Genomic DNA, 487,097 nt, shown 5'->3' with positions numbered 1-487,097 from the left:
GCTATGCCATCTGAGGTCTTGGCCACTAGCACCTGCCTGGTCCCCTCTGGTCCCACACACACGGAAGGGAATCCCCTCCGGTTCACCCACAACTGGAACCGGGAGGCTGTGCCGCAGGGCCAGGCAGTGGGGGTACTTCATAAGCAACAGCGTTCAACTGAAAAAGTGAATTACTGGTGCCGAGTTACTAATGAACAAATAATCAAGTTATACCCATCAGAAAAATGTCCACAAACAGAGTGACTGTGACATGAGCAAAAACCTGCTCTCAAAACCAAAGTGAAGCTGCAACTCTGCAAGAAAGCAACTTACTGCAACAGGTTTTTTTGCTTATAAAAACACTCTGCCAACAATAAGTCATAATGCTAACAGTGATGATAACCAGAACAATAACAATAGCTGCTGAGTCCTGAGTACTTATCATAGGCTAGTGCCTCTAGATATGATCTCATTGCATTTTCACTCGAAGTATTATCATCCCCATTCTAAAGATGAACATGCTGAGGCTCTGACGGGTGGAGCCTGTTCAACTTCACAGAGCTGGTGAGTGGCAGATCCTGAGAGCAACTCACCAGTGTAAATAAGCAACTCTGCCTACAAGGAAGAAGGACAGACAGGAAAAGCCCCAAAGATTATGCAACTCTGCCCTTCTGAGGGGGTGGGGCGGACTTCACCAGACCAGGCTCCGAGCCAAGGAGTGCCTTGGAATGGCTGAAGAGACAGAGGCGGAGGCTGTGTCCCAGGGCAACAGGAGTGAGGACTCAACAGCAGGGCCATGAGGTGTGGCCCACCCTAAGCCGCCTCCCAGGTGCTAGCCAGCAGGTTGGCTCAGACAGGCCAGGACAAGAGAAGCAGGGAGAAAGGGAGACTGCCAGCCAGAAAGCCACCCTCCCTCTCATGGCTGGCCCTGTCTATCACAGACAGGACTTTGCCTTGTGCATCATTGTCTTATGCTCCCCATCCTTGACAGTACTTATCCATTTTGATTTGCCCCAAAGGATCTACTATGAGCGAGGCTGAGCATCTTTTCCTATGTGCATTCTATATCTGTGTGTTTTCTTTTGGGATATACCTGTTTATGTCTTTCACTCAATTTTCTTTTGGGTTGTTTGTCTTTGTTGCATTTATTTCTAGGGTTGTTTGTAAAAACTCTATTCTAGATACAAATTCTTTGCTAGTTATATGTGCTACAAATAACTTCTTCCAGCTTATGGAATAAAAAGTCTTTAATTATGGAATAGAAGGTCTTTAATATATCCATCTGAATGCAGAGTTCCAAAGAATAGCAAGGAGAGATAAGAAAAACTTCCAAGTGATCAATGCAAAGAAATAGAGGAAAACAATAGAATGGGAAAGATTAGAGATCTCTTCAAGAAAATTAGAGATACCAAGAGAATATTTTGTGTAAAGATGGGCACAATAAAGGACAGAAACGGAATGGACGTAACAGAAGATATTCAGCAGAAGATATTAAGAAGAGGTGGCAAGAATATACAGAAGAACTATACAAAAAAAGATCTTCATGACCCAGATAACCACCATGGTATGATCACTCACCTAGAGCCAGCCATCCTGGAATTCGAAGTCAAGTGGGCCTTAGGAAGCATCACTATGAACAAAGCTAGTGGAGGTGGTGGAATTCCAGTTGAGCTATTTCAAATCCTAAAAGGTGATGCTGTGAAAGTGTTGCACTAAATATGCCAGCAAATTTGGAAAACACAGCAGTGGCCACAGGACAGGAAAAAGTCAGTTTTCATTCCAATCTCAAAGAAAGGCAATGCCAAAGAATGCTCAAACGACCGCACAATTGCACTCATCTCACATGCTAGCAAAGTAATGCTCAAAATTCTCCAAGCTAGGCTTCAATAATATGTGAACTGAGAACTTTCAGATGTTCAACCTGAACTAAATCCAGAAAAGGCAGAGGAACCAGAGATCAAATTGCCAACATTCGTTGGATCATAGAAAAAGCAAGAGAATTCCAGAAAAACATCTACTTTTGCTTCATTGACTACACTGAAGCCTTTGACTGTGTGGATCACACCAAACTGTGGAAAATTCCTCAAGAGATGGGACTACCAGACCACCTTCCCTGCCTCCTGAGAAATCTGTATGCAGGTCAAGAAGCAACCAGATAGAACCAGACATGGAACAACGGACTGGTTCCAAATTGGGGAAGGAGTACATCAAGGCTGTATATTGTCACCTTGCTTATTTAACTTATATGCATAGTACATCATATGAAATTCCAGACTGGATGAAGCACAAGCTTGAATCAAGACTGCCGGGAGAAATATCAATAACCTCATATATGCAGATAACACCACCCTTATGACAGAAAACAAAGAGGAACTAAAAAGCTTCTTGATGAAAGTGAAAGAGGAGAGTGAAAAAGCTGGCTTAAAACTCAACATTCAAGAAACTAAGATCATGGCATCCAGTCCCATCACTTCATGGCAAATAGATGGGGAAACAACGGAAACAGTGACAAGGCTTTATTTTCTTGGACTCCAGAATCACTGCACATGGTGACTGCAGCCATGGAATTAAAAGATGCTTGCTCCTTGGAAGAAAAGCTATGACAAACCTAGACAATATATTAAAAAGCAGAGACATTACTTAACCAACAAAGGTTCGTCTAGTCAAAGCTATGGTTTTTCCAGTAGTCATGTATGGATGTGAGAGGCTGGCCCATAAAGAAAGCTGTGAAAGTCACTCAGTCATGTCCGACTCTTTGTGACCCCATGAACTATACAGTCCATGGAATTCCCCAGGTCAGAATACTGAAGTGGGTAGCCTTTCCCTTCTCCAGGGGATTTTCCCAACTCAGGGATCGAATCCAGGTCTCCCACATTGCAGGCGGATTCTTTACCAGCTGAGCCACAAGGGAAGCCCAAAAAGAAAGCTGAGTGCCAAAGAATTGATGCTTTTGAACTGTGGTGTTGGAGAAGACTCTTAAGAATCCCTTGGACTGCAAGGAGATCAAACTAATCAATCCTAAAGGAAATCAGTCCTGAATATTCACTGGAAGGACTGATGCTGAATCTCTGATACTTTGGCCACCTGATGCGAAGAACTGACTCACTGGAAAAGACCCTGATGCTGGGAAAGATTGAAGGCAGGAGAAGGGGACAACAGAGGATGAGATGGTTGGATGGCATCACCAACTCGATGGACATGAGTTTGAGCAAGCTCCCGGAGTTGGTGATAGACAGGGAAGCCTGGTGTGCTGCAGTCCATGGGGTCACAAAGAATCAGACACAACTGAGTGACTGAACTGACTGAATGTAGCCTGATCCATCAAACATTTATGGTTTGTGCTTTTGTGTGTGTGTGCCTTATTTACAAAATCCTTCACAACCAGAGCCATAAAGGTATTCTCCTATATTTTTTCTTAAATTTTAAAGTTTGGACTTTCACATTTAAAATTTTAATCCATTAAGAATTTATTTGGAGGTACAGGTTGAGATAAGGATCCAAATTCGTATTTTTCCATAATCAAGAGTCCAGGCACCTTACATCAAATAGTTAATCCTTTCCCAGTAGTCTGAAAAGCCAATTCTATCACATGTCAGTTTTCTACACATGTGAAATTTTATTACTGTTGTATTGGTCTATGGGTCTAATCTTGTGACAATACCACACAATCTTAACTCCTAACACTTGATATGTCTTGGTTGCATTTAGGCATGTTTAACCACCATTTCTTCTTCAGGAGTATACAGCTAGACTTGGGTTTTTGGTCTTCCACCTAGATTTTACAGTCAGTAAAGTACTTTTTTTTTTTTTTTTATAAATTTATTTATTTTAGTTGGGGGCCAATCACTTCACAACATTGCAATAGTTTTTGCCATACATTGACATGAATCAGCCATGGGTTTACATGTGTTCCCCCTCCTGGACCCCCCACCCACCTCCCTCCCCATCCCATCCTTCTGGATCATCCCATTGCCCCGGCCCTGAGCCCTTGTCTTATGCATCGAACATGGAATGGTGTTCTGTTTCACATATGATAATATACATGTTTCAATGCTATTCTCCCAGAACGTCCCACCCTCACCTTCTCCCTCAGAGTCCATAAAATTGTTCCATGCATCTGTGTCTCTTATTCTGTCTCGCATATAGGGTTATCGTTACCATCTTTCAAATTCCATATATATGCATTAGTATACTGTATTGTTGTTTTTCTTTCTGGCTTACAGAAAGTAAAGTACTTTTAAAAATCCTACTGGGGAGAAGCCTCAGCAGTCCAGTGGTTCCAGTGGTTCTGCAGTTCCACTGAAGGGGGCAGAGGTTTGATCCCTGGTTGGGAACTAAGATCTCACATGCCTCAAGGTACAGCTTACAAAATAAAAAAAAAAATTTTTTTTTAATCTTATTAGGGCTTTGATTGGAATGACAACCACTCTGTAGATTGATATGGGAGAATTGATAAAAATATGGATGATGAGTCCTTCTCTCCTTGAACAGAATAACTGACTGCTGCTGTTTAGTCACTAAGTCATGATTCTACGATTCCATGGGCTGTAGCTGGCCAGGCTCCTCTGTCCATGGGATTTCCCAGGCAAGAATACTGGACTGGGTTGCCATTTCCTTCTCCAGGGGATCTTCCTGACCCTGGGATAGAAACCGAGTCTCTCGTATTGGCAGGCGGATTCTTTACCACTGAGCCACCTGGGAAGTCCCGAACAAGATAAATCTCCCTGTTTATTGGTCTTCTTTGACATCTTTCAGAAAAGTTGTATCATTTTCTGCAACAGGTCTTGCACATCTTTGATTAGATTTGTTTTCAGATCCCTTACTTTCTGTTGCTATCCTAAATGTTGTCTTTTTCTGAATTGTTTTATAAACAAGTGTAGAGATGAGGGATTTCGTTTTGAATATTATCTTTACATTCTGCCACTTTGAAAACTCATTAATCCTAATAATCTCTTGGTATATCATTTTGGATTGTTTTGATGTAGATAATCATCTCACCTGGAAGTGATGGTTTTGTTTCTTTCTAATCATTCTTCTTTCCTTTCTTTTCTTCTCTTTCTTGCTCTTTTTAAATATTAAACACATTGGCTAGGACCTTCACTAAAATGTTGATTAGGAGGATATTAAGATCCTTAGCTTGTTTTGTTAAGGATAATGGTTTTTACCTTTTATTAATAAGTATGATTTTGCTAAATTTTGCAAATTAAGAAAATTCCCTTATATTCCTAGGAAGGTAAGAATTTTAATCATGAAAGAATGCTGATTGTGATTAAATGATCTTTATCCATAGGTTTCCTCCTTTAACCTGTTAATGTCACTGCACATATTTACAATTCTATATACATTAATATCATTATAGAATATATAATACATACTAATATGTAATAAGTATTATATATAACATTATAATATGGTAATAACAATAATACTGTATTAATATATGATATATATTAATGGTAAACCACTCCTTACATTCATTGTAAAAACCCAGTTTGGTTGTGATTTTTTAAATATTTTGTTGGACTCAGTCTTCTACTCTTTCTTGATTTTTGCATTTAGGTACACGAATGAGGTTGTCCTGGTTTGGGTAATAAAGTTGTACTGGTTTCTCGAAGTGATTGATGAGTGTTCCCTCTTTTCTATTCTCTGGAAGAATTTGCATCAAATTGTAATTTCTGTTCTTCAAATGTTTGAAATCACCTGGGCTTAATGTTTTCTATGTGGGACTAGCAACCTATTCAATCATGTTTAGTGATTATAGGACTATTCAGGATTTTTTTTTTCTTAAGCTGGTTTTGATAAGTCATGTGTTTCAAAAAATTTGTGCATTTTACTTATTTTTAAATTTATTAATACAAAGTTATATAGTACATTCTTTTTTAAATCTCTGCTTTAGCTGTAGCAATATTTCCTTTCTCATCCTTACTATTACTGATTTATGCCTTTTAAAAAATTATTTTTAAACTTTTCCAGATGTTTATCTACTTTATTAGTCTTTCAAAGAACTAATTTTGGCCTTGTTGATTCCCTCTACTGTATCTTTATTTTTATATTTTATTAACTTATAATATTCTTTCCTCTACTTTCATTGAGTTCTGTTATTTTTTTTTCTATTTTTGTTAAGTTGGATGCTTAGCTAATTGTCAGCTTTCTTTTTTAAAAATATAAGCATTTAAGGCTCTAAATTTCCCTCAAACTACCACTTATACTGCATTACAAAAGTTTTGCTATGCAATATTTTCATTCATAAGGACTTTAAACTTTTCCAGTGTGATTTTTTCTAATTTAAGCACACATGGAAATTTTTTTGCTCATTGTTTTGTCATTGACTTTTAATCTGGTTGCATTATAGTTTACAGAAACATGATCTGTATGATACCAGATTATAATGTATTGAGAATTGTATTATGTTCTAGCATGTAGTCACTTTTTATACATTTCCCATGTATGGATGAAATTCTTTGTATTCTCTAATTGTTGGATTTAAGAATTTATCTACATCTATTTGCTCAAGTTCATTAATTATATAGTTAAAATCTTCTATAACTTTATTTTTTTCTTTACTTGACATATCAAGAACTATAAGAGATATGTTGAAATCTTCCATAACAATCATGGATTTACCCATTTTTCTCTGCAGTTCTATTCATTTTTCCCTTGTATATTTTGAGGTTATTTTATGAGTTGAATTGTTTTATCTTCCAAGTTCATTAAAACTTTAATCATTATGAGGAACTCTCTTTATCTTTTATAATAATATTTAACTTGATGACTATTTTTTGATACTAATGAAGCCACTCCAACTTTCCTTTTGTTGACATTTTTTCTCATGTATCATTTTGGATATCTTTATTTTCAGCCTTTTAGTGTCTTTATGTTTTTAGGAGTGACTTTTGTAGAAAATATACAGCCGGATTTTTTAAAATATTTAATATTTTAAAATATTTGAGGAAGGGCATATTGTCTCAGCATATTGTTTATTGTATTGCTGACTAACACTCATAGTGGCTTGTTCCCTTGCAGTATGGTCATCACTGATTGTGAGCTCATTTTTTATTTAATCTGTGGGAATCCTGAGGGCCTAAATTGGAGGTGCATTCCTATGGAAGATATTTGCATTTAGTCGGGGCTGCTATTAACCTGAAACTGCTTTAGCCACCTTTAAGAGACCCTAGCACAATGCAGGCATCTCAAGTTAAGTTCTTTCACCTTGCCTCTGCCCTAAACTTAATTTGTCTGGCCCAGTGCTTATCTCAACATTTAGCTTGACTTTCCTGTTTCCCTGTTAGTAGTAACATCATGCTTTAGTTTTAGTTCCCCATTGCCTTGTTGAATTTTTTCTTGGCAGAGAATGTTTTGTCCTTAGAGATTTCCCTTACTTTCTAACAAACCCAGCAATGCATTCATTAAAAACAATGGTCCATTTTGCTTTATTTTTGTAATTCATGCAGAATCTAGTTGTATTTTAGTGGGAGGGCCTTTCAGAGTACCAGTTCACCATCTTGCCAAAAGCAGAAATCCCATGATGCTATTATTATCCCCATTTTACAGATGAGGGAACTGAGGCTCCGAAAATCAAATGTCTTGCTCAAGACTACAGAGCCAACCCAACCAGTAGCAGAGTCAAGACTAAGACTCATGCTGTCTCAGTCCAGAACCTGAACCTGAGTTTATCTAGGGGGTTGCTGGTCCCCTAGAAACATGTTTATAGGGTTGCAGTCTTGAAGTGCATGGGGCAGACTCAGGCCAACACTCTGGGATAAACCCACAAACTTCTACTGAAGTGAAGTGAAGTCTCTCAGTCGTGTCCAACTCTTTGCAACCCCATGGACTGTAGCCTACCAGGCTCCTCCATCCATGAGATTTTCCAGGCAACAGTACTGGAATGCGTTGACATTTCCTTCTCCAGGGGATCTTCCCGACCCAGATCTCAAACCCAGATCTCCCACACTGTAGGCAGACGCTTTACCGTCTGAGCCACCAGGGAAGTCCTTAACTTCCACTGAGGAAGGAACGATGAGGCCCAGTCTGGCCCAGAGTGCATAGGCTCCAGCCATCTAGCACCAGCTGCCGGCTCGGCAGCAACTCAGGCAGCAGCTCAGCCAGAGTCTGCATAGGGCAGTCAGCCCGCAGCTCCCACCCTGGAAAGGGAGCCAGCAGGAGCTTCCTGCACTCAGGTTTCCATGACAACCAGTCACCGAAAGGGATGAGATGCAAAAGTGGAACATTTCTGAATCTTGAGTCTTCATTACAGGTAGGCCTTCTCCAGCCTTGGGGTCAGTGTGAGAGGGATTTAGAGGAAAGAGAATTTATGTGAAGGAATAATCTTCACGCAAGCCCACAATGCCACTGGCCAGCCCCTCTCTCCTCATCCATACCCCAGTTATCATGGACTAAGGGTCCCAGGTCCAAAGGAGTTCAGAAACAGGCTGGGGACAGCCTGGTGCTACGTCCCAAACAATACTGGTTCCCCTTTTTCGTTCAACAGCAATCCCTTCTTGCCTCCTCCTGCCAGCTTCTCGGGCTCCTATGCGAAATGAGGGTCCTTCCCTGAGTGAGCAATCCATCTAGTGCAAGACCCAGACAGATCCTAACAGCTAATTACAATCAGGGGACATGAAAGCACAGAGGCCACAAGAGCAGAGAAGAGGGATTCCTTCCAGGAAGTCTTCCCAGGGCAGGGGTATTTGCGCTGGGCCTGGGGTGACAAAATTTTAGCCCAGTACAGAAGGGAGAGAAGGGCATTCCAGGCAGAAGGAACCACACACAATAGGCTCAGAAGCACAAAGGAGCAAGGTCATTTTAGTAAACTGAGATGAGGGAAGCAGGAAAGGCAGCCTTGAACTGGATGCTGTGAACTTTGACTTTATCCTGGGAGCAGCAGGCAGCCCTTACAAGGTTTTCCAAGGGTAGGACAGGGTCCTATTGTCATGACAGTATCGAGGATGGATAGGAGCTTGTTGCAATAACACAAGGAGAGACCAGAGTAAAAAGGACGATGACTGAGGTGGCAGGGATAAGAGAGAAGGGGACAGATTTGAGAGACGTGTAGAAGGACAAATCCAGAGGACTTGGTGAGAGATTGGTTGTGAGGAGTGTGGAAAACAGGAGGTTAGCCAGGAGCAGGTGTGGGAGCAGGGGAGGGGCGGCTGTAACAGACCCTTGCTGGGTCGTGTGGAGGTGACTGATTTTCCCCATGCTGTTGAGTGTGCTAGGCAGGACATGTCCTCTCCAGGTCAATGCAGAAAAAGACTCATTTCAGAGCCTTCTTCAGCAGGCTTCAGACACCAGGAGGGCAGTTCCAGCTGCCCTTCTGCCCCCACCCCCCACCCCCTGCTCTGAACCCAACCAGCCCTGGTGTCCCAGAGCACCACCCCCTGCCCCCCACACGGGGCAATCTGGGCAGCTGGAATCTCTCCCTGCCAGGCCAGGCGAGCCAAATTTCTGTCTGGGGCTGTGTTTCCTTCTGGTTATGTGCTAGTCACAAAGTTGTGTCTGGGGCTGCTTGATGGCCTAGCCTGGGCCGTAGTAATAAGAAGTAGACTGTAGAGAAATCAAAGTGATGATTAATCTTAGAAAGTGGCTCTGGAGTCAGACCTAACTGTGTTCAAAACATTACTCTACCCTATCTGGCCGGGTGTCTATGGGATTCTCGGATATTCCGCGCCTCCCTGGAGCTCCTCTCCTGTTCCCACTCAGCTCCTTTTCTCCCTCAGGCACCCCAGGGCAAGACTCCCGCCCGCTGCCCCCACCCCCCACCGCACCTGAAGCTGGTGAGGAGTCCTGTCAGGCTCCTGAGAGACGGGTGGGAGCCCACCTACCTCCGCAGCCCCTCATTTCATCCTCAGCCCCCAACCTGATCTCCAGGCAGGTGCCAGGCCGTCAGGTGGCAGGCCTTCAGGGACTGGACAGTACCTGACCAGATCCGGACTTGGAGGCACTAGGGAAGCTGGAGGGACATTTGGCAAGGCCGCTGGGGCCCCAAAGCTGGTATCCATTTCTGCTCCTCTGGTTCCCTCTTCCAGCACCCCCCTCCGCCCCCACACACCCCGACATTCGCTAGGAGCCAGAGGAGGGAGGTGTGGCGGGTGAAGGAGCCTGAAAGGGGGCGGGGCCAGGCCCGAAGCTACAGGCAAACCCCACCCCTGGGCCCGGACAATCCGGATCCCCCACCTCCTCCGAGAAGGCCCCGGGGAACCAGAGTCGGGGCGGGGTGGCGGGGGGACAGTCTCAGGCCGGCCGCCCCGCAGAGTCCGGCGGCCTGGGCCTGACTCGCGCCCTGCCGGGTGGAGTCACCCCTTGGCCCGGGAGTCTCCCCGACTCCGCACCCACTTCCTCCCCGGGGCGGGGCCGGCGGCCACAAGCCAAGTGCCGTAAAATTTAAAGAGGTGAGAGAGACACTTCGCAGAAACCTCAGCAGTGCGGGGAAATGAAATAAGGCCTCCCTTCGGGGCACCCGCCCCCGCCTGCGCCGCCCCAGCCAGAGGTCACCCCGGAGGGTCCAGGTGCGGCCCCACGCTTAACACCCCCCCCCCTTCGCAGGGCTGGGGTGGAGACACGCTCCCCTCCTCCCTACCGCCCCCCATCGTAGGAGAGTGAGGCCAGGCCCCCGGGATCCGGGGAGCCTTCAGGGAGCAACCTGCAAGAGTTCCAGGCTAGGGCTGTCTGGTCACTGTCCCTCATCCCCGCCAAGGCCGGGGGAGCATCCCCTCCCCCACGTGGAAAAGCAATCCCAGAAAAGCCCCGCTCCCCCAAACTGTCTTGACGTTGCCTTTCGCGAGTGTCCGATGGTGCTTCTGGTTCCCGCCGGCCCCTCCCTCCCCTCGCCACCCCCACACCCCACATCCAGCCCCCATCTTTCCCCCCACCCCATGATGGATGGAGCCTTCAGGGAGCCAGTGCGGGCGGGCTCGGTTCAGGCGGAAATGAAGAGGATAAGATCTGCGAGCCCAGCCGCCGTGACAGTGTGATATCCGCCTGGCTCGCTGCGCTCCGGGTGATGGATGGGCGGAGCCCCCCCACCCCGGGGGCCGGGTACGCGGTGGGGCCGAGGGTCCCCGCCCCGCGGCGCCAGAACCCCGCCCCCCACGATGGAGCTCGAGCTAGTGCAAGAGCGCACACACGCATACACACACACACACTCTCCATGGCGCACCTCCCAGAAACACCGCACTGCGGCCACACACGCGGCAGAATAACTCCCCCTTCCCACACACTTAGCCCTCTACACATCTGGCCGTGCCCCAGGCACATATATGGGACTGTCCCCCTTCCCCTAACACACTCTCAGCAGTCACTTCCCTGGCACACACACAAACAAGAATGCCCTTAGCGCAAATCGCACCTTATCCATTTTCTCATCTGACTTCTCCTTGCCTGTGGACATACACCCCACATCCAGGCAGGCTGGACCTCCTTGCCCCCAACCCTGGTGTTTCTAGAGTCCCATGGACCACTCAGGAAGAGGGTGTGACCACTGTGACACTCAGCCCTCCGCGAGGGTTTAGAACAGGGAACAGGACAACAGTTGCTACTTGTACTCATTGTCTGGTTTGTCCACTGAGTGGGTCAGTCTTGGCATGGACAGCAGGCAGTACTAAGCCCTCAGTCTAAACAGGCCTCACCATCAATGTTGCCATGGTTACCAGCTTCCTAGGACTATCACACAGCAACATCATGGTTACTATGGTTGCAGGCACCTGCATCCCTCCTTCTCTGCTTTGCTACATTTACCTGTCATCGCCAGTACCACTGATTCATTCACTCATTCGTGTATTCACTCATTCCCTCATTCTGCTCATCAACTAGGGATACAGAGAAGAGTAAATTGGTACCCACCTTTGGGAGTGCACAGTGGAATGGGGAAGATGAGAGGAAAGCAACTAAAGGGGTTGTACATTCTGCAGAACCCTGAAGATCCATTAGGACTTGTTCTATAGATGGTTTGATAGAAAGGATACTCGGAATACCATGCAGGGAGGGCAACAATAAGGGCCTGAAGCCACTGATAGCATTATCACCACCACCAGGCGGTGCTCCCCCTCGTGCTTGGAGATGAGAATACTCATCAGAGCAGGCAGTAAGGAGGGAAGGCCAGTTGCTGCCACACTCTGAAGAAGGTTCAGTGACCCAAGACTCCCTGTGGCTCAGATCTGGGAGTCTGACACACATGAGCTTGAATCCTGACTTTGCCAACCCCTAGCTTAGGGACTCTGGACGAATCATTTCTGCACAGTGTCTGGCACTTAGCAAGTCATTGTTTTTTACTGTTGTTATTTTAAACCATACAAAGAGGCTTTAGAGAATCACCAGCATTAACACTTTTGGCCTCTAGGGGAAGTTCCAGTCCCTCTCCTCACTAACCAACCTCCTAATGCCAACCCCAGAGGAACCAACGTGAGTGGTTCAGGCCAAGGGTATTACTTACAGAAGGATGAAGCCAGGAAGTGGGGCTTTCTCAGAAACCTGTCCACTTGTGCACAACTTTTCCTTTGTCCACAGGCTGACTCTCAGAGGGAAGAAATCCCTATTTTACCTAGTGGATAAAGGCCCACTCACCTAGACCAGGGGATTCAACATGGTAGTTCGGATCCAGGGTCTTAGGTGACTTTCTTTAACTAGGGTTTCTCATCAGAACAAACAGGACAGTTTGTTTTGAAATGTGCATGCCTGAAAATTCTGACTCAGTAGCTCTTGGTTTGAGCCCTGAAAGCAGCTCATAGGGGATTATAATCTGTACCCTGGTTAATTTCCCATATATCTTGACTGCTTATGCCCCTGGGACCAACAGTCAGTGGGTATCTTTTGTTCTGTCTGTGCAGCTCCCCTCCCTTCTCAAGAACACAATCTCCATCCCCAGCCTCCTACTAATACCTGGCTTATGTCAAGAGCTGCCATGTTCTCCCATGACTCAACTGATGGATCCAGAAGTGGGCAGCTGGCCCAGGATACACCAATTAGACTCCTTCCCTGGGATTCTAAACAATTATTTTATTAAATTTTAAAATATAAAATATTTCATTCATATGAGAGAATAGAATAATATAATGACAACCTTCTGCTCATCATCCATATTTAGCAATCATGAAGATTTTGCTGTTGGACTTCCCTGGTGGTCCAGTGGTAAACAATCCACCTGCCAGTGCAGGGGACACTGGTTTGATCCCTAGTCCAAGAAGATTCCTCATGCCACGGGGCAACTAAGCTTGTGTGCCACAAGAGAAGCCACTGCAATGAGAAGCCCACACACTGCAACTAGAGAGTAGCCCCCACTTGCTGCAACTAGAGAAAGTTCACGTGCCACAAGGAAGACCCAGCACAGCCAAAAATAATTAATTAATTAAAAAAAGATTTTGTCATAGTATTACTTCTATCTGATTTTGCCCTCCTCTTGATCCATTTTCATTACTTTCTTCACTACTACTAACCTATAGGTAACTATTATTATAAATTGGTGTGTATCCTGCCAGTCACATTTTTATACTTTTTATATAGAGGTATCCATTAAAATACAGTGTTATGTATTTTTAATATTTAAATAAATTGTCACATGCCATTATGTAAAGTTCAGTTCAGTCTCTCGGTCGTGTCTGATTCTTTGTGACCCCATGAATCGCAGCACGCCAGGCCTCGCTGTCCATCACCAACTCCTGGAGTTTACCCAAACTCATGTCCATTGAGTCGGTAATGCCATCCAGCCATCTCATCCTCTGTCGTCCCCTTTTCCTCCTGCCCCTAATCCTTCCCAGCATCAGGGTCTTTTCCAATGAGTCAACTCTTCACATCAGGTGACCAAAGTATTGGAGTTTCAGCTTCAACATCAGTCCTTCCAATGAACACTCAGGACTGATCTCCTTTAGGATAGACTGGTTGGATCTCCTTGCAGCCCAAGGGACTCTCAAGAGTCTTCTCCAACACCACAGTTCAAAAGCATCAATTCTTCGGCACTCAGCTTTCTTCACAGTCCAACTCTCACATCCATACATGACTACTGGAAAAACCATAGCCTTGACTAGACGGACCTTTATTGACAAAGTAATGTCTCTGCTTTTTAATATGCTATCTAGGTTGGTCATAACTTTCCTTCCAAGGAGTAAGCGTCTTTTAATTTCATGGCCACAATCACCATCTGCAGTGATTTGGGAGCCCAAAAACATAAAGTCTGGCACTGTTTTCACTGTTTCCCCACCTATTTCCCACGAAGTGATGGGACCAGATGCCATGATCTTAGTTTTCTGAATGTTGAGCTTTAAGCCAACTTTTTCACTCCCTTCTTTTACTTTCATCAAGAGGCTTTTTAGTTCCTCTTCACTTTCTGCCATACGGGTGGTGTCATCTGCATATCTGAGGTTATTGATATTTCTCCCGGCAATCTTGATTCTAGCTTGTGCTTCTTCCAGCCCAGCGTTTCTCATGATGTACTCTGCATATAAGTTAAATAAGCAGGGTGACAATATACAGCCTTGATGTACTCCTTTCCCTATTTGGAATCAGTCTGTTGTTCCATGTCCAGTTCTAACTGTTGCTTCCTGACCTGCATATGGGTTTCTCAAGAGACAGGTCTGGTGGTCTGGTATTCCCATGTCTTGAAGAATTTTCCACAGTTTGTGGTGATCCACACAGTCAAAGGCTTTGGCATAGTCAATAAAGCAGAAATAGGTGTTTTTCTGGAATTCTCTTGCTTTTTCAATGATCCAGCAGATGTTGGCAATTTGATCTCTGGTTCCTCTGCCTTTCTAAAACCAGCTTGAACATCTGGAAGCTCATGGTTCACGTATTGCTAAAGCCTGGCTTGGAAAATTTTGAGCATTACTTTACTAGCGTGTGAGATGAGTGTAATTGTGCAGTAGTTTGAGCATTCTTTGGCATTGCCTTTCTTTGGGATTGGAATGAAAACTGACCTTTTCCAATACATATTTACATAAATGGAAGCATTCTCAACTTGTTTTCATTCAACATTATTTTCTGAGATTTGTTCATGTTGATACATGTACCCCAGTTCCCTTCATTTTACCTGAGGAAGAGTAACCCATTGTATGAAAACACCGTAATTTATTTCCTCCACTAGTGGACATATATAGAGTGGTACATATGTACAGCAGTGCATATTTCTTATGCAACGAGCATCCTTGTGAATATCTCTTTGTGTATAAGAGCAAAATGTCTCTGATTAATACGCCAGGGAGTGGCATTCCTGGGTCCTGAGGTATGTAGATTGTCAATTTGTGTTTTCAAATCACTCTCCAAAGTCATTGCCTTAATTTGCCCTCCCACCAGCAGTGCGCAAGTCTTTCCCGCACATCTTTATTATGACTCGATACTGCCAGACTTTAAATGTTTGCCCATTTGATGGATGCGATACGGTGTCTTATTGATCTTTTTGGTGTGTTTCCCCAATTATTCACGAAGTTGAACATCTTTTTCTTTTTTATGTGGAATTCCATTTTCTCCTTTTTATATTAGCTGTCCATGACCTTTGTCTACTTTTCTGTTGGTTATTTTTATCATATTGAGTTGAAGAAGTTATTTTATGTAATCTGAATATTAATCCTCTATAGTTTTTTAATTTTGAAAGCGTTTTCTCCCACTTTGTGGTTTTTAAATACTTTAAATTTAGGATGTCTTTGTATATGGTGGTTTTGGCATAGGAATAGGCAAAACAATGGAGCAGAAAGGACAAATTAATCACTCTCTTCCTTCACGGTTGGTTCTTCTCCTCTCTCTCTCCCATATTTAAGAAATCTTTCCTAAACAACACCATTAGATATTCTCTAAGACTTAACAGTAATTTTAGTCTGTTTTTTTACATTTACCCTGAAAGTCACCTAGATTTTTACATATGACCTTACATCAACCCTGAATATTCACTGGAAGGGCTGACGCTGAAGCTGAAGCTCCAATACTTTGGCCACCTGATGTAAAGAGCCGACTCATTGGAAAAGACCCTGATGCTGGGAAAGATTGAGGGCAGTAGGAGAAGGGGGCAAAAGAGAATGAGATGGTTAGATGGTATCACTGACCCAATGGACATGAGTTTGAGCAAACTCTGGGAGACAGTGAAGGATAGGGAAGTCTGAGGTGCTGCAGTTCATGGAGTTGCAAAGAGATGGACACGACTGAGTGACTGAATATATTTATTAATATTTATTAACAATATATCTATTAATTGATTGATAATATTTTATACACATTAATATTTATATATTACTATTTCTTAATGTATTTATTATTACTAATATCTATTAATATTTATATATTAATATAAATATATTTATTAATATTTATATATTATCTTCTATTGGCTTCCATATAGATGGCCAGTTGTTCAAGCACCCTATGCTACATGGTTCCCCATTTCCTCACTGGTTCATGAAGTGAGCACTGTCATATACAGACTTCTTACACACTTGTAAGTCAGTTTCTGGGTTCTGCTTTCTGTTCTATTGATCTATTAGTTTATCCCTGTGCCACTACAGTTTTGATGATTATATCTGTATAAGAAATCTTGATACATGGCAGATGTGACAAAGACTGGCTCACTGTTTGCCAAACCTCTTTTTTCTTGTTTCTTGTGACCACAGCTGGGCTCCATCTCACAGTTACCCTTTGCAAGCCCCTCTTGCCAGTAGGTGGGTGAATTCTGGCCAATGATGTGAGTGGGAACAATGTACACCATTTCTAGGACTGCTTATAAAACCTTCCATGCACAGCCCTTCATTTGCTCTTTCCCCTTCTGCCAGCCTAATGCAAACATATGTGATGACCTTGAAAAATGAAAGCCAAAAATGGAGGAGGCCTGGGTTTACAAGTTGCTGCTTGAAGCAGAGTTGCCCACAGATCAGGAATATCCGATTTGGATTTTAAACAAGTCAGAAATAAAGTTTTATCACATTTGAGCCTTAAATATGTTGAGATTTGTTTCAGCAGCTACTGTCATCCTAATAAACGTGGCTAAGTATCTCCTTGTCCCCTTGTTCTTCCTCCTCAAAACTGTCTTGACTATTTTTGGCCCTTATCCTCATAGGAATTTTAAGATCAGTTTTCCAAGTTCCTTTTGAAAATCTTGCTGTGTCTTAAATTCCATTTAATTTCTTTTTTTTTCTTTAAATTGAAGTATAGTTGATTTACCATGTTGTGTGGAATTCCATTTAATTTCTATATTAATTTGTAGAGGCTTTCTATCTTTAAAATAGAGTTTTTCATTCATAAGCATAATCTACATGTTTAAATATTATTTAGTAGATGTTACCAGATTTTATTCCCTTCTCCAGAGGATCTTCTCGACCCAGGGATCAAACCCAAGTCTCCTGCACTGCAGGTGGATTCTTTAGCATCTGAGCCACCATGGAAGCCCCAGATTTTATCATATCAATAAAGATATACAATTTATTTTATATATAGGTCTTGTATATTTTCTATTATTTTTAGTCATGGTTGATTTCTGTTACCATTGTGAATAAAATCTTTATCCTTTTAATATTCTGTGTCCTAATTGGTTGCAAATTGCACTCATCTCACATGCTAGTAAAGTAATGCTCAAAATTCTCCAAGCCAGGCTTCAGCAATACGTGAACCGTGAACTTCCAGATGTTCAAGCTGGTTTTAGAAAAGGCAGAGGAACCAGAGATCAAATTGCCAATATCCGCTGGATCATCAAAAAAGCAAGAGAGTTCCAGAAAAACATCTATTTCTGCTTTATTGACTATGCCAAAGCCTTTGACTGTGTGGATCACAAGAAACTGTGGAAAATTCTGAAAGAGATGGGAATACCAGACCATCTGACCTGTCTCTTGAGAAACCTGTATGCAGGTCAGGAAGCAACAGTTAGAACTGGACATGGAACAACAGACTGGTTCCAAATAGGAAAAGGAGTACGTCAAGGCTGTATCTTGTCATCCTGCTTATTTAACTTATATGCAGAGTACATCATGAGAAACGCTGGGCTGGAAGAAACACAAGCTGGAATCAAGATTGCTGGGAGAAATATCAATAACCTCAGATATGCAGATGACACCACCCTTATGGCAGAAAGTGAAGAAGAACTAAAGAGCCTCTTGATGAAGGTGAAAGAGGAGAGTGAAAAAGCTGGCTTAAAGCTCAACGTTCAGAAAACTAAGATCATGGCATCTGGTCCCATCACTCCATGGGAAATAGATGGGGAAACAGTGGAAACAGTGTCAGACTTTATTTTTGGGGGCTCCAGAATCACTGCTGATGGTGACTGCAGCCATGAAATTAAAAGATGCCTACTCCTTGGAAGGAAGGTTATGGCCAACCTAGATAGCATATTTAAAAGCAGAGACATTACTTTGCCAACAAAAGCCCGTCTAGTCAAGGCTATGGTTTTTCCAGTGGTCACATATGGATGTGAGAGTTGGACGGTGAAGAAAGCTGAGCACCACAGAATTGATGCTTTTGAACTGTGGTGTTGGAGAAGACTCTTGAGAGTCCCTTGGACTGCAAGGAGATCCAATCAATCCATCCTAAAAGAGATCAATCCTGGGTGTTCATTGGAAGGACTGATGTTGAAGCTGAAACTCCAATACTTTGGCCACCTCATGCGAAGAGTTGACTCATTGGAAAAGACCCTAATGCTGGGTAGGATTGGGGGTGGGAGGAGAAGGGGACGACAGAGGATGAGATGGTTGGATGGCATCACCGACTTGATGGGCATGGTTTTGGGTGGACTCCAGGAGTTGGTGATGGACAGGGAGGCCTGGCGTGCTGCAATTCATGGGGTCGCAAAGAGTCGGACACGACTGAGCGACTGAACTGAACTGAACTCACTGTATAGGAACCCCAGTGATTTTTGTATATTTGTCTTGTATCTGGCAACCTTTCTAAATTATCTTACTAGTTCTGAATGTATCTATTCAAAATATACAATATATAAAAGATGCTTCCACATGCCATTTTTTATTCCCTCTGCCTGGAACTCCCTTATCCCACTAAGTTCACTCTTTCACAATCTCAGGTTTTGTTCAAATAGCTAATCAGTCAGGCCTTCCCTGATCCCTGTGTAAAGTAGCACACACATGCACACACACAGCACTCTTTCTCCCCGTTTTCTTTTTAGAACTGACATATTATAAATTGGTTTGTTTTTGCCTGCCTCCTCCACTAGAATGTAAGCTTTATAAGAGCAGAAACTGTTTTGCTTACTTCTGTATCCCCCAGTGGGCTCAATGGATTTTTCTTACAAAAGTGTCAAATTTATTCCCTTTTCCCCCATCCCTATTCCCTGTATTTCTTTCCTTATTTTTTAAGAGGCTTCATTTTTTAGAGAAGTTTTAGGTTTACAATAAAATTGGGAGGAGAGTACAGAGATTTCCCATATACTCCTTGCCCCTACACATTACCAACATCAGTCACCAGAATGACATTATTTTTTCAACAAGGATGAGCCTACATTGACATGTCAAAATCACCCCAAGTCTAGAGTATAGGTTTCATTTTTGGTGTTGGGTTATAGCCTTAGGGTTCATTTTTGGTATTGTATAGTCTATGGATTTGGGCAAAAGTACAATGACCTATGTCCATTATTATAATATCATGCAGAATATTTTCACTGCCTTAAAAAATCTCTGCCCCTCTTTACCCCCGACAACCGCCTTTTATTGTCTCCATAGTTTTGCCTTTTTCCAGAATGTCCTATAGTTAGAATCATACAGTATGTAGCCCTTCAGAGTGGCTTCTTTCACCTAGCAAAATATGCATTTAAGTTTTCTCTGTATCTTTTTTTTTTCCTGGCCGTGCTGTGCAGCTTGCAGGATCTTAGTTCTTCCACCAGGGATTGAGCCCAGGCCACAGCAGTAAAAGCACCATTAGACCACAAGGGAACTTCCCCCTTCTTTGTCTTTTTATAGTTTGATAGCTCATTTCTTTTTAGCACTTAGTAATATTCCATTGTCTGAATGTACCACAATTTATCTATTCACACACTGAAGGACATCTTGGTTGCTTCCAGGTCTTGGAAATTATGAATAAAGCTACTATGAACATCCGTGTGCAGGTTTTTGTGTGGACATAAGGTTTCAACTCCTTTGAGTAAATACCAAGGACTCCAACTGCTGGATCATATGGCAAGAGTACGTTTAGTTCTGTAAGAAACAACCAAACTGCCTTCCAAAGTAGCTGTACCATTTTGCATGCCCACCAGCAATGAATAGAAGTTCCTGTTGCTCCACATTGTCACCAGCATTTGATGTTATTGGTGCTCTGGATTTGAGCCCCTCAAGTGGTATCTAATTTTTTAAATCAGCATTTTCCCAGAGACATTTGATGTAGAACATCTTTTTACATACTAAATTTGTATGGACACCTTCTTTGGGAAGGTGTCTATTAAGGTCTTCTGCCCATTTTTAAGATCAAACTATTTTCTTATTTTTGAGTTTTAAGAGTTCTTTGAATAATTTCAGATATTTCTCTATCAGATGTGTATTTTGAAAATTTTTCTCCAAGTCTGTGGCCTGTCTTCTAATTCTCTTGATATTGTCTTTGTAGAGCAAAAGTTTTCAGTTTTAATGAAGCTTATCAATTATTTCCATCATGTCTTTGGTATTGTATGTGTCTCTTTTCAGTACAAAATCAAACGGATTGCTTCTAATAGTTCACGACTTATAATCTTTGTAAATTTCTGGTAAGTTCACTTTATCAGGTTAAAAATTTTTTTATATTCATAGCTTTCTAAGAGTTTAAAGATTTTATTTTTATTTCTCGATCTATTGAGATTTAAAATGATCTTTTTAAAAAAAATCTATTAACATGGTGAATTGTACCAATAGATCTACTAATATTAAGCCATCCTTGTTTTCCTGGGATAAATTCAAATTAGTCTTGGTGTACTTATAATATTAAACTTAGGAGGTATTTTGCCACTTTAAAAGGAAATTTGTATCTATGTTCCTAAATGAGATTGGCCTATCATTTTTCTTTCACACACTGTTTTTTTTTTTTTTCAAGTTCCGGCATCACAATTATCTCAGTCATAAGAAAGGAGATTTAAGTGAGGATTTCTTTCTCTTTCTATTTGTGAAACAGTTTAAATAAGACAGGAGTTACCTATTCATTGGGCTTCCCTCATAGTTCAGTCGGTAAAGAACCTGCCTGCAATGCAGGAGACTTGGGTTCAATTCCTGGGTTGGGAAGATCCCCTGGAGAAGGAAATGGCAACGCACTCCAGTATTCTTGCCTGGAGAATTCCATGGACAGAGGAGCCTGGTGGGCTACACCCCATAGGGTCTCAAGAGCCAGACACGACTGAGTGACTTTCACTACCTATTCATTGAAATTTTGTTAAAACTCCCCTGAAAAATACCTAAGTTCTGATATTTTCATTGTAGGTGAGATTGTTAGGTGGTTATAGGTCTATTTGAGTTTTCTACATTTTCCTAAACTTAATATTGATCATGTTTTAGATTTCTAAATAATATATCTCTATTATACAAGTTTCTAAATTCATTGGCATAGAGGCATTGAAAGTATTACCTTGTGATCCTTTACATCTCTATGGTATATGTACTTAAGTCCCTTTAAAAAATTCCTTTTTTTCTCTTCATTAACCTTGCAAGAGGTTGTTTATTTTATTAGTCTTTTCAAAGAGCTAACTTTTGATTTTGTTGATAATTTCTGTTACTTCTTTTCTATCTTCACTTTTCTATCTTCTTGAGTTGAAAATGTGATTCAATTATTGTTAATCATTTTGGTTTTTCTAATAAAGCTATTTTAAGGCTATAATTTTCAAAGTTCCATTTTGGCAGCAACCCACAAGTTTTGACATGTAGAGTTTCAATTGTTCAGTTATAAATATCTGTATCTGACATGAGTTTGAGCAAGCTCTGGGAGTTGGTGATGGACAGGGAAGCCTGGAGTGCTTCAGTCCATGGGGTCGCAAAGAGTCTGACATGACTGAGTGACTGAACTGACTGAAATATCTATAACCGATGTTATACTCTCTTCTTTAATCCATTAGTTACATAGGGATATTTTCCCACTGTAGTTAACCTTTTATTATTAAATTCTAATTCCATGAGGTCTTTTAGATAGTGCTTTGTTATTTTTTGAGTCTTCTTTTATGTGATAGAACAACTGATATTTGTAAATATTCCACATATGCATGAAGAGAATGTGTATACTCCATTTGCTACACTGATAGTTCTATACGAGTTCTTGATATGAATTTTGTTAATTCTGTTATCCAGTCTTCTATACCTTCTTTATCCTTTCTAGTTTTCTCTCTTCTCTTTTTAATTCCATCTGAACTTTCTAGTTTTCTCTCTTTTTTTAATTCCATATGAATTCATTTTTAATTCTGTTATCTAGTCTTCTATACCTCCTTTACCCTTTCTAGTTTTCTCTCTTTTTTAAATTCCATCTGAACTACTATTACTGAGGATTTGTCCAGTTTTGCTTAGTGTGCTCTGTATTACATAAAGTTCAGTATTACATTTTCCTGGGAAGTTGTTCTTTTCATAATTAATTGTCGCTCACTTTTCTTAGGAGAAGGCATTGGCACCCCACTCCAGTACTCTTGCCTGGAAAATCCCATGGACAGAGGAGCCTGCTAGGCTGCAGTCCATGGGGTTGCTAAGAGTCGGACATGACTGAGAGACTTCACTTTCACTTTTCACTTTCATGCATTGGAGAAGGAAATGGCAACCCACTCCAGTGTTCTTGCCTGGAGAATCCCAGGGACGGGGGAGCCTGGTGGGCTCCCGTCTACGGGGTCGCACAGAGTCAGACACGACTGAAGTGACTTAGCAGCAGCAGCAGCAGCAGCACTTTTCTTAGTATTGCTCTTTTCTCTAAAGTTTATCTTGTTTAGTACTAACATTTCTATGCCAGCTCTCTTTTGGTTAATGTTACTGTATATATGTCTTTCTATACATTTACTATAACCCATTTAATTATTTTAGGTGTATCTCTTATAAATAAGATATATGGCTGAATTTCTTATCCAATCTGAAAAACTTCATCTTTTAATGGGTGAATTTAACTTATTTACATTTATTGTGATTATTATTTTGTTTGAAATTATTTATAACATCTATTTTGAGTCTGTGTATCTCTTCACTGTTTTTCTTTGTCCCTTCCTTCTTTCCAACCTTCCACTGAATTAATAATTTTCCCTTTTCCATTTTATTGGCTCATGACTTATATTCTGTTTATCTTATCTGAGTAGTTGCCCTTATATCTTAACATAAATAACTGATGTGACAAGGTCAAGAATAATTAAATCTCTATCATTTTCCATAATTATATAAGAACTAAGATGTTTAATTTACATATCAGCCCATCATCTATTTTTTTATTACCTAGTATTTAGTGAAACCTTATTTTTAATACTCCCATTAGGTAGGTAGTTGTGTTTTACAGCTGACGCTTACACAATATTTTATCAAGATGTCATCAATTGTAAGAAATACTATTATTTTATGTATTTCTAAGAAAAAAGAGAGGTGACATCAGCAAAATTGACAATGTAAAGACCTCCATAAAAGTAATGAAAACACTAGCAAAAATTGTTAGAAACAACTTTTTCAGAACCCTGGAAATTAACCAAAGGCTTGTAGCAATCTGGAGAGCATTTATTATTATTTTTTAAAAACCAATAGCTGGATATCAGTAAGAACAGCAAACTTGATGGCATTTTAACTTTCATTATTCTCATCTTTCCTTCTCTGGTTCTGCAGTTGCCCTCTCACTGCAATTACAGTAAAACTCAGCAGGCTGGCAGCTATTGGGAGGGGTAGAATGGGTTGGCGCCACTTCAAAGTCCCATTCCCAACATAAACTCAAATTACTAAAATCAAAAATTAAAGAGGAGAGAGTACAACTGACCTTATAGAAATAAGAAAAGATTATAAGGGAATACTATGAACAAATTGATCTAAATGAAATGAACAAATCCCTAAAAAGACACAGAATACTGAAATGGGCTTTTTAAAAAACGTTGAATATCTGAATAGACCTTGTAAAAGACACTGGATTAGTAATCAAAATCTTCTGGCAAAGAAAAACCGAGGACCAGGTGGCCTCACTGGTGAATTCTACAAAATGTTTAAAGAAGGATGAACACAAATCCTTCACAAACTCACCCAAAACGTGAAAGGTGAGGAAACACTTCCCACTCATTCTATTACAGTATTATCTTGAGTCCAAAACCAGACAGGAAAGTCTATTGACCAGTATCCTTTATGAATACTCATGTAAAAATTCCTAACAAAATACTAGGAAATCAAATTTATCAACTTAAAAAGGATTATGGGACTTCCCTGGTGGTACAGTGGATAAGAATCTGCCTGCCAATGCAGGGGATACAGGTTCAATTCCTGGTCCAGAAAGATTTCACATGCCGTTGAGCAACTAAAGCCCGTGTACCGTAACTACAGAGTCTGTGCACCCTAGAGCCCGAGTACTCTAGAGCCAACCTGCCGCAACTGCTGAGCCCATGTGCTATAACTGCTGAAGCCTGTGTGCCTAAAGCCTGAGCTCTGCAGCACAAGAAGCGCCACCACAATGAGAAGCCCATGCATCACAACAAAGAGTAGCCCTGGCTCGCTGCAACTTGCAGCAACAAAGATCCAGTACAACCAAAAATAAATAAATAAATACTTTTTAAAAAAAGGATTATATACCATGACCCATACAGATTTATTGTGGGAATGCAAGGTTGGTTCAACATATGAAAGTCAATCAATGTAATACAGCACATTAATAGAATAAAAGCCAATGATCATTCCAGCGGTTATTGGACTATTTAGATAATGGTGAGAGAAACCAACTCCATTTCCTCTCTTTTATTCCAAGACCTTGAATCCTGTTTATAAATGATACCACACATTGTTCACAATGATTCAGTGCATATACCACAACCTGAGAGATTCTGCCTTGAGTCTACAAGCATTATACTCATCTGGTGTCATAATTGAGTCTTCAAAAGGTCATTTCATTGTTTCATCAAGCCAGCTGCTACAGGGTAGTGGGGAACATGATAAGATCAGTGGATACCATAAGTCATAAGCCTGTTGCCACTTAATTTGCTGTAAAATGAGTTATCTGGTCAGAAGCAATGCTGTGGAGTATACCATGACAGTAAATAAGGCAGTAATGGTAAAAGAAGCATTGTGAGAGGGAAGGCAAATCCACAACCAGAGTGTCTGCTCTAGTGAGGATAAAGTACTGTCCCTTCCATGTTGGAGGTGGTCCACAGTAACCAACCTATCACCACACAGCTGTCTGGTTGACTGCGGTGTGCCTGGGACTGAAATTAATGGGCAGCCCACTATGGTCTTATTTGATTTGTATAAACCAAAAGCTCCAACATTATACTCCCTCCATCATGATCTAACAACATTTGGTTCCCACACTGATACAAGTTGAAGACATCTTGCAAATCTTTGGTATATAATGTTGGGCTTCCCTGGTGGCTCAGTGCTAAAGAATCTGCCTGCCGATGCAGGAGATGCCAGAGTTACAGGTTCAATCCCTGGGTTGGGAAGATCAGCTGGAGTAGGAAATGGAACCCCATTCCAGTATTCTTGCCTGGAAAATTCCACAGACAGACTAACTGGTGGGTTACAGCCTATGGGGTCATAAAGAGTCGGATGCGACTGAGCACACAGTCTCTTCATGTGTCACGCTTTGTACCTGACCCCCTGAAGCTTGCCATGTTTTGAGTCTGGTAAAAGATCGAGAAGCAATGTGGTTGGGGGGGCAAGTCTTAAGGAAGATCACCTTTCCCCAGCAAGAATATCACCTCAAGAGAGGCCACTAGAGTTTTTCCAGGTACCAGGAAAGTAACCTCCTCAGGAGGGGAGGATAGGATGCTCCCACTGGCAAAAGGATGGGTAAGTGTTGGGAGGTCACTATTCTCAGGTTCATCAGATTATGCCCAATCACTCCATTCCGGTTTTTAGGGTCCCACACCATCTCAATCAAGGCCCTCTAATAAGAGAACTTCCAGGGTGTGAATTTAGTTGACATTATCCTTCAGTCATCCACATGAATAGCCTTTGGGTTTGGTTTTCAGAAATCTCAACCTGCAGCTCTAGGAGATAGAGTTTCTTTCAGGATAGACACAAATGCTTTCTGGATCTTGACCCAGATCTTGATTTGAGATTAAAGTCCTAAGCGCATCACCCTTTTCCTCCAAATCTTCCCAACCACAGTTCTTATATTCTTATACCCATCCCACAGTCTTTATACCCTTTATTGCCACTGAAATGTTACATGGGTAGCTATTTGGTCAGTCTCGAGTTCTATAGGCTTTGACTCCAGGGGTCTAAAGGTGATAATTTAATAACAGCTTCACCAGTATATGCTATGGACCACCGATGTCCCCTTTACTTCTGAAAACAGTGTCTTTAATGCCTCTAAATCTACTCAGAGAACCAATGTCAGATTCCCATCCTTACAGCTCTGCTCCTCTGGAAGCATCGCCACTACTAATAACTGTATCAGTCAGGGCTCAGTCAGGGAGGCAAAGCCCACTGTGAGTGTTATAGGATATGAATTTATTATAGGGATTAGGCCTGACACAATTGTGGATGAAGCTAGGGAAGTGCAAGTCCAGAGGGGGAATTAGAAGGTCGAGGAAAAGTCACTAAACAATATGCCTGAAGCTTTGACTTGTGTGGAATCTAGGAGGCCAAGCATATGGAGCCCCTGAAGTGGGACTGCAAAGGAGGGCTTGTAGGGAGGTCTATGGGATACTGTTGCCTCTGGGTAGTTACCTTCCCTATGCTGCTGCTGCTGCTTAGTCGTGTCAGTCGTGTCCGACTCTGTGCGACCCCATAGACGGCAGCCCTCCAGGCTCCCCCGTCCCTGGGATTCTCCAGGCAAGAATACTGGAGTGGGTTGCCATTTCCTCCTCCAGCGCATGACAGTGAAAAGTGAAAGTGAAGTCGCTCAGTCGTGTCCGACTCTCCGCGACCCCATGGGCTGCAGCCTACCAGGCTCCTCCATCCATGGGGTTTCCCAGGCAAGAGTACTGGAGTGGGGTGCCATTGCCTTCTCCGACCTTCCCTATGAGCCCATTGCTAAGTATTTCATGTTGGACCTATTACTGCTTTTAGTGAACAGGAAGAAACACAGTTCTAGAACAGAGGAGGACAGATTGAGCCCCAGTGGATACCTTAGCATCTGTCTGTCACCATTTTTAATCACAAAGACCATCAGAGAATAGTGGCAGTGACTGCACCTTCACTTCACTTTCCAATTCTTCTTTTAGTCAACTCTACCCTGGAAGGAGATTCTAGGAGAGGTGTTCATAGCTTAACCAAGCAAACAATAGAAGTTTCCAATGCAGGGAATATAATGGCTCTACAGCTCATAAATATGCAAGTTATCATTGAGACTGATTTGCTGTCAAATCTCCAAAAGGCATGAAAAGAAAATCTGATTGGCTCAGCTTGGGTCATGTATCCATACCTGGTCCAATGGCTATGCCCAAGGCCATAAGTCATGCAGTAAAACACAGGCTGGGTGCCCTCCCCTGGGTGTCAAGAGGCAGTTCTCAGGGAAAGGGGTTAATGCATAGCCTAGGCACAAACTCCCTCAGTTGGTACTGTGTAAAATCAAGAACACTGGAGAGTTGTAGGTAACCCGCTCACCAAGCGGGTAGAGCCGTGTCCATGGAAGAAGCTTACACTCCATTCTTGGGTGCAAGGATGGCAGGAACCAAAGAGAAAAATTAACACGCCTGTCATCCACTCAAACAATCTTCACCATGTGCCAGACACTGTATTACGTGTGGGAACTAGTACAATATCAACTCTCCTGGTGCTTACAGATGAGAAGGTCTTACATGGTCGGGGTCTGGCAACTGAAGGAAGAAAGGATTGGAAAAGAAATGGAGGCTGGTGATGCCCAAAGGACAAGTAGCTTTATTTTTTATGGTAAAGTAGACTTTATCCAGGGGAATTACTACAGCAGGGTGGTAGGGGAACAAAATGTGCCACACCAAAATATGTCTTTGATATGTGGATTATTTCCAGCTGAAAACAATCAAGACCCAAAAGACTCTAGAAGAAACTGGGCTCCCCCTAACTGCCTAAAAGGATTGAGATAGAGGACCTCTTCCTGGAACAGAGCTACCACCAGAGATCTCTGCATTCTGTCCCTCAGTGCTCCGCTCCCCCCAAATCTAGTATTGTATTAACAGAGTGTCTGGTTTTTCCAGTAGTCATGTACAGATGTGAGAGCTGAACCATAAAGAAGGCTGAGCACTGAAGAAAGACTCTTGACAGTCCCTTGGACTGCAAGGAAATCAAACCAGTCAATCCTAAAGGAAATCAACCCTGAATATTCATTGCAAGGACTGATGCTGAAGTTCCAATACTCTGGCCACCTGAAGCAAAGAGCTGACTCATTAGAAAAGATCCTGATGCTGGGAAAGATTGACTGCAGGAGAAGAAGGGGACAGAGGACTAGATGGTTGGATGGCATCACCGACTCAATGGACATAACATGAGTTTGAGCAAACCCCAGGTGGGGGACAGGCAAGCCTGGCAAGCTGCAGTCCATGGGTTGGACACAACAGAACAACATTACAGTAAATTCTACCTCACAATCAAAGAAGTACTTCTACCTGTGGAAAACACCCTGGATTACAAGCAAAAGGATTGTCAGGCCACTAGTCCCATAATAATAGCAGGCCCATATGGGGCTTGATGGTAACCCTCTTTCAAACCTCCTCCTCAATGTAGGGACCCACAGCCCCAGGAGGGCGGTCTGGTGGGCGAGGGAAGGCCTGTCCAGCAGGTCAGGAGGGCCCGGGCCTGAGGGCAGGTGCCCCGGTGATGACTGAGCGGTAGGGGCAGCGGGACTTGGCATTCAAGCTACACTGGAATGGTCTTCAGGTCCAAGCCTCGTAGGACCAGACTGGGCCACGACCAGGGACTTCTGCAGGCCACGCCGCAACGCCAAGACCCATCCTGCTTCCAAACAGTTACCTGTTTCCCTGGAGCCACAGATCCCGGAATGCCTTGGGTTCGCCATTCCCGGCTGGGCCTGTGAGGGGGCTAAGGAGAGTCACCTGGGAAGCTGCGGCCCCCAGAGGTCAGTTGGGAGGGGGAGGGGGAAGGGTACAAGGGATCAGACTCCAACGACAGTCCTCCCTGGGCAGCAGGAGCGCCCTGCAGGTGCCAGGGCAGCTCCAAAAAGATGGCCTGTTGGGCTCCAGTGGGACTGGGACAAGCAGCTTTTCAACTCCACAGACCCAGCGACTGCCGGTAGCTTGCTGAGCCTCGCTCAGCACCGCACACCCACCATCACGGGATCCCCTCAGAAGAGATATTCTAGATGTCAGCCACCACGCTAGGGGATGGTTCTGTGTTCTTTCAGGTGATGGTCAGTCAGGCACGGCCACAAGAGAGGACATGCGCGCGGCTCAGGAAAACAGTATGTTATACTTAGTGAGCTTTTGAACCATGGTGTTGGACTCTTAACAGTCCCTTGGACTGCAAGGAGATCCAGCCAGTCCTAAAGGAAATCAGTCCTGAATATTCATTGGAAGGACTAATGCTGAAGCTGAAACTCCAATACTTTGGGCACCTGATGTAAAGAACTGACTCATTTGAAAACACCCTGATGCTGGGAAAGATTGAAGGCGGGAAGAGAAGGGGACAACAGAGGATAAGATGGTTTGATGGCATCACCTACTCGATGGACATGAGTTTGAGCAAGCTCCGGGAGTTGGTGGTGATGGACTGGGAGGCCTGGCTTGCCGCAGTCCATGGGGTCGCAAAGAATTGGACAGGACTGAGCGACTGAACTGAACTGAGAGATGAAGTAACTACAGGCCGAGATTATACCACCTTAGAGGAGCGCCCAGGGAGCTCAGTACCAGTGAGAACTCGGGGCGAGCGCCTTTATTGGGGGTGTGATGGGGGGCGTACACGAGAAATAGCACAAGGGGATTTCATTGGTGCGTTTGGATGTTGCGTGCGTTTTCATTGGTGCATTCATTACGTGCATCTCATTGGTGCATTCATTACGTGCATCCCATTGGCGCATCTGGAGGTTGCGGTCAGGGAAGGACCGCAAGGAAGGAGAACTTCTGAGGCCAACCAAGCTTATCACGCTGCCGTACCTGGTCAATTGTGGTCACCTGAGCCGGTGCTCATAGCGTGTTTGTGGGGGATGTTGAAGCAGCAGGAAAAAAAGGGAGGGAAATACGAAGTTTTCAAATTTACAAGACGGAGCTGGAGAGAGTCTGGGAGAATGAAAGAGGGCGATGTGGAGAGGACTGAACCAGTATACTGGTTTGAGCTCAGCGAACCGTCCCTAAGGTCTTCTTTTTTCCCTCCCTCCCTCCCTCCTTTCCTTCCACTTTTCCATTTTTCTTTCCTTCCTTCCTCTCTGCTCCCCTTTCCAGGAGAGATGCGACACCCTGGGCAGTCTGTGGCTCAGTGGTTAGCCGTTTATATATTACTGGTCACATATTTTACACTCGGCAGCATGAAAAAAGGGCATAAAACTGCAATTAAATGTCTGAACTGTTGCTATTTTGGAAATTAAAACAGCCTACATTATCCTCCGTGCAACTCCGATTACTGACTCAGAGCTGAGGAGCAGTTATTCCCACCACTTTAACCGACTTCTTTCCCATAAAAATCCGTTGTTAATGGGTCCCCGGGGACCTCTGAAAATAACAAGATCTGTAATAAAGAAATTAATAACATGCAGAGCAGGCCACAGCTAAAAAGCTTTTTAGAATACATTAATGGTTCTGTTCTGAATGAGGAATACTTGCACCAAATATCTCCGCCTTTGATTTCTAATTGGCACTGGGGGGCGGGGTGAGGGTGGGGGGGTGTCCTAGCAGCGTGTGGGGGAGGATCGTTCCTCCCTGAAGACAGCAGAGCATCCTCAATCCCCAAAGTTTGCATCTGCCTTTCTGCTTTCTTCTGTCTTCCCTCTGCCTCTCTCTCTGGTCCCATCCTATCATTTCTCTGTCAGTTTCTGTCTCCATCTGTTGGGCCCTTTCTCATTTTTACTTTCTCCTTCTTGCTCTTTCTTTCTCCCCGATGGTTCTCTCTCTCTCCTCCCTCCCTCCCTCGCGGCTCCCTCCCTCTCTTGCTCTCTCTCTCTTTTGCTCACTCTGTATCCTTTTATCATCTCTCTCTCTTGTTGTTTCTGAGTTCTGGGCCTCTGTTTCTCATTGCCTTTCCCTTTTTTTTCCCCTCTCTGCATCTCACACTTTATTCCTTCCTCAATTTCTCCAATTAAATGCTCTTCTTCTTTCTACACCTCTGTCTTCCTTCCTTCCTTTCTCTCTCAGTCCCCTTTCTTCCCCATCTTGGTCTCCCCCTCCTGCTTCTCTTGGTTCCCATTTCTACCTGGATTTGCTGTCTTCTTCCTCCATTCTCCTAGACCTGTACCTCTCAAAACTCCACACATTCTCTGTATGAATCAGAAGCTCCTTGCCCTTTAGGTCATCTGACTCTGAGCTGGGAATTTCCTAAAGAGAATCCATTAGGAAACTAACCAGCCATTAAGAAAAGGCTGCTGGGGACTTCCCCGTGGCTCGGTGGTGAAGAATCTGCCTGCCAATGCAGGAGACACGGGTTCAATCCCTGATCTGGGACGATCCCACATGCTGTGGAGCAAGTAAGCCTGTGCTCTAGAGCCCGAAAGCCACAACTATTGAAGCCCACATGCCCTAAAGTCCGTGTTCCACAACAAGAGAAGCCACCACAGTGAGAAGTCTGCACACTGCAATTAGACAGTAGCCCTGCTCACCGCAACTAGAGAAAAGCCTGCGCAGCAACGAAGACCCAGCACAGCCAAAAATAAATGAGTAAAATTATTTTTAAAAAAGATTTTTAAAAAGCAAGAAAGAAAAGAAAAGGCAGCTCCCCAGAAAGGTCATGTTTCCCTGGAATTTTGTATTCCCACTCCATGTGGGGGCCAGGAAGGCTAAAGAGAGCACATATTTAGCCTCAAGAGGCCAGAGCAAGGGGAGTGTCGATTCTCCACATATTGCTCTCCAAGAGCTTTGGAATCAGACTGTGTTCCAATCCCACATCCTTGCCCACTTCCCCGCTGGCTGTGGGACCTTTTAGAGAGGTAAATAATTTGTGCCCCTTTTTGCAGTCTACCGCAGCATGGCAAATGGAGAACAGAAGATGGCAGAAATCTTATGCAAGTGACTTTGCATTTCTTCCGTCATGAGAGTTCTATTTCCCATTCCTTGAATCTGGGTTGTCCTTGTGACTTGCTTGACCAGTGGAGCACAGTGGGGTAGCAATATGATGGTTCTGAGCCTGGCCCTCACTCTGGGGACGCTTACAGTTGCTCTGAGAACAAGCCAGGGCTGGCCAGCTGGGGGATGAGAGCCTCCATGGGCAGCCTAGAACTCTTCTACCTGAGCCATACTAGGCCAGCCCATCCCCAGCCAACAAGGCAGCTGATTGCAGATGTATGAGTGGTCCCACCCCAGATCAGCCAGTCTGCCTCACTGCTGCTGCTGCTGCTGCTAAGTCGCTTCAGTCGTGGCTGACTCTGTGCGACCCCATAGACGGCAGCCCACCAGGCTCCCCCGTCCCTGGGATTCTCCAGGCAAGAATACTGGAGTGGGTTGCCATTTCCTTCTCCAATGCATGAAAGTGAAAAGTGAAAGTGAAGTTGCTCAGCCGTGTCCAACTCTTAGCAACCCCATGGACTGCAGCCTACCAGGCTCCTCCGTCCATGGGATTGTCCAGGCAAGAGTACTGAAGTGGGTCGCCAGTGCCTTCTCCTCTGCCTCACTGAGCCCAGCCCAAACTGCTGATACACAGAATCAGAATCAGAAGCCAAGTAAACTGATGTTTAGTTTTGGTTTCTCTTTTATCATCTTAACCCTTTTTAAGTGTATGGTTCAATAGTGCTAAATATAGGCACCCTGTTGTGTATCAGATCTCGAGAACTTTTTCATTTTGTAAAACTAAAACTTGCAAAATCCATAAACAGCAGCTCCCAATCCCCCCTGCTCCAGCCCCTGGCAACCACCATTCTACTTTCTGACTTTATGAATTTGACCTCTCGATGTGTCTCCTGTAAGTGAAAGCGGTATTTGTCTTTTTGTGTCTGGCTTATTTCACTTTGCGTTACGTCCTCAAGCGTAATATTCTGTTTTGATGTTGTCTTAAGCTGCTAAATTTTGAAATAGTTTGTTACTCAGCAAAAGATAACTGATAAACATACCTTCTTCATTATTCATACACTCACCTTTTTTCTTCTGTTGATCAAAAATATTTTTCTACAAGTTGTCATACATTCTATATCTATTCTTTTAATGGTTATTATTTTTTTAAACTGTTTTGTGCTTAAATTGTTGACACCCATTTTTTAAAGTTTATTTATTTTTAATTGAAGGATAATTGCTTTACAGTATTGTGTTGGTTTCTACCAAACATCGACTTGAATCAGTCATAGGTGACATCCATTATTAAACGTGTTTTCATAAAACACCTAAAGTTAACACTCTATATGATTGACCTAAAGGGAAGACAAAAAAATTTGGCATTTTCCTGATTTTCTTCTACACACACATGTATACAGGCACACACACTTTTAGATTTAAATTGTTTCCAGCTTGTTATTTAAAATAATGCTTTACTATAACCAGTTAAAAATTATCAACCTGTGTTATGTTGCCTCCCCTCTGCATCACACAACCCACAACTTCCTTCCGACTTCACTTTCCTCCTTGTTGGAATTCATCTTTAGTTAGTTCTAGGAGGGTCTGTGAGTAGCATCTTTTCTGCTTTCTTATGTACCTGTTATGTATTTATTTATTTCATCCTGAAATTTGAATAATGGTATAGAATCCTACATTCAAAGTTACTTCTGATTGGTATATTAAAGCCATTCCTACACTTTTTTTTTTTTTTCTTGCATCCAGTGGAGCTGATGAGAAGTCTCATGTTCATTTGAGTCTCATCTGTTTGTAGGTAATTTATCTTTTGGGGCAGGAGTGTCACTTTTACAATTTCTATAACTCTAGTAGACAGATGTTTGTACTTTTGAATCTAGTCTCCATGTCACTTAACATTTCTTTCATATGTTCTGTCTTTTTCTCTCTGTACTGTTTTCTGAAAATTTATTTCTGAAAAATGAAAATTTATAAATTTACATTTATGCTTCAGCAAACTTTAAAAAAATTCAACAGTGATCTGGCTATTATTTATAAGCTAGTTGATTCCTTTTCATAAACACCTATTTTGGCTTCATAACTTCCTATTATTGTAGAACGAAATGTTCTCCTTTATCTCTGATGGTCCTGCTAATGTCCTTAATTCAAAGTCCTTTTCTCTTTGCTCACTCATCTGCCTCCTAGGTGGTATTCCTTATCTGTTGAGCTGGCTGTCTGCTCTCCTGTAGCGCTGGTATCCTCAGGTGCCAGATGACTCTTGGTGAATGCTCACCTTTGAGGAGATCCTTCAGCTACATAATGTGACCATAACTGGCTCCTTCTTCCTGTGTGACTTATGTTCATTTCCTTCCTTTAAGGATTCCCATCTGTTTCTATTGCTCAGGACATTCTCTTTGTTGCTTTCTAATACACTTCCGTTTTAACTAACTTATTTTATAAGTCTTTTTTGACCATTTTCAGGGTTTGATGAAAGATGGTGAGATTTCAGTGCTCGCTTAGTCTCTGCCAGAAAAACATATTTTTTGGCACACTGTTAATGAACATTTAGCAAAAGTGTGGCTCCACTCCGCCCCCCGCCACAACAAGGCTTGAGATGGGGAGCCCCGTTTGGGAGTCTCTGGTGTGGTCCCAGCTGCTCCTCCACTAGTCAGTCCCCAGAATCCAGGAAGGACCTGGGGACACTTCTGAATAAAGGACCTATCACACTCTGAATAAAGTCCTGATGACTCCCAAGAGACGACCCATGGGCGAGCAGGGCAGCCCTCAGCAGAGCTCTTCCGGTGCCTCCTCTGTATCCTCTCATTTCTGTTGTGCTTTTTCCTCCTTTTCCCCCACGCCCAGAAAATTCTCCCTGTTGGTTAAAACTCTGGGTTTTAGTAATTTTGTGAAACTACTGGTTTTAATAAAAGGAGGATTTACTGGCAGAATCTTGGAGAAGAACATGGTGAGCCACCAGGCAGAAAAGGGCAGAGTACAGCTGAGCCTGAACAACTGACACCAGCAAATGGAGTGCTGTGGGCTCCTCTCTCTAGCTCATCATTTCTTCTCTCTGCACACCTACTTCTCCTTCATCTCCCAGGACAAACCAGCCCCCCTGCCCCTCAGCCCATATGTCCACAGGACAGACCACCCATCACCAAGGGCTTCAGAGTTGACCATGTCACAGCTTCAGCTGTCCAGAGAGCCTCACTCTACTGTCTCTAGATCTGAAATCCTAAGTCCCAGAGGAGACTTCACTGGTTTGCCTTGAGCAGACAGCTGTGGAGACGTGGAGATGCACAGCTTAGACTCCCCTTCAAGGAAGAACTTGCTGCTTCTGCAAGGAGGGTAGTTAGCTGTCAGTCTCCAGCTGCTAGTCCTTTCATGCCAAAATCGTGTTCTTCTTGGGGTGGCCCCAACCAATGACTGTGGCCCCACAAGGCTGTGGTAGAAAGGTCCCTCCTCCCTTCCGCCTTCACAGCCTTTCTCTCCAACAGACCATCTGTATCCCTAACTCTTTCTCTGTTCCTGCTTCTGTGAGGACCCAATGGCCCAGCCCTTGGCCACTGTCTGAGATCAAGGGGTCAGACCAAAAAATAGTTGCACAAAATAATTGTTCTCATGGAGAACACATGCTTGGAGAAGGAGGTTGTCCAGAGGAGAAGATGTCCAGGCCTCTGCTTTTCCTGCAACCTCCAGGTCTAGATTTTTAATTATTTTTCTACCAATTTTATTGAGATATAATTAATGTACAGCACTGTATAAGTTTAAGGTGTATAGCATCATGATTTGACTTGCATATGTCAGGAAATAATCACCACAATAAGTTTTGTGAACACCCATCATCTCATATAGATACAAAATAAAAGAAGTAGAAAAAAAATTTTTCCTGGTGATGAAAACTCTTAGGATTTTGCTCTTTTAGCAGCTTTTGTGTATAAAGTATGGCAATGTTAATTATACTTAGCATATTGTATATTACATTCCTTGTACTCATTTATCTTATAATTGGAATTTTGTACCTTTTGTTTATCCAGTGTTGTTTTATCTTTTGGCTATTGTAAATAAAGCTGCTATGAACATGGGTATGCAGATAATCTCCTTGAGTTGTTACTTTCAGTTCATTTGGGTATATACCCAGAAGGGGAGAAGGAAATGACAACCCACTCCATTACTCTTGCTTGGAAAATCCCATGGATGGAGGAGCATGGTGGGCTGCAGTCCATGGGGTCTCAAAGAGTCGGACACGACTGAGCAACTTCACTTCACTCACTTCACTCGCTTCATACTTTATCACTGGAGAAGGAGGTGGTGACCCACTCCAGTATTCTTGCCTGGAGAATCCCATGGACAGAGGAGCCTGGTGGGCCATGGTCCATGGGGTCGCAGAGAGTCAGACACAACTGAAGTGACTAAGCACGCACCCAGAAGGAGAATCGTTAAATCATATAATTGGCCCTATTTTTAACTTTTCAGGAGCTGCCAGACTGTTCTCCATAATGGCTACACCATTTTACATTCCTACCAACTCAACCCTTTTGCACTATGAATGTACGTCCTGTCACTGAACTGTGCACCTGCCAATGGTTTTGATAATGTTTTTGCGAATGTTTATTTTACCACAACTTCTTCACATCCTCACCAATGCATGCTATTTTCCGGTTTTATTGATAGTAGAGTATAAGGTGGCTGATCTGTGTTTTATTGGGATGGGAAGCCAACCATCCCCACTGACAGGTGAGACTCTGTCCTGGAGGCTCAGGACCAAGGCCCTCACTCACTCAGCTTCCAGGAGTGTTGTTGCCTGTTGACTGCCCTTGGCCAATGGGACTGCCTCCTTCCCGTGGGATGGACCACAGCCAATGAGTGCCTGCAGCTGAGGCCAAAGACATGCCTCCTTGCCTAACCTGTAGGGCCATCCCAGCTCCAGAGCTCCTGCTGAGGTCTCCACGATGATAACTAGATCACAGCTCAGCATCACCCTTTGACCAATCTGGCTTCCCTCCCTCCAGTTCTTGAGGCCAAAGGGACTCGATAAAGGACTGCATCAATCTGGTATGGAGCCAAGGTTGAGAACCACTGCTTTAAACACTGGAGCCCTTTCAATCAGACTGTCAGGGGCCCAGCCAAGAGTGAGCCTGATCAGCAGCAGTGAGGCTGTCCAGGCTTACGCCTCTGGGCTTTGGGTTCTGTGTTGAGACCTGCCCCGCCTCAGCGGACACTTCTTCTACAAGTGGCCCCAGGACCTGGCCAGTTCAGGCTCTGGGAGGCACTGACTGACTCTTGTCTATACTTCCGTTCTCTGAGGACCTGCATCTCTGCCATGACCACCAGAAGCTTCAAGGAACACAGGTTCCCCCCCCACCAATACTGACCTCAGTCTTGGTACTTGCAGGTCGGTGCATTCCACACTCCATGCCCTGTTCATGCTCCTCCCTGGGAGAAGTGTCCTTCTAGCTCTGGCAAACCCCTACCTGTCCTTGCTCCAGCTCGAGAGACTCCCCTTCAAGAAACATTTCCTGGGACTTCCTTGGTGGTCCAGTGGTTAAGACCCTGCACTTCCACTGCAGGGGGCATGGGTTCGATCCCTAGTTGAAGAACTAAGATCCCACATGGGAAAAAAACCTTTCCTGACTTCTCTCACTGCCACCCAACAGAATAGAAGGCCCTCCCCTTCTGTACCCCACTATAGCCCCAGTATTCATTGGAAAGACTGATGCCAAAGATGAAGCTCCAATACTTTGGCCACGTAATGCGAAGAGCTGGCTCATTGGAAAAGACCCTGATGCTTTCAAAGACTGAGGGCAGGAGGAGAAGGAGGTGGCAGAGGATGAGATGGTTAGAGAACATCACCTACTCAATGCACATGAATCTGAGCAAACTACGGGAGATGGTGGAAGACAGGGAAGCCTGGCATGCTGCAGTCCATGGAGCTGCAAAGAATTGGACACAATTTAGCAACTGAACAACAACAATAACAGCCCCTGAACCCCTTATGCTGGATGTGCCAGTCCCCCCAACTATACCAGGCATCCCTTGAAGGCAGAGCTTATATGTGCTTCTCTCTGAGTCGGCTGAGCCCAGCAAGCACCTGGCACAGAGCAGGGATCAGTGAGTGTCATACAGAAGGGATGGGCCTGGATTGGCCTTGGAAACATCAAAATTTGTCTGATCTTGTTCCACTAACCCCTAGACCTCTAAGAGGTGTTGGTTCTATTGAAGATGAACACTGCTCCCTCACCCCCTAATCCAAGGGGCCTTGTTCTGACCAACCATGACTGCCCACCAGCCAAGATGAAAGCAATTCAGGTAGCAGGGCTAGGATGAGGAAAGGGAGAAGTGTAGGGCCCAAAACATAAGGAAGCTTCAATCCCAGGTGCCCACCCACACCTGAGCCCTCCTAGAGGGAGGCCTCCTCACCTTTTGCTCCCTGGGCACCTCGTCTGCCTTGCGCTAGTCCCAACCCTGCCTGGTAACAATGACGACAATAACAACAACCACACCTGACAGACATGAAGCAGTTACTATGTGTGGGGCACTGAGCTAGTCATTTTGCAGGCATTACTCATTAATCCACACAACACCCCATGTGATGGGAACCTCATGTCTCCATCTTGTAAATGAGAATATCAAGGCTGGGTGACATCAATGCCAAGCTGGCACAGACATTTGCTCCCAGCCTGGCCTAGCACCTTGTAACCCTGCCCTGGAGAGGGAACTCTTTTCTCCATACCTCCCACCCCTGGGCCTTTGCATGTGCTGTGCTGTATAGGACCCTCCTGTACCAAGGAAGCACTACTGGTGCTCCATCTCCCTGAATCACAGCAGCCCTGGGTGCTAGGGCTCTCCTCACCTTTTAAAATATATTTATTTTATTTTTAGCTGTGTTTGGTCTTAGTTGCCACAGGCCAGCTTCTCTTTAGTCTTGGCATGCACGCTCCAGAGTATGCAGGGCTCAGTAGTTGCCCAGTGCCTGCGCTTAGTTGCTCCCAGGCATATGGAATCTTAGGTCCTCAATCAGGGATCAAACCCGCATCCCCTGCATTGGAAGGTGGATTCTTAACCACTGGACCACCGAAGAAGTCCTGGTTCTCCTTGCCTTACAGGTGGAGACACTGAGTCTCAGAAGTATGGTGCCTCACCCCCTCCAACCACCCCGGGTGTCCATGACAGAGCTGGGCAGGGTACTCCCCTCCCACCTCCTCCCAGGACTCCTCTGTGAGACCTTCTGCCAACATGCACCTCATCGGGTATTTATGGTTTTGCCCGTAAAAGGACAAGCCATCCCGATAAGATAGAAACGTTTTATGGGGCAACAAAAATATAGATAAAATTTTATAGTGCAAATCAGGAGGAGGAAAGTATTAAGTTCCACAAACACCTTTAAATTTTAAACAGCCCCCTTTGCAGGGTCCCTGGAGCCAAACTTAAATAATGGATCAGAAAGGGGATAAATCTCCCCGGTCCCCTGTGTGACAGTGGAAAAGGCCTGATCGACAAACAGACAGGAAGGGGGCGCGGACAGCCGCCCGGTGCAGGGCTGGGCCCTGGCGGGCTGCAGTGCGGGCAGAGAGCCTTGTCTTTATTGTACTTATAAAATATACATGGCCCTTTATTGAATTGCCTGCTGTCGAAATCTGCAAGAATGTTATTGCCTTTTACTGTCCTGGAGAGAAGCAGAGCAGCAACATCTGTGTAATTTCATAAGATGCAGGAGCCATAAATCTGATTGTGCCGGATATAAGATCGATCGTAAAAAATCACACATTGAACAGAGATCAGGGGTGCCAGGAAGCAGTAGGAGCTGGCGTGCAGCTTTGTGGGGGGGCGCTGCCTTCACCCCCACCATGCCCAGTCCCAGGGGAGTCTGGCCAGCAGGTGCTTTGGAGAGGCAAGACCCTCTGTGTGGGGTCAGAGTCTCCCTGGGGTCCCAGGCTTCGGCGGGGAGGAGACCCCACCCGGGGTTCAAATGCTCCCAGGTATAGCTATGGCGTGCTGAACCCATAGGAGGGGAACAAGAGCTAGGAGGTGGAGGCGGGGCAGGATTCACTTTCTTTGATCCCTAAGAGGGACACAAGGATGTAGACACACAGTCACCACTGACAGCAGGGACACAAAGGTGCAACCGAGACACACTCTCCAACCCCTGTCCCAACTCCGCTTGACCACCACCTACAATGACCCAGCTGCCTGGTTCTTCCTTTCTATCACAGCTTGCTTTGTATCTTCATTTAAAGGCATGATTATTGTGAATATATATGTTGAGATTTGAGATGGAGACAACAAATAAAGCCCCTCTCTCTCCCACCGAGCTTGGAGCCAATGAGAAATAAGGCGCAGAGATGGATCCATCAGATATCAGCTGCACTGCTCCTCACGTCAACTGATGAGTGTCCCAGAGGGCTTCCTCATGCCCCTTCTGAACTGAATTGCCCCTTCTGCTTGCAGGCTACCCCCTGCAGGGGCAGAGACTTCTGGGGAAGCCTTCGCCACCCCTCTCATGGGCAACCAGCACTGTAGTCTCCCTGCAGGTCTTTGGAGTCAAGAGAGCCCAGAAGGGGCTGGGTGGCACCTTCTCAGTTCCTGCCCCAAAATGCATGGATCGAGTTTCACTTCCTTTGTGGAAGAATCAGCGAGGGATGCAGAGAGAGGCCAGGGATGCTCCTCGTGGAAATGTGAGTCCACAGAGCAATATGAGTTCCTCCATTCCTGCCCTCTCTTCCAAGATGAAATCCCAGGAACTCATAGGAAAATGTGAAAAGATGGGGAAGATGTGCATGGGCTTCTGGGCTCTCTGAATGCCTGGAAATTACCTTTGCCTGTTAATCACAGCTGCTTTTGCCCTACAATTGCGTGAGGAGGGGAGAGGTTTTGAAGGACAAGAAACTGATACAGAGGTAGGAGTTGGTTGCTCCCAAGGAGGCAGTCTTCCAACAGCATGCTCTCAGCTATGCATTGCTGCATAACAAATTACCCCAAAATTTAGGGGCTTGAAATAAGAACATTTGTTATTGCTAGCTTCTTGTAGGTCTGGAATCCTGGATCTTCCAATTTGGGGTCTCTCACAGGCTGCAGTCAAGGTGTTGGTTGCAGATGCAGTCATCTCATGGCTCAACTGGTAAAGAATCTGCTTCCAAGCTCACTCGTGTGGTTGTCAGCAGAATTCAGTTTTTCATGGGCTGTTAGCCAGAGGCTGTCTCTAGTTCCTTGCCCCATGGGCCTCGCCAGCATGGCAGCTTGCTCTATCAAAGGGTACAAACTGAGAAGGCAATAGAGACCACCAGCAAGATGAAAGTCACAGTCCTTGTAGTCCAATCACAGCAGTGACATCTCATCACTCTGCCATATTCTGTTCCTTAGAAGCAAGTCTCACTCAAGGGGAGGGGTTACAAGGGCATGAAGACCACAAGGCAGGTATCACCAGAAGCCAGGTCAGAAGCTGCCAATCACAAACACTATTTCCAGAAGCTCCTCTTCCCCAGACACAACTAGGACTCAGAAGGACCCCTGAGGCTTGGGTTTCAAAGCACACTGCAGTGACAAAACAGGCATGATGAGAGCAGAAGGTGAGAGCAGCCAAAGGTAACTACAACCAGGACCAGAAACACGAGGCCCTGGATTCATGAGTGGGACTTTTTACATGAAAGACTGACATCTACCTATAGGGGTGGATGGTGTAGTGAGACTGTTCTTGGCTAACCCATCAGCCATTGCCAATCCCATTTTCTCTTGCCACCTTCCACAATAAGCCAAAAAGCTATTATTCTCTTCTCCAGCCTCCTTTGCATCTGGGATAGCCTTTCAGAATTCTGACCAATGACATGTAAATATTCTGGGTGGCATCTGGGTAAGAAGTAGCTCATGCCATCCACCTTCCCCTCCTCCCTGCCTGGGATACAGGCATGCTACCTGGAGTGATGGCAGCCACCTTGTGACCATTAGATGGTAACCATAAGGCAAGAAAAGCCCACCTGCTAAGAATGTTGAATTAAGACTTCCCTGGTGGTCTAGTGGTTAAGAATCCACCTGCCAATGCTGGGGACACCAGTCTGATTCCTGGTCTGGGAAGATTCCACATACTGCAGGACAACTAAGCCCATGCGCTACAACTACTGAAGCCATCGCACCCTAAAGCCCATGCTCCACAACAAGAGAAGCCACTGCAAAGAGACGCCTGCACACCACAGCAGAGTAACCCCTTTTTGCTGAAACTAGAAAAAGCCCACCCACAGCAATGAAGACGCAGTGCAGACCAAAATAAATAAATAATTTTTAAAAAACAATATTGAATCAGAAAGAACTTTGCAGGCATCACTGATCATTGGGCCAACCACTACAAGCAGCCACCTTTCTCCAGACTTCTTTTTACAGGAGAAAATAAACTCCTATTTGTTGGAGCCAGTGTTTGCTGGGTTTTCTGTTACCTAGCCAGACAGATGCATCTTCTATCTGGCTGAAAATGCTAGCCAATAAAAAAAAAAAAATGCAGCTTTATAACAGTTCTGTCCTTGTGTGATGAGATGCAGTGCACTCGTTTACAGATGCAGAAGGGCGGAGAGAGATGAAAAAAAATGTCTAAAGGAATGCCATCCAATTTGGCAGGAGTGTGAGGAAATGGTCACTCTAATGTACTGTTGGTGGAAGTATAAACTGGTTTAGCCTTATTAGTGGGTAATTTAGCTATATCTATTATACTATAAAATGCATAAACTCTCTGACCTAGAAACCTCACTTCTATAAATCTATCCTACAGAAATAATCACATGCATGGGTAACGTGATAAGCATAAGAATGTTCGCTATAATATTGCTTCTAGTAGCAAAAAGTGGAAGCAATCTCTAGTCCTGTCAGCAAGCACTCAGCTAAATTATGGTCGAAGTTTGTGCCATCCAGTATGGTCGCCACCGGTCGTGTGTGGTTACTCAGCACTTGAAATGTGACTAGTCCAAATTGAGATGTGATGTCAGTGTAATATACATGCTGGGTTTCAAAGACTTAGTATTTTAAAATAATGTAAAATATCTCATTAATAATTACATACTGTTTTCATTTTGAATTGATATTATTTTGTACCTACTGGATTAAGTAAAATATATTATCAAAATTAATTCTACTTGCTTAATTTTCTTTTTTTCAGTGTGACTACCAGAAAAATTTAAATTACATGTGTGACTCATATTTCTACTAGATAGCTCTATTTTAAATATGGATGGAATACCATGCAGCCTTTAAAAGAGTGAGATAGAGCGGGATATTCATTTGGGAAAATGCCCACAATGTGTAGCTAAGTTAATAAAGAATGTGTACATTCTAGAAAATTGGTGTGATCTCAGTTTAGGTAAAGAAAGCAAGTGAGTGTTATGTGTGTAGACAAAATTCCTGAAGGACATACTAACCACTAGTGGTGGTTACCTTGGAGTGAGACTGGCTTCTTATTTTTTAGACTTCTGTTATTTGATTTTGTCACACCAAACATGTATTTTTTCTGTAACTGAAATGATTTTCAATGAAAAAGAGAGAGGGGGGACAGCAGTAACGTAGCAGCTGCCACATTTTGGTCACAGAAGCTTGCACATTAGAAACCAGGTTTCTTTTTTTTCTTTTTTTTAAATTTTTTAATTTTATTTTAAATTAATTAATTTTAATTGGAGGCTAATTACTTTACTATATTGTGGTGGTTTTTACCATACATCAACATAAATCAGCCACGGGTGGACATGCGTCCCCCCATCCTGAACCCCCCTCCCCCTCCCTCCCCACCCCATCCCTCTGGGTTGTCCCAGTGCACCGGCTTTGAGTGCCCTGCTTCATGCATCAAACTTGCACCGGTCATCTATTTTACACATGGTAGTGTATATGTGATAGTGCTATTCTCTCAAATCATCCTCCCCTTGCCTTCTGGACAATGCAGAGGGTTCGATCAGGGCAAAGAACTACAGAAAAGCCAAGTGGGAGGAGGGGGTGGCCCCAGGGGACGAAAGCTCAAAGGACACAGCCAGCAGGGTGAGATACTGCTGCAGCAAACTGGTTGCACCTGGCCTGTGTGTGAAGTATTTTGGACATCTTCCCTGACCTCTGAGTATCTGGGGCTGGAAGCCATCACCAACCCCTCTCAAGGGGGCACAAGATGTGAGTGTTCTGAGCACGGTTTTTTGGTAAAGCTGCATGCAGTGTACCATGTCAGTGGTCTCAATTAAGACCCATTTGTGAATAAGAGAACCCCACTTCCAAGCACCTTAGGGGAAAGGGGAGATGTTGATATTGTGGGAGCTCTCCTATCTGGTGGTCTCCTGATTGCTTGGTTTATATCTGCTCCTGTTGCTTGTATAGCCATGGATCCTTGGTCAAATTTCTCAACCTCAGTTTTATCATCCATTATATGGGGAGAATAATAGTTCCTGCTTCTTACTTTCACTTCAGAGGGCCAAGTTAGATTTCTGGTCAGAGAATTAGACCATGCAAGTCCCCCCCACCCCACAAAAGAAAACCATGACCAATTATTTCCAATTATTCAATTCTCCTATGAAAAGACACAGATTTTCAATTTGAGTTAAAAAGAAAAATCTAGCTCTAATCTTGGCTCAGTTGTCTCTTGGTGGTGACAAGCCACCCCCAAATGTAGTGGCTTAAAGCAACGATGACTTGTTATTGGGTTGGCCCAAAAGCTCATTCAATTATTTTCCCTATGATAGCTCTAGCAGTGCTTGTGCTCTCTCCTCGGTTCAGTTCAGTTCAGTTCAGTTCAGTCACTCAGTCGTGTCTGACTCTTTGCGACCCCATGGACTGCAGCACACCAGGCTTCCCTGTCCATCATCGACTCCGGGAGCTTGCTCAAACTCATGTCCATCGAGTCGGTGATGCCATCCAACCATCTCATCCTCTGTTGTCCCCTTCTCCTCCTGCCTTCAATCTTTCCCAGCATCAGGGTCTTTTCCAATGAGTCAGTTCTTAGCATCAGGTGGCCAAAGTATTGGAACTTTATTTAGCTTCAACATCAGTCCTTCCAATGAATATTCAGGACTGACTTCCTTCAGAATTGACTACTGATCTCCTTGCAGTCCAAGGGACTCTGAAGCATCTTCTCCAATGCCACAGTTCAAAAGCATCAATTCTTCAGCACTCAGCTTTCTTTATGGTCCAGCTCTCACATCCATACATGACTACTGGAAAAACCATAGCTTTGATTAGATGGACCTATGTCAGCAAAGTAATGCCTCTGCTTTTTATTATGCTGTTTAGGTTTGTCATAACTTTTCTTCCAAGGAGCAAGCGTCTTTTAATTTCATGGCTGCAGTCACTGTCTGCAGTGATTTTGGAGCCCACGAAAATAAAGTCTGTCACTGTTTCCATTGTTTCCCCATCTACTTGCCATGAACTCAGTCATGTCCAACTCTTTGTGACCCCATGAACTATGGCCCACCAGGCTCCTCTGTCCATGAGATTCTCCAGGCAAGAATACTGGAATGGGTTGCCATACCCTCCTCCAGGGGATCTTCCCAACCCAGGGATTGAACGTGAGTCTCCTGCATCTCCTGCATTGATAGGTGGATTCTTTACAGCTGAGTCACCAGGGAAGCCCTCTGACATCCTAGACCAGCAGACATGTAGTAGAATATGAACTGCAGAGATCATGGGGCAAGTGAAATGAACCACCACCAACGACACCAAAGATTGGTCTTCATTCAAAGAAGATGATGTTGTCTATATGGTGGGATTGGAAGGGAGTCCTCTATTATGCTGCTGCTGCTAAGTCGCATCAGTCGTGTCCGACTCTGTGCAACCCCATAGACGGCAGCCCACCAGGCTCCTCCATCCCTGGGATTCTCCAGGAAAGAATACTGGAGTGGGTTGCCATTTCCTCCTCCAGTGCATGAAAGTGAAAAGTGAAAGTGAAGTCGCTCAGTCGTGTCCGACTCTTTGAGACCCCATGGGCTGCAGCCTACCAGGCTCCTCCATCCATGGGGTTTCCCAGGCAAGAGTACTCTATTATGAGTTCCTTCCAAAAAACCAAACTATTAATTTCAACAAGTACTGCTCCCAATTAGACCAACTGAAAGAAGCATTTGATGAAAAGTATCCAGAATTAGTCAACAGAAAATGCACTATCTTCCATCAAGATAATACAAGACTGTACATTTCTTTGATGACCAGGCACAAACTGTTATTAGCTTGGCTGGGAAGTTCTGATTCACCAAACATTGCACCTTCAGATTTTCATTGATTTTTATCTTTACAAAATTCTCTTAATGGAAAAAAATTGCAATTCCCTGGAAGACTGTAAAAGGTACCTGAAACAATTCTTTGCTCAAAAAAATAAAAATTTTAAGAAGATGGGATTATGAAGTAGCCTGAAAAATGGCAGAAGATAGTGGAACAAAAGGTGAATACACTGTTCAATAAAGTTCTTGGTGAAAATGAAAAACGTGTCTTTTATTTTTACTTAAACATCAAAGGAACTTTTGGGACTTTTCTCACAGTTCTGTGGGTCAGGAGTAGGAACAGGGCTTGGCTGGGGTCTTCTGCTCCGGGGGGACATGAACTGGGGTCACTCACTCAGCTGTATTCTTCAGGGGCCTGGGCTGGACTGGTCAGTCCAAGAAGACTTCGCTTACATGTGTGGTTGCTCAGCGTTTGTCTCTGTCTTCAAGTGTGCTTTATTGTTTAATATTATAGACTGAACTTCTTTCAATATGGCCACTGGCTTCCCCCAAACACAAATGGAAGTTTTCTGACATCTTAAAGGATCGATTTGGAACGGACACGATGTTGCTTCCTCTGCTTTCTACTGGTGAAGGCAAGACACAAGCCATCCATATTCAACAAGAGGAGAAACAGATCCCACCATCTGGTGGGTGGAGGGACATTTGCCTATAAGGAAGGAAAGAACTCATGGTGGCCATCTTTGGCCATCTCTTTGGCCAATTGTGCTTTACAAGAAATCCATCAGAAGGTTAAAAATGATGAAAGATTTAAGATAGATAAACATATTTCAGGAAAATTCAAATAGAATGAAGAGAGGGTGGTAATGTTCTTATTTTTAAAGGCATAATTCAAGAGGGAAAAGCATTAAATGGAACTGAGGAACACTTTTCAACTGATGAAATGTACAAGCATCAAGAAAATGTAATAATTGCTATTTATGAGCACTTGCATGGATCATTTTATTTAATCTCACAACAATTCTGAGAGGTAAATGCCATTCTTTTGCCTCATTTCACAGAGGAGAAATCTTAGGCTTAGAAAAATTAAGTAAATCAGCCACACCTACATATTATGTAAGAGAAAGAAACAAGATTTGAACCCAGGTGACCTAACACCAGAGTTTCTGCTGTTAATCACTGAGTGATGGATTGATAATGAATCTGAATCTAACATCTGGACAAATAATCTGAAAAGAATATATAGAGCAAAACCTGAAATATGAGGAGATTGCACAAATGTGCAACCAGATTAGAAGGTTTTAAAACAACTGTCTCAGAATTTAACAGATCAAATATTTTAAAGATCATATAGGCAACCTAAGTAATAAAATTAACAAGATTGTCTTAATAAATCTAGATAGAATTTGAACAGGGAATACCTTTTTTTCCCAAATGCTCACACAACATAAAGACAAATTGATTAAGTAATGAGTCACAAAGTAAGCCTCGATAAATTCCAAACAGTAGAAACCACAATTTCTACAAATCAATAATAAAAAGACAAATGACCAGGTAGAAAAATGGGCAAGAGATAAGAAGGGACAATTACAAATGAGGATATATAAATGGCCCAATAGAGATGCTCAAACCTCACTAGCAAACATGGAAGTTGAAATCAAAGGAACAAGATACTATTTTTCCTTCACCCAACAGAATGGGAAAAATTTTTTTAAATTGAGTATCAGTTGTTGGTAAGAAGACAGGGAAGGATTTTATATAGTGTTGGATGAATGTTAATGAATGTGTGTTCAGTCACTCAGCCGTGTCCAACTCTTTGCAGTCCCATGGACTGTATCCCATCAGGCTCCTCTGCCCATGGAATTCTCCAGGCAAGAATACTGGAGTGGGGTGCCATTTCCTACTTCAGGGGATCTTCCCGAGTCAGGGATCAAACCCATGTCTCTTGGATCTCCTGCATTTGCAGGCAGATTCTTTACCACAAGAGCCCCCTGGAAAGCCCATAAATGGATACAGCCATTGTAAAGAACAATTTGAGGGGTTTCCCTGGCGTCCAGTGGTTAAGACTTTGCCTTCCAATGCCGGGGGTGCAGGTTCAGTCCCTGGTCTGGGAGCTAAGATCCCACATGTCTCGTGGCCACAAAATCAAAAACAAAGCAGAAGCAATATTGTAAAATATTCAGTAAAGACTTTAAAAATGGTCCACATTAAAAAAAAAAAAACCTTTAAAAAAAGAACAATTTGGAAGTATCAATTAATAATTTAATGGAGTATTTCACCCATGTACTCAATTTGCAAAATCTTCACTGGACTTCTGGTGCTGGTGAAGATCAATTAAGCCACCATAGCCCATCAGTCTTCAGCTAAAAGATCTAGTATAAGCGTATTCACTCATGTCAGATTCTTTGGAAACTTTGGATGTACCCTGTCAGGCTCCTCTTATCCATGGGCTTTTTCAAGGAAGAATACTGGAGTAGGTTGCCATTTCCTCCTTCAGGGGATCTTCCCGACTCAGGGATTAAACCTGCATCTCTTGTGTCTCCTGCACTGCAGGCAGATTCTTTACCCACTGAGCCATAGGGGAAGCCCAAAAGGTCTGGACAAAATATAAAAGTCAACAGCCCGAGGACTCTGAAAATAGCAAGTGGATTGGCAAGGGCAACCGAAACTCATAGGAAGCCTCTTACGGAGTAGGTTTCCAGGGTTCTCGTCCTCTTTTACATCCAGCTTTCACCTGAGGGAAACCCCCATACAAAACTGTGCAGCGGGTGCAGGCAGCAAAAACTCAAGAGAAACCCATTTTCCTGGACAGAGAATTGGAAAAAGAGGCCTCTGTGAGCTAGAGTGTGGGGTATCTTTTTTCTATTTCCTCTCTTCAACCTGCCCAAAGGGTGAGGCAGTTGCAAACCTGCACTGTGGCGCAGACCTGGTGGCATTGCCACCTAAAATCCCAAGAGAAAATCCACCTTTCTTGCCAGATGAGCCACAAAAAGGGGCTCTTACGGTTTAATGAGTCTGGGGGAAATTCCCATTATTTTTTCTCTCTCTTTCCTCTCTCTGCCTTGCCCTGAAGGTGGCCCAGGTCATATGCAGCAGTGTGACAGCACAGGTGACTAAATTGTTAAGAGAAAGTCCATTAGTAGAAGACAGGTCTAAACATATTAGTTAAAAGAAGACATTGTCAGATTGGATTGAACACACATACTCATACAAGGCACAACTACACGCCGTCAACAAGAAACTCACTTTAATCACATGGGTAGGTTGAAAGTAAAAGGAGAGAAAAAGTTATATCATCAGCAAACACTGATCAAAAGACAACTAATGTAGCTATATTAATATCAGACAAAGTAGATTTCAGAAGAAGAAATATTACCAGAATAAAGAAGGATATTACATAATAATGAAAAGATTAATCCATCAAAAGGATATAAAAATCCTAAATGCACAGAGCAACAGAGCTTCAAGATGCATGAAGTAAAAACTGATAGAACTAAAATGAGAAGTGGAGCAATTCACTATTATTATCGGTGAGGTGGCTCAGATGGTAACGAATCTGCTTGCAATACAGGAAACTGGGCTTTGATCCCTGGGTCGAGAAGATCCCCTGGAAAAGGGAATGGCAACCCAACTTCAGTATTCTTGCCTGGAGAATCCCATGGACAGAGGAGCCTGGTGGGCTACAGTCCAGGGGGTCGCAAAGAGTTGGACACAACTGAGCGACTAATACTTTCACTTCTCAGTAAACCATTGAAAAAATAAAAAATTAGCAAGGATATAAAAGATCTATCACTATCACTCAGTGCTGCTTGACATTTACAGAACTCTGTGCAAAAAGAACATAATACACATTCTTTTAATTGCACTTGGAACATTCACCAAGATAAAACATTTGCGGTCATAAAATTAACCTTAACAAATTTTAAGCATTGAGATCCTATAATGTTCTCTGACTATAACATAAACTCAAAATAACAGAAAAAAAAATCTTTCAAGTCCTCAAATATTTTGAAATTAAATAACACAGTTCTAAATAACCTGTGGCTGAAGGAGGAAATATCTTTGAAGGAAAATTTTATTTAATATTTTGAATACTATTTTTATTGAATTTTAATAAAATGAAAATACAACAAAAAAATATTTGTGGGAGAATGGTGACTGCCAGGGGTTGAGGGGGAGGGGAAAGGAGGTGTTGGGGAAATGGGTGTCAAGTTTCAGTTCTCAGCTGAACATGAAAACGTTCTAGAAATCTGCAGTGCAACAATGTGCATAGAGTTATCAATACTAAGCCAGCTTTTTCACTCTCCTCTTTCACTTCATCAAGAGGCTCTTTAGTTCCTCTTCACTTTCAGCCATTAGCGTGGTATGATCTGCATATCTGAGGTTATTGATATTTCTCCTAGCAGTCTTGATTCCAGCTTGTGCTTCATCCAGCGTGGTACTTCGCATGATGTACTCTGCATATAAGTTAAATAAGCAGAGTGACAATATACGGCCTTGAGGTACTGCTTTCCCAATTTGGAACCAGTCCATTGTTCCATGTCCGGTTCTGTTGCTTCTTGACCTGCATACAGGTTGCTCAGGAGGCAGGTAAGATGGTCTGGTATTTCCAACTCTTAAAGAATTTTCCACAGTTTGGTGTGATCCACACAGTCAAAGGCTTTAGCATAGTCAATGAAGCAGAAGTAGGTGTTTTTCCGGAATTCTCTTGCTTTTTCTATGATCCAGTGGATGTTGGGAATTTGATCTCTGGTTCCTCTGCCTTTTCTAAATCCAGCTGGAAAACCTGGAAGTTCTCGTTCACATACTGTTGAAGACTAGCTTGAAGGATTTTGAGTATTACTTTCCTAGCATGTGAAATGAGTGTGATTGTGCAGTAGTTTCAACATTCTTTGGCATTGCCCTTCTTTGGGATTAGAATGAGAACTGATCTTTTTCAGTCCTGTGGCCACTGCTGAGTTTTCCAAATTTGCTGATATATTGAGGGTAGCACTTTAACAGTATCATCTTTTAGGATTTGAAATAGCTCAGCTGGACTTTCATCACCCCCACTAGCTTTGTTCATAGTGATGCTTCCTAAGGCCCACTTGACTTCGCACTCCAGAATGTCTGGCTCTAGGTGAATAATCACACCGTCATGTTTATCTGGGTCATTAAGAACTAAAGAGCCTCTTGATGAAAGTGAAAGAGGAGAGTGAAAAAGCTGGTTTAAAACTCAACATTCAGAAAATTAAGATCATGGCATCCGATCACATCACTTTGTGGCAAATAGATGGGGAAACAATAGAAACAGTGACAGACTTTATTTTCTTGGGCTCCAAAATCACTGCAGATGGTGACTGCAGCCATGAAATTAAAAGACACCTGCTCCTTGGAAGAAAACCTATGACCAACCTAGACAGCATATTAAAAAGCAGAGACATTACTTTGCTGACAAAGGTCCATCTATAAGTCAGAAAAAGAAAGATAAATATCATATACTAATACATATATATGGAATCTAGAAAAATGGTACTGAGGAATTTATTTGCAGGGCAGCAAGTGAGAAACACACATACAGAATTGACTTATGGACATGGGGAGAGGGGAGGAGAGGGTGAGATGTATGTTGAGAGTAACATGGAAACTTACATTACCATATGTAAAATAGATAACCAATGTGAATTTGCTGTATGTCTCAGGAAACTCAAACAGGGGCTCTGTATCAGCCTAGAGGGGTGAAATGGGGAGGGAGGTGGCAGGGAGGTTCAAAAGGAGGGGATATATGTATACCTATGGCTGATATATGTTTACTATGGCTGATACATCTTGAGGTTTGACAGAAAACAACAAAATTCTGTAAGCAATGATCCTTCAATTAAACAATAAATTTTAAAAAAGACCCGTAACAATTTCTTATTTAATCAAATAAAGTATCTCTTTCAGTTGTTTCAAAAAAAAAAAAGGTCCATCTAGTCAAGGCTATGGTTTTTCCAATAGTCATGTATGGATGTGAGAGTTGGACTATAAAGAAAGCTGAGCGCAGAAGAATTGATGCTTTTGAACTGTGGTGTTGCAGAAGAGTCTTGAGAGTCCCTTGGACTTCAAGGAGATCCAACCAGTCCATCCTAAAGGAGATCAGTCCTGAATATTAATTGGAAGGACTGATGCTGAAGCTAAAACTCCAATACTTTGGTCACCTGATGTGAAGAACTGACTCATTGGAAAAGACCCTGATGCTGAGAAAGATTGAAGGCAGGAGGGGATGGGGACGACAGAGGATGAGATGGTTAGATGGTACCACCTACTCAGCCATGAGTTTGAGAAAGCTCTGGGAGTTGGTGATAGACAGGGAAACCTGGCATGCTGCAGTCCATGGGGTCGCCAAGAGTCAGACACAACTGAGTGACTGAACTGAACTGAAGATCTTTTCTGTATAATTCTTCTGTGTATTCTTGTCACCTCTTCTTAATATATTCTGCTTCTGTTAGGTCCTTGCCGTTTCTGTCCTTTGTTGTGCCCATCTTTGCATGAAATATTCCCTTGATATTTTCAGTTTTCTTGAGGAGATCTCCAGTCTTTCCCATTCTATTGTTTTCCTCTATTTCTTTGCATTGTTCACTTAAGAAGGCTTTCTTATCTCTCCTTGCTATTCTCTGGAACTCTGCATCCAGGTGGGTATATCTTTCCCCTTCACCTTTGCCTTTGGCTTTTCTTCTTTCTCAGCTATTTGTAAGGCCTCCTCAGACAACCATTTTGCCTTCTTGCATTTCTTTTTCTTTGGGATGATTTTGATCACTGCCTCCTGTACAATGTTATGAACCTCCACCTATAGTTCTTCAGGTACTCTGTCTATCAGATCTAATCCCTTGAATTTATTCACCTCCACTGTATAATCATATGGGAGGGATTGGCTGTGGGGAAAACTGGGTCTTGCTCTGGTGGGCAAAAACCAGTTCAGTAAATCTTTAATTCAGTTTTCTGCTGATGGATGGGGCTGAGCTCAGTTCAGTTCAGTTCAGTTCAGTCGCTCAGTTGTGTCTGACTCTTTGCAACTCTATGGACCGTAGCACGCCAGGCCTCCCTGTCCAATACCAATTCCTGGAGTTTACCCAAACTCATGTCCATCGAGTCGTGATGCCATCCAACCATCTCATCCTCTGTCATCCCCTTCTCCACCTGCCCTCAATCTTTCTCAGCACCAGGGTCTTTTCAAATGAGTCAGCTCTTCGCATCAGGTGGCCAAAGCATTGGAGTTTCAGCTTCAACATCAGTCCTTCCAATGAACACCCAGGACTGATCTCCTTTAGGATGGACTGGTTGGATCTCCTTGCAGTCCAAGCGACTCTCAAGAGTCTTCTCCAATACCACAGTTCAAAAGCATCAATTCTTCTGCTCTCAGCTTTCTTTATAGTCCAGCTCTCACATCCATACATGACCACTGGAAAAACCATAGCCTTGACTAGACGACCTTTGTTGACAAAGTAATGTCTCTGCTTTTAATATGCTATCTAGGTTGGTCATAACTTTCCTTCCAAGGAGTAAGCATCTTTTAATTTCATGGCTATAGTCACCATCTGCAGTGATTTTGGAGCCCCAAAAAATAAAGTCAGCCACTGTTTCCACTGTTTTCTCATCCATTTGCCGTGAAGTGATGGGACCAGATGCCATGATCTTAGTTTTCTGAATGTTGAGCTTTAAGCCAACTTTTTCACTCTCCTCTTCCACTTTCATCAAGAGGTTCTTTAGTTCTTCACTTTCTTCCATAAGGGTGGTGTCATCTGCATATCTGAGGTTATTGATATTTCTCCCGGCAATCTTGATTCCAGCTTGTGCTTCATCCAGCCCAGTGTTTTTCATGATGTACTCTGCATATAAGTTAAATAAGCAAGGTGACAATATACAGCCTTGATGTACTCCTTTTCCTATTTGGAACCAGTCTGTTGTTCCATGTCCAGTTCTAACTGTTGCTCCCTGACCTGAATACAGGTTTCTCAAGAGGCAGGTCAAGTGGTCTGGTATTCCCATCTCTTTCAGAATTTTCCACACTTTATTGTGATCCACACAAAGGCTTTGGCACAGTCAATAAAACAGAGGTAGATGTTTTTCTGGAACTCTCTTGCTTTTTTGATGACCTAATGGATGTTGGCAATTTGATCTCTGATTCCTCCGCCTTTTCTAAAACCAGCTTGAACATCTGGAAGTTGACAGTTCACGTATTGCTGAAGCCTGGCTTGGAGAATTTTGAGCATTACTTTGCCAGCGTGTGAGATGAGTACAATTGTGAAGTAGTTTGAGCATTCTTTGGCATTGTCTTTCTTTGGGATTGGAATGAAAACTGACCTTTTCCAGTCCCGTGGCCACTGCTGAGTTTTCCAAATTTTGCTGGCATATCGAGTGCAGCACTTTCACAGCATCATCTTTTAGGATTTGAAATAGCTCAACTGGAATTCCATCACCTCCACTAGCTTTGTTCGTAGTGATGCTTCCTAAGGCCCACTTGACTTCACATTCCAGGATGTCTGGCTCTAGGTAACTGATCACACCATCGTGATTATCTGAGTCATGAAGATCTTTTTTGTACAGTTCTTCTGTGTATTCTTGCCACCTCTTAATATCTTCTGCTTCTGTTAGGTCCATACCATTTCTGTCCTTTATTGAGCCCTTCTTTGCATGAAATGTTCCCTTGGTATCTCTAATTTTCTTGAAGAGATCTCTAGTCTTTCCCATTCTATTGTTTTTCTCTATTTCTTTGCACTGATCATTGAGGAAGTCTTTCTTATCTCTCCTTGCTATCTTTGGAACTCTGCATTCAGATGGGAATATCTTTCCTTTTCTACTTTGCTTTTCACTTCTCTTCTTTTCACAGCTATTTGTAAGGCCTCCTCAGACAGCCATTTTGCTTTTTTGCATTTCTTTTTCTTGGGGATGGTCTTGCTCCCTGTCTCCTGTATAATGTCACAAACCTCCGTCCATAGTTCATCAGGCACTCTGTCTATCAGATCTAGTCCCTTAAATCTATTTCTCATTTCCACTATATAATTGTTAGGGATTTGGTTTAGGTCATACTGAATAGTCTAATGGTTTTCCCCACTGTCTTCAATTTAAGTCTGAATTTGGCAATAAGTTCATAATCTGAGCCACAGTCAGCTCCCGGTCTTGTTTTTGCTGACTGTATCGAGCTTCTCCATCTTTGGCTGCAAAGAATATAATCAATCTGATTTCAGTGTTGACCATCAGATGATGTCCATGTGTAGGGTCTTCTCTTGTGTTGTTGGAAGACGGTGTTTGCTAAGACCAGTGTGTTCTCTTAGCAAAGTTCTATTAGCCTTTGCCCTGCTTCATTCTGTACTCCAAAGCAAAATTTGCCTTTTACTCCAGGTGTTTCTTGACTTCCTACTTTTGCATTCCAGTCCCCTATAATGAAAAGGACATCTTTTTTGGGTGTTAGTTCTAAAAGGTCTTGTAGGTCTTCATAGAACCGTTCAACTTCAGCTTCTTCAGTGTTACTGGTTCTGACAAAATGTGGTCCACTGGAGAAGGACATGGCAAACTACTTTAGTATTCTTGCCTTGAGAACCCCATGAACAGTATGAAAAGGCAAAAAGATAGGACACTGAAAGATGAACTCCCCAGGTTGGTAGGTGCCTAATTTGCTACTAGAGATCAGTGGAGAAGTAACTCCAGAAAGAATGAAGGGACGGAGCCAAAGCAAAAACAACACCCAGTTGTGGATGTGACTAGTGATGGAAGCAAGGTCCGATGCTGTAAAGAGCAATATTGCATAGGAATCTGGAATGTTAGGTCCATGAATCAAGGCAAATTGGAAGTGGTCAAACAGGAGATGACAAGAGTGAACGTCAACATTCTAGAAATCAGCGAACTAAAATGGACGGGAACGGGTGAATTTAACTCAGATGACCATTACATCTACTACTGTGGGCAGGAATCCCTTAGAAGAAATGGAATAACCATCATAGTCAACAAAAGAGTCCAAAATGCAGTACTTGGATGCAATCTTAAAAACGACAGAATGATCTCTGTTCATTTCCAAGTAAAACCACTCAATATCACAGTAATCCAATAATGGCTAGATACTAGTATTAATTTTAAAGTGATTTTTAAGAAAACCCTTGATGATGCAATTGGCAGTTGGCTTGAGCTCTCCACTCGGTTCAAGTTCTCAAACAGGGGTCAAACTAAATGCCTTAATTTCTGAGTGAAAGGAGTGGAGAAGAAGACAGAGAGGGCAGGACACTCAAGCAGCAGGGTGCCCCTGTGTTCCCAGTACTCTCCTGGCCCAATCTCCCTAGATCGGTTTTACAAAATTAATACCAAACCTGGAGCATTCCTAGAATTGCTGCTCCTATCCTAAAAGTCTCAGCCAACCACAGAACTCAGAATGGTCCCCATGGATATTTAAGTCTTATGGGCTTCCCCCATGGCTCAGCAGTAAAGAATCCACCTGCGATAAAGAAGATGCAGGTGATCTGGTTTGATCCCTGGGTTGGGAAGATCCCCTGGAGGAGGACATGGAACCCACTCCAGTACTCTTGCCTGGAGAATCTCATGGACAGAGGAACCTGACAGGCTACAGTCTATGGGGTCACAAAGAGTCGGACACAACTGAAATGACTGAGTATGCACATAGCAAGTAACCACTGGGAGGCAGCAAACTGCAGGTTAGTTCAGTCACTCAATCGTGTCTGATTCTTTGCGACTCCATGGACCGCAGCACACCAGGCTTCCTCGTCCATCACCAACTCCCAGAGCTTGCTCAAACTCATGTCCATCAAGTCGGTGATGCCATCCAATCATCTCATCCTCTGTTGTCCGCTTCTCTTCCTGCCTTCAATCTTTCCCAGTATCAGGGTCTTTTCCAATGAGTCAATTCTTTGCATCAGGTGGCCAAAGTGTAGGAGCTTCACCTTCAGCATCAGTCCTTCCAATGAATAGTCAGGACTGATTTCCTTTAGGATGGACTGATTGGATCTCCTTGCAGTAAGGAGCTCTCAAGAGTCCTCTCCAACACCACAGTTCAAAAGCACCAATTCTTCAGTGCTCAACTTTCTTTATGGTCCGACTCTCACATCCATACATGACTACTGGAAAAAACATAGCCTTGACTAAACAGACCTTTGTCAGAAAAATAATGCCTCTGCTTTTTCATATGCTGTCTAGGTAGGTCATAGCTTTTCTTTTGCAGGTAATCATGGTCATATTGGACACCACAGCCCAGCCCTGAGAGCACATGACCTGCTGGCTGCTCAGTTTAATCCTGTTTATTCCACAATCATGCAGTCCAGCAGTTTACCCCACAGAATATCTTGAACCACATTTAATGCATTGTGGTGGAGTTTCACTAGACAAATTCAAAAGCAGAAAATTATATGACTATCTTCATATACATCTAAACATCACATGATCAAATTCAATTTCCATTTCTATTTTTTTAGGAAAACCCTTAGTAAACCAGAAATGGAAGAAAATAGTCTTACCAAGATAAAAATTATTTGTTCATTCACCCAAAAATTGTTTTTCCAAAAATCACAGCGAATGTCATCCTTACATGGAACCTTAGAGAAGCAGCTCCAACATTACCTGTTAGATCCCTGTTCCAAGAGATGTAACACAGTAAGGCATGAAAAAAAAAAGAGTTGATGACAAATAAGTTGAATATAGGGCTTCCCAGGTGGCACAGTGGTAAAGAATTCACCTAAGAATGCAGAAGACATAGGAGACACCAGTTCGATCCCTGGTTCGGGAAGATACCCTAGAGAAGGCAATGGCTGCCCGCACCAGTATTCTTGCTTGGAGAAATCCCACGGACAGAGAAGCCTGGCGGGCTACAGTCCATGGGGTAGCAAAGAATCGGATACGACTGAGCCCAGACACACACACCCAGTTGAAAATACGTTACTTAATGTAGAACACCCACAAGGCATATTAGCAAAGAATTTTCTGATTATTGCTGAATTAAAGAAGCATGTTTGTCTTATTTAACCCAGTATAGTCTAAAGTTATCTGGACCCCAGAGCCTTTTTTTCTCAATAAAAATATTAGCATCCTGTAGAAAAGTATTCTTCAAATGTCAGTTTTGGAAGCTACGTTAGATTCTTCCTATTCAAGGTAGCAACATTTCAAGAGTGTCTCCTATTATCAACCAGCAAGGCAGAGATAATGTTTTCATTATCTGCAGATGATGTTTCTGACCACCCCGAGAAACCAAGAGAATAATCCGAAAAGCTACAAGAACTAATCAGAGCAATGAATAAAGAGATGGCACAAGGTGATAAATATAAAGATCAATGCCTTTCCACTACACCAGCAATAACAAATTAGAAAGCATGTGGGTGGGGAGCAGCAGGTACTACGCTGGTGGCTCAGTAGTAAAGAATTGACCTGCCAATGCAGGAGACACGGGTTCAATCCCTGACCCAGGAAGGTCCCACATGCCTCAGAGCACCTAAGCTGGTTCACCATAACTACTGAGCCCACATGCTGCAACTACTGAAGCCCATGCACCCCAGATCCCATGGTCTGCAACAAGAAAAGCCACCACAATGAGAAGCCCTCACACGGCGACCAGAGAGTAGCCCCCACACACTGCAACTAGAGAAAAGCCTGAGCGGCAGTGAAGACCCAGCACAGCCAAAAATAAATTACAATTTTTTAAAAAAAGAAAACAAGTGTGAGGGAGTACATTTAGCAAAGCATGTGCAAAGATATATGCTGAAGTTGGATGAAGGATATTTTAAAAAGACTTGAATCCATGGAGAAATGGATCCCGTTCTTGAACTGTATTGCAAAATTGTCCATCTCGCCTCAGATAATTTATAAATTTGATGTGATGTCAATAAAATCTCCCCAGGAAAGTTTTATCTTGAGAAATTGACTCTATGGTTCATCTAAAAGAGTAATTGCACAAAATAGTCAAGAAACTTGGGAACTAAAAGACTAGCCATGGGGGTGGAGGCTTGCCTTACAAAGTTAGTTTCAATACCATAAAACTAAGCTAATGAAAATACTGATGGAAAAAGTCGGCAAATAGACCAACAGACCTGGGGGGAAGGGGTACAGAAATAAAATATCTGTGTATCTGTAGTGGTATGCAGGTCAGGAAGCAACGGTTAGAACTGGACATGGAACAACAGACTGGTTCCAAATAGGAAAAGGAGTACGTCAAGGCTGTATATTGTCACCCTGCTTATTTAACTTATATGCAGAGTACATCATGAGAAACGCTGGGCTGGATGAAGCACAAGCTGGAATCAAGATTGCCGGGAGAAATATCAATAACCTCAGATATGCAGATGATACCACCCTTATGGCAGAAAGTGAAGAAGAACTAAAGAGCCTCTTGATGAAAGTGAAAGAGGAGAGTGAAAAAGTTGGCTTAAAGCTCAATGTTCAGAAAACTAAGATCATGGCATCTGGTCCCATCACTTCATGGGAAATAGATGGGGAAACAGTGGAAACAGTGTCAGACTTTATTTTTTTGGGCTCCAAAATCACTGCTGATGGTGATTGCAGCCATGAAATTAAAAGACGCTTACTCCTTAGAAGGAAGGTTATGGCCAACCTAGATAGCATATTTAAAAGCAGAGACATTACTTTGCCAACAAAAGTCCATCTAGTCAAGGCTATGGTTTTTCTAGTGGTCATGTATGGATGTGAGAGTTGGACGGTGAAGAAAGCTGAGCGCCGAAGAATTGATGCTTTTGAACTGTGGTGTTGGAGAAGACTCTTGAGAGTCCCTTGGACTGCAAGGAGATCCAACCAGTCCATCCTAAAGGAGATCAGTCCTGGGTGTTCATTGGAAGGACTGATGTTGAAGCTGAAACTCCAATACTTTCCTCATGCGAAGAATCAACTCATTGGAAAAGACCCTAATGCTTGGAAGGATTGGGGGCAGGAGGAGAAGGGGACGACAGAGGATGAGATGGTTGGATGGCATCACCGACTTGATGGACATGGGTTTGGGTAAACTCCGAGAGTTGGTGATGGACAGGGAGGCCTGGCGTACTGCGATTCATGGGGTCGCAAAGAGTCGGACACGACTGAGCGACTGAACTGAACCGAACCGAACTGTAGTGGTTTTGGTAAGGCTTTAGGAGTGCAAAATTAGATGATCTTGTCGTTATTGTCTAGTTGTTAAGTTATATCCAACTCTTTGTGACCGCATGGACTTCAGCATGCCAGGTTTCCCTGTCCTTCACTATCTCCCAGAGCCTGCTCAGACTCATGTCCATTGAGTCGACGATGCCATCCAACCATTTCATCCTCTGTTGCCCTCTTCTCCTCCTTCCCTTGCTCTTTCTCAGCATCAGGGTCTTTTCCAATGAATCGGCTCTTCGCATCAGGTGGCCAAACTATTGGAGCTTCAGCTTCAGCATCAGTCCTTCCCATGAATATTGAGTTGATTTCCTTTAGGATTACTGGTTGGATCTCCTTGCAGTCCAAGGGACTCTCAAGAGTCTTCTCCAGCACCACAATTCGAAAGCAGAATCTAAATAAAAGGTGAACAATCAGACCTCGGGCAGGGCAGGAGCCAAGGGTGTGTCAGGAGTGCTGGCAACAGAACACGTGGTCCTCCCTGTGAAGCTGGTGCTGTCCTGCCTCTGTGTCCTCTCCCTCCATCTCTTCTTCATTTCAGTTCTGAAGCTGCTGATTTGGTGCTCTGCAGATCAGATGTTTGCCTCTGATCCCACTAGGAATGGCTGGGGTGAAGGAGCTTACCCCTGAATGGAGAGGGAAGAGTTTTCTGTGAAACCCGAATATGCCCAAAAGAGTCTCTACCTTGACATCACTCATGATTGTCATAGGTAGTTCCAACTCTACTCAAAGAAACTGGAGGTGGGCTCTTCCCCTACTAACCTGGACTTTCCCCAGGCATCCTCTAGTTCAGGAAGATACTCTCATAATCCAAGCCAGGCAGATCAGAAGTCAGAGGTCCCCAGACCCCTTTGCTTTCTCCCATCCCACATGTCCAACTGACCACAAAGTCCAGTTGATTTTATCTCCTAAATATTTCTACAGTCTGTCCATTTCCGTCTATCTCTATTGTCTTCGCCATACTTTAAAGAATTATCATCTGTCACCTGGATTTCACTAGCCTCTTTGCAGGCATGTTGCCACTTGCTAACATTCACCAACCACACTGCAACAGTCATCTTTACCAAATGCGAAGCGGATCAAGTCACTCCCCTTCCAACATCTCCCAGGAGACCCACTAGCATCTGCAAAGTCTGGCCACTGCCCACCCACCAGCCCATCACTAGCTACGTCTTTCCTTATCTTCCGGACTCCTGGCCCACTGGCCTTCCTTCACCTGGAATACATCACATGCTGTGCTGCCCCGGGGTCTATGCACACATTGTACCATCTTCCCCGGGCTGCTCTGCCAAGGCCACTACATTACACAACCCAGGAATACAATGTATCTATGGTAGTGGCGCCCCCTAGGGTTGTCCAATGGGAGCAGCTCTGACCACCCAGCTTTCTCCAGGTTAATGTTTACTCATTCTTCGGAGCTCAGCTCAACACAACCTCACCAGAGAAGTGCTCCCTGGTGGGACTGGGTCCATGACCTTCTGCTTGTTTTCACTGCTGCCAATTCTGCGTAGCACTCACAGTGCTCAACACATCAGTTATTGTACAATGTTTTTGCTAGTTGGGGTATAACTGCTTTACAATGTCGTGTTAGTTTTTGCTGTACAGCAAAGTGAATCAGCTATATGTATACATATATCTTCTTCCCTTTTTTGAATTTCCTTCCCTCTTAGGTCACCACAGAGCACTAAGTTATTCCCCTGTGCTATACAGCAGGTTCTCGTTAGTTACCTATTTTATACATATTCGTGTATATATATCAACCCCAATCTCCAAATTTATCCCACCTCCCACACCCCCCTTGGTGTCCATACTTTTGTTCTCTACATCTGTGTCTTTATTTCTGCCTTGCAAATATGTTCCATGTTCATCTGTACCATTTTTTTAGATTCCACATATATGCATTAATTTATGATATTTGTTTTTCTCTTTCTGACTTACTTCACTCTATATGACAGTCTCTAGGTCCATCCACATCTCTACAAATGACCCAGCTTTGTTCCTTTTTATGGCTAATATTTCACTGTATATACTATGAAGTTTTAAGGCAGCTTTACTGAAATATAGTTTGTATATAATAACATTCACCCTTTTCCAGCGTAGAGACCTATGCTGCTGCTGCTGCTAAGTCGCTTCAGTCGTGTTTGACTCTTCACGACCCCATGGACTGCAGCCCACCAGGCTCCTCCGTCCTTGGGACTTTCCATGAATTTTAATAAACACATACAGTTGTGGGACCACCACCTCAGTCAGGATACAGAACACATCTACCACCGCAGATTCCTTTGAATTGTGGTGCTGGAGAAGATTCTTGAGAGTCCCTTGGACTTCAAGGAGAGCAAACCAGTCAATCCTGAAGGAAATCAACTTTGAATATCCATTGGAAGGCTTGATGCTGAAGATGAAAATCCAATACTTTGGCCACCTAATGTGAAGAGCTGACTCACTGGAAAAGACTCTGATGCTGGGAAAGAGTTGAAGGCAGGAGGAAAAGGGGATGACAGAGGATGAGATGGTTGGATGGCATCACCAACTCAATGGACATGAGTTTGAGCAAACTCCAGGAGATTAACTCACGGAAGCCTGGCATGCTGCAGTCCATGGGGTCACAAAGAGTCAGACGTGACTTAGCAACTGAACAAGGACCAACACCAACCACCCCAGAAAGGTCTCTCATGCCCCACCCCCAACCCAAGCCCCCAGAACTATGGACCTGCTTCTGCACCTATAGCTGTGCCCGCCACAAAATGCCACACCGAAGGAATCTATAGCAGAATGCCATGCCCATGGAATCTATACCACATGGCCTTTTAATTCTGGTTCCTCACACTTAGTGTTGTATGTGACTTAACGTGTGTCTTCACCACCACATTGGAAGGCTCTGCACAGTGAGGACCATGACTGACTCAGTATCCCCGGTGCCATCATAGCCCACCCCAGTGTTTCTCAATCTCTTGTTCATTATGGCTCCTCTAATGAGAAATTTTTAATTTAATTTCAATTCTCCCTGATTAGAGAAATTAAATACTAAACAATAAGCTATAGCTGAGTAAGGTTGAGCTTTGGAGAGCCACAAAACACTGAAATAACTTAACATTTTTTCACTCTACAAGAATGAATTTTCATCCGTGGGGGGTGGAAATCACCCCCACTGAGCATGCATGGCCCGGCACATAGTAGGTGCCCAAACAAATGTCTGGATGCAGAATAGAATGCGTTCAGACATTGCCACGTGTTGGTACCTCCCAAGAGAGCCAGCTCATCTTATTGGAAGGCACTGCTGGGTTTCAAGCTGAGTTGAGAGAGTGACCACCCACCCAGATGTGGAATCACTCATTTCCTCTGTTGAAAACCCCACCAGTAACTGCAAGGCACCAAGCCAATGGCTTCAGAAGCGAGATCCTAGCATTCATATCTTGTTGTTGTTTAGTGGCTAAGTCGTGTCCAACTTTTTTGTGACCCTGTGGACTACAGCCCACCAAGCTCCTCTGTCCATGGAATTTTCCAGGCAAGAATACTGGAGCAGGTTTCCATTTCCTCCTCCAGGGGATCTTCCTGATCCAGAGAGGGAATCTTTGTCTCCTGCATTGGCAAATCCTTTACCGCTGAGCCACCTGGGAAACCCAGAATCCAGTGTACTCAGGACTTAATCGAGTTTGTCCTTTTGAAAGTCTCCTCTGGCTCCAGACAGGGAGAGGGGCTGGGGAAGAAGATGAAAGCGGGCAAAGCGGATAAGAGGCTGTTGTAGTTGTGGCAGGAAATGGAAGTGTTTGACCCGGGCCAGCAGGCAGTGCAGATGGAGAATAACTGGGAAAGCAGAATCAGCAGAACTTGGTGATGAGTTAGTTGTAGCAAAAGGGAAGAAGGGTGGACATATTTCTAGCCTGGACATTGGGTGAGGGGGGAAGGTTGGTGCTGTCATGGAGACTGGACACCTGTTTGCAGGGGGCCGAAGGCGGCATGAAGTTTTATGGACTCTCGAGGTTGAACTGGCTTTGGTTTATTCAAGTGAAATGTCTCCTTGGCTGTTGGATATACAGATGAGAAGTTCGAGAGAACTCTCTGGGCTAGAAGTAAAGATTTGGGGATGGTCAATGTAGATGGTAGCCCAGGCCATGAGAGTGGAAGACCTCATCAGAGAGCATGTAGCCAGACAAGAAAAGATGGTGCAGCGTGGCCACCAGGAGAATAGCAACATTGAAGGGTGCCCAACTGGAAGAAGAGGCATAACAGTGAAATTAACCATTAGCATTAACATTTAGGTAGTATCTAGTTGTTGTTTGGTTTTCTTTGTCACTGTTGCTGATTGCTTTGATTTTTGCTAATATAAATAATTCTGTCAAGAATATCTGTGCAGAAAGCTTTTTCTGAGTATAGGACTATTTTCTTAGGATATATGCTTAAAAGAAGAATAACTAGATTAAAAGATCAGAACGTTTGTGACTATTGATGTATTCCGTCATATTGCCTTACAAAAGGTTATCAATATGTCTTCTTGTCACCAAAGCTTGAGAGCATGCCCTTATGGACTGGGTAGTCTTCAGTTTTCTTCTTTTTAATCTGTTAATTTGATAGGAAAAAAGGAAGGAAGGGAGAGAGCGGGTGGGTGAAGTGGGAGATGAGGCAGGTGATGGAGTCCACAAGATTTGGTGACCAATGAGATATGGAGAGGGCTTCCCCGGTGGCTCAGTGGTAAAGATTCTGCCCTCAGTGCAGGAGCCATAGGAGATGTGGGTTCAATCCCTGGGTTGGGAATATCCCTTGGAGTAGGGCATGGCAACCAACTCCAGTATTCTTGCCCAGAGAATCCCACAGACAGAGGAGCCTGGCAGGCTATACAGTCCATAGGGTTGCAAAGAGTCAGACATGACTGAAGTGACTTAGCATGCACGCAAGAAATGTGGAGAGTGGAAGCCACGGAGAGGTTGGAGATAAGTCTTAGGTTGTCCCTGGGTGGATGGTGGAATGGACAACTAGTGGGAAAAACAGGTGGGCATAAAGGTGATGAGTTCAGTTTTGGCTTCTCTGAGTTTGAGGTACACATGAGGCATCCAGGAGGTCAGATGTTAGAGGATCAGTTGTGTTTGCAGAGCTGAAGCTCAGGAGAGAGGCTTGGGCTTCAGAGGGGAAGAGCTGCAATCGCAGTTCCTGATCCTGACATGGAGAGAGCACTGCAGTGTGGAGGGAGCGTTTCGGGGAGCCCCCAGCATCCTGCATCCCATGCTCGCAGCTCCCCAGTGATTTCAGCTGCAGCCGTGGTGGACAGTCCCATCCAAGCTCAGACTCCCCTAGCTGGCAGGGTCCTACCTCAAGCACACACCACGTGTCGTTCCTTCTGCGTCATGGCTGTGTGTTCATCCTGTACTCAAGCGCCCCTGGGAAATGCAGGGAGTTAGCATCCTTGCAGACACCCTCCCCCAGGGGAGGCTGGAGTCCATGGGTGGGTGAGCAGGAGGACTCTTCCTTTAACAGGCTGAATGAGGATTATCTGCAAAGTCCTGGAATCCTGACCCTGAACCCTCTCCACAGAGCCTGGATGTTTGCAAAATAGTCTGGAGACTGTGCCGTCTGACTCCTCCAAATGGAAAGGGATGAAGGAGGGAAGGCAGGTTTCCAGTCCAAGATTGCCCCTCCTCTGCCATCAGTGCCCCTGCCTTCTTCCCTGCTCTGTACTGCCTCCAGGGCTGGTGAACAGGACCTCCTGCAAACTCGGGAGGGCCCTGTATCATGCCCAGAATGTTCTCCATCCCCATTTCACAGACTCACCTATCTTGCCTCAACTGCAACAGTGCCACCTTCAGGCCATCCTGAAGTATTACCCAAACCCCATAAGGGGTCTGGATTACAATCTTTCTGGTTGGGAGGTGGGATGACAGGAGCCGGGTTTACATTGGAAGCAGATTGTTTGGAGCAACTTCCTACACCACTCTGAGCCCTGTTGTAAAATGGTCATTGGCAATACGTCAAGGGGAGGCTCTGAGGATAGAACGAGATAATCACATAACACACTGAGAACTGGCCTGGTGCCCAGCAAGAGCCCGGTGACCAATTCTGTTATAAGGTTGGATGAAAAGCTTGTTGGGGCTTCCCAGGTGGCTCAGTGGTGAAGAACCTGCCTGCCAATGCAGAAGACGTGGGTTCAATCCCTGGAGGGTTCAATCCCTGTGGGTTCAATCTTCCTCCAGGGAAGATCCCCTGGAGGAGGAAATGGCAACCCACTCCAGTATTCTTACCTGGGAATCCCCTGGACAAAGGAGCCTGGGCTACAGTCCATAGGGGTGCAAAAGAGTTGGACACAACTGAGAGATTGAGCATGCACACATGACATGCTTGTTGGCCTCATTTGGAAAATCCCTAAGCAACTAACAATCTCTAGGTTTTATTTAAAAAAAAACCAACTTATAGAAGTCCTTGACTCCCTTTTTCTTTGATTCTTTGCTTTTTTTGCTTTGGACCACAAAGGCACAGCATTCAATTGCTCACAACTGTCAATTCAACTCAATGATTATCAGTCACGCACGGTTCCTCTTGTATTTTTGTTTGCTTTGCTTTTGTCTCTTCCATCCTTTTTCTTGAACTCCCTGCCTTCCCTCGCTCCTCTCCCCACGGGCAAATACTCTTATGTTGTCAATCTGTGAGCGTGTTAGCCATGAGAATATATATTGCAGCATATATAAGCAGTACCTGCCAGACACCTTGTTTGGCATTACCTTTTTACGACCTGCCCACGTTAATACACGTCATTCCAATTTATTTCATTGAACCCTGCCTGGTGTTCATCATTTGCATATGCCACCTGTGATTTATCTATTTCTTTTTGAGTAGACATCTTGGGTGTTTTCAGCCCTTGGCTATTACCAGCGAATGCTTAGAGGAATATCACTGGGGAAGCCTCTTTGTCTGCCTGTGTGAGAGATGCTCTGGAGGACGTGATCAGAAGTGGAATTGCTGGGATATATGCCCTCCACACTGGCCCCACAGCTCACACTTCCGCTAGGACAAGGATGCCTAGGTCCCCACGTCTCCACCAACACCTGCCCATCGGATGGCTATAAAGTGAAGCTCAGGAATTCCCCCACTGTCCAGTGGTTGGGATTCCATGCTTTCACTGCAGGGCGCTCACATTCAATCCCTGATTGGAGAACTAGAATCCTGCATGCCATGAGGATCGGCCAAAAAAAATAAAATAAATTGGACCTCATTGTCACTCACCTCTCTTTGTCCAACCTGCCTATTCCTCCTACATGTGCCAGAGAAGGAATGGATGAGGTCTCCTGCTGCTGCTGCTGCTGCTAAATAGCTTCAGTCATGTCTGACTCTGTGCGACCCCATAGACGGCAGCCCACCAGGCTCCCCCGTCCCTGGGATTCTTCAGGCAAGAGTACTGGAGTGGGGTGCCATTGCCTTCTCCGTGAGGTCTCCTAGATGCCATGTATTCTGTTACCTTTGAAGATAAGTGGCTCCAGCTGCTAGATGTCCTCAAACCCCATCACTTATCATCCACACACAAGGAACCAGTCAAACAAGCAAAGACGCGTGAGCCTAAAGATATACCAAGGTGTGTGGCCAGCCCCAAGATGGCCCTGAAAACTCCATCCATTCCAAGAGTGTCAGATCAACCAATCAAATGCAGCTTGCCTGCCCACCTCCTCTCTCTGAGCAGTAGGCATTCAGGGCAAACAACAGTGGCATGGGTGATTTTGTTAGGGCTACTGTTCTGAGCCCCCATTAGCAATGTTCTTGGTTGACCCTGAGGCATAAGGAGCCAGGCAACCTAAGATAAGCTAGGGCCTGGGACCAAGTGGCCGTGTTCCCTTCAAGCTCAAATTCCTCCAAGTTTCTGCAGTGTGTTTGCTTAGAGGATTTCAGAGTCACAGCCTCTGGAGTCAGAACGTCCTGGGTTCCAGTCCCAACTTACCTCACAGGACTACTGCAAATGACAAAGGCACAGTACATGCGAAGTGCTGAGCTGGCTTCCAGGCACGTGCTAAGCCTCAGATGGCCATCTGTTATCCAGAACAATCCACAATACAAGAAATACATTCTCCACTTTACAAATTATAAAATTTGTAAGTTTATATACCCAGAGAGGCTGAGCTACTTTTTTGGAGAGCAGAATTCAAACTCAGGTTTGTCTGTCCCTGTGTGTTTCCATCTTCGAAGGAAACTTCACTGATTCCCGTCCTCTGCCAGGACCTTGAGCTGAGGCCAGCATTAGATGCCTCTGCGGGACTCCAGGTCCTGGATTCAGAGGGGACCAGGCCCCCTGGGCCATCTTGGCAGGAGTCCCTCAGGGAGTGGGAGGCCCAGGGCAGGCCTGGGCCCCGGCCGGGCGACAGGAGGCCTCCAGGTGTTGGGGAAGGCAGCAGCCTGGCCGATCTCCAAGCACATTCAGAGCCAACCCAAGGGAAACCCCAATTCTGTCTGTGCCGGCACGCCTGGGGCAGAAGCATTGGAGACATTAAATATTAAACGTGTCGGCTGGCTTCCAAGCTTGGTAATTAAAACTCTTATTTCATATTTTACACAGGATGGACGTGGAGGTCATGGAGCTGCTCTAAGAGGTCTAATAGCTCCCTTGTTCACAGATGAAGCAGCTCTTCCGAGGAAAACCTCGCTCTCATACAGGACCCACACTGCCCTATTTATAAAGTGATTTCCTGGGAGGGCAGGCAGTGGAGGTCGGGAGGTCTTCCAGGGAGGGTAGGACCCATTCAGGGCTCCCAGCTGGGTCTCAGGCTTTCTTTCTACTTCTCCGAAATGGGCCTGTATTCCCAGGAGCCTGCAGAGGGTCTAGCCTCAAGCCCCTCAAGTCTGCTGCAAGGGCAGCCCAGGGAGCTGGAGTTGGCTCTGAAAATGGGGAAGGAGAAGGAATCGCCGAGGGAGGGCTGCAGTGAGAGTCAGAGGGAGGGGGACCCGTCTCTTAGCCTCTGGCGCCATCTGCTGACCATGTGCTGAACTGCAGCACCCTGGACGCCACCTGGCGACTTCACCGGAGCTCTGGGCTGGGTTGACAACGGGATCAATGAAAATCAAGGCTGATGCTTCAGGGAACAATTTTTAAACACAATTTAGTTTTGTGAATTTTTCACTCTGGCATTCTCTGAGGTCAAGGGCTAAATAAGACTCAGACTTGGATCTCTGGGGACCCAACCCGGCTTGATAACCAGGATGTGTGTGGAAATCAGCACGTAGTGAGCACAGCCCTCCACGATTTACGTTAGTTATCTCACTATGGGAGCTGTTCTCATGCTGCATGCCCATTTGACAGACGAAAACACTCAGTTGACAGAAGACCCCAAAGCCAGATTACTCCCTGCCCCCACCCCCATCGTCAATCTTTCTGCAAGGCCTTACCCTTTCCACCTCCAAAACATACCATGAGCTTTCTTCTTTTCCCCATCATCATTCTTACCTCCTTGGTCCAAGCCATTTTCACCTCTTCCCCGGACAAAAACTTCCCCCCAGGACCTTCGCAGGAGGATTTTAGCAGATCCAGCCTCGCCCTCTACCACCTATCTTTCACAGACAGCCAGTGGGATCTTAGGACATGAATTGAATCACATCCATCCCTTGCTCAAAAACTTTGATGGCTCCCATTGCCTTTAATATAAAATCTAGGACTTTGCCGGTGGCCCAGTGGTTAAGAATCTGCCTGCCAATGCAGGAGACATGAGTGGATCCCTGGTTAAGGAAGATCCACATGCCGAGGGGTAAATAGCCCATGGACCACAACTACTGAAGCCCACATGCTCTAGAGCCCACAAGCCACAACAAGAGAAGCGCCCGCAACAAGAAGCCTGAGCAGCACAACTAGAGAGTGGACCCACTCACCACAACTAGAGAAAGCCTGCGTGCAGTCACGGAGACCCAGCACGGCCAAAAATAATCAATTAATTTAAAAAAAAATCTCAGCCCCTTGCCAGACGCAGAACGCCCTGATGTGGTGTTCTCACCAACCTCATCTCATGCCCCTCTCTCCACCCTCCATCCACCCCACTGCAGTCATGTGGGCTTCCTCAAACACGCCAAATTCTTCCTGAGTTCAGTTCTTTTGCAGATGCTGTTCACTCCACCTGGAATGCTGTTCCCTTCACTTCTTCTCTCCGAATTAAAAGTTTTCCATGTCACGGAACACCCCAGGCCTTTCCTGACCACCCTCTCTAAAGCACACCTGCCTGACTTCCCAGTTATTTTCTAATCTAGTCTTTTGTTTTTTCTTTATAGAACTTCTTGGCACTTGCAACAACCTTTTTATTTGCTCATTAACTTTTAAAAGTTGTTCCCCCAACTGGAATGAAAATTCTGAGCAGGCAGGGAGCAGATGAGCTTTGTTCATCATAGCACAAGGCCTACCAAATAGCAGGCACCAAATAAATACCTGGCACCAAATGCAGGGGTAGAGCATCAGAGAAGGTTTCTTGGGGAAGGGACATCTATATTGAGACCTGAAAAATGGAAAAATGGATAGGCGCAGCTCAGGAGAAAGTGTAGTGGCAGAGGAGCCTGGAGGGCTACAGTCCATAGGGTCACAAAGAGTCAGACACGACTGAAGCAACTTACCACACACGCAGCTAGGGAGAAAGGGGATTGACAAGGAGGAGCTGAGAAATGGAATATTTCCTGCCACATCAATGGCTTCCCTGGTGACTCAGATGATTAAGAATCTACCTGCAATGCAGGAGACCCTGGTTTGATCCCTGTATCAGGAAGATCCCCTAGGGAAGGGACTGGCTACCCACTCCAGTATTCTTGCTTGAAAAATCATATGGACAGAGGAGCATGGTGGGTTACAGTCCATGGGGTCACAAAGAGTCAGACACAATTGAGCAGCTAACACTTTTCACCTTCAATAAACAAAGATGTCACAGTCATCAGCAATTGCAGCCACCAGGATGGTGAGCTGGTGAGCCCTGAGGGAACTCCAGAAGGGAAGAACACCTGCCATCTAGCAACCACCAAACTGCAGCCTCTCCCTATGGTGAGCCCTGAAGAAACTCGGGGTGTGAAAGCACAGGACACTGGCCTCAGATAACTGAGGTGCATATCAAAGGAATGATTTCAGAGAGCCCGGACTCTTGCATCTTTCCATACATAGAAAAACACTAAGTTCCTTAACTTGAGATATCTAGTTTCCTTTAATTCACAATAATCTTTTGATTATTAATCCTTGGAAGAAAAGTTATGACCAACCTAGACAGCATATTAAAAAGCAGAGACATTACTTTGCCAACAAAGGTCCATCTAGTCAAATCTATGGTTTTTCCGGTAGTCATGTATGGATGTGAAAGTTGGACTATAAAGAAAGCTGAGCACCGAAGAATTGATGCTTGTGAACTGTGGTATTGGAGAGAACTCTTTAGAGTCCCCTAGACTGAAAGGAGATCCAACCAGTCCATCCTAAAGGAAATCAATCCTGAATGGAATGATACTGAAATTGAAGCTCCAGTACTTTGGCCACCTGATGCGAAGAACTGACTGATTGGAAAAGACCCTGATGCTGGGAAAGATTGAAGGCAGGAGGAGAAGGGGACAACAGAGGATTAGATGGTTGGATGTCATCACCAACCCGATGGACATGAGTTTGAGCAAGCTCCGGGAGTTGGTGATGGACAGGGAAGCCTGGTGTGCTGTAGTCCATGGGGTTGCAGAGTTGTACACGACTGAGTGACTGAACTGAATTGAACTGAATCTTTTGATGTTCAGACCACCCGCCCTTTGTTGCAAAACTTCAATATAACTTGCTCCCCTGCCTCCAACCTTGTTGGAGCAGTTCTTTCAGAGTTACCTGAGATGCTGCCTCCTGGGCTTGAAGTTCTAAAAATTCCTGCTGAATAAAACATAACTCTCAACTTTTAAGATGTGAATATTTTTTAAGTTTACAAGTACTCCAGGCAGAGGGGAGAATAGGTGAAAGTGTCATAAGACAAGATTCTTAGCACTTTTCAGAAATTAAAAATAGAAAGAGGAATTTCCCTGGGAGTCCAGTGCTTAAGACTCCATGATTCCACTGCAGGGGGCATAGGTCTGCTGCCTGGTTGGGGAACTAAGATCCCACGTGCCACATGGAGAGGCAAAAAAAAGGAAAAAGAAATGGAAAGAAAGCTGGCATCACTGGAGAGGAATGAGAATAAGGAGAGCCCGAAAAAAAAATTAAAAAAAAAAAGGGAGCCTGAGAGTAAGTTATAGCAGAAGAATGAGTCTTCCTCCTCAGAGCCTGGAACACCATTGAGAAATGAGAGGCAAGAGGGGAGGTGAGAAGATTCATGTTTTTACAAAGCTATGACAAACCTAGACAACATATTAAAAAGCAGAGACATTACTTTGCCAACAAAGGTCCGTAGAGTCAAGGCTATGGTTTTTCCAGTAGTCACATATGGATGTGAGAGTTGGGCCATAAAGAAGGCTGACCCCCGAAGAATTGATGCTTTTGAACTGTGGTGTTGGAGAAGACTCTTGAGAGTCCCTTGGACTGCAAGGAGATCCAACCAGTCCATCCTAAAGGAAATCAGTCCTGAATATTCATTGGAAAGTCTGACGCTGAAGCTGAAACTCCAATACTTGGGCCATCTGATGTGAAGAACTGACTCATTGGAAAAGCCCCTGATGCTGGATAGATTTGATGACAGGAGGAGAAGGGGATGACAGAGGACGAAATGGTTGGATGGCATCATCGACTCAATGGACATGAGTTTGAGCAAGCTGCAGGAGATGGTGAAGTACAGGGAAGCCTGGCATGCTGCAGTCCATGAGGTCGCAAAGAGTCAGACATGACTGGGTGACTGAACAACAACCAGGTTGTTCTGTGATGCACACAGGGCAGAGGCTGGAAGCAGGAAGATCAATTGGGAGGCCATTGCTCTAGTCAGGTGAGGCTGGAGGGAGATGTGTCATGGGGGATGGGGGAAGGTGTGTCCCAAACTAAGGAAGAGGAGACAGGATGGAGATGAGTGGATAAGTCCAGAGGCCTTGAGAACATATCAGTAGGGAGTTGTAAAAAAAAAAAAGAAATGTTTACTGACCTACATGTTTCCAGAAAACTGGACATAAGGAAGTAGCATTCACTGAGATAAGGCATCGGTTGACGTGTGGGGGATAAATCAGCTGTGATTCTTTGTGGTGCAGGTCATAGAAAGCCCAACTTACACTGGCTTAAATTGCTGGAAAGTCCAGAGATAAAGTAAGCTTCAGGTTTGTTTTGTTCAGAGACCAATGATGTCACTGAGAACCCTATTTCTTTTTTTCTTCTGGTTTTGCCTTTCACAGTGTCAGTGTCTCCTGGAGGCTGCTCCCCTCATGCTGACAGAATGGCTGCAGGAGCTCCAGTCTTCACATTTGCACCTACTCAGCTGAGAAGATGAGAAAGGGCCAGCTGTGGCTCCCTTGGGGGAATAGAAATACTCTTTCCCTAAAGTGCCAGTAACTTACCCTCATGTCTCACTAGTCTAAAGTGGGCTTTATGCCTATTTCCGTACTAATGGCTGTGGCCTGGGGAAGCTTTATTGCTTCAGACATGGCTACTTGAACTAATTACGGCCAAGGAGAAATGACTTCTTGAGTGGGTTAAACCAGGTTTTCCATCCCAACTGCACATTTGAGTCCCTTGGGCTAAAGCCTAGGCCAGGGCATTTGAAGAGTTCCCCTAGGTGATTGTAATGTGCAGACAGGGTTGAAATCCATCAGGGCCTATTCCTAGAGTTCGGAGTGGTGTCAATCCCATCTCCTCCAAATCTATGCAGTGAAAGAAGGCTGGAAGGAAGAATAAAAAGAAGCCCCCACATTCAGCCCATTTTGGCCATGTTGAATCCAAGTTGCTGTGGGTACCCATGGAAAGTGTTATGTTGGGCACAGGATTCTGGGCTTAGATACTTAGCCCATGATTTGACATCTCGTGCCCATAGCACAATCATTAGCTATTAATACTTTACCTCTTTTTCAATGGCTATAACTTCTTTTTATACTTGAATCAATGCTGTGTTTGAATGCCCTCACCCACCTGAACTCAGAGTGCAGTATTTTGGTTCTGACAGTTGATGCGTGTGTGTGTGCTAAGTCACTTCAGTCATGTCCAACTCTTTGCAACCCTATGGAGTGTAGCCTACCAGGTTCCTCTGTCCATAGGATTCTCCAGCAAGAATACTGAATTGGGATTCCCATGCCCTCCTCCAGGGGATCTTCCCAACCCAGGATGGAACCCACGTCTCTTATGTTTCCTGCATTGGCAGGCAGGTTCTTTACCAGTAGTACCATCCGGGAAACCCCTGATGGTTGACAGAAGGAAACAATTTTGTATGAATGGCTCTTTGGGGATCAAGGCATCGCAGAGCCCAGAATATTAACTTCACTTGTGGCCCCAGGCTGGTGATGAACTTTCCCACGATGCAGATTGAGCCTGCAACCCCCATGATGATATTCTCCCATATCCAGTCCATCCCAGTTTGTCACTGCTCCTTAATAGACCGTCCTAAAATCCTGTGGCTTTTAACAACAGTAATCACGCACACCTCCACAGTTTGGCTGGGTTTGGCTTAGCGAGTCTGGGGTCCCCTGGACTGCCCTCCTTGAGGCTTCAGGGACCTCTGTGGTCGTTCCACATGTCTCTTGTTTTCCTTGGGCCAGCAAGATACGACTGCTGAGCACAAGAGGGTCAGGCAAAAACACAAGGCCTCTTTCACCCGTGTATCCCATAGTGAAGGCCAAGGAAGGATGGGGAGTAAGTAGTGATGGGGAGTAAGTGGGAAGGACCATGAGTTACATGGCAAAAGGTATGGATACAGGGGGAGTGCAGGCTTAGGGCCAATGAAGCATGGCTTTATTTATTCTAAGTAATGGACAGTGTCCTGGGATAAAACAATTGATGTTTAAGATGCCAATCCCCCCACACACACACACACCCCTCTTGAGGAAGAAGTCCTGCTTGCAGGGTTGGCTCCTGGCACCCCTTTTCTTGTGGAGGTTCTAGACAATCAGTGAATCTCACAGAAAGTAGCCAGAGGGGGACGTTGATCTCTATAATAAAGACATGAAAGAGAGCCCAAGCTGGAGAGAGTCAAGCTGCTTGGGCCTGGAGAAAGAATGCTGTTTGGGTTCCAGCAGTGCCTCAGGCCCTGTTCCTGTTACTTCCTGACACCTGGCTCGATCTTTGGTCTCAGTTCCTTTTAAGAAGCCACTGAAGGAGTCAAGGCTGCAAAGTGACAAGATTTGACCTGCATCTTTTGAAAACCACTCTGACCAAGAATAGCTAGGACAGTCAAGAACAGCAGGCATCAGGAGTCAGGACTTATGAGAAAGGACTTATTATTATTATTTGTTATAGTATTATTATTATATCATTACCAATTGTATTTAATTATTTTATTAGTTAATCAGGATGGCATGGTTTTAGCACAAGGACAGACACAAAGACCAGTGCAGAAGAAGGTAGGCCCAGAAACAGATCTTTCTACACATGGGCACGTGGTAAATGACAAGGTAGCCCTGCAGAGCAGTGGGGAAAGGAGAGAGTTTTCAATAAGTGAGTTCTGAGATAACTGGATCACCACAGGGAAAAAAAATGAAACAGGTCCTCTAATTCCACCATCTGCAACCATACAAATGGTGTGCAGGCTTCAGGAGGAGCTGGATCCAGGAACTGGAAGACTTTGGGGAACCATGGAGGCTCGTCTACTTCAACCCCCTCTCCTCCTCCCCTGATGTTTCGTGAGCATGTTTTCAGCATCGGGCACTGAGGGTTTTATGGGCACTCTCATTCTGTCCCTGCAACATTGCTCTGAGGCCAGTGTTAATATCCCCATTTTATAGCTAAGGAAACTGAGGCTGGGGAATCAAGACCTTTGTTCAAGTTTACATGATGCACACACGGCAGGACTGGGATTTGAACCCAGTAGGGCAGTTCCAGAGCCCACTGTTCATTCTTCCTCCTACATAGCCCTCCAACCTGCCCCTTTCTCTAAATCCCCACAGCCATCCCTTAAACATCCCTCATGTGGACAACTGTAGAGACCTCGAAGGTCTCTCCCTCTCCAGTCTTAAAATATGCAATAGGTGTGTCATTGCTCTGTCTAAAACCCTTCAGTTACTGGCACACAGATAGACATATGGTTCAATGGAATAGAATTCAGAACCCAGAAATAAATGTATATATTTATGGTCAGCTAATTCTCAAAAAAAGGGTGTCAATATATTTTTTGACTGCACCAAATGGTTTATGAGATCTTGGTTCCCTCTCTGGGCTTGAAAGCACCAAGTCCTAACCACTGGACTGCCAGAGAATTTCCTATCTCAATTTTTTAATAAAGCAAACACATCAATGACCCCAAGACTTTTCATCATCTAACTAATGCTTGCCTACCCTTCCAGCCCTATATCTTACGAGTCCTTCCATTGACCACTTTGCTCAGAGAAGCAGAGATTCTAGGAATGATTTTATTTTAAGGGATTCAACTTAGAGATTTGACCTTGACTATAGGAGCTGGGCAAGCTTCCCTGATGGTTCATAAGGTAAACAATCCACCCTCAATGTGGGAGACCTGGGTTCGATCCCTGGGTTGGGAAGATCCCCTGGAGGAGGGCATGGCAAAACACTCCAGTATTCTTACCTGGAGAATCCCCATAGACAGAGGAACCTGGTGGGCTGTAGTCCATGGGGTTGCACAGAGTCAGACACGACTGAACGACTAAGCATAGCACAGCACATAGGAGCCAGGCAATCAGCCTTTCTAAGTCTGTTGCCCCTGGTCTACATGTGTGAGCTGCAACAGCTCCTGACTAACCAAGGCTACTGCTTCATCTCTGTCTTCCTAACCTCACCCAGAGTTCCCCTGAAGCCCACCCCATCCCAGACACACAGGGAAAGGCATTCTGGGAAATGTAGTTCCAGCCTCGCTAGGTGGACACAGCACAAAGCCACCCACGGCTCTTCTCACATGCCCTCCCCTCTGCCTGGAGCATGGTCCCTGCTCTTCGTCCACTTATTCCTACTCCACCTTTGAATCTCAGCCTCCAGCAGGAAGTCTCCTTGGCAGTTCCTCCAGAACAGAGGGGGGCACTTCACCCAACCTCTGGCCCACCACATGCAGCTATGAAGGTCACACACAACTCCAAGAGCACAGATCGCATTCACAGTCATCCTAGGTGCGTGTCTTTATTATTTATTTGTTTATTTGGTGGTGCTGGGTCTTAGTTGCAGCATACGGGATCCTTAGTTGCAGCCTGTGGAATCTAGTTCCCCAAACAGGGATGGAACCCAGGCCCCAAGCTTTGGGATAGCGGGCAGAGTCTTAGCCACCAGAGCACCAGGGAAGCCCCAGATGTTCATCTTTATATGACTGTCCTCCCACAGTTCAGTTCAGTCATTTAGTCTGGTCTGACTCTTTGCAACCCCATGAACTGCAGCATGCCAGGCCTCCCTGTCCATCACCAAATGCCGGAGTCTACCCAAACCCATGTCCATTGAGTCGGTGATACCATCCAACCATCTCATCCTCTGTCATCCCCCTCTCCTCCTGCCCTCAATCTTTCCCAGCATCAGGGTCTTTTCAAATGAGTCAGCTCTTCGCATCAGGTACCCAAAGGATTGGAGTTTCAGCTTCAACATCAGTCCTTCCAATGAACACCCAGGACTGATTTCCTTTAGGATGGACTGGTTGGATGTCCTTGCAGTCCAAGGGACTCTCAAGAGTCTTCTCCAACACCATAGTTCAAAAGCATCAATTCTGCGGCACTCAGCTTTCTTCACAGTCCAACTCTCACATCCATACATGACCACTGGAAAAACCAGAGCCTTGACTAGACGGACTTTTGTTGGCAAAGTAATGCCTCTGCTTTTAAATATGCTATCTAGGTTGGTCATAACCTTCCTTCCAAGGAGTAAGCGTCTTTTAATTTCATGGCTGCAATCACCATCAGCAGTGATTCTGGAGCCCCCAAAAATAAAGTCTGACACAGTTTCCACTGTTTCCCCATCTATTTCCCATGGAGTGATGGGACCAGATGCCATGATCTTAATTTTCTGAATGTTGAGCTTTAAGCCAACTTTTTCACTCTCCTCTTTCACTTTCATCAAGAGGCTCTTTAGTTCTTCTTCACTCTCTGCCATAAGGGTGGTGTCATCTGCATATCTGAGGTTACTGATATTTCTCCCAGCAATCTTGATTCCAGCTTGTGTTTCTTCCAGCCCAGCGTTTCTCATGATGTACTCTGCATATAAGTTAAATAAGCAGGGTGACAAGATACAGCCTTGACGTACTCCTTTTCCTATTTGGAACCAGTCTGTTGTTCCATGTCCAGTTCTAACTGTTGCTTCCTGATCTGCATACAGGTTTCTCAAGAGACATGTCAGGTGGTCTGGTATTCCCATCTCTTTCAGAATTTTCCACAGTTTCTTGTGATCCACACAGTCAAAGGCTTTGGCACAGTCAATAAAGCAGAAATAGATGTTTTTCTCGAACTCTCTTGCTTTTTCGATGATCCAACAGATGTTGGCAATTTGATCTCTGGCTCCTCTGCCTTTTCTAAAACCAGCTTGAATATCAGGAAGTTCACAGTTCACATATTGCTGAAGCCTGGCTTGTAAAGTAATTTTGAGCATTACTTTACTAGCGTGTGAGATGAGTACAATTGTGAAGTAGTTTGAGCATTCTTTGGCATTGCCTTTCTTTGGGATTGGAATGAAAACTGACCTTTTCCAGTCCCGTGGCCACTGCTGAGTTTTCCAAATTTGCTGGCATATCCAGTGCAGCACTTTCACAGCATCATCTTTTAGGATTTGAAATAGCTCAACCGGAATTCCATCACCTCCACTAGCTTTGTTCATAGTGATGCTTCCTAAGACCCACTTGACTTCACATTCCAGGATGTCTGGCTCTAGGTGACTGATCACACCATCGTGATTATCTGGGTCCTGAAGATCTTTTTTGTGCAGTTCTTCTGTGTATTCTTGCCACCTCTTCTTAATATCTTCTGCTTCTGTTAGGTCCATACCATTTCTGTCTTTTATTGAGCCCTTCTTTGCATGAAATGTTCCCTTGGTATCTCTAATTTTCTTGAAGAGATCTTCAGTCTTTCCCATTCTATTGTTTTCCTCTATTTCTTTGCATTGATCGCTGAGGAAGGCTTTATTATCTCTCCTTGCTATCTTTGGAACTCTGCATTCAGATGGGAATATCTTTCCTTTTCTCCTTTGCTTTTCGCTTCTCTTCTTTTCACAGCTATTTGTAAGGCCTCCTCAGACAGCCATTTTGCTTTTTTGCATTTCTTTTTCTTGCGGCAGTCAAGTGACTAGAGCAAGGAGCATCATTTTCTAATTCCAACAACGGTGTTCAGGGGCTGTTGCAAGACTGGGTGCACTTCCTTTATCTCAAGGGATATTTGGCTGCCAGGCTGTGCCCCTTTTTATACTGTGAGCCCCACTTAGCAGGGGCCATAATGGGACAGCTCATTGTGGGGTTCCTAACATTTAGCACAGGACCTGACCCAGCAGACTCTCAGTATCCATAACACAACATAATAGGAAGCAACCTAGATGTCCATCGACAGAGAGATGGATAAAGAAGCTGTGGTACATATATACAATGGAATACTACTCAGCCCTAGAAAAGAACGCATTTGAGTCAGTTCTAATGAGGTGGATGAAACTAGAGCCTATTATAGACAGTGAAGTAAGTCAGAAAGAGAAAAACAAATATTGTATATTAATACATATGTCTATGGATCTAGAAAGATGGCACTGATGAACCTATTTGCAGAGCAGCAATGGGGATGTAGACAGAGAACAGACTTACGGACAAGAGCGGGGGAGGGGAGGAAGGAGAGGGTGAGATGAATGGAGTAACATGAAGGCATGAACACTACCTTATGTAAAAAGATAGCCAATGGAAATTTGTTGTATGACTCAGGGATCTCAAACTGAGGCTCTGTGACAACCTAGAGGGGTGGGAAAGAGTGGGAGGTGGGAGGGAAGTTCAAGAGGGAGGGGACATATGTACACCTATGGCTAATTTATGTTGATGTATGGCAGAAATCAAACCAATATTGTAAAGCAATTATCCTTCCATTAAAAATAAATTAAAAAAGAATAACTGAATGTCTAGGCTATGAGAGAGGGGTAACAGGAGAAAGCAGAAAGATGAATGAGCTGGGGGCTTTGGGAGCAGGCTGGAAAGAAGAGGCAGCACAGCTGGGTAGTTCAGAGCATGGACTCGGGCGCCAGGCTCCACCTTCATCACTTACCAGCTGGGTGACCTCTCTCAAGTTACTGCCCTTGTCTGTGCCTCAATTTGCTCATCTGTAAAAATGAAGATAAGAACAGCACTTTCTTCAAGGAGTTGGTAGGAGAATGCATCAGACTGATGTTTGCAAAGCACTAAGACAGCAATATATAACCGTTTGTTTTTTAAAAAAAATAGATTGATAGACAGATGGACGATAGATAAAATGAAGGAAGGATGAATCATTTTGTTTCTCTCTCAAAGTCAGGATGAAAGGCAATCCCTATGGAGAAGCTGCTGCCAGGGTTCCCCATTTGAGTGACTGCAAGGTGGTGGAACGCTTCTACGCTGAAAATATATAGGTTTAAGAGCATCGAGACAAACACCCTGGCTGGTAAGAACATCTAGACTGGAGGGTATTACATTATCATATGGTTAGTTAAGGAATTATAGCTCTTAGGGTACCAGCTTCTGCACAATAAAATGATTTTTAAAACAACATTTAAAAAACCCGATTAAAACATAATGCCCTGTTTAGTTACTGCCACAAAATGCTTCATTTGCAGATTACAGCCTAGCGGATTTAATTTACTTTCCGCTGACACCCATATTAGACGCCATGGGCCAGGGAGGCACTCAAGGCTGTAAGCTGCAGAACTTAGAAGCTAATGGGTGCCACCGCTAAGCCTTTTTGGAGGAAGTGGCATGGCCAGGCTTCCTCCCCACCTCCGGGCCCTGAGGGTCTCCTGACAGTTGGCACACAGCGCTCCTCCCTGCAGGCCCTTCTGATCAAGTAAGGTTTGGGACTCGCAGGATGCTATATGCTGAGAGTACAGACTGCAAACTGGTGCTTCGAGGGCCAAGTTCAGCCTATTGATCATCTGCCTCACAGCAAGATTTCTAAATAGTGAAGCTAACATTTGAAAAATCAAGAGATCTCACTTTAAACCTGGACATTTTGCTACTTTTGAAAAACGGGAAGAATTGACAACGCTGAACTGTCACTGTCATGGCGACGACAGACTGGAATGGGAGAGGTCACGTGCTTTCCAGTTCGTCACAATCCCTACCATTCCTTACCGTCTCCCTCAGTCAGGAGTTTGAGAGTTAATGCAAATCCTGTTTGCTGTTGCATGTGAGGGGCTCTTTTGTGTTGTTTTCAGTAGAGAAACATTCCATCTTTTAAGGTACCAGCAGGAAACAGACAACACGCTCAAAGCTGGGGAGGTGAAGAGAGTTTAGTAGTGGGATTATTTACAAAGGTATGGATAGAGTTTAGGAAAAGCAATAAAGAATGATACAGCCCCCAGCGCCACAAACACTGGGGAGGGTCAGCATCCTGAGTCTGAAGGGATGCAGGGAGGGGGCCTGGGGAGAAAGCGCTGCTGACAGAGCTGAGTCTGGGTCAAGGGCCGCAGTCAGCCCAGGGTGACTCCATGTGGACGGAGCCTGGAAAAGACTCCTCCAAGTTCCTGTCGTCTGTGCATCCAGTCTACTCTGGTGACCCCCATGGGCCACACCAACTGGAAGCCAGAAGACAAAGGGATCCTCCCAGGCTTCCCATGTAGCTCAGATTCCAGGACACAGAGCTGGGGAGCATGGGAGACAGAGAGGATCTGCGGGAAGGACCGAATAAAAGAGAGCCAGCATGCCATGCATCCAGCAAGTGGCAAAACAAAAAGAGGGTGTATATATGTGTGGAAGTTAAGAATATGTATTCTTGTACTTCCTTTGTGGTGCAGTGGATAAGAACCTGCCTGCCAATGCAAGGGACAAGTGTTCAATCTCTGGTCCAGGAAGATTCCACACGCCTTGGAGCAGATAAGCCTGTACCCCACAACCTCTAAAGCCTGCACACCTAGAGCCTGTGCTCCACAACCAGAGAAGCCGCTACAATGAGAAGCACACGCACCGCAGTGAAGAGTAGCCCCGCTCACCACAACCAGCGAAAGCCTGCGTAAAGCAGCTAAGACCCAGCGCAGCCAAAAACACAATTTTTTAAAAAAGAATATATATTCGTGTATATTTAATATGCTGTGCTTGGTCCACCTCTCTCGTCTGCATCGTCTTCCTGGTCCCCTAAGCATCTGACTAGGCATCACTGGCCCTGGGAGAGTTATCTCCACCCCTGCCCCCCACCCCCATCCCACCACACTCTCTTTTGACTTTGTCTCCTCTTGGGGAAGGAGATTCCCACCCATTCCCCAAAGAGGAAACAGCAGTAGAAACAAGACCTTCCCATCCTCCTCTGTGCGCCCTCATCTGTGCGGTGAGGTGGGGCCCAGGTCAAGTTCAGACACGGCACTCCCTCTGGACCTACCCTCAAGAACAGCTCATCCTTGTTTCTGCTCCTGTTGCAGGCAGTAACTCAGCAAGACAAAGCATCCCTGCCCTTGGAAGAGGGCTGCCTGGTCCAAAGGCTCCCCCACAACTGGAAGAGAAACTCAATCCCTTTAGGGAAGGAGGAGTCAGAAGCCCCAGGTTCCAGCTACCTTCTCTAACTCAGATTTGCCATTAATATTCCTGAAGCTATTGTCCCATTTGATCTCAGTTCCTTATGCCCTGTATTGAACATTTGCCCTATTTTTTTGACTGCCCAGCAAGGACTCCCATCCTGTTTTCAAGGAATTCCTCATGTTATGAGGTTTGGAAGGAAACAGAATTAATTTTCCACTCTGTGTGCTTAGTCACTCAGTCGTGTCCAACTCTTTGACACCCTTTGGACTCTTTGGACAGGCTCTTCTGTCCATGGGATTTTCCAGGCAAGAATACTGGAGTGGGTTGCCATTTCCTCCTCCAGGGGATCTTCCTGACCTGGGGGTTGAACCTGCATCTCCTGTGTCTCCTGCGTTGCAGGCAGATTCTTTACCCGCACTCTAGAAGCTTTGAAGGTTGGGTGTCATTTTCCCAGCCTCCTTTGCAGCTAGGAAGCAGCCACAGGACCAGGGCTCAGAGTTGGTCATGTGGCTTAGGGAGGCAGCAGCAGCAGTTGCAGTGAAACCAGCTACCAAGGCAGCGAGAGTAGCAACAGCACAGCCTGGGGCATGGGGTCAGCAGTGGTCATGGTGGTGGCCTTGGGGTGGCAGCAGCATCCTGGTCACTCCAGTTCTGTGACCTGATTGTGGGCACAGCTGTGTAGTCACCAAGCCTGCTTTTCCAGCCTCCTAGGGACTGTGTGAGCCACCCATACCTTTCTGGTGAATTCCTTTACTGCCGACATCAGCCAGACTCCAATTCTGTTCCTTGAGTCTTTTTTTTTTTAATTTGGCTGTGCCGGGTCTTCGTTGTAGCACGTGGGATCTTTAGTTGCAGCATGCAGGCTCTTAGTTGCAGCATGTGGGATCTAGTTCCATGACCAGGGATCTAACCCGAGCCCCCTGCATTGGGAGCTCGGAGTCCCAGCCACTGGACCAGCAGGGAAGTCCCTGCTCTTTGTGACTTGGAACTCCTACTGATACATGTGAACACAGAATCCTGGAGGGAAGAAAAGATGAATGGCACCCCTAGCTACATCCCCGGCAACTCCCTCCAGATTATGTGTCCATTAAGACTATCTCAATTATTTAAAAAATGCAAATCAAAATAAAAGCAAAGCCTCAAATTGACAAAGAATAAAGAGAAAGTGTTAGTTCACAGGAGCCTGGTGGGGTAAGGCTAGAAGCAGACTCTCACCGAGAAACTGATCCATCTCTGGCTCTCTTGTACGTCCTTCTGGCTGTCAAGTTCATCTTCAGCCCCCACATAGGGGCCCCTGCAATTTCAAGTCCTCCTCTCGCTGCAATAGAACAGCTACAATAGTTCTCGACCTCACCTCCTCCCACACCACCCCACAAAAGAGAGTCTGTTCTGGGAGCTCTCCCATAGGTCAAGGGGTGTCCAAATAAGGTCAGAGGCTTGTCCTTGCCCACATCATGGTGGCAGGAAAATGGGATAAGCTGATTGGCTTAACCAAATCAAGGCTCATCTGAAACTGAATTCCCTCAAACTATTGGGTGAGAATGGGGCAGGGTGGTGAACTCCCCAAGGAAAGTCAGCTTCCTGTTGGTGGAAAGCAGGGGCATGGATGCTGGGGACCTCTGGGGGACTCGGATATCTGAGTCAAGTCTCAGCTCTGCTCCAGCCTACCAGTGTGAACCTGGCCAGCCCCTTTTCCTCTTCATGTCTCAGTGGCCAGGTCTGTACCACGGTGGAGAGTGGGGTACATTCTACAAGTCTATGGGTCTTGGAGGCAAGGAAGCACTACCTTGAGTCAGTGGCTAGATGACCTGAATTGTGTCCCCAACAAATTCACATGTTGAAGCCATAGCTCTCAGGACCTCAGGATGTGACTATATTTGCAGAATAGGGCCTTAGAGGGGTGATAAAGCTAACTGAGACCCTGAGAGTAGGCTTTTCATATAACGTCCTCATAAGAAGAGGACATTAGGCTATACAGAAACACCAGTTCTCTTGCCCATGAGAACAGAGCCAGAAGGTGGCCCTTGGCAAACTCAAGGAGAGCGGCCTCAGGTAAACCAAACCTGGTGACACCTTGATCTTGGACTTCCAGCCTCCAGCACTGTGGGAAAATCAGTCTTTGTTGTTTCAGTCACCAGTCTGTGGTGCTTTGTTATGACAGCCCAAGCTGACTAATACAGAGCTCATGAATTTGAAAAGGGAGGTTCATCTGGCCAAGTTTCCATACCCTACCCTGTCTCGTACCAGTTGTATACCTGGGCAAGGCACTTCACTTCTCTGAGCCTGGCAGCTTAGCTGGGAGAAGACTTTCTCCAAAAGTGCCTACTATTTCAATGTTTCTATTGGACACCTGCAGACATGGTAACTGTTAAGAACATGATGAAAAGATATTAGAGGGAGCAGAGGGAGGGCTGGGGCCAGTCTGTTCATCAGGCAACTGAAGCATCAGTGATCAGAGCTTGAGCCCCACGAGGAGTCATCAAAGGAGAATGTGCCCCCAACCGACCAGTGCCAGGGATCCCCTCTCAGCCCCCACATACCCCACCTCCAGGCCCTGACTTCAGCATCCAAGAGCAAAATTTTGGGGGGCTCCCACTCCCAGATGAGAACATCTGGCTTGCACGTCTGCCAGTGCTCCAGATTCCTCATGTGTAGAGTGAGGACAATAGCATCACCTGCTGCACAGAGTTGCAAATATTTAATAGGATAATGAATGTGAAGCACTCAGCACAGCACCTCCTACAGAGTAAATGCCTGAAGGATGAGTGTGAAGAGTACCGCAGGTGCCCTTCAACTTCCCTTGAACCAGATACTGATCCTCCCCCAGTGATAATCCAGATTTCAGCAAGATTCCTGGGTCTAAAAGAAAAAGACGATCATGGGACTTCTCTGGTGGTCCAGTGGTTAAGACTCCATGCTTCCACTGCAGGAGACACAGGTTCAATCTCTGGTCAGGCAACTAAGATCCTGCATTACATGCAGTGCGGCCAAAAAAAAAAGACAAAGATGATCAGCTAAAACCACCACATCTTCTCCTGTGGAGACCTCAGTGTGTTTCCAAGATGTCTGCAGGTACCCCGGGTGCACCTGTCCTTGTTACTCCTGGATCTAAGTGCCAGCTTATGTTGAATTTGTTCTATTTCTGTCATTGTCTCCAAAGGAACTTGATCTTTCCTTTGATGTACACACACACACACACACACACACACCACTCCTGCAGGGCTTTTTGTGGGCCTACCAGCCTTTACTGAAAGTCAAGGATGACAGAGGGGAGGTTAACATCACAAGCACTCAAGCCAAAAGAAAAAAAAAAAGCCTTAAATTCACATATGAAAAATCTTTTATCGTAAATGAACGTTCATGCTTTCTGTGCCAGAGATTTCTCACTGGCCACACCATAAAGATCCCTGGACTCTCAACAACTTGCACACTTCTCTGTCCCTTTCATCTTTCCTCTTTACCTACACTTTCCTATTAATAGATGGCCCCTCTGAATTCTTCTCACTCCAGTATCAGAGTAATGATGATATATTGAGATAATCGGTCCGAATTCCTCACCGTCCCCTGCATCCTTTCTCCATGTGACTTTGCACATCCCCCTCACTAGAAGTGGAGTGCACTTTCTTACCCCTTTCCTGTGGGCTCAGCCATATGACTTATTATGGCCAGTGTGATGTCCACAGAAATGACAAAAATATGCTTGCACAGTGAGCTTCATCTCTTAACATCTCTGCATTCCATGAGAAGAGTTTCCCCTGGTTAGCTACCATCCCTTCAGCTGGATCCCAAAATGAAAACACATGGGCAGACCTGAGCCTAACCTGCCATGAGGAGCCAGGCTCATCTGGACCCACAGCCTGAAGCACAGCTGCTCAGTTGAGTCCAACGTCACTGACCTACAGACACGTAAGTGAAAAAATAAATCAGTGTTGTTTTAAGCCACTGAATTTTGGGGTGAATTGTTTTGTAGTAATGGCAGACTAGCATCTCACATGCTAGTAAAGTAATGCTCAAAATTCTCCAAGCCAGGCTTCAGCAATACGTGAACCGTGAACTTCCAGATGTTCAAGCTGGTTTTAGAAAAGGCAGAGGAACCAGAGATCAAATTGCCAATATCCGCTGGATCATCAAAAAAGCAAGAGAGTTCCAGAAAAACATCTATTTCTGCTTTATTGACTATGCCAAAGCCTTTGACTGTGTGGATCACAAGAAACTGTGGAAAATTCTGAAAGAGATGGGAATACCAGACCACCTGACATGTCTCCTGAGAAACCTGTATGCAGGTCAGGAAGCAACAGTTAGAACTGGACATGGAACAACAGACTGGTTCCAAATAGGAAAAGGAGTACGTCAAGGCTGTATATTGTCACCCTGCTTATTTAACTTATATGCAGAGTACATCATGAGAAACGCTGGGCTGGAAGAAACACAAGCTGGAATCAAGATTGCTGGGAGAAATATCAATAACCTCAGATATGCAGATAACACCACCCTTATGGCAGAAAGTGAAGAAGAACTAAAGAGCCTCTTGATGAAGGTGAAGGAGGAGAGTGAAAAAGTTGGCTTAAAGCTCAACATTCAGAAAACTAAGATCATAGCATCTGGTCCCATCACTCCATGGGAAATAGATGGGGAAACAGTAGAAACAGTGTCAGACTTTATTTTTCTGGGCTCCAGAATCACTGCTGATGGTGATTGCAGCCATGAAATTAAAAGACGCTTACTCCTTGGAAGGAAGGTTATGGCCAACCTAGATAGTGTATTTAAAACTCCAAAGAAGAAATGCAGATGGCTAACAAACACATGAAGGGATGCTCAACATCACTCATTATTAGAGAAATGCAAATCAAAACCACAATGAGGTATCATTTCACACCAGTCAGAATGGCTGCTATCCAAAAGTCTACAAGCAATAAATGCTGGAGAGGGTGTGGAGAAAAGGGAACCCTCTTACACTGTTGGTGGGAATGCAAACTAGTGCAGCCACTATGGAGAACAGTGTGGAGATTCCTTAAAAAACTGGGAATAGAACTGCCATGTGACCCAGCAATCCCACTGCTGGGCATATACACCAAGGAAACCAGAATTGAAAGAGACGCGTGTACCCCAATGTTCATCGCAGCACTGTTTACAACAGCCAGGACATGGAAGCAACCTAGATGTCCCTCAGCAGACGAATGGATAAGGAAGCTGTGGTACATATACACAATGGAATATTACTCAGCCATTAAAAAAAATACATTTGAATCGGTTCTACTGAGATGGATGAAACTGGAGCCCATTATACAGAGTGAAGTAAGCCAGAAAGAAAAACAACAATACAGTATACTAATGCATATATATGGAATTTGAAAGATGGTAACGATAACCCTATATGCGAGACAGAATAAGAGACACAGATGCATAGAACAATTTTATGGACTCTGAGGGAGAAGGTGAGGGTGGGACGTTCTGGGAGAATAGCATTGAAACATGTATATTATCATATGTGAAACAGAACACCATTCCATGTTCGATGCATGAGACAAGGGCTCAGGGCCGGGGCAATGGGATGACCCAGAGGGATGGGATGGGGAGGGAGGTGGGTGGGGGGTCCAGGAAGGGGAACACATGTAAACCCATGGCTGATTCATGTCAATGTATGGCAAAAACTATTACAATATTGTAAAGTAATTAGCCCCCAACTAAAATAAATAAATTTATAAAAAAATAAAAAAAATAAAAAAAAAAGGAAAACAACAACAAAAAAATAAAAGCAGAGACATTACTTTGCCAACAAAAGTCCGTCTAGTCAAGGCTATGGTTTTTCCAGTGGTTATGTATGGATGTGAGAGTTGGACGGTGAAGAAAGCTGAGCACCACAGAATTGATGCTTTTGAACTGTGGTGTTGGAGAAGACTCTTGAGAGTCCCTTGGACTGCAAGGAGATCCAACCAGTCCATCCTAAAAGAGATCAATCCTGGGTGTTCATTGGAAGGTCTGATGTTGAAGCTGAAACTCCAATACTTTGGCCACCTCATGCGAAGAGTTGACTCATTGGAAAAGACCCTGATGCTGGGAAGGATTGGGGACAGGAGGAGAAGGGGACGACAGAGGATGAGATGGTTGGATGGCATCACTGACTCGATGGACATGGGTTTGGGTAGACTCCGGGAGTTGGTGATGGACAGGGAGGCCTGCAATTCATGGGGTCGCAAAGAGTCGGACACGACTGAGCGACTGAACTGAACTGAATGGCAGACTGAGGGACTTCCCTGGAAGTCCAATAGTTAAGACATTGCCTTCCACTGCAAGGGGTGCAGCTTCCATCCCTGGTCAGGGAGCTAAGATGCCACATGCCCTGGCCACCAAAAAACCAAAACATACAGTCCCAACCCTGTGTTTTTATCTCTGGTCAGCTTAGGGATCTCCCACCTGCTATTTTCATTCTCGGACTCTTGTTGATGGAGCAGGCACCTTCTGGAACATTGCTGGTCCCCATGGCAGAGAGAAAGTGAGGAGGGGGAATTACACAGTGACTCTCAAAGCTTTCACCTGAAAGTGATGCAGGTCATTTCAATTCCTTTTTCATGGGTCAAAGAAAGCCACAAGGCCACATCTATGTTCAAGGGCAGGCCTACCCTCTCCAGGAGAAAGAGAGAAAATATTTAGTGGCAACACTCATGAATTCCTCAATCTCCACTCTGACAGTGAATCTGTGGATTTCTATCAATTTTTAATCTATATCATCATTTGAGGCTACAATATCATATAGTTACCATTTAGAATTATCATGTACTTCTGGTGAGTTGAACCTTTCTCATTATAAAATAGCCTATATTTATTAGTCATCTTTTGCTAAGTTAGGCATGAATCATGCACTCATTCATAAAGTATCCACTTAGAACTGACATATTTCATATTACATTAGTCAAAGAAAGCCACATGACCACACCTAACTTCAAAATCTCAGTGGCTTATAAAGATGATGGTTAATTTCTCACTCATGTTATACATCCTTTGGGTCATTTGTGGGGCTTTCCAGGTGGTACCATGGTAAAGAATCTGCCTGCCAATGCAGGAGGTGCAAGAAATGTGGGTTCAATCCCTGGGTCAGGAACATCCCCTGGAGAAGGAAATGGCAATCCACTCCAGTATTCTTGCCTGGAAAATTCCACGGACAGAGGAGCCTGGTGGGCTGCAATCCATGGGGTAGCAAAAGTCGGACATGACTGAGCATGCACACAGGGGTCATTGTGGCACTACCCACTCTTCATTCTAGTTTATTTTCATTCAAGGACCCAGTGGAAGGAGCAGCCCCATCTTGGATGTGACCTGCCTGTGGCAGCAGGAAAAAATAGATGGTTCATCATTTCTATTCATGTTTCAGTGACCAAGCCTGAAGTCCACAGGTTGGGAAGTACAGACCTCTTAGAGGAGTAGCAAATTATTGAGAACAATGATAAAATTCACCACACTACTTCTAGCAATGCTTTTGCCTCAAAGTCTACCTTGTCCAACGTTGATACAGCTAAAACAGACCCAGCATGGAATCTCTTACCATTCTTTGACTTTAAAATTTGTCTTGGTGCATAGCTAAATTTTTTCAAAAGTTGGTGTTATAATCTATCTTTTCACTAGATGGTTTGGGTTTTTAAAAATATATGTTGTGCTGTGTTTAGTCAGTTAATCCGATTCTTTGGACTGTTGCCCGCTAGACTCCTCTGTCCATGGGATTTTCCAGGCAATACTGGAGTGGGTTGTCATTTCCTCCTCCAGGGGATCTTCCCATCTCAGGGATCAAACTAGCATCTCCTGTGTCTCCTGCATTACAAGTGGATTCTTTACCCACTAAGCCATCAGGGAAGCCTTATTGTGGTTACTGAAGTATTTAAATTTATTTTTCCACTTTATTTTGTGCTTTGTATTTTTCCACTGTTTATGTTCTTTCATTCCTGCCTTTGTTTCCTTCCTTTCTTCCCCTTTCCTTTTTTTTTTTCTTGTTTGAACAGAATTTTTTAAAGTATTATTTATTTGGCTGTGCCAGATCTCAGTTGAGGCATGCAGGGTCTTCCATTGCAGCACACAGGGCATGTGGGGTCTAGTTACCTGATCAAGGATCAAACCCAGAGCCCCTGCATTGAGAGCCACTGGGCCACTAGGGAAGTCCCCTTCTCCTTTTAAAATTTTGTTTATTTATTTTTGGCTGCACTGAGTCTTCATTGCTGTGTGCTGACTTCCTCCAGTTGCAGTGAGCCAGGGCTTCCCGTTGCAGTGGCTTCCCTTGTTGCAGAGCACAGGCTCTAGAGCACACGGGTTTCAGTAGTTGCAGTGCACAGATTTAGCTGCATGTGGAATCTTCCCCATACCAGGGATTGAACCTGTGTCTCCTGCATTGGCATGTGGATTCTTAACCACTGGACCACCAGGAAAGTACTTTCCTTCTTTTTAAAAACATTCTTCTTCTTCCTCTGGTTTGGTCTTTATTCTTTAAATAGTAAGCCTTGAAATTTTAACATTCATATTTCATTAGGAGTCTAACGCTAACCAATACTTTTATAGACAGTGGAATCGGTTCAATCTAACTGGCTGATACAACTAATGACTCCAATTCATTGCTTTCTTATGCATACTCTTTGCCATAATTCTGCATAGCTCCCTCCTACTATAGCCTTGGGCTTCCCTAATAGCTCAGTATTCAGAAAACTAAGATCATGGCATCCGTCCCATCACTTCATGGTAAATAGATGGGGAAACAGTGGAAACAGTGGCTGACTTTATTTTTGGGGGCTCCAAAATCACTGCAGATGGTGACTATAGCCATGAAATTAAAAGAGGCTTACTCCTTGGAAGGAAAGTTATGACCAACCTAAACAACTTATTAAAAAGCAGAGACATTACTTTGCCAACAAAGGTCTGTCTAGTCAAGGCTATGGTTTTTCCAGTAGTCATGTATGGATGTGAAAGTTGGACTATAAAGAAAGCTGAATGCCGAAGAATTGATGCTTTTGAACTGTGGTGTTGGAGAAGACTCTTGAGAGTCCCTTGGACTGCAAGAAGATCCAACCAGTCTATCCTAAAGGAGGTCAGTCCTGGGTGTTCATTGGAAGGACTGATGTTAAAGCTGAAACTCCAATACTTTGGCCATCTGATGCAAAGAGCTGACTCATTTGAAAAGACCCTGATGCTGGGAAAGATTGAGAGCAGGAGGAGAGGGGGATGACAGAGGATGAGATAGTTGGATGGCATCACTGACTCAATGGACATGGGTTTGTGTAGACTCCGGCAGTTGGTGATGGGCAAGGAGGCCTGGCGTGCTGTGGTTCATGGGGTTGCAAAGAGTTGGACCCGACTGAGCGACTGAACTGAACTGAACTGAATAGCTCAGTTGGTAAAGAATCCACCTGCAATGCAGAAGACCCCAGTTCTATTCCTGGGTTTGGAAGATCCACTGGAGAAGGGATAGGTTACCCATTCTAGTATTCTTGGGCTTCCCTGGTGGCTCAGCTGGTAAAGAATCTGCCTGCAATGCTGGAGACCTGGGTTCAATCCCTGGGTTGGGAAGATCCCCTGGAGAAGGGAAAGGCTACCCACTCCAGTATTCTGGCCTGGAGAATTCCATGGACTGTATAGTCCATGGGGTCCCAAAGAGTTGGACACGACTGAGCGACTTTCACCACCACTACTACTACTACTACTACTATATAGCCTTGGACTCAGTCATGTGACCTGCTTTAGCCAATAAAATATTTTTTAAAGTCTTGGAAAATGGGCTCATACATTTCCATTGCTCTCTTTTGTGTACCTACCATTGCCATGAGAATTTATCCCCATTGCCTGGCTGTTGAGTAAGAGACACATGGAACAGAGTCAGGGCACGCAGCCAAAACCACCCTAGATCAGCTGACCCTAGACATGTAGGCAAGCCCAGCCAAGCTAGGCAAAGCTTTCTAACCAACCCCAAGAAGACACTAGACATATGAGCCAGAAACAAATAAAGCTGTATCCCTCTGAGGTTTTGAGGCTGTTTGTTACACAATAGTTAACTAACACACAGTTTTATAATGCATTCAGTTCAGTAACCCTTTTATACTATCATTCCATTATTTTTGTTTTACAGTTTTTGATCCTACAAATTATAAGTTGTTCTTTGTTTGTTTGTCCCTAATTTTTGTTTATATTTACCTATGTTTGCCATTTTATCTGCTCACTGATCCTTACTGTTCCTCAGTTTTTCCTCTTGGGATCATTTTATTTCTTCCTGAAATATTTCTTCTAAGAGACACTTCAGTTAAGTTCTGTTGGTAGTAACTCTTAGTTTTTGTTGATCTGAAAAGTATTATGTTTTTATTTTTTGAAAGATTATTTGCTAAGTATACAATTCTAGGTATAAGATTATTTTCTCTCATCTTGTTAAGGCTATTATTCCATTAATGATACTATTTCACGCTATTATTATCATCATTGTTCCCATTATTGCTATTGAGTAGCCAGGAGTTGGTATCACTATCATTCTATGGTAGATAATCTGACTTTCTTCTCTCTCTGCTTTTAAAATCATCTCATGCTTTGGTGTTCTGCAGTTTCACTAGATCTAGGTTTTCTTTTCCCCAATCCTACTTGGGATTCCTTGTGTTTCCTGAGGCTGCTTCTCTTTCATCAATTCTGGAAAATTCTCAGCCATCAGTATTTGACAACTACTTTGTTCATATTCACTTTATTATCATCTAACATAAAAGATCGGAGAAGGCAATGGCAGCCCACTCCAATCCTCTCGTCTGGAAAATCCTATGGACGGAGTAGCCTGGTAGGCTGCAGTCCACGGGGTTGCTACGAGTCAGACACGACTGAGCGACTTCACTTTCACTTTCCCTTTCCCTTTCATGTATTGGAGAAGGAAATGGCAACCCACTCCAGTGTTCTTGCCTGGAGAATCCCAGGGACGGGGGAGCCTGGTGGGCTGTCGTCTATGGGGTCGCACAGAGTCGGACACGACTGAAGTGAGTTAGCAGCAGCAGCAGCAGCAACATAAAAGATAAGCATATGATAGACCTCACTCTTTTTCATTTCCTTATCTCTCTTTGATGGCTTTTGGGTTATTTTCTTCAAATCTATTTTTTAGCTCATGAATTCTCTTCAGCTGTACCTCATTAGTTATTTAACCCTTCCAATGAGTTAGACACTTAAAATGTATCTGACTCTGCTGATTGTCTTCTCTGCCCATGGGTTTTGTTTTTTGATTGTGAGTTCATATTTTCAATATTTCTCCTAGCAATTTTATATATTTTGTTGCTGTTATACTTGGAGATATGTAGTCTATTAACGGGCTTCCCAGGTGGCACAGTGGTAAAGAATCTGCCTGCCAATGCAGGAGATGCAAGAGACTTGGGTTTGATCCCTTGCAGGAAGATCACCTGGAGTAGGAAATGGCAACCCACTCCAGTATTCTTGCCTAGAAAATTTCATGGACCGAGGAGCCTGGCAGGCTCAATCTTTCTGCTTCGTTGGCCTTAGCATTTGTCTTATCACAAGCACATGCCAGTGACTGAATTTTCAACCTTTATGTCTGGTTAGAGACAGGAAGAAAATAAAAGCTGCAAAACACTTGAGCATATTCAACTAGAAGTCTTGGTAGACTTTGAAAACAAGAACAGAAGAGCAAAAACTTTTTCAAAAGCCCCAATCAATGGCTTCTATAAGTATTATGGGCCAGAAATTGGTCACATGCCTATGCCTAGTCCAACTAATGGCTAATAAGAATGAGTTTATCACGAATAGTCTGGACTAGTTATGAGTCATTCAATTGGGATGAGGTTTTTCCTAGAGGAACCCGGCACAGTGCTTGAGAGGGCATTGGTCCCTGCACTGAACTCTTACTGAGCACCCGGTACAAGCTAAAGGCGCTGTGGAGCCAGTAAAGGATTTGACATGATCTCGATTAGACAAGCTGAGATAAGTTAAAGTGTTTAGCACTCCTCTCCGCAAATGCCAGCGAAGGTCCTAGAGTACCAACAGGAGACTGACCTGCTCCGGGTTGTACTGCGCAGCCGCGGGTTCTCTCGGAGCACGCTCCTGACGCCCCGCCCCGAACGCGAGTCCCGCATGCGCACATGCTTTCTCTCAGACGCACCCCCGGAAGCACTGGCAGTTTCAGGGGGCGGGACTGGGAAGCGTATCCGGGGGCGGGAGGCGCAGGCAGAGGCGGTTGCGGCTGCGACGGCTTGAGCGGGCCCGGTGCCGGCGGCGGCGGAAAGTATCCAAACGGCGGGCTATGTGAGCGCCGAGCCCTTGGCAGGTATGGCAGAGTCAGGACAGCGCGTAGCAAGAGGGCAGGAATGGAAACCAGAGAGGTTTAAAGGGGTTCTCTGCACGTTCCGGCGCGCTCACCGCTGACACCGCCAGGCCCATTACGCCGACCGGGATGCTGAAGCCGCGCGCGGGACCGTTGGAGTCCCAGCGCCCCGGGTCCGACTCCTGCGGTCTCCGGCCAGCCCGGAGCTCGTGCAGCGACACCGAGGCCCCCGAGGCAGCGTCTTGTCCAAGGTCACCCTCCGGTGACGGACCTCGGCGGGCCAGAGCGCTTAGAGATCCCGCCACCCCTTTCCCCCCGTCAGACCGCCCCTCCGGCATTTCGGGGGCGCGGAGTGGGCGCGGCTTGGCGACCTCTCGGTTGAGTCAAAGCCAAGAGAAAGACTGCGCTTGGGACTTCGCTGATACTGGTCTCTGTTTACCTCAGCGTTTCACCTCTCTTGCTGTCTGTGTCACCTGTCATCACCTGCCCTTTATGCCTATTAACTCAGCCCCTGTCAGCTTTGTGTTTCTCTCGAACCCGTCTCCGAGTGTCTGGATCCTGTCTTCATTTCTGTTTCCACCTTCTGTGTACCTTGATCCTGTGTTTCCCTCTTACTCCTTACTCTGATTCACGGCCTGCCTGTCGGTCCAGCTCTTTACTCATTCTGTGTTTCTCTGCCAGTCGTATGTCTTTCTTGTTTCTGCCTCTCCTCACTGGGTTTCTCTGGGCGGGGCAGGCCTGCCCGGACCTCTGAGCCATGGAAGGTGACTCATGACCCTGTGAAGCTTCCTGCACTGGTGACATGATCAGCGACTAGACTGCAGTCTGACCTCAGCTCTGACAGGTGTCGCCCAAACGGTCAGGGTGTAAGAGCTCCTGGAGGACAGAGAGAAGGCCATCTGCAGGCCAAAGTAGCTTGATGAATCCTTGCTTTTTCTTACCCATGGTTTTTCAGGACTGTCCACTCTCTACTTCCCTTTGCTCTATTCACGTGGCTTCCAGGGTTCTAAGGACCCTGCTCTCTGAGTTACCACTGCTTAACCAGGCCTGTGTACAGGCTGAGGAAGGGTCTGTCAGGGATCCTCTGCCCGTTGGGGCTCGTGGGGCAGTAGCTGGGTTTCTGGGCAAGCTGTATGCGTAGTTCGAAGATCGTGTCACTATGTACTGTTAAATTGTGAGAAACCTAGTCGCTTGAGGTTCATTCTTTGCTCTACAAAAGTATTCACTGGAGAAGTAAGCTGGACCCAAAAGAACAAATATTGAATGAGTCCACTTACATGAAGTCTCTAGAATAGGCAAATTCATGGAGACAGAAAGTGGAGTATAGTTGTGCCAGGGGCTGAGGGTGCTGGCAAAATCTTGGCTCTCTGTGCACCAGTGCCCAACAGAAATACAGAGAGTCATGGAAGAGAAGGAAAGAGGGGCTTTGCTGCTTTGCCAGGCAAACAGGGAACACAGTAGGCTAGCGCCTCAAGAGCTGTGCCCCACTCCCAGGTGAATAGAGAGAGGTTCTATAGTGGGACTGGGGTGTGTGATAGGGTGAAGGCAGTAACAGTCTTGCATTCTTCTGCAAAGTTTCAAAAGGGTGGGATTGCTGACAAGATTAGGGTGTGTGCAGGGTGTTAGGTGGGCTTCCCAGGTGGCACAGTGGTAAAGAATCCACCTGCCAATGCAGGAGACTCAAGAGACTTGGGTTCAGTCCCTGGATTGGGAAGATTCCCCTGGGGTATAAATAGCAACCCTCTCCAGTATTCTTGTCTGGAAAATCCCGTGGACAGAGGAGCCTCGTGGGCTCTATTCTGTGGGGTCACTGAGCAGGTACACATGAGCAGGGGCTTAGGTTCATTCTCCTAATCTTGATGAGCCTCTCTGGCCCCTTTGATCTTACCTCAGGTGATTTCTTGGCTGCTCCTCCCTTGATTAGCAACTGTTCTGCCCTTTGGACCTAAGAGAACAGTTGTGAAGGCTAGAGTCTTGCCTAGGAGAAATGGGGGACAAAAAGACCTCAGTGTCCTGGAGCCCCACAGGGCCCTGCTCAACATCAAGGGGGAGGAGAGGATGGAAAATTATTATTTAATGGATACAAGGTTTTAGTTTGGGATGATGAAAAAATTCAGACAGATAATGGTGATGGTTGCACAAATGCATAAATGTACTTAATGCCACTAATTGTAAACTTTAAATGGTTACAATGGTAAATTTTATGTTAAGTATATTTTACCACAGTACCGAAAAAGAAGGTTGTTGAATGTAGATTCCTAGAACTAACAAGCTCTTTGAAAATGTGATTTTAAAAATTCCATTCTGTAGCTTTTAGGAACATTTAGTTGAACTGACATTTCTTGATGCCTGCTCTCCACAGCCAAGGTCCTTAGAAAAGGAGTTTGGTTAAAAGAATTTAGTTAAAAATTTCTACTTTTAGCACCCTGACTCTCCCTCTGTATTCATTGGATTCAGTGCAGGAATCTGCTGCATAAGCAGGAAACTAGAGGATGATTTTACTTTTCACATGAAGAAAAGTAGTCCTTTTATTATAATAATGAAAAATTATGTGTTATTGTGTGTTTTCTGGTGGGAGAGGCCTTTGTTTTATGTTTTCTTGTCTAAGCTGTCAGTTTGTAAGCTAGTTTATCAAGCTTTCTTATAAGATGTAGCAGCCGAATTACTGCCATATTGAATCCCTTGATATCGTCGGTTATTTTATGTACCACCAAAGGAAGAGAAAGCTCTGGCAATTAAGCCACTGCTGTGTGCGTACTAAGTCACTTCAGTTGTGTCTCACTGACCCCATGGACTGTAACCTGCCAGGCTTCTCGGTCCTTGGGATTTCCCAGGCAAGAATACTGGAGTGGGTAGCCTTTTCCTCCTCCGGGGGGATCTTCCCCACCTAGGGATCGAACCTCCGATTACTGAGTCTCCTGCGTTGGCAGGCAGATTCTTTACCAACTACACCACCTGGGAAGCCCAATTAAGCTATTACATATGCTTTTTTACATGTTTAAACTTATTTAGATATTTTAAAGTTATATTCTAGTACATTTGTAAAAAGCAGAAAAGTGAACAAACTGATTAAAATGTTCATTAGCCTCCTTACTCTTCGTGCTCTTTGGAATACTTTTCAGTTCAGAGTTGCACCTGTGCTTTTCCGCAGTTTGTCCTGTGTGCCGTTAGAAACATTGGTGAGGCTCTCAGGAAAGCTCTAGTACTGTTTAAGGCAGAGACAACTGTTATAACTTCCACCTGGCCATCATATCCTGATTTCAGAAATTTGAAAATGTGCCTCTTATAATCAATTGACTATAGCTCTATATTATTTTCAGGAACTTTTCCATTTTACCTTATTTATGTTTGCAATTAAAATACAAAGACATTTTTGTCTCGTTTGTAACATTGAGGGGAAAAAAATTTTTCTTGTTGTGTATGTTGTAGAACATACAAAACAGCAAGTGCTATTTCTTCCTTCTGCTTTCTTGGTTCAGCTTCTTATCCTGAATTGTAATGAATATGAGAGTGCAGTTAAAAAACATTTCCTTGGCTTTATTGTAACGTTAATGGCAGGATGAGATGGTGGATGGCATCACCAACTCAATGGACATGAGTTTGAGCAAACTCCAGGAGATGGTGAAGGACGGGGAATCCTGGTGTGCTGCAGTCCATGGGGTCGCAAAGAGACACAGCTGAGCTGAGCGACTGAACAACAACGACAATAGCAGGATGACTGATAAGTGGAGAGTTAGTGGTTAGAGCAATGACTTCTCTTTTGAATCGCAAAGAATTTTCCACGATGGATCATTTGCCCTGAAGTCTTAAGTAAAACATTCAGCTGTGGCAGGAATCAAACTTCATAAAGTAGGTAGCTTGTTTTTAAAAAATCCTAGAATAGGTTTTACCAAGTTTTCTGGCTCTGTGTGCTCAGTCGCCCAGTTGCGTCTGACTCTGTGACCCTTTGGACTGGAGCCTGCCAGGTTCTTCTGTCTGTGGGATTTTTCAGGCAAGAATACTGGAATGGGTTGCCATTTCCTTCTCTGGGGGATCTTCCTGACCCGAGGACTGAACCTGGGTCTCCTGCATTGCAGGCAGATTCTTTACCTACTAAGCCATCAGGTTGCAGGTGTTGGCGGGGGGGGGAGTGTGTTCCAGTTAGAAAATGTAGGTGTATTGACTGATAATGGTGTAGAGGCCAAAAAATACTTTTGCACAGGGTAGTTTAATTCTGCAAAATTAGATAGGTATTGACTAGTGAGAGTTCCAGAAAAACATCTACTTCTGCTTTATTGACTATGCCAAAGCCTTTGACTGTGTGGATCACAGCAAACTGGAAAATTCTTCAAGAGATGGGAATACCGAATCACCTGAGAAATCTGTATGCAGGTCAGGAAGCAACAGTTAGAACTGGACATGGAATGACAGACTGGTTCCAAATAGGAAAAGGAGTACGTCAAGGCTGTATGTTGTCACCCTGCTTATTTAACTTATATGCAGAGTACATCATGAGAAATGCAGGACTGGTGAAGCACAAGCTGAAATCAGGATTGCTGGGAGAAATATCAATAACCCCAGATATGCAGATGACACCACCCTTATGGCAGAAAGCTAAGAACTAAAGAGCCTCTTGATGAAAGTGAAAGAGGAGAGTGAAAAAGTTGGCTTAAAGCTCAGCATTCAGAAAACTAAGATCATGGCATCTGGTCCCATTACTTCATGGCAAATAGATGGGGAAACTAGAAACAGTGACAGACTTTATTTTGGGGGGCTCTAAAATCACTGCAGATGGTGACTGCAGCCATGAAATTAAAAGACACTTGCTCCTTGGAAGAAAAGTTATGACCAACCTAAACAACTTATTAAAAAGCAGAGACATTACTTTGCCAACAAAGGTCCATCTAGTCAAGGCTATGGTTTTTCCAGTAGTCATATATGGATGTGAGAGTTGGACTATAAAGAAAGCTGAGTGCCGAAGAATTGATACTTTTGAACTGTGGTGTTGGAGAAGACTCTTGAGAGTCCCTTGGACTGCAAGGACATCCAACCAGTCCATCCTAAAGGAAATCAATCCTGAATATACATTGGAAGGACTGATGTTGAAGCTGAAACTCCAATCCTTTGGGTACCTGATGCGAAGAGCTGACTCATTTGAAAAGACCCTGATGCTGGGAAAGGTTGAAGGCGGGAGGAGAGGGGGATGACAGAGGATGAGATGGTTGGATGGCATCACCGACTCAATGGACATGGGTTTGGGTAGACTCTGGCAGTTGGTGATGGACAGGGAGGCCTGGCGTGCTGCAGTCCATGGGGTTGCAAAGAGTCGGACATGACTGAGCGACTGAACCGAACTGAACCGTGATGATACAAGATGTTGATGTTAAAAGAAAGCTGAGTGAGTCATGCAGGAACTCAACACTTTTTGTAACTTTTCTGTAAATCTAAACTTATTCCAAAATTAAAACTTCTATTTAAAGAATACAAAGCAGCTCAGAAGGTAGAGAGAAAAGCTGATATAACAGAAAATATCAGTCATGATTACTTTTCTTTGCCACTCACCCACAGATACAATATTTGTTAGCCAGACACCGGTACACAGTGAATGGCACCAGCATCTCTCACATTTTCAATGTGATTTTTCTTTTCAGAAAGCACTGTGATTTTAGTTTGAAACAAAACTAAGAAATGGGTTCCTCTTCGTCATTCATTCATACTGTCTTTTGATGGTCATGGCATAAAGAACTTTATCGCAGGAATACAACTTTACATTAGGTAAGCTATAAACTTGCTAAAAATACAATTTTTAAAATTATTTACTAAAATGGTTTCTTTTTCAGTAATTTTTTACTGAAATAATGTAATTGTATTTATCCTAGACCAGAAAGTTCTTTTACTTCTGAGGAGTAGATACTGCACATTTTAAGGCCAATCATTGCCATACTTTGTATTGTTAAAGCATTTAACTTCCAAGAAATTTTTCTCAGTGGCATTTATTTTTCACTTAGAAAAATATTAGATTTGGAATTACGTTTCTGTTTGAATCCTAACATACCACTTCTGAGATATGTGACCTTGGACAGATCTTTTAACCTTTCTGAGCTTCAGTTTAACTCATGAATGTGATGGTATAATGGCTGTTGCCAGCCCCGAGTTTACATAGTCTGCTTAGTGAACTGTAAAGCATTTGGCTAAAGTATTTGAGTAGGCATGGGGCGTTGGTATTTTTGTACATTTGTGCCAGACTGGAGATTTACTAAAGTAACATTTACTGTGTTTAAATAGGCTCTCTACAGTAAGCATGCAAATTACTGTGCACTCTGATTAAGAAATCTCTGGAGGCTTCAAGAAAAGTCACTGGTCGGTCACCTTCCCTATTGTACTGTTGTCGTGTGTTTTTAGGATATGTAATTGGTGTTTAAACAGAATATAAATTGACATACAATTCCTCAGCTAAATAATAAATGTAGGCTACAATTAAACTCTGATATCAGAGTTGGAAAGGATCTTGGAGGTCATCTAGTTCATATTTACCCTTTGTCCTCTGCTCTTAAAAAGCCAGATTAGAACTTCCCTAGTGGTCCAGTGGTTAAGACTCTGAGCCTCCACTGCAGAGGCCTCAGGTTTGATCCCTGGTCAAACCTCACAAGCCACGGGCTATGGTCAAAAAAAAAATTTAAAAAGAAAACAGATTATCTTAGGGAACAATAGAGGGAGTTAGCTGAGATTGGTGTGTTTGTTTTAGAACTGTTACTATTGGATTAAAAAAAAAACTACAAGGTGACATAAAATTGCTAGTACTTCATTAAGTCTGAAGATGGCGAATAATTTGCTCTGAATGCATTGCACATTGTAGACTATTTCAGTTATTTGTGAAAATATTCATCTTTACCTCTGTACTGCCTCATCTCTCAGACGATTGGGTCTGAGCCAGTATTTTGAATTTAAGTTCTAGCTTCATCACTTACTAGCTATATGACCTTAGGTACATAGTTTAGCCTCTTTTGTCTATTTTTTATTCTTTACAATAGGAGTGAAAAATATCTTATCAAGTGTTTTTTTTATGAGGATTAAATGAGAGAGAATACATAAAGTGCTTTGCATAGACTCTGTTACAATACATTCATTAAATAAATGGTCCATGTGATTACCTCTCCTACTGATTATGACATTGTCCTAGTTACCCAGTGGGATTGGTAACTAGTTTACCTTGCATGCATGCTAAGTCACTTCAGTCGTGTCTGACTCTTTTTAACCCTATAAACTGCAGCCCACCAGGCCCCTCTGTCCATGGGATTCTCCAGGCAAGAAGACTGGAGTGGTTTGCCATGCCCTTCTCCAGGGGATCTTCCCAACAAAGGGATTGAATCCATATCTCTATGTCTCCCGCATTGGCAGGTGGGTTCTTTACCACTAGCACCACCTGGGAAGCCAACTAGTTTATCTTGCGTTACTCTGTTTTTAAAAACTGCTTTATCATGACATAATTCATATGCAGTTAAGAGTTTTTTTAGTATATTCAGTGAGTCGAATACCCATCAAAGATTGAGGGCAATAGAAGAGGGCAACAAAGAATGAGATGGTTGGATGGCATCACCGACTCAATGGACATGAATTTGAGCAAACTCAGGAAGATAGTGAAGGACAGGGAAGCCTGGCGTGCTGTAGTCCATGGGGTCGCAAAGAGTCGGTTACAACTTAGTGACTGAACACCACCACCACAAGTTAATTTTAGAACTTTTGTCTCCCCTTTTAAACAAACCAGTTAGCAGTCACTCCTCATTTCCTTGCCCTGTAGTTTCTTGCAACTGCTGACTTACTTTTTGTCTCTGAAATTCGCTATTCTGGACATTTCATGTCAGTGGGATCATACAAGATTTAGCCTTTTGTGTCTGATTTCTTTCACTTGGCATGATGTTTCAAGGTTTAGATTTCTGGTATATATCAATACTTCATTTTTATTGCCAAAAGAATGTTATAATACATGTAGTATGTAATAAAATGGAATAATATTCCATTGTATAGATATACCATGCTCTATTCAGTCATCAGTTGAGGACAATTGGGTTATTTCCAATTTTTGGCCATTATGAATAATGCTGTTATAGACATTCATGTATGTTTTCTGTAGACATCATGTTTTCATTTCTCTTGGATAGAACCCAAAGAGTAGAATTGTTGAGTTACATGATAACCCTGTTTAACTTTTTGAGGAGCTGCAGAACTGTTTTCTAAAGTGGATGCACCATTTTACATTCCCACTAGCAGTGTTGTTGTTCAGTCGCCCAGTCGTGTCTGACTCTTTGCGACCCCATGGACTGCAGCACGTCAGTCCTCCCTGTCCCTCACCATCTCCCAGAGTTTGCCCAAGTTCATGTTCATTGCATTGGTAATGCTATCCAGCCATCTTATCCTCTGACACCCTCTTCTACTTCTGCCCTCGATCTTTTCCAGCATTAGGGACTTTTCCAGTGAGTCATCTGTTTGCATCAGATGCCCAAACTACTGGAACTTCAGCTTCAGCATCAGTCCTTCCAGTGAATATTCAGGGTTGATCTCCTGTAAGATTGACTGGTTTGATCTCCTTGCTATCCAAGGGACTTTCAGGAGTCTTCTCTAGCACCACAGTTCGAAGGCATCAATTCTTTGGCGTTCTGCCTTTACGATCGAGCTCTAACAACCATGCGTGACCCCTGGGAAGACCATAGCCTTGACTATGGTCAAGCAGACCTTTGTCGGCAGAGTAATGTCTCTGCTTTTCAATACACTGTCTAGGTTTGTCATCGCTTTCCTGCCAAGAAGCAATCATCTTCTGATTTCATGGCTGCAGTCACTGTCTGCAGTGATCTTGGAGCCCAAGAAGAGGAAATCTGTCACTGCTTTCACCTTTTCCCCTTCTATTTGCCATGCAGTAATAGGGCTGGATGCCATGGTCTTAGTTTTTTAAATATTTAGTCTTAATCTGGCTCTTTCACTCTCCTCCTTCACCCTCATCAAGAGGCTCTTTAGTTCCTCTTTGCTTTCTGCCATTAGAGTGGTGTCATCCACATATCTGACGTTGTTGATGTTGATGTTTCTCCTGCCTATCTTGATTCTGGCTTGTAACTCGTCCAGCCCAGCATTTCTCATCATGGACTCAGCATATAGGTTAAGTAAACAGGGTGACAGCAGACAGCTGTACCAGCAGTGTATAAGGGTCCTAATCCTTCCATATGCTCTCCAACACTTGTTAGTGTCTGTCTTATCATAGCCATCCAAGTGGGTGAGAAGTGATAGCTCATTATAGTTTCAATTTGCATTTCCCTAATGAATAATGATACTGGACATCTTTTGTGTGTCCTACTTGGAGAAATGTCTGTTCAAATCCTTGACCCATTTTTCAGTGGGTAGTCTTTTTATTATTGAATTTTAAGAGTTCTTTATATATTCTGGAGTTCAGTTCAGTCGCTCAGTCGCGTCCGACTCTTTGCGACCCTATGAACTGCAGCACGCCGGGCCTCCCTGTCCATCACCAACTCCCCGAGTCCACCCAAACCCATGTCCATGGAGTCGATGATGCCATCCAGCCATTTCATCCTCTGTTGTCCCCCTCTACTCCTGCCCTCAATCTTTCCCAGCATCAGGGTCTTTTCCAGTGAGTCAGCTCTTCGCATCAGGTGGCCAAAGTATTAGAGTTTCAGCTTCAACATCAGTCCTTCCAATGAACACCCAGGACTGATGTCCTTTAGGATGGACTGATTGGATCTCCTTGCAGTCCAAGGGACTCTCAAGAGTCTTCTCCAACACCACAGTTCAAAAGCATCAATTCTTCAGCGCTCAGCTTTCTTTATAGTCCAACTCTCACATCCATACATGACCACTGGAAAAACCATAGCCTTGACTAGACAGACCTTTGTTGGCAAAGTAATGTCTCTGCTTTTTAATATGCTGTCTAGATTGGTCATAACTTGCCTTCCAAGGAGTAAGCGTCTTTTAATTTCATGGCTATAGTCACCATCTGCAGTGATTTTGGAGCCCCCAAAAGTAAAGTCAGCCACTGTTTGCACTGTTTCCCCATCTATCTGCCATGAAGTGATGGCAGTAGGCAGTAGTTCTGGAGTAGGAAGTGGCAACCCACTCCAGTATTCTTGCCTGGAAATTTTTGTAGACAGAGAAGCCTGGTGGGCTACAGTCCGTAGGGTTGTGAAGAGTCAGATACCATACCACTACCACCACCGTATGTATTCTAGATACAAGTTGCTTATAAGTTACATGATTTGGGTATATTTTCTCCCATGTTGTAAGTTGTGTTTTCACTTTTTTGATAGTATTATGTGTACTTTGGCCTACTCTTGTATCTTCCTGCCTACTGATTCAGTAGGTCCTATTGATTCTGTTTTCCATATTCATTGTTACTTTCATTGCCTCAAACCTCGACCATATTTACTGAAATCTTAGAATTGGCCTTTCCTTTAGGCTTGCTCCTGCTTGAAGTCCATCCATAAATTATCCTTTCTGAACATTTTTCGCAGCATGTCACACAGAAGTTTTCAGTGCTGCCCCCAGTGCCCCATTTAAAGCTCAGACTCAGCCTTCAGCAGGGTAGTACCAGTCATTCCTTCCAGATTTATCTCTCACTACCCCTGTCACTTGTAGAAGGAAGCACAGGCAGTGGTGCCCATGCCGCCAGAGGTGGTCTTGAATGGAAGAAAGCTTTTGAGAGGGTCTCCTGGTGGTAAGTTTACCATAAAATAGACCTTGCCTCAGTGTGACGGTGCCAGTAACTCAGTTTCCTCAGTGTGTCACCCTCATAATACACTCAGCCTACAAGAAATTAAAGCAAAATGCTGCGTAGTTTATAATTTTTCTTTTCTGTGTTAATAAGGGAGAGAGTTATGTTTTTTTCTTTGTCCATTTTTGATACTTGGAGAAGGCAATGGCACCCCACTCCAGTACTCTTGCCTGGAAAATCCCATGGACGGAGGAGCCTGGTAGGCTACAGTCCGTGGGGTCGCTTAGAGTTGGACACGACTGAAGCAACTTAGCAGCAGCAGCAGCAGCAGCCATCTCTGAATGTTGCCAGTATGCAGGACCTTTCCTGTGGTCTGCCCTGTTAAACTATGGGCCTTCCTGATGAACAGGTACCTGCTGGTCCTCTGTCGGGATTACTGCTGCCAGAATTGCCTGGTGTAGCAGGGGGAGTTGCCAGGGCAGGGTCTCCCTTTAGCCTGGCCCCATCTCGACTAGATCCTTAATTAAAATTTGTTGCATAAAGATAACTCTGATCCCTGCTTTTCAGGCTAAGCTTTTTATTTCTTAGATTTTTTTGGTTTGGATGTAGTAGATGAAAAGAATTATATGCTGCTTGCAAGTCTTCCTGTTAGCCTGGTGACCACCAAAATTTATAGTGACAAGATACATAACTTTAGAATACACCTTGTTCCCTCTGAATTCCTCATGATTTGTAATTCTCTTACGGTGCTTATATCAGGCTTTGCACTGAATAACAGGGTTGTATGCCTGGGGTTTTTTGTGTGTTTTTTTTTAATCCTCCTACCAGATCATAAACTCTGGACAGTGACATTCCTTCATCATCTTAGAAATCCCCCTGGTACTTTGCACATAGTGTTTTATGTTGTGAGGCTTTTAAAAATGTTCTTTTGTGGTGGATTAATTACTTCTGTGAAACTCTTTAACAATTGAAATGGCAACTACTATTAAATAGGCCTCAATTGCCTGTGAGTTTGTAAATACTGTTTGCTGCTGTGCCGTCGTGTCCGACTCTTGGTGACCCCGTGGACTGTAGCCTACCAGGCTCCTCTGCCCATGAAATTTTCTAGGCAAGAATCCTGAAGCAGATTGCTGTTTTGTACTCCAAGGGATCTTCCTTACCTGGGGATCAAACCCATGTCTTTGGCATCTCCTTCATTAGTAGGCGGGGTTCTTTACCAGTGCACTACCTGGAAAGCCCAATATTGGTTATATAACAGGAAACCTGTAGGAGAGATTTAGACTTAACATGTTACAAGAGAAGAGAATATGTAGAAGTACCAAAATCATTCAAATTTAAGGGTAGAGGTCAAATACTTATTAAATTACAAAGATTATTACCATCTTGACAGAGTTAAAAATAAAGTTACACGACTTTTTTCCAATTGTTTTTTAGGATGTGGTGAAAAATACATGTCATTCATTTTTCTACTTTAACCATTTTCAGATTACTTATATTCCAGTACTGTGCATGACATGACTTATATTCCAGTATTGTACAGTCAGCACCACTTTCTAGTTCCAAAATATTTTCGTCACCCCAAATAGAAACTATCCATTAAGCAACAACTCCTCATTCCTTATTCACCCAAACCCATGACAACCTCTAATCTACTTTCTCTGTATTTGTCTCTTCTAGATAGTTCACAAAGGTAGAATTATTCAACATTGTACCTTGTTTCTGGCTTACCTTAATGTTTAGCATGTTTTAGTGTAATGTTTTCAGTATTCATCCATGTTGTAGCGTATATCAACTTCATTCCTTTCTGTTTGTGTTCTCTGTGTGTCTTCTCAATATAATTGATTTATAATGTTGTTGAAGTCCTTCATTTCCTTATAGAGCTTTTGTCCTGTTTTTCTAGAAGTGTTGAAGTCTCCACCTGTTAGTGTACATCTGTATGTTTCTCTCTTCAGTTCTGTTCATTTCTGCTTCATATATATTTCTTTTGTTAGGTGTGTATATGTTTTTGTCGTACATTCTTGAAAGAGTGAACCTTTTATCAGTATATAATATCCATCTTTGTTCTTGTAACCTTTTTGACTTAAAATCTATTTTGTCTGATAATATTAATAATATAGTCAGCATGGTTTCTCTGCATGAATCACCTTTTCCATTATCTTACTTTGAACATCCTTGTGCCTTTGTGCCTCAAGTGAGTCTCTTATAAACAGTGTATAGCCCGTGTTTTTAACCCATTCTCCAAGTCTCTTGCCTTTTAATTGGAGAGCTTAATCTACTTCATTTGAAAAAATCACTGATAAAGAAGGGTTTATTTCCACTGTTGATTTCTAGCTATTTTCTGTGTATCTTATGTGTTTTTGTTCCCCTTATTGCCTTTTAGGTTTTTGGTAAACATTTCTTGCATCTTCTCAATCTTTGCCTCCTTTCTTTTTCTGAGATCCTGAATCATTCTGCATTCTTTTTTCTGGAAGGTTGCCTATCTCCACTTCTTTTACTTGTTTTTCTGGGGTTTTATCTTGTCCCTTCATCTAGGACATAACTTTTTGCTTTTTCACGCTGATTAACTTTCTGAAAAGTGGTTTTGTTTTAATTGTGGGATTGTGGTTCTTGCTTCTTCTGCCCGCCCTCTGATGGAGGAGGGTAAGAGGCTTGTGTAAGCTTCCTGACTGGGGGGACTGGTGGTGGGAAAAGCTGGGTCTTGCTCGGTGGGCAGGGCCTTGCTGAGTAAAGCTTTAATCCAGTTACCTGCTGATGGGTGGGGTTGTGCTCCCTCCCTGGTAGTTTCTGGGCCTAAGGTGACCCAGCCCTCTGGTCTGTAGACTCTATGGTCAGGGTAATGGCAACCTCTAAAGGAGTTTACGCCAAAGAAGACTTTCCCAGACAGCTGCTGCCGGTCCCCCACCCCTGCGGCGGGCCCCTGCTGAGCCACACCCCCACGGGAGCCCCCCCGCGCCAGCAGGAGGTCTTAGATCGGTCTCCTGTGGAGTCGCTGCCCCTCCCCCGGGGCTTGGTGCGCGCGAGGTTTCCTTTGTGCCCTCCAAGGCTGGGGTCTCCGCTTCCCCCCAGTCCCGTGGAAGCCGTGTAATCACGTCCTGCTGGCCCTCAAGGTCAGATTCCCTGGGGAGTCCCCAGGCTGGGAAACCTGACAGTGGAGTTTAGAACCTTCACAACAGTGGGAGAACTTCTTTGGTATTGTTGTTCTCCAGTTTGTAGCTCACCCACCCGGCAGGTATGGGATTAGATTTTATTGTGTTCGTGCCCCTCCTACGGTTCCGCAGCAGCTTCTTCTTTCTCTTTGGACATGGAGTATCTTTTTTTGGTGGGTTCCAGCGTCCTCCTGTCAATGGTTGTTCAACAGCTAGTTGTGATTTTGGTGCTCTCGCAGGAGGAGATGATTGCATGTCCTTCTACTCCACCATCTTGAACCCCCTTACTGCCTTTTAATTGAGATTTTTGTTTTATATATTCTTTTGATTCCCTTCTTTCCTTTTTATGTATATTTTTTAGTTATTAGCAGTTATCTTGAGGTTTACAATTAACATCTTAAAACTTATAACAAGCTATTATCAGTAATATATTAAAAAGCAGAGATATTACTTTGTCGACAAAGGTCTGTTTAGTTAAAGCTATGGTTTTTCCAGTGGTCATGTATGGATGTGAGAGTTGGACCATAAAGAAAGCTGAGCGCCAAAGAATTGATACTTTTGAACTGTGGTGTTGGAGAAGACTCTTGAGAGTCCCTTGGACTTCAGGGAGATCCAGCCAGTCCATCCTAAAGGAGATCAGTCCTGAATATTCATTGGAAGGACTGATGCTGAAGTGCCAGTACTTGTGCCACCTGATGTGAAGAACTGACTCATTGGAAAAGACCTCGATGCTGGAAAAGATTGAAGACAGGAGAAGGGGACAACAGAGAATAAGTTAGTTGGATGGCATCACCAACTCGATGGACATGAGTTTGAGCAAAGTCCGGGAGTTGGTGATGGACAGGGAGGCCTGGTGTGCTGCAGTCCCTGGGTTTGCAACGAGTCAGACACGACTGAGCAGCTGAACTGACTGATCGGTAATATGTGAAAACTCTACTCCTATACATCTTCATCCCTCCCTCTTCATATTGTTATTGCCACTGATTACATCTTAATACAGCAGTCCCCAACCTTTTTGGCACCAGGGACCTTTTTCATGGAAGACAGTTTTTCCACGGAGCAGGGCTGGAGGGGGTGGTTTCAGGATGATTCATGTGCATGACGTTTATTGTACACTTTATTTCTAATCCAGTGCCACCTCTGATCTAACAGGAGGTACTGGTCCACAGCCCGGAGGTTGGGGACCCCTGTCTTAATACATTGTGTGCCCAATAACATAGTCTTATAGTTCTTATTTTATTCATTTGCCTTTTAAATCATTCAGGAAAACAGAGGAGTTGTAAACCAAAAGTATAATATCAGCTCTTATATTTACCTATGCTATTATTTTTACTGGTAGCCTGTTCGTTCATATGCTTTGATTTACTATCAAGTGTTCTTTTATCTCAGCCTGAAGGACACCTTCATCATTTATAGAGGAAACCTACCAGTAGCAAACACCCTTAGCTTTTGTTTATCTGGGAATGTCTTAATTTCTCCTTTTTTTTTAATAAAAAAAATATTTACTTATTTGGCTGTGTCGGGTCTTGGTGCGAACTCTTAGTTGCAGTATGTGAACTCTTAGTTGTATCCTCTGAAATCTAGTTTCCTGACCAAGGATCAAACCCAGGCGCCTGTGTTGAGAGTGCAGAGTTTTAGCCGTGGGGTCTCCTTCATTCTTGAAAGGATAGTTTTGCAGATAGCAAATTCCTGGTTGACAGATCTTTCTTGTAGCACTTTAAATATGTCGTGCGCTACCTTCTGAGCACCATGGTTTTTGATTAGTCTTACTGAAAGTGAAAGTGTTAGTCACACAGTCGTGTGTCTGACTCTGTGACCCCATAGGGTGTAGCCTGCCAGGCTCCTCTGCCCATTCAGTTATCCAAGGCAAGAATACTGAAGTGGGTTGCCATTCCCTTCTCCAGGGGATCTTCCTGACCCAGGGGTTGGAACCCTGGTCTCCTGCATTGCAGGCAGATTCTTTACTGTCTGAGCTACCAGGAAAGTCCAAGTCTTACTGAGGATCCCTTTTAGGTGATGAGTGGATTCCTTCTTGCTGCTTTCACAATTCTCCATTGTCTCTTACTTTCCACTGAGAAATGGAATATTTCCCGCCAAATCAATAAACAAGGATGTCATAGTCAGTAGCAGTTTCAGCCACCAGGATGGTGAGCTGGTGAGCGGTGAGGGAACTCAGGATGTGAAAATGCAGGATACTGGCCCCAGATAGATGGCATGCATATCAAAGGAATGATTTCAGTGAACCCAGACTCTTTCATCTTCCCATACATAGAAAAATGCAGAATTCCTTAGCCTGAAATATTTGGTTTTCTTTAATTATCAATACTCTTTTGACTTTCCCAAATACCTGTCCTTTGTTGGAAACCTCCTATATATCCTAGCTCCCTCTCTTGCCTCCTCAGACCAGTTTGTCAGAGCTATCTGAAACACAGTCTCCCGGGCTGCAGTCCTCATTTTGCCCCAAATAAAACTTAACTTGCAATGCTCACGTTGTGCAAAGTTTTTTTTTCCAACCCCACTATTTGACTTACAATGTATCTTATGTGGATCTCTTTATCTGCTTGGAGTTTGTTAAACTTCTTGGATGTGTACCGCTTATGTCTTATCAAAGTCAGGAAAATATATCATTTCTATTCTTTTTTCTCCTTCTGAGACTGATTTGCATGTTGGTATATTTGGTTTTCCATAGTACCGCAGATTGTGTTTCTTTTTCTTTGTTCCTAATACTCCTCAGACTGGATATTTCAATTGCTTTACATTTGAGTTTGATGAAGTTTTTTCCTTTTGCCTGCTTAAATCTGCCATTGAACTCCTCTTATGAATTTTTAATTTTAACTTGTATCTGTTTCCTTGGTCTGCCATAATAAAATACCACAGGCCAGGTGGCTTAAGCAACAAGAAGTTATTTTTTTCACAATGTCAGAGGCTTGAAGTCTAAGATCAAAATGCTGGCAGATTTGGTTTCTCCTGAGGCCGTTCTCTTTGGTTTGCAAGTGCCCCCTTTTCATTGTGTGTTCACACTGCACACATGCCTGATGTCTCTGTCCAAATTTCATTTCTTTTAAGAACACTAGTCATCTTGGATTAGGTCCCACCCAAACAGCCTCCTTTTAACTTTACCTTTTTAAAGGCCCTAAATCCAAATATAGTCACATTCTGGAATACTGAGGGCTAGGGCTTTAATGTAGGGAAATTGGAAGGATGCAGTTCAGCCCATAATGCAGCTGTTAAAATTTCCAGCTCCAGAATTTCTATTTGGTTACTTTTTACAATTTTGATCTCTTTATTGAGGTTGTTCTCCTGATTTTCTTGAACTCTTTGTCGATAGTTTTCTTTAACAGTTTGAGCAAGTCCACGGCAGTTGACTTTAACAGCTCTAACTAGCACTTAACAATGTCTGGTATTCCTCAAGGATAGTTTCTAATTTTTTTTCCCTGTGAATGTACCTTATTTTCCTTTTTCTTTGTGTGTTTTGTGTATTTCTGTGTAATTTTTGGTTCAGAACTGAGTATTTTTAGTATTCTAATGGAATAACTCTTGAAGTCAGAGTCTTCCCTTAGGGGGTTTTTGTTTGTTTTTTGTTGATGGCTGCTGTTGTCTACACAGCGATTTTTTCCAAACTGTTGTGCAAAGTCTGTATTCCTTGTTGCGTGTAGTCCCTGAAGTCTCTGTTGCTGTAGCTCTGGCAGGCTATGTCCTGACAGAGATTTCCTTAAGTGTTTGGGCCTAGGAAATAGCAGGAGAGGTGTGTGTATTTTAAAATCTTACGATGGATGCTACTGGGGAAACCACACAACCCAAGACAAAGCTGCATGGAACCACCAGACTGGCCAAGATGCAAAAATCCCAGTTTTTTAAGAACACTGTTCTTCCACCCTGGCATCAGCTAGGCACTCTTGGAAACTGGGCCACTGTCTTGCAGATTGTGGCAGGAGGAAATGGCAGCTCACTCCAGTATTCTTGCGTGGAAAATTCCATGGACAGAGGGGCCTGGTGGACTAGATACATGGGACCGCAAAGTTGGACACAGCTGAAGCGACTAAGCATGGACACTCGCTCTCTTAACAAGGTTTAACAGCCTCCTCTTTGATCAAGCATTGCTGTGGTTGCTGTTAAATGTCTGATCAGATTCCAGAGTTCTGAAATGGTTGATTTTGATCATTTTAACAGTTTACTAATTGTTTTGGTGGAGGGACTGACACCTAGAGCTTCCTACTCCATTTTCTCTAACATCACTTATGGCGTCTTTTTTGTAGAACTGTTTTTAAGTCTTATCTCAGTCACACAAAATTTCACAGCAAATATTTTAAATCTTGAGGAAAAGATGAGTTATTCAGTAAGCAGTGTAGGAAAAACAGGCTTGCCATTTTGGAGGGAAAAGGAAAAACTGGATCCTAACCTTCTCCTTATGCCAAAATAAATTCTTTATGTATTAAAGATTTAAATGCCTTTCAAAGAAAAATGGTGCCAGGAATAAAGTCTAAATAATTCTTTATACTTTTTAAAAATAACCTTGCAGTCAGGAATGCCTTTGTGTGTCTAACACAAAACCCTGGAGCTATAAAAGCAAAGATTGGATAATTTGCACAAATTTCAAAAGTTAATGTCCTGAATTTACAAAAATTACAAATCAATGAGATGAATTGCTTAATTTATTTGAACACAGAGTATGACTGATAATATATAGGAAAAACAGATGACCGGTAAATGTAAGTAGAATATCAGTCTTATTCATAATTAATTGAATGTTGATCAGACCAGTGAATCATGGATTATTCACTTGAGAAACTTGCAAACTTTTTTTGTCTTGTTTGATCAAGTTGAGGAATAGACACTGTCATTTACTGTTGGTAAGCATGTGACTTGGTGCAACCTTTCTGGAAATTAGTTTTATTGACCCAGCAGTTCTGCTGGTAGAGATTACCCTATAGATATTTCCAAAGATAAACCAAGATAGTCATAATTTCAAAAACCCAAACAATTGAAATTCCATAAGAAGAGAGCTGATTAAATTATCGTAAAGTCCATATAGGAGAAAACTATATAGCCATTAAATAGAATGAAAGTGTTAGTCGCTCAGCTAGGTCCCACTCTTTGCAACTCCATGGACTGTACCTAGCCAGGCTCCTCTGTCCATGGAATTCTCTAGGCAAGAATACTGGAGTGGGTAGTCATTCTCTTCTCCAAGGGATCTTCCCAGCTCAGGGATTGAACTGGGTCTCCTGCATTACAGGCAGATTATTTACCATCTGAGCCATCAGGGAAACCCAGACATAATAGGGACTGAACTGGGTCTCCTGCATTACAGGCAGATTATTTACCGTCTGAGCCATCAGGGAAACCCAGACATAATGAATTCCCTCTTCTTATGCTATTATGGTGTCTTGGTCCATTCACCCTACTATAACAAAGTGCCGTAGACTGGGTGACTTATAAACAACAGAAATTTATTTCTCCGAGTTCTGGAGGCTGAGAAGACCAGGGTCAAGGTGCCAGCAAGTTTGGCTTCTGGTGAGGGCCTACTCACTAATTTGTAGGCAGCCGTCTTTTCACTGTCTCTTCATATAGCCAAAAGGGACAAGGCAATTCTCTGTTGTCTCTTCATAAGGGCACTAATCCCATTCATGAGGGCTCTGCCCTTGTGGCCTAATCATCCCCCAAAACAAACACAATCACACTGGGGCAGGGGTTCCACATGCATTTGGGGGACATAATCAGTTTATAGGATGTCAGATATTCTGCCAGATACATTGAGTGACAGAGCTAGGACAGAGTAGAATGTAGGTAATGAGCCCATTTGGGTTGGAGTTTTTACAGAATATAGATCATTTATTCTGATATATGCACAGAGAAATGTCTAGAAATATATACGGGAGTTTGTAAATCGTGGTTTCTTTTGTGGGGGAGGGGAACTAGGAATAAATGGTGGAGAGAATTTTTTTTAACAGCTTTTTGTGTTTTATGCCCTCCCGATTTTTTTCCAAATAGCTAAAACCAAAATTCTGTGGTGATGAGAGTTTACATACCTGTAGTCTGTATGCATTTATGTAGTTAACTTTTCCTTTTGAAATTATAAAGAGCTAAATATTTTATTTCCTAGTCTTTTTTTTGTTGTTTTCAATCATTATGAAATGTTCCGTGTGTGCTCAGATGCTCAGTCGTGGCTCTTTACGACCCCACAGACAGTATCACACCAGGCTCCTCTGTCTGTGGGACTTCCCAGGCAAAAATAATGGCATGGATTGCCGTTTCCTTCTCCAGGGGGTCTTCCCGACCCAAGGATCAAACACATGTCTCCTGCATTGGCAGGCGAATTTTTTATTGCTGTGCCACCTGGGAAGCCACTATGAAATGTTCTGAGAGCTCTAAATAATAAATTAATTCTAAAAACACTGCCTTACCTCTTAAAATTATTAATGACTAATCTGGTGTTTTCACATCTCCTTAGAAGATGCAGTGATGTGATAGGAAAAATAGCATAGGCTTTGGAGTCGTAGAAACCTAGATTTCAAATCCCAACTTAATAAAAACTAGCCTTTATTTTAGCCTTAGGAAATTTACTTGAAATAGTGAACTTAAGATAACAGCCCTCTACATTTGTATATTAGGTGAGAAGGTGTATATTCCCTCAGTTGAGTTCAGTCACTCAGTCGTGTCCGACTCTTTGCAACCCCGTGGACTGCAACACGCCAGGCCTTCCTGTCCATCACCAACTCCCGGACATGCTCAAACTCATGTCCATCGAGTCGGTGATGCCATCCTACCATCTCATCTTCTGTTGTCCCCTTTTCCTCTCGCCTCCAATCTTTCCCAGCATCAGGATCTTTTCCGATGAGTTAGTTCTTCGCATCAGGTGGCCAGAGTATTGGAGTTCCAGCTGTATAGTCCCCGGTATATAGTAATTACTCAAAAAACTTTGGTAGTTTCTTCTCTTGGCATCTCTCCCTATCTCTGAAAGGTAACTTTCAACCTTTGTTGGGTTATCTGCTTCTTTTTTCTGGTACTTAGAAAATCTGCTATTTAGCAGTGTTTAGATATGGTATCAGAGCCAAGTGACAAATAGCACCAATAAATCTGTTGAGGGACTTCCCTGGTGGTCCACTGGCTAAGACTCCAGGCTTCCAGTGAGGAGGGCCTGAATTTGATCCCTGGTGAGGGAACTAGATCCCACATGCTGCAAATGAGTTTGCAGGCTGCTTATGGAGAGCCTGCCTGCTGCAGCTGAGACCTGGTGCAGCTAAATAAATACAAATTAAACAGATAAATCTGTTGGGTTTTCTGGTTTGTTTTAATTTTCTCTGGAATTGCAGAGCCTGAGCAGCATCTCAAGCGGAGTTCATCTCATTGATCACTCTTGTTGTGATTTGTCTGTAATGCTTGACTCACCCCACAAAATATATTTACGATAATGCGACAGGCAATCCCTTCTTTGTTATAACTATTTTCAGATTGAGTTCACTCAGTAACAGGGACAGTGTTTACTATACTCTTTGCTCTATGGCTTTTAAAACAGTTTGGAGATTACCAGAGAGAAAGAGTACCTTGCCTTGCCATTTTGTTCTGTTTCACGTTATCAGGAGCTCTTAAAGGGCTAGAATTCTGACAGCGGCTAGAGCAACCCTTGTTGTTTGGGACCTCAGTGAATTAGCCCCTGTGGTGCTAAAGAACCAAAGGCCTGACTGAACTGATCACACCTCTTCAGCCCCTGGTCCCCTCCCTGGATTCTAGCACAATGGTCTTCTTTCAGTTCCTTGCAGTTACCGAGATCATTTCTGCCTAAGGGACTTTACATGTGCTTTAAGAATCTGCCTGCGATGTGGGAGACCCAGGTTTGATCCCTGGATCGGGAAGATCCCCTGGAGAAGGAAATGGCAACCCACTCCAGTATTCTTGCCTGCGAAATCCCGTGGACAGAGGGCCTGATGGGCTGCAGTCTGTGGGATTGCAGAGTCGGAGACAACTAAGCAACTAACACCCCTTCTTTCCACAATTCTTCCTCGTGTGGATTGAATTTGAGGCCTCTTAAAAATTCTGTCAGGAACAGGTATTGTATTTGTTCTGACTAGAAATATTTATTTTGTTTTGCTTGGGATTTGTATAGTTTACAAATATCTCTGGATTCTGTTTTCTCACTCACAGACACAGGCAATGTCAAGAGTTAATACCATAAATAATGGTGGGAGGTTCTTGCTTTTGGCACACTCAACACCTGCAAGCCTTACTCTGGGGGCTGAAGGTTCCACCCACCGTCCCCACAGGCCAAGGGGTTTTCTGAAACTATGGAACCTTGGTTTTCTTAGTGATCTGTAAGTTTCTCTTTGGGCTGGAATTAGTACTAATTTTTCTTTCTCTTTTAGCACCAAACAAGATTTGTGATGAAATGGAGCCTGGAACAAACTCTTTTCGAGTAGAATTTCCTGATTTTTCCAGCACCATTCTGCAAAAACTGAACCAGCAGCGCCAGCAGGGACAATTATGTGATGTGTCCATTGTTGTCCAAGGCCACATTTTCCGAGCACACAAAGCTGTTCTTGCTGCCAGTTCCCCCTACTTTTGTGACCAGGTACTCCTGAAAAACAGCAGGAGGATTGTTTTGCCTGATGTGATGAATCCCAGAGTGTTTGAGAACATTCTCCTGTCAAGTTATACGGGACGTCTAGTAATGCCTGCTCCAGAAATTGTCAGTTACTTAACAGCAGCGAGCTTCCTCCAGATGTGGCATGTGGTTGACAAATGCACTGAGGTTTTAGAAGGAAACCCTACAGTCCTTTGTCAGAAGCTAAATCATGGCAGTGACCACCAGTCTCCAAGCAGCAGCAATTACAATGGCCTGGTAGAGAGCTTTGAGCTGGGCTCCGGGGGCCACACGGATTTCCCCAAATCCCAGGAACTGAGGGATGGAGAGAATGAAGAGGAGAGCACCAAAGACGAGCTGTCATCTCAGCTCACCGAGCACGAATACCTTCCCAGTAACTCGTCCACAGAGCACGACCGGCTGAGCACGGAGATGGCGAGCCAGGACGGGGAGGAGGGGGCCAGCGACAGCGCCGAGTACCACTACACCCGGCCCATGTACAGCAAACCCAGCATAATGGCTCACAAACGCTGGATCCATGTGAAGCCCGAGCGCTTTGAGCAGGCGTGCGAGGGCATGGATGTGCACGCACCCTACGATGAGCACCAGGTCACAGAGTCCATCAATACCATGCAGACAGAGTACTCAGTCCAGCCCTCAGGGGTAGAGGAAGACTTTCACATTGGGGAAAAAAAAGTGGAAGCAGAGTTTGACGAACAGGCTGATGAAAGCAATTATGATGAGCAGGTGGATTTCTATGGCTCCTCCATGGAAGAGTTTTCTGGAGAGCGGTCAGATGGGAATCTCATTTGGCACAAACAGGAGGCTGCCCTAGCATCGGGCTACAGTGAGAATATTGAGATGGTAACAGGGATTAAAGAGGAAGCTTCCCACCTAGGATTCTCAGCCACCGACAAGCTATATCTTTGTCAGTGTGGCAAGAGTTTCACTCACAAGAGTCAGAGAGATCGACATATGAGCATGCACCTCGGACTCCGGCCTTATGGCTGTGGGGTCTGCGGTAAGAAATTCAAAATGAAGCATCATCTTGTGGGTCACATGAAAATTCACACAGGCATAAAGCCATATGAGTGTAATATCTGTGCAAAGAGATTCATGTGGAGGGACAGTTTCCACAGGCATGTGACTTCTTGTACCAAGTCCTACGAAGCTGCAAAGGCTGAGCAGAATATGACTGAGGCTTGTACCAAGTCCTACGAAGCTGCAAAGGCTGAGCAGAATATGACTGAGGCTTGTACCAAGTCCTACGAAGCTGCAAAGGCTGAGCAGAATACGACTTGAGTGGCAGGCACAAAAATAAACTGTGGTAATTATGCAAATCTGGGCACAGATGATGCGTGCTACTTGCTATTATGAGAGAAGCTTAAAAAAAAGGAAGATATTTCTGCAAGACCAGTTCTAAGTAGGCCAATTAAAAAATCTGATTCTTCAAATTTGTATGTTCCAGGCCTGGAGTGGGTAAAGGGGACAAGTTGGCCCACCTCCCACCTGGCAAGGTGAACTTTCAGGCCTCTTGTGAATGAGGTTGGTGGACTTGGGGGTAGAGACGCCTGCACTTGGAATTGGCCTCCAGCGCCCCAGTTCCATTTCAGGGGGCAGCGGGTTTTGATCAGTCATTATTACAAGGTCATATTGGAATTTTATTTTGCTCTTTCTATAGATACTTAGGTAATGTGGGTTTGTTTTGGTAGCTGCTTCACTGAATGAAATGCTACTTATGTAATAGCTACAAATAATGTGATTCCTAGGATACTAAGTTGATTAACAGAGCTCTCCTATCTGGTTTTGTTCTTTCTAAAGAGTATTCTAACCAAAACTATGGAGGTTATTAAGAGGGTGACATTCTAAGTAAGAAAAAAAAGTAACTCATGGTACAAGCTCCAATTTCTGTAAGATGCCACTGTCACAACGTGTTTCAGACTCTTGATAAGTCAGAGTTTTATATTTTAGTACTAACATTTAGTTTGAACAGTTGTTTCTAATTGTAATTCTCTAGGGTGCCAGAGATAGGTATTTCTAACTGGTTTGCTGTCCCAAAGCCTGTTTGTTTAATTGTAGCATCCGCATGGTGGGATCTGCTCTGGCTAGTAGACTACTAGCCTCCTTTGACTCTGACCACGGTACCATTGGCTGCTCCAGCCCATTCACTCTGTCTTAGATTATGGTGCTTCCTGAAGTGGTCAGTCAATGACCAGTTGCTGGGAAGGAGCTGGAAGCCACGGCTAAGAGTTACCTGTGAACTGCAGGAGCCCATAGAGTGCTACAGCGACACTCCCAACTGTCAGAATGAGAGCCCCGAGTAGCAGCATTTTGAGTGTCAGGTTAGGGGGACGGGGCGGGGGGTAACCAATTGCTCAAGAAAAGGGGAGTTTTGAAAATACACTGGTAGGAGAGAGACTCACAGAGGGGTACGTTGAGCTGGTCCTCCCAGCTCTTTAGGAGTGCTGGAATGTGTTGTAAAAGGGAAAGAGTCCTAATTTTAGGAAGTTGTCTGCAAATTCCTGCTCTCATTTAATAGATAAAGCTGCATAAATTTACAAGTCTGTATAGCTATACCTACCAAAAAAAAAAATGAAGAAAAGTAGCTATTCTGAGACCTTTTCTGAGGATCAGTAAGAAGTTTGGGATTAAAAAAGAAGTTTGTTCAGGATGTTTTAAACTGTAACATACCTGAAGTTGTCATCAGGGTTGGGACAGGGTGCTACTGTTATGTTAACTTTTCCGTAAACTTAGTGGTTTATTATTTCTTAGTGAAAATTTTTTTTTTTCCTGAAAACAAAAATAACTTTTCTTGGATTTGGAGTGAAATTTTTGTTTTAAAAGTTGGGCTTTGCTCTGAAATGAGAGACTTTGCTGGCAATGGCCTCTGATCCTCAAACTCCTACCATCAAGGCATTTAGTTGTATGGAAAGGGGAAAGATTTACTTACCAGTTAACGCTTGTAATCGAGGTTACAAAACAGGGATCTATTCATTAACACTGTATCATTCTCGATATATAAAAAGCACTTTGTATTTAAAACTTTATTATAAATATATATATATATATATTGATTTTTTTAACCTAGAAACTAGATATTACCTCTTGGTTGTTTGCCACGTTAATACCCTCTTCTCTTAGTGTTGAAACTTCACCAGTTAACAGTCATTTCTGTGTACCTGATGGAGTATGTAGAGGGGACTTATAGCCAAGCTCAGTTGCTTCTTCTTTTTTTCTCATGTTAGAAGCATTGGGTTTTAGGTATGATACCAGTCATTGTATGTGAGGAAAAATTGTTGTATTACTTCTACTAATTTCAGTACTAAGGCAGTGAAGCCATTTTGTTTGGCCAAAAGCCGGTCACCCTCTCTCATAGTATCAGCAGACCATTTCTGCCTGTTTGGAAGGTTTGATGTGCTGGTTTCTATTAAAAATTGTACTCAAATGAGTGTTGGAACACTTGGGAAGAAGAGTCTTGAGAGGTAAAATAAAAATATTCTGGAAAAATCTCATGGTCCTTCAGTTGCGTTGAGATCAACACGGCAGCCATCGTGAGTAATGAGGAGGAGGACAGGACTAGTGCGCACCTCTCTGGTGGTAGTTTTGGAAGCTGTCAGTTGTGCTGGGACTTCATGTGTTATGAAGAGAAGCAGATCGTCTATTGAAATCCTTATGTGTACATCATCTACTAAATGTAGAATATAAAATGTAAGTTCCTCACACCTGCCGTTTGAAGCTTTTTATGGTAGTGGGGTTTTTCTACAAGTCAGAGTTGCTGATCAGTCAACCAAACCCTGTGAGATGATTGGGCATCTGAAATGCTGGCCATGTCCAGAGAGGCGGGGCAAAGGGATTGCCTTAGTTTGGTTATTGAAAGTGAATCTTTATAAACTTTGCTTTTAGGCTTAAGAGATCATACTGTATTACTATTTTTTTTTCCTCCTGCCCACCTTGGGTTGGACAGAGTCTCTGTCCTTACCCTCAGTACAGCTTTAGAAAATCTTTCTCCTTCCCATTGAGTTTGGAGAGCAGTGGGTAATGTTTCCAAACAGTCTTTCAGGGATCTTTTCAGTGGCCCACAGCCAACGTGTTTGTCCCCTACTTTGAGTCTTAACTGTGGTTTCTCTCCAATCTCAATGGGAAAGGGCTTGAAGGCACCACCAGTGGTCTTTAATATTCATACTGATGCTATGCCTTTTAGATCCACACATTACAATAATCCACCTGGTAAGGTAGGTCTGACCATCTGAGAACAGACTGCCATAACCTTTCCTCAGCTGTTGAGGGTTACCCTCCAGCACCCTTGGGCCCCAGCGTGTTGGTTCTGACTTCTAGATCTCACTTTTCTCCAGTCTCTTCTTTTGGCCGCTGGTCTGAAAGAGCCTGCCCAAAAGGGTCTCCTCCACTCTAGTGGGCATTTGCTGAACTGAACTGACCCTACGCTGACTTCTGACTGTTTGGGAAAGCTGCTTAGTCTCAGTGGCATCTTCCCATGGAGGCATATACCTTCTCCTGAGGCTGCTGCAGACATGAAGTTGGGGCCGAGCAGAAGCAGCAACGCTGGCTTTCCCTGGGGAGGGGGGATTTGCTGTGCCCACCCCACCCCCCGGGACAAGGGAGGGTAGAGAGGATGCCATCACACCAACTTCAGGGGGTTGCTTTCATAAGATCTCTGGATAATCTAGGAATGCTGAAAACCAAGCAACATAGACCCCCACCCCTCCAGCCCTTCTGTGCCACACTAATTTTGTGATTTAGGTTGCTTTCATGTGACTCACTTTGTTCAGTGAAACCAGGGTGTTTGTTTGGATTTTTGTCTTTGCTAACTTATGTGTTCAAAGGTACATGTTTCTTATTTCAAATTTCTACTGATAGTGCCCTATGGGAAGATGCTGGAACACATTTTGCAAATGTGACTTTTTGTTTTTAGTTTTGCTTGAAGCCTGTGTCATAATGTCAATTGCTGCTGCCTTCTTTCCTTTTATGAGGTTCCCAATGTTTCTTCTAGGAAATTATTTATGCAAGTCAGGTGACTCTTAGACCACAAAACCATTTGACAATAAACAGAGTATCATTAGGTGCATATCTTATTGATATTTTGTGAAATGTTATGCCTGTGTTGCAAAAGTTGAATAGTTTTGTCTTTATATACTGCTGTCTTCAGTGTACAGCATGGTTTTACTTAATTGAATGTTACTGTTTAATATTTTCTTCTTATAGAAGAGACCATGCCCTTTTGTATGACATGTTTTAATAAATGTTACCTGTCAACTTTGTAAAAGTTTTGTTTTTCACTCTGGATATTTGACCACAAGTCTTTGTTTTCATTCTGGCCTTTGCCACCTGAGAGTAAAAGTTATATTGTGGCCTTTTGATAAGTAAATGCCAGCTAGCCTGCTCAGATGGGTAGCAAGTTGATCATTTGCCGTATCAGGCATTTATGACGATTATCTCGTTTAGCCCCCCACCCCGCTAGCCCCGTCAGGTGTTTGGGGTCCTGGTTACTCTCTCTGCTCCTCCAGATCCCCTCCCCACCCTGGGCTTCGCTTTGGAGGCTCACCCCTGTGGACCTGTCCTGGCTTCTGGTCAGGGTCTACAGGAGATACGCTGGGAGGAGCGTGGTGGGTGGAAGGAGAGAGAAGTCAGGGCATTCACTGCCCCCGGCTCCTTTCCGCCAGGCGTGGCTTGACAGCAGCCAGGCGGGCTCCCTCCGCCGCAGCTCCTGTCAGGCAACTTCAGCATCTGGTGACTACACCCTCCTCTTGGGCTCTCGAGCCGAGGCTCAGTCCTGACTCCCGGTTTTGCCGGCCCTCAGAGACTGAAGTGTCCCCGTAGGAGTTCCTTGAGCCTGCCCACACCCTTTGTAAATAGTCCCTTATGAAACGCCCCTCAGTCTCCCAGCTGAGTTATGCCTGTGTTCCGTGCCCACACCCCAGGTGATGCCTTAGGTGCACTCGCCTCAACATGTGAGCCAGCTGTGATTCACAGGAGGCGAGTCTGTTACCAAAGGTGGCACCGCAACTTCCCCGGCAGAGCTGAGATTCAGAAGCACGAATCTGCTGTGCTTGTGGCTACAGCCCTCGAAGATGGTTTCTTCCAGTCTCTGTAATGCCGCCATGCTCTTTAGTCAGGTCTCTGCTTCACCTCACTTTCCCCTCCCCGGCTGCCCCACCCCCACCCCCAAGAAAACCTGCAAGAAGCAGCAACAGTGCTCTTTAAAAGTGCCTCAGGCACTGAGGGCCACACATATTTCCTAACAACAGCTCATTACCAGAGACACTGCTTGTTTTAGACCAAACTTAACCATCTTCCCACACAAACCTTCTGTTACCACTGTTTGTTGTGAGGTTTCCCCCCCACCCTCCCCACTGCTGATTTTGAAGCCAACTACAGATTGCCTCAGCTAGCTTAGCCATTCTCTGTATGGGAAGAAGTCCAAAAGAACCATTTCTAGCCCCCTTTTTTTTTTTTTTTGAGGCGAGGCTCTCCATTCTGACCAGGGGCAAATGGTTCAGGCCCTGCAGCATGGTAACCCCACCGACCCCTACTCTTGCCCTTCCTGGGTACCCTGCCGACGCCCGTGGTTACCCCCCAGTCCAGCCCACCTAGAAAGTAGATTTTCCCACACGGCTCCCACAGGGGCAGAGACCTCTGTGGGGTGAAGAGGCAGGCACTGTCTTATCAGGGGAAAAGAAAAGGATGAAGTGGCTCATTTGTGTTTGGGAACAGAAGGGGGGTGGGATGTGAGGGGTGTTATCCAGATGGAGCGTATAACACCTGTGCAGTTTATTTAGATTTCCTCACAGTCAGTTCAGGGACTGCTTCCCACCAGAGCACTTCTTGAGAACAGTCTCCATGCCTGGGCGCCCCGGAGGGTGTACAGCTGTAGGATTTGCCCACTGTCAGTGGACCAGTTCGCAGGTCAGCAACAGGAAATGAGGTAAGCTTGTTGAACTCGATGTAACTAACAGTCATTTACTGTTTGGCAAGTGATCTTAAATTTGTTCTTAGCACAGAACATGAAAGATAAGAGCTCTATACCCTTCCATCTCTGTCTTGCGTTTTCTTTAAGAAAAAAATGAATGAATGGTAAATGAAGATAGGCACAAATGGTATTTTTTTTCCCCACTTAATGAGAAGCCAGAACAGGAGCAGAGGTGGAGAGAAAAGTCTCACGGTCTTTTTCTGAACTGGTTTGACTAGTTTGAATCAAAACCAAACCATTTGATTTTATAATCTGTCGCTTTCTTGTCCCACTGCAAGTAGCTGGATGCCATCACAGGAGAGGCACAGCTGTCCTTCAAGGGAGTATGTGGGCACTATAAAAATAAGCAATATTGTAGGTAAGTAGATGTTTTAAATAGTGGCTTTTAAAGTCTAGAAATTGTGAGTTCTATTTTTTCTGCCGCATATTCCAAAATAAGAAAACAGTACCAAAGCCATTAAATGTATTTATAACTTAATAAGATACTTGTTAATCCCCAGAGTATAATGGTCTGTCTAATGTAATAGCTAACTTTTATGGATAGAAGCAAAAGGCTGCCTCTAGAACTGCCCCTATCTTGTTAATTTGGGGTCAGCCACACTGCGATAAAATCTCGCTTGTTAGGGTTCTCGGAAGGGCTCCTGAGCTGCACAGTGCCCCACTCATGGTGGACAGACGCCAAATCTGTACCGGCTGCTGGAATTCCTGCAGGATCTGGCCAAGAAGAAATTGTAGGCTTTAAAATGACAGCAGTGACTTTGAACCAGACTGGAAAGGATTAATTTGTAACCTCACTTATAGAGTGTATCATAATGTGTGAGGTATCTTTTGTATACTCCCAATGTGAAGGTACAGAGAATCTTTCTTGGAAAGATTTTTTTTAATGTAGTTCTATATCTTTATTGGACTCTGAACACCCACTCAACCCACTGAACACCACACCTACTTTTATAGGTGTAAGAAGAATTGGGATTGCAGACTATAAATAACAGCCCTAGGAGAAGGTTCATCGCAGGCTTAACCATGTGCTAAGTGTCTAACTTGCATTAGCTCACTTATTCCTCATAAGAGTCTGGTGAGACAGAATTTTCTCCCAGGCCACCTTAGGTAGCAAGAAAGGATGACAGCTTCCTAGTCTGCAGGGGAGATTTTTTTTTTTCTTCCTCGGGGAAACCCCTTTCTGAGCCCTTACTCATGGGCTAGGAAGGATGTATGCTTCTGAGATTTGCAGTTACCCTCACCACCTGCAGGGCACTGAGCATGGCTGCTAATGCGGAGTGGCAAGGACCTAGGACAGATTAACCTTCCAGTGCCTTTAGGTGCTGGGTGACTCACTGAGTGTCCCTTGGGTTCACACACTTTGCTTTCTCTGGAGAAATAGAGACTCCATCCAGGGACAATTCCAGGCCTGGCATCAGCAGCTCCCTGCTTGAATGCCTTAGGTTCAGGAAATATGTGAAGAAATTAACCCCAGGAGTGGAGAGTCCAGTGGTTTTCAAATTGGTAGAAAAGTCACATCAGGGCCTACTCCAAGAAAAGGGCAGGGAAAAGGAGCATGACCCACCCACCACCACCCTCTTGCCATCAGAGCAGCTTTATTTTCACACAGTACAATCAACCAATTGCTTGTTCCTTGATAGAGTTTACATTTACGTGGGCCTACTGTGTTCTGCACCGTTCTAAGCACTTTTCTTGGACTGACCCTTCACCCTCACACCCACTGTGCAAGGCAGGTGCTCATGCCCTCACCGTCTAGCAGGAGGACACTGACAACAGAGCAGCTTCCAACCTAGCCAGCCCGAGTCCTGGGCTCCACTAAGCTACATGTGTTCTCTCGGGCTCAGCATGTCCAGAGTAAGCCCCGCCCTGCCTGCTGGTGCCCTGGATGTTAAATTTTGAATGTAAATCGTCTAGAGAGGGGTTCCAAAGGCCACGGGCTTATCTCGGCCCCCTGACCACTGCTCTAGTGTCTTATCTCCAGGAGACCGGGTCTTGGCACCAGCAGCACCTGCTTATCTCTGGGTCGGTGGGCCCCAAGCAGGCCCACCCTGTTCCCATCAGCCTCTGGGGCAAGGTACTCCCTCCCAGCAGCCCCCACTCCTCACTTGACTGTTCCAAGCCCTGCCCCCTCCCGAGCAGATCTAGTCCTGTCACCTCCCATGATCCCCCGCAGCGGATCTTAACCCCTTAGCTTGCCATCCAGGGTCCCGCTGTCACAGTAGCCAGCTGGTCTGGTCTTAACTGCCCATCTCCACTTGGGCCCTGGCTACTCTCCTCGGACTTTTCTCTGTCCTTCGACGGACGCTTTTCCCTGCCTTGAACACTCATCCTTCTCTTTTCTGTCCCCATTTCCTAACTTTCGTCCTCCTGGAACACTTTGTATCATTCCAGGCTCTGCAAAAATAACTCCTGTGATGCCTTCCCTGAGCGCCCCTGAAAATTACTCACACCAACTCTTAGTGATTCCATCTTCATTTTAATGGTAACTCTGCTGTAGCATTTGTCACTATCTTGGAATGTTACGTACACCATCCATTCTTCACACAAACCCATGTCCCCTGCTAGACAGTAAGCTCCTCAGAAACTGTACCTCAATTGTCTCTGAGTGACCGTTGCTGGCACAGTCCTGATCCACAGTCAGTAAATACTGTGAATTTTAAAATTTTTATAATAATTGCTGATCCACTGTTGAATCTTTATCCACCAGATACAGCCATGGACTTTTTGCTTTGTCAGAGACCTTTCTTAGGAAGTATGCATACCCAAAGATCTTACAAAGGTCCTCTTCCCCCTGAATGTCATCTAAGTGATGCTGAAATTGCCTATTAGCTAAGAATTTTAAGATAAGTATAGATCGTCTTTCCTAACCCAAGTGAAAGGTTTTGTATCTGAGCTGTAATATTTGATGCTGTCTATTTAAGTAAAGTCAGGCAGAAGGGGGCAATGGGATTTATCAAAAAAATGATTTCTGGTAGAGAAAAGTCAGTGTCTGGCTCACACCAGAATGTGAGTAGAGTAACTTAAAACAGTTGACAACTTGCTTTGGAAGCAGAATAAACTGAATTGCCAGACTCCTTATTAAATACACCAGCCCTGTAGTGAAGGAAAGTGATGAATATTTTTTGTTGTTAACTTCTGCTAAGAAACTTGTTCTAGAAGAGGGCGTATTTTCAGTGAGATTTTGTCACAGTCTAAAACAGATGGTTACATGTTATTTGGTGCTTCATCTAATACTAAAACTTGTGGCAATTGATTAAGGACCAAAAGTTGCTTTTCTACAACACTCAAAATGTGATTGTAGTGATCTGAGCTTCAAGTATTATTAATAATAGCAGTAGGATGTTGCAGTTGGGAAACACAGGATCTGGACTAGACAATCAGCCAGGTTATAAGCAATAAAGGCAGTTTGTTTTGTGTGTATCAACTCTGAGAGAGCATGGCATGAAGCTCTTCTGACCATCTGAAAGTAGAAAGGGCAGCAGTGAGCTTGTGACTCACACAAGAGTTCTATCTAAAAGGTGCTAAGCAGTTCTGCTAGAAACTGCTTCAGAAACATCTTGGGGCCAATTTCTCAATCTTTTCAAGTAGAAGGATTTTTTTTTTTTTTTAACATTTACTTTATTCTTTTTTTGGCTGTGCCATGTGACATGCAGGATCCTAGTTCCCCAACCAGGGATGGAACCTGCAATCGAAGCACAGAGTCCTAACCACTGGACCACCATGGAATTCCCAAGATCATTTTTTTAATATTAGAAAGATTTGCAGAGCCCCCTCCCACCATGACAATAGTTTATCAAGGAAAATTCAAAATTGCAAAACACTATTACAAATTCTATTGTATGTAAATGTATTTACATTTTTTCTTTGAAAAGTGTGTAATTAAAAAGTATTAATGCAAACGTGAGATATCTCGAAAGTAGCTTTATATCCTTCCAGGGTCTATTCTTTGGTTCATTCATTTGCTCATTTATTTACCAAGTATTTATCAACCACCAGCTCTGGCCCTAGGCTGAGCCTCCAGATGGTGATTCCTTGCCTTCAGTTCAGTTCAGTCACTCAGTCGTGTCTGACTCTTTGCGAACCCATGGACCGCAGCATGCCAGGCCTCCCTGTCCATCACCAACTCCCAGAGTTTACTCAAACTCATGTCCATTGGGTCGGTGATGCCATCCAACCATCTTATCCTCTGTCGTCCCCATCTCCTACCTTCATTCTTTCCCAGCATCAGGGTCTTTTCAAATGAGTCAGTTCTTTGCTTCAGGTTGCCAAAGTATTGGAGTTTCAGCTTCAGCATCAGTCCTTCCAATGAATATTCAGGACTGATTTCCCTGTCTTCAGAGGTTGTGAAAAACACTCTGGGAGATGAGGAAATAGACATTTCAGGATAGGTCCTTTGCTGTCTGTGTCATTGCTACTGCTGCTGCTAAGTTGCTTCAGTCGTGTCCGACTCTGTGCGACCCCATAGACGGCAGCCCATCAGGCTTCGCCATCCCTGGGATTCTCCAGGCAAGAATACTGGAGTGGATTGCCATTTCCTTCTCCAGTGCATGAAAGGGAAAAGTGAAAGTGAAGTCGCTCAGTCGTGTCCGACTCTTAGCAACCCCATGGACTGTAGCCTACCAGGCTCCTCCGTCCATGGGATTTTCCAGGCAAGAGTACTGGAGTGGGGTGCCATTGCCTTCTCGGATTGGTTAAATCTTAATGAATCCAGGCCTGTAAATAAGATTTAACCATCAACTTCAAGAGAATACTTCTCAAACAAGCCTAGCTGTGGATGTGGTTAAAGCCACTGACCTTAATTCATCTGTAAGACAAGACCCAAGTTACAGCCATTTCCTGTAATAGCTACCCTCAAAATCAGCTGCTTTTCTGGGTTTTCTGGGTTTTAACTCATCTCTCTCATCCTGAGGGTAAAGAGGGCAAATCTTTCTCATCAGTGATTCCTATTTCTGCCTCCCAGGATTTTCCCATTCCCCACTTTTGAACAGAATCCTTTTCTCCTAGTTTGTCTGCCACAGTTCAGCACACTGCATTTACAAGGATAACACGGACGCTATAGAATAAATCATATCACAGGTTCCCAAAGAGCACACTCTAGTGAGAAGAGTCATGCTTAAAAAAGTAAACCAACACTATGTGTTGTTCTGGATGCTGGGGATATAGCAATAAACAAAACAGAAAATTACTGCAGCCCTCCTGGAATTCACATTCTAGAGGCAGGTAAGACTAGGTACCTCTCCAACACTAATGAGAAGTACCACAAACTCCACACAGGAACAGGATACCGAGGGACATGCACGAAGCCTTCCTAGTGCCATCAGCATCTGAGCAGGACCTGAAAGGATGGGCGGAATTCTGGCATGCAGATCCATGAATAAGAGTGAAGAAGAGGCCAACCTACCCAGAGTGAAAATATAAAGAAAGGCAGAGGTGGGAAGTGAGAAAGGAGCTGTGGAAATACAGTAGGAAAGGCAGGTTTGGGGGCCAAGTTGTTATTACTATGGTGATGGATGTCAACCACCCAGCATTTACTGTATGCCAGGCTCTGCGCTACATTCTTTACGTGCGATATCTCTTTAGATCTTTACTACAACCCGGCTTCAAAGGTAAGAGGAAACCAAGGCTCAGAGAGGTTAAGTAAGAGGCAGAGCCAGAACTCTGAACTAGGTCATCTGACTCTGGAACCCAAGCTGGCATCAGTTACACCATATTGGTGCTCAAGGTCATGAAGGACCCCGGATCCCAGGCTGAGGAGTGTGGATCTGATTTCATGGGCAATGATCAGAGCTGTTAGGAAAATGAACCCAATGGAATTATATGACCCAGGACGTGGTATTTGCTGTATTCCCTACGTGGGTTGAGTGACAAATAATAGGTTTGCCAGTGTGGCCTCCTGGGTGTGGAGCCTGGTGCCTGGAGCCTGGTGGGAGGAGCCAACATGAGCCCAGGTAGGTCAGGTTCAAAGTCAGTGATAAAATGGGGCAGGCTGGACTCCTAGCAGCCTACTGGGGGGGCTGTTGTTAACCAAGGTAGGGCCATCTGAGATCAAGAATTGCAGAGGCTCCCTCTACACTTGCTTTTCTTCCATTGGATTTTTACTCCTGGCACTGAGCGTGCACCCTCCTGCCTTGCATGCCAGTGAAATTCCAATTGGCAATTCCTTTAATTTAATTCAAGAATTGCTCCACCAATATCCTCAAGAATGGGCAACACCTTCTTCCTTACATGAAGGTCACCAGGGGAAGGAGAGCTGGCAGGGAGTCTCAAGAACTCCATCCACACACGTACTCAATTAAGTTCAATTCTTTGAAGGGACTTCTCTGGCGGTCCAGTGGTTGGGACTCGGTGCTTTCATTGCCGTGGCCCTAGGTTCATTGGCTGGTCAGGGAACGAAGATCCCACAAGCCAAGCAGCACAGCAGCAAAAAAAAAAAAAAAGTTCCATTCGTTTAAGATTTGGAAGGTGACTGTCACCACCACTGTCCTTCTTGTCTCTCACCTAGATGACTGTGCCAGCCCGCACTCCCCACTCCACTTCCTACACACACCTGACAACCTCACTGTTCCCTCAGGTCACCACGCTGCTCTGAAGCCCCCTGGGGGTCCCCAATTCCTACCAAAGTTGGCGCATCCTCTCCAGACCATAGGCTTTGTCTCCCTTTCTGGTTTGTTTTCACTGTTTCTCCTACTGATTGTACTCTCAGGCCAAATCCCACATTCCCTTGAAATTGCTCTCAGCTTCCCTATGACCATGAGCGTTATTGAGATTCCCTCTGCCACCAGTGTCCATTATGTCTTCTCCTTTGGAGAGAATCCTGCCCCAAATAAAGCCCACTTCTGATGCCACCCCCTGGACTTCCTTGGTGGTCCAGTGGCTAAGATTCTGCGCTCCCGATGCAGGGGATCTGGGTGAGATCCCTGGTCAGGGAACTAGATCCCACGTGACACGACTAAGAGTTTGCATGCTGCAATGAAAGATCCCACAGGCTGCAACTAACTAAGATGAGGCACAAACAAACAAAAAATAAATATGATGCCACCTCCTCTAAGAAGCTTTCATTTTTCCCATCTCAGTGTCATCTGTTCTTCCTTAGAGCCTCCAAAAAACTTACGAGGTGTCACACCGTAGACATCATTTGTATGCACATTGCTAAGCTCTGTGAGGCCCAGAAGGTTGTAGAGACCTGCTTGTGTTTGTTCATTACATGTCTGTGTGACAGCAGAGGGCCTGGCACCCAACCAGTTCGTTCAGTTGAAGTCAGAGCCACCTCCTACAGTCTTTAGCAAGTCTTGAGTGTCAGTAGCAAGGTGAGAGACTGGAGAGACCAGAATATTCACTGAGGTAGATACTAAATACCAAATGAGAATGTATGAAACTGCCAATATTGGTTGAATTTCCTCTTGTAAATTCAGTCATCTTACAAGGCAGATTTTTTATTATACAATCAGCCACCCCAAGCCAGGAACTGTCTCAGAAATCACTGGCATTTGAAGGCTGGCTTGGCCACATTCAAGTTGCTCCCTTCTTGGGGCCTGTATTGTGCCAACTCACCAAGAGGACCCTGCTGACCTCCAGCACCCACGAGCAGCTATCACAGCTTAGGGCCCAGGACAAGAACTGAGCAGCCCAGGAACCATGGTCACACCTGCAGCTGAGCTGCTTCTGCTCCTTGGGGAGTCTCTCAACCCTCTTTACAAATGGAGGCTGATGATAATTCAGCTGTATTCTCTTTTTGAATTTAGGAAAATGACTAGCTTATCTTCCTTGTTGTATGAGTAACCTTATCAGAGTCACAAACTGCTCCTTTCAGAAGTCCAGACCCCAAAGAATCACCCTGCCTTGGACAAGATGAAAATCAACTTATTGTTCTACAGAATGCTTGGGAGGCAGCTTGTCCTGTGATCAGAGTGGCACTTGGGGGAAATTCTTCAAGATGGCAGGGCAGCCTCAGAATCTGTGGTTGGAAACCCCTCCCCACATAGGACCCTTATCTGCTCCAGGGAAAAGTGTTACATGTCTTAAAGATCTTTTCCAGACAACAGCTACACTTTCTAGCAGCTGCTGACCCCTGGCCTCCATCGGAAGTCATGATGACACAGAACTTATACAGAGAGTGACAGAGGGAGACAGCCTGGGTGAGGGGTTCTCCCCTGTTCACTAGGAAAGGAGAATTTCCTCTTGGTAGAGTTTAATGACCCCAGTGTTCACAAGAAAGCTGGGCAGGGTGTGCTAGGCTTTTCACCCCTCTGTGAGTTAGTTTAAACAAATTTACCCCAAGGCTTTGCATTATTATTGTGTGGTTCAGTCCTGGACCTCAGGATTTCCTGCTGGCCATGTGCACTTTCTTTTTTTTTTTTTGGTAACTAAAGTATGATCAAGCAGAAAAAAGAGCACAAATCATAAATGTACAACTCAGTGAATTTTCACAAAATGAATGTACCCATGTCATCAAAAAACATGAGGCTGAAAACTCCCCTCATTCCCTTTCCCGGTGGCCCAGTGGATCACTCTGAGCTCCCAATACAGGGGGTCTGGGTTCAATTCCAGGTCAGGGAGCTAGATCCCACAGGCTGCAACTAAAGATCGCATGCTGCAGCGAAGACTGAGGATCCCAGGTGCCACAGCTAAGACCCAGCACAGTCAAAATAAATACATAGATAAATAAATGTGTTTTTTTAAAAAAAAAAACAAAAAAAACCCTCCCTCATTCCTCTTCCCACTTCCTGACTAGTAGCACTGTGGATTAATTTTGCCTGTCTTTGAACTTTATATGAATGGGTCGTATATCAGTCACACTCTTGTGACTAGCTTCTTTGGCTCAATATTATGTTTCTGAGCTTTATCAACTTGTGTATGATTGTAGTTCCCCATATTCATTTTTTTATTCATCTGTTCTGTAAATGGGATGGTCTCTAAAACTGCAACTCAAACTCCATCAAAGTACGATACCCTCCAGCAGACCATTTCAGCTATGAGCTAGATTATCATACAGAATCCTCTCCTAGAAACAAGCAAATGATGGGTATATGGAGGGACTCCTGGGCCAACAGTATAGCTTGAATTTGATTGAGCAAAGAAAGGGCCATGCTTACATTTTTTTCCTCCAGTTGTGAGTTTCTGGGTCTCCTGATAGAGGGCTAAAGTCAGGCTGTCTTTGGAACATGCTTTAGAATTCAAGAGGGCCTTTCTGCTGAGAGGATTTAAGTAGGAGAGGGATCTAGAGGCTGAAGTTATCAGTAACCCTTAAAGAAGAAGCGCTCTGCACAATTCATTGAAAGGAATGGCTGTCTAATGGTTGGGTTTCTGGAACATGTCGTTGGTACAAGATTGTCGATGTATTGAAAGAAAAAGGTTGTTTTACGTGACTATGGATTCTCCCACTGGGAGAGGGAATTGCATCAGCTACACACTTTGGTTAGCACCTGGAGCTTGTTGTTTCTCACTTCCTAGAGGTAAGCTCTGCCTGTCTCTCCGGAGAAGGCAATGGCACCCTACTCCAGTACTCTTGCCTGGAGAATCCCAGGGACGGGAGAGCCTGGTGGGCTGCTGTCTATGGGGTCGCACAGAGTCGGACACGACTTAGCAGCTGCCTGTCTCTCAGCTCTGTGGACAGACAGGGTGAGCAGCACTTTGGAGAGGAGGCTGAAGTGAGGACCAAAGAGGGCTGGCATGGTAGGGGATGACCACTGGGCACTGTCAATCTGTGTCCCTCGTCCTGAACCATCTCATCCTCATGTGAGCCAGCTAGAGCCTGACCTCTTTTCATCCTTCCTTTGTTCCTGGTTTTAAAACATTTATTGGGCATGGTGCTAGGCACAGGGATCACAGTGGGAAACAAGACAGTGTCCTTGCTCTCAAGTCACAGGAAGTCCCTGACAACAGGAAATGCTGGTAACTTCTAAGAATTGTGTGAGAGCCAGACAAGGTCCTTGTCGTTAAGCTGCTTATGACTGACGGGCGAATCAGCAGATGCCCAGGGCTCAGCGTGATAGCTCCCAGGTAGCCAGACAAGGTAGAGAAGCCTCAGCGGGACAAGAAGACCTTTCCCTTTTACAGACTCACTGTGGACATAGGTGCTTCTGGATCTTGCTTGCTTATCACACATGAGGCACTTTGCAAAGTGCATTTACAATCTTTATCTCATTGTACTGCTCCCCACCACCCTTTCGGATCAGAACACTTATCTCCATTTCACAGATGGGGAAACAAGTTCAGAGCGGTTAAGCATCTTAACTTTGTTCAGTGAGCCTTTCTTTTTTTTTTTTTATGAGCTATTCATCACCCAGTAAATTTATCTTTATTTTTAACTTTCTATGTCCCTGGTTTCTTCAGTGAGCTTTGTTGTTTTTGGCCTTGAGGCACGTGGAATCCTAGTTCCCCAACTAGAGATCAGCTTGAGTTTTAACCACGGGACCACCAGGGAAGTCTTTGTTCAGTGAGTTTTGACCATAGAAACTGTGTTCTTAATTTATCACTTGACCAGAAGTTGAGCCACCCCTAACAAGCCTTCAGGCCCCAAATTTCTGCCAAGGAATCCAAACACATGAGCATGTCCAATTTGGTCAAAAACTCAGAGAGCTCAAGGAAAAAGAAATGAGCAGCTTATTAAAGGAAGAGGAGAATGGGTAGAGGTTACTCGCTTATCTGACTGTCTTGTGAACATGGGGAGCGGGTTAAAAAATAGGCATCGTTACAGTGTAAACTGTAACTGTCAGCTGGGCCAGGCTTCCATGCTGGGAGATAACAAAGGTGCTTTGATTCTCATTGGGCAGAGATCCTCTCCGCAGAGGAGGACCCCGGACAAACGTAACGCACTGACTAGTCTGGCCGTGAGTGCATTCAAAATAAAGAAAGGTCTAAGATAACCCCCATCTTCTTGAGTCCTGACTGACAAGGAAGGCATCATCCCTTTGAACAGAGACTGTTCTTCGGGTGATGACAGTGAGAGGGAGGAAGCTGATCAGTGGAAGAGTCTTTCTCATTAAATGGCCAGAGGCAAAGATTCCATGGAGCTAAACTCCATGATGAAAGGAGAGCCGAGAATGACAGAATGTCAGGAGTTCGGGGAGGACAGGGGAGATGCAGAGGAGGCCGGGAAGGGGTGCAGAAAACAAAGGCAGGGTGCACCCCCACGCTGCGCTGCCCCCTGCCTTGCTGCCATTAGCTCAGTCCCTCCTGTGTGAACAGCTCTCGGCACCCACCAAGTGGAAGCCTCTGAAAACCACTTTGCATCTACTGTCTTATGAGATTCCCGTAACAACCATCTGGGACAGGTGCACTATGACCATGCCCATCTTACAGATGAGAAAACTGAGGTTCAGAGAGTGAACCTCAGTAACTGGCCCAGGGTCTCATGGTCTTTACTATGGGATCCACTCTTACATGGTGAAAAAAGACAAGTGTCTAGTAACAGTGGATGCTCTGAATCTGAAAGCAAAGCCAGCCCTGTTCTGGGCCAGGGAGAGTGGGCAGGGCTACAGAGATGAGACCACAGGACAGAGGAGACACAGGAGCTGCAGAGGAGCAGATCCTCAAGGAGCACAGCAAAAGAGAATTGATCAGAGCAGGGCAGGTACAACAGGCAAACCCCAGCTCAGGGTCAGCAGGGGAAAAAGATTAAGGTCAGGAAGGCAGGTAGAGATGCCATCAGCCCCTGCTCACCTGACAGCTGTGAGGATCCTCTGGTTTGATACAGAAGTCAGGCAAGAATTTTGAACTTGTATAAAGCTCTGTCATCAAGCCCTTTTTACCACCTAACATGCTATATATTTTGTTAGTTTGTACCTCTCTTTCCCTGAAAGCATGTATGTTCCTGAAGGAGAGGGATCCCCCCCCCACCCCCGTCCACTGCTACAGCCCCAGGGCCTAGAGCAATGTTGGCACTTAATTAGCGCTCAAAAAATACTTGTTGAATGAATAAATAGATATACAACAGTCATGTCATGACAGGGTCTCCCAGCTATTGTGTACCTCTACAGCCCAGCTGATCTGGCCTGAGTATGGTGAATTCACCTCCTCCTAATAATTCACCTCTTCCTATTAGGGTTCCATCCCAGTCACTGATTTCTGCAGTGTGAACAAGCAGGGCGAGAATGCATGGGGACCCTAGGAGGCAGGATTAACACCCAGATGCTGAGTCCCTTGTTTGTGCTGAGTAATAGCCAAAAAAAAAAAAAAAAACAACCCAAACAAAAGCCATGGTGGCAGTTAACAGATGTGTTTGTTGTTGTTTAGTTGCTAAGTTATGTCTAATTCTTTGTGACCCCATGGACTGTAGTCCACCAGGCTCCTCTGTTAATGGGATTTCCCAGGCAAGAATACTGGAGTGGGTTGCCATTTCCTTTGCCAGGGGATCTTCCTGACCCAGGGATCAAACCCAGATCTCCTGCATTGGCAGGCGGATTCTTTACCACTGAGCCACCAGGGAAGCCCCTTAACAGATGTGTACATTGACCAAAACTCAATTTACCTCATTAACATTGATTGAAAGAAACATGGGCTCTCTTCCTTGCTCTGCAGTGCCTAGAACCATCCCAGGGAGTTGATTCCCAAAGGGCTCCCCTCCATTCTGATTCTGTTGTAAGAAGGGAAAAAGAGAGATTAAAGAGACACCCCGTCTCCAAATCCTCGTTTTTGAAATCTTTAGTGAAGCCATCAAACAATCAGATGCCCTGGCTTTTATTTTTAAACAGCTTTCAACTCTAAAAAGTGCCAAACTCATGTCTAAGGTCAGGGGAACTATTTGTTCTGGGGAATTTTACTGAGGGGAAAAGGTTCCATCTCCCCAGGCATCCTTTTTTAAAGAGTCTTGGTCATCAAAGTCATCCTGCAAAGCCCTCTGACTTCTGAGGGAAGGCGAGCAAAGCTTCTGGTCTAGAGTTTGATGGACAGGATGTTGGCTTTACATTAAACACATGTGGCGGCAAGAATGCTCTTCACATGCAGCTTGCTCACTTCATTGAAATCCAAGGCATGCCCGGCGGGTTTCCAAGGCATGCCCGGCGGGTTTCCAAGGCATGCCCGGCGGGTTTCCAAGGCATGCCCGGCGGGTTTGAGCCTGGTTTAGAACACTTAGAGCTCAGTCACCTTTTGAAACCAGCATACATCTTTACAGATGTCTTCATTTTACCAAGTTTAATCAGACATCTGCCTGTGAGAAAATGTGATGTGAATTGCCTCAGTCCACCTCTAGACAAAGCTTTCAAGAAATCCCACTGATTTTGAGATATACTCTGGATCGACTGAGTTTGAGGCAAGAAACCCAACCAGATTAAATATACTTATTGATTGTAAGATATCTTCTGGTTCCAGGAATGTCTAAATGTGAACAAGAGTGTTTATTAAAAGAGGAAACTCAGGAATGTTAGGTCCCATTGTCCGAGGAAAGAGTAAAAAAAAAGGTTAAGTAATTCACCCAAAGCAACTTCTTGACTTCTTTCCTGCTCTTGACCAAAGTCTCCTCCATTCTCTTGACCAGAAGTCAACACTGCCCACCACAGTGTGCATGAGTGTGAGTGTGCATGAGCCATTAATAGTGTTAGGTAGTTAGAATAGGAAAAAGGAGTCCAAAATGGCGGTGGCTAAAAGACAAGGAAGGGAAAAGCCAGCAAAAATAGAACAAAGGAAGGTCAAAGGAAGGTCCAAGGACTGGAGTGAGAACTTCAGGTAGAACAGCACTCCTGGCTAAGCCCTCTCTCTTTCTTTCTCTCGCTCTCTCTCTCTCCTGCGCGCTGGGGCATTCTTCTCTTCATGTCTTTGGGTCGACAGTTGGCATGCCCTCATGCTTTGAGGATGGATTTTCCTGCTGTTATCTTCTAAATAAAAGAGCTGTAACACTGATTTGTCTACGAGCTATAACACGGTCTGTTCGAGACCGGAGAGCTATAACACGGTCTGTCCAAGACCCGAGAGCTGTGACCCACCAAGGGCTCTAATGTCCGTCACTCCAAATCTTTGTTGTGACAAGACAGAACCGAGGAGCATACACTTGCCTGACAATAGCAACGTATGAAATTTTGCTATTAATGGCTTTGATGAAAATTGGGAGATAAATGCACTGGGCCAATAAGTGGTGTGGATCTGTGTAACCTCTCCTGGAGGGTAGCCACCCTTTTTGATGAGGTAGATGTGTTCTCTGCACTGGGGTGGATTTCCTGAAAACCTTATTTTTAAAATGAGAACTCCCTACAAATGTAGAAGAACTTTCTCTTCTCACCGGTTCTCCCTATGGATCAAGGGATGCTACGAGCTGTTCACCATTCACACAGACAGGGGTGTTACCAAGTCCAAGCTCGCTCTGCTCACCACACGACAGGTTAATGGATCAGAGGGATCAGTGAAGAGGTATTGAAGCAAGGAATGCGACTTTATTCAGAGAGCTGACTGATCAAAATGGCAGACTAATGTCTTAAAATAACCATTGTTGTGGTCTGTGCTTGGATTGGAAAAGAATTTTCAGACAAGAGGCAGAATAAGAGGAGAATAAAATTTATTAGTGAGGGAGAGGCTATTAGAACAATGGGCCTACTCAAGGGAGAGCTGACCCCTTTAGTGGGCTAATAGCCAATTTTTATAGCCTCAAGACAGAAAATTCCTACTGGAATGGTGGCATTAGGTGATTGGTTAGGATGATACAGGGTGGGTAATAGGGTGGGTATTTTACCTAATATGGATTCAATTAACATGAGTTTGAGCAAACTCCAAGAGATAGTGAAGGATAGGGACACCTGGCAGGCTGCAGTCCATGGGGTCACAAAGAATTGGGCATGATTGAGCAACTGAACAACAACAATATGGCATCAGGGAAGTGGCTGGTTTAGATCTGGAGGCTTATGGCAACAGTTGCTATGGGGCTTGGTCAATTCCAGAGATTCTTGTTCTGTGGCCTTGCTATAGGGTTCCACTACCATCTTATGGGGTCTGGCTGCCAGGTTCTTTTACGGGTCAGAGCTGGGGTAACAAAGTCAAAAAGATGTTAATCTTGCAAATAGCTCCTAAAATGGCAAGCCTCAGGCAGGGGATATGTTAATTTCTTCCTTCCTGCCACCTACAGATGGCCCGGGTTCCAAACAAAGGCACTTTTAACAGTCAGGTTAAGGGGCAGGATTCTCTGAGGTAGGCCATTATGTATGATTATACTAACAAAAGAAATGAAAAACAAGTCAAAGAAACAGTTCCAACATGGAGTCAGAATTGGCTTTCCCCTGCAACAGGGGGATTTGTCCAGGATACAGGGAAAAGGGAAAGAGAAACAGAGGTTCAGTCTCTCAGTTCATCCACTCAATCACTCATGATTTGTTTCCCTCAGTAAATCTTCATTGCTGCTCATTTAGTACCAGGTTCTCTGCAGGGAGCAGAGGAAAAGGATCAACTAAAAACAGCCCATACCCTCAAGGAACACAGACCTAGAAGCAAAAACCGGTAACTGTTGTTATCTATTAATTCAACAAATAATTATTGAGTACCAAGCACTGGGGAAAGAGCAGGAAAGAAGTCAAACACGGTCTCATCCTCATGGAGTTTACAGGCTAGCGGTGAGGGACACAGATATTACTCATCATTGTACACATCATTAATTAATTGTCATCGTGGTTACTACACAGGAGAAGTCGAGAGTGCCGGGGGAGTCCGTTACAAGGGGTGGTGTTGGGAGAGTCAGCAGGGAAAGTAAAGAGCAGATGAGGACGAAAGAGACAGGAAGGAAGGACCCCAGAGGCAGCACCCGGACCCAGTGGGCGTCAGCACAGCTCAGGTTGGGCCCACCCAGAGACTGGACAGGGGAGACAGGAGGACAGGAGAGAGCAAGCCCTCTCTCTAGGAAGTGAGAAAAGGCTCATGGAAGTGGGTGGAGTCTCTTGAAGTCATCCTTTCTCCCTTGCTTTCTTGCTGACCAAGAATAATTGAGGGTGCCATGTTGGAAGCACTCTATGACCATATTTACCACTGAGGTCGCTGTCATCACTCTCTATACAGATGAAAAGACCGGACCTCAGAAAGGTGAGTGCCTGGCTCCCCCTCAGATCACGCAGCCCTGTGTGGCTGAGTGAGGACTGGGACCGGATCAGCCTCAATTCTCAGCCACAGCGCTCTGCTGCCCACTCTCGGGTGTGGGAGGGGAGACTACAGCCGAATCGCCATTTAACAGATGAAGAAGAGAGGCTCCTGTCACACAGGCAGTGAGGACCAGAGGAGTCTCCCAGGAGGAGTGGCCTTCCTAGACTGGGTAGAACACCCGCTCTACCCTGCCGGGTCCCCTAGGTGCAACCCTGACCCTCCAGGATGCTCTAGAAGTCAGTAGACATCTTGGGACTGTTTGGAGACGCAGACGCCCCCTGCTGGCCCAGAACGATTCAGGTGGTGAGACAGGTGGAAGGGGCACACCAGTGGGTCCTGGTGATGGAAGCAAGAGTGAGAAAACTCTAAAGAATTCATCTAATTTTGTTGTTGTTGTCGTTTAAAGGATATTCATGACTTATGTGTGTACTGTAAAGACTCTGACAGGAAAAAACAGACAATAAGCTTTGCCAAACTTTGGGGATTTCAAAGTGGGCCTGAGCTTTGGCAGAAAGGGTCCCCTTGTGGAGCCAGAAAGAGGAGAGGTTGGGATTAGGGAACGTGGCTAACTTGTCCAAGTGCTCAGGAATGGCATAGATGAAGAGTGGAGATTTGGGCCCTATTTGTCCAAGAAAGGGAAGAAGAGGAAAAAGGAGGGGGAGCAGAATGAACTTTTACAAACATTTTTACCCGATCTCAATGAATACATGACATGAAAGATGTGTTTTAACTGCGTGGCTTGGAAGAAGAGAAGGCAGAACACAGTTATTGCCTGACACCAGGTGCCCCTGTTGCATACCTTCATTAGGGCAAAACCCTCCTTGACTGGATGAAATGTGAGTTTTATCATTTCATAAATATTGCTAGGGAGCCTGGGCAACTGTGGAAGAAGGCCCATACATCACCCTTTCGGCTCAATTTGGATTTCAAATAGGCAAAGTTAAATCATTAAACAAAAAGTGCCACAAAGATTATAGGAAAACAGAAAACATGTACCCTAATTGTGAAGTGATGATTTTCTAACTAAAATAAGTTAATAGAGACTATGACACATAATCAGGCAAATGACAAGGGAAAAAAGCAGGGCACTGGAAAAATGTATGAGTTGAGTGACCCAATGAGGTGGGGGAATAAATATAAATCTATGAGGGAAATAGTGTCCAATGGACAGATGGCTAATAAGAGACACTTGGCACAAGGTTAAATACTAAGGAACATGTCAGTCTGTATAATCCTTTCTATATTACAGGTGAGAAGACCCAAATTTAGCAAAAATCAGTTAAAATGATAAGCCTACAGCTAGTCTGTGAGGAAACAGGAACTCACTTATGTGGTGTGTGAATCAGCCCAGTGTTCCTGAGGAAACCTGGCCTGACTGGATGATACCTTCCTATGCCTTTGGGCTCACAAACCTCACTTTGGGGGGCAGATCTCAAGGAAATAGCTCAAGAAGAAATAGCAACTAGAGAGTGAGATTCTCTGCCCAGGTGCCTGCAGTTAGGAACTGGTTACCTAAAATTCTGTTCAGAATCGTCTATTGCCACAAAAAGTTCCAGTTTGTAATCAGAGGTACAAGGGAGATCATCCCAAGTCGACATTTGGCTGTGTGACTTTAGATTTGACACTTAACTTCTCTCAACTTCACTTAACGTCCCTCCTTGATAAACTGGGGATATCAACAGGTCACTACCTCCCTGGGTTGTGTATTAAAGCAGATCACGTCTCGAAGTGTCTACACAGCGCCTAGCCGGGTGTTCAATCAGGGGTGGCCGTTGCCATTGGAAAGTGACTACTGGACTGAGCCTGGAGAGTTCTTGCCCACAGAGGATGAGGCAGGATCAGGGAGTCTAAGCTTTCTAACTTGAAGAGGAGCTGGTTTCTTGGACTCCTAGCTTGTTTTATTACCAAGTCAGAAAAAGGAGAATAAACCTCTGCCACAACTTTGCAGGAGTCCACCAAAATACAAAGGGAAGGTCTTCAAAGGTGTTAAATTCACCTGAAACAGAGAAAAATGCTGAGCGAGGCTCCCACTCCCACCGAAGTATCAAGATTGGGCGCCTCCAAGGATCTGGAAATGCACGTTTTTTGGAGACTGGGTCTAGGACAGGAGTTTCATATTCCCAAAAGTTCGGAATTTTCATCTCCTCTTTGAGGGAGACGATCTGCCCAAGGTCCCATGTCAAGTGACCCGGTCTGGCAGGCAGTAGTAACCACCGCACGGGCGACCCCCGCGCAGCCCGGGTGAGTGGCGGGCATCACAAGGGCTGTAGGAGCCGGGGTCCCGGAAGCGAGGGTGGGTGCAAGTCCTCGGGCGACGGTGGTGGGTCGAGGGGTCCCGGCGGTCTCACCCTTTCCGCTCCGGGAGCCCCGGGGCGCGCCCCGCGGAGAGACCTCCTCCAGTCAGCAGGGGGCGCTGAGGAGAAGGCGGGTGGGGAGGTCGCGGTCCGAGGAGCTGCCCGCTTCGGTCCCCTCCCGGAGTCGAGACCGAGGCTGCAGCTCGCCCATTCGCGCGCCCAGCGAGGCTCCCGGACGCGGTTCAGGCGGGATACGGGACCCAGGGTCGCGGAGAGGCCCCGGCCGCATCACCAGCGCCGGACTCCGCGCTTGCCCGGAAGCGCCGGCGCCGAGGGGGCGGGGCCGGGAAACGCTTCCGGGGGCGGGGGGCGCGGGCTGGGGCGGCAGCCGGAGCGGCGGGGACGGGCCTGGCGCCGGCGGCGGCGGAGGGGGCGCCGCAGGCGGGCGATGTGAGCGCGGCGCTCTCGGCAGGTGAGGCGCGCCGGCAGGGGGGCGGCGGGCAGCGGGCGAGGCGCGGGCGTAGCCGGCGGGGTCGGAGACAGTCCCGGGCCGCTGTCCGGCTCGCTCTGGGCGCGGCGGGGCTGGAGCCTCCGCGCCTGGTCAGTCCAGCGGGCCGGCGGGTGGGCGGGTGGCGCGGGCTGGAGCCGAGGCCGGGCGGGGTCGGGAGGCCCCGGGCACCTGCTCCGGCCAGGCGCGCGCCCCCGACGGGCCAACCTTGTTTTGGCCCCCGGTGTCGGGACGCTGCTTGCGGGGCTGAGGGTCGCACTCAGACAGCTTCCCCGGACTCCCCCAGCCTCCGCCCTGGGCGTCTCGGGATCTCCCGCTTCCGGGCTCCTCGGCCCCGGGGGGCGCTCCCGCTTTGTACCGGGAGGCCGGATGGTTAAGTCTCCTGGAGAGCCGTGTCGGGCCGTGGGGTCGGCCCTGCTGGTGGCTGCAACCGAGCCCCTGCCCCCATGCCACCGCTTTTCTCCAGGTAAACAGGCGACGGCGCGTCGTGCTTGGCCGTGGACGTCTCCATGGTCACTCTTGCCCTCGGAAGGTCCTGCCATTACGGAGGGCTGGGCTGGGCTGGGCTGGCCTGGGGGTGTCGACAGTGTCCTTCTAGGCTAGGCGGCTTGTGCCTTGGGGTGTCAACAGTCTGCGAGCCTCAGGCTTGAGGTTTCAGCAAGCCTCTTCCATGTTGGACCTCAGATTCCCACTTTGATCAGTGAGGGTATTTAGATGAGCTCTCTAGAGACGCTTCCAGTTCTGTCAGTCTATATATGTCTGAAATTGGAAGGGCTGTCCCTGGTTCAAGATACTGGGCAGTTTCACAGAAGAGTTTGCAGATCTGGACTTTTTAGCCACTTAATACACTTGGTTTCAGACAGTCTTTAAAATGAATCCAAGAAGCCTTTCTAAACCTTGCCTTATCTTAATTCATCCCTCGCTTTTGTTCCTGGCAGGAGTCAGTCACGTCCTGCAGAGTTTTTGCACGCACAAAATTTTTTGTTGTTTATATCTGCCCATTTTCCCTTTGTTCCCTAGTCAGGCCCTCTTTGCTTGACATCTGGATTATTGCAACAGCTTCTTAGCCCGTCTCCGACTTCAGAAGTCTCCCCACCTCCCCCACCCTTCCTTTATGCTAATGCCAAACTTAATGTTGGAAGTCAAAAAAAGAGTTGAGTGCTTGCTTATTAAATGTCAAGACGCTGTTCCATGTGGTGGGGTAAAGTAGTGGAGGCACACATAGTCTCCAAGCAGCTTTACATTGGGTGTGGAGACTCTACCTGTGCAAAGGTGACTGATTGATGAGACAAGCCTGTGAGCTGTAGAATTAAGAGGGAGGAGAGATGGAGGTAACTGTAGGCCAAATGGTCAGGAAAGGCTTAGTGAGAGGGGTGGCATTTGAGCTGGCTGTTAAAGGATGAGTAGGACTCAAGTAGGAAAAGAAGAGTCAGGCTCAGTGATCCTATGGAGTTAGTGAACCAGTCTCCTTGTGGAGAAGGGTGCATATAGGAAGGGATAAGAGGGAAAGATTGGCTGGGCTGGTTCCTGAAAGAACTTGAGCACTAGGCCAAAGTTGAAACTATTCTGAAATCAGTGGTGAGAGGCCAGAGACTAGAGGTAGTAGTTCGTGATCATTTGCAGGAGGGGAAGGGAGAGGCTCAGGGCCAGGACATCAGCTAAAAGGTTACGGTATTTATACCACTTTCAAAGTCCTCTGCCTGCCACATTGTGTCCAGTCAGTGCCCACCCTGTCTTTTCAAGGCTCTCCTTGGTTTGGCCCCTGGTCACCTCCCTAGACCTTATTCACTGCTTCTCTTCCCCGTCCGTCGGGTCTGTTTCCCGCAGAAGTGAGTTTGTGACTGCCTCTAGGGCCTTGTTCCTCTAGTTCCCCCTTCTGAAGTACCAGCCTCCTTTTTCTTCTCCGTGTAAATTCTCCATTTCACTTCCTTCAAGCCCCTGCTGAAGATATACTTCCTCCAGAGGGTGTTCCCTGACCGCCCTGCCCCCATCCGTGCCTTTGTGGCGCTCGGAATCTAAAGCACAGGACTCGGCACTTGTTTCTTGGTTATTGAACTTGCTCTTGCCTCAGTTGGAATGGGTGTTTTTGGAGGGCATTTTGTCTTAATACTTATCTAATATTGTAGCTGCGCTTTTATAACAGGTATGCAAACACTTAATGGTTTTTGTTGGTAAATGACTTATAAAAATTTTTTTGAACCCCCTCTTTTTAAAGGAGACTCTTTTAATATCAGTTTTCTCTGTCATATGTCGTTGATGTCTAATGCTGCCATTTAAGGCAGGTGTTTTCAGCTTTCCTTCTTTGAGTGCAGATAACATAAAACGAATCTTTGAAACATTAAAATCTTTGCTCTTGATTATGGGAAAAGAAAAAGTCGTGTAATTCTTCAGTGGGAGGTTGTGGGGAAAGAACATGAGCTTGGGCATCAGGTCTGGGTTTGAATCCCAGCAGGGCTCCTTACTAGCCATGTGAGCTTGGACCATTTATGTAATGTCTCTGACTCTCTTGTTTTCTCGTTTGTAGTGTGGGGATAATAGCCATTTCTTAAGGTTCTGTGGATTTTGAAACGAAGGAAAAAAGTATGTGAAGGAGGTGGCAAAGTTTATAGCACCTGGTAACCGCTTAGTAAGTTTTCATCATCATCGTTATTATTGTGAGGTGTAAATGTATCAAGGTGGGGACATGCCAGGACGCTGAACCTCGGTGTGTCTACTGAGCTCTGGGTTTCTACATGTCTCTGGATTCTCATTCTACCTTCCAGCTGAAGCAGTTGTCAGAAATGTCTGTATCACGAATCTAGAATGCATCGTTATGTTTTATGCCCATTAATTTTCATCTTTCTCAAGTTTGAATTCTGCTTAGTGTTTTTCAGACTTCTTGATTGTGTCTATTTAATGTTTTGTAGCTGACAAACTGCTGAATTTAGCTTAGTGAAGCTCATCAACTGAAGTCAGTTTAATTTCTAATGGCTGTTTTCTGGTTGTATTGATGGCATGGAAAACCTCATGGAAGAAAGCAATTCAAGGTGAGCTTTTCTAATCCTTTCAGCATAAGAAGTTTGGGCTTAATCTATTTCCTAGGTCCAGTGCCCCTTGCTTGACATGCCAGCAGTATGCAGATAAGATGCAACTCCTTGACCTGATTGGGTTCTTTGCCGTAAGAAAGCATATTTATTCATTTTTCTTTTCTAATTTTATTTATTTGGCTGCATCGGGTCTTAGTTGTGACACGGCGATCTTCGTTGAGGAGCTCGGGCTTCTCTCTAATTGTGACGCAGGCTCTAGAGCTCAGGCTCAGTATTTGTGGTGAGTGGGCTTAGTTGCCCTGCGGCATGTGGGATTTTCCTGGACCAGGGATCGAACCCACGTCCCCTGCATTGCAAGGCGTATTCTTAACCGCTGGACCACCAGGGAAGTTCCTGATTTATTCCTTTAACTGAAACTAATTTTTCTATTTCAGGATAGGATTTTAAACACCTAATTGCCTACTTCATAGAAGTAAAAAGAATGGACTTTATGCAGAGAAGTGGCTGCAAAGTACAAGAAATTGTAACCCCTTAATTATTACTGTGTTGGTGTAATGATACACCCTTAAGTGAGAATTTTTTTTTTCCTCTCAAAGGTGATCAGTAAGCCTCTAGCACCAATAAAACCCCTAATTCTCACCACTGTGCCTGGATTAAAGTCTTACTCGTATAGGAGAGAAGAATCCTGGTTCTGGAGACTGTCAGATCTAGGTTCAAATCCTGGCTCAGCCATTAGTGAGTTGGGATGAATTGGGAGAGGGTCTTAGTTTCTCTGAGTGTTTTTCCATCTGTAGAATGAGGGCAGCTGCAGTGTCTGTCTCATGGTGTTGTCATGAAGATTCGGTGAGCAGGTAGAGAGCTTACTTAGCATATAGTCCACAGGTGGAGCTCAGTATCTGTTATTGCCAGTCAGGTTAAAGAGTGCATTCCTGCCCTGCTTGGAAAGCTCAGAAGAAGCTTCTGATGTTTTGTACTGACTGAAAGACAATCCCCACTGTCACACCACACTGTGCTCTCAGAATTAGTGTAGCTGAGCAGACTTGGAGAATGTTAGCGCCTTGGTAGGAAATCTCACAGTTTGGATAAAAATGTTCTTTCAGGCTCACATGAATTAATGCAGTAAGAACTCTAGACTTGTTTTCTTTTAAATTAGGATGAGTGCTTCATGAATATCCATCACGGAATGCCATTTTATTTATTTATTTTTTGCTTGCGTTGGGTTTCAGCAACACCACAATGTTTCAGGCAGGCCTGGTGTTTTTCGGCTGCTGCTTTCTGAAGGAGTAGATTGTAATTCGTGACAGATCAATTTTAGTTCTGACCTAGACCCAGGCAGAAATACCTAGGAAAGTTATTTTTATACCATTGTTACTGCCATTTCCACGCCTGTTGTCCCCAGTGCTCCCATCTGCAGCCTTTTTAATGACTTTTTGTTTAAGAATGAAAACTAGGGATCTTCAGGGTCTTCAGTGCCTGTTGAAGTCTAGCTTGAGTTGGTCTCCAGGATCAGCAAGTGACTGAAGCCAGCAGGTGCATATCTGGGTTTGGAATCATGAACATCTTGATGGAGAATAATGGGTCCCTCCTGGTGCCTTAAACAACTTCCAAATTTGTAACCTTGCTTTCCTTTCTTGGAAGTGTCACTGGGTATTTTTAAATGAAGTGGAGCAAATAAGAGTGTTTATGGTTTATGGGTTAGATGCGGAGAGGGCAATGGCACCCCACTCCAGTACTCTTGCCTGGAAACTCCCATGGACGGAGAAGCCTGGTAGGCTGCAGTCCATGGGGTCGCTAAGAGTCGGACACGACTGAGCGACTTCACTTTTACTTTTCCCTTTCATGCACTGGAGAAGGAAATGGCAACCCACTCCAATATTCTTGCCTGGAGAATCCCAGGGACGGCGGAGCCCGGTGGGCTGCTGTCTATGGGGTCGCACAGAGTCGGACACGACTGAAGCGACTTAGCAGCAGCAGCAGCATGGGTTAGATGGGAGTGAACTACCTTGCTACATTTTTCCTGCTGGTGAGACGATCCTATATCTCTTGGGTGTTCAGCGGGAAAAGTTGAAAGCTGAGCCACCAGCTTAGTTGGGGTTGCTGAGTGCCTCTCTCTGCTAGACTCGGCACACAGTCACTGACCGCACAGAGCTCACCCCCGGGGGCGGGCACTCAGCAGCACAGCTGGCTCAGAAATCAGCACGTCTCAATTGCTTAGGTTTTACACTTTTACTTTTGTTCAGGTTGTCATTATGGGGAAACAGTTCCTGGACTTGACCCAAGGAGTTTGTAGAGGGGATTTCAAGACTCATGTGGGCATTTTGCCCAGGTGACATGCAAGCGTCTTTTCTTATCTTTAGGTTCTCTTTGGAATGGGGTTAGCACTGTGGGAAGATGGCACTCGTCTAGGCTCTGGTTTTCATTGCTCAGTTTCCTTACAGCTTAACAAAAGGCATGATGCAGAATCGTGCCGGTCAGTGAAATGGTGTGTTGACGGGAGAACTAGGCGTGGATGTTTCCTCTTTCATGAGATAACCGTATTACAGTAGGAGCAAATCTGTTCTCAACTGTCTTGTCTGTTTTTTCTCCCTGAGTAACCACATGTTAGCACACGGGTCCTTGGCTACTACAGTTTTTGGTTACTCCCAAATGGTTTATTGGCCAACTCGGTTCAGTTGCCCAGAGGGCAGCCTAAACGCAGCTTGTCTGAGGCGGAGCTAACTTGCCTTCCAAAATGGATAGCGTACCTCAGTCTCCAAGTCCTGTTAGTCCTTCTTTGGACTCATGTTCAAATTGCCAGCCACCAGGAATCCAGTTTGAGATTTCCAGTCTGGTATTCAAGGACGTCCATGTTCTCACCGTGGCATTCCTCTTTCCCTGATCAGTCCTTGTACCTGCGGCCTGGCCACCGCCCCAGACACCATACATTTTTGCCCCACAGTTCTTTGATTCTCCCAGTCCTGCCTGGAGTCTTCTTCCTGTTCCATTTGAAATGCAAAGTCCTGTTCAAATATTGCTTTCACCATGAAGTTTTTCTTTGTTCTGTTTGATTAAAGATTTTTCTTTGGTCAAAAGTAATCAGTCTTGTCATTGCTCTCACAGTTCTTTGTTTCTGCCTCTGTAATTGTCTGCTTGATACAGTAATTATCCATTTGCAGCTTATCTTTCTCTGGATTCTTTGCTTTTAAAAATTACATCTTTTTAGGTAGAATCGTATAACATATTTTAAACTTTTAGTGAGACTAATACAGCTATATGATAAAAAATTCAAAAAGTATAAAAGTCTGTTTCCCTTTCTTCTTCGCAGTCTGTAGTCCTCATTCCCAAAAGTCACCAACATCAGTGGTTTCATGCGATTCCTTCCAGAATGGGTACAACAGCATATACTTGTTCTTTTAAGAAAAGTGTGTGAAAGAAATCAGATATGTACATACATATTTTTTTATAGCTTGTTGTTCAGTTGCTCAGTCGTGTCCAACTCTGCGACCCCCATGGACTGCAGCATGCCAGGCTTCCCTGTCCTCCACCGACTCCCAGAGTTCAGTCAAACTCATGTCCGTTGAATCAGTGATGCCATCCATCCGTCTCATTCTCTGTCATCCCCTTCTCCTGCCTTCAATCTTTCCCAGCATTAGGGTCTTTTCCAGTGAGTCAGCTCTTTGCATCCAGTAGCCAAAGTATTGGAACTTCAGCTTCAGCATCACTTCCTCCAGTGAATATTCAGGCTTGATTTCCTTTAGGATTGACTGGTTTGATCTCCTTGCAGTGCAAGGGACTCTCAAGAGTCTTCTCCTGCACCACAGTTGGAAAGCATCCATTCTTCGGTGCTCAGCCTTCTTTATGGTCCAACTCCCACATCTACCGTTTTGGCTAAATATTAGAACTCCTTTTCAGGTCGAAGGATACAGATCTGTCTCCTCCGTGTTTTTTTTTTTTTTCTGGCATGTGGGATCTTTCCCAACTGAGGATCGAACTCATGCTGCCTGTAATAGGAGCAAGGAGTCTTAACCACTGAACCTCCAGAGAAGTCCTGTCTATTCTTAATGTCTGAGTAGTGTTTCATTGTTGATTGGATTTTTGTTTTTTTGAACCAGTCTTCCACCCATGAATTTTGAGCTCATTTCCCTCTTTTTTTTTTTGCTATATAGAATAAAAATGCTCAGCAGACATCCTTGTTTCATATATCCTAATATGCTGTTGTAAGTACTGTGTACTTGTAGGCTTAATTCTTAGTAGTTAATTGTGGACCAAACAGTAAATGCTTTTTACATCTTGATTGATATTACCAGATTATCCCTAAGGATTACACCTGCACATTTTTTTTTAATTAATTTTTATTGGAGTATAGCTGTCACACTTTTAAAAATGTGTGCAGGTCTGATGGTTTAGGAATGGTATGTCATATTTTCTTTTTGTAATTCACATGTCTTGATCGTGAATAAAACTAAACATCTCTTCATACGTTTTGTTGATCACTTTTTCTTTGAACTGTTCATATCTTTTGCCCCTTCTTCCGTATAATTATCTGTGTGAGCCCAGGTCTGAGTTATAATATAAGTGAAGGAATTTGGAAAGTAGCCCTTTGTCAAAGGTGCATGTACTTTTCCTCAAAACGTCATTTATCTTTTGGCTTTGTTGGGGGGGGTTATCATAAATTTCTATGTTGTCAGATGTATTTGTGCTTGTCTTTGTTGCTTCTGGGATTTATGTCATGCTAGCAAAAGCCTCTGTCTTTATTATAAGTAAACTCACCCATGCTTTTCATTTAGTTATTTTTTGGTGGTAGTCAAGTCTTTTAAAAATACTGTCATACTGGGGGTGGTGGGGAGGGGAGGAGAAAGGATAGTTAAGGAGTTTGGGCTGGACATGTGCACACTGCAATATTTAAAACGGATAACCAGCAAGGACCTACTGTGTAGCACAGGGAACTCTGCTCAGTGTTATGTGGCAGCCTGGGTGGGAGGGGAGCTTGGGGAAGGATGGATACATGTGTATGTATGACTGAGTCCCTTTGCTGAAACTTACAACATTGTTAATCGGCTGCACCCCAGTACGAAATAAGTTTAAAAAAATGTTGTCATAAGACTGTAATGACATTAAATGGAAATAATAGGGCCCTTCTTACATGCCCTAATGCTTTATAAGAAATGGGTAAGGATGCAGTACCTTTGAAAACTTGGGGAGCTGTATTTTCCCTTAATCAGGCGTTTTGTGTGAGCCTGTAGTGATCACAGAGGAGAGCACTCGTGGCCCTTTCGCCTCATTCGCTCACACTCAGTGGATGGAGCAGGCCGTGGGGAAGAGCAGAGTGGTGATGGACGGGTGTCTGTCCACCCTTCCGAAGTTCAGCTGAGTCTGTTAGATTATGGTCAGCCGGTTTCCCTGTCTGTGCGAAGTGGCTTTTTTAACGCTCCTTCAGGTAAAATGTGTGTATTCCTAGTGAGCTTTGGACCCTTGATTAGGGGGTATCATTCCCTTGTTTGTAACATTTCAGAGCAGCCTCTTGTCCTGATGCCTGGGTGTGGTCATATGTTCCTTTTTTGGGTGGGAGCTCAAAAAGATTTCAGGCAGCTTTACTCGCTAAGCCTTATTGTCATATGGTCTTGCATCAGATTTTTGTTTTCTTTTCAGAGCGTGCGTGCACATTTATTTCTAGGATTCCTCTCCTTCACCTTTTACTTCAAGCCTGTCGGTCGAGTCTCCCTGGCCTACTTGTATGGTAATTGATGGGCCAGCACCTCTCCCCTGTGGCTTGTGCCTTGTGCCCACGCTGCCTCGCCGAGTGAATGGCCTCCCTTCTCCGGCTACCCAGTCTGTCCTAACTCTCCAGCCTGTGGTCATGGGCTTCTGAACCTGCTCGCTCTTGGCTCCGTGTGGTTCTGACTTGCCCTGGCCTGCGCTGGCCTTGCTGCTTCCTCAGTGCTTTCAGAGCTGGCTTCCTCACTACTTGGTCAGTCCTGGGTAGCCCCTCACACTCTGCTCTTGCTTTTCTTTTTTAAAAAATGTTTATTTATTTGGCTGCACCAGGTCTCAGTTGCAGCACATAGGCTTCTCTCTAGTGGTGGAGTGCGGGCTCCAGAGCTTGTGGGCTCAGTAGTTTGTGGCTCGGGCTTACCTGCCTGTGGCGTGTGGGATCTTAGTTCAGCCACAGATCGAACCTGTGTCCCCTGCATTGGAAGGTGGATTTTTAACCACTGGACCACCAGGGAAGTCCCTGCTCTTGCTTTTTAAACTCCAGTGTCAGTGCTGCTTTGGATTCTCTTGAACTTGGGCTGAACTTGTCTTCTTGGCAGCATCTGCTCCCTGTGACTTTCACCCTGGAATACCAGAAGGACTGCTTACTTGAGCCCGAGATCTATGGGTTCTAATGAACAGAGGCTTAACATATAAAGATAGCTGTTTATTTAAAGCAGGTTAAAATCAGCCAGGATGCAGAGCTCTGATGGGGAAGAGGGAGTAAAAGCTGTGAGTGTGGAGGGCATAATATACCACAGCTGGAGGGCCACCTGGGACTTTTTTTCTGCTCAGGGCCCTTCCTTCTACTCGTGTCTTTGATCCAGAAAAGAGGGAGATTTTGATCTTGAAAGAGGGTGCTGTAGTAAATTCCTCGAACTGAGACTGCTCATTCACAGGGTATGTGCACTTGTAGGTTTGGCGGGTATTATTAAAATGCGCCCCTTTGCCTTCTCCACCTCCTCCTCACAGAGGAAGGAGTCAGAGCCCTGGGCAGCAGTAGGAGGATGTTTGCCACCTGTCACTGTCCCTTTCTCTGGCCACCCTCCTTGGGCAGGAGTGTAAGCGAGGTCAAGCTTTCTTTTCCTCCTACCTTTTCCTCAACCCCTCTGCCTCCCTGAGTGGTCCTACTGTTCCCCTTGGGCAAATCAAACAAGGATAGGGGATTGTTGTGTAGGACCTCTAGATGGCCAGACTTTGCAACAGTCCTGAAAAAGTTAGCGTCTTTGAGCCTCAGTTTCCTCACCTCTCAAGTGAGGGTGATAGTACCTGCCTTCTCGTGGAAGGTCAAGACGATTCAGTGAAATAATACATATAAGGCCTTTACAACTTGCTCAGCATGTATGGAGCGTTCAGTAAACGTTGGTTATTGATAACGGTGGTGACGGACTTTCCCAGGTAACGAGGGGAGGCTCAGGAATGTGGTGGAAGATGGCAGGGATCCCCTTTTACAATTGCCGAGGCTGGTGTAGGGGTGGCTGGACAGATGGCAAGGCTGCTTACATCCTTCCCAGAACCCACTGTTTGGACCAGTGATGGCAGAGTCTCCTTAGCTGACTGTGGCAGGGGCTATGTGCAAGGTGAGAGCTACCTCCAGAGGTGTGAAAGGATTCCAGTGAAGGAAATTGGAGAGCAGAAAGGTTTGTGTGTCCACTGGTTGAATGAGCAGAAGAGCATTATGAAGAAATGGAGGAGCTGACAATTTTGAACTTCCCAGCAGACCTTTTCAACTAACATCCTCTTCAGGTATGTTTTTAAAAAGAAATATTTCACATTCTTATCCAAAATATAACTTTACAAACAAAGACAAAATAAGTATTGTTAAAATAAGCGTTAATGGTATTGAAGAAAAATATCCAGTTTATATATACTTGTTTTTTAATTAAAATATAGCAGCGTAAATATCTAATTGGGGGTGGTTTTGTCATCTGTGGATGTGAGAGTTGGACTATAAAGAAAGCTGAGCACCGAAGGATTGATGCTTTTGAACTGTGGTGTTGGAGAAGACTCCTGAGAGTCCCTTGGACTTCAAGGAGATCCAACCAGTCAATCCTAAAGGAAATCAGTCCTGAATATTAAGGACTGAGGGAAGGACTGATGCCCAAATTCCAATACTTTGGGCACCTGATGCAAAGAACTGACTCATTGGAAAAGACCCTGATCCTGGGAAAGATTGAAGGCGGGAGCAGAAGGGGATGACAGAGGATGAGATGGTTGGATGGCATCACTGACGCGATGGACCTGAGTTTGAGTAGGCTCCGGGAGTTGGTGATGGACCAGGAGCCCTGGCGTGCCGCAGTCCATGGGGTCGCAAAGAGTCAGACACAACGGAGTGACTGAACTGTAATGGGACAGAAAGAGCTATGATAAATCTGCTGAGTCAAAGAATACTGATTCTTATGTATTTAGTGAGTGGAATAATCAAATTCATTATTGTTTTTCTGTAACAGCTGCAAACTCAGTCTAAATGAAAAACCAATATAAATCACTTCTCTGCATTAACAAAAATGAATCCCATTCCCCTATCTCTCAGAGTTGGGAGGAATCTGCAGTAAGCCTGTAACAAACTGCAAGGCTGGGACTCTTGTTTATCTTTGAATTCCCTTTGGTTATGTGCATGTAGAAGATTGAAATTGAATATTTCCTATAAATGTAGAAAAATAATTTAAATTCCCAGTCAGTATGCCATTTAGTGATTGCAATTAAATCTAATACTTGCAGCACATTTGATAGAAGGCTAATTTTCTTAATTTGCAAAGAACTCTGACAGTTCAATAAAAGAGTCAGATGTGGGCAAAGGAGATGAGTAGGCAGCTGAAAGACAAACAGAAATTGCCATTGAACACCAAAATAGATGATATACCTCATTTATAATTAAGTCACAGCCCAATGAGATACCACTTTTAACCTGTCAGTGTGGCAAAAGCGAGAAAATTCGATACTCGTTGGTAGTTAAGGCGGGTACAAGCACTTCATGTGCTTTTGCTGAAAGGACAGCTGCTGCCACCTCTTGGGAGATGAGTTGGCATTATCGACGGATGTGGAAAACTAACACAGCAGTCCCTCTGCTAGGAGGAAATGCTATGACCATTTAAATGGTTTCCTGGTTTTGGTATCACCTGGGGACTGACTGAGTACATGGTAACATAGCTATCCATGGAATACGAAGAAATCAGAAAAGAGAATGAAGTAGATGAATTTGCGCTGCTGTGGAAGGATTTTAAGGAGTATTAGATACTTTTATTTTTTGGCTGTGTTGGGTGTTCGTTGTGGTGCCATGGCTTTTTCTCCTGTTGCGGGGCACAGGCTCCAGAGCACTCGGGCCCAGTAGTTGAGATGCATGGGCTTCATTGATCCTGTGGCACATGGAATCTTAGTTCCCCAACCAGGGATCAAATCCGCATCCCCTGCATTGGAAGGCAGATTCTTAACCACTGGACCACCAGGGTAGCCCCTTAAATACATTGTTACAAAGCAGCGTACAGGACCGTTTTTGCTGGTATGTGTTTATAGTTTTCTCTGAAAGAACACCCACAAATGCTTCCCAGTGATTATCTTTGGCAGAAGAGACCAGAGGACAATGAAGATAGCCAGTTTATATTTTTCTGTACTATAATTTGAAGTTTGACCATGTGCATATATGTTACTTTAAAGATAAAATTAAACGTTGATCTAACTTAGGTGTGGGCCCGCTGTCATTCCATTCACGGGAGACGTCAAGACCCTCAAGGAACCAGTGATTACCCCATGCTGGGAAATGGCTGATACAGAGGAGTATGGGGGGTTCTGCTTGAACTTGACGTCTCTCTACGAGGTTCTGACTTCCTTTACTTCAGGACCACTAGACCTGATGAGTCAGGCCTGGGTGTAGACTTGTGATTAGTTGCACCTTTACTCCCTCTGACCTGGTCATGTGACTAGGACTTAAATTCCCTGGAATCTCCTCATGTGTCAGTCTCTGAGAAGCCTCTTCCCCCAGTGTTCTTGTCAGCAGCTTGAGGCTGGAGTCTCTGAATCTCACCGTCACAGCCGGAAGGAGGTGTCAGTGTCAAGGAGAGGACAGTGGAGCACTTCCTTTCTCATTTTGCAGAAAAATGGAATTCCTCTCTTAGGTGTTAATCATAGTCTTTTCATTTTTCTCTTCAGTGCTTTTCTTTCAAGTGCAGTTCTCTCCTTTCTCTCTGAGAAGAAGATAAAAAGCCGCACAGAGGAGGAGGAAGCCTCATTGCAGAACTGTTTTCAGTTTTACAGACTATTTCAGAAATGCTTTTTGTTTTCCTTTTTCTACTGGTTTTTGCCTAGGACTCTGTACTTTTTAAAAGCCTGAACCCACCTTCCTTTTGCCCTTTAATTCCAAAAGTCACTGTTTACACACTCTTGTGTGTCCTGAAAACGCTGTAATGAACAGGTAACATTTGACCACTTGGCAGGTGCCAGGCAGTGGGTGTTTCTAGAAGGCAGTCTGGTGTAGTTTTGAGCCTGCCCTGGCTCCAGACTAAGTTCATCCATTAGCACTGGGACCTTTGGCAAGTGTCTTAACTTCTTTTCTTCAGTTTTTTCATCTATAAAATGGCAACAATCATAGTATTCCCCTCACAGTTGATAAGAGAATTTAACATATGTAAGATGTTTAGCACAAGATAGGCACTCATTATACCTAAGCTATTATACTCATTCATTGCATGAATTTCCTTCATTCAATTTTACATCAGTTGTGTTGGGTAATAGTTCTTCCACAAGCTTTTCTAGATACAGAAGTCAAAGTTAACTGACTTGTCTAAGGCCGTTTAATTATTTAAACGTTCATTGTTGTTATTTTTATTAGAAAGTAGCACAGCCAGGATTCATAGCCAAGTCTAATTTCAAAACCAGTTCTCTTTGTTACACCATCCTGTCCCCTAAAAAAAAGTCTCAGTAGCTAATAACATTGATTGCCATGTCCCAAGCATCCATTGTACAGATTGCTTCTTACATGTTTTCTCATAACAACCCATGAGGCAAAGACTATTACTGTTAAAAACAAAACAAAACAAAACTGAGACTTGGAAAAGTTATAAAGTACCTTGCCCAAGGTTTTATAAATGGAAATCCGGCATCATTTGAATCCACATCTGACTCCAAACTCTTCCAATGAATATATTATAATCTTATTTTTTTAAAACTAGATGAAGTGCCTTAAATTTTTTTTTAATGTTACCTGTTTTTAATAAGTAATACATCCACATGGCTGCGAAATTTTAAGAGTCTAAAATGATTCACTGAAAGCTAATGGGTCTTCCAGCTACTCTGTTATTTCCCCCTCCCAAGAGGATGTTTGTTTTTGTTCATCATTCCAGAAATATTGTGCTTGTGTATCTGTATATGTTGACACAGATATATGTGTTTTCACTTTGCTTTGTACAAATATAGTGTTATATATACTGCTCTGCATCTGATTTTTTTCATTCAGCAATATATTATAGTGATTGTTTCATAACAGTAATGAAAAGAGCTTCCTTATTCATTTTTTTGGTTGTATAGTAGTCTTTAGTATGGACATATCATAGTTTATTAGTCAGGCTCCTCTTGATTAGAATTTAGTTTGTTTCCAGTCTTTTGTCATGAACTATGCTATAATGAATTCCTAGAGCTAAAATTGCTCGGTCATGGGGGATCATTTGTAATTTTGCTGGATACTATTGAAATGCCCTCCATTTTGTTTGTACCATTTTATATTCCAGTGTCTGTCAAATTATCATCTACTTGGGATTTTAATGTATGTGTGTGTGTGTGTGTGTGTGTATATATATATATATGTCATTCCAAGAAATGCATGTTCACTATAGAACTTTGGAACATACAGAAAAAGACAAACAAGAAAGTTAAAACATCTTTACTGTTTCATTAATGTAAATGTTTTATATATATTCTTTAATATTATCTCTATTTAATATTTGTAAATACATACATCCTTTTAGAAATATCCTTCTTTGTATTCTGTGATCACCTGATTTTTCTAACAGCTTTGTCGAGGTATAACTTACATATAAAAATGCCCATCTTAAGTATACAATTCAGTGACATTTTTAGTAAACTTATAAAGTTGTCAGACTATCATCGTAATTCAGTTTTAGACCATTTCCATCACCCATAAAAATCCTTCCTGTTCATTTGCAGTTGATCTGATTTTTTGCTGTGTCACTAAATATTTATTCAGCACATATTTACTGAGTATCCACCATGTGCCAGGCAATTATCTGGCTGCTGCTGCTGCTAAGTCACCTCAGTCGTGCGACCCCATAGACGGCAGCCCACCAGGCTCCCCCGTCCCTGGGATTCTCCAGGCAAGAATACTGGAGTGGGTTGCCATTTCCTTCTCCAATGCATGAAAGTGAAAAGTGAAAGTGAAGTCGCTCAGTTGTGTCCGACTTGTAGCGACCCCATGGACTGCAGCCTACCAGGCTCCTCCGTCCATGGGATTTTCCAGGCAAGAATTATCTGGCAGATGGTTAATATAACAGATAAAAATTCCTACCCTCATAATACTTACATTTTGTGGAACTTTGAATTCTTCTTTAACATCATTTTAGTAATGACTTGGTATTCGGTATATAGGTGTATCGTACTTTAATAATTCCCTTATTGTTGAACATTTATTTAGGTTGTTTCCATTATTTGCTTTGTAATTGAATATAGTTATGAGTAAATTCTTGTGCCTTTATTCATGACTTTTTTTATGGTACAGAGTGCTAAGTCGAGCGAAATTCCCGTTTTAAGGCTTTTGTTTTAATTTGCTTACCAGAGTATATGAGAGCCTCCCTCTTCCTATAATCACTGCCTACTGAGTTGCGCTTTTAAAAGCCTGGGCAATTTGAGAAAGAAGAATTGTGTCTTGTGTTAATTTTTATATTTTGGCTTATTGATGAAGTTGTTAAGCATTTTATCCCTATGTTTAAAGGTTATTTTAATTTTTTTTTAAGCATCTGTTCATATTCTTTGCTCACTTTTCAGTTGTCCTATTTGGCTTTTATTGATTTGTAAGAGTTTTATAATTCTCTGCCATGGATGTTATATATTTTTCATAATTTCTCTCTTTTTTATGGTAAAAAATATATTTTTTAGATGTAAAGAAGTTTTTATTATACTTAAATAGTTAAATCTCCCTTTCTTCTGATACCTGTCTTTGTGTGCTCAGAAACGCCTTCTTGAAGTTATTTTTGAGTGTGTTGTGAAGAAGGGATCTGTCTTTATTATTATTTATTCATATTATCCAAGCAGCATCTATTTCCGGAAATCTTCCTCTGTCACTGATTGAAAATGGCCCCCGAAGACCCATCCTGGTCTGATTTCCACCTGCCTCGGTCGCCTCGCGTGTTCTCTGCCCTTGCTCCTCGCCCCAGCTGTGCCACAGTGCTCCAGCATTTCCTTCCTTCCCGACTCAGCCTCTCATCCTTTGTGCACGTGACTCCTTCTCTCTGGAAGACTGGAACATTTCCCTGCAGCACCCCCCAACCCCCCAATATCTGGCTAACCTTTACTCTTCCTTGAGGTCTCAGCTGAGATATCATCCTTATATCCTCCATTGTGAAAGGTCTTACAGATCTTACCACAGTTTACAACAAAAGAATTGTAGCTCACCTGGGTCCCTAGTGCCAAGCATACTTTTATACCGTGTCTAAATGCATACACTCAGTGTATGTTTAGAAAATGAATGAATTATAGCCTACTTATCCATTTTGACATCTGTGTGTTTGGCTGCATTTTTCTTTTTCTATAATTTTTTCAGTATTTATTCCTCTAGATCTTTGTTGCCCAGTGTGGTAGCCACTGCCCACTTAATGGCTGTTGAGCACTTGAAATGTAGTTATTCCAAATTGAGATGTGCTATAAATATAAAATATACATCACAGTTCAAAGACTTGACAGACATGAAATTGTAAGAGTGTTGTGGAAATACCCATGTAACCTTGGGTAAGATCCTTCTCTTGTATCTCAAGTTTCCTCATCAATAAATGGAAATAATAATGGGAAAAAAAGACTTAGTGTGGAAACAAGAATATAAGATATCTCATTAATAACTTTCTAATGTTGATCTTAAAATGGTAATGTTTTAGCTATATAGGGTTTAAAAAATGGATTAAAGTTTATATTTTTACTTTTAAACAATGTTAACTGCTAGAAAACATTACACATGGCTTACATTATATTTCTGTTGGACAGCAATGTTCTAGATGAATTTTTAAATCATTTTGTCAGATTTCTCATAAAATACCCCATTGAACTGCATTATATTTATAAACTAACTTGCAGGAAATGTGTTCATCTTCACAGTATCAAATCTTCCTGCCAGAAGCGTATGTGTCTTCATTTGTATGTGTTTTTGTCTTATTAAAGTGTTAGAGTTTTCTTCTTGTAGATCCTATTTTTTGTTTATCTCCCAAGTGTTTTATAGTTTCTGTTACTGTTGTTGGTTGTAACTTGTCATTAGCTTACCTAACCGGTTTTTTATGAATAATAATTTTTGGAATCCTCCAGTTATTAGATCCTGATTCTAACAGATTTTTTTCAAGCAGTTCTTTTGTATTTTCTGTGTAAATAATCGTATCTCCCTTGAAAAGTGATTTCACCCCCTCTTTTCTAAAGGCTATATGCCTTTAGTTTTCTCTTGTTGCTTTGCCTGGAACGTCAAGAACAATGTTAGGTAAAAGAAGTAGTGGGTAGACAACCTTGTAGCTTCGCAAGCACTAACGGGAATTCTACACAAGTGTTTACCAGAGTGTGTGCCCGGGAATACTGATTCTTTGGAATATTAATATGTGTACCTTGAGAGAAGAGCTTCATAGTTAAATAAGTTTGCAAACTGTTGAGATGAATAGAATTCTTGTCCGTAGGACTTTGTAGATGGGTTATTATGCTAATGTTTTTAAGTCGTAGGAGGTTGTGATGGTGAGCTTGGGGCTTGTGTTCTACTAAATACATTTTGGGAAATGCAGATGTGTTTCCTTTTTCAAGTTGATGTTGCCATTGGTTTGCAGTAGATACTGTTTATTATATTAAGAAAATATTGTTCTGAGCTTACTAGCTTATTGAGTATTTTGTTCCTTACTTTGAAAGTAGCTTTCTAAAATGCATAATCAGCACAGAATTGATATGGCCATATGGTTTTTCATCTTTGACTTATTGAGGTTGCAAATTATGTTTGTGTGTTTCATAATATATAGCCATCCTTGGAGAAGGAAATGGCAACTCACTCCAGTATTCTTGCCTGGAGAATTCCATGGACAGAGGAGCCTGGCAGGCTGCAGTCCATGGAGTCGCAAGACTCAGACATGACTTAGCAACTAGAGAGAGAGCGCCATCACACTTGATCATAATATATTATTCCTTTAATGAGTTATTTTTGTTAATATTTCCTTTAGGATATTAAAGAAAGTCTGTTTAGTGAAGTCTCTTTTCTGAGGTAAAGTTGACAGTCGTCTTTATGCTGTTTGCCATTTCCTGGTATCAGACATGTGCCAGATGAACAGAGATGCTTTACCTGTTTGAGCATGCATCTAGAGCAGTGTGAATGGCCTGAAGGTCATTTGTGCTTTAGCACTTCTGTTTCTTTTTAATTTAATCCTGCCAATTTTTGTTATCCTAAAAATATATTTATGCCACTCAGATTTCAGATTGATCTCAATGATAAATCTAGAATAAATAAGGGCACAGGATTCCTCTCTAAAATGTTTTAACAAATTCTGACGTGATTAAAAAATATTCTGATGTGATTTATCACACTGATGGATCTTTTTCTGAAGGAGTCTTAAATTTAGTTGCACATTGTCTTAAAATTTAAAACATTGTCTCTGTGATTAAATACTCTTCATATTACTTTTTTGTTTTCTTTGAATTTAACTTATTGTTCCTTTTCTAACCTCTTAAGTGATTTTATTTATTTTTATTCTTCAATGATAAAAGTGTTTTAAGGCATTGATATTGTCTGTTCAAATTTGTTGTTTGAGAACCCCAGCATTTCATTGTTAAAAATTTCAAGCATACAGAAAAGTTGAATTTTATTATACAGTAAACAACTGTGTACTGAATCTAGATGCCACACTTGTTAACATTCTACTCTGTTTTCTTTATCACGTATCTATCCATTTCTTTTTGGATGCATTGTCAACTAAGTTGGACATGTAAATAAATTTCATTCCTAAACCCTTCTTACTGCAGATTTGATGTGAGTTTTCTTATTTTTTAAACAGCTTTGTTCCTTATTGATTTTTCTCTTTGATTCAGTACTTATTCAGGAGGTGTTTAAATTTCTATTGATTGTGTTTTAAAAACAGAAATATAAATGTCAGATCTAATTTGGTTGTGGTCAGAAAATGCAGCCTGAGGTCTACACCTTCTGTAGTTTTGAGTAATCAGAGCTGTGGTTTCTAGGCAGGGGTCAGTTAACGTCATAAGCACTGGCAGAGGATGATACACTCCTGGTATGTCCATCACTCTTGCACCTGCTGTCTAAAACCTCTTCACTGAAAGAGATTGAGCATTGCTCTATGAATTACCAACCCCAAAGGAGATAAAGGTGTGTAGAGCTGAAGGAGAAAAAAATGTACGTCAAGACAGCAACTCAAATTCTAAGCTAAAAAAGGGTTTATGCTCCATTCAGTGTATCTGATGTGCTGTATACTTGAAAAACACCAATTGAAAATATGCACATAAGGCAGAACATTTTAAAAAATGAATTTACTTATCTTTTACAGAGTACTTCAACTCCTCAAAGGTAGGTGAAACAGGAAAATATGTTTCTCAAAAGGATACCAAGTTCTCAATTAGAGCAAAGATGGCCCTACTATATATAACATGTTTTACTTCCATCAAGATGAAAGGCAGTTGAGACTCTAGGCTAATTGATCATTAAGTTATTTAGCTTTAGGTGAATTAACCGAGCCATGAAGGACTGAAGTAAGAGGAAAATTGCTCAGGCAGACCCTAAGATGTACAGTAGCTACAGTGTTCGCGGGGGTGGTATTTTTTGCACGGTTGTGTTTATACGGCTTGTACTTGAGTGAGGAGTCACTGGTGAATTATGAAACTCTCTCTTTCCTCAGATTACGCTTCATGTCAGTAGAAATGGACAGCAGCAGTTTTATTCAGTTTGATGTGCCCGAGTACAGCAGCACCGTCCTGAGCCAGCTAAACGAACTCCGCCTGCAAGGGAAACTATGTGACATCATTGTCCACATTCAGGGTCAGCCATTCCGAGCCCACAAAGCCGTCCTCGCGGCCAGCTCCCCCTACTTCCGGGACCATTCAGCATTAAGTACCATGAGTGGCTTGTCAATATCAGTGATTAAAAACCCCAATGTGTTTGAACAGTTGCTTTCATTTTGTTACACTGGAAGAATGTCCTTGCAGCTGAAGGATGTTGTCAGTTTTCTGACGGCAGCTAGCTTTCTTCAGATGCAGTGTGTCATTGACAAGTGCACGCAGATCCTAGAGAGCATCCATTCAAAAATCAGTGTGGGAGACGTGGACTCTGTGACCGTCGGTGCGGAAGAGACCCCGGAGAGCCGCAACGGAGTGAAAGACAGCAGCTTCTTTGCCAACCCAGTGGAGATCTCCCCGCCATACTGCTCTCAGGTACGGCAGCCCACCACAAGCAGCGATCTTCGGATGGAGACCACACCCAGCAAAGCTCTGCGCAGCAGCCGTTTACAGGAAGAAGGGCACTCGGACCGAGGGAGCAGTGGGAGCGTCTCCGAGTACGAGATCCAAATCGAGGGGGACCATGAGCAAGGGGACCTGCTGGGGAGGGAGAGCCAGATCACCGAGGTGAAAGTGAAGATGGAGAAGTCCGACCGGCCCAGCTGTTCCGACAGCTCGTCCCTGGGAGACGACGGGTACCATACCGAGATGGTTGATGGGGAACAGGTCGTGGCTGTGAACGTGGGTTCCTATGGTTCTGTGCTCCAGCACGCCTATTCTTACTGCCAGGCAGCCTCACAGCCAGCCGGTGGCGTATCTGAGGCGTTCGGAAGTTTGAGTAACTCCAGTCCCTCCAGATCCATGCTGAGCTGTTTCCGAGGAGGACGGGCCCGCCAGAAGCGGGCCCTGTCCGTCCACCTGCACAGTGATCTGCAGGGCCTGGTGCAGGGTTCCGACAGTGAGGCCGTGGTGAATAACCCGGGCTTCGAGAGCAGCCCCCGGGAGAGGAGCGCGCGAGGTCACTGGTACCCGTACAACGAGAGGTTGATCTGCATCTACTGCGGCAAGTCCTTCAACCAGAAGGGAAGCCTTGACAGGCACATGCGACTGCACATGGGAATCACGCCCTTTGTGTGCAAGTTCTGTGGGAAGAAGTACACGCGGAAGGACCAGTTGGAGTACCACATCCGCGGCCATACCGACGACAAGCCATTCCGCTGTGAGATCTGCGGCAAGTGCTTCCCCTTCCAAGGCACCCTCAACCAGCACCTGCGGAAAAACCACCCTGGCGTGGCCGAAGTCCGCAGTCGCCTGGAGTCCCCCGAGAGAACAGATGTGTATGCGGAACAGAAACTAGAAAACGATGCCTCGGCCTCAGAGATGGCCCTGGATTCCCGGATGGAAATTCATACGGTGTCCGATGCTCCTGATTAAGATGGTAAAAAAAAAAAAAATAGTGCACCCATGCAAAGCACATTAATCAATGCCTATTTGTGATTTGCTTTGTTGTCATCTTTGGTTTTCCCAACCATCTGGAAATCTCTTGGTCTCTTGGCAGTTTTTCTAAGGTTTCTGGAAGGAACACTTCATGGTGTTTATCCTTTCCCCACCCCGCCCTCCCTCCCCCAAGGAGCTCAAGGCATGAAGGGCAGTGTATCCAGGGAAAACAGGCTGACAGTATTCCTCTCTGGCCGGACTCTTCATCCAAAATCTGCCAGTGATTTAGCTATGCCAACTGGTCGACCCTCCGGTTTTCTGCCAAGAGGCATACTCTCTCATTGTGTGCACTGACGCCAGTGCATTTCCATGGAGAGAGACTGGGATGCCGTCAGCTGATACAAATGGGTAACCTTTTCTAATTTAAAATTACTTTTAGGGGGTAGTTAGACAATTTATATATATATATAATAAAGCGATTATTATATATATAGTATATATACATTCTCAAATTTGATTTTATTCTGGTTGAGGTGAATGTAAGAGGAATATATAATTTAATACAATGTGAACAGGGCTTTGGACTCTGTCTCGTCCCTACCTAATATGTTAGGGTTTTGCCCCTTTATTTACCTTATGAAAGAATGTTAATAGGTTTTCATATATATATTAATCATTGTGTCCAAAAGCAAGCAAAGCAAATCACAGTGTTCATAGCTCTGCTTCATAACAAACACATAAACCAAATGCCATAAAATGTATTCAACTCTAGTTGGAAACCATTTGGAATTTTTGTTAGTTGTCCAGATTGGTAAGCTGGATGACCCGTGGTGCTGACCTTTTTACATATTGTAGTGTTATATTAGCCAACCCCAAAGGAGCAGTGGTTTTCAATGTTTTTACTGGCCTCTGAATCTACCTTCATTCCGTACTGTAGAAACACACATACCAGGTAACTAAATCGAATCACTCTCTACCGTGAGTTAGTACTCGCAGTAAAGGAAAGGAATTTGTAGTTCTGTCTACAAAGTTCTCCAAGCAGTGTTGTAGGTTTTTTTTGTTTTTTTTTTTAACACCTTCTTTCTCTTTACAAACAGCCAGTTCAGGTGCACAGCAACTTTTTCTACATGCAGTTCCCAGGGAAACTGCAGAACTTGGAATTTGTACTTTTTGTAAAGATATACTCTATGGGAATTGCAAGCAATATATCTATCCTAGTATTGTATGTGCTGACGAGAGCCTCATTGGCTCCCCCACTCTCAGTGTTTCCTGCTTAAAGAAACCAACAGTTAAAAAGCCCTCTAAGATACTCTGTGTGTCACCAAATCTCTGTGTCACCATTTTTTTGGTCACGTGGTGCTATTTTTTATGTTATGTATCTTTTAGGTCAGTATAGTTGTAGAAAATGTGAAATGTAATGGTAAAAGTGAATTACAATTTTTTTTTTCCTCTCCTGAGTTTATAGCTTGAAAAAAAGACCTCAAAAGCATGTGCTGGCAAACACATTACTGTATTTAAAAAAGAAAAAACAACCCGAGTCCTATTTGGATAATGTTTTATTAGTGCTTGAGGAAATGTCTTGAGTTTTACATTCTGTTCACCCGTGTGCTTCTGGTATACAAAACAGGCTCTGTAAGATTGCTCTGGTACTGTATATACCAGCAGAGAGTAATGTGAGCAATTTAGTGTTGAGTTTGTGCCATGGGCCGCTGGTAAGATATCAGCACTCCAGACTCTTCTGCTTTGAGAACCTTGGCCCTGAAACTCACAAACCAGCGTGTCTCCCCAGGAGAATAGCACAAACCCCCTAAGAGGAAAAAAAAAACAAAACTAAAAGTGAAACCTCAGAAGCAAGGAGTTAAAAGGAATACAAAAATAGATGTTTGCCGGTTTTCCATGTTTTTTGGCTCTTAAAATACCAAGAATGGAGTTGGGGTTGGGGGGGGTGTTTGGGGATTTTTGTTTTGTTTTGTTTTTTGGTTCTGGGGAAAAAAAAAATCATTCAGGCCCTTGTGTGTGACCCCCCCCCCCTGGGGTGGTAGCTGTGCAGTAGCATCTCTTCAGCACAGGGGGTCTGTCCACACATTGTGAGCCACCACGCTCCACATCAGTGTTACTACGTCCAGATACACGCAAGTCCTGCTGCTCGAGGAGCGGCTTCTGCTAACCGGGTATATAGTATGCCTTTTCCTGTCAGACTGCCTAAGTCCGGGGCCTGTTCTCTCCCTGAAGCACTTGTTTAACTCCTATCAAAGCCCTGTGCCTCGAGGGGAGGCTGGACCCCCAGTGTTTACCCACTTAAATATATTCTGGGGTTTCAGGTAAATGTTTGTAATTTTTTTTTTCCTTACATGAATAAGTTTGGTTTTGATTTTTTTTTTCTTCAAAGAATTAAATGCAAAAAATTTGTGTTGTGATACAAATTAAGTTTGTGACAAGAAACACCCAAATTGAGGACATGAGAGGTCAGGCTCAGGGAAGGAACCTCCTTTTCACTCAGGCTTGGGGCCTTCCTCCTGAGAGGTCTCCAGAGCATTCTGTGACACACGAGACAAGTGAGGAGGGAAGGCACTTGGGGCAGGTGCCTCCAATGTCCTGGTTCTTGTCACCTTGTCCGTCTTAACCTTATATACATGGAGTTCTTCGTGTGTGTAAATTTGTTAAACTGGTTTGAGTTTACCAAAGAGTGACTTATCCAAAATTGTCTTTGACAAAAAAAAAAAAATCTACATTGCTTTGATTGTACAGTTCAGGTTCAGACATTGTAATGGGACTGTTAAGGGGCAGAAAAATTGATTGCGTTTCTTTCGAGTAATGATTCCACATTTTGCAAGTTCCACTTGCTCCCATTCATGTTGCTAACACTTTACCTTCTCCACTGCTAGCAGTGCTCAGAATGATCTCAAGCCATAACCCAGTACTGTAAGGTTCCACAGGGCTTCGCGGGAGGCGGCGCGCAGGCCAGCGCAGAGCTGGGCGCCGTGCTCCTCAGTGTGCACGGCCAGTGAAAGCTTAACTCTGTTCAGATCGGGCAGCAGCAATTAATTGTGCCTTGTCACATGAGGATGTGCCAGGAGGATTAACGTGACCACACAACAGAAACATTCTCTCCCCGAAGTTCACTTCACGTCTCCACAGACGAAGTCCGCTGTGTAACTCTTTAGAGCGACTTTTTTTTTTGGAAAGCAAAGTCCCTATTTCTGTACAGTTTTAGGTTAGATGTTTCACTTATAACAAATGCAAAAACAGTTAAGACAAAAGTAATATGTGAAGAAGTCTTTTACAGTAAAATATATCCTGAATCCATATAGGTTTGTTCATAATTGAGTCTCTTCTCGAGCTACCTTTTCAAACACGTAGACAATGTGAAGACAGTGACAGCATCCTTTTCTAGAGGTGTTCAACCTGTTCTTACAAACTGTGAAAACAAAGAATTTTCTACTTTTACTAATGTTTGTGGTTTTAAACAGTTATTTTCATTCTAATCAGTTCTCTACCCTCTAATTTCTACTAAAGTTGTAAATACACTTAGAAATGATATTTGTAAATACAGTATACGAAGTCAAGTTGATTTTGGGGTCAGTGGAGAACCTCCCAGTTGGCTCTGCCTTGGCAGTTTTGTTTTTTGTTGTTGCTGGGTTTTTTTTTTTTTTTAACAGCAGAAAGGATACTGTCGGTTCACTGTTAAGCAGAATATACTGTAGAGCTAAATTGATAACTTCTAAATCTTCCAGAGCATGACTAGATGTCTTTCCTAATGATAGCAGTTATATAACCAAGTCTTTATTTGTCCCTTAGCCCAGACCATAGGTAGGCCTGCATATTTTTGTGTGTGGTTTTGTTTTTACTTTTGTTTTTATAGCCTCTAGGAAGAGTTTGCAGGAACACAAAACAAGGGCTGGGACAGGGGGGAAATCATCTATGTGAACGAGCTTTACTTTAAAGAAATCAACGTATTTTATTTTAACAATGTTTTCCATTAGTTACTGTGATTTTCTGTTTTGTTCTTTTGTTGTTGTTGTTGTTGTCGTTGTCATTATTGTTAAAATTCTGTAATGGTTTCCTGTGAAGCCTCCACTGAAAGGGACTCAAATATGCAACACCTAAACTATTTTCCAAGGGCACACGCCCCTTGAATGGTGCTTCTAGACTGGTCAGGGTTATTTATTAAATTTTATATATGAAAGTATTGGGGAATTATGTAAATTCTTTATATGAAACTATCTAGTTCATAAATCATAGATTTCATATTACTCAGTGCAACTGAACTGAAAGTTCAGAAGAGTCATTCACATTGTTCGAAATTTGTAATGGTTGTCACACGTCACATACGTCTTTTCAGAAATGCCAGAGTGTTTGCACTGTTTCTGCCCAGTGCTTGACTCCTTGGTCCACAAGAGACCCTTTTCTCTCTGGTTCTCTTGGGTCTGGCACAGACAGGGCTGGTGTAGTTCTCGATCAAGCCCTGGAGTAAGCCTTGCAGCAGATTCAGTAAACAGACCTCTTGCTGCCCCCTCAGTGACAAGTATGCTGTGAATTCAACCTTTGGACTTGCTGCCCAAGCCTTTGGTTGCTGCCCTGACTCTAGTAAGAGGTAAACGTATGGTTTGTTCGAGAAGGACCATTTTCCTAATGTGAAAACCATCTCTCTCACCACTTTGATTAGTAGGGCTAACATTTTTTTCCGTTATAAATGGTTGAGCAATTTGAATGACTTAACACAGTGTCATTATCTTGCAATATAAACTGGTAACCTCACAACTCCACACTTCATCGCCATATGAAGTAAATGAAGCTAGCTAAGCGGATGCTGTATCAACTCGTAACTTGCCATTAAGGATTATTTTATAGCATGAATATAAGACTATTTATTCAAATGATATTTTACTCTTGTATTCATTTTGTTTTAGATTTGTGACATTGAATATTTCAGTGCTGCTTAATTTTGTTCTGAACTCTTGTTTCTTGCTTGTAAATGGCTTTTTTATGGTATAAAGTCAATGGAAATTGCTGTTTGTAAATAAAAATGCTGCTAGAGCAAATGTGCTATGGTCTCCGTCTGTATCTGCCCCTTCTGGCCTCCTGAGTTTCACTGGCCCTAACAAACATCCGCTGGTGTCACAGTTTCTGTAACCACTGTTTTTGAAAGGTTAAAATTTCATAAGAAGCTCTTATGCCACTGTGGTGCTGGAAGGAGGAGAAAGAAGCAGATATCTCTCTGACCTTTCTCATGTGTGGCAGAGACTGGATTACCAGGGGGCTGAGGTCTGCACCTAGGGTCTCTGGTGAACCCTTTCCCCATTTTCCCGCGGAAGTAAGAAATGGTCACTCCCACCACAGAGCTTGGAGGTGCACACACCCTGTCTGCTGCCTCCAGTTGTTGCAGGAAGGGGGACCCCTTCCAGGGCCCAGGAGTGGGCTCTTGTCTAACACTGGAAATGAATTGTCTGAGGAGACACATGTGCTGCCAAAGCAAGAGAATTTATTGGGAGGGGGCGCCCAGGTGGAGAACCGCAGGGTAAGGGAACCAGGAGAACTGCTCTGCCGTGTGGCTTGCTGTCTCAAGTTTTATGGTGATGGGATTAGTTTCCTGGTTGTCTCTGGCCAATCATTCTGACTCAGGGTCTTTCCTGGTGGTGCACACATTGCCCAGCCAAGATGGATTCCAGTGAGAAGGATTCTGGAAGGTAGTAGGGCACATGGCATCTACTTTGGACCTTGCCTCAGTTCTTCCAGTTGCTGGTGGCTTGTTCCCTGTTCCTTACCAGGACCTCCTGTCGTTAAATAACATGCAAGTGGTTTCTATGGTGCCTGGCCAGGGTGGGCGGTTTCAGTCAGTGTTTCTCTTAACACAGCTATCTGAAACCCAATGAGACCCTTTGGGGCCCTCCTGGGTACAGAAGCCTTTCTGTGTCCCCCGTTTCTTGTTTGCAGGAAGAAGGCCTCAGACTCCAAGACTGTCCCGAAACACCAAAGCGCGGATTCAAACATTGCTAATCAGAGAAGGGAAGGATTGCAGAAACAGGAGCAGTCAAGAGACCAGTGCAGCAACTGAAGGTTCTGGTTCCTCTAGGAATATATATAACAATATACCTTTCAGTTCTGCGGGAACTAAGGCCCCTACCCAGGTAGGACTTCAGGCTGAACATCAGAGTCCTGGATTACCACCCTGTTAGCGCCAACCAATCAGAAAGAAGTCACACACCCTGCAGTCCCCCCACCGCAATTTTGCCTAAAAAACTTAAGGGAAGTTGGAAGTTTTTGAACACGAGCCACCCATTCTCTCCGCTTGGTCCTGAAATAAGCCTTTCTCTGCTCTACACAGGCTTCTCTGATAGCTCAGTTGGTAAAGAATCCACCTGCAATGCAGGAGACCCTGGTTCGATTCCTGGGTCAGGAAGATCCGCTGGAGAAAGGATAGGCTACCCACTCCAGTATTAGGCTTCCCTTGTGGCTCAGCTGGTTAAGAATCTAACTGCAATGCAGGAAATCTGGGTTCAATCCCTGGGTTGGGAAGATCCCCTGGAGAAAGGAAAGGCTACCCACTCCAGTATTCTGGCCTGGAGAATTCCATGGACTGTGTAGTCCATGGGGTTGCAAAGAGTCGAACATGACTGAGCAGCCTTCACTTTCACTGCTCCACACTCCGTCATTTGGCCCACAAACTTGAGCTCTGTAACAAGTCGTGTCCCTCAAAGCCAATTAACTCCTCCTCCGCAGTTTTAGCTCAGGTCTCCCTCCCTTCCCTCCAGCAGCCCTTCTAGGTCAGGCCCCTTTAACAGAGCCATTCAATGAGCTGTGTTCCTCCTGCCCTTCAGCGTAATTCATTGCTCTGAAAAAATTGGTAATTGTATATTGATTAGTGAGATGATTCAATTAATGTTTCTCCTAGCCTGCAAGCTCCATGACAGCAAGGATCCTGGGCTGTCCCCCACCTGTATATCCCTCAGCACATGGCCTGGAACCCCAGCAGGCGCAGTTGGGATTGAATGAATGAGCAAACACATATTCTGGGAGAGTCAAGCAGGACAGTGGGACTGGGAAGTGGGCCAGGATTAAACTTGGCTTCTGTGCTGATAGAGCCGACTTGTTCCTTGCTGTAAAACAGGTTCTCACCTTTACAGTCGAGTGGGCAGTGTGATGGCACTTGGTGTAAGAGGTCCATCTAGGAACCGGCTTCCTTGCTAGCTGGGGGCCCTGCAAGTAATGGAGAAAGTGCATTGACTTGTGTGAATCTGGAGGTCTGGCTTTTAGTCACACCTTTACCTAACAGCCTCTTTAGCTGCAATTTGTCTAAAAAATGATGGAGTTGGACTCTTATGGCTCAGGTAAGTTGTGAGGCAGTGGCTTCTGTAGGTGTGCTTTTTCCCTTTCGGGCTTCCCAGGTGGCTCAGTGGTAAAGAATCCACCTGCCAAGCAGGAGACGAAGGTTTGACCCTGGTCTGGGAAGATCCCCTGGAGAAGGAAATGGCAACCCGCTTCAGTATTCTTGCCTGGGAAATCCCATGGACAGAGGAGCCTAGCAGGCTACAGTCCATGGGGTTGCAAAGAGTTGAACACAACATAGCTACTAAACAGCAACAGCAACAAGGCTGAAAAAGTTGCCCAACATGAAGAATTCAGCGAGCCTCTCGGCAGAGTCGAAGGAATAATCCCAAGGGGATGTGGTCCTGGAAATGGGAACACCACCTGAAGCAGAGCCGACTTATTGGAAAAGACCCTGATGCCAGGAAAGAGTGAGGGCAGGAGGAGAAGGGGGTGACAGAAGATGAGATGGTTGGATGGCATCACCAACTCAATGGACATGAGTTTGAGCAAACTCCAGGAGATGGTGAAGGACAGGGAAGCGTGGTGTGCTGTAGTCCATGGGGTCACAAGAGTCGGACACGTGTGACCAACTGAACAACAACAACCTGCCGCGGATAAACTGAGTTGGAGCAGATGTGATGTGGACAGCACTGAGCTGCCTTGCTGGCAGAGGCCATTGGCAGTCGCTGGCCATTTTTCATCCTGAAGTCACGATCTGTGCTCACTTAGGTTTCTTTCACTTATGATTCATAATTCTCCCCGCCTGGCTTCAGGGATGTCTGTGATGTACTTTACCATGTCAGTACCCACCAATCCCCAGACCGTTTCCTTGAAAACCCATCAAGCCTCGGTGACTCATAATTAAATATCTCTGTGACATTTTCCTTTTGTTCGGCAAGGCAGGCCTAACTAGCATAATTTTGGTCAGCAAACAGGGTTCCAAAGTTCAAAACACAAAGTAAATGGCAGAAGGAGGCCACCTCAGATGAAACCAGTGTCGCAGAACCTACCCTCTTGGGGTAATGCTGGGGAATGCTCCCTGGGTGACCGCTCTTCTCAACGATAGGTGTATGATAAAGCTTGCTGCTCTAGCTTTCATTGGTCGAGAACATGCTACGATTCTAAAGTGGCAGTTGTTGGGGGAGGTATGTGCTTAAATTAACAGTGGATTATAACGCAGTCATGCATGGGGCACCCTCCCCGAGTCTGTAGAGACAGAATTGCATCTCTTTCCAACTCAGCAAACAGGTGCCCCACACCTCATTTTTCTAGGAGGTCATTTACTAGGGGTTCTCTTGTTCCTGCCTCTGCCCTAAAGGAGCCCTTGAATCTGATCAGATTGGCTGTGAGAGCTGGACCATAAAGAAGGCTGAGCACCGAAGAATGGATGCTTTTGAACTATGGTGTGGGAGAAGACTCTTGAGAGTCCCTTGGACTGCAAGGAGATCAAACCAGTCAATCCTAAAGGAAATCAACCCTGAATACTCATTGGAAAGACTGATGCTGAAGCTCCAATACTTTGGCTACTTGAAGCAAAGAGGCAACTCATTGGAAAAGACCTTGTTGCTGGAAAAGATTGAAGGCAAAAGGAGAAGGGGGCGACAGAGGATGAGATGGTTGGATGGCATCACTGACTCAGTGGACGTGAGTTTGAGCAAACTCTGAGAGCTAGTGAAGGACAGGGAAGCCTGGTGCGCTGCAGTCCATGGGGTCTCAAAGAGTCGGACACAACTGAAAGACTGAACAACAAAGGCCTCTAGGGACTAGTGATGTCCCAGTTTGTTCATTCAGGGCAGCTAGCTAGGTGTCGCTGTTGGTCAGGCTGCCTCCTGAGGCTATGCAGACAAGTCCACCTCCTTTGTAGTGGAGGCAGCAAGATTGCTGGCACTTAAAACATGTCTTCAAAACATCCCATTCGGGGACTTCCTTGGCGATCCAGTGGTTAAGACTCTGTTTTCAATGCAAGGGCACAGGTTCGATCCCTGGTCAGGGAAACTAAGATCCTGCATGCTGCATAGCATGGCCAATAAATAAATAAGTCTTGGTGATTCCCTGGTGGTCCAGTGGTTAGGATTTGGTGCTTTCACTGCTGTGTGCCTGGGTCAAAAAAAAATAAAACATAAACAAAACTGAATCTAAAAAAAGTAAATCCTATTCAGTTTCAGCCTTGGCACTGGTGAGCTTTGGGCCTCTTCTCTGTGTCCTGCCACAAGATTTGCTCTGTTGTTCTTCCCTGGACTCCCCTGGACCCACTAGTGGCTGTGCATAGCCTGGGCCTTTGAGCTAGGATGGATCCTGCAAGCTTGCATGTAGGACCGTCAGGTGCCTTGGAGCAGCTGGGCCCACGCACTGCAACTATTGAGCCTGTGCTTTACAGGCTGGGAGCTGCAACTACTGAAGCTCTTGTGCCCTAGAGCCTGTGCTCCCCAACAAGAGAAGCCACCGCAATGAGAAGGCTGCACATCGCAACTAGAGAGTAGCGCCCACTCAACACAACTAGAGAAAAGCCTGTCCAGCAATGAAGATCCAGCACAGCCAAAAATAAATGAATAAAATTATTTTAAAAATTCTTAAAATGTGCAAATCAGAGGATAAGTCATTTCAAGTTCCACCCCCTTCCCCACCCTTGCACTGTCTTAACAGTGGGAGAGCCTCCCCCACTTCCCATCTATTCCCCGCCTCCCTGGACGAGGACTCCTATCCCAGTCCTTATAAGTAATCTCCAGTTTCCACTTGCTTGTAGGAACTGGCTGGCTGCCTTTGACAAACAATTTTCTATGATAGAAAGTCCTTCCTTATCCTGAGCCCCAAAACTGCTTCAATGGAGTTGGCCCTTTGGCTCTCTTTTTTGCTCTACAGATCACAGCCTCCCTGACTCCCTCCAGCCCCCTCTTTGGGCTTCTCTAGGCTGAAAGTGACTCAGAGCTATTTTCTCTAGAGTCTAAGCCATGGGAACAGTTTTCCTCTTTCTGTCTGCCCACCTCCTTCCACTTCAGGGCTTCAACAGATATTACTAGGAGGTATGTTTCTGACAATTTTGTTGGAACTGAGGAATCCATAACTTGGAAGAACATGTCTTTGGCAAAAGAACTGCTTTTGTGGGACTGTTAGTTTAACTAGCCTGTCTCTGCCAGATGTTCCATTCCTCACACATCTGGGTCCCTAGAGCTATTTTCAGCTGTGTTTTTTGTTTTGATTTTTGTTTTACTCCCCAGCTCCTTCACTCTCTTCCTTTACTTCTCCAAACATTAATGTGAGAATCAAAAGCCACCTTTCATTTTGTAGATGTGGGCTCTGAAGCTGGACCTTTGCACCTGAACTTCCCTGGAAGCCTCACACCGCTGCCTCTGAGGACCTGCTCTCCCTGGGATTGCTGACTCTCCCCGGGTGTGGCGGCGGGGGGGCTGGTGCTAACACAGCCGGACCAGGGCATTCCTGTCTTGCATGTCTTGTCCTTGGGAGGGGAGACACGGGGCTGGTTGCTGGCTTCACTCCACTTCCTCTTTGCCCTTTTCAGCACAACTGCATCCTCCCCGAGGGGCCCTCCCTCACTCCTTCCTGCCTGCTGGCCCCTGGCCAGGCTGGTGGTCAGATGCAGATGCTATCAGTGTTCAAAAACTAAACCGCTAGTCCTGTTCATTCCCTCCTCTGCATGGTCCCTCTTTCCCCAGAATGGGGCTCCAGGGACCTCCTGCCACCAGCTATAGTCCCTGAAAGGACTGGAGACTTCCACTCTGAAGGTAAGCCCAGTGCCTTTCTGCTTAACATTTTTCCTTGTGGAAACATTTCCCTTTATAAAGTGTCAGTTGCTATCTGGATATACTGTCCTAAGCCCAGCTGGAAAGAATTGAGCGGTATCCTTCCTGGGAGTCTGTGTGGATAGCTAGAGCCTCACCAACTCCCCCCGAGAGAGCCAGCGACAGGGCCTGGTAGCCCTGAGAACCCTTGGAGGGCAGAGACCCAGGACAGGGTATCCTGCACGTTTGTCCTGGGCACTAACACGACCACTCTCTCAGGCTTTGGATGGCAGAACTCAGGCGGCCCGATCTTGATTTCAGGAAACCACTCCTTTCTACTGTCTCTGAAAAGGATCACATTGTCATGAACTTTTGCAAGTCCTGGTGCACTGTGAAAAAGCATCGAAAGGCTGCTGCTTCTGCATTGGATATAAATTGCATTCACTGGTTGGAGCCAATGGATACTTTTTGTAAATAGAGACTTCAGCGTTAAGGCTAAAACTGCCTGTGAGTAGTTTTGAGCTTTGTTGAGAACCTATATCCTGCTGGAGGGAGCGGGGACCAGGACAGACTTAGTTTGAGCGAGGAGGCCCAGCTAAGCGAAGAGCAGGGAGACCATGAAGCAAAATTCAGGTGAATTAAATAGTTAATTGTAGAAAAATGAACCCATGAGGAAATTAGTTTTAAAACAAGGAGGTGTTGACTTATTTGCTTTTGCAGTGGGGAAGATTTTCTTAAGACCAAAAAGAAGAAATCCTAAAGAAAAAAAAATAGGTTTGACTATATATAGTGTAAAATATGTTCAATAAAAGCAAAACAAGAAAACACACTACATATTTAGAAGAAAAAATTTAGCAACATATTGGACAAGAGCTTTTTAAAATTAATAAGAAAAAGGTGAATGGTCCAGTTTTAAAAAGAGAAAGGACCTAAAGAAAGAACCCCAGGAGAAATACTCAGGGCTAATATGTACAGAGTAAAGATATTTTACGCCTGCAGAAAGCACTCAAAGCAATAAAAAGAGACTGTTTTTCTATTATTCTGTTGGCAATACCCAGCATTGATGAGGGTGGCGGAAAACTGGGCACTCATACCCGATGTTGGTTTTATAAGTCAGCATAACATTTCTGGAAGACAGTACTACACTTCAAAATTTTAAGTGTATATTCCCTTTGACACCGTGGTACTATTTTAAAGAATTTAACCTAGGAAGATAGCCCAACAATTAACAGAAGATATATAAATATAAATATCATTCATCCCAGTGTTAATACTGAAAAGTTGTAAGCCCTTATAATGTCTATCAGTAACTCTCATATATTCCTACAATGCTATTGTAGAGAATCATCTAAAATGATGATATAAATGTGTAAAACCTTTAAGGCATGGAGAAATACCCAGGATGTATTGGTGAGTGTGGGAAAGCAACCTACAAAAGAACATACATTGTGTGAGGCTGCTGCTGCTGCTGCTGCTGCTAAGTCGCTTCAGTCGTGTCCGACTCTGGCGACCCCATAGACGGCAGCCCACCAGGCTCCCCCGTCCCTGGGACTCTCCAGGCAAGAACACTGGAGTGGGTTGCCATTTCCTTCTCCAATGCATGAAAGTGAAAAGTGAAAGTGAAGTTGCTCAGTCATGTCTGACTCTGAGCAACCCCATGGACTGCAGCATACCAGGCTCCTCCGTCCATGGGATTTTCCAGGCAAGAGTACTGGAGTGGGGTGCCATTGCCTTCTCCATGTGTGAGACTACTTAGGTTAAAGTACACATATGTATATACAGCATATGATATTACATTGCATAATAACATGTATATAGTGATCTCTATATTTTATACCTGTAGATATCCATATTTTTGAATGAGATCACACATTTGATGAGATGAATCATAGTAAATGCTTTGTGAATGCTAGCAATTAGGAGATGAGTATAAATAGGGAGCTAGATCTTCAAGTATATTTTATTTCAAGCTAACAAATTTGGATTTTTACCCTGTGGCCGTGGGGAGGCAGTAGAACTCAGTTCAATGAACATTTATGGAGTGTCTATTACAAAAATGCCAAAGTTGAAAAAGGCTTTTTTATAGAGAATATTGCTGAAGATGTTGAGGTCTGTATCAAGGGAAAGCCAGCCAACTGGGCTTCAGGATAGATGGTACTGGGGATTCCACCAAGGTCTGGAGCAGCCCTCAGCCTGGTCCATCTAGAAACCTGATTTTGGAACACAGGGCAAGTGGGTCTGAATCTAGCACTGACAGTCACTAAAGATCTGATGTCTAGAATTAGGATGCTCCTATGTTATATTTTAATGAGATCAAACCAGTCACCCCTAAAGGAAATCAACCCTGAATATCCATTGGAAGGACTATTGCTGAAGTGGAAGCTTCAATACTTTGGCCAGCTAATGTGAAGAGCCAACTCATTGGAAAAGATCCTGATGCTGAGAAAGATTGAAGGCAAAAGGAGAAAGCAGTGACAGAGAATGAGATGGTTAGATAGCATCACCGACTCAATGGATTTGAATTTGAGCAAACTCCAAGAGATAGTGAAAGACAGAGGAGCCTGGTGTGCTGCAGTCCATGGGGTCGCAAAGAATTGGACATGACTCAGCAACTGATGGCACCCCACTCCAGTACTCTTGCCTGGAAAATCCCACGGACGGGGGAGCCTGGTAGGCTGCAGTCCATGGGGTCGCTACAAGTCGGACACGACTGAGCGACTTCACTTTCACGCATTGGAGAAGGAAATGGCAACCCACTCCAGTGTTCTTCCCTGGAGAATCCCAGAGACAGCAGAGCCTGGTGGGCTGCCGTCTATGGGGTCGCACAGAGTCGGACACGACTGAAGCGACTTAGCAGCAGCAGCAGCAGCAACTGAACAACAATGAATAGGCGACTACATACCTGTAACAGCCTAATCCTGCTGTATGGCCTCCTCTACATCAATCTAAACTTAGAGCCTCGAACACCACCTGTGCTGGCACCCACTAGAGATGGACTGCTGAAAAATCTCAGCCATCGCAAGAGATGGTGTAAAGAGAAATCCTCCCAGCGGATGATGCATGTGGTTGCCCATTTTTTTGTGGACTGAGAGATGACAAGAAGTACAGGTATACATAGACTCACGGGTAATGACTAATGGATTGAGTAGATGGTCAGGGATTGGAAAGAAAAGGACTAGAAGATGGTCACAAGAGGACTTTGGGAAGAAATATGAAGACTGACCTCTCAGAATGCTCACAGAGTGTGATGATATTTGTATCAGTTTTCTATTGCCACATAACAAACCATCCCCAAACTTAGTGCCTTAAAACAATAATCAGTTCATTTCCTCATGATTCTGTGGATCAGCTTCATTGGGCTCTTAGGTTCTGATAACTCAGAATATTTCTGTGATATTGTGATTTATAAGAAATATATATTTGATCTTCATCCATGGTTCCTAGCTCACAGCTCCACAAATCCTAGAATTTCCTAGGCAATTAGAGCAATTGTAGCATCTTTTGTGAAACTATTTGGTATCTTGTCTTCAGTTCCTGGAGGGAAAAAAATGCTTCAGGGCCATATAGATGAAAGGTGAAGTGGACATCATGTTATCATAATGATAACATTCGCAACTGGTAGATTAATAAGGTGACTTTTGGGAATCCTCCCCAAATGGAGGGCTGATTGCCAGCAGAACTAGTGGATAGAGGATTGGAACTTTTAGTCCCACCCATCATGACTTCTGGGGAGGAAAAAATGACTGGAGGCTGAACTAGTCACCAATGGCCAATGATTTAATCCACGGTGCTGATGTAATGAAGCCTTCATGAAACCCCAAAAGGGTGGGGTTCAGAGAACTCACAAGTTAGGGAACTAGAACGCTTCCATGTGCTACCATGGCAGGCCCCAAACTCCACAAGGACAGAAGTTCCATTGTCCAGGACCTTGCCCTATGAATCTCTTCAAATGGCTATTGATCCCTATACTTTAATATCTTTTAAAATAAACTGGTAATCTCATGAGCAAACTGGTTTCTTGAGTTCTTGTGAGCCACTCTAGCAAATTAATCAAGCCCAAGGAGGGGGTTGTGGGAACCTCTGATTTATAGCTAGTTAGTCAGAAGCAGGTAACAATCTGGACTTTCGATGGTGGCTGAAGTTGGGGTACATTCCTGTGGGACTGATCCCTTAACCTGTGGGATTCGATGCTATCTCTGAATAGACAGGATCAGAACAGAGTTGTACCGTAGGACACCTGGATGGTGTTGGAGAAATGGCAGTTGGTGTGCGAAAAACCACGCCCCTTCCCACACAGTTAATTGATGATGAGAACCTTTACTTTCCTTTGTCCCTTCAGCCTTGGGGACAGGAACTGCTTCCTTCCATCATTACATGTTTCCTCAGAGTCATTAGGTCCTTACCCTGCATGAGAAGTGATGTAATATTATTTGAAGATAGATTCTGAATAATTATCGTAATATTGGAAACCTTAAGGCAACCATGAGATGGTTAGATAGCATCACCAGCTGAATGGACATGAATCTGAGCAAACTCTGGGAGACAGTGAAGGGCAGGGGAGCCTGGCATGCTGCAGTCTATGGGGTTGCAAAGAGTCAGACATGACTTAGCAGCTGAACAGCAACAACAAGGCAACCATTAACATTTTTTGAATGTTTGATGGTTTAACCTACTGTACTGGCTTGTCTGCAGCAACTTAGAACCATTCCCTATTTCTTCTATACCCTCCCCTCTATCCCAGGGTCTGGATACTTATGAGAACTACATTTCCCAGCATTCCTTGCCAGAAGGGTTGATAGACTTTACTCATGAGAAGTATAGTTGATCTATTACTCTCAAGGGTTTTGCCCTATAAAGTCACTGAGAACACTTAAGTTAGTGAATACTGAACCATTGCTCCTAAGGGAAACACAGAGTTAGGTTCTTTTCAAGTCACTGGTCACAATATTTTTGCCAACCAGTCAATACATATCCTTGTTTTATGTGTCTTTCTGTTTAAAGGCATTTTCTATGATAAATACTGGTGATCTGTTCACAGGAAACTCATGACCAGCAGGACTGTATCTCATGCCTGAGCCAAATTCATCTAACACATCACTTTCTCAGTAAGGCACATCACAGCCTTCCTGTGCTTAGAACCCTGGACAGCACTTCAGCACTATTCCTGGGGGCTACTTTAAACAGCAAAACCACCACGAAAGAGTACCAGAAATGTGAAAAACGTGGCACTAAATAGACTGTGAAAGGGACATTTGTTTACAGTGTGAGAGCTAAACAAGAAGGTAGTGTTACCTTGTTTGACCTCTGCCCAGACACATACTGGGTGACTCAAATTTTTGCCCATCTGCAAATGACCTTGACAGTGCTACGAGTGTTGATTCTGGATAGCAAATAAATTTTAGCAATAGTCTAATTCACAAATATGGAGACCATGAATAATGAGGATCGAGTGTATGTTCATTTCAGCACAGCCACTACTTTTACCATCTTCCAGGGCAACTCAGGTATTTCCACTTCGCTGAGAACTGGTCATTCCTGCCGCCCACCACCCCAGGCTTCTAAGAGCCACTCCAGTAGCTTGGGTCCTTGTTAGGGCATTAAATCCCATGTCCTGAGAAAATATCCCCAAGTCAATAAATTCTTGCTTATCTGGTCTTACATTCCAGCTTCCTTGATCAAGCACTCTCAAAATTCAACCCTAGGGGTACTCCTCTGGCTCCTGCCCCGTACATGTTGGCTAATTCCTGCATCCTTTAGGCATGTCGTCTGTTTCTTCCCTTATCAGGCCCTGGGCATCAACAGAGAGATTATGTTATCAGCCTGGCCACATAGAGAGGAGGTTGGGACAAGACTGCAGGCAGGAGCAGTTGTCTGCAGGGAAGGGCTTCTGTAGAACCAGTAAGCACAGTGGTAGCTCCAGTCCTTACTAAGGAAAAGTGTCCAAGCCCAGAGGGGCCTGAGCTGCATGTTGAAGAGTCAATATCCTCAGAAACATCCACCCAAAGGTCTATACTCCATTACTCAGAGTCCTAGGTTTTCCCCACCGGGGCTCTGACCGTCACCAAGCAGACCTGCCTTGGCTGAGCATTCAAACATCTCTGGAGCTCTGGACTAACAATCAAGTTTTCAGCCTACCATTCAATGTGTCTTTCCTTCCACTTCCTTAGGTGATCAGAGCCCTTTTGTAAGCTACCTCCAGAACACTTTGGCTCTCACTCTCACTCTTAACCATTATCTTAATATCTTCTGAAAGAAGCAGAAGATATTAAGAAGAGGTAGTAAGAATACACAGAAGAACTGTACAAAAAAGATCTTCATGACCCAGAAAATCACGATGGTGTGATCAACTCACCTAGAGCCAGACATCCTGGAATGTGAAGTCAAGTGGGCCTTAGAAAGTATCACTACGAACAAAGCTAGTGGAGGGGATGGAATTCCAGTTGAGCTTTTTCAAATCCTAAAAGATGATGCTGTGAAAGTGCTGCACTCAGTATGTTAGTAAATTTGGAAAACTCAGCAGTGGCCACAGGACTGGAAAAGGTCAGTTTTCATTCCAATCCCAAAGAAAGGCAATGCCAAAGAATGCTGAAACTACCGCACAATTGCACTCATCTCACACGCTAAAGTAATGCTCAAAATTCTCCAAGCCAAGCTTCAGCAATATGTGAAGCGTGAGCTTCCAGATGTTCAAGCTGGTTTTAGAAAAGGCAGAGGAACCAGAAATCAAATTGCCAACATCCGCTGGATCATCAAAAAAGCAAGAGAGTTCCAGAAAAACATCTATTTCTGCTTTATTGACTGTGCCAAAGCCTTTGACTGTGTGGATCACAACACCCCATGGAAAATTCTGAAAGAGATGGAAATACCAGACCACCTGACCTGCCTCTTGAGAAATCTGTATGCCGGTAAGGAAGCAACAGTTAGAACTGGACATGGAACAACAGACTGGTTCCAAATAGGAAAAGGAGTACGTCAAGGCTGTATATTGTCACCCTGCTTATTTAACTTATATGCAGAGTACATCATGAGAAATGCTGGGCTGGATGAAGCATAAGCTGGAATCAAGATTGCCGGGAGAAATATCAATAACCTCAGATAAGCAGATGACACCACCCTTATGGCAGAAAGTGAAGAAGAACTAAAGAGTCTTTTGATGAAAGTAAAAGAGGAGAGTGAAAAAGTTGGCTTAAAGCTCAACATTCAGAAAACTAAGATCATGGCATTCGGTCCCATCACTTTATGGCAAATAGATGGGGAAACAGTGGAAACAGTGGCTGACTTTATTTTTTTGGGCTCCAAAGTCACTGCAGATGGTGACTACAGCCATGAAATTGAAAGATGCTTACTCCTTGGAAGGAAAGTTATGACCAACCTAGACACCATATTTAAAAGCAGAGACATTACTTTGCCAACAAAGGTCCATCTAGTCAAGGCCATGGTTTTTCCAGTAGTCATTTATGGATGTGAGAGTTGGACTATAAAGAAAGCTGAGTGCCAAAGCATTGATGCTTTTGAACTGTGGTGTTGGAGAAGACTCTTGACAGTCCCTTGGACTACAAGGAGATCCAACCAGTCCATCCTAAAGGAGATCAGTCCTGGGTGTTCATTGGAAGGACTGATGTTGAAGCTGAAACTCCAATCCTTTGGCCACCTGATGTGAAGAGCTGATTCATTTGAAAAGATCCCGATGCTGGGAAAGATTGAGGGTAGGAGGAGAAGGGGATGACAGAAGATAAGATGGTTGGATGGCTTCACTGACTCAATGGACATGAGTTTGAGCAAGCTCTGGGAGTTGGTGATGGACAGGGAGGCCTGGTGTGCTGCAGTTCACAGGGTCACAAAGAGTTGGATACAACTGAGCGACTGAACTGAACTGAACTGAACCTAACCATTAACTGATCCTGAACAGCTCATTATCCTCCTATAATACAACGTAGCTTTCACCAGCCATCTAACTTCCACTGTCTTTGTAAGCATTATTCCCTCCATGTGCCTCATAGCACCAACCCCAGTATCTTCCTCCATGAGGATAAATATCACCACACCATCAGTGAAATCATTAGCATTTGAGCCACTACCTTGTTCTAAGGACTTACTCTGTTCCACCAGGAGGGCATCGTCTTTGCCTGCTGGAGAGTGGATGAATCAGTCAACATGTTTGTAGATCAGCAGTCTGGCACAGCTCAGCTTCAGGGTCTCACAAGGTGATGTAATCAAGGTGTCCAGGGCTGCAGTCTCACCTGAGACTTGACAGGGGAAGAATCTGCTTCTGAGCCCACATAATTATTGGCATCATTCTGTCCTTGCAGGCTACTGGATTGAGGGCCCCAGTTTCTTGCTGGCTATTGGCTGCAGGCTACTCTCAGCTCTTTACTGAGTAATTTTCTCCATAAGGCAGCTCACAGCATGGCAGTTTGTATCCTGAAAGCCAGCAAGAGAGAGTCTCCTAGTTAGATGGTTTACAACTTATGTAACATAATCACAAACACGGTAAAATCTTTCCTTTATTCTACTGGTTAGAAGCAAGTCAGGTCCTGCCTACATTCCGGGAAGGGGATCCCACAAACCCATAGACTTGTGAGGTGAGGATTATGGGGGCCACCCTAGAGTCTGTTTACACAACTTCCTTGTTGATCAGCAGCTCTAATGAAGACATCTGCTTGAACTGTCCCAAAACTTCACTCTGCATGAAATACAAGCCTATGCAGAGGCAGCTGGCCTGGCCTTGGTGATTTTTCCATCCCCCCTTTCCTCCCCTAGCTCAAAAGTTCCTTCCCTTGAGAGCCCGCTTGTTCCACCAGCACATCACACTTTCACTGTAGGTGATCTGAATCCCAGCAGATGCAGCCAAGATCTTCTCTACATCCTGTTATATGGTGTTTGAGCATGAGAGTGACATGACTGACCAGAGTTTCTGATAACTTGTAATAATAGCTTTATTGAGATAAATTCATATACTATATAATTCATGCATTAAAGGTATACAATGCAATGGCTTTTAGTATATTCACAGAGTTGTGCAATCACTAATTTTAGTATATTTTCATTATCTCAAAAAGAAAATCCACCTGCCTTAGCCATTACCCCCAATTCTTGCACCATCCGCCCCTGCCCCGCCAAGCCCTAGACAACCACCAATCTGTTCTCTCACTATATATATTTGGCTATTCTGAACATTTTATATAAATGGAATCATATGTGATCTGCCTTTTTCACTTAGCTTGGCTTCAAGGTTCATCCATGTTAATTGACTTATCAGTATTTCATTTCTTTTTATATCCCACTGTATGGATATACCACATTTTATTTATCCATTCATCAGTTAATGGACACTGGGTTATTTCTACTTTTTGGATATTATGAACATTTGTGTACCAGTTTTTTACATGGACATATGCTTTCATTTCTCTTGGGTATATACCTAGGAATTGTTGGGTCATACAGTAACTCTATGTTTACCTTTTAAGGTACTGTTTTCTAAAGCGGTGGTACATTTTATATTTCCACAAGCAGTGTTTGAGGGTTCCAGTTTCTCCACCTTCTCACCAACCCTTGTTATTGTCCATTTCATTTGTTATAGCCATCCTCATGGGTGTGCAGTGGTATCTTATTGTGGTTTTGATTTACATTTTCCTGATGGCTAATTATATTGAGCATCTTTCCATGTGCTTATTGGTATTTGTATATCTTCTTTGGATTCAGATCCTTTTCTCATTTTAAAATTGGGTTTACAATAAATTTTTGATATATTACAAAAGAATCTATGTTAATTGAAGAAAACTTAGAAGCTATGCATAACCATATTAAAAATAAGAGATACCATTTAGCAAGCATATATTACACACACTGTGCTGAACTTCCATGCTTGCCCTAAGTCACACAGGTAGAAATAACAACAGCTAATGTTTACTGAGCTACTGTAAGGTACTAGGGCTTCTTCCACGTGTCATCTCATTTAATCTTCCCAGCAGTCTTTCTGAAGAGGGTGCTATTTTCAGCACACTTGTTTTTGAAGAAAGAAACTGAGGCCCATAGACATTAAGTAAAGTGCTCATCTATACACAGCTTGCTGGTGGCAGAAGCAGAGTTTGGACTCAAGTAGGCAAAACTTCCCAGCTTTTGCACTCAACCCCCACCCTGTGCATTTCTGAATACATAGGTTCTGAGCAGAATGAACCATTGCATTATATTGTCTCCTGTTCTCTTTCAGTAAAATAGCTAAGTAGCTTCTTTGATAATTATTCTTATCTTAATGCAAGATGGCAGAAATTTCCCTTGGAGATCCCTGAAGATTTAGAAATGCATTAATTTCCACTGACCCTGTTTCTCTTCTGTTCGTTCGTTTCTCTTTTTCTTCCATAAGCTGTGGGAAGACAGTAACAAATCTTTCCATACTCTGATGTTACTGCAGAATGAATTCAAAAGTTGTCAAAAATGACTTATACTACTTGTTTGTGCGTCCAAGAATCATTCAGAGTAACGTAGGACATAGAGCCTCCATTCTGTGGGAGGCAGAACAGAGATTTTCTGTGGTTCTGACTTTCAGGGTTCCCAGAACTGGCTTCGGCCATCTTTACAACTTATTATCTCGGGGTCTTTGATCAAATGATTTGACCTTTCTGCTCACCTCATCGTGCGTGGCACAGAGAAAAGGATCTGGGAGCAGAAAGATGAGACAACTCCATTTCCCAGCTTTGTACTTGTGTGGTCTTGGGCAAGTCTCTTTACCTCGAGAGGCCTAATTTAGCCCAGATATAAATGAAATGGGTTGGACCCAAGGCTCTTGAAGGTTTCTTCTGGCTTTGATGTTCTGTGTTCTGTGCCTACCTCCGAGTCGTAAAGAATGGCCATTCAGGTGATGTTTCTCACAAAGACATTTTTTTGTTGTTGTTGAAAAACAAATGAATCTTAGGTAGGGCTTTTAAGGGGAAACTATGAGGCCTGGAAGGATGTATGGGGAATAAGATGCACTGCTATTTCTAGTAAGAAGATGGGCGTGGCGGGGCGCTGATGGGGGTGTTCGGGCAGCTGAGCATCCTTGCAGGCGGAGACCGCGTCTGAGGGCTTGTAGCGGAGGCCGAGGCCAGGGAGGACCTGGGCTGCAGCGGCTGCGCACTGGAGCGCCCAGCCGGCCGATTTGCGTGTCTCCTCCTCTGCGATGAGCTGATTGGGGAGAGGAGTCCGATTCCGCGCCCCGATTGGCTGAGCGGCCCGCCGCTCAGACCCCCCCCGCCCCGCCAGGAGCGGACGGTTCCTACTGCGGCTGGGCACCGGCTTCGCTCCGGCGTTGGCCCGCGCTCCAGCTGTGCCCGGCCCGGCCCTGGCCCGGCTCGGCCCGGCTCCAGCCTCCAAGCGAAGGCGCCGCTGCCGCCTGGGCCGTTCCCAGGGCCATGAGGAGGCGGCGGCAGCCGCTGCGGCCCGCGTCAAGGTGACCGGCCGGGACTGCGGCGGCGGCGGAGGCGAGAGCGGGCGGTGAGAGGAGCGGCCGGCGGGGCGGGGCGGGACCCTGAGGGCCGGGCCGGAGAGAACTGCAGGTGCGAGGGGCGGGACCCCGAGGCGGGGGTGCCCGCCGCCGGGCCGGGGAGGGGCCTCGGGGCGGGAGGCGGGGCTGGGAGTGGTGGTGGGGTTGTTTCAGGCGGTCTGGGGGGCACCCGGGCCGGGCCGGGTGGCTTTAGGTGCGTGATGGGGATGGGAGTTTTGGTTTGGGGGACGGCAGGTGTGTGTGTGTGGGGGGTTGTGGAGGTGGGGAAAGGCCGCAGGTGCGGGGGGCGGGGCTGGAGGAGGTGGTTAGGAAGCGCTGAGGGGCTGCAGGTGCGAGGGGGCGGGGCCAGGTGGGAACCACAGGTTTGCCAGGGGGAGGGGGCTGCGAGGTGAGGCCGAAGCGGCCGGACCGGCCGGACCTTGAGGACACCACAGGTGCAAGGGGGCGGGGCCAGGGGAGACCTGCAGGGGTGGGGGGCGGGGCCCCGAGTGGTTGCAGGTCCGGAAGCGGGGGCCCCAGGTGAGCAGCGGGCAGAGGGTGAGTGAAGGGTCGCGGGAAGAAGGGAATGCCGCCTTCTCCTCTGTGCCGGGATTTTTTTTTTTTTTTTTTTGAGGGGAAGTAGGAGCTTCGGGCTTTCTGAGGATTCTGGAGGCTTCGAGGGTTGCCGCCGCTGGGCCGGAAGGGCCAGCTCGGCCTTGCCTGTGCTCCTCCTGAGTCGGACTTGGGTCTCAGCTGCCCTGGTTACTAGGCCGGCGGCTTCCCCTATGTCACGCAGTGGCCTGAAGTGGGGCGCCCTGGTTTTCAATCTCCGGGGGGCTTTTTCGTGTCGCTGTTGCAGGGGGCATGCCTCGATTGGGGCGTGGGGGAGGTGGGGCCTGTTGGCTTTCATTCTGTCAGCTGTTGAGAAATGTGTGTGCTTGAAGAGTAGTTAGTGTGAAGCTGGAAGGGTGGAAGGGTTCTTGGCCGACTGTCTCCTGGGACCTGGAGGCTGCTGCAAATCTTAACAGTGGTCGTCTCCAGAAGACTGAAGTAGCAGCCTGGTGAGGGGGCATAACAGGAATGAGGGTGCAGAGGCTTTTGCCTCTTTGTTGCCTGGGAGAGTCTCTCACCTCTGAGCTTTGTTTCTTCCTATGCAAGGTGCGCATCCTGGTACCTGCCTTGTGTGCCTCTCAGGGGCCTTTTGAGGGTGGGATGGAACTGAGCACATCTTTGTGTAAAGCTATGAGTTTGCTGCCTCTGGGCTAGTGGGCAGGTTGTGTTTGGAAATTGAGGGTCGAAAGAGGAGGGGATTTTTTTTTTTTAATTTAATCATTCAATTTAGTTGTGGCTTTGCTGGATCTTCGTTGCTGTGCAGGCTTTTCTCTAGTTGCAGCGAATGGGGGCTACTCTTTGTTGCAGTGCGAGGGCTTCTCATTGCTGAGGCTTCTCTTGTGGCAGCGCACAGGCTCTAGGGTGTGCGGGCTTCAGGAGCTGTGGCTCTCTAGAGAGTTGTGGGCTCTAGAGTACAAGCTCAGTCATTGGGTTGCACGTGCTTAGCTGCTCCGAGGTATGTAGGATCTTCCCGGATCAGGGATGGAACCCATGACTCCTGCAACGGCAGGCGGATTCTTTACCCCTGAGCCACCAGGGAAGCCTGAGGAGGGGATTTCTAATCGGTAGACTGCTTTCTTGTTCACTGTGGGGCTGAGGTTGGTAGTGGGGATGAGGTTTGTGGTGGGATGGTGATTCCTGCTTCCTGTGAGGCCTGTGAGGGAGCTGTGGCAGATGGAAAGCACCGGAACATTTAATTGTTTGCTGACCTTTAGACCCCAACTCCAGTGAGGACTCTGAATTGGAACACGAAGCTGAGACTTGAGCCTTATGGAATTTCCCCTCCCCATCCAAGTATGAACACTGATTTTTATCACATTCCAGAAGGAAGACACCCAAAAGTGGGGAATGCCAAAACTTTGTTAGGTTTCCATGGGATGGAGCGGGGAAAGCAAGATGATGGGACTCCCTCCTGTTTGGAAGAGTATCCCATAGCCAAGCGTGTGACCTCTCATTGCCTCTCCTTACCAGCAGTGTGACCAGTTCCTCCCACCTGTGTTGCATGGACAAAAGAGCAGCAGGAGGAGGCTTCTCCTGAAAGAACCTGCACTTTTCTTCATTTCAGGCACTGTGGGACTTTGGGGAGCCAACTGCCATGGTGCTGGCCTCTCTCACTACCATTTGGTATGGTATCATGGGGATGTCGTCTCAGATGTGGGTCCTTACTGGGGTCTGTGCTCGTGTGGCAGGACCCAGAGGCTCTAAAGGCAGCACGTGTGAATTATCCCGTACTGTCCCGGCAGAAACTGTGTAAATGACTCAGAAAGTGCTGCGCTCTGGGTAACGATTGTGCTCTGTGTGTTCAAAGGAAAGCCCAAACTCAGTGGCCCACAAGAGCTAAAAAATGTGTTGGGTAATGAGAGGATTGGGTTTTTGGTTGGTGTTGTTTGAGTGACAGCATCCAAGGTTGAGAGAGAAACTTCGTTAATGGAAAATATCACATCCAGGGTTCTCTGTGATATGGCTCCAAGTCTACCTTTTAAACTTGATTTTCCTTTTCAGCATGGAGGGTAAGAGCTCTGACTCAGAAGTCAGACAGAGCCGCCTTTGAAGCCTCACACACCAGTTTCTTGACTTCTCAGAGCTTTAGTCTCCTTGTTTGTAAAACAGAGATAATCGTGCCCACCTTGAGAGGTTGCTGTGAAGAGTAAACGTGGCTAGATATGTGAAAACACCTGATGTATTAGGCCCTTGGTGTTAGGGTCTGTTTCTGCCCCTCCCTGAGCACCCTCCTTTCAACACAACAAATAGCATGTCGCATGTAAGGAGAGCAGGGCTGGTCATTTTGAGGCCTTCGCTTCTCGTGTGACCTCGATCCGGCCTTCCCCTGTCCAGGCCTCAGTTTTCTTAGCTGAGTGAGGATATGTGAACATCAGTCAAGAGTGATCCTAGGCTGGCATTCTGATCAGCATGTTTGCCCACAGGGCAGGAAGGAGGACATTGATGACCCGTTATTTAGTTCATTTAAAAGTACCTTTTGAGTGCTTTGCCTGGCACATAGTGAGAGTGAAAGTGAAAGCCGCTCAGCCATGTCCAACTGTTTGTGACCCCATGGACTATATAGTCCATAGAATTCTCCAGGCCAGAATACTGGAGTGGGTAGCCTTTCCCTTCTCCAGGGGATCTTCCCAACCCAGGGATCAAACCCAGATCTCCCACATTGCAGGCAGATTCTTTACCAGCTGAGCCACAAGGGAAGCCCAAGAATACTGGAGTGGGTAACCCACCCCTTCTCTAGTGGATCTTCCCAACCCAGGAATCAAACCAGGGTCTCCTGCATTGCAGGCAGATTCTTTACCAACTGAGCTATTTATCAAAAAATACCTGTTGAGTGCTTTGCCTGGCACACAGTAGGGGCTCATTAAATATTTGTTGAAGGGATGAATGAAGGACTTTCAGAAGACGGCATAGCAGAATAGCAGAATAGCAGGCATATTATCCCTGCTGCTTATATGGATGTTGTATCTGTACCTTCAAAGTACATTTTGTTTATTGAAGAAAAAAAAAGTTGCAACAGCTTTATCGTGAAATTAGTGAAGCTCAACATGAAAGACAAAAGTTATTTCACAGTCCTCTTTCACTACAAATTAAGTTCACTCTGATTTTCACAAACATACAAGTGTTTTTTCATGGTTGCAGTCATACGTATGTGAGCATTTGGAAAAGGCTTGGCAATAAGGAGTTTCTTTAAGCGATGTTTTTATCTTATTTTTTTAAGAATTAAAAAAAAATCGCACATAGTTGTTTTTTTTTTAAAGATAAGTATTTCAAGGGGGAAAAATTGTAAAGTAAGTGTCTTTCTTATCTCAAGCTTCCAGTTCCCAGTCGTCTCCCTAGTGGTAACCACTATTACCATTTTCTTGTTTGTTATATATTCTTTCTCTTACACAAAGAATACCATCCTATACATACTTTTGCTCCTTTATTTATTTACTTGATTTCTTTGGAAATTGTCCCAGCATTGGAAAATGTTCTAATTGGTACACACAGTACCTCCTTAATAGATGTTTTTTTTCACCGATGCCTTGAGCACAGTTTTGTGTCTCCACTCTCCCCCACCCTCCATGATGTTTACTCAGTAATGGTCAGCAGTTATTGTTTAGAAGACTAACGAGACAGCCCTGTTTTTCTCTAGGAAAGAAAAGGCTCCGGTTCCAGTGAACAAAAGACTAAAGGGCAGTCCATGTATCTGGATGCAAGGCAGACACGGAAAGAGAAAGGAAAAAGGATTTGTTCACTAGTAATTGAAAACTGATTTTCATTCAGCCCATGATTCAAAGTCCAGCTGTCACTTACTGGCAGTATGACTTGGGACAATTTACCTAGTCTTTCAGTTTCCTTATCTGTTAAATGGATGATGATAATAGGATCTGCCTTTTGGGGCTTTTTGTGAAGAAGAAACGAGATCATGTGTGGGAAGTACTTGCAGGAATAGGTCATGGTAGTGCTCCACAAGGGGTAGCTGCTGGGTTACTAATAATCTTTTTTCGCAGACACTTACTGGGCGGTGGAGGGTGAGCCACAGGAGATGCCCAAAGTCCTTGCCCTCACGAGGTGCTCACATGCTCTGCAGGGAGACTGGCACACAGGTCACTGAAGACAGAACAGGGCCCAGGGGTGCGGAGTTGGGCAGTGTGGGGGTCATGGAGGCAGGAAACAATGACTTTTCCCCGGTGGTTTGGGAATGGCTTGCCACCTCCTCTGTGAAACCCACTCAATTCTTCTGCAAGTGACCACTCCTGTCTACACTCCCTTGGCATTCTTGTGTGAGTAACCTGGATTGGAGCATGCAACTCGCTATCACATGCATTGTTTTATGCCCATGTCTCCTCTCTGCACAGGGAGTCTCCTACTTCCTTTGCTCCTGCGTTTCCAGGGTAGACTCTTGGTGGACCTTGTGATGGACCTCTGCTCAGACAAGTCATGCTACCAAACGCTGGCACACTCTTCTTGATAGGTCTTCAGGTCTCTAATGAAACCCAGACTCTGGACTCTGTTGCTTCACTCCCCAGGTACTTGAGTACGGACCAAGACACACGTGTGCCGTCTGCCAGCTGTAGGTTTTGGGTCTGAATGGTGGTACTTGTCCTACCGAGTCTTGGGAGAGGGAAGAATTATTTGCTCCAGATAGTCCAGGACAAGATGGGGAAACGGAAAGAAGGATGAGTCTGAAAATGAACTGCTCACGCTTGCTGAAACCCATCTCCCGCTTCCTCCGAAGTGTGGCTGCTGACCTTCCTTTGAGGTGGGCTAGTGGAGGAGCAGGCTAGCTGAGTAGGTGGTCTGTAGATGCTGTGATGAGGGATGGGGAGCAGTGGTAGGGTTGGCCTCTGCGAGGGGCATCCTGGGGCATTTCTGGGGCCACTTCCTTCCTGTGGGCATTCATCTACCAGCCTCGCTGTGCTCTTGCTTTGGGCCCAGCTGTTTGCTGAGTGCTGGCCATGTGGAGATGGAAGAGTTGTGTCCTACCTTCAGGGAGCTGACGGTTAGTGGAGGAGTCACGTGCAAATAGAACATGACCAGAAGGGGATTGGTGATAACAGAGGAGCCCAAGTGATGTGGCCAAGCAGATTCCAACTCCGGAGCCAGAGCTGGGTTCCGATTCTGACTCATCCACACACAATCTCTGTGACCGTGGGCAAGCGTCTTCCCCATTGTTAGTCTCAGTGAACTGATAGGAAAATGGGAATGGCAGGGTTACCTGCCTGGAGGCTGTTGTTGAAGATTCAGTGAAATAATGCTGTGGGCTGCTCAGCAAGTGCCTGACTAGAAGCTGATGCTTACAGAGTACCCATTGTACTTAATTATCCTTAGTGTTGGGGCAGCACCAGGAAGCACCTGCTTGGCTGTTTTCTCTGGATTCCGGTGTAGCGGTGATGGTGCCAGTCAGTGGTGAAGGTGAAGGTGATGGCCACGGTGTCTGAGAAACCAGCTCTGAGGTCACAGAGTGCTCAAGGAGTCCTCGGGACTTTCTTCACGGGCCCGCAAGTGATTCTTCTCCCTTTTCTGCTCGTGGTCTTCTGATAGGTGGTTCCAGCCCAGCACCACCCCGAGCCCCTTCTCTTTGATCCCCTGCACTGATCAGTTCCACGGCTTTTCCCCACAGGAGGCATGAGTCCGGCTTGTCTCACCTGCACTTTCTGAGGAGAGCAGAGACTGTGCAGACCCGGGAGGCACATCCCCCCTCATTGTTCTGCAAAGCTTTCAGGTCCATTGTGTTCTTTACAGGAGACTTACTACCTCAGTGTCAGGGAAGCAGATAGGGCAGCACTTATAGCAGACCTTGGAGTCAATCCTGTGCGGGTTTGTGTCCTGACCCCACTTGCAAGCCCTGTGGCTTCAAGCAGGTGACCACTGCTCTGTTTCCTAATCAACACAGGAATCCCGATGATACTTACCTGCCCCTGGTTCTTACCTGACTTGAAGGAGATGAGAGGAACAGGGCTTAGCATAGTGCTCGCACATCATGAACATCCAGTCAGGGTGAGCTCGAACAGTGTTCTGTTAACCTCTTGACGTCCAGGGCTGTCAGGATGCATGTTTTGGGGGGATGCTCACTTATTGCCTATGAGTTATGTGAGTTATTGCACATGGAATGTATGGAGAGGATGGTGCAGGCTGCTGGGAGCACCCAGGGTGGCAGGCAGTACTCAGCCTGCCTTGGGACTGTGCATGCAAGCCTGGACTCCCACAAAAGCAGAAGATGCTGGTGAGTGGGAGGACAGGGTCAACCCCGTGGGTGGGCCCTGTCTCAGACCTGTCCAGGAGCTGAAGGCTGGTTTCCCAAGTTCTTGCTGTCGCACTGTTCTGTGATTCCATGTAAATAATGGGACTTTAGTGTAAACTCATATATAATATAAACTCATGCAACATTATACTTTACCCTCATTAGGATTTAAATGTTTTTATTATCTGATTGTATTTTAAGGTTAAGACAGTTACTTGAGTAATCAAAAGAAAATGTAAATATTTGGCCTCAACTGTCAAAAGTTTCCTTGAAAAAAAAAAGTTCCCATGAAAATCATCTTGTTAGAGACAAAAGAAAGAATGATGAATAATTAAGTTCGTATTTATTGGATACAGTAATTCTCACCCACTCTTGTATGAGCTTGATAAGTAGGTCAGGGGAAATCTGTGCTTTTGATGCATTTCTGAGTTACTAAATGTTTGTGGAAAACAAGTTAGTGAATTCTGGAGAATTTGGTGTGTCTCTTTTTGTGGCAGTAGTCTGTTATGTGGAATTAGGGACTTTCACTATGTTGATATTTCTTGTTCTGTGCCCTCTCTGTAGCTGTGTGCTTTTTTTTTTTTCCCTCTCTAGGCACCGTATCTCTAGCACTTTGTGTCCACTGGCATCTAGGGTTGTTCCCACTGGGTTCCCACAGCGCCCTGGTGCAGTGGGTAGTAACACTGTGTGACCGGCCTCAGCTTCCTCTCAGCCCGCTACCAGACTTTGCAGAGTAAGAGTCTGCATTTTTCCTTCCCACCACGTTCAGGGGCTAGCCCAGGGCCTAGTAACTGGCAGCCAGAACAATCTGAGTGTGGTGTTCCCTCTGCTTTAAACCCCGCAGTAGCTTCTGGTTTCTCTTAGAAAAAAGCCAAATGGTTTACATGGCCCGCAGGTGTAACAGCTTGCTCTTCAGGGTAACTGTGAGTCACATCTGTACCCCCCCAGGTACAGTGTATGCAATCCTGTCACACCATGGACTGTGGCTTCTCTGCCCACCGTCCGGTCCTCAGAGCCTAGAGCAGCTTCCGGCACGTAGTAAGTAGTCCATAAATGTTTGTTAAATGGACACATGGAATAAAGGGCAAGTGCCCAGTGACTGATCCGAACCTGTAAAACGAGAAGGCTGTTGGATCTGAGGTCCCTTCATCATAAAATATTTCCTCAACACTTTACAGAGTCTCTGACACCTTGTTTTTTAGCTTCATATTGATTCTGCAGGGTGGGTGGGGGGTCGACTTTGGTGTTTGGAGGAGAAAACTGAAGCTCAGAGAGGGTGAACAAATTGCCCAAGATGGAGCTACGGGAGATACAGAGGGCTTCTCAAGTGTCTTTTCTCACAGCCCGGGCTGCTTTGGGGTGTGGTTTCTGACACACACTGGAAGAGCCACAGGTGAGACTGGTAAATAGATTCATGGAGAAAAGATACTTGCAGTAGTTCCTCTTGGTTTTAGTTGTTTTTTCCTGATAATTTGAAAAGTCGAGTTCAATTTGGGACGATGGGTTTAAGGTCTGAGATCAGGAAACACTGATCTTGTAAACAGTGAAGGTATAGGATTGATGTATGTGCTGATTGGTTGGTGACTAAGATTAGAATTTGTTCTTGGGAAAATTTTTGATAAGAGTAGAAGTTACTTGCTGACTGATATGTAGCATTGTTGTCATTGTTTAGTCGCTGAGTCGTGTCCGACTCTTTGCGACCCTATGGACTGCAGCATGCAGTCCCTGTCCATCACTAACTTCCAGAGCTTGCTCAAACTCATGTCCATTGCATCAGTGATGCCATCCAACCATCTTACCCTCTGTTGTCCCCTTCTGCCCTCAATCTTTTCCAGCATCAAGGTCTTTTCCAATGAGGTGGCTCTTTGCCTCAGGTGGCCAAAGTATTGGAGCTTCTAGCTTCAGTCCTTCCAATGAATATTCAGGACTGTTTTCCTTTAGGATTGACTGGTTTGATTTCCTTGCAGTCCAAGGGACTCTCAAGAGTCTTCTCTAGCACTGCAATTCAAAAACATCCATTCTTCAGCACTCAGCCTTCTTCACGGCCCAACGCTCACATACATATGTGACTACTGGAAAAACCATAGCTTCGACTATGTGAACCTTTGTCGGCAAGGTGACGTCTCTGCTTCTTAATACACTGTCTAGTTTGTCATAGCTTTCCTTGCAAGGAGCAAGTGTCTTTTAATTTCATGGCTGCAGTCACCATCCGCAGTGATTTTGGAGCCCAGGGAAAGAAAATCTTGTCACCGTTTGCACCTTCTGTTTGCCATGAAGTGATGGGATCGGATGCCAGGATCTTAGTTTTTTGAATGTTGAGTTTTAAGCCAACATTTTCACTCTGCTCTTTCATGATCGTCAAGAGGCTCTTTAGTTCCTCGTCACTTTCTGTGACTTTTTACGACCCTATGGACTGTAGCCTGCCAGGCTTCTCTGTCCATGGGATTCTGCAGGCAAGAATATTGGAGTGGGCTGCCATGTCCTCCTCCAGGGGATCTTCCCGACCCAGCGATCAAACTCTCATCTCTTACATCTCCTGCATTGGTAGGCAGTTTCTTTACCATGAGTGCCTCCTGGGAAGCCCTGATATGTAGCATTATTTTGATGTTTTCAAAAGATGCTGGTTGCTTCAGTTAGCCTGTTTCTCTAATTTATCTCTGGGTATACCTGCCATGGGGCTCTTTTGCAGTGAGCACTGCTGCAGCCTTTGTGCTTATCAGATATAGTGTCAGTCAGATCTGAAGGTTAGAGGTCATCAAGGCTGCTCTTCCCACTTTCCACATGAAGGTGGATGGACTTTGCCAGGGTTTTCAGACTCAGGCGTCCTGGTTCTCCACCTGTAAAACCTGTGGACTTCCATTTGTGTGTTGCAGTTTCTCAGCAGCTGCCTGCCTTTCATGTAGTGTTGCTCATAGACCATGTCCATTAGGAAGCATTTATCTCTGATGAAAACCGAAGCTTCAGGGTCCCCCATTGAATCTGCACTGTGACTGTAGGGAACAGGAGCTAAGACCTAACTTGGTGTCCAGCTGCTGTTTTCAGTGATATTGGCTGGCTGAGAAAAGGCAGTCCCTCTTGTGGTCTGTTAGCAATATGTATTTGATCTCAGGGGGCTTTGTCATGATATTAGTTGCTGAGAGATTGTTGGAACTTACTTTTATCAATATAGCCAGCATACTAGTGGAACTTGGAGAGCAGCCTGGTATTATAGGAAGATCACTGGGTATGAAGTCAGAAAGCCAAGTGTGTTAGTTTGCCCTGATACCTGCTTTCCAAGGAAACAGGAATCTCCCCAATGTGTTTGCATCCTTTCTTCAGTAGGAAAGCCCCAGTTTTAAGATCTGAGGTTGCCTTGCAAGGGTTGTGTCAGAGTAAAGACTGTTGTTGTTCAGTCGCTCAGTTGTGTCCAATTCTTTGTGACCCCATGGACTGCGGCATGCCAGGCTTCTCTGTCCTTCACCATCTCCCGGAGCTTGCTCAACTCAGGTCCATTGAGTCGGTGATGCCATCCAACCATCTCATCCTCTGTCATCTCCTCCTCCTCCTGCCTTCAGTCTTTCTCAGCATCAGGGTCTTTACCAAGAGTAAAGATAGTTAGATCTTATTAAAGTATTGTACCAGTCACCAAAGGCAGCCTTATTCCTTGTTCTTCCGTCTTCCAGACCTACCTGCCTGCTAGTCCGTCTGTTCATCTGTCCGTCCATCCATCATCTACCCGCTCACCCTCACGTCCATCCAGTTGTTGTTCAGGGCCTGCGGATCTGAATGTGGGGCTGCAGCAGAGGAAAAAGACAAGTCTGGTCCTTGCTGCCTTTTGGCTTACAGTCTAGTAGAGGTGTGTAAGCGTAAAAATAAGTCCAAAATAATAACAAATAAGTGTAGGAAAGGTTAATTACAGCACTGACAGTGGCCACAAAAGAAGAGTACAAGGTGCTCAGAGGCCGTAAACCAGATGGTTTTACCTGGCTGGGCGGTCAGAGACAGCATCCCAGAGGGAAGAGGAGGTGGGGTTAGCCAGGAGAAGAGGTGGCTGCAGGTGGAAACAGTACAGTGTTTGGAGTCAGAAAACCTGGGTTCCTGCTCTGAGTCACTTAGTTTTGTTAGCCTTGAGAGAGGCACTTAATTTCAATCTCCTTGAAAGTGATCGTAATACTGACTTTGTGATATCTTACTGATCAGGAACACTAAAATAAAAAAAAATTAAAAAAAGAAGACTATTTCAAGTGCTGGGTTTGGCACAGTGATGGCACAGTGATAAAAAATCCACCTGCCAATGCAGGAAACGCAAAAGATGTGGTTTTGATCCTTGGGTCAGGAAGATCCCCAGAGAAGGAAGCGGCAACTCATTCCAGTGTTTTTGTTTTAAGTTTTGTTTTTTTGGGCACGAGCCCTGTGGGATCTTAGCTTCCCGACCAGGGATCACACCTGCACCCCCTGCATTGCAAGGCGAAGTCTTAACCACTGGACTGGTGGGGAAGTCCCTCATTCCAGTGTTTTTGACTGGAAAATTCCATGGACAGGGGCCTGGTGGACTATAGCCCGTGGGGTCGCAAAGAAGCAGACACGACTCAGCAACTGAGCATGCCAGCATTTCAAGTGCTAGCAAAGATGTGGAGCAGCCAGAATGCTCACAACCTGCACAGGTCACAGTCTGCACACACGTGGGTGTGTGGATTGGTTCAGCCAGTTTGGAGAAGTGCTTGTCATCATCTAACAAAGCTGAACATTTAGTCAGCTATGACCCAGTCGTTCCACTCTTGGGTATCAACCCAGCATGAAGGCATACAAATGTACCACATGGCACCACTCAAAAGGGTTACAGCAGCACCCTCTGTGATGGCCCAGGCTGGAAACAGTCCCAGTGTCTGTCGGTATAGAGTCGACAGGAACAGGGTAAGCTCTCACAGTGGGAAAACAGTAAGTGAACAGCCATGAAAAATCAGGATGAATTTCACAAACATAATGTTCATTCAGGTGGAAAAGGTCATGTCCTGTATCGCTCCATTCATAGAAAGTTTAAATAGACAGACATAATCTCTGCTGTTAGAAACCAGAGTGGTGGCCACCGGTGGGAGGCTGGTAGAGATGGAAGGAGGTGTGGTGGGTTTTTGGAGGGAATCGAAGTGTTTTCGCCCCATCTGGGTGCTGTGACCTGGGTGTGTTCACTTTGTGAGACTCCTTTGACCTGTGCACTTGCATTGTGTTACTGTATGCATTCTTCTGCACGCATGTTGCATTTCCATGGGAAGTTTGTTTAAAACGCTGACGGAAGGAAGCTTATCAGTCATGTTCCACTCAAATTATTATTAATGGTGAGAATGGAAGTTTTTTTGTATTGATGAATAAAATAATCATTTTAACATATTTCATCTTTATCTCTTCCTTTGATCTTTGCATTTGTTTTGTAATGTAAAGAACATATCAGTGCCTTAGAACATATATTTAATTTACAAATAAACATATGTATGTTAGAGGTATTTGCTTAATGCGTGTTCAGCTGTTAGTAGTGAAGGATCAGAGAGTTTGATGAGCTGTGGCTCAAGGTCATAACAGAAGGGGCGGCCCAAGCAGGGGCCTGGCTGCGGGAAGCAGGTGGTGAGGAGGGAGCCTTAGTCAGTTTGGGTCAGCAGCCTGTGTTTGGGTTGTTTTCTGGCTTCTGGAGCATGAAGTGTGGGCTGCGGTGGGGGTGGCCTGAAGCCAGAGAGGGAAACAAGGCCTGGCCTCTAAGTGCCTTGGGCCCCAGGGACCCCAGGGAAAGGGCTGTGAGGAAGCTCTGAAAGTGGGAGGACCAAGGAAAGGGGGCAAGCAGAGGAGACAGGAGGAGAAGGGGGAGAACGAGGTAGTTATTTGAGTCTGAGAGATGAGGGGCTGGTGAACTGTGTTCAAAGCTCAGCATTAGGTCCTGCTGACCTAATGGGTGGTGGGAAGGCGGCGTGGTGGGGAGGAAGCAGCCTGGAGGTCAAGGGCTGTTTGGAAGACTGGGGAGAACTTTGGGTGTTCTCAGGCAGAGGGAAGGCTCAAGAGAGTGGAGGAGGCTGAGGCTGCAAAGTAGGGTGCCGGGGTGGGGGGTGGTGCCTTGGGTGGCCTGGGGTCTCAGGCAGACACCTCTTCCTCAGAGTTGGGAGTCAGGGGCCAGGAGATGATGTGGGAACTTCAGGTTAAAGGAGGGACCCGAGGGAGGTGAAGTCAGCTTTCCTCAGTTGAGGAGGTCATGAGGCTGCTCTCCTGGGGGTGGTGGGGGGTACGGAGAGGGGGTGCTCTGGAGGAGGAAAGGCAGACCGGCCCCAGGGCCTCTGCAGCGGCTGTGCATGATGCCTGTCCATGTACTCCTGTACCACGTGGGCTGCCTCTCTGGCCACTTGCTCTGAGGGCAGGGGTGTTTGTGCCAGGTACTCCTGAGGGGCCCTGCCCGAGGTTTTGACCGGGCTTTGCAGCTGCCGGAATGCATCTTCCTGTGGAATCCCCAGGCAGACCCTCCCGTGCTTCCACCAGCGTGTATCCAAAACATGACGGGAAAGGAGAATAGTGACCACAGAGATTTAAATTAACTTCGGTGATTTTAGGGCAGGCTTTGCTACCCGATCGGCTAAATGGTATCACATATTGATCTATGGGGAAGGCTTGTGACATTTCACAGAATGGACTCAGAGTCAGATCTTGTACTATATTTGGTCTGACCTTGCTGAGCTTCGAAAAACAAGTCTCACCATCTGGAACATCGTGTAAATCCAATTATCCCCCTACTTTTACAGAGGCTCCTGGTTGGAAAGAGACCTGCTGGGACGGTTTATCCTGTTGGCCTGGGATTATGAAGCCCAGCACGTGTTCCTGGTAAGTGGGTTCACTGACCCTGGTGCCCTGTGCCCTCTTGAGCAGAGGGCCAGGGTGTGGCACCCAGAGGTGCGGCTGGTACGGGTGAGCGGGTGCCGTTGTGGTCGGAGGAACCTCCTGCCAGCAAGCCTGTGGGGCTGTGGAGGGCACAGGGGCTTTGGGGACTCAGGCGTCCTCGGTGAGCCACACCCAGAGGGTGTTTCAGGGGCTTTTTCTCATCAGATGACTTGGGCCCTGGGGTTTTCACTACTGATTCTTGGATCAGGGATTTTTCCTTTCTCTCTCTCCTCCTCGTGCAAAACCTCTCGTTGCCACCCTGTTTCGGTGTCATCCTTTTGCTCCTGTTGATCAGAAGACGAACGTTCTGTGTCATCCTCCCTACATTTGGGGTGACGGGTGATCTCCTCTCTCCCAGCCTCAGTCAAGTCCTTGTCTCACCCCACAAACCTCTGCTCCCTCTCTCTCAGTTCAGCAACCCTCCTCACTTTGGGCTATCCTTGCTACAGACCCTTCATCAGAAAGGGCCAGCCCATGGTGTGAGTCACGCTTGGCCCTGGGAGGATGGGGGAAGGAATACGAAGGTGAGTAAGACATGATTGCTGTCTTCCAGAGACTCTCATCTCCTCGTCAAGCCCCGCCTTCCTGTCCCCTTCTTCCCACCCTCCTTGCTCCTTGAGGTTCTGCCCAGCCCACCCGACACCTCTTCTAAGAATGCTTTTCTGCCCTCCTGACTCACTTAAGCTCTCCTTCTTTTAAACTGTCATGACACTTGTTTCAGCTCCCTCTTATGGCCTTGGCCACAATCTGCATTGCAGTGTGCTTTTTTTTTGACCTCCCCCTTATCTCCTTGACTAGACGTCAAGTGCTTTTAAGGCAGGGGTTGTGTCTTGCTCATTATTGTGTTCCATGCAGTGCCTTGCTCAATGCCTTACACACAGTAGGTGCTCAATAAGTGTCACCAGACGGGAACCAACATGGACTCGCTCATGGTTCCCAGCATCCATCCCCTCTGCAGCCATGGTCCTCAGGTCTTGAGACAACATACAACCACAGGGGAATATCTGCCTAGAAGAATCCTAGATCTTATTCAGGTTGGAGTAGTCACAAAAGTGTTAAAAGCTGAAATATTACAATATTTTTCAGATTCTTCCTAGTACCTTACCCTTCTGTCAACCTACTTTCACAAAGTGGTAGAAGGTAAAGTTTCTGATGCTTTCCTGCCAGGGCCCCAGGCTTCCTTGATTACAGTACAAGTAATTCATACAGTGCTTAGAAGAAGCAAGTTCCCTGAAACTTATGTATCAGAGGGATTGGTTCCTTTAAGGAGGTTGCTGGAAATAACTTGGTTTAAAGGTAAGAGCATGTGAGAAAACAGACTCAGAGATAAGTCATTTTCCTGAGATCACACAGCAAGTAAGTGGCAGAGTTGAGTTTTGACACTAGGTCAGTCTAGTTCTAGAAATGGGGTTCCTCTCCTCTGTGCTTTTGAGTCTGATAAGAACTGGATTCCATGGGCAGGGCTGCAGCTACCTACTTGCTGCCTATGCCCTCGGAGGGACTGCCTGATCTCACGGATCCCAGGGGATCTGGGCAGAAATGCTCCCAGCCCCTGTCATCGCTAGGGGACCAGAGGGCAGGGGGTCCCCTCCCCACGTCTCAGCAGGAAGATCACAGTGTGCCAGCCCATTTCACGTGAGTCCGCTTGAACAGAGGCTATAAGTTGTCCAGGCTCGCCAGTGCTGCCATAGCTTGAACAACCTGCCGTGAACACGGGCTGTGTGAACCTTCACCCTCCAGCAGGCAAAGACACGTAACAGCTTTGTGGGGACCTGGCGAGTGAAAGAGGGAAGCCAAGCTTCACACTTCGAGCAGTGGGTCCTTTGAGGCAGGATGGAAGGAGAGGATGTATAAGAACTTTATAAGTAGAGAATTCCTAGGAGGATGCAATTAAAGTGTACCAGAGGCTTGCTGGAACTAAAAAACATGGCTTTAATTGGTGGTTTGGAAGGTCCGGTAGAAGAAATGCCTCAAAACCCAGAAAAATAATAAAAAGAAATGGAAATAATGAACTAAAATGTGAGATGCTGTCCGCAGGGAAAGGCCTTGGAGACGTTTTCCAGGGGACCTGGCATGGAGTCATGGGAGTTCCAGAAGGAGAAAAAAGAATAGATGGAGGAGTAATAGGAAGACAATAGAAGAAAATGTCATTGAAGTGAAGAAAGATTTGATTCTTCAGATTAAATGGATCCTTTTATCCTACACAAAAACCAACACTCAGACCTACTTTCTAGTGAAAGTCCTCAACTCAAAGAAGAGAAAAATCTTAAAATTTTGTAGGAAGAAAGAACAGATTGTTGTCAAAGTAGAGAGAATTAGGCTGACATTGGGCCTCCTGTATGCAGCCCTGGAGGCTGGAAGATGGTGGCCTGGGGTCTCCAGACTGTTGGAGGGAGAGGGCTGCAGTCCTGGCTGTGCCCGTTGAGATGTCACTCATGGTCATTGTGAAAGAAAGGCATTTCACACGTGTGAGGACATAAAGCATAAGTCATCTGGTGAGTGTGCCTGAGGAAAATGTCCAGTGATGTTCTCTAGCCAAAGGACAGTTAGAGCAGAGTTACTGGGGTGGGGGACGTGGAGAGTGAGGGGCAGTGAGTGGCAGTGCACCCGTTAGCTCATAGAGACGAATCTCACGGGATATTGTTACTGTGATGTGGAATTTTTATTTTGTGTTATTAAGAACTTTTAAAACAGAGGAGAACTGTATGAGAAAACGTAATAGGCTGAAAATTCTAAACCATTTCTGTAAAACCCAAGCCTTTGGGAGAATGGATAGGAGAGTTGGGAAATGAGTGTTCCACTTTTAAGAGACTTAAATAAACATAGGGAAAATAAAAACCAAGGCATTGTTATTTATGTGTGTTACAGAAAGAGAAATAAAGGCTCAGTTTTTTTTTTTTTTAATAAATTTATTTATTTTAGTTGGGAGCTAATTACTTTACAATATTGTAGTAGTTTTTGCCATACATTGTCATGAATCAGCCATGGGTTTACATGTGTTCCCCTTCCTGGACCCCCCTCCCAAGGCTCAGTTTTGACTTTTGGGGATCAGAAGGTGTATTAGGGCTAGATTTTGTGTCACATGTAGTAGATAACCCTGGAATAACAATGACTTACACATGTAGTAGTTTATACCATTTCATGAAAGAGTAAAGAGGTTGGTGTGATGGAATCAAAGTCATCACAGAGCCAGGTTCCTTATGTCTCGCTGCCCTTGCTGCCATAGCAGATTGCCTCCTGACTCAAAATAGCTGCTTGAGCTCCAGTCGTCACATCTGCATTCTAGAAGCCAGAAGGAGAAAGAGGAGAAGAGGCATGCCTTTTCCCTTTTAGATACTTCTCAGAAGTCTCACACAGCACTAACATTTACATCTCACTGAGCAGGGCTTAGCCACACCAAGCTACAAGGGACCATGGGGTGTGCTTAGCTAAAAATAGGAGTTTTCTTGCTGGAGAAATAAAGGAGAAAGAAAGAAGCTGGGAATCTCTGCCTCAAAAGATCATCACTAGCAGAATGCAAATAAAAAACAATAGTTTTCTGTTTTACCTTTTTAAGTGGTAAAATGTTAACAAAAATTGATAAAACCAACGTTAGCAAGTGACTGAGGGAAATGGGTGCTCTCCTACACTGCTGTTGGGAGTGTGAATTGTTCTAACTTTGGGGGAATATAATCTGAAAATATTGAATGAGTATTAAATATCCAAATCTGTCAACCCAGTAGCAAGTCCTGCAGAAGCCCCAATGTAAAAGGCAGTACAAAGCTGTTTTCTGCACCATTGTTTGTAGTGGCAAAAGTGGAAGGGATGGGAACCCCCATCAGCCACATATTAGGCATTTGTTAAAAAGCAGCCAGATCTCTCCACGTTGATGTGAGGGAAGCCCGTGATACATCATCAGGTTTAAAAAACAAATTGCAGGATAATTTGTCTCCAGCAGTGGTTGCAAACTGGTAGTAGTGTGTGCCAGGCCAGTGCTAAGTGCTTTTTACATAATTTTCTTCTCACAGTGAACTTACAAGGAAGGGACTGTTGGATCGCCTCTTTTCAAAGGAGGAATTAGAAGCACAGAGACTAAGTGACTTTCTTATGGTCACCTAGCCAAGAGATACTGGGCTCAGAAAGTGACCAGGGCTCCAGAGTCTGAGCTCCAGCTCTGCTACCCTGCCCCAGGAGCACTATCTAGTCTCCCTCTCTGATGCTTTTATGGCCAACTCACTGCTTTCCAAATGTTCAAAATGGAGAGCTGTAAGTGGTGCAGTAAGCCACTGGACCCATCTGTCCTCATTCCATTACACCTGAAGCTTTGCCAGTGACACGATCTGCTGGGCCCCACAGGCCTTTGTGGTTCGACCTTGTTTTCTGGTCTGAGTTCCACTTGGTCTCCATGTATTTGTATTGCTTGGCACAACGACTTGGAGGAATACACTCCTGTCAGCCCACTATGATTACCTTAGTGCGCGGAAGCGGGTCGGCTTTGGGGGACGGTGGTCTCATGGCTTTTTATTTGTACACCCTTGTTGAGTTTGGCTTAAGGCAACAAAGATACATTGTTTTTGTAGTTTAAACAAAAGTCCAATAAAGTATAATTTAAAATGATGAAATATCAAGAAACAACCCAGATAAATTACTACACTTTCCTTTTTGTTGTTTGTTTCTTTTGAGGTTGTCTTTATAAACGTCTGAAAGCAAGGAGACTTGAGTTTTTCTTTTTTATAAGATAAAGGTTTAGGTCGTCCATTGTGTTTGCTTCTGATACCTTCTGTGTTTGAACATCATTCTTGAACCAGAACATTATAACAGGAGCAGCAGTGGTCCTCCCTGATCAGGAGGAAGGCTCTGCCTGGTTGTAACCTCAGAGTCAGACACGGGAAGCATGTGGAGGGAGGGCACTCAGGAAAGGGCTTGTGAGCCTCAGAAGCCGTGGGCCGCTCCTGATGCTGCCAGTGTGACCCTCTTGCTGGAAATCTTGGGGAGGCAGTGGAGCATGGCCACAGCTGTGACCAACCAGGGAGGACGAACATAATTCAAGACAAATATGATGAGTGCTAAGAGGACTGGGTGCTCTAAAACCCTGTAAGAGGAGGACACAACATAGGGGTCCCAGCAGGGGTCCCAGAGGAAGTGACATCGAAAATGAGACTGGAAAAGAGATGAAGGAAGAGAGGAGGGACAAGTAAGGTCCAGGGAGAGAACCAGCCCCTGAGCACGCCTGGCTGTGGGAGACGGGGTGGGGCAGGGGGTGCGGAGTGTGGCCACCAGTCTCCTCCAGCACCCTTTTGGCACATGTTCTAGCCTGCACATCTTTCCTTCCTTGGCTGGAAGCCACTTCCAAGAGGCCGGGTCAGGGAGGGGCGGCAGAGGGCCTGCACACTGCCAGCACTGAACACGTCCTCCCCACCCCAGGCAGAGCCTGTGACTCTCAGTAGGTTGGGTACCTGTCAGCCCCCCTCCTTCCCTCATACCAGCTTTCCTCAGTGACCTTGCCTGCTGACCCTCTCCTGGGAGGACCACAGCCCTGACCACATGGGATCAGGGCTGGAGGGATGGTGAAGGCAAGTCTCAGCCACTTTTAACTTGACACCCCTCTGGGCGGCAGCTTCTGCCCGAGTCCTCCATGAGCCGAACCTGAACCGGAGCCCAGAGTGATGCTGCTTCCCCTGCTCCCACCCCAGGAGTTGGCATCCCTTCTCCCTGCGTCTCCCACTCTCCTCAGGCTAGCAGGGGTCTATCCTTGAAGTCCACTCATGAAGTCCAAGTGTCTGGGCGGCCTAAGCATTGCAGGCTTGCCCGGACCTTGCACCTTCCAGAAGTAGGCTAGGGTGGGGGAGTCGTTTCTTCGTTTTTACTGAGAACAGGGCAGACTGCTGGGTACTGTGCTGGGGACTGGGAATAAAGTAAGTGTTTAAGCTCTTACCCTCTGCTAGGCACTGTGATCAACCCTCTGCAGAGGGGGCCTGGGTTTAGGAAGTTAAAGCGTATAAAGTGTTTAGACTGCTGCCTGGCGCCCACCGCTACTCCCGAGTGCCAGCTGGTGCTGTTTGCTGTCCTCATCATAGCCACACGGAGGGAGGACAGTCCTGTATCCCCACTTTACAGAGGCAGAAACTGAGGCTTAGAGGGGCACTTGCTTGCCGTCACATAGGATTCAAACCCAGGACTCTCTGAGGATGAATGAGTAGGTGTGACTATCACCTTCCAGGGCTCATGGTCAAGCAGGGAGATACCCGGAGAGAAGATGTCCTTGCCAGAGTGACAGGCGCCACAGTGGGCTGAGCGGAGGGCTCATGGAGGGGCCTGGAGGAGGGGCCTGGGGGATGGGGTGGGGGGAAACCCAGGAAACCCATTCCAGGCAGCATCCTCGTCGAGATGGAGAGATCGTCACTTCCTCCCCACCCATGGGATGCACCTTAGTTTTCCCGGGGCTTCGGTGAGGAGGCACTAGTTTGGTGGTCTGTGCACGTGCTCAGTTAGTGGTTAATCATCTGAGGGCTTCCCCTCCCAGCCAGACTCCTGGGACCTTGTCCCCTAGGTGGTCCCCTTGGGGAAGACCCCTCTGCCTCCAAGCTCAGTGTGACCTGAGGTCCTGTCCCTCTACTTTATGAACCCCCAACCTTCTTGGGGACACGTGCAGATGGCCTGGGTTATAGCCCTGTGTTGCCTACCCCACCTCTCACTCCATCTCTGACCCTCGAGTGAGTACATTCTGCTGCCCCATAGAAAGGCTCCGTTGCAGTCAACGCAAAGGAATGAAACATCGTCATAGAGCTGTGATTGAAAATCCCAAGCTAAATAAATCCCGCCATGACCTTGCCACCCCAACAAATCAGACTCCTTCTGTTGCCCATTTCCTTTCCAGTTCCTGTCCGCAGGGCAGGTGGGTTTTTACACAGTTATTATGTATCTTGCCTCTTTTTTACCTTGAGGTGGTGGGAAATGAGATTGATTAGTTAGGAGATGACCACCAGGTGGCACCAGAGCACCAGACATTCGACTCCAACCTCCCCCGTCTGATCCTGCCAGTGGAGCATCCCTGAAGTGCTTGTCTATGGAGGTTCACTTTCAATTTTCTCTCCAGATGCTGTGTTACTCACAAATGCGTTGCCTGCTTATTTTAGAAGTTGGACAGTACTGGAGTGTACAGAAAGCAGAAAGTAAAAATGCCATACAGTGACACCTGTAACCATTGATATTAAGACTTGCGTACATGAATGCGTGCTTTGTTGTTCAGTGCATAGTTGTGTCCAACTCTTTGGAACCCCATGGACCGTAGCCCAGCAGGCTCCTCTGTCCCTGGGTTTTCCCAGGCAAGAATACTTTAGTAGGTTGCCATTTCCTTCTCCAAGGGATCTTCCTGACTCAGGGATCGAACCTGCGTCTCCTGCATAGCAGGAGAGTTCTTTACTGTCTGAGCCACCAGGGAAGCCAACGACTTGAGTACATAACCTTCTGTACTTTTGTATGAGTGTTCAGATGTAGACACAAGTATTTCAAAACATGTCCAGATGTCATTTTCTCATTAATCACTTCTCAGACCACTGCCCCCATTTAAAATTGTAACCCCACCCTTTCCCCACTCTGTCTGTTCCCTCTCCTTGCTATACTTTTTTCTCTTTTATCACTAGCTTATGTGCCATATGTTTTACCGAAAGCTTTATTTATTGTCGATTCCCCCCACTAGAATGTACCAGGGGATTTCTGTCTGTTTTTTACTGCTTTATGCCCGATACCTAGAATGGTACCTGACACATAGTAGACTGTCTACCAAATACTTGCTGAATGAACAAATGAATAAGAGTGAATATGTCCTGAATCTGCGGGCATCTTTCTGTGTCTATAAATACTGCTCTACCTGCCGAAGGCCGCTGTGCAGAGTGTGAGCCAGAGGTCCTGCGAGGCTTTTTTCTTTTTTTAAAGATTTTTTTTTTTAATGTGGCACATTTTTTGAAGTTTTTATTGAATTTGTTACAGTTATTGCTTCCGTTTTTTGTTTTAGTTTTTTGACTGAGAATCACGTGGGATCTTAACTCCCCGATCAGGGATCGAACCTGCATTGGAAGGCAAAGTCTTAACCACTGGACCTCCAGGGAAATCCCATGGAGGCATTTTACCTCCCATGGAGGTATTCTTTCTGTATTAACAGGACTTCATCATTTCATGCAGCATTTCAGAACCGTATCCCATTTACTGACTGACTTTCATCTCTTTCTTGATGTCTTTTCCTATACAAATGTTTTAATTTTAAACATAATTAAATCTGCCAATAAATTCCTTTATTTTCTAACTTTTTATCACCCTAGAGAGGACTTCTTCACCCCAGGATAATAATAATAATAATAATAATAAAAAGATTAATGATTTGTGTTTCCTTTGGTATGTTTATGGCAGTTAATCTTGATCAAAACTTTATGGGCTTCTCAGGGAAGCCTGGTGTAGCAGTCCCTGGGGTCACAGAGAGTTGGACACAACTGAGTGACTGAACAACAGCAACAGCAGATGGCTCAGTGGTAAAGAATCCTCCTGGCAATGCAGGAGACGTGGGTTCAATCCCTGGATCGGGAAGATCCCCTGGAGGAGGAAATGGCAACCCCCTCCAGTATTCTTGCCGAAAAATTCCATGGACAGAGGCGGGCTACAGTCCTTGGGGTGACAAAGAGTCAGAAACAACTGAGCACACGCACACACACACATATTCTTATAAATGACATTGATAAAATTTTAGGTAAATTCCCTCTCAAGTGAATAGCAGATTGTCTCATCAACATTTATTGAATAATCCATTCTTCCCCACTGTTTGAAATGCCATCTTGACCAGATATTAATTCTCATGTATAATTGATCCTATTTTTGGGACTGAGTTCTGTCCTGCTGACCATTTATCATCAACGGGGCTTCCTGGAAGGACAGGTCCCTGTTCATTATACTTTTTACTTTTTTTGAAAACTTCTTGGCTGCTTTTAATTATTCTCCAGATGAAGTTTTAAATCAACTTGTTGCATTCCAGAATGAATCCCCTTAGGATTTAGAATGAACTTGCATTTTATTTATAGATCAACTGGGGAGAATTGATGTCTTTACAATATCTTCTCCTTATTTGGAAGGAGTGAAATGTCTCTCCTTTAAGTCTTTTTTTTGTGTGTGTGTGTGTAATAGTAAAGTTTCATAATTTGCTTCAAATGCTTTTTGTACCTTTCTTTTACAGTTTATTTCTATGTATTTTCTTTCTTAGTAGACCTTGGGCCATTACATTTTCTAGCTGGTTACTGTTTGGATAGAGGAGACAGTTGGTTTTGTGGCCATGTGTCTAATGCTCACAGCTTTCTCTTGGATCTAATTCCATTTGCTTCAAACTTTCTAGGCATTTTTACTTTCTGGTTTGTTGTTGTCATCATTCCTTGTATTTCAATATTATTAATACAACAGAGTTCACATTCTTTCTTGTTTTCTCATTTTGGCAAGATTAGGAGAAGGAAAGTCCACAAGTGTGTGGACCTAGTTCATTGTCTTGAACCCATACAGTTTGATGTGAAGGTGTCATTTTCTCCGTGCCCTTTGGCACTCCCCCTCCCACCTGCCTTTGCCCTTCAGTGTTCTCCACAAAATGTGGAAGGCCCTGGAAGATGACTTAAAGCTCAGAGGGTATTTCCCTGAAGCCCCAGCTCATCTTGAGCCACCGCTGCTATGCCCGCCCCTCTTCTCTAGCCCGGTCTTGCCCGCCCTGGCTTACTCTCCAGAAACAATGTCCTTCCTAATCTGGTGGGAAGCGCCAGGCTGTCCATGATGGTCAGGACTCAGTGGTATTTGTCAGGAAGGACCAAGGGTGTGGGTGTCCTGTCCCGCCAACCTCCTCCTCCTCACCTTGTGCTTCTGAGGCACCTGGTCAGAGGAGCAGCAGCAGCAGCAGCAGCAGCAGGGGACAAAAGACCCTCGCTGTGAACCGGTCTGTGCCCGGTGCCCACTCCGGGGCTCTCTGGTCAATGCCGGCTGAAGCTAGTGATGGGCTCCCAGTTGCTCGGGGTCCCATGCTCCCTGCGCTTGCTCTGTGTCGTGGACCCTCAGCTTCCTCTGGCGCTGCAGTGCTCAGGGCCGTGCAGGTGGGAGTCAGAGCTGGCTGAGCCTAAGCAGGGGCCCCGTCCACCCCGTGGATCTCAGAGCAGCAGGGAGAGGAGGGGGCCCTGAAGAGGCGTGCCACCTGCGGCACCTGGCGATGCTCCTGACAGACGGGGTCCAGTCAGTGACCTGACTGGACCAGCCACACCAGTTCTTCCTCTGCCGTTGGCAGGGACTAGCAGGGTCCTGCTGCTCCTTACAGGAAACTGCCCTCCATCCCATCCTCCGTTCTCTATAGATGGTGTGTGTTTGGCCTGCACGTAACAGGCATAAAATACCCAAACCTCCACGCCCTGGAGCGCAACCGTCAAATCGTGGTTTGTGTGGGCAATGGTGAGTCCCTGGCATCAGGCCTGGTGGTGGAGCTTGTGTGTATGCATTGGGGGGTGGCCTATGGGGTGGGAGGTGAGGGTGTAGGGTCCCTTTTTAAATTTATCTTTATATTTTGAAGTAATTTTTGACACAGGAGTTTGCAAAACTGGGCAGAGCACTTACACATACCCTTCACCCAACTTCCCTGTTAACTCACGTAACCACAGTACAGTAATCAGGTTAACCTGGCGAATTAGTTTAGGCACCACACTATGAACTAGACTGGCGGCCTTTTCCAGATTTCATCTTCCCCCCCACTGCATATTTTTCATTCACACTCCTCCCGCTGCCTTAACCTAGGGGTGATTTCTTGTGTCTCACACTAAGAGAGCGTTATTGCCCTTGCCCAGCCCTGCCCCAAGGAGAATGACAGTGGTGGCTGAGGATTGTTGACACCGGTAATAGCTGTCATTGAAGGTGCAGTGCCACGGCCGCTTCTCACGTGCACTATCCTGTGCTTCCCTTCAACCGTCTGTGCCGTCGGCACCCCAGTTCTCCCCATTTCACAGATGAGGAAAGTGAGGGTTGGCCAGGTCAAGCAACTTGTCCAGGGCACAAGGTCAGTGATGGGTGAGAACTGAAACCCTGGTTTATCTGTTCTCTTAGCCACAGAGGTTACCTGCTCCTTCTCCTGCCTGAGAGCTCTGCTCTGTAGCTGCCCTGCTCTTAGCTCCTGCCAGTCCTGCTGTGGTTGTAGCTTGTCAGCCTCGGGGAGGTGGGGGTGTTGAACCTCAGGCTGTGTACACACACACACACACGTGTCTGTCCGTGTGTGGCTGTGTACACACATGCTGCCCCATACTGTGTGAACATGTTAACTTTGGGGACAGGAACTAGGGGTGGAGTCATGGAGACTTTTCTTGTTTATTTTACACCTTTTTATCCAGTTTATGTAATTTTAGCATGCACATGTATTACTTTTATGTAGAGAATTCTGGAAGCCCTTCTACTTGAGAGGAGTGGGCATTCCTTGGCTGGACTTGCTGAGGACAGACGGCCCTTGTTGGTTTCTGCCTCCCTGGCCGTGGCACACAGTGTGTGAGGGGTGGGGGTCCTCGGTCTGTGCTGTCGCCTTCCTTTGCGGGGGTGGCCCCACGTCAGCTCCGTACATATAGGAGCTGTGCTTCCCTAGGGAAACGCCCTGCCTGGGCCTTTTCTCCAGGTTCACTCAGTTTCACAAGTTTTCTCTCTTTTCCGTCTATCTGTGGACTCTCAGTCTGGAAACCCAGCCCTCTTGCCCAGCACGGCCACTTTCTCTCCCTGCCGGAGGCTCAGCCGCAGTGGCCCTTGCACACAGCGGTGCCTCCTCAGCCGTCTGGCCGGCCCAGCCCACTATCTGCCCTCAGCGAGGAGGGGAGATGAGGGATGTTGAACATGTGGTGGTAGCTTGAAAGGGGCAGTGAGGGGGCGGGTGGGACACAAGCGAACCTGGCCCAGAGGGATGGCATCTCGAGCCTCACATGCTCATGTGGCCAGGGCCTTGATTTGAAATTCACCAGACGCAGCTGCTGGCCAGGAGGAGGCTGGGCCAGTGCGGAGAGGGTTGGGGTGGGGGAGCCGTAGTGCTGCCAGCGCTCATGGGGGACCTCTCCTGGGCTCCTGGAAGGTGGTCCAGCTCCAGGGTGATGGTTACCCTGGGGGAGACCTTTTGGTTACACAGAATGGACATGCCAAGGCGTCCGGAGAGAGGAGAGAGGGAGAGCACACGCGGTCGTTGTTCCTGACGTGGCGTGAACTGTCGGCTGTGGGCACAATCCTCTTTGCTTCCGTCCCCTGCATCTTCGGTTCAGACATGGAAGATGGAGCAGCTGTGGCCAAGCCTGCGGAGGAGGGCAGGGTGGCCACGTGAGGAAGTGGGCTTGGACACGGGGCTCAGGGTCCGTCTCTGAGCTTGTCCGAAACAGTTGGAAGACAGCACTCTCTTGTTACCGAGTGTTCCCGGATGTGTGTATTTCCTTTGAAACAGCCTCCACACGCTCAGGAAAAAGTGGTTTTTCTGCCTTCTCCCCAGTGGTCTGCAGCAGACCGTCTCCTGTTATTTCCTTGGTTTTCTGAATCTGAGACATTGAAGCCTGGAAGGAAGCCAACCTCCCATGTGGGACTTGCCTTCCCCTCTTCGAGAGCCCACACACGTGAGACCAGAGTCTGTTGCACAGAAACCAGAGACGCAGGCGGTTCTGTGGTTCTGACTCAGCTGCCACGTTCCTGCGAAGTTACATCATGAGAACTGCTTTTCCTGCTTGCAGTGCTTTGTTTCCAAGGGGGCCTTGGTGAGCGAGCGAGCGTGCGTGCGTGCGTGCGTGTGTGTAAGAAGTGAGGGAGGCACAGGGAGAGTGGGGAGATAGGGTTTGTCTGGCACAGGTCAGCCTGGCCAGACTTACCAGGGTAGTGCCCTTCCCTTGATGCCAGACTTGATGCCACCTTGATGCTGGCCCCCGTGTCCAGTAGGGGGCGCAGGCAGGCAGCTGTGTGAGAACGTATCACCAACTCACGATGTAGTTTCTCTCTCTGAACCTCCGTTTTCTCATCTATAAGATTTTTTTTTAGATGCATATAAATCCTTAGCCAATGCCTGAAACAAAGTAAGTGTCTAATAGATTGTCAGGATGACAGCAGTGATCAGACTGCAGTGAGCTCCTCGGGGGCTGGCCTGACTCCCCTGCACAGGGCTTGGGGAAAGGTTCACCAAGTTTACCGAAGGATCGAGGAAATGACCAGCAGGTGAGATGCTGTTCCTGTGGCTGTAATCTTGGGTCCATCTGTTAAAGCTGACTCTGTGGGGACCCCTGCCTGGCTTATTATACCCGGGTTAGTCTAGGATGGGCAGCGGCTGGGGTCAGGTGAGGGGAGGGAACCTGCCCCCCGTGCTCCTGCCACACTGGCATCTCGGTATTGTTTCACACCTCTGGGTTTCTGCACATGCTCAGAGTGCCCACAGCCCACACTTGTCTGAAAACACTCCCGCTCATAGCGCGACTGCTATTCTCAGTGGTATCTTCTTAAACCCCCAAGGTGAACCCAGGGTCTGTTACACAAGGTGTCCTGAGAGTAGCTCCCTACTAGTTTTCTCCCCGCAATTACACTGCGGAACCCTGGAGGGCAGGGGTGCACCATCTTCGACTCTGGTCCCTAGAATTGGTCCTCCAGGTCTCAGTGGGTGGGTGTTGAGCCAACGATTGGATGGACTTCTGAGCACCAGGTGGCTCTTGGGCCACCATCTATCCATTCATAAGGGCTCCAGAAGTAGAAGTCATTTGTCCTCGATTCCTCTCTTTTCCTCTCCCCTCCCGTACAGTCTGTTACCTGTTTCACCTCCAGAACCCCTCCCAGATCCAGCTCTTTTCCCCATGGCCAGCAGTCCAAGCGGTCCCATCTCTTACATCCAACTGGGTTTCACTGACCGCATTTTTGGCTTCCCAGCCAGTTCTTGGCACAGTAGCCACTGTGATCTTCAAAAACAGATCGGGTCATGTCAGTCGCCTGCTCAGAAACCATTCCCAGGCCTTCAGGTAAAACCCAGACTCCCCACCATGGCCTGCAGGGCCCAGCCTCTCCACTGCCTCTACTGACTGACCCCCAGCTGTGGCTGTCTTTCTGCATCACAAACCTGCTGAGCTCCTGTGCATCTCAGGGCCTTTGTGCTCGCTGTGGCCTCTGTGAGGAACACTCCGACTGGTTTTTATGGCTGACTCCTTCCTAGGACTCCAGCTCAAATGCTGCGTCTTCAGAGTCCTTCCTTGACCACCCTGGCAAATACCACCTCCCCCCTATTTTATTCCTTGAAGACCCTCAAGATCTGAGTTACCTTCTAGGTCCACATGTGGTCTCTGACTCCTGCGCTGGGATGTGAGTTCTCAGGGAGCAAGACCTGTTCACTTAGTGTTCCCTGCATCTGGAACAGGGCTCTTGACCAGCTTTCCCTGAATTTGGATGGGGAAAAAAATGACATCTTTATTTTCCCTGACTTTTAACTGAAGCTTAGCATCTCCCTCAGTTATTAACATAGCTAATAAATCATGGTAATATTTATAGTACCTGGGACTTTGTCACCAATTAAATCATAGCTACTTCCATACCACGTAGTAATTGTGGGCACGCACCTCAGAAGCTCAGGAAACTGGGCTTCCCTGACAGCTCAGTTGGTAAAGAATCCACCTGCAATGCAGGAGACCCTGGTTCAATTCCTGGATCAGAAGATCCACTGGAGAAGGGATAGGCTACCCACCCCAGTATTCTTGAGCTTCCCCTGTGGCTCAGCTGGTAAAGAATCTGCCTGCAGTGCATCCAGGTTTGATCCGTGGGTTGGGAAGATCCCCTGGAGAAGGGAAAGACTACCCACTCCAGTATTCTGGCCTGGAGAATTCCATGGACATATAGTTCCATGGGGTCACAAAGAGTCAGACATGACTGAGTGACTTTCACTTCACTTTCACCTCAGAATATTTATGCTCATGACTACTTTGAAATTATGGTTGTTTTTAGACCCACAATAGATCTTGCTATTTAATACAGTGAGATATATATATATATATATATATATATATATATACACACACACACACATATATATATATGCCTTACCTGAAGAAATACATATATTCTTACACTATAAATTGCTTTGAAAATAATTTAATAACTGAATTTTAATATAATTTGCTTCCTGTGTAGTCATATGTATAATTGGTTTCCTGTGTAATTTTATTTTATTCATTTAAAAACGTCTCTGTAAGAAGGGGCCCATAGGCTTCACCAGATGGCCAAAGGGGTCCAAGGTACAAAAAATGGTAGGAACCCCTGGCTAGAACAAGGTGTGCACAGAGTAGGAGCTCAGTGAATGAATGGATGAACGAGTGAATGGATGGTGCCCATCTTCCCTGGTGAGGATGAGCTCCTGTGTGTTTTCATGGTTGGTTGTCAGTGGCTTGGCATAAAATTGCCCTAACCCTAACTTTGAAGCCAACAAAGGTCTGTCTAGTCAAAGCTATGATTTTTCCAGTAGTCATATATGGATGTGAGAGTTCGACTTTAAAGAAAGCTGAGCACTGAAAAATTGATGCTTTTGAACTGTGGTGTTGGAGAAGACTCTTGAGAGTCCCTTGGACAGCAAGGAGATCAAACCAGTTCATCCTAAAGGAGATCAGTCCTGAGTATTCATTGGAAGGACTGATGCTGAAGCTGAGACTTCAATACTTTGGCCACTTGATGCAAAGAACTGACTCATTTAAAAAGACCCTGATTCTGGGAAAGATTGAGGGCGGGAGGAGAAGGGGATGACAGAGGATGAGATGGTTTGATGGCATCACCGACTCAATGGACATGAGTTTGAGTAAACTCCGGGAGTTGGTGATGGACAGGGAAGCCTGGCGTGCTGCAGTCCATGGGGTCACAGAGTCGACACGACTGAGTGACTGAACTGAACTGAACTTTGAGGAAAAACTTGAGAAAAACAGTTCTTTTCTTTCTTTCTTCTTTCTTTTTTAGTATGAAAATCATCAAGCATTCAGGAAAATTGAGAGACTGGTACAAAGAACTGTTAGTGAATGGCAGTTGTTGACATTAACATGTGTTTTACAGATACATTTGAAAGTATGTTGCAAATTCACTTCACCTCTAAATTGTCAGGTGCATCACTTAAGGATAAAGCCCTCTGCTACTTAACCTCCATATTGTTATCACTCCAAAGACAGTGAATACTAGTTCAGTGTCATCTAATGTCCATACTCAGCTTTCCCCAGTTGAGCCCCAGGTGTCATTTTAGCTCAGCTTAGTTCTTTTGAGTGTTCTGGGATAAAGGAGGGCAGGGAGGAGGCCCACTGGCTGTGGTTGAGGAGATGGTTGAAGAAGAAGATGGAGTGATTTGGGGACGTATGGGGACAGAGCCCGGGTTGCGTTGACCTTCCATTTTGGTTGTTGACTTGTTTCCTGGCGGCACAGGGCTCTGTGATGGGCTGAGGGCTCCAGGAAGATAACAGGCAATCCAGATCGGGTTGGTACTTTCTTCTTTTTGATCTACCCCTAGCCCATCTTTCCCAGAGACCTCTGGATTTGACCTTGCTCCCCAGGATGGGTTTTCTCACAGGCACCACGGATTCAGCATGTCCTGAATCAGATTCATCATCTTTTCCCACAAACCTGCCACACCGCCACTGTTCCTTTTCTCAATGAGGCGCACAGCATCCTCTGGTACCTCGAGCCAGAAGTTGTGCATCCTCAGCTGGTTCTCTCCTCCCCCCATCAGTTTCTGTTGTGTTTCTATCCTTACTGCCTCTCAGCCTGTGTTCTTGTCTTTGACATCACTGCTGCCACCTTAGCTCAGAGGCCCCTCGTCTCCTGCCTGATAATTGCAGTTGGCTTCCAGGCGGTCCCTTTGCCTTCTTTCCTGCCCCCATTATGTCCTGGGCTTTCTCCTGCTAAAAAGCTGGTGGTGACTACAGTGCCCTGACGGTTGGTGATGTGATAAATGCCCTACTAGGGACATGCGCTCATTGGCAGGTGAACAGTGGTTCTGGTTTGAGTGGCTCAGGTGTGATAACCAGGGGAAATGACGTTGGACATTTGAGCTGGGTCCTGAATGATGATGGTTTGGTGGGACGGCAGGCACAGATTACTTAACCTCTCTGGGTCTCAGATTCCCCACATGGAATATGGGAGTAGTAACAAGACCTGCCCGAGGATGCCGTGAGGTAAAGCACGTGGCCCGTGGTGAGACTTCTACAAGTCTTAGCCAGTATCCATGTTGTTATTGATGAAACACTCTGGTGCATAGGGAACAAGGTAGATTCAGTTTGTCTTCGTCACCTGTCTTCTCGTATAAAGATTTTACTTTAATAATAGTCTTTATCACTTCAGTTTACATCATTCCATTATAAAAATGTTTAATTGAAGAGAGGCTGTTGCTTCAAAACTCTAAATAAGCAGAATATTATCAATTAAATGTGTAGCGATACAGCCTTTAGGACTACATAATTCTTCCATTTTACAATAATGCTTCCCCTGTAAAAATTTGTCATGGTTTGTCACAGATTTAAAGTATGAGGCACCTAATGCTAAGAAAGGATAATACAGTGTATGTAATGTAAGTGAACCAGATCTTTTCTCAAATATCAGTTCTTTCTAAAGCCCTACCAATTTATGTGAACATATTTGTTGCATAAATTAAACACTTTTTGTGTTTTTAATTTTTAATATTCTATAAAACTTAAAAATATATTCCGTAGCTATTGTAGGCAGCTTATTTTAGCATTTCACCTGTAAGAAACACTGATCTGTATACTTAAAATGATTTCTTGAAAACATTTTCATGATATTGTCCAGTGTTTAATAAAAAATGTGAAAATAAAGTCTCCAGAATATGAAGATTTTTATCCCTTGATTAGTTCAGATTATTGCATCAGTTGAATTCCTTGAGATGTGTAAGGCAGGTTGGTCCTTTAGAGGATGGTAGACTGAAACAGGTCACAAACTCTAGCACCTGGGAGGGCCAGGCAGGTTCCCAAGTGGCCGCCCAGGCCAAGTGGAGTCTGGAACGCCACTAGGAAGCCCTTCAGTAGGAGGAGCAGCTCTGCTCAGTCCAGCTGATGTCCATCACGCAAGAAAGTGAACCCAGTGCCACCAGGAAAGTCAGAGATCCAGAATTCTATGTGAAACCTTTCAATTTTAAATGTTGGTGATTAATTTGAAAAAAATTCCTAAAACCTGCACAAGCATAACAGATCACATCTATGGGCCACATTTAGCCTGAAGGCCACAGCTTGTAACCTTTCTTGGAGGGCATCCTCTGGGGTCACCTGCTCGAGTCCAGCACAGCTCTCTCCCAGGGTGGGATTAGGTTGGATTTGAAAGCTGGTTTTTATGAGTGCCTTTGCCTTGCAGGACTTCTCCAGACAGGTTATGTCACCGACAAAGGCTGCCCTGAAGCTCCCTGTGGCCCGGAGACTATGTACAAGAGGAATGGTCTGATGGCTAGCGTGTTGGTCACCTCTGCCACTCCACAGGTATGGCGCTGGGAGGACGGGCTCGGGGGGAGGGAGCTGTGGGGAGGGGCCCTTGCATTTGACCCAGGCCCCCTGAGTCGAGGCCTGGGGACTGCAGGACTCTGTGAATGCCACCATTCTTAGCCTTCCTGAGACACCAGGCATGAGATTTGGGAGGCAGTCAGCCCTGAGGATCAGGGTGTTTTCTGAAGTCGTTCTCTTCAAAGAAAAGCAAATACCTGCCCCATCCAGTCGTAGCAAGTGCCACATTCCATTTTGGTGGCAAGAAGGGATCAGACCTTTCCCAAGCCAAGCTGATTGTAACTAAGTTGCACATTCCAGGATGAAGTCAGACAGAAGGGTTTCCAGCTGGCCCTGTGCTCCTGTTTACCTTGCTCATTAGGGAACGGCCATAAGGGCTGGTGGTCGAGAGTGGCCTGGGCTCCTGCCCTGGGGGTTTGGGAGTTTGCTTTTCAAGTTCCATAATGGAACAGAGGCGGGCAGGGGGCGGGGGTGTCATCTGAGGCCCGGGGAGTCTGCCGTGGCAGATGTGTAATGCCAGGCTCCTGTGACAAACGGGCAAGAGGGGAGCTCCAAGTTCTGCGCTCATTAGGCCCTCCCAGTCGAGCTGGGCTTTTGAAATGAGCCTGTGCAATCAGCTAGAAGTCACAGGGGTTAATCCATTTCTTATCACCCTTTTAAAAAATTCCTTGGTTTGATCTGTGGTTCTGAAAGCAGACTTATGGGTACCTGTTAAAATTCCCAGATGGCGCCAATATAGGTTTAAATAAAGTTACTGCATCATCATCACCGCCACCACCACCACCACTGAATGTATATGGGGCAACTTGCGATTAATAAGGCCCCTTGTATGAGTGTGTGTGTTTGGGGCAGGTGCAATGGGGTGTTACAGAAAAGTTATAAAACCTGAAATTCCAGGAATGGACTCTGTTTGGTAACTGGAAGAACCAGACTTCCATTTCCATTTACAGTTTACATTCTGTCTAGAGTAAAGCTTCTTTCTTTTCTAGTCTCTGTTTATACATATGAATCCATACACATATAAGTGCAACCACACACATATATGCTGTATATGTGTACATATATATATATCTATACGAATATGCACATACATGTGTATCCAGAAAGTGGTGAGTGCTCAATAATATGTGTCAAGTGAACTGATCGATGACTTATTGAAGTGCTCAACACATTTTGGTGACTGAATGACATGTTTATGCAGATACACACCCATGATTTAGTGCTTACTATATACCGGGCACTTTTTTGGTGCATTCCACAGGCGTGATCTCATTTAATCCTCACAGTAACCCCAGCAGGCATGTACTGTTGTTTCACCCCCAGTTAATAGGTGAGGAAACTGAGGCAGGGAGTGGTGAATGAACTGACTTCAAATCACACTGCTGGCGGGGATCGACAGCCAGGCCCCTGTGACTCTGGAGCCACTGGTCCCGACCACCATGACACGACACTCCCTGGAAGAAAGTCAGCTGCGTCAGCTGCTCCAGGCTGCTCCGTGGGAGGGGACCGTGGGCGTGCAGAGAGATTTATCGGTAGCCGCCAGCTTGGAGTCTGTGAGACTGAGGGAGCGAATAGACGGCCAATTCCAGAAGCATTCAGGATTAGTCTTGATTACTTTTCAAAAGTTCAGCACACATTTTTCTCAGGGGAGAATATCCCATCGCAAAACCATCCCCCCACCCTCCACTCCCAGGTCTCTTGAATCAGTGTCACTCAGGGAGGGGATCCTGCCAGCTGCTTTGTAAGCTGCATTTTATATGACCCGCACCACAGCCCTGGGGAACAGGTTCTAATAGTGCCCTTTTACGGATGATCGCTGAGGCACAGCGAACTAAAGAGGTCAGACAGCAGCTTGCTTGGAGCTGGCATTTTAAGCAGGCCTGTCTGACTTCAGAGCTCAGAGCATCTTAAGATCATCTCAGAGATTTTGGTATAGTAGACTCGTTTGTAAGCCTTTAAATGACACAGGCCTATTGAAGTCTACAGGTTTAAGTTTCAGCTCCTCCTTTTAACCTCACATTTTCAGTTGTTGACTATTGGTTTCCCTCCCTGGCCTAAAAACCCTCTAGTTTCCAGTAAGATTGCAAAGTTTTTCCAGATATAGCCATCTTGGAAAGAGTGAAATAAAGGGGAATTAATAAAAGCATATTCTCTAAATCCCAGTCCAAGATGTTGAGGTTAATGGAAACCACAAAATCCCTCTTCACAGGTTGAGACGAATAAAACCGTTTATAAACAGGGCACAATTTTGGGGTGGTAAGCTCGGTTGGTTCCCCAAAGTAGAATTTGATGAAATTAAATAAAATTGAAGGGAAGGTACGTTCAACGTTCTGGGATCCCTGCAGTGTTGGGTTTCATGAAACTGGCCACATCTGGGGAGTTTAACTTGTTCTTTTACGGGAGACCTTTCCTTATATGCCGGCCTCATGGTGTTCTTCTTAACAAGGGGCTCCACTAAATATAACTTTCACACCATCTCCAAAGCCAGCCAGTTACCTCTCACCTCATCAGCTAACAGGCTTTGAATTCCAAGTGGCCCCTATGTGAAACAAGCCTTGAGAGCCAGTTTGACATTTTGTATAATAATTTCCTGCAATGAACTTCAAGTAGAAAAAAAAAAGGTGAAACCAAGTGATGTTTAAAAACACGTAACAAAACAGATGATCTCCTCAGGCCTCCTAAGATGTGAAGGTTGGGCTGTATCTTTTCAGCCGTCACCCCACAGGCAGTCGGAAGCAGCTGGGTGTAGTGACTGAGGGGGACACACAGCTGGGCTTGCACTCTGTCTCTTCAGTTTCCTGGCTAAGATATGCTGGGCAGGTGGCATGGCCTCTACTTCCTTATCTGTAGAATGAGACTAACAATAGTGCATCACCAGAGCACTGTTATGAGCATTAAGTTAGATTATGCCCATGAAGTGCTTAACACAGTGCCTGGAGTAGAGTAAAGCACTAAACAACAGAAGCTCTTATCATTGTACTGTCCTGCCACTCTCACTTCTGAGGTTTGGGCGTCAGTGATGGTGGAGTCAGCCAGCCTGCTCAGGCGGCTCCATCTCTCCCTGTCCTCCACAGGGCAGCAGCAGCTCAGACTCTCTGGAGGGCCAGAGCTGCGACTATGCCAGCAAGAGCTACGACGCTGTTGTCTTCGATGTCCTGAAAGTGACTCCCGAGGAGTTTGCTGTAAGTATCAGAACCGATGTGGGAGGCTGGACACCACCACAGGAAGCTTGGGGGTGGGGGATGGGGGGGTGATTACTGCTCACAGTTGTTTGCTAAAATTGGAAACAACCCATATATTCAACAATAGGGGATTGCTGAATAAAGTATTCTTTATGAATACTTTATGAATCCCATGGAGCATTAAAAAAGGATGCTATCTGAGGGGAGGGAGAAATTAAGGAAGATTCCATAGACAGAGGAGCCTGGCAGGCTGCAGTCCATGGGGTTACAAAGAGTCGGACACAACTGAGCACACACAATATATAAAATAGATAATCAGAAAGGACACACAAGGAATTATACTCAGTATCTCGTAATAACCTATAATGGAAGAGAGTATAAAAAAAGAATATATATATGTGTGTGTGTGTGTAACTGAATCACTTTGTTGTACACCTGGAACTAGCACAGCATTGTAAACTATATTTCAGTAAAAAAAAAAACCTATAAGTATTTTCAGTAGATGTATTTTAATACCTGATTTGGAAAAATTGTTTGAGCAGAAAAACCTTTGTACCTATCTGTATACAGAATTAATTTGAATACTTGTTATCTTGCTGTGAAGATCAAAATTAGAAAATGAAATAAGGAAGAAATGTATGATACACATTTTATACAATTATATAAAAGCAAAATAATAAATGGCTTTGAAAGATTAAAAAAAAAACAATGCTCTCTGTCGAAATTTAACCACCTTGGAAGGCTTATACAATACATATGAATAGTAAGTGAAAGGAGCCAGTCAAACCTAAAGGAAATCAACCCTCAATATTCATTGGAAGGACTGATGCTGAAGCTGAAGTTCCAGTACTTTGGCCACCTGATGTGAAGAACTGACTCATTGGAAAAGAGCCTGTTGCTGGGCAAGATTGAAGGCAGGAGGAGAAGCAGATGACAGGGGATGAGATGGTTGGATGGCATCACCACCTCAATGGACATGAGTTTGAGCAAATTCTGGGAGATAGTGAAGGACAGGGAAGCCTGACGTGCTGTAGTCCATGGGGTCGCAAAGAGTCAGACACGACTGAGCAACTGAACAACAAAAGTGAAAGGAGCAGGTTACCACACAAGTTATAGAGAATAGTGCTGTTTTTAAAAAAGCATGCACAACACATAAATATTTATATTTGCATAAGAAAATATTTGATGTTTACATATTCACAAATATCTGAATATCTATATAGCCAAAAATATCACTGACTGTAGTTTCTGATTGTAAGAGTCTAGAAGATTGGAATCTAGTTTCTCTTTATTTGTACCTTCTATATTTTCACAATGACTGTTCTCTACAATGATAGACAATATCATTTGAACGGATTTTGTAATTACTCATGTTTCAAAATCATTTTCCCACCAGCCAGTATGTTGCTGCGGGTCTGGCCGTGGGGCTTCGTGTTGCAGGAGCAGACCAGGCTCCTTGTTTTGCTGTGACCTGCTGTCTTCCTTTTGCACTTTGAGGGTCAACGGAGGATGCTGGCTCTGGGATGACCCGATTGCAAAGTGCTGACTCGGGCTGCACTTCTCTGGGGAACCACCAGTGTTTCTGACCATGCCCGCTTCTTCCAGGGCCCCTTGCTCTAACAGGTGTTGTGCCCTCCAGGGGCCTGTGGAGCCAAGTGTGCCCCATCTCTTTGCTCTGCCATCACTTGCTCCTATGTTTACCTTGTTGCAACAAGGTAAGCCCCGTGCTGAGCCCCACACATGGGTCACCTCTCTCAATATGTCTGAGGGATCCTTTTAAAACCTATGTGAAACTCTCTAGAGGTCCCCTCGTACTAGGAGACCTGGCCTTCCTCTCAAGGCCCCCAGTGCCCGGGGGTCTGGCCGAGCCTCCTCTCGTGCCCCACCGCCTTGCTATCCAGCCGCATACCGGCTGCCTGTTTCTTCCCCAGGCTCACCCGACATCCCCCTGCCTCGGGGCCCGGTGCTGCTGCTTCCTTCCGTCCTAATGGCTCTTTCCCACATGTCTCACCATCTCTCTTAAGATGTCAGCCCTGGAAGAGGAATTTTACCTGCTAAGGTAGCATCTCTACACCTCTGCCCTGACCCTGCTCTGTTTCCTTCATATCTCTCCAGACATGACTTTCTATAATAGTGTTTCACATGGCCCTTCTTCTTCACTAGAATGCCAACTCCCGAAGGATAGGAACTTTATCTGACTTGTTCACGGCTCTCTCCCCATTGCCCAGAACGGTGCCTTGATCATAGTGGGTGCTCAGTAAATACATGTTGATGAGATGAATTCAGTCCTTAGAACAACTCAATAAGGCAGATTATTAGCTCCTGACTTTCTAAGAAAGAAACAGAGGATCTAAGAGTTTTGTTTTTTTTTTTTTTTAACACCTGAATCATAGAACCAGAGGTGGGCAGAGCCAGGTCTGAAACCTTTATCTTCTGGTTATTCACCTGTTGCTAGGTGATGATAACAAGGGCAGCTCCCACTTTGGAACACTTTCTTTGTCTAGGTCTTGTACTAAATGTTTACATGCATTAATCTAACTTACTTTTCACAACAGGCTTGCAAATTAGGTCTATTTATTATTCCCTCTATATTGGTGAGCAGGTGAATATGTAGAGAGGAAAGTTACCCCTTCACATGAACAGTAAGTGGCACTGTCTGTCTGGGCTTTAAAACCAGGACTTCTGGCATCCTGTGTGTATGCTCAGTAGCTCAGTTGTGTTCGACTCTTTGCAGCCCCATGGACTGTAGCCTGCCAGGCTCCTATGTCCATGGAATTTTCCAGACAAGAATACTAGAGTGGGTTACCATTTCCTCCTCCAGGGGATCTCCCTGACCCAGGGATCGAACCCGAGACTCTTGCATCTCCTGCATTGGCAGGCAGATTCTTTACCACTGGCACCACCTAGGAAGGCCTTTGATTTCTTAGATCAGCAGAAATATAGTCTGAGCCACATATGCAATTAAAAAAATTTTAGTAGCCACATTAAAAAGGTGAAATTGTTTAAAAAACACTTTTTATTTAACTTAGTATGTCTAAAATGTCACTTCAATCTGTAAGCAACGTGAAATTATTGAGGTACTTTACACTATGTTTTCACATTAAATCTTCAAAGCTCAGTGTGTCTTCTGAAGCTGGAGTGCTGGTGACACTTCGGATGCTCAGTAGCCACGTGTGGCCAGGGACCACTGTGTTGGGCAGTGCAGTGCTAGTCTGTCCTCTCAGGCATCAAGCTGTGTTGCCCCTGTCTCCTCTAGAAGACTTCATGGACCTTGCTGGCTGATGGCGTAGCTTCTATAATCTATTTACTTTTATTTGCTTGTTGTATTTTTGAGTTTTTTTTTTTTTTTTTTTTCCCTTGCTTCGTGAAAAGGATGAAGTAACAATGAGGTTTAAAAATCCCTTTGCTTGGGAGTTCCCTGGTGGCCTAGTGGTTAGGATTCCGGGCTGTCACTGCTGTGGCCCAGGTTCAGTCTCCAGTTGGGGAGCTGACATTAGGCAAGCTGTGCAGCACAGCCAAACAACAACAAAAAAATCCCTTTACAGTTATTCCCCACGTAGAATAGCAGAGAATTAGGCTGTACCTGGGGCTTCACAGGCGGTGCTAGTGGTAAAGAATCCACCTGTCAATGCAAGAGACTCAGGAGACTCGGGTTCAATCCCTGGGTTGGAAGGCTCTCCTGCAGGAGAAAGTGGCAACCACTCCAGTATTCTTGCCTAGAAAATTCCACAGACAAGAGGAGCCTGGTGGATGCCTGGGGCCACGGGGCCACAAAGAGTTGAACACAACGACTGGGCACAGGCCGCACCTAGAACAGCACTGTCCAGCAGGGCCCCTCAGCAAGACCGCGAGCCCGGTTTTCCAGTCTCAGCCCTAGAGTGTTGCTCGGCCTGCCCCAGACTGGGAAGGCTGAAGGGAAGGGCGGTGAGTGCTCTGAGAGCGCAGTGTTAAAAATTGGCTGCTCTTGCCAGAGCCAGTATGTCCTCAGCTTAGATGTGAAGCCAGGTCCCCTGGAGTCTCTGGTCTTTGGGGAAGCATTGGAGTTGCCAGGTGTTGGAACTGAACCAGACCACCTGGTATTTTAGTTTCCTGTCTAATAATATGAAAGAAAGAAAACAGCCAGACCCGAGTCCAGTAAAAAAAATCACTTGAGTGATTCTGGGAAGATGGCAGTGGCAGCAGCATAGTTCTTTATTCTCCCTAAATCCCCACATAAAAACATACAGAACAGCTAGATAGCAAACCCTGAAACCCGTGAGCAGTATTTACAATAAAATTGGGTGTTAAGTTATCCCTATCAAATCTCAAATACCAGTATCTTGGGGATATGCCACTGATGTCAGCAAGCCCTGCAGAGCATCAGCTTCTGTCTAAAAGAAAGCAGAAGTAAGTATTGGGGCATTTGACAGACTAGGGGATAGAAGAACCCCAAAATTTCCAACAGGAATTCACCGGAAAGTTCAGCAGGTCAACGTGAGAATAGCAACTGAAATTGAGAGGAATTTTTACTACAATCACAGAAAACTAACCAATCTAATCACATGGACCACAGCCTTGACTAACTCAATGAAACTATGAGCCATGCCGTGTAGGGCCACCCAAGACAGACAGGTCATGGTGGAGAGTTCTGACAAAATGTGATCCACTGGAGAAGTGAATGGCAAACCACTTCAGTGTTCTTGCCTTGAGAACCCCATGAACAATATGAAAAGGCAAAAAGATAGGACACTGAAAGATGAACTCCCCAGGTTGGTAGGTGCCCAATATGCTACTGGAGATCAGTAGAGAAATAACTCCAGAAAGAATAAAGAGATGGAGCCAAATCAGAAACAACACCCAGCTGTGGATGTGACTTGTGATGGAAGCAAGGTCTGATGCTGTAAAGAGCAATATTGCATAGGAACCTGGAATGTTAGGTCCGTGAATCAAGGCAAATTGGAAGTGGTCAAACAGGAGATGGCAAGAGTGAACATTGACATTCTAGGAATCAGCGAACTAAGATGGACTGGAATGGGTGAATTTAACTCAGATGACCATGATATCTACTACTGTGGGCAAGAATCCCTTAGAAGAAATGGAGTAGCCATCATGGTCAAAAAGAGTCCGAAATGCAATACTTGGATGCAATCTCAATAATGACAGAATGATCTCTGTTTCCAAGGCAAACCATTCAATATCACGGTAATCCAAGTCTATGCCCTGACCAGTAATGCTGAAGAAGCTGAAGGTGAATGGTTCTATGAAGACCTACAAGACCTTCTAGAACTAACACCCCCTAAAAATGTCCTTTTCATTGTAGGGTACTGGAATGTAAAAGTAGGAAGTCAAGAAATACCTGGAGTAACAGGCAAATATAGCCTTGGAGTACAGAATGAAGCAGGGCAAAGGCTAATAGAGTTCTGCCAAGAGAACGCACTGGTCATAGCAAACACCCTCTTCCAACAACCACTAGACCATTCAGATATGACCTAAATCAAATCCCTAATGATTATACAGTGGAGGTGAGAAATAGATTTAAGGGACTAGATACGATAGAGTGCCTAATGAACTATGGATGGAGGCTCGTGACATTGTACAGGAGACAGGGAGCAAGACCATCCCCAAGAAAAAGAAATACAAAAAAGCAAAATGGCTGTCTGAGGAGGCCTTACAAATAGCAGTGAAAAGAAGAGAAGTGAAAAGCAAAGGAGAAAAGGAAAGATATGCCCATTTCAATGCAGAGTTCCAAAGAATAGCAAGGAGAGATAAGAAAGCCTTCCTCAGTGATCAGTGCAAAGAAATAGAGGAAAACAATAGAATAGGTAAGGCTAGAGATCTCTTCAAGAAAATTAGAGATACCAAGAGAACATTTCATGCAAAGATGGGCTCAATAAAGGACAGAAATGGTATGGACCTAACAGAAGCAGAAGATATTAAGAAGAGGTGGCAAGAATACACAGAAGAACTGTACAAAAAAGATCTTCATGACCCAGATAATTACAATGCTGTGATCACTCTCCTAGAGCCAGACATCCTGGAATGTGAAGTCAAGTGGGCCTTAGGAAGCATCACTATGAACAAAGCTAGTGGAGGTGATGGAATTCCAGTTGAGCTATTTCAGATCCTAAAAGATGATGTTGTGAAAGTGCTGCACTCAGTATGCCAGCAAATCTGGAAAACTCAGCAGTGGACATAGGACTGGAAAAGGTCAGTTTTCATTCCAATCCCAGAGAAAGGCAATGCCAAAGAATGCTCAAACTACTGCACAATTGCACTCATCTCACATGCTAGTAAAGTAATGCTCAAAATTCTCCAAGCCAGGCTTCAACAGTATGTAAACCGTGAACTTCCAGATGTTCAAGCTGGTTTTAGAAAAGGCAGAGGAACCAGAAATCAAATTGCCAACATCCTTGGATCATCGAAAAAGCAAGAGAGTTCCAGAAAAACATCTATTTCTGCTTTTTTGACTGTGCCAAAGCCTTTGACTATGTGGATCACAAAAAACTGTGGAAAATTCTGAAAGAGATGGGAATACCAGACCACCTGACCTGCCTCTTAAGAAACCTGTATGCAGGTCAGGAAGCAACAGTTAGAACTGGACATGGAACAACAGACTGGTTCCAAATAGGGAAAGGAGTACGTCAAGGCTGTATATTGTCACCCTGCTTATTTAACTTATATGCAGAGTACATCATGAGAAACGCTGGGCTGGAAGAAACACAAGCTGGAATCAAGATTGCCAGGAGAAATATCAATAACCTCAGATATGCATATGACACCACCCTTATGGCAGAAAGTGAAGAAGAACTGAAGAGCCTCTTGATGAAAGTGAAAGAGGAGAATGAAAAAGTTGGCTTAAAGCTCAATGTTCAGAAAACTAAGATCATGGCATCTGGTCCCATCACTTCATGGGAAATAGATGGGGAAACAGTGGAAACTGTGTCAGACTTAATTTTGGGGGGCTCCAAAATCACTGCTGATGGTGATTGCAGCCATGAAATTAAAAGATGCCTACTTCTTGGAAGGAAGGTTATGACCAACCTAGATAGCATGTTTAAAAGTAGAGACATTACTTTGCCAACAAAGGTCCGTCTAGTCAAGGCTATGGTTTTTCCAGTGGTCATGTATGGATGTGAGAGTTGGACGGTGAAGAAAGCTGGGCGCCGAAGAATTGATGCTTTTGAACTGTGGTGTTGGAGAAGACTCTTGAGAGTCCCTTGGACTGCAAGGAGATCCAACCAGTCTATCCTAAAGGAGATTAGTCCTGGGTGCTCATTGGAAGGACTGATGTTGAAGCTGAAACTCCAATACTTTGGCCACCTGATTCAAAGAGTTGACTCATTGGAAAAGATCCTGATGCTGGGAATGATTGGGGGCAGGAGGGAAAGGGGACGACAGAGGATGAGATGGCTGGATGGCATTACCGACTCAATGGACATGAGTTTGGGTAAACTCCGGGAGTTGGTGATGGACAGGGAGGCCTGGCGTGCTGCAATTCATGGGGTCGCAAAGAGTTGGACACGACTGAGTGACTGAACTGAACTGACTGAATGTCTTTGAGGTTCATCTATGCAGTTGCATGTGTTAGAATTTCCTTTCTGTTTTAGGTCAAATCATACTCTGTTGTGTGTGTATAACACATGTTTGTGCCCATGTATCTGTCTGTTGGAGTGGCTGTTTCTTGCTGTGAGTGGTGGTTTTAAAGTGTTCGCCTTACAATAAGTCATCAAACCATGCATTTGTTTAGCATGGTTTTCTGTTAATGTGTCATTTTACAGTAAAAAGGGTTAAACTCCTTTCGGAGGGTGCTGTTGTTCTAGTGGGGGTGCTCTGTAGCTAGATCTCAGGCTTCCTCCCCAGAGGCTGAAAGCTGAACTAAAGCAGTGCTGGAACTTGTCTTTATTATCAATAGATCATGGACAGTTATCCGGATCCATATGTATAAGTTTAATCCTCTTTTCTTAAGTCTGCATAGTATCCCAGAGTCTGGATGTACCATAATTTTTTCCAAAAAGTTCGTTTTTTGATGGTCTTTTAGATTACTTGCAGATTTTTACTACTACCAATAATTGTTCAGTAAACATCTATCTTCATCTCTGTATGTAATGTAGATCTCTCTCTGTATATCTTCTTATAAACCAATGCTTTTCTTTCTGTAGGTGTTGGGATTGCTGTGTCAACAGTATGCTCATTTTACCTTATAGGAGATAATATCTAAACATAGTGCCTGATCCTGGATGAAGAAAAAATTGCTATAAAAAACAGTATTGGGATAATTTGCAAATTCTGAATGTGACCTGTATATTAGATAATACTGATGTAACAACAGTAAATTTCTTGAGTGTAATAATTTATCGTTATGTAAGAGGGTCATCTTGTTCTTGGGAAATCAATTGCTGAAGGATTAAGAGGTGAAGAGTCATAATATCTGCATTTTACTCTCAAATGGTTCAGAAAAAAAAAAATTATATACTTATATAACTATGTACATAAAAACAAAGTAAATGAGGCCAAATGTTAATAAATATCAGTATAGAAGCTAGGTGAAAGGTTATAGAGTTTATCCTGTTATTCTTGTAGATTTTTTCTAAGTTTGACATTAAAAAGGAAATAAAATGTTAACGTTTTTAATGGGTTACTATCAGATTACTTTGCAAAAAGAACAGAGCAACTCGGAGCCCCATTAGTTGTGATGGTTCTGTTGGACCACAAATGGTGTCTTCCTCTTTAATTTGCATTTCCTTGACACAAGATTCTAAAATTGTCAGACACAGTGGCTCTAGGAGGAGGCAGGAATGCATTTTTGGAGCCGATTGCTTTTTGTTCCCTGAGCCATCCTAGGGCTCATTCGTATTGATCTCAGTGCAAATTTAGAGATATCCTTTATTATAAGACAGCCCACTGTTTTTGCCAGCAACGTCTTTTGTTTATTTGGACCCAGTGTGGGTGGAGCAGAGAGCCTTCCTTGTGCTAAGCTTGTGGCTGGGAAGAGGGCATTTAGTCAGCCACCATTAGAGGGAAAACATATGCAGAAACCAGTTTGTTTTCTTTTTGGCTGATTCGCTGTCACTTATCCACAGAAAACCACCTTGCTCTCTTTCTTCAGGGCCGTAGTGTGATGTACTCCGCTAGGTCTCTTCATTCTGAAGGCCGCATCTTGACAGAATTGTCCTGTAATATGTGGAGATTGGCTGTTTCTTTAAAAAGCCTGGATTTTTAGGGGGCCCTGGACTAGGAGGAAGGCGATGGGAGAACGGGTTGGGTGAAGGAAGTTGCTGCCAGGTGACCAGTTTAACTGGACATCCTGTTGCTGTCGTTCAGTCTCTCAGTCGTGTCTGACTCTTTACGACCCCATGAACTGCAGCATGCCTGGCTTCCCTGTCCTTCACCATCTCCTGGCGTTTGTTCTCGTTTGTGTCGGTGATGCTATTTAACTTTCTCATCCTCTGCTGCCCTCCTTCTCCTTTTGCCTTCAGTCCCAGCACCTGGGTTCTTTTCCAGTGAACTGGCTCTTTGCATCAGGTGGCCAGGGTGTTGGAGCTGCAGTACTCTGGACATCTTGTTCAGTTCAGTTCAGTCGCTCAGTCGTATCTGACTCTTTGCAATCCCATGGACCACAGCACGCCTGGCCTCCCTGTCCATCACCAACTCCTGGAGCCTACTCAAACTCATGTCCATTAAGCTGGTGATGCCATCCAACCATCTCATCCTCTGTCATCTCCTTCTCCTCTCACCTTCAGTCTTTCCCAGCATCAGGGTCTTTTCAAATGAGTCAGCTCTTTGCATCAGATGGCCAAAGTATTGGAGTTTCAGCTTCAGCATCAGTCCTTAATGAAGATTCAGGACTGATTTCCTTTAGGATGGACTGGTTAGATCTCCTTGCAGTCCAAGGGACTCTCAAGAGTCTTCTCCAACACCACAGTTCAAAAGCATCAATTCTTCGTCACTGTATGAAGTGGACATCCTGTATGAAGGCTTTATTTTCAAAAACAAGGAGAGGCCATAAGAGACTTGCCACGAGACCTGTGAGATGGTGATGCGTGTCCTCATCACAGGCATGTGCTCCCATGACGGCAGGAACCAGAGGGCCTCATTGTCTCCTGTCCCTGTTGAGGCTGTGCCATACTCCTAGGAGCCTGGGGACCGGCCGTGAAAAGGGACAGGACCTGACCTCGCCCTGCAAGTCCCCACTCCTACACACACCCTCCCTTTCGGTGAAACTGCCTGCCTTGAAGTGCTCTAGCTTCAAGGGGAGGATTACTCAAAACCTCACTCAACCTTGCTACATGTGTTTGGCTTTGTAGTAAAATGACATGTAATTTATACCCCAATGATTTTACCTGTCTATTGATGTATTCTTGCTCTGGACACTACATCCTTTTGGGCCAGAACTGAGAAGATAGAAATGGGAGAGCTTCTTCTGAATAGCTTCTGATGGTGTGTTTGGGACCAGCCAGTCTATTTTCAGTCTGGTGACCTGAGTTCTGGTTTGTCTTGAATAAAATACCTGGGCACATTTTCTGACTGATGGTCTGAGCATGGATCATAATATTTGAAACTTGAACCATCCAAAAAACTATGAAATGCAAAGTCACTGTTTTAATACATGATTTGGAAATTCAGTAGCAAACCCTAGAACTGATGGCAGGATGGAAAGGAAGTTTTCTCATTTTCACATTAGCAGACTTTTGGTTCTTTTCCTAAATGACACTGCAAACATCCTGCCAGTTCTTCCGGATTGGGAGTGAACTTGAATTGCAAGAGCGATTTCCAAGGCCCCCTGAGCTCTCAACTCAAATCTCCTGTTTTCACGAGGCCTTTCTGCTCCCCAGGATGGCAGAACTAATCCACATGTGAGGAGCACTTGGCCAACAATCTCCATGAGTCTGGCAGAAGAAATGCCAGTCTGTTTGCACCTGGGATGGAGCTCTGGGCCCTGTATCTCTGGGCCAGACACACAGGCCTGCAGGCTTCAGCGAGTAGTAGTCACTCACTTTGTGCTGACATCCAGGGCCAGCTTGCTCTGGGTGGATGGACCCAGAGGTGGAACTGCTCGGATTCTGCAGTGTCATCCATGTCACTACTAAGCTTCCAGTAGCGGCAGCATTTCACCTCAGTGCCCGTGACAAGCCCCAGCCCCTTGGAGGGATGAAGCCACCTGTTTATTTGCATCTCCTGCTCAGCCCTGGGGATGGTATGCTTTGGAATGCATCCTGTGCTTCCCAGAAATCCACTGATCTTGGGTCACCTTTCAGTTGTGCAAGAGGTGATCAGAATTCTACCTAAGCCCTGGATTGTGGTTGCAATTGACATACCACGTGTGTTACTTTTTTTCTCCAATGTGTTCTTGACATCAGGGCTTCCCTGATAGTTCCAGTTGGTCAAGAATCCGTCTGCAATGCAGGAAACCCTGGTTCGATTCCTGGGTTGGGAAGATCCACCGGAGAAGGAATAGGCTATCCACTCCAAAATTCTTGGGCTTCCCTACGGCTCAGCTGGTAAAGAATCTGCCTGCAGTGTGGGAGACCTGGGTTCAATCCCTGGGTTGGGAAGATTCCCTGGAGAAAGGAAAGGCTACCCACTCTAGTATTCTGGCCTGTAGAATTCCATGGATTGTATAGTCCATGGGGTTGCAAAGAGTTGGACACAACTGAGCGACTTTCCAAAAAAAAAGAAATTCTTGATATGAGGCTTTTTTCTCATGACAATATAACAGCCTCCTTTAAGTATTTTTTAGAGCAGCTTTGAAACATGGATGTTCAAACATGTTAATAGTCCCTTATTTCCTATCTGGTGTTTTGGGCAGGAACCATATGCTAGAACATGAACCCATCTATGTGACTCCCCTTTTGCCAAAAAATTCTGATACATAAACATATAAATATATAATCATACATATAGTCTTTGTGAATATGCAAGACAAGAGGTACAGAATGCCTGGCACCTGTGTACACACACAGAGTCACATATGTACACGTATGTATGTATATAGAGAGAGTACCCATTAGATGCCAGGCATTCTCCCCCTCTTGTCTTGAATTCTCACAGTGATGCTATAAGACAGGGATGATTGTCACCATATTCTAGATGTGTCAGCTGAAACTGGGAGAAGTTAAAAGTCATGTGTCAAAGAGAATGTTGCTGTTAAGTGATGGTGTCCAGACACATGCCAAGCCCTGTGAATTCCAGAGCCCACATCTGTTCACTGCATCATGTCCTCCCGGATGCCCTGTGGACAGTGGACAGGTGTCTTCTGTCATTCATGGGCATCCAGAGCTCTCAGCTCTCCTTGCCATGGCCGGTCACTGAAGCACCTGTTGACTGTGTCCTGGCTTCCCACATGGCATCTGGAGAGAGGTATAGGCCATGTGAAGTCAGCCCAGGCCATGCCTTGGTCTGCAAAACTGTTAGCAATGATGCCTTCTCTTACTGTCACCTGATGAGCTTATAGCAATAGGAACAGCCTTTTAACTAGATGTGTGTTTTCTGTGTGGACAGAATTAGTGCTTCTTAAGCTAGGTTTGATAAAAGACCAGTTTTTTTCCTTTCCAGTCAGTAGTCATGAAGGGACATGAGAGTTGGACCATAAAGAAGGCTGAGTACTGAAGAACTGATGCGTTCGAACTGTGGTGCTGGAGAAGACTCTTGAGAGTCCTTTGGACAACAAGGAGTCAGACTAGTCAATCCTAAAGGAAATCAACTCTGAATATTCATTGGAAGAGCTGATGCTGAAGCTGAAGCTCCAATACTTTGTCCATCTTATGCGAAAAGCCAACTCATTGGAAAAGACCCTGATGCTGGGAAAGATTGAGGGCAGGAGGAGAAGGGGATGACAGAGGATGAGATAGTTGGATGAAATCACTGAATCGATGAACATGGGTTTGAGCAAACTCTGGGAGATAGTGAAGGACAGGGAAGCCTTGTGTGCTGCAATCCATGGGGTCACAGAATTGGACATGATTTAGTGACTGAACAGTGAACAACAGCAAAGGACTAACGCTTTAAAATATACATAATAAAAATGTCATGGGGATCGCTATAAAAGTTTCCAAATGCTTGCTCTCAAATTCTGTAGTTCTCTCATTGTGGGCTGGTGGAATAAACAGTTCATGGTCCAACACTGGTCTGTGGGGACATCTCAAATAGGACTCCACCATATAATTTAGAGGTGGCTTAGGCTTCAGAAGAAATGTACACTTTCCATAAGCCACAATTTTAAAAAAAGTCACTTTAGAGTAATAGAGAGTGTCTCTGTTTAACATTCTAACTTATAATATTGTGTCTGCAACTTTTTTCAAGTTGTAGAAGAAACTTAGACTTGAAACAAAAGCTCAAATAGAATGAAAATATCCAAACTAAAAAATTTACCCTCCAAGCTACTATTATCAATCCCTGAATTGGGAGTCCATCTCACATTCACGAAGGAAGGGTGTGAATCAAGATTTATAAAGAAGGAAGGGATGGGAGAGGCGTTTTCAAAGTTTACCCAATTTTTTATTCTATCTTGATTTTTATTTCAAGGGGGAAAGTGTGACTTCTCAGAATGTGTTATTATTCTGTAGAGTTTCAAAGTCACATCACAGCTGTTTTTGGTGTCTAGTGTTTTCTAACCCTAGTTCTCTTTTGTTGCAGAGCCAGATCACACTAATGGACATACCCGTGTTTAAAGCCATCCAGCCGGAGGTCTGTACCTTGTCCTTTACTCTGTACTAGTAACGCTCAGGCAGGGATGGAGGATTTCGTCTCGTTAGAGGGACTAAGTTTCCCAGTTTCTCTCTTGAAGTCTCTATAAACGTACATTATCGATTTAAGGCCCTATCAAAGAGAGCATCCAGGAATTCCGTTCTCGAAGGGGCTCATCCACGGAGCCTGCTATTTGGATTTTTCCAGAGGATGGCTCTGCGTCTGGCCCTCTCTGGCAGGGCTGGGGGCAGTTAGTGCCCATAGCCGGCCTCCACACCTGAGTGTAAGGCCTGGCTTTCTCCTGGGCCACCCCTGCTGGAGACGCTCACTGTGCAAGACTGAGATGGGAGGGAACATTTCTTTCTGTTGATCCCACAATTCTGGTGGTTGCCTTGTTTCTGATTTTGAAGCCAGTTGCTGCAGCAAAAATGTATACGTATTTACATTAAAAGCATACATATATTTTTAGAAACAGCATATTCAATAAAGAGAAAAAAAGTTGATTTTAGTCTTTGGAAAAATTCCTGGAAATGTCTAGCAGTTGATAACGTGGCTTTACAGTTATTTTAGTCCCGGTTCTGGTTTTGTTATCAAGTGATAGAAATTCATTTCAAGTAGCTGAATAGGCAGAGGAAGAATTTACGAGCGTAAAGGGGGCAATTTCCGTACCTCTGGGCCTGGAATTCAGGCAGCCTACATAGCCGAGCGGGATGCAAGCTCTCTCCCTGTTTTCTGTCTCGCCTCTGTCTTCCCCTCTCCCCTCTCTCATGCCCTGTTCTGTCTGCCCCTGTGGTCCAACCTGGCCTCCCCGAAGGGCCCACATTTGTGCAATGTCTGTGGGAGCTACCTTCCAGATCAGGACCAGCCCATCTCAGTCCAGCCCCGCTGAGTCCTGTGTCCAGAGCTGGTTCAGTGACTCAGCTCAGGAGTTTGTGGCCAGGATGAGCGCGCACAGCTGAGCGGACCCAGCTTTGTGAGTGGGGTGCAGATTTCAGAGAAGAGGGGTGTGCGTGGGGGGACATGTCAAAACCACGGTATGAATTCCAGAACACTCTTTTTAAATATTCATTGTTTATTTACTTATTTATTTTTGGCTGGGTCAGGTCTTTGTTGCGGCACGTGGGCTATTCGCTGTGGTGCACAGGCTTCTCCTTAGTTGTGGTGTGCGGGCTCAGTAGTTGTGGCGCTTGGGCTTAGTTGCCTCGTGGCATGTGGGGGTCTTAGTTCCCCGACTAGGCATTAAACCTGGGTCCCCTGCATTGGAAGGCGAAGTCTTATCCATTGGGCCACCAGGGAAGTCCCCAGAATACTCTTAACATGATGCCCTTCTTCTGACACTGTGGTAGTTGTTAAGACTTTGAGAAAAACTGCATATTTTAATACAAAGCCAGACAAAGGATCCAGGCCTTCCTAGAGCTGGCATCTAACCCACTATAAATCAAGGGGAAAGTAGTATTGCTTGCTGCGCTCAGCACTTGTGTGAAGACGTGGCAGTGATTTGTATTTGTGTTTGTGTTTTATTCATTAAGTTTGGGGGGGGTGGGCAGAACTATGTTTGCTTTTTTGAACTGGCTGACTTAAGTCTCTCTGTTTTCTTCTGATGTGGGGATTACACATTCTTTCTAATTAAAACAAAAACCAACACCCACTCGGTGCACTGCCCCCTGGAGCCTGTTGGGGGAGTAGTTGTGTGACAGTTGCCTTAGTTCTCAGCTGAATTATTAGCTCTCTGCTCACGTTCTCTGCTTAGGCTTGACCTGGAGCTGTGTAGACATTCAGAGCTTTATTCTCTGCCCTGAGCATTGAGGAGGGCCGCCCAGTCTGCGGTGAGCCCTGGGACGCAGGCATGGCTGTAGGAGGGGAGGGATGGGGGGCTCTCCAGAGGCATGGTAAGGAGCGGACTGAGACTTTTCCCAGGGCACTGCAGTTCAGAAGGTGCCTCATCCAAGGCATATCTCGTGTCAGGTTGTGACAAGACATTAAGGTGGAGATGTTTTGCTTTCAAGACACACTTGGAGCTGTGGTTCTCCATCACCGCCGTGCATCAGAATCACCTGGGCAGCCTTGGAAACACTGGGTGCCTGGACTCCACCCTAGACTGTGGAATCTGAGCCTCTGGGTTAGAGTCCAGAACACGGTCAGCCCTGTTTTGTAGAAGCTTAACAGTTGATTCTGCTGCCGAGTGAGGATTAAGAATGAACTACTGCAAGGTATCTGGAGAAACCCCAAACTTCTCCCTTTTAGATCTGTGATATGTTAGCTAAAAACGGAAAAGTTTGTTCCTCATTGTCATTGTCAAAACCGTGGCTAAAAGGAGCACCCTGGGAGCTGTCCCAGCTTCTCTGCTCTTGTTATTGTTGTCAGCAGACTGAGAACTGGAACCTTTCCCCTTGATGATGTCTGCCACGTTACGCCTGGACCACCCCAGAGTCGGAAGCATATGAATAAGGGACACGTGTCAGTTTGATGTAGACAAAACTTTGCAGAAAGCAGAGGCTGGCACCTGATAATGAGATGGGCACCCTGAGTGATCTGGATTCCCAGAAGATCAGAAACTTGTGCCTTGCAATCCTGGCTGTACTTCAGAATCAGTTGAGAGCTCCATACAAAAAAAAAAATCCAGATGCCTAGGCTTTGTGCCTGGAGATTCTGATTCCATAGGCTTGGAGTGGGGCTTGGAATCCCTTTCAGTCAGTTGTAGTCACTGTTCTTTTTGATGCATAAATTGTTACTCCATCCCTAAGTTGTGTCCGACTCTTTGTGACCCCATGAACTGCCACATGCCAGGCTCCCCTGTTCTCCACAATCTCCCAGAGTTCGCTCAAATTCATGTGCATTGAGTTGGTGATGCTCTCTAACCATCTCGTCCTCTGCTGTTGCCTTCCCCTTTTGTCTTCAATCTTTCCCAGCATCAGGGTCTTTTCCAATGAGTCAGCTTTTCATATCAAGTGGCCAAAGTATACTGTATAAAGTATAATGCGTAAATTATCCTGTCTTTCACCAGTGGGAGCCTTTTCATGTCATCTCCTGTATCCTTTTAACATGATCCCATTATTTTTTGAGAAATTCCTAGCTCTTTGATACAAGATAAACCAGTTTCCTGCTGAAGACCTGGAGTCAGGCAGTCCCTCAGGGGTTCTAGTTTCTTTTAGTCAGGAACAGTGTTTAGAAACCACAACCCGGGGGAGAGGATTTTCGTTGCTTTTGGATTGCCGATGCTTTTAGGCCTTTTTGGTGGGTGGGGCTAGGAGATATTTATTTCTTAAAACTAAAAGTCATGAGTTCATGACTGGATGATTGGACGGGCGATGTTATTCTCTCCTCATCCTTATCATGGCTTCCCTGCCGGTGGTGTATATTTCCCCACCCCTGGACTTTGGGCCAGGCTGGTGACTTGGGCACAAGTGATGGGATGCAAGTGGTGAGCTGAGCCGCTGAAAGTCAGGAAGCTTCACCAGCCCTCTCGGAACTTCCACTCTCTCCAAGGGACCTGTTGCTCTTGTGCTTTTAGCCTCAGTCCCCAAATGAGGACGTTGAAGGTGACATGACCCCGACCCAAAGCCTGAATTCCAGTGTAACTTGGTACAGCCCAGTGGTTCCAGCAGAGATCAGCTGAACTACAGTCCCTCTAATGACCTGCTTGTCACCGTGAGCCTCTGAGATTTCAGGATTGTTCCTTATGCCACTTTATCGGGTGGAAGCGTGACCAGTACAGTGTTGGTCTTCCTAGTTCAAATCTAGCATTCCGGGATTGTTAACTTAATTCTTTTGATTTTTGTATGTTTTCTTTTACCCTGTCAATTTTGGTTCCTAACAACATTAAACAATTACTTTTTTTTGTATTATCTCATCTCTCTCTCTTACACACACATATATATACACACACATATATGATAGTTTTAAAATAATAATATCAGTATTACTGTTATTATTTAGCAGACTGCTACAGTTGAACATTTAATTGCGGTTCTATTTGTCTTTAGTTCCTTTTCTTCTTATCTTCTCTCCCTCCTACTACTTACATGCCCAGGTGGGTCTCCTTCCTTGGCCTCCCCGCAAAGGTCTTTGGACACACTAGGGCAGAGAAAGAGTTTATGCTCACTTGGTTCTGGAGGGTTGCATCCTGAGAGACCCTGTTGTAATCCCCACACCTGGAACATAGTAGCTACACAATAAATATGTGCTGAGTGAGTGAAGCATGAATGAATGAAGGAGAGAAGCAGTGTAGCGGAACATTATCTGGCCGAATGCAGGCACGTTGCCAAGGAGGGCATACCAAGGAGGGGAGGTGATTACCAGGGTGTCTATTCTGTGGTATAACCACTTCCCCCAAAGCTAGGGTTTTGCCTGGTGAGCATAGTCTTTGAAGATTCACATTTCCAAATGCTGTTGATAACTGAGGGTAGAACTGCGGCTTTGCTCATTTCTGCCAGCGGGGCCTCAAGAGCATCGGCCCAGGGCTCAGAGGAAGCCAGGCAGACAGTGAGTTAAGTATTGGCAGAGAGCAAGGAAAATGGAGGTTAGCAAATATGGAGCCATAACTGTTCCCTGGTGACTCCAGCAAAGTGACCAGTTTTATCAAAACCTGGTGGGTTAATGCAGATACAACTTTGCAACATAATGGCTCTCAGCTGCGTTTACCTGGCTAGCGGTGGCCTAGAACCCCCTCTGTGCCATGGTGGATTGGGTTGCAGGGATGGGTGGATTCCTGGCTGCTGCTGCCCAGGAAAAGAGCTACATGGTGAAGGGGGTCTTTCTGGAGGGTCCTGGTGGCAGCTGCCTTGGGAGAGGGTACATTTGCAGGGTGGCATTTTTGTCTCCGCCAGCCTTCCCTATAGAATCTGCCTGTCGTTATGCCCACCTCCCGGCCTGTGGAATCGAAGGCCCACCAGTTTCTCAGGGACCAGTTTGAAGGTCGAAACTGTTTCTGTCGTTAGTTTTAACGTGAAGCATCAGTAGGGAACCGCTGTTCTTAGAATGTGCACTCTCTGCTCTGTGCTTGACTCAGCCCAGGTTCTGCCTGAGTCCAGCTTCTGGGCCTGCTGGTCCTGCTTGGGGTGCTAGACAGCACGGGGGCTCAGCCTGGCAAGGCTGGGATGTGGTCACAGCTCACCCTTCCCAGCTTGGAGTGTGAACAAATTACTCATTCTCTTTATGCTTGGGTTTTCTCGTGTGTAAAGTGAGAGAAACCATAGTGTCCACCTCACGTGAAAGAACTCGGTGCAGTGCCTACGTGTGGGAAGTTCCCAGTCACTCGAGCCTCACCAACGCATGGTCTGAATAGGTTCTGTGCATTTTGGACGTGAGCTCATGCTCAAAAGAACATTTAGGGATGCCCGGGTGGGAGCCAGTGGCCTGGAGGAGGTAATGGTCTGAGTAGCAGAGTGGTGAGGAGCACTGTGTTTGTAATCCTCCAGACCTGAGTTCATACCCGAGCTCCCCGAATGGCAGGGAGGCTGAGGTCTGGGTGGAGACACACACCGCGGTGGCCACACAAAGACTCGCTCTGCCTTAGGGTTGGGACACTGGCTTCTTGGAAAGAAAGCTGTGATAAACCTGGACACTGTATTAAAAAGCAGAGACATCACTTTGCCGACAAAGGTCCGTATAGTCAAAGCCATGGTTTTTCCAGTAGTCATGTACGGATGTGAGAGTTGGGCCATAGAGAAGGCTGAGCCCCGAAGAACTGATGCTTTTGAACTGTAGTGTTGGAGAAGACACTTGAGAGTCCCTTGGACTGCAAGGAGATCCAACCAGTTAATCCTAAAGGAAATCAGTCCTGAATATTCATTGGAAGGACTGATGCTGAGGCTGAAGGTCCAATACTTTGGCCACCCGAGACTCATTTGAAAAGACCCTGATGCTGGGAAAGATTGAGGGCGAAAGGAGAAGGGGGAACGCAGAGGATGAGATGGTTGGATGGCATCACCAACTCAATGGACATGAGTCTGAGCAAATTCCGGGAGAAAGTGAAGGACAGGGAAGCCTGGCATCCTGCAGTCTATGGGGTCTCAAAGAATTGGACACGAATGAGTGACTGAACAGCAACAACAACAGCAACTGGCACTGAGCCTGGAAGGCTCAAAGGGATCCTGTCTGATGGGTGATTCGTGGAATGGGATTGGGGTTGGGAACGACATTTCAGGCAGAGTGAATAACTCACTGCAAAGACAGACGGTATATTTCCCCAAGTTTAACACTATTTTTGGTACCTAGTGTCTGGGGAAAAAAAGGTGAGCTGTTGTTCTCTGGGTCCTGTGCTCCTAAGGGGTGTCCTTGCAGGGCATGTGGGTGTGCCAGGAGCTCACCAGAGATCAGTGTGTCATTCTCTTCCCATCTGGCAGCCGGGGGAGCACAGGGTCACAGAGGCATGTGGATGGGTGTCCAGAGACCTGAGTGTGATGGAGACGAAGTGCAGTGGGTACCAGACCCAGTGAGGCGGGAAGCTTCTCCACACGCCTGTGTTTCTTCCAGTCCCGCTGCCCCTGCCAACGTTGCTCCATCCCCACTGCTAGATTTCTCAGTTGTCAGTCCGACTTTCACTTATTGACCCCTTCATGAGTTGGTAAGCCACGTGCTGGAGAGATAGAGGTGGAGGGGCTGTGGGCACATTTCTGCGAGAATGAGGGGCAGACATGGAAACGGACAGTGGACTAGAAGCATCTGGGGTGTCAGGGCCTTGAACAGAGAGCGGCTGGTGGAAAGGAGCAGGAGGCAGAGCTTTAGCTGACTAGCCTGGGGATCATAGGGCAGCTTCACGAAGGTAGTGATGGGCACAGATTTGTATTCTAGAGACTTTGTTCTAAGTGGGGAGACAGAGCTGACTGCAGTCAGGGAGACTGGTCTGGGGGCTGTGCTGCAGTTGGAGGGAGGTAAGGGTGGTATCAATGGTGGGGAGGTGCCTGGTCCAGGACTGGGTAGAGGGCTGCCCTGAGGGCTGAGGCAAGAAGACACAGGTGACAGAGAGGTGCGCTCTGCGTTTGGGGAGCAGAGGGCAGAGGAAGTGGCTGCAGGAGGAGGCCCAGGGAGCTCAGCATCTTGATGCCGAGCAGGGTGGCGGATAGCATCTTGTCTGGGCGAGGGAGGCCAGGAGGTCCGGAGGGAGAAGGATTTGAGTTCAGGGTCAGAGCTGGGGTCGCTCTGATGACTGTGCTGGACGAGGTGCTGGCTGTGCCTTTGGGTAGCTGAGGTGGAGGGGGATGAAGGTCTTTTGGGGGGTGGTTGAGGTACAATGTGACCCAGAAGCGCAAGAGTACCACCCAGTGTACTCATGGCCTCGGTAATGATGGTGGGAGACCGGGAGGAGGAGACTGTGAGCTCCAGCTGAAGGCGGGAGCATCCTGGGGCAAGGCGGGCAGGATGTGGAGGGGAGACGGAGGGCCAGAGGGGTGCCCCCTGAAATGGCTCAGAGGAGAGCTGCGGGCATAGCCTGGGAGCCTTGTGAGGGACAGGGCCAGAGCGTCACCAGCAGCTGCCACTTGGGTTCGAGGCACGGGCCAGGTGGAAGGCAGGCGGGGGAGTGTTCCGGGTAGGCATGCAGCCTGGATCCTTGCTCTCTTCCTCCCTGTGGCCCTGGGGCAGGGCAGATCCGGTGAGGAGGAGGAGGAGGAAGAGGTGGGCCTCATTTACAAGTGTTTGGGGACAGCGGAGGCGGTATCCAGATAGAGCTCTGGTCCCTGGGGGTGCCCACCCTAGAGAGACTTGGTTTCACCCTTCCCGAATCAGGGCTGAGCGCTCGGGTCTGGCTGGTCCCCCTGTCTGCTGCTCTGCTGAGGGGCGGGCCTGCAGGCCTGGGAGACTCCCTGCAGAGCACACGCTTTCCTCGGGGCCACATGACACGTTGCAGTTCAGGAAAACCCTGCCTGTGGGTTCAGGAACCTGACCCTCTGGCCTTTTGTCTGGATGCCGTTCACTTGCTCTGAAGAAGCGGGCATTCCTGAAAGCAGAGGTCAGTGTTGGATGGCGGACAAGCCCTGTGTGTCTTTGCTGCTCCTGGAATCAGAGCGTTTGGCCCTAGGAGAAGGGAAGAGCGCCGCCAGCAAGGCAGTTATTTGTAAAGAGGAGATCGGTTTCGCTGACATCATTAAACCCCCTCTTTCAGGTCACATGCTGGGCCATTTTCTCAGACCGTTTCCTTCACTGCCCCAGCCTAGCCTGAGTCACTGCCGCCCATCCTCCGATCACATCTCCGCGTGGTCAGTTCCCTCCCAACTCCCCACCACAACCTCCTTTCTGTATTCGGAGACATCTTTCTAAAGCCAAAAATCCCACTGTGTCCCTGTCCTGCCCAGAACCCTCTGAGGCTCCCCACTGCTCCAAGGACGCAGAACCGCCCCCTTTCCCGGCCAGACTCTGCATGACGGGCCTGCATCAAGCCCACCGCTCTGTGCTGCCCCACAGCCTTCCCTGGTTTCCCTGCCGTCTCAGCAACCTTCCTGCAGACGGCGCCCTCCACCTGGGGTGCCCTTCTGGTCCCCATCACAGGTGACTCCTCCTCCCGCCTTAGGAGGTCCGGTGAGCAGCTTAGAGCTCTAGAGCTTGGGCTACAGCAGGCTCCCCTCCGCTCCCTCTCACTTCACCGTCTACACTGCGCACGTACAGGCCTTTTCACCACTGTGCTGAGCCATCATGACTTTGGAAAGCCTGAATAATTAGTGTTTCAAGTCTGCCTCCCTCCTAGATTATAAACTGCACAGATACCGGCGTCATGCCAGAATTATTCACCCCATCTGTGACCCAGCACAGTGCCTGATGTTACTTGTTGAATATATTTAGGATGTGGTAGTAAAAATAATAATAGTAAAGCCCTTTTGAATCTTCTTGACATCTACACTGTCCTGCCCCTTCTCTGTTAAAAAAAACTGAATTGGGTAGTAGTAGGTGGGCCAGGTGCTCCAGTGGCTCCACATTTCAGTACTGATGCTATTTAGCACCGGAAGCCCAAGCAGCTGTCTCTCTCATCTGTTACTGCTCCGAGTTTGCATTTGTTATTTGCTTCTTATTTCCTAGTAATTGCTCTGTCCTCTAAGAATTTCTTGTCACGGTGGAAACAGAGTGGGAACGGGCTTTCCCTCTAGCTCCCTTCATGATAGAGACAGAAGTTGGAGAACTTCTCTGAGCCCCAGAAAAAGACCTGCCTGAAGAGTAGGGAGAGCTGGCTGGGTCAGGAGTCCGATCTGGCTACAGACACAGGCCAGCAGCACACAGTCCAATAAAACCAACACTTCGCAATTTCTAGACTCATTTTTTTTCCCCTCTAACTTCTTGAGTGTGGCTATGACATTCATGCTGGTTAGAAACCAAATTTCCTTTTAAATGAATTAATAATGCAAAACAGAATGTTTGGTGAACAGCTGTTCTGGTCCACGGGGACTTGGAGCCTGGTTGTGATTTTTGTCTGTGAGGAAAACAGGGTTGTTTGGACTCTTGCTGCTAGAGCAACTGCCTGACTTGCTGGGATGGGAGACAGGAAGATCTGCATGCGGAACCTGGCTCCGTGGCCCTCCAGCTGTGTGATCATGGCAGGTTCCTTCACCTCCCTGGGCAGTTTCCTTAGCTGTAAAGTGGCAGTGATACCCATGTCATAGTGTTGTGATGCTTAAAGGCGATCACATGGGCAGCCGGAAGGGAGGCAGAAACTCAACAAGGTGTTTCTCTTCTTTTGAGAGATGTCATTATGTGAAATAAGGAGAAAAGCAATGACAGACTAATAAGTCAGCTTAGAAGGGCCCTGGGCCCAGCAGTGTGTCAAATTCTTTGAAGAAGGACCTTTCGTCACTGCTATCTCTTTACTGCAACCACAGTGGCATGTTATGGGATCACTACTTATCAGTAGTTGAATGAATGAGAAGTAGGGAGAAGAGCCTTTCTTCCTTGGCTCAGGAGTGAGAGGGATAGGTTGGTATCTGTGTGACCAGGCTTAAGTTGCTTTATTACCCTAAGGTTCAGTTTACACATCTGCACAATGGAGCCGATGATATGATGGCCTCAAAAAATTGGACATGAGGACTGAGTGAGATTTTTTTCAGCTTTATTGAGGCATAACTGACATATAATAAACCACGCATAAAAAAAGTTAACGATTTGATGAGTTTGGATATATGCACATACCTGCGAAACAGATAAAGATAATAAACATACTGTCCACCCAGAAAGTTTCCTCATGCTCTTTGCAGTCCCTCCTTCCTCTCCACTGCCCCCCTCCACTGTCTTCTTAAAATCAGGTAATATATGTCCCTAAAATGTGTTCTTCTGTTTCAAAATTGTTTTGGCTATTGTCCTCTGCGTGTCTATAGAAAATTTAAAATCAGTTTGTTAGCTTTTGTAGAATCCCCCAGGCTATGACTGTGACTGGGTTGAATCTTTGGGTTGAATCTGTAGATCAATTTGGGGAAAATTGACATCTTAACAATACTGAGTCACTGGAACCATGAACATAGTGTGCAGTTCTGTGTACTTAGGTCTTTTATAATTTATTTCAGTAATGTTGTATACTTTTCAATGTATAGGTCTTACATATCTTTTGTCAGATTTATTCCTAAAATTTAGTTTTCCGTGCTGTTGTAAATGTTGTCTTATTTAAATTAAATTCCAATTGTTCATTACTAATTTATAGAGATATGACCAATTTTTGTAAATTGATCTGTATCCCACAACTTTGCTTAACTTTCACTTATTCTAGTAGCTTTTTTTGTAGATTCTTTAGGATTTCTACACAGATGATGATATCTCTGTGAATGTAGTAAGTCACTTCAGTCGTGTCCGACTCTTTGTGATCCTGTGGACTGTAGCCCACCAGGCTCCTCTGTCCATGGGATTCTGTAGGCAGGAATACTGGATTTGGTTGCCATGCCCTCCTCCAGGGGATCTTCCTGACCCAGGGATTGAACTTGTGTCTCTTAGGTCCTCTGCAGTGGCAGACAGGTTCTTTACCATTAGTGCCACTTGGGAAGCCCATCTCTGTGAATAACAGCAGTTTAAGTTCTTTCTTTCTAAACTAGATGTTTTTGTTTCTTGTCTTATTAACTGGCTATAATCTCTAGTACCCTGTTGAGCAAAAGTGGTGAGAGCAGATATCCTTGGCTTGTTTCTAGTCTTAGAGGAAAAGTGGTCTTCCATTTTTCAGTATGATGTAGCTGTTCAGTTCAGTTCAGTTCAGTCACTTAGTCGTGTCCGACTCTTTATGACCCCATGGACTGCAGCACACCAGGCTTCCCTGTCCATCACCAACTCCCGGAGCTTGCTCAAACTCATGTCCATTGAGTCGGTGATGCCATCCAATCATATCATCCTCTGTCGTCCCCTTCTCCTCCTGCCTTCAATCTTTCCCAGCATCAGGGTCTTTTCCAATGAGTTGGTTCTTCGCATCAGATGGCCAAAGTATTGGAGCTTCAGCATCAGTTCTTCCAATGAATAGTCAGGACTGATTTCCTTTAGGATTGACTGATTTGATCTCCTTGCAGTCCTAGGGACTCTCAAGAGTCTTCTCCAACACCACAGTTCAAAAGCATCAATTCTTAGGCGCTCAGCTTTTTTTATGGTCCAACTCTCACATCCATACATGACTATTGGAAAAACCATAGCTTTGACTAGACAGGCCTTTGTCAGCAAAGTAATGTCTCTGCTTTTTAATATTCAGTATAGGTTTGTCATAGCTTTTCTTCCAAGGAGCAGGCGGAAATTCTTCTAATTTCATGGCTGCATTCACCATCTACAATGATTTTAGAACCCAAGAAAATGAAGTCTGTCACTGTTTCTGTTGTTTCCCCATCCATTTTCCATGAAGTGATGGGACCAGATGCCATGATCTTCGTTTTTTGAATGTTGAGTTTTAAGCCAGCTTTTGCACTCTCCTCTTTCACTTTCATCAAGAGGCTCCTCTTTAGTTCCTCTTCACTTTTTGCCAAAGAGTGGTGTCATCTGTGTATCTGAGGTTATTGATATTTCTCCTGGCAGTCTTGATTCCAGCTTGTGCTTCATTCAGCCCAGCATTTTGCATGTTTTACTGTGCATATAAGTTAAATAAGCAGGGTGACAATATACAGCCTTGACGTACTGCTTTCCCAATTTGGAACCAGTCCATTGTTCCATGTCTGGTTCTAATTATTGCATCTTGACCTGGATAGGGATTTCTCAGGAGGCAGGTAAGGTGCTCTGATAGTCCCATCCCTTGAAGAATTTTCCACAGTTTGTTATAATCCACACAGTCAAAGACTTTGGCATAGTCAATAAAGCGAAAGTAGATGTTTTTTTGGTATTCTCTTGCTTTTTCTATGATCCGTCGGATGTTGGCAATTTGATATCTGGTTCCTTTTCCTTTTCTAAATCCAACTTAAACATCTGGAAGTTCTTGGTTCACCTATTGCTGAAGCCTAGCTTGGAAAATTTTCAGCATTACTTTGCCAGCGTGTGAGATGAGTGCAATTGTGTGGTAGTTCGGACATTCTCTGGCTTTGCCTTTCTTTGGGATTGGAATGAAAACTGACCTTTTCCAATCCTGTGGCCACTGGTGAGTTTTCCAAGTTTGCTGGCATATTGAGTCCAGCACTTTCACAGCATCATCTTTTATTATTTGAAATAGCTCAGCTGGAATTCCATCACCTCCACTAGCTTTGTTTGTAGTAATGCTTCCTAAGACCCACTTGGCTTCACATTCCAGAATGTCTGGCTCTAGGTGAGTGATTATACCATCATGGTTATCTGGGTCATGAAAATATTTTTTTGTACAGTTCTCCTGTGTATCCTTGCCACCTCTTCTTAATATCTTCTGCTTCTGTTAGGTCCATATTCTTTCTGTTCTTTATTGTGCCCATCTTTGCATGAAATATTCTCTTGGTATCTCTAATTTTCTTGAAGAGATCTCTAGTCTTTCCCATTCTACTCCCATTTTCCTCTATTTCTTTGCATTGGTCACTTAGGAAGACTTTCTTATCTCTCCTTGCTACTCTTTGGAACTCTGCATTCAGATGGATATATCTTTCCTTTGCTCCTTTGCCTTTAGCTTCTCTTTTTTTCTCAGCTATTTGTAAGGCCTCCTCAGACAACCATTTTGCCTTTTTACGCTTCTTTTTCTTGGGGATGGTCTTGATCACAGCCTCCTGTGCAGTGTTGTGAACCTCTGTCCACAGTCCTTCAGGCACTCCGTCTATCACATCTAATCCCTTGAATGTATTTGTCACTTCCACTGTATAATCGTAAGAAATTTAGTTTAGGTCATACCTTAATGGTCTAGGGATTTTCCCTTCTTTCTTCAGTTTAAGTCTGAATTTGGCAATAAGGAGTTCATGATCTGAGCCACAGTTAGCTCCTGGTCTTGTTTTGCTGACTGTATAGAGCTTCTCTATTTTCGGCTGCAAAGAATATAATCAATCTGATTTCAGTGTTGACCATCTGGCAATGTTCATGTGTAGAGTCATCTCTTGTGTTGTTTGAAGAGGGTGTTTGTTATGACCAGTGGATTCTCTTGGCAAAACTCTGTTAGCCTTTACCCTGCTTTATTTTGTACTCCAAGGCCAAACTTGCCTGTTACTCCAGGTATCTCTTAACTTCCTAGTTTTGCATTCCAGTCCCCATGATGAAGAGGACATCATTTTATGGTGTTAGTTCTAGAAGGTCTTGTAGGTGTCATAGAACTGTTCAGCTTCTTTGGCATTTGTTGTTGGGGTACAGACTTGGATTAGTGTGATATTGAATGATTTGCCTTGGAAATGAGCAGAGATAATTCTGTCATTTTTGTGATTGCACCCAAGTACTCATTTTGGACTCTTTTGTTGACTATGAGGGTTACTCCATTTCTTCTAAGGGATTCTTGCCCACAGTAGTAGATGTAATGGTCATCTGAATTAAATATGCCCATTCTGGCCCATTTTAGTTTACTGACTCCTAAAATGTTGATGTTCACTCTTGCCATCTCCTGTTTGACCATTTCCAATTTACCTTGATTCATGGACCTAACATTCCAGGTTCCTATGCAATATTGTTTTTTATAGCATTGGACTTTACTTCCATCACCAGTCACATCCACAGCTGGCTGTTGTTTTTGCTTTGGCTCAGCCTCTTCAGTTCAGTTCAGTCACTCAGTCGTGTCAGATGGTCGGACACGATTGAGCGACTGAACTGAACTGAACTGAGCCTCTTCATTCTTTCCTAAGCTATTTGTCCACTCTTCTCCAGTAGCATATTTGGGCACCTCCCCATCTGGGGAGTTAATTTTTCAGTGCCATATCTTTTTGTCTTTTCATACCCTCCATGGGTTCTCAGGGCAAGGATACTGAAGAGGTTTGCCATTCCCTTCTCCAGTGGACCACGTTTTGTCAGCACTCTCCACCATTTTTTAAAATTTATTTATTTATTTCAATTGGAGGACAGTCAGTTCACAACACTATGGTGGCCTCTGCCACAAATCAGTCACTGGCGCACATGCGCCCCCCCCCCATCAGGAATCCCCTCCACCTCCCTCCCCACCCCCTCTTTCTGGGTTGTTGCAGAGCACCAGCTTTGGTGCCCTGCTTCATGCCTCAAACTTACACTGGTCATCTGTTTTACATATGGTAATATACACGTTTCAATGCTATTCTCTCATATCATCCGACCCTTGCCTTCTCCCACAGAGTCCAAAAGTGTGTTCTCTACATCTGTATCTTTTTTGGTGCCTTGCATATAGTATCATCATTACCATCTTTCTAAATTCCATATATATGTGTTAATATACTATATTGGTGTTTCTCTTTCTGACTTACTTCACTCTGTATAATAGGCTGCAGTTTCATCCACCTCATTCAGTTCAGTTCAGTCGCTCAGTCATGCCCAACTCTTTGCGGCCTCATGGATTCCAGCATACCAGGCTTCCCTGTCCATCACCAACTCCCAGAGCTTGCTCAAACTCATGTCCATTGAGTCAGTGATGCCATCTAACCATCTCATCCTCTGTTGTCCCCTTCTCCTCCTGCCCTCAATCTTTCCCAGCATCAGGGTCTTTTCCAATACATCAGTTCTTCATATCAGGTGGCCAAAGTATTGGAGTTTCAGCTTCAGCTCATTAGAACTGACTCAAATGCATTCTTTTTTATAGCTGAGTAATATTCCATTGTGTATATGTACAACTTCCTTATCCATTCGTCTGCTGATGGACATCTAGGTTGCTTCCATGTCCTAGCTATTGTAAGCACTGCTGCAATGATCATTGGTTTACATGTGTCTCTTTCAGTTTTGGTTTCCTCGGTGTGTATGCCCAGCAGTGGGATTGCTGAATCATATGGCAGTTCTATTTCCAGTTTTTTAAGGAATCTCCGAACAGTTCTCCATAGTGGTTGTATCAGTTTGCATTCCCACCAACAGTGTAAGAGGGTTCTGTTTTCTCTATACCTTCTCCAGCATTTATTGTTTGTAGACTTTTTGATGGCAGCCATTCTGACTGGTGTGAGATGATGCCTCATTGTGGTTTTTGATCTGCATTTCTCTAATTATGCATGACAAATTACCGACAAAGGCCCATCTAGTCAAAGCTATGGTTTTTCCAGTAGTCATATGGATGTGAGAGTTGGACTATAAAGAAAGCTGAGTGCCCAAGAATTGATGCTTTTGAACTGTGGTGTTGGAGAAGACTCTTGAGAGCCCCTTGGACTGCAAGAAGATCCAACCAGTCCATACTAAAGGAAATCAGTCCTGAATACTCATTGGAAGGACCAGTGCTGAAGCTGAAGCTCCAATACTTTGGCCACCTGATGCGAAGGACTGACTCACTAGAAAAGACCCCAATGCTGGGAAAGATTGAAGGCAGGAGGAAAAGGGGACCACAGAGGATGAGATGGTTGGATGGCATCACTGACTCGATGGACATGAATTTGAGCAAGCTCCGGGAGTTGGTGATGGACAGGGAAGCCTGGTGTGCTTCAGTCCATGGGATCACAAAGAGTTATATACAACTGAGTGACTGAACTAAACTGAATAATGAGTGATGTTCAGCCTCTTTTCATGTGTTTACTAGCCATCTGTATGTCTTCTTTGGGGAAATGTCTGTTTAATTCTTTGGCCCACTTTTTGACTGGGTTGTTTGTTTTTCTGGTATTGAGCTGCATGAGCTACTTGTATATTTTGGAGATTAATTCTTTGTCAGTTGCTTTGTTTGCTATTACGTTCTCCCATTCTGAAGGTTGCCTTTTCACCTTGCTTATAGCTTCCTTAGTTATGCAAAAGCTTTTAAGCTTAATTAGGTCCCATTTGTTTATTTTTGTTTTTATTTCCATTATTTTGGGAGGTGGGTCATAGAAGATCTTGCTGTGATTTATGTCAGAGAGTGTTCTGCCTGTGTTTTCCTCTAAGAGTTTTATAGTTCCTGGTCTTACATTTAGGTTTTTAATCCATTTTGAGTTTATTTTTGTTTATGGTGTTACAAAGTGTTCTAATTTCATTCTTTTACATGTGGTTGACCACTTGTCCCAGCACCACTTGTTAAAGAGATGTTAGCTATAAGATGTAGGTTTTTGCTAAATGGCTTTTATCAGATTGAGGATTTTCCCTCCTAATCCCACTTTGCTGAGAATTTTGATCTGCAGTGGATATTGCATGCATGTGTTCAGTTGCTCGGTGGTTTCTGACTCTTTGAGACCCTGTGGACTGTACCCCACCAGGCTCCTCTGTCCATGGGATTTTCCAGGCAAGCATACTGGTTGGGTTGCCATTTCCTCCTCCAGGGTTTTGTCAGATATTTTTTCCTGCATTTATTGAGATAATCATATGATTTTTCTTTTTCAGTCTGTTGCTATGGAGAGAATTCACAAGATTGATTTTTGAATGTTAAGCCAACCTTGGATTCCTATGATAAACCCCACTTGGTCATGATGAAGAATCCCTTTTGTATATTGTTGTAGCTGATTTGTTAAAATTTTGTTAAGAATTTTTTGCATCTGTGTTCATGATGAGAAATACCGGTCTGTGCTTTTCTTTCCTTGAAATGTCTTTTTCTGGTTTTGATATCAGTGTAATGCTGACCTCATAAAACAAGTTAGGAAGCATTCTTTCCTTTTCAGTTTTCCAGAAGAGTTTATGTAGAATTGGTATGATTTCTTTTGTAAATATTTGGTAGATTTCACCAGTAGAGCCACCTGGACTTGGAGTTTTCTTTGTGGAAAGGTTTTTGTTCTTTCCTTTTAAATAGACTACTTTTAAGAGCAGTTTTAGCTCACAGCAAAATTGAGCAGAAAGTAGAGAGTGTTCTCATATACTCCTTTCCACCTTACTGCCCACAACAATTTCCCCACTATCAGTGTCCACATCAGAGTGGATTACATTTGCTTTAACTGATGAACCTACATTGGCACCTCATTATTACCCAGCATCCATAGTTTAATTTAGGGTTCACTCTTGGTGAACATTGGTGAACATTTTATGGGTTTTGACAAATGCATAATGACATGTATTCACCATTATAATATCATAAAGAATAATTTCATTCCGTGAAAAATCCTCTCTACTCATCCCTCTCTCTCCCCTAACCTTCAGCAACCACTGATCTTTTTTAGTGTCTCCAAGCTTTCTTTTCCAGACTGTCATAGAGTTGGAATCATACAGTTTTATGACCTTCTTTCATTTTCAGTTCAGTTCAGTTGCTCAGTCGGGTCTGACTCTTTGCGACCCCATTAACTGAGCACATTAGGCCTCCCTGTCCATCACCAACTGCCAGTATCTACCCAAACTCATGTCCATTGAGTTGGTGTTGCCATCCAACCATCTCATCCTCTGTCGTCCCCTTCTCCTCCTGCCCTCAATCTTTCCCAGCATCAGGGTCTTTTCAAATGAGTCAGCCCTTCGCATCAGGTGGCCAAAGTATTGGAGTTTCAGCTTCAACATCAGTCCTTCCAGTGAACACCCAGGACTGATCTCCTTTAGGATGAACTGGTTGGATCTCCTTGCAGACCAAGGGACTCTCAAGAGTCTTCTCCAACACCACAGTTCAAAAGCATCAATTCTTGGGCACTTGGCTTTCTTTATAGTCCAATTCTCACATCCACACATGACCACTGGAAAAACCATAGCCTTGACTAGACAGACCTTTCTTTGTTGGCAAAGTAATGTCTCTGCTTTTAAATACGCTGTCTAGGTTGGTCTTAACTTTCCTTCCAAGGAGTAAGCGTCTTTTAATTTCATGGCCACAATCACCATCTGCAGTGATTTTGGAACCCCCAAAATAAAGTCTGACACTGTTTCCGCTGTTTGCCTATCTATTTGCCATGAAGTGATGGGACTGGATGCCATGATCTTAGTTTTCTGAATGTTGAGCTTTAAGCCAACTTTTTCACTCTCTTCTTTCCCTTTCATCAAGAGGCTCTTTAGTTCTTCTTCACTTTCTGCCATAAGGGTGGTGTCATCTGCATATCTGAGATTATTGGTATTTCTCCCGGCAATCTTGATTCCAGCTTGTGCTTCCTCCAGCCCAGCATTTCTCATGATGTACTCTGCATATAAGTTAAATAAGCAGGGTGACAATATACAGCCTTGACGGACTCCTTTTCCTATTTGGAACCAGTCTGTTGTTCCATGTCCAATTCTGACTGTTGCTTCCTGACCTGCATATGGGTTTCTCAAGAGGCAGATCAGGTGGTATGGTGTTCCCTTCTCTTTCAGAATTTTCCAGCAATGCAGGATAAGACTACACATGGACATCACCAGATTGTCAACACCGAAATCAGATGATTATATTCTTTGCAGCCAAAGATGGAGAAGCTCTATACAGTCAGCAAAAACAAGATCGGGAGCTGACTGTGGCTCAGATCACGAACTCCTTATTGACAAATTCAGACTTAAATGAAGAAAGTGGAGAAAGCCACTAGACCATTCAGGTATGACCTCAATCAAATCCCTTATGACTATACAGTGGAAGTGAGAAATAGATTTAAGGGACTAGATCTGATAGACAGAGTGCCTGATGAACTATGGATGGAGGTTCGTGACATTGTACAGGAGACAGGAATCAAGACCATCCCCAAGAAAAACAAATGCAAAAAAGCAAAATGGCTGTCTGAGGAGGCCTTACAAATAGCTGTGAAAAGAAGAGAAGTGAAAAGCAAAGGAGAAAAGGAGAAGATATACCCATTTGAATGCAGAGTTCCGAAGAATAGCAAGGAGAGATAAGAAAGCCTTCCTCAGGGATCAATGCAAAGAAATAGAGGAAAACAATAGAATGGGCAAGACTAGAGATCTCTTCAAGAAAATTAGAGATACCAAGAGAACATTTCATGCAAAGATGGGCTCGATAAAGGACAGAAATGGTAGAGACCTAACAGAAGCAGAAGATATTAAGAAGAGGTGGCAAGGATACACAGAAGAACTGTACAAAAAAGATCTTCATGACCCAGATAATCACGATGGTGTGATCACTCACACTCACCTAGAGCCAGACATCCTGGAATGTGAAGTCAAGTGGGCCTTAGAAAGCATCACTACGAACAAAGCTAGTGGAGGTGATGGAATTCCAGTTGAGCTATTTCAAATCCTGAAAGATGATGCTGTGAAAGTGCTGCACTCAATATGCCAGCAAATATGGAAAACGCAGCAGTGGCCACAGGACTGGAAAAGGTCAGTTTTCATTCCAATCCCAAAGAAAGGCAATGCCAAAGAATGCTCAAACTACCGCACAGTAAAGTAATGCTCAAAATTCTCAAAGCCAGGCTTTAGCAATATGTGAACTGTGAACTTCCAGATGTTCAAGCTGGTTTTAGAAAAGGCAGAGGAACCAGAGATCAAATTGCCAACATCCATTGGATCATCGAAAAAGCAAGAGTTCCAGAAAAACATCTATTTCTGCTTTATTGACTATGCCAAAGCCTTCTTTCACTTAGTAATATGCATTTAAAACTCTTCCATGTCTTTTCATAGCTTGATTAGCATTTCTTTTTTTTTAGCACTATTTTTTTTAGCACTATTCAGCATTATTCAACATTCAATTATCTGGATATACAACAGTTTATCCATATACCTGTCCTACTGAGAGACATCTTGGTTGCTTCTAAGTTGGGGTGACTATAAATAAAGGTGCTGAGACATCCAAATGCAGTATTTTTTATGAGGCTATAGGTTTTCATCTCTTTTGGGTAAATATCATGGAGTGCAATTACTAGATTACTGTTGAACATTTTTTAACTATGAATATAATTTCTCTAATAGATATGGAGTATTCAAGTAGTCTGTTATTTTTTTAGTGAGCTTTTGTTGTATTTTTCAGTGAGTTTGTCTATTTTATTTAAGTTGTTAAATTTATTCCCATGAAGTTGTTCATAATATTCTCTTGTCCTGTTACTATCTATCGGATCTGTAATGATTTCTACTGTCTCATTCCTGATATAATTTGTGTCTCCTTTCTCTCCCCCACAACCCCCGCCGATGAGTTTGGCTAAGTTTATCAATTTGATTGATAGCAAAAAAGAGCATTTGGTTCCATTTTTTCTATTGGTTTTATGTTTTCTAATTCATTGATTTATGTTCATATATTTTTTTAATTGGAGGATAATTGCTTTACAATGTTCTGTTGGTTTCTGCCATACAACAGCATGAATCAGTCATAAGTATACATATGTCTCCTCCCTCTTGGACCTCCCTCCCACCCTGTTCACATTTTCATTTGCTTTCTTCCACTTACTTTGGGTTTAATTTGCTCTTCTAGCTTCTTAAAGTGGAAGCTGAGGTCAGTGATTTGAGACTTCCTTTTGTTTCTAACGTAAGCATCTGGTGCTGTAAATTTCCTTTTAAGTGTTGCTTTAGCTTCATTCCACACATTTTGATATTTTGGACTTGCATTTTCATTCAGTTCAAAATGTTTTCTAATTTTCTTTTTGATTTCTTTTTGATCCATAAATTGTTTAAAAATGTATTATTTCATTTCTAAATATTTGGAGATTTACTAGGTATTTTATGCTATTGATTTCTAATTCTGTTGTGGTTAGAGAACATACTTTGTATGGTCTGAAATTATTTTAAATTGATTGAGATATATGTTATGGCATAGAATATGGTCAATCTTGGTAAAGTTCTGAGTGAATTTGAAAAAAATTATATTCTGGAGTTTCTACATAAAGCATTCTATGAATGTAATTGAGGTAAGTGGATTAATAGTATTATTGAAGTCATCTATATTCTAACTGATTTTCTACTTATTTGTTCTCTTGATTATTGAGAGAAGAGTATTGAAATCTCCCATTATATAATTGTAGATTTGCTGATTTCTCTTTTAATTCTATCAATTTTGCTTTAATACATTTTGAAATTCAAATATTAGTTGCATAAGCCTTTACAACTGTTATATCTTCTTGCTGAATTTATCCTTCATCATTATGAAATGACCCACCTAGCCTGAAACTCTTCTTTGCTTTGAAATCCACTTTGTTTGATAATATAGCCATCTTTCTCTTGACCAGTGTTAGCATGTGCCATGGCCTGAGTGTACCTCCCAAATTCACACACCCATGATGATGGAATTAGAACATGGGGCCTTTGGGCAGATCCCTCACGACTGGCATTAGTGCCCTTCTAAAATAGACCCCAGAGAGCTAGCTTATCCCTGCCAGCATGTGAGGACACAGTGAAAAGGTACTGTCTGTGAACCAAGAAGTGGGCCCTTACCAGACACGGAGTCTATCCTCTTCTCTCAATAATCAAGAAAATAAATAAGTAGAAAATCAGTTAGAAATAGATGACTTCAATAATGCTATTAACCCACTTACCTCAGTTACATTCATAGAATGCTCTATGCAGAAACTGCAGAATACACCTTTTTTTTTTTCCAAATTCACTCAGAACTTTATCAAGATTGACCATATTTTATGCCATAACATAAATCTCAATCAATTTAAAATTGGACTTCCCGGCCTCCAGAACTGTGAGAAATAAATTTCTGTTGTTTATAAGGCATTCTATTTGTGGTATTTTTGTTATAGCACCCTAAACAGACTAAGAGAGCATGATGTATATTTTTAATTCTGTTACATTCAACCTATTGTGTCTTTATATTTGAAGTGGGTTTGTTGTAGGAAGCATATAATTGAGTCTTGCTTTTTTATCCAGTCAGACCACATCTGCCTTTTACTGGGGTACTTAGACTATATTAAATGTGATTATTGATATGGTTGGATTTAAATCTAATCTTCCTTTTCTTCTGATTTCTTTTTAATTGAACATATTTCATGATTTCATTTAATCTCTTTTATTCAGTTCAGTTCAGTCTCTCAGTCATGTCTGACTCTTTGTGACCCCATGGACTACAATCTCTTTTACTGCTGCTGCTGCTGCTAACGGAGAAGGCAATGGCACCCCACTCCAGTACTCTTGCCTGGAAAATCCCATGGACGGAGGAGCCTGGTAGGCTACAGTCCATGGGGTCGCTAGGAGTCAGACACGACCGAGCGACTTCACTTTAACTTTTCCCTTTCATGCACTGGAGAAGGAAATGGCAACCCACTCCAGTGTTCTTGCCTGGAGAATCCTAGGGACGGCGGAGCCTGGTGAGCTGCCGTCTATGGGGTCGCACAGAGTCGGACACGACTGAAATGACTTAGCAGGGACGGCGGAGCCTGGTGAGCTGCCGTCTATGGGGTCGCACAGAGTCGGACACGACTGAAGCGACTTAGCAGCAGCAGCAGCTGCTAAGTTGCTTCAGTCGTGTCCGACTCTGTGCGACCCCATAGACGGCAGCCCACCAGGCTCCCCCGTCCCTGAGATTCTCCAGGCAAGAACACTGGAGTGGGTTGCCATTTCCTTCTCCAGTGCATGAAAGTGAAAAGTGAAAGTGAAGTTGCTTGGTCGTGTCCGACTCCTAGCGACCCCATGGACTGTAGCCTACCAGGCTCCTCCGTCCATGGGATTTTCCAGGCAGGAGTACTGGAGTGGGGTGCCATTGCCTTCTCCGACAATCTCTTTTACTGGCTAACTATAACTTGTTTTAGTAGTTGGTTTAGGGTATATAATATACATCTTTAGCATAAAACTGTTCACTTTCAAGTGATAATATATCATTTCATATATAAGAACTTCAGGCTTCCCTAGTGGCTCAGACGATAAAGAATCTGGGTGCAACGCAAGAGATCTGGGTTTGATCCCTGGGTCAGGAAGATTCCCTGAAAAAGGGAGTGGCTACCCACTCCAGTATTCTTGCCTGGAGAATCCCATGGACAGAGGAGCCTGGTGGGCTACAATCCATGGGGTCATAAAGAGTCAGATTCGACTGCGGCTAAGCACGCATGCATAAGAATTTTACAATAGTGTACTTCTATTTACTTCTCACCCATTCTTTGTAGTATTGTAATGCATTTTACTTCTTCGTATGTAATAATCTCAAGACATTGTTCTTGTATTTGCATTAAATAATCACCTGTTAAAGTCCATTATATTTAAAAATTTTTATTTATTTTTGGCTTTCTGGGTCTACATTGCTGTTAGGGGGCTTTCTCTAGTTTTGCGTGCAGGGACTACTCCTCGTTGCAGTGTGTAGGCTTCTTACTGCTGTGGCATCTCGTTTCAGAGCATGGGCTCTAGAGCACTTGGGTTTCGGTAGTTGCAGAGCTTGGGCTTAGTTGCTCCACAGCAAGTGGAATTTTCTCAGACCAGGGATCGATCCCATGTGCCCTGCATTGGCAGGCAGATTCTTTACCACTGAACCACCAGGGAAGTCCAGTCCATTATCTTTTAAAGAGATTTTTAGAAGTACATAAAATGCACAAGTCTGAAGGGTACAGCTCAATGCATTTTTACAAACTAACAAACTGTGTAGCTGCCACTGGATTAAGATACAAAACATACAAACACCCCAGAAGCCTACCTCATGCCCCTCCAGACCTAAGTTATGATCACTATTCTAACTTCTATCCCTATCAGTAGTTTGCCTGTAGTAGTTTTTTTAAAAAACGTGTTTATTTATTTGGCCCCACCATGCAGCATGTGGGATCTTAGTACCCTGACTAGGGATCAAACCTGTGCCCCCCTGCATTGGGAGCATGGAGCCTTAACCACTGGACTGCCAGGGAAGCCCCAAGTTTATCTGTTTTTGACTTTTATATAAATGAAATCATATTGTGTATTTGTTGTTGTTTAGTTGCTCAGTAGTGTCTGACTGTGATCCCATGGACTGCAGCAGGCCAGGCTTCCCTGTCTTTCACCATCTCCTGGAGTTTGCTTCAACTCATGTCCACTGAGTCAGTGATGCCATCCAGTCATCTCATCCTCTGTCGTGGCCTTCTCCTCCTGCCTTCAATCTTTCACCGCATCAAGCTCTTTTTGCAGTGAGTTGACTCTTCACAGCAGGTAGCCAAAGAACTGGATCTTCAGCTTCAGAATCAGTCCTTCCAGTGAATATTCAGGGTTGACTTCCTTTAAGATTGACTATTGTGTATACTTTTTGTCTATTTTTACTTAACATTATATGCATGAGATTTATCATGTTTGTGTGTAACAGGAGCTTTATCCTTCTTTATTTTTGTATCATATTCCATCCATTTATGTATAGATTTAATTTTATTTGTCCTTTCCAGCGTTGATGGATATTTATTTGTCCATTCTTGGTTGTTTCCAGGTTGGGGCTTTTAAGAATAATGCTGCCACAAAAGATCCTTGAACTTGTCTTTCATTGGAAATAAACACCCTCTCTCTTGAATATAATTTCCAGAAGTGGAATTGCTTGGTTGTAAGGAATGTATATGTTCACTTCCTAGGTACTGTCAAACTGTTTTCGAAAGTGTTTCACGTTCCCATCGGTGGGAGGAGTCTAGTTGTTCCACACCTTTGCTGACACTTGGTATCATCAGCGGATGCAATAACAGTTAATACAGAGCTCCCCTCAGGGCATTTCCCTTCTTTCTGGGGTCTTGGGTCCTCAAATCCTAGCTGCTTTGGTTGCTCTCTGAAATCGTTACATACCCATGATTTTGTTGTTGTTATTTTATCCAATTTTTATGGTTAATCTGATATTAGTTATTTTGTCATGAAAAGAAGAAAGAAAAGTGCTTGCATGCTCAGCCATGTCTGACTCTTTGCAACCCCATGGACTGCAGCTCACCAGGCTCCTCTGTCCATGGGACTTTTTTCGTCAAGAATATTGGAGTGGCTTCCATTTCATACTCCAGGGGATCTTTTCAATCCAGGAGTTGAACCTGCATCTCCTGCCTTGACAAACAGATTCTTCACCACTGAGCCACATGAGAAGCCCTTACTTTGTCATAGACAGAATCAAAACTCTCTTTATTTTGAAAATTATTTATTATTTTAAAAACTGTCTTTTGCAGAAAACAGGTATTTTTCTCAAATCATATTAAGGTATCATTCTACTCCAAAAGTGTGTAGGTTGGCATGAGATGCATGCATCTGGGTAATGACAGTTTTCATTGTCACTATGTTATATTATCTAATATTTTTCCTTTGAAAGGAATTTATGAAAGTGTACTTTACCTTTTGATTATGTACCTCTGTTTGTGTTAGCAATGATCCTAGCTTAAGTGAAAAAAAAATGTCAAACCAAAGGAGAACAGTGAAGCTTAAATTCTTTGGTCTTCCTTTCATAACCAGACGTGGAGGCTGCAGTGATGGAACCCTTGTCAATGATCACATGACACCTCCAAAGGGAAGGAGCACCCACCTCCAAAGGTGCTTAGGGGAGGGGAGACCTTCTGGGGGAGAAGAAGTCTTGCCTTGGAAAGGCTGGACATTCTCCGAAACTCAGACTTACTGCAACACAAAAGCCTTGTTTTGAAATACCCTTCAGGATTGCTTATTGCATTGCCGTGCAAGAGAAGTCAGGGCGACGGGAGAGAGCCGGGTGGAGCTGCATACCCTGGACCTGGCTGATCTGGGCTGTGGCTCAGGACAGAGGAAGGAGATTAAAGCAGTTCTTGTGTCAGATGATATCATTTCTAGAATAGCTGACCCATCTTCTGGTATTTTTAAGTAGGTCATGGAAGAAATCAGTAACTTTGCCGCGTTCTGTTTTTTTGAAATTCATCACACAAACTGCTAATGATAGTCTCAGAGCAGCCAGCTTCTATTGCAGCCTGTTACCTGCGTGTGGTCAGCATCCAGGAAGAATTCTTATATTGCAAACCCCTTTGAGAAATTTCCAAGTCTTCACGAATGGCAAACAGTTACCTTGCCAAGCTAAATTTTGACGAAAGGAATGTCAAGGCTATCTGTGCATGGATGAAGCATCTGCTTTGTCTGGCAACACATCTGGTTTTGTAGCTTTGATGAAGCAAGAAGGCCCACCTGCCCCTGTGGCTGGACCGTTCTGTGCCAGCGTGTGTTGATGTCAAAGGCTACGATGGTTCTGAAAGCCTGCTTTGAAAGCCTACAGTTTCATCGGCTCTGGGGCCTTGGGTTACTGCCTCCTCAAGAGGTTTCGCTATGAAATGGAGCAGAACGCAGAGCGACTTCGACTGCCCAGGAGTTTGCTGGCTCTCCGAACGGCAGGTCTTGGAGTGCTAGACTGAACTTCAAACTGAAGTTCTACTATTTTTTTTCTTTGAAAGTAAAGGAAAACACACACAACAGAGAAAGAGGAATTTATTCATGACTTGGCTTACTTGCTAGATATTTTTGGCCTTGTGAATGAGGTAGACCTTTTTAATTCTCCATTAGAGATGTTTCTGGAAAGTGGGGCCGTGTTGGCCATGCTGCCCTCTAGAAAAGGAGACCGGACTGGATGAGTCTGTGGCCTTCCTACAGCTGGGGGAGAATGTTCGCGTAGCCCGGAAGTGGCAGAGTCACTAAGCCCTCAGCAGCAGAAATCTGGAGCAGCCTAGAGCTCTGCATTTCTCCCTGGAAAGAAAGGGAAGTCTGGACTCACAGTCCTTCCTTGGGGGCCACCCGTCGGTGAGGGAGACAGTGACATTGCTTTACTCAGTGGGTTGAGAGAGAAGAAAGTGATGCAGCGTTGATTCAGTCGGCCAGCTCTTGGAGAGCAGTGCTGGTCCTTGATATCGAACACTGGCTGACTCTCATCCCTGGGCCTCGGGAGTGATGGTCTGGTGCCACTGCCTTCCCCTGGGAGTCAGGGTTCAGCATCTGTTGGTGAACCAAGACATCAAGGCGACTGAGCAAATGGGTGTGTGTTGGGTGTGTTGCGTTCAGTCACAGTATCTATAACTGTAGTTATCGAGTGCTGGCGGTGTGTCAGTCACTGTTCTAATGACTTTACATGAATCAGACCACTGAATATTCACAACACTCATAGGAGGTGGGCACTTTTATGATCTTCATTTTCAAATGAGAGGCCAGAGAGGTTAATCGATCTGCCCAGAGTCCCAGGTCTGGCCAGTGATAGAGTCAGATTTGAACGCAGGTGATCTGGTTCGAGGGGCCACATGCTGACCCCGGGTGATTGCCCCACTTGAACCGACTGCAGCAGGATCCATGGGGCAGTCTTATCGGCACAGTTTGGCTTTCTTTTAATTCTTTTCAGGAAGTTGGTGTTAATTTTTTTTTTTTTTTGGCTTGGAAAAAGTAAGAGAAATGGTCTCTGAAAATCAGATATTTTTTCATTTAAATTTAATTAAAAAATTGTGTACAAAATTTCACATAATTTTGTGACTCACATTTCACTGAGGAGGAGGAGCCTATAGTTTTGATTAGATTCCAAAAGACCCTGAAACACAAGCCTCGTGTATCTTGGTCCCTCAGATGCTTGGCGTGGTGCTGGTCACGTAGTACCTGTTGAGTGAATTGTCATTGACTCACTGACTGAAACCTGCTGTGCTGAGAGAGTTGAGCCACCACTAAAAAATGGAACACTCTTTTTTTTTTTTGTCAAATCACTTTACTTCCTGTGGGTTGCTCCTGGATGCCACTCACTCAGTCAGCAGTTAGTTATTCGGCACCTACTCTGGCCGGATTCCCCCTCAGGATCCAGACACACAAAGCTGAACAAGTTAGATTCTTAGGTGCTATTCCCGTGCAATGCCGGGGATCTAGGGAGCGAAGACGGAGAAGTCAACAAGTGCCTGTGTACGGAACAGTCTGGGCTCCTGTCAGGGGCGTTACTTCTTGCATAGGAGGCTTAAAATGAGCATCCAGCTTGGCTTAGGGTGGTGTGGGGGCTCAGGGAAGCTTGTCTGAATGAACAGTGTATAAATGGTGTGTAAACCTGGGGCACGAGATGGAGGTGGTCAGGTGCTAGGGAGGAGGAGAAATGTTCCTGACAGAGGAGGCAGCTTGCACCAAGGCCCGAGATGAGAGACCAGGCCAGGGAGGACAGGGCACTGAAAGAAATCTCCCATGTGGCTGGCTCACGCAGCCTCTGGGCACCTGAGTGGCTGGCAAAGGACACGGATGACACAGGGTGGGGTGGGCACTTGGGGAATTTGGTTTTGTGGATGTTGAGTTTGGGGAGCCTATGAGACGCCCACAGGAGATGCCTGGCGCCAGGAGCGTGACAAGGCAAAATTAGATCACTTCTTTCTCAGAAGGTCTAAGTTGGGCTCTTCTGTGGACTAATCTGCATGCCCTCTGGCAGATTCTAGATTCCAGGAGCTGCTGGTCGTGGTCCTGCCTCGAGGAGGACCCCTAGGCTTGTGGAGGGATCTTGAAGGCTGACTTGCCCCTGGAGACTCATCAGGGGTCAAAGTGTCCCTGGAGGTTGGGACAGTTAGTGGGAGCTGAGGAAAGAAAACATCTGAAGGGGCATCCTTGAGAGAAGTGGCCCTAGTGACAGCCAGAGCGGCCGGAGGTGGGGTGCAGCTCAGATACGATCCCTGGTTGCCTAGAACCTTCCAGAAAGGAAGCAGAAGAGTCAGGGCTCAAGCACCTATCTTTGGGGAGACCGTGTGGTGGAAGAGTCAGGGCTCAAGCACCTATCTTTGGGGAGACCGTGTGGTTAATAGCATGAGTTATGATTCAGACAGAGCTGAGCTGAGATCCCGCTCCATCACAAACCAGCTGTGTGGATTTGGGCAGGTTCCTCAACATCTTTAGACCGTTGTTTTTGCATCTGTAAAGGGCTATTGGGAGGATTTGTGTGATAATGCATTTGAGTCCTTATTTAGCACTCCGACTGCAGCAACAGCTGTGCCCAGCAGGTGGCAGCTGCTGGTGTTCCTCCTCTCCCTCATTTTTTTTTTTTTTTGTTTAATTAATTGATTAACTAATTTTTGGTTGCACCAGGTCTTCTTTGCTGCTTGCGGGCTTTCTCTAGTTGCAGTACGCAGGGGCTACTCTTCGTTGCAGTGCGCGGGCTTCTCATTGAGGTGGTTCTCTTGTTGCAGAGCACGGGCTCTAAGTGCACGGGCTTCAGTAGTGTGGATCCTGGACTCTAGGATGTAGGCTCAGTAGCTGTGGCACATGGGCTTAGCTGCCTCGAGCCATGCGGGATCTTCCTGGACAGGGGTCAAACCCATGTCCTCTGCATTGGCAGGTGGATTCTTAACCACTGGACCACCAGGGAAATCCCTCTTTTTGTTCAAATAGTTGTCATTATCAGAGTCACCCAGACGTCTCTCTGAGATGGATGCAAACCTGTCTTGAATCTTGAATCCCAACCCTGTGGATTTAGGAAGGCCAGGTCTTTCTCTTCATATCTGTGTAAGTCCCTGGAGGCTTATTCCTAGCCCATACATCAGTTCTGCCCTGAGCCACAGTGATGGGGCAACAGTTCTGTAGGTCCACCCCCCTGCCCCTGCAAAGAATCTGCGCGCAGAGTGCTACGGAGCCACGGAGACTTCTTGGAAAGGGAACCTTGGGAGCCACACTAACAACTTGAACAGGCGCTGTAGCCATCACTATCTCTAAAATACCCATCAGCTGCCCCATCGCTGTGGGCCCTCAGCTGATCCCAGCCACTTTCCAGCTCTTTGTTCCCTTCCCAGGACCATCCATGCCCTTCACTGCACAGAGCAGTTCAGATCCCCAGTGCCTGAAATCCAGTGTGCAGCCTTAGGTCCACTGAGGTTCTCAGTCAGACAGGTCACCTCCATCCAATAGGCCCACCCTTCGTTGAGGACCGAGACTGTAAATAGCCCCTCTGGTGGGGATGGGGAGAAGAGTACAATTTCATTCTTCTTTTTATTGAGGGTCACAAATGCTGCTTTGCTCTTGGCCCCAAGAAAGGAGGGCTGGCAGGTGAAATCTCCTGGAGGGGTGGAGCTGATACTGTGGAGGTTGGTGTATGGTCCACCTGGGTTGAACTGACCTCATGCTTACTGCTGTGTGGTCTCAGGAAATTTCACTTCACTTCTCTGAGTCCCTTAACTTCTGAGCCCAAGCTCGCTTTCCCCTCCCGACAACTCCACACCCTGGGGCACACGTCACCCTGGAGGCCTGTGCGATGGGATGCTCTCTTAACCTCCACCCTCCCCACTTCTGGGGAATTAGCTCACAGCCCTGACTCCGTTGACCTTAGCTCTGTGACCCCTCTGGAGGGAAGCAGGAAGCAAAGCCACACATCGGGAAGGTCAGCAGAGTCCAGATTCCCTGGGAACCGGAAACCAGGCCCCTGGCCTCTGGTTCCTGGCTCCTGACTCTCCCAAGGAGGTCCCTGGCCTCCTGTTTGATCGGTTTCCATGAGAAAGGGGCTTTCTGAGACTTGGCCTCTGTCAGGCTGTCCCTCCCCTTCCCCACCTTTCCTTCACTGAGGCCACCCAGGCTGCTGGGCTGTGAGAACAGAACAGTGGGAGGCCAGGTGATGTTTCTAGTTTCAAGTAACAGAAAAGAGCACAAGCCAGCTTGACAAAGGGGAGCCTGCCAATAAAAAGGGGAATTTGCTATAAGCCTTAGGGGGTATCTCCTAGAACCCGGAAGTGGAGAGGAGCTGGAATCTGGGCTTAGAAGCCTGACCAGACTCGGGTCTTTCCTCTCTCCTCCATCCTTCTTCAGATCCTTCTCTCTGTGACTCCTTGGTTGGCGGTGGGGGTGGTGGTGGTGGGGGCGGTGGAAGAGGTCGGGGATGCGCAGGATGACTGCAGGCTGCAGGCTGACTCTTTTCCCTCTCCCTCCACCTAGAGCCCACATTCATACACAGGGAATTATTAATGGCCCAGTGGAGGTCAGGTTCATGTCATTCAAGGTGACTGCCCCTGTGATGAGGTTGCAGGCACAATGCAGTTCCCAGAGAAGTGGGGTTGGTCAAGAGCAGGGCAGACACCCCAACGAGTGAATAATGGGGAACCTGTGTCCTTCAGTGTCCCCTTGTCCTAATACATCACCTGCCTCTTGGGGACCTTCTAGCTCTGAGACCCTGTCTGCTCCAGTCAACGCCTTTGGTGTTTGCACTGTTTAGGCTTCTGAATGAAGCCTGGGGCTGAGGGGGTTGGGGGGGGCAGTGAGGGCCTGTGGGGGGGCGCCGTTAAATGAGCGATGGCTTCTGCACATTGATGCCCTCAGACAGCCCATGTTCAGACAACCTTTATTTGCACATGGCTTAGGTCAGATGTGGGACACTTGGCCATTAAGAAGTGAACGCTGCATAGCTATTTGAGGTTAAGAAAGATCTCCTTATGTAGGAGCTCACTCTGCATGTTAGTAACTCTTCCTGTGGTTTGTGATGTGTGTCTCCTTGGGGGATGAAAGCTGGCCTCTGGAGGACTCAGACAGCCAGGGGCCAGTCTGGGCCATCTGGGTTATGTGGCAACTCCCCGAGACCTCCTTGGGGTGGAAGGAGTCCCAGAGCCTCCGCGGTCCCTTACCCCTGGGTGGTCACTGCGGTGTTGCCAGTACAGGGGCTCTGCCTTAGCTGGGCACTGAGGGATCTGCCCTGGGGGCTGGGGATACGTGTGGTGTCCCCAGACCAACTGCCTATGTTTTATGGAAGTAATTTTCCTCCAGACACTTAGAATTCAGTAGTGTGTATTAGACAAATTATATACCTGACTGGAAAAATCTTAACTGCATTTTAAATCCTTGATTTATATCTGGCTGATATTAAAAGAAAAGCCATTTTGGTCACTTCTGACTAGGTTTTTACCTGTATGCAATTGAGACAGTTAGATTGATGTTTAAAAAAAGCATAGTGTTTAATAGTACATAGTGTTTAATAGGATTTTGCATGCCAAGATTGAGGCTGAATGTCAGAGCATAAAAATAGGTTTATATGTAATGAGGAGGTTACAGGCAGTCCCCTGTACCCCTGGCCCCCCTCTCACAGAGTGGTCCTGGCAGCCCCTTCCTGCCTGTAAATATTTGGGGTTGCCTCACTGGCATGTCAGCATGGGTGAGAAGAAGCCAGATGATTTTATGAACTATAAACGCAAGCACCAGACATGCTCCAAAATTCATTAGTGTTTGCTTGTCATTACAAATAGCCTGGGTTGTTTGCCTTCCGACTAGACGGGCGGACAGTCAGGGCCCGCCTGCAGGGCGTGAAGGGCTCTGAAGCTCTGGGTCTCTGGGGAAGTGAGAGTTTAAAGCTGGCCTTTAATTTATGGCTGGAGAGCGTTTCTTTCTCTTGAGTGTAGGTCTTGAAAAGTTTGACTCTAGATGTAGGTTGGCTTTTCCTTCAGTGGAAAATATGAGATTCTTGGATGAACACTGCTCATAAAATGAGTTGTGATCTCTTGTTTTTTCCCCTTTTCCTCTTCTGCATCGTGGATAAACTTTTTGGAGAGGGCAAGCCTCTCAAAATGTTATGCCCAGACGCTTCTGTGTGCGGCCGGATTTGGTCATTTGTCCCTAACCCTGTGCCCCTCTACAGAGCACAGCCCCCCTCCTCGACTGCTGTCCCCTCCTCGCCGACCTGGGACACTTGGGGCTCCAACTGTGGCCCGCCCCTGCCTACTGCCCCCCCTGCCCCCCAACACGGGCCACTTTAGACCCCAGGGGAATCGCCCTTGAGGTGATTGTGAGGCTGTGAGAGGCTCCGAGCCGCAGCCCTCGGCCCTCTGGCGTGCAGGCAATCAGAGCAGCACCAAGCTGGCTCAGCTGCATATTTGAAGTCACGCTGCAGGCAGCCCCTGGAGTCTGAGTGGCATCTGGAGGAAGGTGGATGCACGAGGGGGCCAGTGTGAGGTCTCCGAGGGGAGCTGTGGATTTGAATGTAGTTACCGGAGACATTCTTCCAGATGATCTTCTTGTGGCTTGAGCAGGCATTCCTGGGCCTGCTGGGGACGGCGGGTTCCATGCTTATCATTCAGTTGTCCGGCACATATTGACTGGCATGTACCATGTATGAGGCTCCGTGCCTGGTTTTCAGGGGACTCGAGGGTGAGTGAGGAGATCTAGAGGGGAAAGTAAGAAATGTGTGTAAATAGTGGCAGTTCAGTTCAGTTGCTCAGTCGTGTCCAACTCTTTGTGACCCCATGGACTGCAGCACGCCAGGCCTCCCTGTCTATCACCAACTCCCAGAGTTTACTCAAACTCATGTCCATTGAGTCAGTGATGCCCTCCAACCATCTCATCCTCTGTCGTCACCTTCTCCTCCCCTCTTCAATCTTTCCCAGCATCAGGGCCTTTTCCAATGAGTCAGTTCTTTGCATCAGGTGGCCAAAGTATTGGAGTTTCAGCTTCAGCATCAGTTCTTCCAATGAATATTCAGGACTGATTTTCTTTAGGATGGACTGGTTGGATCTCCTTGCAGGCCAAGGGACTCAAGGGCCACACTAATGGGAACAGACTGAGCATGGTCTGGGCATGGGGCTGATACATGTAGCTGGGGCACGGGCACGGCACCCTCAGAGGGGTCTTGCTTGCTCATGGCCTGGAGAGATCCCTGTGGTCTGGACACAGGACCAGAAGAGAGGGCATTTCAGGTGGAGGGAACAACTTGAACCTGGTAAGGTGGTTGGGAAGAACATGACCATGTACAGGGACCAGTGAGCAGATTCGGTCTGCCAGAGCAAAGGAGAAGGGAAAGGCGCCATGCAAAATTAGACTAGAGAAGGGGCAATCCCATCGTGGAGCCTCAGACACCATGCCCAGGGCTCTTAGGACTTGGTTCTGTAGGCAGAGCTGTGCTTCTTTCAGAAAGTCATTGGTGACTCCTCTCTCTGTGTTCTCTGCTCCTAGGCAGTCCCCGAGCCCTGTCCCCCCTCCCTCCACCTCTCTCTGTCCCCAGAGTCACCTCCCAGGCTGCCCTCTCGCCTCCTTCTCACCTACTCCCTGGGGACATCTCCATACCTGCTTCTGCCCCATCCTGTTCTGTCGCCCACCCTGCAGTTTTTAAATCTCTAACCACCTCCCCGAGTGTCTTCAAGATGTCCACTGGTTTCCCAAGTCTGTAGGCCCCATGAGACCTGGTTTATCCCTTCCTGTCCAGCCCGCCCCACCCACTGTCTTCTCCCCCTGCCCTGGCTGCCTTGCAAGCCCTTGGATCCACTGCCAGGCCCGGGCACTGGCTGTTCATTGCCCGGCATGCTGCCCTCCATGCCCTCCTGTCCCAGTGCCCTGGCTCAGTGCCAGACCCCCTCTCCTTGCCTGTGAAGCCCCCCATTACTTCCTTAGCTCACCCTGCACTTGTCTTCAGGCACTCAGCAGCATGTCCTGAATGAATGCCAGTCTTCTCCACTGAGAGGCAAGTGCCGCGTCCACCGTTCGAGCCCCCAAGCCTCGCACAGAGCCTGACACAGACAGGGGAGGCCCTGGTGGAGACCGCCCGGTCGGTGTTCCTGGTGAGATGGGGCTGCAGACGGAGTTGAGGGGCGGCCAGGCCCGAGGTGGGGATCGAAGGAAGCCATGGCCTCACTCCCCGTCCTACAAAAGGTGGTTTCACACCTCAGAGGCTGTTGGCTCCAGAGTGTGAAAGGCTTCCTCACACTTCTAATTCCAGCAAGTATCCTCGTATAGATCAAACGTGTGAAAGGCGGTTCTTGTTTCAGCTTCTCAGGAGAGGAAACAGTTTCTCTGAAAGAGCCATTCCTCCCGGTCCCCATGCACTGGCCATCTCTGGTTGCCATCAGTCCGTTCCCACATCAAACCCCCCTTACCCCTGTGGTGGGTCCTGCTGCGGAGCTGCCTCTGGAGTCTATCAGGAGTCTCTCGTTGTTTCCAGAAATCCTGCTCTGTCCGGGGGCTCCACCGTGCTTGCTATCAAAAAGCGAGTTCCTGGGAGGTGGGAGAGGAGACTCAGTGTGATACATTGAATGAAACGGTGACTTTGATGACTGGAGACACCGTGTGGCCCCCTCCTGCAGCTCCAGTGGAAGTCAGGCCTGACACATGGCATGGGAGTCAAGGGATGTCCTTAGGGTAGGACAGCCTGGAGCCCCTGTGCCACCTCCAGCCTCACGTTTTCTACAGCTACCTCCCCACCCCTACCCCCTGGCTTCAGTTCAGTTCCGTTCAGTCACTCAGTCGTGTCTGACTCTTTGCGACCCCATGAATCGCAGCACGCCAGGCCTCCCTGTCCATCACCAACTCCCGGAGTCTACCCAAACCCGTGTCCATCGAGTCGGTGATGACATCCAGCCATCTCATCCTCTGTCGTCCCCTTCTCCTCCTGCCCCTAATCCTTCCTAGCATCAGGGTCTTTTCCAATGAGTCAACTCTTCGCATGAGGTGGCCAAAGTATTGGAGTTTCAGCTTCAACATCAGTCCTTCCAATGAACACCCAGGACTGATCTCCTTTAGGATGGACTGGTTGGATCTTCTTACAGTCCAAGGGACTCTCAAGAGTCTTCTCCAACACCACAGTTCAAAAGCATCAGTTCTTCGGCAGTCAGCTTTCTTCACCGTCCAACTCTCACATCCATACATGACCACTGGAAAAACCATAGCCTTGACTAGACGGACCTTTGTTGGCAAAGTAATGTCTCTACTTTTAAACATGCTATCTAGGTTGGTCATAACCTTCCTTCCAAGGAGTAAGCGTCTTTTAATTTCATGGCTGCAATCACCATCAGCAGTGATTTTGGAGCCCCCCAAAATAAAGTCTGACACTGTTTCCACTGTTTCCCCATCTATTTCCCATGAAGTGATGGGACCAGATGCCATGATCTTAGTTTTCTGAATGTTGAGCTTTAAGCCAACTTTTTCACTCTCCTCTTTCACTTTCATCAAGAGTCTCTTTAGTTCTTCTTCACTTTCTGCCATAAGGGTGGTGTCATCCGCATATCTGAGGTTATTGATATTTCTCCCAGCAATCTTGACTCCAGCTTGTGTTTCTTCCAGCCCAGCGTTTCTCATGATGTACTCTGCATATAAGTTAAATAGGCAGGGTGACAATATATAGCCTTGACGGACTCCTTTTCCTATTTGGAACCAGTCTGTTGTTCCATGTCCAGTTCTAACTGTTGCTTCCTGACCTGCATACGGGTTTCTCAAGAGACAGTTCAGATGGTCTGGTATTCCCATCTCTTTAAGAATTTTCCATAGTTTTTTGTGATCCACACAGTCAAAGGCTTTGGCATAGTCAATAAAGCAGAAATAGATGTTTTTCTGGTACTTGCTTGCTTATTGGATGATCCAGTGGATGTTGGCAATTTGATCTCTGGTTCCTCTGCCTTTTCTAAAACCAGCTTGAACATCTGGAAGTTCACGGTTCACGTATTGCTGAAGCCTAGCTTGGAGAATTTTCAGCATTACTTTACTAGCGTGTGAGATGAGTGCAATTGTGTGGTAGTTTGAGCATTCTTTGGCATTGCCTTTCTTTGGGATTGGAATGAAAACTGACCTTTTCCAGTCCTGTGGCCACTGCTGCGTTTTCCATATTTGCTGGCATATTGAGTGCAGCACTTTCACAGCATCATCTTTCAGGATTTGAAATAGCTCAACTGGAATTCCATCACCTCCACTAGCTTTGTTCGTAGTGATGCTTTCTAAGGCCCACTTGACTTCACATTCCAGGCTGTCTGGCTCTAGGTGAGTGATCACACCATCGTGATTATCTGGGTCGTGAAGATCTTTTTTGTACAGTTCTTCTGTGTATTCTTGCCACCTCTTCTTAATATCTTCTGCTTCTGTTAGGTCTCTACCATTTCTGTCCTTTATTGTGCCCATTTTTGCATGAAATGTTCCCTTGGTATCTCTAATTTTCTTGAAGAGATCTCTAGTCTTTCCCATCCTGTTGTTTTCCTCTATTTCTTTGCATTGATCGCTGAGGAGGGCTTTCTTATCTCTCCTTGCTATTCTTTGGAACTCTGCATTCAGATCGGAATATCTTTCCTTTTCTCCTTTGCCTTCCGCTTCTCTTCTTTTCACAGCTATTTGTAAGGCCTCCTCAGACAGCCATTTTGCTTTTTTGCATTTCTTTTTCTTGGGGATGGTCTTGATCCCTGTCTCCTGTACAATGTCACTAACCTCCGTCCATAGTTCATCAGGCACTCTGTCTATCAGATCTAGTCCCTTAAATCTATTTCTCACTTCCACTGTATAACCCCCTGGCTAGGTCAGCCTTTTCTGAGTGAAGTCTGTCCACTCCTAGGCCCCTCGTCTGGTTACCTTACCTCATACCTCAAACCCACCTCTGGGCCCTTTTCGGTTTTAAAAGCTCAGGCTGTGGTGTCTGCCATTTACTATCTGGATGAACTTGCATGAATGACTTCATCTCAGTGAGCCTCACTCAGTTTTGTCATCTGTAAAATTGGAATAGTAAAATCTACTTCATGGTCTGGCTTTGAGACTTGAGCACAATAAAGTAGCCGAAAGCACATTGTTCAGTGCCTGAGGTGTCGGCAACACGCAGTGCCTTGTGGCTCTCTTCTTTCACCACCCTTTTGTTCACTTTTAACCCCTATAGTGCCATCCACCTGGCAGGCACAATGTAATTCAGGATGTTGGTGAAAAATCATGGCAATAATGTTTGACCAGGCTGAAAGCTCAGTGGTTAAGAGATTAGGTTTTAGAGTCACACAAGCCTGAGTTTGAATCCCAGTTTTATCATTTGTTTGCTATGGGACCTTAAGCAAGTGAACTATCCTCCCTGAATCTCAATTTTACTTGTGTGTAAACTGGGGGCAAATAATAACCCTTCCTGGTAGATGCCATTGTTAACAGATTCAGGGATGTAATATAAGAATAGTGTTTAGCCTTGCCTGGCCTGCAGTTAAGCTGTTAGCTGCTGCTGTTATTATTTTATTCTCATCATTATTGTTATTCTCAGCCTGGGGACAGGACTGGTTTTGTCTAGAAGGACCCTGCTCACCTCACAGAAGGAGGAGGAGCCGTGGGGCTGGCAGTCTGTTATCTTCCTGTGCTCCTACTATGTTCTCCTCCTATCTGGTGTGATTGGAGGGCACACGGTGTGGGTCTCAGCCTCCCCGAATGGGTCCCTGGTGTAGGGTGGCCAGTGTTGCCTCTTTGGCGTCTGACCAGCCAGTCATGTCTGCTCCTGATGTGCAGACCTTCAGAGGCCTCTGTTGTTGGGGACGCCGAGAACCTGTGGGACACGCCACATGAGTGGCCACTGCTTCTCTCTCCGAGTTCCTCTCCCACGCCCTGGACAGCAAGCTGCCCCTTTGGGGCTCCCCACACCCCTCCCTCCCTGCCCTGCTCCACCAGGGTGCCCTCACCCCGCCCTGATCCCAGTCCACTTGGATTCAACCTCAAACACCTTTGGATTCATTTCTTTCTTCTCTCTTTTCTCCCCTTTTCTTTCCTTCTTCCTCCCCTCTCCTCCGTTCCTCTCCTCTCCTCTCTCCTCCTTCCTTCTCCACTCCCCTCCCATCCCCTCCCCTCCCCTCCTTTCCCTTCCCTTCCCTCTTTCAGGAACCTCTGTTGTGTTTTCTCTGTTCCTCTGCCCCCACTTTCCTCCCCCTGATCTGGTTCCTGTCTCCTGCCTCCCCGGGTTGTCATGTTGACCGAGTCCCTTAGGAACAGCGCGGTGCCTCAAAGCCCCCGCCCCTTCCTGACTGTGTCTCTCAGGCTCAGTCTCTCCGCACCCCTCAAAACACTTGGAAAGAAAACTGCTGCCGTCACACAGTCTCCAGGGGCAGATATTACTTAATCGTGTTTTTGTATTAAGCTACACGTGTGACCTCTGCTTCTCGCAGGTTCATAGAAAGGGAGAGCTGGGAGGACCTTAAGGACCGTGGAGGGCCCACTGCATTTTACAGACGGGACACTGGGCCCCCTTACTGGGAAGGATTGATCCAAAGTCTCAGAGGGCATTCAGGGCACAGCTGAGATCAGAACCCAGGATTCCTGACTTAGGAAGTCCCCATGAAAACATGAACTCACAATGTGAGCAGCACATGTCTTTCTCCATCTTTTTTGAATGTATTTCTTTCCATCTGCTTGATTGCCCTCATCCATTAGTGCGGTGACAAGCTCACCTCCTTTTGGGGGGGCAGGGGAGTGGAGGTGGAGACAGAGCTTCAGCAGCAGGGTCATGAAGAACCTGTTACTTCAGATCAGTCATGAGTGGGTTCCTCGCCTGTCCAGGTCTGTCTTCCTGGTTTCCCTAGGCTAACCTTCCTCCCTGGTTCTCAACTGACGACCTTGGCTCCCCTGCCCGGCCCCAGCCCTGCTGATGGGGCTTCTGGGCTTGTCTTTGGTTCTTGTCTGACCTCTCCAGTTTGGTAATTCTTTCTCATATTTCAGGGTCTTGCCTTTGTACTTTGGTTAGAGCTCTGTTGTCCAAGATGGTGGCCACATGTGGCCGGTCCAAACTGAGGTGTTCTGTAAGTGTGGAAAATGGATCAGATTTCAGAGACTTAGTACAAAGGAATGTAAACTATCTCATGAACAATTTTGTATATTTTATATTGATTACAGGTTGAAAAGATAATATTTTGATATACTGAGTTAAAACAGTTGAAAGTAATTTCACCTTTTTTCTTCTTTTTTAAATATGGCTATTAAAAAATTTAAAACACATGGCTTGCATGATATTGCTATTGGCCAGCATTGGGGTATAGGCCTTTTTCAACCAGGGGTCCATGAGAGAATTAAGCCTCGGGCCTAAAGGTCCACTGTGTATGCAAGTGTCCTAGTCTTAGGAGAATTAAGAAGGTCACTCACATCATCTTCTGTGTTCTGTAGTTGAGATAAGCAACCTTGTTGAGAAATGCTGCAGCACCTGTTGTTTGTATCTATAATTCAGATTCCTGTGTGCCTGAGTCCCCAGCCTCTGGGATCTCATGCCTGATGATCTGAGGTGGAGCTGATGTAATAATAGCAGAAATAAAGTGCACAATAAATGTCATGTGCTTGAATTGTCCCAAAACCATCCCTGCACTGAGGCTGTGGAAAAATCGTCTTCCACGAAACTGGTTCCCAGTGCCAAGGAAGTTGGGGACCACTGCTGTAATGCTCCTCTTGTTATATTACATAATGATGACTGTTGGTCTGAGATAGATATTACTAAGCTTCTAAGTTCTATTTTTCTTTTTAAAAATCCCAAGCGAATGTACTTTTCAATATCTAAGGGGAAAATGACCCTTTCCTTCTCTGATTTCTTGATATGCAATTGTTATGTTAATAGTTTTCATAATATATAGCTTATCCTTACATTTAAAAAAATTTTTATTTATTTATTTGGCTGCGCTGGGTCTTCGTTGCTGCACATGGGCTTTCTCTAGTTGTGGCGAGTGGGGGCTACTTTTGTGGAGCACAGGCTCTAGGGTGCGGGCTTCAGGACTTGTGGCTGGCTCGTGGGCTTAGCTGTTCTGAGGCACGTGGAATCTTCCCCGACCAGAGTTGGAACCTGTGTCCCCTGCATTGGCAGGCGGATTCCTATTCACTCGACCACCAGGCAAGTGCCTTACATTTTTTCAGACAAGCCCACCAGGCCATGTAGCATGATTTTTTTTTTTTTTTCCTGCTTGTTCTGTATGTCTTAGGTGTTCGGGTGTGGGGCTTCTTTCCATCACCTTTTGTGCTCTGGAATAAATTATTTAGCATAAGAATTAGGTGTTACTTAAACATCTAATGATGAAATCTGACCAGACCCACTGGTAAAATCACATGGCTCTGGAACTTCTGAGTTCACTTTTCCAGTTTCCGACGTGGTATTTAGCATACTCACCAGACATAGAAAAGTTTGGGTTGGCCAAAAAATAGAAGGCAGTGCGAGGGCTAGGTCAGAGCCTGCCCTCCCCATGAAGCAGGTACTCCCAGAAATTTCATCTTGTGTTCCTGGTAGTGTTGTGGACAACTGCAGTTTGCAGAGATCCAGATGAAGAAGGGTTGAATTGTGCAGGGGCAGCAGGGGGTGGTGGTGGTGATGAACGTGATTACCAGATTTAAATTGCAGTGGAAACAGTGAGCAGCGAACCAGATACTGCAGAAAACCGGAGGAGAATTAAATGACAGACTGAAATTTTCTCCTAGAGCTAGGAAAAACAAAAGGAGACAAATATGATGAATTGTTTCTAGGAGATGTCATGTGTGTATAAGGAATCCTATGAAAGGAGAGTGGGGCAGACATGAGAACATGTCTGTAATGGTGTGGTAGGAAGGACTGACCCACACCTACAGTGTAAGTTTCATTGAGAGGGTGAGTGTGTGTGCCTGTGTGCTAGCCCTCCTCCCCCCGCCCTGGGAGTGGGCAGGGGGTCCCTGTTCTGGAGACAGACACCCTCTTATGCCAAGGGGGCCAGGCTCCTGAAACTGCAGGCTCGGGTTTGAATCTTGATGCTCATGTGGACCACGTAAGTGGATCTCAGCAAACCGCTTAACTCCTCTAACTAAACTTTCATTTCTTCCATCTGTAAAATGGGGCACTCTAGTATCCATCTGAAGGGTTGTTGTGAGAATTCAGTGAGCAATGGATGTGTGTACGTAAACCAATTGACGTGGTGCGTGACCCTTAGTAAGCGTTCAGTGAAGTTAGCTGTTGTTGTTCCTGCCATTACTATTAACCGAATGTAAATTCTGGTTTCTCTAGGTGTTAGGCTGATGGGTGACTTAAGGTCTCTTCTCTGGGCTTTCTGTGTTGTTTAAGTTTTCTGTAGTGAACACGTGCAAGGTCCCTGATCAAAAAAAAAAAACCAAAGTGTATTCTTTTTAAAAAGAGAACATCTGAATGATGTTATTTGGAAAAAATATTTCCCAAGACTATGGAGAAAGGGGGTTGAGCACAGTCCCCAGGGTGAGAGTGCGGAGTGAACGTGTGGCCCCGTGGGCCTCGTGACTGGCCCCGGATCCGGGCGGCTGCGCTGCGGGCGGCTCTCCGCGCTCTGCTCACGGGGCCCTTTCTCCGTCACATGGACTGGAGGCGGTTCACAGGGCTGCACTTGGCCGCTGCCCTGCCTGGACAGCTGGTTCCAATTGTGCCGAGCCGCACAGCCCTGGGGCTGGAAAGGTTTGCATCATCTTCACGACCCTCAGTCTACATGTGTGCTCAGCAGACGGTAGTCTGAGGACTTGACGAAACAGTAGCTACTGGGAACGCATGGCTCTATAGAAACAAATAGAAGCTGCAAAAGCAAATTCCTTCTATCCAGTCAGTGACCCCTACCCTGAACATGCACCTCAGTTCCGCAGAAGGCACCCATTTGTCCCCAGCGACTCTTTCCCCCTTTGTGGCCTGTCTGGCCAGGGCTTCTGAGCCCTGCAGACGCCCTCCCCTGCCGGCCTCCTCCTTTTCTCCACACACAGCCCCCTAGCAGGTGTTTGTTTCTGATTACTAAAGTGGCTTGCTCTCACGTGAGGAAAGGACGTTGCCTGTGTAAGAGGCTAGACTGTAGCACAGCAGAGGAGCCCCTGAGGGGGAGGTTGGTTCCACTGCGCCACCTCATGGGTAAAATCCACCCCGCGCGCCTTGTGAGGCTTGGGGCTGCTCTGCTCCGTCCCTCCGAGGTCTTTCCGTCCCACTCAGAGTCAACGCCAGTCTCTACCTGCCCTGCAGGCCTCCACCCCCTTCCTTCCCACCCTGTCTCCTCCCATCTCCCCAGGCTTCAGCAGCTCCAGCCTCAATGCCCACCTTGCACTGTCAGAGCTTCCAGGGTCTTCACACTTGTGCTTCCTTCCTGGAACTCTCAGCCTGGAACCCTCTCCCAGATCCTCCGGAGCTTGCTGCCGACCTCGTTCACGGTCTCCACTCCAGCTGGTTTACCGGCCAGGCGTCCTGAGGCATCTGCTCCAGTAATCCATTCCTTCATCCTGGTTAACATTTTTTTCAAAGGATTTATCATCATCTGACCTACCACAGATTTCTCATCTCTCTTCCCTCCCATGGAACATAGAAAGCAAGAGCATGTTTGTTTGGTCCTTTGCTGTTTTGTTTGGTCCATTGCTGGTCCTTTAACTCTGATATCAGGTGAATGTAGATGCGTTTCATAGACCGTCAGTTACTGTTGTCTTCCTCTTCTCTTTCTCTTCCTTCTTCATCCTTTCTTGTCACCCTCCTTCCCCTTCTTCCTCCCTCTTCTCCTGCTCCTCCTCCCAAGAAAGAGCTAAAGATGCCTCTCTCTCTCCACTGACATCACTCAGAAGACTCCACTCTAGGAAAGGCTTTTTAGGGCTTCAACCTTCAGAAATCAAGCAGGAAAGTGCAGTTGCCCTTTGTTGTCTTGAGGTGCGGTGATTTGGGTCCATGTCTGTCTCCCCCACTGGCCACCCACTAGGCTCCTCGAGGCCTCAGCTTCAGTCCTAGAGCTGCTTCCAGCTTGAGGCCTGCTGCTCAGTTGGCTCCCCCGTCCTCCCTTCTGCCCTCCCCTTTTCCCTCATCCCTCCCCTTCTCTTCTCCTTTCCTTCCTTTCTTCCGTCCTTGCCTCCTTTGGCCTTTCCTCCTCCCCTTTCCTCTTCCTTCCATTTTTCATCGCAGCTGATTTTGTCCCAGTGAGGATTTAAGGCAGCAAGGCAGGCGCCCCACTGGTGGAAATTTCCCGCCGCTCCAGTTAGCAGCTCTTTCCTCCGGGCTTCACTTGGGTAAAGCCTTACCATTTCCTGTAGGACAGACATGCTTCCTGAAGGTCCAGATGGTCATGATTTGATAGGCAAACTCCATCAGAAGGTACAGGTCACGTGAAAACTATCTGTTTATGTTGACACATTTATGTCATAGATGTTGACCCTGACAGGTTATCAGCAGGTTGCTTCTGCTAAGTCGCTTCAGTCGTGTCCGACTCTGTGTGACCCCATAGACGGCAGCCCACCAGGCTCCGCCGTCCCTGGGATTCTCCAGGCAAGAACACTGGAGTGGGTTGCCATTTCCTTCTCCAGTGTATGAAAGGGAAAAGTGAAAGTGAAGCCACTCAGTCGTGTCCGACTCTTAGCGACCCCATGGGCTGCAGCCTACCAGGCTCCTCCGTCCATGGGATTTTCCAGGCAAGAGTACTGGAGTGGGTTGCCATTGCCTTCTCCTATCAGGTTATGAGTTTATAAAAATTTTGTAATTTGATTGTTTACTCAACTGTTAAAATTTTATTTTAGAAAGTTTACAGTGTGTAATACTATTACATGTCACCTATTAAAGTTTGTTTCAAAGTCATCATTTCTTGATATTCCGATAGTATAGAAGAGCTTAGAAAGCAAGGCTTTGATCTTTTACCCCAGTCCTTTCCCCAGAGGATTCTCTTCCACTGGTTATTTTTGGAACTTTATTTGGTGCGCTGAAACCTCTGTTTCTTGTTTCATCAGCTTTATATAGTGTCCGTTGACTGCTCACTTCCTATGCTTCTCCTTCCCATCTCCACTGACCACCTCTGTCAGCTATATGTTTACACCGTCAAGTGAATTAAATTAACATTCTAACATTTTGCAGCTGCACCAAGTCCTTCAGTCCTTCCTTAGGTTGACTTTAAAAGTTGCAAACCAACAGACAGCATTAATTTTTGTGGGTATGTAAATGTAAATTTGTAGATGTCATTTGGGGCCAAGCTAGGTGGCGTGCCAGTGTTTTTTCATTTTCTAATGACCCACGGCCATTCAGGAGAGAATATGCCTCACGTCAAGGACCCATAGATTCTCTTTTCTTTTAATCCATCGACTGTCTAATATTGGAGAAAAAATAAAATATTTAAATGTGTGCAACTATTAAAATATGTAAACATTTTAAATACATACTATTTAAATGTACGTATACTAGTTAAGGGCTTCTCAGGTGACTCAGTGGTAAAGAATCTGCCTGCCAACACAGGAGACTCAGGTTTGATCCCTGAGTTGGGATGATACCCTGGAGAAGGAAATGGCTACCCACTCCAATATTCTTGCCTGGAGGAGTCCATGGACCAAGGAGCCTGGCTGACTACAGTCCATGGGATTGCAAAGAGTTGAATGCAACTGAGCGACTGAGCACCTAAAACCTGGTTCCTACGTATCCGAGGTTCTGAATCTGAAGATTCAACCAACTGCAGATGATGTACTACTCTATTATTTATTGAAAAAATCTGTGTAAAAGTGGACCCGTGCAGTTCAAACTTGTGTTGTTCAAAGGTCACATGTACTATGTTTTTTTTCCTGTGCTACATACATACTATGATAAAGGTTAATTTATAAATTAGGCACAGTAAGAGATTAACAACAATAACCAATAATAAATAGAACATTATAACAAGATGCTGTACTAAAAGTTAGGTGAATGTGGTCTCTCTCAAAATATCTTGTATGGATTTAATGCCTTTTCCATCTTATCTAAGCATGTACCATGCACTGTGGCTATATCTTTTGTAGTTTGAAGGGCGACAGCAAAACTAGCATGAATTTCTTCTTTCTCCTTCACAATTCCACAGCTAGAAGATTTGTTCTTACTGTAGATATTAGCAATTTCGATCTATTTTTTTTTCTATTTTTATTAAGTCAAGAACTTTCACCTTTTCATTTAAAGAGGAAGCACTTTACAGCTTCTTTTTGGCGTCTCCCAGTCACCAGTTTCACTCTTCCTGTGCTTTGGGACCATTATTGTTATTCTTTTCCTTTTCCTTTTTTTGGTTGCACTGCACAGCATGTAGAATCTAAGTTCACTGGCCAGGGATTGAAGTGGAAGCTCAGAGTCTTAACCACTGGACCAACAGGGAGATCCCTAGGCCATTTTTAAGTATAAGGGTTACTTGAACACAAACCCTGCCACACCACAACAGTCAGTCTAGTAACTGAGCCTGCTACTCAGTGACTAATGAACGGGCAGGACACGGTGGACCAAAGGATGATTCATGTCCTGAGCCGAGCAGAGCTGGAGAGCATGAGATGTCATCACGCTTCAAAATGGTGCACAATTTAAAACATGTGAATTGTTTATCTCTGGAATTTTCCATTTAATATGTTCGGATCTGCGGGTTACTGAAACCGCAGAAAGTGAAATTGCGGATGAAGTAGGCAGGACTACCATTCTCTCACGGAACCACCAGGATCCAGAGTGAGAACTCACCTAGAACCTCAAAACTTCTCTGTGCCCCGTTCCCTGTGCCACCGGCAGTCGGTGATCTAGTTTCTGCCCCTGTAGTTCTCACCTTTCTCAGAATGTCATAAAAGTGGAATCCTCTAATATTTTTCTGTTTGGTTCCTTTCACTTAGCATAGTTTTTGATGTTCTTCTGTGCTGATGCCTGTATCATTAGTTCATACATTTTATTGCTGAGTAGTGGTTGATTATAACAGTGGATCACAATTTGTCTTCCCCTTCACCAGCTGATGGAAATCTGGGTTATATTCAGTTTGAGGAAATTGAGATAAACACGCACACATTTCTTTTGTGTGCGGACAGATGTTTGCTTTAGTGAGACTGCTGGGTCATTTGCTAAATGTATGCTTAAAATGAAAAAGAGACTGCCAGGAACTTCCCTGATGGACCAGTGAGTAAGACTCTGTGTTCCCAATACAGGGGGCCTGGGTTCCATCTCTGGTCAGGAAACTAGATCTCACATCCTGCAACGAAGAGTTTACATGCTGAAATTCAAGATCCTTCATGCTGCAACTAAGACTTGGCACAGCCAAAAAAAAAAAAGTTATTTTTTTAAAAAAAGAAACTGCCAAATGGCCCTCCCAAATGTTTCTACCATTTTGCATTCCCAGCAGTGAGGTATGAGAGCTCTGAAATGCCTTGTTCCTTAGACCCCCACTGCCAACACCCAAACTGGTGCTGTCTTCCCCCACTGCCTCAGCACTCCCTGGGGTGCTTCTAAAACCCCTTTGACTAGTGCATGACTGTCCCGCCGGTTCTTCTGAAGATTGTTCCAGAGGGCAAGATGGGAGGGATGGGGAGAAACATGGAGAGAGGAAGAAGGGGGAAAAGATTGCCATTGAGCAAGATGGTGATGTGGTGTCACTGGCTGGTGCCGCCTGGTGGTGGTCCCTGAGGTCAGATTTAGTGACCTTCCTTTGAGGTGGTACATTTTCCACGTGGGCATGTTTTAGGAATGTAATTTGGAGAAGATTGTAGTTAGAATTAAGCTCATGCGTGAAAGGGCCTTGTGTGGCTGCCTGTGGCTCAGTGGCTTAGATCCTGTGGGGGTCTTCTGAGAGAATTTTGTCCCCTTCCCCAGATCTCCTCTTCCAGGGCCTTACCTCACTGACCTCAGACACAGTCAGGTCAGGCCTTTCTCAGGCCACCTCAGGGCATCTGACTGCTAAAACCCTAAGCACAAAGCTGGTGGCCAGAGAAGCTTCCAGGGTGAGCGGAGACCAGTGTTGACTCTTGTTATCGCCTGGGCATGCTTACAGATGGGGGTATTAAGACAAAATTGTTTTTACACTGGCTAGGGATTTTTTCCATGGTCAATTTGTTGTAAACACTGTCCTTTGATTGAATATCTAAATGATTCTCACGTCTTTAGGTATTCTTTATTTAAGGCAGCTGATCAGACACCCTTTTCGTTCTGGGCCTTCTGATTTGGGGGTTCCTGTGGGAGGCCAAGAAAGGTGTGGCCAGGAGGTGTCTGATTCTACTGGTCTGGAGTCAGAAGAGAAACTTGGACTGGATACAGGCGTGTGCTGGAAGCCATGGGAAAGTGTGATCTTCCTGGAAGGGATGCAGACACCTTCTTGGAAGGTGACCTTGGACAGGTTTAGGTGGGGCTTGGGAGACATGGGGAACTTCCGTGGTGGCTCAGATGGTAAAGAATCTTCCTGCAATGCAGGAGACCTGGGTTCGATCCCTGGGTTGGGAAGATCCCCTGGAGAAGGAAATGGCAACCCACTCCAGTATTCTTGCCTGGAGAATTCCATGGACAGAGGAGCCTGCTGGGCTACAGTTCATGGGGTCACAGAGAGTTGATCCCATGACTGAGTGACTAACACTTTCACTACTTGGGGGACACATGTCAGAAAAGAACAAAGCAACTGAAAAACCACTGGGAATGGCAGGGGGGAGGGGCACAAGAGGTGAGAATTCAACCAGGAGAACATCAGAGGGGTTTCCCCGCCAGGGGATCAAGAAGGAGGTGGCCAGGAACGCTTTTAAGACATGTGCCTGGAAAGGGAACAAAGAGAGTGAGTGGAAGCTGGAGGAGCTGGAGGTCTGGAAAAGATGGCCTTGGTTATTACTGTCAAAGTGATATGTCATCACCATTATTATTATTAGCCAGAGAGGCTTATGCTAAGCCTCTTGAAATGCTAGCGGGAAAGAAACTGGAGAGGAAGAGGTTTGAAGATACAGGTGCCAGAGAAGGCATCAGAGCAAGACTTCTGAACAGGGAGGGCAAGGGAGCCAGAGCCCAGGAGATGGGTCCCATGGAGACAGGACCTGTCTTCCACTGAAGCCCGAGGAAGGGAGAGGAGGCAGTTTATTTAGTGGCAGAAAGTTTCTCCCTGATAAACCCAGGGAAGCAGCCTCATAGTGGAGGAGAGGTGCTACAGGAAGCTGGCGAGGACTGACCGGGTTCTTCCTGTCCTTTCATGTCCAGTGGACCTCGGCAGAGAGCTCAGAACCAGGAGCAGCCTGGGCAGGATCAGGGCCCCATGCAGCCTGGGGACAGCAGCCTGGCTCTCCAGCATGCAGGCTACAAGGGCCTTACCAGCCTCATGCCAGCCCCTTGCCTCCCTTCCGAATCAGCCCCATCTCCTCTGGTCAATTTTAACTTAATTATGCTCCAATCAGTTCCGTAGCATAGACCTTTTTTAGGCATTAGTGACTGGAGGAGTGTTGCTCTATTACTTCACATTTTCCAAACCCGCTTCACACAGATGGAATCTCTTGTATTCCAATAAGGCCAAAACACAGAAGAGGAATAGTGCCAAAGAGGCTGAGCCCAGGACTTGTTTTAGTGCAGTTAGAACGGTCTTATTTCGTTTGACATCTTGATAAATCTCTCTGCACTGGTTTTGGGAGATTTCAGCAGTGAGGAAGGCTCATGCCCTGTGCATTCCCCAGATGAATCCGCTGTGAGCCAGGCCTGCGCCCCGCGTGTCCCTTCCTTTGTTGGGCTTTGTCTCTCTTGATACTAATGCCAGGAAAGCGGTCCCCAAGGAAAAGAGTGACAGGGTTGAGATTCAGAGCAAAGAAAGGGCTCTCTCTCTTTTATCAAGGAATTTCTCAAACATAGTGTTTTGCCCTGTTGAGGTTTTAATTTTGAATGTGACATGTCTTGTAGCGTGAAAGGGTCTAAAAATTGCACATAGTTTTTATTTATTTATTTTTAAAATTATTTATTTATTTGGCCGTGCTGGGTCTTAGTTGTGGCATGTGGGATCTAGTTCCCTGACCAGGGATTGAACTCAAGGCCCCTGCATTGGGAGCATGGCGTCTTAGCCATGGGACCACCAGGAAAGTCCCCACATTCAGTTTTTAAATCAAGGTCTTAGGAATGTTCAAATCAAGCAAATTTGGGGCAGATGTATTAAGTACCTGCTTTGGTTCCTGCCTGCGTGACATCAGCAAAATGAAAGAGAAATAATGATAGATTTTTGTTAGTAATTCAAGACAGCAGTGAGAGCACATGTGGAATAAAGAAGGGAGTGTTTGGAGTTAAAGTCATGTCTGATAGCACATGTCTGACCCTGGGAAGAGGAGGGGGGTGACCTTTATCAAGTAATTGCTACATGCCAGGTGCCCTGTGTGTGCTTTAATCTCACTTACCTGTTCTCAAGAGCTTCGTGGGTAAATATATCATCATACCCATTTCAAGATGAGAAAATTGAGGTTCTTCTCAGAATGCAGCTGATACGTGGAGGGCAGACTCTGACCTCAGTCTATCTGTAAGGTCCACGCTGCTCCCTTTGAGGATGGCTTCCTACGTTACTTATGGTGTGAAAATAAGACCCAAGCACTGACTTAAACGAGCACTTACACACATGCAATGTGCACCCCCTCCCATGGATATGTATATAACTTCTGCTGTTTATTAAAGAATTCAGGAAAAAACAAAGGGGGCAACTGTCACCAGCAATTGGGCGACAATCAGTCCTTGAACATCAGTTTTACAAATCTCTTTTCTATCAGATTATAGCCCATACATTTCAGAGCTGGCTTTAGGGTCCACCTGGGAGAGAGACCCTTGCCTTCACAATTACATTTCAAAAGGGCAGTGATACACATCTGCAGACTGATGGAAGCGTGTGTTCTAAAGTGGGGTGGTGGGAGGGCTCAGTGGAGCAGAGGTAGGTCAAGTATACACTTGGAAAGAAACTCAGATATACATTTCAGACAAGGAGAATCATGGTAAACAGAGGTAAACTCTGCGGCTTAGAGACTCATGTCTACTTGTGAAAAGAAGGGGAGCAGAAGGGGAGCCAAGGCTTCCTTAGTAGCTCAGCAGGCAAAGAATCCGCCTGCAATGCAGGAGACTCCGGTTAGATTCCTGGGTTGGGAAGATCCGCTGGAGAAGGGATAGGCTACTCACTCCAGTATTCTTGGATTTCCCTGGTGGCTCAGCTGGTAAAGAATCTGCCTGCAATGCGGGAGACCTGGGTTCGATCCCTGGGTTGGGAAGATTCCATGGAGAAGGGAACGGCTACCAAATTAATGGGCTTCCCTGGTAGCTCAGCTGGTAAAGAATCCTCCTGTAATGCAGGAGACCTGGGTTTGATCTTTGGGTCAGGAAGATCCCCTGGAGAAGGGATAAGCTATCCACTCCAGTATTCTTAGGCTTCCCTGGTGGCTCAGCTGACAAAGAATCTGCCTGCAGTGCAGAAGACTCCGGTTAGATTCCTGGGTTGAGAAGATCCCCTGGAGAAGGGAATGGCGAATGGCTACCCACTCCAGTATTCTGGCCTGGAGAATTCCATGGACTGTATAGTCCATGGGGTCGCAAAGAGTCGGACACGACTGAGTGATTTTCAGAGGATTCATTCAGGAGGATGAGTAGTGCTGAGCCCTCCTCTTCTTTATTAAAACTGATATGGTGAGAATTCTGTGAGGTAAAAAGTGAGGCTTCTTGTCCCCTGCCCACACATGGAGGGTTCTTGGTACCAGCCTCATTGATAGGTAATATTTAGGTCATTTGATTCTTCAAATTATAGTGCTAAACCAGCTAGGAAAAAAGAGACAAGGCTCCTGAAGAAGGGCACCTCTCCTCCTGCCCCCCCTTTGCTTTTGTGAGAGATAGGAGAGGCCAGCTTCAGGAAAGAATCCAAGGTCATCCCAAAGCTTCTCTGATCGCAGTGGGCTTGGCCTGGGCTGTTCCCTGATTCCAGTAATGGAGGATGTCCCTGGGCCAATGAGAATCTTCAGCCAGATTTTAATTTTAAGTTAGCCCTGGGAGGGGGCGGTGAATCCTGCTTTTTATAACATTATACCCTCTATCGGACAGTCTGCATTAAGAAGGGACTTCTAGTCCCAGGGAGCTGGCAGAGTGGCCTTGTGGGGTTGAGAGTAATTTGGGCACAGAAGTCCCGAGAGATGTGGCTGGGGTTGTGGAGATCAGTAACCTGCTTCTCACCCTCGCCTCTGGGGGTCCCAGGATGCCCCTCTACCTGTGGAGCCAGCCCCTTTCTCCAGAGGGGGAGGAGACTCTTCCCCACCCTGGGAGGGCACAGATGGCCAAGGTTTTAGCCCTTCCCCACCTCTGGGCCCACCTTCCAGGTAGATGCCCATCTGTATTTGCATCCTCATTGGAATCACTGTTTGAAATTGACTCTGTGCTTCCTAGGAACTAGCCAGCTGTGGATGGAGTAAGAAGGAGAAACATAGTCTTGCCCCCAACGTCGTGGCTTTTACCCGGAGGTTTAACCAGGTAAGAACACCCCTTGCATGTGTGCGTGCAGATAGCAATCTGTTGTCCCCCGTAGGCTGGGAGCCCCTCCAGGCTTCACTGCCAGGCACCGGCCCCAGTCCAAACCCCTCTTCCTGAACCCTCCACCTTCATCCATGCTTGTGCCATCACAGTCCTTTTTCATACAACAGATGGAATTGAACACATCTTTTCTATATTTAAATCATTTCAGTGGCTTCCAGTTCCACTGAAACTAAGGTTCTTCGGGAGCCTTAATATGCCCTGCAAGGTCCTGCCTGGTGGGTCTGGCCTCTGTCCGCCCCTCCGGCCTCATCTCTTATCCCTCCCCTCTACGCTGTGGTCTTCGGCCATCCTGGCCCCCCTCCTCTTTCCTGCTGCATCACGTCTCAGTCCCACGAGGCCCCCATTCGTGCTGTTCTCCCTGTTCAGCTCCTAACCAGATCTCAGCCAGAATGTCACCCTCTCCAGGAGTCTTCGGTGAATCCCAGCCTGTGTAAGGGCTCTCCGTCATATGTCCCCTCATTGCTCCTCTGCTTCTCCGTGTGGTCCCTTCCCCGTCTGTCCGTACTTTGTGTAGCTCTTTAGTCTCCATCTTCCTTGCCAGTCTGCGGGCTCCACAGGAACTGTGTCTGTCTTGTTCATCTCTGTTTCCCCTACCACCTTACCCCGTGTCAGCTGTATTCAGTAAGTATGTGTAGAGTGAAAGAATGAGGTGCTTAAGGAATGCTCCTTGAATTGAATTTATTTGAATTCCTGATGACCTGGTCGCTGGCCCCACTCATGCTGCTACAGGCCGACGAGGCTCACTCAGAAACTTTGCTGCTGGTATGAAGCTGCACCCTCACCTAAAGGACCAACGGAGCCAGGGGGATTGGGAGGGCAGGCTTCTGATTGCTCAGACAGACCTGCCAGAACATGATCTTCGGTAGAAAGTACCCTGCAAGACCCCCTTGAATAGACCAAACCTCCAAATGGGGCTGTTGACAGTCTTTCCTCTTTGTTCTTGTTTTTCTGGTTTCAAATGAGGACAGTGGCCTAGAGGTTGCACAGCGTACGTGACTGGAGCCTGGAGTGTTGGGCCTGGGTTCCCTTTGGGCCTTCCCTCCAGCTGGGCCATCCCTCTCGGAAATGCCGGGTGCTATGCATCACCATCATTCAGCCTCTCCAGCCTTGGCTGGCTACCACCCCAAGCACAGCGGGAGCCCCCAGAGAGGCACCGGCTTGTAGTCAGCTGATCGGGGCTGGAGTTCGCATTACCGTTGTTTTATGAGATACAGTAGGAACTACGGAAGGCCTAGCTACATCTGCGGTAGGGACTGTATATCGTTTGTTTTGAAAAGAGAAATTCTGAAGCCTTTTGTGTGTTTTTATTCTTTTTTACTCTTTATTTTCAAAATCTTCTCCTTTTCAACTGAGCTTAGTCTTTTAAAAACAACCAGATGTGTACACACTATCAGGGGATTCATAGTTTCCTTAGCAAAACTATTTGACTGGGAACCAGCCGAGTCCCACCTCTGATCAGCCACAGCGCTCCCGGAGGAGGGCCACTGGGGGCTCTGATGTAATCTGCTTTGCACGCGGAGGCCAGGTCAGCTTGGCAAAGGGCAGCGCGGCTTGTTCTGCAAACAGTTGTTTTGTGTCCAGCTCGGACCAAGCGGGTGAAGCGAGCCAGAAGTAAAGCTGCCTTTTCCCAAACAGGATGCTCTGAGAGATGGTCTTCCTGCCGGCCTGTGAGCCGCTTAGAGAGCAGTTCCTAGACGCAGCCCTGGTACCAGCTCTGGCTTGAAAACTGGCCTACGGCCAGGCCGTCAGCCACCAGGGCTGCTTTCCCTGAGATGAACTGATTGGTATCCATCTCCTCCTGGCTGACTTTCATATGTGTCAACCAGGCTGCTCATTAGACTCCAGCTAAAGGCAAGCAGGTCACTTACCTCTCTGAGCCTGTTTCCTTATCCGCAAATGAAAATCATGGTAGTTAGTACTCACTTTGCACAGTTGTTTCAAAAATTAAATGAGATGATCTAGGTAGAGCTCTTAGCACAGTGTCTGTGTCTAGTAGGCATTCAAGCGTTTTTTTGGGATGGGGTGGGGAAAAGGGAAGATTAGCTGATTGGAAGGAGGTGGCTGGGGAATCTGAGGCTCCCTGTGGCCAAACCAGAGCCAGTGCTCTGGTCAGCCCCGGAGGACGTGCCTGCTCCTCCATGGGGCCTGTGTCCCTTAGCATTTGTTTATGGAATGGCTGGGACGGAAGAGCTGGGCTGAGTTCCCTAGGGGCCTGTTATGGGCCAGGCTTGTGCCTTGGCCCCAGGGAGTTCATCGTAAAGCCAGAAGTTCTCAACCTTTTTTGGATCATGGTTTGTTTTTTTTTTTGAGAATCTGATGTATCACCTATGAACCTGCCCTTAGATAAATACACAGATGTATACATTTGCATTTAAGTGAGTGCATTTAAGTTAAGTAACTGGGTTTGCTGCTGGCCCCCCACAGCCCCCCACAGCCCCCCACAGCCCCCGAGTTTGTGCATGAATACTTTAGAGGACAGCAGGCTGAGAAGCTGTGGTCGCGTGGAATCCAGCAGACCTGAGGGTGCATCTTAGCTCTACGACCTGTTACTCGTATGATCTTGGCTTGTCTTTCAGCCTCCGACCTTCCTCATTTACGAAATAGGAAGAATCATTTCAAGTGGTTTTTGAAGATCAGATGAGAATCATGGATGTAAAAGGTTTAGCTTAGCACCTGACACACAGTAAACAAATAGAATTAGCTTTAAAACAGGTGGTAGCGTCATGGGAGCTACAAGCTGAAAGGAAGGTTAGCTTTGGGCCCAAGTGCTGGCGGTAGGGTGGGGATTATGTCCTGAAAATGAGGAATTCAGAAGAGATGGACAGGGAATTGGGACAACTTGGTTCCAGTCTGGTCTCGGCTGCTAACCTGCTCTGAGGCTGGGGCAAGTCCAAGTACGGGTCACAAGATCCTTACGTATTAGTGGGGACTGGACAGAGCAGAGGTTCTCAATGCTTTGCCCTGGAGGGTAGCTTTCACTCTACTCAGGACTGATATATACACATAGTTTCTAATGACGGAAACCCCTACTGGCTCATGGAACAAATCCAGGGAGAGGTTAGACTTCACGTATTTCGGGGGGCCTCGGGAGGTACTCCTCTCTCCACCCGGAGTTCCCGCTTTCCTCTGTGCCAGCTCCCTGCAAGCAGCCTCCTCCTGTCTGGTTTCGAGACGGCTGTCAGCAGCTCCCTGTGAGGGCAACACCCGCAGAAAAGACCTGCCCCTTTTCCATTCCATGTCCTGGACTTGAGACTCCGGGGTTGATGGCCCTGATTTGGATTCTGTCCTGTGCACCCTGACCTCATGGCCCTGACAGGAAACAGAAGGCTCTGGCTGGCCAAGTCTCAGAAGCAGGCCTTCCGGTGGAGGCGGGTAGGGAACTGGGTGGCAGGGAGTGAGATTGGAGGACTGACAGTTCCTCCAGGAGAGTCGGTGCTTGGGCAGGAAGTGGCTGAGAGTGATGGCAAGGCCCCCACAGACCCTCTTCCCTCTTGCACTCTTCCATCCTGTCGGAGCTTTCCTGCTAATACCCCATCACTCTCAAGTCCCGTCTATCTTCTAACTGCCCCCTTCCTGGCCCCCCCGCCTCAGTCATTAGCCTAATCTCTGAATGTTCCTGCTCCTTCTTGGCTTTAATCAAGACTCTTAAAAAAAAAAATGTTTATTGAGCACTTAGGCCCAACTCAACTGAGTTAGATACTGTACTGAGCATTTAACCTGCATTTGATTCTGTTTTCACAAAGGCCACTGAGGCTGATATTTTAAACCCATTTTATGAATGAGAAAGCTGAGGTTCTAGAAAATGAAATAACTTGCTCAAAGTCACATAGCTGGTGAGTTTCTCTATTGAAGGGCCTCCCCCATTTTTCTGAACATGACTCCAATAGATCCCCCTCGTTTTTCCAGACCTCATTTATCACAGGGCTGGGAGGCAGTGTTAGCATTTTCCCTTCCAAAAGCTACCTCCAAACAACTGTTGTTTCCTCATTATATAAACCCACTTTCATTTGAGGCTCATTACTTCTAGTTACATTCATTTATTTATTTAATAGACGTTGACTGACCATGTCCCAGGCTCTGTCTTTGGTTCAGTAAACTAGATGTAGCCCATGCTCACAGTCTAGCTGGGGAGACAGAAGTAATGGAGGGGCTGACAGTCCAGGGGAATCAGCGTTAGGATGGGAAAACCAGAGGAGAGGTGTGGGCAGTAGGAAGGGAGGTCAGGAGACTGGATTGGAGTCTGTCCCATTCATCCAGGTGAAGGATAGAGGTGTAAAGTGGCCAGACTCAACAGAGTATTGAGACCAAATGGTAGCTCTTGGTGATTGACGTGGAGGGAGATGACAGGGAGGAGCAAAGAGGGCCCTTTTGGTCTTTGGCAGCATCTCTCTTTGAGATAGTAAGCACAGAGGAGGAGCAGCTGTGAGAGAGGAGATGAGAAGGGTTTGGACGTGTGAGTTCAGCTATGCAGCAGGTATCGGATGTTTGAATCTGGGAGTCAGGGGAAAGATCCAGCATGAAGATGCAGGTATTGAATCAGATGCATCCGAAGCACAGGGGTGGATGAGATCACCCTGGGAGCAACAGAAGTCCCCATGAGAGCGGGAAGGGCAGAGGAGAGGGGGCTGAGAATGAGCAGCCCGGGGATGAGAAGATCACCCGGAAAGGGTGGTGTTTGGAAATCAGGATCTCAAGGATACGAGAATGCTACAGAATGGGTCAGTTAAAAGGACTGGAAAGAAAGTCTTAGCAGCACAGCGGTGGTGAGCTCAGCAGGAGCTGTTTTGTGGGGATGTGAAATAGAAGCTGGGCTGTAGCAGGCTGAGCCGTAGGAGGTGTGATGGAATGGAGAGAGCAGATGTAGGCGATGCTCCCAACAAGAAAGATGAGGAGTGGCTGGAGGGGCTGAAGACATTCAGGGAGGTGGTAATAGTCCTTTTTTCTTTTCAGTGGAAAGAGCCTTGGGGATGTTCTTATTTTGAATGGAAGGAGCCAGCAGACCAGGAAAAATTAAAGATGAGAAGAGAGAGGGTATACATAATGAAGTGAAGTTCCAGCAAAGGTGGGAGAGGCTGGGACCTGGGCCCTCTGTGCTGTAAAAGACGAGTCTGCAGAAAGGAAAGATGCAGACACAGGTCTGCTTGTAGGTGTGGTGCAAGGTTCGTGGCTCCTCTTTCCTCCAAGGAATTGTAGGTGAAGCTGGGGACACAGCAGGGAAGCTTGAGGGGGTTGGGGAAAGCTTGAAAAAGCCACTCCAGGGAAAAGAGAAAACTGCCCCTGGGAATCTAGAAAGACTCAAGGGTAGAGCCAGTGGACCAGATGAAATAGAGATTGTGGCTTTTAAAGTGGCCCCAGGGAATGAGGGTGGATGGTTTTTTTCTAGTTGCACTTTGCAGCAAAAAGAAAGGGGCACAGGAAGGTAAGTGGTGGATCCATCCACAATTAGCAAAGCGGATTCTTTTTGAAGGACCACAGGACAAGGGACTGAAGTGACAAATGATAGAGGATCTGTCTGCTTTTAAGAAGGGAAGGGTTGCCAGGGACTCCAGAGTCTGGCAGGAGGGAAGGGTGGGCACAGGGGTGGGGGTGGACTCAAGGAGAAAGTAAGGGCTAGAAGGTTTAAAGGTTATGGCCCGAGACTGAAACTTTAGGTCTCTGATGCAGGGCAGTCCTGGGTAATTAGGAGAGGGAGGTGACTGGAGTGGTGGGTGGTAATAGTTGCTGAAATGATAACGTGACCTTGAGGCCATAGTCTCAAGGTGATGGTCTCAAGTGATGTCGAAGTTGCCCAAAGAATAAGGCAGGGTTTGCTGTGGAGAGGAAGGCGGTGGTCCAGATGCTGATCTACCTGCTATCTCTAAAGTTTTACTTTTGCAGACTCTGAAAAAAATGGAACGCATATATATGTAGCCTTTTCAGACTGTCTTTTCACTTAGCCACATGCAGTTAAGATTCATCCATGTATTTTTATGGCTTGATGGCTTTTTTTTTTTTAAGTGAGTACTATTCAGTGTTTGGATTTACCAGTTTGTCTGTCCATTCATTTATCAAAGGACTCCCAGTTTTTGATAATTATGAATAAAACTGCTATAAACATTTGCATGCTGTTTTTTTGGTGTGTGGACATAAGACCTCAAATAAACTGGGTAAATACCTATGAGTACAGTTATTGGATCGTGTCTGTACCATGTCACATTCCCACCAGCAATGAATGAAAGCTTGTGTTGCGTCATATTCTTGCCAGTAATTGGTATTGTCTTTTTTTTAAAAAATTTAAATTAAAAGTTTAAACTAGAATGGCTCAGTTCTAATAGCTGTGTGATAATCCCACTTTCCTATGCTTTATCCATCCACTCCTAGACAGTTATGTCTGGACCTCAGTGCCCCATGTGAAGACTGGGGTATAGAGTGTCTGTCACACAGGGTTGTCACAGTGATCAGCAGGTCGGAGGGTGAGGGAAAGAAAGCATGTTATACAAGGATCAGAGGAAGGATCTAGGAATGTGAAGACTTGGGGAGGAGGTAATTAAGGTTTTCAAGTAATTGAGGGATTCTTATGGGGAAATGGACTGAACAGAACCTGTGAGGCCTGATCAGTAAGTGCAGGGAGCAGGGGATAGAAGTGGGCGGGTAGTTGCTTTCTCCTGATACAGGGTGGTTCCCTGCCCATGGAGGCTCAGGCAGAGACCAGACAGTGTCTTATTGCAGCGCCAGGAGAACAGCATCCAGTGGTGGGGACAGGGAGAGGCTGGGACCTCTGCTTTCCCATCTTACTCCAGGTTTCTAAGGAAACCATGAGTGGGCTTATTGAGAAATCTGTAGCAAAAGTCACTTTCTCGTAAGAAAAGATAGCATTCTAAAACCTGGATTTTTCTTCACTTTATGCTTTGATTGTTTTCATTTGTGGTTGATTAGCTAAAAGCTCTTTGTGTTCATAACTGTTCAGCTTTATTCATTTCTAATACTGTTGTGAAAGTTCCCCGGGGATATCTTAGTCCCTAGTGCCTTAACTCCAGTGCTAGCTCTACCAGCAAAACAGTAATCGTGATCGTAATAGCTTATGTGTTTTACAAGCTTACTAGCACCACGACCAAGAGGCATTTATTCCATGTGTGCCTGACTGATTCAGCAGTTGAAAATGAATTCATGTAATTCACTGCATTAACAGACTAAAGAAGAAAAAGCATAACGCCTTATCAGTTGACTCAAAAAGAAACATTTGACAAAATTCAGCATGCACTCATAATACAAAGAGACTCTCAGCAAATTAGGAATAGAGTGGCAACTTCCTCAACTTGATAAAAGACATCTACGGAAAATCCTGCAGCTGACATCATACTTAACGTTAAGACACTTGATGCTTTCCCTTTAAGATTGGACGTGCTCTCTCACCACTTCCATTTAACATCGAACTGGAAGTCCTTGCTAGTGCAGTAAGACAAGGGAATAAAAGGACTGAAAAGGAAGAACTAAAACTGTCTTTATTCAAAGATGACATGATTAGGACTTCCCTGGAGGTCCAGTGGTAAAGAACCCATCTTGCAATGCAGGGTACCCTGGTCAGGGAACTAAAATCCCACATGCCTTGGAGCACCTAAGCCCACATACTGCAACTTCTGAGCCATTGTACCACAGTGGAAGATCTGTGCTGCAACTAAGACCCCACACAACCAAAATAAGTAAGTAAATATATTTTTAAAAGGATGACATGATTATCTATGCAGAAAATCTCAAAGACATCTATTTTCAAAACTTCTGGACCTAATAAGTGAGTATACCAAGGATTCGGGGCACAAGATCAATATAAAAGCTTTTCTGTATACCAGCAATGACAAATTGGAATTTGAAATTAAAAATCAATACCACCATTTACAGTAGTGTGTGTGCGCACACACACACACACACACACACACACAAGGAATACTTAGATATAACTCTAACAAAGTATGTATAGGTTCTATATGTGAAAAACTACAAAATCCTGATGAAAGAAGTCAAAGTAGATTGAAATAGATATTCTGTCTTCATATATTAGAAGACATATTATTACGATGTCAGTTTGTTCCAGCTTGATCTGTAGACTCAATTCAACTCCAGTCAAAATCCCAGCAAGCTGGGCTTCCCTGGTGGCTCAGTGCTTAAGAATCTGCCTGCCAACACAGGAGACACAGCTTTGATCCCTGATCCGGGAAGATCCCACAGGCCATGGAACAACTAAGCCCATGCGCTACAACTATTGAGCCTGTGCTCTGAAGCCCGGGAGCCACGAGTACTGAGCCTGCATGCCTTAGAGACGGTGCTTTGCAATGAGAGAGGCCCCCACAGAAGAAGCCCACGCACCGCAACTAGAGAGTAGCCGCTGCTCTCCACAACTAGAGAAAGGCTCAAGCAGCAAAAAGACCCAGCACAGCCAGCAGTAAATAAATAAATAAACTTATTAAAAAAAAAATCCCAGCAAGCTATGTCATGTGCTGTGTGCTATGCTCAGTTGCTTCAGTCGTGTCCGACTCTGTGACCCCATGGACTGTAGCCCACCAGGTTTCTCTGTCCACAGTATTCTCCAGGCAAGAATCCTGGAGTGGGTTGCCATGCCTTCCTCCAGGGGATCTTCCCAACCCAGGGATTGAACCCGTGTCTCCTGAGACTATTTCATAAATATCAACAAGCTGATTCTAACGTTTATATGGAAAGGCTAAAGCCTTAGAATAACCAGAAAAAGAACAAAGTTGGAGGACTCACTCTGCTTGATTTCAGGACTGATTGTAAAGCTATGGTAATTGAGACAGTATGGTACTGGCAAAAGAATACATATGTAGGTTGATAGAATAGAGAGCCCATAAGTACACCCAGACAAATATAGGCAACTAACCTTTGACAGATGCATGAGGGCAGTTAGTGGAGAAAGGGTAATTTCTTCGACAAACAGTACTGAAACAGTTGGAAGTATTTTTGTGTGTGTGAAAAAATGAACCTGCAAGACTTTAGGCCTTCCATAAAAATTAACTCAAAATTGACCATAAACCTAAATGTAAAACACAGAACTATAAAACTTTTAGGAGAAAACATAGAAGAAAATCCACATGACTGTTGGTGATGAGTTATTAGATACAACATCAAAGCACAGTCCATGAAAGAAAAGAATTGGTAAGTTGGGCTTTATTACAATTAAAATCTTATATTTTGCAAAAGACACTGTTAGGAAAATTAAAAGACAAAGCACAGCCTGGGAAAAATATTCGTGAAACACATATCTGATAAGACTTGAATCCAAAATATATTCTTAAAACTCAACAATAAGAAAGCAACCCAAGTAAAAAATGGGTCAAACATCTGAATAAATACTTCACCAAAGAAAATATACCAAGGGCAAATAAACACATGAAAAGATGCTCAGCATTATTTGCTATTGGGAAAATGCAAAACACTACACCCTTTTAGAATGCCTAAAATAAAGAAGAAAAAAATCCTCCAAACCAAAAAAAAAAACCAAAAAACCTACACCAAACCTGACAATACTAATTCTTGGCAAGTATTTGGAGCAATATAAACTCACATTTGCTGCTGGTGGGAATGAAAAAATGGTACAGTCCAGCAATTGCATTCTTCGATATTTATCCAGTTTATTTGGAATCTTAAGTCTACCTATACACATACACACAGATACACACAGTTGTTTATAGCAGCTTTATTTGTAATGCTCAAATACTGAAAGTAACTAAGATGTCCTTCAGCAGGTAAAAGGATAGACAGATTGGTAAGTTCGTACAATGGAATAAATAGTATTCATTCCAAAAAAAAGAAAAGAATACACTCAGAAGCCATATGGAAGAATCTTAAATACACGTTAGAAGGTGAAAAAAGCCAGTCTGGGGAATTCCCTGGAGGTCCAGTGGTTAAGACTTTGTGCTTTCGTTGCCAAGGGCACAGGAACTAACATCTTGCAAGTAGCCTGATGTGGCCAAAAAAAAGAAAGAAAGAAAAAAGTCTGAGAGGGCAGCATAAATGTGATTACCTACCCCACTTTAAAAAAAAAGTTCGAGAAAATGTTGAAAAAAATTCTGCAAAAGGTAAAACTGTAGAGATGGTAAGCAGATCCGTGTTTGCCAGAGGCGTGAGCAGGCGAGAGGGTTGAGTAAGTGAAGAACAGGGGAATTTTTAGGATGGTGAAACTATCCTGTATGATACTGTATGTTGGATATACACCACTGTGCATTTGTGGAGACCCATAGAACTTTGCAACACTAAAAGTAAACCTTAGTATATGCAAATTTTAGAAAATTCATTGTGGAGATTGAGGGATCCTAGGATGGAATGTAGAACATAGCACATGAGCCAAACTGGATTATAAATGTATGAAACAACCCCCCTGAGAGGGGGAGGGGAAAAGGGGCACGCCTAAGAAACTCTGGAAATGAAGGGAGCCTGAGAGACTAAAGACGAAAGGACCTGTATGTGAGTCTTACACTCTAGTAAAGGTGTTTCCCAAGTGGGGATGGGCAACAATTCTGAAGCCATTATGCGTGAACACTGGAACTGAACAGTTAAGGAATTGGGTGGTAGATGGCGGGAACCAGGTTTCTCCCACCTACTGGCGTGGGAAGTTACAGGCAAGCAGGAAGAGAAGGCTAGAATGATCCATATGGTGATGGATTAGAGTTGGAGACATTAGTGTGAACTCATTTAGTTTAGTATAGATACAGATGGTTAGATATAGAAATGTTTATAGGTATGTGTATATACAAGAGTTAATGTGTGCACAGGCACACATACACACACACACACATTTCCTTGCTCTGCCATCTGAGAAGACCTAGAAACAGTGATATCTCAGTAGCTCAAGTGTATATGCTCTCAGATCTTGGTTTCTAATTCCATTATCTAATAAAAGGAGCCAAGGCTCCTTGGAGAAATGGCTGGTTTCAGACTGGGGCAGGAAAGGTACAGGATGAGCCTGTAGCATTTTAAAAAATTAGTTAATTAATTTTTGGCTGTTCTGGGTCTTTGTTGCTGCACTCTGGCTTTCTTTAGTTGCCATGAGTGGGGACTATTTTCTAGTTGTGGTACACAGGATTTGTTGCCCCGCAGCATGTGGGATCCTCCTGGACCAGGGATCAAACCCATGTCCCCTGCATTGGCAGGCAGATTCCTCACCCCTGGACCACCAGGGAAGTCCCGTAACATCTTGTAGTTGCAGAGAGTAAAAAAGTGCTCAAACAAACCAACCAACCAGTGCCGAGGGCATGTCGAAGCCAGCTCTAAGTAGCTGAAACTGAAATGGCTTTGAGTATGAAATAAAGAACATAGTTATGAAATACATAACATAGTATCATAACCCAAAAGTATAAAATAAATATTCATGAGTCCCTTTAAACAAATGGTGGAATAAGTAAATGGGGGAGACTAGACAAACCTCCTATGCAGAAGAATTCCAAATAATCCTTGTAGATAAACTGTCTCCTTCCTTCCATAATGACTTCCTTCCAAAGTGTGAGGTGATGGTGTTATTTATGCAACCTACTTCCTATTGATGGGCCTGTTCCTTTGCTTTATAAACAGTGCTTCGGCAAACTGGCATGCACATATCCCTTTACATTTCTATATTTTTGTAAGATAAATATTCTTGGGAGAATATAACTTTAACGGCTTGAGAGACATGTTCAAGTTGTTCTTCAAAATGGCCCTTTAAGTTTTATAACCTCCCTCCCAAACAGTGTATAAGAGCACCAGTTTCTCCACACTCTTGCACGCTGTATGACTCACAAAGGGGTAATGCATTCACTTTGATATAAAAGACCTTTTACTAGAGGACAGGTGTCCCAATAGAAAGGTGGCTGAAGGACCAGAGCACATAGTTCACAGGCAGATAGTACAAATGGCTGATAAATGTTTGCAACAAAAACCTGAGAAAAAAAGTGCAAAAAAAAAAAAAGGTAACTGAGGAGTCATGAAAGAAATGCAGAATACAAGCAGTAAGATGTTAGTTTGTCCGCTATGTTAGTAACGAAAAAAAAGAACCGTAATAACTGGTATTGCCTTGTGTAAGGGAACACAACTCTGCTCCAACTTTGATGGATCAACAAAATAAACCGTGTGGAGGCCAAGTTTTTTAATACATACTTCTGGAAAAAGGTACACATATTTTAATTCACCCCACCTTGAAAGAATTTATCCTCAGATCGTCATTAAAAATGTATAAAGATATATGTATAATTATGTTCACCACAGCGTTTGTCTATCACAACAAAAGAACTTGAAATAAGCTACCCAGCAGTACGAGGTTCCTTAGTGATGAGACATCCCTGAGATGAATCACTTGGCATCTACTAAAAAAGAAAGTCAATATTCTTTTCCTTCATTTATTTTAAATTTTTATAAATTTCACATATTTACTTATTTTTGGCTGTTTTCATTGCTGCACCCGGGCTTTCTCAGGTTGCAGTGAGCAGACTTCTCATTGTAGTGGCTTCTCTTGTTGTGGAGCACAGGCCGTAGGGCATGCTATCTTGGCAGTTGTGGTTCACGAGCTTAGTTGCCCATGGCATGTGGTATCTTCCCAGACCAGGGATCAAACCTGTGTCCTCTGCGTTGGCAGGTGAATTCTTAACCACTGGACCACCAGGGAAGTCCTTGATATTCTTATTTGCTTATAAAAATCCTTGTGATAGTATGATTAATATATACCAGTTTAATTGAAAAAGAGAAACAGATTCTATGACTAGAAGGACATACGTTCAAAGACATGGCATACATATATGTGTTCCAAGAAGTACATATATCACAGTGTTTATAACAGGGGGTCTGTATGTGAGAACGATCTTGCAAATGACTTCTGTCTTTTGTGCTTATCTCTGTTCCTTTGTTTTCTGCATTAAGCTTCTCTTAAATTTTGTAGTTAAAAAACATAATTATAACAGTTTAAAACTATGCTGATTCTCCCTTTGAAATGTCCTTCTCTTTCGCCTCTTCCCTCCATCTCCTTCATCATGGCCCTAGCTCAAACTTCCCGTCTCTCACTTAGACCCTCGTATCAGTTTCCTGATGGGTGTCCCTGCCCCAACAAAAGGGTCTAGGCTGTCATGCCTGTGCTCAGAAGCCTGTGGAACTCTCCCCATGCGGCATAGTGTCCCCTTGTTGCTCCTGACCCCGGCAGTCTGGCCCTCGCTTCCCTTCTAGCTTCTGCTTCCCTCCTACCCCCATCCCATGGGGCACCTGCAGCACCAGTCCTGTTGGCCCACTCAGCTCTCCCTGGTCTCTCTACCTGCTGAAGGTCTACCCATCTCTCAAGGTCGACCTCTAGGAAGCCTTCTTCTGTCATTGCCTTCCCCACACTCCAGTTTACTTGGTCTGAACTTCCTGATGGCCACAGCCACCAGCTGCCTCGTAACACAGTGACTTCTGGAGGATCCTGCCTCCTCCGGTCTCCTCTGTGTCAGGCAAGGGCAGACAGGTCTGGGACTCACAGTGCCTGGAGCGCACAGTAAGGGCTTTGTGAAAGTCTGCTGAACTGAACTGATCTAGAGTTGCCCCTGCACACCATGTGCTGCAGATCAGAGCCAGCTCTGCCATATTCTGTAATTAAATATGTGTGAATTTTTGGCACATAAGCATGTATGAAATTCTACATATGAACTATCACATTTGAGATTTATGTGGCATAAAAGTATGCATGTATTAAAATATAAGGTTTATGGGCATATCATTTAGTATCAAGAAAATCTTTCTTCCGTAACTGGCTAGTAAACATTTGAGTTTGAACTTAATTTTAGGCAGTTCCTTGGAAAAAATGATTCAATGGAAACCCAGGCATGTCCTGGAGGCAACCACAGATAATTACACAGAGAAAACTTTTCTATAATATTCCTGCTTAATATAAGAAACCAAATTTTGATTCTTGGTTAATCCTTTCTTGTTTTCTCACTGAAAAGTTAATAGTATTTCAGTAAAGAGAAGGCATGTGGTCGCAGCAGTAAACATGCTTTGTTAACTCTGGAGTATTCCTAACTATTTGATTCTTTGTACAATGTAGAGGTTTTAGATGCCTAGTGTTCCTTTTCATTCCATACATCCCCCACACTCTGCCCATCTCCCCTTTCTTTGCGGTGCTGTCATTGCTCTCTTGGCCATCTGGGTTTCACAAAAAAACTATTCTTATAGTCATGAAACGTAAACAGGAAAACAGACCACTGCCCAGTGTTTCTTGGCATGAAAGCCTCTCCTGTTTCATTGAGTCAACTAGACACTGGTGGATGACTTTCTTGTTCGTACCAGAGGATTCAGGGGCTCGGGGATGGTCAAGTGTGAATGATATTCTGAACCAAAAGTACCAGTATATCCTTTTGGCATATGCTGTCTGCAGAGAAATGTGTCCTTTAAACTGCATCACTTTATGGAACTTTGAGAGATGCTTTTCTATCACATAAATAATTGGGCAAACCTCTCCTGGAAAATTAAATTGGTTACGATTGTTTGTATACAACTGAGTCCTTCTTGCCTTGCGTCTGGCTGGAGATGTGGATCTCATGGATGGTACTGCCAGCATGCATATCCCTTTGCCTGCCATTTGTCCATTCGTCCATCCATCCAACCATCCATTCATCCAACCATCCATCCATCCATCCATTGTCACCTCCTGAGTAGGAATCCTGTCTGATTCATCTCAAAATTCCCTGCACCCCCTTCAGGGAGACCCATGTGTCATGGAGGCCCAGGAGGTCCCCTAGCCGAGGATGGACATACTTTCTGCTCTCAGCATTGCTGTGTGTGTTGGAGAGCTGGTGCTGACAACTGGGAACTGCCCCCCCACCCCCTGCAGGGTTGGGTGTCATAAAGAAACCCTGAACCTCCTCAGCCCTAGGGTGTGCTCTCCCCACCTCCTGGAAGTCCCACGGAAGTGGTAGGCAGGGCAACTTGGGTGGTCTGGCATTTAACAACATTTCTGGTGTGTGTGTGTGTCTGTGTGTGTCTGTATTTGACTCTCCAGGTCAGTTTTTGGGTTGTACGAGAAATTCTAACAGCACAGACTTTAAAAATAAGGGCAGAAATCCTGAGCCATTTTGTGAAAATAGCCAAGGTAAGCTGTTTTATTACTACTTCTTTCCTTCCTGTCCTGTCTTTTTTGTCTCAGAAATGTGTTTCCTTGGTACTTGGGGAGCTAGTTTGCTCTGGACCTGCGGGGCAGGGTTCAGGCCAGGGGCAGTGACCCGACTTCCCTAGCCAGAGACAGCTGCGGGAACAGCCTGGCCGCCCAGATGGCCTCCCAGCCCCTGTGTGCACACAGGCAAGTGCCCTCTGCCCTGTGATTTTGGCAGCCAACCATCCTTTATAAGCTGGCCTTTCACAGACTCTCCACGGGCCCCCAAAGGCTACCCCTGGGGTCTGTTCCCCCTCCTATTCAGATCCAGCCAGTGCTGGTGACTCTCAGTTAGCATCGGTGGTTGTGATACCATCATATCCTGCATATTTTGTCCCCAGTCAGCAGAGCTCACCCCACCCCATCCTGCGCTCGAGGCCTGGCCTGATGACCCTGCTGCCCCACTCCCACCTCCTGACCCTGCTCGGATGGGATCAGTCCTGGCCAGTGGCTGGGCACTAGGCTCACGTCTCCACCCCACCTTTCCCCTCCTCTTCCTTCATCTCTGCCAGCCCAGGCTGCGATCCCATGGGCCTTCCTGGACCACTCTCAGCTCTTACATGGTCTGCAAACTCCTCTGAGTCCACCGTCCCTGACCACAGGGCTCGCCTGCCTCAGCAGAGCACGGTTCTGTGTGGCTTACTGCCTGCTTCCTGTGTGTGCCTGTTGTCTTCCCAGGCGAGTCCTAGGCTAGCTCACCTATAGTTCAGCCCCTCTCTGGCCAGGACCCATAGCGGCTGCTGTACAGAAATGATTGCATTTGACGCTCACATTATTATCATCCCATTTCCAGAGGAGGAAGGGGAGGCTTAAAGAGGTGGGTGTCCACGCCCAGGGCCTACAGTGAGTCAGTCGGAGCATGTCTCTGTCCCTTACAGCAAGTGCATCCGGCTGTAAGTATGCAGGGGCACAGGCACTTTTACATCCTGTGTGTTCTGAAGTACCTGGAACTGTGTGGGGCTTAGTGGTACTTGTTGCTGTTGATGAGTTCTTGCTGGGCCATGAGAGAAAGCGGGATGGAGTTCCAGCCTACCTGGTGCTTTCAGTTTGGAAGTTTACAGTCCCCACCTGAGGGGCCTGCAATGATTCCTCCTTAAGCTCTGCCATTTCCCAATGGCGGACCATCATGCTGACGCTGTGTGCCCCAGCTGTATCTTGTGTGAGCCCCTCCTTTCTCTGGGCCTTGGTTTTCCATCTATAAAATGGAAGGAGTGGATTAGATAATCTCCCAGAGGACCTTCGGCTCTAAAAGGAATCCTGTGACAAGCACAGCAATTCAGATACAAAGGACGAAATTTGGCTCCCTCAGAGGATCTATTATTACCCACAGGAAGCAGTTAGGGAGTGTTACAGATGTGTGAAATGCAGCAGTCACTAGTGTGGTAAGGGAGAAACCCCCTGGGAGGAACAGCTGTGAGGACTAGGCATAGTCCTCCTCACGTATTTGCTCATTTACTGGGCCCTGCTCTGTGCTGTACTAGGTCTGAGGGCTGTGATGGCAGATCCCACTTCACCCCTGCTCTCAGGGAACACACGGTCCCGGGTGAGAGAGAGGCAGGTGAGAGCGGAATCTAGTCCAGGGCGCTGAGGAGACTCACAGGCCGCTGTGGGAACACACAGGTGGGGGGTTTCTACCTCTTAGACTTGGGAGCATGGTCAGGAGAGACATACTAGAGGGAGCGGCACCAGAGCTTGGAAGCACCCACGACAAGTGATGAGGAAGGGCTTAGGGTTGGGGCCAGTCTTCCTGACGGATAACGGGCAGCCCACACTGTACTGCATGCTGTTCCCAATGCCAGGTCATGGTCGAGCAGGTTACATGCACGGCCCATGCAGCGGAGGCTCTGTGATTACCTTCCTCATTTTAAGTCTGAAGACGTGGAGGCTCAGAAGGCTTAGGTAACTTGCCAAAGGGCACATCTGTAGTGGGAACCGGAGTTGGCACCAGACTTCTCGGTCCCACGGAGCCAGCCGGCTACACAGCCTTCACTGACTCCTGAGAGTGAGAAGGGGGAACCTGGGTCCTGATAGCAGGTTTTCCCCAGCGTAAAACCGAGAGCAGAGCAATTACATTTTTCTGCGCTTACCCTCACTCTCATGGTGAGGAACTTGTCTGAGATGGAATTAAATCCAAATGTTCTCACTCATTTGGGGTCTGATTCAGGGGAGCGTGGTCCAGTGTCTGGGAAGCCAGAGTGCTGTGTTCCCAGCAGATTGATAACGTCTTTCCTCAGCCTCCCTCGTGCCGTGTGTGAGGGTGATCACAGAAGACCCACACTGATATTGTTGGCACAGCGGGGGTTTCAGTTTACAGAAGCCTGCTGGGACAGTTGAGATTCATCTAAAAAAAGGAACAGAAAGGACACTCTCAAACATCATCCCGGGCCACATTTCTGTCTAGCAGCCAGACTAGTCAGCTTATGCAATTTGCCACATGTTTCAGATGCACACTCACCTTTTGACAATTCGAAAGAAAAAGAGCATATGGTTTCTATGAACTTCCTAGAACTATATTTTCTACATGAGATATTTTTAAGTGTAATTGAATTTCATAAATATGACAGCATTTGGTAATACTTCAGCATGTTTTTGTTCTGTTGTTTATAGCAGCAAAATAATCAATTCCATATCTTTTTTTTACCCCCCAGAAACTTCTAGAACTCAACAACCTTCATTCTCTCATGTCTGTGGTGTCAGCATTGCAGAGCGCACCCATCTTCAGGCTGACGAAAACCTGGGCTGTAAGTTAATCTCCCTAAGACTGTTCCTCCCGTCTGGGCTGTCATTTCTTGGGTGAGGTTCTCCATTCCTGAGGCCCAGAAGCCTTTCTCAGTCTGCCGTTTGCCACTAACACAGGATGACTGTGGGTTAATTGTGTCCCCTGGCCACACTCTCCCCTTCAGTGACCTCGACCCCATTCTGGGACAAGGAAGCTGAGAGGATGCCGGTTTGGCTGGGATCAGAAGGGCCCCTAGAGTGGACCCTCCTGGACCTGACAGCATTACGTATGACGGTGGGGTCAGTGGCCTGATGTTTGCTCCCCTGGCCCCAAACTGCCCTGAGGAAGTCCTCCAGGCTGATGGTTTGCAATTGCCCCGGGGCTGCTGACCATACATCTGAAGAGTTTCTCTGGAGAAACCTGTGACCCTCATGTAGGGAAAAATGACTTTTTTTTTTCCCTGAAGGCCATGGATAATTTCAGCTCAGAGGTGGAGTCTGATCGTTATATAATTGAGTCTGTAGGAAAGTTTTCCTGCTGTAAAAATACTTTAAAAATATCTCAGGCCTCTTTATCCTCCCGAGCTTGGCTCCGTGCCTGACAGGGGGGAAGTCATGGCTCTCCACTTCTCATTAGCATTCACCTCCTGGCCCACCTGGTCTGGGGTCTCACCTCCTGGTCCTGGGTCTCACCTCCTAGTCTGGGGTCTCACCTCCTGGTCCAGGGTCTCTCTTGGCCGCACAGCCCCAGTCCTCTCAAGACCTATTTATGTCCCACAGAACTGAAGGAAAGTGTATGGAACCATCATCTGTGCCTCTGCAGCTCATTTCCGAACTTCTCTCTGCCAGCCTGTGGGGCTGGGCTCTGTTTCAGACTTGGCTGGTTCAGGGGCCTGTAAAATACTTAGGGATTATGTTGTAGGTGATCAGAAGCGAGCCTTGTTTCTTTAAATTGCAATTTTCCATAGATGAAGCCACAGCAAAGTGGAGCGAGAGATGTTAGCCCGGAATCAGAAAACCAGGTCTGTGTTCAGGCACCATCTGTGCCGAGTGACTCCGTGGGACTCGTCTCCTTGTGTCTACTCAGAGAGCTTGGCCTGAATCTGTGGTGTTCCATCAGTGCTTTGGGGAGCCCAGGGGCTCCTTGGAGCTGCCTCGGGGGCATCAGGGCCTGGGGCAGAGGCGGGAGGGCGTCCAGCAGACTGCCTGGGCACGATTCTTGCCAGAGTGGCTCGGCTGTATCAGTTTTATGTCCTGGGCTTCTGGGTGAACTTGAGTTGAGCAATGGCTTTGGAGGTCAGAAGCAAGTTTGGAAGCCACTGGTCTCTGTGGTTGCTGCCAGCCCTGTGATTTCCCCGAGTGCATCTGAGCCCTGAGACTTTTTTCAGAAGTTGCTTGGAGATTCCTTCTCAAATGAATTTTCCATCATTTAGATGCTGCTATTGTTTCTTGGACTGCTGGGAGCTATGTGTGAGCCTGGAAGAAGGAATGATGATTCTCATGGTGCACAGAGCTTACTTTCAGTAACACGGGGACTCTTGGTGACCCCTGTAAGGGGCACAGTCAGTGAGGGCAGCAGGGGTTCAGCGCACGAGGGACCAGGGTGGCTCAGGGTCCGGCACAGAGATGCCACCCAGTCATGGATGGGCAGGGCCCATCCATGGAGCTTTGGCCAGTGTTCTCCCCAGGGTGCCTTGCCCTGCCCTGGATGGTGGGGCAGCATCAGGCCAGAGCAGCACCCAGGACTGCTCCCTGTGGCTCGACAGAGCCCTGCGCCACGGTGGCCAGTCATCACAGCTATGTATGAAAACAAATCTCCCACCACTCCCCAGGGAGCCGGGAATGAAATATCCACCCAGGACCCATTTGAAAGCCTGAGCTTCCTCACCTAACTCCCTTCCAGGCCACAGGGGTCAGCTGTTCTTCCTTACAGATCTGCCAGGCGCTGCCCTGACAGCTTTCCCTGTATTAACTCATTTCCTCTTGACAGCTCCCTATCGAGGCCGGCACTGTTGTCAGTGTTCTCAGTTACAGATGAGGAGACAGAGGCACAGGATGGTGGGAGGACAGGCAGGGTTTCCCGGCCCGGAGGCAGAGCAGAAACCAAACTCAACAGTCTGTTCCAGAGTCTCCATGCTTTACCACCACACCCCACGGAGCTCAGCAAGAAAGACAGCACCCACGGCCTCTTGGCACTCAGAACAAGAGAGGGATCCTGTTTTCTTGTCCCCTTCGTCTGCAGTGCTCCGATAGGAACCTGGAAGATGAGATGAGCAGACTCTCGGTGCTGCCCCAGGCCGTGGAGCCTCTGTTCTGGCTGCGGCTGCTACTGGCCGGGCCGCTGGCCTCTGGGGTTCATCCTTCTTTTGCCATTCATTTCTGGTAATGAGATTAGCTCAGGAAATGTTGCCAGGAAAGAGCTGTTTTCCTTCTCCCTGCTTGTCCCTTCATCTGGGGAAGGGAAGTCAGAGGGCTCCAGGGAGGGGACACAACGCCAGCGAGCCAGGGAGCTGCAGCAGGCCTTGAAGGCCGCCTTTTGGTCACTTATTCCTTGGTTAGTCCGTGGCTTCTGCTGCTCACACCCCTCTCAGTCCCTGGGATTGGCCTTGACTTTGACCTCTCAGTGGGCATCTAGCTGGTGGGAACTAGGGACAGGCCAGGAAGCTGAGTTTGTGTGTCACTAAAGGACAGGGACCCAGGGCAACAACAGCTGTTATTTTTCTGAGAAATCTCCCCGTGGCTTCCTAAGGACTGAGGACCAGGACTGTTTACTTGGTTACGGAGGGCTGCTTACCAGGGTAAAGAAGGGGGAGATGCAGCTTCCTAGGAGATAAATATAGCAGCCACCAGCAGTTGTGTCGGAGAGAGAGGAGTTGATACACACAGTGTTGATCACAGCACTACGTCTCCAAGGCCACGTGTGGGGAGCTGTTGGCTCTGGGCAAACCTGCAGTTCAGCCTGTGCTTCAGACCATTCTCTCCCCTTTCGCCCACATGTCCTGTTAGTCCGAGGACAGTGGCTGGTGCAGGCCATTTGGGAAATGGGCCAAATGAGCCATCTTTCTCCTTCTTCCACATCTACCCCCAGCCCAGTGGTGTTGACGATGCCACAGTATTCCTGATGCTCTCTCCACCTGTTGGGATGGAGAACACGGGGTGTCTGCTCTGCAGTGCTGCTCACAGGCCAGCCTCCCTCTTTGACTGCCTTCTTGGTGAAGTCAAATATTTGCTCTGTATCCCCAGTGCCCAGCTGAGTTTACAGCGGTCGTTTGACTTCTATGCATTTGTTGTGTTCAATTGTGTCCTTCTTTTGCTACGTCTTTTCCTGCTAATGAGATTAGCTATTGAAATGCTGCCCTGAAACTGCTGTTTCCCTTCCCTGCACCTGTCCTTTGATATGGGACTGGTGAGAACTCATGGGCCCACAGGGAAGGGGGAGCAGGCACACCAGCTGTAGGAGCCCCAAGGTCAGCGCTTTAATAGGCTTCATTGTGCAGAGACGGAAGCTGAGGCTTCCTGTGACCTGCTCAAGATCACGGAGCTGGTGAGTGCCAGAGTCGACACAGCGTAGCTCTGCCTCGCTGGACACATCGTCCACGTCCTTGTCTGTTTACTGGATGACCTGTCTGTGATGGAACCCGATGTTGGAATCAGGCTGGGCACAGGGCAAGGAAGAGTGGGCACCCACGCTGCCTGGGAAGTGGGGCTAGAGATGTGAGACTGGCACACTGGCCCCGCGGGACAGGGTGTGACCAGCTCCCTGAGTGCTGTCCCTGGGGTTGCCCTGAAACCCTGGCTATCTGCGAAACCTGGGTGGAAGGGGGTCACAGGTGTGAGGAGAAACCTGCCACTTGATTTCCCCACGGACGGCCTTCAGTGAGGGCCAGCTGGTCATTACTGGGTGGGCAGGGCAGCCTGTCGGCCTGGCTGCTGAGTACCAGTGGCTTGGTGATCTGTGACAAGACAGGCTGACCTTGAGCGCAGGCCCACATGTAGTAGGCCCTTCATAAATGGTGGTCAGTTGTGGAAACGGGGAGGGAGTCACCTTCTGCTGGCCTGGAAAATTGCAGACAGGGTCTGATTTATCCCAGTGCTGGGCCCACTTTGGAATATCGGCTACCTCAAAGCCCCGAGACCTAAGCAAGAAGTCCTATCAACCAGCTCTGATTTCCTGAGCACACGTACCCTGTGGCTCTTATTCGTTTCTACAAATCAAGTATTTATCAAACTCCCCCTTGCCCCCTCCATGCCAGGCCCTTAGGCTATGGTCAAAGCCCATGTCTCATGGGCTTTTATGTTATCCAAGGGAGACACTGCATTTTTGAGGGAGATTAAACACATGCCTAGTCTAGCTGGTGTGGGAAGTGATCAATAAATGTGTGTTGGATGTATGAAGTAATGAACCAAGAGCTGTCAGATGGGAATAAAAGTGATGCTAAAGACCCAAAGAGGAGGATTGGTAGGAATCAACTGAGTGTTCAGGGAATGCCTCTCTCAGACCTGAGTGACAAGAGGGAGCCAGCCATGCCAAGATGTGGGCACGGCCAGTGCAGAGATCGTGGTGGAAGAAACTGCATAGCCAGTGTGGCCAGAGCACAGTGGCCCTGGGGGACACTGTGAGGATGCTGTGGGCGGGCTGCGGGGCCACTGGGGAGGGGCTCAGCCCGAAGAGAAGTTCAAACAGGAGACAGACATGATCTGGTTCACAGTTGCTTTTTGTGTTTTGTTTTTTAAAATTAATGTTTCAACTCTGTAGCTTCCCAGGTGACACTAGTGGTAAAGAACCCACCTGTCGATGCAGGAGATGGTTAAGAGACTCGGGTTCTAGTCCTGGGTCAGGAAGATCCCCTGGAGGAAGGCATGGCAACCCACTCCAGTGTTCTTGCCCGGAGAATTCCATGGAGAGAGGACCCTGGTGGGCTACAGTCCATAGGGTTGCAGAGAGTTGGACATGACTGAAGTGATTGAGCATGCGTGTACTCTGTGAAAAGCAAATTGCAGAGGAGGTGGAGGGGGGAAAGAGTGGAAATGAGGCAGGGATAGGGGGTTAGGGCAGAATCCAGGAGTGAGCCAATGCTGGCTAAATTGGGGTGGTGGCAGTGCACGAGAGAAAAGGGAACTGAGAGGGAAAGCATTCTGAAGACAGCGGTGGCAGGATTTGTAAAGGATGGGATGTCAGAGATGAAAAAAGGAGGGGCCTGGAGGGCGGTTCCTAGGTTTGAAGCCTGAGCAGCTGGGAACTCAGGTCTAGGGCTAGAGAGAGGTTGGGATGAGTGCAAGGAGGCAGCCACCACTGGGGCACGGAAGAGAAGATAGATGGGGCTCTTCAAGCCAGGGAGACCCCATGGGACAGGGGTCTGTCTAGGGGACAGGGAAGCCTGGTGTGCTGCAGTTCATGGGGTCGCAAAGAGTTGGAGACGACTGAGCAACTGAACAACAGCAACAACAGCTGGGACGAGGGTGAGACCTTTTCTCAGATCCGGGTGGTCCCAAGAGGAGCTGGACTGACACAGGAGAGACCTGGGGGTATGGAATTCCCGGAGTATGGGTGAGTCACTCTAATTCCAGTCACGTACTACACTCTGCTTGCTGTATACATGTTCCTATCGTGATTCGTTCTTTCCTACTGAATTGATCCAGAGAGTCTGACCCATCTGCAGCAGCAAAGTGAAAACTGAAGAACTTGGCCGGGAGGAAGTCACAGCCGAGGGGTCAGGAGGCCTGGTCTGCAGGGCGGTGGCCTGGAGGGGACCTGCCTGGGAGCAGGACTCTCACTTCAGGCATCTGGGGGCACAGGGTCATTGAGCAGGTATCCCAGGAAGGCAGATGGGTGGTGGCGTTCGTGTATTTCAGATTTTCATCTTTCATGCGGGAGGTGCCTCTCCCTTCTGATGGAGTGCCCCCTCTGATGCTGTGGAGGATGTCGTGATGGGCAGGGCTGTCTCAGGCTTTCCTGAGCCATGGCTCAGGTGGGAGGCGAGGTGGAGGAGGAGAGGACATCCTCTGATGACTCATCACCCATCCCTCCCCGCCTCTGCGCTCTCAGGAGTTCTGCCGATGTCTGCACCCTCATCTGCCTTCACTTTGCCACAACATCTGTCACCCCCTTCCCAAAACATCTCTCTTCACGTGGCTTATTCCCTTCCCCACCCCCACCCCCTGCCACGTTCTGACAGCTGGCTCCTCCCTGACCACTTATGTCCCTCTTCCCCATGGGCTGTAAGTGTCCGGCAGGGCTCTGGCCCAGCTCTCACCTTTCCCGATCCGAGTCCTGTCCCGTGGGGTCTTCCCAGCTTGGAGAGCCCCATCCATCTTCTCCTCTGTGCCCCCGTGGAGGCTGCCTCCTCACACTCATCCCAGCCCCTCTCTCTAGCCCTAGACCCGCTTTCCCATGCCAGCTCCAGGAGCCCTCTTCTCACGTGTTTCTCTGACACCTCACCCCTGGTGTGTCTGAAATCAAAGTCTGGTTCCAGAAAGTGCTGGTTAGTTCCAGGAGGCTCTCTGAGCGGACCTAGTTGGACTTCAAGGCAATGTGGTAGACTGGGCAGATGAGCAGTAAGCCTCTTCCTCCCTCCCAATCACCTGCTCCAAATACACGCACAAATAAACCAAATTATAAACCAAGAAGCAATGCTGAGCCAGAAGCCAAGAAAGGGAAGTCACCATGTGCTAGAAATAGAGAATGCTCTCAGAGTCAGCACAGGGAGCAGAGTGCAGAAAACTTGCTGTATGGAGACCTTGCCAACTGTCAGGGGAAAAGGGTTCTAATGCCTGCTTATGGCGGGCTGGAACTCAGCTACTCACAGGAATCAGAGAGCCAGCAAGTGTCCCCCATTGGAAAATCTCTGGCCAGCGTGGGGGAGCCCCAGGGGAATACAGGTAGAAAAAGTCTCTATGAGAAAATGTCATCTCAGCCTGTACTTCAGGTAGGTAGCTCTTGGGTCTCAGCCCACATGACCAAGAAATGAGAGGTAGTGTCCTGTGGAGGTTAAGAGTTTAGACTCTTGAATCAGCCTCCCAGGCTCAACCAGCCTTGGACCTGCCTCTTATGGTGAGGGTTAAGTGAGTAAATATGTGAAAAAAAATGTTTCATAAAAGCTGCTGCTGGTGGTTTATTATTATTATTATTATTTTCAACTTTTCTTGACTGTCCTCAAATGGACTGGCAGAGACCACCATCCCTGTAAGCCAGGTCCTCTGATTGATTACCTGATAATGTCATCATCTTCTAGTGGTTCCCTTGCTTCTGGTCTCACTCTCTTTCTCATGCCGTTTGTTCATGGAGTGATTGTCCTACTACACAGCTCTGGTGTTTTCACTTCCCTGATTAAAGACAGTTTTTAGCATCCCCCCCATCCTTTGGGTGGGGGGTGGTCTCTACCCACCACTCCTCCAGAGCAGGATGCTCTGATGTAACCGTGTTTTTTTTTTTTTCTTAAGAAAGTATTCCAGCAATTTTATTGTATAATTAGTGAACAAGTTAACATGAAATTGCATGAGACTTCTTTTCTTTTTCTTGTTTTCTCCCCCTCTCCTGCCCCCCCACCCCAACCTCTGTCCCTTTTGGTAACCATGAATTTGTTTTCTGTGTCTGTGAGTCTCTGTTTTGGAAATAAATTCATTTGTATCAACTTTTTAGGTTCCAAATGTGAGGGATATCATATGATAATTGTCTTTCTCTGGCTGACTTGCTTCACTTAATGTGATAATCTCTAGGTTCATCCATGTTGCTGCAAATGGCATTATTTCATTCTTTTCCTGGCTGAGTAGCGTTCCATTGTACATATGTACCACATCTTCTTTGTCCATTCATCTGTTGACAAATTCTTAGGTCGCTTCCATGTCTTGGCGATTGTAGACAGTGCTGCTGTGAACATGGGGGTGTGGGCATCTTTTCAAATTAGAATTTTTCTGGGTATATGCCCAGGAGTGGGATTGATGGATCATAGGACAACTCTAGTTTTATTTTTTTAAGGAGTGTCCCTGTACTGTTCTCCATAGTGGCTGTACCAATTTACATTCCCACCAACAGTGTAGGAGGGTTCCCTTCTCTCCATACCCTCTCCAGCAAATTTATTATTTCTCTGCAAATTCATTATTTGTAGACTTTTTAATGATGACCATCCTGACTGGTTTGAGGTGATATCTCATTGTAGTTTGGTTTGCATTTCTCCAATAATTAGTGCTGTTGAGCATCTTTTCATGTGCTTGTTGGCCATCTGTATGTCCTCTTTGGAGAAATGTCTATTTAGGTTTTCTGTCCATTTTTTGATTGGGTTGTTCTTTTTTTTTTTTTTTTTTTTGGTATTAAGCTGTATGAGCTGTTTTTGTATTTTGGAAATTAATCGCTTGTTGGTCACATTGTTTGCAAACATTTTCTCCCAGTTCATAGGTTGTCTTTTTATTTTGTTTATGGTTTCCTGTGCTGTGCAGAAGCTTCAACTTCAATTAAGTCCCATTTGTTTATTTTTGTTTTCATTACTCTAGGAGATGGATCTAAAAATATTTGCTATGGTTTATGTCAAAGTGTGTTCCGCATATGTTTTCCTCTAGGAGTTTTATAGTATCTGGTCTTACATTTAGGTCTTTAACCCATTTTGAATTTATTTTTATATATAGTGTGAGAGAATGTTCTAATTTCATTCTCTTACATGTAGCTGTCCAGCTTTCCCACTACCACTTATTGAAGAGACTCTCTTTTCTCTTTTGTGTAGTCTTGCCTCATTTGTTGTAGATTAATTAATTGACCATAAGTGTGTGGATTTATTTCTGGGCTTTCTGTCCTGTTCTGTTGATATATATGTCTGTTTTGTGCCAGTACCACACTGTTTTGACTACTGTAGCCTTGAAGTATAGTCAACAGTCAGGGAGCATAATTCCTCCAGCTTTGGTCTTCTTTCTCAAAATTGTTTTGCCTATTTAGGGTCTTCTTTGCTTCCATACAAATTAAAAATTTTTTTGCTCTGGTTCTGTGAAAAATACCACTGGCAATTTGATAGATATTGCATTGAATCTTTAGATTGCCTTGGTAGTATGGTCATTTTAACAGTGTTGATTCTTCCAATCCAAAACATGGTATATCTTTCCATCTATTTGTATTATCTTCAGTGTCTTTAATCAGTGTCTTACAGTTTTCAGACTGCAGGTATTTTGCCTCTTTAGATGTATTTATTCCTAGGTATTTTATTCTTTTTGATGTATGTTGTAACCATTTTGATGTTCCTCTTTTTAATCCATCATTTTAACTTTCATTACACTACTTCTCCAATGAATATTCAGGACTGATTTCCTTTAGGATGGACTGGTTGGATCTCCTTGCAGTCCAAGGGACTCTCAAGAGTCTTCTCCAACACCACAGTTCAAAAGCATCAATTCTTTAGCACTCAGGTTTCTTTATAGTCCAACTCTCACATTCATACATGACTACAGCCTTGACTAGATGGACCTTTGTTGGCAAAGTAATATCTCTGCTTTTTAATATGCTGTCTAGGTTGGTCATAACTAGAAGAAAGCTGAGCGCCGAAGAATTGATGCTTTTGAACTGTGGTGTTGGAGAAGACTCTTGAGAGTCCCTTGGACTTCAAGGAGATCCAACCAGTCTATCCTAAAGGAGATCAGTCCTGGGTGTTCATTGGAAGGACTGACGTTGAAGCTGAAACTCCAATACTTTGGTCACCTGATGGGAAGAGCTGACTCACTGGAAAAGACCCTGATGCTGGGAAGGATTGGGGGCAGGAGGAGAAGGGGATGACAGAGGATGAGATGGTTGGATGGCATCACCGACTCCATGGACATGAGTTTGGGTAAACTCCAGGAGTTGGTGATGGACAGAGAGGCCTGGCATGCTGCGATTCATGGGAACGCAAAGAGTTGGACACGACTGAGTGACTGAACTGAACTGAACTAGGTTGGTCATAGCTTTTCTTCCAAGGAATAAGTGTCTTTTAATTTCATGGCTGCAGTCACCATCTGCAGTGATTTTGGAGCCCAAAAAAATAAAGTCTGTCACTGTTTCCACTGTTTCTCTTTCTATTTGCCATGAAGTGATGGGACCAGATGCCATGATCTTAGTTTTCTGAATGTTGAGCTTTAAGCCAACTTTTTCACTCTCCTCTTTCACTTTCATCAAGAGGCTCTTTAGTTCTTCACTTTCTGCCATAAGGGTGGTGTTACCTGCATATTCATTGGAAGGACTGATGTTGAAGCTGAAACTACAATACTTTGGCCACCTGATGTGAAGAACTGACTCATTTGAAAAGACTCCGATGCTGGGAAAAATTGAAGGCAGGAGGAGAAGGGGACGACAGAGGATGAGATGGTTGGATGGCATCACCGACTTAATGAGCATGAGTTTGAGTAAACTCGGGGAGTTGGTGATGGACAGGGAGGCCTGGCATGCTGCAGTCCATGGGGTCGCAAAGAGTCAGACACAACTGAGCGACTGAACTGAACTGAACTGAGCACTACTTCTCAGGTGGCGCCAGTGGTAAAGAATCTGCCTGCCAATGCAGGAGACAAAAGACCCAGGTTTGATCCCTGGGTTGGATAGTTCCCTGGAGGAGGAAATGTAAACCCACTCCAGTATTCTTGCCTGGAAAATCCCATGGACACAGGAACCTAGTGGACTCTAGTCCATGAGGTGGCAAAGAGTCGGACACAACAGAGCATGCACACTACTACACTACTTCTAGTTTTATCATAATGAATATTTTATCAGTTAAGTTTTAGCTGTCATTTGGATTTTTAACTCTAGGTTTCAGTGATCCCTCCGAATTAGGGAAGATACTGAGCTTAGGTGATAGAGGGTTTTTGGTGTGTTCCAGTGGGTGTTTCTCAGGATAGCTTACCTTTGGGAATGAGGCATTTGAGGGGAACCTTTGGATAGGGAGATTCTTGCAGGGTACAGAGGACATAATAGAAGCGTTTTGGCAATGACAGCAAATATCAAAAGTTTTCATACCTACTTCACACCTACTTCTTTGCCCTAAAAGACAAACCATAAACCTTTCAGCTGTGGCCAGTGGAGCATCTACTGCCACCAGCAACATAGCAACCCAGAGCCCCAGTCATGTGCGGAAGAGATGCAAGAGCTGACTAGAGGAATTTCCTGTTCAAACACGGCCACAATCAACTCATTCTTTCCCCTTTGATTAGTATTCAGCTGTTCATGCTTAGCTGCTTGTGATTTGCACTCTGTTGGCGAGTTGAGTTGAAAGATCCGGAAAAGGAGAATAAGCTGTCAAATTGGCCATCACATGTCCACAGTATCCAAAATGACCTAGTCAAAAGCATACTTTGCCAAATGGCGAGTTTCCATCTCTCTCTTACCTTCCCAGTCTTGTCCAAGGCAACACCTGCCTATAGTTCTGCCAAACTGCTGCTCCCTTGAGCATCGCTGTATGTTCCCACTGCCAGCCCACTGCTCATGCTTTCTTTGGCCTCTAGGGCCTCTCCAGCCTCATCTCTGCTGGTTGAAGCCCTGCGAGACTAGTTTCCAGGATCACCTTTCCCTAGTTCCTCCTTCCCATAATGGAGTTTGTTCTCTCCATGCAGAGCCCTCTCATAGTACTTCTGACCCTTCCTTGCCTTATCCAGCCCTTTCCATGGCTCAGCCACGCAGACCAGCTTTGGACCCAGGATGGACCCTTGGCAAACTTCCATTCAAGGACCAAGCTCATCCTCCTGGCTCTACTCTTGGGCTTTGTGGGAATGTCTCTTGGGGTTGCCATGAGCATAATTTTTTTAAAACTTAGAAAAATTACTGGAAACATGTGATTAAAGTTGATCTACAAGATTATACATTGTGTATTTATGTATGCATGTATATATGTGTATGTGCATATAAACTGTCAAAGAACTGTTTTTTTAAAAGATAAAATAATGACTCATACAAGTATAAAATGATTATTTGTCAAATATTTTATTTTAACTCATTAATTAGTGAGAGAATCAGTAAGATATTCAGTTCAGTTCAGTCACTCAGTCATGTCCGACTCTTTGCGACCCCATGGACTGCAGCACGCCAGGCTTCCCTGTCCATCACCAACTCCCGGAGTTTACTCAAACTCATGTCCATTGAGTCGGTGATGCCATCCAACCATCTCATCCTCTGTCATCCCGTTCTCCTCCCACCTTCAATCCTTCCCAGCATCAGGGTCTTTTCAAATGAGTCAGTTCTTCGCATCAGGTGGCCAAAGTATTGGAGTTTCAGCTTTAGCATCATTTCCAATGAATATTCAGGACTGATTTCCTTTAGGATGGACTGGTTGGGTCTCCTTGCAGTCCAAGGGACTCTCAAGAGTCTTCTCCAACACCACAGTTCAAAAGCATCACTTCTTCAGCACTCAGCTTTCCTTATAGTCCCAACTCTCACATCCATACATGACTACTGGAAAAACCATAGCTTTGACTAGACGGACCTTTGTTGGCAAAGTAATGTCTCTGCTTTTTAATATGCTATCTGGTTGGTCAAACTTTTCTTCCAGGGAGCAAAGTGAAAGTGAAAGTGAAAGTCACTCAGTCGTGTCCAACTCTTGGTGACCCCATGGACTATACAGTCCATGGAATTCTCTAGGCCAGAATACTGGAGTGGGTAGCCTTTCCCTTCTCCAGGGGATCTTCCCAAACCAGGGATCAAACCCAGGTCTTCCTCATTGCACGCGGATTCTTTACCAGCTGAGCCACAAAGCAAACATCTTTTAATTTCATGGCTGCAGTCACCATCCGCAGTGATTTTGGAGCCCCCAAAAATAAAGTCTGTCACTGTTTCCACTGTTTCCCCATCTATTTGCCATGAAGTGATGGGACCAGATGCCATGATCTTAGTTTTCTGAATGTTGAGTTTTAAGCCAACTTTATTTCAAGAGAACTGAGAATACTGCACTTTATGGTCAGGTGAAGAATGCCAAAATAATCTTTAAAAGGGATAGAAAATTAGTATTCCCAGGGTGTTGATCAGTGGGATTCTATTAGACATCAGTTGCCTTTATATGGACTGGAATTATTTGCATATACATTTTCTACAGGTTAACATCTATTTGTACAGAATTTAAAATAGCCTTAGTCAAAGACAAATATGGATAGCTTGCTAGAACACTTATTAAATTTCAGAGTCACAATTTTCCCTCACATTACTTATAACAATCTCCATTGCATCTGACACTTTACATTAGTTTTATGACTTTGTAGTTTGTTTTTCAGAAACCAATAGTTCATATCTAAAGAGTTTAAGAATTACTTTTTTGAAGTGCCCTTGTTTCATTCCTTTCTCATTGCATCTTCAGTCTGTTGAATCCATTGATCCATAGATTATCCACAGCACTAAAAATTCTTTCCATACCAACAGTAGACACTGGAATTGAAATAGGATTTTGAGCCAGTTTTAACATATTTGAAGCAACACGTTCTTTGTTGAAAAACATTTCCACGTACCAAGAACTGTTTCTCTCAAGGCAAGGGAACAAGCTACCAACGTCCTCATAAAGAGGATTTGGAGGACTTTTTTTTTTAATTCCGTGGAGACTACTTACCAGAAGAGGGGAATTTTTTCATCATTAGTCAAATATAAGTGCCACATACAGGCTCTCTAGGAGCATGATAAGGGGCATTTCCAAAAGCAATGCACTTCTTCAGGTACCTGACCAAGGTTCGTGATCTTCCTAGCTTTTGACCTGTGGTTGAGAAGTCCCGTTTATCCCTTCCAGCAGATGTTTGTCACCATGTAAATTATTTAAAATCAATAGGCTGGGATTTATTTTTACCTTGTAATTTTAATTCACTTTCTATACGTAGTTATGCCCCTTTCGCAATCTTAATGTTGTCCATTTTTTCATTTTGCCTTACTTCATAGAGGTTTTACCTGTTTCATTGGTATTAGTAAAATTTAGCTCTTGGGTTATCATGTCTATAGCTTTGGTGTTTATACTGTATGTTTTAAACATGGTTTCTAATTTTGTCTATTAGTCAATTTCTCCTACTTCACCCCCTCCCTCGAATTTCCATAGCTCCTTGAGTTGAGTGTTAAGCTCATTTATATTCATATTGTTTAGTTATATGAGTTAAAAACCATGCATTTTTTCCCTCTCAATACACTTTTGGCCTTATCACATAGTTTAACATATCATGACCTGTATGTTCTTTATGGTTTATAAATAGTTCATTACCCTGGCTTTTATTTCTTCTTTTACTCAGGAATTATTGGAGTGTTCAAAAATTTCCAAAGAATTGAATTTTTAAGTTGTCGTTAGTTTTCTTACTCTTTTTTTTATTCGACAGAGTTTTAGGCAGCATTTTCTCTGTGTCAGGAACCATAATAGATGCAGGGTATTGTGGAATGAATACAACCAGCATGGTCACAGCCTTCATAGGAGTCATCCTTTGCTGAGCAAAACACAGATGTAATCGCGCAATTAGTCACAATCGTAATAAATATTATGGAAGGAACAATCTCAGGGTGGCCCAGCACTTCTAAACTTTACTAGAAGTAAAGTTGCCTGTTGTATTTAGTGAGCTTTTCCTTTATGTTGTTCAATCTTGTTTCTCTTTTCCTGAATGTGAATGCTTTTAGTATCTGTTTGACTCAGGTAAGCAGATAAGTTGTTTTCTTGCATGTAGTTCTGATGGTTTCTTCCTGAGACTTCCTGTAAACTCTAAAAGCTAACGGACCCTCAATGCATATGAGGTTTTCAGTTTATGGCACTACTCGTAATAAAAGTTTAAAGCAAGTAAATGCTGTTATTTTTTGAATAAACAAACCCTATATTAAAAAATTAAATCTTAAAATAATATTTCAGTGTAATACATGCACATGAATTTTAAAAATCACTAAATACTGAAAGGCTTAGTGAAGCAGCTAACACTTATTGCTCCATCTCTGCATAACCTGATTATTTCCTAGAGGCAAACACTCAGTTATTTAGCAGTTTCTTCTGGTAGTTTCTGCCATGTTTCCATCGATGTGCTTTTGCTACAATTTCTCGGTCCACTCACTTTGGATAGTATATGGTGACTTCTTTGTAAGATGGATGTTGGTTTAGTTTTCCTGAACCATCTTCCCTTATTCTTCAACCATTCATATTACCATAATTACATCACTTTTGTTAAATGAGTATTCTTGTTTTAATTATTAGGAAGGTGTAAGTATGGTTTTCCATAAATGGCTCCTCCATACTTAAGTGGTTAAATATGAATAACATGTTCTTTCTGGAATATCCCTTTGTTTCCCTGGCATTTCTAATCCCCTTTTAAGGAAAAATTCTTATTCTAGCTACTGCTTGTCTACCAGATATTTTATATGTATATGTAAAATACACATATGAACATATGTAATATTATATAATATCTCATCAGGCTTTATGTATATTACACATAAAATCTTTAAATTATGTTAATTTTATTTTTATTATACATAATAAATATATCCGTTCTCTTCCCCCACCCCACCAGTGTGCTATCCTATCGGGTTTTCTGTCGAGTCTTCTCTCTCTCTGGAGACCTCTCTTCTAGGGTGGAAGAATGTAGACCAGTCATTCTTAAGCCTTGCTGTTCATCTGTCCTCTCCCTTTATTACTGCTGGTTTGGATCCACTGTTTCCTACATCCCATATCCTCCTGTCCTTGGTTTATTCTTTCATTTTGCTAGGGGAAGTTCTCAAGTAGTATGCAAATGCTTACATCAGAGATAGATGTTCTGAGTCTTTTTCATGTCTTCTAACATCCTGTGCATTCCTGCTGAGAAATCTGATGCCATCCAGAATCTCATTTGTGGCCACAGAATGGAACAGATGAGTGAAGTTAACTAGGCCGGGCCCTTCCCAATGAGTGTGTGTGGGTGGGGGTGGAGGGTCGGTAGGAAGTATGTATGCAGATCCAAGGTTAACAGAGGGAGGTGTGGCCTGGCGGAGCCTGGTTTTAAATTTGGCAAGTGTGCGAATGTGGCTGCCTTTGGTGGGCTCACTCCACTAAGGAACTCCAGTTGTTGGCTGGAGGTCAGTCTGCAGGGTGATCTTTAGGGACATCCTCCAGGACTTTGATCATGTTGGCCTTGTATCCATATCACGACACAGATGACCCCCTGATGCTCTGTGGTGCCATGCATAGAGGCACTTGACAGTCTAGGCAGATCAGCCAGATGTGCCAGGGAACATGGGCAACACCTCAGTTGGGTCCAGAGACCCAGTGGAGGCAGCCTTGGGCACCAGTTTGGCTCAGCGGCTGTGTGTGTGTGAGGATGACATAGGGATTTGTTGGACTGTTGGATGAACGTGCAGTTCAGTTCAGTTGCTCAGTCCTGTCCGAGTCTTTGCGACCCCATGAACCGCAGCACGCCAGACCTCCCTGTCCATCACCAACTCCCTGAGTCCACCCAAACCCATGTCCATCGAGTCGACGATGCCATCCAGCCATCTCATCCTCTGTTGTCCCCTTTTCCTCCTGCCCTCAATCTTTCCCAGCATCAGGGTCTTTTCCAGTGAGTCAGCTCTTCGGATCAGGTGGCCAAAGTATTGGAGTTTCAGCTTCAACATCAGTCCTTCCAATGAACACCCAGGACTGATCTCCTTTAGGATGGACTGGTTGGATCTCCTTGCAGTCCAAGGGACTCTCAAGAGTCTTCCCCAACACCACAGTTCAAAAGCATCAGTTCTTCGGCACTCAGCTTTCTTTATAGTCCACCTCTCACATCCATACATGACTACTGGAAAAACCATAGCCTTGACTAGACGGACCTTTGTTGGCGAAGTAATGTTTCTGCTTTTTCATATGCTATCCATGTTGGTCATAACTTTCCTTCCAAGGAGTAAACATCTTTTAATTTCATGGCTGCAGTCACCATCTGCAGTGATTTTGGAGCCCAGAAAAATAAAGTTAGCAACTGTTTCCACTGTTTGCCCATCTATCTGCCATGAAGTGATGGGACCTGATGCCATGATCTTAGTTTTCTGAATGTTGAGCTTTAAGCCAACTTTTTCACTCTCCACTTTCACTTTCATCAAGAGGCTCTTTAGTTCTTCTTCACTTTCTGCCATAGGGCTGGTGTCATCTGCATATCTGAGGTTATTGATATTTCTCCTGGCAATCTTGATTCCAGCTTGTGCTTTATCCAGCCCAGCATTTCTCATGATGTACTCTGCATATAAGCAGGGTGACAATATACAGCCTTGACGTACTCCTTTTCCTATTGGGAACCAGTCTGTTGTTCCATGTCCAGTTCTAACTGTTGCTTCCTGACCTGCATACAGGGTTTCTCAAGAGGCAGATCAGGTGGTCTGGTATTCCAATCTCTTTCAGGATTTTCCACAGTTTACTGTGATCCACACAGTCAAAGGCTTTGGCATAGTCAAAGCAGAAATAGCAGAAATAGATGTTTTTCTGGTACTCGCTTGCTTTCTCGATGATCCGTCAGATGTTGGCAGTTTGATCTCTGGTTCCTCTGCCTTTTCTAAAACCAGCTTGAACATCAAGAAGTTCACGGTTCACATATTGCTGAAGCCTGGCTTGGAGAATTTTGATCATTACTTTACTAGCGTGTGAGATGAGTGCAATTGTGTGGTAGTTTGAGCATTCTTTGGCATTGCCTTTCTTTGGGATTGGAATGAAAACTGACCTTTTCCAGTCCTGTGGCCACTGCTGAGTTTTCCATATTTGTTGGCATATTGAGTGCAGCACTTTCACAGCATCATCTTTCAGGATTTGAAATACCTCAAGTGGAATTCCATCACCTCCACTAGCTTTGTTCGTAGTGATGCTTCCTAAGGCCCACTTGACTTCACATTCCAGGATGTCTGGCTCTAGGTGAGTGATCACACCATTGTGATTGTCGGGGTCATGAAGAACTTTTTTGTACAATTCTTCTGTGTATTCTTGCCACCTCTTCTTAATATCTTCTGCTTCTGTTAGGTCCCTACCATTTCTGTCCTTTATTGAGCTCATCTTTGCATGAAATGTTCCCTTGGTATCTCTAATTTTCTTGAAAAGATCTCTAGTCTTTCCCATTCTGTTGTTTTCCTCTATTTCTTTGCATTCATCCCTGAGGAAGGCTTTCTTATCTCTCCTTCCTATTCTTTGGAACTCTGCATTCAAATGGGAATATCTTTCCTTTTCTCCTCTGCTTTTCGCTTCCCATCTTTTCACAGCTATTTTTAAGGCCTCCTCAGATAGCCATTTTGCTTTTTTGCATTTCTTTTTCTTGGGGATGGTCTTGATCCCTGTCTCCTGTACAATGTCACGAACCTCCGTCCATAGTTCATCAGGCACTCTGTCTCTCAGATCTAGTCCTTTAAATCTATTTGTCACTTCCACTGTATAGTCATAAGGGATTTGATTTAGGTCATACCTGAATGGTCTAGTGGTTTTCTCCACTTTCTTCAATTTCAATCTGAATTTGTCAATAAGGAGTTCATGATCTGATCCACAGTCAGCTCCCAGTCTTGTTTTTGCTGACTGTATAGAGCTTCTCCATCTTTGGCTGCAAAGAATATAATCAATCTGATTTTGGTGTTGACCATCTGGTGATGTCCATGTGTAGAGTCTTCTCTTGTGTTTTTGGAAGAGGGTGTTTGCTATGACCAGAGGGTGTTTGCGTTCTCTTGGCAGAACTCTATTAGCCTTTGCCCTGCTTCATTCTGTACTCCAAGGCCAAATTTTCCTGTTATTCCAGGTGTTTCTTGACTTCCTACTTTTGCATTCCAGTCCCCTATAATGAAAAGGACATCTTTTTTGGGTGTTAGTTTTAGAAGGTCTTGTAGGTCTTCATAGAACTGTTCAACTTCAGCTTCTTTGGTGTTACTTGTTGGGGCATAGACTTGGATTACCATGATATTGAATGGTTTGCCTTGGAAAGGAACAGAGATCATTCTGTCATTTTTGAGATTGCATCCAAGTACTGCATTTTGGACTCTTTTGTTGACTATGATGGCTACTCCACTTCTTCTAAGGGATTCCTGCCCACAGTAGTAGATATAATGGTCATCTAAGTTAAATTCACCCATTCCTGTCCATCTTAGTTCACTGATTCCTAGAATGTCGATGTTCACTCTTGTCATCTCCTATTTGACCACTTCCAATTTGCCCTGATTCATGGACCTAACATTCCAGGTTCCTATGCAATATTGCTCTTTACAGCATCGAATCTTGCTTCTATCACCAGTCCCATTCACAACTGGATGAACATGGGTGACTGCCAAAGGATTCAGTAGGCTTCTAGGTTGCATTAATAAAGAGATGACCTCCCAGCCAAGAGGGTGAGGGGCCTGCTCAACTTTACAAAGGGGCCATTCACAACTAGAGGATCTGGTTCTGTTCTGGGTATATGTTGTTTATTTAGTGACTTTCTTATCCTTAAATGTTCATTTCAAATGCTTCTCTCTTTATAGCTTCCCTTGATGCGTCCCTTGCCCATAATTTACCTACTGTTGGTCTGAGTCCTTATCTCTACTTACCTACTTACCATGTTGCTGTAATATACATGTCTCTCCTCTACTGAATCAAGTTCCCCAAGGGTATTCTGACAAGTCACTTAATCCTTGTGATTATGAACCTGAAATAGCAGCAGTCGTCCTGGCCCCATCTTCGTCCCTGGGCTTTGTAAAGATCAGATGAGTTGTATGGTTTGGTGCTTTACAAACAGCAAATGGGAGATGATGGCATTATTTCCTGTCCATTTGCTAATATGATGAATAACAGCCTTAAATTAACAAGCTGGTTAAGCAGCCATTGTTCCTAGCATCTGTGTAGCATCCTCTGATTTGTCCTGAATTTCTCAATGAAAAAAAAACCTCACTGTTTATTCTCCAACTTCTTCATTACTGGGGACTTCCTTTCAGCTTTTTCTTTTGCTTCTCCTCTCTGAAGTCCTTAAGCTGTCACTGCTCAGCTGGACTGTTGCACAGCTGCATCCTCTGTGACTCCAGAGGCTGAGGATCAAGGAACTGGCCAAGGCAGCCTGAGTTCCCCGATGCACCAGACATGGCCTTAGTCTGGGATTTGCAGACCTGAGTCTCAGGAACCCAAAGGGCCGCTTCAGTTCGAAAGGCCGGCTTCCCCTGGTGCTGGGCAGTACTGCTCTCCTTCTGTCTGCTGGATGATGGAGCTGTCGGCCACTGGCCTATGTTAGTCTGACAGATGTGGCAGGGCAGCTGGTCCTGGTCCTTGCACAAACCATGGGGTCTCAAAACTACACTTGACCAAGGATGCTCCTGGCCTAGGGTCCCTCTCCACTTATGCTCCTGGGCTCAGCCATGGATTTCAGATCCCAGAGGACCTGGCCCTGGAAGCTAAACTTGGGGGTTTCCAACTTCAGCCACATGCTGTGCCACAGCCAGCCTTCTCCACTGACCCTTTCCCGTATCCTCTTTTCAGCTCTCAGCCTAGATTCCTTTCCTCAAAGCCATTTCATTCAAGGAGCCTCATTGCCATTTCCTGGCACTGGGCCTTGACGTAGGACTTGCAGGATGACCACAGCATCAGGTCTGGAGAACCAGGATTCAGTTTCTATTCTTTTCTTCCAGGAAGCCTCCTTATGAACACAGAGCTGTCTTTTCCCTGGTGACCAGCTTTACATACCAGAGATCTCAGTCATAAAAGATCCTACTTCTCTAAGCTCTGGGCTGTGGGTATCTGCTTACCCTGTAGTTGTGTAACTAAATCACCCCTTAGATGACAGTATGTGGAAAAACAGTTTAGCTTATTCTGACTAAAACACTGTAGCCAGTGTAAATAAGACACAGCCATGGACCACAGGGGATCTGGAGGAGATAGCCTTGATTCGAGAGATAGCCTGGCTAGGTGCACAGAATGGGCAAGGGAAGTGGGTGACATTTTTGGGGGCCTTCAGCAATGGCAGAGATGTTGAGGAGGAGTAAGAAGTTGAGGACCCGGGGAGAGAGACCTAATGGGGCTGTGAAATAGCTCTGGGTGACCTTGAGGAATTTGCTTCGCTCTCTGAGCTCCTCGTTGTTGTGGGGTCTGTGCACCATGGTGGTGGTCGTTATGCAGGGGATTCTGGTGTCGGACAGAACAATGGACTTGGTAGCTCTGAAGGGTACCTTCTAAGTGTAAGGTTTTATGAAAAATGACCAAGTTGAGCTGTGAAACGTTCCATCTCCACAAGACACAGCTTCTTACGATGCTTAGTTGTACCCAGGATTCTGCAGACCACAGACATACCATTTAACACGTTTCCTTTTAGTTTTTGTTCACAGCTATCCTTTCTCTTTGGCTTCTTCCAGTTTGTTTCTCTTCTCTCTCATACTCTTGTTTTTTTCTCTCTCCAGCTTTTGAATCGAAAAGACAAGACCACCTTTGAGAAACTGGACTACCTGATGTCCAAAGAAGATAATTACAAGCGGACTCGGGAATATATCCGAAGCCTGAAGATGGTTCCCAGTATTCCCTATCTAGGTAGGAGTCTGAATCAGATTATTGTTTTTTAAGAAACCTGCTCAGCACCAGATGAAATGTTTTTATGGTTTCTATTTGAGAAAGTTCCACGAAGCAGCATGGGTCATGGATAAAGAGGTGATTGGTTGGCTCTTCGGGTTAGAACAGGCTGTTGATACTCCCTGAGAATGGGGACTTCCTGATGAGGGTCCTGGAACAAGGGATATTCTGCTGCTGATACAAATGCCCGGTTAATCCCAAGCCTCCCCAGCCTGCAGCTCAGAAGGGTCACGAGACTCTTACTGGTCTATCCATATCCTTCTGAACTGGGGGAGTGTGTCAGTCACTCAGTCACTTCCGACTCTGTGACGCCATGGATGGGGGCCCACCATGCTCCTCCATCCATGGGATTTTCCAGGCAAGAATACTGCCATTCCCTTTTGCAGGGGATCTTCCCAACTTAGGGATAGAACCTGGTCTCCCACATTGTCAGCAGACACTTTTCTGTTCTGAGCCTCTAGGGAAGACTGAACTGGGGGAACTCAGGCCCAAACCCCTCTGTTCTGGTTCTTTGGGCATTATTAATATATAAGGTTTGTCCCAATGAAATTATTATAATGATTATTGATTTTACTGATTCAAAAATAATATGTTTATTGCAAGGAATTAGGAATATAAGAAGATTAGTATCATTTGTTATCTCATCCAGAGATAATCATTATTTTGCTTCAAATCTTTTCATTCATTTGGGTGCATGCAAAATCTGTATGTTTACTCTATTGTGAACATTTAATGTTATTACTTGCATTTCTATACTATGACTCAGTCCCATTTGGATTTGTCCAGTTGAAATTTGCTCTCTGACATATAAATTGTCTCTACATTTTTGTTATTATAATTCTGCAGTGGCCATCCCTGTTGCAGGAATTTCCTATGTGTAATTATGATTATTATCTTCCAAGAGATTCCTGGAAGTGTGATTATTGAGTCAAAACTTATGCAAAATTGTATGCCTTTTCATATGTATTTTCAAAACGCTCTCCATAGAGGTTGTAGCAACTTATGTTCACATTAGAGGGTAAAGAAATCACCTATTTTCCCCATGTGCACAAATGCTTTCTATTTTCATGTGCTTTTTTTTCCTTTATCATTCCTTTTTTTTTCCTTTGCGAGTTTGGCAAGTGAAAAATACTTCTTATAGTTTGGTTTTCACAGTTATGCTAATTTTATGATATAAAATAATACTAAGAACAAGGGAAATTAAGATTTTATGGATATGACCCCTAATATTTGCAGAAATCTCATGCAAGTTTTTTGAGATACATTTTGGACAACTTTTAAATGTCCTCTATGAGCATTTGTATTCAGTTTTGTAATTCCTTTAAAACTAATTTGGAAAATTTAACTTTAGTAGAAAATTGTCCATTTGATACAAGTTTTCAAAATGATTAGCATCAAGTTTTTCCAATTTGTTTTGACTGAAAAGTTTTGTGTAATTGCTTATACATTTTAACCTCCTGTGTACATGTGGTTATATTTGCTTTGCATTCCTAATAGTTTGCATTTTCATTTTCTCTTTCTTTTTTTTAATTTGCTTTGCCAGAGGTATGTCTGTTGGTCTTTCCGAAGGATTAGACTGTATTTGTGTATCAGTCACACTGTCTTCCTGCTTTCTAATCTACTATATTCCATCAGTCTAGGATGTGCCTTTTCTCTCTGCATTTTTAAATGTCTCAAATTGGGATGCATCTTTCAATTGGTGGTAACAAAGCATTGTGACGCTGGTTAATTGGTAGCAGTGTTCCTTATGATACATAAAATAATGGTGCATCCTAAATTTATAATAGATGACATCCTAAATTTGATGAAATATGGAATTTATGCCTTTGTCTCTTCGATTCATTTCTTCTGCTTTCCTTAAGTTGTTTTGTTATTGTAAAGAAATTATTGGCCTATTTGTGTATACATTATTCTTTCCACTTTCACTGGAAAACAGTTACTGGTATACATTTCCCTCTAATTGATGCTTTTGTTGTATCCTACGTGTTTAAATGTATAGTATGCTCAATGATAGTCTTGAAAGTGTTCAGTAATTATAGTTTCAATTTTTCTTTTATGCAAGTGTTATTTAATGTAGTGGTGTTTTAAATTTCCAAGGACTTGAGTTTTTTGTTTTTGGTTTTTTTCAAATGGCTTTATTGAGTTGTAATTCATGTATCACCCATTTCAAGTGTAAAACCAGTGGGTTTAGAATATTCACAAAGCTCTGCAGCCATCTGCAAAATCAATTTTAGATAAAGATCACCCCAAAGAGAAACCCCGAACCTGTTCATAGTCACTCCTTTTCCTCTAACCACCTCCCTTTCACCCCCTCACCCTCAGCCCTAGACAACTGCTAATGTACTTTCTAACCTCATAGATTTGCTTATTTGGGACATTTCATGTGAATTGAATTGTACAATGTGGTCTTTTATGACTGACTTCTTTCTCTGAGCGTTATGTTTTTAAGGTTCATCCACGTTAGAGCATGATCAGTATTTCATTCCTTCTTATTGCCAAATAGTATTCTGTTGAATTGATGCACCACAATTTATTCTTTTAAAACTTTATTTATTTTATTTCTGGTTGTGCTGGGTCTTTGTTGCTGCTCGGGTTTTTCTCTAGTTGCAGTGAACTGGGGCTACTCTCTAGTTGCAGTACATGGACTTCTCATTGCAGTAGCTTTTCTTGTTGCAGAGCATGGACTCTAGAGCACCACCTGCTCAGTAATTGTGGCACACGCGCTTAGTTGCTCTGCAGAATGTGGGATCTTCCCGGACCAGGGATGGAACCTGTGTCTCCTGCATTGGCAGGTGGATTCTTTACCACTGGGTCACCAGGGGAGCCCCACCACATTTTATTTATCTGTTCATCATTTGAGGGACATATGAATTGTTTCACTTTTGAGTAACTGCAGATAATACCACTATGAAGGGCTTTGGTTTTTAAGAACAGTCTTTTCTCTAATTTTTTCAACATTGGTTTTAGGATATATGACCCATATGCTTTTGAGGTTTTTAAAAACATGTTGATATTTATCTTGTAGTTTAATATAAGATCAGTTTGTGTAAATGTTTCACGGGTGCTAGTGAAGATGTAATCTCACTAGTTACTCTTATAATTAGATTATAACATTCAGATTTTTCATTTTTGACAACCTGGTCGATCAAGAACAGAAATATATGTTAGAGTCACTTTGCATTTCTTGGAGAAGGCAATGGCACCCCGCTCCAGTACTCTTGCCTGGAAAATCCCATGGATGGAGGAGCCTGGTAGGCTGCAGTCCAAGGGGTCGCTAAGAGTCGGACACGACTGAGCGACTTCACTTTCACTTTTCACTTTCATGCATTGGAGAAGGAAATGGCAACCCACTCCAGTATTCTTGCCTGGAGAATCCCACGGACGGTGGAGCCTGGTGGCTGCCGTCTATGGGGTCGCACAGAGTCGGACACGACTGAAGCGACTTAGCAGCAGCAACTTTGCATTTCTAATAGTTTCTGCCTTATGTTATTTCGTATACAGTTGGCCCTCCATACCCCTGGGTTCTGCATTCATGGATTCAGCCAACCCTGGGCTGAAAATATTTGAAAAAAGAAATCCACAAAGTTCCAAAAAGCAAAGTTTGAATTTGCCATATGCTGGCAACTATTTACATAGCATTTACATCGTATTAAGTATTATAAGTAACCCAGAGATGATTTAAAGTATAGGGGAGGGTGTGCGTAGGTTGTATGCAAATTCTATGGCATTTTACATAAGGGACTTGAGCATCCCTGGATTTGGGTATCTGCAGAGGTCCTGGAGCCAATCCCGTGTGGATATCCATCAATGACCGAATAGATGTTTTTAACAGTTGCAGATTTGTTATGAAGGGTCCCATACAAAATTATCTTGATTCCATTTATTATTTGCTTTTATTTCATTGATGTTGATTCTGTGAAATTTGATTTATTTTTCCTTTGCATTCATTTTATAAATCTTTGACTATATTTTGCATTTTGATATTTTAAGTTGTTTTGTCTTAAGTGTGATCCTTGAAAATCATATTTGTGTGTGCCTGTGTGTGCTTAGCTGCTCAGTCATGTCTGACTCTTTGCGACCCCATGGACTGCAGCCCCCAGGCTCTTCTGCCCATGGGATTTTCCAGGCAAGAACACTGGAGTGGGTTGCCATGCCCTCCTCCAGGAATCATATTTAGTTGGGCCCAATATGAGAGAATTGATGCCGCAGAATTGATGCTTTTGAACTGTGGTGTTGGAGAAGACTCTTGAGAGTCCCCTGGACTGCAAGGAGATCCAATCAATCCATCCTAAAGGAGATCAATCCTGGGTGTTCATTGGAAGGACTGATGTTGAAGCTGAAACTCCAATACTTTGGCCACCTCATGCGAAGAGTTCACTCATTGGAAAAGACCCTAATGCTGGGTAGGATTGGGGGCAGGAGGAGAAGGGGACGACAAAGGATGAGATGGTTGGATGGCATCACTGACTCGATGGGCATGGGTTTGGGTAGACTCCGGGAGTTGGTGATGGACAGAGAGGCCTGGCGTGCTGCAGTTCATGGGGTTGCAAAGAGTCGACACGACTGAGCGACTGAACTGAATAGGAGAGACCTTGCCTTTTAGTAGGGGAGTAGAAGTCTTTGCTGTGTGTTTAGACTTAAGCAATGTTATTGAATTATCATTCTTTTTTTTTTTTTTTCTTTTACACTTTCTTATCCTTTCCTTGTTCTTGTCTTATAGCTTGCTGTAAACTTAATGTCCTTCCACCTGAGTGACCATGGAGGTGAATCACCATATCAGATATGTAGATAGTTGGGCATGCCCAGCTGCCAAGCCCATTCCCACCTTGCCTGAGGCTGATTGATTGGAAAATGGGTTGGTGGTATTAGGGTGGGGGCAACCCCTGCCTCAACTAGCACAGGTGCTCCAGGGTTAAGAATAGCCTCTCCTTTCTCATAAAATGATCACTAGAGTTGCTGTTGATCCTCTGCTTCCTCTGCGCCTGGCACTTGGCTAGGTGCTTTAATGCGTCAACTCAGTGAATGCTCACCATGGCCCAGTGAGTAAGCAGGTGCTGAGAGGTTGCCTCGGGTCACATAACAGGAGCACGGCAGAGCCAGGCCTCGGCTCAGATGGCCTGGCTGTCAGCCCTCGGCTCTGACGCTGCCCTCTCCCGACTCCCCACCTCCACTGCTCAGGTCGTTATCCTCCCTTTCAATTGTCACCTGTATGTCCTCTGCTATTTATGACTTGTGGATGGTCTCCATCGGGCACTAGTACAGTGGGATTAATAATACATTTGCAATTAATAATACAGTGGGATTAATACACTTTATACAAGTGGGATAAATTGTCTTGGCACTTTGCTTTGTCACTGCTCAGGGACCACAAAGCAGTGCTGTCTTGGACTTCTGAGGAATCGGTCGTTGGGACTCAGCCAAGGGCAGACTGGACCAATACTGTCTCCCCTTGCTGACCTGTGTCCCTTCTCATCAGACTAAGCGTATGCTTCCAGACCCCTCCCCTTCGGATGAGTCCCCTGTTCAGATTGCTGGCCGGATGCCCCTCATGAGTGACCGCATCAGGCCGAAGGACAGGTCCGCACTTCCAGCAGACACATAGTCTGTGTCCTGATCCAATGCCACTGAGTTTCTGGACGGACCCCCTCTGCTTGTCCTTGGTCATCTCATCACAGCTGCCTTCCTGGCAGGTCCTCCCTGAGAGATTCCGTGTGGGCCTCTGTTCTCCCGGAAGACCCTCCTGCTGGCCCCCGAGCAAGCCCCGCTCCATAGTCTGCTCCTGTCCCTTCAGCCCCAGGAGGATCTCCCTCCCCTCTTAAGCCAGCTGGGCTGCACTTCTCTTCCTCGCACCAGAATGACTCCTGACATGTACACGTCAGATGGAAAGAACAGGAGGCGGATCCACCGTGCTTTCTGTCCTCAGGATGCTGTGTGAGGGTTTACGATGGGGTGTGGGGGTGCACAATTTCATTAAAAAGAATGAAACAAGACCCCATCCTGAGGGCAGCCAGGACCTCCCTGCCCTCTGTGGCCGTGGAGAGACCCTGCCCAAATGCAGGTTGTGGTTTTAGTACTAGATTCCTCTTGGAAAACCCAACTTGTCCTGGGGATGGATTTGTTTATCAAAAGAGGAAAAGTTACATAATTCCTGGAAAGTGCAATATAGGAAAAAATGTCTGAAACCATTTCTTTTTCCCCTGGCAACGTCCTCACTGTAGGTCTTTCCCTGGGGGAGAGGGAGTTATTCTCTGGGAGGGGCTTGAGGTCAGTCCTTGATATTTCCAGCTGCTGTGTTCGTTTAGTTCCTGCTTGAGACCTCGAACACTGCTTCAGCAGTTATTTGCCTCTGATAGCAAGTATGAGTTTTACTTTGGTAACGATTCTTTTAAACCGCTGTGGAAGGTTAGACACCACCTGGTTTCCTGGGACCGACCATTCCCACCCGTGTCTCTTACTCCATGTAAAGATCTCCTCATGTAGTGCCAGCAGTTGTTATTAACCGTGTGGGTGTGTGTTCCAGCTCCTTTCAATGCAAATTTTAGAGCCAGTTGGCTGCACTTTGGTGCACTGTTTCTCGTGAAACATAATTTAAAAAACACCGAGGGAAAAACTTACTGCATTTTAAAAATAAGACTTTCTTTGTCTCAAAAAGTTTATTCCCATTTACTTCAGAGTGCAAAAAACAGTGGTGGGAAATAGTCGAGTCAGTTATTTGCAGCTTAATTTTATCTGATAGCAACTCCTTGTAAATACCCAGTTTGGGTCAAAATGATAACAGAAGCAGGCCGTGAGCTGTGAAGAATAGCTACAGCATTTATTTCTAAGCAGCTTTATTGACTTAGAGGGTGTTTGGTTTTCAGTACCTATAATTCCCTCCAGGAAATAGCTAAATAAAATTAGGAATGTAATGGATTTTAAAAGGGTTAGAGCCTGATTCTAAAAGTAACTATAGGCAGTGTGGAAAATGGTGATCTCTCTCAAGGAACAAAAACTAGGCATCCTGATAGTTCTGAATAGTAAAGAGAACATTTAGATTCTTGGTAAATTTACCCAGAATTCTAATATGTGAAGTACATTTCTAGAATCTAAGCTGTTCCTTCAAACAAGGAAGGGGTGGTTCCCATTTTTTTAAAAAAAGTAAGGCTTTATTTTCAGATAGAGACTCTGAAGTTTAAAATAAAGGCAAGTTGTTTCCAGATCCAGAATATAAAGTTAACAGATCAAAACTGAGAGATATCTAAAGGACTTTGGAAAAGAAGTAGTTATCGGCCAAAAAGAAGGGTTTAATCCCAATGCCCCAAAGCCCCCAGAACAGGTGGCAAGGGAGGGGCTCCCGCTCTGGGCCTGAGGGCAGCACACGCCAGGCCCTCTGCAGGGTGGGCGTCGGCCTCCAGTTCTGCTCTGGTGGAGCTCACGGCCCAGATCCGATCACCGGCAGTGCACTAGAAACCAAACGAGCTGAGTACCGTGGAGGGAAAGGCAGAGGAGCAAGTAAAGGGGGCTCGTCCCAGGCTGGGGGGCCGGAAGCCCTAAAAGAGGAGTAAGCTGGGTGAGGAGGTGGGATGCAAGCATCCCAGACAAAGACAGCAGCTTGTGCAAGAGCCCCAAAGTGGGGAAAAACAGGTTTGTTGGAAAAACTGGCTGGAGAGGAGAGAATTCTGGGGGCGCAGGGCAGGAGGGTCCTGAGAAACAGCTGGAGTGAGAGGAAGTTGAGGTCTCTTAGGGCCTGGACACTGGGAGTGGGGGGCTCAGGCTCCAACCCCCACGAGCAGCGGAGGATCAGGAGGGTTTAGAGCCACGGGTGTGGCTGGCTTGGGCTTGCCTCAAACATGGGTCTCCTGGCCAACAGCAGATGCTCGGCTTAGAGAAAGTCAGGCTATAGGAGGGAAGGCCAGGCTGGTGACCATGCAGAAGCCTGTGGCACATCACTGTATTTCAGAAATTGTTGGGGTTGGGAGAGGGAAAGCCCTTTTGAAAGCAATTCATTTTTGAGCAAAGCCTTCGAAAGACCTAAAATAGAATTCGGTGAGCACGTCTGCCTGATGGAGATGCATCATCAGGATGAGGGATATGGTGTCTCCCTGTACCTGGGCATTGGGGATGAAGATGTGTGCGCATTCGAGCAGAGATGAAAGGGCACGGACATGTGCTCTCTTGATCGTCCTCCGGAAGGCAGGAGGGCTTGAGCTGAAGGATGCTGGCAGAGCTTCTGCTTCCCCCTTGGTAGGGGCTTCTGCTGCCCCAGGACCAAAGTTGGGTGGTTCCCAAGTCAGGGTGACCACAGTGTTATCCAGCCGTCCCCTGGCTTGTCAGCATTAAGGGCAATCCTTTCCTTTAATGCCCAGTTGAAAAAATTCCATTCCACATGCAGGAAATCCAACCTTTTTTCCCTTCAGTTTTCCCACCCCACGTGTTTCCAAGAATCCCCAAGGAATACTCATTTGTTCCACAGATCCATCCTGGTCGTTCCTGGAGCCTCAGCCTGCTGCCTGGCTGCAAACCTCTGATCCCTCCCTCCAGTCATCTCCTGCTTTCCTACCCTGTCTCTCCAGCTGGACCCGTGTGGAGCCAGGCTCCTCCTTCCTTAGCTGGGGAAGCACAGGTCAGGGCTGGCTAAGGGATATCAGGGCCACAGAGAAAAGCCTGCGTTCTAGAATGCCTGCTCCTGGAGGCATGCCCCTCCTCCAGGGCCATGCCCCTTGCCTTCTCTGCCCGACAGCCACGAGCTGCAGGCCCTGACCTGCCGCCCTCTCTCCTGACCCCAGAGAGCCTTAGATCAGGTCTCTCCTTCCCCCAGTTCAAGGCATCCACCCCCTCAGTGGCCCAGCAGGCAGGGGAAAGCTGTGTGCTTCTCAGTCAGCAGAGTAACACAACACATCCACACGGAAGGAATCCTTTCCCATTATTTTGTCTAGTTGTCAGCTGCATATGATCTCAAACCTCTGCCTTCCAGAGAGGATTTTGCCTTTACTTTTGCAATCTCAGGATTTGTTACCTGAAAATCCACCATTTTTCTGGGACTTCACAGTCTTGCTCAGTTTTTACAAAAAGCTAGTGGATGCGGCTTCCTTGGTGGCTCAGTGATAAAAAAAAATCCACCTGCCGAGGCAGGAAACACGGGTTCAGTCCCTGATCCAGGAAGACCCCACATGCGGAGGAGCAGTTAAGCCCATGCACCACGATGACTGAAGCCCACGCACCTAGAGCCTGCGCTCAACAACGAGAAGCCACCTCAGTGAGAAGTCCATGCACCTCAGCTAGAGCATAGCCCCCCGCTCGTCACGACTAGAGAAAAACCCAAGCACAGCAACAAAGACTCAGTGCAGCCAAAAATAAATAAATTAATTAAAACTTTTAAAAAAGCCGATGGATGTTATTAAAACCCTCATTTTACAAATGAAGAAATCCCTACAATTTCACTTATGACCTACCAAAGTTGTATGCCAGCTGGATACCAAGTTTAACTCAAGACTTGTTGTTCAGGGCTGGGGTTCCACCCACCTTAACTTATGCATCCTCTGTTTATCATCTCTGTCTCCATGGAGAGAAACAATGTGGGAGGAAAACACGCTGGAGGGGAGGTTTGTTTCTTCCAGGCTCTGCGGCCCAGAGCTGAGCGGCTTGTCACACTGGTCCCTTCTGGGGCACAGGAAGGACTTGCTGTCAGGTTTTCTCTGGGTCAGGCAGTTTTGTGTGATCCCCAGAAGGACGTGAGAGCATGAGCCCATTTTGTGCCAGCGAAGGTGTGTTTTCCTAGCAGGAATCGGTTAGAGTCATCAGGATGACTGCTCTTTTTTGACCTTTAGTGTTTGAGTTTCTAATTAGAAGCGACAGTAATAATAATGACTATTAGAGCACACGTTTTTCACCACGTGACAGGTGTTGCACCAAACATTTTACACACATTGTCTCATTTAATCCTCCCAACTCTCCTTCCTTTCAGGGAAGCACTTTTTTTTTTTTTTTTAACTTATTTTACAGCTGCACAAGCTGAAAAAAACTCACTTAAAGTTTCACCACTTACTAGTGCCACTTTCTAATGGTGAGACAAGTTCTCAAATCCCGGTCTGACCCCAGTGCCTGCTAACTTCAGAAGATGCCAAATGTTCCCGCCAACAGCCCTTTACCCTCTGGGGTAACCAGAGAGTGGGCGGAAAAGAGGAATGTCGCCAGGGCCCTCCTGTGTGGTACGGGGGCTCAAGATGGGAGATGGAGGGCCCTGCCAGGGTCAGCCAGTCCTGAAGAAGTGAAAGGTTAGGGATGCGGGAGAGACTGTAGAGTTTCTCCAGCCTCAGGACTCACGTGGGGCCATTGGGATGTCTCTTTTGGAGAGAAAGTGGCCCTGAGAATCTGAGAGATTTCACGTGGTGGACAGCTTCTAAGATGGCCCCCAATGATTCCTTCTGTAGCCCCTTCCCCTGGAGCACAGCAGAACACACTGACTTGCTACTAGCAAATCGAGTATGACAGAAGTAACGGGCCATCTCTCTGAGATTCGGTTATTAAAGGACTGTTTCTCTGTGGGGTATTGCTGTCTTCTTCCTCCCTCTTGGCACACACATCCATGGGGAATCCAGCTGCTGAGTGTTTGGCAGTCCTGTGGAGAGGCCAGTGGTGAGGGTTTGAGGCCTGCCAGGAGGCACGTGAGTGAGTTCAGAAGCAGATCCTGCCCAAGCGGAGCCTCCAGAGGCGACTGCAGCCCGGGCTGACAGCTTTACTGCAGTCCCACGGGACACCTTGAGCCAGAGACACACCCAGCTGAGACACACCCAAGCACCTGACCCACAGAACCGCAAGATGGCAAATGTTCATTATTGTAGCTGCTAACTGTGGGGGTAATTTGTTACACAGCAATGGATAGCCAGTGCAGGGCACCACCTTTATCACTAACTCCCGTTTGTTGCTTTGTTGTTGCCCCATCTGTACCGGACCAAAATCAGCTGTAAAACTCAACACACAAAAGACTGTCAGGTTCTCAGTGTTAAAAAAAAAAAAAGACTTGACCTGCCTGAAGTGTACTCGTTCATCCACTGTACACATATTTTGTATGAACCCGCCATGGGAATGCAAGAGATGCTGCAGAAACAGAGGGCGAAACAGTGTCCTCAAGGGGCCCACGGACTTGCCGCCAGAAACACAGCAGGCCCGGGACTGAATTAGGAGCAGGTCACAGTCAGGGCTGGAGAGAGAGAGACAGAGAGGCAAGTTCTAACTGTAGGAATCAAGAAATGCCAAGCCACCCCACAAGGCAGCCTACACGGTGGTGGAACAAGCCGGCAATTCCTGTATGTATTTTGGATTTGCTGTATTGATGGCAGTCCAGAGCTGAGACCTGCTCCCTTGTGGAGGTAGGGCTGACCCAGAAAAAGGACGTGGTTGCTATTGACAATCTCCCGGACAGAACAGATGCCTTAGGCTGAACTCCAGACTATGGAAAGCAGGCTTTAGGGAGGGAAAGACCCCTTTTCTCCCCCTCTCTGGTCTTTAGTCTCTGGGATCTGGGCTTCTAGTGGTAAAGATGGAGGTGTGTACCCTTGGGCCGTGGGTGCTGAGCTGACATCTGCAACGAGGGATTAGTGCAGGGGCAAAGAGGAAGGAATTACTTCCTACCTGCTCTTGACTGTTTATGGAGAGGACTCTGAACCCATAAATTCAGGACAAGCCATTGATCCCCAGATTCCTTAAATGTGTACTATTTTCTGTTTACTTTTTGGAGATAGTATATCGGAGTAGTTAAGAGCCAAGGGCCTGCAGGCCAGCCACTTTATTTTAGGTCCTGACTCCACCGCTAATTAGCTGAGTAATCTTGGAAATGTTACTTGCTTCCCCTGTGCCTCCCTCCACGGTCTTTAAAATGTGAATTATCACAGGATTTACCTCATGGGAACTGTTGGGAAGAGAAAATTGTTGCATGCAGTGAACCCATGGAGTAAACAATAATTATTTGCTGTAAAATATTTATCATTTAAAAAAAAAACTCGATAAGAAAAAAGACTGTCAGATGGCGCTCTGGGACAAGCAGGAAGTTCTGGGTCCCTCTCAGAAGCTATTTTTGAGAGGAGGAAATCCTCTAGGGCAGAGGTGGTGAATTCTGGCTGCTCTGTGAGCAAGAAGGGTCCCTGAGGACAAGCTGACTAGGCCTGAAAGGTCCCAGGAAGTCATTCTCAGAAAGGCCTAGAGTAAGGCATCCAGGTCTTCAGGGGCCCAGGAGTGCCTGTTCAGCGCTGGGTTGCTGGGGGGCAGTGGGGGCAAGAGCTCCACTTCGTGTGGCCAAAAGGTTGTGCCCCAGTGGTGCCATTCTGCTCGCACTGATCCTTTCTATTTGTTCTTATTCAGTCGCTAAGTCGTGTCTGACTCTTTTGCCACCCCCCTGGACTATAGCCCGCCAGGCTCCTCTGTCCATGGGATTTCCCAGTCAAGGATACTGGAGTAGATTGCCATTTCTTTCTCCAGGGGATCTTCCTGACCCAGGGATCGAACTCTCGTCTCTTGCGTCTCCTGCATTGGCAGGTGGATTCTTTACCACTGAGCCACCTGGGAAGCCCACTGATCCTTTTACAAACTCTTAAAATGACAGAAGTAACACATTGTTTGTCATAAAACTTATTTGCCCTAGAAAGTCTCTGCTTTGCAGAGGTGGCCGGTGCTGACAGGTGGGTGTCCTTCCGGGCACTTGAATCCACACATACAAGTATCTGGGCATGTGGGGGTGTGCGAAGAGACTTGCCCTTTTAAACCAAATTGGGAACATTTGGGTAAACAGTCTCTTTCGCACCTTACTTGTTGTTCCCCTTGAAGTACAGTGGGTATTGTTCAGTGGCAGCAGGTACCCAACTCCTGCATTCTTCCCCATGGCTCCGTGGCATCCACGGCCACGTGGTGGTTTGTCAGACTGGGGCCTGGACGTGAGTCGATTTGTTTGGCCCCAGTTGATTAACACTTAGGTCGTTTGCGCTTTTCCCCTTGGATGGATGCTGCAGTGGAGAACACCTTTGTGCGTGTGTCTTTGCTCACCTCTCAGGGTATTTCTGAAACACGGTGAGCCGGAGGGGGAATTGCTGGGCAAAGACGAGTGGTGCTGACGAGGGGCTCTCCTGGGCTGCACTGCGCTCCCGCTAGCTGTGCCTGCCTGCCTGTCTGCTCCACTCTCAGCAGCACTGGCCTTCACCTACCAGCGACTTATGATGAAATGACAGGGGAAGGATGGCCTGTAGTTTTAATACACATTTCTCTACCCACGAGTTCTTTGTGCAGAGAAGCTCTGCTTCCTGCTTCCAGGCTGTGCTCCCTGGGCCTGGGCTAGGCAGCCGGGCCATCCGGCCTCCCACCCGGCTGTCCCTGCTTCCTGCCTCTCACCCTGAATGTCCATCCTCAGTCCCCCTCCCCGCATCCCCAGCACAGCTCTGTGCTGCCCTGTGGAGAGGTGCTGACAGAAGTCCACACCCGGCACACTCGCCTCGGGCTGGGCGGCTTCCCCAGCTCCAAGGAAGCTGCATGCTTCTAATTCTCCCCACTCTCTGAGGTGACTGGGGCGTGGGCCTGTGTCTAAACACGGCTCCAGAGGCAGTTCTAATTCCATTCCCTCTTAGCTACTCCCTCTGGACTCCTTAGTCACTCAGGAGGGGCTCTGTTACGGGTCAGGGCCAGTGTGGCTGGTCCACCCTTGCCCAGGGAGCCGTCCTCCTCACGTGAGACGTCCCTCAGCTCTAGGAGGGCACACGTACCGCCTCAGGGGGAAGGGGTCACCCCTGACCAGCCCCTGGAGACAGATGTATCATGACCATTGGCAAGCGGGGGAGGTCCCACATGTGGAAGTGCTTGGGGAAGGCTGCACAGATGGGAGGGATTATCTGTGTCTGGGCTCCCATGTGTGGGTGAGCTGGCCCGGGATGCCCCAGGTCAGGAGAGACGGGAGTACCGGAGTGTCCCAGGGATGGTAGATACCAAGACATAAGTCCACAAGGGGCAGAATCCCAGACTGGGGCTGGTTCCGGCCTCCCTGTGGGATCCGAGAGACTAGCCAAGCAAGCCCGGGTCCTGAAGCTGTGGAGATGGGGGACAAGCCAACACAGCGGGGACCCAGTTACCAGATAGTGCAGGCCAAGGCTTGGATGAGATGGAATTGGTGCACGAGGTGACGGCCAGACCAGCCACAAGCGGGTCACTCTCTGTGCCAAAGGGCGGGGCTTAGTCCGTAGATTGTCTGACAAGAGAAAAGAAGAAAGGCAGGGCCAGCCCCATGAGTCCTGGGAAAGGACTGGCAGCTCCAGGAAGCTGAGCGATGTCCTCCATTGCTGCCCTTACTCTTCTGTGCCCTCAGCATGGGGCTCAGTTGGGCAAACAGCCCTGGCCTGACTTCCTGACGTCTAGGACCCTACCGTCCATCCGGCTGCTTCTGCACAGGCAGACTGGCCGGCCACCTCACATATCTGCTTCTGTGGGCAGCGGACCCCATGCCTCGTGATCCTCAGACATACAAGGACGTGATGATGGAGTAAGGGAGGAGCCTTAGTGGTGTCATTTCATCTTTGGGGACCGAGATCTAATCCTCCCAGAAGCAGGAGCTCAAGAGTCAGACAAACTCAAGCTCAAACCCTGAGTGTCCCAGGCTACATGTTCTCAGGCCAGTCACCTAGGGCCCATAAGCCTCAATTTCTCTTATGTCGAAGGGTAGAACCCACCTCACAGGGTGGTTGGGAGGGTTTAGAGAGACGCACATGGTACCTAGTGTATGGAAAGCACCCGCCCACAGGTGGTGGGTGGCGTGAGTGTTATCTAGAGGAAATACTGCCTGGAAGAGCCCAACCCAGGGGACTCGTGGCCTCCTGTATCCATGGAGGCTGTTGAGAAACTCCACGTATCCAGGAAGGGCAGGAAGAGCCCCATCTGGGCATAGCTGTGTGCCATGTTTAGTGACGCAGCTGAGTCTGGAAGGGCAAGAGTCTGCAGGGGAGGAGCTGGGAACGAGACACTATGTAAAGAGTAATGGACAGAATCCATCTAGCTGGCAAAGTGTGGTCTCCAACCACAGCTGGAGTATCGCCTGGACACCCTCTCGGGTACAGCGCCAGCTTTGACCTCTCCTCCCGTGGGACCCTGGGAACTTCCCCTACTCCTTCCACTGCCTTGAGCACCAGCAGCCGCGTGCCTTCTGTCCAGCTCTGCTCGGAGCCCAGTCCATAGAAGTGAGGTGGACGACCAACCGGAACAGGCCAGTCGGGTCCCCTGGCTGGGAGTTAGCCGGGAAGGAGAGGACCTTCAGGTCTTTGCTGGCACTCAATGGGGAGGACACGTGAGCTCAGAAATTCCGTGCTGGGAAAAGCAGATCCTCCCTCAACAAGAAACAGAGACCCTGCAGGCAAGGGGAAGGGGATGGGAAGGGAGAGAGGCCGAGAGGCGGCCGCCTGGCCTTCCAGGCAGTTTCTGGTTCCTGGCCCTCATGAGGCCCAGCTGCGTCCCTGCTCATGGACTCTGGGAGATACCTCGTGTCCTTATGTAACCAGCTTATTAAAGGAGCTGGACTCAATCAGGTGTAAGAAGAAACCGACTTTATTTTTCCCCAGTGTCCTTTCCAGCCTGCTCTGTGGATTAGCTCTTTTCCCAGTCAACCCAGGGAACTCAGAAGGCCCCGAAGTCTCTCTGCTGTTAACAGTCACGTCCCTGCAGACTGTCCAGGGTAGGGCTTAGAAGCCTGGGCTCCCACAGCTGGCCGAGCAGGAGGCCTGGGGTGAGGGAGGCACACGCTCAGTCCACCAGAGCCCACCTCCCCCCGGGCCACTGAGTTTTGTGGCCCTCAGGGTTGGAACAGACATGACAGACGAGGGGGGAGCAAGGGCCCATCTGATGTGGCCCGTGAGGTTGGAACCAGAGCTGGCGCCCTATGCATGTGCCCATTGCCAGCACGCATGCTCTGTCTTTTCCTCGCTTTGCTATCCTTTCTCCTTCTTTGCTGCTGCTTCTTCAGAATTTCCATTCTGGGCACCTCTGACTCAGCTCCCTTCATGGGAGCAGTGCCCTTCCTTGGCCCCTGGGCCTCCTGCACTGCCCCCTCCCCTCCATGCAGGCAGCCCCGTAGTTCCTAGGACCCATGTCCAGGCCTCCCTGCCCCCCACTGTGATCTTGCCCTTGGCTCGCAATGCAGTACCACTTCTCACTGCTTTCCGCCCTGGCCTGCAGACTTGAGACATGAGTCAGATGGTAGTGCTAACGCTCACCCACGCCAGACTCCTGGAATGGTCCCTGGAAGCTCCTCTCACTAGACTTAAGTAGGGGGGTGGGGAGCACCCACCCTTCCTGTGGTGGTGGGGAGCATAGCCTGGGGACGACTCATCCTCCCCTGCCCCCCTCCCACTCCTTGGGATACACTTTCTGAGCCTCCTACACAGGCCACAGGTGGGCAGTCAGCTGATGCTGCAGAACCAGTGTGGAGCCAGCCCCTCCCAGGGATGGTCCTGCACCTTGCTCCAAAATGTGAGAACCTTTGGCAGTTATTATTTTGTCCTTAGCCTTTTGAGCCTCAGATAAAACTGAGGCAGAAAGAGTGGCTGTTTTAACATTTTGTTACACTTAAAAAATGTTCCCTTTTCTGTTTAATCCAGCTCTTTAGCTTCCCCTTACTGCAACCGAGAGTCTTTCCCAGACCGTATACAACGGATGAGGTGCTCCTGGGAGATCAGAGGACCCTTGAGTTCCCACAAAGCACCTGTGGATTATGAACGTCGTGGATTCCTGCCCCATGTTTGCAGTAGTTCAAAGGTTTCTCTTTTACTCCTTGGCTCAGATTGGCTTGGTTCGGGGGAGGGGCGCTGTTCAGCGTCACTCTCTGTCTTCCTGCCATGTTCCCCACAGGAGTCCAGCAGGCGGGTGCCCTCCATCCACCAGGGTTTCACTGACTTCCTCCTGGGTCTGTCTGTGGATGCGCTCGCCATGGAGACCTTAGTAGCAGGAGGACCCCTGTGACTGTCCCCTTAGAAATCCCTGGGCGGGATGGGGGAGGAGAAGGGGTGTTGATGTGGGTTTGGTCGGGCCAAGTGCTGATGGGCTGCGTGCTGGCCGGGGAGCAGCTCCCTGGGCACCAGGAGCTGTGCTCTATGCATCGCCCTTTCCTCTCCCTGTTCTCTTCTTTGATGCTGTTGGTTTGGTAAACTGCTTCCCTACCGCCCTTTTACCTATTTCCTAGTCTCTGATGCGCTTATTCCTTCCTCTCCTTCCACGTAGCTGGGGTGTGATTTGACCAAGACTCATTTTTAGGTATCAGGGTGGGTGGGGCTTGTTGAGATGGTCGGGTGGCATCACTGATTCAATGGACAGGAACTTGGGTGAAATCCGGGAGATGGTGAGGGACAGGGAGGCCTGGTGTGCTGCAGCCCATGGGGTTGCAGAGAGTCGGATGTGACTTAGCGACTGAACGACAACAACAACAGTTTTGGGTATCGGGGTGAGTGGAGCTTGGAGAACAGTGGTGTCATGCCCTGCTTTTGTTTGATTCCCAACCAGTTGAGAAAAAAAAGTTACTACCCCTCATCCCCGCCCCGAGCTCGCTGCTCTGGGGTTTGTACAGACGACCAGTGACAGGGTAGGTTGCGCCCTGTCTTCCTCTGCCTTCTGTCTTTCCGTGCCACACACTCTAGTCCAGGTATCCGGGGGTGGGGTGGGCATGGTCTGGGCCAAGGTTGAGGACCCTTGGTAGTGTCCAGATTCCACTGTGACCCCCACCACTGACTGGGGTTTGGGGGAAGGGAGTTGAGAACTCTTTCCTTAGAGCCTGACACCCAGAACCTTCTGGAATAATCCTGCAGGTGCATTTTTACCAGCACTCTGGCTGCAAGCTCCACTTTCTCCCCTACTGTGGAGTGAGAACAATAGTCCCTCCTTCACAGGCTGCTGTGAGGTCACATGACACAAGTACTGTTCCTAGCACTCAGTAAGCGTCAGTAAACATCAGTCTCTCCACATGACAGCTCTGCCAGAAAAGGCTCTCGTATGGCACCATTGCTTGGTTATCACAGAGAGAGATTGGTGAGTCCAAAGGTTTAAGTGCATTTCAAATTTTGATATATACATTGCCAGACTGCTCTTCAAAAATATTGAATCAGTTCATACTTCCATCCAGAGTACACGGAGTACACATTTCTTCTCTGTTCCCTTGTGGAGATGGACCTTTCTTCGTCTTTGCCAGTCCGCCAGGCACCATGTGATGGTCTATGCTTGATTTAATGTGCCTCTCTGGTCATTACCGAGGTTGGCCTCTTTTCTTGTTTACTGGCCATTTGTGAGTCTTCTACTGTGTTTGTGTGCTTCACCAAGTTTTCTGTAACAATGTTTATATCTTTCTTCATAATTTGAAAGAGTTCTTGGCACAGCATGAATGTCAACCCTAAATTTTTCTCTCATTTAGTATTTGCTTTTCAATCTTGGTCATGTTTTATTTTGCTTTGTTTGTCAGAGGGCAAAAAATATGGAATTTGCTTTAGTCCTATCCCTTGTCTTTTCCTTTATGGTTTTGGGGTTTCCCGTCATGCCCAGAGACGCCTTCCCTGTCCACCTAAGGTGGTTCTGGCAGCTCATGTGGAAGTCATATTGGAACGAGGAAGGTGAAGGCACAGGGCTCCTGGTCTGGTGGGGGGCCCCAGTCAAGGGGAGAGGGGAGGAAGGCCTACACCAAGGCAGAGAAGAGGCCTTGCCCGGAGGGATGGTGGACTATGGCCAGGGAGAGGGAGGAATCCTTGCTTCTGACCCGAGCAGGTGAGTAGGCATGCCTGCTCAGTCGTGTCTGACTCTTTGCGACCCCACGGACTGTAGCCCACCAGGCTCCTCTGTCCATGGGATTCTCCAGACAAGAATACTGGAGTGGGTAGCCATTCCCTTCTCCAGGGGATCTTCCCGACCCAGGGATTGAACCTGGGTCTCCCACCTTGCAGGCAGATTCTTGACCATCTGAGCCACTAGAGAAGCCCAGAGCAGTTAAGTAGATGGTGCCATTTGATGAAATGGGACCAGACCTGGGGAAGGGTGTTTTAGGGGTTGACTGCACTGCCTGTATCCAGCAGAGACATCCAGAATACACCTGGACTTAAGGAGGTGGGACTCCAGAGAGCCTTCGTGGCTTGAGGTTCTGTCGTGGGACTCCTGAGGGAGCAGGTGGCAACCAGGGATAGGGAGAGTGGAGTGTCATTTAATAGGTTTAATCTCTTCCTGGTGTTACTCAAAGAGGCTGTGGTGTCGGAGGCCCCAGGAAGGCTTTCTAAAACAATAAGGCACAGTGTAGATACATCCAAATAGCACAGACGGCTTTTATTGCAGATGTATTATTACAAGGATAATCTGAGAATATATTAAAAAAAAAAAAAACCTCCCTTTTATATACACAAAACGTGCTACATGGTACACTTGTGAGACTGCTGAGGTAATAGGCACACAGCCGAATGCAAACAGTACCAAACGTTCCACCGTCTTGCCCGCCCGCCCTGACCCATGCGCCCTCCAGGAGGGTCTCACCTTCTTGTTCGTCCCTCACTCCCTGCTTGGCAAGAGTCCCAGCAGTACCGAGCCTGATGCTTCAGGGCCGGCAATGCGCCGACCGAGGGCTCCGTGGCCCCTGGTTATTCGGTAACTCACGGCAAGTGGCCAGTTCTCGTTTTTGAGGAGCCTGGTCTCTGGGGAAGTGTAGTCTGGAGAACGAGATGTGGACGCCAGTCGGCCTGAGAACATGGCACCTTTGGTCTGTAGCCGTTTGGGCCCCCAACAGTTGGATGATGCTTTCTCTTCAGTTGGACATCTTCTGGCAAAGTAGGCTATTACTTCTGTGGAGGTTAAAATGACAGGTAGGCTAACGTGTGACTGGAAAGTACGAGACTGAAATTAACCCTTGTCCGTGTGGCCGAGAGCGAGCTTTGGGGCCTGACTTTCCCTTTCCTGACCACGTGGAGTCCAGACTGTTTCCTACTGAGAAGCTAGGGAATCTTGCCCGGGAGGAAAGCACAGGGGGACAGAAAAGGTGAGGAGTAAGTTGGCGAGAAGAGAAGAACAGGAGAGGTGCCTGGAACTCACGTGGCTGGGGCTGGAGTGCAGAAGGCACTTAGTGACTGGTGTGGAGTGAAGGCGCAGGTGGGCGGGTGGCTGGCTGGCTGGGGAGGTGGTGAACTGTCCTGAGAACAAGGAGAAGGCTAGAAATTGAGAGGGGAGGGTGCTCTGAAACCGGGTTAGGTGCCAAAGAGGATCTTAAGCAAGGAAGTTGGGAAGCCCGATGTGAGAGGACAGCAATGTGGACGGTCCTAGAAGAAGCCAGCAGGTGCACACCAAGGACTGCTGTTTGAACTGGAGCTGCACAGTCTGTGAGGTGCCCTCAGACTCAAGTAACACAACACGAATGAAGTGCTCTTCTCCTAAGAGCAGAGCTGTCGTGAACAGCCCTCAACATCTGAGAGTTGAATATACGTGTGTTTCAGTATATACGGCAAACCTATATATATGTATCTAGATATATGGCACCGGTATATATCTAAACGCATATATACGTGGCATACACACAGGTGCACGAGGTCAGCTCACACACATGTATATTATGAAGGTACTTTGCAGGTGTGTTTTTATTGTAGGGACTTAATTTACTTAAGGAAAGACTTGTGTGCAGTCCTTTCCTGTCTGGAAACACGGAGGGCTGTCTGAGGTGGAGAGAAGTAGTAGGGACAGAGATCGGTCGCATTTATCTGCCGCGGTGACTCGGGGAATCAGAGTCCAGCGTCCCGGTCCTCGTGGCCCTGAGAGGGGCCGGCCTAGTGGAAGGTGTTGGGGTTGGGCCGGATCATCATCACCACCTTCTTGAGCGAATAGGAGCCTCCACGGAACTCAGCCCAGTAGACCCCGTCCTGGTAGCGGCTCCGATAGTGGCCCCCGCGGTACCAGACCCCGTTGAGGTTGGAGTGGGCGCAGGCGTTATACCACCAGCCGCCCTTCTGGTAGTGGGCACAGTTGCCTGCAGGAGAGAAAGAGCGAGAAGTTCAGGGAGGAGGTTTGACCTGTGTCTGCTGTTTGCTCTTGGGGGGCTTCCGCGGGACACCCCCCTCTACTGGGGGCATTTGGAACAAGGATGCCAGAGAGGGCACGGGGCCTCAGACCTGCTCAGACCTTCTTCTGATTCGGGCTCTGTGATCTTGGGCGAGCGACCTCACCTTGGTGAGCCCCCGAACACTCCTTGTAAAACAAGAAGGAGGCGATGCCCCCACACAAGGTAGGTAGGACCCACCTGGGAGCTGAAGGAGGCCGAGTACTAGCCCAGGGCGAGCTGCGGAGCAAGCACTGGGGAGGGCTCCACACCCCGGGTTTGCGCAGAAACCAGAAATGGCCCAAGGTGGGCGGGGTGAGAGCCAAAGGGTTTTTTTTAGGAATTTCTTTTTCGTTGAAACTATTAGATCAAGAGTCTTTCAAGAGTGACAAAGCAAGTGTTTAAGATGAAATGTTCCTTTATTCCTCCCTAGCCTGTCATCCAGCCAATTTTTTTTTTTTCACAAAAGCAAGATATTTTCATAAAGTTTCTGGCACCCTCATATCATGCTGGATTGTGCTGCCAAGGACAGGCAGTTCGGAACACCAGTAAAAGTGTGGGCAAGGCACAGGCGGGCATGCAGGGGCATCGCCCTTCCCAGGAGTGAGGACGACACTGTTGGGCCCAGGGGGGCACCCTACTCATGGAAAGGGCTGCCTTATCAGGTTTGTGGGTTTGGTGACCCAGGGGGCTGGCGGCTCTGCTCCGGAAGCAGCCGTGGGGTGAGGTGAGGAGGGAGCAGGCCAGCTGAGGCAGAACGCTGAGAGGAGTCCCAGCGCCAGGCGCCCAGAGCCCCGGAAGCCCAGGTCTTCCCAAAGTTCTCCTCTGGCTCCTTCAGGCTACGACCCGAGGTCATGAGCTCCAAGTGGCTGTGTCGGATTCAGAGGGCAGGACCCTGGGCATGCCACAGCCAAGCTTCCCTCAGCCAGTGGATGCCCCTCCTAAGCTTGTCCCGCACGCCTCCGGGGACAGGGAGCTCACTGCCTCGCGTCCAGTGACCCTGCTGCCGGATGGGCCTGATGGTTGGCGTCATAGGGCAGCCTTCCACTGCTCCCCATAATGGCTGTAAGCCAGCCTTCTGTCCCTGGCGTCTGACCAGCACAGAGGGTCATCTTCCTGCCCTGCTCTTCCTGAACCCTGGGCAGCCCCGGCCTTAGCAGACACGCCACCTCCTCGGGGTCCCTGCAGCAGGGTCAGCTCTGCGCCAGGAGTAAGTGGAGGTGTGGGCGTGTCCTTGTCTGCTGCCTGGGGACCTGGGGTGGGGAACCTCCTTGGGGGGCAGGCAGCCTGGCTTTTCTGAAGAGCAGGGACTTCCTGGGGCTCAGTTGCTCAGTCGTGTCTGACTCTTTGCGACCTCCTGGATTGTAGCCTGTCAGGATCCTCTGTCCCTGGGATTTTCCAAGGCTGGAATACTGGAGTGGGTTGCCATTTCCTCCTCCAGGGGATCTTCCCACCCAGGGATCAAACACGCGTCTCTTGAGCCTCCTGCATTGGCAGGCAGATTCTTTACCACTAGCGTCCTCAAAGCAGGGGGTAGCCTTTAGCCTGGGACTAAGGGGCCAGGTTCGCCCACGAGAACAGATAGCATCGGCCTGGAGGGGGGCTCAGCCCCTCACAGAGGAGCTATGAATTCTGCCACCTGACAAGGGTGCAGGGCCCCTCGTCCCTAGGAGCTGAGGTGTGGAGCCTTAAGATGCACGCGGCAGGTTTGATGTCTAGACTTGGGGCTGGGCTTGTGTGCTTCTCACAGTTTTCTGTTTTCTCCCTTGCTTTTTATTTACTAAAGACCTGGACCTGAGGCCCGCAATCTTGGGCAGGTGGATTCATCCCTCCTGCCCGATTTCTTCTCAGTAGCTCCCCACAGCACTGTACTAACAGAGCGCCTGAGAGACTGTCCCTGCTCAGAGCCCAAGTCTCTCCAAGTCCCAGGCAGAGCACTGCAGGCACATTCTCACCTTCTCACCCACTTCTCACCCCCTGCTCGATAGGTATGTCCTCATTTCCAGATGTGGAAACAGGCCCAGAGGGATGGGGAGGCACGCCTGAGGATTCGGGCGTGTAGGAGGTGGGCAGTGTTGTTCCCCAGGCTGTGTGGCCCTGACTCCTGGTGCTCAGGCAGGGAGTGACGCGGTGCACAGCCCAGCACAATGTCCAGCTTGGCCGAGAGTGGCCCTCCAGTATGTCATTCGGGGACCTCTGTATCTTCCCCTTTCTGTAAATGCCACGCTGACCCAACCTTGTGAAGGGGATCTGTGGGCAGAGGGCAGAGGAGTGGACCTTCAGGCGATGGGAACAGAGCTGGGCAGCTGGGCCCTGGGATGGTCCTGTTCTCAGGCCTAGGGGTCAGAGGCTGGGCTTTGGTTGACCCCTTTCCCTGGCCCTTCACCTGCCAGTGACCCCACTGCTCCTACCTGTGTAGACATCGTGGTCTCTGTCCAGGGTGGTGAACTGCTTGCCGTTGTGCCAGGTGAAGGAGTCGCCAGCGTTGCCATGGTAGCGCCCCAGCCGCAGCTTATAATACTCGCTCTCAGGCTCCAGGCGGAAGCTGGCATACTCTGCAAAGACCTTGCGGCCAGACCAGTCCTCCATGGTCACCAGCAGCTTGTAGTTGCCTTGGTTCGTCAGCCAGTAAATGTTCTCCAGGCCCAGCCAGTACTCGCCGTCAATGTTCCCAAACCCTTGCTGGGGAAAATGTGGGAGAGCATTAGTGAGGAATACGCAGTGTGCTCAGCCAGCTGGGCCCAGCTGTCGGCTGTTCAGTGCCGGACGCAGGGTCTTGGAAGCAGGCAGAGCAGAAGGCAGGCCTGCATATAATCCCTTGCTTTCCCCACCTGGCTGTCACTTGATGAGTCACTTTGCATGTTCTCAGCCTCAGTCAGGCATCACTCAAGACTAATGAGAGAGTGCCTGTTTCGTGCTAGGCATTGTGTGAACATGGGTTCCTCTATGTTACCTCCCCTTCAGGGTTGCTATAAGGACACACGTAACATGGTAAATTGAGAGCCTAGCACACAGTAGGCTTGCAACATGAGTTCCTTGGGCAATTCCCTTACCTTCTCTGAGTTTCCATTCCTTTCTCTGGGGAGGGGCTGTGTGTAAGAGTCTCTTGTAAATTAAGGCACGGATGTGAGCTCTGACAAAGGCATGATCCCTCCTAGGTCTAGAATCCAGTGGATTTACTACTGTTTTTCCATACAGTTTTGAGAGTCATCAGCCAAGTGGTGGCTGCTTGAAGTCTTGGAAATAGCTGAATTTGTTAATGATAATAATAGGTAGTGTTCAGTGAGCACTTAATGATGTGCTGGCACTCTTATCAGAGCTTTTCATAGGTTATTTTATTAATCCTCATGCCAGCTCTGTGAGCGGGATACTCTCAGTGTCCTCCCTAGAGTGGGTGGACTGAGGCCCAGAGAGGCCCAGGGTCGCAGAGCACATGAGCCAGGATTTGAACCAAGAGCCCAGGCATAACCCCTGTGCTGACTGCTGTGAGGAAGGGAACGTGGAAAGGAGATGGAAGGAGTTAGGGAAGTGAGTCTTCAGGAACCTCTCAGCGAGGAGGCAGAGGAGAAAGAGGAGAAAGCAAAGGGCACAGGCTGGTCAGGAGGCGGGTTGGAGGACAAGCAGGGCAGGACTGTGGCGCACGGAGCCTTGTGTGGGTGTCGTGGTCCTGGTGCTGGTCGGCTGTGTGGGCATCGAGGCTGTGCCTAGGCTGTGTTCACTGCTCTGCCCCCTCCTGTCTGTGCAGACGTTTCATCCCTAAACTGGGTCCAGACCAGCCTCTCCCCATGGGGGCTGACCTGAGAGTAAAGGAGGCGATGAACAGAAGCACCTGCATGTGGCGGGTGTCCCCAGTATGGTCAGCCTTTCCTCCTACAAGGAGGAGGAGCGTTCAGCTCCCCAGGAATAGGGAGCCCCGATGCTGAACCCTGTAGTTAGGACCCAGTATCCCCACAGTTCCCTATAGCGGGCCGTGTGGGAGATCCTCCCAGGGCCTGGGAGCCTCAGGCCCTGCCCCTTCTGGGCTGTGAAGACAGGTCTTCCCCTGGGAGCCCCAGCAGGGACCATGGTGCTCCCCACATCAGGATTGAATTCATTAATGATAATAACAGGTAGTGTTCAGTGAGCACTTAACGATGTGCTGGCACTCTTATCAGAGTTCCCTCCCCGTCCGTGGGGCTTTCGTGGTCTGGACCCCTCAGTCTGTATCCTGCTGCAGTTGTCGGTGGGGCAGGGGAGGAGCAGCCGGTCCTCCCCACCCTGGTGGCCCTGTCGGGGTCCTCCTCCCTTGGGGCCACCCAGGCCTCACAGGCAGCACCTGCCCCGCTCTGAGGGCCCTGGCGCTCTGGGAGGGGGGGTGGTCCTAACCTTGTACGTCTCCCAGTTCCGGAAGAAGTTGACCGAGCCATCCAGGCGCCTCTGGATGACCGTCCAGCCCCCGGGGTCGTGCCTCTGGTCGCACCACACCTGCATGAGGCGGTTGGTGTTCTCTGGCTTCACCAGGTAGATGGAGCTGGTGTCATGGCCGTCCTCCAGGGCCTGCAGGCAGTCTCTCCATGGGCCTGGGGACACGGGTGTGCATGCGTCACAGACCGCCCTGTCACCTGGCCCCCGAGTCGCATCCTCCCCTTCTCCCCTCCGCCGGCTGCACCCAGAGCAGCACAGCCTTGGGCCGGGCTCCAGCTGGAAGCCACAGGCCTGCAGGGCACTGCTTTGGGTTTGTGAGTCTGAGAAGTAACGTAGTGTAAAGACACGAGCCCAGGACTTGGGGGTCTGGACACCTGGGTTCTGGGCACATTTTCACCCCTGACTCCCACAAGGTGTGGTTGGCCGAGTTTCCTTCCTTGCCAAACCGTCTGTTTCCCCCTTCTGTAGAGGCAGCTCATGTTTACCTCATGGAACTGTACAGATGGCTGGGATATTTGTGTGCAAGTCCGGGAGTGATTTTTCTAAGTTGTTTTATTGGCAAAAGGATATGTGAGCCTGCTGAGGGGCAGCAGCATCTGTCAGCACCTTGTGGGGCTCCGCCTGGTCAGTGAGCCTGGCTTGCTGCCCTTCCCAGCCTGGCTGACTCCACACCAGCCTTCCCAGGGACGGTGCTTGGGGACAGTTGCTGCAGTTCACTTCTATTGGGTCACAGGGGCCCCAGCGGTGCCCAGAACCTGTAGCCAGAAATTTTGGGACATTTCTGGGATTCAGACACTGGCCTCCAGATATCTTTTGGGGGGACTTAGCTTTCTGTTCATCACTTGGTTGTGTCCAACTCTTTGCGACCCCATGGACTGTAGCCCTTCAGGCTCTTCTCTCCACAGAATTTCCCAGGCAAGAATACTGGGGTGAGTTGTCATTCCTTCTCCAGGGGATCTTCCCAACCCAGGGACTGAACCCAGGTCTCCTGCATTGAAGGCAGATTCTTTACCGTCTGAGCCATCAGGGAAGCATTGGAAGGACTGATGCTGAAGCTCCAATACTTTGGCCACCTGATGAGAAGAGCCAACTCATTGGAAAGGACCCTGATACTGGGAAAGATTGAGGGCAGGAGGATAAGGGGGTGGCAGAGGATGAGATGTTTGGATAGCATCACCGACTCAATGGACAGGAATTTGAGCAAATTCCGGGAGATAGTGAAGGACAGGGGAAGACAGACAGTGAAGGACTGGTGTGCTGCAGTCAATGGGGTCACTAAGACTACAACACAACTTAGCAAGATGAACAATAGAAATGTTTCTGTTTAGCTCTATCAGTATATTCCAGAGCAAGTTCACCAAGGACCAGGCGCTCAGAGCTCACGTTTCAAGGTCCATGAGCTTAAAGGATGGTGTCCAGCACATCCCAATCCATGGCTCTTCTGAAACTGTTCCAGAGGGATTCTGTGACCTGTGACTTCCCTGAGCTTGGACAGTGGGGTCAGAGCAGGTGGGGGTCACTGTGAGAGGTCTTTCACCCCTTCCCCTCTTTCCCTGGCAGTGGTTTCCCGTGTTTGAACATTGGTCATGTCCGCAAGAGGGCACAAACCCGAGTCACTAGGAGCCAAATAAGCTGGGTTCATCCTAATTGATCTGAGGAAACTTCAGATGTTTCTCAGGACCTAGCCATTGAACTGTCTATTTTTAAATAATATCACCACACACAGCTTCAGCTTCTCTTCAAAGCAGTCCCAAACTGAAGAATGGTTCAGACCAAAAATCGTAAGAAAACTCCATCTTATTCCATTTGTGCATGTGTTTGTTCAACAACTGTTAATATTGAGTCTTGGCCCTGGCAGGTCCTGTGCTGGACGGTGGAACCCTTCTCTTGACCTGCATTCCCATGGATCCAATCCTTTCTGTGCGTGGGGGAACGAGGTGGACAGGCACAGGTGGCAGGTGTATGTAGCTTTTCCCGTGTTGATCAGACTTCTCACACTCCCTCATGGCAGTGATGGGGCTGGATTAGTCCCCTGTGTTGGTTAAGCAGGATGAGGTTGGGTGTGGTCTCTGTCGGGCACCTCAGGTGGGCCTTTCCTGAGGCCTCATGGCGGTGCATGAGCGTCCTCACCTGGAACCTGCCAGCAGGGCACGGGCTGTCTTTTTCACCCTCTGTGCCCAGGGCCCAGCAGCACCGAGAAGAAAGATGGGTGTGGGCACTGACCGCTGACCACTGACCTCCTCCCTGCATCCTCCAGGGAGCGGCTGCTCACCCATTTACCCACTGGCCAGCCCTCTTGCCCCAAGCACCCACCCTGTAGCAGATACAACGCAAACAGCTACCTCCTTCTTTGCCTTGTGCCTCTTCCATCCCGAGGAGGGGAGCCCACACCTCCAGAAAGAACATTCATGATGGAGAAAAAGAAAAAATGGGTTGTGTTCGGCCCACGGCCCCGGGGACCCAGGCAGAGAATGGGAGTCTGTCCGTGGCAGCTGGAGCGGAGCGCGGAGCGGGGGTGGGAGGCCTCCCAGCTCAACACTGAGTCAGACACGCAAGAGAGGCTGCTGGATGCGAAAGCGGGTGACAGAAGGTCCAGCAGCCTGCAGAACAGCACCCACAGAAGACGAGCAGCCGGGCCTCTTCCTCTCCCTGCAGAGCTACAGCGGGTCCCATGGATCCTCAGGCAGAAAGGCCAGCGTGGAATGCGGGGGTGCCACGTGGGGAGAGTCTTGGTGGCCTGGGGGGTGGGGGCAGTCAGCCTCACCTGCACTGCCTGTCTGGGTTCCAGGAGTGGTCCAGCTTTGCCTTTGACATTTCTACAAACGGCTGTTTGTTTGTTTTTTTAAGAGGCAAGTGTTTTTAAATGTTTTGGGGCCACCAGTACTTTTAAACGTTTGGGGGATGCTCCAGGTCCTCTACCCAGAAAGACACACAAATTTGCTGATAATCAGAAGATAAATGAACCTCCAAACCCCAGATTGTGAAACCTTGGTGCTAAGAGAGTCTTGACTGGAGTGGAAATAATAATAAAATATTTCTACTAGCCGCCACTGCTGGGCATTTACTATGTGCCTCATCCTTGCATTTATACCTGAGATCTTCCTGACACACCTGCCAGTAGGCTCCCCCCCTCCACAGATAAGGACACTAGAGCGTGAGGACCTTGGGTGACACTCCCGAGGTCACCGTGACTGGTAGGGGGCAGGTGTGATACCTGCACGCAGGTGGTGTCCAGAGCCCACATCCTGAAGTCCTTTTCCTGCTCCGTGAGCAGACTGAACTGCAGGGCAGGGGCCTGGCTGGCTTCTCTCTGTGTCCCTACAGCTTGTGTTAATCGTTGCCCTGCAGCCAGGCTAAGAAAAATAAGAACTTACACCACTTCTTTGTCAAAGTGTTGTGCCTTTTAAAATCTTTCTTGATTTTTCTTCTGTGCTTACCTTTTAGTGTCCTTTGCCTGTTTTATAACTAGTTTAACTGTTTCAGTGTTTCTTGTGACGTATCAGCTTTCCTTTTCTGAAATGGTTTTTGTTGATTTCTTTTTACCGTTAGATTTGTGTTTATTCATGGCCACACTGGGGCTTCGTTGCTGTACTCTGGCTTTTCTCTGGTTGTGGCAAGCAGGCGCTGCTCTCTAGTTGCAGTGCTCCGGCTTTTCATTGTGGTGGCTTCTCCTGATACGGAGCACAGGCTCTAGGTTGCGAGGGCTTAATAGCTGCGGTGCACCGGCTTAGTTGCTCCATGGCATGTGGAATCTTCCCAGACAAGGGATCGAACCTGTGTCCCCTGCATTGGCAGGTGGATTCTTAACCACTGGACCACCTCCTCTTTTTTTAAAAAAGGCAAATGTAGCAATTCTTTCCTTTAAGACTTGTAGGTATGGCATGCTTTCTATAATCATGGGGTAACTGTGAAGTAGTATAGACGTGTTTAGTATTTTCTGCTGTTACTAAAATAGATCTCCGTGTGTCCCCTGCATGCTGCCCTTTATATGACACTGAGGACCTCCCATCCAGAGTGTGATCTCCCATTCCAGATGGTGATTCCTCAGACACCCCTGCAGAGCTCTAGAAGAGCTCCTGCATTCAAACACATTCCCTTTTCTTTTTAAAGGCTCCGGGGCAAGGGTCAGAAAATTAAATGGTGGACGAAAATTAGTCAGGAAAACACTTGGCATTGAAATGTTGGCAGCAATAAAATGATAAAGTAGCAGAAAACAGCAGCAGGGAGACTGTCATGCAGCTGCATTAAAATGACAAGAGTCAAAACACCCGCCTCTGATGAGAAACCCGTAACTGGTATGTGTACATGGTGTCTGGAGGAGGACATGGCTCCCACTCCAGTGTTCTTGCCGAGAGAACCCCAGGGACAGAGGAGCCTGGCGGGCTACAGTCCGTGGGGTCGCACAGAGTCAGGCACGACTGAGCGACTGAGCACATACATGACGTCATGGTGAAGGACTTGGCGAGCTGTTGGACTTTGACTCAGAAATCTGTGTGCCTGGGACGGGACCCCAAACTTGGAGTCAGGAGCCCTCGGCTCAAAGCTTGGTGGTCGCATCTCCTCACTGTGTGACTTTGAGCAGGTCCTCACTGAGCCTCTGCCTCCTCTTCTGTAATCAGAGAGAAAGGACGTTACTGTTCTGCGGGTCTCTGGAACACAGCACCCCGGCACAAGGCCAACCAGGGCAGGTGCCAGAGAGCGTTCGTGTTTCCTTGCCTTTGGCACTTGAAAGCTGGTAGTTTTAGAGCTGTCCACCCCAAACAAGCGACTGGATTTGCTTTTTTGATTCCCAAGACTAAGTGTAAGCTTATTTACTGATAGATATTTTCCATAAAGCCATATCGTAAAAGTCAGATTTCAGCGGAGAGGGCCACAAAGAAGCATTGGGATGAAGAATGGAAACCTTTTTTTGTCAATGAAGCTGCATCTTCGGCGTGCGGCGGGCGGGGCTCTCCTTAGAGAGTGCAGAGTGCCCAGCGGTGTTTCACTTGGCGCTCCTTCTGAAAGGGCAGCCCTGCCCAGAGTGCCAGGCCAACACTAACTCGGCAGCACCGAGGCTCTGAGTGCACGGAGCGCCCTGGCCTCCTCTCTATAAAGACCATATTTACACTCTCGGCGGAGCTGCGACCAGAACATTCCACGTGAAGAGAAGTGCCGTGGCTGAGCGGAGTCTTTGTGGTTCCCTGGAGGAGCAGCCCAGGGCGTGGAGGGCAAATGGGCCCTGGAGTCAGGAAGGCCTTGGGGAGAAGGGATGTTGGCCATGGGAACACAGAACAGACAGGTCTCGGGCCCCCAAGTCCCAGGGTCTGGCGAGCATTGGAGGTCTTCACGTTTGGGGCCCTAAGTGCCCTCCCGCTCCCTTCCTCCCCACTGGAGTTCCTCACCTCCCGGGAAGCCAGGAGCCACATATCGCTGGCCCGTCTGGGGCTCAGTGCCCCCAATGGCGGGGCCTCTCTGAGAAGCTGGGTTGGGGCCTGCAGTCAGCCCGGACCTCCAGGTGACTTCTTAGTCCCAGTGTCCTCCCTGTGGGTCTGAGGCAGACCACCTTCAGCCTGACTCGCCCACCCAGGCCCTGGTGAAGTGGGCTTACCAACTGCATCAGTTTTCAACACAATCACCCCTCCACCAGCGGAACGTGGCCGACTGGCCAAGGCCAGGAGCTGAGAGGTGGGTGGACATCGGACCTCTATGGCTCTTCTCTGTGGTGCCCTGAGGCTTGGGGAGAGGGCAGAGCCCTTCCCGGCCATGAGCTGGCCTAGACCATACCACTGGCCTGCCAGGCCTGACAGCAGCCTGGCCGTGAGCTGGCCTAGACCACGCCGCCGGCCCGCAGCCTGCCAAGTGTCTCTACCCCACATCTCTAGACTGGACCCCCTGAGCCCACGCAGAGGAGCCTGTGGCCTGAGGGAGACATTCTGGGGTGTCTTAGTCCATACGTGGGCCCTGGGGAGGGGCTTCTGTGACGTCACCAGGAAGCACTGCTCTTATGTGAGAACCGTGGGCTGGTTCCCATTATTCTCACAGACGGTCTGCCTCCAAGTCTTTTGGCCACTCTCTAACAGTTTTCTAACACAAGAAATGACTAGTTGTTGAAATTGGATTGGAGTATTCCACTCAAATCAATCATCTGAGCGCCAGGACACGTGGACTGCTTAGATGTGAGTCCGGCCCCCACCAGTTTCGGGACCTGTCTGGTGTCCCAGCTGAGGCTGGAGAGCTGACACCCAGATGTGGAGAGCAGGTACTGCCCGAGTCTCAGGCATACAGACAGCCGGGGAAACCACAGTTCGGTTGTGAACATCTATATTCTCTGTCAGTCACCACTTTTCGGTGAACACAAAACAATGACCTAACACAGGGACAGCTGGTACATTCCCAAAGCCATCTTGGCCAAGCTCCTGCAGCACCCGCCCCAGAGGTGACCCTCTGAGCATCGTTTCTGGTTCTTTTGGGGAAGGAGTCCAGATGCTTGTGCCTGCTATTCAGGCCCTTTAAGTCCTCGGACACTGAGCCCGATGCCTGGGGCTGACGTGCTTTTGAGGAGCTTTTGAAAAGAGTTTCAGGCCTAAAAAATTGTGTTAACTCTAAAATATGGGGGAAAAAAAAACGGCTAAGTCCAAGTTTATAAGCATACAATTAAATTTCTACAAAGTGTAACATCTTGTCAAGTACATTAAATTTAGAGTTCAAAAATGTTGTTACTTTTGAAAACAATTTGTAGGTTAGCTTTTTCTCACTTCCCAAGAATTCCTCAACATGCCTGATGTTTGCCGAGAACTCAGAGCCAACTATAAATTAATTGTGCTGCTCTTGGCCAGATACTTTCAAACGCTAAATTATTAAAAAAATTTTCCTTTCAAAATTTTTAGTTACACTGGATGTGCAAGGTGGGTATATTTCAGTGCACTTGGTACGTTCTGAGACCTCCCTGAACGAGAGCCCCTGGGGCCCAGGAAGAGCCTGAAGGGATTCCATTTTGCCTGTTTGACCTCAGGATAGACAGATAAGCAGCACTGCTTCCCAGAGAACACTTTGAAAAGCACAGTGTCCACTCCTGGGTGTCCACCAGTACCCTTGGGCAGGAGACAGATAGGGACTTCAAATTGATTTTAAGAAGAAAAGGAGTCAGATTAGGAGGGGCTGTGGGGGGTTCTCTGGGTGCAGAGCAGCTCCTTGAGGCTCCTCAGACTGGTGGGATGAAGCCCAGGACCCCCTGGCTGCAGCGATGAGAGTCTTCTCAGGGTACCTTGTGGAGGAGCTCTGTAGACCCCTGACTATGACCCCGCAGGTCCTGGATGGGCGCCTTTTTCCTATGGTTGGCTACCCTGTTCATCCTTCCCAAGAGAGGGAATCAGTTTACAGGCTTGTTCCTAGAGAACCTTATTTGCTTTCATTGATCACCTTTCACTTTTCCCAATGCCACACACCCCTCTTCATAAACTTTTCTGTATGTAATTTCACTGGGGTTTGACCACATACCAATGGGTAAGCATGCAATTCTAGTACTTCATCCTTTTTCCTCTTTCTGAGCACTGGACATCTGCTCAGCACCAAGTCTGATCTTCCTGGTTTCTTGACGATGGGGGCAGTGGTTCCGAGAGCTATCTGCCTGGTCCTCAGCCCTCCTCCAGGAAGCCTGCCCCTACCTCTGGAAGAGCTACTCAGTCCTCCTCGGAATTCCCATAGAGCCTTAAATGTCTGTCTTTACTGGAATATAGTCAGAAGGATGACTGCCATGGATGTAGAGCCTTTCACGTGCTGGGTGCTTTACACACTCTTATTTTAGACTCACAAGGCCTGGTTTGGAGCAGTCTCGCGACTGGGAAGTGGAGGATGTGGGGTTGGAATCCTGCTCTGCCTTCCATGCCCTGGTTCTTCCTACTGCCTTCTCAGGGCAGTGATCATGTGCTGACCCAGTTTAGCACCTGGAGTCACCTCTGGCCTCCCTCACCTTTCCCTGCCTCCCGTCTTCTCGCCACCATGAGCTGTGTTCCCTCTGTCATCTTCATTCTGTGTTTTTTTCCAGTTTGACAATCGGTAATAATAAATCCATCCAGTAACAGGGACTGCCCCACAACAGAGGATAATTAGCATCCAGATCAAACCTTGAGAAATGAAACCTGTTTTCTGGGGAAGCCTAGAGGGCCCGAAGTAGGATGCCTGCACGTTATGTTCAGGATGGTGGTGGTATTCGGTTGCCAAGTCGTGTCTGACTCTTTGCGACTCCATGCACTGCAGCACACCAGGCTTCCCTATCCTTCACTATCTCCCAGAGTTTGCTCAAATTCATGCCCATTGAACCAGTGATGCTATCTAACCATTTCCTTCTCTGTCCCCACCTTCTCCTTTTACCTTCAATTTTTACCAGCATCAGGGTCTCATCCAGTGAGTGGGCTCTTGGCAACAGGTAGCCAAAGCATTGGAGCCTCAGCTTCAGCATCAGTCCTTCCAATGAATATTCAGGGTTGACTTCCTTCAGGATGGACTGGTTCGATCTCCTTGCAGTCCAACAGACTCTCAAGAGTTTTCTCCAGCACAATTCGAGATGCTCAGCCTTCTCTATGGCCCATCTCTCACATATGTACATGACTAGGGCCAGGTGATTGAATTTTCTGTTCTTTTGGATGTTACTCTAGCATGCCACCTAAGATTGCTTGATTTCAACATTTGGAAATTTTTTTTTTAAAAAAGCTATTATATTTGTCACTTAAACTGTAACTTTCCTAGCAAAATTTCTCTCTGTGTGTACAGTAATTTTAACTTAAATTATTCGAAAAATCTATTCAGGGAAAGTCACTTATTCATTTGAAAAAATGACATAAAAGCATTCCAGGCCCTGCAGCTTATTGGCTCATCTTGTGATGAAAGGCCAGGATCCAGGGTGTTCTTCCTCCAGGGTCATCGCAGGAGCATCTGAAGTGCTGCAGGGGAAGTGGGGTGGTAGTCTCGTTGTCCCTGGGGCAGTCTCAACGTCTGCCTTCCTTGCTCGCTGCTGACCAAGACCACTGGGACTTTTATAACAGTGCTCGACTTTGTTCAACTACTTTCAACAAACCTAGCCAGCCTTGTCTTAGACGCTGTAGTATGATGCTAACTTAATTCTGCCTCCTTTGTCATTTTTTTTCTGGGGCAGCATCCCAGGGTTAGCGTACAGTCCACTGCATAAATCCACCAGAGCAATCCTTTCCTGTGACTGGTGAGCTGGCCAGAGAGCTCTGAGCTCCAAGATTTTCTAGATTACATTCATTCTGCCAAGTGCCAAACTGTTGGGATTTCCAGGCCGAAGGATGCCAACTCACCACTTGTAATGATAACAAGTTGATGGTTTATCTCCCAGGGCTGTAAACAGCCTGAGGATTTAGCCGAATGTCCCCCCTGGAACATGCCCGAGTAACGGAGGAGAGCTTGCCATGGTGCTCTGCTCCAAGGTACCCCAGGGGGAGAGCACATGTGCTCAGTCGCTCAGTCGTGTCCGACTCTCTGTGACCCCATGGACTGCAGTCCGCCAGGTTCGTCTGTCCATGGGATTTCCCAGGCAAGAATGCTGGAGCGGATTGCCAGTCCCTTCTCCAAGTGATCTTTCCAACCCAGGGATCAAACCCGCGTCTCCTGCATTGGCAGGCAGATTCTTTACCACTGAGCCACCTGGGAAGCCCCAGGAGGAGAGCAGAGAAAGCAAAGCTGGGAGGAAGATGACCCCACTCGAACTCAAGTGGCATCTGTTTATGAAGAAGCTAGCAAAGAATGCTCTTTGAAATATCACTGGATGACGTCGTTCCTAATGAATTTGGGAGTCTTATGTTCTTTAACAATAACATTCTAGAAGCAAAACAGCACAGGCTCTGGAGGCAAGAGAGCCAAGTTGGGTTTTCCCGCGGCCTGTGTGACTCCAAAGGCCACGTGCCGGGTGGCCACAGCCTCGCCATCCTCACAGTGCCTCTCGGCAGCCCTCACCGGAGAGACCGCTGCTTGACCTCCAGAAGGAATGGAAGACACGAGTGACCGATCTCGTTCTCTGTTTTAGACCACAACCGAACGTACATATTTCCTGCCTCGTAGGGGGAAATAAAATATACAGGGAGGGGACTTGCCTGGCGGTTCAGTGGTTAAAAGCCACGTCTCCAATGCAAGATGCCCATGTTTGATCCCTGGTTGGGAAACAAAAATCCCACATGCTGCAGGGTGATGTTAAAATAGCCTTTCTCTCTCTGTCTCTCTCTTTCTCTCTGTCTCTCTCTATATAAAAAATCCATCTAGGAAAACAGTCTTGTTAGGGTTGTCTGTGGCTCCATGGCCGGGGAACAACCGTTGTGAGGGATGGGTGGTTTCTATGTTTTCTCTGTGAAGCAGAGTGATTGCCACCTGTTGTGGCCCCAAGAACAAATCATAGCTACTGAATTTTATATATTTAGGGTTAACATAGTTAAAGAAGTCGGGACTTCAGACTAGGCGTTAAACTGCTGAGTAGAAGTAACCCCAGAGAACTGGCCCAGGCTTGATACAAATGAAACATCAGATTTATTGACAGCTTCAGCTGGGTCCATTGATGGGAAGTCAGGTGCATATTGTGTTTTCTGTGGGAGAACTCTGTTGTTTTAGAAACTCTGTAGCATGAGGCTAGCTTAGGTCTACTTCCTTTATCCTATATTCACAGTGATGATGTCTCTGTTATCAGAACCATGAGAGTTCTAATAATAGACCTCACAAATCTAGCTGATCTTTTATGGGGAGCTGTCTGGAACCCGGTACATGAAGTTGTGATGGAGCATCAGGTCCCAGGCAGCTGGCACTGGAGGTCAAGTCAAGCATCTATAGAATGATGTTCACACCAGTTCCCCCCAGGCTTTCCATGGCAATTTCCAGCATCCCAGAGTCATTAAGACAGACTTGGGTCTGAACTTTGGCTGAGCCAAGGCTGTGCAATCTTCCCTAAGTTGCTTAACCTCTCTGAACCTTAATAGCCTGGAAGTTACAAGTCCCGGGACCAGTGTTGGCTCTGTCACTGACAGACTCCGGAATGAGCAGGCTATGCCAGGGGACCCAAGAGGCTCCTAAAAAGCTCCAGAATTTTATGATTTTAAGGTCCCTTCTCTATCCACTGAGAAAACAAACCGAGCTGATTATGCTTTTCTCTGGAGAAAAAACAGCTGGAAATGCCTATTCCTTTTGGTTTTTAAAGATGCATTTAGATAAGGCCTCCCTGTGGCAGCTGGAGGCCACACTCTATTTTCTTCTCTGGTTGGTGCCTAGGATGGTGCTATGGCAGGAGGGCTGGCATGCGCATGGCGGTGCCCAGGCTGGGCTGAGGGGTTGTGTCCTGGGCCTCGCAGGACCACCTTGAGAGCAGGCCAGACCCGAGGCTCCATGCTGTCCTTTCCTGGGCCTTTTAGAGAGTGACCCCTGCGTCCTTCCTCTTTAACAGATCTGACTGATGTACGTGCACAGGGCATGGAGGTGAGGAAGAGGTCAGGGACTCGTGAGTGTGAGGAACAGTGGTGGGGGGAGGGAGGGCAGCAGCCGCTCCAGGACACCCCGGGCAGAGGGCCATAAGACCCCCTCCCCACCCCAGGGAAAATGGCCACAGGCAGGACCATTTGGCCCAGGTCTCGTCACAAACGTCACCCTCATGGAAATGCCCTTAGGTCTGGCCAGATGGAGAGAGACAGGACAAAACCCAAGTGAGGCGCCAGGGAAGCCAGGAGCTTGCCTGGGCCTTGTCACTCAGGCTCTCAGCGGCCTGGGTCTGGCCTGGGGCCAGCCTGTTACTGTCTGGCTGGGAACAAGCTGGTGAGTGCAGCGTCAGATAAGTGGCCACGGCCGCCTCAGTCCCCCGGGGAGGGGTGTGCTGCAGGCAGAGCGGCCGGGACAGCAAGGAGAAGAGGAGGTGGCTCTGAGGCTGTGGAATGAGAGATTTAGAAGCTGCCAGGGTGCGAGTGCCGAGGTGCTTAATTGCAGAGGTGTCTGTGGCCGCGTGATGTCCATGGACCAAAGGAGCTGGTGGCCGAGGGCAGAGAGGGAAGTTTCGTCTAAGACCAGAACCTGCTCCAAGCTCTCAGCACAGGCTGGCTCAGAGCTCTCTGCCGATTGGCTGGAGAGACTATCTGCCTTTTCCTCCTGCCTGGTCCAACACCAGGAAAGGGGAGGACCTCCCAGCCTCCCTGCAGCCTCTGCCCACCCCTTTTAGCTTCCGCAGCCAGGTGTTCAGTCTGGGGGAGATGGGGGACATGCCTCGTGTGGGAAGCTCAGTGGTCAGATGAGTCACAAGAAAGCAGTTACCAACAATCGGTACCAACATTTGGGAGGGCTTTGCTTAAAAAAAAAAAAAAAAGTTAATTATAGTGCATTCCGATGATCTCCATGATAAAATCACTGCTGTTCCCTCCATGCTGGTGGGCTTCCTTCAGTGGGAGGGAAAGGGGTTGGTCCCACCTAGGAGCCTTGGAATGCACACAGTCTGGACTGAATTATGCATGTGAAGAAGCAGTGGAGCTGGGCCACTTGAGGGACTAGGATAGGACCAGGCCCCTGGGTCTTTGCATGGACTTATCTCCATGGGGGACCCACTTGTAACTCAGTTGCCCAACTCATGAGTCCACCTGGTAAACTGTTACAGAGCCTTCAGGAGGCAACACCAACATCCCCAACTCTGTCCAACTTGTCCCTTGTACTCCAGGCAGACTCAGTCATGCCGCCCTATACACCTAGTGCCGTAGGCCCTCACACACCATCTGTGGTCACTCAGCACCCTGTAGTGCTACCATGGTGACTGCACAGTCCATGGTTTTCACTGCATTCCTGATTTCCGGTACTTTGTTACGTTGGTCCCATAAGTTCTCACGACATTCTGGAAATGTTGGCCTTGCAGGTGCTCCCTCTCAGCGAAATCCCTTGTCAGACCTGAGGTGCTGATTTTGGGGTTGAGAACTGGTAGGCCGCAGACGTGAGGTCGTGAAGAGTCGGACATGGCTGAGTGACTAAGCACAGCACGCAGCACAGATGGGTTCCAGTGCATTCATGAATCTGCCACCTCCCTCCAGACTAAATTCCTGAAGGTTAGGACTGTCGTTTTCACACAGTCCAGCACTGTGATTGGCAAAGAGGAGGGGCTCAGCTATTGTTGGCTGCCCCTACATGATGTATATCATGTGCCTGATTGCATTGAGTTTCCACAGCAACCCTGTAATGTTATGACTCTTGTCCCCATTTTACACAGGAAAAAATGAGGCTCAGAAGAGTTAAGTAACTTCCTCACGAGCGAACAGTTAGCAAAAGGTAGAGCCTGGATGCAGACTTAGGTCTTTGTTCCTCCATTTTGTAGCTGGCAGCTTAGTTGAAGCTCAGGAATGTCTTGGGATTGTTGAGTCAGAAACCAGAGATGCTTAAGCTAGAGGAGACCTATTGCATAAACATTGAGGTCAGCCTGCCTCGTGTTGGAATTACAATATTCAGCTGAGCCTTCACTTGGTGCCCAAGGGCACGTCTTACCCTCTGTGTGTCCTATCAGGTGTATTAGCATACTCTGGCCTCTCTGGTGGAACTTCCTAGTGGCTCAGCGGTAAAGGATTCGCCTGCAATGCAGGAGATGTGGGTTCGATCCCTGAGTCAGAAAGATCCCCTGGAAAAGGAAATGGCAACCCACTCCAGTATTCTTGCCTGGGAAATCCCATGGATGGAGGAGCCTGGTGGGCTGCAATTCGTGGGGTCACGGGAAAGTCAGACTTAGCAGCTGAACAACAACGAACAACAAATGAACCAGTCATCAGCTGTAGAATGCAGAGCTAAACATGGACTGTCTTTTATTAATAAATTTCAATCTCCTGTTTCAAGATAAAGAGACCAAGATCAGAGGAAACTCATAGCTGCCATGTAATGAAACTTACCATGGGCCCAGAACTCTGCTAACCACGTTTTGCAGTATTTCATTTAATTCTCGGGTAGGCACTATCGAAACCCATCGCCAATTGGCAGATGGGGAAACTGAGGCTCTGGGGGGCAAAGACTTGCCTAATGTCCCAGAGCTGATCAGTGGTGAAATCAGAATTTGAACCCAGGTCAGTCTGCTCCAGAGCACAAGTCGTCAACCTGCACACCCAGTAGAAGGCTTTGCTGTGAGTAAGATGTCCTGCCCTGCTCCTACATCCCCGCCCCCCACCCTGGACCTGCAGACAATGCCGCCCTTGTCTTCCACATGGGCCACCCTCCTGCACTCAGGTTCAGTCCCTCTCTGGAATTAGCAAGAAGCTGCTCTTCCCAGTACTGGTGGTTATTTTCAGAAGTGTGAAATAAGTGTAAAACAGGATATTTTCAGTAAAAATATCTCCCTGCTTATATAACGAAGTGGTACAAATGTCACTGACTAAAGCAGATACGTGGTTACTTTCTGCAAAGACGGTTGTAGTCCTCACCCACCAGCCCCTTTGGAAGACTCGATGAATAACCCTGAGGGCTGGACTCACGCTACCCCTGCCCAGGGTGCAGATGCCCAGAGTCCTAGCACACAGAGGAGTCAGCCCCAGCTTTAAAGTGAAAAGACTGAATTCAGACCCAGCGTGAGCAAGTCACTCATCCTCTCAGTTAACCTTCCATAAGGAGCTGCAGGGGTTAAGGAGGTAACATACACGAAAGTGCCCGGCGCCAATGTCTGGGCCAAGCTTCAGAACCTATCAATAGTCGCATTCCTCCCCCATCATGATATTCTGAGAATTACCATATTTTAAGATGAAACACGTATTTAAGAGTGTGTGAAATCATCACTGGAAATTCTAGACTGCAGCAGACTCTAGGAAATGTGTGGGCTTTAGAAAGTGCTTCTTCCTAGGGAGAGTAGGCCCCTCCCTACCACGTGTTCATCCTACTTCTGCTGTGATAACACTTTCTTTTCCTCTGGTCTGTTGTTTCTTCCATGAACATTCACTGAATGCCAGTTCTGTGCCAGGCACATTACGAGCACTGATAGGAGCGCTCATCCTATCTACCAGCACAGAGCACCTCACGCAGAGCCCAGAGAACTCAGGCCTGGGGTTTTTCCTAGCAGAAGCCAGAAAATATTTGCTGCCTTCCAACATTTCCCCGTTTCCTGGTTCTACCTTGGGGCATCCATCTGAGGACCGTGGACCCCCTCTCACCCCGCCGGCTCTAGCAGCTTGGCCCCAGGGACCGCCGGGGGATTGCACAAGCCTTTGGCCTGGCTTCATCTTGCCACTATTACTCCCCTGCTTGCAGTCACAGCCAAGAGAGGCCCGGTGCCCAGCTCCGAGGCCCAGATGTTGCAGGGCTGCGCAATGTCAGGAAGGACTTACCCGATGGCTTGTCTGTGGAGGATGGGAGGCTGGTGAGGGTGGGCATGGTGGGCAGAGGGGGCGGCAGCACCTTCAGGTTCTGATCGCTCTGGATCTCATTGGTGGAGATCTGGTTGATGATGCGGTTGTAGGGGGGCGGCTGGTAGACGCGGGGCGGGGCAGCGGGGGGTGGCTGGGGCACAGGCCGGGCGGCGGGCACCCTCTGGCAGTGCTCCTCCAGCTGGGCGATGATCTCGGACTGGTTGTGGGCCAGCGTGGCCAGATGCTGGTACTTGTGCTCCAGGTCCTTGTACTTGCTGGCCAGCTGCAGCATGTCAGCCGTCTGGTTGAGGATGCGGTTCTCCAGCTGCGAGAGCTCAAGCGCGTTGTCCCGCTTGCGGATGATCTCGTGCAGGAGCTGCATGTAGAGCTGGGTGACCCGCGAGTTCATGTTGCGGCTCTCCTTGCGCAGCAACTTCACCTCGCTCACAATGCCGCCGTCCACCTCCACCAGCTGCTGTAGCGTCTCGATCTGCCGCTTCTGCTTAAGCAGCTCGTTGTTGAGCAGCTCCAGCTCCTGCTTGTGCACCCGGTTCTCCAGGAGCACCTCGGGCTCCTTGGAGTTGACGCAGATGGCGCCTGTGACCCGCTGCTGGGGCACGATGAAGGTGTAGGTGCACTTGTCCGGGGACTCGCCGGCCCGCTTGTACCTGTTCAGGTAGACAAACTCGCCGGGTGAGCCCTCCTCGGTGCCCTCCAAGCCATCCTTCTGGCTCGCCGCCGCTCCCAGGGCGGCCAGCAGTCCCAGCCACCAGCATGTCACGCACAGCGGCCTCATGGTCCTTGCACACCAGGGGTTCGTCTTTGCGAGCAGAGCCTACGAAACCCTGAAAGTAAACAGAAGAGCAGACTCAGTAATGGTTATGTCACGGCCCAGCGGCCGGTGCCATAAATGAGCTCAGCTTTCTCGTTGGGCAGCTGTTTCCGAAAACGCTGCTTCAGGAGGCAGCCCTTCTGGGAGCCGCAGGACGGGACAGGAGGCCTGGCAGAGGTGGAAAAGATTCAGGAGGGGACTGGGGCATGTGCAAGGCAGCAGACCGAGGCCCCGCCACTCCTGGGGCCAGCTAGTGCCCGTGGCCCTCTCGTCGAGCACCTGGCCTGGAGTCCGAGAACCATAGGAGGGCAGCTTGAAGCTGGGAGGGGAGGCAGAGGAAAGTTTGGCCTGTCTCCTTCCTCCTCTGCCTCACACTCCTCAGACCGTTAGGTCTCCCCCTGGACATGTCCTTTGTAACACCCATCACTGATGAGATGAATCTGAACTCTGTGTGATCTCTTCATGGATCTGTGCTCCCTGAGGGCCAGCACTGTGTCTGTTCTCATCCTGTATCCTCAGGTTGCTGCACTCAGGAAGCTGTCCGCAAATGTTTGTTAAATGAATGATCCATTAGACGTGGTGTGGGACGTGTTCGGTTTGTAGTGGACAACGTCAGTGGAAAGATGCGTCCAGTCACATGGCTTCAGTCTGTGTGTTAGCCAAGCTACAGAGCAGACAACTGAGCTTTGCTAAATGCACCTATTTTCAACAGGCAGTACCCACACTGTCCCCATCATTGCAACATGATTTAGCCAGGTGGGAGCAGGAAAGAGACACGTGTCACTAGATTAGTTTCAGTTCTGTTCTTAGACCACTTGTTCCTTCCCAAGATATCCATGGAACACCTGGGGTGTGCTAGGCGGTATGCTGGCTACTGGAGGTGCAGCTGCAAACAGGACAGAGTCAGCCCTGCCCTCAGCCGGCTTACCCATCATCTCAGAGCCCCTGAGTGCCAGGAGGCAGAAGTGGTGAATGCAATGGAAGGGTAGAACAGGGAACTGACCTAACCAGAGGGGTCAGGAAAGCTTCCCTGAGAAAGTGACCTTCATGCTGACCCCAGAGGGATGAGGAGGAGCAAGCCAGGCCAAGAAGGAGGGGACAGACGTGTGCGGCTCACTCCTCTCACCCACTCAAGGACGTGGCTCCAGCCGTTCTTCCGCAGCTCCTCGGCGTGATCACATTTTCCCTATGATCATGATTTCTTTCAGCCTAAAAGAAAATCTTCTCTTGACTTCATGTCCCTTCTCCAGCTACTGTTCCATTTCTCTGCTCCCCTTTTTAGCAAAACCCTCTGAAGAGTTGCCCACACCCTCCCCAACCATTTCCAGAAAGTTCTCTCTTCCTGTTCTCTTGAGCTCATTCCTATCAGACCTGCCCCCTCCCCTTGGTTCCGAGTGTCCTGGACAGGATCACCAGGGGCCTCTCTTTCCAGACCAAAGGCTCAGTTCTTGGTCCTTGCTGATGTTTTGCCTCTCAGCACTGCTGGACGTGGCAGATCACTCCCTCCTGGGGCCTCCTTCCCCAAACACCATCCTTTCCTCCCGTCTCACTGGCTGCTCCTCAGTCTCCTTTGCTGGTTCACCCCCTCCCCACCCCAGTCCTGTCCTGAGCGGGGAGGGGGTGGCAGGGCTCAGTCCTCAGACATCTTCTGTGATCATCTTCGGTGATCTCATTCAGTCTAGTCTGAGGACTTCCCCCTGCCCCTCTGAGTCCAGACTCATATGTCTAACTGCCTCTTTGACATTTATGCTCAACTACTCTACTGCTACTGCTATGGGCATCTCAGCCATAACTTATCCAGAAATGAATCCCTGGGGTTTCCCAAGTCTCCATCCCAACCTGTTCATCCCAGTTTTTCCTAGGTTAGCAAATGGCAACTCTGTTCTTCTGATTGCTCAGCCAACAAACTTGAAGTCGTCCTTGACTCCTTTCTTCCCATCATACCCCACGTCTAAGTCACCACCAGATTATCACAGCAATATCCTGGGACTATTCCCAGGATCCTACGGCTTCTCCCCACCTCCCCTGGTACAGCCCACCTTCACCTCTCGCCTGGACCAGACTGGTCATGCTACTCCTGTCCTTGCCTTTCCAGGCTGTCCTCAACCCGGCAGCCAGAGTGAGCCTTTTAAAAAAGTCAAATCAGGTCACTCTGCTGCTCAAAGTGCTCTGGTGGCTCCTCGTCTTGGAGAAGCAGCTAACAGGTCTCTAAGGCCCCCCGCTCTGGCCCTGTTTCCTCCCTGACCTCATCTCCAACTCGTCTCATCCTCGCTCACATGCTCCAGCCACGCTGGCCTCCTGGGTGTTCTTCAGGCTTGCTGATGGCGAGGGGCCTTTGCACTTGCCCCAGTCCAGAACACTCAGCCACTTCCTTGATGCGTGCTCTCTCGCCGCTCTCAGGTCTTTGCTGAAATATCACCTTCCCAGTGAAACTTTCCCTGCTTACTTAAAATTGTGACCTAGCCACCTTCCCCCTCCAGAGTCCACGTCACCATCAGTCATGTGGCGTCTGCCTACCCATGCCTGTGAATGGAAGCTCTCCGAGGGCAGGTGGCTTGTCTGTTTTCATCACTCTTCCCCCTGGCCCCGCCCCTACAGTGCCTAACACAGGAGTTCAGTGAGTATTTGTACAGCGAATGAAAAGACACATCCACCAACAGTTGCCGTGCTGTGGAGAGTGCTAGGAAGAGGGGCAAGCAGGGCCAGAGGAGCCCAGGGCAAGCGACTGCCTGAGGGTGTGGGTGTGCACAGGAGACCACGAATTACATTTATTACTAACGTCCCTAACATCCACTTCCTGAGTGCCTGTTGTGTACCTCGTCCTGCACTCAATGTTTTGCAAGGGTTTTCTGCTTCATTGAATTCTCACAATGTCTTTTTTGGTAGATACCATTGTTATTTCCATTTTACAGATGAGGAAACCGAGACTCGGCAAAGCTAAGTGACTTGCTTAAGCTCACACAGCTGGAAGGTAGCAGAACCAGGACTCAACCCCAGCCTTATGTACTCAAACCTTCAACTCTTAAAGACTACGTAGAAATTTTCTTAATCTGGTTTCTAGTAGTAAAGTGCTAGCATCACAACTTTCTGATTTCACTATAGTTTACACTAAAATAACAATGACAACCCAGAATCTGAAGGTTTTGTCTTCCCCAGACCCCTTTGGGGGCTTCTCTGGTGGGCAGCCTGGACAGCAGGAGGTTGCAAAACAGATCCTGTGCTCCCCAGGGCCACAATGAGCTGTTTTCCACTTGACTGAGAAAGCCCTGGCTTGGTTCCAAAGGCCAGTCCAGGCCTTTCGGGCCAGGCAGAGAAAGGTGTTAGGAGCCTCTGGTTTGGGTTGGACTGTGAGGTTAGGGCTGCAGTGACGTTGGTGGAAACAGGGCTGAGTTTGTGAGTGTTTGCCTAGTTTCCAAGCTCTTTAGCTGCTCCAGTGCCTGGGCCACACCCGACCCACAACAATGGGGAGGAGCCGCCCTCCCAGCCTAGGCAGCTCACCTGCCTCTCTCTGCTCTGTGATGCTGATTGCGGATGCCAGCGAGGGCTCCCCTTGGCCAAAAAACTGTCAGGGTCCCAGGAGACAACTTGGCTCCAGGCTCAAGACCTGGCGGGGTGGCAGTGTTTACCGTTGAGTTCTGTCCCCTCCTAAGTGTGAGCTTGCACGGCTTCCCTGGGCAAAGCTCTGTGCCCTTGGACTTAAGATCCTGAAGGCAGAGCCTCTTCTATGAGATGGAGTGATCCAACCCCTCTCCCACATTAGGTGAGGGCAATGGAAGTGCTTCCAAAACTAGAGGTGAAGATGTCATGATAGCCATATGAGAGCTCCAGCTGAGCCGAACGACAGTCTGTGTCATGTGCCAACACACACGCACAGGCTGTGTGTCCAGCACGTGCCCATCTCCTTGGATCCTACCATTCCCCACCCCCACCCCCCTACCCCAGGAGATCCCACGACCAGCTGTCTCATTTCACAGAGGAGGGCCTTGTTCCATGTAGCAGAGCTGGGCCTGCCCAAGAGGTCTGTCTGGCCTCACCTCCCAGCCCAGTGGTTAGACTGGTCCTGATTGTCATGGGGTCCCTAGCCTCTCACACAATGCTGGGCACAGAGCGGAGAGGCTCCAGACGAGCAGACACAGTCAGAGACTGTGCAGTCTTTAAAGAACGTTTCTTGCAGTTGTTCAAGTAAAAAGAGAACCAAACTTGATGGTTAACACTCGTTCAGTTTTTAGGTTCACAAGGCCCCTCACGTAACATATGATCTCGTGGAATCACCACAACATTTGGAGCTGGTTAGTAATATTCTGCCCATTTTGAGGGTGAGAAAATTGAAGCCCAAGAGGGTGTCAGGTAGCTTGCTCCCTGTTGCATTGCTGCTGGTGGGAACAGTTGTAAAACCACACAACTTTGGGTCTTACTGTCACATTTCCATGAGGCCTTGGCTTGGCAGGAGTGACACAGAGCCAGTCGGGTTACAAGAAGGATGGGAAGGAACCAGGGCACTGTCCCAGGGAATCCAGCAAGATTGTTTCCCCCCAGGTTTATAAAGGGGGGCCCAGCACCCCAAGTGACTTGCCGGGAGCACATGGCAGACAAGAGCCAGTGCTGACTCTGTCAAGAGCTGGGGTCAGCCTGACACCAAGGGCTGTGTGCCCCCTCTGCCTTAGAGTAATTGACTTTCCTTCAAGGTTCCAGCCCCCTTCCTTAGTTTTTTGCAAGTTTGGCAGGTCTTAATGGGCAGTAATGAGTTTGCTTACTTTTGCTCTCTTGGTATTTATTCAACTAATTGCATCCCAAGAGAAGGAACTCCCCCCAACCCCAACCCCCAGCATTCCAGCCATCTTAGGCCTGGAGAAGAACTCGACTCCAATCAAAGAGATGCTCCTCAGTTTCTTCTTATGACCAACAGAGGAAAGCAAATCCAACTGTTTTCCTTGGCTTCAAAAGGAAAATAAAAGCGATTCTTGAAATTGCTTTTCCACATTGTATTGTGAGGAGTTTCCATTATGCATGGGTTTCCCTCCCCACAAGCGGTGCTGGTGTGACTGAGCCACGTGATGGGCTCTGTGCGCCGAGAGGCCACCTCCCCAAGGGCTTGGGTCCTACCCGGCCTCCGGTGGGCAGCTCTGAGCGTCCCTGCTTGACCTGCTGTGGTGGGGCCACACACCGTGTGTCCACGTCCCCCTCAGCACTGCAGCCCGGGTGAGGGGCCACTCTGTGGGAAGAACTGTGTTCATAAGACAGAGCTGTGGGTCGTACCCTGCGGCAGAAGCTACTTTCCTGGGGTCATTTTGTGAGTTCTCACTGTAAAGGGTAGAAATAAGAAAATTTCAAAAATAATAGCGACAGCCAATTATCACTGTGACCCAAACACTTTATAAGCATTGTCTCACTTCATCCTCCCAACAGGCCTGGGAGGGAAGCTGTTATTTTGGGGTGTCCATGCATGGTGACCCCGGTTGTGTGCTATGCAACTCTAGGGAGCACAGCTCACATTCATAGTCTTTGTAGTTTTGTATATTTAAATCACAGCAGTGTTCTAATTCTCACAAAGATGCTTTTAAGACTAATGGCAGAGCTGACAGTTGTTCCCGTTGCAGGCAAGGAAGCTATTAAAATTCAAAGTCCATGAGTCATTTTGTCCTAAGTCATCAGCTTAGCCAAGTAGCAGTCGGTAACAGAATCCCAACATACATCTGTGTTGAATGTATAAAAGTGACAGGGAAACTCAAGAGATTATTCCCTGACAGCCATGCCCCCTCTAAGGCAAGCAGAACAGGAGAGCTCTTGGGACCCCCAGGACTGCTGACCCTGAATTGAATCAGCTCTCAGGATGGCGTTTCATCATTAGTCCCTGTTGCGGTCCTGCCTGGGGGCTCACAGAGTCTGTCTCTCTCTCCCCAGCCTGCCCTGCCCCATCACTCTATGATCACAGATGGAAGCCAGGTAGGAGTCCAGGCCAGAGGCCCTGCAGGAGGCCTGGGCAGGGGGCCTCTGCCAAGGCAGCAAGGGCATCTGGAACTGCCCCCTGGCCCAGTGCCCAGCTGGCCCCTGACAGGAAGCCGGGAACTTGAGCTGTGCTTGAGTGAGCTTGGTGGACCCGAGCATGAATCATGATGTTAAACCAGCATCAGGACAGAAAACAAAACAAAACAAAAAATCAAAACTTCAAAGCTGGTTATGAGATACATGATGTGTCAGTCAGGTAGTACCAAACCAATTGGTAATCTGGGATGACAGAGGGATCTAGATAAAGGAATATTCCAGAATTTACTGCCCTAGAGGGCCCAGCTGACCACATGACCAATAGGATAGATAATAACAGCTGTCATTTATTTGTTATAGACTTTCGGTGTGCTCAGCCATGCTCTACCTCATTGACAACCTTATGAATAGGGGACTGGGCATGCTGGTTTGCCCCCCTTGAGGCCTGTTGTCTTATTAATTATTAATAGCACCCCATTTTATTCTCAAAAGTGTCCTCATTGGGTAATAAACTATTTGGTCCCTTACCTAGGAGACAGGCATTATTATCTGCATTTGTAGTAGAGGAAACCCAGGTCCAGAAACGTTAGGTCACTTGCCTAAGGTCCCTTGAAGGAAACATTGGGACTGGGAAGTCCATGTCAACTGCAAGATCTGTGCCTTCACTTCGATCAAGAGCACCTCTCCAACCCGTGTGAATTAATAGGTGCCTGTCTGTTTGCTTAATGGCTGGGATGCAGAGTCCCTCTTAGTCATTCTTGACTGACAAGGTAGAAATGGCTTTCAGGTCAGCACAAGGGTGAGTCTTGTTGGATGGTAGAAACAGCTGCTTGATCATCCAAGTGGTGAGACCCCAAAATGGACATCTAGAATGCGCAGCGGTGTCCTCACCTTAGAAACCCTGGGGAAGGAACTGTGCATCGCTTGTCCTGGTGATTCACCACCAGCCTGGAGGCCAGGGAGGGAATAACCACATCTCCAACTGCCATCCCCTCCTGGCCCGGGAGCCTGTGAATCATCCCCGCCAGAAGGCAGTGTGGGCACCCAGGGGGTCTGGAGCTGATTGCCAGACCCTGCCAGTCCAGCTCTCATAAGACCTTCGAATGAGCTGTCTGTCCAGCCAGCCATCCAGGCCTCCATCCATTTAGCCTTCCCAGCCAACCAGCCATCATGTTTGCTACAGTCAGGGTCCAGCCCTGTCCTGGGTGCTGGGAACATGGGCTCAAGCCAGAGAAGCAGGAAGTGTAGGACTGTACAGATGTGCTGGGAAGAGCGGCAGTGGAGGGTCGAACCTGCCTGATGCGCCTGCCCCTGGTGCGTTGCTGGCTCTGGGTCAGGGCTGAGCTCATGGAGGAGGTGGGTTGTGGTCATCCTGTGAGGTCATCCGGTTAGGAGAGGATGTGGTTCGGCGGCGGGCATCGAGTTGCCTTTGCCAGGGGGCAAGGATGCTGCTGTTCCTTTTCCGAAGTACATTATTTTGGAGCCATCTTGAAAGGTCCCAAAGCCTGCACACTGATCCCTCGGGTGCCAAGAGCCCTGGCCAGCAGAGCAGAGGCGGAGAGCCTGCAGAAGCCATTTCGGAGCCCAGCTCCCGAGTTGGCTGCTGCATTTCCGGCCGTGCCTCGTGTGCTGTGGAGCCTCGGATCTGGGGAGAGCCCCTGACGGCAAGGAGCAGCCAGAGACCGGGTTGACAGCGGTGTCTTGGGGCAGCTTCCCGGGAAATCCAAACCTTGCCTGGGGCTGCTCTTCCAGGCCAGGCTGAGTGGCTGGCCCCACAGCCACCTCGGCCCTGTTGAAGAGCTCATCCCCAGCACAGGGACGATGAGCACCTTGTCCCTCCGTCCCCAATGCCAGCAACTCTGTAAGGCAGGGGCCATGATTATCCCCATTTCACAGATGAGGAAACAGAGGTAAGGATGGAGCCTTGCCCAGACCTCAGAGCTCCCAAGTAGAGGGGCTGGGCTTGGATCAGATGTGTCGACTCCAGAGCCAGCTTCCTTACCCACAGGGGCCTTCCTGGCCTGCCTGCTGCTCCAGGCCTCTCTTTGTAAGCCTCACTGCCGGCCCCCGTCAGTGTCCTGCTGGAAGACAGAGCCTGTGTGGTCCTGCCTCCTTGCCCTGCACGTGCTGTTCTTTCTGCCTCTGCACCTTCCCCATGTCCTGCGTTCCTTGCTCAGTTGACCTTCTTGGTGAAGCCGGCCATTCTCAGGGAGGGGGTCCCCCTCTCTCCTCCAGCTCCCAGGAGCAGCCCTGGCTGCCTCCATCACAGCACCCGAAACCCAGCTTGTCCTCATCTGGTTCTCTATCCAGACTATGGGCTTCTTAAAAGTGGGATTAGGGTGGTTTCCCCCTCTGAATACCCAGTAGCCAGGAGGGCACCTGGGTTACTAAACAGGAAATTCAAGGCATTCTCTCAATGAGCAAACTTCCTAAGCATTTCCCTGGTGCCAGCCACTATGGTGGGGACCAGATAGAGCAGGAACAAGGGAGGTGCCTGCCCTCAAGGGGCCACAGGAGTAGGTGTGACAGAGAGCAGGTGCTGGTAACACTGGGTAGGTATCAGGGCCCCCACGGGGCGGCTCATGGGGCTGGGAGCACAGCAGGGTGGAGCAGTGTGGCACCTGGAGGCAAAAGGCTCATTTGTCTGGGTCTGCGGCTCCCTCCTTCCTTCCCTCCCTCGTTCATTCATTCAGATCCCTTCCCTGCCTATCCCTGAGTGGGCCCTGGAGGTGAGCGGTGACTGAGAGATTCCACTGTCCGCTCGCAGAGGCTGGAGTGGGACCATCTCTGGCAGGACTTGGCTTGTTCCTGGAGCCGGGCGGGTCCTCAGGCATCTCTCAGAGACAAGAACCAAGTTCCTTCTGGGCTTTCCTGAGGTGGTCTTGGGCGTGCCTTTCCGGGGGAGGTTGGGGGTCTCTGGGGCTGCTGGCCTCTTAAAAGGGTGGTTTCTCCAAAGCGTTGACCAGACACAATAGCTTGATTGTGAGAGGCCTGGCTCCCCCCACCCAGCACGTTAACATGTCTGTGATCAGAGTGTGTGCTGACAGTTGATGTGTACGTGTAACAGGACATTGTAGCGTTTTACCGCCCCCCCCAAGGCTGTTATTAAGGCAGTCATATGGCTTGGAGTTGTGTGGGAATGTGGTTTTTGTCACAGAAACTACCCTCAGAACGAGGTTCTGCTGTGACCCTTCTACCGCCGCAAACTGCTTGCTGCCAGGGTCTGAATGACCCCTCTATTTGGGGTGTTTTATATAAATTCACAAAAAAAGAAATGCTATTCAATGAATTGATTCATTCTTGAGATTCCCGCAGTGTGTTTGTCCAGGCTGGCAGTGGTCTGGGGCGGAGTGGGCCCAGATCTGGGTTAGAATCCTTGCTTTTTTGGCTTGCTGGTGGAGAGACCGTGGCAGAGGCGCTGCACCCTCTGACCCTCAGTTTCCTCTTCTGTAAAATGGGACAGTACCACTCATCTCACAGGTCTCTCTTAGCGCCACATGCCTCCTCCCTACGAGTCTCCCACTGCTGTGAATTAGATTCACCTTCTGTCTCTTCCCACTGGGCTGTGGGCTCAGGCAAGCAGAACCCCTCCTCCCCCATCTGACTGCTGTCAATCGAGATGGGTTCGGGTGAAGTGGGCTGTGACTCAGAGAGAGGCCAGAAGCTGAATGTGTTGCCTTGGGTGGGGCTGCTGCTCTGTTTGTTCTGCTGGAGCTGCCAGTTGTAGCTCCTGGGTCTCTTCTCGGGAATTGCTCAAGTGTGGCCAGTGCAGGCTGTGAAGACCCGAGCTCGGGTTCTGCACCCCTTGGAGTCTCCAAGCAGGGACTCGGGAAACAGCCCCTGGATGACTGGTGGCCCAAGGCTCTGCCCCCCTGAGCTGGTGCAGTTCCATGGGGCTGCCGTGAAGGGTGGGGGGATGAGGGGCAGCCACACAGATCACCAGGTGTACAGGGTTCAGAGCTAGGACAGCCTGGCTTGGAATCTGGCCCCACCTCTCATTAACTGTGCTACTGTAAGCACGCTATGTAGCCATGATGAGGCTCAGTTGTAAGAGGGGTGGTGATGAGGCGTGTACTGTCTCAGAGGTAGACTTCTAGGACAAACAGATGACGCACCCGAATCGGGTGAGCACATGGCTTTCAGATGGAGTGGTACAGCGTCTCTAGGACACCAGCCAAACCAAAAGGCTGTGAGACGCTTTGAACAGGCCAGTGAAGTGAGATGGGGAAAGGCATGGTCTGCGGAGCCACACTGACCAGGGTTCAAGTCCCACAGAATCACCAGCTGTATGACCTTGGTGCTCAGGTTGCTTACCGTCTCTGAGCCTTTGTTTTGTCATCTGTCAAATGGGATGCTAAAACTGAAACCCACCTCCTGAGGTTGTAGTGAGGATGAAATGAGATATGTGTGTGCCTTACTTAGCCCAGTGGTACTTAGTAAATCACTGTGGGATAAAGGAGTGGAGGAAGAGATGGCTTAGTTGCTCTTCCCAGTAGGTGGTAGCAATAACCCCTCCTGGGCCATGTGCTTCACACATTTTTGCATGCTTTTACTGAATAATGAATAAGCTCACTCGTCTTAGGCCCGTGAGGTCAGTCAGAGCCTCTGCTTGGCCCAAGCTGTCCAGGTGGCGCTAGTGATAAAGAACCTGCCTGCCAATGCAGGAGACATAAGAGACACAGGTTCAATCCCTGGGTTGGGAAGATCCCCTGGAGGAGGGCATAGCAACCCACTCCGGTATTCTTGCCTGGAGAATTCCATGGACAGAGGAGCCTGGCAGGCTATAGTCTAAAGGGTCGTAAAGAGTCGGACACGATGGAAGTGACTTAGCACACACACACGCCCAGAGAGCAGAGTGAGCCGCTGTGGATCCAGGCTTGAGCCAGGAAACCTGCAGCTGCCACAGCCCCAGAGGCTGTGTGCTGGAGAAGTGTCTGTTCAATGCCAGCTTTTCTAAATGCTTCCAAGAGTGCAGGGACCACTAAGACCTCTGAGGCCACAAAAGGGAAGCCACTGTCCTGGGCTAAGATGCACCACTGTTGGCTGGTATGAAATCCACCAGAGTTCGCCATCTTGTGGGCAGATTTGGTGATTGGGGTGGAGACTGGGGGAGGGGTTGCTGCCTCCCCCTTGCAACCCCAGGACAGGCCTGGCATCGGTCCTACTGCTGTGGACCCTGGGGCAGTGTGGCGGTAGCTCACTTGCCTTGCTGGCTGGTTCAGGTGAAAGGACCAGCGGGCAGCGGAGCAGTGCCCTCCGAGGGGTAGGATGCTCTTCCTGTAGGGGTGGTATCAGAAGCACCCGAGGTCCTTTTGTTGGTACGTCTGCACTCCTCCTTCCTGTGGACTTCTAGGACCTGGACATGCGGTCGTCGCCCCAGACATGAAGCCCCCCTCCACAAGCCCCTGGGAGGCCCCCCAGTGTGGGTGGAGGTAATGGTCATAGCCTTGGCTGGGCCTTTCGGAATTTCCTGACAACCCCAGCAGGATGTATCCGGAGTCCAGGTCTCTGCTCTTCCCTCTGTGATTCTGATGGTTATGGCTCGTCATACTCAGAGACTAATGTTTTCTGAGGCTTTGCCACACACCAGGCACTGTGCTAAGGCCTTCCAGGTCATGCTCCCCTGTGCTCCTCCTGGAGAGTAACGGTGCTGGCTCAGACACTGGTGCCGACACTAACCGTGTGGCCTTGGGCACAATACTTAGCCTCTGTGCCTGAGTCTCCTCACCTGGGAAACAGTGATGACTAACAAGTACCTGTGTTACAGGGTAGTTGTGGGGGACTCTACCAGTTGGTGAGTGCCATATAAGTGCCCTGAGAGAAGGGCACTACTGTTATCCCATTTTACAGATAAGGAAACTGAGGCTTAGAGAGGCTAATGAGCGGCAAGCGTCACTTGGCCCATAGGTAGAAGAGCTAGGGTCTGAGCCTAGCTTGTGAGCCCTACCTCCCTCTGTCTCAATTTAGAAAAATACATGTGGGGAGCATTTGGCCAGCTTCGGAAGTGGCATTCTCAACTTTCCGCAGAGCCCCGGTGAAAGGAGATCCTTCTCTAAGTAACCGAACTGGCCTCTGGGAGCTCTCCTAATCCACAGCAGAGGCAATAGCTGACCCGTGACACACATATCACAGAGGAGAAGGGAGGGATCAGCGAAGAATTTCTGTTTGGAAATGTTATCTAACGAGTGCTTTCAAGGGACTCGGAATGCGGAGCCTGCGCTGTCCCGCTGCCTAGTGCCGGGAAAGCCTCATCCTCCCGGGTCCCGGCCAGCCCATGGACAGCCCACTGGAGACCCGGGGCCCTGTCCCGTCCCGTCCCCTGCGAGGAGGGTCCAGTTGTCCTGAGATGCGCCAGGGCAGTCGCAGCCGCAGGCGACTCTGTCCCTCCGGGCTCTGGATCCCTCAGCTCCTCTCCTCCCGGGCCGGGGAGCAGAGTTTGCTCAGCCCCGGGGGACCTTTCTGAACAAGGGCTCCTGGCGCCTGCAGGACAGCGTTTGCTTTTGCTGTTGCCGCAGCCGAGTCACCAGCCAGGGTGCACGGGAACCCGAAACAGAAAAACAACTTCCCGAGTCCTCGGGCTCGCCCGGCCGTCCGCGACTCCTGGGCCCACTGGCCCGTCAAGGGCACTGCTCCACACAAGCTCACAGCCGCGCACACACCTCGGACCCGGCAGGCCGAGCCCTGCTGGGAACCGCCTGCCTTCACCCCAAAGGCTCTTTGTCTGAAGGAGAGTGAGGCTTACTGATGAAGCCCTCACAAGCCCAGCATGACCTCACACACCCCCCACCCCCGAAAGCCCCCCCCCCGCCCAGGTGTCCACAGGTCCTGTCCCGGCAGCTGCCGTGTTGGGCTCCCAAGTGAAGGCAGGAGGGCACAGCTGCGAACACCCCTCTCCCCAGCCGGAGAGGGTCAAGGTTCTTGAACCCAGAGACCCGGGGCCAGCTGCTGCCTCTCACCCCCCATCCCTCGGGGTGCCACAGAGCCCACCCCTTACCTCGTCCCTCCTGCCTGGCTCCGGGGCCGCTCCTCACATGCTTCACCTCGGCCGTCAGCCGGGCAGCCTGGCCATGGCCTCCAGGAGGGGTCCCCAAATTGCAGACCGGATCCGGCCGCCGAGTAGCCTTGCCTCACTGGCCTCTGCTTGCTCCACTGCGGGGCTCCAGCCGGGGGATGGGGCTGGCTGGGGGTCCTACCGTGCGACTCACACCCTGCCTTCTCTCTCGGGGGCTGGCTGCTGCCCCAGTGCCATGCTCTGCAGGTCCAGGGCTCAGGCAGCACCCCTCAGGGCTCAGGGTCCATTCTCGGCTATGGGCAGCAGCCTCATTTGAACTCCCAACTCCTTTGTGGAGCCTTTACATGCTGCCGGAGGAAACTGTGAGCACAGCCTGACCCTGGTTGGCTGCAGGCACTTCTCTCCACCCACCAGTGCAAGAGGATCCCCCAGGCCCCAGAAAGGCTCCGGGCCTCCCCTCAGCCCCAGACAGAGGCGGGCCGCCCGGTGATGTCACACTAGCTCCGGCCCCAGCTGGCCCGGCCCCTCCCGCCCCAGCCTGCTTTGGCGGCCTCGCCGGGCCCCCTCCTTCCTTGGCATGAGCAGCCTGGCCAGCTATGCTCCCTGGCCCAGCTGCTCCCAAAAGCCCAGGCAGCCCCGGGTGCGCTCTGCCGAGGCAGAGAGCGTCCCCTCTGACTCAGGTAATGGATTTAGATCTGCCCCAGCTGTGCAGGCACCCGGGAGTCAGGTCCTCCCCTGGGTCCCTCCCAGTCCCCTGCTCTGCCCCGCAGAGCCCCGGGTGTGTGGAGGGGCAGTGTAGGCAGGGCAGTCCTGCACAGACGGCCTCTCCCCATCAGCCGCCGTCCTTGGAGCCTTCCCTCACCTCTGAACCCTGGGGGAGGAGCCCCAGGCTGTCTTCACAGAAGTCAGCAGGATCCACGCTGTGAAGTTAGAGAGAGGCAGTGGCTCAGGACAGGCTGGGGGTGGGGAGGCACCAGAGAGACACTCCCGTCTCTTCCCACGTGAGTGGCCTTGATTAAGTCACTTCGTCTCTCTGGACATCCCTCTCGTGCATCAGTAAATGAGCTGAGACGAGTAATCTACCTCCAAGGGCAGCAGAGACAAGCTTGTGAATGTTGGTAGGGTCAGAGCAGGAGAGGAGACAGCCCTGGACCCCACAAAGTGAGCAATGCTACAGACTCATGGACGTGAGCAGGCCTGCTGGGGGGCACCAAGGCGAGTCCTGCGAAGGGGCGTCCGGGGGCTGGTCTGCCCTCTGCCTGGACAACGTTGGTGGTAACTCTTCTTTCCTTTTTTAAAAAAATTGAGTGATGGTGGTGGTGGTGGTGACGATATTTGGGTACCAGTTAGGAGAGAAACTTTAATGGGGTTCTCCACACCCTGAAGCACAGGGTGTCATGTTCCTGGTCCGGGGCAAATGGGTCCTCCGGGGGCCTCGCCTCCCTGGGATTGCCACTCTGGTCTTTGCAGAAAGCAGACTTTCCTTCTTGCCTCAATTTCTCCCGTCCTGCTCAGACCTTCTCCCTTTTCCATCTCTCAGTTCCATCCCTTTTTAGAAAGTGAGATTTTGCCAGAAGACCCCAGCATCTTACAGGCTACCGCATTAGCCAGACAGCTGGATGGCATAGAAACCCTCCAGACGGGGACTTTGGGGATGAAGGTGCCACTCACTCTGTGGATGTTCTGAAGGGCCTGGAGGGTCCTGGTGGAACCATGGCAGTGGGGCCAAGGCATGCTGGGGCCTCGAGGTCAGCTGAGAAGCACATGGGATGCGCCTGAATTCTCCTGAGTGGCACCCTTGACAGCCGGTGTGCAGGCATGTTCCCTTCTCTCCCTCCCTCTTTCTCCTCCTCCTCTCTCTCTCTTTGACTGTCTTCTCCAGGAAGTTTTTTTTTTTTTTTTTCAAAATCTGCTCTGGCTTCTCTGGTGGCTCAGATGGTAAAGAATCTGCCTGCAATGCAGGAGACCCGAGTTCAAGCCCTGGGTTGGGGAGATCCCCTGGAGAAGGGAAAGGCTACCCACTCCAGTATTCTTGCCTGGAGAATTCCATGGACGGAGGAGCCTGGTGGGCTACAGTCCATGGGGTTGCAAAGAGTTGGACATTACTGAGCGACTGATACTTTCACTGAGCCAACACCAGAAAGGCAAAATTCCTGTCCTCACAGAGATCACAGGCAGGAGGGGAGGCAGACAGACTGAGGCACACAGAAGCACTGGGCACACGGAGTATCTGAGCAGGAGGCCTGAATAAGCAGTCAGGGCACGAAGCACAAAGTGGTGCTGAAACCTGAAGGGTGAGTCAGCAGGTGGTGAGGTTGGAAGGAGGACGGGCTGTCGGTTGGAGAGAATAGTGCCACAGGTTCAAAGATGGCCCTGACAATATCTCCCCTCTGCAATGAGACCCTGACACTCCTCCTATTGAGAAGCAGAGTCTCTGCTCCCTCCCCTCAAATCTGGGTGTTTCTTACTTACTTGCAGAAGCAGTGGGAGTGGCACCACCTGACTGCCAAGGCTGGGTGAAAAAAGGCAGTCTGCCTTGTTTGCTGGCACACTCTGTGTTGGAGCCGTGGGCCAGGCTGGACCCAGAGAAGTCCAACTACCCAGAAGCTGCCACGTGAAGACTGCGTGTGTCGTAGGTCCCAGATGGTAGCCAGCACCAACCCCCAGACACGGGAGAAAGAGGCCCCTCCCCTTTGAGTCATTCCCCAGCTAGAGAGTCTTCCTGCCGAGACCCCAGGCCTCAGAAAGCAGAGAGAAGCCATCCTGGTGTTCCACACCTGAGTTCCTGACCCACAGAACCCACGGGGGAAGGAAATGGTTATTTTAGGCTGCAGAATTTTGGTGGTGATTTGTTACACTGCAGTAGCAACAGGAGCAGACCCTGAGGCGAGAGCAACTGTGAGGGACTGAGAGAGGTGCAGTTTGGAGGAGAGAAGGGGAACGTGGCGGAGGACAAGGTCTTGTCAGAGGGAGACTTCTTCCCGAGGACAGTCAGGAGCCACTGAAAGGTTCTGAGCAGGGCAGGGTTCCTCCGGCCTGCTGTTATTTTTAAGGCCACGCTGACATTGAGCACAGACTGGACTGACAGGCCCTGCAGATGAGGCCCCAGAGCCGCTGGGCTGGGCGATGGTCGATGGTCGAGATACTCTGGTGAGAGAGGTGACTGGGAGGCCGCGGGACCCCTGGGGCAGGGGAATTCCTAGGTTTTCCCGACTCCGGGAATAGGTGTAGCCCAAGTCCCTTGGTTGCTAAACAGATCTGCTTTCCCAGATCCAAGTTGCTAGGGCCCCATGCAGTGGGAGAGGAGCACCAGGGTGGCCGCGCCCCGTCTTTCTTGGCTCAGCTCCTGCCCTCTTGGTGGCACCCCCCCGCCCTGGTAGTCAGGCACGGTGCTGGCAAGCTCGAGCTGAGGAGTCAGATCCTGGTTCCCCCACCAGCAGCTCTGAGCCTCACATATTACCTCAAGTGGAAAATGAAGGTGATGTAAGAATGGACTTCAAAGGGCTGTTGCGAAAATGAGATAAGGTGTGACTTGTTAAGTGTAAGACACACTAGCTAGGACATGGTAGGTGCTCAGTAAGTGTTGGCTCCGGTCGTTTTAGCTGTCTGGGAGCCCTCTGAGCTCTGGGGCATGAGTGGCATGGGCCGTGTGGAGCTCTCCTCTCATCCAGCCCAGTACAGAGGTGTGAATAAGCGAATGGCTGATGGGGGAGGGTAAACTGTGCTCAGATCCCAGCTCTGTCGCTAACCTGGGCAACCTTCTGATTCTCTCTGACTTTGTTTCCTCCCGTTCAAAACGGCAGTGATGATAGTGACTCCCAGGGCTTTAGTGTGAGGATTAAGATAACGTATCTGAAGCGCTTAGCACGATGCCTGGCCCTCAGCCTTCAGCATCACTCAGGGAATGGCTGCTGCCGCTGCTTCCCCCTCCCATCTCTTACCCAGAACATCCTCATCAAGCTGCTACCTTGATGGCTCCCCCATCTCAGAATCCTCCTGAGCTCTCAGTGAGCGCCATCCCTGCATTCCCACCTGTGTGCTGGACCAGTGTCATGTGACTGACGCATTTGAGGACAAGGGAATCTTTCTTTCTCTTTTTTATACTTTTTATCAGAATGAAAACAGAACACCAGGAATCTTAATTGTGTCCCACAATTTGTATAAATGATTTCATGTTTTTCCTATCTTGTCACATTCCTGACAGTTAACAATTTTTTTTTTTCCTGTTGGGAATGTTGGGATAGTCTGCTGAGATAACTGTGTATGTGGGGTGGGGGTGGGATGGGAGTGCACAAATGATGTGGGTGCTTATATAAACAGGGGTGCTTGGGAGGGGGCTTTGCTGTATCTTGCAGCCTCAGAGTCTTACGTTTCAGCAGGATTTCAGGCTTCCTGTATCCCAAATTGATTTTATCCTTTCAGCAAGCACTTTTGAAATGCCTTTCCATTGTCTTCTGGCTCACACTGTTTCTAATGAGCACTCAGCTCTCTTCCTGTGTAGTTGTTCCTGTGTACATGGAAACGGGAGTCTTTTCTCCTCTAACTTCTTTTAAGGTTTCTCTTTATCTTTGATTTTCAGCAATATGATGATGATGTGATTTTTTTTTTTTTGTATTTTTTCTATATGGGATTCACTGAGATTAATAGATCTATGGGTTGGTACTTTTCGCTGAATTTGGGAATGTGTTATGGGGGGGGTTGGGGTCATTATTCTTTTAAATATTTCTTCTGTACAATTCTCTGTCCCCTCCCCTTCTGGAACTCCACTTACACACTTGAGTTGTTCCACAGGTCACTGAAGCTCCATTTATTTATCTTTTTCAAAAATCTCTATGCTTCAGTTTGGATCATTTCTGTTACCTGACTTCAAGTTTGCTGATCCATTATTCTGTAGTGTTTAATCTGCTGTTAATGTTATCCAGATAATGTTTTCCATCAGGTGCTGTATTCTTTTGGTTTTGGAATTGCCACTTGGTTTATTTTTATGGGTCCCATTTCTCTTGTGAGATTCTTTATTCACTCGTTCATTCTGTCCTTCATTTCCTGAAAATCCTGTACATATTTATAATATGTACACATTTTAAGGGGCTTCCCAGGTGGTAATAGTGGTAAAGAACCTGCCTACCAGGAGATGCAAGAGGGGCAGGAGACCTAAGAGACACGAGTTCGATCCCTGGGTCAGGAAGATCCCCTGAAGGAGGGCATGGCAACCCACTGCAGTATCCTTGCCTGGAGAATCCCATGGACAGGGGAGCCTGGTGGGCTACAGTCCTTAGGGCTGCAAACATGTCTGAAGCAGCTTAGCATGCGTGTGTGTCTATGGGATTATCCAGGCAGGAATACTGGAATGAGTTGCTGTGCCCTCCTCCAGGGGATCTTCCCAACCCAGAGACCAAACCTGCATCTCTGAGGTCTCCTGTATTGGCAGGTGAGTTTTTTTACTACTAGCACCACCTGGGAATCCCAGCACAAACATGCACATCTGCATGCGTGCGCACACACACACACACACACACATTTTCCCTATATACTAATTCCAACATCTGGGTCATCAGTGGGTCTAATTTTATTATTTCTCTTGATCATGGGTCGTATTTTCTTCCTTCTTCACATGCCTATAATTTTTAAATCATACTCTGGACATTTTGGATCCTACATTGCAAAGACTCAGCATCTTACTGTCTTTCTTTCCAGAATGATGTGTTTTGTTCTGACAGGCAGTTAAATTACAGGTGTATTACCTTGCTTTTGTGCAGGCTAGGTTTTTAGGTTTTGTTCAGCTAGGTTTATTTTGATCTTGCCCATAATCCTAGAGTATAACCCTTAATCCTGGGTTTAATAGTAAAGCATGGCCTTTCTAGGATTAAATTGGGAGCTGTAAGTGTTGGCTAAGCCCTTTTAATTTGGCAGTGCTTGAACTCCAGACTTCATCTTTCAGGCAGCTGCTGAACTTTCTGCCTCTCAGTTACTGCTTTCTTTTGGGCTCAAGAACTCTCTCTCTCCATGTGTACAATTTAGGAGTCAAGTAGGGATTCAAGGGAACCTGTAGGATAATTTTGGAGCTCCTCATTCTGTGGCTATCTCCTTTCTAGCATTTTCCCCTTCAGTTTCCACCTTCAGGGTCCAATGTCTTCCTCTTCCCAGCTGGTAACACTGCTGCGTTCTGTTTCATCATTCAATGTATCACCATGAATAGGGAAATACCCTAGTGTGCTTCGTGTCTTTCAAGGACCGTATCCTCTCCAGCTTCTATTGGTTGCTTCCTTGGGTTGCTCTCAAGTGCTTTCAAGCAGTTGTCTTTTGTATATTGTCCAGCTTTCATCATTGTTTCTGATGAGAGGGTTAATTCAATACAACCCACTCCTGCTTTTCAAGAACTGGACCTCTCCACATCCCAGTGGAATTTGCCTTCTCACCCAAACCTTCTGTACGCCTGCTTTTGTTGGCATCCTACCATATGCTAACCAGCTGATGGGTGTCCGTAATTCAGTTGTCTGCCCTCCCTGCTCTTGGTCAGAGTCTTTTGGGAAATATTAGCCCCAGTAATTTGTAGGTTGGTTCAACTCAGTGTACCCACCAGGACACTGGAAGATGAAAGAAATGTGTGTCCTCGAACACCTTGTTAGAGCACCTGTGAACACCAAAGATGATGTTCTTTTCATCGTAGGGGACTGGAATGCAAAAGTAGGAAGCCAAGAGATACCTGGAGTAACAGGCAAATTTGGCCTTGGAGTACAAAATGAAGCAGGGCAAAGGCCAACAGAGTTTTACCAAGAGAACGCACTGGTCACAGCAACACCCTATTCCAACAACACAAGAGACAACTCTGTACGTGGACATCACCAGATAGCCAATGCTGAAATCAGATTGATATATCCTTTGCAGCCAAAGATGAAGAAACCCTATGCTGTCAGCAAAAACAAGACTGGAAACTGACTGTGGCTCAGATCATGAACTCCTTATTGCAAAATTCAGACTTAAATTGAAGAAATTATGGAAAACCACTAGACCATTCAGTTCAGTTCAGTTCAATTGCCCAGTTGTGTCTGACTTTTTGCGACCCCATGGACTGCAGCATGCCAGGCTTCCCTGTCCATCACCAACTCCTGGAGCTTGTTCATACTCATGTCCATCATGTCGGTGATGCCATCCAACCATCTCATCCTCTTCTCTCGCCTTCAATCATCCCAGCATCGGAGTATTTTCAAATGAGTCAGTTCTTTGCATCAGGTGGCCAAAGTATTGGGAATCTCAACTTCAGCTTCAGTCCTTCCAATGAATATTCAGGACTGATTTCCCTTAGGATTGACTGGTTGGATCTCCTTGCAGTCCAAGGGACTCTCAAGAATCTTCTCCAACACCACAGTTCAAAAGCATCAATTCTTTGGCACTCAGCTTTCTTTATAGTCCAACTCTCACATCCATACATGACTACTGGAAAAACCATAGCTTTGACTAGATGGACCTTTATTGGTACCTTTACCAACAAAGACCATTCAGGTATGACCTAAATCAAATCTCTTATGATTATACAGTGGAAGTGACAAATAGATTCAAGGGATTAGATCTGATAGACGGAGTGCCTGAAGAACTATGGACGGAGGTTGGTACCATTGAACAGGAGGCTGTGATCAAGAGAATCCCCAAGAAAAAGAAATGCAAAAAGGCAAAATGATTGTCTGAGGAGGCCTTACAAATAGCTAAGAAAAGAAGGGAGGAGAAAAGGAAAGATATATACATCTGAATGCAGAGTTCCAAAGAGTAGCAAGGAGAGATAAGAAAGCCTTCATAAATGACCAATGCAAAGAAATAGATGAAAACAATAGAATGAGAAAGACCAGAGATCTCTTCAAGAAAATTAGAGGTACCAAGGGAACATTTCATGCAAAGATGGGCTCAATAAAGGACAGAAATGGTATGGACCTAACAGAAGCAGAAGATATTAAAAAGAGGTGGCAAGAATACACAAAATAACTTTACAAAAAAGATCTTCATGACCCAGATAACCACGATGGTGTGATCACTCACCTAGAGCCGGACGGACATCCTGGAATGCAAAGTCAAATGGGTCTTAGGAAGCATCACTGCAAACAAAGCTAGTGGAGGTGATGGAATTCCAGCTGAGCTATTTCAAGTCCTAAAAGATGATGCTGTGAAAGTGTTGCACTCAATATGCCAGCAAATTTGGAAAACTCAGCAGCGGCCACAGGACCAGAAAAGGTCAGTTTTCATTCCAATCCCAAAGAAAGGCAATGCCAAAGAAAGTTCAAACTACTGCACAGTTGCACTCATCTCACACGCTAGCAAAGTAATGCTCAAAATTCTCCAAGCTGGACTTTAACAGTACATGAACCAAGTAATTCCAGATGTACAAACTGGATTTAGAAAAGGCAAAAGGCACCAGAGATCAAATTGCCAACATCCATTGGATCATAGAAAAAGCAAGAGAATTCCAGAAAAACGTCTACTCCTGCTTCACTGACTATGCCAAAGCCTTTGACTGTGTGGATCACAACAAACTGTGGAAAATTCTTAAAGAGATGAGGATACCAGACCACCTTACCAGCCTCCTGTGAAACCTGTATGCAGGTCAAAAAGCAACAGTTTGAACTGGACATGGAACAACAGACTGGTTCCAAATTGGGAAAGGAGTACGTCAAGGCTGTATATTGTCACCCTGCTTATTTAACTTATATGCAGAGTACATCATGTGAACTGTCAGGCTGGATGACGCACAAGTTGGAATCAAGATTGCCAGGAGAAATATCAATAACCTCAGGTATGCTGATGATACCGCCCTTATGGCAGAAAGTGAAGAGGAGCTAAAGAGCCTCTTGATGAAAGTGAAAGAGAAGAGTGTAAAAGCTGGCTTAAAACTCAACATTCAAAAAACGAAGATCATGGCATCTGGTCCCGTCACAAATAGATGGGGAGACAATGGAAACAGTGACAGACTTTATTTTCTTGGGCTCCAAAATCACTGCAGATGGTGATGGCAGCCATGAAATTAAAAGACGCTTGCTCCTTGGAAGAAAAGCTGTGAGCAACCTAGACAGCATATTAAAAAGCAGGGACATTACTTTGCCAACAAAGGTCTGTCTAGTCAAAGCTATGGTTTTTCCAGTAGTCATGTATGGATGTGAGAGTTGGACCTTAAAGAAAACTGAGTGCCAAAAAACTGATGCTTTTGAACTGTGGTGTTGGAGAAGACTCTTGAGAGTCCCTTGGACTGCAAGGAGATCCAACCAGTCCATCCTAAAGGAGATCAGTCCTGAATATTCATTGGAAGGACTGATGCTGAAGCTGAAACTCCAATATTTTGGCCACCTGATGTGAAGAACTGACTCATTAGAAAAGGCCCTGATGCTGGGAAAGATCGAAGTCGGGAGGAGAAGGGGACGACAGAGGATGAGATGGCTGGATGGCATCACCGACACGATGGACATGAGTTTGAGCAAGCCCTGGAAGATGGTAATGGACAGAGAAACCTGGCGTGCTGCAGTCCATGGTGTTGCAAAGAATCAGACATGACAGAGCAACTGAACTGAACTGACTGTAGGTACCTGTGATGTGCTGGGTGTCAAGCTTAGTATTTTATAGCTATCTTTTTTTTCTTCTCCTGAAACTCTATATGGGAAGTATTACTATTTTGTTGTACTAATAAGAAGAGTGAGGCTTGGCAAAATGAGGTTCCTCACAGCAGACCACACTGCTAGGCAGAAATGGGGCCAAGATGAAGACTTACATCAGGAACACTACAGGAGGCAGGCACACTATGGTGTTGTCCTGGAAACAAATTGCCTTTCTTTGATTCTAACCTTTTAATGCTTTTTTCTTGTTTTTGAGATCTCTGAAATCAGGGGGAATCTTAAAGCTAATAGCATGTCAGGGTTTAATTGGCAGCACTATTTCTTTTTTGCTAGAACACGACCCATTTAATGGCTGATGACTTCTCAGATTCAAGGAAAGGTGGCAGTTTTTAGTGATCATGGCTGCAGTGAGGTTGACCCATGGGTGAGGGATTGAAAAGCAGGGCCCCTCGTCTCCTGGTCAGCTGGTCTTGGGAAGGCCTAGGGGAGTGTCTGAGCATCAGCAAGGCTATGAAACTGCCAGAAGCCTCCATGCATCTGATTTAATGAAACAGCTGCCTCTGAGCTAAGAGTGAGCCAGCTGGTCCCTTCCTCTCCTGGTGGTGTTGGGGTCGGGTCCTGTGACTCGCTGCCTCGTGCTTGGCAGGGGAGCCGTGTGTTTCCTGCTGAGAAGTTAGGGGGCTTCATTTACGGGAAGATTCTAAGGCAGTGCTCCTGTACTGCCCAGTGTCACAGAGGCTGTCCCGGCACACAGAAAGCCCTTTGAGGTCACTGTTTCTGTTAAGTGCTTGCCAGGCCAGTCTATGCAAATGTCAACACAGGGCAAATGCTCAGTTACAAAAGCAGTTTGAAGAGCCTATTTTCAGCTTACGTAAGTCCCATCTCATTCCCGACTTGCCAGCCCACCTGCCAGAGGACAGAGTCAGGGCAGCGCCTCTCCTCGGGCCTGGATGTCACCTGCCAGTCCTAAGGATGTCACCTGCCACATCCACTGCCTTGGCAACAGATGCTTATTAATCCCCATCTGAGCACCAACTGTGGGCTCCAGGTCAGTTTGCCCAGAGAAAATTTGCTGAGACTTTAGTTGATGGGTTTTCATTTTGTCTTTATAATGATATTTTAGAGAATATTCGTTTGGTTCATCGCTGCTCTCTCACCCTGTTGCTTGACATGGGGGCTCATCCCCAGGAGGGGAGACCGAGGAGCAGAGAGAGAAGTGATTTAATTTTAGCATTCGTTGGTTTTCTTTTGGAGCTTCATAACAGAACCTTCACAGAAAATTTCCAAAGCTGTTTAAAATCATCCCCATCTTACATAAAAAATTTAAAAACACTTGCCTCTGGAACATTGTGGTCTGTGTCAGCAGGACCTTTGTCCTATCAGGAAATGAGGGGCTGGGGGCAGGCTTCCAGTCCATGGGAGAGGACCCCAGCCCCCTTACAGACAGACATCTGCTGAAATTCTCGTCCTGAGGAGCTGCCGAGCTGTTGCTGACCTGGCTGATTAGTCCTGGGACCCAACAGGGCAGCAGAGCAGATAAATGAGGGCTTCTGGCAAGAGACGGGTGGAGTGAGCTTCCAGGCATGAAGTTAGGTGGGGCCTAAACAGAGATGCTGGTGCTGGTGGGGAGATGGGCTGGTGTCATCAGAGAGATCCGGGGGCTGGGCCTAGGGCTGCCTTGGTCTGGGCTCTGGCCTGAGCATCTCACTCAAGGCCTGGTGCATGGAAGCACATGATTGATATCCGTTGAATGACTGCAGGGGAACACTTGCCTTTTAAAGCTCATCCTGGGTTCCTGACTCAGGGTCTTAGGAGTGAGGGCAGCATGGACCCCCCATTTGGGAGTCTGTCTAGGAGGAAGGGGGTGGGCTTCCCAGATGGCTCAGTGTTAAAGAATCCGCCTGCTGATGCAGAAGCCTCAGGAGACAGGAGTTCGATCCCTACGTCGGGAAGATGTCCTGGAGGAGGAAACACAACCCACTCCAGTATTCTTGCCAGGTTAATCCCACGGACAGAGGAGCCTGGCAGGCTACAGTCTGTGGGGTTGCAAAGAATCAGACATGACTGAGAGACTGCACACGCTAGGAGGAAAGTGGGAGAGAAAGACAGCTGCCCTGACGTGGCAAGGCTGTGTCTAAACCATCAACAGGCTGCCCCAGGTCTGCCCCAAGCTGGCTCTGGGGGTCCTAAGTAACTCCCTCCACCACTGATCTGGCTCCCGGGTGCCCCGCCCCAGCCCTGCCCTCCCCACTTCCCTGCTCTGCCTGCCAGGCAGGTACAGGAAGGAAGGCAGGACCTGCGATGGGCCTTTCGGGGCCATCCTGCCAGGTGCAGGTGGGCAGCAGAGGGACATCCCCTTGCTCGAGTTCCTGGTCCAAGTGGATGATGGTGGTGTCCCCAGTCCTAACTCCTCTCTTCTGCAAGGCACGGCTTGTCCCCAAGCACTTCGGCGTTAGTTATTTCCCTTGAGACTAACAGCAGGCCTGGCTGCAGCGGGCAGCAGATATTCCATTTCATAGATGAAGGAGCAGAGACTGGGAAAACATTATGATCGCTATTACCGTCATCCATTATTGTTCACTACGTATCAGGCATCGTGCCGGTCTGTTCACTGGCCTCATCTCACTTGGTCCTCCTGGGGTCTCTGCAGGTGGTGCTCCAGGCAGGACCCAACTCCTCCCCCTACCCCACGCCCGGGCACTCTGTGAGCGCCTCCCCCACTAGAAATACTAAAAACCATCTTCTGTGACTGTGTTGGTGTAAGGACAAATATGTTAACATTATATATTGAAGCAATTTCTGACCTAAAGCTTCACTGTTTATTCTCATTTTGAAAGAAGTTAGAACATTTTGGGGGGCCCCTGATAGTGTCATGAACCCCCAGCCCTGTGCCTGCCTCACCCGATGGATAACTTGGCCCTGACTGAGGGGCCACACTGCCTCCTCCACAAATTCAGAATCCCAAATCACTAAAAAAAACAAACAAAAAACCCAGCAAGCCCTTTTTTTTTTCTTAAAGAAGTTTGGCACAAGTTCCATTTGGCAGTAAAAATCCATCTTGACTTGACATGAGGTTCTGTGTAGTATTTGGGCAGCATGTTTACAGCCCCCAGGGCCGCCACTCAGTGCTGACCACCGCCCCCACCCCCGCCTCCGTGGTCGTGTTCACCTGTAGATCTGCCCTCCTGAACAGCAAGTTCCTTGGGGATAGGACATCTCTGTGGATACAGACATTAACTATTTCTCTGTAGATCCATGATTCCCTCTTTCTCAGTGAACCCTAAAGTTATCAGAGCTAGAGTCCAAAGCGATGAGCCAGCGCTGGTGGTGGTGGTGGTGGGGGCGTGGTATCTCTGGATTATGGGAAAACATAGTGTTTTCCCATCTGCTCTAGCAGGTGTGAGGAGGACAGTTGCTCTCGGGTCCTGGGAGGAACACGTGGGGGCAACATCATGGCTACTCGTAATGGAGACGACAACACTCCGTGAGCACTGGCCCAGTGCCAGGCACTGTGCTAAGGGTTACTGTGAGTTACCTTGTTTGTATTCATAGCAGCTCCGGGCTGAAGGAAAAACAAGGTTTAGGCAGGTTCGGTGGCCTGCCCGAGCGCATACCAGGTGAAGTGATGGAGCAGAGATGCAGACCCAGGCATGGGGACTTCTGGTGCCACCATGAAGCGCCTGAGTCCAGCCTGGCCTCCAGAGAGCAGCCTGAGCTCCGGGCAGCGAGGGCTGTCAGCAGAGGCAGGAGGAGCTGTTTTCACTACAGTCATGGTGAGGCTGGGGCTCAGGCAGTGCTGAGCCGTGAGACTCAAGGCCACAGGTCTCAGCACGAGCCACGGAACAGAGCAAAGGGCCAGGCCGCTGCCTTTGTGGGGGACGTCCACTCAGTTATTCCACATGTCTTTGCAGTGCCAGGTGCTGGGGACGTAGCAGTGAACAAGACAGACATAGCCCCTGGCCCTTTGGAGCGCGTGTCTCTTTGAGGAGGCAGACAATGAAGAGATGAGATAATTTCCAGACTGATAAAACCAGTTACTGGAATAGGAAAGATGGGGGTGGGAAGGAGGCTGTTTTAAACAGGGTGCTCAGGGAAGGCTTCTATGAGGGAGGGTCACGTGAACCAAGGCCCAAAGACTGGGAGGAGGCAGCCACGCAAAGGAATAGCACATGCAAAAGCAATGGGATGGGAGTAAACTTGGCCTTCTGAGAAATGAAAGATCAGTGTGGCCCAGCAGAAGGGATGAGTAGGAGAGGGGAGGGAGGCAGGTGGGCAGGTCCTGTGGGCCAGGGGAGGTCTCGGGGTTGGATTCAGAGTGCAGTGGAGGCCTCTGGGGGGTTGCACGCAGAAAAATGAGGTGCACTGTTCTGTATTTTCTCATTGTCCCTCCTGGGGCTGGCTGGAGAGTGGTCCAAAGGGAATAAGAATAGAGCGGAGAGCATGGTTCCATTAGGAGACTGAAAAGCAAGGGGCCTGGCACCAGGGCGGAGTCAAGGAGACAGTGACCAGTGGTTGGACTAGGCTAGGTTTTGGAAGAAGAGCTGACAGAAACCCACATGACTCTGATACGGTGAAGATCAAGCTGCACTGTTTCGCACCCAGAAGATTTACTACTTAAGAACCATAGAAATAGAGTTCCGGGAATTGAGGTAGTGACCCACACTCATGACTGCCCTGTCCAGTTGGGCAGTGCACACCCTGTGCAGCTGTCCCTGGCAGCCCTGACCACAGCCAGCTCTGACAGCTGAGTTGTGTTGGGCACCAGCCTCTAGGAGGGTGGAGAAACAGATACCAACAAGGAGCTGGAGTGAGGAGACCCCAACCCAGGCACAGCAGAAATAACTGGGGGAACTTGGGAATGAAGGTGAGATGCTATGGATATGCTGGTGGGATCTAGAAAACATGTCTGAATTGCTTTTGATGTGATCCTGTGTCCCCTCAGACTGGTGTGGACTGGAGAAGTCCATTTAGTTACCCCACTTCTTGAACTGGTTTGTTTTCATCCTTGAGGTAGCTCCTGAGATAGATGCTCACGAGGTTACTGTCTAGAGAGACATGGACAGCTGAGGGTCTGCTTGGGCTTCCTGAAAATTGTTTCCAGCAAAGATTCACGGCTCTGCTGCCCCAAAACCAGAAGGGGAACTTTGTAGCAGGCCCTCTCAGGGAGAGGCAAGAACTTGTGGCTGTGGCCCTTGAAAATCAGGGTGGATTGTTTCTGCATCTTCCTGGGCTTAAGGCTCCCACACCTACCCTGATTTCTCTGGCAAGTAGGTTTGGGGTGGGTTTCCCGGGGTCCCCCACACAGGCCCTGCAGGGAGTAGGGGCAGCTGGTGCGGAAGGCTTGCTTCAGCCCCGCTAAGCCTGCAGACCACCCCATTGCCCTCCCTCCTACCCACCCTGGGCCAGCTCTGAGGCTGAAACCTTGGAAGACAAGGGGCAGGCTTCACCTATGTTGGGTATTCTCCAGTTGCCGCCTGGATCTGCCCTTCAGCACCCTTCCCTGTGCCCCGAGGCTGACCTGTCTGGATGGCCTCTGTGGGCTCCTTTGCCTTCTCGTTTCCAGTTGGGTTTGGCCAATGGCAGGAACCAGCAGTTGATGAGAGGGTGGGAAGAAAGTGAGGACAGTGTGTATGGCCAGCTCCCTCCCTCTGGACCGTGACTGTCGTGATGGTGTGAGGGCAGTCGGCCACGCCTGGTTTGAATTCTACATCCACCTCTTAGTAACCACGTGCCTTCTGAAAGTTACCTGGACTGCATCTCAGTGTCCTCATTTAAAAACCGTGGATGGTAACACCACCTTCCCAGGATGGCTGGCGGGAGTAAGTGGATCTGTGTGAGTGCAGATACCCTAGTGCAACGCCTGCCACACTGTGGGCACTCACTCAGTAAATGCTGGCTCTCCTCCTTGAGTAACTGGGAGCCCCGTTACCCTGGGCTTCTAACACACTGGGACTATGGGAGGGCACTGGTCGTTTGGTGTCTCTCCGGATGGCCTCTTTTAGTCTTCCCTCTGCTTTGCACGTCTGTCGGTCCTGAACCACGCCCGCAGGACATCACAACCAGCAGTCCTTTTGTCATAAAAGCGCCTCCCTGCCCCTGCCCTGATCCGCAGCCTGCATGTGAAGTCTGCTTAACCAAAGAAGATAATCCGTTTCACCTGGTGGGAAGCAGGCTCGTGGGCAGTGCACATGGGCACGTGCAGACGTGACTTATAACATTTACTGAGGGCTTCTCGATTCCCATGAGATTGGCTCCTTTATTATTACTCAACTTTCAGTTGAGAAATAAGTCAAGAAACTGAGGCTTAAGGGGTTCCTTGACTTGTCCAGGGTCAGAGTGGTTACATGGTAGACTGGTCTTGAACTTGGGCAGTCTGGTGCCAGGAGCCTGGCCTTTCAGACTCTGCTGACCTGCCTCTGTCACAGGGAAGCCTCAGCTCTCCAGGCTCCAAGGACCTAGCCATTTTAGATCATCAGGGTGACCGAAAGCTACCAAGATCTCTCTCGAAACATCCAATGCTTTGAAATTTTTATCCATTCTCATTAAGCTTTTCACACAGACTTCTCTCAACACACACACGCACACACACACACACACACACACACCCCGCCCACTAGCCTCTGAAAATCTTGGTTAATCACACTCTGCTTGGTGACTCAGTCATCTTGAATAGCCTGACTTTACTGCCTGTCAGCTCCAGGCAGCTGTGTTTGTTACTTTTGTAGCTCTCCTTTCCATGGCAGCCGTCACCTTCCCTTCCCGCCTCCTAGCCTTCTCCGGATCTGTTGCTTCTTGCCAGCTGACGTCCCAGAAATCCAACAGGATTGTCCCTCAATAAGAGGAGCAGGGCACTGCCTCGGTCTAAAGAGCTCCCTTGCGAGTGAGACACGTGAGAGTCAGTGCCTGCGCTTGATCCCAGCAGCTGTGGGGGCTCAAAGGCCTGCAGGGCTTACGGGGTCTGTGCGCTCACAAAACATCCGCGTCTGCCATGCACTCACAGTGTGCCTGGCGTGGTGGGAAGCCTTTCACGTGGAGTATTTCACTGGATCCTCAAAAAGAGAACCTCCCAGGAGAGGTTCTATTTACTGTCTTCCGTTTTAAGTGATAAGCACAGCTCAAGCGCAGAGGGGTTAGGGAGTCAACCCACTGCCACACAGCCAGCAAGTGGCAGAGCCAGGATTTGGACCTGGGCCTGTCTGCATCCCAAGTCCACAACCGTAACAGGCCACCCAGCAGCATGAGGATGGGCGAGTTAGGAAAGCTCCAACCCTCGTTGCTTCCCTTGTAGGGTAGCACTGTTTGTGCCCAGAGTCCCTGGGATGGTTGAGATGTCGTGTCCTCGACACACTCGGCAGTCAGCGAGCGCTGGGTCTGTTGTGCACATCGTTTCAGCCCCTCCCAGCTCAGAGATTCTCAAGCTTTGGCAACTTCGGAATCATCTGCTAGCTTGTTAGAACAGTTTGCCAGGCCTCACCACCCCTGCCCCACCCCCTGCCCTGAGTTTCTGATTCTGTAGGTCTGGCGTAGGGCCTGAGAGTTTGCATTTCTAAGGAAGTTCCCATGAGGACCGCGCTGTGGGAACCACTGCTCAGGGTCGATGAGCTTGCCGAGAAGGTGCATCCGGGTGCCCGGCTGAGACCATCCCCACTTCTGACGGCCATTTCACATGTGTGGGTCCCGGTTACGTGCCATGCCGGGAGAGTGTGGTGTGGCTTTTTACAGCCATTCCTGGGAGCTGGCTCCTGGCTTTCTGTCTCCCTTCCCTTCTCCTCCACCAAAATGACCTGGGAAAATGTAGTGTTTAAGCAGCAAATTGGTGTCTGGACTGTGAAACAAGGTTCCTTCGATCAATTTTATTAACATGTCTCTGACTTGCAACTGCTTTGCTGGTACAGAATAGGAAATAAAGGTGCATGAAAAAAATAATAAATCATCTTGTAGAAAGTACTCTTTTGTAATAATTTTTATTTATTTATTTTTGTCTGTGCTGGGTCTTCATTGCTGCACGGTCTTTTCTCTAGTTGGGGCAAGCGAGGGCTACTCTCTAGATGCAGTATGTGTGGGCTTATTGCAGTGGCTTCTCTTGGTGTGGAGCTCAGGCTCTAAGGCATGGGGGCTTTGGTAGTTGTGGTACATGGGCTCAGTAGTTGCAGCTCCTGAACTCTAGAGCACGGGCTTAATAGTTGTCACGCACGGGCTTAGTTGCTCCGGGGCATGTGGGATCTTCCCGGACCAGGGATCGAACCCATGTCTCCTGCATTGGCAGGAGGATTCTTTACCACTGAACCACCAGGGAAGCCCCCAGAATTAACTTTTATAAATTATCAAACACTCCTCCCCCCTCATTAAAAAAAAAAAGCCTTCTGAAGTGTTACTCAGGGCAGATACACTTTCCTTCACACTTGGAACTTTGGGTGTATTTGTTCACTGGTGTGATTGGTGTTCTCATGTCCCTCAGTAGGCTCTAAGGGTGGGGCTGTCACTTCGTCACCCCTGGGTCCTCAGTGCTCAACACACAGCAGTGGGTGCTCAGTTGGCGTTGCTGTTGGGTGGATAAGTGAAGGGCTTGGTGGCACAGTCGTGGGTGCTGGGGTGAGAGGGACCTAGGTTTACACCCAAGGCCTGTCCTTCCTGGCCAATGGCCTTGGGCAAGTAACTTGTCTTCTGTGCCTTCATTTCCCCCTTTGTAAACTGGGGATAGTAAAAGTGATACCTAGGTTTCGTTGGGTTGTCACGAGAATCAGATGACATGAGGCATCCAAAGTGCCTGCCATGTAATAAGTGCTTTATCTTTTCATCATCATCATCTTACCAGTGTACTAGTACAGAGTGTGGGTTCTGAAACCAGAGTTCCCACTACTTACTAGCGGCGCGGTCTTGAACACTTCATGACGCCTCTCTGTGCGTCTGTGTCCCTGTCTGCAAAGCGGGCATTCCGAGGCACCCACATCGCAAAATTCTTGTCACCAGCGAGGACACATGCATGTAAGATGCTTTCACGTCTGCAGGGCCTGTGGAGCGGGCAGCCAGACCGCACAAGGAGGACACGGGGTGGCGGGGGTTGGGGGGAGACACAGCGCACCCCGAGGGGGAGGCCCACCACCCAACACCCACAGCCCAGGAGAGAGATTAGCAGTGGAGCAGGGGAGTGCGCCTGGGTGGAGAAACCTCCTCGGGCTCCTGCCACTGGAAACCCCTCTTCCTGGCAGCCGGGATGGCTCGGCTCCGCCTCAGCTGGTTCTGATTACCCTCACGGGCTCCAGAGCGTGCTGCGGTGGCGCCCCCTCCACTCCGCAGAGCCTGCCCTGCCGGCAGACATCACCCCGCTTCCCGCTACCTGCCAGGCTGGGCTGCACGCGGTGCACCGACAGGGACAGCCCCCACCCCCACCCCCGCCCACTCGCCGGCCTGCCGTGGCCTTTCTTCCTCTGCCAGGCTCCTTACAGGCACCCCCGGACCCAGCCCTCCTCCCTGGCATTGTCAGAGCAGCTTTCAACACCTCGAAACCCACCCTCCCTGTCCCCTCTAACGTGAAACCCAGACCAGCCGGTTTCTATGTGTGCAGAGCGTTTGGTAAACAGAATGCTTGAGCCCTGATTTGCTGGAAGGGGTGATTCCCAGCTGACGCCCCAGACGCGCGGCCTATTTTGGGCCTTGTCTCTCCTTTTCTCTCCCCGCGCCGAGGTGTGTGGTCACCGTGTTCACGTGGGCCCCCTGCCTCCTCCACGCCAGCACCCACCATTGCGGGGGGTCGGAGGATGCAAGAGCTGGTTTCAGGTTCCTTTCCCAGCCTGGGCCCCGCCGGGTTCCCAGCCCCCTGCCACGCCCTTCCACCCAACCACCGGGCTGCACCCGGGATGCCTGGTATCCGCTTAGCAAATGCTCTTGTCCCCGCTCCCCCTCCCCCGTGAATGCCGTGATTCAGCACACAGAGAGGAGCTTCACTTAAGAAAGAAAGCATTCACGGCCGCCATCCAGCTCCAGCAGGCGCCGGGAGTCAGCTGCCGGCTCCACCCGCCACCCTCCACACACAGAGGGGTCTCTCCTCCTTTTTTTTTTTTTTAATGACCCACAGTCTCTTTTGGTTGCTGGACCAAATGCAGTTTAAATCTGTGTTCAGAACACCTCATTAATAAGTAGCAGATTAATAGTCTCCTGGAATCAGGAGAACACCACACAGTCCATAAAATGCGCGCTACAGGCCCATGTGTGCCCAGCGCTGGGCTGGGCTCCTGAGGACACCAAGCCGGCCGCCTGGGATCCCGTCTGCACCCAAGACCGCTTCCGTGTCTCTCCCTCACTCTGTGTTTTGAAAACTCCTATAAATGATCATCGCTGCCGTGTGTATTGTGACGTTCGGGTCCCGGGTGAAGCTCTTTATCACCTCAGGGAGCCCATGGCTCCTTGTCATGAACACGATGGCTCTGATCTCCACCATGTAGATGAGGAAACCGAGCCTCAGAGAGTCAGAAGTCTCACCCAGGGTCACGGGGGCCCAGGTCTTGTCCCCCCAGAACTGACACAGAGCTCTGTTTCTTTACTGTTGCAACACAGACTGTCTCTGTGAAACACGCTGCTAGTGTTTGGTGAAAAGAAATGCCTCACCCTCTTCTTGTTAACAAGCTCTACCAGCCCTTCTGACCTGGCCGGCTGGGAGTAACTATAGGATGTCTGTCGAACAGAACCGAGGTGGTAGTTTCCGGTCCCACCTCCAGTCTCAGCTGCCTCTCCACACCCACCCGGTGACTCTGAGGAGTGTCCCAGAGGAGGGAGGGTCCTGGATTCGCAGCAAGAGTGGTGTAAGATGAAACAGGTACTTCTCTTCCCCAGAGCCAAACCAGGAGGCTCTAGGTAAGTCCTTTGCGAAAATCAGGTGCCTTCTGCAGAGGAGGGACAAGGCACGTGAGAACCCTCAGCCCGCCGTGGAGTGTGGTAGTGCCCGCGGCCGCTGAGAGTAGGGGGCTGCGTGCTTTTCAGCCCCCTTCCCTCTCTGGGGAAGAAGAGAAAGAGGGTGAGTGACATATAGCCTCTGAAATCCAGGTCACACTGAACGTGGAAGCTGGTGCCTGTTTCTGGTGTGATGGTGGTCATGGTGGTTTAGTTGCTCAGTTGTGTCCGACTGCAACCTCATAGATCATAGCCCTCCAGGCTTCTTTGTCCATGGGATTTCCCAGGCAGGAATACTGGAGTGGGTTGCCATGCCCTCCTCCAGGGGATCTTCCTGACCGAGGCATTGAACCCCCGTCTCCTGCACTGCAGGTGGTCTCCCACATTGCAGGCGGATTCTCTATCGACTGAGCCACCAGGGAAGCCATTATTTCTGGTGTAGAGGTTTCTAGAGGGGGCATGTGTGGGATCACCAGGTTCAGAGAACATGGGCTTCTGGGAAGAGATGGCTTCACTTCCCACTCCCATTGGCTCTGGCCCTCCCAGGATGCCAGCAGCCGCCCCAGACATTACTATGTCTCCAGGTGAAGGGGGTAGAGGCTGGCAGTTGGGTAGGAGCTGCAGCCACCCAGATGACCACCGCACCAAGCAGTGGGACACTCAGCCTAGAGAAGGGTCAGGACACATGCCCCTTGTGGCAGGGAAAGGATGCCTGGCTTCCTTTCAGCTATGGAGGGGTCAGGCTGGAGATATAGATCACCTGCATCAGAGGGACCCAGACCAGACCAGGTGTTCCCGACAGTGACAGGTGGACCCCTCTGAGTGTATCTCAGTATCCCCTGGGAGAGAATGGGCCCAGGGAGGTCTGCCAGAGTCCGAAAGGTGTTGGGGAAGGAGGTTCAAACAAAGAAGATGGCCTTGGGGAAGAGCTGAACACTTTCCATTCCATCCCCTCCAGGCCCCCAGGAAGGAAGAGAGAGTGAACAGAGATGCGCTTTGAATTGAGTTTGAATCAAGTCTTCAGATAAACAGAACCGAGTCTTAAATCTTGAAATGCATTACACTAATAATGGGAAGTGGCTGCAAAGTTATAGAATCTGGCCCAGATTTCACTGAGGGACCAGCTGCCCAGAATTGGAAAGGGCAGTCAACACAGCGTAGTCAGGGAGTTGGTATTGGAGAGAATAAAGAATTTCATGTCTGGACCCCCAGGGACTCCAGTTCCGCAATAACCTAGTAATGATTACCTCAGTCATCCAAGGACCTCAGGTTGGGAGTCACCAGTCTGGCCACCTGAACTTCCCACAGATGCGCAGAAGGGTAGGGAAGGTGCGGCATCTATGCAGGATGAGACCCGCTGGGACTGCCAGCCTGCACCCTAGCGGCAGAGGTGAGGAGTGAAGAGGGAGGAGAGCGATGCAAGCAGGAGGAGGGTCTCCGGAGCGTTACTGAGCTCTGCCCTCTGCCCGGGGCTTTCACAGGGCTCCTTCTCAGCCACACCTGAATCTGGTCCAAGCACAGCACATCAGCCCCCAGCCAGGCGGGGTGGAGGCTCTCACGAGCCGGTCAGAGTTTCTGCCTGTTTGTCTTGTTGTTTCTCTGAAGCCAGGGACGGGGGGATCTCCCTGCCCTGGTTGCAGCGCGGTCAGATCCTGATACCATGGCTGCTGGTGGCCTGACCTCTGCCCCATGGAGTGTCTGAGTGACCGAGGCCGGGGTCTGAGGGGCAGCAGCACAAGGGGCGGAGAGCTGGTTGTGTGCAGGCCGCAGGCGCCCGCTCGGGCCCCCTTCCCCCAGCCTCCCTGGGGTCTGTCCGGGGCCGCCCCATTCTGGGGTGCAGCCCCTTGGTCCTGTGAGCCATTCTGGGATTCTTAAAGTCCTTCCCCCTTTTAAAAGCTGGTTCCAGGCGAGTTTTTGTCACTCGCAACTAAAAGGGTCCTGACTTACACATCTCCCCACCCACCGCACCCATCACCTTCTTTCACTTAAGAACTATTTTCTGAGTGCCTGTGGTGGAGCAGAGCAGCTGTGGTCCCCGGCCCTGGGGGCTCAGAGCCTGGAGGGGGCAGGTGTCCAATAATCAGCAGGTCAGGCAGACGAGGCGTTGGACTCCACTCTGTCCCTTGCTGTCCAGGTGACCTTAGACGGGTTGTTCAAGTTCTCTGAGCCCAGGCTGCCCACAGGTTCAGGAAGGTGTGATGTGGGGCTGGCCACAGGCCTCAGGAATGTGAAGTTGCTCAGTTGTGTCCAACTCTTTGCAACCCCATAGACTGTAGCCTGCCAGACTCCTCCATCCATGGGATTCTCCAGGCAAGATTACTGGAGTGGGTTGCCATTTCCTTCTCCAGGGGATCTTCCCAAACCAGGGATTGAACCCAGGTCTCCCTCACTCCAGGCAGATTCTTTACCATCTGAGCCACCAAGGAAGCCCACGGGAATCCGCCTCCTTTAATCACAAAGGGACTGATTGTTACAGAGGAGCGGTCCGAGGTGGGCGGGGGGCTCTGCAGGGGAGTGAGGCGTGAGCCTCAAGCTGTGGAGTGAGTGGACTGTGTCCAGGTGGGGACAGTGCTCGTGTGCTCGTGTCCACAGCCTTATACTCCATGATACGGTGTATGTAGCACACTGGTCTCTACAGAGTCAAAACCTTCTTAAGTTCCAGAGCCAGGAGTTCCAGCCCCTTCGCTCACAGCTGAGGTTACGGGGCTACAGGGACGGGGCTGGGCTGAGACAGGAGCCCAGAACCCAAGGCCAGCAGCTGGGCCAGTGCTCGTGGGGTGCCCCAGCCATCCCGCTGCTGGGAGAATTAGGAGCACGTCCCGGGAGCCGGGCGTCCTGAGGCGAGAGGGCGGGCCTGCACCAGTCATCCCAGGCTGGCGCTAGTGGGGAAGCCGGGCCCATCCTGGGTGCAGGCTTCCCCCGCACAGTAGGTGTGTCTGACAAGCTCACAAACTGCCGCCACCTCAGGCTGTCAAAGAGGCCCCGGAAAATAGAGCCCTTCGTGCGGCCGTCAGCCCACAGAGCGGCATGTTCACATCTCTAAAGGGGGCGTAGTGCTGGTAGCCCCCTCAGGGAAACCCAGTGCTGGACACCCACCAGACGCTCAGCCAGGAGGACTTACCAGTGTACTATTAGCGCAGCAGGATCATGGTGAGTGGTGGGTAGACAGTACCTTTATCAGCTGTGAGTTGTAGCTCAAACCTACTCTGAATTCTTCATGTCCTGTTCTGGTGCTGGCAGAGCTGAGCCGCCCGAGTTTGGGCCCCACAGGATGGCTCTGTCTTCTGCTGGCCTTGCCCTGCACCCCAGCTGTCCTTCCAAGGGATGGAAGGTGATGCTTCCGAGGATGTGTGTCCAGGCCGCAGGGCCGGCAGCGCCTTGTCGGGACTCGTCCTGCCTCAGAGGAAGGTCTGGTCAGAAGGGGGGTCACACGGCCCTGTGCTGACACCGGGCAGGACCTGGTGAGGCAAGTCTACAAGCTACCCTGTGCCCCCGGGTCCCAGGAGGCTGCTTGTGCAGCCTGGGGCTGGGAGAACTTCACAGACCTGCCCTTCCTGGGTCACTCCGACGAAGGAGGAAGAAGCTGTGCCTTCTGGGCAGTGGCAGACGTCACCCGTCCACACCACCCAGTCTTCTTCTCTGGAGGGGTCCCTACTCAGTGCCGTACAAACACTCCTGAGGCCAACCTGATGTGTGCCCAGCTGTGCTGGCCACAGAGGCTCCTCCGGTGGACAGGACCGGGGTACACCTGTGGAGAGATGGATGCCGAACAGCCATCTGGGTTGTGTGACCCCTCCGGGACCAGAGCTTAGAGAATGTGCTATGTGAGTAGCGATTGGGTCAGCAGAGCGAAGGCGAAGGGGCGGAGGAGCTGAGGCGTCCTCGGTGGGGCACCAGGGCCAGGCAGGCTCAGACCCTAACCCCAAGTCACCACTCTGTGGGTGCCTGGAACCTCCCCCAACCTTGTCGTCCATGGAACAGCTGCTGTGATGATCCCAGACAACACAGTGTGTCCCCACGACCGTCTTCAGTAATCCTGCTAATACTCTGGCTCAGTCTTCTTTTCTGTGATATTGAGGGTCTGCTGTGCTATTTAAGCATGCTAAAATAGACACAGATGTCCACGCCTGGACCGCTGATCCTCTCAGTGGAGTGTGTCCACACATTGGGGAACACCAGTTACACATGTTTATCCCTGGTCTTGAGGCTCGGCAGGTGGTGAGCTCTGAACACAGGTCAGCTTGTAGGCTGTTACCACTGTGATTGTTGTTCCCATCGTCACGGCAACAAGCCTGTAGGAGGGGAGGGAGCTTGGGCCCTCTGGTTACTGCAGCCCCTCTTCTCCACCCCAGGAGGTCTGTCCTCTTCCTCCTCCTCCTCCTCCCACCTTAAGTGTTGGCTTTGGAGCACTGGAGAAGGTGGTGAGGCAGAGAGGGCCTGACTGACAGGGTCAGATGTGCACATGTCCACGCCCAGACCCTGGAGCGGGCCGGCACCTGTGTAAAGCCGTAGCTCTGATGATGGGTGCGGTCATGGCTGGGCTGGACAGGGCGTGCCACGGGCTGGCAGTGGGACTTGGGGCCTTCCCGGAAGGCATCTGGGGCATCCAGCACTTAACACAACACCTTGGAGCCTATCGGAGTTGGGACCTTTCCACTTCCACAACAGAATGAGACCCCTGGGCCTTCTACCAATGGAACCGTCCACCAGAACCTCTGGGCAGCTTGCGGTCAGCTTGTACAGAGGAGTGTGTTTATGCGAAGGGCACACCTAAGTCCCAAGAGTGCTTATTTCACAACAGCGGGGTTACAGGCAGTTATTTTTCTCATCAGGCTTTTCTGTTTTCTAGGATGAACATGAATTCCCTTTAATCAGAAAAGCAATATTCTTTTAAACCTTAAAAAAAAGATAGTATAGATAGGGAGCATTAAAGATGCGTAGACAAGCGTGGGGTCAGTCTGGGAGCCCCTGCTGGCGGAGGTGGAGGAGGCATGCCGGGCAAAGGAGGGCAGAACAAGAAGCCAGGTGGTTCACTTAGGAGGCTGGGTGCCCCCAGGGAGGGGCAGTGGGCCTGGGGGTCACTGGGGAAGGCCAGCCACCTGAGGGAACAGAGAGGCACGGGGGGGGGGGGCAGGACTGTGGGGGACCGTGGGGTGGGCCCGGGGTCCCGCTGAGGTTGGACTGGCTGGGGGCCTCCCGCAGCACCGGGCAACCTGCCTTTGCCTGGCTGAGGAGGGGCGCGGGGCTCAGGCGCCAAGTAAGACAGGGGTTCAGGTGCCCAACCCTGCAACAGTACATAAACTCTGACAGGAAAAAAAGGGCTGAGCTCCATCGCTTGAGACATCTGTGCCAAGCTGAAATGCCTTCTTACTCAACCTTCAAATATTTTCTAAGTTTAAGAGATTCTGCAAGATACGAGCTGCCTCCCTGCTGGCCCCCTCGGTGGCCTGACTCACTAGCTACCCTCCGGGGTTTCCAGCACGGGTGCCCTCCAAGCAGCCGCCGGGCTGCGTGCTGCTGCTGCTGCCAGAGGCACACATGTGCGCTCATGCCAGTGGGTCCAGACTTCAGATTTCATGGGCACAAAGAAGAGTTTAGAGACTCACAAGGCTGCCAACTTTTTTTTTTAATGGCGAGTAAAGAGAATATCAACTATCATCGTTGTTTCCCTGAGGAAGAACATTTTAATACCAACAATGTAAGCAGGCCATAATCTCAGAATAAAGGATATTTTTTTTTCCCAAGTAAGAATAATTTCCAGCCTTTTGCTGACATGATTTTTTAAAGGTTTTTTTTTTAAATGAATTCTTTAGTTATAATGTTTTGAATATAGAAAATTACAACATAAATTTTACTGCATGCTTCTGCCTTATATGTAAATGTATCCTTGGTAAGGATTTGTCATTTTGGAGTCTGTGTTCAACAGCCCATTCCAGGACTTGGCGTTTTTCACAGCTGTTTGCAAAAACCCAGCCTCACAGAGATCTATTGCTGAAAACAGGAGCGGCCCTCTGAAATGCTCTTTGCTCCGTCTGGAGCATTCTGGGAGCACATGGGCCTCATGCCTTTTCTCCTGCCTTCTCCCCAGGTGCTGGGAAGTAAATCACGGTGGCAGGGCGGGTTTTGGGCTAGCCAAGGCGGTGGCCGTCCTGCCTAGCAGTGACAAAAGCCCAGGGCTGAGCATCAGAGGCCTGGTCACCTTCCACAGTGGAGGTGATGCCTCCAAGAGGGGCTCAGGGGCCAGTAAAGACACGGTCCTTACAGACAGGCCCAACATCCAGGTGTGTGGGAGCCTCTGTCTCAGGCACCCAGAGTAGAGGATCTGATTTAACAGCGGTTCGGCAAGTTCACGAGCAAGTGCCAGCCTCCGTTGCAAGTGCGGGCCTGAGATGCTGGGCGGCGTGGTCCCACCTAACTGCATGGGTGAAGGCCGGTGGGGCAACAGGAAGGGCGGGCACTGCTTGGGGGAGGCAGGAGCCATCCTGGAGGGTGGAGTGAGGTCAGCAGGCCTGTCTGCGAGGATAAGCTCCAAGCTCTGTGCCCCTGGCTGCAAATAAGCTCTCAGAGTCACTGCGGGCTCACCAGCCTTTCCTGTGCCCCACGGGATGGTTAACCAATTAAATAAGTGAGAAGGGGGGAGGGCGTGAAGTTTCTTGGTATTTGGGGAGGAAACCCCAAAGTAGGGAACTTGGTGACTATTCACGTTTACATGTATGTATAACAAATACATGTGTTTGTTGCTTTGGTGAGAAACAAACCTGACAATAAATAACGGTGATTTGAATACAGTTTTATCTTACTTAAAGATGAGTGCATTCCTTTTAAAAATGCACTAACAACCAGGTGACCCTTGGTTTTTCAAAAGCACCGAAAACCCTACCAGTTCCAGCACTTACGTTTCCATGTTTTTGTCCTGTTGTTCATTTTAATTTTCTTAGCTATTTCCCTAGTTTGACATCAGAATGCTTCTTATTTTTGCTGTTTTGTTTTGCTTTTAACCACTGTAGATGTCCCTGCAGTGAAATACCTTTGTGTGTGTGCAAGGTTTTCTCTTTCTTTTAAAACTATTTCCTAAAGAATATGTTCCTACGAGTGGGATGACTTAGTCAAAAGGTATCAGAATTCTTCTGGCTTTCTAATCCCTAATGTTTTGCAGAAAGGTTGTACCATCGTACCCTGCTGCCAGCCGTGTATGGGTTTTCCCGTCTCACCACAGCCTTGCTAGCTGGCAGCGTTGGTCTCATTTTAAATGTAATGATGTAATGGGTTTTAAATGGCAGCTTTTATTTGTTAATTTACATTTCTGTGTCCGCTCTGTCTCTCTGCTCAGAGCCCCTGTGCTCTTTCTGCACATTCCCCTGCCCCCGACTCGATCGCTGGCGACCCCCAGGCACGAATCCTGAATGAATGAATGACTGTTGGGGCTGGACATTCTTCCTGTTTGTACGGAAACTACCTCAATCGATTTTAAGGGGGAAAAACAGCGGAAAGATGTTTAAGCTATAAATAGATTTGGTGACACCTCTTATTTGGTCAAGGTGGTCCCAGTAATGAATGCAGACTCTGTGCTTCTGGAAGTATGTTTATGTCTCATCTGAATTCCAGAAGACATCAGAGTTAAAATGTTAGCGCATGATGTGTAATTTAAGTCAGAGATGAAAGAGCCCCCATCAAAAGCAACCTCTTCTTTCTAGGGATCCCGTAATTACCAAAGCAGAGTCTCCAGGAGGGGCAGGACTCTGGGAAGGAGCCTGTCTGAAGGGAGCTCCAAGACCAGCCCCTGCACTTGGCCTCACCCTGTCCTTCTGGCCCCCAGAGAGTCGGCCTGAAGAGCAACAAACGAAGGACAGGAGAGCCTGTGACCAGCCCCAGACCCCTCCTGGGGCCTTGGCTCTGCAGTTATCTTTGTTGCTGCTGAAGTCCTGGGCCATTCTCCCCCACCCCCAACCCCCCCAGACCACCTCCTTCTCTCCTCTGGGCCCTGTGTTCCTATGACTCCATGGGCTGGAGGCTTACCCCTCAGGTCTGATGCTCCCTCTCTGGCTCTGACGCCTGGCCAGCGCCCCCCACCCCTATAGTGCTTTAGACCCATCAGATAACCACTAAATCCAACCTGGCTTCAGGTCCCAGGACCCCATCCCACCGTGCCTAGGGCTGCCAGCCTCACGGATGGTAGGTAAGGGGGTTCGTGAGCTCTGAGGTCCCTAGAGTGTGGACGTGCACTGCTTGTGGGCCTCCTCATTTTATTTAAGAACTTTTAAAAGATGTATTTATTTGGCTGCACCAGGTCTTAGTTGAGGCACACAGGGTATTTGATCTTCGTTGCGGCATGCAAACTCTTAGTTGTGCATATGTGGTCTAGTTCCCCGACCAGGGTTGAACCCAGGCCCCCTGATTTTAGATGACTCATAGATTACCCCTCTTACTTTGATAGGGCTTCCCTGGTGGCTCAGATGGTAAAGTATCTGCCTGCAACGCAGGAGACCCAGGTTCGATCCCTGGGTCAGGAAGATCCCCTGGAGAAGGGAATGGCAACCCGCTCCAGTACTCTTGCCTGGATGATTCCACGGACAGAGGAGCCTGGAAGACTATAGTCCAGGGGATCGGAAAGAGCTGGACACGACTGAGCGACTTTTACTCACTTTGATAGCTAAGTGTCGTTATTAGTGTGATTAGCAAATTAAATTCAAGTTTCACTAAAATAGGTTAAAAATATATAGTGACCCAGCAATTCCAGTTCTTCTTATATACCTGGAAGGACTGAAAATAGGTATTCACACAAAAACTTACATGTGAGTGTCCATAGCAGCACTATCACGGTAGTGAAAGGGTGGAAACAACCCAAATGTCCACCAACTAATACACAGATAAAGAAAATATGGCATATGCACACAGTAGGAGAAGGGGATGACAGAGAATGAGATGGTTGGATGGCATCACTAACTCAACGGACGTAATCTTGAGCAAAACTCCGGGAGACAGTGAAGGACAGGGAAGCCTGGCACGCTGCAGTCCTTGGGCTCGCGAAGAGTCAGACACGACCGAGTGACTGAACAGCGGCAATACAGTGGAATGTTATTCAGCCATAAGAAGGAGTGCCGTACTGACATACATGGGACCCTTGAGCACAGGACGCTAAGGGAGAGAAGCCAGATACAGAAGGCCACAGGTTGTATGATCCCACTTGTGTGAAATGTCCACAGCTGGCAAATCCATAGAGATGGAGAGTAGATGATTGGTTGCCTAGGACGGGGGATGAGGAGTAAAGTTGGTCTAGGATTTCCTTCTGGAGTGATGGAATGTTCTGGAAACAAGCCAGCGGTGATGGGTTGTGCAACACTGTGATGGTATTGTCACTCATGGCAAATTTTGTGTTTATTTACACCAATAAAGGGAAAGCTACCCACTCCAGTATTCTGGCCAGGAGAATTCCATGGACTGTCACAAAGAGTCGGACATGACTGAGCGACTTTCACTTTCACCTCAATTAAAAAAAAATTACACTGTAGATGTCCTCTGCTGACAAAAATCATGAAGCTGATATGTAAATAAATGAAGTTAAAATAATGTTACGGTAGATAAAGCAAACCAAGAACCAGAGCTCCAACCTCCCACCTTCCAGAGAGCTCTGTTTCATCACTGAAACCTGCTTGCTGGGGTGGAGGGGGGGGTCCAGCTTTACCCTCAGTGTCTGCGTACCTTGATCTCACTGCAGCCTCACGGGGCCTTCCAAGGAGGTGCCCTCATTCCCCTCATTTTACAGAGCTGGCCAACAGCAGAGCCAGGCAGGCACGCCTCCCCTGCTGCTCCAGACCCTGCAGCAGCCCGCATTTTCTCACCTGGGGTTCCTTGGGAGCCGCCCAGTTGGGGTGTCACCTACTGATGACACCCGCTACCCTTAGTTTTTGACAGTGGGGCAGTTTCTTTCCTAAACTCATTTGTCAACTATAGAGTTCCTCCCTCCAATGCCTTCCCAGGAGTGAGTGACCACCCCACCCCTGCCCCGGACAAGCCCTCCCTTTCTGACTGGGAAAGGGCCACAGGTCACAGCGGAGGGTCAGCTAAGTCATTTTGCTCTCGGCCTCTGGTTCCACCTTTGCTCTGAGCAGTGGCTCTTAGACGAGAGGAGGGGCCCTGGAAGCCAAGGGGCTCTCTGTAGGTGATCTGGACCCACTGATGCCATTCTAGGCATAATAATTCATTAAATGAGATACGGGGCCCAGCTCTGCCTCTCTCCAGGCGTGTGACCTCAGACCAGTTGCCTCAGCTCTCTGATCGCTAGTTTCCTCATCTAGAAAATGTATGAAATGGCAGTTACTCTGAGGACTGTACGTCTCCTTTTTTGTTCTTATCATCACAGTTTCAGTTGAACAGTTTATTGGTTCAGTTCCTTGTTGACTGTCTGACCGTCCTCCAGGCGGTCAACCCGACAGAAGCAGAGGCCGTCTTGGGGGTGTTCCTGGCATTTCCCTAGCATCTAATCTAGCATTTTGATAAACATTTGTTGAATAAAAGGATAAATGAATGCCTGGGAGCACTGAACACAGCACTTGGCACATAATAAATGCTAACAGAGGTTAGCTGTCATTAGTGTTGTAATTATCATTATTGTGGGCTTCCCTCGTGGCTCAGATGGTATAGCGTCTGCCTCCAATGCAGGAGAGCCGGGTTGGATCCCTGGGTCAGGAAGATCCCCTGGAGAAGCAAATGGCAACCTACTCCAGTACTCTTGCCTGGAAAATTCTGTGGATGGAGGAGCCTGGTAGGGTACAGTCCGTGGGGTCACAGAGAGTCGGACATGACTAAACAACTTCACTTTCACTTTTATCATTATTGTTGTTCTGGTTGACATAGTAAATGCTTTCATACAGTAGCTCTGATCCTCCAAACAAGGTTGGAATATGCTCCTCTTGCAAAAATGGAAATCACAACTCAGATAAAGTGAGTAATTTGCCCAAGTCCCCTAGAACTGTTGACCTGACCACGAAGCCCACAACCTGCCACTTCTCTGTATTCCTTGTCAGTAGCTACAAAATGAGTCGTTTCGTACAAGCTGTGAACAGTGTATGTGATGAACAGTTATACCTGTTTGAGCACACTTGTCTGAGAAATAAAGCACGTTCCGTGGGAAGCAGGGAAGTCCTCAGAAGTTACAGTTACTCAACCATCCTAGGGTCCTACCCCTGAGTACAGAAGAGCTCTCCCACTGTGGACCACTGACCCGGGGCTCTCTCTGCCAGCCCAGTAGTGACCAGCTCCCTGCTGGATCCAGGGTCTCCGTGAAAGGGAGGGAGCCCCAGCATCCATTCAGTACTTGGTCATCAGGCTCAGGAGGGCAGACAGGCAGCACGTCTGGTTTTTCTCACTGTAGTTACCAAGGAGCCCAGTGCAGAGGTTGGTGGAAACGTGCTCAGCAACTTTCCAGCGAATGAAAAAATGAATACATGCCTGACTGAATGAATGATGGAACAAATGAACCACCCGCTGTGTGCCAGGCACTCACGTGATGCTTGAGTGGACCTTTGAAGTCGGTGCAATTGAGATGAGAGATCCAGGGGCCAGGCTGTTCACCTGGGGTCACCCGATGGGCTGGGTGTTCAAACCTGGGTCTCCCTACTCCATGTGCCACTCTTAAGGGTAGAGAGGGTTCCCTTTCCCTAAACAAGAGCACCCCTCACAGCCGTGTGGTGGAGGTGGAGGCCAGAGAGGAGGCAGAAGCAAGGAACGAGATGTTCTCAAGGTGGTCCCTTCCTTGTTCAGCCCTTGCCGTGAAGGTGACAGGATGCGGGGCGGGGGGTGGGGGTGGGCTGGCAGACAATGTGAAAGGGTGGAAAGTGCAACCTGGGTCTTCCTCTCTCTGTAGACTGGATCTGCCAGAGAGTCATTTCTGCTGATGTCATCACATCACCCCAGCCTTGATTGGGCAGTGACCTTCTTCAGGGGGATAAACATCCCTCACCTGATTCATCCCACCTCTGCTTGAGGAAAGTTAGTCACTCAGTCGTGTCCAGCTCTTTACAACCCCATGGACTGTAGCCTGCCAGGCTCCTCCGTCCGTGGGATTCTCCAGACAAGAATACTAGAGTGGGTAGCTATTCCCTTCTCCAGAGGATTTTACTGACCCAGGGATCGAATCCGGGTCTCCTGCATTGAAGACAGAATCTTAACTGTCTGAGCCACGAGGGAAATCCTCTGCTTGAGAAGGGCACCATCAGAGCCCATTCCCTGCTACAGAGGCTGGAACTCAGCGGCTGAAGGGCTGAGGAGCTTTTCTGAGACAACCAAGAGCACGTCAGTGGCAGAGTTGGCCCTCCCCAGAGCCTGCCTGTCTCCAGAGCCCCCACCCTGCATAGCACCTTGGGCTACCTTCCCAGGCTGGCCTCCAGGGGCCCGCTAATCCCCGGAGCCCAGGTCCAGGCGCCATTTGGAGTGTGTTGGTGGGCCACAAATCAAACTCTCCTGCCTGAGCCCTTGCTAATCCACTTGGAACTAAGTCCTGTTCTGGCCTGGAGTTGTTTCCATTCCCCAGAAGGACAGCTGCCCCCTCTGAGGACAGGGCCCATGATTCAGCCCTCCAGTCCTGGGCTAAGAATCTCAGAGGGCAGTGACCACAGGGCTCAGCTCCTGACATGAAACAAAACGGGAGGTTCCCCTCATCCTCCTGTTGAACACAGATTGCTGCTAAGTCGCTTCAGTCGTGTCCGACTCTGTGCAACCCCATAGATGGCAGCCCACCAGGCTCCCCTGTCCCTGGGATTCTCCAGGCAAGAACACTGGAGTGGGTTGCCATTTCCTTCTCCAATGCATGAAAGTGAAAAGTGAAAGTGAAGTCGCTCAGTCGTGTCTGACTCTTAGCGACCCCATGGACTGCAGCCTACCAGGCTCCTCCATTCATGGGATTTTCTAGACAAGAGTACTGGAGTGGGGTGCCATTGCCTTCTCCAGATTGAGACCAGCCAAACCTGGATTCCAATCATGGCTTCTCCATCTACTGGCCAAGAGACCTCTGGAGAGTCACCCTACTATCCTGCATCTCAGTTTCCCCATCCGGATGATGGGGGTAATGATGCTTTCCTGGGAGCCCTGTTGGTAGATGAACTGAGGAGATGTCTAAGCCCCAGAGCACAGGGCCCAGCTCAGGATCACCCCACAAATGCTAGTGTCCCCACCCCACCTTGGCAAGCTTCACACATTCATGTGTTGTCCTTTGGGGCCAGGACGGGGAAGGGTGACTGTCAAAGCCAGACTCCAAAGTGAGGCCTGGGGTGCATCCTTGGCTCTGCCATGCATGTGCTGTGCGATCTTGGACAAACAACTTAGCCTCTCTGAGCCTCACTTCCTCTTCTGTTAAATAAGGACTCCATGAGATTCCACAGATGCAGCAGCTCTTAGCCCAGAGCCTGGTGCACAGTAGGAGCTCATGACCATGGTCATCATTCCCAGCTCTCACTTGCCTGAGGCTCCCATCTCCCACCGCGTGCTCTGAGGCAGCCTCCTGTCCCAGGAGCCTCTTTGAGCTCCCCGCTCCTGGGTCCCTCTGCATCAGCAGGTCACCTGAGGGTCTTGCTGAAAGTAAGAGCCAGGCCAGATTGCTGTCAGGAAACCCTGAGGGAGGGAGAGGAGTGGTCCTTCACCCAAAGCCGTGCCCACTGCCCACCCCCACCCCCAACCCAGGAAATAGGACATTTGCAATACATTCTTCCTTCACTGTTGCCCTGAGGCAGACTTTCTGCTTTAGCTGAGATGAGCTTTTTTCAGCCTCCTTCTCACTGATGTCCCCAGGCAACCTCATCTCCTGCCCAGCCCACCTCCAGGTGAGCGTAGGCTTCTGCTTCCCGGGTGCCAGGTGCTCTGGGAGTCGTCGGCAGGAAGCACCCTCCCCACACCCACTCTGGACTTGACAGAGGCGCCTCTGCCTGTGCTGTTACAGCCCCTGCCTGGGTGACCTCTCCCCGGGGCCCCGCAGAAAGGCAATCCTCCGCAGAGCTCGCCTGCACCCTCCACATCCGACACAACCATACAAGTCGCCAAGCAGGCGCCTGCTCTCTGCCCCAGGCCCTGGGCAGCGTCTGCAGGAGGGGTTTCTGGACTTCAGAGACTGCTGACGGGGGAGTGTGGTCAGAGCACATGTAATCTAATAACACTTCATCCAAAAGTCTTCTTCTTCTCCTCCTCCCCTCAGTCTGCGATGGTGAAACATTCCCGTCAACTTATGGAAAAAATGTGCATTGACCAAAATGTCATGGCATCCAAAATCATATATTCTCTTTTTGGGTCTGCATGCTTAAGTACCATAATTAACTAAGGGAAAATATTTTTCTTGTTAAAAAAATGAAAGCAATTGACAGATCACCAGATGTTCTGATATTTCATGAATAAACAGTCACTCCTACTTTGAGAAGCTCCTCCTCCCCCAGGGAAGCAGTTGGGCAGGCAGTTACCATACATCATTGTTAGTCATTGTGGTGGAAGGTCGGGTTCAACTAGACCCAAGCTAAAGGGGCCCCTACGACTCACTTAAAGGGTCAGGGTCACTTCTGTGTTTTTTTTTTTTTACTTTGGGGGAGTTCTATTTTTGTTTGGGGGTATTGTTTTTGCTTTTTGCAAGAATTTTTTTTATTTATTCAAATATTTATCCAGGGTATGTCTAGGGAGGGGTCTCCTTCCTGGGACCTGGGACACACTCCTTGGGAAGATGCCCTTCCCTGGGTCAGCTCTCTGTTCTCAGGCCCCCACATCCATATGTTCTTTCTATCCTTATAGCATCTCTGGAACTGAGGAGAGTAGTTAAGGTGGGGACCTTCCCATTTGTATTTCACATACCACTGGTTCCTCTGGGGTCTCCCACGGGAACCCAAGGATAATTGATAATTACGATGTAAGCCTGTACTAGAGTATTATTTTTTTTAAGCAGTTTTGTGCCCTTAATTATTTGTATGACTAATGCCTCTGTTGAATGTTCCTGCTGACTTGTACATATCTTGAGATCGGGGACCTGCCTGACTACACGCCTGTGTCTAGAATGTGGGAAGCGCTCAGTAAATATTTGTAGCACAAATGCCCTTTCATGATGGACGTCACTGAGTGGGCTGATCTCTAAGCAAATCATCCTGTGTGCTCACAGCATCCTCTCCCCACGGCTACTTGCCACTTTCCTTCTTGCTCCCCACCACTTCCAATCAGTCAGCAGATGTGCTTCTGGGCCCCTTTGGCTTCTCTCTTCCCAGAGGGTGCTTTGCAGGAATGAATGTCCCAGGTAGCTCAGTGGTAAAAGAACCTGCCTGCCAGTGCAGGAGGCACAGGAGATGCCAGTTTGATCCCTGGGTCGAGAAGATCGCCTGGAGGAGGAAATGGCAACCCACTCTAGTATTCTTGCCTGGAGAATCCTATGGACAGAGGAGCCTGGCAAACTCCAGTCCATGGGGTTGCAAAGAGTCAGGCACGACTGAGCAACTGAGCACGCAAAGGCAGCATTGGCCCCAAAGCCTGGTGAAACGGCAGTGCCCTGTGAAGAAGAGGAGGAGGCAAGACTGAGAAAAGCTGGTGCCGGAGAACCAACTAGAGTAGAAGTCTGGGTCTCATGGAAGTGACCAAGAGCCCAGAGTCATGGGGGTCAGGTTTTTTAATCGTTTCCCAAGGGTGTTGAGTCCGGCAGGCAGGGGAGAGGCAGCACACAGAGAGTAGGTGTGGGTGGGCCTTCCAGTCTGATGCCTGACCCCAGCCAGTGGCAGCCAGGTTCCCCTCCACCCTCCCTTTCCACCCAGCAGGCAATCCCAAAACTAGCAACTGCATGGTTACTTCTGGCGCCCCCTGCTGGTGGGGGCAAGTGCTTTACCTGCCCAGGTGGGATTGGCTCACAGGCTTCGTTGGGGTAGCGCCCCCTACAGACACACACCGTGGCCCAGGACTGGGAAAGGCTGGGCTGGCCCTGGACTTGGCTGGGCCGAGGTGGACCTCATACACAGCGTGACTTGGAGAAGGGCACCATAGAGACAGCCCCCAAGGTGAAGCCGCAGGAACCCCTGCTCCCTGAATACGGTTTCCCAGGACAGGCCTACAGGACTCACATCCTCACATCTCCATCATCTTGAAAGGCAGGGAGAGATCCAAACACCTGAGCTTGAAAACCCCAAATAAATTCTTAGTCAGATGCCTTCTTTTTCCCAAGGGGCCCAAGGAGAGTCTTTCGGTATTTCATTTCAGCAGAATCAGAAAAGAATTTGCTTTCAGAGAGTGAAAATCAGTTTGGATCTAGCCAGCCCTCTGCAAATCTGTTGCTGGTTTCCCAGAGAATGCAGGGATTGGTGATTGAGGTTTAGAATGTCGTGTTTTGTTACACAGTTTCCATTGAGTAATGACTGAATCTGACAGCTTTGCCTCTGCCTCCATGATTTTTTTTGTTGCTATTGCTGTTATACTTAAAGACTAGGTGAAGTGTGGTCACAGATCCTGTGAGCGCATCTGGGGAAGTGGAAAATACTTCGGTGATTGAAGCAGCCATCCGTGAGCTCACTCTCTGGCCGGGATCCTGGCGGCCTCGGACGTCCAGGGAGCCTTTCCGTGCACAGTAGCGCGAGTCCCTGAGCCAGGCTTGGAAAGACAAGCTGGAGAGTGTTTTGCTTGGCACGTGGGCAGCCTCGGTTCTACCCAACATGAGGCAGGTTTCCGAGGCTTTCACTGGAGGAATCATCTTGCATTTCCTTTTGGTGACGTTAGCTCCTCTGGAAGCCCTTTCCAGCCCTGAGAAATACGGGTATTTAGCTTGGAGACACCAGAACTGCAGGGTTGACCTTAACAGGGTGGCTGTGGAGTGGGTGCTTGGCAGCCATGGCCACTCCCATCCACCGAGCAGTGGGATAGCGGCGGCTGGAATGAAGAGCCACGTATGTGCAGATGAAGAGTCGGAGTCCCATTTGGTCATCCCCTCCTCTGTGCTGTGCCCTGAGAAGGCAGAGATGGAAAATTCAGGACCCTAGCCCTTGAAGAGTGTGTGATAGATGCCGTAATGGCGGGAAGGGCGCCGAGTCTGAGAGTCCAAGAGGAACCTGCTAACAGCCAGGAAAGGAGGCCGAGTGGGCCAGGGGAGTCCAGGGCTCTGCCAAGCTCAGAGGCACGAGGCAGAGGGCTGGGAATTGCAAGGGGCCAGTGCCCAGCTGGAGGATCCCGTGAGCAGAGGGTGGAAGGGGAGGCCAGAGACACAGGCAAGGGATGGACCCCAGGAACCATGAACACCTGCCCACTGCAGCGGGAGAGTCCTTGGGTAATTTTAACTTGGAGAAGGGCATGGTTTGATGGGGTTTTAGAAAATCACAGGGCAGAATGGATTGGCAGTGGAGACCAGTGGTGATAACAAAGTGTGAGCAATGGCCTGGAGACAGATTGCAGGTAGTCAGTAAAGGTTTGTGGCCTTTACATCAAAAACTGAAGACTGGGTCTTCAACAGGAGCCTAGAATGCTCGAAAAACCTTTGGGTCTACTACTACGTCCCTTCTCCTGGCCAAAAAAGTGTTTGCTTTTTTGAAGAAAGAGAGAGACAGTGATCTTGCTCTTTTCTACTTCCAAAAGCAGTACATTTTCATAGCTAAAGACCAAAAAAATATACAATTGTATAAAACAGAAAATAACCCTAAAATTCTATCCCTGAAGACGGTTGCAGTTAACAGGACGAAGTATTCTCTCTTTCATGTGTGTGTGCATGTGTAGTCACTCATACCATATTTTTTTCACTTAAAAACACATTATGGATATCATTACATGTCAGTGCTTAGAAATAGATATTTTATCTTTTTAATAGCTACATAACATTCCCCTGTTTGGATATGTAGTTATACATACACACATATATTCATTCATTCATCTAAACCATAATGGAGTCTCATAGAGTCAGACACAACTGAAGCGACTTAACAGCAGCAGCAGCATCTAAACCATGAAATTTTTTATAATTATAAATAACAAACAATGGTGCAGTGACTACTCCTTGTTTTTATTTGCCAACTTGTAGGAGTATTGGTATAGAATAAATTTCTAGAAGTGAAATTACTATATCCTGGAAAATACATATTTGAAATTTTTGATAAATACTGCCAAATTCTCCTCCCCAAAGTTTCTGTCACTTTATATTACAACCTTATTGAAGAGTGACTATTTCCATGCACTCGGGCCAGCATTAAGTATTACCAATCTTTTTGACCTTCACCCGGATAAATGGAGGAAAAAAATTCTTCTTTTAATGTATACTTCCTTGATCACTAGTGAGGCCTGAGCATCTTTCACGTCTTTATTAATCATCTTCTATAACATTGTTTGCCTTTATTGTGAGAGCTCTTTATGTTTTGACTATCGACTGTCTCATAAATTGAAAATATTTTGCCTACTTTCAGCTTTGCGTATGATCTGGTTTTTTGATCATCCCAAGTGTGTGTGTTTGTGTGTGTGTGTGTATTTAATGTAGTACAATATGTCAGTCTTTTATGGCTTTTGGGTTGCATGTCACACTTAAGCCTTTGTGTACCCCAAGATTATAAAAAAAATTCTCTTATGTTTTGTTTTAGCACTCTTCTTAACTATTCAGATTTCAATCCTAATTCATCTGGAATTTATTCTATTTTAAGAAATGAAGTAGACATCCAGCTTTATATTTTCCTAAATGGATAATCAGTTGTCTCTGTACCATTTATCGAAGGACGCATCCTTTCCCTATTGACTTCAAATGTTTGTTGTTCGGTCACTAAGTTGTGTCTGAGTCTTTGTGACCCCATGGACTGCAATGCGCCAGGCTTCCCTGTCCTTCACTATTTCCTGAATTTTGCTCAAACTCATATCCATCGAGTCAGTGATGCAATACAATCATTTCATCCTCTGTTGTCCCCTTGTCCTCTTGCCTTCTTTCCCAGCATGAGGGTCTTTTCTAATGAGTCAGTTCTTCACATCAGGTGGCCAAAGTATTGGAGCTTCAACTTCAGCGTCAGTCCTTCCAATGAATATTCAGGGTTGATTTCCTTTAGAATTGACTGGTTTGATCTTCTTACTGTCCAAGGGACTCTCAAGAGTCTTCTCCATCACCATAATTTGAAAGCATCCATTCTTCAGTGCTCAACCTTCTGTATGGTCCAACTCTCACATCCATACATGGCTACTGGAAAAACCATAGCTTTGACTATGTGAACCTTTGTTGGCAAAGTGATGTCTCTGCTTTTTAATTCATTGTCTAGGTTTGTCATAACTTTCCTTACAAGGAGCAGCGTCTTTTAATTTCATGGCTGCAGTCACTGTCTTCAATGATTTTGAAGCCCAAGAAAAGAAAATCTGTCAGTGTTTCCAGTTTTTCTCCTCTATTTGCCACGAAGTGATGGTACCAGATGTCATGATCTTAGTTTTTTGAATGTTGAGTTTTAAGCCAGTTTTTCGCTCTCCCCTTTCACCTTCATTCATGAGGCTCTTTAGTTTCTCTTCACTTTCTGCTATTAGAGTGGTTTCATCTGCATACCTAAGGTTGTTGGTATTTCTCCCGACAATCTTGATTCCAGCTTGTGATTCATCCAGCCTGGCTTTTTGCATGATGTATGCTGCATATAAGTTAAATAAGCAGAGTGACAATACACAGCCTTGACATACTTCTTTCCCAATTTGGAACCAGTTTGTTATTCCATGTCCAGTTCTAACTGTTGCTTCTTGACCTTCATAGAGGTTTCTCAGGAGGCAGGTAAGGTGGTCTGGTATTCCCATCTATTGAAGAATTTTCCAGTTTGCTGTGAGCCACACAGTCAAAGGTTTAGTGTAGTTAATGAAGCAGAAGTAGATGTTTTTCTGTAATTCTCTTGCTTTTTCTATGAACCTGTGTATGTTGGCAATTTCATCTTTGGTTCTTCTGCCTTTTCTAAACCCAGCTTATATGTCTGGAAGTTCTCAGTTCATGTACTGCTGAAGCTTAGCTTGAAGGATTTTGAGCATTACTTTGCTAGCATGTGAAGTAAGTGCAATGGTACGGTAATTTGGACATTCTTTGGCCTTGTTCTTCTTTGGGATTGAAATGAAAACTGACCTTTTCCAATCCTGTGACCACTGCTGAGTTTTCTAGATTTGCTGGCATATTGAGGGAAGCATTTTAACAGCGTCATCTTTTAGGATTTGAAATAGTTCAGCTAGAATTCTGTCACCTCTACTAGCTTTGTTTGTAATAATGCTTCCTAAGGCCTGCTTGACTTCACACTCCAGGATGTCCAGCTCTAGGTGATTGACCACACCGTGGTGGTTATCTGAGTCATTAAGACCTTTTTCACACAGTTCTTCTCTGTATTCGTGCCACCTCTTAATCTCTTCTGCTTCTATTAGGTCCTTACCGTTTCTGTCCTTAAATGTTACATAGTTTTTCTACCAAAGAAGTTTTATTCATATTGGTCTTACACATGTCTTTTTAAGTTTATTCCCAGGAGTTTTATAGTTTTGTTTTTACGCTATATCACTTTTTTTTTTTTTTACCGTTTTCTAGCTGATTGCTGATACAAGAATGTTAGTGATTTATGCATATCTACTTTGAACTTAACTGTTATTTGATTTATGCGTATCTACTTTGAACTTAACTGTTATTTAGTTGTAATAGTTTTTTAGTTGATTTTCCTGGATTACTTAATTACATAACTGCTACAATGATTAATTATATAGCCTAAAAGTAATGACAGTGTTTTGTGTGTCTTTAATGTTTACACCATGTTTCTTTGTCTTATCTCATTGATTTGTTCATCCAAAATAGTGTTAAATGATAGCAAGATGACAAGTATTCTTGTGTTAGTGTTTCTACCATGTATCTTTATCATATTAAAGAAGTCTGTTCCTAGCTCAGTGCTTTATCAGGAATAGATATTGAAATTATCAGTGACTTTTCAGCATCTCTCAATATTACTTGTTGAAACATCATTGCAATCCTGTAGTAAACCTATTTGCTTTATTGTTCTTCAATATACTGCTAATTTGATTTGCTACTATTATTATTTAAAACGCTGGTAAGTTGTACTTGCCAGCGTTTTATTTGGATCTTTATTAATGATATTGGCCTCTTTTTTTATTCCATCTCTGCCAGGTTTTGGTATCATGGTTATGCTCAAGCCATAAAAAGAACTGAAAATATTTCTGACTTTTCCTGTGCTCTGGAACAATTTAAATAACATTTAGTTTTTCTTTCAAGGTTTAATGGATGGGTTCCATGAAACCATTTGTATGTTGTACTTTTTAATCACGGTCTCTATCTTAATCTTGTCAATATTTTTCTCTTTGTTTGGGTAGTTGAGGGGTTTTGCCTCTTCTTGAGGCAATTTTGGGAAAACATATTTTCCTAGTAAGCACACATTTCAACTACATGTTCAAATACGTTGGCTTGAAAATCACACATACTGCTATTTTAACATCGCCTCCATATTTGAAATCAGATCCCTTCTCACATCCCTATCATTGCACATCCGTGTTTTCTCCTTTCTTTTTTTCCTCCATCATGCAAACCAAATGATTATCTACTTTATCGACTTTTTCACGGAACCAACTTGCAGTTTTATTTATCACTCTACAGGACTTTTTAAAAAATTCATTATTTCTGATTTTATAGTTTTAATTGCTTTCTTCTACTTTCTTTTGCTTTGTCTTATTCTTCCTAGTTCTCTATAATGCACACTAAATTCATTTTTTTTAATATTTCTTCATTATTAATAGAAACATTTGAGACTATGAATTTTTATCTGAGTTAGGTGATTTGACTGCATCCTGTCTGTAGACAGTTTGTGATTATAATTTTTTTTTATGAATTATTTGGAGTGTTTCTTTTCCTTTCCCAAATGGTTCACTTTTAAATTTTGCTTCTACTCCCAGGGCAGGGGATGGAATGAAATTGCCCCAGACTTACCACATGAGTCACAAGTATGGGAGGTATTGTTTCCGCAAAGGAAAGGTGAAGGATGTTCCCCGAAGAACTGGGGATAGGTGTGAGGCAGACAGATGTGCCATTTTCTTCTCTACTGCCGACAGAGTTGTTGGAGGATTAAATTAGGTGGTACATGTAGTTTACTTAGCACTGTGTCCAGCACAAAACCAACTGAATAATAACCACCAGGATAATGCCCTCTGTCCTGTTCTCCTTTACTGCTGGTCAGAATCCCAGCACATGGCATGCATTCCCACAGCTCTCCAGGAGAACCTTTGCAAACAGTAGGTCATCCCATTGCCCCGTTGATCACCAGGCAGTCAATCCCCAGGGCAGGGGGAATCTGTGGTTGTGCCCTCATTGGACCTCGAGCCACAGGTAATTCTGCGTGGGCTACAAGGTTGTGCTCACATGCCTTTGTGATTCACAAGCCCCAACACCAAGAAAAGCACACGAGACCATGCACTCCTCTAAGAAACATGTTCTCTGACCACCTGACACGTGCTGCCTGCTCCTACCCCCTTTCTGCAGACCCAGGAAACATTTGTCTTAATGTCAGCCAGCTTCCAACACCTTTCACTTGAGGAATATTCTTTCCATGAGGGTTTGTTCTGAAGTCCATGTTTTACAGGGTTGATACTAATTAGTGGGCCCTAATTAACACTCAGAGTCTTCTCCATCAGACAGGGATCCTGAGCCGCCCACTGAGATCTCCTTCTGCAGTTGATGGCATCGCTTTGGGCTCTCTTAAAAAAAAAAAACAACCAAAAAAACCCTAATGAGCTGCTGCTCTGTTATTTCATTTGAAATTTATCAGGACAGTTTATGTGATCAAACCACACAAGTGTAGCTCTGGGTGCCAGCACTCTTCGTTTCTGAAGTTTGAAAGTGAGCTTTTCAAAGCAGAGCAGGAGAACATGGAAAAAAGTCTTTCATCTGAAACTTTGAAAGAGAGAGAGAGAAAATGGAAAGCATAAGATGGAAATGTGGCATATTTTTATGCTGCAGAGGGTTTTTTTTCCCCTCAACGCAGCAGAATTTTCCTCATTAAATAGATAGCTGTGTGAGAAAAACCAAAACCAGACTCGGGATGGAAGTGAGACGGGTGGCGATGGGAGGAACAAGAGAGCAGTGACTTTCTGGGCTGGTGGTGAAGCCCGGTGCCAGCCGTGGGCTTTGGCTCTGGGAGACTGGGGCGCCCAGCTCCGAGCAGGCTCCACGCCACCGAGCCTGGTGTCCGTCAGCCTAAGAGAAGGGTCTATTCAGGAGAGCGCCTCCTTTGTCAGCCCGACACTCCCCGCCTCAGGGCCGGGGCGTCTTGTGGACACCCCTGGTAGGGGAGCCTGGATTCGCCATCAGGAAGAAGATTTGGCCACACACCCCTGGAGTTGGGACCAGTCCAGCTGGGGAGACGTCCACAGGAGAGCCAGCTGAGGGCTGTTCACCCCCAGCCCCTATGGCTGTCTGCCTCACCACGGCAGGCTGGTTGGCACCCCTGTTGCAGCCACTACCATGTCACCAGGCCCTGGGTGGGGCATGGCAGGAGGGAACAGAACATGTTCTGGGTAGCTGTGCATCTCCCAGGAGGTTGAGTCTGCAGACAGGCAAGCCACAGGGTGGATACTGGCTGCCAGCGGTGTCCTTGGGTGGGCGGCAGGCCACAGGAGGGGTCCTCACAGCGCCAGCTCCAACTCCAGGACCCTCATCTGTGTGCCAGCCACTGCCTCCCAGTTCCCAGCTTTCAGCATCGCTGTCTGTCCCAAATCTTTATGGGGTCAGACGGGCCTGAATTCAGATCCCGATTCCCGCCACTTGTAAGTTGTGTGGTCTTGGACAAGTCACTTTTGCTCTCAAAGTTTCCGTTCCCTTATCTGTAAAATGAAGAAATGAGAACACCCATTGTGCCCTTCCAGCTGCTGTGAGGTTGCAGTGGAACAAGCAAGGCCAGCCTTTCCCATCTCAGATGGTGGCTGTTACCCCTGCGGTTGTTCCTCCAGTGCGTCTGCACCTCCCAGTCTAGCCCCCGCCCCGGCACCGTTCAGCCTCATGGCCGCCAGGGCCAGTGGCTGATCTAGTAACTGTCCATCTTAACAAGGTCAACAACACGGTGTCCTCTGCTGCCGTAATGCTGTGTAAATAGGAAAGGAGCTGAGACGGCCCAGCTGTGCTGTCCCAGTCGAGACAAAAGCTCCCAGAGCTGGCCCTCTGAGGTGGGTGGCCACACGCGGTCAGCATCTGGGCGCCATCCACAGTTTATGGCAAACCCGGCTGGGCACATCTTACCCACTCCAAGTGGGGCCTTGCTGTGGAGACAGGCTCAACTTCAGGGGCACCTCAGTGGTCCAACCCTGAGCTGAGAGGCTCTGACACCCATGTCATCACCCCCAGTCACCGTCAGGGAGGTAGAAAGGCTTCCCTGAGGCCACCCAGCTGGTTGGTGGCAGGGCCAGGCTTCCCAGTCTCCTGGCTCCGAGCCCCACACTTTCCCACTTCCACCACAGCTGCATGTCATGTGGCAGAGCTGGCCGGGCCCCCAGGCCGTGGGGGGGCCGCCGGCGATAGGACCTGGGACAGACGTGCCACCACGGGAGGAGGTGGACAACACGGCCACCATGTAGTGGTCAGTCCTCTTGGATAGTGTTGACCCCAAGGAGGATACCGGACAGGGAGAGCCATGGCCGGGTTGCCTCTGGGTTCAGCTGTGCCCCGTCCTGCCACGCCTGCTGCCGGGCTCCAGAGGACCCAGCCTGGGGTCAGAGAAGGACTGACAGTATGGCCGCCTGCACCGACTGACGTGTGTTCAAATCCTGCCTCTGCCACTTCCCAGCTGTGTGGCCTCAGACCAGCGGTGCCACACTCTCAGCTCATTCCTTCCTCTGTAGAAATAAAGCGAGTGAAGTGAAGTTGCTCAGGCATGTCCTACTCTTTGTAACCCCATGGACTGTATAGCTTATCAGCCTCCTCCGTCCATGGGATTTTCCAGGAAAGAGTACTGGAGTGGGTGGCCATTTCCTTCTCCGGGGAATCTTCCCGACCCAGGGATCAAACCCACGTCTCCCACATTACAGGCAGATGCTTTACCATCTAAGCCACCAGAGAAAGATATAAATAAAGCCTCCCTGAAAATAGAATAGTTATTACAAATCAACCAACAGGGCCAAGCTCTTAGTTTAGGAGCTGGCGCATAGTGAGCTCTTAGACTCAGATTATAATCATCACTTGACTCCCAGTGTCTCTTTCTTCAGCTCCCAAATGAGGATAAGAATGTACTTCCTAAGGTTATATTGTGGACTGAAGTAGGCCTGCATTCATACCTTCCTTCTTTGAGCTGATGTTCACCAGGCAGCTCCTGTGTGCTCTGTTCCAGCTGCTGGGACTTGAGCTCGTGGAGCAAGACCTTTCCTCCTCAGAAGGGTTTACATAAAGTCTGAAGCGGGCATCAGACAGCAGATACATGAACAGTCTCAATAAGTATCTAACTGCGGTGAGCGCTGGCCCAGTCCAAGTGGGAGGGGCTATTCTGATGATTTCACCACAGTTTAGGCTTTTAAATACTGCCAGTTATGGACTGATGACAATACTGAGAATTTTCCTGGACTTACGCAGTGTTAACTGTAGATTTCCTGCTTTGGGAGCAGTTTTTGTTGTGGGAGTGATGAGCCGTTTAGACACAGGCTCTGTCAGGTGGTGCCGAGGATTGGGGTCTGGCCAGAGGGCCTCCTTTGGGAGGTCCTCTCCATCCTCACGTGTGGTGGCCTCAGCCTGGATTCTCAGGTTGGGGGAATGGATATGTGTCATGGAGTGGGGTGATGAACAACTCTACAGTGGGGTTTGTTCTTATGAAGTAATGAGCTCTCCATGCCCCCAGGAGACAGGCAGGGGTTGGCGGGGAGATGGAGTTCAGCTTCTCCTGGCCTCTGTTAGCAGAGCCAGGACCTGAGAGGATGCAGAGAAGCCAGCCCTGGTCCTCACAGGGCGGCGGAGGGCGAGCCTCCCATGCGAAGGTGTTATTCAAGAAAAGGTGACTAATTCCATGACCAGTGAGTGAGTTGGAACAGGCGCTGGAGCCAGATAGACCTGGGTTCAAATCCAACACACTCTTGAGGCCTCAAGCCAGTTTCTTAATCTCCCTGAACTTTACTTTGCTCCTCAACCCTCACCCTGGGGTCAGTGGGAGGATCACAGGAGATGAGGAGGTTCCCGTCTTGTAGCAGATTCCTAGGAAGCATCGTCCCTCTCCTGTCTCCCACATCCTGCTCCTCGGGGCCCCTGCTCCTGGGCCGAGGTTCACTCTGCTGCTCAGAGCCAGTGGGTTTGGTCTGCACAGCATGTCCCTTATCCCCTCACCTCCTGCTCAGCACTAGAGGACGCTTTCTGTTGTGGTTCAAGCCTTAATGGAATTTTCAGGATCGCCATTGCCGAATCCTTGGGGAGGTAACCAAGTTAGATTTTCAAACAGGAAGAGGAAAAACACAATCAAGAGAAATCATGAACCTGTGAAGTTAAACCTTCCAAACTTGGAGCTTTGATATAAGGGAAATGATTTCTACTTTTTTTAAATTTTGGAAACACGGTGCCACTAGAAAGAAAGGAAGTGGAAACGACTCCTAGGAGAAGTGCTAGCATATGTTTCTGTGATTGAACAGTTTCCTGTAAAAAACGTGTAGCTATTTTAAAAGCAGACGAGTGACTCATGGTATCCAGCAGCAGCAGTCCACTGTGATGGCAGGAAGCGTGTTCTCTGGGGAGGCAAGCGTGGGTTCAGGTCCCACCCCCGTCGCTTACCAGCTGTGTGACCTGGAGCAAGTTACACATGCTCTCTGCATTTCCTTTTCCTCCTCTGTGAAATGGGTTTTATAAGGACAAATGACATAGTGAATGCAAAAATCAGTGCAGCGCTGTCCAGCCATGTAGAAAACCCACAACTTGCCTGTTAAGTACCTGGTTAGTTACATTTGTTGTAATTCTTAGCAGTTTAATAGGAAACTTCTAAGGCTATAAATTTTCCTCTGATTATCACTTTGGTCTGATCTCATAAATTTTGTTATATAGTGTTCTTATTGTCATTGCATAGACTTTTTGTTTTACATTTCTCGTTTTTTCTGTGAGTTCCTTATGAGTGTGTGTTTAACAGATGGTTAGAATTTTTTCTATATTTATTATTAAATCCTAGATGTAAGGTCAAAGAGAGCAGATATGGCATTTATTTTTTGGAACTTATTGAGCTATTTTTTTTTAATAGACTAGCATATAATCAGTGTTTGTGAGCATTCCATGAGTATTTTAAAATAATTGTGTTTTTATTTATCTAACACCAAGCTTTTAATTCTGTTACTTAGATACATTCATATAGAACATATACATACATATATCTATAATACATGTATGTGTATGTATATATTTTTGTATGTACATACATATGTGTACACACACACACACACACAAATTCTAGAAAAGACATACCAAAAGCCACCCCCATAGTTGTGGCTTTGTTGAATCCACTTTTAATTTTTGGCACTTTTTTGCTTTGTATATTTTGGTGCAGTATTCTTTTGTGCATAGAAGATAGTAATCATTAAATCAATCTCCTATGCCTTTAATTAATATCAGCCATTCCTCTTTGCCTCATTCAGTGTTTTCTGCCTTCAGTTCTGCTTTGCATCACTACTTCTGCACTTCACCAGTGATATGGGTTTAGTGGCAGTACTCTGGGGTGGGGGCTGCTGGAAGAACATGCCACCCGTTGTCCACACACACCTCAAGGTTCTGAAGTGCAGCCCTCAGCAAGCCAGTCAGCTGGACCACGCCACACAGCCAGTCCTCTTCCCCCATCCCTGGCCAGTCAGCTTGTCCCGAATTCCCCTTGGGGTGATGCCATGAGGCCGTGCTGAGGCTCCCTACTGGCCTATCACAGCAATGTTTTTATATCACACATTATTTTCTTATTAAGCACCCTCAGCAGGAGAATTCTCTGTCTAGCCTTACTTCTTTGTACCAAGGACTATTGCTTTTTTGATTTCTTCTTTTGTTCCTTTATTTATGATTTGGGGTGTGTGTGTGTGTGTGTGCGCGCGCGCGTGCCCGCGCGCATGTAAGGACAGATAGATAAACAAATAGACAAACAGTTAAGTGAATAAATGAAAACCTGAATTCAAACAGTGTTCTCCTGGGTATGACACCTTAGACCTATTAAACTGCAGTGGTTAGTAAAACACAAGTATTCATTCATCCCTTTCATGTCCTGTTATTTTCCAGCTGGGTTACAGGGAATAACCCTTGTTGCTGGAAGAGTGTAGGAACTCAAAATGCTAAAATCTTGCCAGCATTCATTTTGGTTGTTGCTCAGATGTTTGATTTACAGTTGAGCAGTTTATGTGAACAGTTAGGAGTCAGGATTGGAATTGAAGTCCAAATCATGTCGCAGTTTTCCGTAAGTCACCCTGTACCTTCTAGTGGAGCAGTTTGGTTTTATGCCGTTCTGATTAAGGAACACCTTCCATCATTAAATATCTTCTTTGATTTTAGGCATCTATCTTCTGGATTTAATCTACATTGATTCTGCGTATCCAGCCTCAGGCAGCATCATGGAAAACGAACAAAGATCCAATCAGATGAACAATATTCTCCGAATAATTGCTGACTTACAAGTTTCCTGCAGCTACGGTTAGTCCCCCTGGTTGCTGGGATTGTGAATCTTTTGGGTCCAGCACCTTATCAGTGAGAAAGTTCTAGAGACCAGGTAGTCCCCGCCCAAGGCTCTTTGTTTTGATATCCTGAGCATCAAATGCATGCTGGATCCATTGCAAGCATGTTTGATCTTCAAAGACTGTGCAGATTAGATGTTACTATCCCTGTATCACAGATGGGGAAACTGAGGCTGAACATACTGTGGTCACCTGTCTAGGGTCACATGTCTAGTCAGTGGCAGAGCCAGGTCTTTCATCCATGAAGAGCTCTGTGGGCAGCTCTTGGTGGCTCTCCTCCAAGCCGATTCTGGGACTTGGGCTCCTCTGTCCATGTGGTTCCACTGTGTCCCATGGCCCCGAGTCCTCCACTGAACTCTGCATCCAGCTGGCAGATGCAGAAGAGAGAATCATATAAGAATGGACTTCTGGGCCAGACTTGCACATGGCACTCATTGCTTCTGTCCAGCGAAGCTAGGAACACAACACAGCTGTGGGCCTAGTGGGAAAAGAGCAATGACTTGGTCAACAGCTCACCAGGCTCTGCCACACTTGACCGGATCCAAAGGGTGACCCTGATGATGTGCATCTGAGATGGATAGAGGAGATATTGTTGGAGACACTGATGGGCCAGCCATGTGGACACTGGCGGATGGGCTCAGCTGGGAGCCAGGTACCCAGGTCCTCTAGGAATGGGCCTGAGTGACCAGGGCACCACATGGCAGAAGTCACAGGGAAGAGGGGAAGGGTGGTACAGCTGCGGTAATGTCTCCCTGAAGTAGAGCTTCACAGGAGGGGGAAGAGTAGAAGTCAGGAAGCAGCAAAGCGGGAGGAGAAGAGACCAGCCAGCACACGGGGTGGGAGAAGCCAGCTGCCTCCACGTGGGAAGGCCCCTGCAGGGGGCGGGGCACAAAACCCAAAGGTCTGCTCAGGAGTACCCCCTCAACTTCAGGGCAGGGGACGGGGAGGCCTGCACTGGTAGACCAGCTCTCCTTCTGCGCAGAGAGCAGGGAGAGGCCTAAATTCCCAAGGCCCTTCCCACTCCCTGGGGCCTCAGCACTGGTCCTACTGGCCAGCAGAGCAATTATGACCTGGCTTCGGGGTCAGACAGATGCAGCTTCATGTCTCAGCCCTGCTTCTTGAAAAGTCTGTCTTCTCTGAGGTTTTCTCATCAGTGACGACAGGGAGATGTGTGTGCCGGGCCCTCACCCCAGCCTTTCATCAGAGCTCAGGAAACGCTCACTTTTACTGCTCTTCTGTGTACCTGTACCTTCCCCCTCATCAGCATTGTGAAGCAGGTGTTCCTATCGCGATTTCAGAGACCAGAACACTGAGACCCTAAAGAAGCCGAATGCCCCGCTGAGAATCTCACGGTTACTGGGCAGAGCCATCAGGGGCTCATCTTGGCACCCAGATGCACCACCAAACCCCACCCCCGCCCCAGGAAAGCAGCCGCCCTTCCCCACCCTCTTTTCTGCTCCTCTGCAAGGCCTCCTCCACTGCCTCCACCTCCCACCTCAACCAGTTCTGTCCCAACCAGTGGGAAATGGCAGAGGGGATCAAGGAGGGTGTGGGGACCCCTCAGAAAGAGTGCAGTGATCATGACGGTCTGAGGAGAGCACCTGACATCAGTCAGCCCAGGACAGAGAGACAGCACCGTGTGGCCGAGGCCACAGGTGACTCAGAGTCAAAACTTCTCAGGGGAGTGACCTTGCAGGTTATTGTGGCTTCCTCCTCTGTACATCTTATTCCTGGAAATGCTGCTACTGCTAAGTCGCTTCAGTCGTGTCCGACTCTGTGCGACCCCATAGACGGCAGCCCACCAGGCTCCGCCGTCCCTAGGATTCTCCAGGCAAGAATACTGGGGTGGGTTGCCATTTCCTTCTCCAGTGCATGTGAGGGAAAAGTGAAAGTGAAGTTGCTCAGTCGTGTCCGACTCTTAGCGACCCCATGGACTGTAGCCTACCAGGCTCCCCCGTCCATGGGATTTTCCAGGCAAGAGTACTGGAGTGGGGTGCCATTGCCTTCTCCGTCCTGGAAATGAGGCAGGTGCAAAGGTTGAGGCCAGATGGCTTCTAAAAATCACCTGGTGCAGAGCCTGGCACAGGTGCTTAAGCGTCTAGGCCCCCCCCTATCTTCTCAGGATGCAGCAGCCAGGCTCTCAGGCTGCGCCTGGGTCTGGGTTTGGGCTGCTTACCAGGCTGGACAGGACCCATCCATTCTTGTCACATGGAGCCGGTGGGGTGGGTGAGGGAGACTGGTCCAATTATTCCTGTGGAAACCTGTTTGAGGGCACACACCTGGCTCTGGTCTGTTCTGGAGGCCCTTTCCCCACCCCCACCCCCTACCAAGACCCATCTTTCCCATCTTTCCCCAGCCAAGGAACTGTGGTGACCTTGGGGTGTGGGATCTGTGGCCCAGCCATCTGGGGGGCATGCCTCGAGGGTCCACTCTGTTCCCAGTGCCCAGCACAGGCCTGGCCCAAGGGATCATCAGCAACTCTTGAAAGACTGCCTATGTGTCTCAGTCCCGTCTCGTGTGGGGCCCAGAGACGGGGAGAGACAGACACGGGGAGAGACTGAAGCTTCTGGGTCTTGTTCTCCTCTTGTAGACCACCTCACCACCCTGCCCCATGTGCAGAAGTACCTGAAGTCCGTGCGCTACATCGAAGAGCTCCAGAAGTTTGTGGAGGACGACAACTACAAGTGAGTGCCCGCCCTGCCCCTGGCCACCTGTGCAGCAACACCCATGCTCCAACCCCAGCACGTGTGTGTTCGGTGACCTCGGACCCCACAGAGCCCAGAGCGGGGCTGCTGAGCGTCTCCTCCCACCATGGCCCACCCCCCGTAGACCCCCTGGACTGAGGAGGGTGTTCCATCAGCTTCTCAGTGAGGCTTTTTCCAGTGGGGAGGGTAAAATTTGGGCTCCACAGCGGTGTGTGGTACAGGCTTCATGCTCCAGGTCCTCATGACTGACTACCCCACTCAGAGTGCTGAGCGGAAGGGCAGCTTTCTAGACTCACCTCCGGGCTGCCAAACAGAGTTCTTGAGAGCCTGTTCACGGACAAGGCAGCTCCCTGGGGCCCCCACTTTCTGCTGGACTCTGGCCACCTGGCGCTGGCGGAGGCTCCATCTCCATTCCATGCAGCCCGTATAGAATACACCCAGTTCCCCTGAAGACCCTGGCCCTCTGGCCTCGTCTCCCACTCACCTGCTCTGGCTTTCAGTTCTCTCTTCATCTGTGGCAGCTGGGAATTTATCCAGCATTTCTATATAATTAGAGGGAGAAGGAGAACTTTTCATGTTGTCTGTCCACCATATTTTTTTTTCCTGCTGAATTGTTATTGGAGTATAGTACCTTTACATGTCCCCCATATTGATTGGACGTCTTCTTGGCTCATTTTGAGCTTGAGGTCAACTCAGAACCTCAGGGCTTTTCACACAGCCTGTTATCAAGGCTAGTCTTGGCCATCATGTAATTGATCAATTTCCCCCCTTAAACGCCAGCTTTGCATGTTCTTTTAAATCGCATCTTATTGGTTGCTTCCAGTAAAGCATGCATAATCTCTTTGAATCCTGCTGTCCAATATATTTTTTAATCTCTTCCAGTTTTACATCTAAAAATGTGGTCAGCTTGATGATTTGTTCTTCATCTAAGTTGTTGGAAACTGTGGCCACTAGGGACACCTTCAGGTTACCCTTTTTCATTCACCAAGACCTTGGGAATGGCTGTTGAAATAACACCACCCTCACCAGCTCTGCAGCAGTGGATCTCAGCCCTGACCATGGGCCAGAGACGCCTAGGAAGCCTTCTAGCCACCCAGATGTCTGGGACGGGCCTGGAAATCTGTATTTGTTTCCAAAGCTCCCCACATGGTCCTCCTAATTGTTGGCTGTCTTTAGAAATAAGAGGTGATACCTTTAGTTGTTATTGTACAATATTTTGTTAAAATAGAATGTAATACATTTTGATCTGTTACATAATCGTAACAGCAATAGATCAGGGCCAGAGATGATCATTCAAATTATGTTTGCCACAAATTGCTCATTGTTACTTACAAAGCATTTGCTGTTCCTGAAAAGAGTACCCTGGAGTGGGAAATTATTCCCAGTTAGGTTCTGGGATAATATTTTCCATTCATATGCCAATAATTCTATTAGAAAGACAGTAGTTTTTCATTAACACTAATATACTTTAAGGAGAAAAATGGTCCATAAATACTTCTGGCCATGAGATAATCCTTGGACAAGCTGCAAATTGTGAGTAATTACGCCTTCCATTCTGAAGGACAATGAACACTCCTAGCACTTAGTGCCTGGACTTCACAAAGGCCTTTTATTGTGGTCCAAGTGGGCACACCCAAGGAGGAAGGCTGTATTCTTGTCCTGGGCCCAGACCACTGAGGGGGTCCCTTCCTAGGAAGGCCCTGGATCTGAGTGGCAAAGGATGCCCAGGGCTTGTGACTCTGCTGGAGGAACCCACACGCCAGGGCCCAGTGCACACCCAGAGACTTGATCCCCACCTCCGAGGACACAGGCTTCCTCTTACTTTGAAGACATTGTGCCAAGGAGCCCAACCAGTGTTTTGTTTTCCTCAGCCTTTCGTCTATTTTACTTTATTTAAGAAAAATTACCCAAATTCCTGCCACTTAAAAAGCATGACTGTTGGCATTAAATGAGCATTATTCTGGACCTTCTTTTGTGCATAGAAAGTGCATATATACACATGGAGAAGGATGGATAGACGGATGGATACAAGAATAGAATTTATTGAAATTGGATTATATGGCACTTGCTATTTTTTAATTAAAACAACTTCAATTTTACTTTAACCAGAAAAAGGAACTGAAATAAAACATAAGGAATTGCCGCTCTTCAGATAAACATTTCTCCACAAGAGATATTATTCCCTAAAAGAGCCCTTCTGAGATTAACAGAAGAGGTCAGGAAGAACATGACGAGGTTGGAGTCCCTAAGTTCTGTTTTAACTAGATTTCCCTGGTGAGCAGGGCCCATTGACTCGGGTCATAAAAGATGAGATCATTAGCAAGCTCCACCCACCTCCTTCACCTCCCCTGCACCACCTTCCAGCTCCTCGTTAGTTATCTTCTTGTTTCTCCAAGTTTATAACATACACATCATGTTCAGGAATCATGATCCTTACTCTTTAGGAATCGTTTTAGTTAAACGTTTTCAGTTCTTACCACCTGTCGCTTCTCCGTTCCTGGAGTCTTTATTTTAACTCAGTCCCTTATTTAGCCGGGTTTCATCGTGAAGTAGGTTTGCTCAAGTCCTGCACACTCGGATGTCTTTCATGGAAACATCTGCATCTAACTTGCTGGGCTCCTTGGTTTCCCTCCTGCAGGACACAAAGAACCCGCTCCACTGCCGTCTGGCACTGGGTGCTGCTGTAGACAAGTCTCAAGCCAGTCTAGATTTTTCCTCTTGTAAGTGACTTGTTTTGTCTACCTCGTGGGAAGAATTCCTTGAAGTTCAAAAGCCTCGCAAGGAGAATGCCTCCGAGTGGAGCTTTCCCTGGAACAGCATATGCTCTTTCTTCATCACAGAGGAATTCTTTTGGTTTCTATCTTCGACCACTTCTTCTGCACCATTTTTTGGCTCTTCTCTCTCCGGCATTCCAGAAATTCATACACTGGATGCTGTCTGTCTTTCATGTCCATGGACTTCTTTCTAATGGCTGTAATCTCCATCTATTTCATCCTCAGTCACTGGGGTTGATCTGTTTCTCCTTTGGTATCCCTTCAGTCCTCTAGTTTCTGTCCTTGGTTTGTTCCCTGGGGTCTCCAGTCTCCCTTTTCATCTTACTCCTTTGTGTTCCCATCTCATTTTTCAGGTTTGGTTCTATACAACCCATATTCTCAAGCACCTGGGGGGATTTCCCCGTGTGCCCTGGGGCTGCCTTCTGGGCCGAGCAATCTGGACAACACTCTCTTCCTCCGTCTGTCCCCTTTTTCTGCGAGGATGTTGAGTTGGCCATACTGTTTCTTTCTGTCTTGCTTCCATGTGAGAGGCTTCCTCTGGACTAGCTCTGATGGAAGGAGCCGCCGTCTGGTTCTGCTGCACTGTGTGGGATGGGCTGGTTTTCCTTCCACTGTGCTGAGAGGCACAGGGGTTCTCAGTCTCTGCCCTCTGTGCAGCCTGGGGGCAGGGGTCCAGCTCCTTGGAGGCAGGGAGCAAGCCAGCTGTTCTAGAGAAGGGGGCTCTCTTCAAAGGCCTTCATCAGTGTTTCCTCCATCTAATAGAGGGCTGAATCCCATTCCAGAAAGGGATACTCTCAGGTTTCAGATGACACACTCTCCCCCGACCATGGAGCCTTCATTTCCATCAGCGCATCCCCCACGCCGTCCACACATTACCCCGTCCGTGTCTCTTCTCAATCTAGAGCCGCTCAGACCCCCTGAGAAGTCCGAGGTCAGGATGGGAGCTGGGCCATGTAATGGCTCTTGTTCAGCTTCACAGTCCACTTTTCTTTCCCTGGCTACAAGGTCTTGAAGTTCATGCCCCCTCCCTTGTAGCAGCTGTGTGTGTGTGGGGGGATTCTTTTACTCCTGAGCCTTTGTAATTGTTTGTTGGTCTCGTTGCGTGAGGGAGAGTCTGGCATCCGGCTTCGCTCTGTCATTTTCAGCCAGAAGTTTCTTAATCGATGCTTTAAAGAAAAACAGTAATAACTACTATGTCATGCCTCTCTGGGGGCATCTGAGAATACAGTGTAATGATTAAACCCCCTGGCTTGGGGTCAGACAGCCCCGATCCCCTGCTCGGCCAGTTGTTAGCCCCGCACATCTGTGGGGAACTGTGTAACCTCCCTGCTCCTCACTTTCTTCATCTAAGGACGGGGATGGTGTTCCTAGTTCATAGTGTTGTCTTGAGCAGGAACACATCTGTGCCCGGCAATGAGGGGCCACGAGTACACTATTTATTATGTCTTCCTTTGCCATCATTTCTTGGCCATGGAAATCCCCTGGGGACCTTGGAAAGCCGTCTCTGTGATCTCGAGCAGACCTCAGAGCACTGCTGGCTCCATGACTGGAATAGCCCTTAGCAGCAGTCCAGTTTCCCAATTCCCAGCTTGCACATGTCCGGTTCCCCCTCTGACACCCTAGAGCCCATCTAATCCTTTGAAAATCTTTGTTTTCAGACTGTCACTCCGAATTGAACCAGGAAGCAGCTCCCCGAGACTAGTCTCTTCCAAGGAAGATCTTGCAGGTATCGTAGCCCCTCGGGTGGGGGCAGACTCGCTGATGGCCCAAACGTGGCTGCCAGGGTTGGCCTTGCCAGTGGAGCCAAACACCAGAGTCCAGCCGCCTCCCCCCACCCCCCACAGCCTACCCAGGCTTCTGATCACACTGGGTTCCTGTGGGGCACCTCTGGGCTGGGGCTCCCTGGGAGAGTCTGAGACCCAACAGAGGCAAGATCAGAGCCCAAGCTGGGGGCCTGCACTGGGTGGAGAAACCCAGGACCCTCCAGGTCACCTGGACGTTTGTCATCAGGCCTCCCACCCAGGCTCGGGGTACCAAGCCCCAGAAGGGTGCATGGGATGCCGGGGGCATTTGGTCCCACCGCACACAGATGGCTCACCTTCCTGGGGCATCAGTTTCATTCCCACATTTGGGACGCACGTTGTGTCCCGTAGAGATAAGAGGCCCAGGCTTTGAAGTCAAAATCGAGCTGTGCCGCTTCCAGCTCTGTCACTGTACCTCTCCTATCCTCAGTGGCCTCATCCACAAAATGGAGCTGTCACCTTGAGGACTGGGCCACTCACGCTTTTAAAGCACTCTGCCCACGTGTACGCAATGTTGGCTGCTTCAGAGTCATCTCTGTGACAGTTTCGTTTTGGTTGCTGTTCAGTCGCTAAGCCATGTCTGACTCTTGCTGGGGCTGGTCTCTGCTGCTGTTCTGGGCGGGACCAGATTGCAGGCCAGAGTCCAATTGTACTTCCTCCTCCTGGTTTGAGCTTATGTGACACCCACCTGGGTGCCAGGCCACTGCAGTCTTGGACAAGCAACTTTATACCCTCTGGGCCTCAGTTGCCTTACCCGTAAGATGGGGATAATAAGCCTCCCATCGCAGAGTTGCTGGAATATAAAAATTGAAATGATACATGCAAGGCATGCAGTGTGGAGTCTGACAGGCGGTGAGTGTTTGGTGAGGAGGTGGCTGTCTCAGGCTTCTGCCTGATGTCATGACCGCTGCCCCCAACCTGTTGACCTGCTAACCAACCACTCGCTCCCCTTTCTGGAGCCAGGCTGGTACAGCGGTGCTGCTGTGTCAGGACCCTAGGGCCACAGGAGGCCATGTCACAGCCTCTTACTGGCCCTGCCTGGCAAGGCCTCTGCCTTGACTCGAGGGTTTCCTCCAGGCGCCTTACCTTTCCCAGCCTCTCCTGGCTCCAGTATGTAGGCTGGACCCTGCCCCTAGCCCACCCCAGGGTCCCATGGTACCTTAGCAGAGGGAGGGAGACGCTAATTGATCCACACAGCTTGGGGATGCTGCTGTCTACACCTCAAGAGACAGAGTCCTGGCCTAAACTTGTTCCTCACAGGATTCCATGAGCCCAATAGGAAACTGTCTCCCATGGTCTCCTTTCACGTCCACTGCCTTCTGCACATGGCAGATGACCCACCAGCAGTGACCAGAGAGAAGTTCCTAGCGCTGGTCTCGTCTCTGCCTTCTTGTTTTAGAACCTTCTCCCACTTAGTCAGCCATGTTCCTTCCCGATGCTACATACACCTGACCGTGGGTGGGGGTGGATGGGATCCATCAGAGGGATGTAGGAATGCTAACCACTCAAGGCTCTTTGTTCCAGAGGGAATGCCAGGGTTCTGGAGGAGAGAGCGGGCTTGGATACAGAGGGTTCTGCCCTTCCATCTCCTAATCAGTCTGAATAAGAGGTCCCTGCACCCTGTCCAGTTAGCACACCTGAACAGGGTGAGCACATCTCAGGCCTTCCCCAGGTGCCGTCAGGTCCCCTCAGCCCGACGAGCTGGAGGATTTATCTATCTCCCAGTGCCCTAGGTGGAGACAGGAGCCAGGCACAGAAAACTTAACACTGCTCCTGGGGGCCTCCAGAAGCAGACCACTCACCGAGCCCTGGGGCAGGAAAGGAGGAGCTCCATTCACATTTTAAAAATATGTTATTTATGTGTTTGGCTGCACCGGGTCTTAGCTGCAGCACATGGGATCTTTAGTCGCATCATGTGGGATCTAGTTCCCTGATCAGGGATCAAACCCGGGCCCCCTGCACTGGGCACGTGGAGACTTAGTCACTGGACCACCGGGGAAGTGCCTGCATTCACTTTTGAGCCCTGCTTAGGATGGAAACCGGTACCAGAGCCGGGACCCGACCCCCGGTCCAGCCTCCTCAAGGTTCAGCCCTACTCTCCTTCCATCCCATCCCCCTCATCCCCACCTGGCTCCGGTGTTTATTGGCAATGTGAAACCAGAAGCCAGCCAGTTAACTAACCTCCAGCATCAGTCAGAGTCCTGGCAGGAAACAGAATTGCCCCCAGATGACTCACCGGAAGAGACTTAATGAAGGTGAAATGGGAATAGGAATAAATACTTTACACAAGGACAGCGAGGTCCCCAGCACCTCTAGGCTGAAAGACTTGGGGAAGAAAGAATGTTACGAACTCCAACAAGTGCTGAGTCACAGAGGACGGGTCAGCTCCGCAGAAATTGTGGTAGCCAAGGGTAAAGGAGGAGGAAGGGTGGAGCTGAAATGCCCTGCCCTCTCTCTCCTCCGCCCTCCCACCCACCGTATCTGCAGCTGGAGCCTCCCTTTGGCCAAACCCAGCTGGAAGCCTGGGGTGAGGGAGCCAAGAGATGCCTCTCGGGTCCAGCCTCCCAAGGGCACCAAGCAGGGCTAAGAACTCATCTGAAGGGTCAGACAGAACACCTCGTGTACCCGCCGAGCCTTGATTTCTCCATCTGTAAAGTGGGCATAGTAATAACCTCCCTCAGAGAGTGGTTGTGAGAATTTATTAAGATCACGTGTGCCTGACACAGCACACCCTCATCAAATGTAACTTTATTAGGATGATGTTATTACTGTCAATGTTATGATTCTGCCTCTGTCTCTGAATCATCACCCGGGTTTGGGGAAATCTTTCCTCCTCTCTCTCCTCTCGCTCCCTGACCAGGTCAGGCCCCCTGTTACACTGGGCACACGTGGCTCTGATGCAGGCCACTCTGGTTTGTATCCGAGCACAGCCACGCAGCCATGGGCACATTGGCTACTTGCTCGCTATGGTGGCAGAGTTGAGGTTGAGACAGAGACCCTGAGATCTGCAAACCTAAAACATCCACTACCTGCCCGTTTCCAGAGCCTGCTGACCTTGCGTTGCACCCTCTTGCAGCTCTCCATGCTTCAGGGCACTTCACTTGTGGAAACTAGACAGCTTTCTGTGCTTCTCTGTCCCGTCTCTGCCTTCCCTGGGCCTGGAATTCCCGCAGCCCCTCATGTAAGGCGCTTGGTCTCTGGGCTCCCAGCTGGGCCTGTGGGCACCTGGTTCTCCAGCTGCCTGCTGACTCCATGCTCCTCCCAGCGAAGTGCTGAGGCCAGCAGACCTCGGTACCCAGGAGTGTCTGCCACTGACTTTCCACAGCTGCGGCTCCAGCCTGGAAGCAGGTTGTTAAGGTTTTCATGGACCATCAGAGGGCCCAGGAGTGTCTGGAAGGCTTTAGATGCACTCAGGGATCCCGGCTTCCCAGCCTCAGCTTCCAGACAGCAGAGAGGACCTGCGGGGTCCCTTGCAGGCGGAACAGAGGGCAGCTCCAGGGAGGTCTTCCACGTCTGGCAGTTAGATGGGGCTGCGTGGCAAAAGCCCTACTAGACCAGGGACAAGAATGTGCCTCTTGCAGTCCCAGGAATGGGAGGAACGCAGCCTCCCTCGGCTCCTCGGGAGGGGGCTGGGGCTACAGCCCCGGGCTCTTTCCAGCCAGCAGACACCCCCACACCTGCCGAGGAAAGGCCCCAAGAGAGTCTGTTCACTGGAGACTTCACATGCCAGGGCCGGCTGTGAGCCAGGCCCCCCGAGGAGCCTGGAGAAGACCTGCCCTCGTGGGCTTCATTCTTGCCTTCGCTGGGGAGGCGGGCAGCAGACAGCGTGAGGAACTGATGAGGGCAGGGGGTGGGGGGGGCAGCGGTCCCAGGAGGCCAACATGAGCTCTCTGACCCCAATCTGTGGCTACACGCGCTCCCCCTCTCAGCTCGCCGGCCCTGCCTGGGACATGCAGGCTCTGTGTCGGATGCAGCCCTCCTGTCAGTTCTCTGGGGCCTCGGTGGGTGTCAAGGTGGTCCCCCAACCTGCAGCTGCACCCTGAGTCCTTCCGATGCCCCCACACCCCCCTCTCCAACCCCCGGGGAGCAGCCGTGCCAGCAGCTCCGCACCAACAGATGGACAGACTGTGAGAAAGGAAGTGGAGAAACCTTCTCAGTTTCTGGTCTGGGGAGAAAAAAGGCCAGGAATGCCACGTTTTCCATTTCCCCCCATATGTAATGTTTAGCTTATATAAATGAACTAATATTTTCCTGGAGAGCAAAAATCATAAAGAACGTTGACCCCAAGAGAGGGCAGTTGGTGCTGTGTGTGCCTTGGAACCAGTGAAGACATTTCCAGATCTCGTGAGCCCCGCCTGCGTGGGGCTGAACCAGCTGACAGGTTTTCTCTGAAGATTCCTTGGCAACGAAGCAAGTCTATGGAGAAGCTCAGGCTGGCCGCAGGTCCCTGTACCTTCAGGACTGCTTGCCAACACACCTTTCCGTGTTCCTTCTGTTGCCCAGTGGGTAAAAGCCAGGCAGATCTTGAAGCCAGGCAGATCTTGGAGTCGGGCAGACCTGAGTGCAGGGCTGACTCCAGCGCTTCCTAGCTCTGGGACTCTGGGTGATCGGCGTGGCCCCTCTGAGCCTCGGTGTTCTTATTGGTGAAATGGGACTAGGCATAACTAAATAGTTTGGAGAAGGAAATGGCAGCCCACTTCAGTATTCTTGCCTGGAGAATCCCATGGACAGAGGAGTCTGGCAGGCTACAGTCCATGGGGTCGCAAGAGTCGGACACGACTTAGCGACTACAGCACCATAAATACTTCATGTGGGCTTACTTCATGGACTGAGGCTGGGCCTGAAAAACCCTTAGACAGTGCCTGGCACACGCTTACCACTCAAGAATGTTCGCTCCTGGCCCTCACAGATAGGCTCTGATGCTGACCGGGTGGAGGGACAGCATGGCATGGCCAATGGAGCACTGGACGGGGGGGGCCAGAGGGCCCTCACCTCAGCTCCAGCTCACACTCAGCAGCTGTGCCAGGTACTCTGGCCACATAACCTGCCACCCCAGGACCCAGTGGCACAGAGCGGCCATTTTATTGCATGCACAGACTTTTGGGCTAGGAAGTTGGACAGGGCACAGCTGGGGCGGCTTGTCTCTGCTCCATGACAGCTAGGGTCTCAGTGGGAAAGACCAGAAGGCTAAGAGGGACTGGAAGCTGGGGCTGGAACTGTCAGGATGTGCATGGTGCTGGCTGTCAGCTGGGGCGGAGCCCAAAATTCCACGTGGCCTCTGGTGTGGCTTGGGTTTCCCTGCCATATGGGAGCGTCAGAGTCATCGAGCTCTTGCATGGCATTGCTCCCCAAGAGCAGAGGGCCCCAAAGCATCATGGTGTCTGTGTGACCCACCTCAGAAGTCACCTAGCCTCACTTCTGCCATGCTCTGTAGGTCAGTTCAGTTCAGTTCAGTCGCTCAGTTGTGTCCGACTCTTTGCGACCACATGGACTGCAGCACACCAGGCCTCCCTGTCCATCGCCAACTCCTGTAGTTTACCCAAACTCATGTCCATCAGAGTCGGTGATGCCATCCAACCATCTCATCCTCTGTCGTCCCCTTCTCCTCCTGCCCTCAATCTTTCCCAGCATCAGGGTCTTTCCACATGAGTCAGTTCTTCGTATCAGGTGGCCAAAATATTGGAGTTTCAGCTTCAGCGTCAGTCCTTCCAATGAATGCTCAAGCCTGATTTCCTTTAGGATGGACTGGTTGGATCTCCTTGCAGTCCAAGGGACTCTCAAGAGTCTTCTCCAACACCACAGTTCAAAAGCATCAATTCTTTGGCGCTCAGCTTTCTTTCTGTAGGTCAAGGCAGTCTCAAAGGCCTGCCAGGCCCAAGGAGAGGGCAGGGAGACTGAACCCTTAATGAGAGTGTTAGAATTTGTGGACCTATGTTAAAACCAACCACACCAGCTGGTTCACGGTAGGGAAACAGGTTAAAGATGGTAATGCTGCTGCTGCTAAGTCGCTTCAGTTGTGGCCGACTCTGTGCGACCCCATAGATGGAAGCCCACCAGGCTCCTCCGTCCCTGGAATTCTCCAGGCAAGAACACTGGAGTGGGTTGCCATTTCCTTCTCCAGTGCGTGAAAGTGAAAAGTGAAAGTGAAGTCGCTCAGTCATGTCCAACTCTTAGCGACCCCATGGACTGCAGTCTACCAGGCTCCGCTGTCCGTGGGATTTTCCAGGCAAGAGTACTGGAGTAGGGTGCCATTGCCTTCTCTGAAAGATAGTAATAGCTGACACATATTGAGCGAGTACTCTCTGCCAAGCACTACTCTAAGCCCGGCTTGCCTGGTGAACCTACACCTACCTTGTGAGGTAGGTGTACCTGCCCTATAGGCACAGGCTCTGGGTTGCTTGCTCCCCCCATCTCAGGCCTAGAGGAAGGGGCAGAGCCAGTTGCTGAGCCCAGGGGTCTGGACTGGTTGTCGCCTGTACCCAGCACAGGGAAGAAGCAGGATGCACCAGAGGGCCCCGGAGTTCCCTGGGCTCCCCATCATCGATGCAGTGCAGGAAGTACCCTGCCCTGGGTGACCACCTTGGCGCATCCATGACGTTGCCACTGACACTGTGAGTGGCGTGCTGTCCCAGCGTGGTCCTTTGAAGGCTGGGTCTGTGTAAGAGTAGATTCTAAACATGCTTTGGCATTTCCTCTCCTTCCCTTGCCCTGTCTGGGACCTCCCGCTGTGGCTGCGGAGCGGGGGTGTTGCCATCCGCCCATTCTGGACTTCTCTCTACCTTCCTCGGCTGGCTAACCTCAGAGTCTGGTTGCCAAGAATGGTGCGGGCTCAGTGCTGACTCCAGGTGCTGTTTCCTCTCACGGGCACTTTCATGGGTTTTCCAGTGACCCCACAGCCCCTTGACCCGAGCAGATGCAGATCTGTTCCAGGGGACACTGCATGGGCCCTCAGCCAGTGCCCACTGCCAGCTTCGTACTGCTTGAAGTCCCCTCCAGCCCTTAGCTCCACTCACAGGGACCACCTTGATCCATGGGAGGCCACACCTGTCCTGGTCCGGATGAACCTGTGAGTGTAGCTAACCCTGGTGTGGCCACAGCTGTGTGGACTCTAGGCCTGAGGGAGGTATTCAGAGTCCCCTGGGTCTCCCAGCTGCTAGGGACATATAGCAAGCTCCTCGAGTGGCCTGGAGACTCCTCACTGTGGTTGAGAAGAGTGAGAGAGCACCTCTATGGGTGAGGGCAGTGACCCCCTCTTTCTGCCCTCATGTTCTCAGAGTGGGTAGGGGACCTTAGGTGAGGGACTCAAGGGACAGGGAACCAGTTTTCGCTGGTTCTCTCTGGAGTTCACGTCTGCTTTGTCCTTGGAGTCTCCCATCCTAGTAGCCCCTTAAGGACAAGGTCAAGCGGAAGAACCAAGACGCAAAGCTGCTGCACTGCTGCAGCTGGGAACCTGGGCCTCTGGCTGCGAGAAGAAAGCGTCCGGGCCTCACTGCAGTTGAAAGGTGATCGGATGCCATATTTCAGAAGGAAATGAACCGGGGCAAACCGAGTGACGTGTGAGATAGAGCCTGGCTCGCAGTAAGGACCCATAAGAATTGCATGTATGAGAAACAAGGAACGCGTGTGAACCTAAAAGTCACCGGCTCCCAGGCTCCACCAGGAAACCTGGCCAGAGAAGGCTTTCAACACAAACAGGCTTTCCTCTGCAGAGGGGCCCGTGGGGCCCAGAGCGCTCAGGGCTCTGGCAGACCCGGTGAGAGCCCCACTGTGGGAACAAAATGAAATGGAGAATGAATGAAACACAGGAATGAAACGGGGAGACACAGAACCCCTTGCAGTTGGGGGGACGGGGGCCCCGCGCCCCAGACGCTCAGGCTGGTGCTCTCGGAGCTCCGGATCGCGGCAGCGGTCATCCTGGCCTCCAGGGACGACGCGGAGGCTCAGAGCCCGAGGAGAATGGACCCCGGCTCCCCGCGCAGCCTGGGGCCGAGGCTGGATGGAACGCAAGTCTTGTGACTCCAGAGTGAGTCGTTTCCCTCCGACACAGCTGCCTCCCATTAATCTCCGATGTGCGAGACTTGGAGCGCAGCCGGTGAGCAGCGGCCGGGCTGCCAGGCTGCTTGAATCAGGCAGCGCTGACCCAGGGCAGGGCCGCCCAGATGCCGCCAGGACCCGTGGGAACCAGGCTCCCCGTGCCGGGTGCATGTCCTCCTCGGCAGAGCCGTGGGCACCATGCCGGCGCTCTTGGCACACGCGGCTGGTGCTCCAACTGCCCGCCCAGCCCTGTGCTGGGCACGGGGACACGGTCCCTGCCTCCTGGGTGAGGGGTGGGGATAGACAGTCGGCAGGAAATCACACATAACTACTTAGCTTCGGATGAACGAGTGCCATGAAGGCCAGGCATGGGCCACGTGCACCCAGGACAATGGGGTATCACCCCCTTTGTGAGAAGTCCCACCCTCGGGGCTGTGAATTCTGCACCACATGGGGCCCTATATCTCAGTGAGGGTCTAATTTAGCCCCTGAGGATGGGAGGGGCCTCCCGTTCTTTCCCTCCATTTCTGTCTCTTCCAAGAGAAACGTACGGAAGGAACAGAAGGCACTGGAGGCGTTTCAGGCGTGTCTCCTGTGACCCCCGTGGGTGGGCAGAAGAGGCCCATAGCCCCCACAGTGTCCCGGCACTGGCTGGCTGGTCAAGGCCGCCTTGGAGAAGAGGAAGTGACGGCTGAGACCAAGGCTGCCGAGGTCAGAGTAGTGTGTGGCTTCTGAGCCGCCTTCTTTTAGAATTACAAACCGAGCACAAGGTCACTTTTTTCCCCCGCCCACCAGCCCCTCGCCCTGGCAAGCTCCTTAACCCTTCTGACCACAGGTGCCACATCGTAACGTTGAGATGCTGCCAACAGGGCTTGTGAGGCAGTGTTACTGTGACGCTGACATCAGATCCTCTGTTTAGCACAGTCTCTGGCCCCTGGTAGATTCTCAGTGAATGTCACCCATTACCATCGCCAGCCCTGGCAGAGTCGTGATAGTTACCCCATTGATGTAGTTTTTGCTATTACCGTATTTCTTCATTTTTTCCTATCAAAGCAGGTGTCTTTCCTGGGTATAATTATCTGGATGCTTGTCTCTGTCCCCACTTGACTGTGACTCCACGAAGGCAGAGCATCAGCTGTCTAATTCAGAGTGGCTGAGCCACACCCCCCCTGGGTGTTGTTAGGAAGGAAAGAGGCCAGCGCTCTGTCCTCTCCTCCTCACCATGGGGCTGCCAGGCCAGCTCAATGCCCCTGTCTTGCAGACGTAAAATTCACGCTCCAAGGCGCGAGGTGACTCGCCCAAGGTCGCTCAGCTGGGAGGTGGCAGGTACCAGTGGGAGCGCAGGCCTGTCTGCCTCTGGGCCCATGTTTTTTGCTGTCGCCCTTCATCATCCTTGACCCTGCCCACTCCAGAGCCAATCAGTGAGTGGTCTGTTGGGCAGCATGTTGCTTTCTTGAGAGAAGTGTAATGAAAACCAGATTTCGTTCATGATATCTTGTTCCCCAATGACTGTCAGTTCTCATATGTTCCAATAAAACTGCTAAAGAAACAGCCACTTAAAGATTATTCATGGAAAAATTATGCTGAGGAAAAATAGAGCAATCCTCTGAGATAGTCAAGCCGCGTGGTCAGTTTTTCCAGCTGCTCGTGCCATATCGGGCCGGGCAGCGGGGACCACACTCCGCTAGGGCAGGCCAGAGCCCCAGCCCATTATCACCGCCCCCGCCCCCGCCCCGAGGACACGGAGGAACAAACTTGTCAGCCACCCAGCTCCGAACCGGTCCCAGAAGACACGTGTCCTGGGTGCTGTCACATGGTGCCCCCCAACCCAGGCCTGGTGGGGCTGGCACGTGAGGCCTTTCAGTAGCAGAGTGGCACTTACTGGCAGAGAGGCCACCACCACCACCACCCCAGCCCCCAGGTCCCAGCTGAATGGAAATTCTTCTGCTTCAGTGTCAAAGTCCTGCTGTTGGTCCGCAGTGCAGGGATGGGAGTGACGGAGACCCAGGGCACTGAGAGCAGCAGCAGCTTTGATCCTGGGCCCAGGGAGATCGCAGCCCTCCACCTCCCCCCAGCTGAGTTCAGAGGCATCTGAGGCCAGGCCTGCCTCCCATCCAAAGCAGCAAGGAGAAGGGGGTGGATCCGGGTCTTGGCCTGGAGGGAGAGTCAGGAGCTGAGTGGAAGCACCAGGGGCGAGTCCAGTGGCTCGGGAGAGCTTGCCTGGGGTCAGAGCCAGGGCACAGGAACCTCTGGGAAACAGGTGGGGAAGGGAGTGGGTGAGGAGAGAGCCTAGGCCAGGGAGGTTTCCAGAAGAGCCTTGGAGTGTCCACTCCTCACCGCACACGCAGCCGGTTCAAGGAGCAAACCCAGCTCCCATCGGCCATGTGACCTGGGGGCGGGGAGGCCTCCACAGGACGGCTGTAGAGTCTTTGGACTCAGCAATGGAGTGTTTATACAAGCCTGGCACACAGTTGGTGCACAATGGGTGTTAGCCTCCCTCACCTTCCCTTCCTCGGGAGCAGCAGTTGGACGTTTATCCATCACACGTTTCCTTCAAGAAGCGCCTTCTGCTTAGATCAGGTCACCTCAAATGTGTCGCCATGTTCCTCTTTCCTCACACCTGGCCTCTGAACTGCTTGAGCTCCTTCCCACCACGGGCCACCCCCCACCCCCTGCCCTCGGTTCCCGGATAATGACACAGGGCCCAGGTCCTGCTCACGGGCTCTCTCACCTGCAGAGTGCGCCTCCTCCGAGTACCCACCTTCTGGGTGGCAGCACCACACACGGCCAGAGACCAGGCCCGCAGTGCTCCATTAACACTGTTATTAATGCTAGGACACCACCGGTTCCAACCACGGGGAGGAGCCAGGCGATCTGACCTTTACAAAACACTTAACTGAGCCCGGGGTGGGAGCCAGAGTGACTCAGGCAGCGAGACTGTGATCCTGCATACAGGCGGCTGATAAACAAGCCACATTCCACCCTCCACACGGATCCATTTATTGAGCAATATGTACAAAGCAGAAACAAACCCGGGTGCTTCCACGCCGCCTTTCCTCTCCGCGGCAGCTACACGAGATGTCTCCCCCGGGACAGAACTTGCTTTCATCCCCATGCTTTGTTTTGAGCAGAAGTTTTTCACGGGATGCCCATCAGAATCTCACCCAAAGAGCAGCATCCCTGACCCACCTGAACCCAGCAGAACCAGACCTTCCTGGGCTGGGCCCAGGAAACTCCGTTTCTCATACACCCTCCAGATGCTTCTGATACAAACATGCCCTGGTTAGGAATGACAGTCTCAGAGAAGCTGACGGCGACGTGGAACCCCTCACAGGAAAGTGCAAGCGTACACAAAGCTTAGCCGCAGTCCTCGCCAGCTCCCGTGGACCCTCCCACGGTTGGCGAAGTCCAGGCCACGACTCTCTGACGTCATTGTCATGGGTTGGTCTGTCGGAGCCCTAATTCTTGAGATGATGCCACATGCAGGCTGGAATTGGGACCTCAGACAGCACCCCGTCTTACCAAATTAAGTCTTCTGGACCCCACTGCTCGGCCCGAGCCTGAGCTCTGTGTCTCAGTGGAGGAGGGTTATTACTTCCATTCAGGTCTGAGTGGGCAAATGACAGAACGGAAGCTGAAATCAACACAGCAGAAGCTTTGTTCAGTGGCCAAAGAATGGAGAAGTGGGAACTAAATTCACAGAGTAAAGACAAAGGGATAAGCAGTGAGGCTAATAATAGGGAGGCAGATGCCTTAGTCTACCGGGGGAGGGATGGGGCTTTTTCAAGGGAGTAGGCTGCCACCCCCTTTCTATCCTTCTTTGGTCCTTAATGTCCAGTCTTGGCCACCAGTAGATGTGTCATTTAATATGCTAATGTAGTCAGATGGAGGTACAAGGAAACTCTGAGTCTGCTGGAAATCGCGTTCATCGCCATCTTGGTCCCAGCTGGTCCCATCTGGTTTTTCCTGTGTGTGTGTGGTTTCCTTTCCTATCTCTGGACCCTTCAACTTAAAGATTTATATTCACTCCTGCTAGAGGTGGGAGAGTTGGAAAGTTTTAAGCAAGGACACTTCTGCTAACAGTGGAGGTTGATGGGTTTTGTTTTCTTAATTTTATTTATTTGACTTCATCAGGTCTTCTTTGCGGCATGTGGGGTCTAGTTCCCCAACCAGAGATGGAACTCAGACCCCCTGCACTGGGGAGCGTGGAGTCTTAGCTCCCAGGAAGTCCTGGCTGATGGGTTTTGAGCAAAGACCTGAAGCAGCTGTGATAGCACTATCTCCTGTCACCTGGCCAGGTGGCCCAGGCAACCAGGCGGAAGGGAGCCCACTGACCAAGGCCCCGTCATGCAGCCCCCAGTTCGTGGCACAGGGTAGGGAAGGATAGACCTGGATTCCAGCACAGCCCCTAGCACGGCACCTGCCACAGAGAAAGTGTCCACTCGTTTTTCAAGTCTGTTCATTTTAAATCATGAAACCTTTCTACAAAGAAAATATCTATGGTACCTCCCACCCATATTTAACAGAAGCAAACATTTTGCCATATTTGCTTTATATTTCCTTAATTGTTTACAGATAGATTACACCTCATCCTTTCCCTTTCTTCCCTATGGAGTTATCTACTGTCCCCATATCATTTTGTGTTATTCCTGTATGGATTTTTGTATTTTACTACACGTATACCTATATATGGGCTTGCCAAGTAGCACTAGTGGTAAAGAATCAGCCTGCCAATGCAGGAGACATAAGAAGACGCGAGTTCATTCCCTGGGTTGGGAAGATCCCCTGGAGGAGGGCGTGGCAACCCAGTCCAGTATTCTTGCCTGGAGAATCCCCATGGATAGAGGAGTCTGGGGGTCTATAGTCCATAGGGTCCCACAGAGTTGGACATGACATGCTTAAAATTCTCCAAGCCAGGCTTCAGCAATACGTGAACCATGAACTTCCAGATGTTCAAGCCGGTTTTAGAAAAGGCAGAGGAACCAGAGATCAAATTGCCAACATCCGATGGATCATTGGAAAAGCAAGCGAGTACCAGAAAAACATCTATTTCTGCTTTATTGACTATGCCAAAGCCTTTGACTGTGTGGATCACAATCAACTGTGGAAAATTCTTAAAGAGATGGGAATACCAGACCTCCTGACCTGCCTCTTGAGAAACCTGTATGCAGGTCAGGAAGCAATAGTTAGAACTGGACATGGAACAACAGACTGGTTCCAAATAGGAAAAGGAGTACGTCAAGGCTGTATATTGTCACCCTGCTTATTTAACTTATATGCAGAGTACATCATGAGAAACGCTGGGCTGGAGGAAGCACAAGCTGGAATCAAGATTGCCGGGAGAAATATCAATAACCTCAGATATGCAGATGACACCACCCTTATGGCAGAAAGTGAAGAAGAACTAAAGAGCCTCTTGATGAAAGTGAAAGAGGAGAGTGAAAAAGTTGGCTTAAAGCCCAACATTCAGAAAACTAAGATCATGGCATCTGGTCTCATCACTTCATGGCAGATAGATGGGGAAGCAGTGGAAACTTTGGCTGACTTTATTTTTCTGGGCTCCAAAATCACTGCAGATGGTGACTGCAGCCATGAAATTAAAAGACGCTTACTCCTTGGAAGGAAAGTTATGACCAACCTAGACAGAATATTAAAAAGCAGAGACATTACTCTGCCAACAAAGATCTGTCTAGTCAAAGCTATGGTTTTCCCAGTAGTCATGTATGGATGTGAGAGTTGGACTATAATGAAAGCTGAGTGCCGAAGAACTGATGCTTTTGAACTGTGGTGTTGGAGAAGACTTTTGAGAGTTCCTTGGACTGCAAGGAGATCCAACCAGTCCATCCTAAAGGAGATCAGTCCTGAATATTCATTGGAAGGACTTATGCTGAAGCTGAAACTCCAATACTTTGGCCACCTGATGCGAAGAGCTGACTCATTGGAAAAGACCCTGATGCTGGGAAAGATTGAGGGCAGGAGGAGAAGGGGACAACAGAGGATGAGATGGCTGGATGGCATCAGTGATGCGATGGACATGGGTTTGGGTGGACTCAGGGAGTTGGTGATGGACAGGGAGGTCTGGCATGCTGCAGTTCATGGGGTCGCAAAGACTTGGACATGACTGAGCAACTGAACTGAACTGAACTGAAGCAACTTAGCATGCATGCATACATATAAACATACATACTAGGTTTTTAAAATAGTACATAAGTGGCATCACGCCATTCACCTAAACATTCATCTGCAACTCGCTCTGCCTGCTTACCATATGTTTCTGTCGTATGGATTGTATCCACACTGATACCTGCAGATCCAGTTTCTTCATTTTTTCCTGCTCTGTAGAATTTGTTGAATGAATGAACTGCAGCTCCCTTATCCATTTCTCTACCAAGGGGCATGAAGGTTATTTCCACTTGGAACGTCCTTGGAAAGGACATGTGTTCCCGTTGTGCACAGATGCACGTTTCTTGAGGTCAGACACCCAGAATTGAAATCCTAGGGTCACAGTGATGCCATGAAGACATGGCATCTTCACCTTTACTCAGCATTGCTAATTGCTTTTCAAGTATTTGATACGCAAATGAGCCCTTAACTAGCATTCACATTTGATATTGTCAGGCTAATCATTTTTTCTTTTTTTTACAATCTAGTGAGTTGAAAATGTATCTCAGTTTTACTGTAATTTGCATTCCCATTATTACCAGTGAGTTTAAGGCATCTTTCCATATAGTTATTGGTCGTTGAGGTCATTTCCTCTTTTGTGAATTTCCCATTTGTTTTCTTTGCCCATTTTCTTGGGGCGTAGTTTGTCTCTTTCTTACTGGTATTTGAAGTTCTCTATAAATCTGAACCAGAACCCTTTGTTGGTGATGTGGGTGACATATCCCTTCTCTCAGACTACACCTTGCCATCTAATGTTGCTTTTCCTGTCTTTTGTTTATTGGCTTGATTTGGTACAGAAATGTTTAATCAAATTTTTTCATTTTTTAAAATTTGTTTTTTAATTGGAGGAAAATTGCTTTACAGTGTTGTGTTTCTGCCAAACAACAGCACAGATCAGACATAATTATACATATATCCCCTTCCTCTTGAGCCTCTCTCCCCTCATTTTTTTTCCTTGAAGGTTTATGCCTTTTGTTTCTTTCCTTTCCCCAAGGTCATAAGGATTGTCTCCTTTTTCTTTCCAGTAGTTTTGCATTTCTGCTTTTCATATATGTCATTAATCCACTTGCATAGTGTAAGGTAGGAGGACTCAATAATTTCATCTTTTTCCACATGGAACCTAATGGTTCTAGACCCATGTGCTGAAAAGACCCTGCCTTCCCTTTAACTTGGAATGGCACCGCCACCATGAAGAAGTCTAGACTCTCGTGATTCACTCAACAGTTTCTCTGTCCACGTGCCAACACCAGACTGTTTGAATTACTTTTGTCTTGTGTTTTGGTCTGATAACTGGTAGGACAAGTCCTGTGCTGTTCTTCTCAAAATTTGTTGTGACTGCTTTGTCCTTTTCTTCTTCTTCAGGATTTTAAGATCAGCCGAAAGGACCAGGTATAACAGGATTTGAGCACCATGCCCCTGACAGTTTCAGGCTTTTCACTTATCAAACATTCAGGAATCTGTATGATGGTTGGATTTGAGAAGTTTAGACTGGTTGCAGGAAGAAGAGAAAGTGTGGTAACTCAGACCAGTCAGTGACAAGAGAGATGGGCAGGGAGGTGGTGTACAAAACCTAGGGGTCTTGGCAGTTGTGTGTGGTGAGTAAGAAGAGATGGGGAAACAATGGAAACAGTGAGAAACTTTATTTTTGGGGTCTCCAAAATCACTGCAGATGGTGACTGAAGCCATGAAATTAAAAGACGCTTGCTCCTTGGAAGAAAAGCTGTGACCAACCTAGACAGCATATTAAAAAGCAGAGACATTACTTTACCAACGAAGGTCCATCTAGTCAGAGCTATGGTTTTTCCAGTAGTCATGTGTGGATGTGAGAGTTGGACTATAAAGAAAGCTGAGCACCGAAGAATTGATGCTTTTGAACTGTGGTGTTGGAGAAGACTCTTGAGAGTCCCTTGGACTGCAAGGAGATCCAACCAGTCCATCCTAAAGGAAATCAGTCCTGAATATTCATTGGAACGACTGATGCTGAAGCTGAAATTCCAATAGTTTGGCCACCTGATGCGAAGAACCGACTCATTAGAAAAGACCCTGATGCTGGGAAAGATTGAAGTCGGGAGAAGAAGGGGACGACAGAGAATAAGATGGCTGGATGGCATCACCGACACGATGGACATGAGTTTGAGTAGGCTCCAGGAGTTGGTGATGGACAGGGAAGCCTGGCGTGCTGCAGTCCATGGGGTTGCAAAGAGTCAGACACAACTGAGCGACTGAACTGAACTGAGTAAGAAGAGAAAAGGCAAGTCACAATCTGGGAGAAGCCAAGACGACTGCTCCTTCCAGGCCAGGTGACTGAGTGGCCAGCAGGGCCTCCAGCCAAGGCTGGAACTACAGGAAGAGGGTTCAGGTTCAACCTTGGCTGAACTGACGATATCTTAGGAAAGCTCGGATGAAGGGATCAAGCCAACAGGAGGAAATGCAGATCTCAGGCTCAAAAAAAAAAAAGAATGGTTGGAGACTTCCCTGATGGTCCAGTGGCTGAGACTCCTCGGGGCTCACCATTCAGGGAGCCTGGGTTTGACCCCTGGACAGGGAACTAACTTCCACATGCCTGCAACTAAAGATCCTACATGCCACAATGAAGACCCAGTGCAGCCAAGTAACTAAATACATATTAAATAAATAACTGTTGTGCATTTCTATAAGCTCCCTTGCTCTTTAAAACAAACAACGACAAAAAAAAAAAGGATGGCAGTAAAGTTTTAAGAGTCATCAGCCAACCTGCTGAGTTAAAATCAAATCAGAACCAGGAGCCAAAGAGGGAGGCCTATGTAGACAATACCAGCCACTGGGGGATAAGGAGCCCATGGAGGAGGCTGAGTGACAACGATCGAAGAGGCTCAGGGAAAAGCAGGAGCGAGTGACATCACAGGCACCCAGGAAGCAGAGGCTTGCGAGGAGCGATCACCCGCGTCAGCCGCCAAGGGCACTGGCGAGGAAGCCAATGAGTGCTCGACAATTTGGCCCAAAGGAGGTCAATGGAAATGTCATTAGGAAATGGAAACCAGATTTAGCGACTTGAGGAGTGAGTGAGGGGGCGGCAGCGGAGTGAGGGGCAGGCCGGTGCTTGAGGAAGTGTGGCGCCAGGGAGGAGGGCCGGGCCAGGGGACCTTCTTTTGCAGAAGGCGAGAGACGAAGAGTGTGTGCAGAGGCTGGGGAATGGACCGAGCGGGAGAAGGGGAAGTGGTGCAGCGAACTCTCAGAGGGAACAGGAGGTTGGGGCGGAGGTCCCTGTTCCCCGGGGGCCTGGCAGGAAGCCTGGTGTCGCCAGAGGTACACGTGGCGATTGAGGGCAACCAAACCCAACAAGCACAGTGTTCTCGTGGCAGGAGAGTGGCAACATTTGCAGGGGAGAAGATCTGATAGTTGTTCCGGGGGGCTGAAGGAGGGGTTAACACCTGGGAATAGTTGTTGAAGGGAACAGTGGAGACCTAGTGCAGGGCTTGGTGGCGGAGCCTCAGGGACATGAAGGAGAGGATGTGGGGGTCAGGGAGTGGGATGTGGAGGGGGTGCCGGGGGGTGGGACAATCGCTGGGAGCAGGAGTTCAGAGCTCGAGATTTTGTGAGTTCCTTGCCTCGGGAACCCTTCGAAGTGCCAGAAGCTGGACTTCCCATCGTGGACAGGCTGGGGACAAGGGTCGTTGTTTTGGACACTCAAATTAAGAATGAGCCAAGCATGCTGGGGGACACGGGGACCCTTAGGTCACTAGTGGATCTGCAGCATCTTGTGGTGGAGCATCTGGAGCGCTGGGTGTTACCTCTGGCCTCACAGGTCCTCCAGGATGTTCCCAGCACAGCCAGGCAGTAGCCCTCTGGTTTGCCCCGCATTCGATGTGCTCCACAGGTTGTGACCGAGCCCCTTTGCAGAAACCCTGGCCCCCCTCTTCTGGTGTCTGGCCCAGGTAGCTAAGGCTCGGTTATCATCTGGGGTCACCTTGCTTTGACACAGGCTGGGACCTGGGACTCTTTACTGTAGTGCTTGCACCTGGACAAACGTCTCCTGAGCAGCAGATACAAAGAAACTATGAGGGACTAAAAATAACCGCAGGCATATGCAGTTGGGACAAATTTCAAAAAATAAGATACAAAAGAGCCAAAATCCAACCACCACTTCTGAGGTGCCTGAAGCAGGATACTGCACGTGATCCCTCCCGTGCAGCACCACCAGGGGGTGGCCAGACCACCTAGGCTGCCCCTCCGGCTGGACCCACTGAGCTGCACCTGCCCTCACCCCATTTAAGGAACCAGCTCGCTTCCCCACAGGGAGCAAGCAAAGGAACCTGTTACTTGTTTTCACTCCCTTGTGAGTCTGAATAAAGCTTTGCCTGAATTCCTCATCTGACCTCTTATCCGTTTCTGTTGATTCGAGTCCAAGAACCCAGCTTGGTATCACCTTAAAGACCTCCCTTCCCAAATCGCAACCACAGAAACTAAAGAGACAACAGTGGTCTGGACCACGCCCCACAGAAAGTAGCTGTGAATGTGGCTAACATGAAGGGTTCTGCCTCAGTCTTCCAGCACATGCTGCTCAGTGCGGTTTGTGACCCCAACCCCCTGGCTTTGATGACTTTCCATTGGCCCCATGATTGGGGCTGAGGAGGACAGGGTAACATTATCATAATAAAACCGGAGTGAGCACTAACTGTGAAATTCCTCATGTTACACCAAGACCTCTCCCGGCCATCTGCAGGGTGAGTGCAGTGGTTCCCAGCTTTCAGATAAGGAAACCAAGGCTCAGAGAGGAAGCAACCCGTCCAAGGTCACCCAGGCAATAATGGATGGGCCTGGGTGTCTGACACCCTGCCTGCCTGGCTGTGCTCTCTTGCTCAGTTAATCCACTGCCCCCAGTGAGCCCTGCACACATCCCTTTTGGTTGGACATGTGCTTGAGAACAGAGTCTGGCCTTGGAAGGGCACAGGGGTACGGGCCCTGGACCTGGACTCAGAAGTCACACTGTTGAGGCTCAACTCTGTCCCCCAGCAGGGTGGCCATGGAGAAGTACCGCCCCAGGGGAAACAGGCCAGGCTGCCGACCGCCGCCTCCACCCCTGTCCATCCACGGCACTCTCCTCCACGTGAGCAGCGGGGCCGTCGAGCCAGGGGCGCTGTGCACAGCAGGATGCTGGGCGTCCTGACGGCCTGTTGTCAGGCTTACAATGTGTATCACAACGTGCCTGGCAGCTGGGGGTGAGGGGTTGGGGTCTCGTGAGTAGACAGCTACAGGGCTTAGGGAACCTTGCCCCCTCCTGTCAGCCGAGCCAAGGGTCTTCCCCCAAACCCAGCCCACCCCTCCTGAGCCTCCCCAGCCCCTTGCCTCACTCTCTGTGCTCTGTTCACAGGCCCATCCAGCGGCTCCAGTTCTGCAAGGTTCAGCCGGCGGCCCACCTGTCCGGACGCCTCTGTGGCCGGCAGCCTCCCCACGCCCCCGGTCCCAAGACACAGGAAGAGCCACAGCCTGGGCAACAAGTGGGTGACCGCGTGAGCCCCCAACACTGGGGTCAGGGCTGGACCAAGCATGGGGCGGAGGCTGAAGAGCTGCTGGGGATGCCAGCCCACCCAGGCCTCCCTTGCCCGTCTGGGAGCTGCCGATGGGCGCTCTTGGTCTCTTAGGCTGGTGCCCCCTCCTCAGGTTGGGGTGGCCATGGCTACATGGTCCATGTACCTGTGACGGGTCTCTGGGGCTCAGCAGCTGATGGACGAGGTGTGCAGGGAAGGGCAGGAAGGCAGTGGTGGGCTTCTAGCTGGTTTGTCCAAGCTCAGTTAGTGCCTCCTCGTGGAAAGAAAACCCCAGAGTCCAGGGGACACCATGACAGTCCTCCAGGGAACACGTGGTATCTCATGGCATCTGTGTGTTGTGGCTCAGCCTCTCCACTTGCTGAAAGTTGCAGAAAGCCTACAGAGCCCAGAGCCTGCTGCAGGTTCCCCTGGCTCCATGGGGCTGACAGCTGGGGCACATGTGTGGTCCTTAGCATGGCTGGGCAGCTGTGCACATGTCCCCAGGGTGTTGGGCACAGAATCCTGAGCAGTTGGGTCCCTTCCACCCCCTGTCCCTCTCTCTCTCTCCTTCTCTCAGTTCCTTCCTTCTTTTCACCCTCCTACTGTTAAGACACAAGCCTCAGCCAGCCCAGGCTAGCCCTGGAGGAGAAAAGCCTTGTTTCTCTTGAGAGTTTGGGGCTTGCTCGGTGCTGGATACACTGCCACGTGCTTGTCCAGCATCCTTTCACTGGGCCCCTGCAGGCCTCTGGGATAGGTGCTGCCTGATTCATGTTGTAAGAATGAGGCCAGGAGGTCCGACAGGAGAAGCACCTGGCAGTGGTAAGGGTGGAGCAAGGACTTGGACCAGGTGTATGACTCCAGAAGCGGATGTGCTGACCGCAGGGTCATGCCAACTTTTTGTTTGTTTGGCCCCATCACTTGCAAGCACCATCCGCTCACCTAAGCCTCACAGTCATCCTGGGAGACAGGCAGGGTGAGTAGCATGAGTCCCAATTTGCCAGAGAAACTGAGGCTCAGAAGAACGATGTGATTTGCCCAAGGTCACTCCATGGGGAGACAGGACCGTGGTTCTGGGTGAAGGTCTTTCTCGCGCAGCAGTGCCATTCTGCTCAGGCCCCCGGAGCAGGTGGAACCACTGTCGCTCCATAGATAAGGAGCTTTGCCTTCTTTCTTCCTTTCCGTTTTCCAGTATGATGTGTCAGTTGAGTGTAGTTGAGAGTAAAAGCGCGACATTCCCGTCGGAGAAAGCGAGGCATCTGCTGGATGACAGTGTCCTAGAGTCCCGCAGCCCCCGCAGGGGCCTCGCCCTTGCCTCCTCCTCCGCCGTCACCAACGGACTCTCCCTCGGTAAGCGTCCCCGGCCTGCACATGACAGCGGGTGGGCCACAGCCCCACGTGTCTGTGTCTGTCTCCGTCACTGCAGTGCCCGGGGGCCCCGCACCCCCCTGCAGAGAGGGCTCCCCGCAGGCATCGCCAGAGCCAAAGAGGCCTTTGCTTCCCAGTCTTTAAGGCTTCACAAAGGGCCTTGGGTTTGTCCTCATCCTGCCAGTGGCCCAGAGAAGGACAAGAAACGGGACGGACACGTACCTGAGACCCACCGTCCTTGGCAGGCGACTACCAAAGCCTGGTGGCTGCTGCCCCAGTGGGCTCTGTCCCTGGGGAGCCACAAACCCTGGCCCGCAGCTCAAAGGAGGAGACACTGCCTGGGGACGGCAGCAAGGCGGCCCCGGGGTGCTACCCATGCGCGTGTCTTCATACCGAGAAACCAAAGTAAGGGAGGATGAACAATTGACCTTCCGGAATGAAAACGTATGTCTGAACTTCAGCCAGAAATGGTGCTTATGTCAACAGAAAGACAGAAGCTGAGCTGCTGGGGCCAGGATCGAGGGTGGTGGTATCAGAGCTAAGGATGGCGTTGAGCTCTGGTCACAGGTCCATCCCCCTGTGGAGTCCAGGTCACCCTGTCATTTCTGCCGTCAGACAGGTGTACTCTCCGCTGGCCGTGTCCTTTCAGTGTGCCACGCTTCTGTAGTCTGTGTGTCTGTGTGTCTGTCTTAACATGGAGCCCTCCCGGGGCTGGCAGCAGGTTAGACAGAGGCCAGTAGGGTGGAGGGCCCTAGCGCATGGGAAGGAAGAGGTAGTACGGGCAGGAAAATTGGGCGAGAATCTCACATCCCATGAAACGGGGCCAGTCTCTGAGGCAGTGTCTCTGGAAGTGGGCACCTGGCTCCCACTTCCTAGAAAGTGTGTGACAAGCAAGGCCCGTGTCTGCTGTCCATCCAGGGAGGAGGTGCTCCTCCTTGGACCTGGTCAGGGGTTTCTGCCAGCTCGGGACAGTGTAGCCCGGGGTTCCTAGGTGCGCCTGCGGAGAAGAGTTCAGGGTCTGTGAGTTGGGGAAAGGCTGGGTTAAACCAGGGCAGCAGGTCTCTTCCCAGACACTCGACCCGGCTGATGGGCATCGTGGGTCTCCCGGGAGTCAGCCGAGCCTGAAGGGTCCCACACTGTCTGGGCTGGAACCCTTCTCCTTGGAGAACCCCGTGGGATGGGGTTCTGAACCCACCTGGGAAATGCCAGCCTGAGAGCATTGGGCTGGGCAGCAGAACAGCTCTTTTACATCCAGGAAACTTTCTGAGCTGTGCGTGGGCCCAAGCCTTGCTATTCCTGAGACAGAAAACCAAGTCAGATGCTGTGCATTCCAGTATCCAGGCGGGAGATCACCAGGCGGTGCGGTTCTCGGCTCCTCCACTCCGAACACTCAGAGGTTTCTCTGTTTGGAGCTGGAGCCTGGGCGCTCGCTGCCCTGTGTGCCCGTGCCCTGCTTGGGGCTGAACTGGTCCTTGTGTCCTGGAACTGCCAAGGGGCCTGGGACCCCCTCTTCCTCCCCACTCCCACGGCCCAGCCATGGTGCCAGCAAGGCAGCCCAGGCAGAGAGGGCAGAACCCAGGCGCCTCCAAGGAAAATCTGTCTGCTTCCTTGTGGCCGAAGCTGGGCCTTGGTGAGTCCCAGTCAGCCCTGCAGGGGCAGGCCCAGGAAAAGCTGAGCCCTCTGTGTGCACACTGCCCAGTCTCTGAAAGGGCGCTCGTGGGGACCTCTATCCAGTGCTAGGCAGCTGCTCCGTGGCCCGCGTTTAGTCCAGCCCTGACCTTTGGAGGAGGAAGTGCTCATCTGGCCCCTGTTTGGCCCCAGTTTCCCTTGGGCCAGAAGGAGGGCAGTGGTGGAGCCAGGCCAGGCCAACACAGAGTCCTAAGGGTCCCGATCCCAGGGGCCTGGTGTTCAGGCAGCCGCAGCGCCGACGGGGCAGGGAAGGGAGAGGAGGGCCCACCTGGGAACCGTGGGACGGGGTGGGCCGAGTGTCAGATAGAGCAGCAGCAGAGCAGAGCCCGAGCCACACTGACGCCCACCCGGGGTCAGACAGCGTCCCGCCGGCACGTCCGTGCAGCTCGGGGCCTGGGCCCGGCGGAGAACAGGCCGCTCTAGTGGCCCCGCTCCTGCGAGGCCGCCCCGCTCACTGATCTGTGTTCCTTTTCCAGGCAGTAGTGAGAGCTCAGAGTTTAGTGAAGAGATGTCTTCAGGGCTGGAAAGGTGAGTGTGGCCTGGGCTGGGCCTCCCTCCTTGGGGAGTCGCTCGGGGGGGCCCAGGGAGCTGGAGGCCAGCCCCACCCTCCTCACCCAGCCTGTGGGGCTGCCCCGTGGCTCCACAGGTCAGCGCGCCCAGGGGCAGGGAGGCCGCCTGAACAGGATGGGCGTGGGGTGGGGGGTCCCGCCGCCTGCTCTGGCGGCCCTCCTCATCCTCGGGGCCAGAGTCGTCCTGGGAACCTGGAGGCCAGCGCCTTCCCCTCAGGCCGGGCTGCCCAGGAGAACTCCGAGCGCAGATTTGGTCTGAGATGTGGGTTCTCGAAAGCAGAAGCCTGAGAAATGGTCTGGAGACAGACATGTGGCTCCGCCTGGTGGGGTCTGAGAGCATTGCACCCCTGTGGCCTCGGGCTGACACCCACCCTTCCAGGCACTGGTGAGCAGAGGGGACTCTGCCCAAGGTTCCCTGCAGCCAGTCCATCCTCCCCAGGAAGTCCTCCCTGCACCTCCCTCCTCCACGTGCTGGGGCTTTCTCTGTTCCAGGCAGCAGGTGGGCTCTGGGAAAACAGGGACTCTGTGAACAAGGAGCTCCCACAACCTTGGCGCCGCGGATAGTGAAGGGCATTGTGGGGACTCAAGTTCTTGGGGGAGCAGGCGGCATCCAGTGACACAGAGGCAGGCTTGCATTGTCCTGCAAAGTAGTCCCTCCTCTACCCTGTGTACACAGTGGCCCGCATGCACAGACAGGCACACCCTCACAGTTATACACACCCACACCCACGCCCCTCCCTTGGTGCTCAGCCCCCACAATCATAAATGGTCAGAGGGGGTGCAGCCCACCAGGCGGGGCCCCACAGGGCAGAGGGATGGGATATGGGGACAGTGAGTTTTGTTGAGTGCTCCCCATGTGCCAGGTGCTGTCTTGGCCTCTCCCAGTCCTCAAGCCCTCCGGTGTGGGGGTTACTTGTAAAACGTCCCCGTTTCATATCTGTGGACAGCAAGGCGCAGACAGGTGGCGTGGTCCTGCCTCACCCGCCCCTGCGGGGCAGAGCTGACCCACGTCCACCTCCCCCGACCGCAGGGCCCACGTGGTCATCACTGCAGGGACTGGCCCCGCGTCCGTCAGCCGGTCTGTCTGTCCTGGTGATACCCTAGGTGGGGGGCTAGGAGGGGAGAGATGACACCCTGAGCCCTCGAAGCTCCTCTTTCTGTCCTGCCCTGGCCCTCCTGGAGAGACATTTGCTGGGCTCTGATTTGGGGAGTATAGGCCTCCTCTCTGTGGGCCCGCTACCCCAGCGGGGGGCGAGAGCCAGACAGATAGCAGGCAGACATCAGATCTGAGTGGCAGAAGTTTAACTCTTCTCAGCACCAGTCAAGGGTCTCCTGGGGTGACCCTGAGGAAAGGGGGCTTATAGGCAACCCAGCGTCTCCCCAACCACACACAAGCCAACGAGGCAACAGTGATCCCGAATAGCACCCAGACCTGGACCTGTTCATGGCTCATTCATCCCTCTGGTCATTCACCCACTCACTCATTTATTCCTTTGTTTACTCATCCATTCATGTGTTCATTCATTCAATCCTCCATTCCTTCATTCATTTATATTCATTCCCTCATCCATTCGCTCACTCATTCACTCATCTGTTTTTTCATTCGTTCATTCACTCATTCATTCAAAGCCATTTATTAAGCAGGTGCTCCCTGCCAGACACCTCACTAGTCATGGAGGGTGGTGGACACGGTCCCTGCTGAGCCCCCATGACTGAGATGCGAGCTGCCGGGAAGGAAGGGGGTGAGAGAATTCCCGCCTCAGGGACATAGTGCTGTGTTCCACTCAGAGGGGAACTCCACACGCTTTGATATTTTGCTTCTTTCTCTTCCATTCGGTAGATTCAACTTAGAGTTTAGCGGTGGATTCACTCTGCGTCTGAGGGTCTCTAGTAGGTCATTTTGGAGAGCTCTCTGGCAAGCACCTATCATCCACGCAGCCCCGCTGTGCGGATGCTCAGCCTGCCTCCAGGGCCCTCAGAACAGCACCCCACCCCCATTTCTCATCTCCTTGGGACCCCGCTCCCAGTCCAGCCCCTCCTTCCTGAGGGGAACTGGAGACCACCTGCTCTGGAGATTCAAGGCGGCCCTGGCGATCCAGACGCCAGGTGCCCCCACCACCGGGGCCCAGCCTCCAGCCTCCATTTCCGTCCTGCACTGGCCTCTTCTCGTGTCCCCCAGAAAGAGTCCACTTCCTCAAAAGCATGTGAGCATTCGAGACTTTCTTGAAGACCCCACGGGAGAGTTGGAGAGGCTTTCCCCACCTTCGAAATCTTTGCAAAACGTTGCTCTTTCCTCACAGTGCAGTGATCACAGTTCCCCTGGGCTCTGCCTACCTGGAGCCCAACCCACCGGACCCCCCTCCACCCTGACCTCCCCGACGCCGCCTTGCTCCTGCTCACTAAAGGGGAGCAGATTCCCTCTCCCCTGGGTGCCGGGCCTCACTCTTCCTGGGCCCAGAGGCCAGCAGGTGCACCCACAGAGCCTCTCCTCCTGGACCCTGCCTGCTGTTCCCGGCAGACGCTGTAAGAACGCACGCTCCCTGCATCCTTTTATCTGCGTGGGGAGATGGTGACCTCGGAACCAGAGACAAGGGTGCAGGAGAGGGCTGGGCCGCAGAGGAAGAGGTCCTAGTTCTCCAGTCCCTAGAGGCCAGGCAGGTGCCGGGGGGAAGCCTTGCCCCACAGCCCTGAAACTTACAGGCTACAACCTTCAACTCACTTGCCCACCAGTCTCCCAACCCTAGTGACAAACTTGGCCTTGGCCAGGGAGACACATGGAACCAGATGCGAGCATGCGTGGCAGGGAGGCCCAGGCCAGTGACCCCCACCACCACCAGCACATACCCTTCCATTAGTCTGAGGCCACATCAGTCAGCCTGGAGGCCATGTGAACAGACAGACAGGATGGTTCTTGTTGTCTGGCTAAGGGGGCAGTCATGTGGCCCATCTTGTGAGTTTGTCTCCCCTAGTTGGGTCACATTCTTGGATATTTCAGCCTCGGGTCCCCAAGGCGCCCTTGGGCGATCCTCTGCAGTCCAGAGCTTGGACTGCACTTCCTGAAGTGTCCAGCCTTAAAGAGCAGGTGCGTTGGAGCCCCCAACGTCCTGGGGACCCTCTGGGCTGCTCTCTGTGGGAGTGGACCAGGTGTGGCCACCAGGGCCTGTTCCTGCTGGGCCTATGCAGTGAGGGTTCAAAGGTCACTTCCAAGCTTCGCTCACCTCCTGTCCCTCATCCAGCTCAGCCTCAACGAATCACAGGCTTGGGTGCTGGGGAGGGATGGGAAGAAATGGGAGCCCGGAAGTGGCCAGATCCTGGGCGGTGTAGGTCATTTCTTAGCCCTTAGAGGCCCCCAAAGACCCTCCCCTATCGTCAGGGCCCAGAATGAGGACCGAGTGGTGGTCCTGGCTCAGGGACCTCCGGGGAACCAGAGGCCAGAGTCACCAGGGAGGGGGCAAGTGTGCGACCCCCATCACATCCCCAACCTGCTGTTCTCTCACCTCGGGCGTCCTGGGAGTGGGACAAAGGTGAGTGAGCCCTGTATCACCTCTGCCTTCCCAAGGAGGGAGGGGGCGGCCCTGAAAGGCATTTTCAACGCAACGCATCGATGAATTGAAACGTAGGTGCTGTGGACATTGCCCCAGGCTAGCCTCGAGCCAACCTCAGGCTCCTCACAAAGGGAACGGGGAGCGAGATTGTTAGGCAGGCCTGCCGGGAAGGGGTAACAGCTGCTTCTCTGTGCCTGAGTAGAACAAGAGTATCAGCTCAGGAGTTAAACATTTTAAGTGAGGCTTTTAGAGAAAGCAGAGTGGATGACAGGGATGAACGTGTGGGTGTGTGTGTGTGTGAGAAAGTGCATGGGATCATTCATCTTGGTTATCTCTGCTGGTAGAGTTATTGACTGAGTTTCTTTCCTTTATTTTCTTTTTGTGTATTCTCCAAATTTTCTACAAGTGGTAAATGTTTCTCTTTCACCCAGGAAAAAGTAACATTTAACTTATTGAAACAGGACATAATCAGAAAGGCTTATGGGTCATCTTTTAAGGGGTAAAATAGGAAAGCACTTCACAAAGTTCATTACAAAATACTCAGCCTCCTGTCTCCTCTAGTCTGTGAGGAAGAGCCTTCTTATGGGACGAACTGGCCAAAATACAGGTGGTGGAAAGCCTGGGAGGCAGAGGGCTCCTTGGAGGAAGCCCCCTCTGGTGGGAGAGGGAAAGGGAGCAGGAGGGGAAAGTGCACCACCCCCCACCCTCCCAAACCCCCCCTTCTGGGGGAGGGGGAGGCTGAAGCAGGGGGATGGTCACAGCTCATGGCCAAGGTGGGAGACAGATTTGGTCTACACGCCAGGTGCACAGAGGGTCGGAAAGAGGACATGATGGCAAAGTCTAGCAGGGGGAATCGAGTCACACGGCGGGTTCAGGGGTGACTTCTGTAGAGGTGATGGTCCAGCAGAAGCCCAAGGACACCGAGTGAAAAGGACTAGAGTGGGCCCTTGAGGGCAGGGGTCGAGGGACCTGAGGAGGCTGCGAGGCCTGAGCCATGTCCCAGGAGGAGAGGTGGCCCAGCGATGCTGAGCATCCCTGAGTCTCTGCAGGAGCCGTGGGGTCCCCGATGAACCTGGTCTCTGGAGTTCTGGGTGTGTCTCTGCAGGGGGAGGTCATGGTGGCTTCCAGATGTTGTCAGCCACGCTGGGGGAAGGGAAGGCTGAGGTCAGGGCTGCTTGCGCTCTTGGTGACCTTGGGCATGTCTCTCAACCTCTCTGAGCCTTGGATTCCCCCAACTCTACAGGGAGGATGCTCACAGGAAGATCTGGGCACGTAGGTGCGGTTGTTCCAGTCAGGGAACTTACTTTGGGATGTGTATGAACTTCACTCGGTAGGAACCTCTTGCCAGCAAGCAAGTGATCCTGGAGTCTAAGACTGGGTAGGGTGAAGAGAGAGCCCCCCACGTGGCAGTTCAATCATCCTGGGATGGATGGACTGCAGTGAAGGCGGGTGTCCACCATGCCTGCCGGCCTCCAGGGTGACTGAACCATGGGGAAAGCACCTGTAAGAGGGGCTGTTGACACTTGGGCCCACAGGTGCTCTGGGGTGTAGAGGAGGTTCAATAATGCAGATTCTTCCCTGTGCTCTCTTTAGCCTCTGAAATCTTCCAGCATCCTCCAGGAGACCCCAGGAAAATTGAATCATGGCAGCAGAGCCCCAGGCCTGCCGCTTCCAAGGCAGAGCCTTTGAAAACACTCCTCTACCTCCTGGATAAGATCAGAGGACTCTGGCCGATGCCCTGGGATGGCCAGGGTTCGGGGGTGCCTCTTGGGCCCCAAACTCTGCCACGTGTTGGGAGAGGGAGGCAAGGTTCTGGGGACAATCCTGGAGGTGAGGGGTCCACTTCACCTGAAATGCAAACATAAGGGTGGTGTTTTCAGGATGACTCTCACCAAGGGCCTCGCTGCCCCACCCCCACCCTGCCCCATCCCCATGTGGCTGAGGCCCAGGAGCCCCCCAAGGCTCGTGTCCTTCACCTGCCCACCCCTCAGTCTGGTTTCCCAGGTCCATCCTGCTCTGTGCCTCCATCCTGCTGCTCTGCCTCGGGTAGCAGCCCAGCTGCGTGATGGGCCAAGCTTCTGATTTTGGTTCCCCCCAAAGACACCATCTCTTGCCTTGCTCTCAGCGTCAGTCTGGCAAGTAAGTCTCCACCCAGGAGCTCAGGGTCCTCTGGGAGAGAAGAACAGGCAGAGTCCCTGGCCTTTTGTTTGACCCTGTCCTTGGGCCCTGAGAGACAAGGGCTGGGCGCTGCCAGCTAGCTGCCACAGCTTCCTGGGTAGCTAAGAAATCTCTGCCCACGACCTCTGTGTCCAGCACCTACAGCCCCTCAGGGTCGGGACCTGCAAGGTGGGCAGGCCCCTCCTTCCATCTCGTGTTACTCTTCTCTATGCATATCTACTGTGCTCTCTGCTGTGTCTGCAGCCCAGATTTCTAGACCTCTCAGCTCACGCTGGGGACGCCTCTTAACTCCCAAATTTACATGTTAGAGCTTCACCAAGCTGTAGAATATGACTCTCAGAACCTGATTCCTCATTGCCAGAGATAAAACCTGATTGACCTGACTTGGATCAGGGGTTGTTCTATCCCCTTACTTAAGCATCCAGTACAAATACAGCTCTTAGGGACCCACTCAGTGGATCAGGGACACTGCCCAGAGAAGAATGTGACTCCCAGGCAGCAAAAGTCCTTGAACAAGAACTGCTGGAAGGGACATCCCAGGGCCCAGAGAACTCGGCCTGGGCAACAAGTGGGTGACCATGTGAGCCCCCGACACCGGGGTCGGGTGTGGGCTGAGCACGGGGCGGGGGCTGAAGAGCTGCTGTGGATGCCGGCCCATCCGGGCCTCCCCTGCCTGTCTGGGAGCTGCTGTTGGGTGCTCTTGGTCTCCCAGGCTGGTGCCCCCTCCTCAGGCTGGCACGGGCTTATGAAGGGCGGGGCTGGCCATGGCAGCATGGCCCGTGTACTGGTGACAGGTCTCTGGGGCTCAGCAGCTGATGGAGGAGGCGTGCAGGGAAGAGCAGGGAGGCAGTGGTGGGCTTCTAGCTGGTTTGCCCAAGCTCTGTTAGTGCCTCCTCGTGGAAAGAAAACCCCAGGGTCCAGGGGACACTGTGACTATCATCCAGGGAACACGAGATATCTCATGGTACCTGTGTGTTGGGGCTCAGCATCTCTGCTTGGTGAGAGTTGCAAAAAGCCTGCAGAGCAGAGAGCCTGCTGCAGGTTCCCTCCAGGGGGCTGACAGCTGGGGGACATGTGTGGCCCTTAGCATGGCTGAGCAGACTCAGGAAGGCAGCTTCCTGCCTGCAGATGAGGTTGAGTCATTAGGAAGTGGCCAGGACCAAGCTCTGGTCCAGTGGGCAAGGGTTTGCTGGTGCAGGTGGACACTGCTGATAAACAGCATCACCTGGACCCTTCCACAAGAACACTTGACCAGGGTCTCTGTGTATGTAAGATAGAAGAATTGGATAGGCAGTGTGCTACTTCTGCTAAGACAAGATTACTGAGGCCTCAGTGTGATTATTATCTAAGGCTCCTCCCTGCTCCCCATTCCTGGACCAGCAACAGGGACTCAGAGCTTTATGAAATTTAACCCCTGAGATACCTACCACCTAATGTGTATTGAGGGGAAGCTGCCTTTCAGACCTGTCTCAGCCACTCTGAATTCTCAGGATACTCTTGGTCCAGGCAGGCCCCTGGCTGCTTCCACCTCATTGGCACCTCCCATCTTTCTCTTCCCAGTGTTGTGACCTTGGGCAAGTTACTCCACCTCTCTAAGCCTCAGACTCCTTATCTATAAGGCGGGGATAAGAACAGAGCCTGCCCCACAGTGCTGTGATAAAATAGGATAATGACCCAGGACTGCTTAGCAGTCTGGTACCCATCATCCCCGTCATCACCATCATCCCATCATCTGATCATCCTCATCCTCGCCATCATCCCATCATCTTTATCCTCCTTTTCTTTATCTTCTTGAACACCCTTTGGGACTGAGGTTCTGCTCGGTTGCGAGCCCACGTCTTCCCCAGATCGAACTTCCCACGAGGAAGGTGGCCTACTGCAGGCCTCCACCCCACCAAGATCTGTCCCCAAGAGGGACCCATAGAATGGCCTTCCTGGGATGCATTCTGTTCAGCCACTTGTTCCCAGTGTGCTGCTGGAAAAGGTGTCTGTGATTCTAGAGTTGGGAGACCCTGTGTCAGTTGGAGAAGCCCCATGATTTCTGGAGTTCACCAAATACCACTGCCCACTCGTTTTGCATTTTCTGGTCCTAAACATTCAAATAACATTCAAATAACATTCTCAGAGCAGAGATGTGATCAGATGGTCTGGTTCCAGTGGCTGAAGATCCTGGCTCTTCTGTACTAGGCCTAGCCAGAGCCACCCCACCTGTCATAGCCCTCCTCCAGCCTGGCGAGGCTTGCCTTGGGAGGAAAGGCCAGCCACCACCCTGCTTCTTGTCTCCTAAAAGCTGACCTTGGCAAAAAGTCACTATTCCACTGCCCTTCAAGGCCAGGGTCATTCCCCAGGCTCCAGGCAGAGTGGGCTCTGACCCCCACCCCCACCCCTGCCCCCCGACTTGGAGAAGCTTGACTGACAGGGCCCCTCGGCTTCCTGTGGGAAAGACATCCTCCCTTTGTGAGCACGTGTGTCCCCGTCCCTAATGACAGGCCAGTAGGTGGCTTCCCCTCCTGGAGCCCCAGTTTCCCCATCTAAGACAGGGTGAGAATGGTGCCCTCAGCCATCTCATGGTAAGCAGGCGATCAATGGCAGCTGCTGTTAAGTGCCAGGCAGCCCGAACCACCAGGAGAAAACTCTTATCGGGGGACCCAATGGACCTGGGAGGTGGCTCCACCCCAGGAGACCCAGGGGCTAAGGATCTGTGGTCATCCGGCCTCACAGACGCTGACAGAGCCTGTTTACTGTGCTCTGAGGCAGAAACCTGCAAGAAGTGGTGCCTCTGAGAACAGAAGGCCAGGGAGCCACCCACAGGGTGCTGGCTCCAAACACGGACCCAGTCCTCCTGGCAAACTCCTCCAAATGTGACAGCTCAACCTGGCTCCCACCCTAAAAAGTGTAGAAGGAGCCTGGAGAGTCAGTCAGACCTGGGTTCAAACCCTGGCTTTGAATATGCCTCGGTTCAGTGTCTTCAGATAACTGAGCCTCGGGTCCCTGTTCAGCTATGCTAAAACAAAGCTCCTGTGAGATAATCAATGGCCTGATGCACAGGAGCAGTCACTCACTAGTGACTCTCCCATGAGTCAACCCAGTGACCCCCGGCGTCCCTGCACATCCTGCCAGTCCACTGCACTCTGGGGCACCTCACTCCTTCAGGAAGAACAGGAGGAAAGGCTGCTTAGAAGTCTAGACTGGTTGGACGATGCAGGTCTTAAAGTAGAAAGAAAAGTGAAGTCGCTCAGTCGTGTCCAACTCTTTGCGACTCCATGGACTGTAGCCTTGGGCTCCTCCGTCCACGGGAGGACAGAGGTCTTAAAGCTCTCTATCAATAGTCAGTCCTGCCAGTCACGGATTGTCTCACAAAAAGAGAGAGAAGGCAGCAGCATCGACCACTACATGGCCCTGTCTTGGAACAGTTCACTGTCGTCACACATTTTCCTGGGATGCCGGGAGCAAAGATTCATGAGAAGAAGGGTAGAGAAGGAGGGGCCAGAGGATCCAGCTCAGCGAAAGGAGGCTCCATACTCAACTCCAGAGGGACAGCGGCTCAGAGCAGGAACGCACATCAAACCAGGAAGCATCCTCTGGGCACAGGAGTGTCGCTGCAGAAAAGTTCACTGTCAGACCCTGCCCTGCCTCAGAAGGGATCCCGGCCATGGCTGGGAGAGAGGCAAGCCTGGAGGCAGTCTCTAAGCCCCTGTGCAGCCTGCTCAAGCACAGGGCTGTGACATGCCGTGGTGTCACACCCAGTTGTGAAGAAAGAGGAGGCAGTCTAGCCTGTGGGCCAGGGGTTGAGGGTGCCAAGGCCTCTGAGCTCATGGTGGGGGCGAGGTGGGCCTGTGACCATCACATCATGAGGGTTGGCTGGGGAAAGGGCAGAGACTCGTTAGACACTTGAGGACTTGGGGGACCAAGCACGTGCTGCAGCTCTGTGTCACCTACAGAGGAGTGGCTGATGGACGAGAAGGACAGGGTCCCAGGGCAGTCAACCTGGATGACCATCCGGCTCCCACCAACCTTGAACTTGGGTCTCTGGACAACAAACCCAAGATTGTATCAAGAACTGTTCCTTTTTGAGCAGAGGATAGAGGGGCAGGGAGCAACGCAGCCACCCCTCAGAGAAACCTGAGCTCAGAGATGGTGTGATGCACCTGCTGTGATGAATGAGGACATCCCCACACCACCCCAGGTGTCCAGTGCCACAGGGCAACGTGCAGGAACCTGGGACTGACAGTGGACAATAGAGGGAATAGTTGAAAAGAGAGTGCGGCCCTTGACTGGCTTTATAAATTGAGTTGCATCATTGTTTGGCCAATGGAGGGCTATAGCCCAAGGACAGACTATGCTGTGGGCTTCCCTGGTGGCTCAGTGGTAAACAACCTACCCGCCAAGCAGGAAAAGGGGGTTCGATCCCTGGGTCGGGACGATCCCCTGGAGAAGGGAATGGCAACCACTCCAATATTTTTGCCTGGAAAATCCCACGGACAGAGGACCCTGGTGGGCTACAGTCCACGGGGTCACAGAGTCAGACACAACTTAGCAACTAAACAGCAGCAGCAGCAGCAGACCATACTGCAGAGGTGGGGAGAAGGTTGAGGACCAAGTAGACATAGGAAGTCATTCTGCTAAGAAAGGAAAGGATAAAGAGAAAAAGATGGAAGCCTTACCCCCAAATAGGTTAAGCTGCCTGCCTGCCCTGGATCTTACACCTTCCCCTGGAAAGGCTCACTGCAGGGGAACTACCGGTGAGAAAGAGGCCAGATGGGAGCCCACGGAGGGGTCTGGAGCACCAACTCTTAGACCCTGAAACAGGTCACTGAGCAGGTTTGCAGGGGACCGTCTAGGGCCAGCAAGGAGCCTGTCTGATGGAAAAGACGCAGCAAACGAAGGAATTCAGTAGCACCTGGTGGATACTGATGCTACACATGCCCCGCCACCTCTGCCCTGGGCCAACATGGAAGACAGCCCACGAGTCTGTGTCCATGAGTGTACACTTTTCATTGGATTGTCCATGGAATATTGGGAATATTTACAGGCACGACTGAGTGACTTTCACGCTCACTCGCTCACTCACAGTGTTTTCTCTCAACCTCCCACTGGGATTAGGGATGTGCCCACATTTTAGTCATCCCCTTGTCACTGGAAGAAAGCTGAACATTTAAGGCTGAGGAAGCACTTACCTGGAGACTTGGGGACCCACCCTGATGGAGGCTTCAGGGGTGTTGTGCTCCAGGTATACCCCGGATGTGTTGCAGTGTGAACGAGGAGGCCAGGGGAAGAGTTGGGGCTGAGGTTTCCAGAGCTCACGACCACACGGTCTGAGATGCCCTCACCTCCTCCACGAGGGGCTCATCTTCCCAGGCTGTTGCTAAAACTCAGCCCTTTTCCTCTGAAGCAGGGGACGTCTCTATGCCACGCTGGGGCCCAACTGGCGCGTTCCGGTCCGGAATTCTCCCAGAACCCGGAGCTGCGTCTACAGGTACTCATTTATTCATGTGATCATTTACTCGACAAGTAGTTCCAGGGCGCTTGCTGGGCGCCAGGCACTGTGTTCGAGGCTGCCGACGAGACGGACACAGCCTCTGCCTCGGTCCATGGGGCTGAGACAGGAATGGAATAGAAAATCACAGGTGCCGCTAGTCCAGAGAGGAGGCCGACCTGGAGAAAAGACCGGAAGAGTGATAGGAACTAGCCAGATAAAGGGAAGGGAGGCGTCGGGGTAAAAAGAGGACCCACAGCCCAGGGACAGCCCATGGGGCCGGGAGGCAGGAGGAGCAGGGTGATTCCGGGAGTGAAGGAGAGTCCAAGTTGTAAGAAGTGAGAGACGGGAGAGGGCGCCGGGTGAGGCCAGAGAGGTGGACCAGAGCCAGGACAAGCAGACGGTGAGAAGGGTAGTCTCAGACCCTTGGAGGGGTTGCATGGGGGAGGGGGATGGAAGGGGTGAGGGATGGAGAGGGGAAGGAGTGGCAGGACCCAGGTCATCCTGGATGCAGTGTGCAGAGCGCATGGGAGGAAGGCAAGAATGGACGCAGGGAGGCCAGAGGAAAGGGTCAGGCAGTTGCTCAAAGGATGACCAAGTTCTGCCGTAAGGTGGGGGGTGGGGTGGCTGAGCTGGGTAATCGGGCATATTTAGGGCATGGGATCAGTGATTCTGGGATGCCGAGGGAAAGCAGCTCAGCTTCGGTGCAGCGTTGAAGGAGGTGCCTTCCAGGGAGCTGAAGCCAGGGCTTAGGAGGGAGGCCTGGGCTGGCACTGCACTGGGACTCCTCACCTGCAGGTGGCGCCCGAATACCCGTGGCAGAGGGGGAGAGAGGAGCCCTGAGGCAAAGGTGCAGGGCATGGAGGTTTGGGGTCCCACCCCCACCCCACCCTCTTCTTACTCCACCCGCTTCCCACTCCACCCGCTTCCCTCCTGCTTCCTCACTGCTCCTCCCAAGCTCCTGCCAACAGAAGGAGGAGAGGGTGCTGCACGGTCCCAAGATCCGCAGAAGGAGAGGAAGCAGGATACGGTGGGGGTGATGCTAGGAGCTGGGGTACGGGGAGCGAGCGTGGTCCCCAAGCCTAGAACTGCTCAGCGCTCAGAAAGACAAGGGAGAGGCATGTTCTGAGCTGTGGGCGAGCTCAGAGCTGTCTTCCTTCAGGCTCTCTGTGGCCTCAGCACCCTCCCTCCCAGGCCTGGCCCAGCACAATTCTTGGTCTGTGGTGGCATCCTGGACCTGGCAGTGTGGGGGGGGCCCGTGGGCCCCATGGGTGAGAGGGTGCCGGACCCCAGCTCCTCTGGGTGATGTCTGACCCTTGTTCTCCCTGCACCTAGCCCCACCGGCCCATGCATCTGTACACTGGGAAGCTCTGCCGCGGCCCCCACCATGGAGGGGCCTCTGAGAAGGAAAACTCTGCTCAAGGAGGGACGGAAGCCCGCGGTGAGTGCAGAGGTGGCAGGGAGGGCATGGGTTCCATAGACCAGCCAACCAGGGTCCCAGCCCTGGCCACGCCACAGGGTGGGCAGGGCCTTGGTTTCCACATCTGTAAATTGGGATAAAATAGTCCCTACCTCCTGGAGGACTGAGCAGGAAGGTCACGTGTGTGGCCCTGCACAGAGTGAGCAGGCGGTGGATGTCGCCATGTGATTATCCTGAGGGCAGGTGGAGGCCTGGAGGCCCCAGGAGTCAGGGTGGATGCTGCGCCTGAGACGGTCAGCACGGCCTGGGCAGTATCACCAATGCAGATCCCCTCCCTGCTCAGCAGCATCATGAAACGTGTGGTGGAAAGGACAGGGACCAGGAATCGAGAGGCCTCTCAGGCTCCATCACTAGCTGCCAGGTCACCCCGTGCCGAACCCAGAGGTCCCTGGCTCCATGACCCCTCAGCCCCTTGCAAAGGCCTCTGTTCGTTCTTTGGGACAGCCATAACTGGCTGCCCGCAAACCCGCCTGTGAGCTGCGTCTCCAGGCAGCGTCTGCCGGTGTCCGCTCTGGCCTTCCTCTCCCGCTCCGGCTGCTGCTTGCCCCTGTCCACTGCCCACAAGGCCACTTGGAGACGCCCCCTCCCACCGATGCCCATCGTGAAGATGCCAGGCCCCTAGTCCAGAGGCCGGTCTAAAAGCTCCCCATCTTTAGGTGCCAGGAGGTTCTCGGGTGAGGAGAAGCATCTTCACCCCAGCCCTGGGCCACACTCTGTCCCTGGGACTCAGTGTCACGCAGCATCCTGCGACATGAGGCCCTGTATCTGGTCTGCTGTACAGACCTGCTTGCCACCCTTCTGTACCTACATCCAGGCCCCAGTCATCCTGAAACCAGAGCGAGACAATATACTAAAAGCACTGTTGTCCCAAGTGCTGGTTGGCCCACTGGTAAAGCAATGAAGTCAGTCCAGGGGTCATGACCTATAGTTTTGAATAGAATAGACTGGAAGATGCTGGAGTTTCTTACACATAATGAAGATGAGTATGGTTTTATGAAGCTTCTTTTGGTTCAACACACACCACCATGCTTGTGTGCTGTACACACCTGGCGAGGGTGTCATCAAAAAGGTCTGAAAGCCGCTGCTTTCATCATCTGAGATGATGCAGCACCCCCGCCCCTACCAGCATGAAGAGGAGCCCCCCAGGCTGTGATGCAGGGCCGTCTGCTGAACCCCTGTCCTTCCGCGATGGGATATTTGCTTCGCATTTGCAGGACTGGCTTTTCCAAACCAATGAGTGGAGCCCCAAACCGGAGATTCCAGGCCTTATGCCTAGAGAAACAAAAGCTACACCAGCAGTTTGGCCCTGCCGGGCATCACCCCTTCTAGCCATAAATGCTTTCGAGGTGCTGCCATTTGCTCTCAGCCAAGAGTGCCCATCACAGACATTCCAATTCTTCCAAGCTGTGGTTTCCACTTGTCCATTTTTTTCAATCCCCGGGACGTTCTTGGGTTCAGGTCACCCGAACTCATAGAAGTTATGCCTTGGCACTAAACATGGTGGGAAAAGGAAAGGCTCTGGGAGGAAAGGAGCCAGGGAGGGGAGGGAGGGCTGGAGCTGATGATCTGCTGAGGAGTCTCGCTGGCTGCTCGGGGCCCTGGAGGAGTGGCACCAAGGGGTGCAGGGCAGGGAAGAGAGGAGACCTACGCTGGCCCCGCTCAGAAGAAGGGGCCGCCCTTCCACCCATGTGCCTGAGTCTCTAATCAGGCAGCCCAGGGACTGCACCCCTGCCACTTGCAACATTGTCACTCTGCCTCCCCTTCCTCCCTAGTTGTCTTCATGGACCAGGTACTGGGTCATACTCTCAGGATCCACCCTCCTGTACTACGGAGCCAAGTCCTTGCGGGGCACAGACAGAAAACACGTATGTTCCATGAAAGAACTCCCTGTGCTGGGCCCTCATGTAGTGTGAACTCCTGGAGGTGTGGGGGGAAGGTAGGGAAAGGTGGTGGGGTGGGAGGGAAGCTTGCCTGGCCCAGGTGGGCTTTCCTAGGGGAGTGGAGGGCATGGGCCTCCCGGCTATGCTGTTGTTCCCCTGCAGTATAAATCCACACCTGGCAAGAAGGTCTCTGTTGTGGGCTGGATGGTGCAGCTGCCTGATGACCCTGAGCACCCGGACATCTTCCAGCTGAATAACCCCGACAAAGGTAGGCGGCAGGCCAGAGCTGGTGGCTGTAGCCTCTCTCTGCCCTGTTCCTTCTGCGGCTAAATGTGCATTTTGAAACAGTAGGGACTTCTGAGGCTGCTGCTTTCCCTTCACTTTAGATTCTGATGTTCACAGGGTCCCCTCATTAGTCCATAAAAGTTGCTTAGACTGTGGTGGGCGTGTCCACGGAGCAGTGTGCGTGGCTGTCGGAATCCTTTTCACCAATGGCTGCTGGGGCCCTTCTCCCCTGGAGCTGTGACTTCAGGGTCTTGGAATAAATAGCATCGTGCGGGATGAGGCAGTGACTTTGAAGCTAGAGGAGTGTTTTATCTTATGCATTTGAAACATTATTCTGAGAAGGATCCACAGGCTTCACCAGAGCCCAAGACACCATGGCGGGAAAAATGGTTGAGAGCCCTGGTCCAGAGAGATGCGGGTGAAGGGGCGCACAGGAACCTCCTACTCCACATGCCCCCAGCTCATCTTGGGCTGCTCCTGACCTTCCCTAGGGTAGTCACCCAAGTTCACGCTTATCTTCACACCACAGGCAGACCCTCCCGTGTGACCTTCCTCTTAACCAGTGGCCTTTCTACCACCAGGCAATGTTTACAAGTTCCAGACTGGCTCCCGGTTCCATGCAATCCTGTGGCACAAGCATTTGGATGATGCATGTAAAAGCAACAGGCCTCAGGTAAAGTCACTAAAGTCCTGCTTGTCACTTGAAATACCCTCTCCCACCCTCGGGGCCAAGGGTCCACAGAAAACACACTTTCCTTCTTCCCCCAGAGACTATCAGCTAGGCTCCCAGGGACTCTCTTTTGATCAGCTTTCCCCCATGAGACAGGGCACCTCCCACCCAGCTTAGAACTAAGCCCAACTTCAGACTAGAACTTTGAACCTGTCTCTCGTCTTTCCCACTAAAAGAAACACCACAGAAACATCCCATCAGAGACAGGTGGCAGGTGGGGTACGCCCCAAGGGTCAGGCTACAGCATCTATTGAGGTTATCCCCCTGAAAGTTGATTTTTGGGCATCCTCCAACCTGACCAAAGTGCATCCCTTCCCCCCACAACCCTTAGGAATAAGGATAATTGCTAACTTCTTGAGAGCCAACCATGGCTGTTGGTGAGTGGGGCTCCCCACTCCTTGGCATGTTTGAACCAATGGGACTGCTGGTTTGCCAGGCCCTGGCTTGAGGCTCACTCCCACCCCCATGCCACCCTTCCCAGGACCAGGCTTGAGGCGAGATGCTTTAGGTGCAGGAATTGGCCGATTCTTCCCAACATCCCTGTGGGGTAGGTTCCCGAATTGTCCCCGTTTTATGCTGAGGTCACTGAGGCTCACAAACTGGTGGACCCTGGTTTAAGGCCCCCTGGTGAGTGAGGTCTCATGCCCTCCTGCCTGACACCAGAGTCTAGACCTGCCACCCCGGAGCTCTTCCACCGCAGGCATCCCCAGGGCCCCTGACTTGCTCCCCTATTGAGCTAGAGGCCTGGAAGCAGAGATTCCACTGTCCAGGCTTGTGAGAGAGGTGGCCACCCAGCCCTCACGCCAGCCCAGGCAGTGTGTGGGCTGTTGGGACCAGAACTAAGGCTCCCAGCCCTGAACTTCCCTGACCTGTCCCCAGGATGAGCTGGAAGAGGGTGGGGGCGGGGGAGCTGGGTCCCTCTCCTCTGTCTAGAGAGCGAGCATCGGGGCTGGACTAGAGGGAGGCAGCTTTGAGGAGGAGGATGGTGGTGCCGAGGCCACGCCAGACGTGTGGGGCCGGGAGGGCCGGGGCTTCCGTGGTGCTGGTTGCAGCTCAGTCACAGACTTCTCGGCCCCCAGGATGGTTCTCGCGAAGCAGAGGGAGGTCTCTAGTGGCATGTCCCGTGATTCTGTGCTCAGTGTGGGCCCATTCAGGATTTTCATCTGTAACACTGAAGTGGACATGTATGACAAGCTGATCAAATTAGACATGATAAGAAGCTCGACGGCAGAATTAGCAGAAAGTCCTCGACAAACTAAACAGGAAGGCAAGACCGACACAGGGATAAACTTGAGGCCCCACAGGGAAGCTCAAGATAAATTGCATTTGAGTCCCTCCACTCACTTGCTAAGAATTTGTCCCTGGGCACATGCTCACACATACACACACAGGCTTGTGGTGAGAGTGTTCACTGCAGCATTGTCCTTAATAGAAAGAAAGAAAAGCCACAGAAACCTTGCTGACCCTTAGTACGTCCCTACTGTGCAGCCCTTAATGTGTGTGTGATCACCTAAAAGGTGCTGCAAGTCACAAGTGAGAAAGCTTACAAGTAAAAACACGTCAGGACGATCTCATTTGTATTAAAGCACTCATGCATCTTTATCATATGCGTGGTGGTGCACGTAACATTTGTGAAATAGCATACAGGAGACTACAGTTCTGAGGTTTCCAGAGCATGTTTTTCTTGTTAAGCAAATGTAACTGCCCATCCCTGTGATGAGGACACCAGGGTCCTGGGTTGACAGTCACCTCAAGGTGATGAACAAGGTACCGCCTCAGGCCACCTTAGGAGAGGAAGAGCCTCCTGCCCTCCTCTGCTCTGGTCACGTGGTGCCTGCCTGGGGCCCCTCCTTGGCTCTGAGGGCACGGCGCCTGGAGCTCACCTTTACCCAGGTGGCCCCAAGGAGTGACAAGAACTGAAGCCCTGAAGTGGGCCACACAGACGGTAGGGCGGAGAGAGAGGCGGGCCCTTGCTTGGTGTCTGCCCCACGAAGACAGTCGTGGCACTGGGGGGATGGGCAATCAGGAGCGGAATGGTTGCCCTGAACAAGAGCCTGTGTCCCCATCTGGGGGGTTGGGGGGGGCGGCCTGAGGGAGGCAGCAGCCCCGCAGCAGGTAGCAGGGACCTGGGTCAAACCCACTTAGCAGGAGAGGTGTTTGGTCAGAAGGACAAATGGATTAAATACCATGTCTGGCAAATGCGGTCTTACCACAGCAAGGTTTTGCAACCTTGAATTATTTTTGTCCAGTTTTTAGACCTAAGGGAGAAGGTCTTCTATTTTTTATACTTCTTATCTCTAATTTACTTTCAACCAAATATTCCCGCTCTCTGCCATATGTAATAATAAAAAAATGGCAACAACTAAATATTCCACAGCAGGGGATTACTGAGACAAGCCACAGTACCTGCCTGCGATGGCATACAAAGGGGCTGCAGAGAAGGGTGATACAGAAATGCATCTCCTCCCATTGAAACTCTCAGTGCCTGAGATGACTTTTTTGTGGAATTTCATTTCTTAAAATCATCTGTGCTAATAGGGAATACATGCGTGCGTATGTGTCCTAAGTTGCCTCAGTCGTGTCCAACTCTTTGTGACCCCATGGACTGTAGCCCGCCAGGCTCCTCTGTCCATGGGATTCTCCAGGCAAGAATACTGGAATGGGTTGCCATGCCCTCCTCCAGGGGGTCTTCCCTACCCAGGGATTGAACCCTCATCCACATCTCCTGCATTGCAGGTGGATTCTTTATCACGGAGCCACTGGGGAAGCCCAATAGCGAGTACACTTAAACTTACTGATAGCATGTATCTAAGGTGTAAACCACAGCAATAAAGCAAATAACCATGTGCCCCAACCCAGCCTAATGGCAAGACTTCCCCGGGCCTCAGAACACCTCCCTCCCAGGGGTATCTTCCTAATTCTGTCTCTCTCCCACCCACTTGCACCCCATAACCGCATTCATGATTTGTTTACTGTTCCTTTAAAGCATTAACACACGTATTTGATTTCTTAATGTGTTATCTTAGGTACACTTTTAATTTTTTTTAATGTTCACTATTTATTTATTTATGTATTCATTCATTCATTTATTTATTTGGTTGCAGCACATGGGATCTTTCATTGCCATGCACAGACTCTCTAGTTGTGGTGCGTGGGCTCAGTAGTTGCAGTGCACAGGCTTAGCTGCCTTGCAGCCTGTGAGATCTTAGTTCCTCGACCAGGGATAGAGCCCATGTCCCCTGCATTGCAAGGTGGATTCTTAACCACTGGACCACCAGGGAAGTCCCTGGGGTACATTTTTTAAAAAGCTTCTTTTAAAAACACAGAACCATTACTGCATAGCTTCTTCTATGACTTGCTTATCTCCTACAGTATGTTCCTAGGATTCCTCTGTGTCAGTGTGTGTAGCTGTGATTCATTTGTTTGTAATTTTTTTAATCAGTTCTCCTGTCTGTGATCCCAAGAATGATTTCCTGCTTCTTGCTATTTTGAACAGTGCTGCCATGACCATTCTTATAACTGTCTCCTGGTGCAAGGAGATGCATTTTTTCCAATTCATCATTTTGACCAAATTGACACCAAGATGGATTTGTTTTTGATGAAATTGCTTCTCATCAAATTTCCTGGAACCCCACGGCCATGCTGGCGAGGAGGCCTGGGGCTGGGGGCATGTCAGCAGCTTTGAAGGGAAGGAGAAGCACCCTGATCTTGGAGCTGGCGATCCCCCAGTAAAGGGAGCTGGGATCTGGTCCTGGGGACACAGTGTGGGAAGGTCTCAGGGTTCCTGACATCCCCAAACTTCCTCCTTCTTCTTGTGCTTCTACTTGCCAACTCCTACCATCCGCTAACCACCCCTCTCCTTTCCAGAGGCATGGGCTTACCGTACAGGCTTGGTCACCTCTTCCTGCAAATGCACTTGTGCTTTGACCCGAGGATAGTGGTTGAGAGCGTGGGTGCTGATGTCACAGCCCTGTCACTCACCCGCTGTGTCCTTCACCTCCCTAAGCCTCAGTTTCCTCATCTTTATAATGGGAATAATTCCAGTACCTGCCTCCTGGAGTTGTGGGGAATCAGGACACAATACCGATGGGGTCCTCAGAGCCCTTCCTGGCACATGGTGGCCCCTTAACACATGGCTGCTGTTACTATTGCCATGTCCTCTCCCCATCCCCACCCACTCATTCACAGACTGACTGGGAGAGGCCTGAACCCTTCCCTTAGGGACCACCCCTCCACCCTGCCAGCCCCATCCCCTTCCAAAAGGTGGGAACTTTAACAAGAGACCAAGCTTTCTCTTCTAGGTACCTGCAAACCTTATGTCATTTGAATAAGTCTCTGCAGGACTTGGCGTGACTTCGGAGGCCTCTGGGAGCCCGGCCTGGGACTGGTGGCCAAGCGCACATCGGGGGCACAGGCCATTGGCGGGGTGCTGGGAAACTCAGACCTGGACTTGAGGGGACATGGCCTCACAGTCCGGAGGGCTCCGCCGGTGTGGGCTCCACCCGCCGATCCCCAGCCATCCTCATGTCCCCCATTCTGCAGCACCACCTCGCGGGGCCTCGATCGGTCCTCAGACTGTACACCCTGCCTGCCCGCCCGCCCAGCCTGGGCCTGCGTCTGTCCACCAGCTGCTGCTGCGACCGGAAAGCACCCGGCCCACGTTGGGTGCCCAGGGCTTTCTCCTGCACAAAGAGTGGATGGTGATCCCCGTGTGAGGGCCAGAGGGACGAGACAGGCTGGGGACTGGCGCTTTTCACCCCAGCGCGTGGGATCGCTCACCCACAGGGCTGCCTCAGATTTTGTACACCCGAAGCGTCCTCTGCGTGTGCGTGCCGTGTCTGTGTGCGTGCAAGCGAGCGAGCGTGGACTCTCCGAGAAACATGCATTTTGGCACAAGACTCGTGACATCACACACTTCATCCTCTTTGAGGCCCTGCTTTCACCTTAAGCGACAGACTCATCCACTGAGGAAGGTCAGAGTGAGAGCCCAGATTCCTCCTGTGTTAAGGGTCCCTCGCATTCTTTTACTGTAAACAAACAATGCCTTAAATTGTGTCTTGTTTTCTGTTCCTATGGGTGCTATTCATCCGGAAGGCCTGCTCCCTGGGCCCCTGGGGCCCTTCCAGGCCTTGTTGCCGTCTGCTCTTCTGAGATAGGACCCGGCTTCGGAACCACGGACTAGGCCGGCCGCTGGCCTGCTTGCTTCCTCCCAGCCCTCTCCCGCAGGGTCTGAAGACGCCCCCCACCCCCTTTCTCCTCCCCCCGCCCCCTACCCTACCCTGTGCCAGCATGGGAGCCGCTTTCTGCCAGCTTCTCAAGGCCAACTGTGTGCGGTGCCCTGACCCGCTGAACGGAAGATACTCTGCACCAACCTCTCCCCACAGGGCCAGGCTTTTGCTTCCCCCCCCTTCTCATCTCTTTGCCTCCACTGCCAGGGCAGGGCCTCTGGGATTCCTGATTACACTGGGGAGCCTGAGTGACACTGAGGCCTTAAGCTCCCCCATTCTTGCCCCCAAACACAGTCACCAGCAAATTCTCCATCATCCAAGTCCAAGGGCACAATAGTTGATGACCATGGTGACGAGAGAACAAAGCCCTGGGGAGCGGACAGTCAGAGCTCTGGTTTCAGCTGAGAGCTCTTCAGGTGAACAATGTCCTTCACCTGTCACCCCTTGTCATGTTTTTAACTGACTGACTTTGCACAAATACATTTTTATTTAAAGTCATGAGTAAAAATTAGCTTTATTTATGGTAGCTTTATCACTGTAGCTTCTCCCCCCAGCCCTTTCCTGCCCTCTCCCCTCCCCTCTTCCTCCCTCTTTTTCCCTTTTTTTTTCAATCTGGGTGTCCTGACTCTGAGAAGGAAACCTGAATGATTTTTTGAAAGAGACTGGATTTTGGGGTCCTTGTCACTCTTGTGGTTTCAGAGCTCACACTTATCAGACAGCAAACTACTCTTAAAAGAGTTTCTGGGCAAGATGCTCCAAAACAACACCTTAACCACTAAATGGTAATAGGTCCATTTAAGAACTGCCAAAGAACCCACCCCTGTATTTTGATCAAAAGGTGACCACTTTTCCGAAAATTCAAATGAATTAGTGAGGAAGGTGATTGTCATCGGGGTCTTATTTTGTGATGGCACCTTACTGTGCTCAGTAATTAAGTTCCTTTGGAACAAGGTCTAGAATAGTTTGGTGGTGGGAGAAACGCCCAATGGGGAAGTTGAGGCCATCAAACCTTGTCCATCATCGGTGCTTCGCACACCCTCCCACAGCTGGGGTCAGATGCATGCACCTAATTCATACCAACAACTGCTCAAACTAGCATCTGGAGTCTGAATGAACACACCAGACACCCCAACACCTCTCACCAGAACCATGCAGTGTTAATGCTTTAACTGATATTGTCTCTGATTCTACCTGCTAATTTTTTTTTAAGTCTAAAGTTTGAATGCAATTGCAAAACTACTTTCCTTGAGTTTCTCTACTCTTCAAACTATCCTGGTTTTTCCACCATGAGATATTATAGAAGCCAATCCAAAAACCTCAAAATTTCAGGCTCCACTAAATCAGATCATTCCCTGCCCTTTACAGATTTTCTTTAGCTTTCACAAACATTTTCTTCTGAGCCCAATTTTGAAATAGCACAATCACAGTTCTTGTCAAAGTGTTTAGTCTCCTCACTAGTTGAAATTGATCCCATGTCCCCTCCTGGAAACATTCTTAGCTTGGACTCTCCATAGAACTGGTAAGAACCTTGAACTTACCAGAAGAGTCCTGCAGATGAAGCTATAAGGTTCCTGGCTCTCGCAGCAGGGATTCAGGGCCACACTTGCTGTCTTCCTAACATTGGTTTGTCCTTCATGCCGCCAGTCATAGCAAGCCAGGGGCAGAGGGAGGGCTAGGCACAAACCCCAAAGGGGAAAGTCCCCAGGTGGGTTCTCACCCTGGAAGGAAACATTCCTGGGTCTTGCTCTCTGACTCGCCATTGTGCACAAATGTCTGTGAAAACACTGAAGGTGATGTCTCTTGCATGCATATGTTGTATCTTTTTTTTTAAGCAAAGAAATCATGGCACCCCTGAATGAAAGTTCCAGAGCGCTGTCTACGAACTGTGGAGTAGATAGCTAGTATCCTCATGATGCCATGCAAACAGCTCACTCACCTCTCCCCAGGAGTAATTTTCACTCCTCTCCATCAAACACGTTCTGTAACTCAAGGTCAAGCAAGTGCATTCTGACAACTGAAAGCTTGTGGAGGACAGATTTGGAGGAAAGCTGTAAAACTATTGATCTGAGTGTGCCCAGTGGGACAGTGTAGCCTGCCTGCCCTCCCTGGAGAAGCCAGTTCATCATCCAGTCCCCTGTGGACCCTGAAGAGAGGACATTGAAAGGGTTCTGCTTGTGAAAGAACCCACTCTCTCTTGCCAACTGAATTTATAGTGTTTTTTTTCCTTACCAATGTGGCCAGTATTTCTTTCATCGTCTTCCTCTCACCTTCCAAGCCCAAGAAGTGTGTCTTTTAGGATGCCATTTGACAGGTGGAAGAATGGTCCATGAAACAGGAAGCCCTTACAAGCAAAGTCTGCTTTCATTCCACAGATGGAGAGTCTAGAGTTCTAGACACACATTACTGATGCTGAGAACCAGGTGAACAGTGCTGAAAACACAACCTGACTTACCTATTGTGACTTAGTAAATCAGTTTAATCAGTCCCACATCATTCTGACATGTTGGGTGATTTCATGTTTAAAAAAAAAAACACAAGAGTCCTTTTGAAATAACAGACCCTCTGTGTAAAGCCATCCATTTGTCCATCGATTATCATCTCTAGTGAGTGCTTCCTGTATGCCAGACTCTTCCCCGGGATCGAAGTGTCTGAGAACAAGATAAACCTAAGCCCTACCCTCATGGAGCTGACCTCTCAACGAACAAATAGTCCTCACCACGCCATTTCTTCTCTCCTAGCAAGACCCTGGCTCCCCACCCGCCACAACCCTCGCCCAGCCCTGTGTGGATTCCTCCAGAAAGGCTTCAAAGGCTCAACAGACTGAATAGTCTTCAATTTGCGAGTCCAGTTACTGTCCGAGTGGCCAGTTGGCACAGGACAGCCAGGCACAGAGCCATGGCTGGACACAGGATTCCGAGGTGGAACAAGAGAGTCATGTCAGAACGCTTACAGTATTTACTTCAAAAGTTCTTCGGTTTTAATTTCAATGTTAAGTACAAGTACAGCTTGAGCAAGAGCTGCTTTCCCTTGGGTGTCAAGAACTCGTCCCATGGACCACCTCACCACTGGTGCTGCACAAATGTGTGTGCGCCATGGGCAGCCTCCAACCCCCTGCTCGCAGCAGCAACGACGGAGCATCTGTGAGTTCTGTAATCACTCATCTCTTTATCCGTTTCTGAACGACTGTGACCATTCAGTAACAATAGTGATTAATTTAGTGTGGTAAAATCTTCAATAAATTTTGTGCCAAAATGCATGGTTTTTCACTTAGCATTCAAAATGTTGCATAGAGAGTAGTTTTCAATTTCTTACGTATTCCTCCAAGTAAGTTGAAAATCAATTTTTACATTTCAATTCATTTCTTGTTCAATCTGTTGCACTCTCCCGGGCTGTCTTTTTTTCCAGCAGACCCCCCTGCATGCGGTTGTGTAAGGACTTTCCCTAATTCTTGTGAATTGTCTCATCCGCAGTAACCACTGAACATCAGCCCTCTGTGGGATTCTTTAGATTTTTGGTGAAGTATTTTGTTACCTCAGTCTTGTATCAAGTCGCTGTATTTTTCAGCTTGTTACGCGGTTAATAATTGTTTCACTAATTAAATACTTTAGTGTATAAACATTTTTGTTTACTTTGAAATTAAATGTGTTTTCCAATGAATATTGCTCAGTTTTTTAAAGTCACGTGCATTCCTTTAGCCAACAGCTGCTGTGCCAGACACAGACGTGAAGGAGGTGTGGGCACTCAGCTAAGAGGTCACTGGAACGTGAATGTCCTCAGGGAGGGGCAGAGTCAGTGCCGTGGCCACTCGGGGGCGGGACACGGAGAATTGGGGGAAGCCTTGGAGATAGGGCAGCACCATTTTCAGATTCATTTCAGAGATGGCTGAACACGTGGTGGGCAGGAGAGGTGGGAAGATGTAAGAGGAGAAAGAACAGTACAAGGTTGGGGAGGCAGGCAACCCAGTATCGCTGAGTCAAGGATTTGGGGGTGTAATGGGCTCCAAGTCTGAAAAGGTATGTTGGGGGAAGTTCATGATGCTGCACAAAACCCAGAAACCCACTCTCACTTTTTTAAAAGGAAAGTGGGGTGGAGGAGACTGTCTTACAAGGATTGTCTCATGGAAACCTGAGGGGAGGACCAAGTTGGAGTCTCAAGGAGCAGGAAAGAGAAATGGAAAGTCCCCTACATTTTGTCCTCTCCCTTGCATTCTCCAGACTGACTTCTCTGCTGGAATATGTGGCAGTGAAGAAGTCCAGACCTGGGAAAGCACCTTGAAGTTGTTGAGGGAGTGTGCACCGGGGGTAACATGATCCAAG

At 47.6% G+C, this 487,097-nt stretch overlaps 4 protein-coding genes, 4 long non-coding RNA genes and 1 other non-coding gene across 41 annotated transcripts; 5 read left to right on the top strand and 4 right to left on the bottom strand.

The window, feature by feature from the left end:
- Positions 1–77,462: 77,462 nt before the first annotated feature.
- LOC145544368 (uncharacterized) lies at positions 77,463–95,049 on the bottom strand. The gene is made up of 7 exons (XR_014081358.1): positions 95,013–95,049; positions 89,424–89,543; positions 85,265–85,868; positions 84,225–84,327; positions 81,633–81,771; positions 80,575–80,629; positions 77,463–79,934 (listed from the first exon to the last, which is right to left on the bottom strand). It is a non-coding gene; the product is annotated as an uncharacterized LOC145544368 (long non-coding RNA).
- A 117-nt stretch (positions 95,050–95,166) lies between these two features.
- ZBTB43 (zinc finger and BTB domain containing 43) lies at positions 95,167–120,090 on the top strand. Of its 5 annotated transcripts, none has more exons than XM_081587243.1 (3): positions 95,167–95,283; positions 100,911–101,034; positions 117,474–120,090. In XM_081587243.1, the coding sequence occupies exon 3, from the start codon at positions 117,497–117,499 to the stop codon at positions 118,991–118,993; it is 1,497 nt and encodes a 498-aa protein (XP_081443369.1). In that variant the 5' UTR covers positions 95,167–95,283; positions 100,911–101,034; positions 117,474–117,496; the 3' UTR covers positions 118,994–120,090. The 5 variants fall into 5 exon arrangements, with proteins under 5 accessions (XP_081443369.1, XP_081443368.1, XP_081443370.1 ...); XM_081587244.1 differs by lacking the exon at positions 95,167–95,283 and adding an exon at positions 95,415–95,707; XM_081587241.1 differs by lacking the exons at positions 95,167–95,283; positions 100,911–101,034 and adding exons at positions 101,545–101,619; positions 102,530–102,657.
- A 19,451-nt stretch (positions 120,091–139,541) lies between these two features.
- ZBTB34 (zinc finger and BTB domain containing 34) lies at positions 139,542–176,397 on the top strand. Of its 9 annotated transcripts, none has more exons than XM_081587236.1 (6): positions 139,542–139,790; positions 139,984–140,096; positions 140,571–140,672; positions 163,366–164,900; positions 170,834–170,956; positions 171,792–171,978. In XM_081587236.1, the coding sequence occupies exon 4, from the start codon at positions 163,376–163,378 to the stop codon at positions 164,894–164,896; it is 1,521 nt and encodes a 506-aa protein (XP_081443362.1). In that variant the 5' UTR covers positions 139,542–139,790; positions 139,984–140,096; positions 140,571–140,672; positions 163,366–163,375; the 3' UTR covers positions 164,897–164,900; positions 170,834–170,956; positions 171,792–171,978. The 9 variants fall into 9 exon arrangements, with proteins under 9 accessions (XP_081443362.1, XP_081443361.1, XP_081443364.1 ...); XM_081587235.1 differs by lacking the exon at positions 171,792–171,978 and adding an exon at positions 175,493–175,639 and having other exon boundaries at positions 139,552–139,790; positions 170,834–171,027; XM_081587238.1 differs by lacking the exon at positions 171,792–171,978 and adding exons at positions 175,493–175,947; positions 176,266–176,397 and having other exon boundaries at positions 139,559–140,096; positions 170,834–171,027.
- On the bottom strand, positions 170,362–187,687 carry LOC145544367 (uncharacterized). The gene is made up of 4 exons (XR_014081357.1): positions 185,404–187,687; positions 184,041–184,365; positions 172,016–172,096; positions 170,362–170,673 (listed from the first exon to the last, which is right to left on the bottom strand). It is a non-coding gene; the product is annotated as an uncharacterized LOC145544367 (long non-coding RNA).
- RALGPS1 (Ral GEF with PH domain and SH3 binding motif 1) lies at positions 187,176–482,603 on the top strand. 21 transcript variants are annotated; one of them, XM_081587210.1, is made up of 22 exons: positions 187,176–187,372; positions 200,996–201,074; positions 219,483–219,604; positions 222,700–222,807; positions 236,419–236,469; positions 288,260–288,343; positions 303,387–303,476; positions 306,185–306,277; positions 307,223–307,276; positions 327,523–327,649; positions 431,194–431,331; positions 433,963–434,056; positions 438,510–438,577; positions 458,200–458,326; positions 459,546–459,703; positions 461,887–461,938; positions 473,095–473,178; positions 474,514–474,619; positions 476,431–476,523; positions 476,701–476,806; positions 477,405–477,496; positions 481,855–482,603. In XM_081587210.1, exons 3-22 carry the CDS (start codon positions 219,548–219,550, stop codon positions 481,882–481,884), a joined length of 1,812 nt encoding a protein of 603 aa, XP_081443336.1. In that variant the 5' UTR covers positions 187,176–187,372; positions 200,996–201,074; positions 219,483–219,547; the 3' UTR covers positions 481,885–482,603. The 21 variants fall into 21 exon arrangements, with proteins under 21 accessions (XP_081443336.1, XP_081443337.1, XP_081443334.1 ...); XM_081587211.1 differs by having other exon boundaries at positions 187,176–187,416; positions 473,098–473,178; XM_081587208.1 differs by having other exon boundaries at positions 187,176–187,416.
- On the top strand, positions 327,864–331,264 carry LOC145544370 (uncharacterized). Its single transcript, XR_014081360.1, has 2 exons — positions 327,864–330,900; positions 331,045–331,264. It is a non-coding gene; the product is annotated as an uncharacterized LOC145544370 (long non-coding RNA).
- Positions 346,959–382,751, bottom strand: ANGPTL2 (angiopoietin like 2). The gene is made up of 5 exons (XM_081587246.1): positions 382,264–382,751; positions 368,435–369,300; positions 353,097–353,290; positions 351,143–351,413; positions 346,959–348,662 (listed from the first exon to the last, which is right to left on the bottom strand). The coding sequence occupies exons 2-5, from the start codon at positions 369,249–369,251 to the stop codon at positions 348,463–348,465; spliced, it is 1,482 nt and encodes a 493-aa protein (XP_081443372.1). The 5' UTR covers positions 369,252–369,300; positions 382,264–382,751; the 3' UTR covers positions 346,959–348,462.
- Positions 405,193–407,629, bottom strand: LOC145544369 (uncharacterized). The gene is made up of 3 exons (XR_014081359.1): positions 406,721–407,629; positions 406,304–406,506; positions 405,193–406,151 (listed from the first exon to the last, which is right to left on the bottom strand). It is a non-coding gene; the product is annotated as an uncharacterized LOC145544369 (long non-coding RNA).
- On the top strand, positions 411,197–411,269 carry TRNAC-GCA (transfer RNA cysteine (anticodon GCA)). The gene has a single exon. It is a non-coding gene; the product is annotated as a tRNA-Cys (tRNA).
- Positions 482,604–487,097: the final 4,494 nt, after the last annotated feature.

Source organism: Giraffa tippelskirchi, chromosome 4, assembly GCF_054371585.1.
Source record: "Giraffa tippelskirchi isolate mGirTip1 chromosome 4, T2T-mGirTip1v1.2.pri, whole genome shotgun sequence".
Lineage (NCBI taxonomy): Eukaryota > Metazoa > Chordata > Mammalia > Artiodactyla > Giraffidae > Giraffa > Giraffa tippelskirchi.
Note: the sequence above shows the minus strand (reverse complement) of the source record. Positions and strands in the feature narration are given on the sequence as shown.

What these genes read in the sequence shown, in the direction of transcription:
- ZBTB34 (XM_081587231.1), top strand. Translation starts at nt 142,906, where the DNA reads ATGTCAAGTGACCCGGTCTGGCAGGCAGTAGTAACCACCGCACGGGCG. An exon ending in GCGACCCCCGCGCAGCCCGG is followed by an intron (nt 142,971 to 163,365) that starts GTGAGTGGCGGG and finishes CTCTTTCCTCAG; the next exon opens with ATTACGCTTCATGTCAGTAG.
- ANGPTL2 (XM_081587246.1), bottom strand. Translation starts at nt 369,251, where the DNA reads ATGAGGCCGCTGTGCGTGACATGCTGGTGGCTGGGACTGCTGGCCGCC. An exon ending in CTCCACAGACAAGCCATCGG is followed by an intron (nt 353,291 to 368,434) that starts GTAAGTCCTTCC and finishes CCGTGTCCCCAG; the next exon opens with GCCCATGGAGAGACTGCCTG. An exon ending in AGACCACGATGTCTACACAG is followed by an intron (nt 348,663 to 351,142) that starts GTAGGAGCAGTG and finishes TCTCTCCTGCAG; the next exon opens with GCAACTGTGCCCACTACCAG.
- RALGPS1 (XM_081587210.1), top strand. Translation starts at nt 219,548, where the DNA reads ATGTACAAGAGGAATGGTCTGATGGCTAGCGTGTTGGTCACCTCTGCC. An exon ending in GCCCGGAATCAGAAAACCAG is followed by an intron (nt 307,277 to 327,522) that starts GTCTGTGTTCAG and finishes TTCTCTCTCCAG; the next exon opens with CTTTTGAATCGAAAAGACAA. An exon ending in AGGAGGGACGGAAGCCCGCG is followed by an intron (nt 474,620 to 476,430) that starts GTGAGTGCAGAG and finishes CTTCCTCCCTAG; the next exon opens with TTGTCTTCATGGACCAGGTA.